The sequence below is a fragment of the Acinonyx jubatus genome, chromosome B2 (genome assembly GCF_027475565.1).
Source record: "Acinonyx jubatus isolate Ajub_Pintada_27869175 chromosome B2, VMU_Ajub_asm_v1.0, whole genome shotgun sequence".
NCBI lineage: Eukaryota > Metazoa > Chordata > Mammalia > Carnivora > Felidae > Acinonyx > Acinonyx jubatus.
The window spans coordinates 121,428,223-121,932,500 of record NC_069385.1 but is presented as its reverse complement, the minus strand read 5'-3'; the positions used below and the strand labels follow the sequence as shown (position 1 = coordinate 121,932,500).

Genomic DNA, 504,278 nt, shown 5'->3' with positions numbered 1-504,278 from the left:
CTCTTTTCAAAGCAACCTAGGCTTTTTCTAAGATGTGCTTCCAAATTCTTCCAACCTCTACCTACTATCCAATGCCAAAGCAACTTTCACACCAATATCTGTATCAGTCAGTGTACTCTAGAGAAACAATCTATCTTAATAAAAGAGATAGATAGATAGATAGATAGATAGATAGATAGATAGATAGATAGATAAGTATCTCTTTTGGATAGGTAGATAGAGAATTGAAGGAGTTAGCTCAGATACTTATAGGGGATGGAAAGCCCCAAATGTGTAGGGCTGGCAGGATGCTATCATCTTGATGCATAAATTCTCTAGGAAACTTCAGTTCTGCTCTTAAGGCCTTCAATTGATTCAATGAAGCCCACCTACATTATCCAGGGCCATCTCTCCTTTACTTTTTAAAGTCAACTGACTGTAGTTGTTAACCACATCTACAAAATATCTTCATGGAAACACCTATGATATTGTTTAATTAAACAACTGGGTACTATAGCCTAACCAAGTTGACACATAAAACTATCACACAGCCCCAATCTTATAAAACAACAAGAATTAAAATATCCTGTCTATATTTCATTGGTCACTATTTTACTTATTTTTAAGATTCAATTGAACTAAAATTAAGTTGTTTTGTGACTTTCAGGGGCAACAGTATCATATTTTCCTGTCAAAGTTCAGACATAAATACAGTGAAGACAAACAGAATGGTAATGGACAACCACTGACTTACCCTGGTTTATACAGCTTAACTAGGTAAATGGATTGAAGAAATGTAAGACAAAGGCATTCCTATCCAATATGAAAATGTAGAATGTTTGTCTTGAGTCCAAAAACAAAAAACAAAAAAAGAGCATGCACCATATAGCATAGCATACTGTGTTTTCTTTACCTTTTTAAAAGAATCTCTGTTTCTCCTGGTTACAAAAATAATACATATTCACTTTAGATAATTTGTAAAATGCAAGAAAGAAAAGAAAAATCATTTATAATTCCACTTCAAAGAGAGCCACTGTTAACATTTCAGTGTATTTCCTTCAAGTATGCCTTTCGGTGTATACCTACGTATATTTACATATACACATATATAATATAGAATATATGTGTATATATATAGATACACGCATCCATATGGACACACACATGCAGACACAGACCCATATATAAAAAAATATATGGGGGCGTCTGGGTGGTTCAGTCAGTTAAGCGTATGACTTCAGCTTAGGTCATGATCTCGCAGTTCATGAGTTCAAGCCCCGCATCAGGCTCTGTGCTGACAGCTCAGAGTCTGGAGCCTGCTTCAGATTCTGTCTCCTTCTCACTCTCTTTGTCCCTCCCCTGCTGACGCTCTGTCTCTGTCTCTCTCTCTCTCTCAAGAATAAATAAACATTAAAAATTTTTTAAAAATAATAAAAAATAAAAAGATATATCATTATCACACATCACACTTCTGGTTCATAAATCCCCTTTTCCTTCCCAATAATTGTCTCTATTAATTTGTGGTGAAATTAGATCCTTCAGAAAAAATCCAATGTGCATCAAAATCCATATTTTAGAACAGATGTCAAAAGACTGTTAAATAAAAACCTATTTTCCATCCAAAGCAGCAAGATGTCATAGTATCAGCAGATCTAGACACATGGAACTTCACTAGCTACATAACCTGAGTATGTTTGTCTTCATAAGACTCTAGTTTCTCACTGTGATGTGGGCACATTTCCTGCACTTCTGACATTATAACTTTGGTATAAGGATGAAAATATGTATAGAAATACATCTCCTGAAACTCTTCAGGAAATACTCTCCTGAAACTCTTTCTATTCCAGCCATCAAGTTTTGAGATAATCTCATGTTGCTTAGCACTCATATACAGCGTTAGTAGGAAACTCTAATGATGGATTACAAAAATCTGATAAAAACCTACCAGTGATTATGAAATCATATGTAAAACAAGATTTTCATATTTAATTTTAAGAAACTGCAGAATTAAAGATAATAAGTTGATTTAACAGAACCTGGAAACTGAGGATCCAAAATGTAAAGTCTCTCCTCTAAATTCTGAGCTTCTTGGAGTCATCAACAGTTCCAGAAAGTCAGTCTCTGTACACAACATGTAGTGCTCTTTTCCCTCACCTCCTTTACCACTCCAAGTAAAAGGATTCCATGTCTAGAAACTTATTGGGCTGTATAGCATCTTTATCTCATAGAGATTTATAATTAAATAAATTTACTTAACCAGAATTTTCCAAACTTACGTTATCACAGAACCTAGAGGACTGCAACTTGAGTATTTTTGGTAGGGAGCTGGTTTTGAAATTTTCACAGCTAGGAAAAGGAAAGCGTGGATATTTAACTTAATCTCTCTTTTATATTTTGCTATTTTAATGGCCAATTCCTCCACAATCAATTTGGTTAACCATGCAGTTTATGCTTATTTACATTAATGATAGAAACTAGAGATAGAGATAATCCAAAATGGCAGATTGTTAAAAAAAAAAATCAAAGAATTGACTTTAAAATGAGTTGTACTTACATTAATATATTATAAAGTGTGACAGAATGGATCAGACAACAATCCAAACACTCTAGTAATGGAGGGGCCTTATGAGTGAACATGGCAGATATTTGTTATGTCTTCACAACGTGGCTTTACATATCAATATTCCTTTATTCTGGGAATTCAAACAGAACATAAAGCCTCACTATAAAGACATCACTCAGGCAAAACAGAAAAGTGAGTATCTTTCGCAACTATCCCCTATAGTCTACTCTGGGTTAGGAAATACCACTTTTTCTTTTCAAAAGACAAAACCAAGAATTTCAATGTTGTACTCAAAAACTTTACTGATTCTTTTCTTGCTCTAAAGATTAAAGGCCAGATTCTTGTATGGTACTTAAGGTTCTCCCAAAACTGGCCCCAAACCACACCTGACCCTCAGCTGATTCTCTGAAAAGGTAAGGGTTTGTTCTTCTATCTCTTTCCTTTGCTGTTCCTTTGCCCACAATGTCTTTTTCTCTTCTTCCCAGAAATGATATAATAGCTTCCTATGATTTTATGACAAAATACCACAAATATAGTGGCTTATCACAACTTAATTATCTTACAGTTCATTAGGCATGAAGTTTGACATGACACCAGGCTAAAATCACGGCATTTGACAGGGCTAGGATCCTTCTGGAGATTCTAGGGGAGAATCTATTCTTTCTTCCTTCAAACTTTTAAAAACCTCACATTCGTTGGTTCATGGCCTCTTTCCTCCATCTTCAAAAACAACAGCATTGCATCTCTCTGATCACTTTTCAAGTCATGACTGCTCCCTCTGATTCTCTTCTTAAGCCTGTCTTCCACTTTTGAGGACACTTGTGATTACACCGAACCTACCTAGATAATTCAAAATAATCTCCTTACCTTAAAGTCAGATAATTAGCAATTTTAATTCCATTTATAACTTCAATTCCCCTTTGCTACATAAAGTAACATATTCCCAGGTCCTAGGTATTAGGATGTGGAAATTTTTCATGGAGCTTGGGGAGGAGGAGAAATTATTTTGCTACCACATATAGCAATAGCACTTTACCTGTGAAGCTCCTGTGTCCCTGTAATATTTAGTTTTTGTTTACCATACTCCTCAAAACAGACTGACTTATATGATTATTTTCTTACAAATGCATTCTCCACTTCATTACTTGCTCCTTAAGGGCAGGAACCACACTCTAAACACATCTGTGCCTCCTGAAATGAGGTCCACACATTGGCAAAAAGGTTTTCAATAATTGGTGTTTTCCCTAACTATTGCAAATTCTGCCTTCTCTATAATTTTCTTGGAGAGCTGCAGAGTCAATTAGTTTTATAGAGCCACAGCAAGTACAACAGATGGTCACAAAGCCATTATTAAAGAGATTAAGTGAAAAATAAATTATCAATACAGGTCAAAGAATGTTTCCAGTAAATTCTACCATTTTATAAGATCTCTGGAAAATTAAGTCAATGGATTCCAAGGCTAACAATTTCAGACTGACTTTACCAAACCAGCTTAACTTTAGCAACAGAACCATAATAATAGAATATTTTTGCAATTTTTCTACCAGTCTTTTTTAAAATTATAAATATGTGTTAAAATTCAAAAACAAATTCTGGACTTCTGAATTCTGGTCTGGTATGTAAGTTGCTTAAAAGTCATCGTTCTATTCTAACAACAATTAGAAAGCTGAACAAACTGAAAAATCAGCTCTTCTTATGCCTATCAGAGAAGGAAGGTCACAAGACAAACTGATGCCCCCAAAATGGAAGAGATAGACAAGCAAATACAGAGAATCACAACTTGTTGGAGCAGAAACCCATGAGCTGATTCTCCCCAGGAACCAGGAATGAGGTAGGAAAACCTGAACTATAATTAACAAATTGTTGGAGGCTCACTATGGATGACCGTGAAAGTTAAAAACTTCAGGGAGACCCAACAACGGGGCATTCACATTTTTGTGAGTTTCACTACCTAGAGCTTGACCAGATCATCACAGTGAATACCAAAAACAAATCCTCTTGTGCATGCAGCAGGGGAAGGGAAGAAGTAACTATTTTGAATTACTCTAGAGCTGTTTTTCCTAACAAGGTCTGTCCTCAAGAGAAAGTGGTTAATCAGAGCCTAACTATTTGGGTTTCTTCAGAACCAAACCAACCTGAGGGAAATACATCCTGCCTCACCTAAGTGGGGAGAAAGAAACTGAGAAATACTTATGAAATTCACAGCCTTTTGGAGCACCACACAAAGGACCCACTATGACTTTACCCCACCCAGAGACTGTCAATGCTGAGATGTATACATGTAGTAGGAAGAACTGAACTTCCAAATGATCTTTCCTAAGGCTGACTCCAACAAGCTTCACCACTGAAGAAACTAATGGACAGCCAGCATAGCTGTGGCACACCCGTTGGAAATTTATCTGGTTTTTGCATTTGTGTATGGCAGATGCCCGAGTCTCTCCTGGTTTCTTCCCTCATACCCTTCCCTGACAGAGCCAGAACCTATACCAGCACCCACACCTGCCAAATGAGGCTGCACAAGTATAAGAGGCTAGGCTAGACCCCTGCAGCTATCCCACAACAATATGCACATCCATGGGGCTAGCCCCTCCAACTGTGCATGTGCAAGGAACCTAAAACCTATCATAGATTTCCAATGCCATGTGCCCATGGGAAGACAGTGTAGCCACAGGGGTATATACTCAGAACCAAAGATCCTACAGTTGCTTGTGGATCTGGATCAGACCTTGTCTGTTGTCACTGGTTAGCACCATGGGGCTCACCTGCAGGTAGCCCCTGAAGGGGCTGTGTAATTGTATGTCCCTGACCTGACTTCCAATACTGACCTAAACTGCTGTGTGCCTGTGGTGAGACTCAGCAGCCACAGTAAAGCACACTAATAGCCAAGGTCTCCTAAGTTGCATTCTCTGTACCCAGGTCTTGCTGCCTGCTCTGGCTGCCACTATTACATATGTTCTGCAACAGGCCCCTACCACCACACAGAAACTCACAGCTCTCACAGCCAAGTATGAACACCACTGGCTCCAGTCACTACCACTGCCTGTCTTGGTCCCTAACCATTAGACCTGAATGCACCTCTGAGGACACCAATAGCCCTAGCAGCCACCGAAAACACTCAAAATGCTAGCCAAGGACTAAGGGTTGTCAATGCTGTAGATCCCAGTGGCTTGACCCAAAGATACAACATGCCCTCCTAAATCTGGAGCCACAACACACCCTTGCAGTTGGCATTCTGCACAACTAAACCTGGGGTCACAACATGCTCCAGTGTGCCTCCATCCACAAGTGAGATCTTTCCATTCTAAAGTTAGTCCACAAAGTCTGGAAGACGCAACTGCTTCTTCAAATATGTAGACACCTACACAAAGTTACAAGGATCATGAAGAATCAAGCAAATGTGATACCACCAAGGGAACACAATAAACTTCTGGTAAGTGAAAAGGAGAAAAGGAGATCCAGGACTTGCTTGACATAGAATTCAAAACAAGTGCCATAAAGATTCACAGAGAGCTACAAGAAAACACAGATAAACAGTGTAGTGAAATCAGGAGATCAATACAAGAACAAAATGAGAACTTCAACAAAGAGATAGAAAATGTAAAAAAAAAAAAAAAAGGAACCAAATGGAAATTTTGGAGCTTAAGAATATAATAATTGAACTGAAGAGTTCAATAGAGACTTTCAACTGCACACTTGACTAAGTAGAAAGGAATCAGTGAGCTCAAAGAAAGAGCAATTGAAATTATCCAATCAGAGGAACAAAAAGACAAAAAAGAATGAAAAATAAATAAATATTTTGGCACTCATGGAACACCTTTAACAGAAACAATGTATGCATCATTGGACTCTGAAAAGAAAGAGAGGTGGAAACAGTGGTAGAAATCTTGTTTAAAGAAATAAAGGCTGTGAGGTGCCTGGGTGGCTCAGTTGGTTGGGCGTCTGACTTCGGCTCAGGTCATGATCTCAGGGCTTGTGGGCTCAGGCCCTGCATCGGGCTCTGTGCTGACAGCTTGGGGTCTGGAGCCTGCTTTGGATTCTGTGTCTCCCTCTCTCTCTCTGTCCCTTGCCTGCTCACTCTCTGTCTCCCTCTCTGTCAAAAATAAATAAACATTAAAAAAAAAAAAGAAACAAAGAACGAAAGGCTGAGAGCTTCCCAAACCTAGGAGGTATTTGGACATTCAAGGTCATGAATCTAATAGGTCACCACAAAATTAAATCCAAAACAATTTTCTCCAAAATATATTATAATAAAACTGTCTAAAATCAAAGGCAAAAAGAGAATGTGAATATCAAGAGGAAAAAATAATTGGAAGAGAAAAAAATTCTCATCCAAGAGAGTCTACAAAGGACTTTCAGTTTTCTCAGCAAGAATCTTGCAGGCTCAGAGACAATGGGATGATATATTCAAAGTGCTAAAAGAAATAAAAAACTGCCAACAAAGAATACTGTAACCAATAAAGTTGTCCTTCAGAAAAGAAGGTGAAATAAAGACTTTCCCAAATAAACAAAAAATGAGGAAAAGCATTACCACTAGATCTGCCTTATAACAATTGCTGACATATTTCTTAAAGCTGAAACAAGAGGCCCCTGGGTGGTTCAGTCAGTGTTGATAGCATGGAGTCTGCTTGGGATTATCTCTCTCTTCTCTCTGCCCCTCCCCTGCTTGTGTTCTCTCTCTCTCAAAATAAGTAAATCAACTTTTTTTAAAAAGCTGAAAAAATAGGATGATATTAGTAACATGAAAACACATGACACCACACAACACACTGATAAAAAGGTAAAGATATAGTCAGATCCAAAACACTCTCATACTGTATTATGCAGTGTATTAACCACTTAACTCTAGTACATAGATTAAAAGACAAAAGTATTAACAATAACTATAGCCATAATAACCTGTTAATAAACAATATAAAAAATTATATAGTATATAATTATATATATTATATATAATATATATAATTAGATAATATATATAATATATATATTATATATTATAATATATATAATATATATATTTATATATATTTTATATATATTTATATATATTAATTTATATAATATATATAATTAGATAATATATATATTATCTAATTATATATATTATATATAATATAATAATATAATATATAATATAATAATATACAATATAATATATGTTATAATTTTATAATTTATATATAATTTTATAATATATATAATATATATATAATTTTATAATATATATTATAAACATATAAACAATATAAAAAATATAAAAAATTTTAAATTGCTACCTGAAAAACAAAATGTGGAAAGGAAGAAAAAGGGGAAAGTTTTGGTATGCAATCAAAGATAAGTTGTTGTCAGCCTAAAACAGACTGATTTGTCCATAAGGTATTTCAAGGAAGCCTCAAGGTAACCATAAAAACGGATAGTAGATACTAACAAGATAAAGATAAGATAACCAAAGTATACCACTACAGAAAATCATCAATTCAAAAAGGAAGACAACAACAGAGGAAGAAAGGAACAAAGGAACTACAATACAGCCAGAAAATAATTAACAAGATGGCAGTACTAAGTCCTTACCCCAATAATTACTTTAAGTGTAAATGGATTAAACTCTGAAGTCAAAGGGTATAGAATGGTGGAACTGTTTGTTTATTTATTTATTTATTTATTTATTTATTTATTTATTTGACTGAACTGATTTTTTTAAAAATCAGACCCAAACATATGCTGCCTATAAGGTCACACATAGGATCAAAGTGAGGAGGTGGAAAAAGATATTCCATGCAAACAGAAACCAAAAGAGAGGAGGGGTAGCCAACCTTATATTACACAAATATGCTTTAAGTAAAACACTGTGATAAGAGACTAAGGCCATTATAAATTGATAAAGGAGTCAATTCATCAAGAAGATATAAAATTGTAAATATACCTTCACACATCAGAGCACCTAAATATCTTAAGCAAACACAAACAGAGCTGAAGTTAGTAATAGACAATACAATAATAGTAGGGGACTTAAATATTCCACTTTCAACAACGTTTGGACAATTGAGATGGAAAATCAGTAAGGAAACATTGGACCTGAAATACATTTTAGACCAAATGAAACTAAGAGACACATACAATCCATCTGATAGCAGTAGAATATAAATTTTTCTTAAGTGTACATGGAATATTTTCCAAGATAGAGTATATGTTGTGTCACAAAACAAGTTTCAGGAAATTTTTGAAAATTGAATTATACCAAGTATATTTTCCAACCACAATGGTATGAAAGTAGAAATCAGTAACAGAAGGAAGTTTGGAAAATTCACAAACATGTGGGAACTACACAACACATTCCTGAATAACATATGAATCAACAATGAAATCAAAGGTAAATCGAAATATATCTTGAAACAAATAAAAATGGAAGCACAACATACCAAAATTTATGAGATTTAGCAAAAGCAGTGCTATGAGGGAAGTTTATAACAATAAATGCTTACATTAAATAAACAGAAAGAGTTCAAAGAACCTAGTTTTATATGTCAATTACCAAGAAAAATAATAACAAGCTACCAAATGAACAGAAGAAAGGAGAAAACAAGGATGAGAGCAGAAATAATTGAAATATAGAACAGAGAAAAATATAAAAGATAGACAAAACTAAGAGATGGGTTTTTTAAGATAAAATAAATAAACTTTAGATAAATTTACAGAAACAGAAACAGAGGACTCAAATGAATTAGAAATTAAAAAGCAGACATTACCATTGACACCACAGTCATTCAGAGGGTCATGAGACTACTATCAACAATTATACACCCAAAAATGGACAACCTAGAATAAACGGGTAAATTCCTAGAAACATACAACCTACCAAGTCTGAATCATTAAGAAATAGAATATCTGAACAGACCAATAAAAAGTAAGGACACTGAATCAGTGATCAAAACTTCCCAACAAAGAAAACCTCAGTAACAGATGGCTTCACAGGTGAATTCTACCAAACAGTTAAAGAAAAATTAACACCTGAACATGGTGACAGCTTTATTCTTGAAAATAAAAAGCTTGTGCACAGCAAAGGAAATAATCAACAAAACTAAAAGACAACCTACCGGACAGGAGAAGATATTTGCAAATGACATATTCAATAAAGGGCTAGTCTCCAAAATACATAAAGAACTTATACAATTCAACACCCAAAAACAAATAATCCAATTTAAAAGTAGGCAAAAGACATGAAAAGACATTTCTCCAAAGAAGACATATAGACAGTCAAAAGACACATGAAAAGATGCTCAACATCACTCATAATCAGGGAAATGCAAATCAAAACTACAGTGAGATATCACCTTACACATGTTGGTATAGCTAAAATAAAAAACACAAGAAACAACAAGCATTGACGAGGATGTAGAGAAATAGGAACCATGGTGCACTGTTGATGGGAGTGCAAACTGGTGAAACCCCTGTAGAAAACAGTATAGAGCATCCTCAGAAAGTTAAAAATAAACCACCCTATAATCCAGTAATTGCAGTACTAGGTATTTACCCCCGAAAATACAAAAACACTAATTCAAAGGAATACATGCACCTCTATGCTTATTATGGCATTATTTACAATAGCCAAATTATGGAAGCAGCCCAAGATGAATGAATAAAGATGTGATATAAATAGGTAATGGAATATTATTCAGCCATAAGAAATAATGAAATCTTGCCATTTGCAATGACATGGATGGAGCTAGAGAGTATAATACTAAGTGAAATAAGCCAGTTAGAGAAAGACAAATACCATATAATTGCACTCCTATGTGGAATTTAAGAAACAAAACAAACAAGCAAAGGGGAGAAAAAAGAAGAAAGACAAACCAAGAAACAGACTCTTAACTATAGAGAACAAACTGATGGTTAGCAGGGAGAAGGTAAGTAAGGGGAAGGATAAAATAGGCAATGGGGATTAGAGATTACACTTATCACGAGCACTGAGCAATGTATAGAACTGTTGAATCAGTATACTATACACCTGAAATTAATATTACACTGTATGTTAACTATACTGGAATTAAAATTAAAAACTTATTTAAAAATGACAATAGTGACAGTTTTACTCCCTTTTCAATTTGGATGCCTTTTATTTATTTTTCTTGCCTAATTGCTCTAAGACTTCCAATTCTATGTTGAATAAAAGTGGCAATGATGGGCATCGTTGTCTGTTCCTGATCTTAGAGAAAAGACTTTCAGCCTCTTACCATTGAGTATTAGTTGTGGACTTCTCATATATAGCCTCTATTATGTTGATGTACATTCCCTCTCCACCCACTTTGTTGAAAGTTTTTATAATAAATTGATGTTGAATTTTGTCAAATGATTTTTCTATATCTATTGAGATGATCATATGATTTTTATCCTTAATTTTGTTGACGTTGTGTATCACATTGACTGATTTGCTAGTGTTGAGCCATCTATTCATCCCTAAAATAAATCTTACACTATCATGGGTATGATCCTTTTTTTTAATGAAATTTATTGTCAAATGGTTTCCATATAACACCCAGTGCTCATCCCAACAGGTGCCCTCCTCAATACCCATCACCCACCCACCCACCCTTCCCTCCCACCCCCAATAAACCCTCAGTTTGTTCTCAGTTTTTAGGAGTCTCTTATGTTTTGGCTCCCTCCCTCTCTAACTTTTTTTTTCCTTCCCCTCCCCCATGGTCTTCTGTTAAGTTTCTCAGGATACACATAAGAGTGGAACAAAAAAAGTTAGAGAGGGAGAGAGCCAAACCATGAGAGAGTCTTAAAAACAGAATAAACTGAGGGTTGATGGGGGGTGGGAGGGAGAGAGGGGTGGGTGATGGGCATTGAGGAGGGCACCTGTTGGGATGAGCACTGGGTGTTGTGTGGAAACCAATTTGACAATAAATTTCATATTAAAAAACAAAAACAAAAACAAAAAAGAATCATGGACAAATATTGAACTTCTGTCAATCACATACAGCCTGAAGCATCTGGGAGGAAGTATAAATAATGTCTCTAAATTAGTCTGAAATGCATCAAAAAATTGATGGATTGATGGGTGGATAGAGGATGGATCATTGAGTAGATGTATATATAATAAAACAAGTATAGTAACACGTTAAGGGGAAGAACCTAAGTAGTGCAGACATGGGTGCCCACTGTAAAAGTTTTCAACATTCCGATTTATTTGAAAATTTCCAAAATAAAATGCAGGGGTGGGGAAGAATGTCAATGATCCAAACTTCTTTAGGAAATTTATTAAATAATGATACATCCACATAATGGAATGAAGTAAATAATTATAAAAGAATTTTGTTGCTTTAAGGGTGTCTGAGGAGGGATGGAGTGGGAATACTTCTGCTTTTCCTATTTGCACAATTCTATTTTTCTGTGCTTATATTACTTTGATAAAAACAAAAGCAAACAGAAACTTTAAATAAAATAAAAAATAAACGAAAGAGAAGTCATTACTACAGATCCTATGAACATTAAAAAAATATCATGAATAATTCTATGCCCATCAATTTGATAACCTACATAAAATTTAGGAATTCCCTGATAACAGTTTACCAAAACTCACACAAGAATAACAATTTGAATAGGCCAGCATACATTAAAGAAATTGAAACATTAATTAATAACCTCCCAAAAAAGAAAGTTCCAGGCTCAGATGAGTACCTTCCACTCAATTTTGCTGTGAACCTGAAAACATCCTATTTGAAATCCATTAGCTAATTAATTAATTGTAAAAACTTATCTGTATCAGCAGACAGGAAACATCAAGAAATCAAATACTTACTGGGTAAGGAGAGTTTAATGAAGAGGCCATTATAAATGTGTGGATGGTGTTTAGGAATGTCAACAAGGGGTGATTTAGTATCTTAGTGCTAATGACAGCGGGAAGTTCTCACTATTCTTTTACCTGAAGAGGAATTCCTAGAATTCAGAGAATGGTATATGACAGGAGGTGCAAACAGGTAGAGGGACTTCATTCTCCTCCAATTTCCTGAAGAATTTCTCCAATTTCTCCAACTTTTCTTCCCATTGGTCCAAAAGAAGTAGAAGAAAAGAAAGAATATTGGTAAATTATAAGGCAATAATATAGAAAACAAACACAAAAGAGAAATTCAGTGAAAACAAAAGCCAATTTGAGAAACTCAACAAAATTAATAAACCTCTAGTTAAGCTGATCAGAAAGAAAGGAGAAGACACAAATCACTAACAATAAAAATGAGAGAGGGGACTTTTCTATAAATCCTACAGACATTGAAAGGATGATACAGGAATATTATAAACAATTTTATGCAAATGAATTTTAAAATTTTACTTGAATGGACAAGGAAATATCTTTCCTTGAAAGACAAATTAATAAAATACACTTGAGAGAATATACAGGCCTAGATATCTCCATTATTCAACTCAACCAAACGTTTAGGGAATGAGTAATGCCAATTCTACATAAACTCTTCCAGAAAACAGAAGAAGAGGGAACACTTCCCAACTTATTTTATAAGGCCAACATTACCTAATACCAAAATCAAAGACATTAACAAGAAAATAAAAATCTAGACCTATGTCTTTTATGGACATAGATGGAAGCATTCTCAACAAAATGTTAACAAATTGAATCAAGCAACACTTTTTATTTTTTATTTTTTAATATGAAATTTATTGTCAAATTGGTTTCCATATAACACCCAGTGCTCATTCCAACAGGTGCCCTCCTCAATACCCATTACCCACCCACCTCTCCCTCCCACCCCCCCCATCAACACTCAGTTTATTCTCAGTTTTAACACTTTTTAAAAAGTAAGACAACATGACTAAGTGGTGGTAATCTCAAGAATGCAAGTTTGAACATTCAAAACTCAATCAATGTAATTTAACACATTAGCAGAGAGGAAAAACCATAATTATCTAAATGAAGAAAATTTATTTAATAAGATTCCACTTTCATTCACATTAAAAACTTAGCAGATATGCAATAGAAGGAAATAACCTAAATGTGATAAAGAACATCAATGACAAACCTACACCTAACATAATACTTAATGGACAAAAAATGAATGCTTTCCTTCTAAGAACAGGAACAAGATAAAAATGTCTTCTTTCATTGTTCCTAATCAACATTGTACTGGAAGTCCCAACCAATGCATTAGGGCAAGGAAGAGAAACAAAAGACAATCATATTGGAAAGAATGAAAGAAATTCTCCCTATTTTCAGACAACATGGTTGTCTACATAGAAAACCCCATGAATGTACTAAAATATTTCTAGACTTATTAAATGAATTAAGCAAAGTCACTGAATTCAAGGTCAATATACAAAACTCAGTTGTGTTTCTATATACTAATTACAAAAAATTGGATATTGAAAATTTTTAATATTTTATAATAGCATTAAAATGTGTGAAATACTTAAGACTAAATTTAACAAAAATGTGCAAGGTCTATACATTAAAACTATAAAACCAAACATTGCTGACATAATTTAAAGATCACCTGAATAAATAGAAAGTTACACCATGCTCATGGATCAGAAGACTCAATATGGCTATACTATCAGTTCTTCTCAAAATGATATATATATTCAATATAACCCCAATCTAAATTACAGTGGGGACTTTTGCATAGATGAGCTAATCTTAAAATTTATAGGGAACAGCAAAAGAACAACAATGATCAAAACAATTTTGAAAAATAATAACAAACTTGAAGAACTCACACCACCTGATTTAAAGACTTACTATTTATAATCATTCCAGTGTGAAATTGGTGACAGGATAGGTAACTATAGCAATGAATTCAAATAGGAAGTATGCAAATAGTACACAAAGGTGGTCAATAGGTAACTGATAACAGTGCAAAAGCCATTCAGTGGAGAATGAATCTTTTGAACCAACTGTGCAGGAACAAATGGGCATCCATATAAAAAAAAAAAAATGAAACTTGACCTATACATCACATCTTATCTGAAAATTAACTCAAAATATATTATAGATCTAAATGTAAAACTTTTAAAAGAAAATACAGGAACAGTATCTTCATGACATGGGGTTAGGCAAAAACTTTTCAACCATGACACCAAAAGCATAATCCATAAAAGAAAAAAATCCATAAATTAGGCTTCATCAAAATTTTAAACTTTCTCTGTAAAAGACTGTCAAGAGAATGAAAAGACAAGCCATAGACTAGGAGAAAATATTTGCAAATCATGTATTTAACAAAGGATGTGTATCCAGAATGTTTAACAAACTCTCAAAGTTCAACAATAAGAAAACTTTAATAGATACAAAAATTGAACAGACATTTCACCAAAGAAGATATATAGATGATAAAGATATTCAAAATCTTCAGTTATTATGGAAATACAAATAAAAACCAAAATGTGATACTACTGCACATCTTTGAGAATAACTGAAATTTAAAAAAATAATAAACTAACAGTACCATATTCTGATGGAAATGTAGAGCACCTATAAATGTTATACACTGCTAGTGAGAATTTAAAGTACTACATCCAGGGTGCCTGGGTGGCTCAGTTGGGTGTCAGACTCTTGATTTTGGCTCAGGTCATGATCTCAAGGTGGTGGGATCAAGCCTCTGATCGGGCCTCCACATGGCATATGGAGCCTGCTTGAGATTCTGTCTCTCTTCCTCTTTCTATGCCCCTCCCCTGCTCTCTTTTCCTCACTCAAAATAAATAATATTTAAAAAAAAAATAAAAGTATAAAGTGCTACAGCCATGTTGAAAATCAGCTCGTGGAGGCGCCTGGGTGGCACGGTTGGTTAAGCATCTGACTTCAGCTCAGATCATGTTCTCGTAGTTCATGAGTTTGAGCTCCACATAGGGCTCTGTGCTGACAGCTCAGAGCCTGGAACCTGCTTTGGATTCTGTGTCTCCCTCTCTCTACCCCTTGCCCTCTCTCTCTCTCAAAAATAAGCATTTAAAAAAAGAAAAAAAGAAAATCAGCTTGTGAATTTCTTTTAAAATTTTTTTAAATTTTTTTTAACATTTATTCATTTTTGAGAGACACAAAGAGACAGTGTTAGCGGGGGAGGGGCAGAAAGAGAGGGAAACAGAATCTGAAGCAGGCTCCAGGCTCTGAGTTGTCAGCACAGAGCCAGATGTGGGGCTCGAACTCAGGAACCCAGGAACCAACCGTGAGATCATGACCTGAACTGTAGTCAGACGCCCAACTGACTGAGCCACCCAGGCTCAGAAATCCAGGCTGAGAAAAATATGTCATATTTAAAGGATTTACATGCAGTGTGATCTCATTATATGGAAGTTTAGAAAAGCCAAAACCATAAATAGAAGGCAGATGAGGGATAAGTGGGTGGGGTAAGGGGATTGAGTGAAATCCCAATGGAACATTTCAGGATGATGGAGAAGTTCTATATCATGATTTTGGTTGTCTTGTGGTTGTTACACAATTGAACACATTTGTAAAAATTCATCAATTTAATTAATTTTACCTTGTACAAATTATACTTCAACCAGGCTGAAAAAACAAAAGGTTTATTTATGGACTACCCACTAACTGGGCCATAACCACGCCCTAAAATGTGATGCACAAAGTTTTCAAATCCCACTAGCACCATAATTCTTTCTTCATGGTAGGCAGTATAAGGTACATCAATTTATCTCTTATTCTTGTGGTTATATTCCAATATATGCCAGACCACAAGATCTCTAAACACATCACTAATTTATTAGGTTCCTTATCTTTTGCAGAGTTTATCTCCTACTCTCTGCCACGTATATGTGTCATCAAGGTATCTAGAATGCTTGATATTTCCTGCCCTCTAGGTCTATTAGCATAATATCATCAATATGATGAGCCACCTTGTTGGTCTATGGGATATCAGAATAATGAATTTCCCTTCAGTTTACATTATGACAGTGAGCAGAAGCATGAGAGAAAGGATATATGACCTCAAAAAGGCAAATTACTTTGAGTACTTTTGTTTTCAAGAATGGGGAATTTTTTTTAATCTAGCTTAATGCTGTATATCATATGGCAGGAAATAAGCAAATGAAATTAGCATTTCCATCTTAATAAATTTGGGTATCTTTGACAGAAGTTTTCAAAGAGTGGTCTCAGGACCCGCAAGATTACTATCACCTAGAACCTGTTAGAAATGGAAATTCTTAGGTTTTACCCCAGACCTGCTAAATCAGAAATTCTAGGGATGGAACCCAGGAATCTTTGTTTTAATGACCCTGCTGTGATTCTGATGCTTACTAAAGTTCAATTACAACTCATCTACAGGTATTATCCATGAATCATCTGGATTTTGCAATAGCAGAATTAAGATTAAGAGGCTAATTAAATTGGGATGTAGTGGAAATCACTATCATACATATTTCAAGTCTTTGAAATCTCTGAAATTCACCCAGAGCTCCATTATTGATTTTGGTTTATACTGTTTTTTTATGCAATGAACAAGAAAATAGGCACATTTCCAGGCCCTTCCACTTCATCTTTTCACCAGAGAACAAAAGTGAATATTCTGTCAGATACTAATTATATATATAATTAAGTATATTCTTCTCTATATACATTCTTGGCCTGGGGGAAAAACTGTGGTCCTACTGGCCTCACTGGGACAGACTTGGACCAAGATTCTTCAATTACCTGACTTTCTTAAACTTCCACTCTAACTGGCGGACCATGGTGGGGTTTCAGGTCACTTGGAAGCCACTATCAAATAATCTACAAGACATCTGGATATCTCCATTTCTCCCAATGTCCAGTCGCCCTGATGAATGCACAGGTATTTTTAGGAAAGCCTGGGGGGAGAATGACAAAATATGTCTAGGACCACCTTGCAGGGTCCTTCCTTTAAGAGAATGTTTTTTCCTTCATTCTAGAAGCTTGGGTCTGGGAACTGCCTTAGGTGTAGGCACTAGTATTAGGACATGGATCCCCACCACAATGATTTAGGTTGGATTTCTGCCCACCAAAATTAGAATTTTTCCTCTGATATACATTATATCCTTGATATGCTTCCCATCAATTTCATTTGTAGCAGTTAGATCAATTAGCCATTATTGTAGATCCATGGCTACCACTCATCCTGTGGCTTCTTTGTAATTCTGCCCAACTTGCCTCTGCCACTTAAGCACCATCAACTGCCATCTGCCACTTCTAGGTGCAACATTTTCCACCATCATCTCTGGCCTATAGATGTCAGTCACGTAGAGTTTTTCAAAAATGCTGGTTCTCCTTTGCTAGCTAAATGTCTCCATTAAAGGAACATCCTCTAGGCCCTGCCAGGGAAGGAGAGGGGGAGAAGGAGGGAGAAAGAGATCTGATTAGAAGCTAACTAATCAAGTTGTACTCAATAGGTACATTTCAACTTTTTTATTTTCCTGAGCCATTAGGGAAGTATTAGAATCTCTCTAACTCCAGGTCACTATTGAGTCCAGGTTTCAATTACTCAATCTAGTAGACTCAAGCCAACACATTAAATTCCAAATCACAAATGTATACATCTATTACAATAAATACAGCCTAAACAACCCTTATGTTTCATTTTTATTGGCCTCATACCCTTAAAATACATTCCCATACATTCCTCCCAAGCTCTAGCAGATAAAAACTGGCAAGATCTTATAACTCTTTTGGTGGATAGGCTATCTCCTACAAAATAGGTTTTGTGTTCCTCCATCTGGGTTCTACTGGGATCTAACTCTCATATGGGCCTGGAGGCAATCAGGGCTGGTAGGAACATATAGCTGAGGAGAATCAGTATCCTTTTATTAGCAAATTCCTTGGGCACATTCATAGAGAACACTTATGTATGGGAAGGGGTTGCCTAATGGCAAGAGTTCAGGGGGATTTGGAGGTTTAAACTTCTTAGCCTTCTCTGTGTCTGCCCAAATGGCCCCATTCCTTATCTTGGGGTCCCACTTATTCCCCACAAGTGCCATTAACTTAAAGACCCATAGGGCTATACACCCTTTGGTGCTGCAATTCTGCAACCCATACATCATCAGGGTTGTACCTCAGCCATATCTGCTGTGTGTCTGCAAAATATGAACTTCTATAAAGCTTCCAAACTTTCTAATTGTCTGAGTGTGTTCTGAGTAAATAGTGATAATAATCACAATCTTCAATTTCTCCTTTTCTCTTTTTACATTTTCTAATGCCAACAGAAACAGCCAGCTGACCTTACAATCCTTAGTATCACTATTGCCATAATGACCAGGGCCATTTGATCTCCCCATTGCTAGTCCTCCACCTGTACTTCATCTCATGCCACCACTGGGAATTTGAGTGACTGTGATGTCACAATATGCTACAGCTGACCAGAGTCTTATTTCCTCCTAGCAAAGTTGTTGTATAGCCCTCTAATATATGAGCAAACCAATGCCAGAATTTCATTTTGAGGGTTTTGTTCCCAGGGCCATTTCTGGTACCAATTACTATGTCAATCAGATGTTATAGATATCATACTCAAATGGAGTAATTGAGGGAAGTTTAATAAAAGAACTACTTCAAAAGATTTGAACAAAAACAGAGATACAGGGGTGCCTGGGTGGCTCAGTCGGTTAAGCCTCTAACTTCGGCTCAGTTCATTATCTCATAGCTCCTGGGTTCGAGCCCCACCCACATCAGGCTCTGTGCTGACTGCTCAGAGCCTGGAGCCTACTTCGCACTCTATGTCTCCCTCTCTCTCTTCCCCTCCCCTGCTCACACTCTGTCTCTCTCTCTCTCCCAAAAATAAATAAACATAATTTTTTCTCAAAAACATAAATACATAGAGGATAAATGATTAATAGATAAATAGATGAGTAGATAGATAATTGATGAATAGATAAATAGACAGATGGATGGCATGGGAGTAGTTTAGATAAGCCCATTAGGAATAATGAAGTATCTCATTTCAACATACAACAATAGGCAGCCATTACCACTCCTAGCTTTCAAGGAGCAAGTTCTATTACAGGAAAGCAGAGAGAATAGCTATATGGAGAGAGCTATATAGAAAGAACTGTGGCCTTGATAAGCTGATACAGCCAAATCATGTGGTCCTGAATGGAGCTGGAAGATAAACAGCCCAACTTCACTCTTTTGGTGTTTTCACAAGCAATTTCCTTGACACAGGACAGATGGCTTACCTTCTTAGGAGCAGGGCAGCAGGGAAAAGAGTGGAAAGAGGACCTGGAGGCCCAACAAAAGATACCCAGAACACTGTGAAATAAAAACCTTTCCTTGACGTTATCACTAGAAAATCGCCACCCAGAGCCAGACAACAAGATGAAGCAGGTCAAGGAGGGTGGGGGCCTATTGCTGTTGCTGCCACCCTCTCACTCCACTTCACTTCTCTCCCATTAAAACCCCCACAGCCCTCAAATGCTCTGACAAAGACAAGAAAAGGTTATTCAGTACTCTCATAATTTTCATTGCAAACAAACATGTCCTATTAGTGAACACATGTTGACCTCTTCTATGTTCTATTTCCCTAGAACTATCATTGTTGTCAGTGACTGGCTAATCTGATCAATTCAGGTGTGTTTATAAGCTAACTCATGCTATTGACTCCATCCATTTTTTATATTGTACAAGTGCATAAAGGAGATAGTACTTGTTGGGTGGTGCCCTAGCCCCTATAGAGGGATTTTTTTCAGTGCCATCCCCTTGGGAATAGAACTACCTCTGGCCTTGAAATGGTCATATAGTGGTTTTAAAGTTAATGAGATAAAATAGTTCAAAGTACTTTATTTAGAAAAAATAAACTGACCAAAAATTTCAATAAAATGAAAGAAATATCTTTTTTGATTTTAGTAGGAAGCTCATCTAAAAAAATTCCAGTATTACATTCCTTTTAAAACTCTTCTAAATGAAGGTAAAATTTCATTGCGAATTATGATAATTTGGCTTTAAAAAGTCATGTTCTGGAAAGTTAAGTCGTCTGCCTATAATAGAGTAGGAAGGGGGAAATATTTAGTCAAGAAGAAGAACAGAATGAAGAAGGTTTGAGGCAGGAAGTTTAGAAAAACAAAATGGCTGAAATTGAATATGCCCGGGAAAAATATTTGCCTTACCTAATCAAGAAATCCAATGCCATATAGCATAAGGTCAATTCTGGGTAAAACTGTGAAATAAACAAAGTTGCAAAGTTGGTATTTTATTTGATTTCTGTGTTCTTTCTCCACTTGTTAGCAAGCATTCCTTAACTCCATAGACACTGTGTTTCCTTATTCTCATTCTTTATCTCTCCTCCTCTTCTCTCTCTTTCTCTCTCCCAAACCCATCCTTATTTCTTTCCCATCCCTATTTCTTTCTCATCCCTATTTCTTTTAAAATGGCTGCTATAACCTATGCAGTCCATTTAAATTTCACACTCCATTTAAATTCTAATTTCAAGAATTAGGAAAGTATCTAAGCAGGTCATTTACACTGAAAGTAAAAATGACAAACAAGGCTTATTATGTTATAATTTTATGAACTGCTATCATTTCACAGAAGACAATGACTTTATTTTTAAAAGAGAGAGTGTGCATGTGCACATGTAAGCAAGAAGGAGAGGGACAGGGGGAGGGAGGGAGAGAGAGAGAGAGAGAGAGAGAGAGAGAGAGAGAGAGAGAGAGAGAATCCCAAGCGGGGATCCCATGACCCTGAGATCATGACCTAAGCCAAAATCAAGAGTCAGAGGCTCAACTGACTGAGTCAGCTAGGCACCCCTGACTTTTTAAGGAAATTAGGTCAAAGTGATATAATTTTGGAATTTTAGGCAATAATAAGTGTCAGGAAGGATATTCCTGTGCCTGAAGGTTGGTCACTAACATTCTAATCAAATATATACAATATGTATCTGGTGCCTACTAGGTACCCCATTAGGAGTTAGAAATGCATATATGGGTAAGACACAAACTCAATTGAGAACACTCTTAAAGAGCAATCTCCTTATAAGTGAACCAAGTCCAAACCATTTCACCACTAAATCATTTCTTTTTTTTTCTTCTTTTTTTTCTTACATTTTATTTATTTTTGAGAAACAGAGTGAGACAAAGAGTGAGCGGGGGAGGGGCAGAGAAAGAAGGAAACACAGAATCTGAAGCAAGCTCCAGGCTCTGAGCCAGCCGTCAGCACAGAGCCTGATGCGGGGCTCGAACCCACAAACAATGAGATCATGACCTGAGCCGAAGTTGGACGCTCAACCGACTGAGCCACTCAGGTGCCCCAATTTCTTTTTTTTTTTTTTTTATGTTTTTAACTTATTTTTGAGAGTGAGGAAGCATGGGGAGGGGTAAAGAGAGAGGGAGACGAGGATCTGAAGCAGGCTCAGCACTGATCTCAGAGCAGGATGTGGGGATGAACTGCAAGATCATGACCTGAGCCAAAGTCAGATGCTTAACAGACTGAGCTATCCAGGCACCCCATCACTAAATCATTTCAAATGTTATTCAAAATGTATATACCTTTAATTCTATTTAAACTGTCACAGAATTAGAAAGAAAAGCTTTGCATTACTTTTATCATTCTAAGGAATACTGATATTAAAATCTGAATAAAAAAACACAAAAAAAGAAAAACTTAGGATTTTCCTATAAAATAGCTGTCCACATAAATTGCTCAAAAGCAGTAAGAAGAAACATAAATGCAATTTCTATCTTTGACAAAACAAGGATACATCTCTAACAACTAATCACAATATTTTAAAATGGGCTGCCAAATTTCTATCTTAAAAGATATTCATTAATCTCACTGATTAATACAGATGAAAAAATCATAAATAAAATTGAACAATATTTACCAAAAACAACCAAGTAGAGTTTATCCCAGCAATAAAAATAAAATAAATATAATTATATTTATATTATTTATTATATATTAATACATATTAACTGTTTAAAGAAAAACTATCTTATCGTCTTAATAATGGGGAGAAAACACTTACTAAAATTCAACATTTATATATATGATATAGTAAAAAGCATTATTTGCAAGTAGTAATAGAAGAGCTATCTTTTAATTTAATAAAAGATAGTTATCAAAGTAGTGCTAATATCACATATAATAATGAAAATGTAGAAGCATTTCTATTAAAATCAGAAATAAGCAAAGATTCCCCCTATCACTACTTCTGTTTGATATTAGACTGAATGCCCTAACCATGTATCATAGCAAATAATAATAATAATAATAATAATAATAATAGGTGTAGAAATTACAAAAGAAGGACTCAAACATTTTCTTCTGCATATGATACATTGTCTCATAGAAAACCTAAGAGAATCCACAGAATATTATTAAAACTAATAGGAAACTTCAGCAAATTATGGAATAAAACAGCAACTTATAAAATATTACAATATACCATACAAAATTCAACAGTGGGAAGAAAAAAGACATCCTATTTCTTTTTTTAAGTTTATTTATTTATTTTAAGAGAGAGAGAAAGAGAGAGAGAGCATGTGAATATGAGCAGAGGAGGGGCAGAGACAGAGAGGGACAGAGAGATCCCAAGCAGGCTCCACACTGTCAGCACAGAGCCCAACATGGGGCTTGATCTCCCAAACTGCGAGATCATGACCTGAGCCAAAATCAAGAGTTGTTGCTCAACTGACTGAGCTGCCGAGGCACCCCAAGATATCCTATTTCTAACAGCAATGAAAACTATAACTGTATATATATATATATATGGCAAAAGTTGTAAAAGGTTTTTTTGTCAGTGATTACCAAACATTACTAAAGAGCAAGAAGAATTGGATAAATTAAAATTTGAACTACATTCATGGAAGGAAAGATTCTCAAAATCATAAAGTTATCAATTATTCCTTATTTAAAATATAAATTTAAAAAATTACAATAACAATTTTAACAAGATTTTATGGGATTTTGACAAGCTGATTCTGAAACAAATATGGAAAAATTAAGGACTGAGAAGAGCTAAGAAATTTTGAAAAACAAGGAAGAAGAAATTTTGTTAACAGATAGAAAAGCTTATGAAGCTGTTATAATTAACATAGTGTTTTATTGTCATCTGGATTGTGTAATATACAAACGAAGCAGAATACAGAAATATAAATGAAAGTATATGAAAAGTTGACATATAACAGCATTGATATTAAGTATAGGGTGGCTGCGATTTCCCTCAAAAATAATATGATATCAGAGGAATGAATAAAACTTAAATAGGATAGAATTGGCCAAGGGTTGATGGTTGTTGATTCGGGAGATAGGTACATGGGTATTCATTATTATTTTGTCTACTTTTACCAAAACTTCCAGTATAAAAGGTATTGAAAAGGGGGCACCTGGGTGGCTCAGTCTGTTGAGCGCCGGACTCTTGATTTTGGCTTAGGTCATGATCTCACAGTTTGGGAGTTCAAGCCCACACTATCAGCATGGAGCCTGCTTGGGATTCTCTCTCTCTCTCTCTCTCTCTCTCTCTCTCTCTCTCTCTCCCCCCTCCCCTGCTCACACACTCTCTCTCTCAAAACAAATAAATAAGCCTTAAAAAAAGTATTCAAAAGTTACCTCATAAATATAGTAATAAACTCATATATAAGATTAAATATATACATACTGAGCAAGAAAAATCAAGGGAAATGAGAGATTATTTAATGAATAATTCTGGAACAATGGGTTATCATATGGAAAAAAAACCAAAATTATATCCCTATCTTATCACACACACACACACACACACACACACACACACACACACACTCCAGATAAGTTAAAAAAAAAAAGAACTTCTATGTGAAAAGCAAATTTTTTGAAGAAAATAAAGCAGAATATTTTCTTAATCCTGGGGTAGTATGATTTCTTCAACATGACACAAAAAATACGTTATTCATAAAGGAGAGTAAGGATTTATTTTAAGTATATCTAAATTTAAAACTTTTCTATGACAAGAGATTTTCAAAAAAATTTTAAAGCCAAAAATTAGAAAGAGATGTTTGCAATAAATAAAACAAAGGATTATTTGTATTATCCATAATACAAAGAGAATTCCCATGAATTACTAATAAAGTGACAAACAATAAAAAAAACTGGAGAAAGTTTATGAACAGGCAATTCACAAAAGAGAAAACCCAAATGAACATTAACAATATGAAAAATAATTTTCACTCTTGCTAGACATCTGGGCAATGCAAATTATAACACGAGATACAATTAACTTCACACTCATCAGCTGGGAAAAACTTTGAAATTTGAAAACAATAAGCATTGGCCAAGATATGAAGTACTAGAAATGCACATATAACGCTGGTAGAAATGTAGAATGTTAAATCGTTTGAGGGAAATTTGGCAATATCCATTAAATAATGAAGATGTGTATTTACTAAACACTGGCAATTTCATTTCTAGCTAAAGCCAAGAAAAAAGTTCACATATCTTCAAGGAGACTGTAAGAATGTTCATTATAGCATTCTTTCATTACAGTGTTTTTAATGGAGAAAAAGGATAATAGAATAAATTATGGCATATACAGCACATATATTGATGTGACCAAATCTAAAACAAAGTTCTGTTGAAACAAGATACAGAATAATATGTGTCCTGTAATACTTATGTAAAGTTTGATAACATGCAAAATACTACATATGTATTATTTACATACATGGTAATTGATAAAAATGTGCAAAGAAATGAAAACTACATAATTGTGAGTAATAACTACTCCTGAAGAGGTCAGAGGGAGTGGAATTATGAGTTTTGGGGCTTCAACTGTATTGTATTTCCAAAAACATAAAATGAAATTTAAAATAAAATAATAAAATAAAACTAAGACAAATATAGTAAAACTATATGATTTGGTAAAGCTGGGTGCTAGATATGGAGATGCTTGTTTTATTCTCTATATTTTTATGTTTATTTAGATTATTTTATAATTAAGAATAAATAATTCAAGAAAGCTTACAAGAAATAAAATTAGATTTTAATTTACCTACTAAAAAGTTCCAGAAAAAGCTCACAAAGAATGACAAACATTATCATTTTTACCAAGAAATATCATTTTTACCAAGAAATAACTTGGTAAAGTAATTGGATTTTAGAGAGAATATCTTGAACAGCAAGGAAAAAAACACTAGATGAAGCCTTCTAAAAGAAACTATCAGGCAGTCCTCAGCTTTTTCCATAGGTTTCACATTAAGAGACAGTGAACGATACCTGCAACATCTTCAAAGACATAAAAAGTAGTCTAAGAATTTTACAGTCAACTGAACTCTCATTTACATGAAAAGACAACAGTTAAATTTCATGAACATGTAAGAACTTGGTTCCCATGACCTCCTACTAAAAAAATTATTAAAGGATGGAGTTTGGCCAAAAACTAGCAGTGAACACTAAATCCATCAAATTGCAGGAATAGGATTAAAACAAATATGGACTAAATACAGTAAACTTGATAAATCCTATTAATATATAAATAATACCACAAAAGATATAAGAAGAAAAAAGAGAAGATGGAAAAAAGTAAAAATATGCTGGTTTGATCCTTACCTCTTACTCTTGGTTATACGATTATGCCACCTGGAGCTGATGAGTCAAATAATAAAGGTATAAGTACACTTATAGGTATAAAAATAAAACCAATAATAAATTAATACTGAATAATGGAGGGGAACAAGGAGAAAGAAGGGAAAACATTAATTATAATATTGTCCATAGCAAGAGGTCAAAGGATATTGTCTAAAGAAATAAAAAAGTAAAGTTATAAAGTTAATCATTAGAACAAAAATGTAAACCATTTCAGTTATCAGAAAAACAGTAAAAAATAAAGAAAATATAAGCCATATTATGAAAAAAATTAAAATCAAAGGTTTAGTGTTAAATATAGTGGCACATAGGAATTGGCAAAGGGTTATGTCAACATATGTAAATGAGTAAAACATTCTTAATTACAGAAACAGACTTACAAAATATACAACAAAGCAAAATCCAACATTATGCCATATATAATCTAAATATTAAACATCAAATGATAGAGGGTATTAGGCAAATACAAACAAAAAAGAAATTGTAAATTTAACATTATTTAGGATTGACTTCAGAGCAAAAGTAGTAAATTATACCAAGGTAAATTTATTAAATTCTATCTATCAAATCTACTTTCATAAATCAAATTATACAATTACTCTAAAAAGAACTATACAGAAATGCATTAGTTATAGGAAACTTTATTTTACAAGCCTCAGTTCAGTACAGATGAAGTGATAAAAAATATGGAAAGATCTAATTGATATAAGGAGATGCATATATATGGATATATGGTGAATTCTATGTCCCAAAGGAACAATATATCTTATTTTGACACATAACATGGAATATTCATAAAATTGGCCATATACTAGGTCATAAAAATCCCTCAAAAAATTAAAAGTATAAATAATATAGGCACCATTCTCTGGTCAAAATGAAATAAAACTATACATTAATATGGGGTGCCTGGGTGGCTCAGTCAGTTAAGCCTCTGACTCTGGCTCAGGTCACGATCTCATGCTTCATGAGATCAAGCTCCCTATCCAGACTTTATGGAGATTTGCACTGACAGTGGAGCCTGCTTAGGATTCTCCTTTTCCCTCTCTTTCTGCCCCTTAAATGTAAAACTGCTCTCTCTCTCTCTCTCTGTCTCTCTCTCTGTCTCTCTCTCTCTCTCTCTCTCTCTCAGTAAATAAACTTAAAAAAAAGAGTGAGAGACCAAGAGTGGTTTCAGTATTAAAAACAAAAACAAATATATATATATATATATATACATTAATAACAATACAAGAAATAAAAATAAATCCCTGTCACCTCAAAATTTTAGAATGTTTACAGAGAAACAACTGTTCACAGAGAATAAAAATTGAAATTGAAAAAAAGCTATTAACTTGTCATGAAATTATAGACATTATTAGAAATTATCATAGAAACACTCCATATCTGAACTTATGGGATACACATAAAGCAGTGAGAAATTCATAGCCCTAATTACACATACAAAAATAAGAAAGAGGAAAATCTATAAATTAAGCATCCAATTTACGAAGTTAGAAGATGGGGTGCTTGGCTATCTCAGTCAGTAGGGCATGTGACTCTTGATCTCAGGGTCATGAGTTCAAGCCTCATTATAGGCATAGAGATTACTTTTTAAAAAATTTAGAAGAAAGGGGCACCTGAGTGGCTCAGTTGGTTGAGCATCCGACTTCAGCTCGGGTCATGATCTCACAGTCCATGGGTTCAAGCCCCACATCCGGCTCTGTGCTGACAGCCCAGAGCCTGGAGCCTGCTTCCGATTCTGTGTCTCCCTCTCTCTCTGCCCCTCCCCTGCTCGCACTCTGTCTCTCTCTTTCTCTCTCAAAAATAAATAAATATTAAAAACAAATAAATAAAATAAAAAATAAAATAAAAATTTAGAAGAAAAACATTACAATTACCTAAGAAAAGCAAATAAAATTAAAAACAAGGGCATTAGTTAACAAATTATAAAATTTTCAATTTGCTTTTCTTTTTAAATAAATAAGTAAACTGATAGTGGTAAATGCCTGGTTTGGCTCTCTCAACTTCCTTTTAAGCCCCTTTCTATTTGGACAAGATATAAAATAAAGAACAATTTTTTCAATATTCCCCTGAAGTTGGGGTTCTGGTATATGTATAAGAATCTGCCAATTAGATGCACTTGCATAATACTTAGAAAGTTTTAACAACTTGAAGGGAATTGTCGATGGAGCAGGTAGAGGAGAAATATGAGAAGTTCAACTCGAGGCATGTTGATTTTACTTGTCTATTAAATATCAACTAGATACATGGAGTAGGCGACTGGATACATAAATGTGAATTTCAAAAAGAGCTCAGAGCCGGAAGTATAACTTCAGGAGTTATCAGCATATAGATGGTATTCAGTCAGGAGACTAGATGAGATACTCAAGAATAACTGTAGACAGAAAACAGAAAAGAACCAAATTGTGTGCCCTGAGGTACTCCAAGATTCATTCAGTGAAAATAGGTGGAACCAGCAAAAAAAGACCAAATAAGAATGACTAGTGAAGTATAAAAACTGGAAAAGGGTGATTTCTTTGAAACCAAATGTAAAACAAAATAAAAAAGGTAGGGGTTATTAACAGCTAATAGAACAAGTAAGATGAGAACTGAGAATTGACCTTGGAAATAGCAGTATTGGTCTAATAGAGACAAGTTATTTAACTTTTCTCTATTTATTACTTATAAAGTAAGTATATTTTGAGATACTTATAAAATAAGAATGCTAAAAACATCTACATCAAAGGTAGTATTGTGAGGGTTGAGTGCATGAATATATGAAGAATTGTGCCTAGCATGTAATGACCAGTCAACAGATGTCATTTTTGCATAGCATTTTATTCATAAAAGAAGGAAACCCAAACAATAATCCCCAAAGAGTTGAGTGTGTGTGTGTGTAGAATATTCAGTGGAATAATATGCATAAAACTATTAATACCACTTCTGAGATGATAAGCATGATTTGGAGTGGGAACCAGAGCTGTAGAAAAAGTAAAAGAAATATTTTATCATATAGCTCTTTATTGAGGTCTTTGAACTTAGAATGTGCTCATGTATATTATCTGTATGATTTTTTCTAATTAAAAATGTATAGAGAGGAACATTCTCAACTTGATAAAGATCATCTATAAAAAATCCACACCTAACATCATACTTTATGGTGAAAAACTAGATGCTTCCTTCTAAAGATTGGTAACAATCAAGGACATCTCATCTTGGGGCACCTAGGTGCCTCAGTCGGTTAAGCATTGGACTTTGGCTCAGGTCATGATCTCACAATTCGTAAATTTGAGCCCTACCTGGGGCTGTGGCTGACAGCTCAGAGCTTGGAGGCTTCTTCAGATTCTGTATGTCACTCTCTGCCCCTCTCTCTCTGCCCTCTGTCTCTCTCACTCTCTCTTAAAAATAAATAAACATTTAAAAAAATCTTTAAAAACAGACATCTCCTGGGGCGCCTGGGTGGCTCAGACAGTTAAATGTCCCACTTCAGCTCAGGTCATCATTTCTTGGTTCGTGAGTTCAGGCTGATGTCAGGCTCTGGGCTGACAACTCAGAGACTGGAGCCTGCTTCAGATTCTGTGTCTCCCTCTCTCTCTGCTGCTCTCCCACTCGTGCTCTGTCTCAGTCTCTCAAAAAAAAATAAAAACATTTTATTACTTATTTAATATGAAATTTATCGTCAAATTGTTTCCATACAACACTCAGTGCTCATCCCAAAAGGTGCCCTCCTCAATACCCATCACCCACCCTCCCACCCCCCATCAACCCTCACTTTGTTCACCGTTTTTAATAGTCTCTTATGTTTCTGCTCCCTCCCTCTCTACCCTTTTCTTTTTCCTTCCCCTCCCCCATGGTCTTCTGTTAAGATTCTCAGGATCCACATAAGAGTGAAAACATATGGTATCTTTCTCTGTATGGCTTATTTCACTTAGCATAACACTCTCCAGTTCCATTCACGTTGCTACAAAAGGCCATATTTCATTCTTTCTCATTGCCATGTAGTATTCCATTGTATATATAAACCACAATTTCTTTATCCATTCACCAGTTGATGGACATTTAGGCTCTTTCCATAATTTGGCTATTGTGGAAAGTGCCACTATAAACATTGGGGTACATGTGCAACTATGTATCAGCACTCCTATATCCCTTGCGTAAATTAGTAGCAGTGCTACTGCTGGGTCATAGGGTAGATCTATTTTTAATTTTTTGAGGAACCTCCACACTGTTTTCCAGAGCAGCTGCACCGTTTGCATTCCCACCAACAGTGCAAGAGGGTTCCCGTTTCTCCACATCCTCTCCAGCATCTATAGTCTCCTGATTTGTTCATTTTCGCCACTATGACTGGCGTGAGGGGGTATCTGGGTGTGGTTTTGATTTATATTTCCCTGATGAGGAGTGACATTGAGCATCTTTTCATGTGCCTGTTGGCCATCTGGATGTCTTCCTTAGAGAAGTGTCTATTCATGTTTTCTGCCCATTTCTTCACTGGATTATTTGTCTTTCGGGTGGAGTTTGGTGAGTTCTTTATACATTTTGGATACTTAGCCCTTTGTCCGATATGTCATTTGCAAATATCTTTTCCCATTCTGTTAGTTGCCTTTTAGTTTTGTTGATTGTTTCCTTGGCAGTGCGGAAGCTTTTTATCTTCATGAGGTCCCAATAGTTCTTTTTTGCCTTTCCCTTGCCTTTGTGGATGTGTCAAGTAAGAAATTGCTGCGGCTGAGGTCAGAGAGGTTTTGTCCTGCTTTCTGCTCTAGGGTTTTGATGGTTTCTTGTCTCACATTGAGGTCATTTACCCATTTTGAGTTTATTTTTGTGAATGGTGTAAGAAAGTGGTCCAGGTTCATTCTTCTGCATGTCGCTGTCCAGTTTTCCCAACACCATCTACTGGAGAGACTGTCTTTTTTCCATTGGATATGCTTTCCTGCTTTGTCAAAGATTAGTTGGCTATAGTTTTGTGGGTCTAGTTCTGTGGTTTCTATTCTATTCCATTGGTCTATGTGTCTGTTTTTGTGCCAATACCATGCTGCCTTGATGATTACAGCTTTGTAGTAGAGGCTAAATTCTGGGTTGTGATGCCTCCCGCTTTGGTCTTCTTCTTCAATATTACTTTGGCTACTCGGGGCCTTTTGTGGTTCCATGCAAATTTTAGGATTGCTTGTTCTAGCTTCGAGAAGAATGCTGGTGCAATTTTGATTGGGATTGCATTGAATGTGTAGATAGCTTTGGGTAGTATCGACATTTTCACAATATTTATTCTTCCAATCCATGAACACGGAACGTTTTTCCATTTCATTGTATCTTCTTCAATTTCCTTCATAAGCTTTCTATAGTTTTCAGCACACAGATCTTTTACATCTTTGGTTAGGTTTATTCCTAGGTATTTTATGTTTCTTGGTGCAGTTGTGAATGGGATCAGTTTCTTTATTTGCCTTTCTGTTGCTTCATTAGTAGTGTATAAGAATGCAACTGATTTCTGAACATTGATTTTGTATCCTGAGACTTTGCTGAATTCATGTATTAGTTCTAGCAGACTCTTGGTGGAGACTTGGGAGTCTTGGGTTTTCCATGTATAGTATCATGTCATCTGCAAAAAGTGAAAGCTTAAATTCATCTTTGCCAATTTTGATGCCTTTGATTTCCTTTTGTTGTCTGATTGCTGATGCTAGTACTTCCAACACTATGTTAAACAACAGCGGTGAGAGTGGACATCCCTGTCGTGTTCCTGATCTCAGGGAGAAAGCTCTCAGTTTTTCCCCATTGAGGATGATATTAGCTGTGGGCTTTTCATAAATGGCTTATGATGTTAAGTATGTTCCTTCCATCCCGACTTTCTCGGGGTTTTTATTAAGAATGGATGCTGAATTTTGTCAAATGCTTTTTCTGCATTGATAGACAGGATCATATGGTTCTTTTCTTTTCTTTTATTAATGTGACATATCACATTGATTAACTTGCAAATGTTGAACCAGCCCGGCAGCCCAGGAATGAATCCCACTTGATCATGGTGAATAATTCTTTTTATATGCTGTTGAAATCGATTTGCTAGTATCTTCTTGAGAATTTTTGCATCCATATTCATCAGGCATATTTGCCTGTAGTTCTTTTTTTTCTGGGTCTCTGTCTGGTTTATGGATCAAAGTAATGGTGCCTTCATAGAATGAGTCTGGAAGTTTTCCTTCCCTTTCTATTTTTTTGGAACAGCTTGAGAACGATAGGTATTATCTCTGCTTTAAATGTCTGGTAGAATTCCCCAAGGAAGGCATCTGGTCCTGGACTCTTATTTGTTGGGAGATTTTTGATAATTAATTCAATTTCTTTGCTGGTTATGGGTCTGTTCAAGCTTTAGATTTCTTCCTGTTTGAGTTTTGGAAGTGTGTGGGTACTTAGGAATTTGTCCATTTCTTCCAGGTTGTCCAATTTGTTGGCATATAATATTTCATAGTATTCCCCGATAATTGCTTGTATTTCTGAGGGATTGGTTATAATAATTCCATTTTCAGTCATGATTTTATCTATTTGAGTCATCTCCCTTTTCTTTTTGAGAAGCCTGGCTAGAGGTTTATCAATTTTGTTTATTTTTTCAAAAAACCAACTCTTGGATTCATTGATCTGCTCTACAGGTTTTTTTAGATTCTTTATTGTTTATTTCTGCTCTGCTCTTCATTAGTTCTCTTCTTCTGCTGCGTTTGGGGTGTCTTTGCTGTCTTGCGTCTATTTCCTTTAGGTGTGCTGTTAAATTTTGTATTTGGGATTTTTCTTATTTCTTGAGATAGGCCTGGATTGCAATGTATTTTCCTCTCAGGACTGCCTTCACTGCATCTGAAAGTGTTTGGATTGTTGTATTTTCATCTTCATTTGTTTCCATATAGTTTTTAATTTCTTCTCTAATTGCCTGGTTGACCCATTCATTCTTTAGTAGGGTGTTCTTTAACCTCCATGCTTTTGGAGGTTTTCCAGACTTTTTCTTGTGGTTGATTTCAAGCTTCATTGCATTGTGGTCTGAAAGTATGCATGGTATGATCTCAATTCTTGTATACTTATGAAGGGCTGTTTTGTGACCCAGTATGTGATCTATCTTGGAGAAAGTTCCATGTGCACTCAAAAGTATATTCTGTTGCTTTGGGATGCAGAGTTCTAAATATATCTGTCAAGTCCATCTGATCCAGTGTATCATTCAGGGCCTTTGTTTCTTTATTGATCCTGTGTCTAGATGATCTATCCAATGTTGTAAGTGGAGTATTAAAGTCCCCTGCAATTTCCACATTCTTATCAATAAGGTTGCTTATGTTTGTGATTGTTTTATATATTTGGGGGCTCCCATATTCAGCGCATAGACATTTATAATTATTAGCTCTTCCTGATGGATGGACTGTAATTAGGATATAATGCCCTTTTTCATCTCTTGTGACAGCCTTTAATTTAAAGTCTAGTTTGTCTGACACAAGTATGGCTACCCCCGCTTTCTTTTGACTTTCAGTAGCATGGTAGATACATAGTTCTCCATCCCCTCACTTTCAATCTGAAGGTGTCCTCAAGTCTAAAATGAGTCTCTTGTAGACAGCAAATAAATGGGTCTTGTTTATTTATCCATTCTGATGCCCTATGTCTTTTGGTTGGAGCATTTAGTCCATTTACATTCCGTGTTATTTTTGAAAGATATGGGTTTAGAGTCATTGCGATGTCTGTAGGTTTCATGCTTGTAGTGATGTCTCTGGTACTTTGTCTCACAGGATCCCCCTTAGGATCTCTTGTAGGGCTGGTTTAGTGGTGATGAATTCCCTCAGTTTTTGTTTGTTTGGGAAGACCTTTATCTCTCCTCCTATTCTGAATGACAGACTAGCTGGATAAAGGATTCTCAGCTGCATATTTTTTCTGTTCGTCACATTGAAGTTTTCCTGCCATTCCTTTCTGGCCTGCCAAGTTTCAGTAGATAGGTCTGCCACTAGTCTTATGGGTCTCCCTTTATAAGTTAGAGCCTGTTTATCCCTAGCTACTTTCAGAATTTTCTCTTTATCCTTGTATTTTTCCAGTTTCACTGTGATATGTCGTGCAGAAGATCAATTCAAGTTACGTCTGAAGGGAGTTCTCTGTGCCTCTTGGATTTCAATGCCTTTTTCCTTCCCCAGATCAGGGAAGCTCTCAGCTATGATTTGTTCAAGTACACCTTCAGCCCCTTTCTCTCTCTCTTCCTCTTCTGGAATTCCTATTATACAGATATTGTTCCGTGTGATTGCATTGCTTAGTTCTCTAATTCTCCCCTCATACTCCTTGATTTTTTTACCTCTCTTTTTCTCAGCTTCCTCTTTTTCCATAATTTTATCTTCTAATTCACCTATTTTCTCCTCTGCCTCTTCATTCTGTGCTATGGTCGCCTCCATTTTATTTTGCCCCTCATTTATAGCATTTTTTTAGCTCCTCATGGCTTTTTCTTAGTCCCTTGATCTCTGTAGCAATAGATTTTCTGCTATCCTTTATGCTTTTTTCAAGCCCAGTGATTAATTTTATGACCATTATTCGAAATTCATGGTCTGTTATATTGCTTAAATCATTTTTGATCAATTCGTTAGCTATTGCTACTTCCTGGAGTTTCTTTTGAGGAGAATTTTTCCGTTTCATCATTTTGGATAGTCCCTGGAGTGGTGCGGAACTACGGGGCACTTCCCCTGTGCTGTATGGAGTAACTTGTGTTTGTGGGCGGGGCCACAGTCAGACCCAATGTCTGTCCACAGCCCACCACTGGGGCCACAGTCAGACTGGTGTGTCCCTTATCTTCCCCTCTCCCAGGGACAGGACTCACTGTGGAGTGGTGTGGCTCCTGTCTGGGCTATTTGCACACTGCCAGGTTGCGGTGCTGCCTTGATGGGATCTGACGTATTAGCCAGTGTGGATCCGCAAGGTGCACAGGGGCTGGAGGGGTAGTCTCAGCTCGCTTTTCCTTTGGTGGTCCCCTGTGAGAGGGGCCTTGCAGCACTGAGAGGGAGGCTAACTCATTGTCGGATGCATGGATCCACAGAAGCACAGCGTTGGGTGTTTGCACCATGCAAGCAAGTTCAGTGACAGGAACTGGTTCCCTTTGGGATTTTGACTGGGGGATAGGAGAGGGAGAAGTCACTTGCCAGTGCCTTTGTTCCCTGCTGAGCAGAGCTCTGTCTTCCAGGGCTCAACACCTCTGTCTCCCGGTGTCCTCTCACCCTCCTGCTCTCTGAGCAGAGCTGTTGACTATAACATTCCAGATGTTAAGTCTCACTGGCTCAGAACTCACAGAGTCTGGCCCCTCTGCTTTTGCAAGCGAGACTTCAGGGGCTCTGCCTTGCTGGGCGGGCTGCCCCTCCACTGCCCTGGCTCCCTCCTGCCAGTCCATGTAGCATGCACTCTCTGCCCTTACTACCCTCTTCTGTGGGCCTCCTGTCTTGCTTGGCTCCAGAGAGTCCATTCTGCCAGTCTTCTGGCATTTTTATGGGTTACTTAGGCAGATGTGATGAGCAGGATGAGGTGAGCCCAGCGTCCTTCTATGCTGCCATCTTCCATCCCTCCTCAAATAAAAACATTTAAAAAAATTGTTTTAAAAAAAGGACATCTCTCACCACTCTTTTTTATATTTATTTTATTTTTTAGAGAGAGAACAATGGGGGAGGGCCAGAGAGAAAGGGGGACAGAGGGTCTGAAGCAGGCTCTGTGCTGACAATCAGAGAGCCTGGCATAGGGCTCTGGGACTTGAACTGTGACCTGTGAGATCATGACCTGAACCGAAGTTGGACTCTCAACCAACTGAGCCACCCAGGCACCGCTCCTCTCACCACTCTTATTGAATATTGTATTGGAAGTTGTAGCTAATGCAGTAAGAAAAGTGAGTGATGGGCATTAAGGAGGGCACTTTTTGGGATAAGCAATGGGTGTCATACATAATAGATGAATCGCTGGGTTCTACACCTGAAGCCAAACTACACTATATATTAACTAACTTGAGAATAAAAAACTAAGATAGTGTGGTATTTGTGGAAGAATCAATAACTAGATCAATTAAACAGAATAGAGAAACAATATATAGACCTGCATAGTCAATTGTACTTTGACAAAGGAGCAAAGACAATTCAATAAAGGAAGGATCTTTTCAACAAATGGTGCTAGGAAATTCAGACATCCACATGCAAAAAAAAATAATTAATCTAGACACAGACTTTACATCTCTCATAACAATTAACTCAAAATGGATTTTAGACCAAAATGGACTATAGACCTAAAATTCATAGAAGACAACGTAGGAGAAAATTGAGGTAGCCTTGTGCTTGGCAATAACTTTTTAGATACAACACCAAAAGTATTATCATGAAAGAAAAAGTTGATAGGTGAGACCTCATTAAAATTAAAAACTTCTGCTTAGCAAAAGATATTCTTAAGAGTTTGAGGAGACAAATCAGAAACTGGGAGAAACTATTTGTAAAACACATATCTGATAAACAACTAGTATCCAAAATATACTAAGTTCTCTTAAAACTCAATAATAAGAAAACAAATATCAAACTCAAAGAAGCAGAGAGTAGAGTGGTGATTACCAGAGATGAGGAGGCATGGGAAATAGGGAGATATTGGTCAAAGGGTACAAAATTGCACTTCTATGGAATGAATATGTCTAGATATCTTCTCTATAGCATGATGACTATACTTAAAATACCATATTGAACACTGGAAATATGCTAAGACAGTAGATTTTAGGTGTACTCATCATAGCAAAAAGAATGGTAACTGTGAGATATGTTATATTTAACTATAATAATCATTTTACTATGTGTATGTATATCGAATCACATTGTATGCTTTAAATATATATAATTTTATCAAAAATATATAAATAAAATGAAGTAATAGGGAAAAGTGTAAAACAAATAACTCAGTTACAAAATGGGCAAAAGATCTGAACAGACAACTCACCAAAGAAGATGGCAAATAAGCAAATGAAAGGATTCTCAACATCATGTGCAAGTAAGGAATTGCTAATTAAAATAACACTGAGATATCAATATACACCTATAAGAATATAACAATTAGAATAGTAGCACAGAGTGGGTGCCTGGGTGGCTCAGCTGGTGAGGTGTCCTACTCTTCAGATCATGATCTCAGAGTTTGTGGGATTGAACCCTGGGTAGGGCTCTGCACTGACAGCATGAAGCCTGCTTGGGATTTTCTATCTGCCCTTCCCCAGCTTGAGCTCTCTCCCTCTCAAAATAAATAAATAAACATTTTTAAAACATAGTGGCACAGAGATTTCTCTCAGTTACCTATGGAATAAACATGGATTTATTTGCACTTAGATAAGATGTTTCAAAAAAGCATGATTTTGAACAGCAATCAAGGGGAGTAGATTTTGTGTCTACATAAATACAATCTGAGCTAACTAGAAAACAGACTAACCAATCAGACCACTGGCAAAATAAGGAAAAAGCAATCAGCCTTAAATGAGTATTAAGCAAGCAAATAAAATATTTAACATCCAAACCTAACTTTGTCATATTTCCTGTCACATATGGCCCATCCCTCAACCATCACCATCATAATAAAAATATTTCAGAAGTAGAACTGTTATCAGTTTCTTATATATATTTTCTCTTTCTCATCTCACTTCTTAATAAAAAAGTCCAGTAGTGAGTCTATTGAAGGCAGTTGTCCTCCAATTCCACTGCACATTAAATCACTAGGGAGCTCTAAAATGTCCCTGCCAATGAAATCAGAATTCTTAGGTGATTTTGTTTAGTTTACTTAAGATGTAAATTATTTATAATTGGATGATACATTTCTCTTATTTCATATTTTTGATAAGTTAGCCTTTGATATAATAATAACAATATTAGCTAACATTTATCCAGTGCTTACTATGTAATGGAAGTTATGATAAAACATCAGTTTCTATATAAATAAATATAACTGCAATCTCAGCTTCTTTATGCATTTTCTCTTGCTCTTTAAGAAGATAAAGTCCACTTACTTGGTTATATTTAAACTGGAGGACTGAATTAAAGACTTCATTTGTTCACACACTAAAAAAAATGCATCTGAATGAGTGTCTATTTAATTTGCTGCCTGTGTATGAAACTGAAATTATGAAGAACTTAAATACATGATGGAAATATTTTAAGTCATTTGTCATTTCACTGCCGCAATAGGACACTGTCCTTATAGCTAATCTTGCTATCTTTAGGTTGTCTGATCAGACATTTCCTCCCCCTGACTTATTTGTAACCTGTAAGCAAGCCCCCAGAGGGCAACATAGCCAAATATGTATGCCATGTTAAGACCACACTTAGCATTTCTCTTATCTTCAAAGCAGTCCAGCTGGACAATATGCAGATAAGAATCGGATTGCCCACTCAGGACCTGTGGAGTTATGGATAAAAAGCTAAATTGTATAGTTCCCAAAGGAAGTTAACCAAAATCTCCATTAAGCAGTTTTGTTCCTTTCCTCAAAATTTCTCTTCTCTGCCAACTAACTCTACTTTCCTCTTCTTTCCTTATAGGACCTATAAAAATGCTTTCTGCCAAATCCACATATTAAACTCTTGTCTTCATTTTCACAAGCCACTTAGCAGACCAAAAACCACCAGTTAGCCAGCCTTGAAGGGACAATCTATGTTTCTTCAAGCAGTCCCTTGAGGGACCTCATCTCCCCAGACAAGCAGCCTATCAGGGGGTACCTCCAATAAAAACAAGGTCTAGTTCTGTTTTCTTAGAAGACTTTTACTCATTAAATGTTTATTCAATTATACTTTTTCAAAGAATTTTATTAGAAAGATATAAATACATACTCACTGCAACTCTGAATCTACAGTTCTGAGGATACAAAAATGAACTGAATTTCACTTCCACTTGCAGATGGAGAAACAAGGGTATTGAAAGAATAGATGGTTTGTCCAATTTCTCATAGCTAATGGCAAAATTGAGACTATTACTCTGGTCCTTTGATCTATGGACCAACTTTCTTTCCACTAAAGAGCTCTGCCTCCCGCCAAGGGCCAACCTTTTGGCTTGATTTAAGTCGTTAATCTTTATTTTCTCATTTATAAACTGAAGCTACACTTATCTATGAAAATTCAAGTGGTTTCTATGAGGATTCATATTGTGAACGTATACATACTTAATGTTTCTTAAAAGAAATATATCTAATCAATACAGGGTGTTGCTCCAACAATGATCCAAGTTTTGACCTCTGATATATGTCAATGACTGATGTCATACATTTCAAAGCAAAATGTAGCATGATATTGTCTGGGTAAACCAGGCATGTAAATTAATTAATAAAACTCTTTTAAAAATTTAAAAGAGAGGGGCCTTGGCTGGTAGATTAAAATACAGAACAATGTAAGTATTTCAGGCTGTTAGTGCTACTCACTGCCATCTTGTACATTGTGATGACATTGACAAGCGTGGGAAAGAATAGCAATTCTTGTGGGTTGCTAGATATTTTTAAACCTATTCTTAAGATCATTCATGTTAACTTCTCAAACTACCAACACAGGGAAGAAGGGAAAATTGAAACTACCTTCTTCCCTCCCTTCCCCTGGTGCATTGTCTATCTAGATAACATAGCAAATTGAAGCAAAAGTAAAGCTAGTAAATCATTTTTCTTTCCAATGTGGCTTATTTTACAATGCTGAGAGGATGATGACATCTTAAAACATGGATGACAGTTGGTGAACTGAATAGCATTAACTTTATGCCCAGAAACCTGAAGTTTCTAGTGTTTTGTTTTTTGTTTTGTTTTGTTCTGTTTTGTTTTGTTTTTTAATGCAGAAAACACATTTGAAATATATATGCCTGATAGGGGTATAAGATTGGCATAAAGGTAAACAACTGGCAGATTGTTCATAGGAATGAATTTTTGCAGTGGCTTTTCACTGCAAAACGTTAGAAATTACAGACTGTTCACCAGATGTTGTAAGAAAAAAGGGGGGGGTCCTAATTTAACTACTAAATTGCTAAAAGGTACACTCTGGTAAGTCCTCTTCTGACTGAAAATGTCTGTGTCTTATTAAATGTTTATTGAATACTGTAATTATATTGCTTTTGCTGTTAAATGATATTGACATGCTTGAATACAAATTTTTATCCAGGCAAGATGAAATGTGAACATCTGGCAGTAACCTTATGTGTAACATTGAAACAAACAAACAAAAAGCTAGACCAGTGTGTTTTTTCCTAATTTCTCTGGATGTGACTCACATCATAATATACTTAGACATTAGGACTTTGTCACTTATCATTGAAATGTTCAAAGTAAATCCCTAACAAGCTGGTGGCTGCTGAAATTGGGATCAATTTAGCCATGAAACAACTGTTTCTCAAACAATGAGGCAGCTGCTTGGTTCCTTTCAAATTATTGTGGTAGTAAAAAGGGGAAAATACTTTAAATATAGACATAATATAATGGCCATTTGTTCTAACATTGCCAGAAGCATAATATTTTGTGTAAGTTTATCCAAGATACCACAAATAAAGAAACAAATTTCCATATGGTACTGTCAGTTTGCTGTAGGCTTTTTTTTCTCTACACAGAATGTTTTGGCTTAAGAATCTCTTAATTTTATCTATTATACAACTGACCCTCCACAAATTGGTCATAATTAGGCCAGAGCAAGAGTATCAGTAGAGTGGCTGGCTTACTGTGTTCCCAGCACATTTCTTTCTTCTCTTTCCCATTTCCTATTGTGTAATGGAGTATGACAGAAACTTGGCTCTCCTGAACCTTGAGAACTCCTTATTAATTTAAAGGCAAATTTTGATTAATGCAGAAGAAAGAAGTTGCATATATCCCTGAGTGTTTCACAAGGAATCTTCAAGGCAATTTTTTTTTCCTTTTAGGTATCCCTGTCAAAAATTAGATTTAGACATCAGAGTAAGTCAAATATTATCAAATGCAAATATCTAACACCAGCTGTATCTACACAGCAAAGCAACAGTTGGCAAGCCAATTCCCTTAATCCAAGCCCAAGTCTGAAGGCATTCATTCATCTTAAATATCCAGAATGGTTATCAAGAATGTCCCTAGTTGGCCAAATTGCTCAGCATCCTGTTTGCTTTAATTACTTGAAAACATATATCCGTATAGCCATGGCATAACAAAATGGAGCCAAAAGGTCAGATCCCTGTCCTTCTGCTCATCCACATAACTGCTTTTATAGTGTGCTAGAATGGCCTTAAGTGAATGGGAAGATCTAAATTCCACAGTCCCAGAACAGATTCTCAATCTGAATTATCTCATCTATCTATTAAAATAGCCTTGAAAATGGCAGGCCTGGAAACTTGCAGATAATTGATAAGGACATTCAAGTTAAGGAAAAGCATAACAACACAAGTATAGGTGTTGAAAACCATAGGACATATTTGGTGAAAAATGAGTAGATTAACCTAGTTGGAGTAGATTCCTTTTAATCTTGAAAGATGTGCAGGTGGATGATGGCAGATGGAATGAGAGAGCATTAAAAAAACATCATGTACAACAGATTACATTAGCCTGGCAGGTAAAGATCATTGCAAGAAGCTTGGCACAACTTGAGCATAAGTTCTGAGTATGGCTAGGTAGGCAGGAGTCAGGGAACCAAGGCCCCAGGTATGCTAAGAAGTTTGAATTTAATGTAACAGGCAAAAGTATTTTGAGCAAGGGTGTAATATGATCAGGTATGTGTTTTAGAAAGCTCATCCTTATGGCTTTATGGAAGATGAACTGGAGGGACAGTAATATAAGGGTGAAGAGATGAAGTGGGTAAGAGACACTCTAAAAAGGTAAAACAGACATGCCTTCTTGTTAGGTAGAATGTGGAAGGTGATGGAGATCATACCCCAGTTGATGGTTTCGGTTGCTGTCTCCATGAAGGTGCTAGTCTCAAATACAGAGAAGAAGATTTTGATTGGAGATATGATAAACTGGAGACTTGCTTATTAAACATTATAACTGAATATTTAATAGATGGCTATGGAATTCAGGGAGGATAACTGAGGTAAATAAACATATGTTGTTAGTATTATATAATATAAATAATATATAAATTATATATAACTACAGTAAATTATATAATATACTATATAATTATTCTTCTAATTAAAAAGTAATGCATGTCCCTTTAGGAAGATTAGGAAAATCAGAAAATTGTAAAACATAACATATGCAGCTGGGTTAGCATATAGATTTAATAATTAACTATCCTGAATAATAATTGTTACTTCTCATAAGTGAGGTATACATTTTCAAAGACGTATCAAATACTAAAACATATTTCAAAGTAAAACCAAACTGTATGCGTGAGATAGTTTGACTGTTATGAATAAAGAATGACTAAGAAACAAGAAAGCTCAATATTAACTATGCCAAAATCTAACTCACATTCATATCAACCAAATTAATTCTTCAACTTCCTGGGAATATCTTTGCAGCTAACTCATCTTGGCATGCCCATTAAAAAATGGTAGTACAGTGAGACGTCTGGGTGGCTCAGCTCAGGTCATGATCTCGAGGTTTGTGAATCTGAGCCCTACATCGGGATCTGTGCTGACAGCTGAGAGCCTGGATCCTGCTTCAGATTCTGTCTCCCTCTTTCTCTATTTCTCCCCTGCTTGATCTCTCTCTCTCTCTCTCTCAAAAATAAATAAACATTAAAAATATATAAATTTAAAAAATAAAAATAAATTTTTTAAAAAAGAAAATGATACTATAGAAAATCAGGCTCCACAAGAGACATAGCCTCAAGTTCATCTATAGTTCAGACAGGTAACTATCAACACCTGCTCTTATAGTTTTCTATTTTCTATATATGTAATTCTAAGATCTCAAATAATAATTGCCCAAATATATGAGCAAATCCAAAACTTTCTTTGAGAAATGACCTCTGCCTTTGGTTACCTCTACAGCTAATTTGTATTAGGAGGTGGAATAGAACCTCTTTGGGGCAAGAATAAAAGTATCTATCATTTTCATAAGAGATTATAAACTTTTAGGTTCATATATTCAGTGTCTCTCTTACCTATGTACATCATCATATACACTCTAGGCACTTACCAAAACAACTAGTTCTTTTCTTGTTTAATGACGTGTAACTTTCATAAAGTGCACAAATCTTAAATATATAGCTAGAGGGACACCTGGGTAGCTCAGTCGGTTAAGCATCTGACTTTGGCTCAGGTCATGATCTTACCATTTGTAGGTTCGTGCCCCACATTGGGCCCCATGCTGACAGCTCAGAGCCTGGAACCTGCTTCGGATTCTGTGTCTCCCTCTCTCTCTGTCCCTCCCCTGCTCACACTCTGTCTCTCTCTCTCTCTCTCTCTCAAAAATAAATAAACATTAAAAAAATTTAATATATAGCTAGATTAATTCTTGCATGTGCTATAATAGACCTATGTTATCACCACCAAGATCAAGATAAAGAACATTTTCAGCACCTAAAGACGATCCCTTGTGTATCTACCTGGTAACCACTGCCCTGAACTCCCACAGATGAACATTATTCTGAACTCTAGCATCATAGATTAGCTTTTCCTATTCTTGAAATACAAATGGAATCATTTAGTATCTTTAGCATCTGTTTTCTTTTGTTCAACATATTGTTTTTCAAGACTTATCTATGATGTTACATGTTTCAGTATTTTGGTCTCTTATTGCTGCAATGTATTCCATTGTCTAAATACACCATAGTTTATTTATTCACTTTCCTATGATGGACATTAAGGCTGATTCCAGTTTGTGGCTATCATGAATAAAACTACTACAAATATTCAGCATGCATATTTTTGTGGACATAAGCATTCATTTCTCTTGGATATTACCAAAGAGTGGGTATATGTATGTTTAGCTTTAGAATATACTGTATAACTTTAGAATATACTATAAACAATCTTCCAAAGAGTCTATCCAAATTTATACTTTCAGCAGAAAATTTAATCTTCACTTTACAGTTGCTTTGAACACTGTGGGCTGAATTCATATTATGTCAGAATAATATGAGAAACATAATAACTTCTTATTCAACTAGATTATTAAGGTCAGACCTTGTTTCAAGCTAGATCACCAGAAATACTTGTCTTTATTATTCTATTTTTTAATACCCCGAAGAAATGTCTCATTGGGTTTTATCAAGAATCTGTATTAGAGGGGCGTCTGGGTGGCTCAGTCGGTTAAGCGTCCAACTTCGGCTCAGGTCATGATCTCGCTGTGCGTGGGTTCGAGCCCCGCGTTGGGATCTGTGCTGACAGCTCAGAGCCTGGAGCCTGTTTCAGATTCTGTGTCTCCCTCTTTCTCTGACCCTCCCCTGTTCATACTCTCTCTCTGTCTCAAAAATAAATAAATGTTAAAAAAAATTAAAAAAATAATCTGTATTAGAAACAGAAACAAAAATTAAAACTTAGAATATCTTATTGCTATGACAGATGGATGAAGATTTGTCCAACTTCCTCAAAACCAACGAAATGTTGGATTTGATCTTTTAAAAAATGTTAATGTATACCTGACCTCAAAAGTAAGAAAAGGAAAAATTCCAGGTGCCCTATATATAAAAGGGAATTTAAGGTCAGAGTAAAATGTTGAGGTGAACATCATATGGTCTGCACAAATATCAGAATGTGATATGTGCCTAAGGAACAAAGGTATAAACGCTTACTCAAGAATCAAGTGTCAAATATTTTTTTGGGTTAACATCAATACCTCAAATTTGACTTTTCCCAAGGTAAATTACTTATCTTGTGGATTTCCAAACTCAGTGCATTTCATTCACCCAGTTAACTATAACAGATTCAGGGCTTGGCAAACTTCTTCTACAAAAAGTCAGATAGTAAATATTTTAGGCTCTGCAGGCCAGATGTTCTCTGTCACAGCTACTCAGCTCCACTTGCTATAGTGCAAAAACAGTCATCATGAGCAGTCATGGCTCTGTTCCAATAAAACTTTATTTACAAGAAGAGGCAGCAGACCAGATTTGGGGCAAGGGTTATGGTTTTCTTATGTTTGCTTATTAGGGCAGCAAGCTAGGCTCCTCTAACATACTTCACATCAACTTCTAATCATTTACTTTATCCTTTTTTAAATTACAATGTAATCTGTTCCCACTTCACCTTTGCTGACTACCCAAACTAATTATATTTCTACAAGTCTTCCATGTTGTTGTGTATACTTCATTCACTTTCAACTATTGTGTAATAGTTCATTGTGTCAATATTTAAAAAAAAATGTTTTATACATTCTCTTGTCACTGAATATTTGAGCTGTTTCTACTTTTCTTCCTCAATTTCCTCATCTGTAAAATATAATATCTACTCCATATGATTTTTCATGGATTAAACAAATAAATGTATATAAATTGCTTGAAAAATGCCTGATGTGATAAAGCCCATAAGAGTTTTCTACTATTGCTATGTTGTAGTTGTGTCTGGTTGCCTACCTCCCTACTAGACTGCAAGTTTGTTGAGTTCAGAGGTTATGTTCCTTCATTTTCTTATTCCCAGAACCTACCATAGTGGCTCTATAAATGTTTCTTAAATAAATTAATGAATGAAAAATTAAAGAATTGATTTGATATATAGATTCTAAGCAATTCCAATCAAAAGTCCAACAGAGCTTCCATGGAATTTGATAAGCTAATTCTTAAATGTATGTTGAAGGACAAAGGACTGAAAAAAGATAAAATACTCCTGAAGAAAAATTAGAATTGGAAGAACTTGACTTGCCAGAAAATGAATATACATATAAATAACCATTTTTTAATTACAATAGAGATTTAAAAATTGACAGAAAATAACAGAAAAGAGAACTTGAAAGATAGCTGTGCATTTGTGGAATTCTGATAATTGGCAGAGGTGAATACATCAGTGGGAAAATTAGGGACTACTCAATAAATGGTGCTAGGGCAATTAGCTATCAATATGGGTAAAAAAAATTGGTCCCTACCTCACACCATACACAAAAATCAATAACAGATCAAAAACATAAATATGTAACAGCAAATCTCCAAAAAATTTGAATATAAAAAAAGCATAATGTGTATAAAAACCAAATACTTCTTTTAATCAAATGACATCATTTTAATATGGAAAATTCAGTTCCTAAGCTAGAAGAAATTATTTGTAACACATATAACTTACAAAATATTCATATACAAAGTATATGAAGAAATTCTAAAAATCCAGCAAGATAAGAACAAACAACCCAGTGGAAATATAGCTAAAAGACTCAAACAGATGTTTCACAGAAGAGGAAACATATGGTAATGCCCTCAATATCAGTAATCACAGAAATGTAAATTAAGATCATATAAGATTTCAAAAATTGTCAAGAATTAAGAAATTTGATAATATAAAATGTTAGAGAGAAATGAACCAATGGGAATTCTTGCAGACTGCCAGTGGAAGTGTAAAATGGCACAGACACTTTGAGGAAAAATGTGGCATCATCTTATAAAATTTAACATTTACCCAATGACCCCTCATAGCTAACCATCCTAGAAAATATTTAAACATGTATATTATGAGACATGTACAAAAATGTTCATAGCAGCACTGTTCCTAGTAACAAAGAAACTTGAAACACCCCCAAATGTCCAATGATAGGTAGATAAATTGAAATTTTTCTACTTACACAATGGACTATATTATATTACAGTTGAAAATGAATGAACTGTATGCAGTGACATGGAAGACTCATGGAAATCTCATGTTGAGCATAAAAAGAAAGTCCTAGACCACTTAAAATTAAAAAACATAATAGTCAAGCTTAAAAAAGTTAAACAATATATTGTTTAGAAGTGTAGATAAGTATAAAATTTTACTTTTTAGACAAGTATAAAATTTTACTTTTTAGGATAAGAAAATGATAAAAATAAAAATTGAGATAGTACTCACTTCTGGCCCATAAGTGGGAGGCACCAGTTAGTGGGAATGGTGTCCGTTTCAGAGTGAGTTTAAACTCTGACATTATGCTTCATAGTTTCTATATGTTACATATACTCTTTTGTATCAAATATTATATTAATTTATTATAAAAATACAGAAAATGAACAAATCTTGTTAATGAAATGCCAGGTAAGACTGTTATCTGTATCAAACAGAACCTGATTTAAAAAAAAAAATTAACAGACCTTGATCACCATTTCAGGCTTAGAAGGAAAAGGCAATATGTATATTCTCCAACATAACAGAGTAGATTAATTTCTCTTTAAAGTTATCTTGGAGTGATCATATTTCTCCTGGATATTCTAAGAATTATTATTAGTAGTTTCTTATGTCCAGTACATTTAGAAGTCAGTTTTGCAGTTCTACAGAGCAACCTAGAACTACCAGGCAAAGGTCAGTATCTAATTACTTTCTTTGCCCTGCTCCTTGCTGTCCCTCTCAGGATGGAACTAAAACACTAATTCTGTTTTCTCCATAAAGATAATCCTGGAGATTGCATGTTGTTTAACCTCCATGTACTTATTTGTTTCTTCAACTGAAAGGCTTGAATGGGTGAAATGTTTGGCATTTTAAGTGAGCTAAAGGATTTTGCTGTGAGGAACCATAGGAACAACAACAACAAAAAAAACCCAGATCCTGAAGAGATTTTATACAGGACAGATGCATTTTGGGAGGGTGGACTCAAGAAGGAGGTAGATCTGGAAGCATGAGTAGGAGGCCACTGCACTCCACAGGATAGGCCACTGAAGTGGTGGGGGGGGGGGTGGGATTTGAGAGTGTAGGTAGTATCTGGATGTTGCACTCAGATAATAAAGTGGAAGGGAAATAAAAAGGGGTAAGAAGAGGTCATAAAGATTAACAGATATAATAAATAGGGGCACCTGGGTGACTCAGTCAGTTAAGCGTCCAAATTCAGCTCAGGTCATGATCTCACAGTTCATGAGTTCAAGCCCGCATCGGGTTCTGGGCTGACAGTTCAGAACCTGGCATCTGCTTCGGATTCTGTGTCTCCCTCTGTCTCTATGCCTTGCCTGCTCACACTCTGTCTCTTTCTCTCTCTCTCTCTCAAAAATAAATACACATTAAAAAAATTACAAAACAACATATAATAAATACAACCAAAAGAAATTTTGCCTATGTTTTGGCTTATGTAGTCACACCCTCAAAAGAACAAAGACACAGACAGCTGTAGGGTAATGTGGACACAAACATGTAAGAATCCACTGTGTCTGACATGAGAGGCTGAAGTAAGTATGTTTTAGAAAAATTTCAAAATAATATTGCAAGATTAGACAGTTTTTCTATGAATACATGTTCAAAGCAAGTGAAATATTTCAAAAAATATTTATAAACATTTCCATTTTAATTTATTCAATGAAAATAATTTTATATTGAAAGGGTAAGAGTACAATTATGTCTTTGAGAAAAAGGAAATGGGGTTTTTACATTTCTTACCAAAACAGTTATCTTAATTTCCTCTGCTTCAATGAAGACTGTTTTGCTCATTTTCTACTAGAAGATAATATGAATGTAGATTACATTTGTCAAAAGAATATACACATTAAAACAATTTTAATTTTTTATCATCAGGGAAATACAAATCAAAACCACATTGAGATGACACATATCAGAATGGCTAAAAGTAACAACCCAGGCAACAACAGATGTTGGTGACAATGTGGAGAAAGAGGAACTCTTTTGCACTGTTGGTGGGAATTTAAACTGGTGCAGCTACTCTGGAAAACAGCACAGAGGTTCCTCTAAAAATTAAAAATAGAACTACCCTATGACCCAGCAATTACACTACTAGGTATTTATCCAAAGGATATAAAAGTGCTGATTTGAAGGGACACATGCACCCCAATGTTTATACCAGCACTATCAACAATAGCCAAAGTGTGAAAAAAAGCCCAAATGTCCATAGACTGATGGATGGATAAAGAAGATGTGGTATATACATACATACATGGAATATTACTCGGTGATCAAAAAGAATGAAATCTTGCCACTGCAACAACATGGATGTAACTACAGTTTATTATGCTAAGGTAAATCAGTCAGAGTAAGACAAATATCATATGATTTCACTCATATGTGGAATTTAAGAAACAGAACAGATGAACATAGGGGAAGGGAAGGAAAAATATGATAAAAAAACAGAGAGGGAGACAAATGATAAGAGACTCTTAAATACAGAGAACAAGCTGAGGGTTGATGGAGGGGTGTTGGGTGGGGGGATGGACTAAATGGGTGATGGGCATTAAGGAGGGCACTTGGGGTCAGCACTAGGTATTATATGTATGTGATGAACCACTATATTCTATTCCTGAAATCATTATTATACTATATGTTAAATAACTTGATTTAAATAAAAGATGATATTAATAAAATAAAGTAAAAGAAACTATTTTAATTTAGTAAATCAGGTTAAAATTTTCCTAAATAATCATTTAATGAGTCAGATTAACAGTAAGAAAGAGAAGAAACAAAAAAGACCTAAGCATGAAGAGACTCCAAAATGATATTAATGTATTTTCCTTTACAAATCCCTTATGCTTCGGCAGTGCTTTCTGTCTCCAAATGTAAGGAATCTCAGAATATAAAAATTTTAAGAAAATAAATACGTCAATCCTATTTTGGTCTCAGTAGCTTATGACATTAAGAACAAATATTATCTTGGGGAGCCTGGGTGGCTCAGTCGGATAAGCATCCAACTTCAGCTCAGGTCATGATCTCATGGCTGGTGAGTTCAAGCCCCTCACCGTGCTCTGTGCTGACAACTCAGAGTTGGGAGTCTGCTTCAGATTGTGTCTCCTTCTCTCTCTACCCCTCTTGTGCTTGTGCTCTCTCTCTCTCTCAAAAATAAACATTAATTTTTTTTAATAAAAAGAACCAATATTATATTGGGGCACCTGGGTGGCTCGGTTGGTTAAGTATCTGACTTTGATTTGGTTCAGATCATGATCTCACAGTTCGTGAGATTGAGCCCTGCATTGGGGTCTGTGGAGACTGCTTGGGTTTCTCTCCCTCCTTTCTCTCTGCCCCTTCCCCTGCTCTCTCTCTCTCTCTCTCTCTCTCTCTCTCTCAAAATAAATAAAGAAACACTTTTTTAAAAAAAGAATAGGTGTACCTGAGTGGCTCAGTTGGTTGAGTGTCCAACTTTAGCTCAGGTCATGATCTCACTGCTCATGAGTCCGAGCCCCAAATTGGGCTCTGTGCTGACAGCTCAGAGCCTGGAGCCTGCTTCAGATTCTATGTCTCCCTCTCTCTCTGCCCACCCCCCACTCATGCTCTGTCTCTCTCAAAAAAATAAACAATTAAAAAAAAAAACAATATTAACTTACTGATGGTTTGGAATACTTCATTCATTCATTCACTTCTCAATTTTCTGAATAACCTATTACCTTCAAACTGATTTAGAAAGTGTCCTATATCTGGATAATTACTGGGATTAAGAACCTAAATGAAACGTAAAAGGCTACCTACTAATGGCATTAAATAAATGACATTCCCTTGTGACATATATTAACAAGGTAGAACTCTTTTTTTACACTTTTTTAATGTTCATTTATTTATTTGTTTTGAGAGTGGGAGGATGGGCAGTGGAAGGAGAGAAAGAATCCCAAGCAGCCTCCATGCTCAGTGTGCAGCCCAACGTGGGGCTGAATCTCACAACCTGAGCCAAAGTCAAGAGTTGGACACTCAACTGACTGAGCCACCCAGGCACCCCTACAAAATTCATTTTCCATGAATGTTTGATGATATTCTAGAAGTGTAAAAAGAGGGATGCCTGGGTGGCTCATTTAGTTAAGCATCTGACTCTTGATTTTGGCTCAGGTCATAATCTAACAGTTAGTAAGATGGAGCCCCATGTGGGGCTCCATGCTGACAGTTTGGAGCCTGCTTGGGATTCTCTTTCTCCCATTCTCTCTCTGCCCTTCCCCCACTCACTCACTTGCTCAGAAATAAATAAATAAATAAATAAACTTTAAAAGAAAAATAAAATGAATTTTGTAAATGTGTATTATAAAACATTCATCTTCCTTCATCAATTTGTCTAAAATATTGTCCTACATTCTATTCACAATTGGATCTATTAAAATCTTCCTTAATATACATGCTTAATATTTTTGGATATCAATCATCATCATAATCATGGCCAAAAGAAAAATACTCTTTATTTGGCTGAATTACCCCATAAATAATAATATTAAAACTATATAATTAACTGGAGAAATTAAACAATTGATAACCCAAGCTGAAATGCTTAAGCTATTAACCTTGTAGGCACCAAACCATGGAAGAAACACAATATTGGACTGCACTTCTAAGGAATGAATTTCTAAAACAGAGTCTAAGTAGTAGAAACCTTTTCTACTAAAGATGTACATCTATATTGTGCCCATGGATATAATACCAATGCAGAATGAGCATGGCCACAGCACTTATTTTGAGCCGAGGCTTCAAATTTCAGCTGTTCTCAATAAAAGTCAATTTTTTAATTCTTTTCATGTTATCATTATTTTCCTATATAAATATATACTTATTTTTTTTACTTATCACACAGGTTATAAGTCAGTGATCTATGAGCAAAAGATTTTGATTTGGCATAGTGATGTTTTTAAAGTTTGCATTAGTTGTCAACATACAAAAATTTGGAGATTTCATATAAAAATCCAGTTTTCCAACTTGAAAACTCAGATGATCTGCCAGTTGGGGCCCATTTGTTTGATGGGTAATTACTTCCCTTCAATTACAAAAAGTACTCCTTAGTTTGCCAGAGTCCCTAACCAACTTACTTTACCTGCACCCCAGAAATGTGACTTTGCAATTATTTTGTTTCATGGTTTTTAGCCTTTTAAAAAAAATTTTAAATTTACATCCCGATTAGTTAGTATATAGTGCAACAATGATTTCAGGTGTAGATTCCTTAATGCCCCTTACCCATTTAGCCCATCCTCCTCCTACAACCCCTCCAGTAACCCTCTGTTTGTTCTCCATATTTTAAGAGTCTCTTATACTTTGTCCCATCCCTGTTTTTGTATTATTTTTGTTTCCCTTCCCTTATGTTCATCTGTTTTGTCTCTTAAAGTCCTTAGGTGAGTGAAGTCATATGATAGTTGTCTTTCTCTGACTAATTTCACTTAGCATAATACCCTCTAGTTCCATCCATGTAGTTGCAAATGGCAAGATTTCATTCTTTTTGATTGCCGACTAATTCTCCATTGTACGTATATACCACATCTTCTTTATCCATTCATCCATCAATGGACATTTCGGCTCTTTCCATACTTTGGCTATTGTTGATAGTGCTGGCATAAACATTGGGGTGCATGTGCCCCTTCAAAACAGCATACCTATCCCTTGGCTAAATACCTGGTAGTGCAATTGCTGGGTCGTAGGGTAATTCTATTTTTAATTTTTTGAGGAACCTCCATACTGTTTTCCAGAGTAGTTGCACCAGCTTGCATTCCCACCAGCAATGCAAAAGAGATCCTCTTTCTCCGCTTCCTCGCCAACAACTGTTGTTGCCTGAGTTGCTAATGTTAGCTATTCTGACAGGTGTGAGGTGGTGTCTCAGTGTGGTTTGATTTGTATTTCCCTGATGATGAGTGATGTTGAGCATTTTTTCATGTGTCAGTTGGCCATCTGGATGTCTTCTTTGGAGAAGTCATGTCTTTTGCCCATTTCTTCACTGGATTATTTGTTTTTTGGGTGTTGAGTTGGATAAGTTCTTTATAGAATTTGGATACTAACCCTTTATCTGATATGTCATTTGCAAATATCTTCTCCCATTCCATCAGTTGCCTTTTAGTTTTGCTGATTGTTTCCTTTGCTGTGCAGAAGCTTTTTATTTTGATGAGGTCCCAATAGTTCATTTTTGCTCTTGTTTCCCTTGCCTCCAGAGATGTGTTGAGTAAGAAGTTGCTGCAGCCAAGATCAAAGATGTTTTTGCCTGCTTTCTCCTTGAGGATTTTGATGGCTTCCTGTCTTACATTGAGGTCTTTCATCCAGTTTGAGTTTATTTTTGTGTATGTTGTAAGAAAGTGGTCCAGGTTCATTCTTCTGCATGTCGTTGTCGTTTTCCCAGCACCAGTTGCTGAAGAGACTGTCTTTATTCCATTGGATATTCTTTCCTGCTTTGTCAAAGATTAGTTGGCCATACATTTGTGGGTCGATTTCTGGATTCTCTATTCTGTTCCATTGATTTGAGTGTCTGTTTTTGTGCCGGTGACTTTGCAATTCTTCAGAACATGTCTACTGACACAAAGACTAAAGATGGCAATTTTTATTGTTTAATCATATAAATATAGAGCCACCTCTATATAAGAAAATATAAATTGTGTTTTTGTCATATATGTTTTTTGTCAAAATTTCTTGCAAGAAGGTATAACTAAATGGTGATAAAAATTCTTAGAAATAAAAATTCTTATTTATTTATTTTGATCATATTTGGCTCACAAACTCTTTATAAACAGTATCTTATTAGAAAGCAAAGGCAGAGACTGATTTATTTTAATCAGATGACCTTCATTCTCCTGTTAATGAGGACTGGGCAAGTAGGAAATGTTAAAAGGTGCTAGATGGGAATTCCAAAGTTCAAAGTGTCAAGGGGAAAAGTTCTAAAAGAATATAAGGTCGTGTCTGTGGAGCAAAGTGCAGCAAAGATGAAAGCTGTGGCTTAAACGGTTGAGAAATGGGAATATGCCTAAGTGTGGGATGAGTTATGACAACAGAGAAGTCAGGGAGGAAGACTAGTTACCTAGATCATCAAGGAAGGTGTCCAGAACATCAGTTCTGACAGCATGAACTTTGAAGAAGTGGTGAATGATGTACACATGAAAGGAGAGATGTGTATAGCATTTACTGATATAAGCTCTACACCAGGTCAATCTGGTGGTGCATAAAAAATTTTAATGAAAGAAAGAAAGAAACAAAGAAAGAAACAAAGAAAGAAAGAAAGACATGCCAGGTACAGCCACCTGATATGAATGCAAACAGGAGAAATAGAGAGAAAGAATGACCTGGAGGAAGAGATGGAACAGACTCCTTTTGGAAGGATTTGTAGGGGAAAGAGTGGAGGGAAAGTCAGACTTCATTCAGATGAAGAAATAGGAAAAATTGTTGAAAAAATGTTCAGGACATAGATGAGTTTGCTCAAAATTTAAAAAGGGATTCACAAGTGTAGTCCAGTTTCTATTTAAAAGGAATTAATGAAAACAAAAGCCCAAATGACCCATGTTAGAGAAACAAGGTATTTCTCCATTTCCAAATACTGTACTCATGATTAATAAGCTCTTCTCTTTAACCTGATTTCTACATGCTAATATAAGGCAAATACTTTATTAGATCATTTTTTGCTAATTATAATTTTAAATTGTTAAGAACTTAGTTGGCTGTCCTACAGATTGTCAAATGAATTCTAGTCAAAGGCAGTATTTAATACATTTCTGCCAGAACTTCAAACACAATGATAGAATTATGTAAATTGACTCATTTTCTAGGTTAAGTGTCCTCAAATATAAAAAGAATGTTGTTCATCAGCTAAGTTTCATAAACTGGTGATACATTTAAAAACTACAAAGGTACTAGAGTTCTAACATGAGGTAGAAAATTGACTTATAAGTATAGGATTTCTTTTTTCCACCAGAAACTTTCCGAGACTCTTTCTAATTTGGTACATCAGGAAAACCAAATAATTAAATATCTTGCTTTGATGCTTTCATTAAATTGGCCCCAGAAAGAAGCCTATTACTTTTAAAATTATTTGGTCTTAGTGGCACTTAAATTCTCCTTACTCTTATTCCCCTTGTCGCATTCTAGCATTTAAAAACAAAACAAAACAAAACTTGTTTTTCCTTATTAAACTGGACATTCACCTGATATTGGTGCCCTGAAGTTTTTTTCCCCCTTTTGTCACAAAATTATTAGATTCATATAATACAAAAAAGTGTGTTATTTGACTGTAATATAAGATATAGTAAAGTAGATGTTCACAGAAACCACTCTTAGTAGAACACAAAAATGCAGGAGGTATGGGGAGATGAAAAAAAAAAAAAAACTAGTATAACACATGATTGGGCTGGCAGAAAGTAAAGGAATTCCTCAGAAGCCTGAGAAGGAAAGTTCTTATCCACAGGAGTAAGCAGCACTGGAGCCACAGATTGATTGCCTTCCAATCTATGCTCAATCCTGGTGGCCTAGGTTCTGGATTTTAATGGACCACTCCTTAGGAGAAAGAAAACAAAACCAGAACCTGAACAGCCTAGATGATTAGATTAGAAACTAGAATTATAAGTTGGGGAACAGTGGTTCCAACCAGTCAGGAGAGAAGGCATAGAGAAGAAACACAGAGGAGACTCCTGTTGTGCAACTGCCATTTTACTCTTTAGGTGGGTGATAGGTACATGGGGATTCACTTTCTTTTTATTCCCCAGATTATACATGTATTATTCAATAAAATTGTTTTAGTTTAACTTGAAACAACTTTGCTGAACTCAAACCCATGTCAAAATATCAAGGGTAATTACAATTTATAAAATGATTTTTTTTTTGCCCACAAAAAGCACACCTAATATGTTAAAATATCTGTAGACCTAAAGTCACCCATAGGAATGCTTAAACAACATTTTTACAATAACCTTTCTCCTCTGCCTCATTATCCCCATCTTGTATTTGAAAAATCAGAGAAAATCCTGAACCATGGCTTGTTCAATTAATTAAAGTTTAATTCTGCACCAAGTTCAACATCCTCTTCATTTTGCTCTCAGTTTGCAACAGACAACCCTCTGTAATCAGTAGGATCACTGCAAATGACTTGTGAGTTCAGAAATCAAATTCATACACCCAAAGCAAAGAATGATCAAATATAAGGTTTCATGGGGTACCTGAGTGGCTCAGTAGGTTAAGCACCTCACTCTCAATTTAGGATAAGGTCATAATCTCACAGTTCATGAGATCAAGCCCTACTTTGGGCTCTGCCTACTTAGGATTCTCTCTCTCCCTCCCTCTCTGCCCCTGTCTCACACTCTCTCTCAAAATAAATAAATAAACTTAAAAAAAAATAAAGCTTCATTTCAATTTTACAATCATTGAAAACAATTTCAAAATAGGAAATGCAAAATATTTTGAGGAATGGTCACTTACCAGAATATATGTCCAACTTCCTAACTGACAACCCAGAAGAGGCCAACATTCATTCAAATGCCAAAACTTTGTGCTATGTTTTTAAAGAATCAATTTCTTTTATTTATATTATACCCAAATAGTGCTTGATTAATAGGGAATTTTTTTTCTGACAGTCCACAGACTACTTACAGAAAATACTAGGTGTTGAAATAAAAAATTTAATATTTTCTCTTTGGAGTACTTGAAGAAATTAAAATAGATGTTGGAATTTGCTATTTTAATTTAGATTCACTTAAAATATGATCTGTTGGTGCACCTGGGTGGCTCAGTCTGTTGGATGTCTGACTTCAGCTCAGGTCATGATCTCGCGGTTAGTGAGTTCCAGTCCCGGGTCAGACTCTGTGCTAACAGCTCAGAGCCTGGAGCCTGCTTCGGATTCTGTGTCTCCCTCTCTCTCTCTCTCTCTCTCTCTCCCTCTCTCTCTCTCTCTCTGTGCCCCCTGCTTGCTCTCTTTCTCTCTCTCTCAAAAATAAATAAGTAAACATTTTTTAAAGTCATCTTTTTCTGTGAGGCTTCCCTGCTAAGTCATTTAACACTGAAACCCCTCCCTTAGTATTTCCTATCCTCCATTCTTCCTCCTTCTCATCCTTCTTATTCCTCTTCATTTTGAGATATAATTGACACATAAAATCGTAACACATTTAAAGTATACATTGTGGTAATGTGATACACATTGTGAAAAGATTTGCCCCACTTAGTTAATTAACACATTCATCACCTCACTTTTTTTTCTTGAGAACGTTTAAGATCTACTCTCTTAGCAAATTTCATTTATACAATACAGTGTTACAGTGTTGTCAGCTATAGTCACCATGTTTTATATTAGATCTTAAGATCTTATTTATCTTATAGTTGAAAATGTGTACCCTTTTATCAACCTCCCCCTATTTCTCCCACCCCCTAGCTACTGGCAGCCACTTTTCTACTCTTTATTTCTATGAGTTGGATCTTCACTCCCTCTCTTTCTCTCTCTCTATCTCCCTCTCTCTCTCTCAGATTCTACATCTAAGTGATACCATGCAGTATTTGTCTTTATTTGTCTAGCTTATTTCACATAACACAATGCCCTTGAGGTCCATCTATGTTAGAACAAATAACAGGTTTGTTTTCTTTCTCATGGCTGAATAACTTTCCCTTGTACATATACACCACATTTTCTGTTCCATATCTTGGCATTTGTAAATAATGTGAACATAGGAGAATATTTGTGAACATAGGAGTGTAGATATTGCTTCAATATCCTATTTTTATTTCCTTTTAATATATACCCAGAAGTGGGATTGTTGGGTCATATGGGGGTTTGGGCTTTTATTTATTTTTTTGGAGGGACATACATACTGTCTGCACAGATTTACATTCTGCCAACAGCGCACAAGGATTCTCTTTCTTCCACATTTTCAAAAACACTTATTATCTCTTGTCCTTTTAATGATAGCCATTTGAAGAGGTATGAGGTTATATCTCATTAAGGATTTAATTTGCATTTCTCTGAATATTAGTGATATTGACAACCTGTTCATATACCTTCTGGCTATCCGTATGTCTTCTTTAGAAAAATATAAATTGAGTTCCTCTGCTTATCTTGTAATCAGATTGGTTTTTTTTATGAGTTCTATAAGCTCTTTATACATTTTAGATATTAACCCCCTTATCAGATATGATTAGCAAGTATTTTCTCACATTCTGCAGGTTGTCTTTTCATTTTGTTGATGGTTTCTTTTCCTGTACAGACGACTTGATTTAAAAAAAAAAGTTTTTATTAAAAAAAAATTTAAATGTAATCTCTGCCCTCAATATGGGGCTGGAACTCAAACCCCAGATCAAGAGTCATATGCTCTGCTGACTGAGCCATTCAGGTACCGTTCCTATACAGAAGTTTTTTGTTTGATGTAGTTCCACTTGTTTATTTTTGTTTTTGTTGCCTTTGCTTTTGGTGTCAAATCCAAAAAATCATCACCAAGACCGATGTTAAGGGAACTTTCTATGTTTACTTCCAGAAGTTTAATGGTTTCAGGTCTTATGTTCACGACTTTAAACTATTTTGAGTTAATTTTTGTGTAATTTTTGTGTAAGATAGGGTCCCCAGTTCCATTGTTTTGCATATAGCTGTCCAGTTTTCCCAGCACCATTCATTGAAAAGATTATGCTTTTCCTATTTATACTCTCGGCTCCTTTGTCGTAAATTAACTGACCAGAGGTGCCTGGGTGGCTCAGTCAAGTGTCTGACTTCAGCTCAGGTCATGATCTCACAGTTAGTGAGTTCAGTCCCCATATCAGACTTTCTGCTGTCAGCACAGAGCCTGCTTCAGATCCTCCGTCTCCATCTCTCTGCCCCTCCCCTCCTCATGCTTGCACTCTCTCTCTCTCTCTCTCTCTCTCTCTCTCAAATATAAACATTAAAAAAAGTATTAAAATTTTAATACTTGCATGCGTTTCTTTCTGGGCTCTTTATTCTGTTCCATTGATCTATGTGTCCGTTTTTATGCCGATTCCATACTGCTTTGATTCCTATAGCTTTGTGATATATTTTGAAATCAGGAAGTGTGATGCCTCCAGCTTTTTTCTTCTTTCTCAAGATTGCTTTGGCTATTTGGGGTCTTTTGCAGTACCATACAAACTTTAGGGTTGCTTGTTATATTTCTGTGTAAAATGTCATTGGAATTTTAATAGGGACTGCATCATATCTGTAGATTGCTTTGAGTAGAATGAACATTTTAATAATATTCTTCTAATCTATGAACACAGAATCTTTCTATTTATTTGTGTCATCTTCAATTTATTTCATTAATGTCTTACAGTTTTTAGTGTACAGATCTTTTACCTCATTGGTTAAATTGATTCCTAGGTATTTTATTCTTTTGATGTAATTGTAAATAGGAATGTTTTCTTGATTTCTCTTTCTGGTAGTTCATTGTTAGTGTATAAAAACACAACTTATTTTATATCCTTCAACTGTACTGAGCTTATTTATTGCTCTAAATTTTTCAGTGGAGTCTTTAGAGATTTTTTGTATATAATGTCATATCATCTACAAACAGTTCTACTTTTTCTTTCACATTTTGATTCCATTTATTTTCTTTTCTTACCCAACTGATGTTGAATTTTGTCAAATGCTTTTTCTGCATCTGTTGAAGTGATCATATAATTTTTATCCTTCATTGTGTTTATGTCGTGTATTAATTGATTTTCAAATGCTGAACCATCTTTGCATCCATGGGATAAATCTCACTTGACCATAGTATATGATCCTTTTAATCCATTGTTGAATTCAGCTCGCCAATGCAACTATATTCATCTGGCATATTTGCCTGTAATTTTCTTCTCTTGTAGTGTCCTTAATTAGTTTGATATCAGGAATGCTGCCTTCATGAAATGAGTTTGAAAGTGTTTCTTCTTATACTTTATGTAAGAGTCTGAGAACATTTTGTATTAATTCTTCTTTAAATGTTTCGTAGAATTCACCAGTGAAGCCATCTTGTCCTATACTTTCACTTGTTGGAAAGAATTTTTATTATAGACTCATTCTCCTGTAGTAGTAATTGATCTGTTCAGATTTTCTATTTCTTTGCAATTCAATCTTGTTTGATTGTATGTTTGTAGGTATTTACCCATTTATTTTAGGTTGTCCAATTTTTTCTTTCTTTTTTTTTTTTTTTGGTCTATAATTACTTATAGTAGTCTCTTAGGGTCCTTCGTACTTATGTGGTATCAGTTGTAATGTCTCCTTTTTTATTTATAATTTTATTTTGTTCTCTTTATTTTCTTGGCAAGTCTAGCTAATGGTTTGTCTATTTCATTTTTTCTTTTCAAAAACAACTCAATTTTGTTGATTTCTTCTATTGCCATTTTAATCTCTATTTTGTTTATCTCTGCTCTAATCTTTGTTATTTTCTTCCTTCCACTGACTTTGGGTTTACTTTGTTCTTTTTCTAGGTCCTTGAAATATAAAGTCAGGTTGTTTATTTGAGCTCTTCTTTTTTTCTTAAAGTAGGCATTTATCATTATCATTTTCTTCTTAGAACTGTTTTTGCTACATCCCATAAGTTTTGGTATGTTATGCTTCCATTTTCATTTGTCTCAAGATATTTTTTAATTTCCCTTTTGATTTTCTTTGACTCATAGGTTGTTCAGTAACATGTTAAGTTTCCATTTATTAGTGAATTTTCTAGTTTTCTTCTTGTATTGATTCCTGGTTTCATACCATTATGGTCAGAAAAGATGTTTTATATGATTTCAATCTTCTTAAATTTACTAAGACTTGTTTTGTGGTCTAACATACAATATATCCAGGAGCATGTTCTACATGCTTTAAGCTTTGGCTTAAACCCCCTATTTCTTCTTTATTTCTCCATAGTATTTGTCATACCTAACATATCACAAATTTTTTTAATGTTTTTATTTTTTACCTTCCCCACTAGAATGTAAACTGTGTAGGTGCAAGGATTTCTGCCATTTCATTCCTACTTTGTCTCACTTAGAAGAGTACCTAGCACATAGTAGATATGCACTAAATATTCTTGAATAAATGAATGAAAGAAGGCCACCTATAGTCAACTATTTTGAATAATGATGAGAGGAAAAATACACCTAAGAACTCTTGACATTAGTAAAGATTTTTATTTACTATAATTATTAGGGTTTGCCAATGCAGTAATTTAGGAGCATTGCCAGCAACCCTCAGTCTTCTGTGCCTCACTACCAAATCAGAATTATAGAGCAGGGTACATTCATTCAAAGATTTTTCTCCCTTTGACCACTTTTTGAATCAAATAAACATTATAGAAAAATCCCTTATTTCCAATAGATCTTGCCAAAACCCTCCAAACAATGTTTCGACACACTCCCCAAAGAAGAAACCCAATGCTGGGAATGAGTCAAGCAATCAGTTAGCAGCTGCCATTCTTAGGTTACTCTCCATACCCTGTTTTTTTCTCTCCATTTAAAATCCTTAAACCTTCAAGTTCTTTTAATTTCTTCTGGTGAGAGATTTAATTATTGGTATTTTTAATAGTACATGTTCACTACAGGAATGATGAAAGGCAATTAGCATCATGATTGAGACAAGCTAAAGCATGCTGTGGTGATGATGAAAGTGAGCAGTGAAGGAACACTGAGTGATGGCAATGGACCTAAACACCCACCAAGACTGGAGACGTTCAACCTCATGCAGCTACTACTAATTTATAATAAACTCTATATTCATAAAGTAGCTCAAAATCGCCAAAAGAGTCAATTTAATTCTTAGCATTATATTTTCTTTACATGCTGAATTATAAAATCTTAGTGCAATCTCAGCATTGAAAACTGTGATTTGCATGTGTTTCCTCTATGTGCCACCTTTGTAGAAACAGAGTTATACGGACTAAAAATTATCTACTTGCACTCTGATTTTGGTCCGTAACAATTTCTTTGGCTGGCTGAATAGTAAAATAAACATAAGTAAAATAATCAATTTTCTCTTTTATCACACTGGTTTCTTACTGGTTTCATCCAACTATTAATTCAACACTTTATCTAGCTTATAGAAGTTGATAGTATACAGAAGTTGATACACAGTGAAATGAACACAAAAAGATATTATTAACTAGCCACTGCTGTTTCTAAATGGGATAGAAACTTATTTATCTGCAGATCAGTTAGTGTCATTTGTCCTAGGGATTTCAGAAGGAGTTATAATAAGATTTCTCAGTTTATTTAATAATGCTAGCTACTCAAATTCTAAATGCAATCCTAACTTTCTACAGAAATTTACTAGTCTACATAGGCAGGTATATAGCTTTAACTGATGGACTTATTTTATGTATGAATCTTATTCATCATTTAGAGTTTACAGAAAATGCAATAACCTCACTTTTAACTAATTACATGGAATATAACGTAAACAATGTTGTCCAAACTTTAGGTATTCTTATTCTACTTTCATGATTTTCATCATCTCCATTGTACTATCACTTCTTAATAGAACTCTTTAAATTCCCTTAATATATTTCTTTATAAACCTACCTTTATCTTCATTCCAAGTGATAGTAACTATGAAATCATCCATTTGATTCATGAATTAATTTAAAAAATATGTGTCTATCACACACTTTGTGACACATTTTGGGGAGCTTAAAATACAGCTATAACTAAGAAAAGACCATCTCTCATGAGGGTTACATTCTAATGAAGAAGGTAATCAATCAGCCAATCAATCAATACAGGGCATTCTACAAATACAATGTTAGCTAAGTGCTATGAAGAAAGCTAAAGGAAAGTGAGGGGGGAAAAAAGAAGATGGAGTAGAGTAAATGACCTCTGAAGTAGTGATATTTGAATGGAGACTTGACTGCAAACCCATGAAGGCCTCAGCAATGGAAAACAGAATGGTAAATGCCCACTGTGAAAATACTCAAGGAATAGCAAGAAGGCTGATGTGCTGAAACAAAGAAAGGAAGCCAGAGAGGCCTGGAGGTGAGACTTCAGGGTCAAGCAAGGATCTCATAGGTCCTGGGAAGAAGTTTGGATTTTCTTTTGAATATAATGAGAAATCATTGGAGAATTTTTAGCAGGGGAATGACATTAAGTGTTTTTCACTAGTAATCATTACTCAGGCTTTTGTGTGAACTGATCTTGGAGTAGAAATTCTGGGAACCACTTAGAAGGTTTCTAAAGTTAAGGGGGCTGTGAGGAGTGGGATGGTAGTAATGGTGGAGGTGGAGGAAATAGGTGGATTGGCTAGTTAGTTTTATTTTTTTTCTCTGATACATATAAAAAATAAATAAACCTTTCTTGATAGTTGTACATGTTTCATCCATGTTCTACCTGAAAGTATTTCACATCTGGCATTCTGGCTCCCATCCTCTGTGAGATACTGGTGCAGTGGTTTGACTTCAGGCTCTGAAATCAGACTGCTTGGGTTTGAGTACATTATCTGACTTATTGTTTGGCAGACCTTTTAAAGTTTCTATTTCTTTGTCTTAGATAATGAGGATCTGATAGCTCTATCATAGGGTTATTAGAAGTATTCAGCTGGATAATGCATGTGCAGTGCTTAGCACAGTACCTGATGGATAATAAGTAATGACCATCGTAGCTATGTAAATAACATATATCACGAAGATATCCAGTTCTTATTTTTTCTCACTACAACCATAATGAGCACATATTAACCTTACAAATATATTTGCTCATTTTTAGTCATTGTTGTTACCCTTAAGAAGAACCAATATTTCTTAATTGGGCATTTAATACATAGAATTAATATATTACAAATGTGGTAATTTCCAAATAATTTTAGTGCTTCAGATTCAAAGTTCCAGGGGTTTTTTGCTCTTGTGCTCACACAGGTGAAATAACAGCTGGAACTCACCAGAATTCTACTTGTCAAAAAATCTGCATGCAGTGGCATAAAACTAACACAGGTGCCCCAGCATGCTGACAAAGAATAAATAGAAGCACATGTTCTGAAAGGTACATAATACTTCACTTCTTAAAATACTACTTATAAAATGTGGTCAGCTTTGTTCTGCAAATTGGCTGACACCTAACACATAAAGGAGCTGCTGTTGGTGCCCCAGTGGCCATGCCACCTGGATTCTCTTTATCTTGTTTATTATTACTAACTGTTTCAAAAACACTTTGGAGATTTTAAAGAAAGGGATAGATTGTGATCTCTGCTTTGAGTGTGGTCCTGCTAGGAGGCCAAATGACTTTTTAAAGGTCCCTTTAGTGACATGGTATGTCTTAACTGATACTTTCCTTTTAAAAACAACTGTCCTTTTGGGGAGCTCCCAGAAAGGATATTAGGGATTATGTTTGAATAAAAACACTGGAATTTGCTTTCCTATCCCCCCCTTTTTTAAGGAAGAAATCTTCGTGGAATGTGGAAAAGAAATGAGTTTGAGCATACTAAATCCAAATAATGCAACACTGATCTCTCTTAGTCACAAGTCAATACAATAGCAAAAGCCCCAATAACGTTCAACTCACTTTTGGGAGACAGGACCCATGACGTGCTCTGCCTGTGCAAGATAGACGGGTGGTCTGAAGAATGTGATTCTCCTGTAAAAACAAGGGCATACACACACACACACTTACAAAAACTTCTTGCAGGAGGCCTTCCAAGGAATCCCTGTGCCGCCACCCCCAATCCTTCTAACTTAAGTTGAAGAGCCTTCTTAGTTTTCAAGCTTTCCCTAAGTAACACCAAATGTTGGACTTTGCAGTGCTTTCCTGATTTGATTCTTACGTGACCAGCCTAATCAACCATCATTTGAGAATAAGCTCCCTAGCTTAATCCTTAATTTTCTTCCAACCACTGAAACTATGATGGCCAGGGAAGGTTTGCTTATCATTCAGTTGCCTCCCCTCAGCCATCCACCAAAATGAATGTGAAGGAGTAAATTTCAAGATAGAAATGAGCCCAGGCTCTTTCAAACTCAGGACTGGGTTATCGACAAAATCTTTTGATTTAGCCCAAATCTACCTGAGAGCTTTTACAAAGTGCTCACTTAGTTTTACAATTCGTTGATCAGTAGAGCTGGGCCCAAATTAACCTAGATTTGCGGTAGAAACATATGAGAGAAATACTAGGGACAGCATGCTGTAACACTGTCTTCCTAGTATGTTTCTCTAAGTCTGAATAATACAAGGTATTAGCAATGCCCTTGGGAACTGGTAAAAAAACTAGATTACTCTACCTGGAGTAAATATTTCTTCTTCAGGACTTTTGTAGTAACTGAATCATTCTACATATTAAAAAAATGTAATAAGTGCCCCATTTATGGAGAATTTTACAGCTAAAATGTAGAAATACTATGGTTGGAATATTTTATAAAAGAGCCAAAACACATAGTAAATTAAGATTGATTTGCATGAAATTTTGCAGATACCCAGATGATAATATAAAAAAAGGAAACAAACTTTATTTGAACTCTATTGCTGTTATATTAGGTTATCCCCTTGTCTGTACTCTACTCCTGTTCCTAATTTAACACCTGTAAATTGCCATGGAAATTGCATATAAAATGTAAATTTCATATTGCAAAGGTAGGGAGGTCAAATTGTATATGAGTCAGAATTTTATTAGAATTTCTTTAGCTCATGCCTTTCCCCATCCTTAACAATGTGGGTAATTCATTTTCTATCATTTTTTGTATCTTGTAGTGCTTGGCAATGGTTAGCAAAAGTGGTCAGGAGAGCCGGGAGGCATTGCTAGGACTATAAACCATGGCAAAGAGATGAAACACATTGAGTTTGAACTTAAAAGTCTTCTAATTCACTTTTTAAAATTAATTTCTTGAACAAATAGAAAAATTGGAGAAGGTCCTGGTGGCTTCAATGATACTGAACACTTGAACTAAAGGGCTGGTTAAGTGCAAGAAAGGTCTGGCTGTGCATCTCTGAAGTAATGAGGTGAGTCCTGGAGTTGTGCTTTTATTGTTCATTACATTAGCTTTCTTCTTTCTACAAATGGGACTTGTTGATTCATTGCTAAAATGGTCTGAAAGCTAAGGCATCAGAGAAATTCTTTCCCAGGTGCACTTTTATATATACTAATCCTTCTGAAATGTTTCATCAGCTTGAGTTTTCTAGCAGGAGCAGTGGGTCATGCTTGTCTTTGCCAAAGTGCCTTTCATCTTTTTTGGTCAATGTACCTTTGATCTTTTCTAATTTCTTGCCTGGCCTTTCTCTCTCTGCCTCTCCCTCCTCTATCCCCTCTCTTTCTCAGTTTTGAGAGCCAAGAGTATGGGGTCCAATTCCCACAATGCACAGAGCCATGCTCAGGAGGACTGTTCTAGAGTCACGAGGAGCTTGCCAGGACAGCAGCAGAGTGCAAAGCCTTGAAAGGGGCTTCTATACATGTGTTCTTTGCTCCTCATGTCTCAGACTCAATGAAGTTACAGAGCAGCTTCAAAGAGGACTTTCATTCCCATGGTTAATTTTTTGCCTTTATAAAAACAATTGTCATCTGGGTATCTGCAAAATTTCATGCAAATCAATCTTAATTTACTATGTGTTTGGGCCCTTTCATAAAATACTTTGACCATAGTATTTCTACATTTTAACTGTAAAATTCTCCCATGATTTTCAATTAGTACCATCGTGAGAGAGCATATCCTAAGCGTATGTGCCAAGTATATGTCATTTTTCCACAGTGGACACAGTACTTCAGCTTCCTCAGTTCCCAAATCCTGAATCGTTCTCCAATTCTGCATCTACTGTTATGTTCTGTGTTTCTCTACTATATTAGCTTATAACAGGTTAATGGGAAGCACAGCTCATAGTTCATATGATGTGCTTTGAAAACTAAGTGCTGTGAAAAGTATTGTTTTTATTATTGTCATTTTTGTTATTATCATTATGCAAAGTCCTTGTAGCAAAAATTATAGTATCTATTTTCCAAATCTATTCTGAATCTATCTCTGAGCTAGAACTAGAATCTAGACTTTCTTAAAATCTCCATTTGCAGTGCTTGCAGTTACTTCATACACTTCCTTTGATAGGAAACCATTTAACTTTTCTTTTCTCCTGAGTGCCCCAGCAGTCCACAGATGTGCCAAGACCTCAATAGGCAGGTGGGCATCAAAGACTCAGGATAGTGTGACTCCAGATGGCTAAACCTAGATGATGCGTTCTCCCCTAATAAGTGTAAATTTCCCATTCTTTGTTCCTTAATTAAAGCAGAAGGGGGTGCCTGAGTAGCTCAATTGGTTAGGAGTCTGACTCTTGATTTAAGCTCAGATAATGATCTCACAGTTTGTGAGATCATGCCCTGTGTTGGGCTCTGCGCTAGAGGCGTGGAGCCTGCCTGGGATTGTCTCTCTGCCTCTGCCTTTCTCTCTCTCTCTCTCTCAAAAATAAATAAAACCCCCCTAAAAACCATTTTAAAAGGCAGCAAAACTTAAAGGTAATCATTATTTTAAAGATAATTTTTTAAATAATGAAAGGAGAAATTCTAATTGTTATCTTTCCCCAGTTTTTCTGCCATATGAATGTATACGTTCAGTTCAAAGCTCTCTTTTGCTGGCAATTTGTTCCAAATGTTTGAGCTTCCTGCTACTACCACTCATTGATCACCTCTATGCTGTCTTAGCAACTATAGGCTGGTCAAAGATTATTCTTGACTTAAACTGTTCACTAGGAAGTTCTTAGGTGACTGAGCATCGATTTATATCTTCACAGGGAGAGAGAGGGAAAGAAAAAACTGACAAAGAGATCCTGTTGAAGGAGTCCTCCTTCCCCAGTTAAAAGGTAGACATTTCCACTCTTTTTGAGTTTCCACCACCTGCTAGTTACTTAACTTTGGTAGGTAGCCCTAGATGCAGCCTAATTTGTGTATATTACACTCATTTATTTGTGCCTTTAGTATTGGCAACAACCTGAAGTCACAAACTGCTTAATAAAGAAAAGTCCAAACAAAATATAAGCAACTCCTTACGAGCGTTCTTTATTCTCAGTTAATTACACCATCCATTAACTGATGCTAATCTCCAACTGACAATCACCTGATCTCTCAGGGTAGGTTCCTGTAATACAGTATAGTTTTGGCATAACTACAGGACTAGAAATCCCAGTAGATCATAGCTATCCACTTATAAATTATAATTTTCCTCTATGTGGAAGAAAATATTCAAGAAATATATGATTCACATACTAAGAAATGAAAACAACTTATTTTTTGTCCTACTTTCTCAAATTGCTTGAAGGCAAAAAAAAATGTTAAACGGATAATATCTTTCAACACTGAATTTATTTCTCAGCTTAATTTAAGCATAGAAATTATGTGCCAGATGGCATAATCGACATGTTCTGTTGAAAGATTGCAATTTTATTCTTATAAGAAAAAATAAAGCATTTTTCCACGTGCTCTACTCAGTGGGAAAGAAAGTTTATATATGTTCACCCTAACAATGCCATCTTTGACAAGGAAAATGACAATGGCTTTGAATGTATTAATTGAGCTCTTTTCCTGCTCTTGCTTTGTCTCATCCTGCCATAGATTTCACATAAGATTCATGGTGAATAACTGGAAAGTGAAATAGTAAAAAGAATAACCATGAATATAGTAAAATTTGTCTTAGTGCCATTTGGACATTTAAAGATGTCTGAAATGCACTTCATTTTTAATCATGTCATAACTGTATTTCATTCAATATCCTGAACTTTGTGCTATAAATCAGAATATGCCCTAGGCTCTTTCCTCCCAAGGAGGTCATTCAAAGATTTGCCTATCTTAGGAGAGATGGGAACTGACTGTTTTCACAACTCATTCCATTTTTATGTGAGATTTCTATTCCCAACACTTCCATAAGGCACTTGGCCAAGGAACTTAGTCATGAGCTAAAGAGAAAAGCATGATGTTTATAAAGATGGAAGGTACAAACAGTTAACTGATACAAAAGTTTGAGCACTTGGAGTGTCAAGAAGAGAAAGGGAAAGGAGAAAAAGGAAGGGAAGGGGAGAAAAAGAAGGGAGATCAGAGGAGAGGAGGGGGTAATCAATGAATACAGAAAAACAAACACATGTAAAATAATTAGTGACTTTGTCTCTGAAAAATGAATGCCCTTCCTATAAAAGATAAATTATTGCTAGAGAAGATGGGACATTTCTGATTACTTTGAACAAAAATTTTAAATGATTATTAAAATAGATACTTGGAATAAAGTATGTATTCTGATGAAATTATAACTTCTCAATCTACATGTTTTGAAAACAACAACAAGAAGTCTAATAATCATGTCACCGTGACAAGTTTTTTTTCAACTGCAGGTTAAGATTGTTCCTTCTTATCTTTAAAACATCTGTATTTGATGGCTTTAAAACATCTGTATCATTTCTGCCCTGAAAATGATAGCCTGCTTGGGATTATTATGCTAAAATACATTTTTCAAACTTCTCGTTTAAATGCATTTGCTTGTAATATTGGATATACTTCAGGAGAACAATATTACAATCTTATTAAGACATGTAAATCTCATTTCTTGAGTATCAAATGTTTTCCCCATCATTATTCTCAGGATTAAATACACTAGACTATGATCTCTTACACAGATTACACCTACATACATATAACCACCTACTAAATTTACTAGGTATCAAGCAGGTCACTGCTTATACATGGTTCAAAAATGACAAATCATATCATTTGACATGTTGGTCACTTATTCTGTGCTTGGAATGCTATAAGAAGTGCTACAGCATGTCTGGAGTCAAGTCTGAATTTTCTGTGTTCCAATCCCATTTCTTTTCTGATACAAATGTAAACAATACAGAATAAGAAAATTTATTTCTTAAGTGATTTGCCTTTTAGTTTGTATTTTAAATTAAGGCAACTGAAAATAAACAGCCCAAATAAGTGCAACATGATTTATAAGACAATGTGAGCAGAAAAGCTACATGTCAGTGGATTTAAACAAGAAAAGGAAGAATCAAGCATGTAGAGAAAGACCACAAAGTTTACATCCAACATAACAAGTGGGAAGGAAATTTCAAGGAGACAGCAGGTATCACTGTCAAAAGCAATATAGAGGTCTAGGAAAATAACTCAAAACTGTCCACTGGGTCTGGCTGATCAGAAGTTACTTATTAGGAGATTCAGTGGAAAGGTGGGGTCTGAAGCCAAAGTGCAAGAGTTTGAGGTGTGAATGTGCAGTAAGAAAACAGGCAGCAAATAATCTTCTGTAGAATTTAGAGCTATCATCCTCTATTTTTTTCCCCCATGGACAGAAAAGAGAATGCCTAGTACCACACTACAGCTCCATCCTCAATTCTTTAAGTGCCATTGTGTATTTTAAAATTTTGTGTAAATTTTACAGACTACTTATTTTGCATCTGAGTGACATTGAGTATTGTGTATCATAGTTTTGAATTTTCCCCATGCAAGTGAGAGAGCAGAGGGAAGGAGATGGAGAAGGAAAGAAAGCCATGAAGAGTGTATTGTTGAGCTGATTGCAACTGTGGGCAAATGGAATTGAACTTCGTTGAGATCCTTTGAGAAATTACACCTCAGAGAATTGACCTTTTGAAGGACTGGAAGCTGGGGAATATATGCACTGATTCCTGCCCTCACTAAGAGTCAATGCCAGGGGCATTAATTCCTTTGGCATTTCCAAAGTGTCTAAGTTCTAGGTGAGGAAGAACTTCTGTTTTGGAGAAAGCCCATTGTAGAGGAGCTGAGAGATGGAGTGAGCCTGGGGTGGTGGCGAAGCATGCACAAGGAAAGTGCCCCACCCTGCAGCAGAAGTCAGGGGGATGATGGTGGGGCACAGAGCACAGATGGCATCCTGGTTCCACCAAAAATCTCCAAGAGAATTATCACTCCAGCAAGTGCCATGCTGATACTGTACTTTCCCATATTCCCTAGCACATGGCAGGGATCACACATAACCTATTTGAGAAGCATGAATTTAGAAGCTGTGTATATAGGTGTCTTTAAAGAAACAAACAAATAGGTTAAAAAACAAACAAACAAATAGGTTAAAAAAAAAAAGTCCAGGCTGTCTATGGAATTTGACTCAGGGTCAGCCTCCTGGATCCCAGGCTGAGTGAGGGAGTGGTCAGGCAGACTTCACTCAGAGGTGAAGAGCCCAGGTTGCTGCCCAGAGAGATATGTGAGGATGGGGACCAAAATTTAATTCTCCTACCAGACCCTGCTTGCTACTTGAAAGGGAGGACCAAACCTGCACCACAAAAAGGAATGAGGAAATTAACACTTTCCCTGACCATAATATTCAGGCAAACTCTTCCATTGTTAAAAATCACACGTAGTTAATGATTCATACTTTAAACACTGTCACACTATTAATAACAAAATTAACACTCTCTTCCAAACTAACAGTCTGACTGGGTCTCTGCCAGTCTCCATGCTCATGGCTCCCATTGCATTGACAGGTATTACATGTCTTACTCAGCTAGAAGTTAAATATTACCTCTAACAAAGTCTTTTTCCGCAAGTAGATCAGCCAAAAGTTGAAATACCAATTCCAGCTCTTTCAGTCTGAGTCGAACTCTAAAACAACTCTTCTTCCTGATGGAACTCATAATATTCTAAACCTGTGGGTCTTGAAACTTGGTTCCCAGACCAAGAGTATCATCACCTGGAAACATGTAAGGAATACAAATTCTTACCCCCTTACAAAGACTCTCTCCTTGACCAAACTTCAGTCAGGTTCCTCCAAACTCTTTTCTCAGGCCCTGAATTTTGGGTTCCTGTGTGTTTCTCTGCATTGTCCAGTTTTAGCAAGAATCCTGCTAAGTTGGTTTAGCCAGATTCTCCCACCCTCAATATCTAATCAGGTTCCAGCACCAAGCCCCTCCTATATCTGATCACTCTAGCCTGGCTTCATAAAGAATCCTGTTAGGTTGGTTTAGTCAGAATCTTCCTTCACTCCCGATATTTCCTTTTAGTAATATCTATCACTGAGTACCACCCCCACTCTGCTCCTTAGCTGTAAATTCCCACTTTCCCTTGTTGTATTCAGAGATAAGCCCAATCTCTCTCCTCTCCTACAAAACCCTGTTAAAGTAGCCCCCTTGAATAAAGTCTTTCCTACCACTTTTAACAAATGTCATGATCAATTTTTTCTTTAATGCCCCTCCCAGACCTACTGAATCAGCAACTCTGGGGGTAGAACCCAGCAATCTGTATTTTATCAAGCTCTTTAGCAGATTCTGGTGCTTACTAAGGTTTGAGACCCATTGCTCAAAATGTGACCTAAGTAAAGATGCATTCATGCCACAAAGGCAACATACTAAGTGATGTGGACAGGTGCCAGAACACACAGCAAAAACCAAATCCTCATTCTCATAGATCTCACATCTAGTGAGAGTATTTGTGAAGCTTCATTTAAAGATAGGTGCACACTAACGTTAAATAAAATGAAGAAAGGCTTACCTAGGCCCCCTGGAGAAACCATGGTTGTTCTAAAATAATGATGCCTAACATCATATGGTAGTAATTTAAGGATCTGGATTTAAAATACAGAGTCAGTTGTGGCTCTGAAAACCCCACAGGACAGTGGCTAAAATTCTAATTGTCAGGATCAGTTTTGTGGTTCTGTACTGACCTATGGTTTCACATGAGAAATACCCACAGCTGTAGAGGAAACCACAAAGGTCTGGAAGCTGCAGGCAGAGGTAAACAGAACCACAGTATATTCTACAAACGATAATAAGGAACCACAGAAAAATATCAAAAGGGAAAAAATGCATTCCTTGGCTGGGAACTTATTGAATGTTTAAAATCAGAAAACAGACTGGTAAGAAAGGGAAGGGGATATCCATAACTTTAATTCCACAAAGAAATAGCAGTGAAATCCTATATTTTTATTCCTCATTAAGGTTGGTTAAATACAGAATACAACAGAGAAGTTTATTTCAAAATATATCAGTATTTCGCTTCAGATTTTTTTAAGTAAGCTCTATGCTCAACGTGGGACTTGAACTCATGACCCTGAGATAATTTTTAATCTCTATACACATTAGGAACTTATATGTCTCTGCAAAAGTTTAAAAATATTGAATTTTTTTACCCACACATGCTTTTATAAGAGAAATATTCAAATAAGGGGAAAAACTAATTCTCCAACTTTAGCTTTTTGACCATTACCATTAAATCTGCACCCTAGGAAATTCTAGGTAGCAATGAGTAAGCTTTAACTGTTATGATGCAAAAGTTGCTTAAATTTTGTCCAAGTTTCAGAATCCTTGACCATTCAGAGGCCTTTCATACTCCCTCTAGTGGTGGCAGTTTTGGAGCTGGAGAGCAACAGGGCATTTCCAAAGTCTGTGCAACAGAATTTAATGTGAATTTTCAAACTCAAAAATTACTCTTTTACTGTTACCTGACCCCCCTCTACAAAAAAATCACCTTTTTCTTAATCTGCTAGAGATACATACAGGGTATTTACTTTTTATTTATTTACTAAATCTCTAATGTAATATTTGAATATCATTACATTCTTTAAACTATTCCTTAAAATTATAATTTTAATGTGAATCTTTATAGTATACATCTTGATATAGTACTATCAAAGCAGTGTTTAATATTCATAACACAGAAATACAAAAGCTAGTGCTTTAATTATGAATGGTCTGATCTACAAAATTAGTAGATTATCTACAGACTTAGAAAATTATGTATCTTTGCAAGGGTTTAAACATATTCAACTTTTTAAACAGTCAAGCTCCTTACAATAGCAATATTCATTTTAGGAGAAAACTTCAATTCTCCAACTTTAGCTTTTTCAGCATGATTATTTATGCTCCAATTCCCTTCTCATTCCTACTTCAGAACCTAGCCCCTTCACTCTGAACACACCATTCCCAACAGCATGCACACCAACTTAATTCTTGTTCATCATAAATGGCATCACTCTTTACCCTACATGTCCTCCAGCTACCCTACCCCTATTTCTCTATTCATCTTCCAGCAAAATTTCCACATTCTCATCTCACATTCTCTCTTTATTTAACACACTCTGGTTTAAAGCAGTTGCCATTCCTATAACTCAGCTAAACTGGCATTTATCAACAGCACCAACTATTTTCTTTTAGCAAAATCCAGAGATCCCTCCTGGGTTCTTTACTTACTTTCTAAGTGGCATTTGACACATTTAACCAGCCTCCCTTTCTTTAATATCTAATAAAGTACCTCATATTTAAAGCCAAACTGTAGCTTTAGCTCTGTTCCCTGAATCCTGCTTATACTTCCCAGTTTATTGCATCACCATCCACAAAATCCTAGGAGTCAGATTCACCTTCTCTGTTTTCCTCACAAGCATATCCCATCCAATGGCAAATCCTGGCCACTTTACCACCAGGATAAATTCTGAAACTGCCATCTCCTCACAGTTGTACTTCCAGCACCCTAGTGCATATCACCATCATCTCTAACCTAGCACCCTTTAAACCTGCCTCCCCTTGGGTTACCTTCCACAGTTTATTTCCACAGCAGCCAGAAAAACCTTTAAAACATTTTTTTTAAGTTTACGTATTTTTGACAGAGACAGAGTGTGAGCATGAGCTGGGGAGGGGCAGAGAGAGAGGGAGACACAAAATCTGAAGCAGGTTCCAGGCTCCAAGCTGTCAGCACAGAGCCTGATGCGGGGCTCAAACTCACAAACTGTGAGATGATGACCTGGGCCGAAGTCAGATGCTTAACCGACTGAGCCACCCAGGTGCCCCCAGAAAAACCTTTTAAAAGTATAGAGTCAGGAGTGCCTGGGTGGCTCAGTTGCTTAAGCCTCTGATTCTTGAATTTGGCTCAGGTCACGAGCCAAAGAAAGAAAGAAAGAAAGAAAGAAAGAAAGAAAGAAAGAAAGAAAGAAAGAAAGAAACTTAGAAATATAAACCACCTTATTGATTTATGTATGTGTTGTATCTCCATCCATCAGAATGTAAGCTCAACAAAGTCAGGGATCCCTTCTTGCTTATTCACCACTAGATTCTAGGTGTCAAGTTCTCATTACATAGCATACTTATTGAACAAGTCAATAAATGAATAAATTCCTTGGCCTGTGACTGGCAACATGCCCAACTCACATGCCATGAATGCTGTGAATTGCCCCTTCCCCAACATGTCTCTGGGTATATGGTTTGTTTCTTCTTCCTTGGTATACTCACAGTGCTTCAGAGCCTGTGCCCCAGTGAGTATCCTCCTCAGATTTCCTCTAGTTCCCTAAGACCAGAAGTGCCTTAAAGGGAAACTCTGATTCCAATTCTATATTCCTGGCTTTGGTCCCTGAGGCTAAAGAATTAGAGTATGAAGGATGAGTTGATTACAGCAGACACAAGACCAATATGAAGACTATTTTAATTGTTCAAGAAAGAGATAATAAGGCCCCAGCAGTGAGCTTGGTGGAGAGTGAATAAATTCAAGAGATATTACAGCACTAGAATTGATCAGCTAGGTAAATGAAAATGGGAGTGTCTTAGTCTGCTGGTGTTACCGTAACAAAATACTACAGACCGAGCTTCTTAAACAACAGACAGTTACTTTTCATAGTTCTGGAGGCTGGAAGTCCAAGACAAAGGTATTGGCAGGGTGTTTTCTCCTGAGGCCTCTCCCTTTGTCTTGCAGATAGCCATCATCTTACTGTCCTCTGACTGGTGTGTGTGTGTGTGTCTTCTTTAAGGACATTGGTCCTATTGGATTAGGGCTCTGTCCTTATGACCTCATTTAATTTACATTACCTCCTTGAAGTCTCTATCTCCAAAGACAGTCAGGTTGGGGGTTAGGGCTTCAAACATATAAATATGGCGGGGGGGGGGGGTGGCGCTGGGTGGGGTACAAAATTCAGTCCACAACAGGAAAGAAGATCTGTTAGGTTAAGAAGCATCAATGATGACCTCCAAAATTACATGATCTAATTGTTCTTCTTTGCTGTTACAGATATATTATTTATTTTACATAGTAAGCACATTATAATCATTTTAAAGGGTAAAAAAATTTTCTGTTTACTTGAAGAGCATAATCTATATTGATTTTAGGATTTAGGATCTAGATCAGTTTTAGGACACATTATCCCTTAACTTACAAATTACACCTACAAATTTCTTTGTGCCAATTTGTGCATCATTTAGGTGAGTATGTCAGTTGGCTTCACTACTTTTAAGCAACAGAACAATCCCTGTTGTTTCTCAATCCTTCTTAAAGAATTGGGAAGGAATTGAAAATACCATGGGCCTCAGAGAAGTGCCAATCTGAAGGTTAAGGGTTTGAAGAGCTCAAGCTTGCACAGACCTAGGCAATAAGAATAGGAAGGGTCTGGGGCCTGTGCTTGGCTGCTGTGTTTTACTGAGCTGTCTGCACTTCCTCACTTCCCTGTTTTCCATGGTTCACTCCACACAGGCTTCTGATCTGACACTGAAGCCCCTCCTATCTAAGTTACCAGTTACCTACATTTACCACATTCCATGTCGAGCCTGAAACCCACTTCATTTGAATTTTCAGTAAGAACTAACACAGTTGACCACACTTCTTCCTTGAGTTACTAGTTCCCTTAGAAAATGCATTCTTATTTCCCTCCAACACCACTGGTTCCTTCTTTTTACTCCTCCTCCTGGCTCTTCCTTTTTTCCCCCCGCCTCTCCATATTCATGATCTCATTCAGGACTCTTGCTTTAAAGATCAAATCCATATCCAAGTTCTGGCCTCTTCCCTGCAACTCCAGATTCTTATGTCTAGCTCAACACCTCTGCTTAAAAATCTAATGAACATCTTAGACTTAACACTTCCAAAATAGAATTCCTGATATTTTCCCCAAACCAATCCTCCTCCAGTCTTCTCCATCACAGTAAATGGTGCCAAATTCACCTAGTTGCTTAATTCACAAATAATAATGATAATAACACTTACTGACTTGGGCCAAATTCTGTTCTAAATAGAACCTTATTTTTCTGTTTAGAAAATACCTTAGAAAAAAACTTATTGTTAAGGTTTAATATTTTCTGTGTTGGGCTTCCCTTTTGCCTTAGCTTCTTAGGAAAGTTTCTTTTGTTTGTTGTAGAAGCACATTCAAGGGATATTTCACTAGCTCTCCTCCCACTCCAGACTCCCATGCATTCCGAGGTTACTATGGATACTGTAAGCCTGCCATGCCTTGTTGACTGCTAAGTAAGTTTCTCCTCTCAGGCACATGCCAAACCCTTTTGTGTGGTAAGAATTAGCCAATGATAACAATTACCATGGCCATTTTACAACTATAATAAAGATATTTCTGAAGAAGGTGTTGCCTCTCAAAATTATAACAGGATAAACTACTAAAAAGCACAAACACAAGAAAATGCTGTGGGGAAAAATTAAGAATCACAAGGTAACAACAGTACAAATATTGCTTTACGATACTCTGAACTACTGTTTAATGTCACCTTTTAGCCATGAAAAGCATAGTATGAAAGAAGTTACATTCATGAGCCGGTCAAGGCATATAATGAGTATTGGGAACATAAACCCTTTGCCTCAGATTTTGGTGTCCATCTCTCATTGAAGGGCTCAGTGTGTGCGGTTCAGTTTCATAAGCAATCATGGGTATGGGTAAACATGCTTGACTGATTAATGATAACAGCTCTTAAAACACCACAGACATTTCCAGCGCCCAGAAATGTTTATTTTTTTATACTAAATTAAATTCATTTTCTCTCTCATTCCCTCTGAGGAAAATGGTGACAAATTTAAATTCAGAGTGGACTGCTACATCGAAGATGGCCATGCGCCGCAACCTCTAAATAGACTATGGTTTGGGTTTGCATTTCATCTAGAGGATGGTGGGAGAGAGGAAGCTTAAGAGCAGGGAAAGGAAAAGAAAACCCACAATGAGCACTGAACCAGTGCTGAGCCCATTGCCTTGCACACAGAAGGACCTTGATAAATATTTCATATTTACCAAAACCAGTAATACTCAAAATAGTAATAATTTATCATATAGCATATGATAAATACTTACAACAGAAAAAGAGAAAGAAATAAATAAGGGGCATCTGCTTTGTGCACTACAATGCTGGAAACAGAAAACATTATCTCCATAAGGCACATTAATCCACTTTCCCACGGCAATACAGGGAAAAACCAAAATAAAAGCATGAGTCTTTTGGATTCCAAAGCCCACTTTCCATCTATTTATGTTTATCCACACTGCCTCCAGTGATGAGAGTGTCTAGTTTGTTAATATTAATTATTCTGGCCATTTATATACTAATAAATTTGTTACCTCTTAAAAATCTATATCGCACTAGACATCCTAGTCATGGCATCCTAACTGTTGTGGCTTCTTTCATGAGGAATGAAAGACATGACTCTGGTAATTCCTACCAGTTTACACTGGCCAGCAGAGAGATGCTCTCAAAGGGCACATCCTTCTAATAGATAGCTTTACAGGCTTCTAAGGATCATAGCTCTATGATTCAGAAATGTACTTAGACCTTAGCATGAGCTGAAGCAGGAGGAAAAATTTAGATTGTTGTGACTATCATTTAAAAACAATGAGCTGAGGGATGCCTGGGTGGCTCAGTTGATTAAGCGTCCGACTTCCACTCAGGTCATGATCTCATAGCTTGTGGGTTCAAGCCCTGCGTCAGGCTGTATGCTGATAGCTCAGAGCCTGGAGCCTGCTTCAGATTCTGTGTCTCCCTCTCTCTCTCTCTGTCCCTGCGTGCTCGTGTGCTCTCTCTCTCTCAAAAAATAAATTTAAAAAACATTTAAAAATAAATAAATAAAAAATAAAAACAAACAAAACTCTTGTCCAAACCTAGTAAATATTCTTTGAGTTAAAGAGTTTTTCTGAAAGAGGCAACACACTTTGTGAAACACTTCAGGCCTTTCTACCATCGTGTTTCTGATCATAATGAACCTGTGGGGTGAATGGCCACATCCTATCTCTAAATGTTCTTCAAAGTCTACTAGAAAAGTTGTTCCTTCAAAGAAGATTTTATTGATTCCCTAATCTGAATATGCTGTATGCTTGCTTTACTACCAACTTCTAAATAGATCACTTTTTAACCTATGTCATGGCGATTTTTTCTGATTTTTGCTTTCAAGAACACATGGCTCAGGTCAAGACCATCTGAAGTTACCAAAGAGAGAAAGTTCACCTTTCTCCCTTTTCCTGGAGAATTTCTTCCTCTCTTGGCAGATAAGCTGATGTTTCTGAAATTCAGTCAAATAAATGTACCTCAAGGTATATATGGACTCAGTTACTAACTGAACAGTGGTATCCATAGCTTTCTGGGTGTGCCCTTCTTACCCAGGTCTGGCCTCCAAAAAGAAGAGACCATCTGTGGAATCCTGGAACATTGCACTGGGTGTCTGCCCTCCATGAATCTACTTTTTGATCTTAGTAAAAAAAAAAAAAGTTACATCATGATGTATATAATTTCCCTGATTAAAGTTAAACTATACAGATGGAATGGGTAACCACTAGCCAACCAATCTCTGTTTTGGCAGCAATGCAATGTATCAGTCAGCTGAGGTTGTGTTTTGCTGCAACAACAAACACCTCTGAAATCTCAGGCTTACAACAACAGAGATTTCTCTCTCACTCCTAATATATCTTTCTTGGCTATGGCTCTGCTCCATCCATTCTCTCTTAGGACCTAGAAGAATTAGCCTTTATCCAGAACAATGCAGATGTTCCAAAAGAGGGAGAAGTAGGTGACAGACCATGTGATGGCTTTTTCAGCTTTTCTTGGACATGGCACAGGTCACTCTTGCTCCTGTTCATTGTTAAAACAAGTCCATGACCAAAATTGACATTAATGTGTTGAGAGTATATAATTCCCTCAGAGGAAGAAACCTGTAGCAGGAGAAATGAATATTTTAAACAATAATTTCATCTACCACAATATGTGAGAAAGATTCAGATATTGTAGCAATCCAGAAAGAACACTAGACCAGCAGCTTCCTATTGAGTTTTAGTGAAAATGTGATCATGTTGATTGTCTGACTCTAGGCTTTAACTGTTTCATCTATAAAATCAGAGGTTTGGTCTACATAGTATCAAGGTCCCTTCCAACTCTGCCATTGAGCCAAAAGCCTTGCATTATGGTTATTTGTTTTGTTATCTTATTCAACAGACAAGTGCCAGTACCATTTTTACATTTCTCAGAGACCTCACCAAGTATGGTGCTTGGAAACATTTGTTAAATAAATAAGCTAAACCCTACAAATAACTTACACATTTGTGCATATTCATTAGATAATTTTCTGGAAGCAGGTTCCAATGATGGAATGTGGAGAGCACTGAGAGCCTCAGGCGGTGGTGAAGGAAGACAGAAATGAAAAACACAGCACGTGAGTGGATAAAGGCAAGCTGGAAAACCAAGGCTGAGAATGCTCCAGTTCCTAGGTAGTTCCTTTTAGAGCAGTTCTGTGACTGAAAGCATATATTATGTACAGTTCTGCATTTCCTTATGGCTGAAAATTGCTTAGCTTACTAAATCTAAAGACAAATATACTTTTAAACTATTGCAAATAGAAGGAGGTTTGAGCTTTTTACTGTTCCTTATTTTATATAGGAAAACTAGGTAAAGAGCACACTCTGAAACTGTTGGAATTCAATTATAGGAAATGTTGCAGTATTGTAAATGAAATTCCTGATTTTACTGTGAAAAGGAAATGATAGCCTTTGAAAACTAACAAAATAGTTGATTTGCCAAGAAAATGCTCTCAAGTCAAGGGAATCAGCTAAGGAGAAAAATAGTCAGTACTTTTTTTGTTCCCATTTACTCTCCTAAATTTAGCACGACTACACAGCATTGTTATCTAAATAACTACAAAGCATAATTTGAATTTCACATTTAATCTTCAGCTGGACTGATGAATATTTGTCTTCTACTTACCCATATCATTCTTTCTGCCCACATAATTATAGCTTGGTGAGATCACTTGAATTTTATTCCTTCTTTTAATAATTGTAGTCCATATTAGCTCCTCAATTATTTCACTTCTTGGTTGTAAGAATACATCAAATATGTAGATTTACTTTTCATCAGTGTGGTGTAACAGTGATCAAAGAATTTAGTGTAGCTTAAAGTTAAAAACAATTAGATCCACAACACAGTTAAAATCCATCCAAAATGATAGGGGCTTTTTTGTAAGCTCAACCAACACCATGCTGCTGAAAAACTAACCCCTTTTCTTCTTTTTTCCTTAACTAACTTTAATATGATGAGCTGTAAAACTCCAAATGCTTAGTGAAGATCTGAGAAGTGAAACAGAAAGCAAGTAAAAGAGTGACAAAGCAGGAGAGTACATGATCCCCCGAAGAATCCACTGTTTTCTATCATTCTTTTTTTGGTTTTCAAGTACTAATCTCAAACTAGTGATTTGAGCATTTCAGAAAAACACAATCAAGGAAAGGGGCTTTTAAATCATAACTTTTTACCTCCCTTAGAAATCTGTGTTCCTACATCTCTTGCTGACTCAGGAGACATCACAGAACTGCTTTGCTTCTGAACCAGTTGTCCCCACTCCCCCCATGAACCCCCGCTGGCTCTGGTATGTTAGCAAGCAATGCCACCAAGTGGGAAATAATCGATCCTTATGCCTAATACTTTAAATCAAAAGCATTTTGTAATTTTCACCAACTGTCCAGAATAGTGCTATTTCCGGTGGTTAAAACTGTTTGTGGGGAATACTGAGAGTGCTTAATAAGCCTATGACATAAAATAAGTAATGCCACCAGAAATTTCAAGTGTTACTTCACTATTAAACTTCCAAATCTTGAAGCTTACCCTTGGTCAGGATGTAATACCCACTGGTCTGCTTTAGGAAGTCAGTACTAGCCTATTAGCATGCAGTTTTCCTTGGAGACAAGCCATCTTCACACTGTGCCTGCGATTCCCTTTCCAGCCTTCCTGTCACTGCTCCGTGTCCACGACCCGGCCTAGGGCGCCTTGGACGGATCTCTTGCCATTTCCTGCATTCAGCATGAGCACTAATTGAAAATTTGGGTGGCCTTGCTTATTTATTTTCCTGGAATGCAGTGGGTTATATTTTCATGGCATTTGCTCAGTAGTGCAGCATTTCCATTTCAAACTAGGACAATGGGAAGAAAAGCCAGTCCCCATCAGCACACAGACACACAACAAAAGAAGACTGTATGCCCCCCACCCGTTTGAATTTGCAGTACTGCCTTTATAAATTGTAACTAAATGTAAGCAATCAGTTTTTTTGTTTTTTCATGCAACTGAAAGGACAAGTTTACTTTCTCCTTGAAAAGGAGAAAACACAGTGATGTACTAAGTTACTGGAAAAATAAAAGATAAATAGGAGGTAATATTAAAAATTATTTGCTAAAATTTAACAACTGACTGTCCACATCTAAATCTTCATAAAATGCACTGGCTCAAATTTCCTGTCAGATTAATAAATGTATTCTTACAAAATCCAAAAATCTTGCTTCACCATCCTGTAACACTGGAGTTTCATACCGATTACAGCCTGCATGTGTTGCATGAGAATTTTTCTTTAGGAATATGAAGGCTAACAGTGAAACTTTTAATTTTATCAAGATGTTATGCCATGTTGTTCTAATAATCTACCACTGCTGTAAATTTTGTATTGCCTAACATTCAAAGAGGACTGTATTTCAGTGAATTTGTATAAAAACACAGTTTTGGCAAAACTTAAATTTATATACATGGTTTATAGAATTTACACCTCCAAATTGACTTTTGATTTCACCCTGGATGTGTGCATCTCTCATTTCTGAACTAAGAGTATATAGGGGGAGTAAATTTTTAACATGTGATACCTTTTGCATAAAATATATTAAAAGAAAGATTTAGGATGATTGAAATATATACACGTTAGAGTTATTTACTAAAAACAATTAGTTTAATTCAACTCCCTGAAAGTGTGCCAACTGAGGGGCAAATACAGTTCCAGTTTTGTACCTTTAAAACAGAACTGAGTCTAGATTATTTTCTTAATCGTGAGAGCTACTTTCCCTTGCTTTATAGCATTTCTGCCATTGGTATAACTGATGGGCACACTAATTATACATCAGTTAACTCCAAATGGGAAAATGGTAAGACATTTCTGCAGACCAAAGGTTGCCAAGGTTGTGAGCCAAAAGTAAAATCTTAAAAACCAACTTGTCCTATTTGGTTTGAGCAACTGCTTTGGGAAATAAAAAAATGTCATCTGTTCATTTTAGTCAAGCAATTGACAGTATTAAATTGCTATTCTGAGTTACTTTTATAAATTGGATCTAGCATTAAATTGTCAAAAAATCAATGACAATCACACTTAAGTCATATCTTTACATAAAGAGTAAGTACATACAGGTATCTGACTTCTCAGCTGAACAAACTTTTTAATGCCTTACCATAATTCATAAACAAGATTTCTTTTCCATACAGATTTTGTCTTAACATTAAATATGTTAAAGAGGAAAAAAATTCTGCTTGGACTATGCAAATATTACTTAGCTGAAGTACTTATTTTGAATTATACATGTGAGCTAAATAACATAATTACAGTTTTTCATGTGATACTGATTATTTATTTGAAACTCATTATATAAGATGCTGTGCAATTAACAATGATCATTTCATATTTGTATAGCTCTTCTTAAACTGTAAAAGTATTTTTCAACATATATAATTAAGGTTCATTATAATTCTCTGAGGCTCACTTGTTTAAAAAGCATATTAAACTCAAGAAAAAAATTAAAGTCAAATAAGTTTACGTTTATTAAAAAGACACATACTAATAGAATCAAGTATGAAAAAATAGGAAAAATATGGCAGTTTACATAAAGAAGATACTTAACCTTAGATGGCTGTGCTAAATATTTAATCCAGTGAGGAATAGGATTATTGCAGCTCTTTCAATCTTCTGAGCAGTTTGGAAAACAGCCTAGCAGAAGTTAACTTCGTAAATTCAAATATATTTTATTGAGTAGTTTTTCTTTCCATTTGACTTTTTAAAATAAAATACTAAAAGCAAATTACATTTTCATAACCATATCATTTTTCTCACAGTTGTAGGCCTCTTATTGTGTCTGTCTTGTTATGTTATACCTCAAGGAAATAAAAATAAAAATGCCATCTGGGATATAGTCCATTTACAGACTTGCCTTTTGTAATTAAATCTGAATATATTTGGGGAAAGACATATTATTTGTACAAAGTCTCAAAAAATAAAAATGACACATTTCTAAGATTGTCCACTCTAATTTCCTCTTGGCTAGATTTAAATAATTTTAGTATGGCTGATGATTTCTTCCCTAGATGTCAAATAGCAAAATAAAAATATTTTTTAAAACAAATGTACTTGACAGAATAAGACAGAACAAAACCCATTTCTGGTGACTTACCCTTTCCGGCATAGAGCAGAGAGCTGCCATTTCCTTTCAGTAGAGATGTGTGACTCCAGAGTATATTTTACAATTTATACATAAACATAATTCATAGCTGAATTTAGGTATTTCCCAAAAGAAATTAATTCCTAAAATTTCAAAACTATTCCTAATAGAAATGTACAGTCAGGGCTGCAAGATTTATGTAACAGAGGATGGGCCATTATGTGCTGAGCAAGCTGGAGAGGCACAAGGTTGCCAAATGGGTGTGCACCCCCTGCCCCCAAAATGAAAGTGTAAGTATGAACTATTTTCTCATTTTTCTTGCTCTTGAAACTTAGAAAATTAGGGTAGATGTACAATGTTGGATAATAGAATTATTGGATCTAGGTATCTGTTCCACATCTGACTTCCAACTGTAAACAACTGACAACTTACCTGACTTGGATTGGTTTATCCAAAGCATAAGGCAAAATAAACCAGGTTCCAGATTTCTTTTTCTTGAAAAAGTAAGCTGGTTCTTCTGCACACTTTCTTGTGACAGAGGCAAAAAAAAAAAAAAAAGGCTGTATAACTAAGACAACAAGGTGCCTAACAGACCTCCAGGCCTAAGGATCTACCAGTGTAGACTTCCTACTCACTTCAAGACTAGAGAAGATGTCTTGTGGCTAGGAAGCCCAAATTCTCCCAAACACAATTCTCCTGTTACATAGGTCACGAATGATCTTAAGAGCTGTTGAAAGCAAAGTACCAGTTTACACTCTTCCTATGATGAGTAGGTCAGCCACAAAAGAGGAATATGTTAATCAGAGAATTTTTTAAAAATTAGAATGCTGCTGTCAGCATTCTTTTTACATTGAATTCTGCTGAAAACCTCAATTTACAGAAAAGATGAAAGAGATGTAGGGAAAATAAATATTTAAACTGTGATTGATGAGATAGTCTGATACACGGTGGGTTAAAATGGGGCTAAGACAAAATGGAATCTAAACATTCAAAAGGCCTCAAGTCCCTACAACCATTCCCCACCCACAGTTCCTTACACCCACCATCAGGAACATGATTCCAGAGGGACTGCCCCCCACTCACCCCATTCTAGCTTTTCTCAGTAGTTGCTACCTCCAAATTCAGTTTAAGTTTTCAATCTTGTTTTAAGAGGGTGTGTATGAGTATGTGCACGAGTGGTGGGCAGTGACCCACGATGTTCACCATTGGCCTGACCACACTGCAAGCCTTTGGATGGCCTGCCAGGCGAGGTTTGCCCAGAGAAAATAGGAGATCCCTCGAGTTTGAATAAGGGACATTCTTCTTCAGGTTTTGGGAGGCCTGCCTTAATCTGCCACTGTCATTAGCTTAAACAGAGTAAAAGATAAAATGATGTCATGGAAGTTGTTTTAAAAAAAACTTCTAATATTCTCAGAACTATTTGTTCTGTTCAAAAATGAAAATAAAAGCAAGGAAGAAGGAAGAGAGGGTGGAAGAGAAGGAAGGAGGAAACAAGAAACTAGCCAGTCTATCTTGACTCAATTCTTTCTTCTGTCTAGGTCCACTGAATTTTTTTCTCTTAAATTTTGATTAGTTAGGTAATTATTCTCACTTGCCTATTGCTGGTCATTTGTGGCTTTGTAACATCTTTTTCTTCTCACTATGAAATGAAAAGCCATAGGATATAATCCATCCCTATGAATCTAAGATGAATTATTTATGCAAAAGGAATAAGAAGTTGACATCTATTGCTACCATTACTCTCAGACCAATCTGCTTGCTTCAATCTTCTGCAATGTTCCTGTGGCCACCATCTACTGACCACCCGGAGCATGGGCACTCCCTGGACTGGCCATTAGGATCTCTGTGTATGTTATGTTTACAAAGGCCTGATAAGAACTTGGGATGTGTCAGTGACCAAAACTGGATCGAGATTTAATACTTCAGACTCCCATAGATTTTATACACTAAAGAAGATTTGTGTCTCCAAGTGTTTCTTAGCAGTTGAAGACTATTATTAATTATAAATATTATTAACAATACTAATTATATTATAATTATTATAGATATGCTGAAAGGATAATGAGCCAGCATAAGTTCATGCATCAAAGTCGCTAAATTTATTTATTTATTTATTTATTTGTTTGTTTGTTTGTTTATTTATTTATTTTGAGAGAGAGAAAGTGAGAGAAAGAGAGGGAGAGAGAGGAGGTGTGTGGCAGAGAAGGGCAGAGAAAAAATCTTAAGCAGGCTCCAACACCAGCATGGAGCCTGATGCTGGGCTCAATTTTACAACTATGAAATCATGACCTGAGCCAAAATCAGTTGGATGTTTAACCAACTGAGCCACCCAGGCACCCCTGTATTATTTCATATTTAAATACACTGCTTATGTAGCCTTCTTGGAATTGTCATTCATTAAAATTTTTCTACAATGAGAAATATTCTAATTTCCATTTTAAAAAATATAAAGTCTCTCAAGTTTATAGAAGTTAATTAACTGTTGCTATTAGTTGGTATGCTAAGATAATATGAAATCTCATTGCATAAAGTAGAAAGCTTTGATTCCATAAAAGAACTACAGTTTATAATTATACTTTCTAAAGGTCCGTATTCTAGTTATTTAGATTCATTAAATGTCATGCAATATATAACATTTCTGGTAATTTAAAACTGTTTAATGTGTAGTTATTATATTCCTAATCAGGATGTTCATATAGTTTCAAAACACATTTGAATGATTTCTCAGTATCAGTTTTCAAAAATAGCAGTAATAATGTGTATTTAATTGCATGTTTATTCTCATATGAAGCTTACAAGTGCCTATATTTCTATATTTCCAGTAGAGATCACAATAATGTAAATGTATACCCATAATGTGAATTACAATATACATATTTCTTCCAATATGAATAAGTTCATATTAAAAACTTCAAAGATTAATGGTATATGGGTCACTTAACGTTTTTAAAGTAGTGAGTTTATTCAGGTTTGCATTGTAACAACCTTAGTTGTATCAATAACCTTGTGCCTGGGATTATTTCCACCTCCAAATATTGCTTACATATTGTATTTACTCATAAACCTAACTAACAGAACAGTCCTCTACTTGGTTCTACTCAAAATTTGATATTTAAATGTGTTAGAGTATACTTGAAAAGCTAGCAGGAAAGATGGATTCTTCAGAGTTTTAGCTGATATTTTCTTATTTTTTAAAGGTTTTTCCCCAACAGATTCTCCTAGGCGATCAATTTATATCAGCCCTAATTGTAAACATTTATCAAATAAGACCTGGGCACAAAAATTAAAAGAATACAAAATAGGATATTTCATTTATCCTCACTACTTCCCACCATTCAAAATATGATTTTATTTTGCTTTTGGAAAATAAATATTGAAAAAATAATAACTATAATATTTACCTTAATGGCAGATTAACTTAATATATAGAAACCAAGAGAGGACATGAAGAAAAAAGGATCAGATGCCTGAAGTATAAGAGGCACCATGTCAATATTTGTTGATTCACAAAAACAAGCCTGAATTGCTGTAATAACATGTACAAAGGATCTCTCTGAATTAGTAGTTAGACAATTAGTTTTATGCAGAAATAGACCTTTTCTGAATATGATTTCTACAATTGCACTCCCTCTAGGATGAAACACAGATCCCTGAGACACTTAAAAAACTTAACATCTCTATTGAGGTATAATTGATATACAAAAAATTGCATGTTTAATGTATACTATTCGATGAGTTTGGGACTTCGACATCTTTAAAGGAAAAAATTACTCTGTTATAAACCAAGAAAAGAAAGCAATGTGTAAATTCTATAAATATAGAAGATTAACTAAAAATACAAAAAGCTCCTCTCTCTGCTTGATGTGGAAAGCTGACTCGTCTTGTTCAGGAAGAACAATCTAAATTCTTTGAGAATTACTTTATCTTTTATTTCTCTTAAAGCATGCCAAAACCCATTGGGGGATTGGGAGGAAGGACAAAGCCTGGTATAGCAATGCATTTCATTCCCCTTTTCCTTTGAATGATATCCTACTTTACATAGAGTTTCTGGCTTGAAATTATGATTACTAGAAAATTTGCTGCCATATTTACAGTCAGCAGTTACCAGCATAGTTATGCAAAGCATTAGAAAATTAGATGGTGTTTAATATTTTTTCCTGGATATTAATCAACATTGTGCCTTGTCACACCAAAGCTGGTCATTTTTCCACTGGACAGTGGCAGAGGACTGACACTTCAAAGCAAGCCAGGATAACCAAGGAAAAATATGGCCTATAACTTCTGGTTCAAACTGATTTTTCTAAAGAATGAAAACTTCCCTTGTAATGTGTTTTAACAAATATATGCTTATAAACAGGATGCCACTTAACAGCAATAACAATCATATTTAAACATATCCAAAACACAAAATGATGTGAAAGGAACAGTGATTGATGAAATTTTCTTTCACAATTTGAAATCAGCAGAGTATACAAATCTCTAGGATAAAATTATAATTACATCATTAGAGAGATATTTGCCATTTGTTCTCAAATAAAACTTTCTTAGGAATCCTCATAAGTCTACAGTCCTGAAAAGCTATGCTTTCTTTCTTTATCAGAAAGAAACCATATGTATGGCTAAAATCTATCATTCATATCTTTTAATCATGCATTCATTCATTTGAGCTTTGAATCTATGTTAGTTGGATGAATATGTATCATGTTAAATATATGTAAAACATAATAATAATGCAAATCAACAAACACCCACACATTCAGGATCCGATAAAACACAGCCAAGTTTAGAAGGAAATACTTCATGGAAAAGTAGGACTTCTATAAAATCACAAAATTGAAAATTCAACCTAGGTATTTAACATTACACTATTTTCCTCTTTATTACTTTTCTTCACAGCCAGTCTACTATGGTTTGGCTTTCTACTACAATAACCTAGCAAGGAACAAAGAAGCAAAGCAATTAGTTCACAGGGCAAGGGCTGAGGAGGTGTGGAAGTCATTTGGGACAAAAAAGCAAAAAGCTACAGAAACACTAAAGGACAATGTGCTTCAAGGTCTGAGAAAGCAACCAAGAAGTTCTCAGTGTGAAAATGGATTGCTTTACAGGTAACAAATTCAAAGAACAAAGTATCCAGGAGGAAAAAAATTTCCTTTAATTGAATAACAAGAACAGTTAGTGTGATCCACTACTGCTGGCATATAGAGTTATTTGGAAAAACTCCACTAACACCACCCATATGTCCTGTCCTACGCAGATGGCCAGATAAATTTGCCAGAGAGAAGGCCCTGTAGTTCAGCCAAAACTCACTGCAGAATAGTTGTTTGTTGAAAAGCGCAGTCATGGGATTTTAGAACTTAAAGGGACTTGAAATTTCTCTCTCCTAACCACCTTATTTTAAAAAAGAGATAACTAGACCTCTCAAGAGGTCAAAGAACACATCTGATCAGGGTCAATATCAGGCTCTACCCAAAATGTGGGTTTCTGGACTGCAAGTGTAATTAACCTATATCATCTGTACCTATCAACCAACAGCACTATAGTCAGCTGTTGATTTTTCAAGAACTATGGATATTTTTGTTTCTCTTGGTATTTCACTCCACATACTCCACTATGGATGGAAAAATAAGTACACATTCAAATCAATTGGCTATACTCTATGTTACCACTTTTGTTATGAGTTCAGTCATAAAGAACCAATGTTCAGACTGTTGTCCAAAGTATGAACTGAAAATTATCTTTGGCTTTTTATTTTTTGTGCGTTTCTTGTCTCTTCATACCACAGAAAGTATAAAGAGAACTCAGAAAGCTTTGCCCTGTTGGGGGACTGGACTGGGATACTGGTCAGCAGTAGAATACCAGCAGCAGCTTGAAGATGAGCTCATGGAGGCAGTTAGGTGCAGGTGTGCAGGGTAAGTCCTCCAGGGCACTCAGTTGTGAGCAGCCAGGAGACAGCCACAGAGGGCACACTGAGCGGGCATCTTGCACACTGATGCTCGTAATTGCCTTCAGGAATTATAGCCAATAACTACAAGGCAAACTTGGCTGAGTTAACAGTACAGATACGTGAAATCTATTGAATTTGGAGAAAACTGCCTTTAAGGAATTTATTTATTTATTTATTTATTTATTCATTCATTCATTCATTCATGCATTCATTTAACTTGAGAGAGAGAGAGAGGGAGAGAAAGAGGACGAGCTGGGGAAAGGGGCAGAGGAAGAGAGAGAGAGAGAGAGAGAGAGAGAGAGAGAGAGAGAGAGAGAGAGAGAATAGCAAGCAGGCTCCACTCTCAGTGCAGAGTCTGACATGGGGCTTGATCCCATGACCCTAGGATCATGACCTAAGCTGAAATCAAGAGTTGAATGCTCAACTGACTGAGCCAGCCAGACATCCCTGCTTTTAAATTCCTTAAATTCTCCTTAGGGAATTTAAAATCTTTTATTGGGTTTATGGGAAACCAAGGTGATATCTGACTTATGATGAAGGGACTCAGATAAAAATTGTGTCATATTAGAACAAAAAGAAATAAGATATGAAGCCAGACACTCAAATGTTATGCAAGTCATTTCTAAAGTTTCTTGGAAATGGGAAGTCTTCACAAAGGAGTGTCAATAGGGTTCAAATCCTACACAAAAATCCAGAGGCCAGGAACATGGTTCTCTACTTAAGTGAAACCCAACTGGTGCTCCTGCTCTCAATGGGGTGATATTCCTTGACAGCAGATGTATAAAGTGGCAAGCAAGCTGGTGTGCTGCCCTAAGCCCCGATCTATTTATTAGGGGAAATACCATGTCAGTGGAATCAACTGGAAATATGGTACCATTTTCTAAGTCTTTTCTGTGATTGCAGACACTACTGATAAAATGCAAATTGGCCTTGTTCCTCCTGAAATATACAGAAACTTCAAGTGGAAAGTTTTAAAAAACAAAAAAAGAAAAAAACCCACAAACACACATAAAACCCAAAACAAAAATGCCAACCATCTATTGTCTAACAATTTAAAATAAATGAAATGTTATATTATGTTGTTATAAGTTCTTCATTCAGAACAGAAAGAGGTCTAAATTCCTATTTACAGAAAATCACAGAACTTAGATTGTCCTGTCCTCTCTGTAGCAACAGGGTAGGCCTATCACGGAAGGGAGATCCCCTGGCCACTAAAATGAGTCATTTCACATTCTGACCCACTTCCCTCTCTGCAGGTTCATTATCTCTCATATCTCTCTTGGTACTAAGTGACATTCCTTCATCTCTCTGTTCTCCAGACCACCTACAGATACAGTCTACTGCCAGAGGCACCCCAGTATAAACACAGGTGGTAAACACAGCTGCATCGTTGGGCTGGGTGGCAGTGATGACCATATGGTTGGAGTAACACTGTTGAAACATCATATCCCTACATAGATCCAGCTTTATTTACAGTTTTCTTAATAAAATATGCAAATAGCAACTCAGTAGAAAACCACAGAGCTCTACTTTGCTGTAAAATTGAGTGGAGACATTTGACTATTTTGAGAACTTTACACAAAAAGAGCTCTGAAGCTGATGAGAAACATAGATGCTAAAACCTAACATAAAGGTATTTGCTAGAATTACACAATAGTGAGATTAAGGTAAAAGCAAAATGATGCAAGGGGCTTCCTTAACCAATAAACCCAATCCGGGAACGGGTACAATAGAGTTGTAATTGTTACAACCTTGGAGGATTTCAAATCGTTCTTATGATTTTAAACCATAAAAGACACCAGCAAAGGATGACAAAGTTGGGTGGTATTGAATGAAAGATCTCAAACATTCATATATCGTCAAGATTTACATATCAGATTTTGCTTATCTTTTATGCTTTTAAGTGACCATTAAGCATATTTTAAAATAGACAGCTGAAAACAGCCATCTCTCCAGCTTTGCTACTATAAGGTACTGCTATTTTCAGTAGTTTTAGTTTTTCATTAAACATTCATTGAGTATCTACAATGTGTGAGGCATGAGTGCAAAATATAAAGTCCCTTCCCTCAAGGAGTTTATATCCCAGTGGAAGGAGACAAAAAAAGTAAACAAGTAGGCAATAATACATTTGTAGGCTGTGATTAGTGCTATCATTGGGTGGCTATTGTATTCAAAACCGGCTATGTAAGGTTCTGTGGTGTCTATAACAATGAATAAGACAGGAATCTGCCAGCAAAGGACTTAGAATCTATGAAACAACAGACCAAACAATTATCAGTCTCTGATAAAAAGCATCACTAAGATATGGCAAATTACAGTTGTTTTGAGGATTAGATTCTATAAAAACTATGGTGCATTACAAACTGATATGCCATGCAGTATGAAACACTTCAGGTGTTCATTTAATGTAAAAAAAAAAATCTAAAAAACAGGGACTGTCATAGTGTTTTCTAAGCCTGAAACCAAAGGAATTTCATGCTTCAAAGTTCCTTTTTCTCTTTAGGTCAAACTAAATCTGATGTAGAATTAAAAACACACAGTTATATGATGATATTGAATTGCCTCAGTATCTACCACTGCAATTTTACATTTAATGATATTATTTGCTGCCAGCTTCTGCATATACTGCACTAACATTTGTTAGCTGGCTTCAGAATACAGACCAGAAATTTAAGTAAAAGAAAATACCACCAGTAATTTTTATATTAGCAGAAGATTCTCTCCTCTTTTGTGCTTTTGTTTCAGGGATACAGTACTGCCATTCTTTTGATCCAGGAAAGATCTATGAGTCCTCAAGAGCCATTCATACCAGCATAATTGAAGAATTGCCTAATTTGAGAAATGGTGTGTTACTGAGACCCAAAGGGGAGAAGATTAGCACAGGGATTAGTTTCACTTTAAGCAGGGTATCACTGTCAGGGATACAGAAAATTTAATTTCCTTTCTTCTGCTTCCAGGTGTCTGACTCATGTTTTCTGTGTCTTTTAACATGGATGATCCTGGGACAGTCAAGTTATTGCACACTGGAGCAATACTTTGACATGTCTTCTTCTTCTTTTAAGTTTATTTATTTGTGAGAGAGAGAACACGAGCAGGAGAGGGGCAGAGAGAGAGAGGGAGAGAGAGAATCAATGTGGGCCTTGATCCCACAAACCGTGAGATCATGACCTGAGCTGAAACCAAGAGTTAGACACTTAACTAACTGAGCTACCCAGATGCTCCTCAACAAGTCTTCTGATGTAGAGACAGAAGAGAGTCATGCTAAATCCCACCACTCAAAGCATCTATACAAAAAAATCACCTTTTCTTAGGATATATTTCTCTAATAGGTTTGTAATTCAGCACATACAGATATTTGAGTTGTAATAACTATAGGTTGTTTTTGGCCTATGATAATGACTATCTCAGCTGGATTTCCCCCAGAAGCCCACTCTGAGATACGGTTTCAAGGGCTAGTATTTAACTTAGGAGATGATACTAAGGAAACACAGAAGGGGAGTGAGGAAGCCAGGAGGGAAAGGGAAGGAAGCCAATAAAAGGTATACTGTGAAGGTGTTCCTGAGGGCATTGGAGTTCAATCTCACGGGAAGGTCTGGAATATGCTGGATAACATGCTTTTGAGCTACCCTAGGATTGAGGCAACTGGATAGTTATATACAAAATCCTTGCCTACCTTTGGCTGAAGCCTGCATCTGGGCCAATGAATTCTCCAGTGCTTCCAGCTTGCCCTGTGTCTAGGAAAAAAAGCCCTAAGGCAAAAAGGGGTATGTGTTCCAGGAAAGTAGCCATTAGAGAGTAAAGGGGACAGCAAAGGGGTATGGGTGGGCTCTGACAGCCTCTGCTATTATCTATCCTTTGCATGCTGTGTTGTGTTCACTTCGTTCTGTCTCTGATTCCTCATGCTGATGTCCAGTCATACCAACATCAGATGTATTGATACGTTGAAATATGGGCTCATGTTGCAGTTGATCCTGAGGCCACAGTGATTCCATCACCTTCCTCCTTTACCACCCATTCTAGATTCCCCTCATTCTCAACTAGCACTTCTGCTGGCCTGTACTGCTTGCTTGATGAAGTGACCCTGACCTCTATACCTGTGGGGTCTGAGCCAGTTGCCATGCCCTTGTCAGGCCAGGGTTGCTATGTTGCCCATTTACTGTTATCATCAGGCATGGAAAAGATGCCCAGGGAGTGCCCTGAGTTCTAGAAAAAATACTCCCTGTCTTATTTCCTCTTGACCATAAGGGTCATTTTTTGTTGCCCAAATGAGGAGCCCAAATGAGGAGAGGCCTTTAGATTTAATGGAACCTTGTATTCCCTGGAAGAGCATTCTCTCCCACCACAAGAGCCAGGACTCTATCTGAGGTGCAGTACCATATGCTGGCATTAGGTTCAAAATACATATTGCATCGAATAACATAGCATCTCGACCCTGCAAAGTATTTTCTCCAAGCTGGAGCCTTAGTTCTCCAAGCTGGAGCCTTTAAGAGGTCATTCTAAAGTTCTCTCAGAGTGGCAGTTTTTGGGTGTGTGATGTAGGGTAGAACCAGTAGATCTTGTATTGTCCTCTTTGTCAGACTTGTTTCACTCTTAAGTGTGTCCCTGGTCCCAGATGTTATTATGGGAAATCCCATGATGATAAATAAAACACTCTGTGAGCAACTGGATAGTGATGCTTGTCAGGGCTCTGCAGACAGGGAAGACAAACCAAAACCCAGGATATGTAACTGGGTCTGAAGAAATTAATTTGCCAAGTAGTTGCACTGGCCTTTGCAGTTGGAGGGAGTAGACACACTATCTGGATCTGCCTTGTTGAAAGGGGTCCATGGAGCTCCATCCCTGCTACTATGGCTATACCATTCACAGGCCCACTGCATAAACATTGGTGTCACCCAGGACTGAAGGTGTTGGTCAAATCATCCTGGGTACTGAGTTCTCCTCTGCTGTGGATGCTCTCTGGTGGGCATTCATGTGAGACATAAAAATTGACCAAAGATGAAATTTGGGTGAAGCACATGTCTGAGTTCTTAGAGTGAGAGATGGCAAAACCTTTATCATGGTTGTGCCTCTGCTTCACAGCTATCCTCCTTTCTATTTAGCTGTAACTGGTGACTCCAACAGGTCTCATATCTTTGGGAATTTCTAGACCAAAAGCAGATTTAGCATACTCATAATTATGTTTAGTGCCAATGGCAGGCCAACTCTTCCAAGAACTTTGTTCCTATGCTCAGCTCCACTCTGATAGCAAACATAGGCTCCTGTATACCTCAGGTCAGCACGTACTAACTTTGCTTAGAGCCAGGTGAGGGAATCCCTTCTAAGCCCTGAAGAGATGTCTGATCTCAATTGTTTGCATCTCTCTTTATAAAGCAGTGTGACTTTAGTGTGACTACATATTGTCCAAACAGAGGCATTTTTGACAATGAAAGGGACACTCTTAACAGTTAAGCCAGGATAACAGACAAAAACCAGAGCTATCTCATGCAGAGTGGGACAAATGATCATCCTAGTTATCTGATACCTTAATAGTCTAAGTGGCCAATTTAAATTCCAGGACAACCAGAAAAATCCCTCTAAATACTGTTACACAAGCTTAAACTCCATTGTCCTCCATAATAACATTTCTTTGCACAGACTTTCAACTCCTTTGTTTCCTGTTCCTTTTGCCTTGTAAAACTCCATCCTCACTTAGAAATAATTTTCTACTATTTCTCTACCTACACCAGAGCAGCCAAAGCATAACCAAGCACGCTGACTGATTCCATTTTAAATTTAGGACTACACATCCCAAGAAAGCTCTCAGCCCTGCCTGGAAATCTTGCCATATTTTCTTAGTAATTTGATTCGCAGTATCCAAGACAAAGATTTCACCTTTTTTTGTTAAACCTCCCTTGCCTCCCATCCTCCATTTTCATGGATGATCTTAATGAGTCTTCTGCTAATAAAGTAGAAACAACCAGAATTCTATTTTCTCAGTTTCCTATCACCACTTTCCCTTCATCCTCACCATTGTCTTTTCAGTGCAAACCAGTCATTTCTTGCCTAGGCTGTTGTAGTCACTCCCTAAGTGCCATTCTTTTTCCTCTAACCTAAGGCTCTGATTTATCCTCAGCCCAGCCAGATCCCGAAAGGAAGTGACTGCCTTTAATTCACCTTTATATCTCCAATGCCTTGCACAGCGCCTAGCCCATGCAGTTGTTCCTTAAATTTAACTACAACAGTCACCAAGTCTCAGAGTCTCCAGGTTGTAGCCTGGCATCCTCCTCCACAATATCTAAGGTCCTGTGGCTTTTGTGCCTTGCCTAGCTTCCAAAAGCCTCGGTAGGAACTACAACATCCCGATTCGGTGCAGAACCAACCAGAAACGCACCGTCTCATCCTACATCCTCCTAGAGGAGATCCGAGGGTACCGAACCGACGCTGCAAGCTGCGGATCCCCTCGGCCTCCCCACCCCAACCCTCCAGCGTCCCCAGCCACGCCTTCTGTCCTGCGGCCCCAGCGCCAGTCCCAACCCTACCGGAAGCCGGCTCCGACCCTCCCACCAGCTCTTCCCGCAGAGGCTTGGATCATCTAGGACTCGGAGCTCGACTACCCGGCGGATCGACGCTCTCGGCGCTCCCAGCGGGCGGAAGTGAAGGCGCCGGCGGTTAGGGCAGCCACCGCCCGGGACTCTTCGCGAGAGCCGCCGGGAGCTCGGTCGTTGCGGGCCGTAGGGGGCGGCAGGCAGGCTGGAGGTACGTTGTGGAGGCTGGAGGTCCTGGCTGAAGGCCAGCCTGGGGAGGCACGGACAGGCAGGGCGGCGGGCGCCGGCGGCTGGCCTCGCTCCCAGAGAGGCGGGTGGAAGTGGTCCGCCAGCGCCGGTGTCAGTCTCCTGCACCGCTCTTCAGTCCCTGACTGTGAGGAGGAAGGCGCCGCGCGGTTCCCGTCCGCACCTCCGCGCCGTCCCTGACACCTGCTAGAGGCCCAGAGACCTTCACCCTTGCGCCGGTCATGGGCCTCCAAAATACTGACCATCGACCCGTTGGTTGTAGTCGGCTTCACTCGTCCCCCTTGCGTCCCTACGTATTGTCACTGTGTCAGGTGTAAGAATTTATTCGCGAAGAGCGAATGTGAGACATGTTTTGCTTATTTTGCTTAAGTTTGCGTCATTTAGAGCTATACTGAGCATTTTCTAGGTGCCTTTCATTCAGTGTTTTAAGCGTTTACATTTACTAATTTAATTCTCACGAGAGGTAAATGCTGTATATCATCCCCATTTTACAGAGGGAGAAACGGAAGCCCGGAGTGGTTATGTAACTAGCTTGTAGTTACTCAGTCTTTTAACTTCCTTTGAGACAAGGCACCGAAGCTCTACAGCCTGCACACCCAAACACAGTGTCATCTCTCATGTAAGCCTGGTGATGCTAGCTTGCTATCCCAAGATTTTGTATAGACACTTCCTTAATTTCCAAGAAACAGTTCTTGCAAAAGATTGTCTTTAAATGGAAATAAGCTATTCTTAATCAGTAAAGGTCAATTATAATAATAGGTATGAGAAAGTTTTTTTTTTTTCCTCTCATGAATTGGAGTAAACTTACAAGGAAACCTTTTAAAAACGCTTACCCAGCCACACTTTAATTAAATCATTTGGATGGCACTATATTGAAAAACTAGTTATTTTTTTATTTTTTATTAAAAATGTTTTTTTAGTGTTTATTTGTTTTTGAGACAGAGTGCTAGCGGAGAAAGGGCAGAGAGAGAGGGAGACACAGAATCTGAAACAGGCTCCAGGCTCTGAGGTGTCAGCACAGAACCTGATGCCAGGCTTGAACCCATGAACCATGAGATCATGACCTGAGGTGAAGTCTGAGGCTTAACCGACTGAGCCACCCAGGCACCCTGTAAAGCTAGTTGTAACTGAGGTCTTGTGGCTCAGTCTCCTAATACATTATATTTTCTGTATAAACATTAGTACATTCTGGTCAGGCTCTGTGTATCTGACTCTACTAACAGAAACTGAATGCCAGAAGCTTCCTGAGGATCATCTGTGTGTCCAAAGTTGTTGACTGAAAGGGTGGTAATAAAAAGAGGATGATGTGTGTTTACTACTCAAATGTTCTCTTCTGTTTAGGAACTTTAAAACATTTTTTTTAATGTTTATTTTTATTTTTGAGAGAGAGAAAGAGAGAGAGAATGTGAACGGGGGAGGGGCAGAGAGTGAGAGGGAGACAGAGTCCCATTCAAGCTCAAACTCACCAAAGGTGAGATCATGACCTGAGCTGAAGTTGGATACTTAACTGACTGAGCCACCCAGGGGCCACTAAGTAGGAACTTAATTTAAACAAGGAAACAGGATCCCCCAGTGTAATTTGGAATGACTCTTGAAAGGTTCAGAAATTTCTTTTTTATCGTGTCAAGCATTTAATTTCTGTACTGAATATAATTTTGAAATGTTACTTTTTGAAAAGATGATTGTTAAGCTGCTTAAATTTTCACTCATTGCACTAATATTTGAGAGCCTGTTATGTATGAATTATAGGGAAAATGAAATCAGAACTCAAATTTTGCAAAGCAGCCTTCTAGTAGAGGACTTTGCATAATTTCTAGCACCAGGGAATGGCAGGATTAAGCCAGAGTATAGGAAATGCTATGTATAGTTATGTATATAGTTAATCTTTTAATTACTTTTTCACCCATTTTCCAATTTATTCATCTTCATGTAGCCAGGATCTAGTTAGCACCTACCACATCCCAGGAGCTTCAGTGTTTATTGAATGGATAAGTTTTAGGCCAGTGTTGAGTAGAGAGGATTTTGAAATTGATTGGCATGGGAAATAACATTGATCATTGTGCTAAGCAGTATGCTAGAATGTTGATTGTTCTCAGATGGTGAGGAACGTGTTCATGCATCTCCTGGATTGCCTGGTGAAATTGCATGGTAGTAGTGTTGTTATTATCACATGGTTCAGTGTATGTTTATGTTAATTTAAAATAATTATTCTTTTAAAAAAGATGTTTATTTATTTATTTTTGAGAGAGTGAGAGTGAGCGGGGGAGGGGCAGAGAGGGAGGGAGACAGAACCCGAAGCAGGCTCCATGCTATCAGTGCAGAGCCTGACGTGGGGCTTGAACCCACAAACTGTGAGATCATGACCTGAGCTGAAGGCAGACGCTTAACTGACTGAGCCACCCAGGGGCCCATAAAATAATTATTCTTGATACAAACACACAAACTTAAAGTAATTGTAGAGAATATGACTCTTGAAGCTATGGGTACACCTATAGTCATCTTTGGCCCTCAGTTTGAAAATTATGGAGTCAAAAGGTTTTTCAGCTTAGGAGTCAAAGCAGCCATTTACTGGTCTGTGAGCTACCACCTACCTGCTTCATAGCATGGGCATAGCCTCTTTGGGCTTCAGTTTCCTTTTTCCTGTAGTCAGGGAATATATAAAACTAGATTAAGATTTTTTCCTGGTTTGAAATTTTTCAGCTCAGTGAATCCAAAACCAGTTAGCACTTGTCCTATCCCTGTGTTGTTTTAGGGGCTATAGGTATTACTGGTACTTACATCTGTCAAAAGGCTAAGTTCTGGCTGGCTGGAGATTAGTTTTGGCCATTTTTGTATCTCCCACTTTAGCATATGCTTGACATACACATTAGAAATAATATTAGCTTAGATTCAGAAGGGGCATTTTTGCTCTCAATTAAAGAATATCTAAGAACTAAACTATAATATTGAGTGTAAGAATAGCAGGAATTCAGAGAAGGGGATCTGTTGGGGTTAGAGTAATTGGGAAAACTTCATGGAGGTCAGACCTTGATGGGGAGGATGTGGCCCTTCATAGGGAAGGCACTGGAACGTCTGGGTGGCACACAGAAGAAGGCCCACAGGCTGGTAAGTAAGTATGTTTTGGATTATGGAGTGCTCTGAAGGTAAAGCTGAGGGGTTTGGAACTGACTTACTATGCATTTTTTTCCCCCAGGAAAATTGTATTAGGTTTGCTCTAAAGTTTCATCAATATTCTTTAACTTTAATATCATTGGTAACATTTAAGACTGGGGTGCATCCCAGGCTTAATTTTCGGTTTTGATTTTAGTAATTCCTTCTACTTACTACTTCCTGCTTAAAATAAGTCTTGGTGCCGGTAGTGGAAACAACAGTGGACACTGGGATTTGGGAAACCTGGAGTTTAGTTAATTAGAATATAAGCTGCATAAGGTGGATCCAAGCAGGCACCTAGAGTGGTGCATGGCACAAAGTTAGCATTCAATAATGTGCATTGATGAATGAGTTCTCCTTTTGCTGCTTGCTAGCTGTGCTGCTCTTGTAAGGTTGTCTCATAGTTTCATCTGTAAGATTTGATGAATTTTTATTTTTTAATGTTTATTTATTTTTGAGAGAGAGAGAGAGAGTGAGAGACAGTGTCAGCAGGCTTCAGGCACTGCACAGAGCCTGATGTGGGGCTGGAACGCACGAGCTGTGAGGTCAGACATTTAACTGACTGAGCCACCCAGGTGCCCCAAATTTCCTGAATTTTTAAAGGCCTTTTCCACTTAAAAAGTTATGTGATATTGAAGATTATATGATTTTAACTTTGGTTGTATTATAATTTTACTGAAAGACAAAACAAGACTGAAAGTCAGGGATATTTGGTTTTAGTTTAATGAAATCCCCATGTGATTGACATGATGTGTATCTGGATAAATGAGGGTCTCAGCAGGAATCAGAATTCATGCCAGATGGTTCAAGTAGGGAGATTTTAATAAAGGCACTACTTGCAGAGGTGTGGGCAGGGTTAGGGAACAAACAAGGGACAGTGAGGCCCAAGGAGAAACTGACAACAAGTAGAGGGAACAAAAGGACAAACTACAGCCTCCTGAGAGCAGGAGCCAAGCAAAGGGATATGGCTATTGCCAGAGATGTACCTGGGAGTGGGGAAGCAGGACTAAAGTGCCCATACCTGAAACTAGTCCACTTCTGAAATGCAAAGCTCAAATCTTCCACTCTTTGCTTAGTGTCTTATCTTTCTCACCCTCACTCAGTTACCTCCATTACAGCTGCACTTTTACCGGATCTTTGGTCACTCTCATACCAGAATGCTCAATTGTATTATTATCCGTTTGTAGCATCTGGCTGGCAAATTCTCCGCCCTGGACCATCTCAATTCTTTACCTTCTTTAATGCTTGAACTGAGTTGCTGAAACCAACAGGGGAAAATTCTAGCATCTAGATTTGTACTCCTACGGATCCATGGTCATCAATCTCAACTGACCATCAAAGAGTTTTCTAGGGTTTTCCTTGTAAGTGTTTGCTTCTGCCCTCTGTAGAATCTATTTTAAGCATTTTCCATTTTTCTCAAATCTCTCATCCTTTCACATAATCTATACTCCCAGCAGATACTCTTGCCACCTACTTCACAACGAGTAGAACTATCAGTGGAGAATCCCATGCTCTTTCTTCCAAAAAACCTTTCCTCTTTCCCCAGTTACCCCAAAAGAGATTGCATTTATCCTAAGACATATGTCCCAGGCCTCTGTATCCACTCTTGCCTTTGGGAGTACTTTATTTAGTTGTTCATTGGCCAAAGGCTCATTCTTGTCAGCCTTTAATCATGCCTAGAGACAGATGACAATTAAAGCAAAATAGAAAAACAGTAACAATAAAAAAGTAGCATGCTCCTTTGATTTCACATTCCTCTATTCAAATTTCTTTTTCCATCCTAGGCAAAATTCTTAAATAGTTGTTTAAGTCCATTTCACACTCATCCCACTGCTTTCTGGTTTCAGTACCTATCACTCTATTGAATGTAAGGGTCATCCATGACTTCCTTGTCACAAAATCTTGTTCCTATCATTTTCCCAGTATAGTGCCTGGGACATAGGAAGTCCTTAATAAATATTTGTTTTGACTGAATTATCTGAGGTTCCTTGTTCCAAATTTTAGTTTATTTATCTCTTTAATGAGGAATCCAGCACTGTCATTTTTTGAGGTGCTAGATGACCAATCTGTATATATCCCAAATCTTCTTGATGGACTAAACAAAGATAAAAATCAGTTTTATTTGATAATGCCATCTTCAGTATTGTCCACGTGATCTGTGTTTCTGAAAAAACAAACAAAAAAAAAAAAACACTGGGACGCTTTTTTTTTCCTGAAGAAATAATGTTTTCTGAAATATCAAGAAGTAATGTTTTGTTCACCCAATGTAAATCTAATGAAGATGAGGGTGGTAAGGGACATGGGTACAATTGGCAATAGATTGGTGAATGAATAATGCTGTGCTTTTACTGAACTACGATTCCTTTTTCCTTCCATTGAGTAGTGTATTTTCTTTAAAATTAGGTTTTTGTTTGTGTTTTTGGAGGGTGGTGGATTTGCACTGGCCTGTTTTATTTTCAGTATGCTATCAATGTCCAGTGACATAAGTTAGAGAACCAGCCACCTTTAGACCTAACAGCTTTTGACTTTGAAGTGTAGTGAAGCTAATTGTCTTCTAGGAAGACTTAGCCTGCTGAGGCAGGGGATTTTAAAGTTTCTGGGAAATAAAGAATGAGACTTTTAATTGACGGAATTAAGATGGTATCCATTGTTTGTTTTAGATTAGCTGTGTACTCAAGTATTTATGTAACAGATCAGTTATGTGGGAGCTCTAGAGAGCCAGATTGTCAGGCTTTTCCCCTATATACTCTCTTGCTTCCAGTATTCTTTTCTAGTTACTTCTTGTACATTCCCTTCTCTTTACTCCAAAATATTATAGCAAGAGTGAAGGGTTTTTTTTCATTATGTATGTGTGTGTGTATAATATTTTTTAAATATTTATTTTTGGGGGAGAGTGAGAGAGACAGTGCACAAGTGGGAGAGGGTCAGAGAGAGAGGAGACACAGAATCCGAAGCAGGCTGTCAGCCCACAGCCCAAGGTGGGGCTCAAACCCATAAACCGTAAGATCATATCATGACCTGAGCCAAAGTTGGACCCTTAACCGACTTGAGCCACCCAGGCACCCCTATATATATGTAATATCTATAGATGCATAAGTTTATAGATACATAATTCAGTGCCATTTATCAAAGTTAAATTTTTTTCAATGTTTATTCATCTTTGAGAGAGAGACAGAGTGTGAGTGGGTAAGGGGCAGAGAGAGAGGGAGACACAGAATCTGAGGCAGGCTCCAGGCTCTGAGCTGTCAGCACAGAGCCCGATGTGGGCTTGAACCCACGAACCGCGAGATCATAACCTGAGCCGAAGTTGGACGCTTAACTGACTGAGCCACCCAGGCGCCCCTAAGAGTTTTATTTTTAAAATCATTGTTTTTTTTTTTCCCAAACGAATTAACACATAAAAAGTTATGCTTTCATTTAAAAACATAGTTATTTTGGGGAACCTGGGTGCCTCAGTCAGTTAAGTGTCTGACTTTGGCTCAGGTCATGATCTCATGGTTTGTGGGTTCGAGCCCTGCATAGGGCTTTGTGCTGACAGCTTGTAGCCTGGAACTCACTTTGGATTCTGCGTCTCCCTCTCTTTCTCTGTCCCTCTCCTCCTCGAGTTCTCTGTCTCTCTTTTTCTCAAAAATAAATAATAAAACATTAAAAAATTTTTTTAAATTGCGTATTTAAATTATATTTTCTTTGTAGGAGTGATGAAGGAAAGAAGTCTAAAAAGAGCTGGAAAAGTAGGGATGCTTTATCTCTTATTTGTTCAGTCCTTCCTTTGTGCAGATGACTCACGTCATGATCCCAGGGTCATGGGATCCAGCCCTGCATCAAGCTCCACACTGAGAGTGGAGCCTGCTTGAGATTCTCTTTCTCTCTCCCTCTCTCCTTCTCTCTCCTTCTTTCTCCCTCTTTCTCCTTCTCCTTTTCCCCCTCCCTCTCTCCTTCTCTCCCCCTTCCATCCCTCCCCACCTTGCATACTTAAAAAAAAAAATGTTGGATAGAAGAATTCATGACCCTGTCTTTGAGACTTGTCCTACCCTGTGCCCTTAGATGGTAAAATGTGTGTTTGTGCTGAGATAACTTGATCTTGACCCTGCACAGGAAAAGTAGAATGAGTTTACAGAAAATGGAAGGAAACAAATTACCATTCTTTAAAACCCTTTTCCAGTGTCTCAAGGAGATCCCTCTGGGGTTAGCCCAGCCCAACCCCAAGAGGAAAGTCTATTCTAAAACAGGTTGAACATGACTCAAGGAGGATGTGGTGAATTCTACATTTGGTTCTGTTGCTGGGCGGCCTGAGTCTAGTGGCATGTAATTTTATCGTTGAAACTCTAGGCATCTCTGCAATGAGGTTTTTCTGGGGTCCTTTGGATCCATGACTCTGGACAGGAAAAATCTATCTAGTGCTATTATTTTGGGGGGAAAACTTTCACTTTTCTGTGGCCTGATTTAAGAAAATAGTGCTTTAACATCAGGAGGCTTTCCCTGGCCTCTTTGGTGAGGGTTCTTCAAGTCTGCAGTGAATCAGAACTCCTGTTATTTCCAACTCCTGGTCTTATCCCTTTAGCTGAACGGAGCCTCTGGGGACCTCAGAGGATAAGACACCTGATCACTTATTTCTTGTTAGCTATTAAAATCAGCAAAATTCTTCTTTAATAAGTAGTAAAAATTTGGTTAATCATTCTAAAGCTACTTTTGTGGTTACTATTTTTCTGTTTCTTTCCCTTAATATTTTTTTTACTAGTTATTTTTTTAAATGTATATTTAGACTGAAGTTATGTAAAAGATATTTTACCCTCTGTTCTTCTACCAGTAAATATTTTGGAAAATCAAAGGTTGTGTTACAGTGAAGTACGGGAAAATTACAAAATTAAAATTTTCTGACCTCTGTTGCAGAAACACTAACTTCATTCTGTGTGCTCCATTAAAGGAAAAGAAGCAGACGGGTTAAAACCAATATAATATAAAATAAAAGAAAATGCACTTGTTTAAGTATACATTATAAATTGTAAGAAAATGTGGCCTTTCCTCTTTATTTTAATGAAATACTTTTATAATGGCAGTTTTCTCTTTTGACCTGTGATGGATAGAAGGTTAATTGATGTTAAATGCATGCTTTGTTAATCCTTCATCGGCTACTAAATTGGTATGGGGGAGTACAGGTCAAGGATACACAAGGCCATGGTCAGCTTGTTTTCTCAGGGAGGTTTTTCCCTTTCTCTAAACCACGTATCACTCAGTCCAGCTGTATGTAGAGGAGATTCTCCACTTTCCCCTCCCCCCTTTCCCTCTCTTTTCACTCTCCTTCAACCTCCCCCCCCCCCCCCCCTTGCCCTCTGTGCTGCCGAGTGACAGCTTGTAGATGTTGCGTGCGAGGAGTTCAGCTGGCGCTGTGTGGTCTGAGTGTGTGGTCTCACTCAGTCGAGAGGCTGCTAACAGGGTGGATGAGAGAGAGCAAGACTGTTTACTTTAATTTATTTCGGATGCCGGAGTTGTGCCCAGAGTTTCTCCTAAACTTGATTCCATAGCTAGCAGCTTCAATCCCTCACAGCTGTGGTGCAGTCTCAACTCCCTGTCTTCTCCCAACAGGCACTTTCCATAGCATCTGCCTGTTTAATCCCTGTGGCTCAGAAATGTTAATAGCACTGCTGAGTGCTGTGATTATTTTGCTTTCACTATGTCAAGATATATGGCCTTGAAGAAGTTTCTTTTGAGGTCAAGCTAGAGAAGTAAAGCAGAGATTTTAAGTAAGTGACAAAGTTGATGTATTTTTAGAAATGGGAAAAGCTATTATACAAAATTTGGGTCAAATTAATCCAACTCTGCTCATGTAAAAGAATCTGGGAGTTGTGTGACGACAGTCTGTCATGTTTAACAATTTTAATAGAATTAACCAATTTAAGCTGACAGTTGATTCCTTGACCCTTTTTGAAAATCTGCATTGATTTTGGCATGCCTGTTTACTGTAATTATTATATTTGTCATATTGGCTTATAATACAGTGATATTGGCTTATAATACAGATCTGACAGGTTGAGACAAGTGAAACTTTTTATGCAGTAGTATAAATTTAGGACAATATCTTTTTTTCTAATTCTTTCATTGTAAATAAATTAGCAGTAGTATCTTGATTTTTGTTCCTCTCTCACTTCTGAGCATTATTACTAAGATAGTCAAGTATTTTGTCATTTAAGTAAACACTAGACTGTTGATATCACTTGGGATTTCGCATTGTTTAGCTTCTTTATTTCCCCATCTTCCCCACAGTCTTGCTGGAATGGAGTTGGTGTTACTGATGTGTTGTCTAGGACTGGAAAGTCTCGACCACTGACATTTCCCAGAGAGGTTAATATGTCTAGCTTATTGTTGTTCCACTATTTTCCCTGTCATTTTTGTTTTATTTACTTATTTTTTAAAAGTTTATATATTTTATAAACTTACCTCAGGAACCATGAGATCACAACCTGCGCTGCAGTCAGGAGTTGGATGCTTAACCGACTGAGCCATCCAGGTACCTCTTCCCCATTATTTTTACCCTGAGTTTTAGTTAATGAACTCAGTTTCCATCACTGGGAGGGTAAATAAAGTCTTTCTTACTCCCTCCTGTTCTTTCAGTCCTGGCCAAGGTTTTCTTTCTTTCATCTCATTTGATCTTAAATCAGAAGACTTTAGGAATTCAAGTAGTGTCAAATGCTTTTTTTTTTTTTTTTTTTTTAAATGCTATCATCTTGTATTTCCTCTTGTGTCCATTTTTTGAGTGTTCTGTTTTGTGGTGAAAATGGTAATCTATTGCTCCCAAGAATTCTGAAGCAAAATTAGTGTTATGCAAACCATTGCTATTATCTAATCCTGGAACATTTTCCTTACTCCCCAAGAAAACTCTGAATCCAGTCAATCCTTTTCCATTCCCCCTTCTCTAGCTACCAATAATATACTTTATCGTTATGGGTTTACTTATTCTGAACTTTTATATAAATGCAATCATATAATATGTAACCTTTTGTGTTGACTATGGCAAAATATGTGCATAGTGTCAGTCATTACCCTATTTCTTTTACCTAATGAGTGAAAATTCTATAGATAGAAAAAACATTGATAAATGATGGGTATAGTCAAGTAAACATTATAAGTAGAAATGAACTTATGTTTCAGAAACTCAGAAATATTTAACAGGAGCTGTGACATGCTCTAGGCTTATATTTTATAGAAATGCCGTGTCAGTCACCCAGCCCTTCCTTGTAGGAGTAAGTCATGCAGGGACCTATTCTCAACCTGTCTTGAACTGAACAATGCCATTGCTAACTGGCTTTTGAAATTTGATCTAGAACTCTAAAAGGATAAATCCTGATTGAACCAAATCCCTCCATTCCTGCTTTGCTTTTATTGGGCTAATGAACACTGAAAAGGAAGAGGAGCAGAGTTTTGGTCTATGTAACTGAGGTGGCAATTGGCCTCAACAGCAGTTGATTCTCTTTCAAGGGCAGAGAAACATTGTCTTTTGAGCTACACTGCTTTGGCAGCATTTTTAAAATAGCATTTCTAAGTGCATCTTTGTTGAATACAAGTTCATCTTTAGATCTAAGACAAAAATTACTGTCTTTGGAGTTTTCATTATTTAGAACCAAAAAGTAGAATTTTAAAATATATTTTTGGTTTTGCTCTTCTTTTTTATGTGTGGATTTTGACATTTGAAAAATCAAACTTAAGTCAGTTTTGGCCTAGTTTTTATAGAAATAAAGGATGGTTGAAAAATAAGTATTTTTCTAATGTAAAGAATTATGAGAGGTACAACTAATTTTGATTTAGACATTTAAGATTTTTTTTGAAAAGGACACAGTATTAAAGATCTGACCCTACTCATTAGAATTTCTGATTTTCAGGTAATTCTTTATGGAAGAGGTAATACAGTATCAAGTTTTTCACCTCTTGGGCCTTGTAATTAGAGGCCACGTTTGAACTTGACCTACTGTCACTCAGAGGTGACCCATAGAAGATGAGTTGTTCTGCACTTTGTGGTTAATTTGGATTCATTTCTGATTCCTTTCTGTGGCATGAACAAATAACTTGACTTTATAGTTAGCATTTCTGTATAGAGTATTAAGAGGAGCTGTCACAGTTTGAGTAAACTTTTAGGTTGTAGTTAGAAGACTCAATTTCTTAGTAGTTTTTGATTGCTAGTGTGGCATGGATTTATTAGTTTACATTTGATCTTAGCCTGGAGGCTAACAAGTGATAGATTTACTGGTTTAAAAAATAGTGTGTGGGACACGGTACAGAATCAAGAAATGGTGTATATCCTGCAGTGATACAAATCAAGCTGACATTCTGTTTGAAGACCACATCTCAATTCTCATAGCTAAAATTCCACATGGCTTAAAGTTTGCTGCTGTCCCTGAAGAGCCAAAAGAAGAGAGAATTGACAGCCTGTGTGTTCCCAGGTCTGTTCAGCCCAACCACTGTTTTACTGAGTATCTGCTTTGTTCTGGTACTGGACTAGGTCCTAGGAGTAAAGAAAAGAACATGATGCAGTCTTAGCCAAGCCCATTGAGGACAGTTCTTTATCAGAGACCTTGGTACAGCAATTCCTCCCCCCACCCCCGCCTTTTAATGTTTACTTATTTATTTTGAGAGAGAGAGAGAGAGCGAGTGTGTGTGTGTGCAAGCAGGGGAGGGGCAGAGAGAGAGAGAGGTAGAGAAAGAGAATCTCAGGCAGGCTTCATGCTATCAGTGCAGAGCCTGATGTGGAGCTTGATCTCAAACCATGAAATCGTGACCTGAGCTGAAATCAAGAGTTGGACGCTAAACTCACTGAGCCACCCAGGTGCCCCATCCTTTCTTTTTTTGTTAAATGTAGGGAATATTATTTGTTATCTCTTTCATAAGAAAATCAATTAATAAGAGAAATCAACAGTTCCAGATCTGTCAAGAGGAAACATTATGTGGTCAGCATTACCAAGGAAGCTATATACTGCCTTGTATCTCCATTCATAAGGTTACTCCATACCATGCTCTGGAATTGACCTTTCTGTGTCCAAGGCCTTACTACATCTCTGAAAAATTTGTATACATGCTCAATGCCACAGGGAAACCAATATAAAAATGTATAAAAAACATGACTTTTTTGACCCCTCTACCCTCCCCAGTCTCATTCCCCCTGTAATGTTAACCTCTGGTGTCTATCCATCTCAGACTTTCCCATATCCATTCAAGCATATATACTTGTACAAAGGCAGGTTTTTTCTTTTTTTTTTTATATGTTTTTTAATGTTTTATTTATTTTTAAGAGAGAGAACCTGCAAGTTGGGGAGGAGCAGAGAGAGAGAGGGACGGAGGATCTGAAGTGGGCTCTGCGCTGACAGTAGGGAGCCCAATGTGGGGCTTGAACTCACAAACCATGACATCATTACCTGAGCTGAAACCAAGAGTTGGACGCTTAGCTGACTGAGCCACCCAGGTGCCCCATAGTTACCTTTTTAATAGAAACTGTCTGTGCTAGAATGATGTCCATTGAGTCAATTTTCCCTTTCTTCCCAATAGGCTCTTGACCAGTAAAGGGCATTTGATAAGCAGGCTAAAATTTTTCCAAACATCCAGTCAGAAGACTGTCCCATGGAAGCTTTATAATATATTATACATAATATAATGTATATACATACATACACAAAATGATTTAAAAATATACAACAAAGTTCCTTGAAGTAAGTATTCTAAAATGCTAAATGATTTGCTAAATATAGATTTACATATTTACATACACACACACACACACACACACACACACACATACATGGCCCCTTTTAAAAACTAATTTGTTATAAATATTTTCTTGCTCTGGCATCTTTTTGTAATATATCACTTACTGCATAATATTTCCTTGGATGGGGCACCTGGGTGGCTCAGTCGGTTAAGTGTCTGACTCTTGATATCAGCTCAGGTTATCATCTCACAGTTTGTGGTTTGAACCCCATGTCAGGGTCTGCCCTGACAGTGTGGAATCTGCTTGGGATTCAGTTTCTCCTTTCTCCTCTTTCTCTGCCCCTCTCCCTCTCGCTTGCACATGCTCTCTCTCAAAAATAAATAAACTTAAAAAAAAAATATTTTCTTGGATAGACCTTCATATTTTATGTAAGTCATTTTCTAGTTGTTTGGGATGTTTTTATTTTTTTCCCCTTTGTGTTAATAAATAATTACAGTTATGGAAACCTTCATGCCTAATAGTCCTCATGGTTTGGATTATTTTATCCATTGGTCACCTTTTAAGAATGTTTTAAGTCTCAAAATATTAGCAAACCACATTCAACAGTATGTTAAAAGGATCATTTGCCATGATCAAGTCGGATTTATTATGGGATGCAAGGAGGGCTCAGTATTCCCATATCAATCAACATGTGAAGGATATAAATCATATATTTATCTAAATAGATGCATAAAAGGCATTTGACAAAATTCAACATCTGTTCATGATAAAAACTCTCAAAAAGGTGGGATTAGAGGGAATATACCTCAGTGTAATAAAGGCCTTATATGACAGTCCCATAGCTCACATTATATTCAATGGTGAAGAAATGAGAGCTTTTCCCCTAACATCAGGAATGAGACAAAGATGTCCATTTTACCACTTTTATTCAACACACTACTGGAAGTCTTAGCCAAGACAGACAAAAAACAAAAACAAAAAACAAAAAAAGCAAAAAACAAGAGGCATCCAGATTGTTAAAGAAGAAAAGCTGTCACTATTTTCCGATGACATGATTCTATACAAAAAAATTCCTTGAAGACTCCACCAAAAACCTATTGGAATTAAATGCATTCACTAAAGTTACAGGATACAGAATTAATATACAGAAATCTGTTGTGTTTACACTAATAACAAAGTAGCAGAAAGAAATTAAGAAAACAGTTTCGTTTACACTTGTACCAAAAAGAATAAAATACCTTTGAATACAGTTAGCAAAGGAGGTAAGAGACCTGTACTCTTAACACTACAAAACATTGATGAAAGGAATTGAAGACCACACAAACATATGGAAAGACAGAACATGCTCACAGTTAGGAAGAACTAATATTGTTAAAATGTCTCTACTACGCAAAGCAATCTACAGATTCAATCCAGTCGTATCAAAATACTAACAATATTTTTCACAGAACTAGAACAAATAATACTAAAATTTGTTATGGAACTACAAAAGACCCCAAATAGCCAAAGCAATCTTGAGAAAGAAGAAGAAAGCTGGAGGTATCACCCAGATTTCAAGATACACTATAAAGCTATAATAATCAAAACAGTATGGTACTGGCACAAAAATAGACATGTAAATCAATGGAACAGAATGGAGAACCCAGAGATAAACTCATGCTTACTTGGTCAGTTAATCTATGACAAAGGAGATAAGAATATGCAGTGGGGAAAAGAGAGTCTCTTCAATAAATGGTGCTGGGAAAACTGGACTGCTTTCTTACACCATACACAAAGGTAAACCCAAGATGGATTAAAGACCTAAATGTGAAACCTGAAACCATAAAATTCTTACAAGAAAACATAGACAGTAATCTTTTTGACATTGGCCTTAGGAACATTTTTCTAGATGTGTCTCCTCAGACAAGGGAAACAAAGGCAAAGATAAACTATTGGGACTACATCACATAAAAAGCTTGTGCACAGTGAAGGAAACCAACGACACAGAAAGGCAACTTACCGCCTTTTGCAAATAATAAGTGGCTAATATCCAAAATATATAAAGAACTTGCAGAACTCAACACCAAAAAACCAAATTAACTCAAAAAGTAGAGCACCTGAATAGACATTTTTTCCAAAGAAGACATACATATGGGTAACAGACTAATGAACAGATATTCAACATACTAATTATCAGCTAAATGCAAAGCAAAACCACAGAGATAGTACCTTTCACTTGTGAGAATGACTAAAATAAAGATAGGAAATAAGTATTGGTGAGTATGTGGAGAAAAAGAAGCTCTTGTGTACTGTTTGTAGGAACATAAATAGGTGTAGCCATTGTGGAAGACAGTGTGGAGGTTCTTCAAAAAAAAAAAAACAACACAAAAAACAAAAAAAACCCAGCAACAACAACAGAGGGCTGCCTGGGTGGTTCAGTCGGTTAAGCTCTGGACTTCAGGTCATGATCTCATGATTCGTGAGTTTGAGCCCCACATGGGGCTCGCTGCTCTCAGTACAGAGCCCGCTTCAGATCCTCTGTCTCCCTCTCTCTCTGCACCTCTCTCCCCTTGCGCATGCTCTCTCTCAAAAATAAACATTAAAAAAAAATAGAAATATCATATGATCCAGTAATTCCACTGCTGGGTATTTACCCAAGAAAATGAAAACACTAATTTGAAGCGATACATGCACTACTGTTTATTGCACTATTATTTATAATGGCCAAGATATGCAAGCAACCTAAATTGGATGAATGGGTAAAGAAGTGGTATATACATTCAGTGGACCATTAGTCAGCCATAAAAAGGATGAGATCTAGCCATATGTGCAAAATGGTTGGATCTAGTGGGCATTATACTAAGTGAATAAGTTAGAGAAAGGCAAATACAATATACTTTCACTTATATATGGAATCTAAAAAAAACAAACAAAAAGTGGAAACAGACCCATAAATACAAAGAACAAACTGATAGTTGCTAGAGGGAAGGGAGAAAGGAGGGAAGGGTAAACCAGGTTAACGGGAGTGGGAGGTACAGAATTCTAGTTGTGGAATAAGGCACAGTATGAATGTATAGCATAAGGAGTATAGTCAATGGTGTTATAATAGTGTTGTATGGTGATAAAATAAAAATTTATGCCTTTCTCTTTTTTTTTTTTTGAGTCTTAGTGTTTTTCTGTTGATTTTGTGAGATGTATTTATAATAAAGCTATTCATGTTTTATTTTGAACATTTTCTTTAATTTCCCATTTGGCTTTTAAATTTGGTTGTCTCATTTACTAAGGTGTACACGTCTTTAAAAAATTTTTTTTAACATTTATTTTTGAGAGACAGAACATGAGGCAGGGAGGGGCAGAGAGGGAGGGAAATACAGAATCCAAAGCAGGCTCCAGGCTCTGAGCTGTCAGCACAGAGCCCGACGTGTGGCTCGAACCCATGAACCGTGAGATCATGACCTGAGCTGAAGTCAGACGCTTAACTGACTGAACCACCCCAGAAGGCGTACATTTCTATATGATGTGTTCACTGTTTGGATTGTTCCATCAGGTTCAAACTTAGTCTTCCCATGCCCAAAGCTGTAATATACATTCACTCTTATGTTATTCTAGGTTTTTTTGCTTAATCAAAATTATATTTGACTCTTTAAATAACCAAGAATTCTTAAACTATATTGATGCTTGAATTAATGTAAGCAAGAAAATTATGCCTTGGACTATAACTATTTTGGGGATTCAAATTAATATATTAAAAATAAACAAGATGGGGCACTTGGGTGGCTCAGTCGGTTAAGCATCTGACTTCAGCTCAGGTCATGATCTCACAGTCTGTGAGTTCGAGCGCCGCATCAGGCTCTGTGCTGACAGCTCAGAGCCTGGAGCCTGCTTCGGATTCTGTGTCTCCTTCTCTCTACCCCTCCCCTGCTCATGCTCTCTCTCTGTCTCAAAAATAAATAAAAACATTTAAAAAAATTAAAAAAAAAAAACCCAAGAAAATAAAGTAATTGTTTAGACTATTGAGCTTAGTATTTGACTATCTTGGGTATATATCATAGTCAGCATTTGGAATTGTTTCATTGGATTGTGAACTACAGTGCTGTGGCTTTAAAGAAGTAGTTTCCCTGGTCTTGAGATATAATTGTTTACGGTTGCAGTATTATATTCACCCATCTCCCTCCTGCTTCTTGGGTCTTTCCCAAATTATGTGGCATGAATCTTATAATTTTCTTATTTCTTTGTTAATAACATCTCTTCTGTCTTAAAACAGATTAAGGTCATCCTCCTGTAAAGTTTCACATCCAGTCTCCAACATGACAGCACAGTTAACGACTCACCCAGCCCATAAATTCACTTAAAGTTGTATTTTTATATATGCAGAGGAGCAATGCTGTATTATTCTTATAATGAGCTTTAAAGTTTGGAGAGATTTTTCATTTAATCCTCTCAGGGTACCTGTGAAGTTAGCTATTATTCCCATATTATAGATGAGAAAACTAGGAGTTTAAAGGGGCCTGAATAAATCATATAGTTAGGATTTGCATCTGTGTCTTTTGACTCCTACTAGTTAATTGGCTTTTCTAGGGTTTTATTTCCTTCCCAACTGAACAGGTCGGTTTTTCTTACTAAAGTGTGTTCTAATGACATCAGTGTTCTTTACCCCATTTAAGTTAATTTGCTTTGTTCTGATAAAGACTGTTGGTGGTGCCCTTAATGGCAGTCTGCATCTCTTAGTGCATTAACATGGCCACACTGTGGAGCTGGGCTGAGAGGTCAGCTTGTCAGCACTTGTGAAAACTATTCTTTTTGGTGCTCTTTTCATATATGAAGTACATCTATGTGTGTGTGTGTATGTGTATGAGAGAGAGAGAGAGATATTACAGACACAGGCACTTGAGCAAGATTGCCTACGTGTGAATCCTGCTCTTTCAGTTATTAGTTGTGGGATGTTAATACAAAGTATTAATGGGGTATCCTCACAGGGAAGTTGTGAGGATTAAAAGTTATTACATGGGAAGGATAATATAGCGTTCAATAATTATAACTGTTATTACTATTATTAATTGATGTTTGCTTATTATCTAAGACATGTTGTGTTATTTTTTAATTAATGGCTATGTCCTTTACTGATGTTGTGTTACATTATATTGAAAAATATTTTAAATAAAGGCAAAAGCCATATTTGTTTCTAAATATACACTTCAAATGCTAACTGTCCATTACACATGAAAACTTTAATCCACTAATTAAGTAGTCAAGATCCCCCATAAAGTGTCATGTGGGAAATTGCAGAACCTTGCATCCTCAGAGTCACCAGGAGAACCTGTCCTTTCCAAAGAGTCAGTTTGGAACCATGGGTGATATGGTACACATCTCTGAGAATGAATAAAGCATCTCTTCATGTAGTCTGCAAAAGTCACAGGTCAGTAATCCTGGATTCTCCTGTCACTAATTTGCCTTGGATAAATAATATAAAAACATAACTGTGGCCAGATTCCCTTAAAACACTTGGAGTTAAGGAATTTCTAAATATTTTTTGCTTTCTTTCTTCCCTCCTGCTAGCCTGAGACTCTCTTTGGTGAAGAGCGAAGATTGGCATTTATTCAAAGTGGCCCAGAAAAGATTGAAAAGGGAGGACTGTTTTAAATGTAGGTTTTATTATTATTCAGTTATAGTGAGGCCAACAGCAGGAGAAAAGGTAGCTCTTGAAAAGACAGTTTGTTATTCACAGTCCCTAAGAGGAGGGGGCATACCTTGCCAGGCAGGGTGGGAGAAGCCAGGGTTGGGGAAAGTACTAGGGTTGGTCAGTAGGCAGAAAGTGTGAGAATGGCTAGAGCCTTTATTGTGTTTTTCTTCAGAAGGAACAGGCAAGGCAGGGTAGGCAAGCTGAGCAAGTTTAGGATTGGATAGTTTGATTTTGGCAAACTACAGTTATCCTCAGGTGTCTAGTGTCTGGCCTTGGTGTGTTTAGGGCTGAGGAATGTTGTTCTGGACTGCAGGAGCCTGAGAAAAGGTAGGTGTGGACTCTGGATTGGTTGGTTTGCGTATCAAAGGCCTGCTTCTGCCAAGTTGTTTGCTCTCTAGGAATTAGCTAACCCTCTGAGAGGCAGTTCCTTTCCTAGTCTGCAAGGCCCCAAGATGTCAAAGCATTATAAAATACAGAAAAACAAAAACCATGATTAATACATGGACCAGGACTTTGTATCACAGCTTCACGATTTAGTAGCAGAGCAGAACAAAGATCATAGTAGTGAATCATATTGACAATGAGAAGAGGCATAAATATGACCTAGAAAAGAGTATTGAGAGAAAGCATTTGATATCTAACCCCCTTCTCCCAATTATTTTTGAAGTTACTGTTGTGTTTTGGAGATACGCTTTCTTTTGTGTTTACCATAGTCCAAACTCATTTTTACTGGTAGGCTTTGGGAAGTGTTCACAGTCTACATTTTGTACAAGATAATTTTCTTATAGGGTGTGTGAACTCTTCAGAGGAAAAATGGCCCTCATGAGGTTTTTTAGAGTGGAGGGGTGGGGTTCGGAACCCACTGCCAAGAAAGAATCCTTGAAGATGTCTTTGGTGCAAGAAAGGTGATTTTATTAAAGCACTGGGACAGGACTTATGATCAGGAAGAGCTGCCCTGGGACCATGAAGAGAGACTGACTATATACTTGGCAGTTGAGAGAGGAAAATCATGAGTACTTGAGGCTTGAACTCATGAACTATGAGATCCTAACCTGAGCTGAAGCTGGATGCTTAACCGACTGAGCCACCCGGGCGACCCCCATTTTTTTTTTTAATGTTTATTTTTGAGAGGGAGAGACAGCATGAATGGAAGAAGGACAGAGAGAGACACAGAATCCAAAGCAGGCTCTAGGCTCTGAGCTGTCAGCACAGAGCCTGACTTGGAGCTCGAACTCAGAAACCGTAAGATCATGACCTGAACCAAAGTCGGATGCTTAACTGACTGAGCCACCAGGCTTCCCCAGAATGAGCTTTTTAAGTTTAGGCACAACTATTACAACTTTTCAAACTAAAAATGAAAAAGCCACTGAAGCATCCTATAGGTTTTTAGTTCTAATAAAGTAAATATTAATGATGTTAACCTAAAAAATAAAACTTATTTTACTAGCAGAAGCCTCAGTTCTTTTTGCTGCCACAGTAAAGAATTACAGGACAGATAAATGAAAGTAAAGTGAGAAAAGTTTTATTAAAGTACACTCCAAGGGAGAAGAGGGCCAGTCAAGAGAGGCAAAGGCCCTAGAACTCTATTTTTTTCTTTGTGTGGGTGCTAGGGTTGCAACATTTGAATGACAGGCTTGGATTATACAATAAATAGCTAACTAAGCATGCCCTTTCCTGTGAAACCGCAGCAGTATTTTTATTCTAGAGACATAGGTCAAATAAGGGCAAGCACAACAAACGTAGCTCTTCCTCTGCCAGGATCTTGTAACCATAAACAGCCTGCTAGAGGGGTGAAATGGGGTTGTCTCTGGGCAGTCCTCTGTTGGGTCTTTCCATCAAGATGTCTAAGGTCCATCATCCTGTCACTCATGCCTAGCTTCCACGTAACAGTGATGGTTTCCCATCGTCTGAGTTGTGGCTGAGCTGTTGCTGGGCAAGGAGAAAATCTTCCATCTGCTGGGATAGTAAATTGGATTCTTCCTGCCCAGGAATGTGAAGTAAGCTGTGATGGAAAACTCCTTCAGGGCTTCCTGACTCCATCCTAAATGAGGTTTCCCTCAACTAATATTTACAGGTATATGGGAATTCTCTGTACTTTCTACTTAAATTTCCTGTAAGCCAAAAACTATTAAAAAGTCTATTCAGAAAAACATCTAACTTGTCAAGTCTTAAAAGAAACAAAGCTAAGTACCAACTCTCTCAGTTCTGTGCAAGAACTCTGATTTAACAGACCTTAATTTCTAGAAGGGATGTTAAAACGATTTTTGAAATTCTTTTTGTAAGCGTAAGTAATATTTGGAGGATTCATTCAGTTTTGTATCATTAGGATTTACAGGATAAAAATGCCATTGTATATGCCAATGTTTTTTACTTTCTCTCTTATTTTCTTATATGTTCTAATCACTGTGAGGAAAATGCCAGTGCTGGAAACAGAAGGGAACCTTAACATATACCTGGAAATTCAGACAGTTTCAGCTGCAAGTCTTTCAGATTATAATCCTGTTGAGGCAGGGGATGCTGACCTGACCTGCCATCACCTAACAGGGGTTGATAGACTTTTTCTGAAAAGTGAGATAGTAAATATTAGGTTTTTTTTGGCCTTAAGGTTTTTATTGCAACTACTCATCTCTCCTGTTGCAGTGAGAAGGCAGTCATAAACAACATGGAAATGAATTCATGTAGCTGTGTTCCAATAAAGCTTTATTTACAAAAACGGGTGGGCAGACCAAATTTCTTGGTTGCTGTAGTTTGCTGACTCCTGATCTAAAATAGACACTGGAGAAGCTCAGTGAATAAGTAAATGAAGAGATTTAAGAAGAGAACTCTCAATAAATTCCCCAGTTAGGACATTTGTGGACTACATTCTCTGACCAAAACAAGTAAACAAACTCTGGAATAAGAATGAAGCAAGTAAAAGCTGGAATTAAAAAAAAAAAAAAAAAAAGTTCGACAATAAACTGTTAACTGGAAGTTTTTAAAGTTTTCTAAAGTTAATCTTGGATCAAAGAAGAAATAAAAACTGCAACTACGGATCATTTACAAATGAGCAATGCAACGACTGCTTGCCAAAATCTATGGTGTGACTAAAGCTATAAGTAGGAAAAATGGTGGCCTTAAAAGTTATTACTAAAGGAAGACTAAAACAAATGAACTAAGTATTCAATCTAGACAGGTGGGAAAAGCAAAGCAAAATAAAATGCATGGAAGAGGACTTAAGCAAATGTTGAAGCTGCAGGTTGAAGCTATAGGTAATGAACACCTCTCCTGAAAAAAGAAGGTAGAATTTATAACTTATATCAAGTTCTGTTATTATAAAAGATCATTAAAACAGTGAGCATTTACAAATCTAACCATGAAAAAAGAGATATTTACAGATACTGAAGACAATGAAAAAAGTGATAAAACCACAGCTATTCAAGAAAGTAGTGTGATATTAAATTTGAAAATCAGAATGAAATGTCTAACTTTCTGAAACATACTATTTTAAGATTTATAAAATATGGTTCCATAACCATGAAGAAAATTCTCAAATAATCTTAGCTAATGATGCATTAGATGTAGATTGTTTTACAAGCAAGCAACAGGAAACATATAAGGAATAGAATATTTCTATAATTAAACAACTGTAAGATAGCAGATAGGAAAACTTCACATTCTTTCTGTAAGGCCAGCATAGCACTCCAGATATAGTAAATGCTCAGTAATATTTGTAAACTACTGAATGCTTCTTGATATTACAATAAATGAGCAAATATGTACAAGAAAAGGTAATTTCTGACTAACTGAAAATAAGATTTAACATATAAAACTCTTAAAGTAGTAGCAAATCAAATCCAGGAATGTTTAAAGGATTGATAAAATGGAACCAACTAAAGTTTATTCCTAGAATATGAACTACTTCATTAAGAAATTTATTTCAATTCATTATATTAATAGGTAAAAATAAAGTTATGTCAAAAGATGCTGTGAAAATATTTGATAGATTTCACTGTCCATTTCTAATTTTAAAAACAGACTTTCAGTGAACTGGACTTTGTTCACAGGACAGTGATCCTGAACTTTTCAGGATCGAAAGCTGTTTTCTGTAACATAATTGTTACTAAGTAATACAATAGCAAACAGCCTACCTAATGGTACAGTACTAGAGCGTATATTCTCTTTTTTTCTCTTTAAGATTTTATTTTTTTATATTAAATATAATTTATTGTCAAATTGGTTTCCATACAACACCCAGTGCTCATCCCAACAGGTGCCCTCCTCAATGCCCATCACTAACTTTCCCCTCTTCCCCACCCTCAGTATTTAAGAGTCTCTTGTGTTTGCCTCCTTCCCTCTCTGTAACCTTTTTTTTCCCTCCTTCCCCTCCCCCATGGTCTTCTGTTAAGTTTCTCAGGATCCACATATGAGTGACAACATACGGTATTTGTCTTTCTCTGCCTGACTTACTTCACTTAGCATAATACTCTCCAGTTCCATCCACGTTGCTACAAAAGGCCATATTTCATTCTTTCTCATTGCCAAGTAATATTCCATTGTGTATATAAACCACATCTTCTTTATCCATTCATCAGTTGATGGACATTTAGGCTCTTTCCATAATTTGGCTATTGTTGAAAGTGCTGCTATAAACATTGGGGTACAAGTGCTCCTGTGCATCAGCACTCCTGTATCCCTTGGGTAAATTCCTAGCAGTGTTATTGCTGGGTCATAGGATAGATCTGTTTTTAATTTTTGAGGAACCTCCACACTGTTTTCCAGAACGGCTGCACCAGTTTGCATTCCCACCAACAGTGCAAGAGGGTTCCGTTTCTCTACATCCTCGCCAGCATCTATAGTCTCCTGATTTATTCATTTTGGCCACTCTGACCGGCGTGAGGCGGTATCTGGGTGTGGTTTTGATTTGTATTTCCCTGATGAGGAGTGATGCTGGGAATCTTTTCATGTGTCTGTTGGCCATCTGGATGTCTTCTTTAGAAAAGTGTCTATTCATGACTTCTGCCCATTTCTTCACTGGATTATTTGTTTTTCGGGTGTGGAGTTTGGTGAGTTCTTTATAGATTTTGGATATAGAGCATGTATTCTCAACAGGAACTATAATTGAAAATTAGCCCATGAGGGGACAAAAAAAGATCTTAATTTTTATGCATAAAGTACATAAGTGTGGTGTATTTATGATATTAAAATTTTGGGGGGCAATGAGGATAAAACCTAAAAAGTCTCTTTACTTAGAAGTAAGACAAAGATACTTGCTAATACTGGAGTTATTTAAAAAATTTTTTTAATGTTTTTTATTTTTCAGAAAGAGAGAGAGAGCATGAGTGGAGGGGTGGGGGAGGGCAGAGAGAGAGGGAGACACAGAATCTGAAGCAGGCCCCAGGCTCATCTGTCAGCACAGAGCCCAACGTTTGGCTCAAACTCACGAGCTGTGAGATTATGACCAGAGCTGAAGTCGGACGCTTAACTGACTGAGCCACCCAGCCACCCCAGTAATGGAGTTATTTAGCATTGTTTTGGAAGTTATATAACAAAAGCAGTCAGGCAATTAAAATAAGTGAGACATAAATATTGAAGAGCAAATGTCCAAGTTATGATAGGATTTGAAGGTAATAAGATTTTCTGTAGAGAAAGCATTAAGGAAAAGATCATTTGGAAAATGATTTCAATTGAGGGAGACTCAGTGCTCAGTAAGTTGCCTGGCTTCAAGATAAATTACATGGGCTTCTCTGTGAACAGAGCTGAACAGTTTATTGACAGTTATAAATGATTTGAATGTGTGGGAAGATTCAGTATTGTAGATAGTTTAAATGTCCTGAGATTATCTAGATAGTCAATGTAATTGATATATTTGCTCATTTAACAAATATGTGTTGAGTGTCAGTGATATCCAGGTGGATGTTCTAAATGCTGGGTGTGTAGCAGTGTATGGAAATATAAAAAACCCTTTTCTTCTGGGACTTACAGTCTGGTTAGTAGAGGTAAATAAAAGAAGCAGGAATATAGTATGTCAGGGTCATGATAATCCCATCAAAATTTTAGTAGGGTTATTTTTAGAATCTTACACAATATTTTAAAGTTCATCTGGATCAATACCTATGACAGGATGGTAAAGATAACTTGTTAAAGATTATTTGTCCTATTGAATATTTCATTAAAATAACTATGTTATAGTTACAAAATACATCAGTGGGACAAAATATAGAAGGTCTAGAAATAGTCTCAAATGAGGATTTTTGTCATTAATAAAAGTGGCATTTCAGACTAGTGGAGAAAACAATGGATTGTTCAGTGAAATGGTATTTGGTCAACTAGCTATTTAATACTGCAAAGTAGATTCCAAATGAGTTAGGTAATTAAGAAGATAAAACAACATTAAAATACCAGAAACATGACTTTGAAAGCATGATTCTAGAAGTAGCAAAGAAAAGGTTAATAGGTTTGACATTAAAAAAGACTCAATTTCCTACGAGCAAAGAGCACCATAAACAATGTGAAAAGACAAAGGATAAACTGAGAAAGATATTCACAGTGTATAAAGTGGACAGAGAGTTAATGTTTTTACTAGAGGTCTTAAAATCAAGGAAAATAAACCTAATAAAAAGTTGCAATGATCATTAAAATGGTATTCACCCACAATGCAGGTTGAGAGCATTTATTTTACTTTGCCTATCAAATTGCTACAGATTAAACAGATTGCTACTACCCAGTGTCCCTGCTGGAAGGGTGTGTTGATAAAGCTTTTCTGCAGGCCAGTTTGGTAATATGTACATGTTAGGATCTTAAATGCACAACTTTTGACTGGTAATTCGTCTTTGAATGTACTGTAGGGAAATAATTGGATAAATGTGCAAAAAGTTTTATAGAAAAATGTTCATTGTCATATTCATCATAGCAAAAAATTGGAAATTGTCACTTTGATTATACATCACTACAATGGAATACTAAGCAGCCTGAAAATGATGTAGATTTATATTTGCCAGTGAGGAAAGATGTCCATCTTATAGTTTATAAAAATCAGTTGCAAATGTATGCCTAAGCATGCTACAGTTTTAGAAAGCACATGTAACTGTATGTACATATATGTCCTGGTTGATGAAGACAGTATTAATGCATATACCAACAGAGTGAAATGTGGCTCTGTGAAAGATGATTTCAATTTTCTTTGTACAGTTTAGAAAGAATATTTAGAAGTTTCTGTGGTGGAATGCCTGTCCTTTTAATTAGCAGAGTGGAAACAGTAAAGCTCTTTTTAAGGGAGGAGGTAGAGGGAAGATGAAGATGGGAACAGAGGCCTTGGTTTTAGGGACCCCATGTCTGCCATGCCTTGTTGCCCTTCTCAGGGGGCCTGCAGGTGAGTGGAACCCGAGTATTGGCTCTGTTGGGACCTGCTACATGTGGGGTCGTCCCCTGCTGACCAAGCTCTGGATGCCATCCTCATGGCATCATGAAGTTTTGTGCCAGCATTTCTGGCAAAGACTTTATGGAGCTCTTTATTCACATCTGCAGCACCGTGTCAAAGCTGGAGAGAGTCTGTGTGCTCCACATGTGCCAGCACAAGTGTGCTTCAGGCCTGATGACTGCAGGGTCATCTGTGATGCTAGAGTGTGGTGTGAGGTGAGGCGGGAGACTTCTTCCACTGGTTTCACATGAAAGATGTTTCAGAGGAGTTTAATGAGATTTATTTAGAGCTGCTATCTGAGCATTTGTTCAGAGCGGTGAGAAGCACAGGGAATGCCTCTGCCCTGAAGCCCCAGTTGACCAATAAGTGGCTCCCCAACCTCGCCGTGGCTGTGGAGCTGCCATTGCCCACAGGTTGGACTCTTGTTGTGGTACACAGTCGATTGATCGCCTGTGAGGTTGCTTCCCAGAATGGTGTTGGAAGATTTCCTGGAGCCCAGTGTGCAAGCCCATGATGTTAGTGTTTATCTTCCTGCTTTGAAGACTCTGAAGAGCACTATAGAAAGGCTAGCAAACTTGGGTGATCAAGTGCTGGTTGAAGCAAATCTAAATGGCAAAATGAACTTGAGGGTACAAACTGATGTGTCTATTAAAAGTTATTTTAACAATTTTGGAAAATACTTCCAAGTCTGCTCAGGATATGCCTCAAGATAGAAACCCTGAGAATATGTTGCAAGTACTAGTGGAAAGTAGGAAGCTTCTGTAGTTTTTCGAGGGATAGCAAAATAAATCCTACAATAGCCTTATGCAATATTTTGAGCAATACTCTTCTTCATCTTGTTTGTGGTTCATGAAGATGTCTCTTTTCAGTATTTTATTTTTGCTTATAAAAATTCAAGCAGCCTGTATTTTTTTTTTTTCTTTTTAAAGCTTATGGTCTTTTCAAAACTGAAACAGACCCTGAGTTAATTGGGTTGCAAGTCTGCACTCTCACTGACCTATATAGAATGTACATTTTGTTCAGCCCTTCTTCCTTTACAAAGCTTTTATTAAAAAAGTCATTGGTGAAAGAATTGGATAGTTCATTTTTTATGTTTCTTGACTTTTATCAGTTTTTTTCATACTTTTTAAGATGCCAACAAGAAAAAGATTTTCTATTTTAACTCTTTTTAACAAAAAGGATTGTAACAAAATAAATAAAAACTTTGAATCCTGAAACATTGGATCAGTTTTTATTATAAAATGCTACCATGTGAAATGGGAACTTCATTCTTTTAAAGCAAGTATAATTTTCTGAGGGAGTTTTCTTAGCTTGATATAATACCTGAAAGGTATTTAGCATTTGTGCGTATTACATAGTTTTTATTAAGCTGTTTTTTGGTCAAAGTATGTATTAATGTATATTCATAGTTTTAGATTTATCATCTACAAAGCTTGAGTTGGTTATTAGGCTCACTAATAGTGCATCTTATTCACTGTGATTCAAGGAAATGGTCAGTTTATGTTTACTAAGATATTTCTTATGGGTAACTTTTATATAAACCTAGTTTTCATTTTTTTCCCCATAGTATTACATTATTCTAATAGAAAATGATTCTTAATGTTTCAATATTTTGAGAAGAGGAAGGAGGAGTTATAAAGGACTACTACAGTGATTAGAGGGAAGGTTTATATTCTTTCATATTAAATTTTACTTTTTTAATGGCTTATGCAATAAGACAAGTCTTTAACTTGGCAGCCTTTATTTTTGCAGACTCAGTGAACTCCCATGGCTACATTTTAATCACTAATGAATAATTTCCTACTAGATTTGGTGATAAAATGCTTAAATTTGCTAATTTATTTTGTTTTGCTGATTTGTAAATTCCATTCATGCTGTTGTGGAAAGAACACAGAAACATGAGACCTAGGCAAGTCACTTGTCACTTGAACTCTGGCTCTTTAAGATCTTTCAGTTTGAGCAGATTCCGTTTCAGTCCTCTGAGGGTTTCAATATAAGAAGATTAAATAGTTGTTTTAAAAATTATTTCAAACGTAGTATCTTAAAATTATTAACATAACTTTCAGAATTATGGCTTAAGTTTTTTTCTAATGTATGAATTAAACACAGTTGCTTGGTGAATATTTTAAAGCTTTTTAAATGAAAGATGAAAATGTAAAACAAATACTTTAACTCAGTGAGAAAATTATAAGATATGCACTTTTTTTTTTCTGCGCATAACACAGAAATGACTTCTCATACTTGTTTTTAGTATCTTTTCCAATTTTTTTTCTTTTGGTTTATTAATTAAGTGAGAATTTTCAAGCTGTAGTAAAAGTCTGCCTTTTTACCTCTCCTTCCTTTCCTCCGTCTGTCTCTCCCTCTCTCCCTCTATCTTTTCCTGTGCCTCTTTTCTCTGTATTTAATAAAACCAGGAAAATGAAAAAAACCTATTCTTTGTTTTGGAAAATACATATTTGTGCACTTTAATCTAAGGTAAATTATTATGATGGTTAACTTTTAATAATTCATTAACAGAAAGTATCTATAAAAGTTTTGTAGCCTAGTCTTTGTAATGTAACTTTTGAAAACGGAGAGGTGTAATTTATTCCTCTACTCAACCTACAGGTATGTTGCTATTAAAGAAAAATTAAAAAACCATCTCATACTGTAACATCTAAATATAAGGTCTTAAAAATTCAGATTCTTTCAATGGTCTAGTAAAAAATGTTTATAATGAATACAAACATTTTAAAATAACATGTTTTTATTATAGTTTAGTTGTGAAAAGTCAGGCACTGCCAGTTTCTAGTCTTACAATTATTAATTGAATTTAAAAGCCTGGTCCAATGAGTAAAATTCTTACAGAATCATCCTTAGGGATGATCTCATCTACCCACCTTATTTATAGATAAGAAAACAGTTTCAGGGAGCATAAAAGTAAGGGCTTTTAATTTTCTTTTCTTTTTTAATGTTTATTTTTGAGACAGAGACAGAGACAGCATGAGCAAGGGAAGGTCAGAGAGAGAGGCACAGAATCTGAAGCAGGCTCCAGGCTCAGCTATCAGCACAGAGCCCGAGGCGGGGTTCGAACCCACAAACCCTGAGATGGTGACCTGAGCCAAAGTCCTATGCAGCATTGACTGAGCCACCCAGATGCCCCAGGGCTTTTATCTGTTATTGCCATTGTTAATGCCAGGACCCATTTTAAAACCCTGATCTACAAACTATGTATGTTAAGTATTTGAGCTTGGTCTATTATGGCTTAGTTTAGAGACTTAACAGATTGGATATACTTTTGTTTATCAAAATAAATCTAGATTGCCTTGTGACTCTATTACTTATCTGAAAAGATAAAATTTAAATGAAAAAAGTCCAAAACATTTTAAAAGCTGTTGTCTACTGTCCTTGTGTGAAGATATCCTTTGTTCTTGCAGGTAGGAAGGGGTTTATCTGCCAGAAAATGGTAATTCTCTGGAAGACCAATACACATTAAAAAATCAAGGCATCAAGTTTAGAAATTATTTCAGCTTCTGTTTCTGTATTTTAGAGAAACACTACTAAGAAGCAGGAAAACACTTAGGCTTTTATGTTTCACTGTATCTTTAGAAAATAAATCATTGATGAAATGTGTAAGGTTAATACTATATTATTTTAATTAAATGAGGTTTATGACAAGGCAAAGCCAAATTTTTGTTAACCTGTTTAGTATATTTGCATAAGAAAGACCTTAGGACAGATTTTCAAAGACTACTGGCATTGCATTTGGAAATCTTTGTGAGGAAAATTTGTAGATACTTAATGACAAGTACAGATGAGAATTTTCCTTTAAAAATGTCTGTTAGCCTGGCATGGGTTTTGAAACGGAAAATGTTTGGAGATGAATCCTGTTTTTTAAGGCTTAGACTCTTCCCTCATAGTGATAATAAATTATTTATTTGTGACACTAAACAAAACATTATAATGTAGGAAATTTCTAATTTGGGGCAGGTTGAAAAGAGATCTCTTTCTATAATTCATTTTACAAATAATTACTGAGTGCATACTGTGTGGTGGGCATTGTTTTATGTGTTTTGGACCTTGTAGAGTAAAAAGTAGATATTCTTATATTACTAAATTAAATGCCTAAATGGTCTTCCTGAGATAATGGTTTGCCCATGTTTGGGGACATGTAAGTAATGTTTCATGGTAAGGAAATACCATTAATTTTTACATATGAGCCAATATAATGAATGCTGGATTTTCAGCTGCCTCTGATTTGAATGTCTGGAACACAGCTGTACTCCTCAATCATAAATAAGAAAATAGATCATACTTTTTGATTCATTATCATTAGTAGTGGCCCAGACATTACCTATTGTTACCAGACATTACTTTGTTTTACTTGGACAAACTTTGAGGTTAACATAGTTAAGATTATGATCCTCTATATATAAATGCTCTCAAAATGGATTTGAAATACTGGAAGTAAATCGGCAACTACTTCTTAGTAGTGTTTCTCTGTTTGTTTGTTTGTTGGAGTGGGGAGGGTTTCTTTTTTTTTTCTTTTTCTTTTTTTAAACTAGAGTTTCTCTAATTTCAATTCTTTTTCACACCAGAATGAGCAGTAACTCAGTCACATAGGAAGCAACTAAGGTTCTCAGAATGTGGGCTATCAGATAGAAAAATGACCTCATAGTATGCAGTGTGGTATAAAGGAAAGAGTGATATTAGACTCCTAGGAGTCAGGAAACCAAGGATATGGTCTGTTTTATAAGTACTTAGATGTGTGACCTTGAAATAATCATTTAACATCTTTGGGTTGCAATTTCTTCAGATGACAGGTCTAGGCATTAATTGGATCAAGTCTCTTGGCTTTGATTCTGTTGAGTACTGACATGTCCTACTGATAATCACCACCACCATGTGAAGGGTAGCTGACAGTCTAATATTTTATTACCTTTTCAGTAATATTCTGAATGTTTTCATCCTACTGTTTTTCTGGAAATAAAGATTGTAAGATATTTCTGCTTAAATATTCTTTAGATTCTGAAAGTAATCCGTTGAAGCCACATGCTTATCTGTTTTATAGTCTAATACTAAAGACAGGGATTAATACTATAAAGATAATTAAACCACCACTCAACAGTGGTCTAATTTTCCATGCCAATTGAACAACGCATTTTCCTTTGTCCAGAACTGTAGACATTAATCAGTGAGGCAGCTTAATTACCCACTCTTTCCTTAGTGTTTGTTTTCCCTGCAGTGTTATGGTATCTTTGGGAACAATATAATTTCTGTTAATTAAAGCAGTTGTCGGAACTTTGTGTTGAAATAGGTCTATGCTTTCTTGAAAAATTTTATTAATATGTGTTAGCTTACTAAATTTCAGGCTTAATGATTTATAATAGTTTTCAAGCACATTCTCAAAACAAGCTTTATACTCTTTTGTACATGCTTAGAAACATGTTTAAAGAGATAGTACTATATGATCCATTAAAAGAATATTTATTTTTGAAATTTTTATAATTTTAGTGTATTTACTAAATATAGTTAAATATATGGGACTTGGTAAATATTCTTTTTTTAACCAAACATTAGTTTTAGCATGTCTTTTGTTTAGTAGTTGTTTATTCATTGCTTATTTGTGCATTTTGCTAATGTGAATATGCAAGTAAATATTTATCTGTTGACTAACAGTGGACCTTGTACATTGATTAGTAGGAGAATAATAATTTGATTTAGTTTTGCTTTATTTTAAAATATTAACAAAGCATTATTGAGAACTTTTTATTTTGATACAGGTTCAAACTTACAGAAAACTTAAAAAAAATAGTAAAAGTAGCTCACTCCTGTAAACTTATAAGAAAATACAGTGGTGGGGTGCTTAGGTGGCTCAGTCAGTTAAGAGTCCAGTCTCAGCATAGGTCTTGATCTTAGGGTCTTGAGTTTATGCCCCATGTTGGGTTCCATGTTGGGCATGGAGCCCATATAAGGAAAAAAAATATGGTAAATAACAACTGTAAGCTCTTTAGCTAGAGTGACCAATTGTTTACTTTTCTTTTTTTCTCAAGTTTTTATTTAAATTCCTGCTGGTTAACATACAGTGTAGTATTAATTTCAGGTGAAGAATTTAGTGATTCAGCACTTCCATACAACACGTTGTTCTCATCACAAGTGCCATTCTCATCACAAGTGCCCTCCTTAATCCCCATTACCTATTTAACCCAACCCCCACTTTTGATATATTTACTTTTTGTCCCATTTATTTTTATTATTCTGTCAGTCTGTCAGTATGTATTTCTTTAACTCATTTGAAAATATGGTGCAAACAACATTTTTTCCCTACATACTTCAGTAGGTAACTAAGAACAAAGACATTCTCTTACATTACCACAGTACATTTATCAAAGTGAGAATTTAATAATAATACCATACTATGTAAATGGCAGTTCCAATTCAGATGGTGATAATTTGTCCAATTTTGTACTTTATAGAAGGTATTTTTTTCCTCTTCTAGAATCCATCCAGGATCGTGCAGTATATTTAGTTGTAATGTGTCTTTTCTCGCTGTCTCTTTTTTTAAATATTTTATTTATTTTTGAGAGAGAGTGCAAGCAGGGGAGGGGCAGAGAAGGGGGTGGGGCAGAGGATCCTAAGTGGGCTCTGTGCTGACAGCAGTGAGCCAGACATGGGGCTTGATCTCACCTAACATGAGATCATTAACAGATGCTCAACTGACTGAGCCACCCAGGCATCTGTAGTTGTACTGTCTCATTATTGTCCTTTAATATAGAATAGTTCTTCAGCTTTTCTTTGTTTTTATTGACCTTGACATTTTCAAAGAGTACAGACCAATGATTTTATAGAATGTCTGTGAATTTAGGTTGTCTGATGATTAGTTTTGGGTTATGCATTTTTAGCAGGACTATCACAGAAGTGATGTCAGATTCTTCCCAGTGTAATACATCAACGACATGATGTTTGTCTCAACATTGGTGATTTTAATTTGGATCACTTGGTTAACGTGATAGGTGTCAGATCTTTTGTAAAATTACTGTTTGTCCCTTTGTAGGTAATTTGTAGAGAGATGCTTTGAGACTATGTAAATATCCATTTTTTTAAGCTAAACACTAGTTTTAGCATCCATTGGTAATTAATAATTGCATCATAACTTTCTTATTTATTGGTTAACATTCTGTAGTAAGGAGAGTTTTCTTCTCTATTTTTTTTACTGGTTTATGTTAATAGGATGGTCTTGCATATTTTCTTATATAATAGATTACAATGCATTGCTATCATTAATTTTTTTGATGTCCAAATGTCTCAGATTTGGGTAATGGGAGCCCCTTCGGTGAGTACTTCCCTACTGATGTAACAAAATGATTTAGGTTTATCTTGTAGTTGTCCTGCTTTGGCCCTGGAATCAGCAGTTTCTCCCAAGGATTCTGGTTCCCTTTATTGGATGATGGTACTTAGAAGTTAGGTATGCTCATTGCCACTTATGTAATATTACGTGTAGCCTCTCTCATTGTGTACAGAGCTAGGAAACACACACTCACAATCTATCGGATACATACATCTGCCTGTGTATCTGTCCATCATATATGTCATATATATGTTTATTAAAAACTCTGAGTTCATCTTTTATGAAGAGGATTTTCAGAGTTTTTGCTCATTTTTTAAAAATCGGGTTACTTAAGTTGAAATATTATGTTTTTGATATAAAGTCCTTTGTCAGATAAATCTATTGAGAATATTTTCTGCCAGTGTATGGTTGCCTATTTATTTTCATTTGATGAGAAAGTTTCAATTTTGATGAAGTCTAAAAATATCAGGTTTTTCAATGTATGGTTATTGTTTGCCATGTTGGAGAAGAACTCTATGTGAAGAGATGCCCTCTTATTTTATCTTCTTTATTGTTTATAATTTTATGTTTAGATGTGATCCATCTTGAATTAATTTTTGTAAGTGGTGTGAGGCTACATTTATATTCTTTTTCCCCCCCATGTGGAAACTGAATTATTTCAATACCATTTGATGAAAATGTTTTTATTTCCCTTGAATTGTTTTGTTGTGTTGTCAAAAATCAACTGGTTATATAAGCATGGGTCCATTTCTGAACTCTGTTCTTCTCATTCATTAGGTTATCCTTATGCCAGCAACTCACTGTCTTGATTTCTGTAGATTCATAATAAGTCTTTAAGTCATGTTCTGTAAGAGTTAAAAAAAAGTTAAAAAACTTTTCCGCTCCTAAAACTGTTTTGGCTATTGTAGGTTCTTTGAAGATCTGTAGGAATTTTAGCATCAGCTTGCTAGTTTCTTTATATAAGCTTGTATAACTTACTCTTCCATTTGGGGAGAATTGATATTTCAATAACATTGAATTATCTGGCCCATAGACTGTATAGTTCTTCACTTATTTAGTTCTTTTTTTTGCCTTCTCTGTTATATTTTAAAGTTTTCAAGAAGTCTTGTATGTTGTTTTTATTAAATGTATGTTTTAAGTATTTTGGTTTTTATAATGATATTCTTAAACAGAACTTTTAAAAATTTGACTGTAATTGTTTCCCACTAGAATTTAAAGTAGATACTTTTTGTATATTAACCATGAATAATGGTATCTTGCTAAATTCAGTTATTAGTACTATTAGTTGCTTAGTAGATTCCTTAGGATTTTCTATATAAACAATCATGACATCTGCAAATGGAAATACTTCCTTTGCAATCATTATGCCGCTTATTTTTTTAGCCTTATTGTCTTATAGCACTGGCTAGGACCTCTAGAACATTGTTATATAGACAAAATGAGTGAGACATTTTTCCTTTATTTACTGGTCTGAGAGGAAAAGCACTGTATATTTCATCATTAAGTGTAATGTTAGGTGATCCCTCCCACCCTGTTTTCCTTTATTAAGAGGTCCTTTCTATTTCTAGTTTGTTGAGGTTTTTAAATCATGAATAGGTATTGAATTTTGTCAATGATTTCTACATCTTTTTAGATAAATACATGGTTTTTCTTTTTACTTTAATGTGATTTACAGTGATTGAGTTTTGAAAGGGAAACTGCCTTTGCACAGCAGAGTTTATAAACCCCACATGGTCATGATGTCTTCCCACAGCTTCTGTTTTCTGAAATAATTCATGTAGGCTTGGTATTATTTCTTCCTTAAATGTTTGATAGCTTTTATCAGTGAAACCACTAGGTCAGGAGTTTTTTTTTTTCCTTTCTTTCTTCTTTTTTTAATGTTTATTTTTCAGAGAAAGAGAGTGAGTAGAGGAGGGGCAGAGAGAGAAGGAGACACAGAATTTGAAACAGGCTTCAGGGTTGGTATTATTTTTCCTTAAATCTTTGATAGTTTTTATCAGTGAAACCACTAGGTCTGGAGTTTTCTTTTTTTTTTTTTTTCTTCTTCTTTTTTTAATGTTTATTTTTGAGAGGAAAGAGAATGAGTAGGGGAGGGGCAGAGAGAGAGAGGGTGACACAGAATTTGAAACAGGCTTCAGGTTCTGAGCTGTCAGCACAGAGCCCAGCTTGGGGCTCTAACTCACAAACTGCGAGATCATTACCTGAGCCAAAGTCGTACTCTTAACTGACTGAGCCACCCAGGTGCACTTCTGGGGTTTTCTTTATAGGAAAGTTTTTGATGATGAATTTGTAGCAGGATTCTTGCACAGAGAGATAGGACACTGAACCTTTTCTGTCCAGGAAGCAACTTCACTCATTGTGCTGGCATGGGCTCACTGGGTTTGTACCCAAAACACTGAGCCCCTAGCGCAGTGGGGGTTTTCCTTTTGTACAAGTTTTGCTCCTTTGTCTCCCATATATAGTAACATTCAAAGTCTGAATGGATGGTCTTTGTTGCAGAGTTGTGAGGAATGTTGCACACCTGCACGTAGCCAGGTCGCCTTCCCTTGGCTTCACGATATTCCTTAGGGAGGGACTCTACCACATTACCCCTATTGATGCTCGGACCCCTTACTTTGGGTCAAAGAGCATCATCTTGGTTAGGGGTTTATACTTCCATAACATCATCACATGCATGGCTGTTTTCTTTTTGACCATTACGTCAGTGAGGCTGGAGACAGACTGCATAACCAGGGGAGCTAGGGAAGGTAGGATTAAGCAAGGTCACCAAATTAAGAGAATAATACCTATGAGGATTTTGAATCCCCTAAGAGTTGAAAACCATCCTCCAAATAACTTCCTGGGGTCCCAACCTTTCCAGGTCTGGACTGGGACATGAGCAACCTTTCTCATTCGATTTATCGCCTCTATGACTTTTCCTTCATCATCTATCTGTAGGCAGCAGTTGCTCAGGTTAAAATTTCCACAAACTCCTCCCTCTGAAGCAAGCAAATAATCTAACGTCAAGCAATTTTAATAGATAACATTGCTCATTTTAGTTTGCTGCATGACTAGTAAGTTAAGAACTCTGGCAGTTTCATTGGTTATAATTTGTACAACTGCTTGCAGTCTGATTATGCGGTTTAGCATGCAGATGGGAGTGCATTAGCCCCAGGATCCATCTTCTGCCCAGGTGACAGGGCCATAATATTGGATTATACACTTGGGAGGCCATTCATTATCTTTCCAGTTGCCAATTGGTAGGGCATGTTGTTTCCTTTGAGTCTCCCTGTCCCCATACACTTGGATTCCCAAATGTTCCCCTCTGGCAAGTGGGATCAGGAAGAAAGATGAACAAATAGTTCCCAGCACACATGATCCTGACCAGCCTGAGGGAAGTGTTGTGTAGTATGTCCTTCCACATATCCAGTATAGTCCACCTGGGGCCCACCATTTGATGACTGTGTCGACAATGTCCCAGGCCTCTTGGAGATGAGAGAAGTTAGACAAGGGGTGGGGATCTGGCTCAAGGTGATCTGGGGTTCCCCACCATTGGGTTTCCTGAATTATAAAATCTTTGGCCTAGGTAGGCATGTTAAGCTTCCAACAGAGATGGTGAACTTCCTTTCCCCGTGGGCAAGGCAGTTTTTTTTTTTTCCAGTAATTGAGGTTTTGAGGAGCCAAACCCCAGTAGTAGGGTTGGGGCATTCTGTTCCATTATAAGGTTCTCAGGGATCTAATTCTCTAGCCTCCTATGGCCATTGATCCCTCATGTTGGTTCCCTCGCATACATAACAAGAAGAGATCTTTAGAGTTTGGGCTATAGTCTCTGCTAGGGCTAGAAATAGATTTTTCATCGTGACAGACAGGAGGAGGACCCTTCTCCATTTCTTCATAAAAGGAATGAAAGACCTGGTGAGTTGTGGCCTCATGTGTGACAATAACTCTCTTAAAATACGACACTGTTCCTGTGTCTGTGCCCCGTCCATGGATATATATCCCCATCTGCCAGCTACTGTTCCATCAGGGGTCTCACAGGTTAAGAGTAGTAAAATTAACCGGATTACAGGTCCCCAACTGACAATTTGGTGTAGTCACTCCCTTCTGAAAGAATGCTGTCGTGCCTTCTTTTTTCCCAAGTACTCCATGAAACACAGCTCCTGCTAGGGCATAAAAACACAGGTGTATAGGCACCAAAACCATTTTCCTCACACACGTGTTTGTCATTGAGTCAGTATTCCTGCTCCTAATCTAAGCCTCTGCATGGTATATCAAGAGTCCTTGGGCCCTCTATGACAAGTGCCCACTTTTTTCATATGACATGCCTCTGGGCCAATACCTATAACCACACATATGTCAAACAGCATTGACACCTGTCGTTTTGGGTTAATAATTTGTGTCTAGCTGACCAAGGCCCCCAACTCTTGGTAGGATCGGACTTCTAAACAATCTTCACTGGGGGAGTATTGTGGGTCAGAGCAAGTATATTGACTCTCCCATTGGCAGATAGAATATGTGGTCTTATTATGTCTGCAGGTCCCCAGGACTTTTCCTTGGCATAAGAAGTGAGTATGGTATAGTAAGGTCCAAGTGACTCCCTGGCCTGACTTGGTTATGTGAATACATGGGTCACATGATGAGGAATCTAGGTCTACAGAAAGGGTCCAGATTAGAAGCAACCGATACCAATGAAGCATCCTATCCACAAAAGGTGAGTGCTAGCAGAAATCTCTCACCATACTGCCATCTGGCCAGGGCGGCCTCTGCCAATCCTGTGGCAAAAAAGTAGAGCAAGAATCACAGTTGATGGCAAGACACAACGGGTGACAGCTCTTCACAGTAAGGGAACAGATATAGAAAATAGGGACAGTCTATCTGTTCCACCAGACCATTGATTTCTCAAGCTTCTGCTGTGTGTAGATTAGTCAGCGTCCGGAGTGACTGTCCCCAGTCACTGCAGGGCTGCAGTCTCCCAGAGCCTCTGGAGTTGCACATTGCTTCTTCCATATGGTCAGCTTGCACGGCATTGATGAATCAGCTCCCAGTTTCAAGATGCTGGCTTCATTTTGCTGTGGTGAATCCAGAGACCCACCTCGGTTATCTTTACTTCAGTAGGGGTGGACGGAATGACAGTGAACGGGCCCCTTCAGAGGGATTTTAGGGGTTGGACATTCTACTTCTTCACCCATACAGCATCTCCTGGTTCAAAGGGGTGAGCCTCTGTGGTCAGACTCACAGGTAATCACTCCCTAACCCAGTGGTGTAAGATGGTTAGGGTAGAGCCAAGGGTCTGTATCTCTTGCCTTAGGGTTAGATTGCCTATCTCATTTAGGTCCCCCCCTTATGCCCTTGATAATTGGGAAAGGGCACCCATAAAGATTTCATAAGGGGAGAACCCCATCTGCTTAGTGGTGCTATACCTGATTCTTACTTAACAAGGCATTTGGCAACACCTGGTCCCAGTGGGTTTCCTGGCATAGTTTACCTAATTGTAGCTTCAGGGTTTGGTTCATTCATTCTACCTTCCTGGAGCTCTGGGGTTGGTATGCCGTGTGTAACTTTGAGGTGATCTTTAACCCCTTTGCCACCAGCCGCACCACATCAGCCATGAACGCTGGCCTATTATCTGATCCCGTAGTGATAGGGATCCCAAATCAAGCAATGATTTTTTTCTTTAAATATGAAATTTATTGTCAAGTTGGTTTCCATACAACACCCAGGGCTCATTTCAACAGGTGTCCTCCTCAGTACCCATCACCCACCCTCCCCTCCCTCCCAGTCCCCATTAACGCTCACTTTGTTCACCGTTTTTAATAGTCTCTTATGTTTTGGCTCCCTCCCTCTCTAACCTCTTTTTTTTTTTTTTTCCTTCCCCTCCCCCATGGTCTTCTGTTAAGTTTCTCAGGATCCACATGAGAGTGAAAACATATGGTATCTGTCTTTCTCTGTATGACTTATTTCACTTAGCATAACACTCTCCAGTTCCATCCACGTTGCTACAAAGGGCCATATTTCATTCTTTCTCATTGCCACGTAGTACTCCATTGTGTATATAAACCACAATTTCTTTATCCATTCATCAGTTGATGGACATTTAGGCTCTTTCCATAATTTGACTATTGTTGAAAGTGCTGCTATAAACATTGGGGTACATGTGCCCCTATGTATCAGCACTGCTATATCCCTTGGGTAAATTCCTAGCAGTGCTATTGCTGGGTCACAGGGTAGATCTATTTTTAATTTTTTGAGGAAACTCCACACTGGTTTTCCAGAGCAGCTGCACCAGTTTGCATTCCCACCAACAGTGCAAGAGGGTTCCCGTTTATCCACATCCTCACCAGCATCTATAGTCTGATTTGTTCATTTTCGCCACTCTGACTGGCATGAAGTGATATCTCAGTGTGGTTTTGATTTATATTTCCCTGATGAGGAGTGATGTTGAGTATCTTTTCATGTGCCTGTTGGCCATCTGGATGTCTTCTTTAGAGAAGTGTTTATTTATGTTTTCTGCCCATTTCTTCACTGGATTATTTGTTTTTCGGGTATGGAGTTTGGTGAGCTCTTTCTTTATAGATTTTGGATACTAGCCCTTTGTCCAATATGTCATTTGCAAATATCTTTTCCCATTCTGTTAGTTGCCTTTTAGTTTTGTTGATTGTTTCCTTGGCAGTGCAGAAGCTTTTTATCTTTATGAGGTCCAATAGTTCATTTTTGCTTTTAATTCCCTTGCCTTTGTGGATGTGTCAAGTAAGAAATTGCTGCAGCTCAGGTCAGAGAAGTTTTGTCCTGCTTTCTCCTCTAGGGTTTTGATGGTTTCCTGTCTCACATTCAGGTCCTTTATCCATTTTGAGTTTATTTTTGTGAATGGTGTAAGAAAGTGGTCTAGTTTCATCCTTCTGCATGTTGCTGATCTACACATCTATCATTTCACGTATTTACCCTTTTTTGTTTTATTTATTTGGTGAAAATACTTCAGCTCTATTCTCTCAGCAAATTTGTTATATACAATATGGTGTTACCAGGTAGTCACTATTAGATCCTTAGACTTTATTTGTAACTGAAAGTTTGTATCCTTTTACCGGCTTTTCCCCATTTCCCTTACTCCACAACCCCTGAAAATCATCATTCTACTGTTTCTATGAGTTAGCCTTAAAAAAAAAAAAAAAGTTTTTATTTTTTACTTATTTTTTTAGGTTCCACATTTTTTTAGTGATACCATGTAATATTTGTCTTTCTCTGAATGGCTTATTTCACTAAGCGTAATGTTCTCTAGTTTTATCCATCTTACACAAATGACAAGATTCCCTTCTTTTTAAAGGCTAAATAATAATCCATTGTATGTGTATGTTACATTTTCTTTTATTCATTCATCCATCCATTGACATTTATGTTGTTTCCATATCTTGGCTATTGTGAATAATGAATGCTGCAGTGAACATGAGAATACATATATCTCCCTGAGATAATGATTTTATTTTATTAGACTATATATTCAGAAGTGGGGTTGCTGCATCATATGAAAGTTTCTTTAAATTTTTTTTTCTTCATTAAACATTGTTTTAATGGGTTTCAAAATTTCTGCAGATTTTTGGTCAAGTTGTTTCCATCAAAAAGTACTGAATTTCGAGGTGCCTGGGTGGCTCAGTGGGTGAAGTTGTGTGACTTAGGCTCAGGTCATGATTTCATGGCTCATGCCTTTGAGTCCCGCATCAGGCTGTCTGCTGTCAACACAGAGCCTGCTTTGGATCCTCTGTCTCCCACTGTCTACTCCTCCCCCTCCCGCCCCCCCCTTCCCTGTCTCTCTCAAAAATAAATATTAAAAATTTTTTTTCTTTTAGTACTGAATTTAAGGGGCGCCTGGAGTGGTTCAGTTGGTTAAATGTCCAACTCTTGATTTTGGCTCAGGCCATGATCTCATGGTTTATGAGATGGAGCATCGTGTTGGGCTCTGCACTGTCAGTATAAACTCTCTCTCTCTTCCTCTCAAAATAAATAATGAAAACATTAAAAAAAATAATTTAAAAACTAATAATTTAAAACTGCCATATATACACACTGCCCCCACCCACATGCCAAATGGTTCAGATTATTCTCCTTTCCTTCTTAAGGTTTTCTCTGCATTATTATTGTTAACTAGTCTTTTACTATTAAACTTAAATGAATTGAGACAAATAGTACTGAGACTGTTCTTCCACCACTGATTAAGATTGGGGTGGCAGGTATTAGGGATAATATCCATTTAGATTTCTGACCTTTCTGAGAAGATTTGGTGACCTTGCCTACTCCAGCAGTCTTCTTGTCCATGCTTTGATGACACCCACAGCAACTGTCTGTCATGTCATGAACAGCAACATGACCCCTAAGAGGATAGTCAGAGGAGCCCTCAACACATGTGAACCTGCCAGGAACCATATCAACAATGACAGGATCCCCATTTCAAGAGTAACTTCTGGCTACTTTTCAAAATGATGATCAGTCTTTTCTCTCATCTCAGCAAACTTGCAAGCACAGGCACAAACGAGCATTGATTTGGCCTGGAGGGCTTAGGTTAATCACTTGAGCCATGAAGCCAGTAGCTTCTGTTGGTGGGTTATTTTGCTGTTACCAGCCATGTTACCTCGATCAACATCTCTGGCAGACAAATTCTTTACATTGAAGCCCACATTGTCCCTAGGAAGAGCTTCACTCAAGAGTCACTTGTAATGTTGCCTGGAACAAAGGTGACCATCATGCTGGGTTTAAGAGTCTTCCCTCAGCCGAAAGACACAGAACCAATACCACCAATTTCGTAGATGTCCTGGAGGAGGGTCAGATGCAAGGGTTTGTCAGTTGGATGAGTTGGGTGTAGGATACAATTTAGAGCTTCAAGCAGCATTGCTCCACTGTCATTACCATCTTTAAGAATTATTTTCCATCCCTTGAACCAAGGCATGTTCTCATTCCAACCAGAAATTGGCACAAATGCTACTGTGTCAGGGTTGTAGCCAATTTTCTTAATGTAGGTGCTGACTTACTTAATTTCCTCATATCTCTTTTGGCTGTAGAGTGGCTTAATGGTATCCATTTTGTTAATACCAATAATTAGTTGTTTCAGACTCAGTGTGTAAGCCAGAGGGACATGCTCATGTGTCTTCCTGTTGCGGGATCATTTGAGAGAGTCTCCAAGGATCCTTGAGACATTTCATGGTGCAACTTAGTAAGTTCATTCAAGTAGCATGGGGATAGGACCTGTGGACAGAAAGAGTTGTACTTTTGCTGTATGAGGCTAGTGCTTATATGCTTAGGGATCATGGGGGAGGGGACATGGAGGGAGTATTAGATCATAAATGTTTTCTTCGAATTTCTACTTGTAAAACTACTTTCGCAAGATTTCTTGGGTGCTTAATTATAGGTGAGATTTACAAGCATTCATTATACCTTTTAAGAATATAGCAACAAGCATGTATTTGATCCTTATCAGAACTATGCAGGTTAGAGGTCAGCATTCTGGGCTAAAGATGAACACTTTTCTGTTTCTATCCCTCATCATTCCCATTCTTGAAGACACTTGCTTCAAATTCATAAACACCATCAACAACAACCAGGACAGCATAGTCTGACATGTGCCTATAATCATATATTTATATATCTACACATACATATATATTTATCAAGTCTCTGTGTGTTGGGGCACCAATGATGGTCACATAACACTTGCTGGTCTCAAATTTCCACAGAGATATCAGTGGTGATACCATACTCACATTCAGCTTTCAGTTCATCTAAGATCCAGGCATACTTGAAGGAGCTCTTTCTCATCTCAGCAGGTTTCTTCTCAAATATTGTAATGGTTCTTATATTGATCCCACCACATTTTAGATAAGATTGCCAAGGGTGGTAAACGTGCCCAAATCTACATGTCTAATGATAATAGTGTTGGATTGAGCCTTTTCCTTATCCATTTTGGCTTAGATTTAGCAGTGGTTTCATGACACCCTCTGTTCTGGTGGCAAACCTATTGTGAAAAACTATTTTTAATTTCTTGAGGACCCTCCTTGCTATTTTCCATAGTGGCTGTACCAATTTCCATTTCCACCAGCAGTATATAAGTGCTTTGTTTTGTCTACAGCTAACGTTGTTAATCTCTTTTTTATTAGAAGAATTTTTTTTAATGTTTATTTTTGAGAGAGTAAGCAGGGAATGGCATGAGAGAGGGAGAGAGAGAATCCCAAGCAGGCTCCATGCTGTCAGCACAGAGACCAGTGCAGGGCTGGAACTAATGAACTGTGAGATCATGACCTGAGCTACAATCAAGAGTTAGACGCCCAACTGAGTGAGCCACCCAGGTGCCCCAAGAATTTTTTAAGTTTAAGAGAATGACAGAAAGAGAATCCCAAACAGGTTCCACATTGTCAGCACAGAGCCTGATGCGGGGCTCGAACCCATGAACATATCAGCTCATCAACTTCAGCTCAGGTCATGATCTCACTGCTCGTGAGTTCGAGCCCTAAGTTGGGCTCTGTGCTGACAACTCAGAGCCTGGAGCCTGCTTTCAATTCTGTCTCCTCTCTCTGCCCCTCCCCCACTCACACTCTGTCTCTTTCTCTCAAAAATAAATAAACGTTAAAAATAAACCTTCATTTTTGACTTTTTTTTCCCCTTTCAGCACTTTAAGGATGTTCCATTTGTCTTTTGGCTAGTTTTTCTGATTGGAAATTATCATCATACAGTCATTCTTATTTATCAGTGTTATGTGTCACTGTTATTCACATCTGCTTTTAAGATTGTATCTTTGATTTTTAGCAGTTTGACTTCAGTGTGTCTTGGTGCAATTTTCTTTATATTTATCTTGCCTAGGGATTGCTGGACTTCATAGGTATCTAGAAAATAACAGTTTTCAATAAATTTGGGAAAATTTCACCCATTGTTTTCTTGAAGTATTGTTTTCTGCCCCATTTTCTCTCCTCTCTCCTTCTGAGACTTCACTCATACCAGTGTTCGATATTTTCCATACGTCCCTGGTCCATAGGTTCCTTTTCTTTTTCCTCTTCTTTATATTATATAGTTTCTATTGATCTATGGTCATGTTCATTGTTTCTTCAACTATCTTTTGTTCAACTCATCAGTGTATTTTTCATTTCATATATTGTACCTAGAATTTCCATTTCAGTTTTGCTATTTTGAATATCCATACATTCATTCATTATGATAATATGTTCTTTAATAGCTTATTTGTTATAAACTCTTTCAGATTCTTGTTTACTAATTTGGATTTGGCTCATTTTGTTTCTATTGTCTGCTTTGTTACTTGACTAGGGGCTATGTATTTTTCACTTTTTTTAAATGGGTCCAGTCATTTTTATTGTATCCTAGGTATGTGGATAATACATTTTAAAGACTTTGGATTCTTTTGTATTCTTCTGAAGAGCATTGGCTTTTTAAAAATTTTTCATTAAAGAATATTTTTTAATAGACATTGTTAATTTGATTAGATTCAGATTTCAAAATCTTGTCTCTCCTGTAGTGGGCAGCAATTGAAATCACTGCTTCTTTCATTCTTTAAGCTGTTGCTGTCTACTGTGCTATTTGGAGTCTCTCACATACAGTTCAGGGTTCAGCCCAGGGTTTCAGTAATGTTTTTTCTGCCTCTGTGGCTCCATCTGCTCCAGGACTTTGTTCCTCTCTTTCTAGTTACTGTTGGCTCAAAGCTCCATCCTCCTACTCCTCAAGCCATAGGACTGTGGCTTTATGATTTTGTTTAGCTCCCTGTGCTAGTAAACTGGGAAGTTCTCTCAGATGAAAACTGAGTATCTAATATCTGTGTGTATTGAGTGATTTTGAAATTCTCTGAAATATCCTAGCAAAATACTATAAACTTTGTATGCCTCTTTAAACTTATCTGAAGAATTTTTTTAATGTTTACTTATTAATTTTGAGAGAGCAAGAGCACACACACACACACACACACACACACACGTACATTTGGTGGTGGGGGACGGGGGCATGGAGGAGCAGAGAGAGATAGAGGCAGAGAAACCCAGACAGTCTCCATGCTCAGTGCAGAGCCCAACCTGAGGCTTGATCTGCCAACAGTGAGATCATGACCTGAGCTGAAATCAAGAGTCAGACACTTAATCGACTGAGCCACCCAGATACCCCCTGAAGAAATTTTTTGTTATCTTTTTTTTTTAACATTTTTTTTAATTAAAAAAATACGTTAGTTAATATATAGTGTATTAATGATTTCAAGAATAGAATTTAGTTATTCATCACTTACATGTAACACCAAATGTTCATCCCAACAAATGCCCTCCTTCATGGTAATCGCCCATTTAGCTCATCCTGCCACACAACACCCCTCAAGCAAACCTCAGTTTGTTCTCTCTACTTAAGAGTCCCTTATGGTTTGTCTCCCTCTCTGTTTTTATCTTATTTTTCCTTCCCTTCCCCTCTGTTTTATTTTTTTAAGTTCCACATATGAGTGAAATCATATGATATTTATCTTTCTCTGATAGACTTATTTCACTTAGCATAATATATTCTGGTTCCATCCATGTTGTTGCAAATGGCAGGATTTCATTCTTCTTGATTGCTGACTAATATTTCACTATATGTATACACACTACATCTTCATTATCCAGTTATTAGTCGATGTACATTTGGGCTCTTTCCATACTCTGGCTATTGTTGATAGTGCTGCCATAAACACTGGGGTGCATGTGCCCCTTCGAATCAGCAATCCTGTGTCTGTTGGGTAAATACCTGAGTCATAGGTAGTTCTATTTTTAAGTTTTTGAGGAACCTCCATACTGTTTTCTAGAGTGGTTGTACCAGTTTGCTTTCCCACCAGCAGTGTGAAAGGGTTCCTCTTTCTCTGCATCCTCGCCAACATCAATTATCACCTGAGTTGTTAATTTTAGCCATTCTGACAGGTGTGTGGTAGTATCTCATTGTGGTTTTGATTTGTATTTCCCTGATGATGCGTGATGTTGGACATCTTTTCATGTATGTTAGCCATCTGGATGTCTTCTTTGAAAAAGTGTCTATTCATGTTTTATGCCCATTTGTTCACTTGATTATTTGTTTTTTGGGGTGTTGAGTTTGAAAAGTTCTTTATAGATTTTGGATACTAACCCTTTAACTGATATGTCATTTGCAAATATCTTCTCCCATTCTGTTGGTTGCCTTTAGTTTTGCTGATTGTTTACTGTGCAGAAACTTTTTACCTTGATGAGGCCCCAATAGTTCATTTCGCTTTTGTTTCTTGCCTCTGGAGACATATCAACTAAGAACTTGCTGCGGTCGAGGTCAAAGAGGTTGTTGCCTGTTTTCTCTTCTAGCATTTTGATGGCTTCCTGTCTTACATTTAGGTCTTTCATCCATTTTGAGTTTATTTTTTTGTATGGTATAAGAAAGTGGTCCAGGTTCATTCTTCTGCATGTTGCTGTCCAGTTTTCCCAACACCATTTGCTGAAGAGACTGACTTTTTTCCATTGGATATTCTTTCTTGCTTTGTCAAAGATTAGTTGGCCATACATTGGAACATTTCTGGATTCTCTATTCTGTTCCACTGATCTATGTGTCTGTTTTTGTGCCAGTACTATCCTGTCTTAATGATTATTGCTTTGTAATACAGCTTGGAAGTCCAGAGTTGTGATGCCTCCAGCTTTGGTTTTCTTTTTCAGGATTGCTTTGGCTATTCAGGCTCTTTTCTGGTTCCATACAAATTTTAGAATCGTTTATTTAGCTCTGTGAACACTGCTGGTGTTATTTTGATAGAGATTGCATTGAATGTGCTGATTGTTTTGGGTAGTATCGACATTTTAACAATATTTGTTCTTCCAATCCATGAGTATGGAATTTTCTCCACTTTCTTGTGTCTTCTAATTCAGTTTCTTTCATAAGCTTTGTATAGATTTCAGTTTATAGATTTTCACCTCTTTTGTTAGGCTTATTCCTAGGTATTTTATGGTGGTTGGTGCAATTTTAAATGGAATCAATTCCTTGATTTCTCTTTCTGTTGCTTTATTATTGGTGTATAGAAATGCAATCAATTTCTGTATGTTGTTTTTATGTCCTTCGACTTTGCTGAATCCGTGTATCAGTTCTAGCAGTTTGTTGATGTAGTGGAGTATCATGTCATCTGCGAAGAGTGAAAGTTTGACTTCCTCCTTGCCGAATTGGATGCCTTTTATTTTTTTTAATTTATTTTTATTTATTATTATTATTATCATTATTATTGTTACTATTTTTTTTTTTGTCTGATTGCTGAGGCTAGGACTTCCAACACTATGTTGATTAACAGTGGTGAGAGTGGGCATCACTGTCTTGTTCTTGGCTTTAGAGGGAAAGCTCAGTTTTTTCCCAATGAGGATGATATTAGTTGTGAATTTTTCATACATGGCCTTCATGATTTTGAAGTATGTTCCTTCTCTCCCTACTTTCTTGAGGGTTTTTATAAAGAAAGAATGCTGTATTTTGTCATGCTTTCTCTGCATCTGTTGAGAGTATCATGAGGTTCTTATCCTTTCTTTTTTTAATGTGATGTATCACATTGATTGATTTGCAGATATTGAACCAGCCCTGCATCCCAGGAATAAATCCCATTTAATTGTGGTGAATAATTCTTTTAATGTATTGTTGGATCCCATTTGCTAGTATCTTGTTAAGAATTTTTGCATCCATGTTCATCAGGGAAATTGGTCTGTAGTTCACCTTTTTTGTAGGGTCTTTGGTTTTGGAATCAAGGTAATGCTGGACTCGTAGAATCAGTTTGGAAGTTTTCCTTCCGTTTATATTTTTTGGAACAACCTCAAAAGAGTAGGTGTTAACTCTTCTTTGAATGTTTGGTAGAATTCCCCTGAAAAGTCATCTGGCCCTGGACTGTTGTTTGTTGGGAGATTTTTGATTACTGATGCAATTTCTTTACTGGTTATGGGTCTGTTCAAATTTTCTATTTCTTTCTGTTTCAGTTTCGGTAGTTTATATGTTTCTAGGAGTTTGTTAATTTCTTCCAGATTGTCATTTCTTCCAGATTTGTTCATTTCTTCCAGAATTTTTCAGTGTATAATTGTTCATAATATTCTCTTATTGTTTGTTTTTCTGCAGTGTTTGTTGTGATCTCCTCTTTCTTTCGTGATTTTATTTATTTGGGTACTTTTTTTTTTTATCAGTCTGACTGGGGGTTTATCAATTTTATTAATTCTTTCAAAGAACCAACTCCTGGTTTCATTGTTCTGTTGTTTTAATATCTGTATCATTGATTTCTGCTCTGAGGTCTATTATTTTCCTTCTTGTTCTGGTTTTGGGCTTTATTTGCTGGGGATCCCCCCCCCCCCCAGCTGTTTTAGGTATAAGGTTAGGTTGTGAATTTGAGACCTTTCTTGCTTCTTCAGGAAGACCTGGATTGCTATATACTTCCCTCTTATGACTGCCTTTGCTGCATCCCAGAAGTTTTAGATTGTCGTGTGTTCATTTTCATTGGCTTCCATGTACTTTTTAATTTCCTCTTTAGTTTCTTGGTTAACCCATTCGTTCTTTAGTAGGATGTTCTTTAATCTCCAAGTATTCATGGTCTTTCTTTTGGTTGATTTCCAGTTTCATAACATTATGGTCTCAAAATATGCAAGGTATGATCTTGATCTTTTTGTACTTGTTGAGCATTGATTTATAACCTAGTATGTGATCTATTCTGGAGAATGTTTCATGTGCACTCAAGAAAAATGTGTGTTCTGCTGCTTTAGGATGAAATGTTCTGAATATATCTGTTAAGTTCATCTGGTCCAGTGTGTCTTTCAAAGCCATTCTTTCCTTGTTGATTTTTCGCTTACATGATCTGTCCATTGTTGTAAGTGGGGTGTTGAAGTCCCCTACTATTATGGTATTATTATCAATGAGTTTTTTTATGTTTGTGATTAATTGACTTACATATTTGGGTTCTTTCATGTTGGAGGCCTAAATAACTTACAATTGTTAGATCTTTTTGGTGGATAGACCTCTTAATTATGATAGAATGCCCTTCTTCATCTCTTGTTGCAGTCTTTATTTTAAAATTTAGATTGTCTGATGTAATCCGGCTTTCTTTTGATGACCATTGTCATGATAGATGGTTCTCCATCCCCTTACTTTCAATCTGCTGGTGTCTTTAGGTGTCCTAGTTCCTTTCCATTTCCATACAATTTCCTGATCAGCTTGTCAATTTCTGCAAAAAAGCCAGCTGAGAATTTAATAGGGATTGAATTTTATTTACAGATCAAGTTGAGTATTGTCATCTTAACAGTATTAAGCCTTCCTGTCCATGTCTTTCCATTTATTTAGCTTTTGAATCTTTTTCAATATTGTCTTGTGGTTTTCAAAGTACTAGTTTTGCATTTTTGTAAAATGTATTACTGAGTATTTTATTCTTTGTGAAGGTGTTGTATACAAGTGTCCTTTAAACTTTTAAAAGATTTTTGCATGGATATACCTAATATACATGTCTATATACCCAATAGGTATATAGACTATGTCTCTATACCCAATAGGTTATATAGACTATGTATCTATACTTTACCCCTTGTATTTCTTCTCTTCTATTTTAATTCCAGTGTTCCACTGATACCATGAAACATTCAGAAAACATTCAGAATTTATGTGATTTCTTTCAGCAGTCATATGATATGTTTATTTTGTGAGATATGTATGACAAGCATTGGTTGTATAGAGTTGGTTAAACATCTTGTGTTTTCAAAGAGGAGATGTAAACATGATATCTAAGATTTAACACAGTGAATATTAGAATTATGTATCAGAAGCATTGTAGAGGATCAGGAGACTATTTTAGATTGACCTTGAAATATTGGTAAGGGTTTAGCAAACTTGGAAAGACTTTCTATTTAGTCAAAATAAGATAAATCATGAAGGCATAAAAGTTCTTGACAGTTCATAAAGGGTGAATGGGCTTATATAGTTAGTATCAAATGAAGGAAATGATTGAGAGTGAAGTAGGAAATACAGAATAGTTGTGACAGGTTTTAATAAAATAGTAAGGATTTTGTGGGCACTGGAGATTTCTGAGTAGTGGCGTATCGTGGAAGATTTTTTTTAAATCTGGGATGATGTTGATTAGATCTGTATTTTAGCAGGTGTTTGCTGAGAGTGGATTGTAGTGGAGAGGTAATAGGGGCTGAGTAACCAGTTAGCAGTCTGTTAAATATCCAGGGAGAGAAGATGAATTTTTTAAAAAAATTTTTTAATGTTTCTTTTTTTTAAAACAGGATTTTTCTTTATTAAAAAAAAAGTTTATGTTTATTTTTGAGAGAGAGAGAGAGAGAGACAGAGAGACAGAACATGAGTGGGGTTGGGGCAGAAATAGAGGGAGACACAGAATCTGAAGCAGGCTGCAGACCACAGCTGTCAGCATAGAAGCTGACCCATGAACCATGAGATCATGACCTAAGCCGAAATCAGATGCTTAACCAACTGAGCCACCCAGGCACCCTGAGAAGGTGAATGTCTTAACTGGGAAAACCACAGGCTCTGAGATGAATAGTTGACTTTGGATTCTAACAGAAAGATTTTGACTCTTTGATTTAGGAAGTAGGATAGGGAAGGGGAGGGGTTCAAAATAACTTGAGTTTTCTCATTTGGTTTGTTGGATAATCTCTTTCCTGTCCTTCTTTTGTTGTTGTTTTGTTATTTTAATTGTATTAAATAAATTATGTAGGCATTATTGATTGCCTCATTGGCTATGAGATTAAACTCAATCTCAGGCCTCATTCCCCTTTTCTAGAAGAGGCCAAGCTGATGATGGCTCAAAACCCCAACCCTCTAATCACATGGTTGCCCTTTCTGGTTAGGCTTTGATAGTGAGATGTCATGAATATTACATACATATGATATTGAAGGCTCATGAATAACAAAGATACTTCCTGGATTTTGAGTCTCCCAGAAACTAGGGACAAAGGTCAGTAACATTTTTTATTATACAACATAACCCAGACACCTATAAGTCTTCTGCCATCTACCTCCACATTTCCAGATTCTGTGTCTAATCTGCCATTATCTTGATAATCAATTTTAGATAAAATGTATAATTCCATTTCTCTCTTTATTCACCTCTCCTCCTCCCAAACACACATCTGCCTATTTGCAGCCTTATTGCTACCTTTGGTTAAACCAGTGTCAGTTCCTGCATTAAAAGTACAATATAAATCTTGTTTTCTTTTGCCTCTTTTGAAAGTTTCAAGAGTTTTTACTCTTGGATTGATTCCTTTTCATGACATCCTATTCTTTAAGATAAAAATTTTCTCCCTCTGCAGATACTAATTTGGGGTCAAAGCTTACAATACTTTTAAAGGCTTTATTTTTCTTTTTCTTCTGTGTTTGTTAGCTAAAAATGCCATAACAAAGTCCAATAGATTGGGTAGTTAAAAAGTTGAAACAATAGAAATTTATTTTCTCATTATTCTGGAGGCTGCAGGTTAAAGGGGTCAGCAGGGTTGGTTTCATCTGAAGCCTCTCTCCTTGTCTTATAGCTAGTTGACCTCTCCCTGTGTCCTTAAATGGTCTTCTTGCATGTGTGTCTGTGTCCTAATTTCATCTTCTTATAAGGACACCAGTCATATTGGATTAGATCCCATCTATATAAACTCATTTTACCTTTATAGCATGCTATTTTTTAGGGGACACAGTTTAGTGTATTACATTTGCCTTATCTCTGTTTTCTGTGGATTTTTTTGTTTATCTGACTTCCATCTCTCTCTTACATATTTTTCTTGACCATCTTATAGTCTTTGGCTGTCCTTGTATATTTTAGAGTCTGGAAATAGCTGGTTTGTTTAGTTTGTATATGGGCAGAGTTTGTAAGTGGATTTTCTATTGGGCAATACGACTGCAAATAGCCCTTCTTTTTGGGGGAGAAGACCCTTACATGTCAAGATCTTTGGTCTTTTTCCCCTTTAATTTCCCCAGAGAATAATATTCAACTTATTGCAGGGTGAGCTTTCACACCTAGCTGATAGAGGTATAAGAGCAGAGAAGGAAGAGGCCTGAATATTCTCACAGTTAGGTGTGCAGGTTGACACTTAATCGCCCTTACTGTGCCTGGTATTCCTGATTACAGGTCCTCTTCAGCTTGGCTCTTCAGAGATTAAACTTCTAATCTCCTGAAGACTGCAAGGTTGAAGGCAGATGCCAGGGTGTCTTAACTTCTCAGTATGTGAAGATATAGAAAACCTGCAATTTCTTGCTATTTTGCTCTGAACCTCCCCTTCATGTTCTGGGGCATCTGAAGCCTTGAGCAATTGAGCAGTTCTTCGGGAGTGTATTAGTGAGGTTTTATTATGTATTGGTTGCCTACCATATGCTAGGTACTGTGCTAGGATTATCCTATGTAACCTTAATTGTAATCTTTGAAAGGTTCTACTATGAGGTTCATTTTACATATATGAAAACAGAGGGTTTAGAACAGAATTAGTAAATTGGAGCACCAGGCTGTGAAAACAAGTGTATTTGACCTCAGAAACTGCACTTTTACCGACTCTGCTACACTCAGAACAGTTGGCAAATTCATGCTTTTGCCAGTAGGTCTACATTCTAGGTTTTGTAAAAATGTCAATATATTGATTTGATCACATTGAAAAAGAGTTGTTATACTAAGTATAATACAAAAATAAAGTGAAGTTCAGTACACCTATGGGAATATAGATGTATTTTACTATTTGTGAACATGATAATCAGAACATTTTCCTTTAACAACTTTGAGAATAGAACAATTTCTAGCATATTTTGAGGGTTCTGCAGGTATAAGCATAGAACTAAATGGTGACATTAGGTTCTGTCATTTTATTGAAAGTTCTAGAACCAAGGGCTTAGTTGTCTATTATTTTTCTGACATTTCCCTCACAGTACTAGATACAGTGTCCTTGGTAAATTTAATGTTCATGAGATGTTGGCAGATAAGCTAAATGACAACTAAGAAATTCAGAACTATATGTTTAAGAATTGTTTTTATGTTTTGGTACTTAGTGTCTAGCATTCTTGTATTTTTAGTCAACCCTTATTTCAGTTGTCACGTAATCCTTTTCTTTTCTTTCTAACAGATTACTTCTGTAACTAGATCTCCAATTTGCTCAACAAAGCAGAATGTCCCGATTGCGACAACCCCCCCTTGTGACAGGCATCTCTCCAAACGAAGGAATACCATGGACAAAGGTCATAATTAGAGGAGAAAACCTTGGGACTGGCCCAACTGACCTCATTGGTAAGAGCAAGAACTGTGCTGTGTTTCCATGGTAAATGCAGTTTTATAGTGGGCAGTTGAGGCAAGATGATATAAAAACAACATTGTGATCTGTACAGAATGAGCTGAATAAAGATTAAAGAATTATTTGGTTTTATGACTTTTCTGTTAAAATCATTATTTTATCAAATCTTGTCAAAATTGCTTATCACTAAGTCCTTCAGAAAGTTTCCCACAGGTGAGATTTTGCCTCCATTTCCTCAGTTTTGATTTCTCCTGCTTTGATTGCTCAAACAGCCTCCTAGCTATTTTTGCTCTCTTTAGTTTTTCCCTCCATTATACAACTGTTTGTATTCTTTCTCTAGTGCTTGTGAATTATGCCTCTTCTGTTTCTTATTGCCCTTCAAATCAAATCTAAACTCTCTCTCCTTTGCTATCAGTTTGATCTCTATAGTTAAGAGTCTGTTTCTTAGTTTGCCTTTCCCTTTCCTTTTTTCCCTATGCCCATTTGTTTTGTTTCTTAAATTACACATGAGTGAAATCACATGGTATTTGTCTTTCTCTGACTGACTTATTTCACTTAGCATAATAGTCTCTAGCTGTATCCATGTCATTGCAAATGGCAAGATTGCATTCTTTTTTATGGCTGAGTGATATTCTGTATATGTATATCTTCTTTATCTACTCATTAGTTGATGGACATTTGAGCTGTTTCCATAAGTTAGTTATTGTAGATGCTGCTGCTGTAAACATTGGGGGCCATCCCTTGGCTTGTCTTAATCTCCTCTAGAACTTAAAAAAAATGCTCTGGGCTGCTATGTCTCAGTCTAAAGATGGAGCCTAATCATCTTTTTGAAAATGCAAATAAGTGTCATGTACAGCCAGGGTAGAGAGCTAATTGTAAATATAATTGTATGGTCAGTTAGGATTATTTTCCTGTGAACTCTGAAGTGCATTCAGAGTAGAGGTGCATTCAGAATGAGGAAGGGAGAGGCTTCAGTATATGCTACTGTGCATGTATATGCCAGTTTCCCATATAAACTTTTCTGGATTCAGACATTCTCTGGACTCTTCTTAATTTATGAGGGACCTATTGGTAAAATACTGGAGATTATGAGTTGGAACTTGTTTTTCTTGAATTATTGGTGTAGGTTGACAGATTGTTTTTTGGCCATCTGGAAAACTCTTGGAAAAGAGAAAGTAAATTGGAGCTCAGCACTATATTTAATAACTGATTTTTGTACTTCCCAGCTAATTCTTTTCACTAGTGTTATTTAAATGTCTTATTTTGTATTTTTCTCTAGCCATGGTTTTTGTTTCTCCAGTAAACAATATTTAAATTATTATTCTTATGAAGATAGTCTTATTTAATTTTTGTCTTGGTTTTTTGATGTAGCTCATTTTAGTTTTTTCTTCATCCAAAGTAGAATAGTCCCTAGAATGCAGGCAAATAAACCATACAGATGGAGGTTATGTCCTACATTTTAACTGGAAGCTCCCAACATGACAGTTACTAGTCTATGTAAATTTTAATCTTGCTTTAGCTTCAGGCAGTGCTGTTCTTATTTGACTAAGTGTGTATACTTTTATAAACCTCACTAGTTCAGCTTTCAACCTGCCTATGTATTGCCAAGAAACCATTTTATAAAAAAAGCAAACTTAACCTGCTAAATAATTTGAGTGTTTTTAGCTCAGATGAAGTCTACATTAGCCAAGTAAAACATTATAAAAGCAGTTTATTTGAAATTCTACAAGTTACTTAAAAAAAAGATATTATATTGTATGAAGCAGATTTCTTAGCTTGCAGTGACTTATTAAAAATGTTCTTAAGAAATTAAGAAATCTTTCTTACTATCTTATTTAACTTTTATGACATTTAAAATGATCTATTCAAATCTATGTTTAAAATTAAATGAGGATTATTAATTTTTGTTTTAGTTAAAATGCAGAGCAGATATTAAATCAGAGAAAACTTTATAGCAGCTACAACTAGATGAATAAACTTATTCTGGGTAGTTTTTTTCCAACTTGTGCTTTCATGGATATCATTCATGTTTGTTCATCTGAACATGTTTTTAGGCTTCCTGTCAGTATATTGGAAAGCTAATTCCATTTCTTAATTTTTAAAAAAGATTTATTTATTTATTTATTTACTTATTTATTTATTTAGAGTGTGTGAACGTGGGAGTGGGAGAGGGGCAGACAGAGAGGGAGAGAGAGAATCCCAATGTGGGGCTGGACATGGGGCTTGAGTCCAATGTTTAACCCGGGTGCCTCTCTCATTGTTTAGTTTTTTTTTTTTTTTTTTAATTTTTTAAATGTTTATTTTTGAGGGAGAGAGAGAGAGAGAGAGAGAGAGAGAGAGCATGAGTGGGGGAGGAGCAGAGAGAGAGGGAGACACACAGAGTCTGAAGCAGGCTCCAGGCTCTGAGCTGTCAGCACAGTGAGATCATCATCTGAGCCGAAGTTGGACACTTAACTGACTGAGCCACCCAGGCGCCCCTCATTGCTCAGTTTTAATCATAAGGTTGTTCTTTAGCAAGGAACCTATATTAGGAATGACTTTATGTTAAATCCTGACATTTATTGTTGAGTAATTTTCCTTTCTGAAATGAGTTAATATTTAAAATGACAAGAATCTTTTTGATAGTATAAACTTTAAAAACATTAACGTATTGACCTAGAGTAATATCAAAATACCCACCATATATAACACTAAAAGTATTCAGTTTATTTATTAAAACTTTTTCCATTCATTTAAAAAATTCATAGACTGATTTATGTATGCATAAAAATTATTTGAGCAAATATTCACTGAAGTGTTTCACAGTGCCTATCTTTTCTTTTTTTTTTTAAGTTCATTTATTTATTTTGAGAGAGTGAGCAAGCATGGGAGAAGGGGCAGAGAAAGAGGGAGAAAGAGAATCCCAAGCAGGCTTACCGCTGTCAGCACAGAGTCCAATGTGGGGCTCAAGCCCATGAACTGTGAGATCATGACCTGAGCCCAAATCAAGAGTCTGATGCTTAACCGATTGAGCCACCCAAGCTCCCTACTCAGTGCTTATCTTAAAGATGGAGAGGAATTCTAGGGGTGCTTTCAATCTCTTAGATTGTTTACATTTTTCAAAACAAAATTGATTTTCAGGAAAGATATCAAAGATGTTCCCATTTTGAAAAAAATAATTTTGAATTATGAATGCATTTAAAAATGTGTAAATGCCATTACACATTTAAAGAAACCAAAAGAAAACTTAGTCCTAAAGAAGCCTTTAAATGCTATTATTAGGATTCCATACATGTATAAATCATATAGCTATTTTAGGGAAATCTCTAAAATTCATTATTTCAATAAATGCATCTTTGAAATGTAGTTATTTTTCTCAATGGTTAGTACAACATTCCTACTAAATAGTGCTTTCATTTTAACGAAGGATGACTTGACTCCTTTCCTACATTTTTTAAACCAAATTTGGCATTAATTGAGGTGTTCCTGGTATCTGAAAAAAAATTGTATTACCAAACTTGACTGTTGAACAGTATAAAAAGTTAAATAATGAGAAAAGAAAGTGTGAAGTGTCTGGGTCTTTACCACATACAGTTCGGTTTACTTTTTCCATAAATATTTATTACATTGTTCTCTGCTTTGCAGAAATAGAAAATACAAAGAAAATAAGTTAGTAGAAGAGCTGGCAGTATGTCCATATGGTGATATATTGTTGTTCTGTCTGGGGTACATCTTCCTCACTATAATCTTTCAGTGCCTCCATATTTGGCTACTGCCTAAATTATAATAATTTACTTGGTATCGGGCCTGAGATGCCAGGCACGAGTTGAGGTTTTGGGAGTGTTGGTTTACTATGAGAACAGAATGTAATATAGTGATAGTATCATTAGGGAAACTCAAAGGCACCATGCACTACCTTTATAGGATGCAGATATTAAAAATGAAATAGTAATCCAGTAATTCCCAAGAACATTAACTACATTCACCTGATTTCAAGCTGTGCCTGGAATAAAATATCCTCCATATATGCAATATATAATTTAAACACTAGGAAAAGTAAGTGCAGATTATGTTTAGGAAGATGGATAAATATATTTGTTTGTAGGGAATGATATATACATTTCTTTCTACACTGTAGAATTTTATATCAGCAACTTTGATTTCTAATAATAGTAATAATTTCCCCTTCTAAAACCTACGAACATAATTTAAGATTCTCATAAGCTGAGTATATGGAATGCCTACACATAATTATTATGGTCATTTTTTTTTTAATCCCATTGGTGTTTGAAGAAATTTAAGTATAATCTAAAGAAGTCTTTGATATTAGAGATAAAAGAGTAGACAAAAATCAATAGACACAGTATGTTTGCAAATAACATTGGGTATATTCAGTAATAGAAATAACTATTGAACAGGAAATGTTATTTCTAGATTTATTTTCTTCATGGAAAAAACAGGGTAAGACTGACAGAAGAATTGTCTTTTTATGTAACAGACATGACTAAGATCTTTGTTCTTTTGAACTTTGTTACATGCATGCTTTTATTTTCAGGTTTGACAATTTGTGGACATAATTGCCTCCTGACGGCAGAATGGATGTCTGCAAGTAAAATAGTATGCCGAGTGGGACAAGCTAAAAATGACAAAGGAGACATTATTGTCACAACCAAGTCAGGTGGCAGAGGAACCTCAACAGTGTCTTTCAAGCTACTCAAACCTGAAAAAATAGGTATCCATCTTTTATGACTTTTTTCTAAAGAGGAAAATGAAAATACGTTTTGTCTTTTAAAATGTATAACTGGTAGATTTGTATAAAACGTTCCATTTTCACATCTCATTAACTTAGATTATATTTATTTTGACAGGAATGGGATATTGGTTAAAATTTGCATTACTTTTGGAAACGCAGGTTAGTGAGCTAACAGTAAAATCTAAGGAGGATGGTCATGAGAGAATTATTATCCTAAATTCTTTGTAAAATCTGTTTATTTAACATTTTGCTTTGCCAATTTTAGTTCCTTGATCTTAGACACAGTAATTGCATTTCTTTGTATTATGCAGTTGAGATTTGAGTTAAAATATTCTCCTGATGTGGCCAAATTAGCAATCATATTATCTAAATAATGTTCTTGTTTCCTTCTTTTTCTCTATCCTTTGAGGCCAGTACACAATGTTGCCTGGCCAGAATGTGCCTTTAGCCCTCCAAACTAGAAATAATCTCTCTTTTTTGTATCCTATAGCACTTTATATGTTACTTTTTATGCACTTAACACTTGCTTCCTCAAATTGGTCTGAGGAGTCACTCTGAATACAAATCTGCGCTCTATCACTACAAGCTGTGGAACTTGAATGCTTAGGTTTTTTTGTGGGTAAAAGTGGAACAACAGTATTACCTACCTCACAGGATTAAATGAGTTAGAGCATGTATTGTATAGTGCTTAGTATAGACCCTTACCCTAAGTAAGTGTTTAATTAATTTATCATTTTAAATTATTCTTCTCATAGTTATTTCTGTGTATGGCCATCTCACCTACTAAAATTAGGATAGTGTCAGATTCATCTTTCTGGTCTTGCAATGTCTTGTACATGGTCTGTACTTGATAAACATTTGTTTAAAGTAGGGCTTCAAGCTTAATTAAGCTTAATTAAGCTTAAGGCTTAATTAAGCCCAGGTCACATATCTCTCTTAAACTGAAAAGTAAATAATTTTGCAAATTGTTTTTGTTCTCTATCATAAAACATAGAGCTTTTCTACAGCATTATCTTCCTTATATTCCTGGATTTTTTTTCCATAAATAAAAACTTAGATAAGGAATTTAAGGGAGAATTAAAAAATATATATATATATACACACACACACATATATACATATATACACACATTTATACATGTATATACACACATCTGCACACACATGTGTCTGCATACGTTGTACATATATAATATTCCTGTTTTTATTTACTCATTTTTATTTAACATCAAAAATTAAAAATTAAAGCAGGAACTTGTTATCAGTTTTCTGGAGGAACTTAAAACATCTTGGCAGAATCCAGCAATGTCTTATATTTATACAACAGATAAAGACAACTTAATCGAAAGTTTTAACTTTATTCTAAAACATCCTGCCCAGGACCTGGCACAGTATAGGTTCAATAAAGGCTTATCAGACTGAACTCAGGAGTATCTAGACTTGAGCATAACCTCTAACAAAGCCTCTTGTTGCATTCTGTCAGAACTGTGGGTACTAATAGAATTAGTTGGTTCACAAAGGTTCATACAGCTAGAAGTTGCCTGGGATCAAATACCTTCCATGAAGCCTTCACAGCCTCAAGCTACCCATTGGCCCTTTGCTCATTTTCTGTTTCAACCCACATTCAGAAGTGGTAAGCCTGTTAGTCCTATGCCAAAGTGAATGTCAAGAATCTGGTCACATAAAAGAGAGTACCATTTTCAGAGATTATATTTTGTTCACAGTGTCTGTCCATTTTTTCCTGAATATCCTAGTCATTTCCATTACTCAAGCCATGCATTTCTTGGAAAGTGTTTGACTGATATCTTTATATAAAGAATTGTTGGATATTTTTTTGAATTAGCCAACTTAATTATACTGTTTATTTTTTATAAAATACATTTGTTTGAGCAGAACTTTTTCTCAGAGGCTTAGCTTGTCTTCTCTGTTGAATAATGTACAATGTAACCATGAAGCAAGAGATATTATTTTTGCCATTTGATAGATTTTTAGTGTTTTTAATCAAGCCACAAGCCATTAAAAAAAGAAAACACCCAAAAAACAAACAGAGCTTTTGTGCTGTCAAATGTCTTAAAAATTACCTTAGTGTGCATTTTGTTTTAGGTCTTTAAAAAGTGAAGCAATAGTGAAAGACTTAGCCTGTATCTTATTAAGGATGTGCTCCTCATTTTGGTAGGTATTTTGGATCAGTCTGCTGTGTGGGTTGATGAAATGAATTATTATGATATGCGTACTGACAGGAATAAAGGAATTCCTCCCTTGTCTCTGCGTCCTGCTAATCCACTTGGCATTGACATTGAAAAGTGAGTACCATCTTGCCTTCAGTTTTCTTTATTGCTGAAAACTTTTATATACTTAAGAGTGAAGAGAGTGACACTCCAGAAATATCCAGGCAAGCACAGTTGAAGACATCTCTGTTGTTGGGAGACAAGTTGTATTTCTGAAGCCTTGTCAGGTTTGCTGCTCGTGAGTGTTCCAGTTAGTTAAAACTTTTGGTGAAAACTACCTACCTCTTTTAGTTTTTTGAATTTACACTTTGTGAAGAAGAAAAGTATCTTGAAATATTTAATAACTAATACTTTTAATGATAGGAGAATGTGTTATCTCGGGTTTGTGAGTTTAAATATTTAGATGGTACTTGAAATCAAAATGGAATTTTCTGGGGCACCTAGGTGGCTCAGTTGGTTGAGCCTCGGACTTTGGCTCTTGGCTTGTGAATTTGAGGCCGCGTGGGGCTCTGTGCTGACAGCTCAGAGCCTGGAGCCTGCTTCGGATTCTGTGTCTCCCTCTGTCTCTGCCCCTGCCCCACTCATGCTCTGTCTCTCTCTTTCTCTATAAAAAATAAACATTAATTTTTTTTTTTCAAAACAGAATTTTCCAAGTGCTTGATGTTTTGGGGAAATATTTTAGAATAATTAGGCCCAGTGTAGTTTTTTATTTTGTTTACGATCCCTGCCTGTAAGTCGTACTTAATCCAGACTTACTTTATCAGTATTGTGACAGGTAAATGATATTTTTCAAGATGTTACCGAATCTGTAATTTTCTATTCTTAATTGCTAGGACAATGTTTAGTAACTTTTATAATTAGTACCTTTATCCTTACATCTTACTTAATCAATTCATCTAACACATCAATCGTGTCTAATTTATTTTCTAGCCTTGATGGTTCTGCTCATGAAGTTATATATCGTGTGTTGCTCTGTAAACACTGAGGGTGACAAGTTAGTTCTATTAACACTTTAACCATAGCTTTAAGTTTTTCTAAGAATGGGGAAAATTCTCTGCTTAATCTTTATATATTTAACCTTCAAGCCTACACTTGAAGACCATTAGTAATCCAAATAGTAAACTGCTTTTTCACCTAGTGAGGTTTTACCTCTGGCTAAGAGGAAGGGAGCAAGTGTTTGTCTTGGAATTTACGATGTGTTGAGAAGTCCTCGGGTTTAGCAGCTTTTAGTGAGCTTGGACTGTCCTAGGTCACATCTTTGAAGCTCTTTGGCAGTATGGGTCATTCTGGAGCTGTTTTAAGGATTTCAGTGCTCTATAAAGAGTTTGAGGATCAAGAAAGTCTAGAAAAGAATGGTAATTACTAGCTATTTAGTTGAGCAGTTTCAAGCATGAATAGACTTTGCAGTTGATACTAAGCCTTTTAATAGGCTGGTTCAATACCCTTGAAAGCCAGCTTCTTTCCAAGTCCTGCCACAAAAGAAGTGTAGAGCAGGAGGTCCTATATGATTGTTCTTTCGTGAGGAAAATACAGTTTAGGAGTATTGTATGAATTTTGTATGAGATTGAGACAAAACTTTCAAAGTTAGGATTAAATTGAATGTTTACTATCATAAAATAGATTTTCTTAATTTTCAGTTTGGCATATAACCCACCCCTTCTATGACTTTTTTACCTTCCTAGGCCCTTCCACCTTTTGACCGCCTTTATTATTCCTGTTATTGCTGCTACCCACAAAGGAGTTAGGCTTGAAATCTCTCTAATAGCACTTTTTCATAATACGGGTCAGGATTATTCTTTGCTAACATTGGTAACAGTAGCCAGGAATAATGGCACTTAAAGTTCTTGGCTCTTTAAAAGTTCTTTTTTTCTTTTCTGAGAGGTAATCTAATTTAGTCTAGAGCCAAACTCAGTTTGAATCATAGCTCTACTGCTTACTAGCAGTATGACTTAACTACTCTGACTCCGTTTCCTTAGGTAGAACATGCCGTACCTGTGTCATGGGGTGGTTGTGAAGATTCAGTGAGTGAGTGCTTTAGAAGAGTGTCTCTCATAGCAAGTGCTTAAAAAATGTTTGTCATCATTACAAGGATTCAGTGCTCTTGTATAATACACTGTTCCTGGCTTCGCTCCGTCACTTAGGAGGAGAATTTCTTTTTAATGACTATTAAGATTTCGGGGTAATAAATTGTATTAAAATCTTAAAATAGCATTATGTACATTAACTTAAGTGTTTAAATAGGGATAAAATTAACAGTAGTATTTCTTTCAAGCTCTTACTTAAGTTTCAAATAATAATTTGCTCAGCCATGGGATAATTAAAGAGTAGCCTTTTGAAAAGGTAAAATCATGACTGTCCTACAAATATAAAGTGAACACATTTTAAGAGCATTATTTCATTCATTAATTAATGGGAAATCAAGTAAAATGTTAAAACCAGTTCAGGGGGAATTCCAGAGGGTAGACATAATAGGCAATGAGGAATGCTAACAGATGCAGATGGGGCACTTATACTGCATGGTAATTAGTTACATCTTTACCTGATAGGTATTCCTGGTTGCCATCAGCCCTCTACAGTTTAACTTCTGTGTTTCTAACAGAGTTGCAAAATAGGGACAAAGGCATAGATCCCTATAAGAATCAGAAAATATTGGGAAGGTCCTCCAGACAGTGAAAGGATACCCAATAATCCTTTTGCTTATTTAAAGTCTTCTGAAAATTTTCCAGTAAAAGAAGGACAGACTAGATATAGTAGCAAGCAAGAAAATGAAAGGTGAAAGTAGGAAGAGTTATAGACAACAAGAGAAGAGAATGTTTTTGGCTAGACATGCTTTTTCAGGTTCCTTTTTTATTTTTTAAAGGTACTGCCAGGAAAACCGCATTTATTTTATTGAATTCTCTGACCTCAGATAGAAATCTTATTTTAGAAAAAGAGAAAAGGAAAGGAAAAGCAGATGTTAAAATATTGATGGATTTTATTTCCCTGACTCAATATTTTTCAGATAAAAGTTTTGCTGTCTGTAGAGAAGGATGTACTTTCAGGTTAGAATCCCTAAGAGCATTTCCTTACTGGTTTTTATTTCTGTATGTTAATGTCATTTGGGGGATTCTTTTATTTAAAAGGTTGGAAGAGGATCTACTTTTAATTTTTTTAAAAACTTCGTTAGAGAACGAACACCAGGGTTTTAATTATTACCTGCTTGTTGAAATATATTAATTGAGAAGGTTTGAAGAATTATGTTATAAAATACTGTGGTCCTGATGAATTATCAGATTAAAGTGGTCAGGTCACTTTGGAAGATGAATCAGTTGTTGGTAATTGCATTGTGAATGTTTATGAAATTCTCTTCAGCTGACAGTCAAATGTGCAACGTGGAACAGTGGGGTGTCCTGTAGTGTTGTGGCCAGTTCATCTGAATTTGAAAAAGCGAGTGAGAGTAGCAGAATATAGTTTTCTGGTTGCTCTTTGGTGTGAGTCAGAGTTTAATAAACATTTTATTGTTGTGCCCAGCATGCATCCTGTTGTCTTTCAGCTATGGGTTTAACAACTGGCATTTATTGGCTTCATTTGCCTCCTTAAGTCCTTCATATTCCTAAATTTTTTACTGATGTTTTGCACACATGGTGCCTTGATATTTATAAAAATGTTACCAATTGCTTCAAAAAAGATAACTTCACCTTGAACTGAGACTAGGATTTAGTTGTAAAAAGTGTATATTTCTGATTTGTTATATTGATTGTCACAGATGTATGTGTTCGTTGCACAGCTTAAATTGTAATGGAGACAAATCATTTAAATTGAAAGAGAAGGTAAAACAGGTTCATGTTAAGTAAAAGCCCTCACTGGGTTGTATTTCTTAAAATAAATATTTGTCTAATGGAATATTTATAAGTAATGTTTTTGGACATTGTACATACATGGGAGTGAGGACATAAAAATGAAACTTTGCCCTTGTTTTTATATGGTCTACAACTTTTTTGTGAAATAGTTACATAAGAAAGGCTATCTAGAGTAGTCATTTGATGTGCCGTTTACTTGTTTTGTTTCCATGTGGATTTTAGGGCATTGCAGATCTGATTTTCTTCTCATCAATTAGGTTTTTCAGTAGAAAGAAAAGGTGACCAGTTTTCCCAGTAGATTTAGAAACCAGGGACAGGTGGAAAAATAATTCTTAGTATGAGTGTAGAAGAGAAAAGCCTTGGATAAATTTGTCTTTTAGAAATTTTATAAAACAGGTTGTGGGCTGTGATACAGTGCCTAAGTTCAGAACCTGTCACGCCCTATCCCCCAAAATAAGAAAGAAAGAAAAAAACAACAGCACACATACAACCAAAAACAAGTTCATAATATTTAATACACCAAAGTGAAAATAGTGATGCTAAAAATTGAAAGCCAAAAGAATTGAGTATAATATACACACACTGAAAAGAACTATATAAGCTTACTTTTACTGTGTTAGCCTCCCTGCCTTTCATCTTTCCATCTGCCAAATCAAGAAAACATGTTCTCTTTAATGCAAACACAGAGTAACACAACTGTAACCAGGCCTCACTCTATGTGAGGTGGTTAGAATTTTTCTCAAAATGATTTTGTTTTGCTTGCTTAAGGGTCATTACTGCAGATTAAGGGTCATTACTGCAGATTGTTCTCATACTTGAAAGCAAATTCTGATATGTTAAAAACATTCCTGTTTTAAATCTGACCAGTGACTCTGTATACCTGGATCTTCCCATGGCACGGGCTAAATCTTTTCAGAAGATTTAAATCTGAGCTTACACTGCCATCTAATGGAAAGTGTATATTTTAGGGGTGGCAAGAGTTGTCAGCTACTGAAATTGTTTTGATTCATGAACTTGCTTAGTAGAATATGTGTTGCTTTCACTGTCCCAACTATGGTAGTAGATTTAAGGTGTAAATTGAGTTTAAATTACTCAGAATATACCTTGCTTTTACTGACTTGTTAAGCCATCACTTCACTTGGTGGGCCTTATCCTAAAATCTGGTTATTGTGAACAAACATTTAAGTTTTAACTTTCTTACTTTCTCAGCACCATTGACACAGTGCTTCTTCCTCTCCTAATACTGCTATAAAGACCATTAACAATTCTCTGTATTCTAAAACAGCGCTGCCTTCACTCTCCTTAAATTTCTATCTTTCTAGATATGTAGTTGTGCTTTTCTTTTATACCTCAGAGTCACCGGTTCTTTATTTGACAATAGAAGTACCCGGTTCAAATCTCAACTATTTACATGCAATGTCTCTGAGGCTGTTTCCTCACTGTAATATGGGAATATGTTGTTATGACAGTATGTTGTTATGACAATCAAATAAAATGATACTTATGAAAATAGTCTGTGAAATACAAAGAACTAAATAAAAAGAATAACAATAACAGCAAATAACATTTTTGAAAATTTATTCTGTGTTAAAACTGCTAAGCCTTTCAAATGCATTATCTATTTTAATTCTCAAAACATTCCTGGGAGGAAGATATTATGATCCTAGTTATCCAGTAACTGGGACCTTAGAGTAAATAGCTTCTCAAAGGTTATACAGACAAATCTAGCAAACTTCCGAGATTGAACCTAGAGCCTGAGCTCTTAACCACTACTTATTACTATTGCCTCCCACTTATATAATGCTATGAGCCATCTCTGCTTTTTGTAGATATGTTCCCTAGGCATTGTCATTCATTGTGTTTTTTCCAGATCTTCTATTGCATGTTCATTTTGAGGTATTTGTGTAAAGCATATGTTAGGCATATATTTTAGGATCAAATACTGACTCAGGATGCGTTCAGCTATAAGTAACAGAAAATGAAAATTAAGCTTAAACAAAAAAAAATATTTATTTTCTCATAATATACTGAGTCCAGAGATGGTGGACTCCATTGTTGGTTGAGTAATGTCACCCAGATGTAAGGAATGTTGGTGTGCTATTCTGTGGCCCTTACTGTAACACTTTTTTTCTTTGTAATTGTCAAGTGGCTAAAGCAATTTCTGCTATTCAAGCAATAATAACACACAGTAAGTAATAATATAAAAATCTAATATGGAAGCCATAATACACAATAATTAATAAAACACAATAATGTCTAGAGGCAGAAGGACCCTATTTCTTCTTTATTCTCCTTCTTAAAGTTTGGAGACCTTTCCCAGAAATATTCAAGTAGATCTTCCTCAGACATCACTGGTCAAAACAAGATCACTCAGTAGATAGCAAGGGAAATATAATAAAACACAATACTGTCTAGAGGCAGAAGGACCCTATTTCTTCTTTATTCTCCTTCTTAAAGTTTGGAGACCTTTCCCAGAAATATTCAAGTAGATCTTCCTCAGACATCACTGGTCAAAACAAGATCACTCAGTAGATAGCAAGGGAAATATGATAACCATGATTTGCTTAGGATAATTGATATTTATGATTGCACTGGTGTGTGGGATTGTTTGGTCTGAGGGTGGAGAATGCATGTTGGATCACTACCCCAAATTAGACTTAATTGTGTGATTTGGGGCAAATTATTTGACCTCTCTCTTAGAATTTTGTCATCTTTAATATTATAATTTCTTATTCTTATAATTCTGATTCTTAGGGTAGGTCTCAATACTCTTTTTCCTATTTAAATTTATATAGTAACATTGGTAAATGAGTTTTAATGTCTTCAGTACGAAATCACTGTAAAGTAAACTCAGTCTTAGGGGTGATTATGAGGAGATAGTATTTTGACCAAAAAATCCAATACTTTTCAAACTCTGACTCATTTAGGTGCCTGAAGAAGCTATGTGAATGAGGAAATAATGTACTATAGTACATGAGAAATGAGATACTAGTAGGTAGATTAATGCTTCATATCTCAGCATAGAATTCTCTTGTAGAAGCACATAGCCTGTTCCAAATAGCCGAAGTGCCTCCTTACCACTTATACTAATTCCAAAGCTCCATTTCAAGATCTTCCGTCTCTTCCTCTCACCCTTGCCCTGCCAGTGGCATGATGTGCCTATGATTGAGGAGATGAGGGTGCAAAGCCTGTGGAAGCCTGGCCATGTCCCATGTGCTTTTCTTTATCACCAAGAAACTCCGCTATTAATAATGTGGCCAGGCCCATTTCTGCTCCCTCTTGAGGAGGAGGGCGATATGGAGGTGTCCTGAAGTAGGAGAGTTTCTTAATGGTTTACCTCCTAGAGCCTTACCAGACATGAGTCTTTTATCTTATGATAAGACAAGTTTATTTATATTTGTCGAAATAACAGTTTAGTACATTGTAAATGACACGTTTCTAAAATGTCAGAATTGGGGGCTCCTGTGTGGCTCAGTCAGTTGAGCGCCCGACTGCGACTCAGGTCATGATCTCGCAGTTCACTATTTTGAGCCCCACATCAGGCTCTATGCTGACAGCGTGGAGCCTGGAGCCTGCTTCGGATCTGTGTCTCCCTCTCTCTGCCCCTCCCCCACTCTTGCTCTGTCTCTCCCCCCAAAAATAAAACACCAAAAAATATTGAAGTGTAAGAATTAGATGAATTTCAAATATGGGAAGTTGTAGATAGCTGCATATTTACATTGTTCAGTATCACCAGTTTAAGCATTTTAACTGTTTAGGATGTGACCTTTTTCATATGTGCTATGTGTATCCAAGGTTTTTTTTTTTTTTTTTTACACATCATCAGCTTTATTGAGGCATAACTGATAGATAAATTTGTAAGATATTTAAAGTGTACATCTTGATGAGTTTATAAATGTATACATTGTGAAAGGATTTCCACCATCAAGGTAACTAATACATCCAACCCCTCACATATGTTTTCTTTAGTTTTTCGTGTGTGTGTGTGTGTGTGTGTGTGTGTGTGTGTGTATATGTGTGTGTGCGCATGCGCCTCTCGACATTATTTTGTTTTATTAATTATAAGTGGCTGGTGCAGCCACACTGGAAAACAGTATGGAGATTCCTCAAAAATTAGAAATAGTACTACCATTATGACCCAGAAATTCTGCTTCTAAGTATATATCCAAAGAAAATGAAACAGGATATTGAGATATTTACACTCCCATGTTCATTGCAGCATTATTCACGATAGCCAAGGTATGGAAACAACTTAACTTCATTAATGGATGAATGGATGAAGAAGTTGTATATATGTACAGTAGAATATTATTCAACCACGAGAAAGAAGGATATCCTGTCATTTACAACAACATGAATGTACCTTGGTTTCATTATACCACACAGAGAAAGACAAATAACAGTTTTTTCTTTCTTTTTTTTTTTTAAACTATGTTAAGCGTGATTTAATGTCAAACCCATGGGGACTATGCAGTCTCAGCCATTTCACCAGTACATACAACTGCTGTATTTTTTGGATTTGTGTCTGCATTTTTTTTTATCCTTTTTTGATGTTAATCCCTCTTCACACTTCTGCTCTGATTATGGGTAGGGAACCCATGCAACCATAATAAAACTACAGGTCTTGCGTGAAGGGTAAAGTTCAGTTTGCCTTCTCAGAGTCCCCTTTTGCTGCTTTTTTGTTAGCTGTGTCTTTAATCTGTGAGTTTGGAACTGACCCTTGTTAGAAGAGGATTTCACATAGTTGAATACTTGATAAAGAATGTTAATAGTAGGGATTTAGTTGATATCAGATGATTCTGTAGTACTTTTTGATTCTGTTAAGATCATTCAACTTTCTGAACAAGCAAAGTGTTAGGACTACATAGAATACCAGTTTAAGTGTCAAAAAGAAGTAAGGTTGACAAAAAAATGTTAGGCATTTCTCCATGTACTTTTCCTTCACACCATAGACAGACCCCACTAATTCATTATGCTTTTCTTTCCAGTTTAGACATATGATCTTTGACACAACACTCTAGACAGACACTGCCCACCAATTAAGGTAGAACTAGGGAGTATGGACTATGCATATCATAAGGAAGTGTTTTTAGTTACTTAGGTAGGGCTCAGCCCTTTCAACTCAGTCATTATATTCCCCCAAAGTTCTAACTTGGAGTCATGATGTACATTTTATTTATAAATGAGAAAAACTTCCCAAGGTGACAGGATTTTATTACTAAGTACCAAACCAGCAAGAAGAATCCAAATCAAAATAAACTTCTAAAAATGCAGAGTTCTCCAGAGTCCTCTCAGAGATTCTGTCTGGTAAAAATGACCAACAAGCTTCTGGAACACATATGCACCCCAAGAAGATTCAGACTATAATCTAACTTTTGGAGCCAGTGAGGAATGCTGTGAGATTGACTTACTCTCTGAATTACTGATTACTGAGGTAATGCCAGCTTGATGTCCATGATTCTCTTAAAGTCTCATTTTATTTTGTCTGTTACTGTAGTGCTAAGCAAGGCTTTTTTCCCCCACTAATTAAAAAAGAAAACATTGTGGGGCATGTGGGTGGCTCACTTGGTTTAGCATCTGACTCTTGATCTCAGCTCAGGTCATGACAAGCCGCACATTGGGCTCTGCCCTGACAGCACGGAGCCTACTTAGGATTCTCTCTATCCCTCTCCTTCTGCCCCCAGCACACCTTCCCCCACCTGCACTCCCCCACCCAGTAAATAAATAAACATTAAAAAAAAAGAAAGAAAATGTCATAGTGAGAAAGGTAAGTGTAATAGAAAATAAAGTGGGTCTCTTTCTATTGACTGACTTACTGACAAATAGATGTTGGATTCTAGATTAAAGTGTAGGGTTTACAAAGGAAATCATAGAGAACTGGTTTTGCTCTTTGCATCCCTTGCCCTTTTAGGGACTATGAAGGGATGAAGGGAGCCAGGAGTGAAGGGGAAGAGTTTATGAGATTCTTTGACAGGAGCTGTGCTAGGCTGTGAAAGGGAGGTATGACAAACATCTGCTTTTCTTAACTCATAACTGGGGAGTGTGGCTTCCATGGAGTGTTCCCTGCATTTGTGAAACAGAGATCCTGGCACCTGAGAGCACAGGAACAGTGCACATAGACAGTAGAGGTGTCTGCCCTGGGAAAGATGTTTCTTGGGACAAGATGAGCACCTCACTAGAGAGTAGGCCCCAGTCCATTGTAAGTTGTATGTAAGGTCACTTGTAAGTCAAGGAGCTCCATCAGAGAGTTGTTGTTGGTAAAGATGGAGTGCTGATCTTGGACCACACTACGTGATTTCTGAATTGAGGCTGTGTTCATAATAATGTGAAATCAAGTCTCTCTCAGATAAGAGTGAGTAGAAGTCATTGCACCTGCTCACCTTTTCTTACAGGGTGGTGATAATTCTGCACCCCCCCCCCCAAATGGCTCCCCACAACCCTGAATACACTGGGCTATAAAACAGTGCTGTGTCCCGTCCATATCCCATGAGTTTGGCTTATCCAGTGTATGGGGTTGAGGACCACACTTCAGTCATAAAGGACACCAAGATCAGAGGAGTGAAGTGAAAATGAATATGATGTGTGCAAGAAAGTGTAATCCCTTTGAAGTTACTGAATCTCCCAGTTTTGAGGATTAGATGAGCAGAAATGAGTCCTGAGAGGTAAGCAGTTTTGAATCATGGAGAGACTTGACTATAGAACTTGGACTTTATCCTCTATAGGTGAAGAGTTGGGGATATGGTGAGGGCTGCTAGCTCATAAGCCCATAACAGAGTTTGCCCATACTACTTTTGCTCTTAGATACAACTGTCTGACTTCCAGCATGGAGCCTGAACTATAGTAGTATTTAGTTATTATTTGAATGGATACATAAATGAAATGATCCGGAAGTTGACCTTAAAAATGTAGGCAATAAAGTCAGCTACAGATAGGGGATTGCCTGTTATAAGCTTTTCTTAAAATTATTCTAGATATAGACATAGAAGTATAAATATAATTATTTTATTAATTAGCTCTAATTTTTATTAATAGGCTTTAGTATGTTTTAAAACAACTTTGATATAAGTCTTTAACAAAAACCATTTTAACAAACTAATGTTTAAATTTCAGTGTATACAAATTTTGATTTTTATTCATTGAATAGAGAATGATTGCATATTTGGATAGATGTCATAAAGTATCAACTCAGCCTCTTTAAATTCTATATTGATGTAATTTCTGTATTTTAACTAATTTCTTATATATACATAAAGTTTATATAATAAGAAATGAGCTGAGGTGTAGGAAATATATTTTGTATACACATGTAAATATAGACTCCATAATGTAAGATGTATAATTTTAATGGTTTGTAGTCCTGTTTATTACATTAGGTACTCTCGGATGTCTGTTACATTATTGTAGTAATAGCGTTTGAAGTATATTTTAAATCTTTTTTCTCCCTTAGAAGTAAATTTCCCCAGAAGGACTTAGAAATGCTGTTCCCTGGAATGAGTGCTGATTTTACAAGTGAGAATTTTTCAGCTGCTTGGTATCTTATAGAAAACCACTCAACTACCAGGTCAGTGGATGTTGGACTATTGTTTCATGTGGTTGTACCTAATAGGATTATATGATACAAAGGGATTTAGGCTGGCCTCTGCCACGTAGGAGCCCTTTGACTTTGGGTGAGCTCATGAATATCTCAGGGTATCTTTTCTCCTATTTATGAAATGTTGTTAATAATTAGCAGTCCCTTGTTTCCTGCTATCTTGTTTCTGTATGATTCATATTTGTGCAACCCATTAAAACTTTGTGGAGTCTCATCTGGGTACCTAAACTGATGTGATCTCTCTCTATTCAAATAACAAAACTTTCAAGTCCTGGTGTAAAATAGTAAACATACTTCTTTTCCTGACCATAGAGCAAAGGAAGATGATTTGATTTATCATTTTGCAAAGACTTGCCTTAAAATTAGCCAAAAATAGTCAAGGTCTTATATCCAAATTAAAGTGCTCCTTATTGTCTGCTAATTACATTTTGCCACACTCTTGATAAGAGTAGGTTTGTAACTTTTTTGCAGCAATTAAATTTAGTAACAGTGTTTGAATAAATGAATGGTTTATTGCTAAAAATTTACATTCCTGAAAAGTTAATTTGTTAAAATACACCTTAGGAGAAATTTTTCCTTCACCAGTTAGAGTGAAAACCATTAGAAAACATGAGGAAACATTGGTGTGTGTGTGTGTGTGTGTGTGTGTGTGTGTGTGTGTGTGTGTGTGGAGAGAGAGAGAGAGAGAGAGAGAGAATCCTAATACATTTTTAAAGGGAATGTCAAATCTTTAATTGCAGAAGATGGTTCTAATTTTACATCACAGATGTGCTTTTTCTATTACTGTATTTCAGAATTGATCTCTGTTTTTACAGCCAGATTTTCTTAGCCCAGCTGGAAATAAAAAAATATAGAGATCTACCAATTTTCTCTGCTTGAGATGTAGAGATAAAATATTTTGGTCTTTTTAGTTATTTAAATTGTTGAGTTGACTGCCCCTGCTCCCACCCCCCCAGGTTTTTCTATAATTTCACTGTTAATGACAGAGGACTGGATATTGATGTGGTGAATCATGATACGGTTAATTTTGATATAGGACACAGAAATGAACATACAGAAGAGTTCTGCCTTAGATAACTTAGATAACCACTGCATTGATCTAGGTCTGTGGAAAGGGACATGATGTTCAGGACTCCTTACCTGGCAAATCATATACATGATACATATTATTTATAGAAATATTTATATGTATGTTCATTTCTTAGGGGTCTGACATTTGGAATGACCATTTGAGGGCTACAGATCTGTTTTATAGTTGCTGTAATTTTGTTATTTATAATAAAAGGGTTTAGATGTAGGGGTGCCTCAGAGGCTCAGTCGGTTGAATGTCCTACTCTTGATTTCGGCTCAGGTCATGATCCCAGGGTGTGGGATTGAGCCCCGTGTCAGACTCCATACTGAGCATGGAGCCTGTTTAAGATTCTCTCTTTCTCTTCCTCTGCTCCTCTTCCCTGCTTGCACTCTCTCTTAAAAAAAAAAATAAAAATAAAAATAAATAAATAAATAAATAAATAAATTTAGATGTAGGTAAGAATTTGAAAGCTTTTTGTTTTAATCTGGTTACATCTTGTGTCAATCTATGTCTTTCTTAACTTAGGCTTCAGTATTTCACGTTTAATGCATTATCTGATTTCTTTTTTGCTTTTTAGGAGTCTCACACTTTTGGTTTCTTAATTTCATTTCAGTTTTGAACAGCTTAAAATGGCAGTCACCAACTTGAAGAGACAGGCTAACAAGAAAAGTGAAGGCAGCTTGGCATATGTGAAAGGAGGTCTTAGTACTTTCTTTGAAGCCCAGGATGCCCTCTCAGGTAAGGTGACCCTCAGAGCCATCTGCTGGGGCTTCCACAACAGAAACCCAACACTGTGTTTGCAGAGTGTTTACAGGGTGTGACATTCAGTCTGTATTTATAAAAGTAGAGATCTAAAATGTGCCATAAATATTTGTTGCAGACCAGGCTGGAATCTCTTTGAAGGCTTGGTACTTTAAATATTTGTCTCTGAGGCTTTTGTTGACCCGTTGTACATATGTGAAATAGGAGACTACTTTGCCTTCCCACAATGCCCAATCTCCAGGGCTGATAAGAAACTAAATCCCAATAGGTAAAATTCTAGAATTTTAAAAATCCTCTTATATCCATCAATATCTTACACATGTGACTAATTCTGTAAATGTGATCCATTGTGTGTTTGGTGTGTGGTAAGGACTGATGATAATGTGTCATTCTTTTCAGCTATCACCCCATGAACCTTATACACAATAGTTAAATGTCCACCATCCATTTTGTCATTTTTATATGGGGGAGCAAGTATATTAAATAGATATAGCATAGTTTTAGACATATCATGGAAAAGATGTTGGGTAGGGTTTTTTCTCACCTAAAATTAACTTTATTTATTTAATTTTTAAGTTATTTATTTATTTTGACAGAAAGAGCAAGAGAGCACACGTGTGTGCCTGCTGGGCAGGGGGAGGGGCAGAGAGCGAGGGAGAGAGAGAATTCCAAGCAGGCTCTGTGCTGTCAGAGGAGAGCCAGATGCATCAGGGTCCATCTCACTGACCTGAGCCAAAATCAAGAGCCTGATGCTTAACTGACTGAGTCACCCAGGCACCCCTTAAATTACCTTTAATTAATAGAAATCAAATTACTGTTTAGTAAAAACTATTAATAAAAGTTAGCCTAATTCTTTTTAAAAACAAATATACCTATAACTAAGTACCTGCACATAAGCACTTTTAAGTGTAGACTAAGAAGCCACACTTCCTTTAATTCAGTAAGACTTAATTTTTTTTATTAATTTGTATTCTCAAAGTACAGACATCCTGTTACTGTTTCTAAAACCCTTCTCCTGGGTCAAACAAGCATAGATGACTTCTGGGAAGTTAATGTGCATCTGATACAGCTCTTTCCTTGTTAGGTAGAAGTTAGGTTTTTGAAGGAGCAAAATGTGAATGCCTAGCAGGAACAGAAATTAGATAATTTTCTTTGATAAACACTCTGTGCCCTGTATTTTTTGGTGGGATGCTTTTCTTTCGTTCTTTGTGCTTATTGATATTCTGTCTTAAGTTACTAATGTTACTATATTAGCAATAGAAACCTGAGCATATATGAACAGAGTTTAGCATTATCAAGCAGAATTAGGTTAGTAATTCCCTAGTAGCTATGCAAATGATAATTTGCCATAGGTGATTAGCAGTTCTCAGAAATTATTGTATTTAAAATTATTTCACCTAAGTATATTGGTAACTTAACATTTAACAAAGATAATTCTGACCAATTGCTTAATCATATAAGCAGGTGACTCTATAGCATATAGAAAGTGATTTTAATAATAAAATTCCAAGATTTTAGCTACACACATATCTAGCTTTTCTGTGTTTAATGTAAATGAAATGCATATTACAAAAAGACAGTAAATAAGTAATGAACAGACACTACTTAATACCATTGTAAAGATAATTACATTAACATTTTGATGTATTTTCTTTTGGTCTTTTTGCTCTTGGCCTATATGAGTCCATATTACAAAATTGGAGTTGCATTGTATATTCAATTGTGTATGCTAGAAACCTCCTTTACTCTTTAGAGTGTTCCTTTGGGTAATTATTTTAATATACTATAGCATTTGATTTGTTGGTAGCTCTTTAGAAAATTTTCTGACTATAGTCTTAAGTGAAATTGATCTGTAGTTTTTTGAAATGCTTTTTTGGTCAGGTTTTGGTATTAGTGTTTTACAGAAGCATTTGAATCTGTATATGTATATATGTAGGTACTATGTGATGGGTTATGTAAAGTAGGAATTATCAGTTGGAAATTTGAAAGAGCTAATACATTGAAAGAACTAATAAATTATTTGCTCAGGTAATCTGTTTTACTTTTCTGTTTTGAAAAATGTCAAACATGTTAAAAGTAGAATAGTACAGTCACCCCTGTATAACTGTCAGATTTAAGTTAGTAATGTTTTTCAAACTTGCTTCAGTGATATTTTTTGAGGTTGGTTGTGTTTTGCTGATCTCAAGCAGTGAGTCTAAAGCTCCATGACATTTCCCTCCTATATACATTAGTATATGGTTCCCACCCAAATAGGGACATTTACCTGCATAACCACAATGCTGTTATTACAGCCAAAATAAATTTCAGTAATTTTTCAATATCCTCTAATTCCCATGTCATACTCAAATTTCCCCATTTACCCACCAACTTTCTTTATAGTTGCTTTGTCCAAATCAAGATTCAGATAAGGTCCAAGCATTTCATTTGTTTTCTTAAGTCTCTTAAGCCTCTTTTAGACTAGAATACCCTTACCTTTGCTACCTTGACTTTTTGTTTTCCCCCATGTAATTGATATGTTGAAGACATGAGGCTGTTTGTCCTATAGGATATCCCATACTCTGGATTTGACTGATTACTTCCTCATGGTGTTATTTAATTTATTTTAGTTTCCATTGTATTGCTTGGACTTATTTGGACATTAGATTTGGTTTTCAACATTTTTGGTCATATATGGTACTGTGTACTCCTGTGTTATTATTTCAGGAGGCCTTTAGTGTCTGCATGTTTTTCCTGTAGAGACACTGTGATGGATCAAGTGGGTTCCCCAGTGGGGTGGGTATTGGTAGTTGTATCGATTAGAATCAACCAAGGGAAAAGATGCATGAGGCACAGTCCAGGAAAGTTCTGTGCATGGAGTGAAAGTTGCCCTCTCACGGTTGAGTCATAAACAACGTTGATTTACCTGGTATGATGTGAGTCATTGTACATGGAATATTGCCTACCAGAGAATCTCATCCAAGCCTTGGTGTCCAGAGTTTTTATTAGAGCTCTGTCACATAGACATAGTTGACTGCTCCAATGGCTGACCTCCATCTAGAGGTCCCTCTGGAGGTCAAGCTGATATGGAGTGACCCAAAGTCTTCACTGTAAATTACGTTGTTACACTATCTGGTATAGCTCAAGGCTCCCAAGTAAACAAAGATACTTTCATCAGGTAAGAATTTGAAAAGCTTAGAGGTAACCTCTCAGAAGCTAAAGACAAAGGCCAGACCTCTTTTTGGGTAAGATTAAATTCTTTAGTATGCGATTATATTAATATGAAATATTATATATGCATTTGCCTAATATATTATACATCATATTCTTTTTAACCTGTAGAAATTTTGATTTTACCATTTCTCTTGTAAGCAACATATGGTAGAATTTTTATATTTTTATACCAGTTTGGGAGTCTTTGCCTTTTAATAGAAAAATTCAAGCCATATACATTTACCTAACTGACATTTTTGTCTTTTTGTTTTTATTGTTCTATTATATTTTTCAGTTTTCATTTTTCCTTCTGTGCTATATAGACCATGTTGTTGCACATTGGCAAGAAATGTTTTTAAATTCTATTATAGGTTGCCTTTTGCCTCCTGTTGTGTATAACATCGGTTCAGGACATCTATATTTCTCATGCTCTTTCCTTTTTTTCTGGTCTTAATTTAATCTGGAGTTATAGCTTTTTATTTTACCTTTTCTTTTCCATTTCATTATTATGTTTCTCAATTATTTTTGTTTTTGCATTTCATTTTATAACACATTTACTGCAGTTAATTAAAATTTACCATCTATTCACATAAATTTAATTGGCTTTAATGTTTCTTGCCAGTCATTTTACATTTCATCTTTTCTATCTTTGAATTTTTTGAACAGTGGGATATATGTTTTGTGCTAGAGCTTTTGAATTCTTGCATATCTGGAAATGTGTCTTGCTTCATACAGAATTATTTTCTGAAAACATTGATCCAGTATCTTTTAGTGTTATAGAGAGAAGTCCTGAGCCATTGTAATTCTTTATTACTTATAGATGAATTGATGTTTTTCTCTCTCCCTAAATGCTTAAAAGATATATTTGTTTTGACTTGAATTAAAAAAAACCAAATGCCTTTCAGGATATATTAGAATGTAGGTCTTGTCTTTATTCATTTTTCCCAATACTTGATAAGCTTTTAGAATCTGTAGACCCATATCTGCAGTTTTCAACACTTTTCTTTTGTTGTGTCAACTATCATTTATGGTTTGTTTCTGAATGGCCTTGTATAAAAATAGTATTCCTTTCCTTCTGCTCTCCTATATGGTACCCAGTACCTTTTCTGTTTTTCAGTATGCTGCCCAATAGTAGTATGCCTCAACTAGTTTTCTTCTGTTTCCTGCCATACTGGGTGTTAGGAAATGTGGTCTCTAAATATTGTAAAGAGAAGGGAGTTGTTAGAAGTAAGAAAAATGGGGGAGCAGAATTATAGTCCTGAAGATAGTTATAAAAAAATTAGAAGATGCGTTGTGTCAGAATTAGGCTAGATAGAGATGACAGAGTATAAATAAACACCTTACTCTTCTTTTTTTTTTGGTATCATCTGTGTTCTTCTCTTTGATTAAGTAGACTGTTCGATATGTATCCAAGGGTGTTTTTCGGGCCATCCCAGTCAGGTAAACAGTGGCTGTTGCCCTCTTGTCTGGCCTTTATTTATCTTGAAGTATTTATGCTATTGTCAATTTTCTTTTTTCATGTGTGTATCCATAAATATTTTAATTAGAACTTGACTAGTGTGTCTGGTATAACTTCCAGTGTTAACCTCAGTATATTTATTGTAATTTTTACTTTATTATGTTCTGCAAAGATATTCCCAGCATCTTGTGTTACTTTTCCATGGCAGTCACCCTGCCATTCTCTTTTAATCCCTTGAAGTCTTGAAGTACTTTTTTGTTTGTTTGTTTGTTTGTTTGTTTGTTTTCTTTTGTAAGTAGGCTTCACACCCAGCTCAGAGCCCAATATAGTGCTTGAACTCATGACCCTGAGATCAAGACCTGAGCTGAGATCAAGTTTAACTGACTGAGCCATCCAGGCGCCCCTTCAATCCTTTGAAGTCTTGATGAGACATATAGTTTCTTACCAGATATGAGTTCATACCAGTTCTCGCAGGCCACGGTGATGTTTGTGGAGCTTTTCATATTATTAAAGGCCTTCTTCATTTCCTCAGTGCCTTCTTCAATTTTTTTTTTTTTTAATGCTTATTTATTTTTGAGAGCAAGAGAGACCAGAGTGTGAGCGGGGGAGGAACAGAGAGAGAAGGGAGACACAGAATCTGAAGCAGGCTCTAGGCTCTGAGCTGTTAGCACAGAGCCTGACATAGGGCTCGAACTCATGAACTGTGAGATCATGACCTGAGCCGAAGTTGGACGCTTAACAAACTGAGCTACCCAGGCACCCCTTCTCAGTGCCTTCTGATTGTCATCTTTGTTTTGGTGAACATTTCCCTGACTGCCCCTTGAGCTTTTCACCTGTTTGGTTTCTTGTTTTTATGGGCAAGTCCAACATTATCACTTGCTTTTTTTGAGAACAATTATGGACCAAAACTGTATGAATTATTTTTATTCATGTTATACTAAAGAATAACTAAGAGGCCGAAGCAGAGTAAATAACACATGGTGCTCGATACACAATTGACCTTCCCTCCCATGTTACTTTTGTTACTGCTACTTGAGACAGTGTAGCCATAACTGATTTTTTGGCACATTCTGTTATTAGTGTCTGTTGATATCTGAAGGTTATTTAGGCAGGTATGGTTGTCTAGGATCCAGTTATCTAAGTGAGAATCCTTTATACCTATTAGCCTTCTATATAATAGTCGCAATTATTTCATTACTGTTTTTCTTCCCAGTGTAACTGAGGAAATGATTCACAGGTTACCTGGCCTATTTAAATGTAATTTATATAATTTAGCCACTCATAAAAATTTGGTGTAAGTAAAAACTAAATGTTTGAAAAGTTCTTTACAAATTTAAATTTTTAAGAGATCTCATTTTAACTCTTCCTAGTCTCCTATTTTAGTAAATATTATCCTCAGAGGTTGGTGTGTGGGCCAGATTGGCCATTTGCTGTCTTTGTACAGGCCAGGAACTAAAGATGGCTGTGTTTTTCAAGGTTTGTGTGAGAGGAAAAAAAAAAAAAAAAAGAGGGAAGCAGTTGTAGAATATGTGATAGAGGCCCTATGTGGCCCATGAAGCCTAAAATATTTACTATGTGGTTCTTTATAGAAATAGTTGGTGGGGCACCTGGGTGACTTAGTCGGTTAAGCATCTGACTTGGGCTCAGGTCATGATCTTGTGGTTCATGAGTTTGAATCCTGTGTTGGGCTCTGTGCTGACAGCTCAGAGCCTGGATCCTACTTCGCATTCTGTGTCTCCCTCTCTCTCTGCCCCTCCCCTGCTCGTGCTCTGTCTCTCCCAAAAATAAACAAACATTAAAAAAAAAAAAAAAAGAAAAGAAATAGTTTGCTAGTCTTTGACCTAGTTTGAATATTCCTGTCTCATATAGGCTAGTAGTAATATATAGTGGTTAGAGTGTGTAGATCACAGTGTACCTGACATTAAATCTTACAGACATTGCCTATACACACGTATCATTTCTAGTGCCTCTTTTAATAATGGCATTATATAAATGTATGGACAAATGCTATGAATTTTTTTATTGAAATCTGCAAATTTGATGTCCACATTTAATTAGAGAGTTAAATAAAACAAATTTCAGTGAATCAATAGGCAGTCTTTTTATAACTCTGAATTTTCTTTGAATAGAACTTTTATATACATACTTTTTTGTTTCCCAAATACAATTTTATGGTGTGCAACTGTTTCACATATTTAAGTTTTAATATATTAGAAACAATAACAAACCTGTGATCATGTACCAAGTTGCTTATTGAGTTATACTATTTAAAAATGTTTTTAGAGAAAATAAAAGGTCAAGTGAACCAGACATAGGGTTATTTGGTTTAATTTTCTGGAAAATAGGATTGCCTTTATCAGATCCAGTGTCTCCTGGTCCTCATGCTTGGCTGACAGCTTGACAGTGACTCTGCTGTGCTGGAGATGGGTGGCAGGAAGCTGCTTTGTCAGCATAAAAAGGTTGTAAACTGAGCTGAGGGGAGCCAGACTTACCTCATTTTGACCTGCTGATCAGTGATGGGTTTTGTCAGCAACAGAAATGTGGCTGCATGGTTTTTAACGGTTTTGACTTAGAAAGCAACATTTGAAGCAAGGCTACTGTAAAATGCAATATCTTATTGCCATGGAAGAGCCATTTGCAATGCCCCCTTAATAAAATGCAATGTATGCCATATATTCTTTTGCAGCAAGATTGTCAGAAAATTACACCAGCATTTAAATAAATAGTGTGAGTAGTCTTTTTAGTTTCTATTTTTTATATTTGGGCATTTTTATCTCTTTTCTTTAAAGATAGGGAAGTTCTTTTCCATTTAACGAGTTCAAGTTAAGTTTAGGTTTTAATATGTGGAAACATTTTATGTTGCTATTACTGCATAATCCAATTTTGGAGCATTAAATAACTTTCTTTTCACTCCTGAATCAACCAAGACGATTAAGAATATACTGGCTGACTTTGTTTTCAAAATGTATTTCTTTTTCTCTCTCTGAATGTGTTTCTCTAACAGAAGCGTTCTGTTTATAAATTTCAAACACAATTTGAAATTGCTTTAAAAAAGGTATTAAAAATGGGCAGGGGCTCCTGGGCGGCTCAGTCGGTTGAGCATCCTACTCTTAATTTCAGCTCAGGTTATGATCCTAGGGTTGTAGGATCAAGCCTTGCATTGGGCCTCTGTGTTGAGCATGGAGTCTGCTTAAGATTTTCTCTCTGTCTCTGCCCCGCTCATGCTCGTGTTTGTGCTTTCTCTTTCTCTAAAAAAAAAAAAAAAAAAGGCAGGATCAAAATTAGGAAGTAATTAAAGAAGGAGAGAAATAGATGTTATTATGCATTGAGAATATTTTTATACTGCATTTGAACACTGAATTTGCCCAGAATTTTCTAATCAATGAGTCAAGGGAAACAAATCAAATTGTGATTAAAACAAAACACTTCATTTTTTTTTTTTTTCTTAAGCAGACCCCCCACTCCCTCAAATCTACCATGCTTGACTGATGGGTTGAGGCAGAACGTGTTAATTCCTTTTAAGAAGAGTTTGACATGCTATTTGAATGTTGGAGAATAAGGACTGTAAGAGTGATGTAATTTCATTGTACTGGCTGTGAAGCCCTTGGAGTTACACATGTTACATTTGAGTTTTTGCCAAGGAAGTTATGTGAAACAATAAAATCCTGGGTGTTTTAGCAGCTATTATTTGGAAGAGACATATCTTTTATTTGCATCTGAATGCAGTTCCCAACTAACATAGTAAGTCTATCCTTTTCATTCTATAAATGTGAAAACAGGCTTACACAGGTTAAATCGCTTGCCTGTGCATATAATCAGTATGGGGTGAAGTTTTGTTCTGAGACTAGACAGCTTGAGTTCAAATTTTGGGTTTGGCTTTGTGAAGTTGGTCAACTTATTTAGTATCACTGAGCCATGTAATTTCTCATCTATGAAATAAAAATATTAGAACATGCCTCATTGACTTCCTGCCAGATGAACAATATTCATTAGAAATTTATGATTGTGTTTAACTTATGGTCATGGCTCAATTAATGTTTGCCTTTCTAATTTTATTATTTTTATTATGTCACAGTTTTGATTTGAAATTGTATTTGGTTATTTCATTTTGTAAATTTTCTTAATACTTTACCTAGATAAGCTTGATTTGCTCTGTTTAAAACCTACCCTCTAGTAGGTAAAGCAGTTTTTAAATATAAAGTTATTTTTCATAATGTGTATCAGAACCATGCAGACATATATCAATAGCAAAAAACACCAATGTCATTTGTATATCCACAAATTGATATATTGTTAGATATTACTAGATAGTTCTTGAGAACTTCCAAGGAAGTAATAACAGAATGAATAGAACATGAATAATATGTGTTTTGCCATTTTATGTCCAAGGCTGAAATGAAATATTTTGAGGTTGGTAGACTTCAAATACTAGTATTTCTGTTTTGCAGATGGTAAAACTGAGAAATAAAAATGACTTTCCTGTGGCCAAATATCAAAGATATTAGTTACTTACATCTCATTTTTCTTTTTTAATTTAACTGTGTTTACCACTTAGCCTGGATTATCAGATGATTTGAGTATATGTATTATGTACTATTTTAATAGTGTTAATCTGTGAATAACTTAGACTGGTGTCTGTTGGTTACTTTGCAGAGTTTTTTCATGTTTGTGCTTCTTTCCAGCAGTGAAAATAATATGACCTTTTTTTGTTTTTAAAGTTGTTTAAAAATGTCATTTTGATGTAATGTGTTCCCACCCACTAAAATAGCCCACACTTTAACTAGATGTTTTTTCTAGCTATCCATCAAAAGCTAGAAGCGGATGGAACGGAAAAAGTAGAAGGATCCATGACGCAAAAACTGGAGAATGTTCTGAACAGTAAGTTTTGTCCTCCTACCCAAAACTATTTATGGACTTTATAACAAGCTTTAATATAGTTCTTTGAGCTGGTTTCACAGAACAAGACAGTGAGTTGCATTTTAATATTTATTTCTAAATAGTAATGAATTAATAAATATAAACGAATAAAAACATTGAAAATGAATGTTCTGTTTCTGTTTGCATTTTGTTTATAAGAAATCATAATTTGAAAATAAGCCAGTATGCTTCTTAAGAAGTGAAACTTGCTAACATAAAAGAGACCAATATATAAATAGCATTATCAAATATTAAATAGTGCTAAAGCAGTAGCCAGGATTGTCATTGACCAGAAATCTGAAAAACATCTTCATGTATCTGACAGTGTTAATATAAATAATATTAGCTACTAGAATGACATATGTTTACATGTCATTTATTTATCTATGGCATGCCTTTTTCCAAAGTGAGTTTAAGGCAGCTTCATATTTAAGAGTGTTTCTAACTCTGACGCATTTTGTTGGAATTGTATGCCAAGAGAAACTGATAATGTACAGAGTTTGGGGTCCCATCCATTTCCTCTTATATTTCTCCCCCCCCCCCCCGACATCCTAGTTCCCAGCTATTTACCCTAATGATCTGGAAAAAAAATAATCAGATGAATTGATCCCTATTGTAATATTAGCAGCTTAAAAGTAAATTACCCTCTTTCACTCATACAATAAACATTTGACAAAGAGCAATAATGTCCAGGAGAATCTCCTTGTTTTTAAATGTAAGTATAGCAAATGATTTCCTCATGAAATAGGACTAATAATTAAAACATCTAAGAACCTTCACATCATATCTATAATGATTCTGTGAATGCAAGATCGTGATACTGAGTTAGTTTTGTACTTCTAGCTCAGTTTACTCCTATGAGTGTAACTTTCTGAACTTTTCTGTAAGTATCTATTTTAAAACCCCAGGGATCCCTGATAAAGTAGTTTCTGGAATGAAGCTTTAATTTGATATAGGCTTTCCTTGGTAGTAGAATTTGAGTACTTTGATTTTATCCTAAATTTGTGAGTTTAACAGCACTTTAAATATTTTTCCTTCTGGTGCTTTTGGGGGAGGGTTGTGGTTGTTGTTGTTATTATTTTGCCTTGAGATTTTGCCTTGTTTTTTTCTGAGAACCATCACCAGCTTGGTTGAAATTAATATATTCTGACTTCAAACCAAATAAACATTTATTAAAGCTATTTCTATATTAGCATAGTCAGATATTTTATGGTCTTGGAAAGATAGTTCTACTCATGGATGCTATTTTCACTGGGAAAATTGTCATCAAACCATGATACCTCTAAAAAAATTATTATTTCAGTAACTTTAATGTGACTTGTTGGACTTCAAGCTGTATTACAAAGCTGTAATCATCAAGACAGTATGGTACTGGCACAAGAACAGACACTCAGATCAATGGAACAGAATAGAGAACCCAGAAATGGACCCATAAGCATATGACCAACTAATCTTTGTCAAAGCAGGAAAGGATATCCGATGGAATAAAGACAGTCTCTTCAGCAAATGGTGCTGGGAAAACTGGACAGCGACATGCAGAAGAATGAACTTGGACCACTTTCTTACACCATACACAAAATAAAATCAAACTGGATGAAAGACCTAAATGTAAGACAGGAAGCCATTAAAATCCTCAAGGAGACAGCAGGCAAAAACCTCTTTGACCTTGGCCGCAGCAACTTCTTACTGAACACGTCTCCAGAGGCAAGGGAAGCAAAAGCCAAAATGAACTATTGGGACCTCATCAAAATAAAAAGCTTCTGCACAGCAAAGGAAACAATCGGCAAAACTAAAAGGCTACTGACAGAATGGGAGAAGATATTTGCAAATGACATATCAGATAAAGGGTTAGTATCCAAAGTCTATAAAGAACTTATCCAACTCAACACCCAAAAAACAAATAATCCAGTGAAGAAATGGGCAAAAGACATGACTTGAGACTTCTCCAAAGAAGACATCCAGATCGCCAACCGACACATGAAAAAATGCTCAACATCACTCATCATCAGGGTAATACAAATCAAAACCACAATGAGATACACCTCACAACTGTCAGAATGGCTAACAGTAACAACTCAGGCAACAACAGATGTTGCCGAGGCTGTGGAGAAAGAGGATCTCTTTTGCACTGCTGGTGGGAATGCAGGCTGGTACAGCCACTCTGGAAAACAGTATGGAGGTTCCTCAAAAAAATAAAAATAGAACTACCCTACGACCCAGCAATTGCACTACTAGGCATTTATCCAAGGGATACAGATGTGCTGTTTCAAAGGGACACATGCACCCCTATGTTTATAGCAGCACTATCAACAATAGCCAAAGTATGGAAAGAGCCCAAATGTCCATCGATGGATGAAGGGATACAGAAGATGTCGTGTATATATATACAGTGGAGTATTACTCGGCAATCAAAAAGAGTGAAATCTTGCCATTTGCAACTACATGGATGGAACTGGAGGGTATTATGCTATGCGAAATTAGTCAGTCAGAGAAAGACAAATATATGACTCCACTCATATGAGGACGTTAAGAGACAAAACAGATGAACATAAGAGAAGGGAAACAAAAATAATATAAAAACAGAGGGGAACAAAACATAAGAGACTCTTAAATATGGAGAACAAACAGAGGGTTACTGGAGGAGTTGTGGGAGAGGGGATGGGCTAAATGGGTAAGGGGCATTAAGGAGTCTACTCCTGAAATCATTGTTGCACTATATGCCAACTAATTTGGATGTAAATTAAAAGCAAAATAAAAATAAAAAATCAACATGAGGTAACACCTTATATTTATTTACACAATGCTATCTGTCAATTATATCTCAATAAAGTTGAAAAGAAAAGATAGCAAGAAAAGTCACTGTGGCACTGTACACTAACCAAACTATATCCCTATTGATCTTATAACCTTAATAATGAAAAAAAAATTAATGTGCCAGGAACTGTCATCTATAAAAACTTGACATATAATTCTAAGACTGTCTCATAATTTCAAGTATGTTTATCTAAACATTATACTTTCTCTTATTTTGAAGAGAATAATTTCTCTTATTTGGTCCTTTTCATGGCACTGACTCTTGAGACCACAGATCATAGAAGTGATTTTAACCTACATTCTCTGCTTGATGTAAGTTGAGGTGAAGGTGGCTGGAAGGAGTGTTCCTCCAACACACACACACACCACAACACAATTTATTCCAGGAATAAGCAAGTTGAATGAGATTAGAAAGGGAAACATTAAAGTACCTCACGATTTAAAGTTACTTTAATATGTACACTTAAATTCATAGTAAAACCAGGACCATAAAAAGACCTAACAACCTACCCCATGTGTCTCAGTTTCTCTTAACAGATTACAGAAAATGATCAGACACACTGCCATCTGTAACATGATATTACATGAACAGCACCATTACCAATAGCTTATGCTTATTTAGACAGCCATACTTGGTACTGGAATTCTATAGTACCACTGAAAGTACAGAGAACTGGAATCTGGGGGATAAGAAAAGAGCTCCATACCACTCCCAGGACCCGGTTGTACCCATGTCCTCAACTTCCATTCAGTAATCCCAAATTGACAGCTTGAAATCAATCATGATGGAATATTTACACATTGGAAAGGCTAATATTAAGGTTATTTTTCTTTTCCCTTTTTTTTTGTTTCTTTTCTGGAATGCCAATAGTTAAATGTGTACCAGCTTACCTCTGAGTAAGTCAGTTCCTTTTTTACAAACTTGGCTGGATACTCCTTAGTGTTTTAAGTTTTTGTCTTTCTTCTCTTAATTTTACACATAAGATTTGGGAGAAATCATTCACTCCCATTAAATTCAACTATTATCTCTATGTTAGTGACTCCAAAATCATATATACCTCAAGATGTTGGTTAGCTTAAGACTAATCTTTACATAAATGTGACACACACACGCACACACACACTGGAATGCTACTCAGCTATAAAAAAGAATGAAATATGGCCATTTGCAACAGTATAGATGGACCTTGAGAGTATTATGCTAAGTGAAATAAGTCATACAGAGAAAGACAAATACCGTATAATTTCACTTATATGTGGAATCTAAAAACCAAAACAGAACAAAACAAAACCCAGAATAATCAATAAAGAAAATGGATTGATGGTAGCCAAAGGGGCAAAATGGGTGAAGGGGATCAAGAAGTCCAAACGTCTAGGTTTTGTTTTTTTTTTTTAACTGTTTATTCATTTTTGAGAGACAGCACATGAGCAGAGGAGGGGCAGACAGAAGGGGACAGAGGGTCCTAAGCAGACTCTGCACGGACAGCAGCAAACCCAATGTGGAACTGGAACTCATAAGCTGCAAGAGCATGACCCGAGCCAAAGTTGGATGCTCAACCAACTGAGCCACCCAGGCACCCCACAAATTTCTACTTTAAAAATAAGTCATGGGGATATAGTAAATGGTATGGGTAATGTACTCAATAATATTATATTTTTTAAAAAGATTATATATATTTACACTAAATGTACAATTATTTCTTTTAATGAATACTCATATCAAAGAAGTTCCAAAGATAATTCAATCAGCCTTGGCTGTTTTAAGGGGATTCTATGAGAGCATTTCTTGTGACATCCCAGCATCATCTTATGGGACTTAGTCCCTAAGAGGAACCTTAAGGATTTCCCTTTGAGGGAACCCTGACAGAAGAGCTAAGGAGGGCAATAATCAGGAGCATGTCAGCTTTAGGGAACTTGGGACATGGGAACTAGACTGAGTCTGGGAAGACAGCTAGTCAGACTTTGACAAGAAGGACAGTGGAGGTGGACAATCAACTCTTAGACCCTCAGTTTACCTGCCTTTGACAAAAGCTAGGAAGTGGCATCCCACTCCATGAATGAAGATGCCATTGAGGAAGAAAAAAGATTTTAGCATCTATGGATCCCTTATAATCTAAAGAGTTTTGGGAATCTTTTGTGGGTGGTATAAAAACATACTAGACATACAATATGGAGTGCTTGCTCTATGTAAGGTGCTTGCTATTCTAAAAACTTTGGAAGACTTCTAAATTCTTCTTAATTATTCTAAAAATACGCATTAATTCTTAAACTTGCTTATGTTCCTGTAAGACAGGCGCTATTCTTTTTTTTATCACACCCAATAAATTAATTAACATTGATTCAGTAATATTTAATATATAATCTCTACCTTTTACTTGCTCCCAAAATATCTTTTATATCTTTAGATGTTTTTATTTTGCTTTTAATTTACATCCAAATTAGTTGGCATATAGTGCAACAATGATTTCAGGAGTAGACTCCTTAATGCCCCTTACCCATTTAGCCCATCCCCTCTCCCACAACTCCTCCAGTAACCCTCTGTTTGTTCTCCATATTTAAGAGTCTCTTATGTTTTGTTCCCCTCCGTTTTTATATTATTTTTGTTTCCCTTCTCTTATGTTCATCTGTTTTGTCTCTTAACGTCCTCATATGAGTGGAGTCATATATTTGTCTTTCTCTGACTGACTAATTTCGCATAGCATAATACCCTCCAGTTCCATCCATGTAGTTGCAAATGGCAAGATTTCACTCTTTTTGATTGCCGAGTAATACTCCACTGTATATATATACACGACATCTTCTGTATCCCTTCATCCATCGATGGACATTTGGGCTCTTTCCATACTTTGGCTATTGTTGATAGTGCTGCTATAAACATAGGGGTGCATGTGTCCCTTTGAAACAGCACATCTGTATCCCTTGGATAAATGCCTAGTAGTGCAATTGCTGGGTCGTAGGGTAGTTCTATTTTTATTTTTTTGAGGAACCTCCATACTGTTTTCCAGAGTGGCTGTACCAGCCTGCATTCCCACCAGCAGTGCAAAAGAGATCCTCTTTCTCCACAGCCTCGGCAACATCTGTTGTTGCCTGAGTTGTTACTGTTAGCCATTCTGACAGTTGTGAGGTGTATCTCATTGTGGTTTTGATTTGTATTACCCTGATGATGAGTGATGTTGAGCATTTTTTCATGTGTCGGTTGGCGATCTGGATGTCTTCTTTGGAGAAGTCTCAAGTCATGTCTTTTGCCCATTTCTTCACTGGATTATTTGTTTTTTGGGTGTTGAGTTGGATAAGTTCTTTATAGACTTTGGATACTAACCCTTTATCTGATATGTCATTTGCAAATATCTTCTCCCATTCTGTCAGTAGCCTTTTAGTTTTGCCGATTGTTTCCTTTGCTGTGCAGAAGCTTTTTATTTTGATGAGGTCCCAATAGTTCATTTTGGCTTTTGCTTCCCTTGCCTCTGGAGACGTGTTCAGTAAGAAGTTGCTGCGGCCAAGGTCAAAGAGGTTTTTGCCTGCTGTCTCCTTGAGGATTTTAATGGCTTCCTGTCTTACATTTAGGTCTTTCATCCAGTTTGATTTTATTTTGTGTATGGTGTAAGAAAGTGGTCCAAGTTCATTCTTCTGCATGTCGCTGTCCAGTTTTCCCAGCACCATTTGCTGAAGAGACTGTCTTTATTCCATCGGATATCCTTTCCTGCTTTGTCAAAGATTAGTTGGCCATACGTTTGTGGGTCCATTTCTGGGTTCTCTATTCTGTTCCATTGATCTGAGTGTCTGTTCCTGTGCCAGTACCATACTGTCTTGATGATTACAGCTTTGTAGTATAGCTTGAGGTCTGGGATTATGATACCCCCTGCTTTGGTTTTCTTTTTCAAGATTACTTTGGCTATTCGGGGTCTTTACTGGTTCCATACAAATTTTAGGATTGTTTGTTGTAGCTCTGTGAGGAATGCTGGTGTTATTTTGAAAGGGATTGAATTGAATATGTAGATTGCTTTGGGTAGTATTGACATTTTAACAATATTTGTCTTCCTGTCCAGGAGGATGGAATCTTTTTCTGGTTTTTTTTGTGTCTTCTCCAGTTTCCTTCATAAGTTTTCTATAGTTTTCAGTGTATAGATTTTTCACCTCTTTTTTTTTTTTTTTTCAGATTTATTCCTGAGTATTTTATGGGTTTTGGTGCAGTTGTAAATGGGATCAATTCCTTGATTTCTCTTTCTGTTGCTTCATTGTTGGTGATTAGGAGTGCAGCCGATTTCTGTGCATTGATTTTATATTCTGCAACTTTGCTGAATTCATGAATCAATGCTAGCAGATTTTTGGTGGAATCTTTTGGGTTTTGCATAGAGAGTATCATGTCATCTGCGAAGAGTGAATGTTTGACCTCCTCCTGGCCGATTTGGATGCCTTTTATTTCTGTTTTGTCTGATTGCAGAGGCTAAGACTTCCAATACTATGTTGAGTAACAGTGGTGAGAGTGGACATCCCTGTCTTGTTCCTGACGTTAGGGGGAAAGCTCTAAGGTTTTCCCCATTGAGGATGATATTAGCATTGGGTCTTTTATGTAGGGCTTATGATCTCAAGGTATGATCCTTCTATCCCTACTTTCTTGAGGGTTTTTATCAAGAAAGGATGCTGTATTTTGTCTAATGCTTTCTCTGCATCTATTGAGAGGATCATATGGTTCTTGTCCTACATTTTATTGATCTGATGAATCACGTTGTTTTGCGGATATTGAACCAGCCCTACATCTCAGGTATAAATCCCACTTGGTCGTGGGGAATACGTTTTTTAATGTATTGTTGGATTCGGTTGGCTAATATCCTGTTGAGGATTTTTGCATCCATGTTCATCAAGGAAATTGGTTTATAGTTCTCCTTTTTAGTGGGGTCTCTTTCTGGTTTTGGAATCAAGGTACTGCTGGCCTCATAGATAGAGTTTGGAAGTTTTCCTTCCATTTCTATTTTGGAACAGCTTCAAGAGAGTAGGTGTTTAAATGTTTGGTAGAATTCCCCTGGAAAGCCATCTGCTCTTGGACTCTTATTTTTTTTGGGAGATTTTTGATTTTCAGTTTGATTTGTTTACGGATTGTGGGTCTGTTCAAATTTTCTATTTTTTCCTGTTTCAGTTTGGTAGTATATGTTTCTAAGAATTTGTCCATTTCCAGATTGCCCATTTTATTGGCATATAATTGCTCATAATATTCTCTTATTATTATTTTTATTTGTGCTGTGTTGGTTTTGATGTCTACCCTTTCATTCTTTACTTACTGGGTCCTTTCCTTTTTCTTTTTGATCAAACTGGCTACTGGTTTATCAATTTTGTTAATTCCTTCAGAGAACCCGCTTCTTGTTTCATTGATCTGTTCCACTGTTTTTTTTTTTGTTTTTTTTTTTTTTTTGGTTTAAATAGCATTATTTTCTCCTCTAATCTTTTTATTTCCTGTCTTCTGCTGGTTTTGGGTTTTATTTGCTGTTCTTTTTCCAGCTCCTTAAGGCATAAGGTTAGGTTGTGTATCTGAGATCATTTTTCCTTCTTTAGGAAGGCCTGGATTGCTATATACTTTCCTCTTGTGACCACCTTTGCTGCATCCCAGAGGTTTTGGATTGTGGTGTTATCATTTCATTGGCTTCTGTATACTTTTTAATTTCCTCTTTAGCTTCTTGGTTGGCCCATTCATTCTTTAGTAGGATGTTCTTTAGTCTCCAAGTATTTGTTACCTTTCCAAATTTTTTGTGGTTGATTTCGAGTTTTTTAGTGTTGTGGTCTGAAATTATGCATGGTATGATCTCGATTTTTTGTACTTCCTGAGGTCTGATTTGTGTTCCAGTATGTGGTCTATTCTGGAGAATGTTCCACGTGCACTGTAGAAGAATGTGTATTCTGCTGCTTTAGGATGAAATGTTCTGAATATATCTGTTAAGTCCATCTGGTCCAGTGTGTCATTCAAAGCCATTGTTTCCTTGTTGATTTTTTTGATAAGATGATCTGTCCATTGCTGGGAGTGGGGTGTTGAAGTCTCCTACTATTATGGTATTACTATCAATGAGTTTCTTTATGTTTGTGGTTAATTAATGTATATGTTTGGGTGCAGCACATTGGGGGTATAAATGTTTACAATTGTTAGGTCTTCTTGTTGGATAGACCCCTTAGTTATGATGTAATGCCCTTCTTCATCTCTTGATACAGTCTTTATTTTAAAGTCTAGATTGTCTGATATAAGTATGGCTACTCTGCCTTTCTTTTGTTGACCATTAGCATGATAGATGGTTCTCCATCCCTTACTTTCAATGTGAAGGTGTCTTTAGGTCTAAAGTGGGTCTCTTGTAAACATCATATAGATGGATCTTCTTTTCTTATCATTTTTGTTACCCTATGTGTTTTGATTGGGGCATTGAGTCCATTGACGTTTAGAGTGAGTACTAAAAGATATGAATTTATTGCCATTTTGATGCTTGTAGAGTTGGAGTTTCTGGTGGTGTTCTCTGGTCCTTTCTAATCCTTGTTCCTTTTGGTGTTTATTTATTTATTTATTTTTGTATTTGTTTATTAATTTTTTATCTTTTCCCCCCTAAGAAAGTCCCCCTTAAAATTTCTTGCAGGGCTGGTTTAGTGGTCACAAACTCCTTTAATTTTTGTTTCTCTGAGGAACTTTTAATCTCTCCTTCTATTTTGAATGACAGCCTTGCTGGATAAAGAATTCTTGGCTGCATATTTTTCTGATTCAGCACACTGAATATATCCTGCCACTCCTTTCTGGCCTGCCAAGTTTCTGTGGATAGGTCTGCTGCAAACCTGATCTGTTTCCCTTATAGTTTAAGGACTTTTTGTCCCTTGCTGCTTTGATGATTCTCTCCTTGCCTCAGTATTTTGTGAATTTGACTATGATATGCCTTGTTGATGATTGGTTTTTGTTGAATGTAATGGGAGTCCTGTGTGCTTCCTGGATTTTTGATGTTTGTGTCTCTCCCTAGGTTAGGGATGTTTTTCGCTATGACTTGCTCACATAACCCTTCTACCCCTGTTTCTCTCTCTTCCTTTTCTGGGACCCCTATGATTCTGATGTCCTCTCACGATTGCTCTAGTTGTTAAATTGTGCTCTTTTGCCTTAATCTCCCTCTTGTTTTCTGCTTCATTATTCTCCACAAGTTTGTCCTCTATATTGTGATTCTCTGTTCTGCCTCATCCATCCTTGCTGCTGCAGCATCCATTTGAGATTGCAGCTCCATTATAGCATTTTTTATTTCATCCTGACTACCTTTTACTTCTTTTATCTTCACAGAAAGGGATTCTAATCTGTTTTTGACTCCAGCTAATAGTCTTATTATTGTGATTCTAAATTCTGGTTCAGACATATTACTTTTATCTGTGTTGGTTAAGTCCCTGGCTGTCATTCCTTCTGCTCTTTCTTTTGGAGTGAATTCCTTCATTTCATCATTTTGAAGGGAGAAAAGGAATTAATGAGGTAGAATAAATTAAAATTAAAATAAAATAAAAAATTAAAAACAAACACACACACACACACACACTCACACAAATCAAATAAATGATACTAGATCCTAGGTGTGTTTTGGTCTGGGTGTTGAAAGTGGCTTGATAGACTAGAGAAAAGGGGGGAAAGAAAGAAATCGTTTGAGAATTTGAAAAAATGAATACACTGATGTAGACTAAAATGAAATGATGGAAGTAAACTAGAATTTGAAAAAATTCACACAAAAGTAAAAAATATAGTAAAAAAAATAAAGAAAAATATTTTTAATAAAAATTGAAAGTAAAATGAATTTTTTTCTTTTTCTGTATTCATGAAAAAGAAAAGAAACGAAAAAGAGAAAAAGGAAGGGAAGGAAGGAAGGAAGGAATGAACGAAAGAAAGAAAGGACGAAAGAAACAAAGGAAGAAAATTGAATAGTTGGACCAGCTTACAGACTGAAATATGACTGCAATTACTTCGTTTCCCCCTAGAAGTCAAACTCTGAAGTGTTTTATAGTCCATAAGCTAAGCAGGTGGTGAGATTTGTGTTCTTGAAGAGTGAGGTTGGCCCAGTTGGTCAGGGCTTAGTGTTAATGGCTCCATTCTCCTCTAGATGGCAGTGCTAGCATATTGGGGTGGATTGTTGTGGTGCTTGTAGGTGCGTATGCGCATGCGCAGGAGCGGTGAAAATGGTGTCACCCAGCTACCCAGTCTCTAGTATTGGAACTCTGTTCTCCACAATCAGCAATTGTGCACCCGTCCTTTATCTTCAGCTTCCATCCACTCCCACTTCCACACTGTCCGTGACCAAGCCCCAGGCACCACCTCCCTCCCCAGTTTTGTCTCAGATGTGGCTGCCTTCCCCGCCCCCCCCCACCCCCCCACTTCTAAGGGAATGTGGCATCGACCTGCACTGCCCGTCTGCAGAGGGTTTCATCGAGCAATGGCCAGGTGCTGGCTGCACCCAGGAACGCTTGTGGCACCATGCTGTTGCCAATGCCTAGACACTGTGGCCATGTGCCAGTCCACCCCAGAAAAAGTTTGTGAGAGAGTGTAACAGTAGTGCCTCAGGGATTATGGAAAATCACAACACACATATGGTACCAGTCTTCACCCCCAACGACCTTGTTTCAGTACTAGCGAATGTGGCCGTTCTCTGGGGTCTCCTGGGCCCAGGTGGCCTCACAGCCTCCACCAAATGTCCTTCCAGCAGTGGAACTGCTTCTCCCTGTGTGGCCCAAGAACCTCCTGGACCCCACTCTGTTCCTGGGGATTTGCTCTTTCCACCAGAGCACCACCAGGTATCGAGCTGCAGAGTTTCAGACTGTGTGCTCCCCCTGTTTACCGTCTTAATGGGATTTAAAACCTCTCATTTCTCCTTTCCCCTTTCTCCCTTTTTAGTTCAGTCCCTGTGGCTGTCTCCAATTTTCCACTTTCTCTCCAGCTGCTTTTGGAGAGGGGTGCTTTTCCCATATTCCGCCCCCCCCATCTCCATCCTCTCTCCATGGCTTTTCTCTCCCCAAGTTCCCCTCTCCACGCCCCATACCTGCTGAATTCTATGGTTCAGGTTGTGCAGATTGTTGTGTTAATCTTCAGATCAGTTTTCTAGGTGTGCAAGATGGTTTAATGTTAGTTTGGCTGTATTTCATGGTCGTGAGACACACAAAAAATTCCCATGCTGTTCTGCCATCTTGGCTCCTCTCCATGTTGATTTGATATACATGTACATGTATCTTGCAACATGATTACCACCTTAGCATTAGCTAACACCTCTGTCACGTCACATAATTCCATTTCTTTTTTTGTGATGAGAACATTTGAAATTTAATCTAAGCAGTTTTCAAGCATATGATATATAATGTTAACTATATTCATAATACTGTGAATTAGTTCCTTAGAATGTGTTCATCTTCTTACTGGAAATTTGTACCCTTTATCAACATCTCCTCTTCCCCCCACCCTCCAGCCTCTGGTAACCACTATTTCTGTCTTAGTATCTATGACTTAAGTTTTTGTTTTGTTTTGTTTTTTAAGATTCCATATATGAGTGATACCATGTAGTATTTGTCTGTCTCTATCTGACTTATTTCACTTAAGGATGATACCCTAAAGATCCATCCATGTTCTCCTATCTTACAATGAGGAATATTTTACTGCTATTGTCAACATGACTATGATAGTGGCAGCCACAGTGCCATTACAACAGGCTTGCTCTTGGTGCTTGGGATGCATTTGTAACTGAGACGAACATAGTCACAGTCCAGTGAGTTGGAGTTAAGACACCCCTTGTGGGGAGAAATGACCAACTTACAGGTCTAGAGTTGCCCAGGGCTGGTATTTGTAAGATCAGGGTTGGTTCTGCAAACTATAAGACCTAAGTCATGTTTTTCACTACAATATAGCTCATTTAGTTTTGTTTTGTGGGTACACACTGGATGTTAAAACCCCTGCTAGCTGTCTTAAAATTGGGTGTTCTCGGTGTGAGAAGGTGGAGTGAAGATGTGGATGGATTGGTATGTGGGGGAAATTGTTCTTGGGAGACTTGACGGATGTCTAACTGATGGTTTATCTGCAGTGCCACTTCATGTGTGAACAGCACCGCTGAGTTTAGTGGTTTCGTTTTTCTTGTTAGTAGCCCTAGAGAATGAAGACATTAAAATACATTTTGTGAGCTTTTGGTGATTTTATCTGCTCACAGAAATCTTAGTTTCACTGCTTTCATTTTTTATTACTGATAGAATCATTCAGTTATCAAAGAGTTATGAACTCCCCAAATTTTATTGTGTATGCAGTAAAATTCACAATACAATAACAGTTTATGGATAAAAGTTATTTTTTAATTAAAATTATGATTTCTCTATGCACATATTAAAATTCTCCATATCTACCTTTCTGTATAAATCGTAATTTTATAGTCTAATTTCTGCCTATTAAATTTTCACTATAAAAGACTTAATGATAAGTGAATTTTTTACTTATACTTGTTTTCATACTTTTTAGAGGAGTTAAAATTATTAGTTGGTATTTTTTTGTTACCTTTAAAATACAATGAGTAAAACCTAATTTTGAGCTTTTATAGCTTTGTCCCAAATTCTTTTATTGTACACACGCACAAAAAAGTGCTTGGGAATTTAGTATCCACAGCCTACCGATTAGTAATCAGCCTTTTAAAACTATTCGGTCACATTGATGTATCTTTTCATTTATGAAGCCTCAGATCACAAAGTTTATATTTTTAAATGATAAATACTTAATAATAATTGTCTTTGAAGAAAAATGTTTTAACCTTTAATCAGATTTCAAATATTCATTTAGCCACCATTATGTGGTTTGATGGGAACAAGGGAATATATTTTTTTCTCATGTTACAGAAATTTAGCATTCTGCATTAAAAGCATGTGGGGAAAATGGCTATATTGACAAAGTTTTTATATAAGGTCTTTAAAATTTCAACAGAATTTCAACATTATTTAGATAAAACAATTATGTTACAAAGACAACTTTTAACGTGATCAGGCCACCCACAGTGTGGACTAAAGAATATGGCATGCAAGCCACCCAGTGAGACTGAGGTCATTTTTTCATCTTTGCTTAAAGTATAGTCAGTAGACCAGATAATGTAGAAGCTTTTTATGAGCAGCGATCAAATAGCCAAAAACAGTTACTCTTTTTCTCCCCTTTCTTTGTGGTTAATTAAAAATAATTCACAAGTTGAAAAAGTTAAACTATTTTTGTACATAGTAAATTTTGCTTTAGATAAGCAACTCTGTCATTATAGTGATTTGTATAGTTGGAAGACTTTTATATATATATATATATCATATATACATATATATATATATTATATACACATAATGTCCAGTTTGTGTATAATTTGAATTAGCTGATTTAAGAAGCAAGTATTCATTAATGATATGTTAAAATTTGTCATTTAAATTGCTTATGTAATTTTTGTGCCTGTTGCATGAACAGAAGATAATTTTACCAAGAAATAGGATTAGTTCTAAAATACTTCTTTTGAACAACTTTCCTGAAAGATATTTTTATTGTTTTATTACCATATAATGCAGATATTAAATCCAGAGAATTTATCTAGTATAGTACCTAGTATCTAGTATGCCCATGCATGTGCATGTGTGTGTATATGTGTGTTTTAACCTATTATCTGAACTAATGAAATAATCTAAGGACCCATAATTGCTATAAAATTTGGAAGAATAGCTAAAATAAATGTAGGTTCACATCAGCAATTTTATTTGGGCCTGGTAAATATAGTTATTTTTAATATACAAAAGGACTTTGTAGGAAAAGTGGAAATGTATTTTAACAAACCATAAAAGATCTCCAATATAGCTAACTTTAAAAAAAGTCTGTTGAGTTTTAATGTAAAGCTATAATAGTAGCCTAATATGCCTAACATTTTGTTTTATCTAAGCTTCTTTTGGTTTTTCTAAAATAGGAGCAAGTAATACTGCGGACACATTATTTCAAGAAGTATTAGGTCGAAAGGACAAGGCAGATTCCACTAGAAATGCACTCAATGTGCTTCAGCGATTTAAGTTTCTCTTCAACCTTCCTCTAAATATTGAAAGGAATATCCAAAAGGTAGAGTACATATTCATGTACCCATGGTTATGATGTCATAAATTTTAAAGAGTTATTGAGATAGTTTTTTATCGTAACCAAATGTGTTCATGCTACTTTACTGACAGTCTCCAAAATGTTTCTTTATTTTAAAGGGTGATTATGATGTGGTTATTAATGATTATGAAAAGGCCAAGTCACTCTTTGGGAAAACGGAGGTGCAGGTTTTCAAGAAATGTAAGATTTGTTTATTACTTTTAGATCTTCTACTTTACTTTTACAGGAAGAATGTAGAATGCATTCTGCAGAGAAAGTTATTTGAATTTTAATTTTTGTTATATGGTACTCTTTTTAAAATGTAAAACAGTTGCTTCAAAAATAAAATGGCTTTTCTTACCAAGATGTAGCAAAGATGAACAACCGCAGCTATAGGATAAGTTAGTCTTGTACATTCTGTGCTGCTTGTTAATCATAATGCTATTAAAAAAATCTTTTGTACTGGAAAGAATCAATTACAGATACTTTATAGAGATGGAAACTTAGTTTTAATCTTCTCTTTTCAGAAAAAACATTATGTTTATGAATTCTAACCTTAAAGTGAACTAACACAATTTTTGAAATTATCTCTAATACAAGAGTTATAAAAAGTAAGAAAAGCCTAAAATGTCCTATGGTAATGCCTTATCAACTAGGAGAAATATCATAGGGCTTTATTAAATTTCTAAATGAAATCCATAAGGACTCAGAAAACTTAATTTCATTTTTTTATTGTGGTAAATTTACATGCAATGAAATGTACAAACCTTACTTACATATTACAGGTCAGTGAGTTTGACAAAATGCTCACACCCATATAACCCACACCCAGCAAGTTTCCTTGTGCCTCTTTTTAGTCAACCCCTATCCCCCAAGGCAATCACTGTTCTACTTGCCATAATTTGATTTTAAGTCTCCATTTTCTAATCTTATATGTTCTTTCCTTTTTAAATAGATTATGCTGAAGTAGAAACACGGATTGAAACTTTAAGAGAATTACTTCTGGATAAATTGCTTGAGACACCATCAACTTTACATGACCAAAAACGTTACATAAGGTAAACCTTTTGCAAGAATTTTGACAAATCACATGTACCTTATAGTACTAGATACATCATTTGGGGGAAATTAGGAGACTGATGAAATGGTGAAAGGGAAGATAAATAGAAATTTAGTGGTATCCAGTATAGGACACCAAAATTCTTTTGTATACTAACAAATTTGGGAGTATTCAGGGCAAGAAAATTCTGCTTGTTTGGGGAAAGGGAAAGTGGCCTCATTGTTTAGTCATTTCTTCCTCCTGCTCAATAAGGATTTACCTAACCTAGCTGGACAGTGTGGGTGTTGCACTCTGTGGGCACCCAGAGATCACAGGCAGGGGCTTTTTGTCTGGTTTAGAGCACAACACTGTGACATTCTGGGTGGGAAATTCTTCATGCCACAAGAGTGGGCTGTGGCTCAGTGGTATAGAAAATTCTGAAAGGTTTTAGTATTGAGAAGAAAAAATAAATAAATTTAAAAAATTGCAGGAATATGAAAAGTGATGGATACCACAGGGTATGATGAGAAGAAGGCCTTAGAAGGAAGCATTATAGCAGGGTGGTAACTGGCTGTTCCCTTTCGGTGACTTACTTGCATTCTGTTTTCAGTTTCTTGATCTGAGATGACATGATAACACAATCTGTATCTTAGGGTAGTTATAAAGATAATCTAAGAATGCATTTAAGGATTTAATACAGCACCTGGCACATAAGCAGTAAATATATTACATACATATGTAATGTTTATACCAGGACTTGGAGATAAAGCATATGTTACAAACTTTTTATATCTATGATTTAAAAGTATTAACTTTTTTTTTTGAATGTGGCCTTTATTCTCAGAATAAGCTACTTTCCAAACTTAATGCCCTCTCTCTTTAATTAGTGAAGTTTATAGAGTATTCAGTACTTATAATATAATAGATTGACTATATATATTTATGCATTTGGCTGTTGTTACCATATGACCATTGAACATGATTTCCAGGTATGAAAAGAAGGTCTGGCCTGAAAGCTGCTGTGTTTGCAATGGTGGTGTGGACAATGATCCACACTCAAGACTTGCATTCTTGGTGATTCAGTAGAATAGTAGCAACATGAGCCTTTGTCATTATCAGCACATTTGTGTTACTAAAGAAGAAAGGGAGAGGAGGCTTTAGCAGGGGAGTAGAGAGTACTAACATTGATTACTGCCACTACCTGGAGTCTGTAGTACCCCTGGGCATCATGCTAGATGCACTATGTATATAAATTCTAATCCTGATAGTTACCTTGTGGAGGCATTTGTCTGATACCCGTTGTATATAGATCAGGAAATTGAACCTCAGACTTCATTCTTGCTCAGTGCACATGGCTAGCAGTAGGATTCCTCTGTTTGTCTGATTTCAGAGCTTATCTTTGCTTTTCTCTAAGCTGTCTTCATATAGGAAAGAATGTATTTGGGGGATTTTTCTGGCTTGTAGAATAATGGAAATCTAAAGCTAGAAATAAACTATATATATGTTAGTTCTCCATCTGCTTTTTTTTTTTTTTTTCCTTTACATGTAAAGAAAAGCTCCAGGAAGGTTAATCCTCTTGTCCAGGGATATACAGCTGGTTAGTGTCTTGTTGTCTGTGTTCCACCATGCTACTTAATTTTGCTTTGTATTTATATTTATGCTATTAAATTTGCCTATAGTAATATATTAAACCTTATTGAATGTACAGTGTCTTTATATAGTGGATTCCCATTTATATACATAATGTGTAGTTCTTGTAACTAGTTAATCTATTGAATATTATTTTAAAGATGGTAGGTGTTAAAAAAGATTTTTTCTAAATGGCCTGTTTAGGTGCTTTTTTTCCTGTCATTTAAAAGGGGAAAAGAATAAGAATGTTAACAAAAATGTCAAGTAGTTTACTTATTTTGTAATAATTATTTTTGATGCTTTGAGAAGACACTGAGCAATTAATCCTCCCCTTTTTAAATTAAGTTTTTAGTTATTAATAAATAGGAAAAATAACATCACAACCAGGTCAAGTATCTATTGGACTTTGGAATCTATGATGATAGGTACTGTGAACATCAGGAGCGGATGGAGAGGGCTTTATCAGCAAAGCATGTCTTTATTAGTTCTCTTACATATTCGGAAGTTTTGCATGGTGTGATTAAAAATCAAATTACTTTTGTATTTCATTTTTGTTCACTATTTTGTATAATTAAAAACTTTTGATTATTTTCACTCTTATTTTGTCTTGATTCTAGTAGCTTTAGTGAGAAGCAAAGTTATGTCATATATACTTCTTTCCATATGAATGTGATCCTATTCCTGGTAATTGTTAAAAATCATGTTAGAATATGGCTAAAAATTTTAATTCTTTAATTTTAAAATACTGAGGCTGTGCTCATAATTAGCATTCTTTACCCCTCTAAAAAAGCTGTTGTGTTCTTTGATACACAGTTTTAGAAGAAATAGTAGTTAACATGTGGCATGTTTTAAACAACGATCTTTGAAATGAAATACAGTTGAGTGTTAAAACAGTGTGGGGGTTGGAGCACCAACCGTCTGCCCAGTCGAAAATCCATGTATAACTTGACTCCCCTGAAACTTAACTACTTACAGCCTAATGTTGACTGGAAGCCTTATCAGTGACATGAATAGCCGATTAACACATTTTGCGTGTTACAGACTCTATTCTTACAATAAAATAAGCCAAAGGAAACGTTATTGAGAGAATCATAGGAAGATAAAATACATTTATGGTACAGTACTTAAAAGATCTTTGTATAAGTGGACCTACACAGTTCAAACTTGTGTTTTCAAAGGTTAGTTGTACTTATTGTTTACTACTAAAAGAGAAGAAGAAATGTATTCAGTTAAGTCGTGTAAGCAAGGAAAAGCCTACCACAGATTATACTTTTGAACTGCAACACTGTAGAATTTCTGAGAGAACACATTTATCTTTATATCACATTTAATGTAATACCCACTAATAAGATGCTGTAAAGGATTATTAGTAAATTTTGCAAGGACCTAGGCAACATACTAAAGGAGCTTATAATTTTAAAAGTTATTAAGCAAAGGAGCATATTGATTTCTCTTGCTGTATTGAGCTCTTGTAATGGACCCTTTGTATTCCTATTCAATAGTTTAAAAATTAAAAGGAAGCAGCTTTCCTAAAAGAGTATTCCTATATTTACCACTGACACTAAATCTGAGGATGTTATATGAGTGAAAGTGTTAGGAAAAAGTATTGTAGAAGTATTCGGAGGCAAAACAAACCTACCTAAGGAGAATGCTAAGACAAATTATCCCCAACAAGAAAGAATAAAATTATGTTTTTTGAAAAGAAATGACATAGTGTACTATTTGTCATTTTATATTCCAGATGAAAAAAGAGGAGAAAGCTTTGTGTGAGTGGAAGAACCAGATTATGTTGAAATATTTATGCCATACTAAATGTATTTTGTTAGATTGTAGTTTTATTTTTGGGTGCTGTTAATTGATTTGTGCCTTTCTCAACACAGACATAGCCTATTTGCAGTCTGTAAATAGACGGTTAAGGAGAGGGAAAAGGGCCAGCTCTTCGGCTTACTTTGAAGCAGTGCTGTACAGTGTGAGCTACATTGTTTAAAGGGCCCTTTTGCAGGATGATCCTAGGCTCTGCTCAGAGCCCAGGCTATCTGCATTAGCTTGTGAAGGTCAGGGTGGATAGTTCCTCAATGTGATTGATGTCAGATGTCTCAACATTTTATTTATTGCTTATTACAAAATGTTTCTCCTCTAATTAGCTGCTAATTGAGATATCAGTGAGTTAGGAAATACCTAGTACTAGAGGAACATGGAAGAGAAGCATCTGGTGTATCCCTCAGTGATTAGGATAGAGTCACAGCTTGTAACCATTAATTAAAATTTATCATTGAACAAAATTCTTTAACCTCAAGACAATAGTTAGCTTATGGTTTAAAAATAATTTCAAGACAATAAATTCAGCTTTTGGAGTTGCTTTAATTGGATTTAACTTATTGCAGTAGTCCCCACCTTGTCTGCAGTTTCAGTTGCATGATTTCAGTTACCTGCAGTCAACTATGATCTGGAAGCATCATCCTTCTGAAGTGTAGTCAGAAGGCCAGTAGTAGCTCAGTGCTACATCTCAGTGCCTACATCATTCCTCACACTTCATTTCCTCTTGTAGGCATTTTGTCATTTCACATCATCACAAGAAGGGTGAGTATAGTAAGATATTTTGAGAGAGAGCGACACTGCATTCACATAACTTTTATTATAGTATATTGTTATAATTGTCCTATTTTTATCAGTTATTGTTGTTAATCTTTTACTGTGCCCAGTTTATAAGTTAAACTTTGTCACATATATGACAAAACATACTATACATATAGGGTTCAGTACTGTCTGTGGTTTCAAGCATCCTACTCAGGGTCTTGGATCATATTCCCCCTTTGGATAAGTGGTGACTACTGTATGTTTATATATTTTGTGATAGCCGAGGGCCAAATCTGGAATTTGTCAGAAATTTTTCAAATGAAATGTATTTCAATTGTCATTCTGGGTTTGGATGTTTTATTGTACAAAGAAGATGTTAAATATTTGAAACTATTTAGAAACTAAGAAAAATGCCCATCTATACTACATTTTGTAGAGAAGTGTTTTCTCAAACAGTCATGAAAGTAGAGTTCAGACTTTGGAGGTTAAGTGTTTATTGTCACCGAATCTCTTCATGTAATAAAATAGCCTATTAGGATGTATAGAAAATGGTGTCACACTGCCATCTAGAGGCCATGTTTCAGAACAGAAAGGAATAAAAAAGCAATTGAAATCAAAAGAATATTCACTAGGTGTCCTCTGCTGGCTCCCACTTGTGTTTTCTATAATGGTTGAGAACTAAGTATGGAAACACTCTGTGAATTAAATATAAATATAAATTTAAGTTCTAAGGTTTTAGGATTATTGCAAGCTGTAAATTTGTCTTCTCAGTTGTTTTTGTATAAAGTCCTAATTTTTAAAAAATACAGTTTTATTGTTTATTTTTGCATGAAAAGAAATTTGAATATATTTTATTTAGAATGAACTATTAAAAGAGTTCCTGGGTGGCTCAGTTGGTTAAGCGTCCAAGGCTCAGGTCATGATTTTTGGCTCGTGGTTCGTGAGTTTGAGCCCCACTCGAGCTCTGTGCTGATGGTGCAGAGCCTGCTCGGGATTCTCTCTCTGCTCCTCTCTCTCTCTCTCACTCTCTCTCTCTCAATAAACAAACAAACAAACTTAAAAATTTTGAAGACTAATGTTAACAGGTGCTTTTACCATTTGATAAAATTTTAGGGTTTTTTTTTTCTTTTCTTTCTTTCTTTTTTTTTTTTTTTAGTGTTTATTTTTGAGAGCGAGCATGAACTGGGTAGGGTCAGAGAGAGAGAGAGAGAGGGAGACAGAGAATCCAAAGACAACTCCACTCTGTCAGTAGAGCCAGATGTGGCATGTGAACTCAAAAACTGTGAGATCATGACCTGAGCCAAAGTCAGATGCTTAACCGACTGAGCCACCTGGGCCCCCCTTATAAATTTTCAGGTTTTCTTAAAATAAGTAATGACTTAAAAGAAAAATGCTAGCTTTCCTTTATCCTTATTTATGGCTGTACAGAGGAAGCCTACTTGGTTAAACTTGGCCTTGTTTTTTCAGGTACCTGTCTGACCTTCATGCACCAGGTGACCCTGCTTGGCAATGTATTGGTGCCCAACACAGATGGATCCTTCAGCTCATGCACAGCTGCAAAGAGGGCTATATACAAGATTTGAAAGGCAAGTCTGCTCTTCTGGTGCATTATGCCATTCCTTATTGTCATGCCATTCCTTATTGTCAGTTTAATATTTGGAAATGCTTAATGATTAAGGGAATGATTAATTTTCTTGATATTTGTGCCTGGTTTTTGTCTTGTTTTGGTTTGGTTTTGGTTTTGCTCCTGGTTTAGCATTATACCTGAGTGATTAACAAAACGGGAGGGAAGGGAGAAAATTCTTGATTATGCCTATTTTATGGTTGGCACCCAGTGTTGACAAAGTTTCGGGAATAGTTAAACTTTTATGGGAAGCAACATGTTATTGTAGAAATATTAGTCTTTAATAAATGGTAGGAGTCCACTCACTATTCATCAAATATACGTTGAGCTCCGCTATGTGCCAAGTACTATGCCAAGTACAGATGGTGTTAAACTAACAAAAGATGAAATTATTGACAAGTAATATAAAGAAAAACCATCATATTGTGCGGGAGGAGAACGGAGGAGAATACGTTAGATGGCCATTTTTTTCTGAGAAAAAGAAACATTTACAAAGGCCCTGAGGTAAATTTTAAAGGAAGAAGTCACAGCTGCATTCACATTCAGGTTTATCAACTTTTATTTGTATAATTCTATCATTCCACAGATATTGGATATATTCAGTTCCTGCTGTGTGTTGGCCACTATTGGGTGCTAAGGATATAACAGTCAGTGTGGCAGACAGGGGCCTGGCTCACATGAGACTTATAAAATAGCAGGGGGCTATGGACAGGGAAAGTAGAAAGGACTAGTAGAATACAGTGTTACTTTCTAAGCCTGGGAAGTTCCTAGTGCCATGGTAGCAGCACTTAAGAACAGCATTCAAATCAGAGTTTTGAGGTCGCAGTGACATTCCAAAATCTGAAGGAAATAACACTTGTTTTGAGATCGGAATGATATATGTATGGGCCAGATGAAATAGAGGAGGAGAAGAGGAAAGACCACTCCAGGAATAAAAAACAGAATGTGCACAGGACTTCAAGCAAGAGATGGCCAGTGAATTCTCTGTGGCTGGAGCTTTGTGCACAATCAAAATGGCAAGAGTAGGGGCCAGAGTTAGGAGGTGCCAAGGCTTATATGGACCTTGTTAGCCACTTCAAGGGGTTTGGACTTGATCTAGAGGACATTGGGCTGACAGTTACAGGTCTGAAGTCTGAAGCAGGGGAAAGACCCACTGAGACTTAGTATTTGAAAGACTCCTTTGGCTTCCATGTAGTGAATGGATGAGAGGGAGCAAGACTGAACAGCAAAGCTCGTTATGAGGCTGCTACATTGATTCAGGCATCTTGCCTCACATGGACGTGGTGGATATGGAGAAAGAGATACAAGAGGTGTTCAGAAACTGGAAGTGATAAGATTTGGTGATTGAAGAATGAGGAAGAAGAAGGGGTCAAAGGTGACTCCCAGATATCTGATTTCAACAGCTAGTTAGGACGATGGCACCATTGAGTTAGGGACCATAGAAGAAAAAACTTATTTTTTTTTCTTTTGTTTGGGAAGATTGATTTGGAGTTGTCTGACATACAAGGGAAGATATCCAATAGGTAGTTCGGATTTACAGAACAAGAGATTTGGATGTGATCTGTGTGTAGATGGTCCCTGGGAGTTGATGCATTCACCCAAGAAGAGTTAAAGAGGAGAAAATTTCAGGCAGAAATCTGGGACACAATATTTACAGGGCTGATAGAAGAGACAAAGAAGGAGTGGTCTGCTGGGGTAGGAGGAAAGCAGGGCGTTTAATGTCATGACATCACAGAGGAGTGATCAGCAAGTTGTTTTAAGATGAAGAATAAGATGAAAAGATGTCTTTTAGATTTAGCACTGAGGCTATTGTTGGTGACCTTGGTAAATGTAGTTTCAGTGGCATGAGATGCCAAATAGATTATATAAATGTAAAAATAAATGAGACATAGTGATACTTACATGGCAAGGTTTCCAGGAGGAATAAGTGAAGTAACATAAAAACAGTCGTGGAACAGAAGGAAGTATAATGGAGAGGTCACAATTATTTGTTTATAGCATCATTTTGTCATGAATTACTTGGCTTGGTTTTGAGTACTTCCCAGCTGTAATTTTGTTTTATTCTAGGTATTTAGGAAAATCCAGATATCTCCTTATTGATGCCACATGAAAATTCCTATTAATGTCATTAATTACTTTAAAGTTTTAGCAGGTAAAAATGACCTCAAATTATATACACAGTCTGTATGTAGTCTTTAGGGATATTTAAAAGGCCTTACACATTTGTTTATTGGGTGTACTTTATTAGCCAGAACTTTCAACATTGACTTCCCATCAGAATTCCCTGGATCTTTTTAAAGACTGTCAATTCCTGACCTCTACTTTATTCCTACTGATTATTTTAGAATCTCTAAGTCTAGGCATCAGTATTTTTTTTTAATGCTCTCAGATGATTCAGGAATAGCCTGGATTGAATCTGTGCACTACATGCTGTGCTAGGGACTGGAAGTACAGTGGTGAGCAAGGCGACATGGTCTCTGACCTCTTAGAGCTTGTAGCCTATTGGGAGAGATATATATTTTTAAAAGCCACATATATAATTGTGAAAAACATCATAAAGTAGGGAGTATAAAATTCTGCTTCAGTCTATTGAGGGGGAGGTCCAAGGAAGTTTTCTAAAGGAGATGATATTTCCATTGAGTCTAAATGATAAATATCAGTTATCCAGATAAAGAAGTGTAGATTAGCCCAGATTCCTAGGAGGTGCTCAGTATTGTCACCCTATTCCCCAATCCACTAAATGGTTAATAAGTAACAGTGATTAACATATATCTCCAGATTCAAAGAGGATATGTGGTCTAACTAAGGATTTTCCTACTTATAAGAGACATCTGATTGTGTAATTTGGTTATGAAAATATTTGAATTTTTGGGATATGTGTAATTTATAAAGACAACATGTAGACTATTTGAAATTGGAAATGTACCATGAAATTTCACTTATCTGAACACCTAATAACACATATTGTTATGTCCATACCTGAAATATCTGATAACCAGTATTCCATTGCTAAAGGTCTGAATCTTTCTTTAAGATAAATGGAGACACACTTTTACCTGATGGATTCCTTTCCTGTCATCTTGATGTTATGTATCACCATATGTATTTATCTAGAACTGGTTAAAATCAGTATGTCTGAAAAAAAATGATGATAGCTTATGTGTAGCTGGAGCTGTACCTTTTAAATTCACTGACCAAAGTTATTGCAGAACTTGCTCATCACTTGTACTCATGAAATAATGAAAAGAATGTACGTTAAATAGATCCATTTGTTAGTGATGAGCTGTATCTAAATTTATTTTCATAAGTTGGTCTTTTTGATTAGGAAGTAAAAACATAACAATTTATAACTTACTCCACAGATTTTATAACCATACAAGATAAATTTCCTAAATATATTATTAGTCACATATTTGTAGGTTATATTTTAATTTTTCTCTTTCAAAAGAACATGCTTAACTGCACTCTTTTTTTTGAGAGACACAGCATGAGCCAGGGAAGGGCAGAGAGGGAGACAGACTCTGAAGCAGGTTCCAGGCTCTGAGCTGTCAGCACAGAGCCTGATGCAGGACTCAAACCCATGAATGACAAGATCATGACCTAAGTCGAAGTCAGTTGCTTAACTGACTGAGCCACCCGGGTGCCCCTTAACTGCCCTCTTTTATTGTCAGCAAATACGACTAATAAAAACAACATAGATAATCCTAACACAGAAGAGCCTTTTACTTGGAAAATTGATGTGTTCCTTGAGCTCATATCAGGATGAGTTTTTATGATTTTATTTGCAGAATTCCAAACATACCTAAAAGCAGAAAGTGTGATAAAATAACCTCCAATGTACCTAACCTAGTTTCAGCAGTTATCAATTCATAGCCAGTCTTACTGTATCTGTACTCCTACCTGTTTTTTACCTCCCCTCACCCTGAATTTTTTTTTTCAACGTTTATTTATTTTTGGGGGGACAGAGAGAGACAGAGCATGAACGGGGGAGGGGCAGAGAGAGAGGGAGACACAGAATCGGAAACAGGCTCCAGGCTCTGAGCCATCAGCCCAGAGCCTGACACGGGGCTCAAACTCACGGAACGCGAGATCGTGACCTGGCTGAAGTCGGACGCTCAACTGACTGCGCCACCCAGGCGCCCCCTGAATTATTTTTGAAGCAGGTCATATTCATTCATAATTATTTCAGTATGTAAGTTTCAGAGATAAAAATTCTTTTTAAAAACTGTAGCCAAAACACCATTATGATTACTTAAAAGTTATTAATAATTTCTTAATATCAAATATTTAGTCTTCAAAATTCAGAATCAGTTTGATGTATCTAAGTACAATGATACCCTACCTTTTTAACTTACACTCAATGCAAAGGCAAAGGACATGAAATGTGGCATAGATATAGACTGAACATGTGTTTCCTAAAATGGAAAAACTAGCCATTAGTAAAATATGGCCCACAGACCCATTTCTGTTCTGGTTGCTCTCATTAATGCATGTATATGTCATTGAACACATGTTAGCTCTTATATACACATAATACACATTTACTACTTTCACACAGATGATGTAATCATATATAGTATAGGTGTATGTATGTGTGGATGTGTTTATATAAAATATATGTCTTAATTAGAAGTGTGCTGGGAATAAGCTGTTTGTTCATGATGTACTCTCAGTTGATATTTGAGTGTCTAAATATATAAGTGTAAGGTAATATGGGGGAGGTCTCCTAAATATCATTTGGATTTTTTATTGGCTATCTTCTCATTGTTATGTCATTTTAGAAATGTAAAAAAAACTTGGGATAGTGTCTAGTTCAATTGATGACTTTATGTCTATTGTGCATGTGAAGGCGGTATCTCAGAGAGTGACAACCCAGCTTCCCCTTGTCCTGAATAGGGGTGGAAGTAGTGAGCAGTTCAGATTTCTCCCCATTCCACCAGACTCTACTCCTTCTGGACCAGTGAGGTAGGATAGCAGGTTCTCTGTATTCTATTGTAGGAGCAAATATTTCATCAAACAGGATTTCTGAACATGATGATCATGATGACAGTGCCTTTATTTCATCTGGCACTTCATTATGAAGTTTCATTGCTTTTATTCAGGTATTCTCAGCATACTGTTTTCAAAATGAAACCTTATTGCATTCTAAATCTAAAGAATGAATTGTAAGTTCCTCTATTATAATATCTGTACTTTGACTTTTAACACTGGATAAGATAAATGGTTGTAATTGTTTAAACCCCTAGGCAAAGAACAGTAGTCAAGAACGGAGACAGTCCTGTGAAATAAAATACAATTTTAAATAGATAGACTATATGTATTTCAGACAGGAAAAGGTTTCTTAATGTCTTTTTAAGTTGGTCTTTATGCATTAATTTAAGAAATCTAACATAATTTTTTTTCAAGTCTTAAAGCCTTTCCATAGTGGTTTAAGGAAAAAAAATGTTAATTATATTTAGTCTTGTGGTCTTCAGAGAAAATTTCATAAGCAAAGATGGTGATAGATTTTCAGAGCAGCAATCCTATATTAAAAAAGCCACCTTTTTCCAAGGATTCTTTTGTATAGCAGAGCTATTCTTTTGTTAGCAGAGCTAGGTCATAATATTGATATTCTTATGGACACTGCATTAGACCTTTCTCTGAATTCTTAATTTTATAGTAATAACATAGGCTGGACTTAGTGGATGGTGTCTTCCAGATTATAAACATACAGAACAAGAGATTACCATTGTACCTTAAACATGCTTTGACATTTATCCCCAAATATTCTTCATTGCTTTTCTATGACCTACCTCTATAGTGCAAATGTGACTTTTGGCTTTTCTAAGGGGAGACACAGGGGAAAAAATATAGGGAATAGGCATAAAGATTAATATTTTAAAAACTCATCCTAGCTTAAATACTAAAGGAAGAGTTTGATTGTTTTTTTACCCCCCAGCCTAAACTGTTTAACCATTTTGCTACTGTGCCCCTGCATTCACAGCAGCTTTATGTCCTGAATTGTTGTACAGAAAACTTTTACCACCTTATAAGAAGTGTCATTCCTCTCTTAAAATTCCTGTGAAACAGGTCCAAAATTAGACTAAGTCTTCAGGTTTCCTGTCAGGAAAAGCCTTTGGTTAGCCCCCTACTGACATTCTCAAACAGGATTTTTAAAGGTAGCCTTCAAAGGTGTTTTTTTCTTTGTTCTGAAAATGAATTTAACTCTTAAAATATATGCTGGCGATATCTAATAACTCAAGGGGAAGGGTATCAGCCTACTCCTAGAGTAATTATTCCCTTCTTTCAGGTATGTATTTAATTAGGACTTCGCCCAAAGGACGTATTTGAGTATGGGCATAATCAGGGGCATTTAGAATAGGAGCAATAGCTTAAGTAAGCAGCAGATTCTTTAAAATAGTCACACAACAGAAGAAAATACATTTATATGTGGCTCAGGTTCTCTTTGAAAACTTTGAGATGATATGTCATACTTGAAAGGTTTATTCTGAATCATCACGGTGTGTATCTATTATGGAAGAAAAAGTATTAATAGAGGCTGTGCTAAATATCTACTCTTAATTTTTTCAAACACTGAGCAGATTATTGATTACTTGCTGAAATAAAAATATTTATGTTTATCTGATGATCTTAAGATATAAAAGGCTGTATTTTCCAGTTTATGAAATAACATGCATAGGGGCAGCTGGGTAGCTCAGTTGGTTGAGCATCCCACTTTGGCTGAGGTTATGATCTTGCAGTTCACGAGTTCGGGCCCTGTGTCAGTCTCTGTGCTGACAGCTCAGAGCCTGGAGCCTGTTTCAGATTCTGTGTCTCCCTGTCTCTCTGCCCCTCCCCCACTTGCACTCTGTCTCTCAAAAATAAATGTTAAAAAATTTTTTAATAAAAGAATTTTAAAAATAACATGCATAAAATATTTTTTAAAACTTATGTTCAATTTTCTGAATTTGCAGAGTATAACTAAACTATTTTTCTTGATATTTAAAAAGTGCACCTATGAACTTTGTGTACATAATTTATACATGTGTATATGTGTGTGTATGTATACATACATGTATATATGTATGTGTATGTATATGTGTGTATGTATACATATACATACACACTTTTAATTAGTGGAGTTAATAAATATAATTCTGGTATTTTTATAATGAAGGGTTAGGTAAATTTCCTGTACTCTTGATTAAATTGCAACCTCTATAGGGAATAGGCAGCAGATTAATCATATTTTCTATAGAACTACAAAAATATTTCCATAGTTAAAAGACAGTAAAAATGTGTCTTTTTATTATTATACATGCATTAAATGTTATATATTTAACAATATATATTATATACATAACAATATATAGTAATATTGTTATACATATATTAAATATTTTAATAAAATTATAATTTTTTTAAGTTGTTACAATGAGGTTGTACCTAAGGATGGTTCTTTATGAAATTTAGTTTCTGGAGATTTAAAAAATAATTTCTTTCCTGAATTTTGATCATAACAGTATGAATCTAGAAAAATAGAAGTTTATTTAAAAAGAAAAAAAAGGAAAGGCACAACAGCAGCTACAGATAGAAGATTTTGATTTGATCTACCTGCTCTTCCTAAATCCCTTCTGATGTAGGTTATACAACCCCAGCTTTATCTGTAGCCTTGTTTTTTGTTGTTGTTGTGACTAGAGGATTTTTTTAATTGGCTCTAGAAGATTAAATGCTTCTAATGGGATTTTAGTCATTTGCTTTGAGATTTATAAGCTACAAGGGATATATAGAATAAGGCAGATTCAAGAGAGAGAAGTAGAGGTACCAGTTTAGGACTGTTATAAAAAAACTCTATTCAGCAACGTGGTGGTCTGATTTTCTTTTCCCCTTTGTCCTTTTTTACAGAAAGGGAAAAACCCAAGTGATGTTCAGGGTGCCATGAATTAGATTTACAAGGCATACTATTAGAAGTCATCCCTGTTGTTTGTAATAAGTGTAAGTTTATATAAGCAGTATTCACTACCTGAATGCAGATCAGCAGGTTTTTATATAATGACTGTAGATTTGTTTTTAAATCTAATTTGAAAAGAGAATTTTAGCTACCAAATTAAAATTAAGAGTAGTAATTAATACTAGTAATTTAAGTAGTGTTTTAAAGTCAGTAACTTAGGACTTGAGAATTTGATTTACTGTTTTGAATAACATAGCATTTGTTTGTAGATTTGCATAGTAAAATAACAGCTGTTAAACATCATAGGAAAGAGTTGGATTAAGTTCTTTTTACTTGTTTCTTCTATTTTATACTAGATTCCATTCACCTTACAATGAATGAGTGATCCATCTTTGTTAAGACAGGCCAATAAGGCTTATGTTAAAAGGACCTTTTTTAAATTTGTTATCCTAGCAGCTGGTTCTTTTCTACTGTCTTGGCTTACTGTACATCTGGAAGAAGACATCTTGCAGCTGGGAGCCATTTCATGTCTAATTCATGTCCCCCTATCCTTAAGAGAGAAAAAAAATTTTGACAGTGCGTGTCAAGCACACATTGAATGCTAGCATTAACTGGTAATTTTAAAATATTCATTACAAATATTTTGTGTTATGTCATTTTGTAATAATTCTATTGCTTATATATTCTGAGCATGTTTTTTCTATTTAGATCTATAAAAAATTACAAAAAATATAGTACTTATTTATTTTTTTATTTAAATATTTTTTTAAATGTTTATTTATTTTTGGGAGATAGAGAGACAGAGTGGGGGAGGGGCAGAGAGATAGAGGGAGACCCAGAATCTGAAGGAGGCTCCAGGCTCTGAGCCTGTCAGCACAGAGCCTGACGCAGGGTTCCAACCCACGAAGAGCAGGATCATGACCTGGGCCGAAGTCGGACACTCAACCGGTTGAGCCACCCAAGCGCCCCTAAAAAATATAAGTATTTTCATAAAAGCATAAATAATTTTATTTTGTTTATTCACCTTTCTAGCTTATTTCAAATATCTGGTTCTTGTTTACATAGCTAATGTTAGCTAATAAATACTTATTCAAAATTCACACTTCTAGTTTTGCTTTTAAAATATATTCTACTGTTTTACCTACTGTTTTGAATGATGTTAAAGTACACCAGAATTTTTGCCTGGAACCTGCTTAGGACAGTTGTGACACCCAAGAAAGTAAAGTGAGGTTAACAAAGAGTATGTTAAATATGTTTCCCTTCATTTAATTTAGATGAAATGATCCTCTTTAAATTAAGGAAATGCCCCTGTAGCAACTTTAAATATAGAGACACAGTAAGATCAAAAAGAACATTTTTATCTGTTGACACAGGTCTAATTCGTGAGGAATTTCTAATTCTGTCTTGATACAACCACCACCCCCTACTCCCCCCCCTCCACCCCCTCCAGATTTGGCATTGAAATTCTTCTGTGTGGTGTGCTTGAAAGGAATCCTATCCTGCCTGTGTCTGTGGAGGCTCCTGGCCCGTGTGTTTGGTCAACAAGCAACAGTGGGTGGTCGGGCTGCAGTGCAGGACAAGGGCCCGCTGTGCGCAGGAAAATGTGTTCAAAGGTGTTTAAGGGCGGTAAGGAAGTCAGCCGCCCTTCTGAGATTCCGGGGGCTATAGATCAGTGTTCTCCACACTATTGTAGACTGTGAGAAAACTTGCTGCAGGAGGCACGAAGGATGAGAAAATATAGTAAACTTATTCACCTGGTTCCACATCTGCAGGCTTCCCTTAAGAAAGGACTCTTCTGCCCTTTTTGTTGTATAGTCTGTTAAATAAATATTGACTACTATTTGCATTGAAAATAGGGAAAACTTGCACAGCTTGAGTTGAAAGGATTTGATTGATACATGATAAGGTTTCCTGGAACTCTTTTGGAGTACTAGGTACAATAAGCATTTTCTACAAAATCAAATTCATTATCAGGTTTTTTTCCTTAGGAATCAGTGTTTTAATGTAAACCATTAAGTTTTTGGGCCTAAGGGAAGATCTTTTCAGATCTTTTAAGAGCAAATTGTGAAAGATTGTTTATTTTCTTTTAGAAAAGTAATACATTTTAAACTTTTGATTATTTCTACGCTTGCAGCTTTATTCTTTTAGTGAAGTGACTAGGATTGTTTTATTAGTGTCCTATAGAAAATAACTTCTGCAGCTTTTGAAAACATCTTTTTCTTTTTCTTTTAATTAAAACAAATTTTCTGTTCTGTTTATAGAGTATCCTTAAAAGGGTTTTTCTGATTTTATGTTTGTTTACAATCTGTTAATTTCTCCTACGTACTCACAATTAGAAAAAGTTCCTTTTGAGGTATAGAAGCTTTAACTGGAGAAATAAAACATAGATTTTTGATTGTCAGTAATTAAGAAGTTATTATTTTTAAAAATTTTAAGTGTTTGAAAGTTTTTTTTTCCCCAATATGCTTCTTCCAGCATCTGTAGATAAGCCATGTATCTTTTTTTTTTGATATATTGGTGAAACTGTAACTCAAATACTAGTTTGTAGAATTTAGAAGACATGGCTATATACCCTTTTAGTTCTAGGATTTTGTTTTTATCATTTTTCCTGCAAATACCACATAGGATTTTGGAACTAGAAGTACTGTAGTGTTGGTTCTCATGCTATCGGGTATGTTTCTGTGTGGAATTTTGTCTCCAGAGTAGTCTTTACACTGTTCCCCAGCTAACTGTTTATAGCCAAATAATTTTGATCTTACAAGCATTTATTCCTTTGAATGTATTTATTGGTTACCCTGCTTCGTGTCTTTAAAATAGCCAAGCTGTAACAAAATTCTGATGAATTTCAGAACAAATTCTGATGAATTTCAAAATAGGTTTCACTGTTACTTTTTTGTTGTCTTTATATTTTCTTTATATAATTTCCATTTAAGGCTTAATTTTCACATTTGCTCTGTAGAGGCAGACTTTTTATACATTTACATAACAACAGTAATCAGTGACCTAAGTTGTAGGAATAGTGAGCAAAAGAAACATATTTTCCATTTTATTCTCAGTGGTGATATAAAGTTTCAGATTTAAACTTCATATCTTAGAATCATTATTTTATAGCCAAAAAAGACTTTAAAATTTTTATAGTTTCAAGTCCTGATTTTTACAGGTGATGAAGCATTGGCCTATTATGACTCCTTCAGCTAGCTGTAGAATTCCATTCCAGTTGTAAAACCATGAGAATCCTGGGTTAATCCCTGCCTCAGTTTCAAATATAGTGAACATGTTGTTAGTATTAGCACAAATGAAGCCAGAAAGTGATAACCTTTCATCAAGGCTGCAATCCTACTTTTAATTTTTTTTCATCTAGAAAAAATTGTCGAAACAGTTAATTTCTGGAGAAAATTTACTGCCAAGAAAACAAATGATTTCTCATAATCTGATGCAGTATTGAGAAAGACATAGCCAAACACAATTTTACAAAAACTTTAGTCTCTGTCACCTGTAAAATGTTCCATTGCAAGCTAAAATTCTAATGAAAGAACTGAAGTTGTGTGTATACACTTGAACACCATCTTGTATGCAGGGGCAGATAACTTAGATTGTCAGGGAAAACACACAAGTAAGTAACATAAGTTTCAGTTGCACATAAGTCAGAGCATGATTTTATGAAACTTCCTAATTATTCACATTTATTTATTTTTTTTTAATTTTTTTTTTTAACGTTTATTTATTTTTGGGACAGAGAGAGACAGAGCATGAATGGGGGAGGGGCAGAGAGAGAGGGAGACACAGAATCCGAAGCAGGCTCCAAGCTCTGAGCCATCAGCCCAGAGCCCGACGCGGGGCTCGAACTCACGAACCGTGAGATCGTGACCTGAGCTGAAGTCGGACGCTCAACCGACTGAGCCACCCAGGCGCCCCAGCTAATTATTCTCATTTAATAAACATATGTTTTGTATAATGTATGTATGTCTCATGAACACATCAAAAGATGTTGCTATCATTGTGTTGTAAAACAGCCAAGAAAATATGCTGATTTCTTGTAAGGTATTTTCAAGCCTTTTGTTGATTTGATGTTACAGAAATAGTTTTTCTCATTTTTTTGTTTTCTTTTTACTTATCGTCAAAACCACTTCATATTTGTAATAATTTTATAGTGTAGGAATGCCACATCATGTAATTTAAGTTTAAAAGGGCTGTCAATCCTCAAGGATTTTTTTCTTTTGACACTTGATAGTAAATAGTTTCTGTTAAATGAGATTTAAAATGTTTTAATTTTCTCTTCAAAGGATAATCTTCCTAATTCCCTGTAAAATAACTGATGATAAGACCTTTTCTTTGAGCAAAAAAAAAAAAAAAAAAATGTTAGAGAAATGCATTTGCGAGTTTAATGCCCACTGGTGAGTTTTCAGGGCTGATGAATGTGTGTGGTGCTGTTGCGCTATCTTCTGGTCACTCAGTAAAAATGCGTCTTACAGATTTGTTCCAGATGCTGGTTAGTCCTGAGGGTGGGTGTATATGCTGTTTTAACTCCCTGATGCTGTGCTACACTGGATGGTAATTTGACACTGCCAATTAAGAAATCAGTTCATGTTAAACTTTCTTTTCCTGATATAATAGAAAATGATGATATGGTTTCTAATAGAAGAAAAGCATATTCATAATATAATTTCTGTTATTAAAGGGGAAGATAAATCAGTGCTGTAACAGTTTCAAAATTCCAAGATTTACTTAAACTTCATAAATTACTTAAAATTAAACTATTTAAATTAAAGTTGTAAAGACATTATTTATGGGGAAAATCTTTTTCTGAGGATCTACTTGAATAATGATAATTATATTTTTCTGTAGGAATGGTACATAATGTATTTTTAGGAAACTAGGAAGTGTTTTCCTTCTTAATTAAAAATGTATAGTCTGGGGGGTGCCTGGGTGGCTCAGTCGGTTGAGTGTCCGACTTTGGCTCAGGTCATGATCTTGCGGTTTGTGAGTTCGAGCCCCGTGTTGGGCTCTGTGCTGATGGCTCAGAGCCTGGAGCCTGCTTCGGATTCTGTGTCTCCCTCTCTCTCTGCCCCTCCCCAGCTCATACTCTGTCTCTGTCTCTCTGTCTCTCTGTCTCTGTCTCTCTCTGTCAAAAATAAATAAACATTAAAATAATTAAAATAAAATTAAAACGTATATTTCTGAAACCTTGAAGAGTAACTTGTAACATTTTAAAATTAAAACGTTCTAGGGGCTCCTGGGTGGCTCAGTCGGTTGGGCATCTGACTTTGGCTCAGGTCATGATCTCAAAGTTCGTGGGTTTGAGCCCCGCGTCGGGCTCTGGGCTGACAGCTCAGAGCCTGGAGTCTGCTTCAGATTCTGTGTCTCTCACTCTGTCTGCCCCTCCCTAGCTTGCACTCTGTCTTTCTCTTTCTCAAAGGTGAATAAATATTTTTAAAAAAATTTTTTTAAGTAAAACATTCTTTGTACCTTTTTATATAAAATTTTATTTATATTATAATTTTAATGTAAATACTTATTGTGATGCTAAATAAGTTTGGTCTTCTTTATATTTCCTATTAAAGTATGTCAGAAAATTGATATTATGATACTAATTTCCTGAATTCTATAGTTAATAGCAGTGGCAACTGTGTAACTGCAAAGGAAAATGTCATATCATTAAAGCTTCTACACACAACTTCTTTAATACAGAAAACAATCAATTATAAAAATACTGTTTCTCCATTGTATTTTTTTACTCTGTATCACATATCATTTATTTTGTTTTCCAAAGTAGAAATGCAGGTAAATAAATTATTTATATTTAGCACTTTAGTAGAACATAGTATTTCTTCAATAAAATTCTGTTCCACTAAAAAATCTGTTCAAATGATTTAATTTCTATTTTTACAATCCCTACCTTAGTAGAATTTGTGAGAATACAAGGAAATAGCTCATAGTGTATCATGTTAAGTGGCTCATGTTAGGAGGAGCTTGTGAAGGCAGGTTCTCCATAGCATGTTTTTACTGTATTTTTTTATTTATTGCTTTATTTTTTTGCCTCCACTAAGAATGTAAACATTTTGAGAGCAGGGCCTTGTCTATTATTCATCACCTTATCCTCAGGGTCTACAGTTACTGGCACATAGGAGGTACTCAATAAATACTTGTCAGTGTTACTGAATAACTAATATTATCAGTGGCATAGATATGTTTTATCTTTTGTATCTGAAAACAAATCTATAAGCTTTTATTATTCTACTAAGTTATAAAAGAAGGAATAGAGTTCTTACTGAATAATTTAGTACCAGTCACTCAGTATATATTGAGGGAGTTATTTGCAGAAGGTCCAGTGATTATGGACACAGATATAATATTTAATCCTTACACCTGAGAATATAGTATTTTCATTTGGAAACAGGAGTAACTTGACTGTTAATGAACATCAGAAGGTAGAATGTCAAGTCAGTTGAATTATGTTACTTTTCACTTGTGTCAGAAGGCAGAGAAGATAGGTAACACTTTGAGTTGGAATAAGAGGTGACTTCATGGAGCAGCTGTAATTCAAGTCCTATCTTTTTTTTAATTTTTAATGTTTATTTATTTTTGAGAGAGACAGAGCACAAATGGGGGAGGTGCAGAGAGAGAGGGAGACAGAATCCAAAGCAGGCTCTAGGCTCTGAGCTGTCAGCACAGAGCCTGACACAGGGCTTAACCCCACGAACCGTGAAATCATGATCTGAACCAAAGTCTGAAGCCCAACTGACTGAGCCACCCAGGCACCCCTCAAGTCGCGTTTTTAAGAATGAGAGTTTAAGTGGGTGGACAGGAAGGATAGGTGAGGCCTTTCAGGTGGAGAGGGTAGGATATAAGGCAGAAAAATGTAAGATGATTTTTCATAGGGAGAATATGTAAATGTCCTATGCATGGCAAATTCTCTGTAAATGTGTTGAATTCAGTTTGTTTTGAACATCTTTGGATGCCCAACTAAAGAGCTCAAAGTGGTGTAGATGCCTCTACAGACTGACAAGGCAAATGTTACCACCTAAAGCCAATGTCTTACTAACTCATTAAGCAACATGGGATACTAATAGTTCTTGATATCCATTTTAGGAAAAAATGTTTCCTGGTTTTTAGAATAATTTGGGTTGGATTTATTTTTTTTAATTTTTTTTTAATGTTTATTTATTTTTGAGAGAGACAGAGACAGAGCATGAGCGGGGGAGGGGCAGAGAGAGAGGGAGACACAGAATCTGAAACAGGCTACAGGTTCTAAACTGTCAGTACAGAGCCTGACGTGGGGCTAGAATTCACAGGGTGCCAGCTCATGACCTGAGCCAAAGCTGGGCATTTAATTGACTGAGCCACCCAGGCACCCCTGGGTTGGATGTCTAAGGGTTTTGTGGAAGACTTCTGAGAAGAGAATCAAGAAAGCACTATTTTGGTGATATTAATCCAGACAGTAAAGAGAGTTTCTGGACAGTAGTAAAATGTTAGGCTTCTGGAATATTAACAGTGTGAGGTGGGAAGGATCCAAATTAGGTGGCTGGCATCAGGAATAGAAATAGGGGATCAAATCCCACATACCAAAGAAATCATAGGATTTGGAGATTTAAATTTTACAGGAAAGTTAAAGATTTATGCTGTAAGTCTGCTCCATCAAAAGAATCAGAACTCCGTGACTTCCAAGCGCCAAGTTGTTTTTCAAAAAAGGATTTCTCATCCTGATTTTTATTTGTAGACTTTGTCCCACCCTTGCCCCTGCCAGTATTGCTGAATATTCATTCTAAAATGAAACATAAGTTTCTTTCATGGTTTGTTACCTCTCTGTATTAAGCCAAAGAAATGGATTGAATCCTACAAATCTGTCATGGTGGGAATGACTTTTAAAAGCTATTAAGAGAAAACATTTTTTTATTTTGCTTAGTGAATGTTTTATTTAAAAGAATGGAACAATTGATCAAGAAATAACTCTGAGAAGCAGTTCATTACATCAACTAAATAAGAATATATGGAATGTATGGAAATGTCACCTCTCTTCTAGGTACCCCAGGCCTTCACAGTCCCATGTTGGATCTGGACAGTGATACACGTCCCTTGGTGTTGGGTCATCTTAGTCAGACAGCGTCATTAAAGAGGGGCAGCAGCTTTCAGTCTGGTCGAGATGACAGTAAGTATCTCTGTCTACTCCTACTTTGTCTTTTAAATTTGTACTTCTGTAATTTCAGACATTTTTGTCTTGGAAATTTTCCTTGTGTTGCTGCTGCTAAGTATTACCAACCTTCACAGGTGAATGTATATTCAACATACACAGTTAAAGTCTACTTTAATTTTTCCTGTGGTTGACTTTTAAAGAATATGCTACAGAAAATATTTTGTGAGAAATTCTTTAAGATGACCTTTGTAATAAAAGTAATCTCTATAGTCAGTACAGAGAAACACCTTTTGTATGCATTTTAAAACTTGGTTTAGAAAGAAGGGTTAATAATATATTAATTACTAATCATTTTTTCCTGAGAATAAAGTATCTTGAATTGTAACTATATTACATTTCCTTTGTAAAGTTGATATTTACCTATTGTTTATTTACCTGTGTGAGATACAAAATATATCGGTTATAATGCATTTGGGTACCAGTTAAATGCTGTTAGTCACTAGTTATTTATAACCTCAATAACAAATCTAAGAAATCCAAATAGGGTGGGGCGCCTGGCTGGTTCAGTTAGTAGAGCATGTGACTCTTGATCTCAGGGTTGTGAATTCAAGGCACATGTTGGGTGTAGAGATTACTTAAGAATAATTTTTTTTTTAAAAGAAAGAAATCCAAATAGGCTAATAGAAATATCTTACTTTATATTAAAAGTAAATACCTCAAAGTTTATTTTAAGGTATTTTATGTTATTCTTATAAGTATTGGAGTTTACTTGTGTGTGATTTTTTAAATTTTTTTAATGTTTACTTATTTTTTGAGACAACAAGAGGGAGAGAGACAGAACGTGAGTCGGGTAGGGCAGAGAGAGAGAGGGAGACACAGACTCTGAAGCAGGCTCCAGGCTCTGAGCTGTCTGCATAGAGCCTGACGTGGGTCTCAAACCCACGAACCGTGAGATTATGAACTGAGCCGAAGTCGGACACTTAACTGACTGAGCCACCAAGGCGCCCCTCTGTTTTTTATTTTTAAAGAAATTTTTCTTTACGTTGGTGAGAAAACAGTTGTTCCTTATTTTTCTTTGGAGTGGAGGCATTCTCCATGACAGACTGATCTTTGAGACCCAGTGGTCCATATATGTAGAATGTCTATATACTGTGTATATGTAGAATACATGGAAGTGCAGTAAGCCAGGCCGCTCAGAGAGCTTGTTCAGCATCAGAGCCAACAAGGACTTGGTTCAGCATAGGGTGTTTTCACTTTAATTTCCCAGCAAATAGTCTTGCAAAGAATATATGAGATAAGGATACTAGTTGAATTTCTCACAATAGTGTTATATAAGTAACGATCAATATAGCTGCATGGAGGAGCTCAAACCTTTGAAACACTAATTTGGGGGAAGATATCATAACAGTCTACTTGCCACCACATGAGGCACGTGTTTCAGTGCTTCAGTTTTTAGATTTTCTTCTCCTATTTATTATCATTGGCCCATCATGCACTGGGCTGTGGTCTATGCTATGTAGCATGCTGCCTGCCATTTGGAAAACAGTGCTTATCTGTATTTGTTTTGTCTCTTTCAGCTCTGTCTCAAGATGAAAAATACCTCTAATTTCATTAGACTCATATCACATTATCATTAGGACTCCTTTCATTGGTTGTCTGTTCAATTGTAGACTCCATGAAGGCAAAGACCTGTTCTGTTCATTCAGTATTAGTGGTCAGCATCATAGATAGACGTTATGGTATAGCCACAGGATTAAGACACAGGACACTTAATAAATATTGGCCAAATAGACAAGTACAGTTTGTAATGTACCCCTAAATAAAGAACTATGCCTTTCACGTATGTGACAACAATTTAAAGCTTTTCCCCCCAACTCATAGACAAAGGGCTAATATACCTAAGAGGTAAAGAGGCTCTGTAGGCCACAGATAGGAAGTCTGAATGGCTCTTAAGTATATGAAGGCAGGTATTCAGCCTCACAGTAAAAATTTAAAAGGCTATGAAGAACGATGGGATGTGAGTTTGGCAAAATCCCTAAATTTTTATTGTTTTAGGTTTTATGTATTTGGTTTGTTCATTGGTAAGATTATAAAGAAGCTTATATGTGTTTATGTGTGTTGCTGGTGGGTGTGTAAAGAATCCCTGTAGAGGACAGTTTAATAATACTTTTTAAAATCACAACTTCATGTACTCTTGGACCTAGAAGTTCTTGTTCTGAGAATTTATTCTATACTGATACTTGCATATGTGCTAAATGTTGTAGGTAAAAAGTTATTGATTAAAACACTTATTTTGTTTTTTTTTTTGAAGTACTAATTTTAATGACAAAACATTGGAAACAGTCTTATCCATTAAAAGGGAATTTTTAAAAATTATCATACATACAAAATATGAAATACATTTGACCCTTGAACAACACTGGTTTGAACTGTGTAGGTCTACTTATACACAAATTTTGTTCAGCAAATATATTGGAAAGTTTTTTGGAGACTTGTGACAATTTGAAAAAACTCTTAAGATGAACCAGGTATCATTGAAATACAGAAAAAATTAAAAAGGTATTATTGTAAGGGTACAGTATAATACATATAACACATAAAATATGTATTAATTGACTGCTTTATGTAATTGGTAACTTTCCTGGTCAACAGTAGGCTATTAGTAGTTCAGTTTTTGGGGAGTCAGAAGTTATTCATAGATTTTTGACTGTGCAGGGGATCGGTGTCTCTAGCCTCTGTATTGTTCAAGGGTCAGCTGTACACAAATGTATTTGTGGGGGGAAAAAAGAAACATTTTATGTATGAATAGGGAAGAACTTCAGGATCCACTGTTAAATGAAAAAAAGGCCAAGTGTCAAAAGATTGTGTTGAGTTTGCTTTCATTTGTGTGAAAGAACATTTGGGTGGGTGGGTGGGGAGAATGTGTATTTATATTTGCTTGTGTATATAAAAGACATTTCAGAAAGAATCACAAATGACTAATAACAGTGGTTTCTTATGGCTGCAGCTGGGAACTGGGCAAATGGAGAACTACTGGGAGATACACTTTGTTCTGTATACCTTTTAAGTTTTCTTTTCCAACCACATCTTGTCTTTTTAAAATACTACGAAACATTTAAAATAAATAAAATCCATCTCCCTCCTCCCCACCCCCCCCCCAGAATAACAACAGTAATTATAGCAACAAAACTTTTTGCCTAGGAGTAATTTGAAAGGAAGCTGACAGTTGATAAAGGAGTTAATAAAGTTCTCTTATCTGGCCGGTCTTTGAAATTGCTGAATAGAAGTTAGAAGTTGACCCCAGAAGTTCTCCTGATCATTGCTGTGAAACTGGACAGTGGGGATGCCTCTGCCTGCTCCTGCTGGAGGCTGTGAAACAGAACAGCAGGGCCAGGAAGCAAGGCATGGAGGAAGAAGGAAACAGGAAAGAATGCAATAAAGAAAAAGGAAAGAGATTGGAAGTGATTAATGCTCTTTAAATTACTAATTTGTTTTTATTCCAATGAACTTATTCCCATAAGAAATCTATAAGATGTTATTTCCCACTTGCAACAATAACTGCATTAAATGATATGTAACCCAAGAGACTTCAGTATTTTTATTTTTTCTTAAATTTCTTTGTCATGGGAAGTTATTCATTATATGATTATACTTGAATATGTTCCTTTTACATGGTGAAAATTCAGTAATGAATCAAGTTATCATAGTGGCATTTCCTTTTTTTTTTTTTTAATTTTTTAGATGTTTATATATATTTTTTGAGAGAGAGAGATAGCATGCACACATGGCGCAAGCTGGGAAGGGGCAGAGAGAGAAGGACATACAGAATCTGAAGCAGGCACCAGGCTCTAGATTGTCAGCACAGAGTTGGATGTGGGGCTCGAAGTCAAGAACTGTGAGTTCATGACCTGAGCCGAAGTCAGACACTTAACTGACTGAGCCACCCAGGCACCCCCATACAGTGGTATTTCCAACTGGTTGATATTTGCCTCAAATTTAAGGCTAATTGGCCTTGCCCTGACTTTGCCTTACTTTGCTGTTTGAGGGTAGGACTTTTGAGGGAAGTAGAACATCCTGAAGACAAGGTTGAAAAGCCAAAGCATCCTCCTTCTCCTGCTGTGCCCTCCAGACCAGTCTGCCATGCCCCTTTGAGAAAAACAGGAACCTCTGGTTAAAGTGTATTCTGTGTGCTGGCAGGCTTTGGTAGTGTGATGTGGAAAAGAACATTTACTGATATTGGTCTATCAATAAATTAAAGCTCTGTAGCCAAAGTGGGACAAAGTGCAACACATTTTTAGGTGAGGGAGCAGTAATATGTTGAAACCAATTTTTATTCTTGACTCAAAGTATATTCATAGTATTTTCCCCCCTTAGCATGGAGATACAAAACTCCTCACCGGGTGGCATTTGTTGAAAAACTGACCAAGCTTGTTTTAAGTCAGCTGCCTAACTTCTGGAAACTCTGGATTTCATATGTTAATGGAAGCCTTTTCAGTGAGGTATGTATACAAATTTGACTGTAGATGTCGCTAAGTCATTGTGAATTAATTTCTAGTCTTAAAAAATTTTAGATTTCTAAGTGACTTTTTAAAAACTTGAGTCCCAAAGCCTATTAATATTGTCAGATATTTTAAGATTAATTAAGAGTTCTATAAAGCTCTAACACTTCATAGCTGTATGATCTTAAACAAGTTACTTCATTGTTCTGAGAGTATTCTCAAATGTAAAAAGAGAGCAGGGGTATCTGTCTCAAAAGGTGGTCATGAGGATTAAATGAGAGTCAGTTAAAGAAAAAAAGAAAATGTGAAATATCTTCAAGGATTTAGAGTTGAGTAGATTGCCAGTTAGGTAAAATTATAGATGAAATTATTGTACAGTTGATTATGAACAAATGGTAAAACGAAGATAAAACAGGTAAAAGGAGCTTGCACATGGGTCTGAAATAACCCATGTAATTATGGAGGTTTCTAGCTGGAAAGAATTAAATGATCTTGTTTTCTAGCCCACTGTGATCAGCACATAGAAGCTATTGCATTTAAATTTTCAAAAGTCGCACATTCACTTAGTGTCTTAATCATAATATAATTGGTAGCATAGAAATTATGAACAGAAAGTAACTGATAAGATTTTGGGGTGATGGTGGGGTCTTGGTCATAGCCAACGACCAAGAAAGAATTCTTGAAGATGTCTTTGGTGCAAAAAGGTGATTTTATTAAAGCATGGGGGGAGAGGACCCATGGGCAGGAAGAGCTGCACTGGGGTCCTGAGGGATAACTCATTATATTCCCTCAGGTTGGGAGGGAGTCAGGGACAGAATAAGTCTAAGAAATTTTGGAAGCAAGGTTTTCAGGACCTCAGAGGGGCTAGCTGTTGCTGGGGAAACACCCTTATCACCATTTTCTAAAACCTCAGTCAGGAGACCCTTCAGATGCATATCAGGGGCCATAAGCTTGGAGCAGGATTGCCAGCATATGTCCTGGAGCAGTTGAGATAAAGGAAGTAGATTTACAGGATCCTCAGGAGGTTGAGACAATGTTAAGTCAAGGTTCTCTTTTGCCCCTAGCAAAGTGTCATCATGGAGGCAGCTGAGCTCCTAAAGCTAGGTCACTCTGCTGGTTTCAAGGGCTTGTCAATGGGCTGCAGGCAGTAAGGGAATTTAATTTTTCATTTGCCTTAGTTGCAAGCATTTAAACCCCTTTCCTTTGTTCTTGGGTAGCTGGGAGTGTCCAGGAATATCACACAGATACCACCTGGGGTAGGGGTGGGGTGCTATCTTGTGCTTTGCCCCTCAGCCTGCGGCATTCTCCCTCCACAGTAATGACTGATTTTTGTGTATAGCACACGGAATTCAGACTCATCATTCCAGACTCTCAGTTCAAGTGCCCCATGAAAAGCCCCCAGGCCCTGGAGTGTAGACACTAATGCCCTTCGCCTTCAGCTGCCAAAGAGGCCCCGCCTGTAACAAGGAGAAGACAGCTCTGGTTTTGTCTCTCTACAGAGAACTCCTTTTGTCCCTGGGAGCTGGGACAGGTAGAGATCTTCATGAGGATAATGGCTATTTCCTGCTCTTTTATACTTGCATAGAAATAGAACATAGAAATTGGATATGGAAAGGGCTAACTGGTTTTGGTATTTTGGATGTAAGCACACCTTTGTGGTTCAAGACCTCTTCTCCTTCATGGAAAGTGGTTGGGTGTCTTGGTACTCCAGGGGTCCATCTTTTCTCACTTGACCCATGGACATTTATTCACGCGACTTCTAAAAGAAATAGAATTATTCTCTGGAGCAATTTGTTTTCCTTTGTATGTTTAATTCTCATTGGTTCACTGACTCTTTTCTTTTAAACCAGGTAGATCCTTGTTTGTATGAATGGTTAGTTATCTAAACCATAAAATTTCCTTGGTGTATGAAAAATGGAAAAACTATAGTGTATGACAGAACTCCTTAGTGCATAAAAACTGAGCTCTTAAGCATGAGTTATCACCATATTTTTTTCTTCCTTTTCAGCAGTGTATTAGTTACTGTGCTTTATAACATTAAAATATTATAGCATTAAATAATGTATGTCTTCTGTCTTTTTGTATCACTTGATTATACAAAAACTCTATTGAAAAGTTAACTATACAGGGGAAGTGAGTCTTCCATAAGATAAATGTAGAGTTTGGCTGCCCTTGATAAATGCAGAGTTGCTTGTTGCTACTGAGGATGAGAATGCTTTATTTTTTTTTTTCTACAAATTTTTATTTAAATTTTAGTTAGTTAACATGCAGTATAATACTGGTTTCTGGTGTAGAATTTAGTGATTTATCACTTACATATAATACCTGGGGCTCATCACAAGTGCCCTCCTTAATACTCATCTATTTAAACCATTCCAGTGCCCTACCTCCTCCCCTTCAGCCTACTTCCCTAACCATCAATTTGTTCTCTATAGTTAAGAGTCAGTTTCTTGGTTTGCCTCTCTTTTCTCCTCCCATGTTCATTTGTTTTGTTTCTTAAATTCCACATATGAGTGAAATCATATTATATTTGTCTTTCTCTGACTGACCTATTTCACTTAGCATAATACTGTCTACCTCCATCCACATTCTTGCAAATGGCAAGATTTCATTCATCTTTATGGCTGAATAATATTCCATTGTGTGTATGTGTACACATACACATGCACACACACATACATACACATGCACACACACACCAAATCTTCTTTATTTTTTTTATCTTTGTAAATTTTTATTTAAATTCTAGTTAGTTCACATATAGTATAATATTGGTCTCAGGAGTAGACTTTGCTGATTCATCACTTACATATAATACCCAGTGCTCCTCACAATAAATGCCCTCCTTAATACCCATCACCCATCTAACCCGTCTGCCACCAACCTCTGATCAACCCTCAGTTTGTTCTCTGTCATTCACAGTCTCTTGTGGTTTGTTTCCCTCTTTTCTCTCCACTCCCCTTCCCATATGTTCCTCTGTTTTGTTTCTTAAATTCCACATATGAGAGAAATCATATAATATTTGTCTTTCTTTGACTTACTTCACTTAGCATAATACTCTTTGGCTCCTTCCACATCATTGCAAATGGAAGATTTCATTCTTTTTGATGGCTGGGTAATATTCCATTGCATGCACACACATGTGCACGCACACACACACACATATATGTATGTCACATCTTTATCCATTCAGCAGTCGGACATTTGGGCTCTTTCCGTAGTTCGGCTGTCGATAATGCTGCTATAAACATCAGGGTGCATATGTCTCTTAGAATCTGGATTCTTTATCCTTTACCATGTCTACTTTATCCATTCATCAGCTGATAGACATTTGGACTCTTTTCCATAATTTGGCTATTGTTGATAATACTGCTATAAACATTGGGGTGCATGTGCCCCTTCGAATTAGTATTTTTGTATCCTTTGGGTAAATACCTAGTAGTGCAATTGCTGGATTGTAGGGTAGTTCTATTTTTAACTTTTTGAGGAACCTCCATACTGTTCTCTCAGTGGCGGCACCAGTTTGCATTCCACCCAACAGTGTAAGAGGGTTCCCCTTTCTCTGCATCCTCACCAATACTTCTTGCTACCTGTGTTGTTAATTTTAGCCATTCTCAGTGGTGTGAGGTGATATCTTATTGTAGTTTGGTTTGTATTTCCCTTATGATAAAGATGGTGGGCATGTTTTCCTGTGTCTGTTAGGCATCTGTATGTGTTCTCTGGAAAAACATTTATTCATGTCTTCTGCCCATTTTTTAACGATTATTTGTTTTTTGAGGTGTTGTGTTTTATAAGTGCTTTATAGATTTTGGATACTAACTCTTTATCCAGTATGTCATGTGCAGATATCTTCTCCCATTCTGAAGGTTGACTTTTAGTTTTGTTGATTGCTTATTGATTGTGCAGAAGCTTTTTATTTTGATGAAATCCCAATAGTTTATTTTGCTTTTGTTTCCCTTGCCTCAGGAGATATATCTAATAAGAAGTTGCTACAGCTGATGTCAGAGAGTTTCTCCTTTAGGATTTTAATGAGTTCCTGTCTCACATTTAGGTCAATCATCCATTTTGAATTCATTTTTGTGTATGGTGTAAGATAGTGGTCCAGTTTCTTTCTTTTGGATGTTGCCGTCCAGTTTTCCCAACACCATTTGTTGAAGAGACTGTCTTTTTTCCATTGGATACTCTTTCCTGCTTTGTTGAAGATTGACTATATAGTTATAGGTTCATTTCTGGATTTTCTATTCTGTTCCATTGATCTATGTGTCTCTTTTTGTGCCATTACCATACTGTCTTGATGACTATAGTTTTGTAGTATAATTTGAAATCTGGAATTGTGATGCCTCAAGCTTTGCTTTTATTTTTCAAGATTTCTTTGGCTATTTAAGTTCTTTTGTGCTTCTGTACAAATTTTAGGATTGTTGTAACTTTATGAAAATTCCAGTGGTATTTTGATAGGGATTGCATTAAATGTGTAGATTTCTGTGGGGAGTATAGACACTTTAACAATGTTTGTTCTTCCCATCCATGAGCATGGAATGTTTTTCCATTTCTTTGTGTTATTTTTATTTTCCCTCATCAGTGTTTTTTTATAGACCTTTTACCTCTTTGGTTAAATTTATTTCTGGGTATCTTATGGGTTTTGGTGCAATTGTAAATCAGATAAATTCTTTAATTTCTATTTCTGCTGCTTCATTATTGGTGTATAGAAGTGCAACAGCTTTTTGTACATTGATTTTTTTAAAAAATTTTTATTATGTTTATTTATTTTTGAGAGAAAGAGAGAGACAAAGTGAGAGTGGGGGAGAGGCAGAGAGTGAGGGAGACACAGACCCAAAGCAGGCTCCAGGCTCTAGGCTCTGAGCTGTCAGCACAGAGCCCGGTGCAGGGCTGGAACCCACAAACCGTGAGATCATGACCTGAGCCGCAGTCGGATACCTAACTGACTGAACCACTTGGGCGCCCCTGTACATTGATTTTGTATCCTGTGATTTTACTGAATTTGGGTATCAGTTCTAGCAATTTTTTGCTGGAGTCTTGATTTTCTGTATATGTCATCAGCAGTGAAAGTTTGACTTCTTCCTTACCTATTGGGATGCCTTTTATTTCTTTTTGTTGCCTGATTGCTATGGCTAGGACTATGTTAAATAACTGGTGAGAGTCGACATCCTGTCTCATTCTTGACTATTGAGGAAAAGCTCTGAGTTTTTTCCCATTGAAGATGCTATTAGCTGTGCGTTTTTCACATTGGCCTTTATTATGTTGAAGTTCATTCTAAATCAACTTTGTTGAGGGCTTTTATCATGAAAGCAATATTGTACTTTGTCAAATGCTTTTCTGCATCTACTGAAAGGATCATATGGTTTTTATCCTTTCTTTATTAATATCTGTATCATGTTGATTGATTTGCGAATATTGAGCCACCTTATAGCCCAGGAATCAACCTCACTTGATCATGCTGAATGATTCTTTTAATGCACCGTTGGATTTAATTTGTATTTTGTTGAGAATTTTTCATCCATGTTCATCAAAGATACCAACCTGTGGTTCTCTTTTTTAGTGGAGTCTGTCTGTTTTTGGAATCAGAGTAATGCTGATCTCATAGAATGAATTTGGAAATTTTCCTTCCATTTCTGTTTTTCAGAATAGTTTGAGAAGAATAGGTATTAACTCTTCTTATTTTATTATTATTTTTTTAATGTTTATTTATTTTTGAGAGAGAGACAAAGCACTAGTAGGAGAGGGGCAAAGAGAGAGAGAGGAAGACACAGAATCTGAAGCAGGTTCCAGGCTCCGAGCTGTCAGCACAGAGCCCGATGCAGGGCTTGAATGGAAACTGTGAGATCGTGACCTGAATTGAAGTCAGACACTTAACTGACTGAGTCACCCAGGTGCTCCTTAACTCTTCTTTAAATATTTGGTAGAATTCCCCCTGTGAAGCCATCTGGCCCTGGAATTTTGTTTGTTGGGAGATTTTGATAACTGATTCAGTTTCTTTGCTGGTTATCAGTCTGTTCAAGTTTTCTGTTTCTTCCAGTTTTAGGTTTGGTAGTTATATATTTCTAGGAATTTATCCATTTCTTCTAATTTGTTGACATTTAATTTTCATAATATTCTCTTATAATTGTTTGTATTTCTGTGGTGTTGGTTATTTGTCCTCTTTCATTTGTGATTTTATTGATTTGGGTCTTTTTTCTTTTTGATAAGCCTGGTTAGGGGTTTATCAGTTTTATTAATTTTTTCAAAGAACCAGCTCCTGGTTTCATCGATCTGTTCTATTGTTTTTTAGTTTTTATATCATTTACTTCTGTTCAAATCTTTATTATTTCCCTTCTTCTGCTGGCTTTAAGTTTTGTTTGTTGTTCTTTTTCTAGCTACTTTAGGTGTAAGGTTAGGTTGTTTGAGACTTTTCTTGCTTCTTGAGGTAGGCTTGTATTGCTATATACTGCCCTCTTAGGATGACTTTTGCTGCATTCCAGTGGTTTTAGATAATCATGTTTTCATTCTCATTTGTTTCCATGTATTATTTTTATTTCTTCTTTGACTTACTGGTTGGCCAATTCATTCCTTAGTACGATGTTGTTTAATCTCTTTGTATTTGTCATCTTTCCAGATTTTTTTCTTGTGGATGACTTCAAGTTTCATTTCATTATGATCAGAAAATATGCATGGTATGATCTCACATTTTTTGTATTTGTGAGGCCTGATTTGTGACCTAGTATGTGATCTATTCTGTAGAATGTCCCATGTGCACTTGAAAATAATGTTTTCTGCTGCTTTGGGATGAAATGTTCTGAATATATTTGTTAAGTCCATCAGGTCTAGTATGTCATTCAAAGACACTGTTTTCTTGTTGATTTTGTGCTTAGATTATCTGTCCATTGATGTAAGTTGGGGGTGTTAAAGACCCCTACTATTATTATGTTATCATCAAAGAATTCCTTTATGTTTGTTACTAATTGTTTTACATATTTGGGCACTTTCATGATGCGGGCATAAATTTTTACAATTGTTGTGTCTTCTGTTTGATAGTCCCCTTTATTATCATATAGTGGCTTTTCTTTTTTTTTTTTAATCTCTTGTTATAGTCTTTGGTTTAAAATCTAGTTTGTCTATTATAAGTATTCCTACTCTGGCTTTCTTTTACAGTCCATTTACATGATAAATGTTTCTCCAGCCCCTCACTTTCAATCTGCACATGTCATTAGGTCTAGAATTAATCTCTTGTAGGCAGCATATAGATGGGTTTGGTTGTGGGTTTTGTTTTTTTTTTTTAATCCATTCTGATACCCTATGTCTTTTAATCAAAAGAGCATTTAGTCCATTTACATTTAGAGTAATTATTGATAGATATGTATTTAGTGCTATTTTATTACCTGTTTTGTCATTGTTTCTGGAGATTTTCTCTGTTCCTTCTAGTCTTTCTTTCTTTTGGTATTTCCTTCCCACTCAAAGAGTCCCCTTTAATATTTCTTGCAGGGCTGGTTTAGTGTTCACAGAATCCTTTAGTTTTTCTTTGTCTGGGAATCTCTTTATCTCTCCTTCTATTCTAAATGATAGCTTTGCTGGGTAGATTATATTTGGCTGCAAATTTTTCCCATTCAGCATGTTGAATATATTGTGCCCCTCCCTTCTGGCTTGCCAAGTTTCTGTGGTGAGATCTGCAGCTAGCCTTATGGGTGTTCCATTGTAGTATAGTGACTTCTTTTGTCTTCTTTTAGGATTTTTTGCTATCACTATATTTTGTAAATTTAACTACAGTATATCTTGGGGTTGGTCTGCTTTTGTTGATTTTGATGGGAGTTCTCTCTTACTCCTGGATCTGGATGTCTGAATAAGGATCACTTATTCATTCCTGTGTTTCTTCCATTCTTGTGGTCATTTTATCCAGTCTGTTTTGAATCTCAGTTGCTGCATTTTTCATTTCTGACTGGTTGTTTTTTATCTCTCTTATCTCTGTGGTAAGAGTCCCCTTGATGTCTTCCATACTCTTCTCAAGCCCAGCAAGTATCCTTTTCACTGTTGCTTTGAATTCTGCATCAGGCATATTATTTATGTTTTGATTAGATCTCTGGCTGTGACCTTTTCTTGTTCTTTCTTTTGGGATGAATTCCTCCATCTGTGTACTTTATCTGGGTCTCTGTCTTCTCCTGCTCCTGAGAGTGATGGCTTTATGAAAGAGTAGTCCTATAATGTCCATGGCCTGGAGCTTCAGGAAGTGTCTCTGGTGTGTACTGCATGTACTCTGCTGCTGTATTTTGTCTGCTTTATCCCTCAGGTCAGTTGTCTACAGAGTTTCCCCTGTCTGCATCAGAGAGTGTTTGGACCTTGGCCAAAGCGTGTCCAGTTTTAACTAGGTGTGCTCTGGTCTATTTGTTAAATGAGATCTGATGCTATTTCCACCACACCTAACGTTTTGAAGAACTCTATAGTTAGTAGATGTAGTGCGTGTGGGGGTTTGTGCCGGTCTTCTGAGGAAGGGGCCTACTGTGCTGGTTCTTAGGTATACTTGCCCAAGAAAAGCAGTACCAGTAGAGTGCAGGGGGATAAGACTTGGTGTAAGTAGGTGAGGCAGCCAGTTTTGGGACTGTGCTGTTTACTGAAGTTGGTTTATGCTGAGGGAGAGAGGAGGGAAAATGGTGCTAGCCAGCTTCTTTGTCTCCAGAGAGTGGTCTCCATGCTTGCTGGTCTTGGAGAAGCACTCCCAGAAGAGTGAATAATTTCCCCCTCATTCATTCCAGGGGTTTTTCAGATTGGTGTTTTCTTTTTTTCTAAATTTTTTTTTAATGTTTTTATTTATTTTTGAGACAGAGAGAGAAAGAGCATGAGCAGGGGAGGGGCATAGAGAGAGGGAGACACAGAATCCGAAGCAGGCTCCAGCCTCTGAGCTGTCAGCACAAAGCCCAACGCGGGGCTCGAACTCACAGACTGTCAGATCATGACCTGAGCCGAAGTCGGATGCTTAACCGACTGAGCCACCCAGGCACCGCTCAGATTGGTGTTTTCATGCTATCTGTGTCCACATTATTTGTCTGCCTGGAGCAGTCCAGTGCACTTTGGGTTATATACCAGCCAAGCCTGCTGACTTTTAAAACTCCACAAACTTTAAGGAGCTGCTATAGTGGGGGCCTGTGCTGTCTTCTGGGGGAGAGTCTTCCTGGGTTGGGACAGATGGAGGATTAACCCAGAAGAGCAGTCACAAAAGAGTTCAGGGGCGTGGGATTTGGAGCAAGTAGGCTAAACAGTCAGTGTCCAGGTTTGCCACCCTCAGCACATGTCTCTGCACCTGTGCTTAGGTGCAGGCAAAGGAAATGGCTCCCTCTGGTTCTTTTGTCCCCCAAGAGGTGTGTTTGTGAATGTTACCTCTCACAGGTATGCTTCAAGAAGAGCAAACAGTTAGTCTCTCCCTATGCACCTTAGGTGATCCTCAGATTTCTGTCTGCCGCCAGGGTTGCTTGCCTGCTTTCTCTCCAGGAGTGGGGCAATGCCCTCAGGTCTCTATCCCAGCCAAACCTGCCAACCTCTACAACTCCAGTCTTTGAGCCCTACTGGTTGCAAACACTCACAAAAATCAGCTCTTCTCATTTTCCCAGCCACTGGCTTTGGGGAAGTGTTCTCCTTATTCATTTCCCTGGGCACTCCACTCTCTCTCTTGCCTTTCTCCAAGACCAGGACTTCCTCTCCTCCACAGCACTTGTGATCTGTTTGTCCCTCAAACCACATCTCTGCACTTCCTATCTTCCTTGATTTGACCTCTTCTCTTCCTTTAGTTGTATAGTTTGTTCTGTCAGTCCTCAGGGAGATTTTTGGGTATTCAGAATGATTTGATAGTTATCTAGTGGTATTTGAGGACAAGCCTAGGATTTTCTACAAACCTCTATTTTCTACACACCTCCATCTTAGCTCCTCCCAAACCAAGGAAGAGAATGTTTTAATTTCAGCTTTTCTGGTGTCCTGAAAAAAGTTTTCTCAACATTCTGCTTTCATACATGTCTCCATCAATTTGCATTTTTATTCCTCTTAGCTGCATGAGAGTTGTGTGACTGTGTGCTGAGGACACGTTTGGATTTCTTGCCCTCTGCCACAGTGGGGAACAGCTGTACCACCCATATCATGGCATAACTTCCCCTTCTTATCTGATCCGCCTCTAATCCTGATTGCTCATGACAACTGGAAAGGTAGATGCTTCCATATAAGTGCCTTGGACAGATTGTGTGCACAGCTCCTCTTACAGAACATGAAGTGTTTTAATAGAAACATCCAATATATTTCACTTACTAGCTGTGACCTTAGGCAAATAACTTTACTTCTTTATGCCTAGTTGTATAGTTCTGGTTTGAGAATTAAACGAGTTAATGTCAGTGAAGTACTTATAGCAGTGTCCAGCAGGTCAATGAAAATGTGCTCTTATTATTTGGAAAAAATATTTATTCCAGTACTTGAAATCTCATTGGTGTGGCACATAATACTGATTCAGGGAACAAAGTTTAGTAGCATTAAGAAATAGTGGACTGATGAACTACTAGAGTCATGGTGAATAATGTCAAGATAGATTGACTCATCAAAAGAATTAGTACCTTAGGAAATGGATTTTAAACCTAGTTATTTGTTTCCAGTCAAATGTTTCTTCCTTCCAATTTGATTGGTTCCCGTAGGTGGCCTACCACACAAGGATCATAGTTGCCTTATTTTGAGTCTTTTTGGAGTTTGTAAAATTCCCAAGTTTTTGATCTGGGTATTCATTCATTCATTCATTCATTCATTCATTCATTCATTCATTCAGAGAGCGGGAGCAGGGGAGGGGTAGAGAGAAAGGGAGGGGGGGGTGGGGAGAGAGAGAGAGAAAGGAAGAGAGAAAGTCCCAAGCAGGCTCCATGCTGAAAGCTCAGTCTCACAATCGAGCCCACCTGAGACTCAGTCTCATGTGAGATCATAACCTGAGCCGATTGTATGGAATCCAATTTGACAGTAAATTTCATTAAAAAAATAAAATAAAATAACCTGAGCCGAAATCAAGAATCGGATGCTTAACCAACTGAGTCACCCAGGTGTCCCTTGATCTGGGATATTTTAGTGAAACATTAGTTGTACTGAATTGGATATGTCTGTGGTATTTGTAAGCTTTTAAGAGTTGTTAGTAATTATTGTTAATTGAGTGTAATTCATTATGCAGATCTGGGCATGTTTTTAAATTGTCTACCCTCTATTGAAAATCTAGAAAGACACTAAGGGTACTAGAAAGGAATGGATGAGTTAGGAACGTGTGCCTACCATGTCAGTTTACTAGTGAAATCCTGAAACTTAATTAAATTAAAACTGGGAAGAGTTCTGAGGTTTTTGATACTTGGTATTCAAACTCATACAAAAAAGCTCTGTAATATTTAAACAAAATTTACCTGAAAAATTTTTTCTAGTTATAGTAACTATTTGCTTTATTAAGAGCCCATCCGTTAAATATTTAGATGGAGTTTCCAACAGTTTAAAAAATAGTTCTTCAAACCAGTCATGCCCATGTGAAGTAACATACATGAATCAAAACAGTGAAATCTAGCCGTTGGTCTCACCACAAAGTAGTTTTGGTCTGTGTGTGCAGGAAAGAGTTAAGGTTTTTAAAGAAATGGTTAACAGTAGCTTGAGATCTCACCTTTAGACATATTTTAAATATAGTATAATTTGGAATGAAAAATTGTAAAGCATCCAAATAATTTTCAACATTAGTAATTGACATTTTTTAAGTTGCATAACTCATAAAATGTAGATTAAAATGCACTTTATGTTCCCAAATTAGATTTTCTTTTAAAAATAGGGCAAAAATTATATAGTTCAGTATGTTAAAGATATTTGACTCTTCATCAAATTAAAATAATAAGTAACTTTTTTAATTGATAATTTTAAGAGGTATGCCTTACAATTAATTCCTGTCCCCCTCCACTCTCTATATATTTGGAGACCAGTCCTTAAAGTTCACAGATTATTTTGTCTACTAGATGCCATTATGCACTCATTAATACCTCTTTGATGGGCAAAATTTAGTTTTAATTTTGATAAATAATCAAATTTTAAAAATTGCTTTTCACTCTTTGATTTAAAAATATTTCACAGAAGGACTATGAAATAACTAGCACATTAAACAGAAAGTTCAGTATTAGGTACTGTGACAGATATAATTAGAAAGGCACCAACTGATCAGTATACTTAGAATTTTATACTGGCTTGACTCATTATTGAAATAAATTGTGCCTTTATTTCAGAGCTTCATCCCTTTGTCCACAACATACTAAACCAGCGTGTGTTAGGGTTCAGAGAAACAGAACCAATAGGATGTTGATTCTGTATCTAACTGTGTATATAGAGAAAGATTTACCATAAGGAATTGGCTCACATGATTATAGAGGTTAACAAGTCCCAAAATCTGCAGTAATCAAGCAGGAAACCCAGGAATGTGTATGTTGTAGTTCCAGTCTGAAAGCCAAGAGGCTTAAGACCCAGGAAGTACCAGTGTTTCAGTTCAGTGTCCTCAGTCAAAGCAGTCGAGCTGGAGGATTTCCCCCTTACTGGAGGGAAGGTCAGTTTTCTTGTTGTATTCGGGCCTTCCACTGATTGGGTGGGTTCCACCCTCATTAAGGAGGGCAATCTGCTTTCCTCAGCCTACCAATTCAAATGTTAATCTCATCCAAAAACACCTTCACAGACTTACCCAGAATAATGTTAAAGGAATATGGGGCGCAGTCAAGTTGACATATAGACTTAACCATCACAAGGTCCTTAACTTAGATTTTGCAGTATAGAATTCCAGTGTCATTTGTGCCTCCTGACATCACAGTAGGTACAGGGCTCCTCAGCAACATCTGAATTCCACACCTACAGTAGTCCTCCTAACCCCTAGGAAATTCTTAAACTTCTGCATACCCTTTTGTTGATATCTTAAATCTCTAGGAGAACAGTAAGTCTGTTGGACTTTTCAGGAGTATATCATAGGATTATGCCTAGCAGATACCCTTCAAAGGGCCAGTCTGCCATGTGGAGACCCAGGACTTTGAGTTTTTTAAAGAAAAACTTCAGATTATTACAGTACTGTTCAGGGCCCTCAGGCTTTCTGAAATATATCCCAGGAGGTCCTGAAGAACACTGACCCTAACCCTAGGTGATCCTTCATTCACCAAATATTTCATGAATACCCTGAACACTCTATGTGCCAGGCACTGATAGATTTACATACACACACACGTATACGTGTATGTACACATAACCCACACATGCATAAATTGAAAAAATATATATATATATATATAAAGATGACCAAGATAAACATGATCTCTCCCCTCCTGGAGAGAAAGAACCAAAATAATTTTTTTAAATGTTTATTATGTTGAGAGAGAGAGAGAGAGAGAGAGAGAGAGAGAGAGAGAGAAATGAGTGGGGGAGGGGCAGAGAGAGAGGGAGACAGAGGATCCAGAGCAGGCTCTGTGCGCAGCGCACAGCCTGATGCGGGGCTCAAACTCATGAACCATGAGATCATGACCTGAGCTGAAGTCAGACACTTTACCAAATGAGCCACCCAGGTGTTCCCCAAAATAAATTTTTTTAAAAATTATCCTAAATTTTGCTAACAGCTATAAAAGAAATAGGGTTCTAAGATAAAGAATGTCAGTAGTGGGATGGAGATCCTGGAAGATCTCTCTGTGGAGATGATATTGAAACTAAAACTCAAAGCATGAGAAGGAAACAACCTCACGAAGAATCAGGGAGAAAAAATGTATTAGGCAGAGACAATGCCACATGCAAAGCCAAGGAAAAGAGTTTGGCATATTTGAAAAACAGAAAGTCATAACATCCTGAGTATACTGAGCAGGGACCAATTGACAGGGCTTTGTTGTACAGACATGGTAAGGGATTTACATTCCAAGTGTGGTAGGAAGCCATGCATGGACTCTAAGTGGTAGAGTGACCTGATCAGAGTTTTGGTTTTAAAAAGACCACTTTGGTTACCTATTCAAGAATGAATTGTCAGGGAATAAAAATCAAAGTGGGTAAGCTGTTCAAGCTGTCTGGACAGGAAATGATGGTGGTTGGATTAAGGTTTGTTAGTGGAGTTGGAAAGAAAATGATGGATTTCATTTGTATTTTGGAAGTAGTGTTGACCAAACTTACTGATAAATCCAATGAGTAAGATAAGGACAGGAATTAACATAGAGCTACCAAATGGACCGACCCCTGAGTGAGTAGGTATGCCACTTATGAAGTCAGAAATGATGAAGCTCTGAGGTGACAGTGGGGTTTGTGGGGTCCCATAGTTCATTTTTGCTTTTTTTTCCCTTACCTCCAGAGACATGTTGAGTAAGAAGTTGCTGCGACCAAGGTCAAAAAGGTTTTTGTCTGCTTTCTCTTCTAGGATTTTGATGGCTTCCTGTCTTACATTTAGGTCTTTCATCCATTTTTTAGTTATTTTTGTGTATGGTGTAAGAAAGTGGTCCAGGTTCATTCTTCTGCATGTTGCTGTCCAGTTTTCCCAGCACCATTTGCTGAAGAGACTGTCTTTATTCCTTTGGATATTCTCTCCTGCTTTGTCAAAGCTTAGTTGGCCATATGTTTGTGGGTCCATTTCTGGGTTCTCTATTCTGTTCCACCGATCTGAGTATCTGTTTTTGTGCTGGTACCATACTGTCTTGATGACTGCAGCTTTGTAGTACATCATGAAGTCTGGAATTCTGATGCCTCCATCTTTGGTTTTCTTTTTCGGTGCAAAAAAGTGATTTTATTAAAGCCTGTGGGAAGAAAGAGCTGCACTGGGGTTGTTGTATGGCTGGTTATATACCATGTACTAGGGAGAGGTAAAGTTAAAAGAGAAGTTTCGGAAGAGACTTTCATGTGCTGAAGACTGACAGATTACTGGAGGCCTACCTATTGTCAAGCTAAGGTTGTTTTTCCCTCTAGCGAAGCATTAACATTAAGATAGATAGTAAGGAGTTCCTGGAGTAATGTTATACTTTGTGTTGCCCCAAGTATTTGCCAGCGGGCTGCAGGTTATAAAGAAACTTAATTTTACCTGCCCTTTTCTTCTTGCATTTGTTCCCCACATCAGAATGGTTGGGATGGTGATACTATGGGCTCCAGGAAACTTGAGTCTATAAGTTTCTGGATATTAGGCTATTGATAAGATTGCCTTTTTCTTGTAATTTACTAAGGTATTTGTAAACTGATGGAGACTGTGTCCTGCACGACTGTGATCTTTATCAGTTAGCCATTTGTTTTCTTTTCTTTCCTTTGTACTTGGGCATCCAGGAGTACCTGAGGAATATCACATATGTCCCTCCTGGGGGTGGGGAGTGTACTAGCTTGTGTTGGCCCTCAGCATGCTTTATAGTCCCTCATCAGAAAGACTTGAAGAACATGCAGTTTTCCACTTTTAATGTATTGGATTTGAAATTCCTGTGAATTATTCAAGAAGAGACATCAAGTAGGCAATCATATTCAAATTTGGGCTTCAGAGGAAAGATTTGGGCTGGAAATATAAATTTGGAAGTGTGACATTGTGGTTATATATAAGAAATATATATTTGGTCTTCTGGTTTCTGGCATAGAGCTCCTAAAACCCTGAGAATTTCCTAAGTGAGGAATGCAGAAGTAATGTTATGTTATGTTATGTTATGTTATGTTATGTTATGTTATGTTATGTTATGTTATGTTATGTTATGTTACTTTTGTCCCCACCTATGGAGGAAGAGGGTTGGAATTTTCAGTCTCACCCTCAGACCTCTTGGGAGAGGAATGGAGCTGGAGGTTGAATCAGTTGACAATGACCAGTGATTTTATTAGTTGTGCCTATGTTAACGAAACCTCCTTAAACACCCAAAGGACAGGGTTCAGAGAGCTTCCAGGTTGGTGAATTTTTGGAAATTCAGGGAAGGTGGCTTGCCTGGAGACTGCATGGAAGTTCTGCACCCTTTTCCTATACTTTGCCTTATGCATCTCTTCTACCTGGCCATTTCTGAATTATATCCTTTTATAATAAACTGGTAATTGAGTGAGTGAACACATTTTCTGAGTTCTATGAGCTATTCTAACAAATTATTTGAACCTAGGCAACAAGTCATGGGAATGTCCAATCTATATAGCCAGTAGGTCAGAAGCACAGGTAACAACCTGGTCTTGAAATTGGCATCTAAGTGTTAGGGGGAGGGGGTGGCACAAATCTTGTAGGACTAAGCCCTTACCTGTGGGATCTCACTTTATTCCCAGGTAGAGAGTGTCAGAAGTGAGTTGAATTGTAGGACACTCAGCTGGTGTGACAAATAAGCCCACTGCCCCAATCAAAGGAGGGATGCAGAGACTCAGAGCACAGTGAAGCAAGGCTTTAAATCAACACTTTTGCAAGAGTGGGTGGCAGTTACAGTAAGCAGTTTATCTCCTAGCATGAAGTCCTTCTCCTGATTCCTTATTGGCTGAGTACTACAGAGGTTATAGCCTTACTGGGAAGTTACCTATGCCCTTGTAAGGCCAAAAAGTAGTCTGTTTGGAACAAATGTACATTCCTTGAGGTGACACAGAGACTTCAGTTCTCTGATGCATACTCATTGTGAAGCCTGCGAAAAATAAGCCTGCAAAATGGAGAGGGGGTGGGGAAGAGGAACCAGGAAGTGCAGTGTCTTAAGGGTTTGGGACTGCATTTTTGGCGGGCAGTTCGTACACATTTCCAATAGGTTGTAAACCTCTTGCTACTAGACAGCACAGCTTTTATCTGGTATTTCTGAAAATGAATCATGTCACTTCTCACAGCTGGTATCTGGAAAACTGCTTGTTTTTAAGGGGAGGCCCCTACCCCTACCCACCCATGTTGGAATTGAGTGCAGAATCCAAAATAGGAAGGCATTACATAGAAATGATATTTGAAGCCATGAGAATGAATTAGTGAGAGTGTATAGAGAAAAAAGTGCCTAGGACTAAGACCTGACAAACTGCAGTATTTAGAGAATAGTTAATTCATCACCTCAGTAAGGCTGTGGCCATTCATTTGTTTTTCTACACCTAGGCCACTATATTGCCCAAAGTGTTACTTTGAATCAGAGCATCACACTTGACAGAAACAGAAAGTAGGCTAACAGACATTCAAGGCTGGTTGGACTTACCTGAGTAGTCATGACTCAGATGGCAGTCACTCTTGACATCATCTCTCCTTTCTCACTGCAACACCCAGTAGAATTGCCATGATCAGTTTACTCTACCTTGGAAGCCTGTGGCTAAGCCATCAACAGGAGTTCATGCTCCACCTCCTTTTGTCTAAGGTGCTGTGATTGCTCACCTGGTTAGTGTAGCATCCTCCTGGCTGGCTGTGCTCCTAATATTAGCCCCTCTAGTCAGTTCTCACTGTTGCTTTAAAACACTTTAATTACTTCTCATTTGTCTTAAAAATAAAGGGACAAAAACATCAGCTTCTGAATTAAATCCTGGTGTTCAAAGAATTTTGAGTGTTGTTGCCTAGTAAATTTTAGGAATTGGCTTATTGACATTACTGAAGTGAATTTTAGGTTTAGATTTTTCAAAAATTAAACTTTTATCTTTTAAAGCAAACGTGCATTTCTACAAAGACAAAATGGTAGGAGCGCCTGGATGGCTCAGTCAGTTGAGCGTCCAACTTCGGCTCAGGTCATGATCTCACAGTTCCTGGGTTTGAGCCTTGTATCAGGCTCTGTGCTGACAGCTTGTTCAGAGCCTGGAGCCTGCTTTGGATTCTGTCTGCCTCTTCCCCGCTCACTCTCTGTCTCTGTCTCTCAAAAATAAATGTTAAAATTTAAAAAAAAATTTTTTTTTAAATGTTTATTTTTGAGAGAGTGCGAGTGGGGGAGGGGCAGAGAGAGCCAGAGACACAGTATCTGAAGCAGGGTCCAAGCTCTGAGCTGTCAGCACAGAGCCCGACACAGTGCTCAAACTCCTGATCATGAGATCATGATCTGAGCCAAAGTTGGGCGTTCAACCGATTGAGCCACCCAGGCGCCCCCCCAAAAAATGTTTTTAAATGATAAAAAGCTACAATTTAATATAAAATTGTAAAATAAATGTAAATCAGAGCCTGAAGAGGTATTTATGTATATGTATGTTGACCGCTTTTTATTAGGTACATCTGATGGTTTTTGTCGAAAACATTTAGCAATACTTACCCTTCTTTTAGTCATTCACATTAGTAATATTCATCATAATAATGAACTCTATACATTGTTTCTCTAGCTTATACAAAAGATATATATAACATTGTATTTTAAAATCAATTTGATGTCAGTATCATAATCATTTATAATCTTTTTTTTTTTTTTAAGTTTATTTTGAGAGAGGGGGAGAAGGGCAGAGAGAGAGAATCCCACGCAGGCTCCACAGTCAATGAGGAGTCGGGTGTGGGGCTCAAACTCACAAACTGTGAGATCTTGACCTCAGCCTAAATCAAGAGTTGGGCACTTAACTGACTGAGCTATCCAGGCGCCCCTATAATGCAGTTGTTCTTAACTTGAAAGTTCTTTTGACATGTCTCTAACCAATAATACATAAGCATTTCAACTTTAAAGGATAATTTTGCATTATGTTAATGAATTATCAGAATTTTCGTTTACATCATACCATCTTGTTATTTTTCCTTTATTTGGGAAGTTTTCTAGGCTTGCCTTTCCCAGGCATGTTATATGGTAATATTTAGTTGTTAGAAAATTTGGGAATAAAAAGTTAAATGAAATCCAATTGAATAGATTTCTGTTTTAATCAGTGTAGTCTTCCAAATATTACTTTAAGGAGAAAGGAATATCAAAGGAAAGTACGGCTAGCAGGAAACAAATAAAAATTTAATTCTAGGATTCTAGAATATATTCTCTCCTAAATTAGACAGTAAAATCCCTGAAAGAAGAATCGTGACTTTTAGTTTTGTAAAAATAAAATGCCAAATATAATGCTTATTTATAAATGTTTAAGGGAAGGGAATGGATATCCTAAGATTCTTAGACATTAATCCAGAGTTTACTCTTCCTTTTACTTCTGTACCAGCTAATGAAAAATGAGGTTGAAAATGTTGTCTTGGGTATGATTTAGGCTTAACAATATATAAAATTGTTGATGAGCATGGCACATGAAATTCACCTACGGAAAAGGTAATTTCAGCTTAATGCTTAGGTTTATTTATACGAATTGCACTTAAAGGTTTTAGGAGGATAAGTAACTTCTTGTTGGAATAAGAAAGGTTTTCTAATTAAGTCTGTTTTTAAGTCACAAACTTAGATTTTGTCTTATACATTCCTTTTAATCAAGTTACAACCGTATACAATGCTCTCTTTATATACAGCTGCTAAAGTATTTCTTATTTTTATACATTATTTCTAGAGATAACTAATATATTTTATTTTGCTGTTTTGATTTTTAAGACTGCAGAGAAATCAGGCCAGATTGAAAGATCGAAGAATGTAAGGCAAAGACAAAATGATTTTAAGGTAAGTTAAGGATAAGCGTGTAGACTTTTTCACAAGATAGGATTTTGTCAACCAAAGTTGCTAGAAAACTTTATGTTCGAACTATTCATCATTGTTCAGGCAGAGTCCTTTAGTTGATTTAATCAAATTAATGACTTTTAATGCAGTTTTACTTTTATCATTGTCTAGAAAATGATTCAAGAAGTAATGCAGTGTCTTGTGAAGTTGATCCGTGGAGCCCTGCTCCCACTTAGCATCCCAGAGTGTGGAGTGAGGCAGTATGGAGGCTGGGAGGTAAAGTCTGAGCTGTCAGGACAGTGGCTTGCTCATGTCATCCAGACCATAAGGTAAATATGGAATATCTTTTTTAACAAGAATGTCTTCTAAAAAGGGGTAAATTTTTTTTTGCCTTTTTGAAAAAAAAGAAAAACATGTTCAACAAAGAATTTTACTCTGTCCTTTTGCCTCTAGTATTTCCTCAGTATATTCCTCAGTGCTAGAGCACCTGAGCTCCTAAACCTTCCTGTTGCTTACATTTGATGAGAATATCCTACTGAATGTGCATCTTTTTTATTATTTCAGTGTTACTGTTGTATTAAAATTCTTGTTATGGTCTTACTTTGCCCTTGCTTTCAATATAATATTGTAGCTTATAACCTCCATAATGCATCATTATATAGAGTGGCCAAACTGATGACAGGAATTGCTTTGAGATCTCACTCTGCTCACTTTTGTTTTGTTGTGTCTCTTTTACAGGCTTACTTATGAATCGTTGACTGCCCTTGAAATTCCTAATGACATGTTACAGACTATCCAGGATCTCATTTTAGATCTCCGAGTACGTTGTTTGATGGTCACATTGCAACATACAGCGGAAGGTATGTTAAGAGAAATTGATGACATTTGCTAGACAATGATTATCTGAATATCCCACCTCTTTGTAGCTCCTAATCCTTGAAAATGAGAAAATTCCTTTTATGGAAACTTGAATATTTTAGATCACCAGTAGCTGCTCAATAGAATTTTTTCCTTCTTCTTTTTTTTTTTTTTAATGTTTATTTATTTTTGAGAAAGCAAGAGACAAAGCACGAGATGGGGAGGGGCAGAGAGAGAGAGAAAGAGACATGGAATCTGAAGCAGCCTCTCCAGGTTCTGAGCTGTCAGCACAGAACCTGATGCAGGGCTTGAACCCATGAACCCATCATGAGATCATGACCTGAGCTGAAGTCAGATGCTTAACCCACTGAGCCACCCAGGCATTTTTTTCCTTCTTTGAATATCTTTTCAAATCTATTTACTTGAGATGCCAGACCATGCATAAATTAAGGTGGATATATTTGAAAATATTTAAGGATATAAGAACATTCTTATGGCAAATGTTAAGTAGAAAAAGTATAGTATAAAATGAATATAACATATGATCCCAGTTTTGAAAATGTGTGTGCATTTTAAATATTTAGAAATATGAATGTAAAATCAGAAGAAAGGTAAATAATAGTTTTCTGCATAGTAGAAATTATAGGTGATGCTCGTTTTCTTTATACATTTTAGAATTTTCAGGAAAAATTTTGTATACACAATCATAAAAAACAAAGTTATCTTTACAAAGCCACCTTCTGGATATTAAATATCGTTGAAAACAATCAAGAACATCATTATAAATGACATACGCCATAACTATCTGTCACCAAGACTTTTGAGTAAGAAGGTCACATCTCTAAGAATTGGTGACTAAATATACTGTGTCAACAGAAAAGGAGTAGAATCCAGGTGAGAAACAGCAGTATCCTCTGAATTCATTTACTTGTTCCCCACAAGGACCTGAGACAGCATGAAATGCTAAAGGTTTGGACAGGTAGGATTCCTTTAGCCAAGTGAGAATCATAGTGCCAGTCATCAGAAGTATATAGGATTAAAACAATATAAATTTTTCATCAGATATTTTGGGAAAAAACATTTTGTAGCTTATTTTGTACATATTGAATATTATCAAGAGTCCTCTTTAAGTAATAAACCATTGTCAAAAGTTGTCATTAAGCCTAGCCTAGCAGTCTACAATTGGGGCTAAATTTATTTACATTAATGTTTTATTAAAAATTTCCAGAAAAACAATACACATTTAAAAACTTGAGTCTACCAGAAATATGTCTTATGCCTATTACCTACTTCCATTTTTTTTAACAAATCTATATAAAATAATGAAAAACCATGACCTTTATAGATTTTTATTTATATAAAGTTCAATGAGAAATTAAAATAAAAAGTACTGTGTGCTTATTTTCCCTGCAGAAATAAAGAGATTAGCTGAAAAGGAAGACTGGATTGTCGATAATGAAGGACTGACTTCTCTTGTAAGTTTAAATACTTTTCAATGATTAATGATTAATGTATATAATATTCAAAATAAATGACTAATTTTATTAATAGGGAGTATATGTTCTTTGCATTGTAATTCTAAATCATCTCTGGAAACAGAAAAATAAACTTCTTAAAGTTTTCTTTTTTAGACTCATTTTTGCTTAACACTACAAATATTTAAAAATTAATAAAAGCAGTGGATTTCTTTTAGCGTGCTCTTTCTTCATCATGTGTCACTATATTTTATTTGCATTACATTTTAAAATAGATTGTGCTTCAGCTGTTGGTGGGAATGCAAACTGGTGCAGCCACTCTGGAAACTAGTGTGGAGGTTCCTCAAAAAAAAATAGAATTACCTTGCAACCCAGCAATAGCACTGCTAGGAATTTATCCAAAGGATACAGGAGTGCTGATCCATAGGAGCACATGCACTCCAATGTTTAGAGTAGCACTGTCAACAATAGCCAAATTATGGGAAAAGCCCAAATGTCCATCAATTGATGAATGGATAAAGAAGATGTGGTTTATATATACAATGGAATACTACTTGGCAATGAGAAAGAATGAAATCTGGCCATTTACAACAATGTGGATGGAACTGGAGGGTATTATGCTAAGTGAAATAAGTGAGTCATAGAAAGATAGATACCATATGTTTTCATTAATATGTGGAATTTGAGAAACTTAACAGAAGACCATAGGGGAAAGGTAGGGGGAAAAATAGTTCAAACAGGGAGGGAGGAAAACCATAAGAGACTCTTAAATACAGAGAACAAACTGAGGGTTGGTGCCAGGGCTGGCAGGGGAGAGGGGAAAATGGGTGATGGACATTGAGGAGAGCAGTTGTTGGGATGAGCACTGGGTGTTGTATGGTAAGTGATGAATCATGGGAATCTACTCCCAAAGCCAAGAGCACACTGTATTTACACTGTATATTAGCTAACTTGACAATAAGTTAAAAAAATAAAACAGATTGTGCTTCATTCTAAGTTTCCCAGTAACTTGACTTTTTCAGAAAAGCAGAATGGGAAAAAAAAAATTCTGTTGCTGACCCCTAAACCAAAATAAAACAAACCAACAATAACTAACCTCTCCAGATATATACATGGGTCAGGCAGGCAATTATAAACATGGTCTATTCATTTTAGAGTCATCATCTGTTTAGATGGGACTTATAGATTATCAAAATACTTTTGAAAATAGTTTTCATGATGTATCATGTTTTCACATCTGTTTCATGGATTCCCACAATGATCCTGTAGGTGGGTGTGTCAGTTAAATTGACATTCAGCTGCTAAAACATCCAGGGTCTTTAAAGGAGATGGGCATTTCCTTTTCTTCTAATATTAAAGAAATTAGGACTGGTGTGGCAGCTTAATCATGCAATCAGTACACAAGGCTCCTTCTGACTTTCTTCTTTGTGATCTTTATTGTGGCTTTTGTCTCACAATGGCCTCATGATCAAAGGAATGCTATTGCCTTTCCAACCACCATGGCCTTATTTCTGTCATGAGAAAAGTCCAGCACTTTTTCAGGAGCCATAGCTGACAGTTCTTCCCACATCTAATTGGCTAGAATTGATTCACATGCCCATCCCTATCTACTGTGGAGGCTGGAAAAATGCAGGGTTTTTTTGTTTGTTTTTTTTTGTTTTTTTTGTTTCTTAGCAGAGCACATTGCTAATCCCAACAATTTCTGTTTTACCTTAGTAAGAAAAATGGAGAAAATAAATCTGGAGGAGGCAGTCAGGTTTCTGCCTGTTTAGTAGGTGAGGAAATTAGAATAAAATGGTTTTGACTTGCCCAAATTTACAAAATCACGGTGAGTGAGGTTGTTGAGACAGAATGATCTCATGTAATATTTCTTCAGTTCTTCAAATTGCTGTACTTTTTGAAATAATTTTATACTTCCTATTGACAGTCTTACTTTGGGAGTTGGGAAATTTTTGACAAGTTGAAATTCTTTCCTCCTATCCTTCCTAAGTACACTAAAATATACCTTTATATAATAATGTGGTTTAGAACATCAGTGCTTACTTACAAATTTTTGTAAATTAAATCATGTTTGAAATGAGGGAAATTTAGTTTTAATAAATACAATTATATTTTAAAGGATTTATTTTTGATAAAAACTACTTTTATTTGGTTTATTCTACTTTTCATAATTATTAGTGCTTATATGCAAACTATCCTATAGCTAATTCTGTCATACTAAATATTTAGAGAAAGGAGACGTAGAGTAGACCTGCATGGTCCAATATCCAATATAGCAGTCATTATAGACATGGTTTGTATAAGACTCAGTACAAAGAAAGAATGTGAAATATCTCAACTTTTTATTGATTACATGATGATATAATATTTTGGTATATTGCATAACCTGAATTATATTAAAATCAATTTTTCTTTTAATATTCTTAATGTGTTTACTGGAAACTCTTAAATTATATATATGACTTATGTTTGTGGCTCACATTATACTTCTTTTGAACAGTGCTGATATGGAGGAAAATGTGCTGCCCTGGATTTGGAATCATAATCTGGTTCAGTCCATAGTTCTGTCACATAACAGCCATGCAATCTTTTTTCTTCTTTTTTTTTAAGTTTATTTATTTAATCGTTGCACCCAATGTGGGACTGAAACTCATGACCCTGAGATTGAGGGTCACATGATCTTCTGACTGACCTAGCCCGGCACCCCATTAGCCATGCAGTCTTAAAGAAGCCACTTTCCCCCTCTCCCAGTTAGTGCTTATCTGGTAGCTGCCACATCTAACTTTGGTTGTTTGATTATAATAGATAAACCTCTTTAAAATACTTTGAAATGTTTACCATAGAAACTTGTTTGTAGTCCACTTAAAGTTTGACTATAATAGTAAGAAACTGGAACCATAGAATAACTAATTTCATGTTTGTCACACATACAAGCTAGAAGACTAAACTTTGTGGATGAATGACCCAGAGAAAGTTACCCTTCTGATGTCAGCCATTATATCGTCTAGCCAGATGTAGGTAAAAAAATATGTAACATAGTGACACCTGGGTGGTTCAGTCATTTAAGTACCCAACTCTTGTTTTGGCTCAGGTCATGATCTCATGGTTTGTGAGATCGAGCCCTGCATCGGGCTTCATGCTGGTAGCACTTTCTCTGAAGAAAATAAATAAACATTAAACAAAACAAAACAGAAAAAAAGAGGGGCGCCTGCGTGGCTCAGTCAGTTAAGCTACCTACTTCAGCTCAGGTCATGATCTCACGGTTCATGGGTTCGAGCCCCATGTCGGGCTCTGTGCTGACAGCTCAGAGCCTGGAGCCTGTTTTGGACTCTGCCTCCCTCTCTCTCTTCCCCTCCCCTGCTCACACTCTGTCTCTCTCTCAAAAATAAACATATATTAAAAAAAAAGAAATGAAATGAACATTACACTTTGCCTCACTATGACTTATTTCAGCTGAAGTTTGTTTATTATTTATTTGTTTAATAAGGTTTAGGTCTCTCCTATGTTTGCTTTTTAAGAGAGAGAACATGAATGAGGAGTGTTGGAGAGAGACTGAGCATCTTTTTTTTTTTAAATATGAAATTTATTGTCAAATTGGTTTCCATACAAAACCCAGTGCTCATCCCAACAGGTGCCCTCCTAAATACCCATCACCCACCCCCCACCCCCCATCAACCCTCAGTTTGTTCTCAGTTTCTAAGAGTCTCTTATGGTTTGGTTCCCTCTCTAACCTCTTTTTTTTTTTTCTTTTTCCTTCCCCTCCCCCATGGTCTTCTGTTAAGTTTCTCAGGATCCACATAGGCGTGAAAACATATGGAATCTGTCCTTCTCTGTATGACTTACTTCACTTAGCATAACACTTTCCAGTTCCATCCATGTTGCTACAAAGGGCCATATGTCATTCTTTCTCATTGCCACGTAGTATTCCGTTGTGTATATAAACCACAATTTCTTTATCCATTCATCAGTTGATGAACATTTAGGCTCTTTCCATAATTTGACTATTGTTGAGAGTGCTGCTATAAACATTGGGGTACAAATGCCCCTATGCATCAGTACTCCTATATCCCTTGGGTAAATTCCTAGCAGTGATACTGCTGGGTCATAGGGTAGGTCTATTTTTAATTTTTTGAGGAACCTCCACACTGTTTTCCAGAGTGGCTGTACCAGTTTGCATTCCCACCAACAGTGCAAGAGGCTTCCCATTTCTCCACATCCTCGCCAGCATCTGTAGTCTCCTGTTTGTTCGTTTTGGCGTGAGGTGATATCTGAGTGTGGTTTTGATTTGTATTTCCCTGATGAGGAGCAATGTTGAGCATCTTTTCATGTGTCTGTTGGCCATCTGGATGTCTTCTTTAGAGAAGTGTCTCTTCATGTTTTCTGCCCATTTCTTCACTGGATTATTTGTTTTTTGGGTGTGGAGTTGGTGAGCTCTTTATACGTTTTGGATACTAGCCCTTTGTCCAATATGTCATTTGCAAATATCTTTTCTCATTCCGTTGGTTACCTTTTAGTTTTGTTGATTGTTTCCCTTGCTGTGCAGAAGCTTTTTATCTTCATGACATCCCAGTAATTCATTTTTGCTTTTAATTCCCTTGCCTTTGGGGATGTGTCAAGTAAGAAATTGCTGCGGCTGAGGTCAGAGAGGTTTTTCCCTTCTTTCTCCTCTAGGGTTTTGATGGTTTCCTGTCTCACATTCAGGTCCTTTATCCATTTTGAGTTTATTTTTGTGAATGGTGTGAGAAAGTGGTCTAGTTTCAATCTTCTGCATGTTGCTGTCCAGTTCTCCCAGCACCATTTGTTAAAGACACTTTTTTTTCCATTGGATATTCTTTCCTGCTTTGTCAAGATTAGTTGTCCATACTTTTGTGGGTCTAGTTCTGGGGTTTCTATTCTATTCCATTGGTCTATGTGTCTGTTTTTGTGCCAATACCATGCTGTCTTGATGATTAGAGCTTTGTAGTAGAGGCTAAAGTCTGGGATTGTGATGCCTCCCGCTTTGGTCTTCTTCTTCAATATTACTTTGGCTACTCGGGGCCTTTTGTGTTTCCATACAAATTTTAGGATTGCTTGTCCTAGCTTCGAGAAGAATGCTGGTGCAATTTTGATTGGGATTGCATTGAATGTGTAGATAGCTTTGGGTAGTATCGACATTTTAACAATATTTATTCTTCCAATGCATGAACACGGAATGTTTTTCCATTTCATTGTATCTGCTTCAGTTTCCTTCATAAGCTTTCTATAGTTTTCAACATACAGATCTTTTACATCTTTGGTTAGGTTTATTCCTAGGTATTTTATGCTTCTTGGTGCAATTGTGAATGGGATCAGTTTCTTTATTTGTCTTTCTGTTGCTTCATTAGTAGTGTATAAGAATGCAACTGATTTCTGTACATTGATTTTGTATCCTGCGACTTTGCTGAATTCATGTATCAGTTCTAGAAGACTTTTGGTGGAGTCTATCGGATTTTCCATGTATAGTATCATGTCATCTGCAAAAAGTGAAAGCTTAACTTCATCTTTGCCAATTTTGATGCCTTTGATTTCCTTTTGTTGTCTGATTGCTGACGCTAGTACTTCCAACACTATGTTAAACAACAGCGGTGAGAGTGGACATCCCTGTCCACTCCTGTTCCTGATCTCAGGGAGAAAGCTCTCAGTTTTTCCCCATTGAGGATGATATTAGCTGTGGGCTTTTCACAAATGGCTTTTAGTATATTTAAGTATGTTCCTTCTATCCCGACTTTCTCGGGGGTTTTTATTAAGAAAGGATGCTGAATTTTGTCAAATGCTTTTTCTGCATTGATAGACAGGATCATGTGTCTTTTTTCTTTTCTTTTATTAATGTGATGTATCACATTGATTGATTTACGAATGTGGAACCAGCCCTACAGCCCAGGAATGAATCCCACTTGATCATGGTGAATAATTCTTTGTATATGCTGTTGAATTCGATTTGCTAGTATCTTATTGAGAATTTTTGCATCCATCTTCATCAGGGATATTGGCCTGTAGTTCTCTTTTTTTGCTGGGTCTCTGTCTGGTTTATGGATCAAAGTAATGCTGGCTTCATAGAATGAGTCTGGAAGTTTTCCTTCCCTTTCTATTTTTTGGAATAGGTTCAGAAGGATAGGTATTATCTCTGCTTTAAATATCTGGTAGAATTCCCCAGGGAGCCATCCGTCCTGGACTCTTATTTGTTGGGAGATTTTTGATAACTGATTCAATTTCTTCGCTGGTCATGGGTCTGTTCAAGCTTTCTATTTCTTCCTGTTTGAGATTTGGAAGTGTGTAGGTGTTTAGGAATTTTTCCATTTCTTCCAGGTTGTCCAGTTTGTTGGCATATAATTTTTCATAGTATTCCCTGATAATTGCTTGTATTTCTGAGTGATTGATTGTAATAATTCCATTTTCATTCATGATTTTATCTATTTGGGTCATCTCCCTTTTCTTTTTGAGAAGCCTGGCTAGAGGTTTATCAATTTTGTTTATTTTTTCAAAAAACCAACTCTTGGTTTCGTTGATCTGCTCTACAGTTTTTTTAGAATCTATATTGTTTATTTCTGCTCTGATCTCTATTATTTCTCCTCTTCTGCTGGGTTTAGGGTGTCTTTGCTGTTCTGCTTCTATTTCCTTTAGGTGTGCTGTTAGATTTTGTATTTGGGATTTTTCTTGTTTCTTGAGATAGGCCTGGATTGCAATGTATTTTCCTCTCAGGACTGCCTTCACTGCATCCTGAAGCATTTGGATTGTTGTATTTTCATCTTCATTTGTTTCCATATATGTTTTAATTTCTTCTCTAATTGCCTGGTTGACCCATTCATTCTTTAGTAGAGTGTTCTTTAACCTCCATGCTTTTGGAGGTTTTCCAGACTTTTTACTGTGGTTGATTTAAAATTTCATAGCATTGTGGTCTGAAAGTGTGCGTGGTATGATCTCAATTCTTTTATACTTATGAAAGGCTGTTTTGTGACCCAGTATGTGATCTGTCTTGGAGAATTTTCCATGTGCACTCGGGAAGAAAGTCTATTCTGTTGCTTTGGGATGCAGAGTTCTAAATATATCTGTCAAGTCCATCTGATCCGATGTATCCTTCAGGGCCCTTGTTTCTTCATTGATCCTGTGTCTAGATGATCTATCCATTGTTGTAACTGGAGTATTAAACTCCCCTGCAATTACCACATTCTTATCAATAAGGTTGCTTATGTTTGTGAGTAATTGTTTTATATATTTGAAGGCTCCCATATTCAGCGCATAGACATTTATAATTGTTAGCTCTTCCTGATGGATAGACCCTGTAATTATTATATAATGCCCTTCTTCATCTCTTGTTACAGCCTTCAGTTTAAAGTCTAGTTTGTCTGATATAAGTATGGCTACTCCAGCTTTCTTTTGACTTCCAGTAGCATGGTGGATAGATAGTTCTCCATCCCCTCAGTTTCAATCTGAAGGTGTCCTCAGGTCTAAAATGAGTCTCTTGTAGACAGCAAATAGATGTGTCTTGTTTTTTTACCCATGCTGATACCCTGTGTCTTTTGTTTGGAGCATTTAGTCCACTTACATTCAGTGTTATTATTGAAAGCAATGGGTTTAGAGTCATTGTGATGTCTGTAGGTTTCATGCTTGTAGTGTTGTCTCTGGTACTTTGAGGTCCTTGCAACATTTAACTCACAGAATCCCCCTTAGGATCTCTTGTAGGGCTATGAATTGGGGGTGATGAATTCCTTCAGTTTTTGTGTGTTTGGGAAGATCTTTATCTCTCCTCCTGCTCTGAATGACAGACTTGCTGGATAAAGGATTCTCGGCTGCATATTTTTTTCTGTTCGTCACATTGAAGATTTCCTGCCATTCCTTTCTGGCCTGCCAAGTTTCAGTAGATAGGTCTGCCGCTGGTCTTATGGGTCTCCCTTTGTAAGTTAGAGCATGTTTATGCCTAGCTGCTTTGAGAATTTTCTCTTTATTGTATTTTGTCAGTTTCACTATGATATGTCGTGCAGAAGATCAATTCAAGTTACGTCTGAAGGGAGTTCTCTGTGCCTCTTGGATTTCAGTGCTTTTTCCTTCCCCAGATCAGGGATGTTCTCAGCTATGATTTGTTCAAATACACCTTCAGCCCCTTTCTCTCTTTCTTCCTCTTCTGGAATTCGTATTATATGGATATTGTTGCATTTGATTGCATCACTTAGTTCTCTAATTCTCACCTCAAACTCCTGGATTTTTTTAATCTCTTTTTTTCTCAGCTTCCTGTTTTTCCATAATTTTATCTTCTAATTCACTTATTCTCTCCTCTGCCTCTTCAATCCGAGTGTGGTCGTGTCCATTTTATTTTGCTTCTCATTTATAGCATTTTTTAGCCTCTCATGACTATTAGTTCCTTGATCTCTGTAGCAATAGATTCTCTGCTGTCCTGTATACTTTTTTCAAACACAGCGATTAATTTTATGACTATTATTCAAAATTCTTGTTCTCTTATATTGCTTAAATCGTTTTTGATCGATTCGTTAGCTGTCGCTACTTCCAGGAGTTTCTTTTGAGGAGAGTTCTTCTGTTTTGTCATTTTGGTTAGTCCCTGGAGTGGTGCGGAACTGCAAGGCACTTCCCCTGTGTTGTCTGGAGTAACTTGTGTTAGTTGGCGGGGCCACAATCAGACCCGATGTCTGTCCTCAGCCCACCACTGGGGCCACAGTCTGAGTGGTGTGTACCTTATCTTCCCCTCTCCCAGGGGCAGAACTCACTGTGGAGTGGTGTGGCCCCTGTCTGGGCTCTTTGCACACTGCCAGACTTGTGGTGCTGCTTCATTGGGATCTGGCTTATTCGCTGGGGTGGATCTGCAAGGTGCACAGGGGCGGGAGGGGCATGCTCAGATAGCTTTTTCTTCGGTGGTCCCCTGGGGAGGGTCCTGCAGCACCTGGAGGGAGGTAGACCCTTCAGAGGAGTGTGAGAGTCTTAAGCAGGCTACATTTTCAGCGTGAAGCCTCACTCAGGGCTCAATCCCAAGGCCCTGAGTCGAAATCAAGAGTCGGACCCTCAACCAACTGAGCCACCCAGGCACCCCTGAAGTAGTGTATATTTAATTTGAACCTCACTTCAGTGCTCTGAAACAGCTTTTTTGAAAGCATCCTGCTTTCTTTTCATATTGAAAATGTGTACTGTTTTTTTCAATTTGGATAATTTTGAGAATTTTTTTCCTTCATAAGAACTGGAATGATTTGTGATAGCTCTTATAGTCAGCTAAATTGGATGATTCACTGACAATATGCAGAAATAGCACTGCTTCTCTTTAGAAAAAATAAATAGCAGATGTTTAGACTATCATTACTCCCAATTTAACTGAAACTAATTCAGTTCTCTGCTGTTATCCATTTATTGTATTAGTGTAGATATAAAAAGAAATTAAGAAAATCTAGTCCAAATATTAATGCAAAAAATCCAGGTAACAACAGGTTTAATTACCCACAGTTGAATTTTGGATTTAATTTTCACCATTATTCTTAGATTTTCCTACCTTTTGAGGCGGGTAAGTTGGAGGCATTAGGTCAGGTATTTAACAAACATTATACCTCTTGAAATAGTTCTGTGCAGTTGGTATTTTATCCCATATTCTTTTTTTTTTTCTTTTGTACTTAGAAGTTGTTTTTTGTTTTGTTTTGTTTTTTTATGGTGCCCTCTGGTGGCTTCAAAGTGCAGTATTAAAATAACATTATATTGAGGCACTATTTTAGCTTTCATTAAATCTGGGTTCCTTTTTGTAAGAAAATAAACTTGTCTCTTCTGTTCAGTTTTTTTCCCTAATCTCTTTTAACAAATTGAAGCATGTAGTGAGGAGAGGGTCTGACTCCGGATTTTTGCACAGAGTTTTTTTTTTTAATTCAACTATGTGCCTTTTTAAAAAAAAAAAATTTTTTTTTTAACGTTTATTTATTTTTGAGACAGAGTATGAACGGGGGAGGGTCAGAGAGAGAGAGAGGGAGACACAGAATCTGAAACAGGCTCCAGGCTCTGAGCTGTCAGCACAGAGCCCGACGCGGGACTTGAACTCACGAACCGTGAGATCATGACCTGAGCCGAAGTCAGACGCTTAACCGACTGAGCCACCCAGGCACCCCTCAACTATGTGTCTTATACAGCCCTCTGTCTGAGTGAAACCCAGACCCTTAGCCTCATCTTGTACTGCCAAACTCATGCCTAGTGGTTGTGATGCACTGCTGTTCTTGTGGTTTCTCAGTTCCTTTAGGCTCTGCCCTCCCTGGCCTGTGTACATATTGCCCTGTCTCCCTGAGCTCACCACTGCCTTCCCTTATCTTTTATGGCGCTGAGTCCTCTTGCCCTTGAAGTCTCCACTTAAATGTTCTCACTGTCTAAGGGAGCTCTTCTTTGACCATCTTAGTTAGAGCAGATTCCCCTCCATCATCATCATTTCTGAGTTCTGTTTTTTTTTTTTTTTCCCATGGCACTTACCCTAGTTTGTAGTTGACTTATTTCTGTATTTTTTTTTTTTTTTTTTAGTAAAAAGTAAGTTTTGTTGACTGTGGCTTTTTTGGTTGTGACTCTTATCCTAGAGCATACACTTAATGAGAACTCAATCTTATTCCTATATCCCCATCACTTAGAGTATGCCTAGCACAAAGTGAAACCTTAAGTACAGTAGGAGCTAAGATGTTACAATTCATTCAGATTTATCTGAATGCCAGTTGTTGGACATATCTTCACTTATTTTATGACTTAATGTATATAAAAAATGACTGTAATGACTTTTGAATTGAATTTCCTGGACCTTCTACAAATCATTATTAGTAACATTAAATTTTGTTGAACACTACCAGAGATGTGAAAGATCTGAAAGATTGAGCTCAGAATATATCTTCAAAGTAGTGTTTAAAATATAAACTTGCTGTATCTGTTCTTCATCAAGTCATTTCCCTCTTAGAAGAGTAGGATTTTTAAGAAGAATTTTAATTATACCTGATTTCTGTTCTATTTGAATTAGATGTACTTTAGAGTTAAGATTTACCCATATTTAAATATTAAGTGCAAACTTGCCAAATCTAAATCTTGATGGGTTGGAGATTATTTGTCAAGTTGTTTGCATCTGTTTTCCTTTCAATAAATCTATAAAATTGAGAGTTTGGGGCCATAATTTGCTTCTGTTAAATGTCTTAATAACCATTGCTTGTTTTTGAATTTTAAGGTAATGTACTTTTTTTTTTTCCTTCAGCCATGTCAATTTGAACAGTGCATTATACATTCTCTGCAGTCACTTAAAGGAGTTGTAGAGTGCAAGCCTGGAGAAGCCAGTGTAAGTTTTCTATTAAATTCAACTTCTATTTCAGACTTTCCCAGGAACCCTTGGGAATCACAGTTGTAAATGAGTCATTTCAGCACAAAAGACCTTTTCCCTCAGATACTTATTTGTTTTATTTGATTTTGTGTGTTGATTTCTTGGTTCCCAGATAGGCTGATAGAAGTTAAAATGTGAATGTAAGTGTTGTAGGTAGAGTACTTGGAATTGTTGGCACTTTGTATACAGAGAGAATAACTGACCTGGATGTTGTCAACCAGCTCCATGCCAGTGTCTTACACAGGCGCCAAAACACTGCCTGTAGGGCAGCTCTTCATACCTGTCCCTTTTGGAGTAAGGTTACCCACACTGGAAGCAGTTTCCCATAAGTGATTTTTTTATATGGAACTTCACAAACAAAAAGTTTTGTTTTCTTAGCTAAATCTAAAAACTTTCATCAAAATTCTTCCTTATAGGTCTTTCAACAACCTAAAACACAGGAGGAGGTTTGTCAACTCAGCATCAATATCATGCAGGTAATATGTAAAAGTACTGATGCCCTGAAGCCTGAAATAATGCAAATTATAGTAAACTTCCTCCTATTAATAATACATGTATAACATATATTGAATGTGTATTATTTTTTCATCTTATCTGAGTCCATAATAGTTTATAGGAAGTAAGGTAACAAAAATAAAGTTCAAGGTATGGTTAATTCCAACTTATTCTAGCAATACCCCTTTATATTATACTTGCTTTTTTTGTGTTCTCATTGTACTTTACATTTGTTTCTCTTAGAGCACAAATACAATGATGTGATAGTTGTTTATACCGTATCTAGAGTATGAAATTCTTTGATTGGAACCAGCGCTTAGTCAGGACATTAATAAAGTTGAGCATGTGACTGAGTGGATGAGAGGAAGGAAAAGGTCTTTTTCCTAAAATATATTCAAGATTTTATAGTCAGAGAAAAACACAGATGCTTTTAATTGACCATCACTTATGTTATATACATTGTCATATATATACCCAGAGCATACATAAACAGTTATATAGGATATATATTCTATCACTTCTGGGAGATATACATGCATACATACATATATAACACAGTATATATATTTCTGGTTTTTTATTTACATAAAATTACTTTTAATGTCCAAATATATCAGTATCTAAGGGTTCATGCCACTGAAACTTCTTATTTTTGACTTAGATTTTTATATACTGTCTGGAACAGTTGAGCAGTAAGCCTGATGCAGATGTAGATACTACACAGTAAGTAAACTAACACTAACCTCATTGATGTATTTAGGAAGATTAAAAATACAGAATAATGTTTTATATGTGATCTTATATCCTAAGGCAATGGAAGAGATAGATTGCGTATGTTGGGATGAGCACTGGGTGTTGTATGGAAACCAATTTGACAATAAATTTCATATATTAAAAAAAATAATAAAAGAAATCATATTTTTATATATTTGACCTATATTTTTTATATGATTTATCTTCTGAACTCATCTTAATTAGTGTTACTAGAGACATGTTGAGCAAACTGAACACCTTATTAGCTTACTAATTATTGAAAGGAACAAGTTTTATAAATAATAAGAATGAAAATTATATAACTCCTAGTTGATAACCTTTAGAATTCTGGTGTTAGAGATTTAGCAATACTTTTGTTAAAGACTAATTTTGCTAGTAGAATTAAGTCAGGGTCGGGCTTAGTTATTTGAGCTCCAGAAGAACACATTTTGATTGTTAATATTTATGAATTCTGGTAATAATTATTTTATAATGTTCTATAGGGTCTTTCAGAAATCTATTTTATCTGAATGATACCTGAATGTATTTGACACGTGTAACTTTTCTGCACCTAAGGTTAAATACTGAAATAGATGCCTCTTATATCTGTAATTGATAATTTCAGAAGTTTTCCATTTTTGTGATTTTCTTGGTATTGGTTTTTGCCTTTAGGTATATAATACTACTACTTCTCTGAGACCTAATAAATACTTAACTCTTCTAGTTTTTCTGTGATTTGATTTTATATATTTAACATAATCCACCAAGAACTTGTATTGTTAATCAGTTTGCTGATATTGTTGATTAATAAGTCTTTCTTTCCATATTATTTTGTTGCAATTTCTGTTTCAGACACCATTGAATTCTACTAAATAGTGCAATATATTTCTGAACTTTTTATTTATTTTATTTTATTTTAAATTCCAGTATAGTTAACATACAGTGTTACATTAGTTTCAGGTGTGCAGTATAATTCCATATATCCCATGGTGCTCATCACAAGTGCACTCCTTAATTCTATCACCTATTTAACCTGTCCCTTTACTCTCTCCTCTGTGGTAACCATCGGCTCTCTAAAATTAAGAGTCTGTTTCTTGGTTTGTCTCTTTCTCATGCTTTCTCTTTTTCTCTTTGTTTTGTTTCTTAAATTCCACATATGAGTGAAATCATCATGTATTTGTCTTTCTCTGACTGACTTATTTTGCTTAGCTTAATACTCTCTAGCTTTATCAACCTTGCTGCAAATGGCAAGATTTCATTCCTTTTTTTTTTGTTTTTTATGGCTGAGGAATAATCCTTTGCATGTATACTACATCTTCTTTATCCATTCATTAGTTGATAGACATTTGGACTCTTTCCATAATTTGGCTATTGTTGATAAAACTGCCATAAATATCACAGTGTATGTGTCCCTTGGAATCAGTACTTTTGTATCCTTTGGGGAAAGACCCAGTAGTGCAACTGCTGGATCATAGTGTAGTTCTATTTTTAACTTTTTGAGGAACTTCTATACTGTTTTCCAGAGTGGCTGCACCAGTGTGGCTGCACCAATTTGGATACCCACTAATACTACATAAGCGTTCCTTTTTCTCCACACCCTCGCCAACACCTTTTGTTTCTTGTATTGTTGATTTTAGCCTTTCTGACAGGTGTGAGGTGATATCTCATTGTAGTTTTGATTTGCATTTCCCTGATGATTTGTGATGAACATCTTTTCATGTGTCTGTTGGTCATCTGGATGTCTTCTTTGGAGAAATGTCTTTTCATGTCTTCTGCCTATTTTTAAAAAATGTTTATGTATTTATTTTGAGATGGGAGAGGAGCAGAGAGAGATTGAATCCCAAGCAGGCTCCATGCTGTCTGCTCAGAGCCTGACATGGGGCTAAAACTCACAAACCGTGAGATCATGACCTGAGCTGAAATCAAGAGTTGGACACTTAACTGACTGAGCCACCCTGACACCCTTCTGCCTATTTTTAAATTGGATTATTTGTTCTTTGGGTGTTGAGTTTTAGAGTTCTTTATAATTTTTGGAAACTAACCTTTTTTTGGATATGTCATTTGTAAATACCTTCTCTCATTCCATAGGTTGCCTTTTAGTTTTGTTGAGTGTTTCCTTTGGGGTGCAGAAGCTTTTTATTTTGATATAGTCCAATAGTTTATTTTTGTTTGTGTTTCCTTTGCATCAGGGAAGTTATCTAGAAAAAGTTGCTATGATCAATGTCAAAGAGGTTACTACCTGTGTTCTCTTCTAGGATTTAAAGTTTCAAGTCTCACATTTAGGGCTTTCATACATTTTGAATTTATTTTTGTGTATGGTGTAAGAAAGCAGTTGTTTCATTGTTTTGAATGTGGCTGTCCAGTTTTCCCAACACCATTTATTGAAAAGGCTGTCCTTTTCCCATTGGTTATTCTTGCCTTAACCATATAGTGTGGATTTATTTCTGGGTTTTTTATTCTGTTTCATTGATCTATGTGTCTGTTTTTGTGCCAGTACCATAACTGTTTTGATCACTGCAGCTTTGTAGTATAACTTTAAGTCTAGAATTGTGATGCCTCCAGCTTTGCTTTTCTTTTTCAAGAATGCTTTGGCTAATTGGGATCTTTTGTGCTTCTGTACAAATTTTAGGATTGTTTGTTCTAGCTCTGAAAAATGCTATTGGTATTTTAATAAGGATTGCATTATGTGTAGATTGCTTTGGGTAGCATAGGCATTTTAACAGTATTTGTTTTTCCAATCCATGAACATGGAATATCTTTCCATTTCTTTGTGTCATCTTCAGTTTCTTTCATCATTGTTTTAGTTTTCAAAGTGCAGATCTTTCACCTGTTTGGTTAGTTTATTCCTAGGTATTTTATTATTTTTGGTGCGGTTGTAAATGGGATTTTTTTCTTAATTTGTCTTTCTGCTGCTTCATTATTGATGTATAGAAATGCAACGGATTTCTGCACATTGGTTTTATATCCTATGATTTCACTAAAGTCATTTATTAATTTTAGTTGTTTTGGTGAAGTCTTTAGGGTTCTCTATATATTTCTTAACTGTATTTTCTGTTCCATTCATTCATATATGTTTTATACCAGTTTGTGTTATTTTAATATTCTTTAGTTCATTTTTTATTATTTTTAAGATTGGTACCCTTTTATTGCTTCTGTTAAGATATTATTTATTATTTTCATCTATTTAGTGTTCCATATGAATCTAAAATCCATTGGTTAGGTTTAAAGAAAAGAATTTTCACTGAAGTGTTTATTATGATTCTATTATATCAATTAATCAGTAGATTTATAGTATATCCTTCCCTGCAATTTTGTATATCTGGTCACTTGTTGGTTATTAACTAATTTCCTAACTGAACTCACCTATAAGTGATTTACTATAAAAATGAGCTTGAAAAAGCCCTCTGGAGATTCTGATAGGCAAAAACATTTCAATTAATTTAGTCTATACCTAAAACCTAAACTATTTGGTATTTTCCCCTTTGGTGATTTTTAAAAAATTTAACTGAGTATTGGGAAGATCCAAAAGCAAATGTCATATGGCGTCTGTTAATAGATAGCCTATAGTGTCTACTTTGAGCTGTTAATTGTTTAATATAAAAAACAGAGTTATGAGATTTTTGACCAAGATTTTAAAGTCAAATTTACATAGGGTTTATTGCATTTTTTAACTGAGGTGTAATAAGCATATAACATTATATTAACATTTTTAATTTTAGTACTTTAATTGTCACTGTTCTCTTACTTGTTTTTGTATTTAGTCTTTCTGTTGACGTTTCTTCTCCTGATTTGTTTGGAAGTATCCATGAAGACTTCAGTTTGACTTCTGTAAGTAAGATGATAAATAGAAAGCTAAACATATCATTTTAAAACTATATAATGACTTACAAATCAGCCTAAATTACTTTGATTGCTATTGTATAACTGCTATAATATATTGCTCTATACTTTGGGGCTGGTTTTTTGTAAAAATTTTAGTAAAAATATAATTTTATGTGTATTCCACACTTAAAAACTCTTTAGCCAAAGTTGTAACTTAAGTAATTCCATCTACTCCTGCATCATGCAGGTTTGTGACTGTGAAAATACATGCCCTAGTGGTTCCCTGGTGTGTGAAAGTTGCAGAGGAAGCAGAAGAAAAGGGCCCATTTCCCCATACTCTTCCCCTTTAATCAGAGAAGCTCTGATTCCTAATAGTTTCTAATAGTATTTCATTTGAACATAAAGTTCCATAGCAAAAACAAAATTATACTACCTTTTATATATATGTGTGTGTGTATATATATATACACATACATACACACACACACTTAGATTGGTTTTCAACATATATATGTATTTAGGGATGATTCACACACATACTTTATTATATGTATAAATTCAGGTCTTGAAATCCAAACCCATCTATCTTTTTTTTTTTTTTTTTTCAATTCTAAACCCATCCATCTTAAAAAAAATAACCCCCTCTGGTTTGTCATTTGCTTGAAGGATGTGGCTGTGTATATGTATATATGTATGTGTATCTCTCATAAAGAAAACATATGACCAAAATTTCCTGCCCTATATCATTCCCACAAACACTATATTTATTTATTTATTCATTCATTCATTCATTCCACACTATAAGTGTGAATTACTAAATAAGAAATTTGTTATATTAGGAGAGATTAAAAATTTTGTTTGGGACCAGATGTACTGAATGAGTGACATTCAAGGAGAGATATTTAGTGGGTGATTAGATATACTTGCCTGGACCCCAAGAGAGAAATCTAGATACAGATTTGTGAATTAGTAATTTACACTTGACCCTTGAACATATGGGGATTAGGGACACCAATGCCCTGTTCAATCGAAAATCCATGTATAACTTTTGACTTCCCTAAAACTTAACTACAAATAGTTACTGTTGAGTGAAAATCTTAGCAATAACAGTCAATTAACACATATTTTGTGTTATTACTATATGCTGTATTACAATAAAGTAAGCTAGAGAAAAAAAATGTTAATAAAATCATAAGGAAGAGAAAATTACTTTATAATACTGTGCTGTGTTTACCTCGAAAAAAATTTGCATGTAAGTGGACCACTGCAGTTCAAACCTGTGTTGTTCAAGGGTCAACTGTATAAGCAAGATAAGACCTGGGAGTGGATGAGTATACTGTGAAAACTACTAGTAGAATGAGAGGAGGGCCAAATGTATAAAATTAATATAATATATAAAAATAATTTGGGACATACTAGTATTTATGAGATGGCCAGAAGCAGAGAGCCTCAAAGTTTTCTGAAAAAGAATAATAGAGAAAAAGAAGAAAATCCAGATGGAGCAGTGTTCTTGAGAAAGATAGAAAAGCGTGTTTAACCAAAGAATATTTAATAGTATTGCAGACTGATGGAGGATTAGGTGGGGTCAAATGAAAACTAGAGCCTTGTGGGCTTGACAGTTAGTTGGTCATGTGTGACTGTAGAGGAAACATATCAGTGGATTGCTAATGGGCCATCTGTATGCCCTGGGTCAAGATCCAGTAGGAGCTGAGGAAGTTGATGTAGTGAGTTTAAACCATTTTTTCCACTGTGAACATAGAAAGAAGACTAGAGAAGGACACAGGCTGGAGGAAAGAGCTAAATTGAGAAGGGCCTTGTGAGTTATTGGGCCAGCTGTGCTTTTTTCTCTGTCCTTTAGAACAAGCCTAATTTCTACATGACAATCTTTCCAGTGTTTGAAAACAGTTGTTGTGTAGGCTTGGAATCTTCCTTTTTCTTGGTTAAGACCCTAAATCATTTAGGCATTTCCTAGTTAATATGGCAGTGGTTTTCCTATTAGTCTATTTCTGTCCTTTTTCAAGGGTGGAGTATAGGACTCTGATGTGACCCTGGTAACTGGAAAGCAGCCAGAACTACACCTTATGTTAACACCTCTATTGACTCCTATTGAGTTTACTGTCAGCCAAACTCCAGGTGTTTCATACTTGATTCTGCTAATCAAGGGCCTTGTCGCTCCCATTTTGCTCCCTAAAATTATTCATTTGGTACCAAATTCAGTTCCTGTTTTGCTACATTTGGATGATCTCTCATTAGATTTGATACAGATTATCAAGATCTTCTTAGGGTCTTGTTCTGTTATCCAGCAGAGAAGCAGTTATGGTAAGGAAGAGGTTTAGGTTTGCCTGGTCTTTTTACTACCTGAAGAATCTTGAACATGTCATTGAGGTTGTCTAATTTTCTACTGGACAAAATTGGGATGGTAATGCCTACATCTGAGAGATTCTTTGAAAAATAATTGAAATAATACATAAAGCCATAGCCTAATTAGCAAGTACTATCTTTGATAGGTTGAGTTGTTATTTTCAAACATACATATTCATCTAAATTGTTAATAAGCTTTTAATTTGTCATCCAAGTTTAAGAATTTGATTATTTGTGTTCAGTTCCTCCCACTTTCACTTCTTATGATTGGTTAGATTTGAGAAGAAAAAAACGCTTATCAAGAGTAAGACTTCAAATCACTCAAATCATTTTTCCATTTTGGGGGAAGAACCATGCAAATTACAAAGAGAAAAATTAAGAGAGTTAATTAACCAGGCAAAGAAGATGTGGCAGGCTTAGGGGTCTATTAGATAAGGCTAATATTTGGGGGGAAGACTCTTGAAGGGAAAGGTAATTGAGGATTGATCTTATAACTGAAAAACCAGTTGAGATTTTTGCAGAGCAGAGCATGTTTAGAGCAGCTGATGAAACTTTATGCTTACTTTATTTCATGTTCTTTATGAGGACCCCATAATGGTAACACCAGGTATGGGGCAAGAGGGAATATACCCCTCCCCAAGTGTGGCCTGAGTGCCTATGCAGGTCTGTTTACTACATTCTTTCTGGTTCTTACTTGCCATTTATTCACAAAATGTGGAGGAGTGGTATATATACCATAACCCTGTTTTCCTTGTTTTATAATTTATTTCCCATCCACAGATTCATTCAAGACCACTAACAACCTTTCATTTCTTTGAAGGCATTTAATAACTCCTTGCCCTTCAGTTACATTTGTTGAATAGGCCAAATTCAGCTAGCAATATAGTAATATTTTAAATAAAGAAATCTAGAAAGTTTTAAAATTTTTGATGGAGCTAAATGAAATTATTGGGAGATATAGCTATGCTTGACATTTGAGTTCAGAATATACCTCAAAAAACAAGGATATATTTATTTTCCGTATCTATTATATTGTTTTTTCCTCAAATTTATTATATTGACTTTAACATGAGTTATAGACAAAACAGTAAGTAAAATATGGCTGAAAATTTTTCCTGGAAAAGTACTTTTGCCTTAGTGTTTAGTTAAGGGATCTTCAATCAAGGCTCTAAATTACTCAAAATTGTTCTAGAGAATGCTCTGACACTGAGGGAGCATGGGAAAGTGTTCTTGGTGAGCCATAACAGCAGTGACAAATGCCATTCCTGGAATTTTGTTTACAAAAATAGTTCTTCTGAATTGTAAAGTGATGTTTATTCATCAGCCTTGAGGTCTGGTAATTTTGATAAGAAATTACCTTAAAGTGGCTAGAACCCTGGAGAGTATAGAATATGAGGTTTTAGCCCTCTTCATGACTGTTACTGTGGGAGAGTTCCTAGCTCCTGTCCCATCACTCCCCATAGGAGGGAAACTGTTCTACATAAAAACATCTGTGAAGGCCCAGTTTATCGAAGGAGCCCATCGTATGGATAGCATTGCAATTCTCTCTCAAGTTATGAAAAATTTGTAAATTATTTTCTATGAGTTTATGCATTTTTTGTAATTATTTTAAAATACCCCTTTTTATAGCATTTTTTGGTGCAAAAAATATTAGGTAGAATAACCAACAAAGCAGAACCCCTTTCATAAGAACAACAGCTTACTAGCTAACTGTTTTTCCATATAGCTATTAAATTTCAAAGGCAGCATTATTTGACTCTTTAGTGTATTATGTAATAACAAGCAGTTAGTAGAATCATAGAATTGTATTGTTTTTCTTTATGTTATTATTGGGAAAGAAGGAACCATGGAAAGTAAAACATTGAATATTGACATTGTAATTACATGATTGAATTATAAGAGAGTATAATTAAATTTAATAAGTGTTAACTCTCAATTTGTTACCATGAAGATAATTTTCTAAATATTTGTTTTGCTTTTAGGAACAGAGACTTTTGATAGTCCTAAGTAACTGCTGCTACCTAGAACGTCACACCTTCCTAAATATAGCAGAACATTTTGAAAAGCACAACTTCCAGGGAATAGAAAAAATAACACAGGTAAATAAATTATGTTAAATTGAACAAGTTGGTGGTTTTATCAATTTAGTTTCCAAACTATTTTCCTAGCACCCTTTCCCTTTTGGTTTTCCTAAACTTTTCTCTCCTGATCCTCCCCACATCCATATTCCTTCCCCATCTTCACTCCACCCTGACTTTGAATGATTCCTGTCCTTAAAACTCACCTTGAATCGTTAATATTCTCTTCTTTCCTCTAGATCAGAGCTTTCTCAAGGTGAAAACTGATTTACTCCCCACCTAACCTGCTCAAAGTAAGGGAAGGAAATAGGAAAGAAAGGTTTCAAACCGAAATCTTTAAGAATCATCTCATATTTGTCTCCTTTTAGGTTAAAGCTTTTACTTTAGAGCCAACAGCAAACTCCCTGAGCCTGCAGAAAAACCTTTTCCTGCTTATGCACACTTCTTCTTCCTTTCCCCCTTTCCAAATGACCACAGTGATGCTTTTGCTTTTTACTACTTAAGCATGGGTACAGGTGCACAAGCACAGAGACACACACAGACACAAATACACACAACACGAGCCTGGCTTACAACTGCTTTAGGATGCTTAATAACTTACCTGAAAAATAACATGCTTTCTACTCTCCAATCCATGGATGTAGCAAAGTCGGACAAAAATGAGTCCTGTATAAATCCATGGAATAGGGTTTTTTTTTTTTGGATATTATACTTTGTTGTTGATATTTTTCAAGTAAGCAGAAAAGGAAAAAAATGAAGGAACCTTGTTATTAAAGGTTGGTTGGTTCTTGGGCAAAGATTTATCAGATTTCTAAGTAAAACGAAGAACCATTTTTACAGTTTTCTCGGTGCAAAAAATAAGAAAGATAATGATCTTGTTAATCTTATAATCAAAAAGTACTTGTGATGGATTGCATGCTTTTTATAAGTGATAGTTGCATTTTGTGAACTAGAAATGGATTTTTTTTTTCTTCAAAGAATGAAAATGTCAAAGTGGGTGGCTCTGTCTTGTTTTCCTGCCTTTTTGTAAAGATTAATCATCCTGATGAGAAATGTTGTGACTTAAGGCTATAGGGTCAAATGTTCAGTTTATTTCCAGAAATTTTTGTGTTGAGAATTGCAAGATGCTCTCTTGCAGTAAAGAATTAGTATTTGTAGAAAGTGGGCACTTTGCTTTTGTGCAGTAACAATAGTGACACAAATATATTTATTGAACAGTTTTTTGATCATTTAAAAACACATAAAATGATTAGGACTTGCATATAACAGAAGCAGTAAGCTTGGTTTTCTTTATGTTTTTACAAAGTTATGAGTAGTAATTGTTGCTTCAGCTTGTGTAATAAAGAAATAGAATGAAATTGACATGCCTTTGATATCCTTCCTAGTCTTGATATTATTTTGAAATCAAGGTAATATGTTATTGGATCTGGGGGTACAGCTTAGGCTAAATGATGGGCTATATTTCACACTCAGAATTAGGATTTTTTTTAATCATTGACATTGAATACTTTGAAATCATTAATTGTATATTAAATGAATAGGCAGTAAACTAGATTTAGATGATAGTAGATGTGCTGATTTTGTTTATTATGAGTGAATCCATTAATTTCATGATGCCAACCAAGTAAAATATATTTCTTGCATTAATGGAAAAACACTGCCAAGTTCCATTGTTTTACATAGTTCCCTTCTCAAATGACAACTCTAGAGGCAAAGATCCCAGCGAAACTATGGGGCACATTGTTTACACAAATAGTTTGTTATCCATGTTGTCACTCTGTTTCTGCTCTTGGAAATAACAGTGCATTATGGACTTCTAATTTAGTGTCACAAGACATTAGACATTCTCTCAGATCTCCTTCCAGAAAGGATTGGTGGTTTACTGAGGGTTTTCTAGGCATATTTCCTTCTGCTTTCTTATTAGTACTTCTACCAGTAGAAGTGTGAAAATGTCCAGTTGTTAATTCCCTTCATCTTGATCCTCCTCTTCAAAAGCAGAATTAATTTTAATATAGAAACAGTACACTAATAACTATATGTTTCAGGAGTTTGTTAAAATTTAATGATCAATGATCATTTAAAACTGGAATGATTTCATATAGACATTTTTTTAGTGCAAATAACTCTGTGAAGTAATTAAGGAAAATATTATTAACTCTGGTTTTTTTTCATATGGAAATATGCTTAGAGATGTTCATGACTTGACCTGTAAGTAGCAGGGCAAAGCAGAACCTAAAATTAAGTATTCTAATTCTGAATCCAGAATGCTTTCTGGTCCAGTACCATACATCTTAAAATAAAAAACAAAATTGTTCCCATGAAAATAAACCAAATAGGACATGAAGTCAGTTGGCTAATGTATATTGTTTTGGACTTTATGAAACAACATTAAATGTTAATTCATCAGATCAGTGTATCAAACTCATCCTACAGGTTACCTCTTTTAAAATAAGCCCTATTATAAGCCTTAAATGGACTTTGTGCTGTTGGATCCCAAATGGCAAGTTCCAGCAGTGAGTGTCTTGTCATTTGCATGCACTTCCATTTGCATTGCCAATTCCATTTTGCTTTATTGTAAGCCTTGAAAATGTGTTTTCCCAGGCATACATTTTCTCCTGCTTATAAAAGTAAGAGCAATCATTATTTTTAGCAAGGAGAAATACTGGTGCACCTGGGTGGCTCAGTCAGTTGAGTGTCTGACTCTTGATTTTGGCTCAGATCATAATCTTGAGGTTGTGGGATCAAGCCCCATGTTGGGCTCTGTGCTGAGAGTGAAGCCTGCTTAAGATTCTCCCTCTCCCTCTCCCTCTCCCTCTCCCTTTCCATGTCTCTGCCTCTCTCTCTGTCTCTCTCTCTGCCCCTCCCCCGCTTGCATGTGCATGCTCTCTCTCCCAAAATAAATAAACATTTTTTAAAAATATATACTGAAAAGTCTAAAAAAATTAATTATCTATAATACCCCAAGATAAACACTGTTGTGTTTTAGTATATCTAGTAATAGTAAGCAGCACTTTATATATACCATATACCTATATGTGTATATATAATAAAATATGAAACATTTTTCTGAATTCAGTTTGTATTGAATATATCTTTTTCTGTTGACTATTCTGTTGTGAAGACCTTTATTAAATAGGTAGATGTGAGTTTTATGTCTTATGATAGTTAATGTGGATGTATCATTTTTTTTTTTTAATTGTTTCCTAGTGGGAACCTTAAGGTTATTTTTATTGTTGTGACTGAGAGGTAAAGATAATCTTTGATGACATGTTTTATTACTTTCTCAAAACTGATTCCTAGAAGTAGAATTAGAGCTCCAAAGACCCTTGGTAAATATTGCCAGGTTGCTTTTCAGCAGCTGGTTTTATCACATTTTGGTCATCATTGCTGATGCTAATATTTTCATTTGATAGATAAAAATACTCTTTCATGGTATTTTAATTTGCATGCTTTCCCTATTTGGTAGTTTAACACTTTTTGATGTGTTCATTGTTGATATTCTAGTAGAGTTCATTTTAAAGGTACTTACAGGGACTCCTGGGTGGCTCAGTCTGTTGAGTCTCTGACTTCAGCTCAGGTCATGATCTCACGGTTCGTGGGTTCAAGCCCCGCATTGGGCTCTGTGCTGACAGCTCAGAGCCTGGAGCCTGCTTCGATTATGTGTCTGCTTCTCTCTTCCCCTCGCCTGCTCACACACACTCTCTCTCTCTCTCTCTCTCTGTCAAAAATAAATAAACATTTTTAAAAAATTAAATAAACAAACAAACAAACAAACATACTTACAAGGTTAAGGAAATACAGAGTTTTTCAAACCAAATTTGCTTTAAGTCATTAACTCTTGAGACCTTTGAGAACAGACGACCAGAACTATATGGTTAATAAACTTTTAGCACATAATTGTGGTAGCTGTAATTACATAATTCCAAAGAATTTTTTTTCTTACATAAAATGCTATTTTAACCTGTTCCAGTCTTTAAAAAGTGAACTTCTAATTTAGAGTTTGTATAGTTGCAGATTTTTGACTGACTTGGGACTGTAGTCATTAAACAAGTTGGGCATTAAATTCTTTTTTTTTTTGGCATTAAATTCTTGAATGATGTTTTATTTTATGCACCTAAATCTCTTTCAGAAATTCTGACATGGTGGGTGGGGAGAGGGCAGCTTCTTTTGTTCACATGTCTAGAAAGATCCTTTACATACAGCAATCAGTTTTAAAGATTTTTGTATCACTTGAACCATACATACCATATTTTATATATTTGATTATTTTTTAGCTTAATTTTATATAATTCTCAAGTTTCATTGAAGCCATTTGAATTCAGTATATTTTGTGAATGACTATAGTTTTGTGTCCTCATTATATTATCTCTTTATATTTTATTTCTCTCATTTCTTCTCCTGCTAAGTTTTGTTTAGAGGCTATTTTTATATAATAAGTTAGTTGTAAATTAATAGATTAGAGACAGGAATTATAAGTTGATCAGATGTGTCCCTGTCTACTACATACGAAAGGTGATTTTTTACCTTATTTAACTGCCTCAAGTTCTTTTATAAATGGTAAGGGAAAAATGAAACAGACATAAAGAGATAATAGTAATGACACAAGGACCTCGTAATTTATAAAGTAAAATATTGCTTCCCCAATACAGAAAGTAAATCAGAAAAGCTTTTCCAAAGCAAGGAAGGATATTAGATTTCACATAGAAGTAGTTGCTTTGGAGATGAGAGAAAGACTAAGTCTCTTTGGAAACTTGGCAATAAGTAAGACCGTTGGTCATCAGTTGGATAGGGTGTGGGGTCCTAAATCAAAAACCTTGAACCTGAGCAGGTGCAATTCAACAACCTAAACAGTTATCTTTCATTATTCCTGTACTGTTTCTGTTCTCTTGGCTTGTGCTTGTTTCCTCTTCACACTCTGTACCTTTTCCTTAGAGCTCATTTATTCCCACCACTTCATTTATCATTGATGCCCATGAGTCCCAAATGTATATCTTTTTTTATTTTATTTTTTAAAATTTACATCCAAATTAGCATATAGTGCAACAATGATTTCAGGAGTAGATTCCTTAACCATTTAGCCCATCCCCCCTCCCACAACCCCTCCAGTAACCCTCAGTTTGTTTTCCATATTTATGAGTCTCTTCTGTTTTGTGTCCCTCCCTGTGTTCATATTATTTTTGTTTCCCTTCCCTTATGTTCATCTGTTTTGTCTCTTAAAGTCCTCATATGAGTGAAGTCATATGATTTTTGTCTTTCTCTGACTAATTTCGCTTAGCATAATACCCTCCAGTTCCATCCATATAGTTGCAAGTAAAATTTCATTCATTTTGATTGCTGAGTAATACTCCATTGTATATATATACCACATCTTCTTTATCCATTCATCCATCGCTGGACATTTGGGCTCTTTCCATACTTTGGCTATTGTTGATAGTGCTGCTATAAACATGGGGGTGCATGCGTCCCTTCAAAACAGCACACCTGTATCCCGTAGATAAATGCCTACTAGTGCAATTGCTGGGTCATAGGGTAGTTCTATTTTTAGTTTTTTGAGGAACCTCCATACTGTTTTCCAGAGTGGCTACACCAGCTTGCATTCCTACCCAATCTATATCTTTAGCTTGCATTTCATTCCTAGGCTGCAGATCTGTTTCCTGTCAGACATCATCACTAAAGTTGCCACTGCGATTTCAGATCAACTTACCCAAACCAAAAACTTACTCTTCTTTCTTCCTCCAGATCAGCTTTTCTTTATGTGTTTTCTGCCTTAGTAGTCATTGAGTCAGCAAGCCAGAGTCTTGGGAATTGTTCTTGACTCAACCATCATCCAAATCTGTCTCTACCTTCCTCATTTTGTTCTTCTGTCCACAACCAGCTCTTTTTCATCATCTGATCATTGTGCTGTTGCGGAAAGCTACCTTCTAAGTGCTTTGCTTATGCTCTAAATTTCAGTCTTTAACTCATTATCTATGGACTTTCTTGGATGGGTTTTCAGAAATACAGATCTGATTATATTGTTCTTCATCCTTGCCTTATGTTCATCTCCTCATTGACTGAGGAGTAAAACATAAACTCCTTAAGCTGCTGTTCCTATTGTTTTAATCTGGCCCCTCTTACCTCTTTCTCTCATGCCATTCATCTCCTGTATTCCAGTACCTAAAATCTAGCACAATACCCAATTTCCAAATTGGGAGGGGTGGACAGCAGTTAGTTTCTACTCTGGGAATTAATTTTCTCTTTGTTAGAGATTTCTAGCCACTCATCTTTCCTTGAGCATTTCATATTATTTTTTTCGGCTCATTCATTCCTTCAACTAACATTCATTCAACATCAGCTTTTACCAGGTTCTATTTTAAGAATATATACCTATAGCCTGTATTGTTCTGTTGGTCTGGAATGTCTTTTCCTCAACCACAACTAGACAAAATCTTGATCATCCTTCAAAACCTGTCTCAGATACAGGTGTTCCATCCTGTGGAAAGACTACTTATGCATTCTCCCAAACTGCCAAATGGATCAAATCCTCTTCTTTATTCTTATGATGCTTTGTTTGTAACCCTAGAATAACATTTTAACACATTACATTACTATTAGGTTAACGTTGGTGTACTTCCTTAATAGATTTAATTTTTTTCATATATTTTTTATATTGCATATTTTATGTGTACAAAAGACTGGATCTTTTGTAGGTGTCAGATATAAGAAAAATAAAATGGGGGCTCCTGGGTGGCTCAGTCGGTTAAACGTCCAACTGCGGCTCAGGTCATGATCTCGCGGTTCGTGAGTTCAAGCCCCACATCGGGCTCTGTGCTGACAGCTCAGAGCCTGGAGCCTGTTTCGGATTCTGTGTCTCCCTCTCTCTCTCTGACCCTCCCCCGTTCACGCTCTGTCTCTGTCTGTCTCAAAAATAAATAAAACGTTAAAAAAAATTTAAAAAAAGAAAAATAAAATGAACAAGTGCATCCATCGCCGAGATGAAAAATGGAACATATTCTCAGGACCCTTCATGCTTTGCATATATGCATCATCCTGTCTCCCTTATGGACAGTCACTTTTGCATTTTGTGGTTTCTAAACAATACCTTGTTTAATGTTACCTGTTTCTGACTTTTAAATAGCATAAATGGGATTGTATGGTATCTATTTTTCAATGAGTTGCTTTTTCTACTCTATTATTTTTGTGATTTATCCATGTTGCTATATGTAGCTTATGCTAATTTGTAAAATAAAGAGTATATCCCTTTTTTCTTCCTCTGAGTTTATGTAACATTGGAATTATTTGTTCTTTGAATATTTACAAGAACTCTGTGGTAAAGCCTTTGTGAGATGGTTTTTAATGACTGGTTCAATTTCTTCAGTGGTTAAAAAAAACATTCGAATTTTCTGTTTCTTCTTGTTAGTTGTGGTGACCTATGTTGTTTTGTTTTGTTTTGGACTTTGTCCATTTTGCCTAAATTTCTAAATTTATTGACATAAAACTATTTTATGATTATTTCATCTTATTTCAATTTTAGCTGCACCTAAGATTGTGACCCTTTTTAGACTTAGTATTTTCAGTCTTTTTACTTTATTAGAGTCTTCTCAAGAACCAAATTTTAGCTTTACTAATCTCTCTTTATGTCCTTGTTTTCTGTCACAGTAACTTGAGCCCTTAGCTTGTTTTATTTATGTAGCTCATTGATTCCAAACTGTTCTACCTTTTAATATAAACATTCCAGACTATCACTTTAGCTGTTTGCCACATATTAACATAAGATATTTTAGTTGTTCTGCCATATCTTCTAATTTTGAGTCTTTCTTTGACCCACATATATAGAAGCATGATTTTAAATTTCCAAAAAAATTTGGTGGTGGGGGTGGGGGGAGTAGGCAGCAATTAGTTTCCATAATGGGAAATAGTTTTCTCTTTGTTAGAGATTTCTAACTTAATCATGCTGAGTTCAGAGAATGTCATGTTGTTAACTTTATTGAAACTTGAGTTTTCTTAAATATTCTCCCTTGCTTGAAGAGATTATATCTTTCAGTTTTGAATACCACATTCATATATGTCTATTAGATAAAGTTTGTGAATTATGTTGTTCTGTCTTCTGTATTCATTCCTTTTGTGTGTTTTGGTCTATAATTTGTCATTTACTTAGAGAGATATATTAAAGTCTTTCTTTAGCTACTTTCTAGATTTTTTAAAATTTTATCTCTAATAGTTCATAGTTCCACTATTATGTGTCTCTTGATATGTTTTGTTTGTCTTTTTTCCTTTGTCTCTGATACTTTTAATTAGTTCTGGAAATTTGTCAGCTGTTACCTCTTTTAATATTTATTCTTTCCTATTCACTCTTTTCTCTCCTTCAAGATCTCTTATTAGATATATGTTAGACCTTCTCACTCTGTTCTCCATGTCTCTTACATTATTCTTTCATTCCCCCTGCCCCCATCTTTAATTCTCTGTAATGATTAGGAATAATTGCTTCAGCTTTCTCTTCTCATTGACTTTTTCTTTATTTGTATATAATCTTGTTGAAATTTGCTGTCTATTCACATTTTATTTCAGTTGTTTTCATTTCCAGAAATTCTTTGGAAGTTATTAAGTAAAGGAAAATGATTAACTTACTCTAGAATGGTTTGATATCAAACATCAGTGTAGGAGGTAGTAGCAGTAAAGTTATTTCCCATGCCCCTTAGATCGTTCTTTGTAGGTGACCAAATAAAATAGTCTATTGTCAAGTAAAAGACTATCCTATTAAGGAGAAGAAGATTGGAGCATTTAAGTGAAGCCTCAACAATGGGATGTAAGACGGTTAACTTGATTATAAAAAATATCACAGAAAAATTAGTTTTAGGAATGATGAAGATAAGTAGTAAGTCACCAGGTTAGAATCACAATGAAATGTGAAGGAAGCAAGGAATGATAGCTCTTCCTGAGTCCTAGAGACATCATCTGTTCTTCTATTTCAGGGTGACAGTATATCCTGTTTTATCTTGGTTCTTTTTTCAAATTTGTTTTCATAGTGCCGCCTCAACCAGAGATTAAGTGTTTATTTTTAAGAAGCAGTTATTGGCATTTATTTTGTCCATATTTGACAATTATGGTTCAATAACATAAAGTAATGCCATTTTGCTATTTGTACAGCCATCATCCATTTGTAAAAAATTTTTAAAGTATATTACTTTGACTGAACCTAGTCATCCAGATTCACTTGGATAGATGTTCTAATTATAGTTTGATAATTTTATTTCTTTAAAGATTGTTCAGGTCAATGTATCCTTTCTGTTGTCTTTGAAATGAAAATAACTTTTTAAAAATTATATTTTCTTTCTCAGAAACATACTTTTTAAGAAGCATTTTTAGCAAAAAATGTTTTTATTTTTATTTTTTATTTTATTACTATTATTGTTATTATTTTATATTTATTGCCAAGTTAGCTAATTTAGTTGCCAAGTAGTGTAGTCTTGGCTTCAGGAGTAGATTCCTATGATTCATCACTAACATACAACACCCAGTGCTTATTGCAACACACGCCCTCCTCAGTGCCCATCACCCATTTTCACCTCCTTCCCACTCCCACCAACCCTCAGTTTGCTCTCTATATTTAAGAGTCTCTTACAGTTTGCCTCCCTCTCTGTTTTTATCTTATTTTTCTTTCCCTTCCCCTATGTTCATCTGTTGTGTTTCTTAAATTCCACATGTGAGTGAAGTCATATATTTGTCTTTCTGTGCCTGACTTATTTCACTTAGCATAACCTCCAGTTCCATCCATGTTGTTGCAAATGGCAAGATTTCATTCTTTTTCACAGCCGAGTAGGATTCCATTGTATATATATACCACACCTTCTTTATTCCTTCATCAGTTGATGGACATTTAGGCTCTTTCCATAATTTGACTATTGTCAACAGCCTGCTATAAACATTGGGGTGCAGGTGCCCTTCCGAATCAGCACTCCTGTATCCTTTGGCTAAATACCCAGTAGTGCAATTGCTCAGTCATGGGGTAATTTGATTTTTAATTTTTGGAGGAACCTCCACACTGTTTTCCAGAATGGCTGTACCAGTTTGCATTCCCACCAGCAGTTCAAGAGGGTTCCCCTTTCTCTGCATCATTGCCAACACCTGTTGTTTCCTGAGTTGTTAATTTTAGCCACTCTGAAGATTGTGAGGTGGTATCTCAGTGTGGTTTTAATTTGTATTTCCCTGATGATGAGCAATGTTGAGCATCTTTTCATGTGTTTGTTTGCCAGTGGATGTCTTCTTTGGAAAAGTGTCTATTAATGTTTTGTGCCCATTTCTTCACTGGATTATTTGTTTTCCAGGTGTTAAGTTTAATAAGTTCTTTATAGATTTTGGATATTAACTGTTTATCCGATATGTCATTTGCTAAATATCTTCTCCCATTCCATCATTGCCTTTTAGTTTTGTTGATTGTTTCCTTTGCTTTGCAGAAGTTTTTATCTTGATGAGATCCCAATAGTTCATTTTTGCTTTTATTTCCCTTGCCTTTGGAGACATGTCAGTTAAGAAGTTGCTCTGGCTGAGATCAAAGAGGTTGCTGCCTGTTTTCTCCTGTAGGATTTTGATGGTTTCCTGTCTCACATCTAAGTCTTTCATCCATTTTGAGTTTATTTTTGTGTATGGTGTAAGAAAGTGGTCCAGTTTCATTTTTCTGCACGATGCTATCCAGTTCTCCCAGCACCATTTGCTCAAAAGACTGTCTTTTTTCCTTTGAATACTCTTTTCTGCTTTGTCAGAGATTAGTTGGCCATAAAGTTGTGGGTCCATTTCTGGGTTCTCTATTCTATTCCATTGGTCTGTGTGCGTACCATACTGTCTGGATGATTACAGCTTTCTAAACAGGTTAAAGTCTGGGATTGTGATGCCTCCTGCTCTGGTTTTCCTTTTCCAACATTTCTTTGACTATTCGGGGTCTTTTGTGGTTCCATACAAATTTTAGGATTGCTTATTCTAGCTCTGTGAAGAATGCTGGTGCTATTTTGATTGGATTACATTGAATATGTAGATTGCTTTGGGTAGTATTGACATTTAAAAACTTTTTTTTTAATGTTTATTTTTGACAGAGAGAGAGAGAGAGAGAGAGAGAGAGAGAGAGAGAGAGAGAGAGAATGAGCGGGGGAGGGGCAGAGAGAGAGGGAGACGCAGATTCCAAAGCAGGCTCCAGGCTCTGAGCTGTCAGCACACAGCCAGACGCGGGGCTCGAGCTCACAGACTGCAAGGTCATGACCTGAGCCAAAGTCGGACGCTCAACCGACTGAGCCACCCAGGCGCCCCACTATTGACACTTTAACAATATTTGTTCTTCCAGTCCATGAGCAGGGAATGTTTTTCCATTTCTTTGTGTCTTCAGTTTCTTTCGTAAGCATTCTATAGTTTTCAGCATACAGATACTTTACCTCCTTGGTTAGGTTTATTCCTATGTATTTTATGGTACAATTGTAAATGTAAATATTGTAAATGTAACTTGTAAATGTAAATATAAATATTTATGGGGTGCAGTTGTAAATGGGATCAATTCCTTGATATTTCTTCTCATTGCTTCCTTATTGGTGTAAAGAAATGTAACCGATTTCTGTACCTTGGTCTTGTATCCTGTGACTTTGCTGAATTCATGTATCAGCTCTAGCAGGTTTTTGGTGGAGTCTTTCAGGTTTTCCATGTAGAGTGTCGTGTCATCCATGAAGAGTGCAAGTTTGACTTCTTCTTTGACAATTTGGATGCCTTTTATTTTGTTTTATTGTCTGATTGCTGAGACTAGGACTTCCAACACTATGTTGAACATCAGTGGTGAGAGTGGACATCCCTGTCATGTTCCTGATCTCAAGTTGGGGGAAGCTGTCAGTTTTTTTTCCATTGAGGATGATATTAGCTATGGACCTTTCATATGTGGCTTTTATGTTGTTAAGGTATGTTCCTTCTATCCCTACTTTCTTGAGGGTTTTTATTTAAAAAGGATGCTATATTTTGTGAAATGCTTTTTCTGAATCTATTGACAGGATCATATGGTTCCTATCCTTTCTTATATTAATGTGATGTATCACATTGTTTGATTGCAACAAATCCAATTCATCCCTGCATCCCAGGAATGAATCCCACTTGATCATGGTGAATAATTCTTTTAATATGCTGTTGAATTCAATTTGCTCGTATCTTGTTGAGAATTTTTGCATCCAGGTTCATCAGGGTTATTGGCCTATAATTCTCCTTTTTAGTGGGGTCTTTATCTGGTTTGGGATCAAGGTGATGCTAGTCTCATAGTATGAGTCTGGAAGTTTTCCTTCCATTTCTATTTTTTGAAACAGTTTGAGGAGAATAGGTATTAACTGTGCTTTAAATGTCTGGTAGAATTCCCCTGGGAAGCCATCTGGCCCAGAACTCTTATTTGTTGTGAGATTTTTGATAACCAATTCAACTTCCTTGTTGGTTATGGGTCTGTTCAAATTTTCTATTTCTTCCCACTTGAGTTTTGTTAGTATGTGATTGTCTAGGAATTTGTTCATTTCCGGTTTGTTGACATATAATTTTTCACAGTATTATTTGTATTTCTGTGGTGTTGGTTGTGGTCTCTCCTCTTTCATTCATGATTTTATCTATTTGGATCCTCTCTTCTTTTTGAGAAGTTGGCTAGGGGGTTACCAATTTTGTTTATTCTTTCAAAAAACCAGCTCTTAGATTCATTGATCTGTTTTACTGTGTTTTTTTTGGATTCTATGTTTATTTCTGCTCTAATCTTTATTATTTCTCTTTTATGATGGCTTTGGTCTTTCTTTGATGCTGCCTTTGTAGCTCCTTTAGCTGTGATTACGTTGTGTATTTGTGACCTTTCTTGCTTCTTGAGATAGGCCTGAATTTCAATATATTATCCTCTTAGTACTGCCTTTGCTGCATCCCAAAGAGTTTGGACTATTGTGTTTTCATTTTCATTTGCTTCCATATAGTTTTTAATTTCTTCTTTAATTTCCTGGTTGATCCATTCATTCTTTACTAGCATGTTCCTTAACCTCCATGTATTTTGGAGCTGTCTAAATTTTTTGTGGTTGATTTCAAGTTTCATAGAGTTGTGATCTGAAAATATGCATGTATGATCTCAATTCTTTTATACTTGTTGAGGGCTGTTTTGTGACCTAGTATGTGATCTGTTTTGGAGAATGTTCCATGTGTACTCGAGAATGTGTAGTTTGATGCTTTGGGGTGAAAAGTTCTGAATATATTTGTTAAGTCCATCTTGTTCAATGTGCCATTCAAAGCCATTGTTTCCTTGTTGATTTTCTGCCTAGATGATCTCTCTTGGAAGTGGACTATTAAAGTCCCCTACAATCACGGTATTATTATCTATACATTTATTTATGCTTGTGATTAATTGATTTATATATTTGGGTGTTTCCACATTGGGGGCATGAATATTTACAATTGTTAGCTCTTCTTGAAGGATAGACCCCTTAATTTTGATAAAATGCCCTTCGTCTCTTCTTACAGTCTTTGTTTCAAAATCTAGTTTGTCTGATACAAGTATGGCTACTCTGGCTTTCTTTTGACATTCAGTGGCACGATAGATGGTTCTCCATCCCCTCACTTTCAGTCTTCAGGTGTCTTTATGGCTAAAATGAGTGTCTTGCAGGCAGCACATAGATGGATCTTGTTTTTTATCCATTCTGATACCCTGTGTCTTTTGATTGGGGCATTTAGTCCATTTACGTTCAGAGTGATTATTGAAAGATATGGATTTAGTGTCATTGTGTTATCTGTAGATTTCCTGTTTGTGGTGATGTTTCTTGTCCTTTGTAGTCTTTGCTGCTTTCCACTCACAAAGTCCCCCTTAGGATCTCCTGCAGGGCTTGTTAAGTGGTCATGAACTCCTTTAGCTTTGGTTTGTCTAGGAAAGCCTGTATCTCTCTTTCTATTCTGAAAGACAGCCGTGCTGGATAAAGGATTCTTGGCTGCATCTTTTTCCTATTTAGCACATTGATGATTTCCTACCGTTCCCTTTTGACCTGCCAAGTTTCAGTAGACAGGTCTGCTACTGCCCTTATGTGTCTACTCTTGTAGGTTAAGGCCTGTTTGTCCCTAGCTGCTTTCAGAATTCTCTCTTTATCTTTGTATTTTGTTAGTTTCATTATAATATGTCATGGTGTTGACCTGTTTCTGTTGATCTTGAAGAGAATTGTTTGTGCCTCTTGGACTTGGATGCCTGTGTCCTACCCCAGATAAGGGAAGCTATAATTTGTTCAAATAAACCTTCTGCTCCTTTCTCTCTCTTCTTCTTCTTCTGGAACTCCTATGATGTGGATATTGTTTTGTTTCATGGAATCACTTAGTTCTCTAAGTCTCTCCTGGTGATTTAGTAATATCATTTCCCTCTTTTTTTCAGCTTCATCATTTTCTACAATTTCATCTTCTATTTCACCTATTCTCTTCTCTGATTCTTCCATCCTCACTGTGACTGTATCTAGTTTATTTTCCATCTCATTTATAGCATTTCTTAATTGATCATTACTATTTCTTAGGTCTTTTATCTTTACAGCAATAGATTGTCTGCTGTCTTTTATGACTGTTACCCTAAATTCTCATTCAGATATATTGTTTATATCTCTTTTGAGCAATTCTCTGCCTGTCATTTCTTCTTGGATTTTCTTTTGAGAATTCTTCCATTTTGTGATTTTGGCTAGGTTTCTGTCTTTTACGTGTTTTAGTAGATTGTTAATGTGTCCTGTGCCTGCTAGTACTATTATATTAAAAAGGAGTCGTACACTGACCAGGGCCTGGAACTTCAAGAAGTGTTTTTGGAGTGTGTTCTGGGCACTCTGTTGTTGTGTATTTGGCTGCTCTTTCCCAATGGTCAGTCCTCTGCAAAGCTTCTCCTTGCTCATAGTGGTGGATTGTTTGGACCTTTCACTAGGTGTACTTTGAGTTGTTCATTGAAATAACCCTGGAAAAAAAGGAAAGCAGGGGTGGAACCTGATCCCATACAAAGAGAAAAATGCAAGGAGTGAAAAAAAAAAGACCAAGCAGAGAATCAAAGAAGCTATAAGCTTAATCCAGAGAAAGAGAGGAAAATAAAGGGAGGAGTTACAGGAAAGGTGTAAAAAGAATAAAGTAAAATTGCCTGATTAAACAAACAGATAAATAAATAAATAAATAAATAAATGTGTGTGTATGTATATGTATGTGTGTGTATATATATATATAAAAACATATATACAGAATTGACCAAAACTACAGGAAAGGTGTAAAAAAAATAAAGTAGAATTGCCTCATTAAACAGACAAATAAATAAATAAATAAATAAGTGTGTGTGTGTGTGTGTGTGTGTGTATAAACACATATACAGAATTGACCAAAACTACAGGAAAGGTGTAAAAAAAATAAAGTAGAATTGCCTGAGTAAACAAACAGAACAGATAAATAAATAAATAAATAAATAAATAAATAAATAAATAAATGTGTGTGTGTGTGTGTGTATATATATACACACATATATATCTATATAAAAACATATATACAGAATTGACCAAAACTCAAATCAGAAACTATGAGCCTGATTCCAAAGGAGAACAAGAAGAGGGTAGAAAGAAAAAGAAAAGAGAAGCAAAGAAAAGCAAAGGGTGGGGAAAAGAAACCAGGCTAACATAGAAAACCACAGGACAGTTTTCTGGTTTGCTGAGTGTCAGTCTCCCGCCAGTAGATAAGCAGTTGTCAGGCATGGAGGGGCAGTGTTGGGTGTAAGCAGGTCCCACCTCCACTGGGGGTCCCTGAAGCCCCACCATCTTTGTGATGGGGAGAGAAATGGCAACACCGCAGTCTGTCCTCCACAGACCAGGTATCTCGAAGCATGCTGTTCAAGCAGCCCTCAGAGAGTAGTAGACAGTAAGCCCATGCCTCCTAAGCATTTGGCTGGGATGCAAAACCTGATGTCTTAAGGAGCCCTGCAGGTGGATTCTGTTCTGGTGTAGCGCCACTTAACTCAGCCGATAAAGGGCCTTTGACTGGGGCCTGCAGGGTCTTTCATCCTTGGGGAGGCTGTAAAGCCTCTTCCCACAGTACTGGAGGAAAGGGACTGGTGTCTCCCAGTGCTCACCTGAGATTGCTACTGCACCCCGGGGTGGCTCTCCTCTCCCCAGATATGCACACACAGCCGATGAAAGTGGGCACTTTTGAAAACTCCAGTGTTCAGCTCCTGAATCTATTTGCAAAATAGAAACTGGCACTCTCTGTATTTCTCCGTCTCCAGTCCATGATCCAGAGAGGTTTTTCTCTTGTATGAGCAATATACTGTAATTCCACAACCTTTCTCTCCTTTTTGTCTTTCCACAGAAAGGTTTCCCTCCCCTGTATGCCTACACTGCCATTTTATCTCCCTCAATTCACATACATGCACCTCTGTCCTGCCACGCTGTTTTCCTTCACCTGTGGAGATTTTTCTGTCACTCTGCAGATTGATTTTCTGGGTGTTCCAAGTGACCTGACCTCAATACAGCTGCGTTTGAGGGGCAAGGGAAATCCCAGTCCCCCTACTTCTCCACCATCTTAATCAGCAAAAAGTTTTTAAAATAGTAAATTAGAAAATTTAAATTAGAAACATTAAAATTAATGATTTTTTAAAACTATTTTGAGTAAGTTGAAGACAACTATATAGAAATTGAGGAAATGAGAGACATGCTTCGGTGTTTGTTTTCCAGCACCTGTCTGATGTGCACACAGCACAGGTCAGGCTGTATGCTCTAAGAATATCTTTTGATGTGCATATTGCTGCTTAAGAGTATGTAATGGTAGATTGTCCCAAGTATTATTTGCCCCTGCATCAGAAATGCTACCCTTCTGGTGTATTCTATATTTCTATAAGTTATTACCAACTCTTTGAAGTACTTTAAAAGGTGCTCCCCAGTTCTAATTTGTTAAGAATTTAGTGAGTACATCTATTGCTGGTTGCATAATTACTGAATTGGTACCCTTTTTTTTTCTTAAGAAAGCTTTTCTCAGTGCCCTTAGAAGTGCCTCATAAGTACTCCCTCTGCCTTAATAGCCATATTCTTTTAATGTTTTATCAACGTTTTCTTGCCTTTCTTCCCTATTAGACTGTGATTTCTGTAATAGAATTTTTTTTCATTTAACTTTCATTCATCACTATTAGATAGTGCCTAAATTATGGGAAGACCTTATCCTTGCAAAGTAGGGTCAAGAAAACTTAGTTAACATCTTTGTTCATCAGCTGGTGTGAACAGGGCTTAAGTGAAAATTGAGCATGTTGAAATTAATTAACTAATAATAATAATAGCTGAGAACATTTATGATGTACTTTAAATGTGCTACATAAGTTTCATACATTATCTTTTTCAATTCTCACAAAATTTATTTGGTACTCTTGACCTCAGTTCTGCTTTGTTAGACGTATTAATATTGGCACTCCACTTTCTCTTTGTTTCATTATCTATCTGCCCTTTCATTTATTTTGAACCATTAAAAAAATTGAAGTATAGATTATATGTAGTAAAACACACAAAATTAAGTGTGCATTGATAGGTAACTTGTTTATCTATATCTTGTGTGTGTATACACACACACATATAGATAGATAGATAGATAGATAGATAGATAGATAGATTTTCCTCATGCCCCATTCTAGTCAGTAGGCACCTTCTCACCACTGTTTTGATTTCTGTTAGCATATATTAGTTTTGCCTGTTCTTTAACTTCATGTAAAATGGAACCAGTTACTAATCTTTTATGTCTAGCTGCTTTGCTCCAGCTTAATAATTTTTTAGATCCATCCAAATTGTTGCATGTATAAGTAATTTCTTTTCTTTTCTTGCTAAGTTTGGATAACTCAGTTTTGTTTAATCATTCTCATTGTAACAGACAGGTTATTTCCAGTTTGAGGATTTTATGAATAAACTTGCTATGAACATTGCTGTGAACGTCTTTTGTGGACATTTGTACTCTTTCATCTTAGATATAAACCTAGAAGTGGAATTGCTGGTCATGGGTTGAAATTCTGAAGTTTTCCAGACTGGGTGTGTCATTTCATTGCTCATTTTATAGCTGTGTATGAGTATTCCTTTTGCTCTATGTTGTTCTTACAAACACTTAATATTTTATCATTCTTTTTTTAATTTTAGCTAATTCTGTTGCTTTCTCTGATAAATAATATTATTAAGCACTTATTCTTATACATTTAGGTATTCTTATTCAGATACCTTCTTTTTGGAAGTGCTTCTTCAAATCATTTGCCTATAGTTTAATTGGATTGTTCACCTTTCTATGAGTGATTTTTAGAAATCTGCATGTAAATTCTTTGTCAGATATATATATTTTTTCTATGGCTTGCTGTTTTGTTTTCACAATGCTATCTTCTGAGTAGAAATTTTTAGTTTTGATGAGGTCCAATTTATCATTTAGAACCCTGTCAAAAATCTTTACCTACTCAAGTGTACTGAATATTTTTTCCCAGAAGCTTTGTAGATTTAACTGTTATATTCAGGTGTGTGATCTATTCTGTTTCTTAATTTAATTTAATTTTAGAGAGCAAGAGAGGAGACCTGCGAGCAGAGGAGACAGGCAAAGAGAGAGAGAATCTTAAGCAAGCTCCATGCTTAGTGTGGAGCCTGATGCAGGCCTCTATCCCACAACCCTGGGATCGTGACCTGAGCTGAAATCAAGAGTCAGAAGCTCAACCGACTGAGCCACCCAGACGCCCCGATCTATTTTTTATTAAGTGTTACATGGTGTTAATATTATGTTATTATTTTATAGATATATATTAGAGTATTTCTTGAAAAAAAACAGTTTTCTTTCCTGATATTTTTACTATAGTGCATGGACTAGGATCTCTAGTACAATTTTGAATTAAATGGTGAGAAGGGACACTTATCAAGTCCATTTTTGTCATCTATTGAGAGAATTCCACTTCTTTATAACTTATTTGTAGATTGTAGTTGTAGTTGTAGTTGTCATACTTACTAACATAACACTATAATAACCCTTTAAAGAACCCACTTTTCGCATTGTTTTTTTCCTCTAATCTTAAAAAAAATTTAATAGATATCTCTTCTTAATTTTTCCTTGTACTTTCTATGAATTTAATTTTCTTTTTCTTGCTGTCTGAGGGAGAAGATTAAAGCATTTATTTTAACCTTCTCTTCCTATGAAACTTTTTTTTTCTAATTAATGCATTTTTAGTTATAAAACCCACTGCTGTATCTCTGTCACATAGATTTTGATATGTTGTATTTTCGTTGTCATTCTAGATTGTTATTAGTATTTCCTTTTTGGATGCCTCCTCTCTTTCAGGTATTAGCATTTGCATTTCACATGTCTGGAATATCTCTAATCATCTTGTAGGTTTATGTTTCTAACTATTAGAAAAAGAGAGATGAGGGAGGCTAGAAGGGAACTCAAAGTTCATTGCCTGCCACTGTTATCCTCAATTGTTCATCCTTCTTAGTCTGATATATTTACTATTGTTAGATGTCAACCCTTTCTCAAGTGTATGGTGATATATATTCTTTGAATCTTTGCATGGCCAGAAACCTGTTTCTTAGACTCTGTTAAATGAATGACATCTTGGCTTAATATAGTATTCCATTCCTGTGGATATTATTCCAATGACTTTAAGTTCTAGTGTTGCATCTGAGAAATCTGATGTCAAACTGATTATTCTTTTTAAGTAATTTATTTTTTTGAGCTGGAAGCTTAAAAATTTTCTCTCTCTTTTTTAAATATTTAGAAATTAGGCACTTAAACATTTTTTGCAGTATCTCATGTCTAGCCTGGAACCCAGCAAGCCTATTCAAATTGCAAAGTCAGTCTGTAGATCTAGATATTTTATTCTATTTGGTTTTTTTTTAATTTAAATTTTAGTTATTTAAGATACAGTGCAATATTGGTTTCAGGAGTAGGATTCAGTGATTCATCACTTACATACAACACCCAGTGTTCATCACAACAAGTGCCTTCCTTAATACCCATCTAGCCCATCTCCCACAGTTATCCCTCCATCAACCCAGTTTGTTGTCTATCATTAACAGTCTCTTGTGCTTTGTTTCATTTCTTCTCTTTTTTCCCCCTCTTCCCATAGATTCACCTGTTTTATTTCCTAAATTCCACATGAGTGAAATCATATAGTATTTGTCTTTTTTCTGATTGACCTATTTTGCTTAGCCTAATACATTCTAGCTCCATCCACATCATTGCAAATGGCAAGATGTCATTCTTTTTGATGTCCGAGTAATACTTCATTTTTTGTATATACCACAGATGTGGTATATTTATCCATTCATCAGTTGATGGACATATGGGCTCTCTCTGTAGGTTAGCTATTGTTGATAATGCTGCTGTAAACATTGGCATGAATATACCCCTTTGAATCTATATTTTTGAATCATTTGGATAAATACTAATAGTGCAATTGCTTGATTGTAGGGTAGTTCTATTTTTTAGTTTTTTTTAATGACCTCCATACTGTTCTCCAGAGTGGCTGCACCATTTTGCATTCCTACCAACAATGTAAGAGGGTTCCCCTTTCTCCACGTCCTCACCAACACCCGTTGTTTCTTGTGTTGTTAATTTTAAGCCATTCCGACAGGTGTAAGGTGGTATGTCATTGTGGTTTTGAGATTTCCCTGATGATGAGTGATGTTGAGCATTTTTATGTGTCTGTTAGCCATCTGGATGTCTTCTTTGAAAAGTGTCTATTCATGTCCTCTGCCCATTTCTTAACTGGGTTATTTGTTTTTTGGGTGTTGAGTTTGATAAGTTCTTTATAGATTTTGGATACTAACCCTTTATCTGATATGTCATTTGCAAATACCTTCTCCCATTCCGTCGGTTGCCTTTTAGTTTTCTTGTTTATTTCCTTCACTGTGCAGAAGCTTTTTATTTTGATGACGTCCCAGTAGTTAATTTTTGCTTTGGTTTTCCTTCTCTCAGGAAACATATCTAGTAAGAAGTTGCTACAGCCAATGTCAAAGATGTTACTGTCTGTAACCTCTAGGATTTTGATGGTTTCTTGTCTCACATTTAGGACTTTCATCCATTTTGAATTTATTTTTGAGCATGGTGTAAGAAAGTGGTCCAGTTTCATTCTTCTGCGTCATCCTGTTTTTCCAGCACCATTTGTTGAAGAGACTTTTTTCCTTTGGTTATTCTTTCCTGCTTTGTCGAAGATGAGTTGACCATAAAGTTGCGAGTCCATTCTGGGTTTTCTATTTTGTTCCATTGATCTGTGTGTCTATTTTTATGCCAGTACCATACTGTCTTGATGATTACAGCATTGTAATATAGCTTGAAATCTGGAATTGGATGCCTCCAGTTTTGTTTTTCTTTTTCAGGATTGCTTTGGCTATTCAGGGTCTTTTGTGGTTCCATACAAATTTTAGGATTGTTTGATCTGGCTCTACAAAGAATGCTAGTGGTATTTTGATAGGGATTATATCAAATGTGTAGATTGCTTTGGCTAGTATATTCATTTCAACAGTGTTTGTTCTTCTAATTCATGAGTATGGAATGCTTTTCCATTTTTTTGTGTCCTCTTCAATTTCTTTCATAAGTCTTCTATAGTTTTCAGAGTACAGATCTTTTACCTCTTTAGGTTTATTCCTAGATATCTTATTGGTTTTGGTGCAACTGTAAATGGGATCGATTCCTTGATTTTTTTTTCTGCTGCTTTGTTATTGGTGTATAGAAATGCAACAGATTTCTGTACGTTGATTTCATGTCCTATGACTTTGCTGAATTCATGTGTTAGTTCTAACAATTGTTTGGTGGAGTCTTTCAGGTTTTCTACATATACTGTTACGTCATCTGTAAATAGTGAAAGTTTGACTTCTTCCTTGCAGATTTGAATGCCTTTTATTTCTTTTTGTTGTCTGATTGCTGAGGCTAAGACTTCTATTATTATGTGTTATATACTAATGGTGACAGTGTATATCCTTGTCTTTTTCCTCACCTAAGAGTGAAGGCTCTCAGTTTTTCCCCATTGAGGATGATATTAACTGTGGGTCTTTCATACATGGCCTTTATAATGTTAATGTATGTTCCTTCTATCCCCACTTTCTTGAGGGTTTTTACTGAGAAAGGATGCTGTATTTTGTCAAATGCTTTTTCTGCATCTATTGACAGGATCATATGGTTCTTATCCTTTCTTTTATTAATGTGATGTATCATGTTGATTGATTTGTGAATGTTGAACCAGCCCTGCAGTCCAGGAATGAATTCCACTTGATCATGGTGAATAATTCTTTTAATGTACTGTTGAATTCGATTTGCTAGTATCTTGTTGAGACTTTCTGCATCCATCATCAGGGATATTGACCTAAATTCTCCTTTTAAGTGGGGTCTTTGATTTTGGAATCAAGGTTATTCTGGCTTTGTAAGAATGAGTTTGGAAGTTTTCCTTCTATTTTGGGGGGATAGTTTGAGAAGAATTGATGTTAACTCTTCTTTAAATGTCTGATAGAATTCCCCTGGGAAGTCATCTGGCTCAGGATTCTTGTTTGTTGGGAGATTTTTGATAACCGATTCAATTTCTTTGCTGGTTACGGGTCTGTCCAAATTTTCTATTTATTCCTGTTTCAGTTGTAATTTGTATGTTTCTAGGAATTTGTCCATTTCTTCCAGATTGCCCAATTTGTTGGCATATAATGTTTCATGGTGTTCTCTTACAACTGTTTTTATTTCTGTGATGTTCATTGTGATCTCTCCTCTTTCATCCATGCTTTTATCTTTTGGGTCCTTTCTCTTTTCTTTTTGATATGTCTGACTAGGGGGTTTAACAATTTTGTTAATTCTTTAAAGAACCATCTCTTAGTTTTGTTGATCTGTTATACTGTTTTTTGTTTGTTTCTGTATCATTTATTTCTGCTCTAATCTTTGTTCCCCGTCTTCTGCTGACTTTAGGTTTTATTTGCTGTTTCTTTTCTAGCTTCTTTAGGTGTAAGTTTAGATCATGTATTTGTGACGTTTTTTGCTTCTAGAGATAGGCCTGAATTGCAATATACTTTCCTCTTAGCCTTTGCTGCATCCCAAAGGTTTTGGACTGTCATGTTTTCATTTGCATTTGCTTCCATGTATTTTTTTAAATTTCTTCTTTAATTTTCTGGTTAATCCATTCATTGTTTAGTAGGTTGTTCTTTAACCTCCATGTATGTGAGGGCTTTCCAAATTTTTTCTTGTGGTTTACACCAAATTTCATAGCATTGTGATCTGAAAATATGCATACTATGATCTCCGTCTTTTTGCACTTGTTGAGGACTGATTTATGACCTTGTGTGTGACCTATTCCAGAGAATTTCCCATGCGCACTCAAAAAGAATGTGTATTCTGCTTTAGGATGAAAGTTCCATATATATCTGTTAAGTCTGTTGGGTCCAGTGTGTTGCTCAAATCCATTGGTTCCTTGTTGATTTTCTGCTCAGATAATCTGCCCATTGCTATAATTTGGGTGTTAAAGTCCCCTATTATTGTTGTTTTATTATCAGTGAGTTTCTTTATGTTTGTTATTAGTTGATTTATGTATTTTAGTTCTTCCATGTTAGGGACATAAATTCTTGCACTTGTTAGGTTTTCCTGATGCATAGACCCCTTAATTATGATATAATGTTCTTCTTCGTCTCTTGTTACAGTGTTTGTTTTAAAATCTGGTTTGTCTGATATAAGTATGGGTACTACTGCTTTCTTTTGATGTCCATTAGCATGATAGATGTTTTTCCATCCCTTCTCTTTCAATCTGCAGGTGTCTTTAGGTCTAAAATGAGTCTCTCATAGGCAATACATAGATGGCTCCTGTTTTTTGTATCCATTCTGTTACCCTATGTAAATGTAGTCCTTTTACATTCACAGTGATTATTGAAAGATTGAATTTAGTGCCATTGTATTGCCTGTATAGTTGATGTTTCTGGTGATCCTCTCTGGTCCTTTCTAAGGACCTTTTCTCAAAGAGTCCCCCTTAAAACTTCTTGCAGGACTAGTTTAGTGGTCACAAATTCCTTTAGTGTTTGTCTGGGAAATTCTTTATCTCTCTTTCTATTCTGAATGACAGCCTTGCTAGATTAGGAATTCTTCACTGCATATTTTTCCAATTCAGCACACTGAATGTATCCTGCCACTTCTCTCTGGCCTGCCAAGTTTCTGTGGACAGTTCTGCTACAACCTGATCTTTCTTCCTTTGTAGGTTAAGGACTTTTCTTCCCTTGTTGCTTTCATGATGCTTTCTTTCTCTCTGTGTTTTGTGAATTTGACTATGATATGCCTTGATAATGACTGGCTTTTGTTGAATTTTTTTTTAATGTTTGTTTATTTACTTTTGAGAGAGAGATAGCACAAGTGGAGGAAGGGCAGAGAGAGAGAGAGGGAGACAGAGAATCCAAAGCAGGCTCTAAGCTCTCAGTGCAGAGCCTGATGTGGGGCTTGAGACCATGAATTGTGAGATCATGACCTGAGCCAAAGTCAGATGCTTAATCAACTGAACCACCCAGGTGCCCCAACTTTTGTTGAACTTAATGGGAGGTCTCTGTGTTTCTTGGATTTTGATGTCTTGGTCCTTCCCCAAATTAGGGAAGTTTTCAGCTATAATATGCTCACATAAACCTTGTGCTTCTTTTTCTCTCTCTTCATCTTCTGAGACTCCTATGATACGAATGTTATTAGGTTTTAATAAATCACTGAGTTCCTAAGTCTGTCTTTGTGATCCCTGACTTTTGTTTCCCTCCTCTTTTCAGCTTCATTATTTTCCATAATTTTGTGTTCTGTATCACTAATTTGCTCCTCTGCCTTGTCTATTCTCGTTTTTATGGCCTCCTTTTGGGTTTACATCTATCTCGGTGATAGCATTTTTAATTTTGGCCTGACTAGATTTTAGTTCTTATATCTCTGCATAAAGGGATTCTCTGGGGTCTTATATGCTTTTTTCAAGCCCAGCTAGTATCCTTACAATCGTGTTTTTATTTTTTATTTGTTTTGACAGAGAGAGAGTGAGTAAGTGCTAGCGGGGGGCAGGGGCAAAAGGAGAGAATCCCAAGGAGGCTCCGCTCCACCAGCACACAGCCTGACCCAAGGCTTAAACTCACAAACCATGAGATCATGACCTGAGCTGAAACCAAGAATCAGACACTTAACTCATTGAGCCACCCAGGTGCCCCATAAATCATGATTTTAAATTTTAGTTTAGGCATCTTACTTATATCTGCATTGATAAGATTCCTGGCTGTCATTTGTCCTGTTCTTTCATTTGAGATGAACTCCTTTGTCTTGTCATTTTGGAGGAAGAAAAAACAATGATGATGATGATGATGATGATGATGATGATAGTAACAATAATAATAATAAATAGAATGAAATAAAAATCTAAACATCTTTTAAAAAATCAAATAAAGGAAGCTAGATCCTAGGTGTGTTTTGGTCTGCTTGTTAAGAGAAGCTTGATAGAATATAGGTATAAGAAAAAAGCAGAAAATGGGGCACCTGGAAGGCTCAGTCTGTTAAGCATCCTCCTTTAGCTCAGATCATGATCTCACAGCTCGTGAGTTCAAGCCCTGTATCGGGCTCCCTGCCAACAGCTCAGAGCCTGGAGCCTGCTTCCAATGGATTTTGATGTCTCCCTCTCTCTCTGCTCCTCTCCTGCTTGCACTCTGTCTTTCTTTTTCAAAAATAAATAAACATTAAAAAAAATGTTTAAAATAACAAAGAAGAAAAGACATTAAAATTTTAAAAAAACTAAAAGTTGAAATAAATATATAAAATAAAATTTAAAAAATTTGCTCTTTCTGTATCAAAGAAACAAAAGAAAACACCACCACCAACAACAAAAAAAAACAGAAGCAAAATTCAAACAAACAAAAAGGAACCCAAGTGAATCTAGATCCAGTTTCTCCTAGTGCTGAAATTTTGCAATACTCTATGTACAGTAGACTGAGCACATGGAAGGGATTTGTGCTGGTCCTGTTGGGGAGGATACTGCCACTTAGTTTCTCAGGTCAGCTTGCTACAGTGGAGCTGTACCTGGAGTGGGCAGTGTGGCTTTGGTGTAATGGCTCCATTCTCTGTTTGGTGGTGCTGTTTAGCTCACTGGAGTCTGTCCCTGTTGGGCTAATGGTGAAACTGGCTCTGCCAACTCTCAAATCTCCAGAGGATGAAGTTGTTAGTATTCTCACTGACAGAGGATTACCTCTCCTGTGTTCCCTGCTTCTGTCAGCTCCCCACCTACCCCAGAGTTGTTCACCTACCAGTTGGTGCCTCCTTCCACAGTTTTACCTCAGGCTTGGCTGCTTCAAAACACTGCACTTAAAAAAACCCTGAGGTTTGGACTCAAAATGATCCTCTGGGGGAGGGTCTCCCCGCACTGAGACCAGGAAATGATCATGCATCTGTGCAGCAGCAGCAGCTCAGACTTTAGGGTAAATTGCAATACACAGCTGGTGCGAGGGTTTGCTGCCCTCAGCCAGCATCTTTGTTCTTATATGGGTGAACATAGAAGCTTGATGGGATGGTGCCTGCCTGGTCTTTTGCCTTGCAGAGGCCTTATCGCCACTACCAAATGCACTCTAAGCAGGGGAAGTGCTTCTCCCTATGCCACCCAGGGGATTTCAGACTGTACTGTCTGCTCCTAGGCCTCTGCCCTGCTTTCTTAGTGGAGCACTGCCAGGCACTGACCTCTGAAACTTCAGACTCTGTGCTCCACTGTGTATAAAAAACTTGTAGTATTGAAACCCTCTCCTTTTTTCTCTGCCATTGATATTGGGGAACAATTTTCTTGTGCAGTCCCCTGTGCATGTATTCACTCTTTCTCTCTAGCTGCATTCATGGGGAGTACTTTCTTGAGCAAAGATGACACACTGCACTCTCCCCATCTCTCTTTGTTCCTCTCCCTCCCCTCTGGATCACTGCAGCTCTACTCTCCCCCAGTTCACCTCTCCACACCAGGTACCAGCCCTGTTTTGTCCCTCAAATTAGGCAGATTGTTCTATTAATCCTCAGATCGATTTCCTAGGTGTTCAAAATGGTTCGTTGTTCTAGCTGTGTTTGAGGGCCAAGACAAGCCCAGGACCCTCTTACTATTCTGCCTCCGCCCCACTATTGCTTGTTTATTATCTCTTCTGTGACCGCTCATATTATCCTATTTGAATTTCTGTTTCTTTGCATATAAGAGTTCCTGGATCTAAGTCTCTTCCTTCCTAATTTCCACCCCTTTACATTTTACTCAGTGCTTTGAAGTACTTATTACACTCAATTTCAGTCTCAGTAGTGACCATTGGTTGCTCCAATTAATGTACTCAGTTGTTAGCTTTTTTGAAATCATGTGTATTATCTCCGTAAAGTCTTGTGTTGTATTGTACATTAATCTCCTTAAATGGTTTCATTATTTTTCTAAGTTCAAGTTGTTGCTTGTCTTTTCTACATCTGAATTTTACTTCTTCACAGATATTCCTGTTTATAGCTGCTAGACTATGTGGTGTAGAAGCAGACAGATCACCAATAGTCCACTGCAGAGGCCCTGGGGCCCACAGATTCTTTACTCTCAAATTTAGGACTCTACCTACCTACTCTGCAACGTCTTGGCCTCTTGAGTACCAGTGAGACCAGGCACAGACTTGTAGGACTGAGGCTACCTTCCTTACCCTGTTCTATTCCCACTACCAGCAGGAACTTGCAGTTCATGTAGGCTGAACTTTCTGTGTATAGTCCATATGTGGTAATTAGTTCTTGTTAAATACCTGTGGTCTTTGTTACTGAAAATAAATAAAAATCATGATTTTTGTAGGAAAAATTATAAGTATTTTTAAAATATACTGAAGTATTTATATTATTTTACTTTTTCCTTCATGCTCAAATAGACAACTCACCGTTTTTCTTTATTATGTGTTTACAGGTTAGCATGGCCTCATTGAAAGAATTAGACCAAAGACTCTTTGAAAATTACATTGAGTTGAAAGCAGATCCTATCGTTGGCTCCTTAGAACCTGGAATTTATGCAGGCTATTTTGATTGGAAAGACTGCCTGCCACCAACAGGTAAATGGTTTCAATTTACTGAAGTTCTCTAAAGTAGTCCAGTACATCTAGAGTAATAAATGTGGATACGATATTATAAATCAGTATATTCTTTTTTTTTTTTTAGTTTATTTATTTTGAGAGAGAGCACGATTGCCAAGGAGGGGCAGAGATAGAGGGAGAAGGAGAGAATCCCAAGCAGGCTCCATAATGACAGTGCAGAGCCTGATGCGGGGCCCAGACCCACAAACTGTGAGATCATGACCTGAGCCAAAATCAAGAGTCAGTCACTTAGCCAACTTAGTCACCCAGGTGCCCCTCAATTAGCATATTCTTAAAATGCTTTTCTTTTATTCACATTTTTTCTCATATTTACTCAGGGATTAGTTTGATTTTAACGTTTTACTAGCTTAAACCCATTTTTGATAGTTTGGATATTAGTGTACTTTATATTATTAATATTTAAGACTTAAAATTATTCTTAAATTCCAGAAGATAGTTACACCTTATAGTATTCAATCATTTTAGTAACATGTACCTTTTTCCCGCGATGTGGCTTCATTGCATAGATATACTATGAGTGACAGTTTTATATGATAACTTTGTGACTATCATCCAAAAATTTAAGAAATCTAGTCACTTCTATATATGACCTAATTATTAATGCTGAAAAGGTGAAAGATAGAGGAAAAATGTGTAAGAGTATGATCATTATAGTAATTTAGCAAAGAAAATTGGACCACAGAAGGATGATTGACACAGTTCCAGTATTATTTCTGTGACATCAAATGAAGTCATTTAAATCACTTCATGATACATATTTTAAAAATAACTATTGCTTGCTGAATCAAACTTCTTGATGCGTCAAATGTTTATGATTATGTGTGGATTATGTGTAGTATGAAATAGTTTGAAATACGTAAAACCAGGCTCCCTATTAACCTTTTTTATAAGAGCCTTACATAGAAATGGTCATGTTGATATTAGGCATAGATTCTGTTTAGATGTATATATGTAGATATAGCAGTGAATTGTTAATAGGCTTGAGTTAATTTTCATTCTTTAATTGTTTAAACCCTTTTTTTTTATTGTGTAGTGCATTTCTTAGATGGTGATTAAATTGTTTAATCTTTAAATACCTTTGGATTTTTATTGTGTGGTGTTAATATTAGGTGATAACATAATTTTGATGCTAGAAGTCAAAACTAAAAACCATAATCATTAAATTAAAGATATTTGGGGCACCTGGGTGGCTCGGTCAGTTGGGCATCCGACTTAGGCTCAGGTCATGATCTCATGGCTCAGTTTGAGCCCCATGTTGGGCTCTGTGCTGATGGCTTGGAGCCTGGAGCCTGCTTCGGATTCTGTGTCTCCTTCTCTCTCTCTCTGCCCCTCCCATGCTTGCACTCTGTATCTGTCTCTCTCTCAAAAATAAATAAACATTTAAAAAAAAAGATATTTTATGTGACTAAGTATTTGATTTTCTGACAATCATTATAGTCATATGAGTCCTTCTGCCTACAGCTGGCCATAATTAATCTTTTTTCCTTAAACTCTGTTACTTTTCTATACACATACTTTGTCCAAACTGGATTATAGTTCATGTCCAAATGTATCCTTTTGTAATTCTTTTTTTTTTTAAGTGTATTTATTTATCTTTAGAGAGAGAGAGAACACACACACTTGAGCATGAGTGAGGAAGTTTTAGAAAAAAGGAGAGAGAATCCCAAGCAGGCTCTGTACTGTTACTGTGGAGCCTGACATGGGGCTCAAACCCATGAACCATGAGATCATGACCTGAGCCAAAATCAAGATTCAGATGCCTAACCGACTGATCCACCCAGGTGCCTCCAAATATATCCTTTTAAAGTTTAACTCAAATTCTGTTCATATTTTACAATCCTTGCAGTATCTTCCCATTATATTTACAGTAAAATGTGCAAAACAGGACAGGGCAGGCCCTTGACTGGTGCCCTGGTTGCTTGGCCCATCATCCATGAGTGTACTCCATGGTCTCTCTCCAGCTGCACTTTAGCACAGTGAGCCTTTTGTTGCCCATATCTTTTTGTTTCCAAATCCTTCCACCTTACCCCTTCAAGACTGGTTTTTCCCTTTGCTTAGGCAGTAATTCTCCCTTCATAGAACTGATTCCCTTTTATCATTCAGGTCTTAAACTTAAATATCACCATACTAGCCATCCAACCTGAAGAAATGACATGGCCAATGGGCAATAAGTGTGGTGTTTTAAATTTAACCTTTGAAAACTACCATATTTTACTTGTAAAATAATTACTTACAAGGGAGAATGCTGTAGATGTGGTTTCAGCACTGGCCTTTATACTGGTTGAACTTATTGCAGCTAAATCTATGAGGTCATAGTTAGTGGGTTAATTATCACTTTAAGTGAACACACATGACTTTTAACAACAAATTATCATTCTCAAGATCATCAGTCAGTAGCCTCTGGAATTTTTCATCTATAATACCTTTTCAGAACTCTTGGGCCCAGATTTTGGAATTTCAATATTTTTGGATTTTAGAAAGACATAGTGCATGTGCCATATATTATGTTACATTCCCAGCAAGGATTTCTGCAGGGAAACATATGAATACTTAGATGAGGAGTGATAATGTAGTATCCTTATTCAAATCAGGTGAGAAATGCCACCAGAAGAATTCATCACAAATTTGCAAATTCACAAACAAAATTTTGCCTCTTGAATTCTGTACCTCCAGTATCTAAACTACTGCTTGGTACATAAGTCTGGTCAGTAAATATTTGTTCAGCGACTACTTGGATGACCTCTTTGTAGCTACCATGGGTGCCTCTGCTAGTGTCTTCACTTCCTGGTCATCTCTTCCTTACCTGGCCTGTGCATGCTTCAGGGTCCATCTATGAAAGGAGTGGTTTTTCTGGAAAGTCTTCCTCCATCAACCCCAACAGGACTCTTTTTTCCTGAATCCCTACTACACCCTTTAACCTCTTTTATAATTCTTTAGTATATGTACATAATATATATATTTTTGTATCTGTTTTTATTCCCCAATTTTGGAGGAATTTTTAATGATGTGAGGAGATTCTTTTCACATTTACAGATTTCCAATTATTTAAGTATTTTTGTAGAGCAATGACTTAAAGTTTCAGAATTCCAAGGGATGGATATTAGAAGCGTTTTCAGTAAAATCTATTTTCTACTTGGTAACAGTGCACAATACTGAGATATCGCCCTTACTGTTCCTGGACCACTGCTAGTGAGCTAAATGTCACTGCCCTGCCCTTTCCCCCAGTCTTAGAAGAATTAGACAAAAATTGCCAAGTGCTGTGGACCAGCCTGATAACTGCTTCTCCTTCGTCTGGGCTGCTTTCACCTTCTAAGACTGCTGAGAGGGATGGCATCTGGTGACCACTTTTCCTTTTTCATTTGAAACACCTCACCTTGTGTATACATAAATAAATTATCTCACAGGGAAAGAAAAGCCTGAGCCTTGCTATGCCAAACTTTTGTGGAAATAGTTTAGCAATCCCAGATATTCAAAAATAAAGCAGTTGTTATAGACAGGCCATGTACGTGCAAACACACACACATGCACACAGGCATGTACATCCTAAGTTTTAAGTCTCTTGCAGGCAGATGGCTTTAGTTAATTTGTGTCCTTATAACATCTGACTAAGTGACTTGCATATAATTACCACTTACTACCTGTGGTTCTAATTTTCTAAATTTTAGCAATCTTAAAATAACCAGATTATTTATAATCTCTTGTGAATCCAGGGGGTAGGACATTAAGCACTAAACTAGCAGCTGTAGTCGCCCTAACTGTAAATCACAATCCCCATCACTCTTCTCTTTACAACCCAGCTTTTAAAAAGTTATGTCTTCCCTCAAAGAGTCCATGCTAGGGCTATCTGTGTTCTTGTGTCACTTGATCTCGCTCATCCCCTGAAGCCTGCCACATCCCCGCCCCCCCCAGTTGAGACTGTTCTCACTGAAGCTACCTCTGATGCTATACAGCTGACCCTTGAACACACAGGTTTGAACTATACAGTTCCACTCATACGTGAGTTTTTTTTAACACAGCACAGCACTGAAAATGTATTTCCTCTTCCTTATTTCTTTAATAACATTTTCTTTTTTTGTAGCTTACATTATTGTAAGAATACAGTAGAAATGTATTATATATAATATATAAATATACAATATATATTGTATGTATTATATATACTAAATAATACACAGAATATACAAAATATGTGTTAATTGACTGTTTATGTTATTGGTAGGACTTCTGGTCAACAGTAGGCTATTAGTAATTAACTTTTTGCACAAAGTTACAGTGGATTTTCCATTGTTTAGGAGTCAGCACCCCAAACTCTGCATTGTTCAAGGGTCAGCTGTAGTTTGGAATCTGTGATGCAAACACTTCATATTCCATGTTTCTGTAGTACTCCCATTGTTGAACTCCCTTCCTGAGACTTTCTGTGGCATCTCTGATCCCACTACTAGTTGACAGCCCTCAGCTTCCTTGGTGGATTGGCTTCTCTTCCTCTGCATAGCCTTACACTGCTGGTATCCCCGGGACTCTATCTTTATCTCTTCTTGCCAGACTGTCCTCAAACTATCTCTGAGTGATTTCATCCACCATAATTTAGATAAAATCAGACTGACTGGTGCCTCCAGCATCTACATCTATAGCCTAATCTCTCTACTCTGAGATCAAGGTCTTTCTATCAGCCTTCCTAGTAGATGTCTCCACTGGAACATTCCAGAGACCTCTTCAGCTTAGCAAGTCCAAAAGCAAACTCATCACCTTTGCTTTCTCATCATCACCACATCAGCTCTTTCTGCTGCTGAACCTCCTCTCAACTGGGAATGGGTGAAGACCTCAGCTAAGACTCCCCTCTCCATCTTGTTCAAGAAAACACTTGGTTATGAGTCCCCTCGTTTCCATTTCTGAGTTCTGCCCCTCATCATTTTTCACTGTTTCTTGTCAAGATACTTGAGGGTTCTCTTCTTCGTACCAGCACCCAATCTTGCCTGTTTCAGGTTCACTTCTGCCTTTTTGAAAAACTCCTCTTTCTAAAATATAAATGAGATCTGTCACTCCTCTGCTTCAAACGCTTCAGGATGACCTATTATCCCTCAGGCTTAAACCTAAACTTGCTAGACATTGCTTACACTTAATTATGGCTATCCTTTACCTCCCTCATGCTTCTTCCCTATACCTCTTACACATCCCTTCTCTAGGCAACTGGCAGTCAGAGCCATTTCAGTCCTGAAAGCCTTCTCCACTCCTGCTCTTTTCTGATAAGTAGGCACTGCCTCCTCTGGGAAGCTTTCCTTCCCACCTCCTTGCACACCTCCAGGTTGGGTTGGTCTCCCTCATCCCTCCTGCTCCTGAAGCAGTTTTCTGTCCCTCTTGTACATAGGAATTGTCATCATCTGCTTGCTGCTGTTCTGCTGTGCTGGGACTCCTTAGCACAGTGGCTGACTTTTTCATATCCACACTCCCAGGGTTTAGCAGAGTCTACATAACAGAAGATGCTCTGTAAATGCTTGTTAAGTGAACAAAGATGGGTAGTTTATTAGTATACAGTCTTAACTAAATCTGTAGGTCAGTCTTCAGTTTGTTATCTTTCAAGTATTTGCTACATGGTTTTGCAGTGATTATTCTAATTTTTTTCAATAAAAGAGTTAGTCATGTAATCTTCTAGTTTCCATTATTCTTGTTGACTTTTTTTTAGGTGGTACGCAGTAGATATTATTTGTTGAATTGAATTAAAATAAGCCTTTTATTTTTTTTAAATTTTTTTAACATTTATTCATTTTTGAAAGGCAGGGAGACACAGAGTGCGAACGGGGGAGGGGCAGAGAGAGAGGGAGACACAGAAACAGAAGCAGGCTCCAGTCTCTGAGCTGTCAGCACAGAGCCCGATGTGGGGCTCGAACTCACGGACTGCGAGATCACGACCTGAGCCGAAGTCGGCCGCTTAACTGACTGAGCCACCCAGGCGCCCCAAAATAAGCCTTTTAGCACTCACGTTCCTATCTTCTGTGAATTCTCATATGGTAGTTTTATGCACTCCCTAAAGTTTGAACAATTGCATCTGAGTTAAAATGTGAATATAAAGTATATCTCACACATCAGTAGTTCTGTGTGGCATTGCCTAGTTTAAGTAAATTTAGTTAAATTTAATATTTTTTCCGATGATTAGCATGTGTTAAACATAATTGTTAGCACTGACATTGTTCTTAAATTATTTGGTATTTGTTTAAGGTTATGAAATTATTTGTGATGTTTCTGTGAGAATGGGAAAAATCATGACATAGCCACTCCAAGTTTCCTGCATGTTCAATGATTGCTACAACAAGGCTTGGTCACTAAGCTTCAGTCTCCACTAACACTTGTCCATATCTATCTCCATTGAAACTCTGGTTGTTACTGAGAAACATAATTTATTTGTAAATGATGCAGAGGAGGGCTGTCTTTCCACCTCCTTCCCCACCCCAGACTTGGAGCTTCCCCTAATAAGCAGTTAGGTGCCTTTAGTGCATGCTGAAGACAAGCAACAGCAATCACAGAATTCCTGATCGGGTAGGACTGAGGTCTTTCTTATTAGCTCATCCCTTTAAGGGGTGTCTTTGGAAAAGAGCAGTTCAGGAGGTCTTCTTTTCCCTAAAGGGGCATGGTCCTTTTACTACTTCAGAGGCTGTGATTGCTGGCCACTGTTATGCCATGGTGGATGCCAGGAAATGACCTCAGTGAGGAGTCACAAGAAAGCAAGGAGTGTGGGAAAGGCAATGCCAGGCTGTTAGGGATTTTTGGTTTCTATTTCATCCAATTAGATGATTTCAGTGATTCAGAGTTTCCCAGTCCTCCCTTTATAATATTTATTTAAGGTACTCAAAGTTTCTTCTCTACTACCTTCATATTTTCTCAGCCATAAAATTGAGCTAGTTTAAGCCACTGATGTGAGTAATAATGGTTTGTGGCCTCTGGATAAATTTTTTGTAGAAAATTAAGATTCTCCTGCCTGTGTGACATTAAGTGGTATGGCTTTCGCCTCCTTTTTTTTTTTTTTTTAAATAAACATCCTTTCAAGAATAGAAGGCACATGGCACTGCAGTGTCAGCAATTTATTTACTCTTTCCCAAATTCCAAAAACACTTAGAAATTGTCAGTGTTTGTTTCCCTTTTATAAACTGTTTTTAATACTGTTCTTTGTGTAGTTTTGACTTCATGATCACTAACTGAACCTGTCTTGCATAGTCATATAGTGATTCTTAGTTTGTTTAAAGTTGACTTAAGTTGAGACCTCATGTAAAGTGAACAGCCAAAATAGTTTGACTATTAATCTTGCAAAATAATTTCAATTAACATTAGTATTATCTTTAGAGTTTTCATCTTGAAAAACTGAATTTTGCAAATCAGATAGGTAACTGATTACTTATTACTGTAGTTGGCAATAAATTTAGTTTCTGATACTGTATGTAGTAATTAAAAAAAAATCCAGTTGATTAATTTCATGATTCAAGAGGAGATATCCGTTAGAGCCATTGCTATGCTTTTTTAACCCGACAGTTGGATATTTAAATTGCTGTCACCCCTTTATTTGTGTACATGTCAGGAAAGATTATTCTGGTTAGTTATGAGTCACCTAACTGATTGTTTAATTGTTCTATTATCCATAGTTATTAAGAGCTCTGAGTATTTGCATTTGATAAATTTTAACTAAATTAAGAATATTGTTTTCCATTTACAAATGCATATGGAAATTCACATCTTTATAATAGATTAAATAAAAATAATTTTTCTTTAAATTTTTACTTAAATTTGGTTTTAATGATTTTTTCTATCTAAAAGGCATATAAACTTATATATGTATTCCTTATATATATTTAATTAATGAATTTAAACTTAACCATTTTTACATAGGTAGTTAACTTTTAATTATCAATTTTTATTGAAGTATAGTTGGCATACAATATTATATTAGTTTCAGATATACAGCATAGTTACTCAGCAAATCTATACATTGTGAAATGCTCACATAGTAAATATAGTTACTGTATTTCACCATTCAAAGTTATTAAAATATTAATGACTATATTCCCTATCCTGTACTTTTCATCCCTATGACATATTTATTTTATATAACTGGAAGTATGTACCTCTTAATCCCCTTCATCTATTTCAGCCATTCCTCCACCCACCTCCCCTTTGATAACTACCAGTTCATTCTCTGTATTTATGAGTCTTTTTCTGTTTTTGTTTGTTTTGTTTCTTAGATTTCACATATAAGTGAAATCATATGATATTTATTTTTTTCTGTCTGACCTATTTCACTTAGCATTATACCCTCTAGGTTCATCCATGTTGCAAATGACAAGATTTCATTCTTTTTTAATGTCTGAGTAATATTCCATTGTATGGAACCATAAAGGTACCATATCTTTATCCATTTGTCCTTTATCCAAGGATGCTTGGGTTGCTTCCATATCTTGTTTTTGTAAATAATGCTGCAATAAACATAGGGGTGCATATGTCTTTTCATGTTTTTGTTGCATGTTCAAGTGCTTTTGTTTTCTTCAGGTGAATATCCAGAAGTGGAATTTCTGGGTCATATGGTATTTCTGTGTTTAATTTTTTGAGGAAACTTCATATGGTTTTTTTATTGTGGCTGCACCAATTTATATTCCCACTAATAGTACACAAATGTTCCCTTGCTCCATGTCCTCACCAGCACTAGTTTTCTCTTATCTCTTTGAACTAGCCATTCTGACAGGTGTGAGGTGGTATCTCATTGGAGTTGTGATTTGCATTTTCCTGATGATGTTGAGCATCTTTTCATGTGTCTTTTGGCCATCTCTGTATCTTCTTTGGAGAAATGTCTATTGAGGTCCTCTGCCCTTTTAATTGTATTATTTGTGGGGGGTGTTTGTTGTTGTAGGAGTTCTTTATATAGTTGAGATATAAACCTTTAATAGATGTTATCATTTCCAAATATCTTCTCACATTCAGTAAGTTAGTTGCCTTTTCATTTTGTTAATGGTTTCCTTTGATGTGCAAAAGCTTTTCCATTTGACGTAGTACCAATTGTTTATTTTTGCTTTTGTTACCTTTCCTTGAGAAGACAGATACAGAAAAATTCTTCTAAGGCTGATGTCCAAGAGATTACTGCCTATGTTTTCTTTTAAGAGAGGTTTTATGGTTTCAGGTCTCACATTTAGGTCTTTACTCCATTTTGAGTTTATGTATGGTATAAGAAAGTGATCTAGTTTTAGTCTTTTGCATGCAGTTGTTACAACATTATTAATTGAAGATACTTTTTTTTTTTTTTGCATTGTGTATTTTGCCTCATTTGCTATAGATTAAGATACCATATAAGCATGGGTTTATTTCTGAGCTCTCTATTCTGTTCCATTGATCTATGTAGCTCTTCCTGTGCCAGGACCATACTGCTTTGATTATTATAGCCTTATAGTATATCTTGAAACCTGGAGTTGTGATACCTAGAGCTTGTTGTTCTTTCTCAAGATTGCTTTGGCTATTTGGGGTCTTTCATGGTTCCATACAAATTTTAGGATTATGTTCTAGTTCTGTGAAAAATACTATTGATATTTTGGTAGGGATTATGTTGAATCTGTACCTTGAGTATAGACATTGTAACTCTTCCAATGTAGGAGCATGGAATATCTTTCCATTGTTTTGTTTCATGTTCAGTTTGTTTTATCAGAGTTTTATAGTTTTCAGAGTACAGGTCTCTCTCTTCCTTGGTTAAGTTTATCCTTATGTATTTTATTATTTTTGGTGTAATTGTAAATGGGATTAATTTCTTAATTTCTGCCACGTTATAATTTGTATATAGAAGTGCAACAAACTTCTGTATATTAATTTTGTATTCTGCAACTTCACTGAATTCATTTATTCCAATTTTTTTTGGTGGAGTCTTTAAAGTTTTCTGTTTAGTATCATGTCATCTACAAATAGTGACAGTTTTACTTTTTCCTTCACCAGTTAGATGACTTTTTTTTTCCTTTGCGATTGCCATGGCTTGTTTTTGTTGTTGTTGTTTTCTAGTTTCTAGAGTCTTGACATACAGAAGCAGACACAAGCAAGGCAGGCAGCACTAGGTATACAGAAAGGGGTGGCCTGGGCCAAGGCCCAAGCATCCCTCCCCTCCATGCAAGGTCCCTAGGAGATGCAGCTGGCCCAGCCTCTGTGGAGCAGAGGGTGAAGGGGGACACAGATCTCTGGGGATGTGGGCAGGTTTAGGCAGCTTCCAGAAAAATGGAGCAGAGAGTGATTCCTAGAGGTAAGGCCTTACAGTACCCTGAGAAGCAAAGAAACCAGGACCTTCCCAGGGTGTTCCAATTTTTTCCTCATTAAAAACTTTTTTTTTTTTTTTTAATTAGCACAAACAAAACCAAATTGAACAGCTTTAAAGTTCCAAGCAATCTGAATCTAGGGGGTATGCATGTGGCCAGATGTGCTTTCGTGAACAGCAGCTACTGAACTGTCCCAGGCCTTTGACCCCTGGGGAAACCCCTACAGCCAGTGCACAAGCCCCCATGTGAGGGAATGGTAGGGTCCCAGGCAAGTTGCTACACTGGTCCCCTTCCTTGTTAAGCACCGCTGGCCCCAGCCCAGGGAAGATCCATAGAGAAGGGTCACTTGAGCTCCCCAGCTCTTGATCCGCGTTGCACTTGGGTCACAAGTTGGGGTTTGAGGCGGCAGGGCTTGGCAGTGACAGGGCTCTCTGGCAAGGATCAGGGAGAAATAGAGTAGAGGAAGAGACCATGTGTGCACACACATGCTCACCACCCACCAGTTAACAGAGCTGGGTCTGCAAGTGTCACAAAGGCTGAAAAGAGAGTCCTGCCATGATGGAAAAGCAGCAAATCCCGGGGCCCTTCTGCTCTTTTTAGTGCCAGGAAAACACTGACGATAAGTGGGTATACTCTCTGGAATAAAGATGGTAAGAGTAGACATCCTTGTCTATTTCCTTATCTGTGATAAGGGGGTAGATAAAGGATTACCAATTTTCTTATTCATTTCAAAGAACCAGCCTCAGGTTTCATTGATCTGTTCTGTTTTGTTTTTACTATCTATTTCATATATATCTGCTCCAATCTTCATTATTTCCTTCTTTCTGCTGGTTTGGGGTTTAGTTTGTTATTCTTTTTTACCTTCTTTAGGTGTAAGTTTAGATTGATTATTTGAGATTTTTCTTCTTGACATAGGCCTTTATTGCTATAAACTTCACTCTTTATTACAGCTTTTACAGCATCTCAAAGGTTTTAGACTGCTTTCATTTATCTCCATATATTTTTTGACTTCCTCTCTGATTTCTTGGTTGACCCACTCATTGTTTAGTAGAATGTTATTTAACCTCCATGGATTTGTATTCTTTCCAGATTTTTTCTTGTGGTTGATTTCTGTCTAGTTTCATAGCATTGGTAGAAAAGATGCACGGTATGACGTTAGGCTTTTCATATTTGTTGTGACTTGTTTTGTGGCTTAACATATGATCTCTTCTGGAGAATGTTCCATGAGCACTTGAAAAGGATGTATATTCTGCTGTTTTAGGATGGAATGTTCTGAATATATCTGTTAGATCCATCTAGTCCAATGTGTCATTTAAAGCCACTGTTTCCTTGTTGATTTTCTGTCTGGCTGGTCCTTGTGGGAAGGGATCTATAGGCACTTGGGAAAACTGCTGAGGCCTGCTGGTTTGTCCACAGAAGAATGCCTCATGTGCTGTTACCAAGCTAGGTGGAGAGGGTTGGCACTGTGCTGCTTCTGTAGGTGTCCATGTATCTAGGTTGGGATATGGGGAGGAAGATGGTGCCTGCCAGCTCTTTTGTGATTGAGAAGGTTCCAAAGATCTCTGCTCCTCCAGCACAGGCTTTGAGATCATTAAATAAATCTCCTTCCCATATATCCCAGGCATTTTCAAATTGCTTCTTCTATGCTATATCTCACCAGTGCTGTTTGTTGTGCTGTCTCTTTAAGGGTGGGGATTCAGTTTCCTCTCACCCTCCCTGCTCTTCCAGTGCCAAGCCAGCCAGGTTTTAAAAGTCCAGGTGTTAAGCTCCATTGATTGTTAAGAACTCTGTAAGTCAGGCAACTCTGGCCTTGAAAGCCAAATTTTATGGAGATTTGTCTTCCTAGTACATGCCCTCTGTGCCTGGGAATCCCAGCCCAGTCTACTCTTCTCACCTCTCCATGCCCACAATATCCCTCCTTCCTGTGGACAGTCCCATAGGTTCATTTGCCTGACCCCATTTCATTTCCACCCTTGCTACCTATCCTATTAAATGTGGCCCTTTCTCTACATTTATCTGTGGAGAGTCTGTTATGCCAGTCTTTTGCTCATATTTTCTGTTTATCTACACTGATGTGTGTTTATCTAATTGTATCTCTGGTTCAAGGTAAGCCCAGGATCCTCCTATTCCACCATCTTCCGTGGAAGTTTTCTAGACCATTTACACTTAAAATAATGATAGTAATGTACTTATTGTCATTTTGTTCACTGTTTTCTGGTTGTTTTTGTAGTTCTTCTCTGTTCCTCCTTGCTTTCTGTAGTGTTATACTTCAATTTCTTTTTTTTTTTTTTTGTATCATGTTTTTGGTTTGTGGTTACCATAAAGTTAAAAAATGGCATTTTTTTCAGATATAACATTTTAAGTATATAGCAATATATTTTACATTGATGGTCACTTAAGTATGAATACATTCTAAAAGCACTGTACTTTTACTCTCCACTTATACATTTTATGTATATGTTATATTTTACATCTTTTTATTTTGTGAATTCCTTGACTGATTTTTTAGGTATAATTAATTTTGCTACTTTTGTCTTTTAATCTCCATATAACTTTGTAAGTAATTGAGTACTATCTTTACTATATGTTTGCTTTTACCAGTAAAATCATTTTCTTCCATAATTTAGTTCAAATTATTTCCTTTTCTGCTTGAGTCCCTTTATCATTTCTTGTAAGTCCAGTTTAATGGTGATGCACCCCATAACTTTTGTTTGTCTTGGAACTTCTTTCTCTCTCCTTTATTTCTGGATGATAATTTTGCTAGGTAGAGTATTCTTGATTGTAGGGTTTTTTTCTTTCAGCACTTTGAATGTATCATGCCACTCCCTTCTGGCCTGCAGAGGGTCTGCTGAAAAATCAGTTGATAGCCTTATGTGGTATCCCTTGTACACAACTCTTTGCTTTTCTTATGCTGCTTTTAAGATTCTCTATCTTTAATTTTCAACATTTTATTTATTTTATTTTGAGAGAGAGGGAGGGGCAAGTGAATGAGGGAGAGAGAGAGAAAGAAGCAGGGCTCATGCTCCCCCAATGCAGGGCTGGTGCTCACCTGAAGCGGGGCACAAGCTTACCCAAAGGGAGGCTTGAGTTCACCCGATGCAGGACTCAAACTCATAAGCCATGAGATCATGACCTAAACCGAAGTCAGATGCTTAACAACTGAGCCACCCAGGCACCCTAATTTTCAGCATTTTAACTATTATGTGTCTTGGTGTGGACCTCTTTGGGTTCATCTTGTTTGGGACTTTTTATACTTTCTGGGCCAGGATGTCTGTTTCCTTCCCCAGGTTAGCAAAGTTCTCAGGTATTATTTCTTCAAAGAGGTTTTCTACCTCTTCTCTCTTCTCCTTCTGAGACTCCTATAACGTAAATGTTATTACACCTGATGATGTTTCAGAGGTTCCACACCTAGTCTTATTTTTTATTATCCTGCTTCTTTTAGCTGGTCAACCTCAGTACTTTCTGTTACCCTGTCTTACAGATTGCTCATCCCTCCTTTTGCATGCTCTAATCTACTGTTGATTTGCTCCAGTGTATTTTTAATCTCACTTACTGTATTCCTTTGGTCTAATTGGTTAATTTTTATATTTTCCATCTCTGTTGAAGTTCTCACTGAGTTCATCCACTCTTCTCTCAAGTTCAGTGGGCCTCTTTATAACCATTATGTTGGACTCTTTATCAAGTAGATTGCTTATTTCTGTTTTGTTTAGTTATTTTTCTGAAGTTTTGCCTTGTTCTTTCATTTGGAGCATATTCCTCTATCTCTTCATTTTGTTTTACTTTCTATGTTTCTTTCTATGAATTAGGTAAAACTGATACCTCTCTCAGACATATTTAGGAATGCCCCCTACATACATGGTGTTGCCTGGTGGCTTAACTAGCTGGAACTATAATGGGCATGGTCTGGTAGTCCCGGGGGTGTTCTGTGCCAGGGCTCCCTTGGTGTGGGATTGCTGGAGTCAGGACAGAGCAGTTCAGCGTGCTCCATGCAAGAGACACCCCAGTGGGATGGCTGGAGCTGAAGTGGATGAGAGCTGACAAATCCCATGGTACTCTGCACTGGGGCCACCCTGTCGAGACTGCTGGAGCTGGGACAGGCCCAGGATACTCTTGGCAAGGGGCACTCCAGCAAGATAGCTGGAGATTTCGTGGCCAAGGGCTGGGGCTGCCTTGGTGGAAAACCTGGAGCTGGTTGGTCATAGGTGGAGTTGCTGCCTTGGAAGGATGTTAATGATGGTGTGGGCAAAAAGCCCAGGATTTATTGAGGTGGCAGGCCAGCTAAAGCACCTGGACCCAATTCTTGCCTGTGTTATCAAGGTAGAGGGAGAACATAAACAATATTTCTCACTTGCACCTCCAACCCTGGGGAGAGTTTAGTAGCAGTTTCTTACTGTTTTGTGGACTCTCTAGGGTTAAAAATGGGTTTTCCTCACTTATAGTCTAGTTTCTTGTGAAACCACTGTTCTTTTGTTGTGCCCAGCTTGGGCAAATCTGTCCAGGGGCCCTTTAGTGCTGCAGTTTTGCAGTTTGCAGTTTTGGGGGGTGGGTTTCCTGTAGTTACCATACCTTCATTGCTCTCACCTCATGTGGTCTGGTCCCTCTATCCTTTGTTGTGCAGGGCCTTTTCAGTCAGCCCTCAGTTATTCTTCAGGAGGAATTACTCTTTATGTAGGTATAGATTCAGTGTGCCCATGAGAGAACATGAGTTCAGGATCTTCTATACCACCAGCTTGGAGACAAAGACAAATGTACAGCTTTTCTTAAGTCTGTAGTCAGTCTGTTCAAGAAAATTTCAGTTTTATTTTAAGATCTCTACCTTTCAGAATTTTTCACACATTTACATTGTCTGAACTTTGTAATAGCCACTGGATAGCTATGTTATTTTTTGCCTTTTGTAACTTTCAGTGATTCAGAGCTGAGGCCAGTTCAGCATTTCTAGAGAATAAGTTGTTAGAAGAATGGAGATAAAGAAAATAGTATCTTTTATTTGATTTACAAAAAATGGAAAACTACATATCTTGAAGCTTGGTTTGTGCTTTTTGAGAAAAGGGATCATCAAAATATTTGAAGGCCTGTGTAAAATAATAAGTTGGGTATGTTGTATGTGTATGAATTTATATACACACATACATATGTTATTATATATATACATAGCATTTATTATGTACTATGTACCAGGCAGAGGGCTTTACATGGATTATCTGATTTAATCCTTATAACAGCACCTCAAGGAGCAGGTGATATTTTTATTCTTATTTTATAGATGATGTCATTGGGCACAGAAGAGGGTAAGTAATTGCCTTAGGTAACATAGACAGGAAATGGTGGAGCTGGATTCAGAGTTCACATCCAGACATCCCCTACCTGAAAGCACTATCTTGTGATGTTAGGCAAAGAGCTAATAACCTCCATTAAGAATCTATTAAAAAAGACAGAAGAGTAAACACAAATCATGAAATTCACAAAAGAACTAAAATGATCAAAAACATGAAAAAATACTAAAAATCTTCAATATTCAATACAAATTTAAAAAAGCATTAAGTTTTCGTTTTTATAAAGTGTGCTAGAATGGCAAATGTTAAAAAGCTTGATAATGCTTTTTGGCAAAAGTACTAAAAAGAAAACTATCCTATTTTTAGGAGTATAAATTGGCATATCTATACCAAACACATACACATTAAATATTGTTCATTCTTTATAATGGAAGAGGCTGCTTTTAAGGAGACGTAGCTGTTCTATAGTAGATGAGATGGAGACACACACACAGATACTGTTCATATATTTGGTAGAAAAATATGTTCATTATTTTCTCACTTTTATTTTAAAAAGACAACATACAATTTACAGTTTGTAAAATTTGTCATGTGCAAATGTATCTTGACAAGGGGTGGGAGGTAGAATTTCAGAAAAGTATAATTTTCTACTTTAGAACTATGTGTTATTTGAGTATTTTCAAGGAACATTCATTTTTACTTTGAAAAGAATTTTACATTTTTAAAAAAGAAGAAAAACTATCCATGGAGTCAACATACTCAAAAAGAAGCATGTAACACTAATTTTTCTCATGGACACGAACTTGATTTAATAGTCAAAGAAATGACATACAGGGCAAATCTAGAATTTCAGCAAATCATTTGAAACTTGTTCCTGATTTGCTTTTGGAATCATCATTGCTGGAGTAATTATAGCCAGGGTGTCTTAAGGTCAGCCTAAAGGGAAGCCTCTAGTTAGTGCAAGAGGATTTTTAAGAAACAGAGTTCAATAAGATGATTCCAAAATTTGTTTAGAAAAGGTGAGGACTTTGTACAGCCAAAACAATCTTGAAGAAGAACAAGAAAGTTGGTATACTCACACTACTTGATTTAAAGACTTTTTAAAGCTACTGGAATGAAGGTAGTGTGGTATGATAATAGGATAGATAAATAGATCCAGGAAATAGAAAATATAAAAAGACCTACACATCACAGTCTGTTGATTTTTAACAAAGGCACCTAAACATTTCCATGAAGAAAGGAAATCTTTTCAAGATATGCTGGAACAAGTACATAAATATATGAACAAGCATTTCACAAAGAAGATACATAAATGGCCAATAACAAATTAAAGGTATGCACCATTATTTGTCATCAGGAGTAAATAAGTAAAAACCACAATGTGCCACTACTTCAGACCTACTAGAATAGCTAAAATTAAAGAGACTGATGATACTACATGTTGACAAGGATGTAGAACAACTGGAACTCTCAGACATTGCTGATGAGCCTATAAGATGGTAAAGCCACTTCGGAAACAGCTTCTTATAAAGTTAAACGTAAATCTACCCCTTGAGCTACCAATTCCACTTCTAGGCATTTTCCCAAGAAAAATGAAAAATAAGAGCACAAGTGGACTTGTACAATGTGGTCATCACAGCTTTATTCATAATAGCCCAAAACTGGGGACAACCAAACTATCCATCAAGAGGAGAATGTATGAAATTATAATATATTCGTACAGTGCAACAATATCCATCCATACAATGGGGGTGCAACTTATCCTTGTTATTGTTGTTACCCATCAATGTGGATAGGTCTCGAAAATTTGTTTAAGTGAAATAAGCCAAATACAGAATACATAAAATGGGATTCCATTTAAGTGAAATTCAAGGACAGGCTAATAATGTATGGTGACAGAACCAGAATGGTGATTACCTGTGGGAGGATGGTGGGAACTGATGGAGAGGCACCTTCGAAGTGTTATATGTCATGATTATGGTAGAGGATACACAGTTATGTACTTTAATCAAATCCCATCATATTGTACACTATATGTGCATTCACTATATGTAAATTTTACCTAATTTTTTTTTTACCTAAAAAAATGACTGGAAAAAAATTTAAAGTCCTGCAATAAAAACTGAATTACTGGAAAAGAATACACAAAATAAAGAGGCATAGTTAGAAATGTAAAAGAGAACTTGACGTTTAAGTTAAACAGAGGGGATAAGTTTGCTAATAGATTTATTTTTTTATTGATAGAAAAGTGTACTCCACGAAAAGAAAAAATTATTGTAATACTTATTCAGGTGTAAAAAAGTTAACGTGTGAATTGAAGAAGAATAGTTATGGGGATGGCTTAATTTTACAATAAGAAGAAAGAGATAATAGCTTACTAAGAGCTAATGCATAAATTCTAAATGTTTTAGATAATTTGCAATTCTGTTTATAGGTGCTCTATGATGTGGCTGCCTCTAAGTAGCCATTGAAATGGTAGTTACAATTATAAAAGTGTAGTTTCCAGGATCGGAGGGGCAGATACCTGTGCCTTGGAGTCATCATCACATCTGGTCTTAAAGCCAAGCTTTTTGAGAAATGATTGTCAGAACAGACTATATTAGGCCTGGAGAAAGTGTTAGGGACAGATCTAATAGTTCTCTTTAAATGGTTTTAAAACAAAACAAAACAAAATCAGTTCTGTATAGCTGGAGAGTTAGAATTACAATCAATAGGTAGCAGTTGTAATTAGAATTTTCTAAAAGTGGTTAGCCTTTTAAGAAACATATTTTCTGTAGCTGCCAGTGTTTACATCAATGATGAGCATTCAAAAACAAGTGTGTATACTGTTTATCAGGGACTTTTGTTGAATCTGAATGAACTTGAAGACTTGGCAGACTGAGACCCTCCTACTTTTATCTGGGATGATCAGACTTGGCGTTATATTGTAGGTGTCTTGAGGAACAAATAGGTTTTGGGAAATTAAAATTCCAAATCCCTGAAAGTTTCCCAAACAGTAAGTAATGTGTTTGAAGTGACTTTTTTTTTTTTTTTTTTTTTTTTTTTTTTTTTTTTTTTTAGAGAGAGAGCACAAGGGAAGCGGGGGGAAGAGGCAGAGGGAGAGAGAGAGAGGGAGAGAAAATCCACACTCAGCATGGAGCTCAATGTGAGGCTCAAATCCCACAATCCTGGAATCATGACCTGAGCTGAAATTAAGAGTCAGATGCTCAACTGGCTGAGCCACCCAGGCGCCCCTTGAAGTGATGTTTTAAGATGATGGCATGGTTGTGGGTTGGGAGACAAAAAAGGGAGGCTATTTTGGAAGTCTTGGAATGAAAAGAATGGACTGTGAGCTTGGGTGTGGTCAGAGGACAGATAAGATTTCATTTATAATGAACTATGGGTAGATAAGTTGGCAATATTAAATACAGTAGGTACATTAACAACTTGGGGAGAACTGTCAGATAAGCCTTTTCACATTTCAGTCAGCACAGTATCTGTTTTTTGCTAGAAGAAAAAAATAATTAATTTTGAGATTAAGTAAGTAAAACTGCTTTCCAGAGTAGGAATTGAGTCTCTTATACATGTTTAGAAATTAAAGGGAAAAGTCAATTTTTTTAGTTCACTTACTTTGGTGTATATCACTGCTCAAGTATGTGTATTGCTTGGATATTAAACTAAGAAAGCAAATTATCACTTTAGAAATAGATTTTCCTGGCATTCTGTGGTCTGTAAGTTCCCAATAGGGCCTGAGTTGACCCTCAGTCGTTGCATGACTCTGCTGACTGTCTTTGAGGCAGGAGCAATACTGTTTCACTACGGACCCTAGTAAGTCTAACAGTTCTCTCCCCATATGTCAGTGTCCTAACGAACACCTGAATAAATATTACAAAGATTTTCTCTTTTCACTGAGTATACTTTTCTATCAAAAAAATAAATACATAAGCAAAGTTATCCCTTCCGTTTAACTTAAACTTCTCTTCCCTTAGCTTCATTTTCAGGTTTTTGTTAAAGCATTCAAATATACTTTTACTGCAGTATCATTTCTGACCAGCTCTGCATGCCCACCCTTGCATACATACTGCCACCAAACGTTGCCTTCGTATAATAGTACTTTATTAAAGATACCAATTCAGTGGAAAATACAGGTATTTTTCCATTCTAAATAGTACATTCTTCTAAAGAATTTGGAATGCTGCATTTCAGTCATACAAGTTATCATTTGTGACCAACAAGATTTTAAAGGACCTCATTGTACTAACCAAAGAAAACTATACGTTTGTTGCCCTGTTTAAAGTTAGTGTAAGTTGGGGCACCTGGGTGGCTCAGTTGGTTAAGTGTTCAATTTCAGCTCAGGTCATGATCTTGCTGCTCATGGGTTCGAGCCCCTCACTGGGCTCTGTGCTGACAGCTCGGACCCTGGAGCCTGGTTCAAATTCTGTCTCCCTCTCTCTCTCTCTTCCCCTCCCCCGCTCACATTCTGTCTCTCTCTCTCAAAAATAAACATTAAAAAAAATAAAGTTAGTGTAAGTTGGATTTACAGATACAGAAATATATGTATTTGGAACACTGAGACTAGAATAAAAAATTAAAATCAGTCTGTTAATCTCTGTACTCAATACCTGTAAAATATTTCCCTCATGTACAGATAGAAAATACATTTGCTTTTCATTCACAAATTCAGCAAATATTATCCAGCTTTCCAGGTTGTTAAAGATAGCAGTTCCTGATTTCCAAGTTTAAAATTTAAATAGAGAAGCTGACAGTATAAAAGAGATGAAATCATTGTGATTTTTACTTAAGTAAGTTAGAAGGCTCTCATATTCTTCTATATCCTGTGTTCTTCTCTGAGAATTGAAAAATGTATGGGGAACCAGGGCAATAAACTTGAGTGTGTCCACCTAATGTTCTTTATACTCTGGAATATTTTTAAAATCAAGGCATTTGCTGGAGGATACTCCTGAAACTTTCTTAGTATCTGTATCTGTGGTGCATGCTTCTCTTTTGTTTGTTATTGGTTGGTTGGTAGTGTGTTGTGAGGGTAGGTATTTGGTGAAAAATATCTTAACATTAGGTAGCAAAAAAAAAAGTTACATGCCAAAATAGGTCTGTTATTTTCATAAGATTTTATATCCATTTATTTTGAAAACAATACCTTCTTGGAACACTTGAGATTTTTCTCCCCTTTAAAATTAAAATCCAGTGAGTTATATGGGAGGAAAATATGAAAACCAGCTGTAATTCTGTTCATTTGACTACTCATCTATTATTTTATTTTAAATTATCATCATTTCTTTACAGTTACCTAAGGAAAATATATTTCCACTGACATGTGAAGGCTACCCTAATTTGTTATTGTATATTTTTTTCCAACATTTTTCTGGTAATACTGTTTTGTGATTTTTAACTAGATCTTTGTATTTCATTGAGTTAGTTGCACTTATCTCTGCATGAAGAACTCTGACCTCGTGGCTAAGCTACTTGACACTTATATCATTAAATCAGCACCGCCCATTTAATTGAACACTCATCAAGTGTTTAACTTTCCATAGGGAAAATCTTTCTCTGAAAATTTTTGGAGAGTTTACTAAAATGCATATTCATGCCTGGGACAGGGTATACACACATTGTTGCAAAATTGCTTAATAGTCATATTCAATATTAGAGAAGAGAGAAAAGAAGTGACTGTCTCACCCCATCAGTATCTAAACCTAAACAAAGTAAAGAAAGAATAATACTATTTGAATCTCTGAGGATAGGGAATCAATGAATAACAACACCCTTCTCTGCCCAAGCTTCAGGTTTTCAAAGAATAACGCAAAAGAGTCAGCAGATGAGAAGCTGATACTGGAGAATATGATTTAGATATAAGAGCCAGATGGGCTCCCTGGCCTCCAACTTCCATCTTGAAACAGGCCACTAAAGGGAAAGGCTGATTGCCGAGCAAATACCCAGGTCACTGCCTCACTGTCCAGAGCAGAGAAGGAAGAAGAAAGACAGCAAGCCCCTTGCTCAGGACTTCAGTAGATTCACTTGACCCAACCAAGAGGTGGACTAATGGTTGTGCTTCACCAACTGGGAAGTCCCATTTCTGTAGGAGAGGAGTAGGGGCGGGGCAGGGGGGTTGGCAAGAGGTCACGAGTGTCAGGGGAAAATCCCACTCATAAAAACCAGAAGAGTGGAAGACCTCATCCCCCTTATTAAAAAACATAACCAGCAAGAGATGCCTAGCTCTAGGTTTGCAGGCAAAAAGATATAAGCTGATTTCAGCAAATAAAAAACTTGTGTCCATTTATATACCAAGAAGCAGAATTATTTCAGAATCTAAATATCCATTCTTATTACAAATAAAATACCTCAGCCAGCTGTTTAAGGATCAGTTATAACGATGGTAACATTCTAAATTGACTCTGAAGCATTTTCACTCTGCATCCAACTTCTGGTTTTCTGAATGATGGAATCCAGCAATCAAAACCTTCTTCACTTCTGTTCCCTCTAATTTCTGCCTATGACTGCATGTGTACCCATTCTTCCCTTCTCAGCCTGTTGAGGGCTAATTGCATCTGCTCTCTGATCCAATCCCTGCTACCCTCTTAGGGGCCACATGCCATCAACCTTCTTTTTCTCCAGGTCTTTGACATTGTTTTTCATATTTGTGTTCATAGCTCCTAAATGGTGCCTGATTCATAGTAAGCCATTGGTAACAGATTTATTCACTTAGTTGATTAATGAGAACTACCTTATCATAAGTTACTCAAGCCAGAGATGATAGGGAAAATTAAACATCAAGTAAAGTACCAGTTTACAGTTTAGTTTTTAAGAGTAATACATACTTTGAACAGAATGATTGATTTAATTATCTTTTTACAATTCAGTAAATGTCAAAGAGAACTTCGGTTGATTAGATACAAGTTACGAAAAATAACAATTAACAACCTATTTAGAAATGATCAGAATATTGTAAAGTACATTAACACCAAAGATCTTTTAAGTGTAATTTTACCTTTCTAAAATTATTCTGAAGATTATTTGAGTCTTGCAGAATTTTAAGGGCATCATTCTGAACATTATATTCATTTTGCTATTTGTTGAACACTTTTAAAAATCTGCCCTCTTCTCTGAATTTGGAACATTACTGGTTCTTTTATGTTTCTCTTCTGACCTACCTTCCACAAGTCTCCTGCTTTCTAATCTTGGAGTGGTTTGACACTTTATTACTTCTGCTTTTGATCAAAACAAATGCTAATTGAGTGAACTTTCTCTTTGAAGAGAGAAGTCTAAGTCAATAATCTTTTCCTTTACTGAACTCTGAAAGACTAGTTTTACTAATTTCTTGGACTAGTTTTCTTAATTTCATTTAAAAAGTATTACAAAGTAGATTTCAATAAACTTGTATTTGATCTACTTATGAGAAAAGCAGTTTTACATTTTCTAGGGAGAATAATCCTAGTCAGTCTTTTTTTTTTTATCATGGTTTCACTATTTACCTTACCTTTTTTCCAGACATTTTCTCCTTCTTTATAAGCAGTTTATATATTAGAGTCAGTGCTATAAAGCCATTTGTACAGTGCTTTGAACATTTGGTTATAATTTCTTTGTCTGCCAAACATTTTTCGATGTGAAATTTATTAACCTTGAGATGACCTGTGGCCCGCATATTTTCTTCATTACATGCCTTATCTGTTAAAGCATTTATTGTATTATGTATTAAATTGATTGATTGATTGTAAGCTATGCTGTTTGTCATCAGGGTAAACTAAAGTACTTTTGTACACATAAACAGTCTAAGTCACTTTTTTTTTTTTTAACTTTTCATTTTGGGCATTTCGGGCATATATCAAAATAGAATAGTAAAACAAATCTTGACTGACATGTTGGCCAGCTTCAACAATTATGAGCTCATGGCCAAACTTGTTTTTATCTGTACCTCTTAATTCCCCACTACCTTTGGATATATTATTTTGAAGTGAATTCCAGACATTAGATCATTTCATCCATACACAGATCAGATAAGGACTGATTTTTTTAAAAAATAACCGTGATACCATCATCAGATCTGGAAGAAATTAACAATAATTTCTCACTTTTATCAAATATCTAGTCAATGTTCAGAATTCTCATAAAAGCTTTTTAGATAGTTTGTTCAAATCAGGATTCAGCCAAGGTCTATATGTTGCATTTAGTTGATATGTCTCTTAATTTTTTCTGTTTTTCCTCTAGGGTCCCCTCTTTTATTTATTTATTGAATAAATCAGGTTGATTGTTCTCTATGTATTCTCACTTTCTGCATTTTTCAAATTGCTTCCTCATAGTGTCATTTACTATTCTCTTCCGTTCCTGTGCTTCCTATAAATTTGTGATTAATAAAGTAACTTTATCAGTTTCAGGCTTGGTTTTATTTTAATTTTGCTTGCTGCCATCAGGAGGTACATAGGGTTTGGTTGTCTTTTTTTGTGATGTTAAGATTGAAAATTGAATTCAAGTGTTACTGGCTCAATCCAGTCTTTAAAAGTTTATCATAAACTTTTCATCTGGTGGTTTTAACATCATTGGGAATTGTTGCCATGACCAGTTTTTTCCTTAAGGATTACAAATTCATGATTGTTTGCTGAAACACTAAATAGAAAATTTTCATCAACTGTTTTGTTACTCTGAAGTGAAGTTCCTAAAGGAAAGGCAGGATATGCTTAATTCTTTCTCTTTTTTTAAATCAGTTTTCAGATTGAGTTGGTTCCCTCACATTTTAAAAAGTGATCAATAAGATTTTAAAAAAATTATTGTTTTTGTTGGTTTGAACGTATTTAATGAGTTTCAACTTATTATAGTAGTTATTTTTTTAATAATCAATTTGTGCCCTCTTTGTCTGGGGAATCTCTTCAGATGGGCTCCTGACTCTGAAAGTACAGCTTCATGGTGCTCCCTTACTCCCTGGTATATTGAGGTGTTGCATGCTTACTGTGTGCTTTCTTGTCCCAGATGTGGAATCAGCCATTGGAAGGAAATGAAATAATATAAATATTGAAATAATGTAAAATTTGAAGCAACTTCTTTTCTTTTACTTTGCTTTTACTTTTTTCATACTTTGTTCCTGTTCTTCCTATGTCCCCCTGGGCTTTTTTGTGGTCTGTCTGTCTCATTAACTCTCATCCAAAAAGCTCATTCTGTAATTGGATAAGCAGTGTTAGCAGCAGTCACATTACCTGGTGGCTTCTTATGTTCCAACAATACCATTGCTTTTGTTCAAGTCAGCACCAGGTAAGCCCATTCCTTAACATCATAGTTCTTACCAGTCAGGTAGTGAAAGGTTATGTCCCCTGTAAAGAGGTGTCTCCTAGTCAGGAAGACATTAGAAGGACTATATATGTATATTCTGTAATTATGAATCTGTAAAAAGGGCCTATGGGAGGTGTTAGGGTTTTATTTTCCTTACTTTACCTGATTTTGTATACCTAAGAGTCATTCTATTTTTTTTTCCCTTCCCCTCCCCTTAAAAACTGAGAATAAACTGAGGGTTGATGGGGGTAGGAGGGAGGGGAAAGTGGGTGACGGGCACTGAGGAGGGCACCTGTTGGGATGAGCACTGACTGGGTGTTGTATGGAAACCAATTTGACAATAAATTTCATATTAAAAATAATAATCAAGGATAATTATTATAATGCCAATTCAGAGACATATATGAATGTTTAAAGGGACAGTAAAATTAATAGTTCTCATGGTGAGGCTATATGTAAATTCATTTTTTAATGAAAATTCTGTAAAGTTTTGTCATATAAAAGTTAGAATCCAATTGTCCACTGTATGTCTCAATAATATGTTTACTTATTAAATTATCTGACTCATTAAAAAAAAAGAGTCATTCTAAAAGTCATATACACACTTCACAGTTGTGTGCACCATGGTAAAACCCAAGATAACAGATATTTGTCTGTATTCTACCATTTTGGCATTCTTTTCTCCACCCCAGCTATTTTATTATTTCCTTGTGACCTTGGCTACACTAATTTAAAAATATTTGTCTTTAAATAGTTCTGTGTGAAAAATTTTAAAGGGCATTGGAGGGCTTGCCTTTATTTTGATCTCTGACTTAGGGCATGCCCTGAAAACCTGTGGAAGTCTGTGGTGCCTGTCAGACACGATGAGCAAGTGGCTATGTCCACTCTTTTGTTTGGCTAGTTGCAGGTCCAAAATGTAACTGCATAGTTCCAGGTTTGGTAACATTGACAGCTTACAGGTACTGTTGACATTTGGATCATCATTTTCATAATTTAGCGTAGGTGTTGTAACTACTATCAAGGAGTTACCTTATTTCCACTTTGTTCATATTCAGAAATTTTTATTGACCTGACACAACAAACTGATTAATTTTAGTATAGTATCTCTTCACTCTGCATTATATGTAAATTTTAATGAAACACTTTATATTGTCTTAGTATTTAGATGGGTGGAGTGCATTGGACTAGTAGAATGAGTAGACAATTCCAAATTATTACTTTAACCTGGAAAGCTCTGACAAATGTTATGCTTCCCCCGTTATTTATAACATGCATCACAACAGAAAGCTGAAGTTCAGATGACTTCCAAATGTTATATTTGAACTTCTTAACAAATTTTAAGTCACCATCAAAAGTTTTTTATTTCTGGGGCACCAGGATGGTTCAGTTGGTTAAGCATCCAACTTTGGCTCAGATCATGATCTCATGGTTCTCAAGTTCCAGCCCTGTGTCAGGCTCTGTGCTGACAGCTCAGATCCTGGAGCCTGCATCAGGTTCTGTGTCTCCCTCTCTTTCTGCCCCTCCCCTGCTTGCGCTCTGTCTCTCTTCTTTCTCTCTCTCAAAAATAAATAAACATTTAAAAAAATGAATTCTTCCTTGCAATAATCTAAAAAAAACAAAAGTGTTTTTATTCCTTAGTCACTGGTTAACAGACTCTAAGGCATTAAAATAACAGAAGTGAAACTAAGGACAGACAAGTTGTCTAAAAAAAAAAAAAAAAAAAACCCTGAAAGCTACTTTATACTCACTGCAGATACCTAAACACTGTGTGTGTGTGTGTGTGTGTGTGTGTGTGTGTGTGTGTGTGTACATGGTCTCTCTTTTGATTGAAAATTATTATTAAAATTATTGTTGTTATCCCTCCTTCAAGACTATAATGTGCCCTGTTATACCAACACACCTAGAATCCAATTGGCCATACTTTGGCTCCAAAACTACTTGTGCTAAGATGGGTCTGCATAGCTCTCTGGAATTGCCTTATATCCAACGGATATTTGATGATTTTAAAAGAGAACAAGAGAGATTACAAAAAAGCCAGGGATAGGTAGGAGATCAGAAAACTCAGTGTGGAAAGGACAGAAGGATGTTAAGAGAAGAATTTTTTTTCTATTTTCCTATTCACTTCCAATGCCCACATTCCCTTAACTGGCCTTCCTGGTTTTTGTTCTTTAATTTCTTTGTTTCTCTTTGTGTTTCTTTACTTGGGGAAGTGTGGGAGTAAGTTAGGATTCCTAGTTGCTAACTTCTAGGAAGAACTGAAAAATGTGTATTTCAAGTGTTCTCTTCTTTATACCATAACAATATTATTAATTTGTTTCTGGCATATTCTGTAAAAACCAATATGTTTATAGTTTCATCAAACGCAAAACCATTCATATGCCTTTACTGTGGCTAGGATTGAAAGGGAAAATTTTGAAAACTGTTACTTTATAACTAAGCCATTGTTGCTTATCATTCTCCTTAAAGTTTTTTATATGCACACATCTGGTCATTGGCTCCTATAACTTTCCCTTCACAATAACCTTCAAAGATATCTCTTGCCCTCATTTAGCTTTGCCAGCCCTTACTCAGCTGCTCCTGCATCCCCCTGTACCCTCCTCTGGGCTTCTGCTCTGCTGGAGCACTCCAACTCCTCTCAGAGCTTCCCACTTGAGCATGCCTAAGGTCCTTGTGTGCACCTAGGTGTGAGCTTCCAGAGAACCCCTGGAGGGGCTGCATCTTCATCACCACCAAGTCTGAAGCCACTGAGAAAGTGCCACAGGCAGATTGTGTACTCAAAAACTGTTCTCAGGAATGGAAAAGGCACATGAATTTACTCATTCTAGTAGAAGATGCACACCTATAGAATTTTGTGAGAAAGCTAAACTGTAGAACAATTCTTTGGGTTTCATCTTCTCTAATATGTCATCAATCAGGGTCAGAAAAGCCATCTCTGTCTGCATCTCTCCCCCAGTACAGGAGAGAACCTCATAGGTAAACAGCAGGTTGATAAATATTTATTGGGTTAATTACATCCAACTTCCTTAACCATCTTCTCTTAATAAGCAACAAAAGCCCACCCCTAATTACTTTAGTATAGCTTAAGAATAAGCCATTTTGATAACTGTTGAACATTACAGTGGAAAACTTTTGAGTATGTGTTTTTTAAAACAACAACATCTTGAATATTTCCTGGGAGTCCCCATTAGAAGGGAAACTGACAGGTCTGAAAGGGTCTCAGGCACCTGGCACATTCTTCTCTTCAGAACAGAGGAAACCAAGTCTCAGGTGAAGGGTTACTGAAGGCCTTGGAGCACCATGTTGTTGACAAAACTGGGACTTTTTCTGCCTCGATTTATTATTTATCAGCAAGCTAATTTGGTAAACTCTGTGTTGTATCAACAGTCCAACAGTGATATTGTTTGAATCCAAAACTCAGTTTGGGGCTAAGTTTTAAGTGATTAGAGCAATAGACATCAACAAAGCAGCTTGTGTCTATAGGAGCAAGTTAAACATGATAATAAAATCTTTATAATGTATAAGATATTTACTTGGGATATGGATTTTCTTTTGTATCAATTTACTGATAATGTTTCATACAGATAATAAAAATGTTTGAGTGACAACCAAAGTAAATTCATAAATATGATATATTTGAAAACCCATTTTTCATTTTTTGAAATTGCTGTCCTTTCTGATTGCAAATGGAGTGACAGCCTATGATTACAGTAACAAGAACTTTAAGAATTATATGTAGAATGCATATCACTTTTAGTAAGTTTGTGTATTGAAGGAGCTTAGTTATAGGTTTTATGAAAACACAAAAAGCCACCTTCAGGGAGTTTAAATATGAGGGATATGAAAAAGATTAATATTCTACAGTTGGGTTGTATAATGAAAAGAAAAATTGGTATATTTTCTTAGACCTTTTTCTCTTCTTTTTTGATTTTGTGCTATGGCTTATTTTTTTTGTTTTGTTTTCTACTAAGGAAAAGTGATTAACAAATCCCTTCCCCCTTTTTTTTAACTAGAACAAGTGCTATTTTTGGACACATGTGCCAGTATCCAGCAAGACCATGCATAAATTATTGTTGACAGTGAAGTGCTTTTGGTGGGCACATAGTCTTTCACCATGGGAAAACTGGCAGTGTCCACTAAAGATAAATTTGCATTTTTGCCATGACCCAATTTGATTCCAGTATATTGCCTAAGAGAAATGAGTGTTATGCCTACCAAAAGACAGCAACATTCATAGCAGTTTTATTTAAAATAGCTAAAAATTGGAAACAATTCAGATGTTATTCAGCAGTTAGAATGGGTACATAAATTGTGGTGTAGCCATACAGTAAGATTTGTATAGCAATGACAATGACCAAGCTCTTCCATATGCAATATTAATGGTTCTCACAGATATAATAGAGGAAGAGTCCATATCCAAAAGAATACATACTGTCTGCTTCTGTAGGAGTTCCTTATTTCATTTGTATGAAAGCCAACATACTGATCAATGGAGATGGAGGTCTGAATAATGATTACCTTATAGGTGGGGGTATATTGTCTGGGAAGGACTACAAAAGAGCCTGATGGGATGCTGGATATAAATATTTTATGTCTTGATGTGGATGGTGGTTATATATGTGTATACAAATTTAAAAAAAACCCATCAGGTTATACACTTAAGATTTATATGGCTTATTATAAGTTGTACTTAATTTTTCCCCTTCATTTTGTTTTTATTATAGCATGATTGATTAATTTACAGCAAGCAGAAAATAAGCTGGGTCTTGTTTTGATCTAAACATTGATGTTTTCAAGGTTGACACAATATTTGTTAAAAAGAACATATAAAAAATACCTTTTGAGAAGCTCTTAAAAGAAAGAAAATATGAAGTTTAGCCCCACAACCTTCCTCTTTGGTAGAACTGCAAACGACTGCTACAATTTTAAATAGACTTTTTGTTGTAGAGTTTACATCTAGGAAAATCTAAAAAAATTAGATGTGCATATAAAGTATTGCATAGCAGAACATAAACATTAACTGCAAACAGTAAAGAAATGAAAGTTCAAAATACTGTCAAATATACAAAAGTTCTAGAATCAGTCCATTAAAAACATTCCACAAGTAGTATTTTAAAACTATGTTTTGTTCTTTACAGGCAAGGCCTATATTACTAAAACAAAAATTGATAAAAATGATCCTCCAAAAGGAATTGTCTCCCCACAATATTTCTTACTTATACCTGCAAACAAGTTATCTGTAATTTTTAAAGATACCAGCCTTTATTCTGAAATGAGTTTGGGCATGTCCCTTTTATTGCCCCAAATGATTTCTCACAGAAATGCTAGAAATTATAAATGGTTGAGATATAATTTTCTTTTTTAGTCAGGTATTGCCAGATACTACATTGATAACCAGCCACACTCAGAGATGTGACTCTTACTTAAAGTTAATTCTTTTTCCAAAATATTTTAAATTTCATGGCACCACAGAATCAACTAGAATGGGACTACTCTTTTTCAACTTGCCTCACATGCAATAAACAGGTGTGAAAAACAAGCTTCCTTCATAAAGTGGTAGGCAAATTTTGATACAAATGCACAGACCGAGTGCTATAAACATCAAAATTCAGTTCTTTTGTACTATGCATATGCATAAACATAAGCCTAGTTTGAAGCAATTTACTTGCTGCTTTTTAATAGCAGTAAGAAAATGAAGCAATATGACTAGCAATGCTCTTTAAAGTTTAAGGTAACTACTTGAGAGCATTTTTTCCCCTTAAAATTATTTCTGCCATCATTGACCTGCTCAGATTTTAAGGTGAGTTCTTCCAATGTTTATATGTTCTAAATCATCATAGAAACCAGAAAAAAGCAGTGAAGATTACATCTTTCAGTCAAAAACTCAATCTTCCCCCAAGTCCTACTTAACCCAGTTGACATCATTCCCCAAGATAGTTAGCAAAAGAACTATTCCACAGTGTCATAAGTTAACTATTATCATGTATCTAGTAGACATCTTAAGACAAAAAAGTCTACCCTAAATGTGTCTGATCAGTCTCACTTGTACTATGGCTACAACTTCACTTTTACATCATTCTATCTTATTAGCAAGCTACATTTCTGTGTTAACAGTTATACCAAATATGGATATGAAAGTAAATTTTTAATAAGATAGTGTTGCAAATTATGGTCAACCAATATCTCTTCACCAATACTTCAAGCATAAAAAATGAGAATCTTTACAAAAATATACAGAGGGGGCACCTGGGTGGCTCAATCAGTTAAGTGTCTGACTTTATCTCAGTTCATGATTTCATGGTTCATGGGTTCAAGCCCCGCGTTGGGCTCTGTGCTGACAGCTTGGAGCCTGGAGCTTGCTTCGGATTCTGTGTCTCCCTCTCCCTCTGCACCTCTCCCACTTGTGCTCTGTCTCTCTCTTTCTCAAAAATAAATAAACATTAAAAAAAATTTTAATACATGGAGATACCACAAACTGGTAGCTGCCCATAACATTAAACAAACTGGCTCTTAAGAGTGGCTGCTCAACTGCCTATCATTTTAATTATAACCATTTGCCCAGTACAGGGAAAACTGCCACGTGTTTTTGAAGCATTGTTGCAACACTGTATTCCTGATAATTTAAGTAAACAAAACCATGAGTAAATGAATGATACATGCCCCAAAATATCAAGATTTATCCATTTGACTTAACACTAGTATCTAAGACTTTGATTTAGATTTTGACCTAGACCTAGATTGTGATCTTGACTAGATTTGAATCAAAGTGGTTCTTTTTTCCTTGATTCATTTTTATATCTTGAGCCAGCCTTATAATGTGTTTTGGAATCTGTTTTAGAGGTAAATGCCTCTGGTTTTTGTAAGAGATGCACACCTAAAATGTGATTGAGCCTTCATTTCTTTCTTTAAGTTTTATTTAGATTCAAGTTGGCTAACATACAGTGTAGTACATTGGTTTAAGGGGTAGAATTTAGTAATTCATCACTTACATATAACACCCAGTGCTCATCCCAACAAATGCCTTCTTTAATGCCCATCACCAAGTTAGCCCATACCCCCCACCTAGTTCCCCTCTATATTTGTTATCTATATTTAACAGTCTCTTGTGGTTTGCCTTCCTCTCTGTTTTTATCTGATTTTTCCTTCCATTCCTCTCTGGTTGTTTCTTAAGTTCCACATATAAGTGAAATCATATGATATTTGTCTTTCTTTGATACTTATTTTGCTTAGCATAATGCACTCTGGTTCCATCCATGTTGTTGCAAATGGTAAGATTTCATTCTTCTTGCTTGCTGACTAATATTCCATTGTGTATATGTACCAAATCTTCATTATCCAGTCAACAGTCAGTGGACATTTAGGCTCTTTCCATAGTTTGTCTGTTGTTGATAATGCTGCTATTGCATGTGCCCCTTCAAATCAGCATTTTTTGTATCTTTGGCTAATACCTAGTAGTGCAATTACTGGGTTATAGGGTAGTTCTTTTTTAACTTTATGAGGAACGTACATACTGTTTTCCAGAGTGGCTGTACCAGTTTGCATTCCCACCAACAGTGTAAAAGTGTTCCCTTTTCTCTGCATCCTCGCCGATATCTTTTATTTCCTGAGTTGTTAATTCTAGCCATTCTGGCAGGTGTGAGGTGATAGCTTATCATAGTTTTGATTTGTATTTCCTAGATGATGAGTGATGTTGAGCATCTTTTCATGTGTCTGTTAGCCATCTGGATGTCTTCTTTGGAACAGTGTTTATTCATGTCTTCTGCCCATTTCTTCACAGGATTATTGTTTATTAGGGGGTGTTGAGTTTGATAAGTTCATTATAGATTTAGAGGCATTTACCTCTAAAACAGATTCCAAAACACATTATAAGGCTGGCTCAAGATATAAAAATGAATCAAGGAAAAAAGAACCACTTTGATTCAAATCTAGTCAAGATCACAATCTAGGTCTAGGTCAAAATCTAAATCAAAGTCTTAGATACTAGTGTTAAGTCAAATGGATAAATCTTGATATTTTGGGGCATGTATCATTCATTTACTCATGGTTTTGTTTACTTAAATTATCAGGAATACAGTGTTGCAACAATGCTTCAAAAACACGTGGCAGTTTTCCCTGTACTGGGCAAATGGTTATAATTAAAATGATACTAACCCTTTATCCGATATGTCATTTGCAAAGATCTTCTACCATTCCATCGGTTGGTTGCCTTTTAGTTTTGCTGAGGGTTTCCTTTGCTGTGCAGAAGTTTTTTATCTTGATGAGATCCCAATAGTTCATTTTTAGTTTTGTTTTCCTTGCGTTTTGGAGACATGTCAAGTAAGAAGTTGCTGTTACATCAAAGAGGTTGCTGCCTTTATTCTCCTCTAGGATTTTGATAGTTTCCTGTCTTACATGTAGGTCTTTCATCCTTTTTGAATTTGTGTATGGTGTGGGAAAGTGGTCTAGTTTCATTCTTATGCATGTCTCCAGTTTTCCCATCACCATTTGCTAAAGAAGCTGTCTTTTTTTTTTTTTTTTTTTTTACATTGGATATTCTTTCCTGCTTTGTCAAAGATTAGTTGGCCATACATTTGTGGGTCCATTTCTGGGTTTTCTGTTCTGCTCCTCTGGTCTATGTGTCTGGTTTTTTGTGCCAGTACCATACTGTCTTAATGATTACAGCTTTGTAATATAGTTTGAAGTCCAGAATTATGATGCCTCCAATTTTGGTTTTCTTTTTCAACATTACTTCAGCAATTCAGGGTCTTTACTGGTTCCATACAAATTTTAGAATTGTTTGTTCTAGCTCTGTGAAGAATGCTGATGGTATCTTGAGAGGGATTGCATTGACTATATAGATTGTGTTGGGTAGTATCAACATTTTAACAATATTTGTTCTTCTAATCCATGAACATAGAATTTTCTCCCATTTCCTTGTGTCTTCTTCAATTTCTTTCATACCTGTTCTATAGTTTTCAGTGTACAGATCTTTTACCTCTTTGGTTAGGTTTATTCCTGTGGTTTTTGGTGCAGTTATAAATGGGACTGTTTTCTTGATTTCTCTTTCTGCTGCTTCATTATTGATGTATAGAAATGCAACAGATTTCTGCATGTTGATTTTATATTCTGCAGCTTTGCTGAATTCACGTATCAGTTCTAGCAATTTTTTGGTGGAGTCTTTCAGTTTTCCATATAGAGAATCATGTCTGCAAATAGTGGAAGTTTGACTTCTTCCTTGCCAATTTGTATGCCTTTTATTTATTTTATTTTATTTATTTTATTTTTATTTTTATTTTTGTTGTTGTTGTTGTTGTTGTTGTTGTTGTTGTTGTTGTCTGATTACTAAGGCTAGGACTTCTAGTACTATTTTGAACAAGAGTGGTGAGAGTGGACATCCCTGCTGTGTTCCTGATCTTAGGGGGAAAGTTCTCAGCTTTTCCCCATTGAGGATGATATTAGCTGTGGGTCTTTCATATATGGTCTTTATGATGTTGTTGAGGTATGTTTCTTCTATCCCTACATTCTTGAGGATTTTTATCAAGAAAGGATGCTGTATTTCGACAAATGTTTTTTCTGCATCTACTGAGAGGATCATGTGGTCCTTATCCTTTCTTTTGTCAGTGTCCTGTATCACGTTAATTGATGTGCAGATATTGAACCATCCTGTAGCCCAGGAAAAAAATCCCACTTGATTGTGGTGAATAATTCTTTTATGTATTGTTGGATTCGATTTGCTACTGTTTTGTTGAGAATTTTTGCATTCATGGTCATCAGGGAAATTGGTCTGTAATTCTCCTTCTTAGTGGGGTCTTTGTCTGGTTTTGGAATCAAGGTGATGCTGACCTCATAGAATGAGTTTGGAAGTTTTCCTTCCATTTCTGTATTTTGGAACAGTTTGAGAAGAATAGGTATTAACTCTTCTTGACTGGTAGAATTCCCCCTGGGAAGCCATCCAGCCCTGGGCTCTTGTTTGTTGGAAGACTTTTTTTTATTACTGATTGAATTTCTTTACTGGTTATAGGTCTGTTCAGTTTTCCCTTTCTTCTTAGGTTATGTGTTTCTAGGAATTTATCCATTTCTTCCAGATTGCCCAATTTGTTGGGGTATAATTGTTCATAATATAATAGTTTGTATTTCTGTGTTGTTGGTTGTGATCACTACTCTTTCATTCATGGTTTTACTTATTTGGGTCTTTTCCTTTTTATTTTTGATAAGTCTGGCCAGGTATTTATCAATTTTGTTTATTCTTTCAAAGAACCAGCTTTTAGTTTCATTGATCTGTTCTCCTGTTGTTTTGATTTTGATATCATTGATTTCTGCTCTAATCTTTGTTATTTACTGTCTTCTGCTGACTTTGGGCTTTATTTGCAGGTTTTTTTGTTTTGGTTTGTTTTTCCCCAGATCCTTTAGGTTTAAAGTTAGATTGTGTATTTGAGACATTTCTTCCTTCTTAGGAAGGTCTGGATTGTTATATACTTTACTCTTTTAACTGCCTTTTCTGCATCCCAGAAGTTGGGATTGTCGTGTTTTCATTTTCATCAGTTTTCATGTACTTTTTAATTTCCTCTTTAATTTCTTGGTTAACCAGTTCATTCTTTAATAGGATGTTCTTTAACCTCCAAGTATTTTTGATCTTTCCACATTTTTGTTTTTTGTGGTTGATTCCAAGTTTCATAGCATTATGGTCTGACAGTATGCATGATATGATCTTTGCACATATTGAGGGCTGATTTGTGACCCAGTATGTGATCTATTCTAGAGAATGTTCCTTGTGCACTCAAGAAGAATGTGTATTCTGCTCCTTTAGGATGAAATGTTCTGAATATATCTGTTAAGTCCATCAGGTCCAGTGTGTCATTCAAAGCCATTGTTTCCTTGTTGATTTCCTGCTTAGATGATCTGTTCTCTGATGTAAGTGGAGTGTTAAAGTCCCCTACTATTATTGTATTATTATCAATGAGTTTCATTATGTTTATTATTAATTGATTTAATTGATTTATATATTTGCATGCTCTCAAGTTGGGAGCATAAATATTTATAATTGCTAGATCTTCTTGATGGAGAGACCCCTTAATTATGATATAATACACTTCTTCATCTCTTTTTACAGCCTTTGTTTTAAAATCTAGTTAGTCTGATATTAAGTATGGGTACTCTTGCTTACTTTTGATATCCCTTAGCATGATAGACGGTTCTCCATCCCCTCATTTTCAATCTGCAAGTGTCTTTAGATCTAAAATGAGTCTTTTATTGGCAGCATATAGATGGATCCTGGTTTTTTATACATTTTGATACCCTATGTCTTTTGATTGGAGCATTTAGTCCATTTACATTCAGAGTGATTATTGAAAGATTTGAATTTAGTGCCATTGCATTGCCTGTAGAGTTGAAGTTTCTGGTGATCCTCTCTGGTCCTTTCTAGTATTTGTTTCTTCTGATCTTGTTTTGTTTTGTCTTTCTCTGTTTAAAGAGTCCCTTAAAATGTCTTGCAAGGCTAGTTTAGTGGTCATAAACTCCTTTAGTTTTTGTTAGTCTCGGGAAACTGTTTATCTCTCCTTCCATTCTGAATGACAGCCTTGCTGGATTAAGAATTCTTGGCTGCATATTTTTTGATTCAGCATGTTGAATATATCTAGCCACTCCTTTCTGACCTACCAGATTTCTTTGGACAGATCTACTGCATACCTGATCTGTCATCCCTTGTAGGGTAAGGACTTTTTTCCCGAACCTTACTGCTTTCATGACTCCTTCCTTGTCTGTCTATTTTGTGAGTTTGACCATGATATGCCTTGGCAATGATCAGCTTTTGTTGAATTTAATGGGAGTTCTCTGCTTCTTGGATTTTGATATCTGGATCCATCCCCACATTAGAGAAGTTTTCAGTTGTAATTTGCTCACATAAAATTTCTGTCCCTTTTTCTCTCTCTTCATCTTCTGGGACTCCTATGATACGAATGTTAATCCTTTTTAATAAATCACTGAGTTCTTTAAGTCTTGTATAATGATCCTTCTGCCTTTGTCTCACACTTCTGTTCAGCTTCATTTTTTCCCCATAATTTTTCCTTCTGTATCACTGATTTGCTGCTCTGCTTCATCCATCCTCGCCATCATGGCATCCATTCAAGATTGTGCCTTGGTTATAGCATCTTCCGATTTCAGCCTGACAAGATTTTAGCTCTTTTTATCTCTGCAGAAAGGGATTTTTCCTGTGTCTTCTAAGCCTTTTTCAACCCAGCTTGTTCCTATAATTTTGGGGGGGTGGGGTTAATGTTTATTTTTGGAGAGAAAGAGAGACAGTGTGAGCAGGGAAGGTGCAGAGAGAGAGGGAGACATAGAATCTGAAGCAAGCTCCAGGCTCTGAGCTGTCAGCACAGAGCCCAATGTGGGGCTGGAACTCACAAACTGTGATATCATGACCTGAGCTGAAATCAGACACTTAACTGACCAAGCCACCTAGGCACTCTTAGTTTTTTTTTTTAATATTTTATTTATTTTAGGGAGAGTCCAAGTGGGGAAAGGGCAGAGAGAGGGGGACAGAGGATCTGAAGCAGGCTCTACACTGACAGGCTGACAGCAGTGAGCCCAATATGGGGCTTGAACTCATGAACTGCGAGATCATGACCTGAGCTGAAGTCAGACGCTTAACAGACTGAGCCACCCAGGTACCCCATAATTGTGCTTTTAAATTCTAGTTCATACATCTTACTTATATCTGTGTCAATTAAATCCCTGGCTGTCATTTCTTTCTGCTCTTCTTTTCTGGATGAAGTCTTCTATGTTGTCATTTTGGAGAAAGAAAAAAAATTAATAAAGTAAAATAATAAGTAAAAATCAGGGGCGCCTGGGTGGCCCAGTTGGTTAGGCATCTGACATTGGCTCAGGTCAAGATCTCAGGGTTGTGAAGTTCAAGCCCCGTGTCGGGGTCTGTGCTGACAGCTCAGAGCCTGGAGCCTCCTTTGGATTCTGTGTCTCCCTCTCTCTCTCTCTCTGTCTCTCCCCCACTTGTGTGCTTGCTCTCTCTCTCAAAAGTAAAATATACATTAAAAAAATATTAAAAATATTAAAAATTAAAACAAAATGAAAAAACTTCAATAAATGAAGTTAGATCTTAGGTGTGTTTCAGTCTGCTTGTTAAGAGAGGCTTGATAGAAAAAAGAGAGAAAAGAAAAAAATAAATAAATTTTTAATAAAATAAAATAGAATAGAATAAAAATGTTCTTTATCTAAGAAATAGAAAGAAAAAAAAACTATAAACAAAAACAAAAGCAAAGAAAATGAACAAATAAAAGGAAACCCAAATAAAGCTAGATCCAGTTTCCCCTAGAGCTGAAACACCCCTAGAGCTGCAGCACCCTATGATCTGTAGACTAAACAGGTGGAAGGGATTTGTCCTGGTCTTCTCTGGGAGGGGCCTGCTGTGCTGATTCTCAGGGGGCCTTGTTTCAGTGGAAATGTGGCTCCAAAGTGCAGATGAGTGGGACTTGGTGTAACCAACTCTGGCCTCCACTAGGTGGCTCTGTGTTTCCCTCTGAAGTCTGACCATGCTGGTGGGCTTGGGGAGGGTGGGTAAGGGAAGATGCCCTTTCCTTACCCTGGGAGGGCAACGCTTGGCTGCCTCTGTTCAGGATAGCCTTCATTTCTTTCTTGAGCTGGAACTTGGACTGTGATCTTGAACTGGATTTGATCTTGAAAAGATCGATGGCAGCGTTTGAATTTTATGATTGTCAGAATGGCTTCTGCTACACTTTGGTCTTCCAGCTGGTCTGTTTCCAAGGCTATAAATATTTCTATAGTTGTAATCAAACTACCAGTTTCTTGATCTTTCATAACTTCTCCTAGAGCATCTATATTGTATCTGTCATAATCGTTGTAGTGTGAAGAAGTATACACATTCCTCCCTTCCTTGGTTTTCATTTAATTTGGAGTCTTCTGATCCCTCTGTGCAAACTGTATTTCATTTTGGCATCCATAAATACATTTTCTATCCAAATTACGTAATAAAGCATCTTCAGTGTCACACATCCTTGGTTGAACATAAACAAATCCTCTTGGATAGCAGGTATAAAAATCAAGTGGAGCATACACATGAACTATAGGACCATAATGACCAAATTCCCATTGTAAACCTTCAGTCTGATATTGTGGGCCACATTCCTTACAAACAGAGATGGGGTTGGGAGGGAGGGGTGTGCACAGGTAGCGTGATATGACAGCAACATGAGTCTGGGCAGGGGCATTAATGGGCTCAGTAAACTGTCCACAGATCCTCAGATACTCTCAGCCAAAGGGATCCACTGTGACAGCCCTCTATAAGTTATACTTAATTTTAAAAGAGGGAAAAACTGAAAATTTAAAAATCTTGAAAACAGAGTATCATCATTTAGTAAGTACAGCCAATTGCTTACCTTTTTCAAATACATATCTTTGTGTAATATTTTGTGTAGGACATTTTCAGCTATGAAAGTCACTAAATCCAAGTATCTAAACAAAATGAACATTCAGACCTTCAAATCACTGTTATTTCAATTTAAAAACATTTTTTGTTCTGCTAAATGTCAAACTTAGAAAACTTATATTAAGGTGAAGCCTCATAAGCCAAGACCCCTGGCCCCCATTGGACATGTCTCATGAGGACATGCATTTGCTATTGCGTTAAGATGATTTTTTTTTAACTTTAGCATAACCTAGCATATTTAAACTAATAAAATAATTTTTATTTCCTTTGTACATTCTCCTTTTCTGTTTTTCTTATTTTTAATGCATGGAATATATAATATGCATCTATATGTATAAATTATGTTTTATACATTTATGTATTTGTTTTAAACAATATAATTATTTATTAACATAGTGGCACATAGTTTTATATATCAGAGGTTATGTATCACACATTATAATCTTATATCAAGAGGGTTCAAATTTATTTTACTTATAACTTGGATAATCAATAAGTTTGAAGACTGTGCCTCTTGATGGCAGGTACCATGCCTTAGTCCCACTGGGGTCCCCACCATAGGGAGTCCCTTTACATAGTGGATTCTCAACATATGTTTGAACAAATGAGTATTTTAGTAAATGAATGGTTTCCCAGTATGAGAATTATACTAGGTCTTAACATTTTTTCCTGATAAGAAAACATTTCAAACAGGTAGCATTTGTGTTTTCAGATGCCTGTACAAATGTAAGTGACACCTTTTGTGTACACTGCTTTAGAAAGAGCATGAGAGAGGACCTGATAACACAGTAAGTCATAATTGTACAAATGGAAACATGTAGGTTGCCCCATTTTTGTCATTTTTAAGCTTGTAGCATTGAAAATGAAATACCAAACATCATTTTGCTTTGGGTCATATTGAAAACTTGATGAATTTGTTAAGATACTACATTTTGGTCCATTTTTAAATAAAAATAACTTACAGTTTAACTGTTATTTTTACATACATTATCACATTTTATCCTTCCAACAACCTCATTGGAGTAAGATTTTATTTTCCCCATTTGGCTGATTTTTAAAATTTGAAGAATCAGAAAAGGAATCAGACTTGTTCAAGATACTAGACTTAGGACCTCAGCCCTGTTCTTCTGTCTCTAAATTCTAACTTTATCATTCTTATTGGAGAAGTATATAGGGTATAGGAGACCAGAGAGATAACAATACTATATAATTTTGCACATCCTAATATTTTGTAAATAATTGGATTAAAAAAGCACTTTGTGCCTTTCTCTGTCCGAGGTACCCCTAACAAGGTACGAAGAGGGAGAGCTGCCACTTTCCCTGAATGAGGGCTCATAGGCTTTGGTCTCATAGTCCTACTCCAGCTGAAGAAACAAGTGGCGACTTGCTAAAAGGACAGTATGTGTATTCAGTTTTCCTTTTTCTGTGAAAAACAGTGACTTATACTGGATCATTTCAATGTATGATAGAATTATAAATGTTACTATAATGAAAGATAAAAATATCAGGAAGAATAAAGAGGTTGCTTTTGTTTTTGGATAAAACTGTACCAGAATCTTCCCTATGCAATAAATTTGGTAGAGTAATAAAAGGAAGCATTGATTTTGAAGATGGAAGAGCAACTGCATAATTGTTAATAATAACTTCAAGAGAAAAAATAACTTAGAATTCAGATATTGGAAAGAAATTTTGTTGCAGAGTCAGAGAAACAAAATCCTAGCAATAAAATGAGTTGTTGTTACTACCTTTCCTGCTCCTTCTTGCTACTATTGAGTTCCCGTGCCTTTGTAGTTGATAGTCCTTACAATAAACTTTATATCCAGCGTTATAGATAATGCAGATGTAGGCTAATGTAGGTAAACAGCTTGTCAAAGTCAGATGCTACCATCAAAGCCCTTTCTATCTTGCTATACTGCTTCTTCAATTTCATCATTTCAAACATTTAACAACCAATTGCTTAGTAGTTTTAATTGTCACAGTTAGGCTTAAAAGATACTTATTGAAAGATTTAAAAGATTTTTATCACAAATGGCAAGATTTCATTCTTTTTAAGGCTAATGTTTCACTTAAGGCTAATATTGCATCACATCTTCTTTATCCATTTATTTATCTATGGATATTTAGGTTGCCTCCATATGTTGGCACTGTATATAATGTTACAGTAAACATAGGGATGCATATATCTTTTTATATTAGTGTTTTTGTTTTCTTTGAGTAAATACCCAGTAGTGGAATTACTAGATCATATGGTATTTCTATTTTTAGTTTTTTTGAGGACCCTCCATAACTGTTCTGCACAGTGGCTGCACGAATTTACATTCCCACTAACAGTGCACAAGGGTTCCCTTTTCTCTACATCCTTACAAACACTTGTTATTTCTTGTCTTTTTGATACTAGTTGTTGTGGCTGGTGTGAGGTGACAATACGGATGGACCTAGAAGATATTATGCTAAGTAAAATTAGACACAGAAAGACAAATACCATACAATTTTGCTTTTATGTGGAATCTAAAAACCAACAAAAAAAACAGAAACAGACCCATAAAGAGGAAAAACTATTATTTACCAAAAGGTTAAGGAATAGGAGGATGGACAAAGTGAGCAAAGGGGAGTGGGAGGTGTAGGCTTCCAGTTATGGCATGAATAAGTCACCGTTGAAAGATACAACATAGGGAATACAGTCAATGGTAGTGTAATAGTGTTGTGTGGTGATCGGTGGTTAGGTACACTTATGAGCATAGCATAATATTTAGAGTTGTTAAATCACTATGTTGTACACCTGAAACTAATGTAACATTTTTATCAACCATGTCTCATTAAAAAAATTTTTTTAATGTTCATTTATTTTTGAGAGAGAGAGAGACAGAATGCGAGCAGGGGAGGGGCAGAGAGAGAGGGAGACACAGAATCCAAAGCAAGCTCCAGGCTCTGAGCGGTCAGCACAGAGCCTGACACAGGTCTTGAACTCGTGAACAGTAAGATCATGACCTGGACCTGAGCCAATGCCGGATGCTCAACCCACTGAGCCACCCAGGGCGAGACCAAATGTTGAGAATACGGACTTTATGTTATTACTTCTTTGCTGTGCTCCACAGTGGTGATTCCATTGATAGGGATACAATAGCTGCTCCATAACATGGATAGTACCACTCTGCATTTTCATACCATCTACAGTGGACCAGATAGTGGTAGAGCACTTTCTGTGTGTTCATTCACTGAATCACAGAGGCCCACACAGCTAACTAGGGAAGGCAGGATTCTAACCCAACCAGTCAGGCTCTAGTGCCATGTTCTTCAGCCTGGCTTCTCTCATAACCATTTTATTAGTTGTGATTTAATTGATGTCATCTTTATTTAAAAAAAAACAACAACTTGAGACTTTGAAATTAAAGTCACTACAGACTTGTTTATGAAATGTTATATACAAATGTAATAAAACGTTGTAAGTGTAAAACAAAATGCATTCCTTTGCATAGATAGAATGAATCTTGTCTCTTTGACTTTGCTAATTGAAGTACTTTCTAATGAAAAAAATATTTTCTGCCAGAAGGCTAAATTGAAACAAATGAGTTTGTTTTATCAACTGATGTTAAATTGATTAAACGTCTACCTTTAGGTCTGAAATTCAGTATATCATGTTTCAAATGATGAAACTGATATTCTCTGTTAAATGTATGAGGTGATCTGTAATATTTATGGTAGTGTAACTCATAATTTGTTTTACCCATCAGACTTTAACTTTGGAATGGGAGATGTTGTGATACCCTTGCTCATTTTTGAGTCTTGAAAGACATTTGTCTATGATGTATATGAATGCTAAACTATTAATAAATAGAAATCTTTTCTTAAAAATGGAAAACATAAGCCTTGAAATAATTTTATTGTTATTTTCACTGCTGGCAATGTTTTCTCTTTTCATGAGACAAAGTTTTCCTCTTCTTATTTAAAAGATAGGAGATCATGGGGCTCCTGGGTGGCTCACTTGGTTAAGTGCCCCACTCTTGGTTTCAGCTCAGGTCATGATCTCACACTTTCGTGAGTTTGAGCCCTGCATTGGGCTCTGCACTGGCAGCACAGAGCCTTCTTGGGAACCTCTCTCTCTCCCCTTCTTTCTGCCCCTCCCTCTCTCTTTTTCTCTCTCAAAAGAAATAGACTTTAAAAATAAAATAAAATATAGAAGATCATATTAATTAAAGCCAAAAAAAGATTCTGATAAAATTGAGAACTGTAGAGGTTGAGGTTATTCACTCAGAGACTACATATGAAGCATATCCTCTCTTCAAGTGTTCACTTTTAAAATCCCCTATATGGCAAAGACATTCTGTCAATTTTGGCAAAGAAATCAACTTAGGAATGAATAAACTAAAACATGAAGACCTGGAACTTAAAACCGTTTCTCTATTCCAGCAAAACTAATTTTATTGCAGAATATTTAGGCCTTTCTGTCTGCCAATACTGATACAGTTCCTGGTTACCTTTTTTTTATAGGCAGTAATTTCAATAATGTGCCTTAAGAGTGTAATTGAATAATTTATTTCAGAAAAAAAAAGTTTTTCATGTAGTGTTTCAGTTTTACCAAAAAAAGTACATTGTGGGATATATATAGTATTTTTCAATCTATTTTTATCTGTAGACTAGGACTGATAACTGCCTTAGGGCATAGAGGTTAAAAACAGGAAATGTGGTTTATAAAGTAGGTAGTATCTCCAGAGTTTCCAAAGTTTGATTTCTTATAGTACTGACTGAAGAGTATCATGTTTCAAAACAACATTAGGCAGCGTACCTTGAAATCAGTCTGTGTTTAAAGGAGTCGTCTGTCCAATTAAGACAGGAAATGCTTCATGGAAAAGTTTGCGCTCTTGGTATAGGTTCAAGTAGTGTAGCAGTTGTTTTCTGTAATTATGCACTGTTCTTTCTCTCCAGCTCTGTTTTAGACAGTCTTTATAGTTAGATTGAGCATAAGTCTCATGTAAATTTTAGTAAATTTCCTTTGACCTTTGTGTTTTGATTAAAATTTTATTTTAGTGTTTTAATGGAAAGTTTTGTCTTTATCATAGTTGAGAAGGAGCATATATTATAGTTATTAATTATAGTAATTAGAAAATCCAAGTTAAGAAAACAAAAAGGCATGAAAAAGCAAGGTTATAATTTTTATGGCCTTGAATGACAGTTTTTCAGAACTGATCAAAACTGAAAACCCTTGACTCAGCAATTCCATTTCTAGGAATATATCATACATAAATTATTCTATGAGAATATAAGGATTGATGTTCACTGCAGAATTATTTATAGTAGTATATAATTGTCTAATATAATAGGAGAATAAATTATGAATAAATAAAAAAATGAATAAATTGTAAATAACAGAATAAAACAATTATGGTACATCCATAATATAGGATACAAGGCAGCGCTTGAAAATGATAAGGTAAATATATATACACTGGCATGGAAGAATGTTTGTGATATGTTACAAAATGAAGTAAACAAGTTTTACTTGGAATGTGTAGTGTAATCTCATTTTTTAGAGGAAAAAATTATATTCATGGGAAGAGATTTGGAAGACTACATGCCATACTAAGGAGACTGATGGAGAAGTTTATTGGACTTTTATTTGTTATTATGAAAACTTATTCTTCTGTGTTGTTTTAATTCTTTTCAGTGAGCATTTAATGTTTTTCAAAATAAGAAATCAAGAAGAAAGACCTGATTAATCCAAAATGTTCACTATTCTGTTCTTATAAAGACATTCTTTAGAGAAGTCTGCTTAGTGATTTGTCCAAATTACTATTATAAGAGGAGTCAAACCCATTTATGTAACACTTTTTAATTTATAAAACATTTTCCCATACTTGAAAGAATACCTGAAGCTCCAGTTAATTAACTGATTGTCCAGCTAAAATGTAAATCCAAGCCATTCCATACACACCTGTACATTATCTATTATAGGTTATTGCTAGGCATTATTTCATGAGATTGGCCCAAAAGCAACACTAAGATCCTTCCAACATGTCAGGGAATTGTTTTTTTCACAATGGTGCTGAGGATTTCATCAAACAGAGCCCTCTGTTTACCAGTGTGGGTTTTAGTGTTTGCTGAACAGTCTTCTTTTGTGCAGTTACTTTCTTGTGCTGTTTTATAGATAATGTAAGCCTCTCTCCCGTGTGCAAGATGATTGTGTTCTCTTAATTCTGGTAGTGTCCCCATTAGAATGTGAGGAGAGGGGGCTTTATTTTTTATGAAATTGCTCTTATTTTGGTCACTACTATATCTCTAGTGCCTGGAAGAGAGTCTGCCATGTAATAGTAATAGGCACTCAATAAATATTTTTAGTAGTATGCCCATTCCAAAATCAAGTGCCCTCCCTATTTGATTAAAAGAAGAAGATGGCAAATAGAGAAAAAAAAAAAAAAAAAAAGACTTCTTTTCCACTTTCATGTATGAAAATCAAGACCTTCATTGTTGAAGAAGGTGGTATGTGGTCCAGGCCCAATTACAGGAAGCTCACCCTGCGAGAAGAAGCCTACAGGTTCTTGCCCAGAGCAGAGATGAGCTTTGTTTTCTCCATGGGGAATTTCCACACTGGGCTACTAGATTAATTGCTAACTGATAGTCTAGATTGATACTGTGTGGGTGGGGACACTTTTTTGGTCAAATAGCATGACACATTTCTAATTTTATATTCACAGAGTAGAGGAGATACATATTATAAATACTTAGAAGTTGTTCTCAGTCCCTTGGAAAGTTGTGGGGGCTTATCTAAATGGGAACCTTTTTAAAAACAATACTTATTACTAAATCATAATAGTGTAGCATTTGTAACTCCAAGAAACAGTCAGTTTGCCTTATTTTTCTGTGTGCACTATTCACATGGACAGCTCATTTCCTTGTAGTACAGTAAAATGTGGCATTTATGGCCCACTAATGTTGAAGCTAAAGCTAAAACCCTGGTTTCCTAACACATTTACTAAATGTTCATTATGTCCTAATATATCTGAGCTCTTTCTGAGTATCAAGCCTATAGTGAGCATTCAAAAATGTTGTTTATTATTTGATTGAAATAGCTGTTTGCTAAGTATATAGCCAGAAAAACAAAGCATATTTGTAAAACTAATGTATTTAGACTTAACAGTATTCTATGCTGCTATACTTAATTGATTCAAACTATATTTTTCAAATGGATCCTGAAAAATTATTTCAAAAGGACTGTTTTTTGTTTTCTTTAACCCTATGAGAAGTAAGAGATGCATGCTTTAGCAGAGTATCTCCTTTACACATAAACTGAGGCATGTACATTTTTAGTGAATGGCTCTAGTACAAAATTATATATTATTTAAAACTTTTCTCAGATGTATTTGTTCACTCATTCATTCACTTATCAATTTATTTAAGAGGGTTAAGGGAGCTTACTAGTGAGCAAGACCCACATGGCGTTTGCCTTCTTTTATTTCTGAACTTGTGCTACAGGCCAGCCACTGTGGTAGGTAGTAAGGATACAAAGACGAGGTAAGTGAAGGGTGATGCCCATGCATGTGGAGTTAACAATCTAGCAAGGTAGATAGATATTAATCAGGTCATCTTATAAATCAGTGGAAAGCTGTTACAGTGGGAGGAGAGAGAGCTGGTACCAAGAGGACATGAGAGGTCTTCCCTAACAATTGCTAGTATGTTCTATTCAGCCCTTCTTTCCAAACCAGTGCACAGTATGACAAAACAGTTCCACCAAAATTCCAACTTCTAGAGAACTTTGTGTAAACTAGCAAAACAAGAGTATAGTCAAAGACAAATCTCTCCAGTTCCAGCACATCCCAGTAACATTTGGTATTGTATCTGGGCAGTCTGCCTCTGTCTTGTTCTTAAGCTGTTTAGAGATCGCTGGTGCCACTCAAAAGAACTTTACCTACAATTAGGATATGCTGCAGCCTGGTGACAGTCATGATGTGTTAGAATGTCCAATCTTCAGGGGCACTTGGGTGGCTCAGTCGGTTAAGCATCCGACTTTGGCTCAAGTTATGATCCCATGGTTCATGGGTTTGAGCCCCGCATCGGGCTCTGTGCTAACAGTTCAGAGCCTGGAGCCTGCCTCAGATTCTGTGTCTCCTTCTCTCTCTACCCCTCCCCCACTTGTGCTCTGTCTCTCAAAAATAAACATTTAAAAAAAAAAAGAATGTCCAATCTTCTCACTGTGTGTTTCAGAAAAAGAAATTGGTGTACTTTTTCTAGTTATCATACCTATTACCCAACTATTTATGTCTTTGTTAAAAAAAAAAAATGTACCTCAAATGTGTGTACTGTTCTGTAATCTACAAAGTGCTCCCTACCATGGAGATAAGTTCTCTTAGGGTGGGGCCATTTCTGTTTTGCTCTCTTTTGTACACCATCACCTGTCAGTGCCTAGCACATAATAGATACACAAAAAATATTTAAAGAATAAGGGAATAAATATATATCACATTTTTGTAACAGCTCTGATAGCAAAACAGACATTGTAATGTCTACATTTTGTAAAGTAGGCAGTTGTCTAAAAGGTGAACTGATCTTTGTCTAGGGTCATATCATTATGTATAGATAAGCCAGGACTTTGATCCCAAGTCTTCTGGCTTTACATTGAGTATTCTTTCTGTTACCTCAATGAACTTTAAAGTCATCATCAACCATTAATGTTAATAATCTTAAAATTAGAATAAAGTCTAGTCGGAAGGAAACATATACCACCAAAATCAACTACAAAATGGTCCCTTTGTGATAGACATGGAACTTTTGAAAATAGTACCATAACCTAAAATAAAATCCTGGTCCTGTCTCCAGGTACCATGACCATGGTCCCTTTAAACCCTGCCATCCACTTCAAGGCCTCAGCCAATTTAATAACAAAATTTATGTACAACTCTTCTCTGATGGCTCTAGGATCTTTCTTGGCATCCTTACTACCTCTTTCTTGCTTTATAAATCTAACCTGTTCCATTCAAGGAAGTTAGCTCAGCTGTTAGTGGGAAGACCCAATTTTACGTTCTCCAAAACCCAAATCTGTTCTTTTTCAACTCTGAGTAATTGTATTTCTCTCCTTTTGTCATGATCTCCATGTACTTTCCTCTTTGAGGTCAGAAAAGAGCAAATTGATCAGTCTAGCCATCCAAAAGAGATTGCTACCTTCTGTCACCTGTGTTTTGATGGGGTCCTTTGACATAGTGCCACATGAGCAAGTGAGGCAACCTCTGGCATCCTGCCACTGTTATAGGCATCCTCCTACAGCTAGAATTGGAGCAACACTTTTTAAAAATTTATTTATTTTGAGAAAGAGAGAGAAAGAGGTAGAGGGAGAGGGAGAATCCCACGCAGACTCTACACTGTCAGCGTAAAGTCTGACATGGGTCTTGATCTCATGAACTGTGAGATCATGACCTGAGCCAAAATCAAGAGTTGGACACTAAACGGGCTGAGATCATGACCTAAGCTGAAGTTAGACACTCAACCAACTGAGCCAGAAAACTCAAAAAGCAGTTAAAACCAAGGGGTTAATCTATGTTTAGTTTTTTAGAAACACATCTGAAAGGCTCAGTGTAGACCCCTGAGTGAGTAGGGTAGGTACTAGGTTGGCTAGTGTGTAGGGTGTGATACTGGTTTTGTTTCTCCTTAGGCTGATAACTGGCTATTGAGTGGAATAAAGAGAAAGGAATTGAAATTCTTAACTAGGAAGATCACAGAGATCTTATCTGTTTCATGTTTGTGAACCTTCAGACCTCAGTCTCTAGACACGGACGCTGTCTAGTCTCTAGGTCCAGTGCCCTTCCTCCACCCCTCCCAAATACTATTCTTTAACCTTTCAAGAACTTGACAAAAAGGAAATCAAAAGTAAATGTTTCACAAATTAGTATAAAACAAAGATTTTGTTTTACAGTATAAAACCCTTTCATACTACAGATTTGCTACATACAACTTAAAACACCTATATGAATACTAGTACATTAGGGTAAAACATAACAACTAAGCACTTTGGGGTCTTACACATACTGGGGATATACACATATTCTACTTGAAAAACCTAATGTCTCACTAAATCTGATGTGTGCCTATCAGAGTCCACCATGAAGTAGAATCTCAACAAATTGATGTTGAATGAATGAGAACTTTTAGCCATTCCCTTAGAACTAACAACAATTTCAGCCCAATATGCAGTAAAAAATACTTATCTCTGTATTTAACACAATGGGTAGCTTTTTAGAGAGAGACAATCATTTATTTTCATATTTTTAAAATTTTTAAGTTCTTAACACCAGCATATACATTGCTTTGGAAGGTTATAATAATATTTCACAAATCTCCTCCTCTAAGTTAGCATGTATTTTTCATATGCGTTCAATTTAATGTTATCTTTTTGAACCCTTACTGACCTGACATGTGGTTTGATCAGGAATTCTCTTTCTGTTCATCCCTAGGGACAGAAACTTTTTTCCTCCCTTTTCCCTTCAACATTACCACTTATTCCTTGAAGCAGTTGTTGTTTTATTTTTTGGTGGGGGGGGTATTATTTCATTTTCTCTATTCAAAAAAAAGTAAGTCTCCAAGAAATACAGGTTCTTGTTTTTGTTTTTGTTGTTTTTTTTTTTTTTTCTCAATTTGTTACGGTTGAGGCTGTGTGTTCCTTTTAGCATACTATCCTTGTGAAACCTGTGGTCAACCTAAAACAGGAAGCTTGATTTTGTTTTCATATTTTTTTTATTAACAGCAATATAGTTCTGATGGTGGAAAGTGTCCTGTGATTTTATTCTTATTATTCACAGCTTTGCCTTTAGAATTATATTGAGTAATTTAGATTTATGTCTTTTACAGGGTATTTTATTGGTAATGCTCCAGTCTGATGGGTTCTTGCCAGGAAATGTTTTTCCTATCAGGGTCAGAGTGGGAGTTGAGTTGATAGCATGTGACACTGGCTTACTTTATTCTAAGTTTAATTTTCTGCTTTTTAGTCAGCATTCTGACCCCACGTTTACATTGAAGAATTTTAGAAGTTAAAAATTGCCCTCACATTTCTAGTCATCACTGCTAGAACATTTCTAGCACCCAACCTCTTGACATTTGTTCATATGCATTGACAGGATCCTGGTTTTCACCAAGAGCAGAGACTGTTGAATTTCTTTTTTATTTTTAATTTTTTTTAATGTTTTTAGTATTTATTTTTGAGAGAGAGAGAGAGACAGACAGACAGACAAAGTGCAAGCGAGGGAGGGGCAAAGAGACGGAGAGACACAGAATCCAAAGCAGGCACCGGGCTCCGAGCTGTCAGCACAGAGCCCAACAGGGGGCTCAAATCCACGAACTGCAAGATCATGACCTAAGCTGAAGTCGGACACTCAACCAACTGAGCCACCCAGGCGTCCTGAAACTGTTGAATTTCTTAAGTTCCTTATATCATCATTGGCCTAAGATTATGCTTCTATTTTTAGTAACTATATACATGGCGTGTATGTGTGTGTCTGTCTCTCTCTCTCTATCTATAGAGATAGAGAGAGAGAGACAGACAGACAGAGAGATATACGAGCTAGTCTTTTACAGGGTTGCAGTTTAAAAATTCTTGACCTGAGCACAGTGATTATGAACTCAGGAACCAGAGAGCCCTTCCCTGCTTTCCTCCACTCACTTTGAAAGAACTATCCAGAGAGCAAGGAACAAGATGAGGCATACTGACTGAGGTGATCATAGTCATCAGAGACAGATGTCACACCCAGGTCTCCCTGTTGCTCTGACTGTAGCAGGTAAACAATCCAAGGGAACAACTCTGTGGTATGCCTTTCCTCTTAGAGGAAGAAAGCTTTTCTGGTCTTGAGCACAAGGTAGTTTATTTCACTTTCACTTATAATAGGTTCCTTATATTTTCCTTGCTTACCTCCCAGATAAGACTTGTTACCTTGCAATTAGTTAATTTCAACTAATTTCTGGATTATATTTGTTTACTCTTCAACAGATTTCTTAATTTTTCCACCAGAAAAATAGAATACCTGAGCCTCTCCATATTCCAAAGTATATATAAATTGGCTTCTTAAAAGAAAAATAGTGTGCCTATTTAAAACTATAGCATATGACAGAATCAAAAACTAGTTATACATTTAGAATCTAAAACTGTCAATTCAGAAAGTTGGTTATAGTTCTTGGCTTTTAAATTCTCAACCTTTCTAAATCATCAGTAGCTTAGATGACATAATGGGAAAAGACTCTCCTTAACACTGTAACATTGTTACTGTTAACATCCATGATTTTACAATAGAGAATTTTCTCTGTTTTGGTATAAAAGGAATTCTCAATATTTGCAATTAATTCTAGAAGGCATTCTGAAATAATATTCCACTCCAAGTAAAAATAATTTCTTTGGAATTAAAGTAAACCAGCTTCTTGTTTTCACATTTTTTTTCTTGCAAAATAATGATAATTGAAAGTTCTTAATGAGCCCTGTGGTTACCTGGACCAATCACATGCATTATTTCCTATAATCCTCACTACAAGCCTGCAAGGTAGGTACTGTTCTTACACTTTTTAATGGGAGAGAAACCTGGGCTCCCAGTTTTCTTGCCGAAAGTCATAGCTTGTAGGCGACAAAACTGACTTCAGACTCCTGCACTACTAAATCTTGCACACACCTGCTATTGAGTGCCTACTTTTGAGTGAAGTAGTATTTGTTAATTCTTTACTGTCCTTAAATCTTGTATTTTGACTAACCTTTAACTTGCTTTACAAAATGAGAGTGTGATTTTTGTCAGACATTTCTCCCAGAAGTAATTTTTTAAGATCAAAATAGCCTGCATAAGTTAACTTTTACCTTTGGAAGTAAAATGTTATAATAGATATGTAGCTTCTATAAGCTTTAGTAAATATCTTCCTTTTGTCTTTTCTTTTTTGATCTGCTAATGTATGTGTGTACCAGGTAGGTGAGCGCGCACACACACACACACACAAATGAAGAAACATGTATATAAAGAAACTGAAGGACAGTTTTAAATTTCAGTTTTGAAGCAGACTGACCATCAGTTACAGAGAAACAATGAAAGAAAATGTTTAACTTTTTTTTTAACCTGAACAAAAATAGTCCTTAATACCATTTGGTTCTCAAAGGAAATAGACAGTGATAGTGTTACTTTCTGTTTCTCCTTAGAAAACTCTAAGGCAGTAGTACAGTGCACAGTAATGCCGTCAAGGGAGGTGGGTAGCTTTTTTCCATTAAATGCCTTTTTTCCCTCCCTCTTCTTGATTTCAGGTGTCAGAAACTATTTAAAAGAAGCATTGGTGAATATAATTGCTGTGCATGCAGAGGTAAGCTGTCATTAGATGTTCTTAAGAAATATGGGTAACTGGAAAACAACACAAAGAGGCAAATTTGATGGTTTTTCTGGTAGTCTTTTTTCCCTTCAGAATATATCTTGGGTATAAATAAAACACAACTCTAACACATGCACACACACGCATGTGCTTTTACTATGAGAGTTTTTTTTTTTTCTGAAATTGTGTTTAAAACTAAATCCATTAATGTTCAAAAGGTAAGGAGAAGAGAGATTGTTTTTTTCACCTTGGTTTGGAAGGAATATTAAATCCCTTATCTTGCAAAATTCATTAACCTCTTTTTACCCAGAATACAAATAAGCTTTGGTGTCTTATTCACGTGGCAATGTGTTCTTACATAGTGGCTGGGAATCCAGAAAACTAGACTTGTTAGAAAGATAGGCTCAAAGGGCAGGCCGAGGTTAGGAAGCAGGTGCATGGTTTCCTATCAGTGACTGACTTAAGTACATGTGGATGTTGATGCTTCTGGTTCATGCTAAAACTTGCCCTCACTTGAAGCATTATCATCTTAAGCTTTACGTTAACATCCTTTGTTAACGTCCTTCTTAGAAGGACTCTTCTAAGGAACATCAAAAGAGGCACAGCTACCACCATTATCACCACTATGACTACAAATTCTATAATTTCACAATCCATTACTCACTGCTTTGCCAGTACTTTCAGAGTGGTTACGGCTCATACACAGATTGGTGACCAGATAAAATAAGGCCCACAAAGATGTTATCATTAGATAATTTCCACTGTTGCTTGAGTGCCTTTTAAGCTGCATGCATCTGATGTAGGTGTATTTAGTTTATACCACTGTCTTCATCAAAAAGTATCAGAGGTTGTCAAGATAAACTGGAAAACATGGATAATCAAGGCTAAAGCAAAAGAGTAACCAAAGGAAACAGAGAATGCTATCTTGTTCCTGAATTTGTCTCTAAGTTTGAAGCAGCTAGAGCACAAAGAGAAACATAGTATGTTATGTTTTCATTTCTTAGTAAAGGAAAACATACACATTCTTCTATGGAAGTATTATATATATGATTTAACTCCAGCAAGAATTTATCACATACATTTTTAATGATTTTATCATCAAAGATATACAAATGCTTTTTTGTTATGTTAGCCTCCAATAAAATTAGAGTATAAATTAAATCATCACTCAGTGAAAGCATTTCTGTGGTAGACAGAGGAATTGCAAAATATGTATGCCTTTTAGTGATGACAGTAATTCCTAAAGAGGCAGCTTTTATTAATGTCCACTATAAGTAACCATGATTTGTATGAGGTTTTTCAAACCCCCTTCTAATTTATCCCAGTGACTGGAAGTAGAATTTCATTCATAATGTTTATTTACTATTTCCCACATGATCTTAACTTGACAAATTTATAAATCAACATAGTAAAATGTTTCACCACATTTTCAAATATAATAGTTCTTATTCTGAAAATACCAAGATTCAAAGTTTAAAAATAATCTTTTTTGTCGAATGAAAGGAAACACATATGAAATTCAGCAAACAATAAAATTGGGGACTTTGTTGTCCAATATGCAATAATGTGCCCAGTTGATACGGTGTTTGTTTTGATCTAAGAAGAGTCTGACCCCATATGTTTTTCTTTTAATTGTGGTAAAAAAAACTGACACAGTGTGTTTTTATTTCTATAATTTCATATTTCTAAATTTCTATAATTTTATTTCTATAATTTCTATAATATTTCCTTTTGTGAAAAGGGCAAGAGGAAGATGAAATCTTTGAAACTATTTTTAGTTTGTCAACATCAACAACACCTTTCAAAATTATATTTGCCTATATATTTTTAGAGGATTAGTTTTTACCATTAATCACTTAGTACAACTGTATCTTCTGTCTGTATCTTCCTTTCATTCATAATTGTGATCCTTTAAAAATATGGCTTAGAAGGTCTGTGAGTTATTTTGTTTTGTGCATCTCTTTGTTTTTAACAAATTCAAGTCAGGAAATGTTCCTATAACACATCATTTGCTCTTACTTTAAACCCTTCCATCAGGTGTTCACTATTTCCAAAGAATTGGTACCTCGAGTTCTATCCAAGGTGGTGGAAGCAGTTTCTGAAGAGCTAAGTCGACTGATGCAGTGTGTTTCATCCTTCAGCAAAAATGGAGCATTACAGGTACCCAAATCATTCAGTTCCATGTTGAACTTTTATTTCATTTAAAACATATAAAATGTATTTGTAGTCATCAATCTTATATACAGACAGGTGTTTGTGAATCTACCAATTGGAGATCTACATCTTCTCTATTGCATAAGCCATACCATACCCATGCATTGTCTACAAATTTTAGAGTTTCTGTTTCTGTAGAGTAGAGCAAGATCTTAACAACTCTTGTGAAATTTTCTGAATGCAGATTCCTTCTAAAGTTATGTGACTTTTTTTTTTTTAGTTTGCAGCTGTCTTCACTACATCCAGTTTCACAGGAATTTTTAGCAACTTAACTTTTAATAAATCTTTTCAAACCATTCAGTGCAGTTTTCATAGAAATGACAAGTCTCTTCACACTCATAATCCATTGTTTTATGTTGTAGTTATTTAAATTACATAGTTATAATAACAATTATAACTTCTATAAACCAAATACGTCTTGGTATGCATATAACCAAATTGACAATAGCAAAGGTGTTCATGCATAGGGAGAGTTACCTGCTACCTATGAACTGCAGTGATTTAGAGCATTGCAATTGCACTTTTAAAGGGCACCTGTTGGGATGAGCACTGGGTGTTGTATGGAAACCAATTTGACAATAAATTTCATATTAAAAAATAAAAAAATAAAAATAAATAAGAAAATAAAAAGTACTGGCAGTTTTGCTTCCAGTAGTGGCTGAGGAAGTTTCTGTCAACCAATTCCCTACAGATAATATAATCTTGAATAATATTTAAGAATAAAAGGTATAAAAACAAAAACCTGAAGATATTAGAGAATGACCATTAGTGAGTGATTCTAGAAGAAATGGTACTTGGGGAATTTTTCACTTTTTACAAATTTTAGCCTACAGGCCAACAGATGCCTAAAACTTCACAAAACCTGCTATCTTTCTGGCTTGAAGAATAGGCTTCAGAGCAACCACAGTTACAGGAAAGTGAGGGTGGTATTCCAGAGAGCAGAAAACAAAAACCACAAATTTTGTATGTACACTGCCTAAATCACAGGTTGACCCCTGAACTACACATGCGTGATTAAACTCTACTCCAACCAGCCCAGTTAGACTAGAAGAATTGAAGTAAGAATTGAAGTGCTTGCCCAAGAGCTGAGAGTTTTCAGTTTGAATCCAGATAAGTTAATTGCTTGCTAAAATGAATGAAACAAAGATCAGTCCTCTTCAGGGTCATGTAATAGAATCCAGGGTCTCAAAAAAAAAAAAAAAAAAAAAGAGAGAGAGAGCGCCAAACCATAAGAGACTCTTAAAAACTGAGAATAAACTGAGGGTTGGTGGAGGGTGGGAGGGAGGGGAAAGTGGGTGATGGGCATTGAGGAGGGCACATGTTGGGATGAACATTGGGTGTTGTATGGTAACGAATTTGACAATAAATTTCATATTAAAAAAAAAGAATCCAGAATCTCCAGTCACATTATTGACGGTGTCCAGGAAACAATCCAAATATACTTAAGGCACAAACAAGATAAAACAGGAAAATGTGACCCACTCTTAATAGAAAAGACAATCAACTGAGACCAATCTTGAGATAATGCAGTTGTTGGAATTTGAAGACAAGGACTTTAAAGCTGCCCTATTCAGTGATGTAAAGGTGACTATCCATACTCATAATGAATAGATAGATAGGAAATCTCAGCAGAAAAATAGAAACCCTAAAAAAGGAACTAAATGGAATTCTGGAATGGAGAAATACAGAATATGATTTTTTTGAAGTCTTCTAGATGTGAATAACAGCAGAATAGACAAAAGAGAAAGTCAGTGAATTTGTAGATCAACAGAAATTACCAAATTTGAAGAACAGAGAAAAGAATCATTGGAAAAAAATGAATGCAACTTCAGAGACCACTGGGACAATGTCGAAAGGTCTAGCATACATGTAATTCAATTTCCAGAAGAGTCAGAAATGGTTAATCAGTACATGAAAGGATGGTCAACATCATTGGTTATCAGAGAAATGAAAATTAACACTACAATAATGTACCATTACATATCCACCATGATGAAGAAAATTAAAGACTTAAAAATACCAAGTGTTGGCAAGACTGAAGAGAAATTAGAGATCGTATGAATTGTTGGGACGGTAAAATAGTACAGTGACAAGAAAAGCTCTTTCTTATAGCACTACTAGGAATTTATCCAGAGGATACAGGAGTGCTGATTTGTAGGGGCACATGTACCCCAATGTTTTATAGCAGCGCTATCAACAATAGCCAAATTATGGAAAGAGCCCAAATGTCCATCAACTGATGAATGGATAAAGAAGATGTGGTTTATATATACAATGGAATACTACTTGGCAATGAGAAGGAATGAAATCTTGCCATTTGCAGCGATGTGGATGGAACTGGAGGGCATTATGCTAAGTGAAATAAATTAGAGAAAGACAGATACCATATGTTTTCACTCGTATGTGGAATTTTAGAAACTTAACAGAAGACCATGGGGGAAGGGAAGGGGATAAAATAGTTACAAACAGAGAGGCAGGGAGGCAAACCATAAGAGACTCTCAAATACAGAGAACAAACTGAGGGTTGGTGGTGGGGGGCACATGAGAAGGAGAAAATGGGTAATGGGCTTTGAGGAGGGCACTTGTTGGGATAAGCACTGACTGGGTGTTGTATGTAAGCAATGAATCATGGGAATATAGTCCCGAAACCAAGAGCACACTGTATACACTGTATGTTAACTAACTTGGCAATAAATTATATTTAGAAAATAAACAAATATACATATGTATATCTATACATATGTATACATTTATATATATATGTACATATAAAAGAAAACCTCTTACTTTAAAAAAAAAAAAAAACTAACCAAGAGAGCTGAAAACAAAATAGCCAAAAGCTGGAAACAGCCCGGGTATTCATCAGTAGAATAAGCAAACTGTGATATGTTCATAAAACCAAATGCTATTCAGCATTAAAGAGGACAGAATTACTGGTACCACCTGGATAAATCTCGGGAGCATTCAGCTGAGTGAAGGAAGCCTTACACAAAAACTCATATACTGTATGGGGTTCATTCACATGAAATTCTCAAATAGATAAAACTATCTATGGTGGAAAAAGTCTCAGGATAGTGCTTTCCTCTGGGTGGTTGAGATTAACTAGGGAGGGGCCTGTTGGCTAAATTCTCTCAAAACTAGCAGGGAAGGGTTAGGAAGAGGTACCATATTTAGCTAGAGAACTTTTTTGATAAATACATGTCCAGGAGACTGCTGACCACCATGACTGTTCCAACTTCTAATAATCTAATACTTCCTAGGAATTAGGCAGTCATTTCTATATTGGAAAAGTTCAAGTGAGTCTAAACCCCCCCATTTCCCCCTCTCCCATTGGGAATCCCTGTGTTAGACTGTTTTTCTATTGAGCAGATAATTCAGAAGGACTACAAGTTAACCTGTAATAATCACTTACATAAAGGGCCCATACCTCAATCTTCAGAACCTTCCTGAGAGCCAGTTTAAAGAGGAATGGGATGACAGTTTGGTGATTTTAGCTGATCTTTTAAGATGACATTTTCTGGTGTACAGTTCTATGTATATTTTATAAATAACCACAGCTTTTATAGTTCACATAATTCATAGATTAATTTAAAACACCTATCACTTTGAATGCAATTTGGGCATGAAGATTAGTTTTAAAGTGATTTAACCCTTCTGCAATATTCAACTAAAAGTTCTACCTTATTTTTACTTTTTGATATTCTCTTTGTAGATCTGTTTCAATATATAGAGTATCAACAATAGAGACAAACTGTCATGTGCATGCTTTCTAGTTACAAACTATTTTCTAGGCTTCTAAAGCACTGAAAAATGAAACCAAACAACTGCTTTCCAAGCAGAAAAAGTTTTACTGAATATACTGTGTCTTATATAAATCAGCATTTATCTTGATTGTTTACAAAATTTCTCTTACCATTGTTTTATGTTTTATGTACTCCTGGAGAATAAGGGCTGTCTCTTTTACTTTTTTTTTAATTTTTTGTTTTTTCAGTTTATTTACAAGTTGGGGAGGGACAGAGAGAGGAAGAGGCAGAATCCCAAGCAGGCTTCACACTGTCAGTACAGAGACTGACACAGGCAGGGCCCGAACTCACGAATCTTGAGATCTTGACCAAATCAAAAGTCCAATGCTTAACCAGCTGAGCCACCCAGGTGCCCCACAGCTATCTCTTTTTAATAGTCTCCTGAACATTATACACACTGTGGATGCCTGAGTCAAAGGTAGAAGGTGTGTAATGTGGTTGTCATTCAGAGCCTCTTCAGGAGCTCTGAAAACAAGTGATCTGCATGTAAAGTCATTTCAAGATCGCAAAGAAGTTTAAGCTTTAGATTACCATGTTTTGTTTTGTTTTGTTTTGTTTTCTTAAAAGTTTTATGCAAGATATGGGGCACCTGGGTGGCTCAGTCGGTTGAGCGTCTGACTTTAGCTCAGGCCATGATCTCACCGTTCGTGAGTTTGAGCCCTGCGTTGGGCTCTGTGCTGACTGCTCAGAGCCTGGAGCCTGCTTCAGATTCTGTGTCTCCTTCCCTCTCTCTGCCTCTCCCCCCACTCATGCTCTGTCTCTCCTTCAGAAATAAATAAACATTTTAAAAAAATGTTTTTAAGTTTTACGCAGATATAACTCATCTGCCACAAGGTAGATGAGTGTTGTGTTGTCTACAAGGTAAAAGTGCACACAGTTCAGTGATTTTTTTTTTATTGTGCTCACAGAGTTGTACAGTCATCAACACACTCAACTTCAGAACAATGCACCCTAGAAGAAACCTTGAACCCATTAGCAGCCGCTTTCCACTGTCTTTACAACCACCCTTCCCATCCACAGACAAGCAGCATTCTGGTTTCTTTCTCCGTGATTTTCTATCCCAATGAATTGCCTATTCAAAAAATTTCATACAAATGGAGTCCCACAAATATGACTTTTGGTAACTGGCTGCCTTCATTTAGCATAATGTTTTCAAGGTGCACACATATTGCAGCATATACCAGTACTTAATTTCTTTTGATGACTGGATAATATTCCATTGTATAAATATACCACATTTTCTTTATCTGCTCATCATTTGATGGACATTTGGGTTATTTTCTACTTTTTCACATAAACGTATTTATGTGTTTTAATTTCTCTTGGGTATATACATAGGAGGGAAATTGCTAGGTCATATGGATACCCTATGTTTGATCTTTTGATGAATTGCTTGAGTGTCTTAAAATTATTTTTTTAAGTTTATTAATTTATTTTGTGAGAGAGGGGAAGAGCATGAGCAGGGGAGGACCATAGAAAGATCCTAAGCAGTCTCCTTGCTGTCAGTGCGGAGCCCAACATGTTTTCCCGAACCATGAAATCATGACCTGAGCCAAAATCAAGATTCAGAAGCTTAACTGACTGAAACACCCAGGTGCCCCTGACAGACTGTTTTTAAACTGGCTGTTCCATTTTACTTTCCTAACAGCAATGCATAAAGATTCCAATTTCTCCACATCCTAACCAATACTTGTTACTATCTTATGTTACTGATTATAGACATCTTAGTGTATGTCAAGAGTATCTCATTGTGTGGGTTGTTTTTTTACTTTCTTGATGCTATAGTTCACCTCACATAAGTTTTTAATTTTAAGTTTAATTTATCAATTTTTCTTTTGTTGCTTTTACCTTTTAAAAAAGTTTTTATTTTAATTCCAGTTAAATACAGTGTTATATTAGTTTCAGGTGTACAGTATAGTGATTCACCAATTCCATACATCACCCAGTGCTTATCATGACATGTGTACTTCTTAATCCCCATCACCTATTTAACCCATCACCCACCTTCTCCCCACTGGCAATCATCAGTTCTCTATACTTGAGTCTGTTTTTTTTATTTCTCTCTCTCTCTTTCCTTTGCTTCTTTGTTTTGTTTCTTAAATTCCACATATGAGTAAAATTATATGGTATTTGTCTTTCTCCAACTGAATTTATTTTGCTTTGCATAATACTCTAGCTATATCCATGTCATTGCAAATGGCAAGCTTTCATTCTTTTTTATGACTAATATTCCATTGTATATATATACCACATCTTTTTAATCCATTCATCAGTCAGTGGCTGCTTCCATAATTTGGCTATTGTAAATAATCCCACAGTGAACACAGGGTGCACATATCTCTTTATTTCTGTTTTTGTATTTTTCAGTTAATACCCAGTAGTGTAATTGCTGGATCATAGGGTAGTTCTATTTTTAACTTTTTGAAGAACCTCCATACTGTTTTCTACATTGGCTGCACCAGTTAGCATTCCCACCAACAGTGCACAAGGGTTCCTTTTTCTCCACATCCTTGTCAACACCTGTTGTTTCTTGTGTTGTTCATTTTAGCGATTCTGACAGATGTGAAGTGTTACCCCATTGTAGTTTTCGTTTCCACTTCCCCAGTGATCAGTGATATTGACCATCTTTTCATGTGCCTATTGGTCATATCTGTGTTTTCTTCGGAAAAATGTCTGTTCATGTCTTCTGCCCATCTTTTAATTAGAGTGTTTTTTAGATGTTGTATAATTTTTTAATATATTTTAGATACTAACCCTTTATCAGATATGTCTTTGCAAATATCTTCTCCTACTCCGTAAGGTTGCCTTTTAGTTTTGTTGATTGTTTCCTTCTCTCCAGAAGCTTTTTATTTTGTAGTCCCAATAGTTTATTTTGTTTCTGTTTCCCTTACCTCAGGAGACGTATGTACAAAATATGTACTATGGCCAATGTCAAAGAAGTTACAACTTGTGTTCTCTTCTAGGATGCTTTGATTTCAGGTGTCATATTTAGGTCTTTAATCCATTTTGAATTTATTTTTGTGTATGGTATAAGAAAGTGGTCCAGTTTCACTCTTTTGCATGTTGCTATCCAGTTTTCTGAACACTATTTGTGGAATAGTGATAGCAGAGACTGCTATCCAGTTTCTGAACACTATTTGTGGAAGAGACTGTTCTTTTCACATTGGATATTCTTTCCTTTCCTGCTTTGTCGAAGATTAAGTGACCATATGGTCGTGGGTTTATTTCAGAGTTTTCTATTCTGTTCTATTGATCAATGAGTCTGTCTTTATACCAGTATCATACTGTTTGACCACGATGGCTTTAACAATTTCTTCCAGGCTGTACAATTTGTTGGCATAGAGTTTTTCATAATATTCCCTTATAATTGTACTTCTGTGCTGTTGGTTGTTATTTCTTCTCACTCATTTGTGATTTTTTTTTGAGTCTTTTTTTTTTTTGATAAGTCTGGCTAGAGGTTTATCAATTTTATTGATTTTGTTTTCCCAAAAGACCAGTTCCTGGTTCATTGATCTGTTCTTTTTTTTTTTTTAAAGTTTCTATATCATTCATTTCTACTCTAATCTTTATTAATTCCCATTTTCTGCTGGTTTTCAGTTTTGTTTGTTGTTCTTTTTCTAGCTCCTTTAGGTATATTTAGGCTATTTGAGATTTTTCTTGCTTCCTGAGGTAAGCCTGTATTGTTGTATACTTCACTGTTAATGACTGCTTTTTCTGCATTCCACAGGTTTTGGCTTGTTGTGTTTTCATTTTAATTTTGTTATATGTACTTTATTATTTCTTCTTTGACCCTGGTTGACTCATTCATTGTTTAATAGAATGTTATTTAACACCATATATTTGTGTTATTTCCAGATTTTTTCTTGTAGTTGACTTATAGTTTCATACCATTGTGATCAGAAAAGATGCATCATATGACTTTGATCTTTATGAATTTGTTGAGGCTTGTTTTGTGGGCTAATATGTGATCTATTCTGGAGAATCTTCCATGTGCACTTGAGAAGAATGTGTACTCTGCTGTTTTAGGAGAGAATGTTCTGAATATATCTGTAAATCCATGTGGTCCAGTGTATCATTCAAAGCCATTGTTTCCTTGTTGATTTTCTATTTAGATAACCTATCCATTTGATGTAAATGAGATGTTAAAGTCTTCTACTGTTACTGTATCATTATCAATTAGTTCTTTTATTTTGTTATTAACTGTTATATGTATTTGGTTTCTCCCATATTGCGTGCATAAATATATAGAATTGTTGTATCTTCTTGTTGGATTGTCTCCTCTATTATTATATACTATCCTTCTTTGTCCTTGTTACAGTCTTTGTCTTAAAGTCTATTTTTGTCTGGTATAAGTATTGCTATGCTGACACTTTTTTTTGACATCCATATGAATGATAGATGTTTCTCCATCCTCTCACTTTCAATCTGCATGTATCCTTAGATCTAAAATGAGTCTCTCTAGTCTCCGTAGACAGCAGGATCTTGTTTGTTTTGTTTTGTTTTGTTTCCATTCAGTCACCCAGTGTTTCTGATTGGAGCATTTAGTCCATTTACATTCAGAGTAATCACTGATAGATATGTATTTATTGACATGTTATTTCATGTTTTGTGGTTGTCTTCTGAAGATTTTCTCTGATCTTTCTTTCTTTCATGATTTTCTGGTTTTCTTTAGTGATATCATTGGATTTTTTTCTCTTTATTCTTTGCAAATTTATTAGTGGTTTTTGATCTGTGGTTACCGTTGGGTTTGTGTGTAACATCTTGTGCATATAAAAGTCTATGTTCAGTTGATGGTTGTTTAAGTTTGAACCCACTCTTTTCTCCTCCCCACACTTTAGGTATATGGTGTCATATGTCAAATCCTTTTATTTTATGGTTCATTGACTGATTTTTTTTACAGAAATATTCCTTTTTGCCACTCTTCTGTTTCCTATCTTCATACTGTAATTTTTGGTCTTTCCTTTCCACTCAGAGTCTCCTATTTCTTGCATGGCTGGTTTAGTGGTCACAAACTCTGGGAACCTCTATTTTTCTTCTGTTCTAAATGATAGCCTTTCTGGATGGAATATTGTTGGCTGCAGATTTTTCCCATTCAGCACTTGGAATATATCATGCCACTGCTTTCTGGCTTGCAATGCTTCTGCTGAAAAATTCCCTGCTAGCTTTATGGAGTTTCCCTTGTATGTTACTGTCTTCTTTTGTCTTGATGCTTTAAATTTTTTTTTTCTTTATCACTGTATTTTGCCAATTTAATTACAATATATCTTGGTATGGGTCTGCTTTTGTTGAATTTGTTGGGGAATCTCTGGGCCTCCTGGATCTGGATATCTGTTTCCTTCCCTAGATTAGGGGAGTTTTCAACTACTATTTCTTTAAATAAATTTTCTGTCCCCTTTTTTCTCTCTCTTCTTCTTCTTGATTTCCTATAATACAAATGTTATTATGTTTGATGGAGTGACTCAGTTTCCTAAGTCTGTTCTTATTTTGCATACTTCTTTTTCTCTTTTTGTTTACCTTGATTACTTTTCATTACTCTGTCTTCTAGGTCATTAATTCATTCCTCTGCTTCTTCCAGCCTGCTATTCATTCCATCTAGCATGTTTCTAATCTCATTTATTGCACTCTTCATCTCTTATTGGTTCTTTTTTTATCTTCATTTTAAGGGTCTCACTGATGCCTTCCATTTTTCTCAAGTCCAGGGAGTATCTTTATGATCATTGCTTTAAATACTCCATCAGGAATGTTACTTATGTTTTGCTGTGGCCTTGTCCTATTCTTTCATGAGACAAATTTCTGTCTTTTAATTTTTCCTAAGTCGCTGTGCCTTTTTCTGTGTTAGGAAAATCAGCTGTGGTCCTGTTCTTGAGAGTAATGGCCTTACCTCGAAGAGGTCAGTGCCCTGCTGGGTAGTGTCTCCTGTTTTCTAGGGCCTGGTGCTTCCAGGAGTGTCTCCAGTGTGTGCTGCGTGTGCTCTGCTATTTTGTTCTGGCCACTTTATCTTTTAGGCCAGTTGTTGCAAGTGGCTCTTTGCCTATTGTGGGCAATGTGTGGCCCCTGGCCTGCATGTGGCACATTTTAACTAGGTGTGCTCTGGTCTGCTTATAATATGACACCTGTCACCATCACTGCCAGAACTGAGGCTGTGCAAAACTCCTGATTGGAGAGACATTGTGTTGGCAGGTTTGGGGGCCAGTGTTCTGGGGGAGGGGACCTACCATGCCATCACTGAGCTAAGTGTGACTGGGAAGGGCAGTTCCACAGGAGCTTGGGGGACAGGGCTTGATGAAGCAAGTTAGGTAGTGAGTGTAGTGCTGTGCTGGTTCCCGCAGGTGGTCCTGTGCTTATGCTGATGGGCAAGGGAGGGAAATGGTGCCTGCCAGTTCCTTTGTTCCCTTGAGCGGGTCTCTTTGTGAACACTGTCTCCTGGGACACGCTTCATGATGAGCAAATAGCCTCCCCACTGTGTGCCCCAGGTGCTTTTCAGATCACTGTTTCCATACTGTGTCAAGGTTGTTTCCTTCCTTCTCTCTAAGAGCAGCACAGTGCCCTGTGGACTCTGTCCCAGCCAAGTCCATTGTTTAAAACTCTAGACTTTCCACCCTGTTGGTTGCAAGAACTTAACAATATTCGGCCCCTCTCACTTTCTTTTCCAATTGCAATGGGGATTTATTTTCCTTATGTCTATCTCTTGCCCTTCTCTGTGACTGTGGCTCCCTCCCCACTGCAGCTGCCGTGATATGTCTTCAACACCACATCTTTGCACTTCCTGCCCTTTTGCATGTGGCCTCTTCTCTACCTTTAATTGTGGAGTTTTTTCCGTCAGTCTTTAGGTCAGTTTCTGGGGTATTTAAGATGATTTGGTAGTTATCTAGCTGTATTCATGTGATAAGGTGAGCCTAGAGTCTTCATACACTGCTACCATCTCCCAACTCCTGCTGACCTTTTACAAAACTTAGGCTGTAAGCTTTGCCTATTCCAAGAGCTCACGAAATTTGGGCCCTCTCACTTTCCAAGCCAATTGCTATGGGAATTTATTTTCCTTGTGCACTCTCCTATATGCTAGTCTGTTTCTTGTCCTTCTCTGTGACCATGGTGGCCACAATCTGTTTCTCTCCCAAACCACATCTGCATACTTCCTATCTTCTTCAATGTGGCCTCTTCTCTACCTTTATTTTTAGAGTTTGTCTTGCCAGTCTTCAGGTCAATTTCTGGGGTACGTAGGATAATTTGATAGTTACCTAGTTGTATTCGTAGGATGAGGTGAGCCCAGGGTACTCTTACTCCACTGCCATCTTCCCCTCCTTCTTCATTGCTTACACTTTTGATATCGTTTCTAAGAAGGCTTGCCTAGCCTAACATTACAAAGACTTACTCCTGCTCTCTTCTATGTGTTTCAGAATTTTATCCCTTCCATTATGTCTGTGATCCATTTTGAGTTCATCTTTGTGTTAAGAAAGGGATCCAGGTTCAATCGTTTGCATGTGGCTATCCAGTTTTCCCAGCACTATTTGTTGAAGAACGTGTTCCTTCCCCCATTGAATGGTCTCAGCACCCTTGTCAGAATCCATTGATCATAAATGTTAAGGGTTTTTTTCTGGACACTCACTCCTAGTCTACTGATCTGTATTTCTGCCCATATAACAGTGCCACACTATCTTAAATATTGTAGGTTTATAGTAAGTTTTGATATCAGAAAGTGTTTCTCTATTTGTGTATTCTTTTTTCAAAATGGTTTTGTCTGTTTTGGATCAGCCTGTCAGTTTTTGTAAAAGAAACAACCACCAAACAAACAAAAGCCGGCTGTGGTTTTAATAGACATTGCATTGAATCTGCAGAGCTGTATCTTAGTTTTTGAGATTAAAGTCAGTGTGCCCAAAAGAGCATAGGTGTAAGGAAGTAAACTGATCCACTTCCTTAAATCTGTGGTGTGGGGTTATAATCCAGGGATAGTGTTTCAAATTTTGCTTCCTTTCAACAAGCAGACTAAAGGAAAAATTACTAGTTAGGTAGAAAATACAGATTGTGGGAAAACACCTGGACAGGTTGAACTTTTTATAATAAGGTATCTGGCTCTCTGCCTTCACACAGGCATACTTGACTCTAACTTAATTTTCAGTAAAATAATATTTTATCATACCTGATTTCTGTGGAGTGTTTTAGAAAATCTGTTCATAACTAACAGTCACCATGGCAGGTGGGGGGTAAAACTACATGGCAGTTTTACCTTCTGTCAACCCTGTCCCTGCAGTAATAAGCAGTCTAGAGACTGTCCCCACATCACTTGTTTCAATTTAATAATTGATACAGTTCCATATTGTCACTTGTCCTTTTCTCATCTTCAGGCACGGCTTGAAATCTGTGCTTTGAGGGATACTGTGGCTGTTCACCTGACACCTGAAAGCAAGTGAGATGCTTAACATTCTTGTTATGAGTGCTTCACTAAAAATAAAGCTTATCTTTGTAAAGATAACTAATCAGAGTGAGTGCTCATGATTGCGATGTGATAAAGTTTATATTTGATTAATTTTTACCTAAAAAGCATAATAAGCCAATGACTCCTAATACTGGTTCTTTGTAGCATAATATAAAAGAAGAAATATGTAGTATGATTTTATGTTTTTCATTCACTAAGATAAATCTCAGTCTCATAAATGATATAGCAGAGCATTATATACTTCTTTTTAAAATGAGAAAATGAGAATTGAGTCTTACTCTATTCATAGCAGACTCTGAGGGACAATTTAAAGATTGTAAATATCAGCATAAGAGGAAGCCTTGTGGTTTCTCTGAAAATTTTTGTAGTGGAAATTTGATGATAATTTTTAGCTGTTTTGAATGAAAGTCAGGATTTCCTATCATCGAAATATCAGTAGGTGAACTGAAACATCAGTAACTACTTGCCTATACAAAATTGTTTATTCCATTGGCAATATTACTTAGGAAAAACTGGGTTATATTGTTAATATGCCTGAGAATACAAGTAGTATACAAATAAAATGTTTAAGGACATTTAAAAAGTTTTTCCTAATGAATTGAACTTAGCTTCTTATTCTTATTCATGATGGCTGACCAGAAGACATTTCTGGATGGTTCCCATGTTAGTTATTTAATGATTCCTTTTCCCAGCCATCATTTTTCTACACAAAGTGTTAAGTAATAGATGATAGAGGGCACTCAGTCCAAATTTGATGTGGGTGCATGCTTTGTGTAAGTACCTAGATATTTATTCCTACTAATTTAACCTTTTAGCGCCTAACTGCCTCATCTATAAAAGAAAGATAATAAATACTTTCTAGGCAAAGTTTTAGGGGAATTAAATGAAAAAATATGCCAAGTTACCTTCTAAACTATTGGTGCATTACAAATAATTAATGGTATCCTCTTCATCATCATCATTATTGTCATAATGTAAAAATAAAGAAATAATAGCATTACATTTTTTTGATTGAGTGAGAAAATGTTTACAGGAAACAAGGTGATAACAGCAGACCCTCCTCTCTACATCAGGGAAGAGGAAAGTCAATTTGGAAAGGGAGCTAGGTGTCCCCACAAGCTGTAACCCATCCCTTGCCTTAACCAAGAACAACTGGAGCTTCCCAATACCAGTTTTTATAATCTGTTGGGACTTTGTAGTCTATTTGTTACTGTGATATTTGCCCCAAATAGGAGAAACATTGCTCAAAAGTATATTTACTGGTACAGTGATGAGGATCTGTTTTTATAATAACAAAATTAAAAACCACCTTAAAGTCAAGAAAAATTAATTTCTTTACCATGGTCAACAAGTTATAAAAGAAGAAGAGATAAGAAGTTAAAAAGTATTACTTAGTGACAAGTACAAGTTACTACCAAATAATTTCCCCTAAAATGCTTTTTATTTGATGCAGAAACTTTTTTGGTACTTTCTGTTTTAAATAGTTAAGCTTACCAAGTTGGTGTTTTTTTAATTTGTACTTTTTGTTTTTTATGAAAAGAAGTGATGTTGAATTAAAATCAATCAGTCAATCTCTACTTATTCTACAAATTTTAAATATAATAATAACTAAATGCCAGAGACCATGTTTAGTTATTGTAAGAGATTGGCTGTTAATCAGGCCCTGTACATGTCAATACTGTAAATGTCCCCATTTGTATAATCTGTCACAAGACCATCCCTATTTCTACTTAGTTTCCTTCCTTTCTTACCAGTTGCTTAACACTTCAGTTTTGTTTTGAAAAGACTTTTTAAAAATTAAACATGTCCACATTAAGCCCTCATTAAAGTAGCATCTTTTGTAAAAATCAGTCTCTTTTAGCTTTTCTGTTTCATTTCATAGTTGAGTTTTTGACCCTACTCCTACAAGGCCTCTGTGTGGGAACTATACCCTGTACCCTCAACTTTTACTTTTACTTTTTCTATTGTTTTTCACTTTTACTTTTTCTCATATTTTTACATGCTTCACTAGCTTATACTGGTTTCTTTATATTTAAGATATGCTTAAGAATTTTTAATGATGCTCTTAATTCCCCATAGAAATATGAAATTTTTCAACTTAAATTTTGCTTCTCTGTGTTCCAGGTCTAGTTTTAAACAGGCTTTGGAAGCTCTGCCTCAGCTCTCAAGTGGAGCAGATAAAAAGTAAGTACTATATACTGTTTTCAAGGGCCAGCTAAGATGTGTTGAATGAGATTTTGTTACCTAAAAGTACTCTTTGTATAATGATTTGTACTTAATAGCCTTTGATAGTATGCTGTACCTGGCTTGTCTCTGAAGTGACAGAATAAGATAAAACCTTTCCCCTGGGTTTATGACAGTTCAGAAATTAGTTCCTTTCTTGCTTTAAGTGACTAATACAGAAAACATTTTAAGAAAGTTTATTTTGACTCACTCAGTAAACTGTATTATTGCCTTACATTTTTAAGAAGATAATTCTTAGAGAAATGTAAAAAGGACAGCATGATAAAATGCAGCACTTGATGATTTTTTTCTTTTGAGTAGCTCAGCAATAGAAAGTAAATTTGTACACATGACATAAAAAAGTTGTATATGTTTCAGTAATACTATGTTAATGGTCTTGGTCAGAGTTTAAACTTTGCTACTCATAAAACAGGAAATTATTACCTGAGACAAAATGTAGGTCTTTGTTCCTTCACTAACCATAACTGAAGTCCACCTACCTTTGCATTTGGCTGATCAGTCTATAGACATGAAAACCTTGGTGTAAGCTCTGTAATTTTGCATAGGTCAATGTTATAGAAACTCAGAAGGCAGAGAGAACACATGAGTCTGGGAAAATGGGAGGAAAATGTCACATGGAGACAATTTTGAGCATTGTTAAACCCATGAAATAATCTGTTGACCCCAATCTCATTAAACGCACTTCTTGTTTGCTTCTTCTGAACCAAATGCACTCTAAGATTTCTGGCCCTAAAATTATACATCAAACCAGTTAAAGAAATTGATTATCAAGTAGTAGAATGATTTACCCAGTGGAATTAGAACTAGCCCTTACTCTTCTGGTGCTTAATTCACCACCTGAGTTTACCACTCTCTAATATTTATTAAAGACAAAACTGCAAAATAGGAGGAACAGACAATAGACTGTTAGTTGGTGAGGGGTCAGGATGAAGAGAAAGGTGGCCACAAAGGGGCAACACGAGAGAATTTGGAAGGTGATGGAACTATTCTGTGCCCAATTATGGGAGTTATTAGGTTGCTAATATGTGTTCATTAACATTCATAGAACTGTATGCCAAAAAGAGTACATTTTAGTGTATATAGTTTTTAAGTGAATTTAAAAAAAAATGCAGGTGCAAACATTAATGTGTTTTAGGGGAGAAATCTAATCTAGGGAAAGGAGACAGGAGGGAGATTTTTATATATAAATATACAGGTGTGTGTGTGTGTGTATTCCCTTTGATTAGCTTCTTTGATTAATTTACTTCTGTTATTGAGTTAAGAATCCATATGTAAATAACTTTTCAACAAGTAGAAGCTAAAACTAGGCAGTTGGCTCCCCCGAATGTTTTCTTATGTTGCTAGGCAACCTTCACTCTGCCAGGTTGTAAAATAGCCTCTCCTCCTTGCAGGTTACTGGAAGAGCTGCTGAACAAGTTCAAGAGTAGCATGCATTTGCAGCTCACCTGTTTCCAAGCTGCTTCTTCAACTATGATGAAAACATAAATACCTCCACAGTAAGGGCAGTCTAAAAATAACAAGTAATAAATTATTATTACTTTGTTAAGTGCGCTACAGGTATTAGCATATAAAGCATTAGGTTTGCAATCTCTGTCTCTTTTCCCCAAATTGGTAGCTTAGAAAGACGTTGGTATATGTTTTATTTCAACCAAAATGACCTTGTTTAAAATGCCCGAGCAGTAACTTGTTTTGTCATTTTTATTACATTAGGCCCTGTATGGCTTTAAAATACCTTTAAATATATATATTCTTAGCTAGATGTTGCATGATTAATGCTACAGGAAGAGATACCTTTCCAGAGGTATGATGGCATATGATGTAACAAAGGCATTCTTCAGTGTCTCATATACCAGACTTTAGTGTCTCTAGCTTCCAAGGCATATGGAGACATTGGTAAGAAGAGATTTAGAAAGTTATATTTAGACATCTTTGGAACTTTAACTGTCCTAAACTGTACATCTGTACTTAAAAATACAAATACCTCACTCTCCTAACTCAAGTGGGTTTTTAGAAAATTTGCCGTCTGCTTAAGAAAATGTTATATTTGGGGTAGATTATTTGTGCCCAGATGTCCATGAGTTAACTTTGTATTTTTCTGCCTAATTTTTATTTCTCACTGCGCTAATAAACATTAAGCACCTTTCAGTGTGTAGCCTTTCTTTGTTGCATTCACTCATAATTTAATGTGTCCTTTCATGTCAATGTGTTGCCTGTCATTGAGGACCCCGTTGTTACTGTGGTGGAGCTTGGATACCCCAGTAGGTGCTGGTGGGAATAGCCACAGCCTTCACTGCCTCCTAAAGAACAAGCCAGGTCCCCTGGTGACAGCTGGCATTCCTGCCCACTGCTATTGACTCCTTCCCCCTCTGGTAATGTCTTTTCTCTCCACTGCTCCTTACCCTTTGAAGCATCTTGCTCAGTAACTAAAAGAACACTGCTCTGGCAGAGTCTATGTTTTCTGAAGATTTAAAGATGTTCCTCTGTTACCAGGCAGTAGGAACTGCTGATGCACCTCGTGCCATTTGTCCTACATTCGATGTTGACTTCGTTTACCAGAATAGGTGCAGGGCACCATGACCTCTTTCAAAGTCAGCTTCCCCTACCTAGCTGCATCATACCAGTTGCTTCAGAAAACTGAGTAATTCTCTTACCTGCAGGCTGTATGTCAGGGTTCTCAAATTTTTCTGTGGATGTCGCAGAGTCCCCTTTTTTAATGTGGAAATTAATATATTTACTAATAAAAGTAATTTTTTTTTATTTTTTTTATTATGAAATTTATTGTCAAATTGGTTTCCATACAATACCCAGTGATCATCCCAACAGGTGCCCTCCTCAATACCCATCACCCACCCACCCCACCCTTCCACCCCCCATAAACCCTCAGTTTGTTCTCAGTTTTTAGGAGTCTCTTATGTTTTGGCTCCTCCCTCTCTAACCATTTTTTTCCTTCCCCTCCCCCATGGTCTTAAGTTTCTCAGGATCCACACTAATACAAGTAATTTTAGAGTACAGTATAGCCAAGTACAGTATCATTTAAAATAAGTCAGTGCTGGGGCTTCTGTGTGGCTCAGTCTGAGTTCGGCTCAGGTCATGATCTGGCAGTTCATAAGTTCAAGCCCCTCATCAAGCTCTGTGCTGACAGCTCGGAGCCTGGAGCGTGCTTCAGGTTCCATGTCTCCCTCTCTCTCTGCACCTTTCCTGTTCACACTCCATCTTTCTCTTTCTCTTTCTCTCGCTCTCTCTCTCCAAAATAAATGAACATTAAAAAAATTAAAATAATTCAGTGTTGTTATGTTGGTTCATTTGGTGTAGGGGGGAAATCATACTAACTGGAAGTAAAAGTTTAATTTCTACAAATTTGCTCCATAAAATTTACTAAGAAATATACAGAGTATTCTCTCTCCTAAGCCTGGTAACTATTATATTTAACATGATTATGAACTAAATTACAAATCTGCAAGCCTGAATATTTGTGTTATTTTAAATATCTAGTAGAGAACATTAATCCAATAAAGAACATACTGGACAAAGGGCTAGTATCCAAAATCTATAAAGAACTTACCAAACTCCATACCCGAAAAACAAATAATCCAGTGAAGAAATGGGCAGAAAACATGAATAGACACTTCTCTAAAAAAGACCTCCAGATGGCCAACAGGCACATGAAAAGATGCTCAATGTCACTCCTCATTAGGAAAATACAAATCAAAACCACACTGAGATATCACCTCATGCCAGTCAGAGTGGCTAAAATGAACAAATGAGACTATAGATGCTGGTGAGCATGTGGAGAAACGGGAACCCTCTTGCACTGTTGGTGGGAATGCAAACTGGTGCAGCCATTCTGGAAAACAGTGTGGAGTTTCCTCAAAAAATTAAAAATAGGTCTACCCTATGACACAGCAATAGCACTACTAGGAATTTACCCAAGGGATACAGGAGTGCTGATGCATGGGGGCACTTTTACCCCAATGTTTATAGCAGCACTTTCAACAATAGCCAAATTATGGAAAGAGCCCAAATGTCCATTAACTGATGAATGGATAAAGAAATTGTGGTTTATATACACAATGGAGTACTACGTGGCAATGAGAAAGAATGAAATATGGCCCTTTGTAACAACGTGGATGGAACTGGAGAGTGTGATGCTAAGTGAAATAAGTCATACAGAGGAAGACAGACACCATATGTTTTCACTCTTCTGTGGATCCTGAGAAACTTAAGACCATGGAGGAGGGGAAGGAAAAAAAAAAGAGAGAGAGAGGGAAGCAGCCAAACCATAAGAGACATTTAAAAACTGAGAACAAACTGAGGATTGATGGGGGGATGGGGGGAGGGGAAAGTGGGTGATGGGCATTGAGGAGGGCTCCTGTTGGGATGAACACTGGGTGTTGTATGGAAACCAATTTGACAATAAATTTTATATTAAAAAAATAAGGGGCGCCTGGGTGGCGCAGTCGGTTAAGCGTCCGACTTCAGCCAGGTCACGATCTCGCGGTCCGTGAGTTCGAGCCCCGCGTCAGGCTCTGGGCTGATGGCTCAGAGCCTGGAGCCTGTTTCTGATTCTGTGTCTCCCTCTCTCTCTGCCCCTCCCCCATTCATGCTCTGTCTCTCTCTGTCCCAAAAATAAATAAACGTTGAAAAAATAAATAAATAAATAAATAAATAAATAAGACATTGGGTTGGATTCTCAAAAAAAAATGTCTTTAATACAAGATATAACTTAGATGTCATTTTTCCTCTAAGCATCTTTATGTCAGCATTTTCATTAGTTGTATCACTTTTATATATATAGTTTTAACACACAAAATACATACTTAAATTTTAGTTTACCTTATATTTGCCTAATCATTGTCAGAAAGCATTTATCAGCTGTCCACCTAATTCTCTACTTGTTGGGGGCTTACCAGATGCTAGACATTGTACCAAATTATCTCATTTAGCCTTCCCAATAGTGTTATGACAACCTAATGAGCTAGAAGGTATTATGTCCATTTCACAGATGAGGAAATCAGGACCTAAGAGAGAAATTCAAGACTACAAGGCTGGTAAGAGCAGGATGTGTCACACTCGGAGTTGTCTGGCCTCATTGCCCTTTAATTTAACCATGGCCAGTTCTTCCTCCCAGCCAAATATACTTTCTGCTGTCCTTCAAGTGACATGGCTCAGGGAAGCATATAAGTGCTAGAGGATAATAAAACTTAAGCAAAATAGGGACAAGTAAGTGCTTTTTTATGGCTCAGAGAATTGAGGGTAGGCACATAAAAACCCCATACCCAAATGAGGTGGTTCAAGGACTGCTATTCCAACAAGTCAAGGGAAACTTCTTGGAAGAAAGGGGTATTTCAAGACTTTCTTGAGGTACAGAAGAATTTAGTGGTTAAGAGGAGAAAGCTGAATGTAATGTAAGTTAGCAGAAAGCTGAGAGATAAACCAGGACTTGGAGCAAATTGACAAAAACATAAAAAGAATTAAGATACTCAAAAGTGCTTTCACACATAGGTAGCATTTGGGCTTAGCACACCCACATTCATGTGATCATCCTGGCTTCATATCAGTTAGCAAAGTCAGCCCCACCTTCAATACTAAAAAATGTATTAGGAATAATTTGGTTTTACTAAGACTTTATCAGTATGCCATGAAAGTGGCATGCTCTAGAAATGATTCTGGCATTGCAAGACAAGCATCATTGCCATAGGCAGGCTTTCTGAGGCACTCTCCTGGCTCTTCAATCCTTATATGCAGCTTTCCTAGAGGGGATAAATAGAAAACATTACACTTTAATTCTGGTTTGGTGCAAGATGGTGATGTGTTTCAGTTTTGATTATGTGCTGTAGGATATTTTAGACGTGTAAGAGCATTATGATGTGTTTTCTGAAAAGTTATAAATTTCAACATTTTAAATCAAGATTATGTTTCTAAAGTAAAGTTAGCTCTATTTTATTTAATATATGCTTAAAATAATTACGCTTAACTATAGACTGAAACTAGCATACATTTTTGTCATTAAACATTTTTGTAGCAGTGCTATTATAAAGGTTTTCATATGAATATATAAAATGCTGTAACAATATAAAAGATATATTGAATATTTGATATGCATACCTCAACTGGAACAGCAAGGGTTTTTTTTTTAATAAATATGTCAGAACAGCAAATGATTCAAGCTTTGCATTGAATGCATATTTTTATATATTAGAGTCATGTTTTTGGTGTGTTGATGTCTTCTTTCTATTCACCCACATTTGTAATTCAGTTTTATCATATCACAGGATCACTGGAAAGCCTTTTTGTACCTGGCCAGGTTATAAATACATAACAAATATTTTACTAACAGGATCTGGGTCTTTGGGTTATCTGTTTGTAACTTGGCTAATAAAAGTCAGTAGGATGCCAAACTACTTTTTTCCTGTCCAGCCTATAAACTCTATCCTTAGGTAAAGGAAGTACTGAAGCTGGTCACCCTGTTTTCATCAGCATCATAACCATGACTGGTTGTCCCACTGGCCGTGTTGCTATAATCATTGTTGATAGTGTTGTGGTTGTTCTCATTATTTCTATCACATATTTCTTGAATATTCCTGTACCATCTGCCTACAAACTTTTCAGCTAGGCCCAGATTCCTGAGAACCAAGACAACTACCTGATCACTACCTGCCAAAGAAGGCCCACAGAAGGACTCATCACAAAGGGATGAGGGGAGCCAGGGAACGATGGAGTCATGGGGGTCACAAAAATAAAGGGAAGAAGAAGAATCATGTTGGAATATAGAGATTGTTGGCAAGGTCAAATGTTGCAGATGTGTACAAAGGATAAATGCTGAGAAATGGTTGCTAAACTTGGCATTTGGAAAATCATAAGTGACCAGAGTATGATAAGGAAGGAATCAGAGAAACTTTCTCTTAACTTGCCCACAAGAGCTGTCAAGAAAACTGTCTCTTTCTTGAAGATCACAAAACATCCAGGCCTCAGCACAAAAGTGGAATTTCTAAGGGTCAGTCTTTTTTTTAAATGATATTTTAGGTAACATACAGTGCAATGTTCGTTTCAGGAGTAGAATTCAGTGATTCATCACATATACAACACTCAGTGTTCATCACAAGTGCTCTCCTTAATACCTATCACCTACCTAGCCCATATGCCACCCTCCTTCCATCAACCGTGTTTGTTCTCTATCATTAAGAGTCTCTTATAGTTTGTTTCCCTCTCTCCTCTTTCCTCTCCACCTTCCCATATGTTTACCTGTTGTGTTTCTTAAATTCCACATATGAGTTAAATCATATGGTATTTGTCTTTCTCTGATTGACTTATTTCGCTTAGCATGATACATTCTAGCTCCATCCATGTCATTGCAAGTGGCAAGATTTCATTATTTTTGATGGCTGAGTAATATTACAATGTATACCCATACCACATCTTCTTTATCCATTCGTCAATTTGAACATTTGGGCTCTCTCCAGTTTGGCTATTTTTGATAATGCTGCTATAGACATTGGGGTCCATATACCCCTCCTATCTTTATTTTTATATCCTTTGGGTAAATACCTACTAGTGAAATTGCTGGATCATGAGATAGTTCTATTTTTATTTTCTGGAGGAACCTCATACTTTTCTCCACAGTGGCTTCACTAGTTTGCATTCCCACTAGCAGTGTAAAAGTGTTCCCCTTTCTCCACATCCTCACCAACACCTGTCATTTCTTGTGTTATTAATTTTAGCCATTCTGACAGGTGTGAGGAGGCATCTCATTGTGGTTGATTTGTACTTCCCAGTTGATCAGTGACGTTGAGCATCTTTTCATGTGTCTGTTAGCCATCTAGATGTCTCTGGAAAATTGTCTATTCATATCTTTTGCCCATTTCTTAACAGGATTATTTGTTTTTTGGGTGTTTAGTTTGATAAGTTCCTTATGGATTTTGGATAGTATCCGTTTATCTATTATGTCATTTACGTATATCTTCTCCCATTCCATAGGCTGCTTTTTAGTTTTGTTGTTTGTTTCCTTCACTGTGCAGAAGTTTTATCTTGACGAAGTCCCAAGAGTTCATGTTTGCTTTTGTTTCCCTTGCCTTTGGCAACATATCTAGTAAGAAGTTGCTATGGCTGAGGTCAAAGAGGTTGCTGCCTAGGTTCTCCACTAGGATTTTGATGGTTTCCTGTCTCACATTTAGGTCTTTCATCCATTTTGAATTTATTTTGTGTGTGGTGTAAGAAAGTGGTCCAGTTTCGTTCTTCTGCATGTCGCCATCCAGGTTTCCCAGCACCATTTGTTGAAGAGACTGTCTTTATTCCATTGGATATTCTTTCCTACTTTGTCGAAGATGAGTTGACCATAAAGTTGTGGGTTTATTTCTGGTTTTTCTATTCTGCTCCATTGATCTCTATGACTGTTCTGTGCAAATACTATACTGTCTTGATGATTACAGCTTTGTAACATAGCTTGAAATCCGGAATCATGATGCCTCCAGTTTTATTTTTCTTTTTCAGGATTGCTTTGGCTATTCAGGGTCTTTTGTGGTTTTATACAAATTTTAGGATTGTCTGCTCTAGCTCTGCAAAGAATGCTGGTGGTATTTTGTTAGGGATGGCATTAAATGTGTAGATTGCTTTGAGTAGTATAGACATTTTAACAATGTTTGTTCTCCCAATCTGTGAGCATGAGATGCTTTTCCCTTTCTTTGTGTCCTCTTCAATTTCTTTCAGAAGTCTTCTATAGTTTTCAGAGTACAGATCTTTTTACCTTACATTAGTTTATTCCTAGGTATCGTATTTGTTTGGGTGCAATTATAAATGGGATCGATTGCTTAATTTCTTTTTCTGCTGCTTTGTTATTGGTGTATAGAAATGCAATACATTTCTGCACGTTTATTTTATAGCCTGTGGCTTTGCTGAATTCATATATTAGAGCAATTTTTTGGTGGGGTCTTTTGGGCTTTCTACATAGAGAATCATGTCATCTGCAAATAGTGAAAGTTTGACTTCTTCATTGCTGATTTGTATGCCCTTTATTTCTTTTTGTTGTCTGATTGCTGAACCTAAGACTTCCAGTAGTATGTTAAATAGTAATGGTGAGAGTGGGCATCCTTTTCTTGTTCCTGACTATAGGGAAAAGGCTCTCAGTTTTTCCCCATTGAGGATGATATTAACTGTGGGTCTTTCATACATGGCCTTTATGGTGGAAGTATGTTCCATCTATCCCTACTTTGTTGAGGCTTTTATCAAGAATTGATGCTGTATTTTGTCAAATGCTTTTTCTGCATCTATTGAGAGGATTATAGGTTCTTATCCTTTCTTGTATTAATGTAGTGTATCACGTTGATTAATTTGCAGATATTGAATCAGCCCTGCAGCCCAAGAATAAATCCCACTTGATCCTGGTGAATAATTATTTTAATGTACTGTTGAATTTGATTTGCTAGTATCTTGTTGAGAATTTTTGCATGCAGGTTCATCGGGAATATTTGCCTGTAATTGTCCTTTTTAGTGAGGTCTTTGTCTCGTTTTGGAGACAAGTAATCCAAGTAATGTTTGCCTCATAGAATGAGTTTGTAATTTTTCTTCCCATTTCTATTTTTTGAGATAGTTTGAGAATAGGTATTAACTCTTCTTTATTTATTTTTTTCAATTTATTTATTTTTAAATTTACATCCACATTAGCATGCAGTGCAACAATGATTTCAGGAGTAGATTCCTTAATGCCCCTTACCCATTTAGCCCTTCCCCCCTCCCACAACCCCTCCAGCAACCCTCTGTTCTCTATATTTAAGAGTCTCTTATATTTTGTCCCCCTCCCTATTTTTATATTATTTTTCCTTCCCTTCCCTTATGTTCATCTGTTGTGTATCTTAAGTTCCTCATATGAGCAAAGTCACATGATATTTGTCTTTCTCTGACTAATTTTGCTTAGCATAATACCCTCTAGTTCCAAACACGTGGTTGCAAATGTCAAGATTTCATTCTTTTTTATTGCTGAGTAATACTCCATTATATATATATACCACTTCTTCTTTATCCATTCATCCATCAGTGGACATTTGGGCTCTATCTATACTTTGGCTATTGTGAATAGCACTGCTATAAACATTGGGGTGCATGTGCCCCTTTGAAATGGCACACCTGTATCCCTTGGATAAATACCTAGTAGTGCAATTGCTAGGTCGTAGGGTAGTTCTATTTGTAATTTTTTGAGGAACCTCCATACCATTTTCCAGATTGGCTGCACAAGTTTGCATTCCCACCAGCAATGCAAAAGAGATCCTCTTTCTCCACATCCTCGCCAACATCCGTTGTTGTCTAAGTTGTTAATGTTAGCCATTCTGATAGGTGTGGGATGGTATCTCATTGTGGTTTTGATTTCTATTTCCCTGATGGTGAGTGATGGTGAGAATTTTTTCATGTGTTGGTTGGCCATCTGGATGTCTTCTTTGGAGAAGTGTCTATTCATGTCTTTTGCCCATTTCTTCACTGGATTATTCATTTTTTGTGTGTTGAGTTTGATAAGTTCTTTATAGATTTGGATAGTAACCCTTTATCTCTTATGCCATTTGCAAATATCTTCTCCCATTCCATTGGTTGCCTTTTAGTTTTGCTGACTGTTTCCTTTGCTGTGCAGAAGTTTTTCTTTTGGTGAGGTCCCAATAGTTCATTTTTGCTTTTGTTTCTCTTGCCTCTGGAGACATGTTGAGTAAGAAGCTGCTGCGGCTGAGGTCAAAGAGGTTTTTGTCTGCTTTCTTCTCTAGGATTTTGATGGCTTCCTATGTTACATTTAGGTCTTCCATGCATTTTGAGTTTACTTTTGTGTATGGTGTAAGAAAGTGGTCCAGGTTCATGTTTCTGCATGTCACTGTCCAGTTTTTCCAGCACCATTTGCTGAAATGACTGTCTTTATTCCATTGGATATTCATTCCTGCTTTGTCAAAAATTAGTTGGCCATACGTTTGTGGGTCCATTTCTGGGTTCTCTATTTTGTTCCATGGATCTGAGTGTCTGTTTTTGTGCCAGTACCATACTGTCTTGATGATTACAGCTTTGTAATACAGCTTGAAGTCTGGGATTGTGATGCCTCCAGCTTTGGTTTTCTTTTTCAAGATTGCTTTGGCTATTTGGGGGCTTTTCTGGTTCCAGACAAATTTTAGGATTGTTTGTTCTAGCTCTGTGAAGAATGCTGGTGTTATTTTGATAGGGATTGCATTGAATATGTAGATTGCTTTGGGTAGTATTGGCATTTTAACAATATTTGTGCTTCCTATCCAGAAGCATGCAATATTTTTTTTTTCATTTTTTGTGTGTGTCTTCTTCAATTTCTTTCACAAGCTTTCTATAGTTTTCAGTGTGTAGATTTTTCACCTCTTTGGTTAAATTTATTCCTAGGTATTTTATGGGTTTTGGTGCAATTGTGAATGGGATCGATTCCTTGATTTCTCTTTCTGTTGTTTCAACCAATTTCTGTGCATTGATTTTACATCCTGCGACTTTGCTGAATTCATGGATCAGCTGTAGCAGTTTTTTGGTGGAATCTTTAGGTTTTCCATATAGAGTATCATGTCATCTGCGAAGAGTGAAAGTTTTACCTCCTCCTGGCCCATTTGGATGCCTTTTATTCCTTTGTGTTGTCTGATTGCTGAGGCTAAAAAATGTCTGGTAGAATTCCCCTGCGCAGTCATCTGGCCTTCAAACAAACCAGGACTCTTGTTTGTTGGGATATTTTTGAAACTGATTTAATTTCTTTGCTGATTATGGGTCTGTCCAAATTTTCTATTTCTTCCTGTTTCAGTTTTGGTAGTTTGTGAGTTTCTAGGAATTTGTCTATTTCTTCCAGACAGTTTGTTGGTATATATTTTTTCGTAGTAGTCTCTTATAATTGTTTGTATTTCTGTGGTATTGGTTTTTATCTCTCCTCTTTCATTCATGATTTTATCTATTTGGGTCATTTCTCTTCCTAAGGGTCAGTCTTTAAAGCTCTTCTTTAGCTTCATTTTCTCTTTAAATTCTCTTCCTGAGTGTCTGATCAGTTCCTCTGCCTCTACTCCTTTGCCTGTTGAAATAACTTACAAATGTTTATACACATCCCTTTCTTTTCTCCAAAGTGTTTTCCTTCAAAATGCTTATTAAATTTCTCTAGCTACATGGTAGGGGCTCCTAGTACCAGGCCTCACCTGAATATGTACCCAATGTCAGATGGCTATGGAGTTGACTTTCATTCTGCTGTGTGTCCTGTGCCCTGCTCTCAGTTGATCCCCAAAGCCCTGCCATGGATGGCATAAAGAGCTCCGTGTGCTGTAGGCAGTAGCCATTGGGCTGCATCAGTGTGGTGACTGTAGGTTTTAGTCCAGCATTTGGTAACAAGTAAGCCCTCAGGAAATTTTTCTTCAATGTTATTGATGAAGTTAGAGTACCAAAAGTGTCAAATTACATATGTAGTTTATATGCAATTTTTAAAAAATTTATTCTCAAGGTATCTAACATACGGTGTAGTTTTGGCTTCAGGAGTAGATTCCAGTAATTCATTACTGACTTAACAACACCCAGTGCTCATCCCAACAAGTGCCCTCCTCAGTACCCATCACTCATTTTCCCTATCCCCCCTCATACCCATCAACCCTCAGTTCTCTGTATTTCAAAGAGTCTCTTATGGTTTGTTTCCCTCTCTGTTTTTATCTTATTTTCCCTTCCCTTCTCCTGTGGTCATCTGTTAAGCAGTTCAGAGCTCCTCCCTCCCCCTTTGCCTGCTCCCTAAAGCCATTCACTTTCAACTCTTTTGGCATTTAGTTCAATATCTCTAAATAGGTTTATGTTGCTACTTTTTAATTCTTCTGCTTAGTCATTGTTGTCTTCCTTAAAGCAGAAGATGAGAACTTAGCTTGCTTTCATTGCCTCTACCATACAAGCACACTTCCCTAGCCTTTCCTCTAAGTATATTTGCTTTGGTTAGGACATTATTCATTGTTCAAGTTATTATACATATGTAAATGCAATTTGGTCGTAAGCCAATAATATACTAACATCCTCATCCTGTTGTATTTTTCATCTGCAAAGAACATATTTCATATTTTGACAAAATATTCATATTTTTATTTATTATATGTAGTTTTCTGTCATCCCAAAACTTCCTCCACCCGAGTTATGCAAAATATCCTTGAACCATATTCAAACACATAGATATTTCATCAAGTTTATTTACTTGAACAAACTTACCCACAGCTTCTCAACCTTCTGTAGTCTAGACTGGGTACCCCCTAAGTCGGCCCGACACCTGCCATCTTAGGGTCTCCCATAATATTCATCATCCTAGAATTTTTCTCTGCCCTTCTTTTGTGTGAATCAACTGCTTTTGTATCCCATAGCATCCACTTTCTTGATTTGCTCCCTAGCTTGATAGAGTTCAACCTCCAATAACTTTCTAGGAAAAGAGTATATGGGAGGTAAGTTTTTTGAGCCTTGACTATATGATGAAAATCTTTATGATAGCTTGGCTGGATATAGAACTCTAGGTTGGAAATCCTATTTCCTCAAGATTCTCAAGCATTTTCACTTTTGTCCTCGAGTATCTGTCAATCTATGCTTGGAGAATCTTCTCCTTCCAGTTTTTTGAAAGTTCATTATGTTGTTCTGGGTATGATGCCCTTAGTCAATCTAATGTCTTTATATTGGAGGAATTTTTCTTAAATTGTTTATTGGAGTACCTTTGATCCCAGTTTTTATCCTTATCTTTAGTATTTGGATCTCCTATCCTGGCCCTTTTTTTAAAAAAATTACATCTTTTTCCTCTTGTTTTCTTTTTTGGGTTTTATTCTACTTTCTGAGAAACCATCCAACATTATTATTATTATTATTATTATTATTATTATTTCCAGTGTAGCTAACCTACAGTGTTATATTAGTTTCAGGTCATCCAACCTTTTTATTGATTTTTCATTTCTGTTGTTTTTAATTTATTAGAAGTTTTTTTTTCCCTGAATATCCTTTTTTATAATTCTGTTGATTTTTTGTTTATCTGGAAATAATTACACTATTTTAGAATTTTTTTCTATTTTTTTAATGTTTACTTAGTTTTGAGAGAGAAAGAGAGAGAGACAGAGTACAAGCAGGGGAAGGGCAGAGATAGAGACACAGAATCCGAAGCAGGCTTCAGGCTCTGAGCTGTCAGCACAGAGCCCAATGTGGGGCTCAAACCCATGAACCACGAGATCATGACCTGAGCTGAAGTCAGATGCTTAACCAACTGAGGCACGCAGGCACCCCAAAGTTGGTTTTTCCTTTTTGCATAGTCTCCAAATTTATTTATTCTTCTCATATTATTAGAATAAATATCATAAGCTTTTCTAAAATTTCTAGCAAGCTTTGATATTTATTCATATTTAGCAGTAGAGCACTCAAAAGCTGAATTGTATTGTAAGTTCCATGGAATGGATAGGGCTTATCAATTATGAGCTTCAATTAAGGTAGTATAGATGGATGGGCCTTTTCATTGGGAGAATCTCTAATATTATTATATTTAGGTCATTTTTCTGGGGTTGGTCAGATTCCTCAGACAAGGTGCTTCCAGTCTCATGCCGTGAGCAAATAAACTGCTCTCAGTATCCTAAAAGTCAAGAGAAAGAAGAAGCCTCAGAGGTCATTTTTGTTAGGACAGTACACCTGCTCTCAACTAGATGTGGTATGCCACAGCTTTCTGCATTTACCCTCCAGAGAATAAAATGCTAGTCCTCTGATCAAGTGGGAAGGTAGAGGGCATATTCCCAACTATGTAGGGAGGAAGAGGAGACCTGGGAACATCTAACTGTTAAACACCCTGTAAACTGATCGCTTGATTTTTAACCCCCACTTTATCCCCACTTCCAGAAGTTCCCATACCACAAACTCTTGAGCCTTTTGAGAAATTTGCAATGTAAACTAGGTTGCATCTTTTTGTCTTTCCTATTGCCAATTTAGCATCTGACTTGTTTAGATCTTCTTAAAAAAAATTTTTTTAATGTTTATTTATTTTTGAGAGACTAAGAGAGACAGAGCACGAGCAGGGAAGAGGCAGAGACAGAGGGAGACACAGAATCCAAAACAGGCTCCAGACTCTGAGCTGTCAGCACAGAGCCCAACGCGGGGCTCAAACCCACGAACCATGAGATCATGACCTGAGCCAAAGTCGGACACCCAATCGACTGAGCCACCCAGGCGCCCCATGACTTGTTTAGATCTTCTAAATCAGTTTCCACATACCCATATGTTTGGCAGCTTTCAAACTCTTATAGCTATTATTTCCTCTCCTTTTTTTCTTTGTGGATGTATGCCTTTTATGTATATTTAACTGTATTAGTAACTGTCTGTAGTAACATATATGGTTATATGCAGTATGCATACGGTGTTTATGTATAGACTGCATGTATGCATGGGTGCATATTCACCCATGCACACACACACACGAATATATAAAATGACAGTACAGTTCTATATATAGGTATATAGATAGAGAAAGTTTTAGTTAGAGCTAAAGTAAATGTGTGGTTTCAGTCTGCCATCTATATTTGAAAGGTCAGATTTTTTTGTTTGTTTTATTTGATCATAACACCAAACTGTTCACATCTGCATGGGCTTCAGATTTGTAGCTCATAAGATATTATTGTTTACTACAATTTTTAACCATTGAAAGGAATTTTCTATTCTGTTGACCCCATTCCCCATCCCTGGACACTAAAGGTACCAAATCAAGCTTAGCACGCAGAAACTACCTTTTATCCATACTTAGAAACAAGTCTTACAATACACCACTGATGTATTCTTGCTAAAATGTTGAACCTGAATGTCTAAATCTACTTAACAATTTGTAGGAAATACAGGGGATTATCTGTGGATAATCAGCAAAATCAATATTGCTGGAAATTAAAGCAAATGACCCTTTGTTCAATAAACAAATTTCAGAAAAAATTAGGGAGAGGCCAGAGGGCATCCTACATAATAAAATATACTTGAGATGTATCTGCATTGTATGGATTTTTAAAAAAAAAATTTAGCATTTATTTATTGATAGGAGACAGAGAGAGACAGAATGTGAGTGGCGGGAGGGGCAGAGAGGGAGGAAGACACAGAATCCGAAGCAGGCTTCAGGCTCTGAGCTGCCAGCACAAAACCCGACATGGGCTTGAACCCAGGAACCACAAGATCATGACCTGGGCCGAAGTAGGACACTTAACGTACTGAGCCACTCAGGTGCCCCTCTGTGGATTTTATTTGGATCCCGAGTTGACCCAACAAATTGTTTTTAGAAAACTAGACATTTGGTGGGGTGCCTGGGTGGTTCAGTCGGTTGAGCGTCTGACTACGGCTCAGGTCATGATCTCACGGTTTGTGAGTTTGAGCTCTGAGTCAGGCTCTGTGCTGACAGGTCGGAGCCTGGAGCCTGCTTCAGATTCTGTGTCTCCCTCTCTCTCTGTCCCTCCTGCTTGCCCTCTGTTTCTCTCTCTCTCAAAAATAAATAAAGATTAAAAGAATTAAAAAAGAAGACTAGACACTTGGGAAATTTTTAAACACTATTGTTCTAACAATATTGAAATAACATTGATTACATTAAAGATTTATTGTTGCTATCATGTGTTGTGGATATGTGGTTATAATTTTCAAAAGTCATTATCTTTTAACTCTTTATAAATGACATGATAACATGCCATATAAGATGTCACTGTAAAGCTACAGTAACCAAAACTGGTATCACCAAAAGAGCACACAGGTATATTAATGGAACAGAATATATAGCCCAGAAATAGAGCCACACAAATATAGTCAACTAACCTTTGACAGGGAGCAAAGAAATACAATGGAGAGAAGATAATCCTTTCACCAAATGGTGCTGGAACAACTGGACAGCACATGGAGACTAAAGAATTTAGACAAAGACGTTACCATTTTACAAAAATTACCTCCAAATGGATCATGGACCTAAATATAAAATGCAAAACTATAAAATTCCTGGTAATATGGGAGAAAATCTACATGATCTTGGGTTTGATTTTTTAGATATAACAATTATTTTTAATTGCCAATACTTGGAAGGAACCAAGATGTCTTTCAATAAGTAAATGGGTAAATTAACTATGGTATATTCATTCAGGAAAACATTCAGTGTTAAAAACATACATATCAAGCTATGAAAAGACATGAAAGAAGCTTAAATGCGTATGACATATACAATACATATGATATGCATTACTGTTTGGACCAAAATTTATAGCATTGTCATGGTTTATAGCATATATAGATGTAACATAAAAAGGGGAAAATGGACATACATATTTGCAAGATTTCTGCATTTAACAAGGAGTAATATATAACTTCAAATGGACTGTGACAAGTTAAGGATATGTATTTTAAATCCCAGGACAATCATTAAAAAAATAATGTAGAGAAGTATAACAAAACCCAATAAGAAAATTGTAACTGAATTTTTAAATAACTTAAATATTATTAAGATAATATTTAAAAAACATGAAAGGAAGAACAGAAAATAAAACAAATAGAAAACAAACAATAGAATGATAAACCAAAAAACAACTGCAGCAATAATTTTATTAAATATGAATAGATTAAACATTTCAATTAAAAGGCAGAGTTTTCAGAATTGATTTTAAAAAGCTTTACCCAACTGTATGCTGTATACGAGAGATGCACTTTATATTTAAAGGCATCAGATAGGTTGAAAGTAACTATGGGAAAGAATATACCATGCAAACAGCAAACAAAGAAAACTGGAATAGCTGTGTTAAAATGAGATAAAGTAGATTTTAAGACAAAAAAAAAATGTAAGTGACAAGGAAGAATTTTTCATAACCATAAAATGGTCAGTCAGAAAGACCATCATACATGGCCTAATAAAACAACATGTAGAGCATTAAAATATAATGAAGCAGTAGATACAATGGGTGAAATAGGTGAAAAGAATTAAGAGGCACAACTTCTAGAAAAAAAAAATGAAGCCAGATTGATAAGATTAAAGGGAAAGATAGGCCATTCCATCATTCTCATATTTGGAGAGTTTTAAACTCTACAGAGATTGCTACAACTAGAGAAATCAACAACACGGATTCTTTGCAATACTACCTTGACCTAGTTGATATTTATAAAACACTACAGCCCACACTGCAAGTGTTTTTTAAGTTGCATAGCACATTCACCAGCATAGACCATACTCTGGGCCATATCTCAAAAAAATAAAAATATTCAAATCACACAGACTTAGCCCTCTGATCACAGTGGAATCAAATTAGGAATCAATAACAACAAAATGTCTAGGAAAAACAAATATTCGGAAGTTAACAGATTTGTAAATAACCCATGAGTCAAGGAATAAATCACCAGAGAATTTAGAAAATAGTTTGAAAATGAATGTTTAAACGAAAAGTAAACTAGCTGAATGAAACATACATCATCCAAATTTGAGGGGTGCTTAGAGGGGAATTATAAAGTTTAGATGTTTATGTTAGATAAGAAAATAATATAAATCAATGATCTAATTTTCCACGTTAAGAAATTTAAGAAGAACAAATTAGGGGTGCCTGGGTGGCTCAGTTGGTTAAGTGTCTGACTTCAGCTCAGGTAATGATCTCATGGGTTTGTGAGTTCAAGCCCCACATAGAGCTCTGTGCTAACAGCCCCAGCACCTGGAGCCTGCTTCAGATTCTGTGTCGTCCTCTCTCTGGGCCTTTTCCCTGCTCATGCTCTGTCTGTCTCTCTCTCTCAAAAATAAATAAACATTAAAAAATGTGTTTAAAAAGAAAAGCAAATTAAACCCCAAGCAAGTAGAATGAAGGAAATAATGAAGAGCACAAATCAGTGAAATAGAAAATGCGTAAGCAATAGAGAAAATGAAATCAAAAGGTTCTGAGCTGGCTTCTCCCTTAGCTCTGTCATTAAATCTGCACAACACTGAGAAAGTCACTTTACCTTTCAATGCATCTGTTTATTCATTTACATATTAAGGGAGGTTGGACTTAGAGACCGACAAAGTGCTCTAAATTTTTAGGTGCTTGCAGAAGTGGAAGAGCTACAATAATGGAATTTTAAAAATAAGCATGTGCTAGTAGTTGCTCATAAATATGCTGAATAAAGGAAACCTCATAATATCATTTTTCCAAATATTTATTTATACAATTGATAACTGATCAGTTTGTATTTTAATACTCAAAGGAATATATGTCATGGACATAGACATGATACACAAATACAATGTTTTGTATTAAGCATTAGACAGCTTAGCTAAAAGTGAACATATGCAAGTGTTGGACTGCAAAGCAGAGATTAGAGATTCCAAGCTTGATTTCTGTTTGATTTGTTCAAACTTGAGGCCCTTAGGAGAATCATTGTCTTTGTTCTGTGGGCCTATTTCCCCACATGAGTTGTCTGCATTATTTTTAAGATTTAATCAGACACCCAGCAAAGCCAAATGTTTTCTGCCTCAAAATAAATTCTGGTGAGACTGCTACAAAGGAGGATCCTTGATTTTTCCCTTAGCTCTCACTAAATGAGATTTTTTTCTTAAAATTACTGGATTCTTAAAATAACGATTTAGAATATGACTTTACTTAATGTCCAGAAGGAACCACACCACGGAAATCTGGAGACATTATTTTTTTAAATTTTTTTTAATCTTTATTTTTCAGAAAGAGAGAGACAGAGTGTGAACAGGGGAGGGGCAGAGAGATATGGAGACACAGAATCTGAAGCAGGCTCCAGGCTCTGAGCTGTCAGCACAGAGCCCCACGCGGGGCTGGAATTCATGAAACGTGAGTTCATGACCTGAGCCGAAGTCAGACGCTCAACCAACTGAGCCACCCAGGTGCCCCGAAATCTGGAGACTTTAAAGGGAATAAATAAATTACTGTTCCTCCTAAGTAGTATTGGATGTAGTCTCAAATTACATGTTCTCCAGACCAGTTCCCAAGAGTTCTCACATTCAGCTATAACCAGCAACTGTTAAAGGGGTCTTTCCTTTGGCCTGTTGGCCATTATGGCCCAGGACTACTTGAAGTTTAGTAGGTTGCCTGGATCTGAGCATTTTCTTGTCTGTGAATTAGGGGGTATGAGATAGAAAAACAGGATGTGAAAAGCATAACAACGGGACGCAAACCACACTGGCACTGAACACTTCCAATCTGCCAACAGGTAGCACTAATACACTTTTGGCAAAAAAAAAAAAAAAAAAAAAAAGGCAGAGAAGTGATGCTCATAACTTAAATTTAACCACAAAGACACATTAAACAAGCTCAACTAAGGACATTCTACAAAATACCTAATACTGTTCAGAAGTGTCAAGTCATGGAAGACAAAGACTGAGGCCTTGTCTCAAATTGGAGATGTAGTTAACATGCAACGTGTGATCCGGGATTGGATCCTGAAACAGAGAAAAGAACATCAGTGAGACAATCAGTGAAGTTTGAATAAGATCTGTAGATGAATTAATAATATATTGTATCAATGTTAACTTGCTGGTTGTGGCCATTGTACTATGTCTATGTGAGATATTAATATTTGGAGAAGCTAGATGAAGAGGAAGAATACAGAATGTTTTATACTATTTTTGAAGCTCATTTTTTGTAAGTCTTAAATTATTTTGCAATAAAAGTGTTGTGTTTTGATTTTTTTTTAAGTAAAGATGGGGCGTCTGGGTGGCTCAGTCGGTTAAGTATCTGACTTTGTCTCAGGTTATGATCTCATGGTTTGAGGGTTCAAGCCCTAAGTCAGGCTCTGTGCTGACAGCTCAGAGCCTGGAGCCTTCTCTAGATTCTGTGCCTCCCTCTATCTCTGCTCCTCCCCTGCTCAAAAATAAAATAAACATTAAAAAATGTTTTAAGTAAAAATATAGAATAGAAACTCAAATCAGTGTATGTTGGTGAGGAAGTTTTTTAAAAACTAAACCAATAGAAGTAACTAATATGGGGAGATTGAAGCACGAAAAGAGTAAACAGAAAATGCAGATGAAGCAGGTAAAAATATTTTTAAATTAATTAACAAATGTCAAAAATGATTTTTTCAATAAAATAAATCTTTAGAACAAAAATATCCATCTATATGTTACTTTAAAATGTGTTATATCTGGGTCCTAAAATAAAAGACTCATAAATATTAAAAGCAAAAGAATACTAGGCTAAAAAAATTATGTCAGGAACATATTCATGGAAAGAAAACTAGTAGTGCTAATTTGATATCAACTAAAACACACTTTAAAGCAAAATCTATTTAAGAATAAAAATTGCTACTATATAGTGATAAAAGTAACAATTTTCCAGAAAGATAAAATGATTCTAAACTTAGGTACATTTAACAATATAACCTCAATATGTAATTTAAAAATCGCTGGAATTTACAACCCACAATTATATTAGTAGATTTAAACACATTTTTCTTAGTATTAATGGGTTAAGCAAGGAAAATAATTATCAAATTTGAAGAAAATATAAAAAAGCATAATTAGGCTCTTTCCATAGTTTGGCTATTGTTGAAAGTGCTGCTATAAACATTGGGGTACAAGTGCCCCTATGCATCAGAACTCCTGTATCCCTTGGGTAAATTCCTGGCAGTGCTATTGCTGGGTCATAGGGTAGGTCTATTTTTAATTTTTTGAGGAACCTCCACACTGTTGTCCAGAGTGGCTGCACCAGTTGGCATTCCCACCAACAGTGCAAGAGGGTTCCCGTTTCTCCACATCTTCACCAGCATCTATAGTCTCCTCATTTGTTCATTTTAGCCACTCTGACTGATGTGAGGTGGTATCTGAGTGTGGTTTTTGATTTGTATTTCCCTGATGAGGAGTGATGTTGAACATCTTTTCATGTGCCTGTTGGCCATCTGGGTGTCTTCTTTAGAGAAATGTCTATTCATGTTTTCTGCCCATTTCTTCACTGGATTATTTGTTTTTTGGGTGTGGAGTTTGGTGAGTTCTTTATAGAGCCTAAATTTCCATCAACTGATGAATGGATAAAGAAATTGTGGTTTATATACACAATGGAATACTACGTGGCAATGAGAAAGAATGAAATATGGCTTTTGTAGCAATGTGGATGGAACTGGAGAGTGTTAAGCTAAGTGAAATAAGTAATACAGAGAAAGACAAATACCATATGTTTTCACACTTATGTGGATCCTGAGAAACTTAACAGAAGACCATGGGGGAGGGGAAGGGAAAAAAAAGGTTAGAGAGGGAGGGAGCCAAAACGTAACAGACTGTTAAAAACTGACAACAAAGTGAGGGTTGATGGGGGGTGAGAGGGAGGGGAGGGTGGGTGATGGGTATTGAGGAGGGCACCTGTTGGGATGAGCACTGGGTGTTGTATGGAAACCAATTTGACAATAAATTTCATATTAAAAAAAAATAAATAAAAAGCATAATTAGAAAAAAATCTGGCTGAAATTTATAGAACTTTACAGTCATTAGAGGACTCACCACATACTGGCCCCAAAGCAAGGCTCAAGAAATAATAAAGAATTACTAACAAGTTCTCTGACCACAATAAAATTCTGTTAGAAATCAGTAACAGGAAAACTTTTAAAACCCCATATATGTTTGGAAATTTTAGATCAGATTACTGAAGAACATCTTGGTCAAAAGAGAAAACATCACAAAAGTTAGAAAAATTGAGAGCTAAACAATAATGAAATTTTTCATATCAAAATGTGAGCTGCAGTTGAAGAATTACTTCAAGGGCAGAGGAGATTGAATATGAGGTAAGTCTCAAACTCAAAAGTTTAAAAAAAAGGAAGGAAATAATAAAAAACAGAAATGAAAGAAGTGCAAAACAAAGATACACCAGAGATGATCAAACCAACAAGGCTGAAAGTTGGTTCTCTGAGAAAATGTAGAAGAGAATGGGGACAAAACCTGACAAGACTGAGAAGAAGGAGAAGGAGAAGGAGAAGGAGGAGAAGGAGAAGGGGGTAGGAGAGGGAAAAGGGGAGAGAGGGGGAGGAGGAGGGGGAGGAGGAGGGGGAGAAGAGATTGCATAAATATTAGGGGGAAAACATAACAAAATATATGATCACTTTTTAAAAGGAAGATAGTTCTGTGATCAGACTGACTTCCTGAACATAGCAAGCTGAGGGCTTCACTACCTCCTAAGAATGCTTGGGATCCTAACCAGACAGGAAAAGCTACTCAAAGCTGAGTGGGCCCTTCCCCAATCCCATCTCAGTCCTGTCAGTCACTTGATAAAGAACTTAAAACATATCTTCATAAGAATAAGGAGATTCTTTTGAGGAGAAAATTAATATATATTATTTTTTGAAGGTTTGTTATCCTGCTTGACAGTACCAAGTCACAACACAAAAACCATTATATATAAGTTGATGGGTGATATATTATCCATGGTGATGTTTCCAATGACAAATGGGTTTTGAAACTGTAGGTTCCTAATCAGAACCTTTGAAAAATGCTACTGTTTTTAAGAATACCTTGCCATCTGTTAATGACACACAAATGATAATCCTCACAGCAGCCCTGCAGTCCCTGTTGGAAGTCAGCCCTCATTATTGAATACTCCTCCACTAGCTTAGACTGATTAAAAGAATTTAGGAGGAAAGAAGTGCCTTGGTTACCTACTTTTCAAGGTTTTTATTTCGTGAAGGGGAAAAAAATCCAGTTTTGTCTATGAAGCAGTTCTCAAACTTGGTTGCAATGGGATCAATCAGGGGGGTTGGGGCAGCAAACCCAGGCATCTGTATTTTTACCTAACTCCCTGGTGATTCTGAGGTACATTAAGGTCTGCGCAACACAGTTTAGGGTTTAAGATCTGCATGTTCTAGATTCTGTACATGTACCCCATTCTCAAGGGCATGTCCATCCCTAGGCACTTTGATAACATTGAGTACTTACTATTTGTTAGACATCGTTCTAACGCATAGAACATGTATTAGCATTTATTTACATGTATTAGCATTTATTCTTAGAACAGCTTTTTCAGATCTATACTATTATCCCCATTGTACACAAGAGGAAACTGAAATACAAAGAGGTCCACTAATGCCCAAAGCCACATAACTGATTAGGAACAGTCTAGGATTTGAACTCGAAGAGCCTGGCTCCAGATCTTGTGCACTGAACTATGGCCTGTACTGCCTGATATAAAACTGACCATGTGACAGCAAATATTGCTGAATGAGGGTCCTCTTTAAAGTAACAAAGTCACAGAGGAGAAACACAAATTCATCTGTCAAATGTCACAACTGAGAGGTGTTACCCCAGATAAGTTGGTAATTCTCAGGCTCCATGAGGTTTTAGAGATGAATAACATTTAGCTCTGGTCTCAAGGAGTGCAGAACTAGACATAGGACCCCAGTCTGTGCTCCATATAAGGGGAGGTATAAGCATCAAGTAACAAAATGTCTGTTTTTGGCCTTCTGGTTGCTTGCCTTTGGCAAATCTATGATCACAAAAAAAGGAGGGAAGCATTTAACCCATGAAAAGGTAGGTTGACAGAAGTTCTAGCTGAGTTTCATTATTTTCTCCAATTCCTTGATATTTCTGTTTGGTTTTGAAGAAATTGGATGAACCATTCCTGACTCCCATGACCATGAGCACAATAAGTCATAGTCAGGAGTGTCTGGGTGGCTCAGTCGCTTGAGTGTCTAGCTCTTGATTTCAGTTCAGGTCATGATCTCATGGTTCACGACTTCGAGCCCCGCTCGCACTAACAGTGCAGAGCCTGCTTGGGATTCTCTCTCCCATATCTCTCTGTCCCTATCCCACTTGCACGCACTCTCTCTCTCAAAACAAATAAATTAATTAAAAAAAAAGAAGTAGATGGTAATTGATGCCATGGAATAAATTTGAACATAGACAGGTACAGGAAAAACTCCAAGGTACACCCTGAGAGGCAGATCTCTGAAGACAGGTGTGCAGAGAACATTCAGAGTGGCCCAAGAGGAAGGAAGTCAGAAGTGCACAGAGGCTCAGGGCCAAAAGCAAAAGAAACAGTTACATAAAAGTTTACTTCTTAGAAAATGTGTTCAAACTTTGCAGTCATTTAAGTGATTAGTGTCCTATAATTTTTAGGGGGAAATTCTACAAGTAAATTTTGTCTCCTGATGGCACTTTGTATATCTCCTAAGATTTATGGAAGAAATACTGTTGCACTTCATGAACACCAGTCATGTGAGGTCTATTTGCTATTATATAACAAACTATTCCTCTGTGGAAATAACAAAATATAGATATCATCATGCACACTAATATGCTAAAAGGCCAGCTCATGAGCACATGTCTGTACAAGCATGCCTGTATTTAACCATCATTTCTTTTCACAGCATTGCCTCTCATAGATTTAGCACACTGTTTTTCTAAGAACCTTCATGCACAAGATTTTTTACCCTCTGTCAAGTGAGCAGAAACGATATTTACATGTGGATTTTACCAAGTAGAAAGCTGAGGCTAAAATAAATTAGTGCCTTCCTATGATCCCAAAACTAGCTTGAGAAAGGGATGAGCTATAACCAAGACCCACTGAGTCTCACTTCATGCAAACTCCTTCACATTAGAGCTCTCTCTGGTCAGGATGAAGTTATTGGTGTGTAACCTCAAGAAATGAAAGAGTTTCTTCTACCTTTCTCTAGAAATACCTCTTCTTATCAAGTTCTTGTTCCAGAGCACTAGTGATTGCCCTGGAAATTTGAGGTCCTAAGAAAAGGGACTGTTTTTTGGAGAGGTTAGTGTTTGCATTGAATAGTTTCAAACCCACATCAGAACTCCTACATTCAAACAAATTCTGCCTTCAATGTAATTTGTAACATGTTATTTCAATATAATAGTTGGTAAGTCAAGTGTTCAAAGACAGTTTAGGGATAATCAGAGGAAGCTTAAGTATGGACAATATTTAGAAGTTAGTTTTGGTAGGTGTGATGATGAATTGCACCTGTGTAAGAAAATGGCCTTACTTTTAAGACTCCTGCTGATATTCAGGGATGCAAAATGGCCTGAGATTTAGGCTCTGCTTCAACAATATGGCAGTATTAAGTTTATGCAGATAAAATATACAACCTGGATAGACAACAGTTCTTTTGCCTGAATGTTTTGTTTTTGTTTTTGTTATTTAATTTTCAGAAATGCCCTCAGAATTGATTTATGAACCACAAAGAAACTGAGCCACACTCCTTTAGAGTTTTACCTCATTTGAATCCAAAACAAAATTACCCCATTCTCCAGTGTTGGCTCTGAACAAGGATACTATATCCACATATTTGTTACCTTAAAAGAGTTTCCTTCTACTTTATATCTCTCTGTGAAAGAATCTTAAATTGTTTTATTAAATTCCATGGCCAAGCCTTAAGCTCAAATGTTGACGAAAACAGATGACTCCACCATGCTTCTGGAATAAACTTTAGGGAGACTGGGGTGATTCTAAATCTTTCCTCCAACAACCACACTGCCTAGAGCTTGCTTTGTGGGGACAAAAATGGCCTCCCTGGGTACTGAGTGGGACATCCATGGGTGGGGACAAGAACAGCAGAACATCTCATGGAAGAGAAAATCAACCACAGGGGCAGCCAGCCCTTGCATCTGAGATGAAGGCTTATCTTATTAAGCACACGTGGCAATGAGCAAATATATTAGTGGATGCCTGGAAAAGGGTAGGAAAATGAGATGTCCTGAAGAATATCACCATAGCATCTAGCAATTCTGAAATTAAAGAGTTTGATCAGCTATGCTGACAAGAAGCATGAATGGGGACAATTGTTCTTTTCCCTTTCTTCACCTCATCCCCAGCATTTTTTTTAAAGGAAAAAAGGGAATTTGCTAAGATACTAGTTTTTCTGTTTTCACTGTTCAAGGATATACTATATACTAAAAGTTTATTTTCTGTAAGCAGTGTCAGCTCAATTAGCAGTTCAAATCTGCCCCATTGACAGAACATGGAAGTAGATTTTGGCAAGTGTGAGAGCCCAGCCTGGGACCCTCAAGCCAACCCAAAGGGACTCTCTCCTATTTGTGTGAAGAGTCTGCTTAAAAACATTATGGTTTGGGATGCCTGGGTTAAGCATCTGACTTCAGCTCAGGTCATGATCTCTTGGTTCATGAGTTCGAGCCCCATCGGGCTCTCTGCTGTCAGCACAGAGCATGCTTCAGATCCTCTTTCTCTCTTTCCTAAAAATAAACATTAAAAAAACCCATTATGGTTCAGTGAAAGCCTCCTAATCTGTCTTTATATGCAGTACTTTCTCTAATTAAACACTTTAGAGTAAAAGGTCATCTACTGACTAAGCATCAGTCACTGAGATTCTTGACATCTAATCACCCCGGTGGCTTCAGGCATAAAGGTCCCTGCATCTACTTCCCTTCTTCCCTCCAAGCACAGATACACATCTTCTTCCCAATCTGGGATCCCGGATGGGGGGCAGAGGGGTTTGGGAGATATGTTGTTAGGGACCCAATAGAAACTAGTCGAAACTCCTCTAAAGGCCCCAACCTTCTCCCTGTATCACAGGCAAATGCTGTGAGAGATGTCTCTACAAAGGCCACGTTGTCACTTTTGAGACAGAGAAAGAGGTTCCTATGCATGCTTCACGAAGGCCAGACCAGAGCAAGACCTTGTTTCACTTCATTTCAGGAAACCTCAGTGTTGTTTCATTTGTAAGAAAATCCCATAAATACTTTCATTCAGTAAAACAAGTGTTTCTTTACAAAAATAGACAATACATTTGATAACCCACTTTACAAATGAAACTCAAGTACCCTGGGATATTTTTAAAGCATAAAGATACTCATTTAAAGCACATGCAAAGAAAAACAATGAGTGACCTGAAAGTCATTAGGCATGAAAATTTCCCATGAAGGTTCAGAGGTTTAGAAAATGCTCCACACCAGCTTCTCTGAGCACATGGCCATAGAATACTGTAAAAGAGTTAAAATTCCACATTCCAAGCCAGCAATTTCCTAACTCTTCCTTATTAACTCAAAACAGGATTTCCTCTTCTCTTTGGCCTATTCTGTTTTGGATGACCTTGATGTAAAGTCTCAGATTCTCTGCACCAACCTTATGATCCTAACTAAAAAGACTGCCAAGAACAAGTCATGTCATTTCTGTTTTCTCAGATGTGAGTTTTACTACCCAAGTTGGGTATTCTGGAGATTTAAGTGAAAATATCGAGTAGAACAAAAATGGGATGGAAAGTCAGAAGCTGGGCTGGCCCTCCCTCAGCTGTCACCCAGCAGAAGCAACTCTGGGCCCAAGTGCCTTTTCTATGACTATTGGGTTGGGCAAGATCCTCTCTGAGGCTCCTCATGGCTCTAAGACTAACCTGTGGTTAGTCAAACTCGGGTTCTGGACACCCATTAGTAATTTTGTGAAAAAGTTTGTAAACTGTAAAGAGCTCCACAACCAGTATCTCTCTATCTATCAGGTAGTTTGTCTCTTCCCACAATAACCCACCACAGAATTGACCTACTGGTACTTTCACCCTTTCAGATGGGGATGTGAGTGAGACAAGGAAGTCAAGATGTCTTGCCATACAGGACCATCTTTACCACCAGTCCCCGTGTCTGCCTCCTTCAGGGTCCCAGCGCTGCCCCTTTCCAGATGCCTCTTGTTGTCACCTGTTCTCAGAACTCCATTAAAACTTCATTCCCTGTGGTAAAGACAAGGCCTTAAATCTCCTTTTTATATACCACTTATCTTCAAACAGAGCTTTAAGAGTTGAAAACTGAATTGTCACTTGAAAATAGTTGTGTGTTAGATGGTCTCTTGCTGTTGACTATGATAAAAACTGGCTGCCTGCAAATGATGCAATAATTGCTTTCATTGAAACAAGTTAAATCTGAATTAAAAATCTGTATTTTTACCGTAATAATTTTTACAGTAATAATAGTTTCATAATTGTACTATGTTTAGATAAGATATTAACATTAGGGGAAACTAGGTGAGTATGTATATGAATACTCTGTACTATCTTTGCAACTCTTCCATAATTCTAAAATTATTTCAAAATAATTTTCTTCAGTTGGGAAAAAAATTGAGGACCACTTTCTAAATCTACTAGAAGTTTAAGTGAATAATGGCCAAGCAGCCCTTCCCCTTGCCACCTGAAGAGACTTAGAGGGAGTGGGTCTGTTGTCTAAAACAGGCCTTACAAGCAAGGGAAGTGGTTTGGAAAGGTAGTCAGAATGGAACATTTTCTCATACTACTTCCAATCAGTTCTAGCAACTTCACTAAAAAGAATGCACCCCTATTCAAGTTCACTACTATCCACTCTCTGACTAAACAAATCCTCACTTTCCTTTTGTTGTCCCTACTTTGATGATTTCCAAATGGAATTGGGGTTGGGACATTCCTGACTCCATGAAGGCTACAAATAGACTCTTCCCATGTACACACACTGTGTCCTGAGTCATAATTTTACCAGAAGGAATATTTCCAAAACTTTTAAAGGATTCATTTTTATTCCTTCTTTTATTCATTTTCTGCAATGACTATTTTCAATACCCACTCCATGTAAAGTGTCATGCTAGTCAGAAGTAAAAGGTTCATCCAGAACTAATCAAAGTGGACTAACCCATTTCTCATAGATTTCTAACTGCTTGGGCAGATTTCAGTGTTCATTCTGATATCTTTCCCACCGCGAAGTGACCACAGGCATTTTCCTGTGACTCAGAGTACTCTTTGTCCCTCAGTGAACTCATTGTCCTCAACAAACAACTGAATGAATGCTAGATTAAATTTCCCTCTTACCTTCTTGTCTCCAGGTACTTTCTGGCATCTTCAGTGCCAACCAGAATTTAACATTTTGAATTTCAAAGCCAGGCTCATCAACCACAGATCTGTTTTGTTCCCCTCCTCTTCTTTCTCCTCTTGCTGTCAATGTCATCATTTCTCAAAGATTCCTCAGTCTCATCTTGAAATGTTCTTTAATTTCCTCTTACCTTTATTCTCCACCTCCTCCCCTGGTCAGCACTTGTCTGCCCATTTTTGCTACACAGGGCTTCTAGGATTCTACTCACTCATCACCATATCCTTAGCCTGACCCAGGAGGAATGACATCTTAAAGGAAAGTATAACTATTCTATCAACATGAAAATTTCATAATTTCAGTGACTTGACACAATAAAGTTTGTGCTCACAAAGAAGTGCAATGTTATTTCATGGTCAGGTGACCCCTTTGGCAACATATGGAAGTGGGAAACATGGAGACTCACGCAGGAGGGCTTCTAAGGGCCAGACCAAGAAGCAGTGTGTATGACTCTTACTCACATGCCATTGGCCAGGACTTAGCTCCATGGCCCCTCCTAACTGAACCAAAGGCTGGCAAATGGAGTCTGGCCATATGCCATGAACAGAAAAGAAAGTAGGTTTTGTGAACTGTACTCATTTCTACCACACACATTTCTACCACAAACAAAAAACTGTTTTTTTTTCTTCTTAAACTGCCATGCTTACTTTACTTCCTTTCTTGAAGGACAGGTAAACTCCATGGATTGCTGTCACATTTTCTATCCAACTTCTGCCATTGATGTCCTTAAGGCTCCACTAAATAACAATTTCTAAATTCCTGGATCTCATCAACACCAAGTTATCTTTTTCTGTTATTCAATCTTAAACCATACTCTGAGAACTAGACATTTTCTATTTGTCCCTCAGACTATCCATCCTTCCCTACCCTACTCTGACTTGGATAATAGGCTATATAACAGGCTACCATGAACTCTGACTTCTGGTTAAGTATGAACACTGGGAAGGCCTGGCAGGAAATAAGAGAAAGGCAGGAGAATGTGCTGAGATTAACCACACCGTTGACCCAAAACCACCCCTCCTTTCACAGTAACCCTCTCCACAGGTGTCTTTCAGGCTTAAGGGTGATAGGGATCTGCTGTCACTAACCCCAGGATACTGCATATCCTGTTTCTAAACAACCATCTCACACCTCTGTAAGTAGTCCTTTTATTAAACTATCACTAAATTATCCTAGTTTGATTCCTGGTAGGATGTTTTCTGATACTCTTTGGATCTTTTCAGTACCCAGCAGGGTGCTCAGATCTCCCACAAATCCTGCCCTGCCTACTTCCTATTCTACCCTCATGATGACTGGGTCACCCATCACCTCTGTCTTCAGGCCACCCACTCAATGATCCTCTTCTTTATTTTCAGACAAACTTGCTTTCTCTTTATTAGTTCTCAGGTATGATTCCTCCTCAACCTCTAACATTATCTAAAATAAACTTCATTCCTCTGTTACTAGTTCTTTATTCCTGTTTACTAGTCTCTAAAAATGTGCTATTTCCCTTTTTGTTTTAGGTCTACCTTTGGACCTGTGCCCTTGATTCCAACCTTTCCTGCCACCTTCCAGGTTTTGTTCTTTAAGCTTCCCAAGGGGGTGCTGTTCACACTTCCTTTGTCATATAGCACTATCCTCTGCATTATAGGACACTACAGCAAATTTAGCATTCCCAGCTCCACCCCACTAAATGCCAGCTATAATCTCTAGTCACTATGAGCCAAAAATGTGCCTATACATTTCCAAGTATTCCAAATGTTACTTCCATGAATGAATGCATTCACCCACTGTTCTACATATAAAACACTGTTTAGACACATATGTATAAAAGATGTTTCTGAGAGTGCTTATTTTCATGCTGAACAGCATGATGAACACACTCCCTGAAATACTACTGTTCTCCACTTTATGCACAAGTAGAACTCTTACAAACATCTTTTGCACATGTCTGTTTGTACTATACTATACTATACTATACTATACACTATGCTTGTCTTCTACAAGGACTTTGTAGACTATGATTCTTGCTGCCTATGGGATAAAGCATATAGTACGCACTGTGATGTGCTCGCAGGTGCCTTCCTTACCCTTCATATCTGTACCTGAATTTCTTTTTATTTCAAGTATATACACCTCCAAGCCATTGCTAATAGTACTCATTGCCTGAAATGTCCTTCTTCCTGCCATATACCTAATTCTTACTTTCCTACAAGTCTCAGCTCTTCTAGGCAGCCATCCCTAGCACTTTTTGTCCCTCCAAGTAGATATTCTTTCTCTGTGTTCCTAAAACATTCTGCTCAAATTTATGTCAGTTAATTCTCTTACCATATTGCATTACAGTTTCTATCGTTACCACTAGAATTTCAGATCTTGTAAGAATTATAACTTTTTTCAAAGGTATAGTAACAAATAGAGTATTTGGCACATTAGCATTCAATACATTTTTTAAATTAAAATATGGATGAATAATTCTTGCCTTCAAGTATTTGAAGAGCTATTATATAGAAGATGTATTGAACTTATATTGAACCTAAACAGGTATAGTTAATTAGTGGAAATTATGAGAAGACCAATCATAACTAGACATAAGAGAGATCTAGCAATCAGAGCTGTCCAGAGATAGAATAGTCTGCATTGAATGTTAGTGTCCTATTAATTCTAGGTTATATAAATAACCTAATTGCCTGGGCAGTTAGATGGCTAGATGAACTTGGATGAGTATTTGGACTTAAATATCCCCATTAGGTCTTAGAATTTATAATTTTAAGGGCTAAACAAATCTTTAATAAAGGTGGTTTCTGAAATGTTAATAGAGACAGAGCAGTGAAAGAGAAAAACACACTGGGAAGGTCTGCTCCTCATGGCCCAGGTTCATTAGTCTTGCTTGAGACTGCAGCTGGACCTGGAGAACTAAGAATCTTTCAAACATCACATCAGTCAACCTCTGGGAGGGGAACGTGAACATAGAAATAGATAACCTTTACAGACATGCAAAAATGACTGAAAACTGAGGGTGGAGCTCTCTGCATTCAGGTACCCAATAAACACAGAGTAACAGAAGCCCACTACTAGAGAATTTGGAAACTTGCAGGCACTAAAGATAATGAAAGCAAAAACAATCCAGCTTAACTACTGACCAGATTGACTCCATCCTCTACATTAATGGTGTGCCTGAAGAAGTGATTGTGTGTATGCTATTTATCTCAGTACCTACTTTTCTATATATGATGCTTGTCATTTAGTCAAAAATTGAGACTCAAAAAAGATTTAAAAAAAAAAAATTGTCAAGAAATCAAGCAATCAGCAGAGTATACACAGAGATGACCCATATATTTGAAATATCATACAGGACTTTAAAATAACTATGATTAGGGGTGCTTGGGTGGCTCAGTCAGTTAAACCTCCAACTCTTGATTTTGGCTCAGGTCATGACCTCACGGTTTGGGAGATTGAGTCTGGCATCAGGCTTCATGCTGACATAATGGACTCTGCTTGGACTTATCTCCCCCTCTCTTACCCTCATCCACTCGTGCATGTTCTCTCTCTCAAAATAAATAAATAAGGGGCTCCTGGGTGGCTCAGTCTGTTCAGTGTCCGACTTCGTCTCAGGTCATGATCTCACGGTTCGTGAGTTCAAGCCCCGTGTCGGGCTCTGTGCTGACAGCTCAGAGCCTGGAGCCTGTTTCAGATTCTGTGTCTCCCTCTCTCTCTCTGACCCTCCCCTGTTCATGCTCTGTCTCTCCCTGTCTCAAAAATAAATAAAAACGTTAAAAAAATAAAATCACTATGATTAATCTCCAAGAACCTAGTAGGAAAGATGAATAACATGCATGAACCGATTTGAAATTTCATCAGGGAATTGGAAGTAATAAAAAAGAGTCAAGTATAAATGTTAGAAATAAAAACATAGTATCAGAGAAATCCTTCAGTGGGCTTTTAGCAGATGGACATAACCAAGGAAAGAAGTCAATAGAAATGATCTAAAAGTAAATAAAAGAATTGGGATAAAAAACTGAACGGTGCATCCAAAAGATATGGGTCAATATCAAATGGTCTAATGCATCCCTTTCAGGTCTCTAAAAGAGAGACAGAATGAAAAAAAGATAATAGCTGAAAAATTTCCAAAATTAATGAAAACAACAAACCAAAGATCCAATAAGTGCATAGGAATCAAATATGACAAATACATACACACACACACACACACACACACACACACACACACACACACACCTAGTTACATAAAGTAGTATGCTCCAAAGTATAGAGAAAGTCTTCAAGGCAGCCAGAGAAAAAGAAATGCTATATATGCTTTAAGGACCTTGGGAAGACAGCAGAGCAGGACAACCCTGAGTTTTCCTCATTCATGTTTACAACTAGATCATCTACATCCAAGTCAATAAACCAGAGAGCAATCCAAACACTGGCAGAACAAACTCCACAACTAAATATAGAGAAAAAGCTGCTTCTGAAAGCTTAGGAAGGTCCAAATTGTGGAGGGAAGCTATTGACATGAGGGGGGGAGTTGGGTGTGTGGAGAGGGCAGAGAAACAGGCCCTCTCACCAGGGAGCTCACATGGGGAAGACTAAATCCTTTAATATTTGGCTTTGAAAACCAGAGGAGCTAAATTTCATGAGATTGTAAAACCAGTGGGACTTGGAGCCTGGAGTTTAAAAGTCAGCTGACTCAGCACTGGGCAAGCTGGGAGGTAAAGTGATAGGTGGGTTGCTTCCCTTAAAGAAACAGCAGCCTATGCAGAAAGGCAACTTAAAAATAGCACTTAACACAGCTCTGGGAAAAAACAGGAGACAGATCTGTTCATACTGATTTTGGAGCATCTTCAGGGACTTCTCCAAAAATGAGGGATAAGGGATACAGGAGTACTGATGCATAGGGGCACTTGTACCCCAATGTTTATAGCAGCACTCTCAACAATAGCCAAATTGTGGAAAAAGCCTAAATGTCCATCAACTGATGAATGGATAAAGAGATTGTGGTTTATATACACAATGGAGTACTACGTGGCAATGAGAAAGAATGAAATCTGGCCCTTTGTAGCAACGTGGATGGAACTGGAGAGTGTTATACTAAGTGAAATAAGCCATACAGAGAAAGACAGATAGCATATGTTTTCACTCTTATGTGGATCCTGAGAAACTTAACAGAAACCCATGCGGGAGAGGAAGGAAAAAAAAAAGAGGTTAGAGTGGGAGAGAGCCAAAGCATAAGAGACTCTTAAAAACTGAGAACAAACTGAGGGTTGATGGGTGGTGGAAGGGAGGGGAGGGTAGGTGATGGGCATTGAAGAGGGCATCTTTTGGGATGAGCACTGGGTGTTGTGTGGAAACCAATTTGACAATAAATTCCATATATTAAAAAAAAAAGAGGGAGATGGCAAATGTCATTTTTCTCCCCTGCTCCCCAGTATAAATACAGAGCAACCTGTGGGAGGTGGTGCTGTGCAGACACTTGCTACTGAACTGGCTAGTGGTGTGCCACACCAATGAGTTCTCCTGAGGACTTGTCCACTCCAAGCCTGCTTTGGCCCTGGCTCAGGAAAAATTTTGTTAGTGTGTATGCTTTGCCCAGCTGCGGGATGCACAGCTGATCCTGCATGCCATACCCAGCTGCCACACTATGGCCAGCCACTGCAGTGCACCTCACTCAGCTGCTGAGTACACAGTTGCCACCCCAAGCCACACCTAGTTACTGTCCCACACCCAGCCACTTGCCACAAGCCACCTTCACACCCAGCCCCAGCTCTGCCTAATGAACACCACATTTCATGTCCAGTCATGTGTCCTAGCCACCCCAGCTCACAGCCCCCAGCCACCACAGCACTTGTGGTGGAGGGGATCTAGCATAGAACTAGAAGCTCAGTGAAAATTTTATAATCATCCCTGCCTGGCTCCCAAATTCCCTGGTAGGCACACCCCCTCAGAGCTAGCCTGCCTGGGTCCCACTAACAAAACCAGAGCAAGCACAGTCAACAACAGGCAGAGAGTCAATGAAGACAACTGCATTGAAAGGAGACTCTACTGAGACACAATAGCAGGGCATTAGCAACACACATATGATACTCTCCTGAAGTGCCAATTTCTGATGAACAGGGAACACTGCACTGCAGGGCACTCAAGGACATCTTCTTCATACAGTCACTACTTTAAACAGTAGAAGACATAACTGACTTTCTTAACACAGAGAAACAGACACAAAAAGGAAGACAAAATGAGGGTACAGAGAAATTTATCCCAAAGGAAAGAAGAGGAATAGGTCATTGTCAGAGATCTAAGTGAAACAGATGTAAAGTCACATGTCTGATAAAGAATTTGAAGTAAGATCATAAAGATACTCACTGGACTTAAGAGGGGAAGGCATAATTGAGAGCCTTAACACAGAGATGAGGAATAACATAATAGAGATAAAGAGCTCAATAAATGAAATGAGAAACACACTTGATGGAATGAATAGCAGGATGGAAGAAGCAGAGGAACAAATTAGTGAGCTATAAGACAGAGTAATGGGTAGTAATCAAGCTGAACAAAAGAGAGAAAAGAATTTTATAAAATGAGAATAGACTTAAGGAACTCAGTGACTCCATCAAACACAGTAACATTTGTATCATAAAAGTCCTAGAAGAAGAGAGAGAAAAGCGGGCAGAATTTTATTTGAAGAAATAATAGCTGAAAACTTGTTAACCTGGAGAAAGAAACAGATACCCAGATCCAGGAGGCACAGAGAACTCCTATCAAAATCAACAAAAGCAGACCCACATCAAGACATATTGTAATTAAATTGGCAAAATACAGTGAGAAATAAGCAAAAAAGTTTAAAGCAGCAAGACAAAAGAAGTAAGTAACATACAAGGGAAATCCTGTAAAGCTAGATTTTTCAACAGAAACTTTGATAACCAGAAGAGAGTGGCATGATATATTCAAAGTGCTGAATAGGAAAAAATCTGCAGCCACAAATGCTCTATCCCACAAGACTATCATTCAGAATAGAAGGAGAGATAAAAGAGTTTCCCAGATAGCCTTGCAAGTATTGTTAAAGGGGACTATTTGCATGGAAAAGAGAGACCAAATTGACAATATGAAAGTAGAAAACACAAAAGCAGTAAAAAGAAATATTTCTGTAAAAAAAATCAGTCAAGGCACTCATACACAAAAAGATATAAAATATAATAACATATACCTAAAATATGGACAGTAGAGGAAAAAAGAAACTTAAACGACCATCAACTTAATATAGAATGCTATATGCACAAGATATTATATACAAACCCAGTGGTAACCATATTATCAGAAACCACTAATAAATATGCAAAAGGTAGAAATAAATCTAAATATATCACTAAAGAAAATCAGCAAAACATGAAGGGAATATATCAGAGGTTCAGAGAGGGAATCAGAGAAAATCTTTAGAAACAATCACAAAATAAGTAATAAAATGTCAACAAATGCATATCTATAAATAATTACTTTGAATATAAGTGGACTGAATGCTCCAATCAAAAGACATAGGGTGACAGTATGGATTAAAAAACAAGACACATCTATATGCTGTCTACAAGAGACACACTTTATTTTATTTACTTTTTAAAAAATCTTTTCTATTTCTTTTCCTTTTTTTAAAATTTAAATTCAATTTAGTTAACATATAGTGTAGTATTAGATTCAGGAGTAGAATCAGGAAACCACCAGGAAACCATCAAATTCCTAGTGAAGAACACAGGCAATAACCTCTTACATATCAGCCATAGCAACTTCTTACTAGATATGTCTCCTGAGGCAGGGGGGAAAAAAAGCAAAAATAAAGTGTTGGGATTTCATCACAATAAAAATCTTCTGCATATCAAAGGAAACAATCAACAAAACTAAGTCAACCTATGGAATGGGAGAAGATATTTGCAAATGACATATCTAATAAAGGGTTAATATCTAAAATATATAAAGAGCATATAAAACTCCCAAAAAAAAAAAAAACCTTCCACAAATAATCCAATTAAAATAAGCAGAAGACATGAACAGATATCTCTTCAAAGAAGATATACAAATGGCCAACAGACACATTAAAAGATGTTAATCATTACTCATCATCATAGAAATGCAAATCAAAACTACAATGAGATATTACCTCACACCTGTCAGAATGGTTAAAATCAACAACACAAGAAATAACAGGTATTGGGTGAGGATGTGGAGAAAAAGGAACACTTGTGCACTGATGGTGGGAATACAAACTGGTGCAGCCAATGTAGAAAGAAGTATAGAGTTTCCTCAAAAAGTAAAAAAGAGAACTCTCCTATGATCCAGCAATTGCACTACTGGGTATTTACCCAAAGAATACAAAAACACTAATTCAAAGGGATACATGCACACTATGTTTATAGCAGCATTATTGACAGTAGCTAAGATACAGAAGCAAACCAAATGTCTATAAATTTGTGAATGGATAAAGAAGTGTTATTTGTATATGTATACAATGTAATGTCATTCAGTCATAAAAAATGAAATGTTTCCATTTGCAGTGACATAGATGGAGCTAGATAACATAAAGTGAAATAAGCCATAGAAAGACAAATTTCATATGATTTCACTCCTACATGGAATTTACAAAACAAAACAAAAGAGCAAAGGGGGGGAAAAGAGAGAGACAAACCAAGCAATATAGACTCTTAATTATAGAGAACAAACTGTTGGATACCAAAGGAGTGGGAAATGGGGGGATAGCTGAAATAGGTGATGGAGATTAAGAAGTGCGCTTGTCATGATGAACATTGGGTGATGTATGGAATGGTTGAATCATTCTATTGTACACCTGAAACTAATATAACACTGTATATTAAATAACTGAATCAAAATACTTTTTTAAAAATTCAAAAAAATGAAAAAATGAAAAAAAAACACTGCATACACAATTACAGAAGACTTCTTATCCAAAACTATGCATGACAAAGACAATGGGTAAACACATGTAGCACTGAAAGAAAAAAATTGCCTATCCAGAATTCTATACCAAATGAAAGTATCTCTCAAAAATAAAGGTAAATATAGATGTTTTCAGATAAACTGAAGATGAGGCAATTCATTGCCAGCAACACAGAAGCTCATAGAATTTATTTAGAACAGACTAACATTATAAAAGATGTTAGAGGAAGTTTTTCAATCAAAAGGAATGTGATACTACTTAGAAATTTGTATACACACACGCACACACACACACAGAACACTGAAAATTTTTAAAAAATGAGAATATATATCAGACACTTTTATTATTTTTTAATATTTTACATCTATTTTTTAAAAATTTAAAAAATTTTAACTCCAGCATAGTTAATTTACAGTGCTATATTAGTTTCAAGTGTACACTATAGTCACTGAACAATTCTATACAATTACTCACTTTCTGCTCATCATGATAAGTTTACTCTTAATCTCCACCTATTTCACCCATCCCTCCACCAGCATCCCCTCTGATAACCAGCAGTTTCTTCTATATAATTAAGAGTCAATTTTTTGTTTTTTTTCTTTGTTCATTTCTTTTGTTTCTTAAATTCCATGTATGAATTGAAAATCATATGGTTTTGTCTCCCTGACTAATCTATTTCACTTACTATTATACACTCTAGATCTATCCATGTTGTTGGAAATTGCAAGATTTCATTCCTTTTTATGGTTGAGTAATATATATATGTATATATACATATATATAATTTAATAATTTTATTATACTAATAATTATATTATATATAATATATTGTCAATAATGCTGCAATTATGCATACACATACACACACACATATATGTATATATACAGTCAATAATGCTGCAATAAATAGGGCTGCATATATCTTTTTGAATTAGTGTGTCCATATTCTTTCAGTGAATACCCAAAAGTGGAATTACTGGATCATATGGTAATTCTACTTTTAATTTTTTTAAGAACCTCCATACTGTTTTCCATAGTGGCTGCTCCATTTTAAATTCTGACCAATAGTACAAGGGGGTTCCTTTTTCTCCACATCCTCACATCCTTCTTGTGTTATTGATTTTAGCTATTCTGACAGGTGTGAGGTGATATCTCATTGTGGTTTTAATTTTCATTTCCCTGATGATGAGCGATGTTGAGCATGTTTTCATGTGTCTGTTTACCATCTATATGTCTACTTTGGAAAAATGTTTGTTTATGTCTTCTCCTGATTTTTAATCGGATTACTTTAATTGTATTATTGGATTTAATTGGATTATTTTTTGTTTGTATTGAATTTTGTAAGTTTGTAAATTTTGGGTACTAACCCTTTATTGGATATATCAGTAGCAAACATCTTCTACCATTTAGTAAATTCTTTTTCAGTTTTGTTGAATATTTTTGCTGTGAAGGTTTTAATTTTGAGGTATTCTCATTTATTTTTGCTTTTGTTTCCTTTGCCTCAGGAGACATATCTAGAAAATGTTGCTACAGCTGATGTCAGAAATTACTGCCTGCACTCTTTTCCAGGATTTTTATGGCTTCAGGTCTCACATTTCAGTCTTTAATCAATAATGAATTTATTTTTGTGTATGGTGTAAGAGGGTGATCCAATTTTATTCTTTTGCATGCAGCTGTCAGTTTTCCTAACATCATTTGTTGAAGAAATTGCCTTTTTCCCATTGCATATTCTATTGTGCTTTGTGGATGATTAATTTACCATATAATCATGGGTTTATTTCTGGATTTCTATTCTGTTTCATTGATTTATCTGTCAAAATTTGTGCCAGTACAATACTGTTTTGATTATTACAGTTTTGTAATACATCTTGGTTTCTGGGATTGTGATACCTCCAGCTTTATTCTTCAAGATTTTCTTGGCTATCTGAGGTCTTGTGTGGTTCCTCATAAATTTTAAGGTTATTTGTTCTAGTTCTGAGAAAATGCTGTTCATGTTTTGATATGGGTTGCATTAAATCTGTAGATTACTTTGGGTAGTATAGACATTTTAACAATACTTATTCTAATCCATGAGCATGAAATGTCTTTCCATTTCACTGTGTCATATGCAATTTCTTTAATCAATATTTTATAGTTTTCAGAGTACATGTTTTTTACCTATTTGGTTAAATTTATTCCTAGGTATGTTATTGTTTTTGGTTCAATTGTAAATAGGATTGATTCCTTAATTTCTCTTTCTGCTACTTCATTATCCTTAGAAATACTAAGAATTTCCATCTGTTGATTTTGTATACTTTCATAGACTCTGGATCTAAAGTTCTCTCTTGTCTAGGAAGAGAGTGGGATGCAGGATGAAAAGCAAGAGATGGCTAATGTCCGAGAAAAGACAAGAGCCCTGAATAAGGCTCCTTGCCCCATTTTTATTAGGATCAGAGGCTTACAAACATGGTGATGGATGTACACAAAGTGACAATGAATCTGTGAACATTAACTTGTGAACATGAGGGTAAGGGGGTCTTGAAGATATCTGGGGTTAGGGGTTTGGGTTTATACAAAGCAAAATCCTGATGCTGGGCAGTTAGGAGGAAGGTTGTTTACAACAGATATGAGGCACCACCTCTGTTTATCTTAGGTAGCCTAGGGGATGAGACAGGTAGGACATGTGACCTCAGAGTTAACAAGACATCTTTTCTTTTATTAATCATTTCTCCTTTGGGCTGTCTCACCTGCACTGCAGTGGTCTATAGCCCAATTTACCTGTTTACCTAGCTAGGTCCTTCCTTCATGTAAAAGCAGCTTTCTGCTATAGTACTAAATTGGGGGTGCTTCCACCCTGAATATCTAATCTTATTTATTTCATATACCTATTTATCGGGTGCCTTTGCACTTCCTATTCGTGGTTGCCTTGTCTTGTTTACCCAAGCTCAAGTGTAAGCATCCTATGCCTTCATAATTCTTTATGCCTTGTTAACCCATTGGTGTAAGCCCAGGGAATTTCTAAGCTTATTCTCCACAGTATACCAGAACTTTACTGAAATCATTTATCAGTTCTAGTAGATGTTTTGTGGAGTCTTTACTGTTTTCTCTAGATAGTATCTTTTCATATGCAAATGGTGAAAATTTTACTTCTTCCTTACCAATTTGAATGCATTTTATGTCTTTTTCTTGTCTGATTATTGTGCCTAGCAATGTTAAATGAAAATGGTGAGAGTGGACATCTTTGTCTTGTTTCCTGACCATAGGGGAAAAGATATCAGTTTTACCCTAATGACTATGATGTTACCTGTGGGTTTGTCATATAATGTATTTATTATGTTGAGATATGTTCCCCCTAAACCTACTTTGTTGAGGGTCTTTAACATGAATGGATGTTGTGCTTTGTCAAATACTTTATCTGCATCTATTGAAATGATCACATGATTTTTATCCTTTCTCTTGTTGATGTGATGTATCATGTTGATTGACTTGCAAATCTTGAACCATATTTGCATCCCAGGAATAAATCCCACTTGATCATGATGAATGATTTTTTAAATATATTGTTGGATTTGGTTTGCTAATATTTTGTGAAGGATTTTTGCACTGGTGTTCTTCAGGGATATTAGCCTGCAGCTCTCTTTTTTTTGTAGTGTCTTTATCTGGTTTTGATATCAGGGTAATGTTGACCTCATAAAATAAATTTGCAAGCTTTCCTTCCTCTTCTATTTTCAGTGTAGTTTGAAAAGAATAGGTATTAACTCTTCTTTAAGTGTTTGGTAGAATTCACCTGTGAAACTGCACTTGGACTTCTTGTTTGGAGTTTGTTGATTACTGATTCAATTTCATTGCTGATAATCAGTTTGTTCAAATTTTTTATTTCTTCCTCATTCACTTTTGGAGGTTATATGTTTCTATGAATTTATCCATTTCTTCTAAGTTGTCAATTTGTTGACATATAATCTTTCATAATATTCTCTTATAATCCTTTGTATTCCTGTGATGTTTGTTGTTTCATCTCCTCTTTCATTTCTGATTTTTATTTGAGTCCTTTCTCTCTCTGTTTTTTTTTAATTTTTTATGAATGGGTCTGGCTAAAGGATTATTAATTTTGTTGATCTTTTCAAAGAACCAGCTCCTGGTTTCATTGATCTGTGGTTTTTATTTATTTTTGTTCTTTTTAGTTTCTATTTTATTTCTGCTCTAATCTTCATTATTTCCTTCCCTCCACTGGTTTAGGGTTTTGTTTGTTGTTCTTCTTCTAGCTGTCTTTGGTTAGGTTGGTGATTTGAGATTTTTCTTGCTTCTTATGTTAACTCTCTATTGCCAAAAACTTCCCTGTTATAACAACTTATACTACATCCCAAATATTTTAGACCCTTTTGTTTTCACTTTTATTTGTTTGCATGTATTTTTAAGTTAAATATCTTTAATTTCTTGGTTTACCCATATTTCTTTAGTAGCATGTTATTTAACCTCCATGTATTTGCATTCTTTCCAGACTTTTCTTGTGGTTGATTGCTAGTTTATAGCATCGTGCTCAGAAAAGATGCATAACTATGACTTTAATCTTTTTGAAATTCTTTGAGACTTGTGTTGTGGCCTAACATATGACCTATTCTAGAGAATGTTCCATGCACTTGAAAAGAATGTGTATTCTTCTATTTTAGGATGGAATATTCTGAATATATCTATTAGATCAAACTTACCCAGTGTGTCATTCAAAGCCACTATTTCATTACTGATTTTTTGTTTAAGCCATCTATCCACTGATGTAAGTAGGATGTTAAGGCCTGCTACTATTATTGTATTACTATTGATTAGTTCCTTTATATTTATTATTAGCTGCTTTCTGTATTTGGGGGCTCCTGTGTTGGATACATCAATATTTACAATTGTTATGTCTTTCTGTTGGATTGTTCCTTTTATAATTATGTAGTGTTCTACTTTGTCTTTTGTTATAGTCTTTGCTGTAAGGTCAATTTTGTTCAATATAAGCATTGCTATCCCAGCTTTCTTTTCACTTCCATTTACATAATAAATTCTTTTCCATCCTTTCATTTTCAATATGCAAGTGTCTTAAGGTCTGAAATGAGTCTCTTGTAGGTAGCCTATAGATGTGTGTTGCTTTTTTTTATCCATTCCTTCACTTTATGTTTTTTAATTAAAGTATTTAGTTTATCTGCAAAGTAATTATTGATAGGTGTGTTCTTATTGCTATTTTGTTACTTGCTTTATAGCTATTTTTGTAGATCTCTCTTCCATACTTCTTTTGCTATCATCTCATGGTTTGTTGGCTTTCTTTAGTGATATAATTGTTTTCCTTTCTCTTTATTTTTGTATATGTATTGCGGATTTTTGATTTGTGGTTAACATTGGTTTGTATATAACATCTTCTGGATATAGCAGTCTATATTAAGTTGTTGGTTCCTTAAGTTTGAACCCAATCTTTACTCCCCCAACCCCAAATTTTAGGTTTATGGTGTCATACTTTACCTTTTTTTATTTTGTGAATCCCATAAGTGGTTTTTATATACTTAATTTTACTGGTTTCATGCTTCCTACTTTTCTTATTCCTACTTATGGTCTTATCTTTCCACTCAAAGAGTCTCCTTTAACAATTCTTATAGGACCGATTTAGCTTAACGGTCATGATTTCTTTTAACTTTTGTTTGGGAAACTCCTTATCTCTCCTTCCATTCTGAATGATACCCTTGCTGAATAGAGTCTTTCAGCATTTTGAGTATATTATGCCACTCCCTTCTGGCCTGAAGCTTTCACTAAAGAATCAGCTGATGGCCAGCTGTCTTCTCTTGCTGCTCTTAAACATTTTTATTGCTACTTTTTCAAATTTATATTACTATGTGTCTTAGTTTGGATCTCCTGTGGTTGTGCCTCTTTATATGGATTTCTGTTTCCCTTCCAGATTTGGGAAGCTTTCATCAAATAAATGTTATGCCCCCTTTCTCTGTTCTCTCTGGGACCCTTATAAAGTGAATGTTTTTATGCTTAATGGGAGTGTTGAGTTCCCTTAATATATTTTCATTTGTTATTATAATTTTTCTCTCTCCTGTACAGCATGATTGTTTTCTGTTACTCTGCTCCTTTATTCTTCTTTCTCTAGTCTACAATTTATTCCCTTTAGTGAATTTTTAATTTCAGTTATTGAATTCTTTATCTTTGATTGGTTCTTTTTGTTTTCTGTTTGTTGAGGTTGTACGGAGGTCCTCTGCTCTCCTCTCAAGTCCACTGAATATCTTTATGACTATTACTTTGTTTATATATTTATATATTTATTTATTGTTTGTTTATTTTTATTTTCAGATTTTTATTTAAATTCTAGTTAGTTATCATACAGTGTAATATTGGTTTCAGGAGTAGAATTCAGGGATTCATCACTTCCATACAACACCCTGTTCTCAGCATAACAAGGGCTATCCTTAATACCCATCACCCATTAACCCATCCTCCACATACCTCCCTCCACCAAACCTCAATGTCTTCTCTATCATTAAAAATTTCTTCTGGTTAGTTTCCCTCCCTCTCCCACCACCCCACATGTTATCATACCACATATGAGTGAAATCATATGGTATTTGTCTTTCTTTGACTGACTTATTTTGCTTAGCATAATACACTCCGGGGCCATCCATGTTGTTGAAAATGGCAAAATTTCATTTTTGATGGCTGACTAATATTCCAGTGTATATACACCACATCTTCTTTATCCATTTATAGTCAGTTGACATTTGAGCTGTCTCCATAGTTTGGCTATTGTTGATAACGCTGCTATAAACATCTGGGTGCACATACCCCTTCGAATCTTTATTTTTGTATCCTTTGGGTATATACCTAGGAGTGCAATTACTGGACTATTTTTAACTTTTTGAAGAAACTCCATACTGTTTTCCATAGTGGTGCACCAGTTTACATTCCCACCAATGGTGCAAGAACGTTCCCCTTTCTCCACATCCTCACCAACACCTGTTGTTTCTTGTATTGTTAATTTTAGCCATTCTGACAGGTGTGAGGTGGTATCTCATTGTAGTTTTGATTTGTAGTTCTTAGATGATGAGTGATGTTCATCTTTTCATGTGTCTCTTAGTCATCTGGGTGTCTTCTTTAAAAAAAGTGCCTATTCATGTCTTCTGCACATTTCTTTTTTTTAACTATTTTTTGATGTTTATTTAATTTTGAGACAGGCAGACAGAGTGTGAGGGAGGGAGGGCCAGAGAGAGGGAGACACAGAATCTGAAGCAGATTCCAGGCTCTGAGCTGTCAGCACAGAGCCCGACGCGGGCTCAAACTCACAAACTGAGATCATGACCTGAGCTGACATCAGCCACTTAACTGACTGAGCCACCCAGGCACCCCTCATCGTCACATTTCTTAAATGAACTATTTGTTTTTTGAGTGTTGAGTTTGAGAAGTTCTTTATAGATTTTGGATACTAACCCTTTATCTGTTATGTCGTTTTCAAAATATTCTCCCATTCCGTAGGCTGCCTTTTAGTTTTGTTGATTATTTCCTTTACCATGCAGAAGGTTCTTACCTTGATGAAGTGCCAATATTTCATTTTTGCTTTTATTTCCCTTGCCTCAGCAAGATCTAGTAATAAGTTGTTATGGCTGAGGTCAAAGAGGTTGCTGCCTATGTTCTCCACTAGGATTTTTATGATTTCCTGTCTCACATTTAGGTCTTTCATCCATTTTGAATTTATTTTTGTGTATGGTGTAAGAAAGCAGTCCAGTTATTCTTTGTATGTCATCATCCAGGTCTCCCAATACCACTTGTTGAAAAGACTGTCTTTACTCTATTGGATATTCTTTCCTGCTTTGTCAAAAATGAGTTGACCATATAGTTGTGGGTTCATTTCTGGGTTTTCTATTCTGTTCCACTGGTTTGTGTGTTTCTTTTTGTGCCAGTACAATATTGTCTTGATGACTACAGCTTTGTAGTATAGCTTGAAATCTGGAATCATCATGCCTCCAGTTTTGATTTTCTCTTTCAGGATTACAGTGGCTATTTGCAGTGTTTTGTGGTTCCATACAAATTTTAAGATTGTTCTAGTTCTGTAAAAAATGCTGGTAGTATTTTGGTGGGGATTGCATTAAGTGTGTATACTGCTTTGGGTAGTATACACATTTTAGCAATGTTTGTTCTTCCAATCCATAAACATGGAATGTTTTCCATTTCTTTGTGTCCTCTTCAATTTCTTTAATGAATGTTCTATAGTTTTCAGAGTATAGGTCCTTTACCTCTTTGGTTAGGTTTACCCTTATGTATCTAATTGTTTTTGGTGGAGTGGCAAATAGGATTGATTCTTGATTTTTTTTTTTTACTGCTGCATCATTATTGGTGTATGGAAATGCAACAGATTTCTGTACATTGTTTTTATATCCTGCGACTTTGCTGAATGTATTAGTTCTAGCAATTTTTTTGTGAAGTCTTTCAGGTTTTCTATATAGATTATCATGTAATCTGCAAACAATTAATGTTTGACTTCTTTGTTGATTTTGATGCCTTTTATTTCTTTTTGTTTTCTGACTTCTGAGGCCAAGACTTCTAGTACTATGTTAAATAGCAATGGTGAGAGTGAACATCAGTGTCTTTTTCCTGACCACAGAGGAAAAGCTCTCAGTTTTTCCCCATTGAGGATGATATTATCTGTAGATCTTTCATATATGGCCTTTATGATGTTGAGGTATGTTCTATCTATCCGTACTTTGGTGAGTTTTTTTTTTTTTAAATGAGAATGGATCCTGTATTTTATCAAATGCTTTTTCTGCATCTATCCAGAGGATCATATCCTTTCTTTTATTAATGTGGTGTATCACATTGGTTGATTTGCAAATATTGAACTATGCTTGCAGTCCAGGAATAAATCCCACTTGATTGTGGTTCCTAATTCTTTTAATGTACTGTTGGTGCTAGTCTCTTGTTGAGAATTTTTGCATTCAGGTTCATCAGGGATATTTTCCTTAATTCTCCTTTTTAGGGGGTCTTTGGTTTTGGAGTCTAGGTAATGCTGACCTCATAGAATGAGTTTGGAAGTTTTCTTTCCATTTCTTTTTTTTAAGAACTTTTGAGAAGAATAGATATTAGCTCTTCTTTTAATTCCTGGTAAAATTCCCCTTGGAAGCCATCTGGCCCAAGATTTATTTTTTGGGAGATTTCTGGTTACTGATTCAATTTCTTTGCTGGTTATAGGTCTGTTCAAATTTTCTATTTCTTCCCATTTCTGTCAGTTTTGATAGTGTGTGAGTTTCTAGGAATTTGTTCATTTTTCACAGATTTCCCAGTTTGTTGGCATATACTTTTTCATAGTACTCTCTTATAATTGTTTGTATTTCTATGGGGTTGGTTGTAATCTCTCCTTTTTCATTCATGATTTTATTTATTTGGGTCCTTTAGCTTTCCTTTTTCATAAGTCTGGCTAGGGGTTTATCTACTTTTTTAATTCTTTCAGAGAAACAGCTCTCAGTTTTGTTGATATGTTCTATTGATTTTTTTGTTTCTGTATTATTTATTTCTGCTCTAATCTTTATTTTTTCCCTTCTTCTGGCTTTCAGCTTTATTTTCTGTTCCTTTTCTAGCTCCTTTAGGTATAAGGTTAGGTTGTGTATTTGAGACTCTTCTTGCTTCTTGAGGTAGGCCTGTTTTGCAATATACTTTCTTCCTAAACCACCTTTGCTGTATCCCAAGGTTTTGGACTACCCTGTTTTCATTTTCATTTGCTTCCATGTATCTTTTTAATTTCTTTTTAAATTTTCTGGTTATTACATTCAATTTTAGTAAGATGTTCTTTAACTACCATTTATATGTGGTGTTTTCAAATTATTTATTCTGGTTGAGTTCAAGTTTCATAGTACTGTGGTCTGAATATATGCATGGTATGATTTCAATCTTTCTGTACTTGTTGAGTGCCGATTTGTGACACAGTATGGGATATATTCTGGAGAATGGTCCATCTGCACTCAAAAAGACTGTGTATTCCACTGTTTTAGGATGAAATGTTCTGAATATACCTGGTAAATCCAACCAGTCCAGTGTGTCATTCCAAGCCATTTAATGGGAATTCTTTGTGTTTCTTAGATTTTGATGTCATTGTTCTTTCCCAGGAAAGTTTTCAGCTATGATTTGCTGAAATAAACCCTCTGGCCCCTTTTTTCCTCTCTTAATCCCTAGGACTCCTATGATATGAAAGTTACTCAATTTTAATGGGTTGCTAAGTTCTCTGAATCTACATTTGCGATCCCATACCTTCCTGCCTTCTTTTCAGCTGCATTATTTTCCATAATTTAATCTTCTATATCATTGATTTGTTCCTCTGCTTCATCCATCCTCATTGTTATGACATCTATTTGGGTTTGCATCTCAGTTATAGCATTTTGATTTTGACCTGACTAGAGTTTAATTCTTTTATCTATCCAGTAGGGGATTCTCTAGTGTCTTCTATGCTTTTTTTCAAGTCAAGCTAGTATCCTTATAATTGTTGTTTTAAATTCTAGCTCAGATATCTTACTTATATCTATATTGATTAAATCTCTGACAATTACTTCTACTTCCTGTTCTTTCTTTTGGGATGAATTCCCCCATCTTGTCATTTTGTCCAGAAAAAATAAACAAGATTAGCTTGATCCTATGTGTGTTTTGACCTGCTTGTTTTTATTTAAGTTTATTTATTTATTTTGAGAGAGACAGTGTGTGGCTTGGGAGGGGCAGAAAGAGAGGGAGAGAGAATAACAAGCAGGCTCTGTGCTGTCAGCTCAGAGCCCTTCATAGGGCTTGTTTCCGTGAAACATGAGATCATGACCCAAGCCAAAATCAAGAATAGGACGCTCAAACAAGTGATCCATCCAGGTGCCCAAGTCTGCTTGTTAAAAAGAAAAAAAAAAGCTAGACACCGGTGGGAGGAGTCAACATGGTGGAGAATAAAGGCACCCAAGCTTCCCTCATCCCTCAAATACAGCAGTACTGAGGCCAGAAGTCTTGGAATTCCAGGAATCCAAGCTACAGAGTGACAGAAACATCTCCAGGGGCCCATGGGGACAACTTAGTGGGCTATGGGTATGTGATTGTGAATTGGGAGAGACAAAACAGACAGCATCATCATGGAGGGTTGCAGGGCTTTCTCTGGACTGGGGCCTGTCTCACTGTACATGCACCTGTGGGGGGTATAGCGTGGGGGGGCAGCCCCAGGTTCAGTAGCTAGTTCAGAGGTGCAGAGAGAGCAGTCCCCTCCCTTTAGTGCTGTGGGAAGAAGGTATATAGCCACTCCAAGGACAAAAGACCATGCAGGCGCCCTCCAACCAGAGGCCTTTGTCAGCTGGTTGGGTGGAGTGGCACTACCCCATGACTAAGGCATGTGGAGTGGGATCCTTTAAGACATCAGGGTTTGAATCCCAGCCAACCACCTGGAAGGTATGAGAGACTGTAGAGTGGGACAAACCATCCCACTCAAGTCCATGTGGCACCGTGAGGATGGCCTGAACAGAGTGGTCTGGGACACCTGGTCTGGGGAGGAGATACTGGGGTGTGGCCATTTTTCTCCCCATCACCAACAAGGTAGGGCTTCAGGGAAGGGAGAGCAGGCCCACAGTGGAGATGGGACCAGCCTACACCAAACCGTTCCCCTCTATGCACAGTAGCTGTGTATCTACTAGAGTAAGATTGACACTGACTGAACCAAACGGCCCCTTTTCCAGACCAGTGCAGCCACCAGTTCTAGGGCACCATCAGTCCAACGGTTTTGCATTTTCTAATTTGGTTCTTGGTCAATTATTATATATTTTTTTTCTTCCATTTCTTCCTATTATTTCTTCCCTTCTCTATTCTGGTTGTTGGTTTGTTTAAATAGACATTTTTAATATATTACTTTTACTCCTCTTCTGTATCTCCTTTATTTACCCCTCCTTCTCTCTTTCTGGATTAAGCTGTATAGTTTCTCTGATTCTTTGCCTGGTCAATTTTTTTTCTTTTCTTTTTTCCCACCCCTGTCATTTCTCTCTTCACAAGAGATAAGTCTTCTCCTACAACCACCCCCACTTTTAAGTTTTTTTTTTCAGGATTACTTCAATGAACAAATCAAAACACACCTGGTGCAAGCTCCAAAGCCCCACTACCAGTAGGGAGATGAGCAGAGTCACAACAACAGAGAGCATGCAACACATTCCAAAAACACCTCCTGAAGGGCCAGGCAGTGGACAGTATATGACCCCTTTTTAATATAGTAGTGTACATGCATGCAGGACACATAACAAGATATTAAAATACATAAAGGACAGAAAAATGGCCAAAATGATGAAATGGAAGAATTTTCAAAAATAATTCCAGGAAGAAATGACAGAGAATTACTCAAAACAAATATAAACAATTTATCTGATCAAGAATTTAGAATAATAGTCATAAGATTAATAGATGGGCTTGAAAAAAAGCATAGAAGACAGCAGAGAATCTACTGCTCCAGAGATCAAGAAACTAAGAAATTGTCACAATGAATTAAGAAATGTTGTAAATGAGGTACAAAATAAACTAGATGCAGTGAAAGCGAGGATGGAGGAAGCAGAAGGGAAGATAAATGAAATAGAAGCTAAATCATGGGAAAATGATGAAGCTGATAAAAAGAGAGATAAGAAAATCTTAGACCACAAGGGGAGAATTACAGAACTAAGTGATTCAATGAAATATAATAATATCTACACAATAGAAGTTCCAGAATAAGAAGTGAGAAAGGGGCAGAAGGTTTATTTGAAAAAATTATTGTTGAGAACTTGATTAATCTGACGAAGGAAGTTGACATCCAAATCCAGGAGGCACAGAGAATTCCTTTCAGATTCAAGGATAGGTTTTCTCCATGGCACATCATAGTGAAACTAACAAAATACAAAGAGAATTCGGAAAGCAGCTAGGACTTTAATCTACAAGGGTAGGCACATAAGGGCAGTAGCAGACCTGTCCACTGAAACCTGGCAGACCAGAAAGAACTGGCAGGAAATAGTCAATATGCTGAATAGGAAAAATATGCAGCCAGGAATCCTTTATCCAGCAAGGCTTTCATTCAGAACAAAAGGAGAGAGGCCACCTGGGTGACTTGGTTAAGTGTCTGACTTCCACTTGTGTTATGGTCTCAGGGTTTGTGAGTTCAAGCTCTGCATCGGGCTCTGTTCTGACAGCCCAGAGCTTGAGGCATGCTTCAGATTCCGTGTCTCTCTCTGACCCTCCCCCGCTAGCACTCTGTATGTCTCTCTCTCAAAAATAAACATTAAAAACATTTTTAAAAAGTATAAAAGGAGAGAAAAATATTTTCCTAGGAAACAAAAACTGAAGGAGTTCATGACCACTAAACAAGCCCTGCAAGAGATCCTAAGGGGAACTCTATGAGTGGAATGCTACAAAGACCACAAAGGACCAGAGACATCACCACAAGCATTAAACCTATACATAATACAATGACACTAAATCCATCTCTTTCAATAACTATGAATTTAAATGGACTAAACGCCCCAGTCAAAAGACACAGGGGATTTAAAAAAAAAAACCCATCTATATGCTGTCTACAAGAGACCCATTTTAGACCTAAGGACACCTTCAGATTGAAAGTGAGGGGATGAAGAGTCATCTATCATGCTACTAGAAGTCAAAAGAAAGCTGGAGTAGCCATTATTATATCAGACAAACTAGATTTTTTAAAAATTTTTTAACATTTATTTATTTTTGAGACAGAGAGAGACAGAGCATGAACAGGGGAGGAGCAGAGAGAGAGGGAGACACAGAATCCGAAACAGGCTCCAGGCTCTGAGCTGTCAGCACAGAGCCCGACGTGGGGCTCGAACTCACGGTCCAGGAGATCATGACCTGAGCTGAAGTCGGACGCTTAACCAACCAAACCATCCAGGCGCCCCTCAGACAAACTAGATTTTAAACTAAAGGCCATAACAAGAGATGAACAAGGGCATTATATCATAATTACAGGGTCTATCCATCAAGAAGAGCTAACAATGGTAAATGTTTATTCTTCCAACTTGGGAGAACCCAAATATATAAATCAATTATCACAAACATAAGCAACCTTATTGTTAAGAATATGGTAATTGCAGGGGACTTTAATACTCCACTTACAACAGTGCACAGATTATCTAGTGGGAATCAGTAAAGAAACAATGGCCCTGAATGGCACATTGGACCAGATGGACGTGACAGATATATTTAGAACTCTACATCCCAAAGCAGCACAACATACTTTCTTCTCGAGTACACATGGAACGTGTACTCACATACTGGGTCACAAAACAGCCCTCAATAAATATGAAAGAATTGAGATAATACCATGCATATTTTAGATTACAGCACTATGAAACTTGAAATCAACCACAAGAAAAAGTTTGGAAATCCTCCAAATGCATGGAGGTTAAAGAACATCCTACTAAAGAATGAATGAGTCAACCAAGCAATTAAAGAAAAATTTAAAAATATATGGAAGAAACTTAAAATGAAAGCTCAACAGTCCAAAACTTTTGGGATGAGGCAAAGGCAGTCATAAGAGGAAAATACATTGCAATCCAGACTTATCTAAAGAAACATGAAAAATCCAAAATACAAAACCTAACTCACACCTAAAAGAACTAGAAGCAAAACAGCAAAGAAACCCCAAAACTAGCAGAAGATAAATAATAAATATTAAAGCAGAAATAAACAAAATAGATCAGGAGAACAGATCAATGAATCTAAGAGATGTTTTTTTGAAAAAATAAACAAAATTGATAAACCACTAGCCAGACTTCTCAAAAAGAAAAGAGAGAGGACCCAAATAGACAAAAGCACAAATGAAAGAGGAAAGATCACAACCAACACCACAGAAATACAAACAATTATTACAGAATACTATGAAAAATTATATGCCAACAAAGTGGTCAACCTGGAAGAAATGGGCAAATTTCTAGATACACATACACAGTACCAAAAAAAATAGGAAGAAATAGAAAATTTGAACAGATCCATAACTAGTGAAGAAATTGAATCAATTGTCAAAAATCTCCCAAAAAATAAGAGTCCTGGGCCAGATGGCTTCCCAGGGGAATTCTACTAGACATTTAAAGCAGAGGTAGTACCTAACCTTCTCAAGCTGTTCCAAAAAATAGAAATGGAAGGACAGCTTCTGGACTCATTCTCCGAAGCAAGCATTACCCTGATTCCCAAACCAGAAAGAGACCCCACAAAAAAGGAGAATTACAGGCCAATATCCCTGATGAACATGGATGTAAAAATTCCCAAGATACTAGCAAATCAAATTCAACAGCATATAAAAAGAATTATTCACCATGATCAAGTGGGATTTATTCCTGGGATGCAGGGCTGGTTCAATATTTGCAAATCAATCAATGTGATACATCACATTAATAAAAGAAAGAATATGATCCTGTCAATAGATGCAGAAAAAGCATTTGACAACATTCAGCATCCTTTCTTAATAAAAACCCTCGAAAGTCGGGATAGAAGGAACATAAACATTATAAAAACCATTTATGAAAATCCCACAGTTAATATTATCGTCAATGGGGAAAAACTGAGAGCTTTCCCCCTGAGAACAGGAACACGACAGGGATGTCCACTCTCACCGCTGTTGTTTAACATAGTGTTGGAAGTGCTAGCATCAGCATCCAGACAACAAAAGGAAATCAAAGGCATCAAAATTGGCAAAGATGAAGTCAAGCTTTCACTTTTTGCAGATGACATGATACTATACATGGAAAATCCAATAGACTCCACCAAAAGTCTGCTAGAACTGATACATGAATTTAGCAGAGTTGCAGGATACAAAATTAACGTACAGAAATCAGTTGCATCCTTATACACTAATAATGAAGCAACAGAAAGGCAAATAAAGAAACTGATCCCATTCACAATTGCACCAAGAAGCATAAAATACCTAGGAATAAACCTAACCAAAGATGTAACAGATGTCTATGCTGAAAACTATAGAAAGCTTATGAAAGAAATTGAAGAAGATATAAAGAAATGGGAAAACATTCCATGTTCATGGATTGGAAGAATAAATATTGTTAAAATGTCAATACTACCCAAAGCAATCTACACATTCAATGCAATCCCAATCAAAATTGCACCAGCATTCTTCTTGAAGCTAGACCAAGCAATCCTATAATTTGTATGGAACCACAAAATACCCCGAATAGCCAAAGTAATATTGAAGAAGACCAAAGTGGGAGGCATCATAATCCCAGACTTTATCCTCTACTACAAAGCTGTAGTCTTCAAGACAGCATGATATTGGCACAAAAACAGACACATAGACCAATGGAATAGAATAGAGACTCCAGAATTGGACCCACAAAAGTATGGCCAACTAATCTTTGACAAAGCAGGAAAGAATATCCAATGGAAAAAAGACAGTCTCTTTAACAAATGGTGCTGGGAGAACTGGACAGCAACATGCAGAAGGATGAAACTACACCACTTTCTTACACCATTCACAAAAATAAACTCAAAATGGATAAAGGACCTGAATGTGAGACAAGAAACCATCAAAACCCTAGAGGAGAAGGCAGGAAAAAACCTCTCTGACCTTAGCCACAGCAATTTCTTATTCAACACATCTCCAAAGGCAAGGGAATTAAAAGCAAAAAAAAAAAAAAAATTGGACCTCATGAAGATAAAAAGCTTCTGCACTGCAAAGGAGACAATCAACAAAACTAAAAGGCAACCAACAGAATGGGAAAATATATTTGCAAATGACATATCAGACAAAGGGCTAGTATCAAAAATCTATAAAGAACTTACCAAACTCCACATCTGAAAAACAAATAATCCAGTGAAGAAATGGGTAGAAGACATGAATAGACACTTCTCTAAAGAAGACATCCACATGGCCAACAGGCACATGAAAAGATGCTCAACGTCGCTCCTCATCAGGGAAATACAAACCAAAAGCACATTGAGATATCACCTCATGCCAGTCAGAGTGACTAAAATGAACAAATGAGGAGACTATAGATGCTGGTGAGGATGTGGAGAAACAGGAACCCTCTTGCACTGTTGGTGGGAATGCAAACTGGTGTAGCCGCTCTGGACAACAGTGTGGAGTTTCCTCAAAAAATTAAAACTAGATCTACCCTATGACCCAGCAATAGCACTGCTAGGAATTTACCCAAGGGATAAAGGAGTGCTGATGTGTAGGGGTACTCTTACCCCAATGTTTATAGCAGCACTTTCAACAATAGCCAAAGTATGGAAAGTCTAACTGTCCATCAACTGATGAATGGATAAAGAAGTCGTGGTTTATATATACAATGGAATACTACGTGGCAATGGGAAAGAATGAAATATGGCCTTTTGCAGCAACATGGATGGAACCAGAGAGTGTTATGCTAAGTGAAATAAGTCATAGAGAGAAAGACAGATACCATATGTTCTCACTCTTATGTGGATCCTAAGAAACTTAACAGAAGACCATGGGGGAAGGGAAGAGGGAAAAATTACAGAGAGGGAAGGAGGCAAACCATTAGAGACTCTTAAAACTGAGAATAAACTGAAGATTGATGGGGAGTGGGAGGGAAGGGAAAGTGGGTAATGGGCATTGAGGAGGGCACCTGTTGGGATGAGCACTGGGTGTTGTATGGAAACCAACTGACAATAAATTTCATATTAAAAAAAAAAGAACTTACCAAACTCAACACCTGAAAAACAAATAATCCAATGAAGAAATGGTCAGAAGACATGAATAGACACTTTCCCAAAGAAGACATCCAGATGACCAACAGACACATGAAAAGATGCTCAATGTCACTCAGCATCAGGAAATATATATCAAAACCACACTGAGATACCACCTCACACCGGTCAGAGTGGCTAAAATGAACAACTCAGGAAACTACAGATGCTGGTGAGAATGTGGAGAAATGGGAACCCTCTTGTACTCCTGGTGGGAATGCAGCCATTCTGGAAAATAGTGTGGAGCTTCCTCAAAAAATTAAAAATGGAGCTACCCTATGACCCAACAATAGCACTACTAGGAATCTATCCAAAGGATACAGGAGTGCTGATGCATAGGGGCACATGTACCCCAATGTTTATAGCAGTGCTTTCAACAATAGCCAAAATATGGAAAAAGCCTAAAAGTCCATCAACTGATGAATGGATGAAAGATGTGGTTTATATATACAATGGAAAACTACTTGGCAATGAGAAAAAATGAAATCTGGTCATTTGCAACAACGTGGATAGAACTGGAGGGTGCTATGCTGAGTGAAATAAGTCAGTCAGAGAAGGACAGACCTCATATGTTTTCACTCATATGTGCATCTTGAGAAACTTAACAGATGACCATGGGGGATGGGAAGGGGACAAAATAGTTATAGAGAGAGAGGGAGGCAAACCATAAGGGACTCTTAAATACAGAAAACTGAGGGTGGATGTGGGCGTGGGGAAGAGGGGACAATGGGTGATGGGCATTGAAGAGGTCTCTTGTTGGGATAAGCTCTGGGTGTTGTATGTAAGCAATGAACCATGGGAATCTACTCCAAAAACCAAGAGCACACTTTACACACCATATGGTAGCCAATGTGACAATAAATTATATTAAAAAAATTTTTTTAAAGAAAAAAAAGAAAGGAGAAAACCATAATTTAAGTTTATACACTATATGGAAGTGGTAAATTATTTGAAGGTATAGCATGAGAAGTTGAATATGTTAATATAAACCCTATAATACCCACTAGCAAAGAACTTTTTCTTTATTTTTTTTTATTTTTTGAATGTTTATTTTATTTTTAAGAGAGAGAGAGAGAGAGAGACCGTGCACAAGTGGAGGGAGGTAGGAGCAGAGAGAGAGGGAGATACAGACTCTGAAGCAGGCTCCAGGCCCTGAGCTGTCAGCATAAGACCCAATGTGGGGCTTGAACTCACGAACTGTGAGATCATGACCTGAGCTGAAGTTGGACACTTAACTGACTGAGCCACCCAGGCGCCCCAACAAAGAACTTTTTATTTAAAAAAAAATTTTTTAACGTTTATTTATTTTTGAGACAGAGAGAGAGCATGAACAGGGGAGGGTCAGAGAGAGAGGGAGACACAGAACCCGAAACAGGCTCCAGGCTCTGAGCTGTCAGCACACAGCCCGACGCAGGGCTTGAACTCATGGACCATGAGATCATGACCTGAGCTGAAGTCGGATGCTTAACCGACTGAGCCATCCAGGCGCCCCAACAAGGAACTTTTTAAACATACTAACAACAGGGGAGATTATTTTACTAGAATAATAAATACTCAATCCAGTATTTGATTGAAAGAAGAGAGGGAATAAAGAAAAAAAAAATGAACAAGGAACAAGTGAAACAAATAATAACACTTTTCAAGATGATAAATTTAAATCCAACTACGTCAATAATTACAATAAATGCAAAATTCCTAGTTAAAAACAGATTACAGTTGGAAGAGAGAAGGAAGGAAGGAAGGAAGGAAGGAAGGAAGGAAGGAAGGAAGAAAAGCCCAATTATATTCTCTGTACAAAAATCTCACTGTAAAATATAAAAACACTGATAGCCAAAAGTAAAAGAATGGAAAAAGGTATACCTACAAACTCAAAATTAAGTTACAATGACAATATTAATATCAGAAAAAGTAAACCTTAGAACAGCAACTATTACCAATGATAACAGGAAGCCTTATTTTTTTAATTTTTTTTTACATTTATTTATTTTTGAGAAAAAGAATGAGACAAAGCATGAGCAGGGGAGGGGCAGAGAGAGAAGGAGACACAAAATCTGAAGCAGGCTCCAGGCTCCAGGCTCTGAGCAAGCCGTCAGCACAGAGCCTGATGCCGGGCTCAAACCCACAAACTGTGAGCCGAAGTTGGATGCTCAACCGACTGAGCCACCCTGGTGCCCCAACAGGGAGCATTATTTAATGACCAAAAGATCAATTCATTAAGAAGAAAAAGTAATTTTATATGTGTATGTACCTAATAAAAACTTTGATTCATATAAAACGGAAATGTTAAAACTAAGAGGAGAAATATACGGGTCTATAGCTGTAATAAATACAGTTGTAATGACTGACAGAATAGAGATAAAATCGATAAAGATATAGAGGACCTGAATAATACTGTCAACAAACTTACATAATTGACATTTTAAAACACTTCACCAAACAATAGCATAATACACATTTTTTGCAAGTGCAAATGGATTGTTCACCAATATAAAATATAAAACATTAAAAACACACTTCTAAACATCCCATAGTTTCAAAGAGAAATAGCAACGTAACTTAGAAAATATTTTTAAGTGAATGAAAATACAATACATCAAAATTTGTGGGACACATTGAAAGCAGCGCTTAAAAGGAAATGAATAGTATTAAATGCTTATCTGAGAAAACAGCAGATGAGCCTGGGTGGCTCAGTCAGTTAAGAGTCTGACTCTTGAATTTGGCTCAAGTCATGTTCCCAGAGTCATGGGATCACGCCTCACATCAGGCTCTGTGTTGAGTGTGGAGCCTGCTTAAGATTCTCTCTCTCTCTGCCTCTCTCCCCCACTCATGCTCTTTCTCTCTCTAAAAATGAATGAATGAATGAATGAATAAATAAAATACCAAGAAAGGTCTGAAATCCATACTTTAAGCTTTCACCTTAAGAAAATAGGAAAAGAAGTGCAAATGAAGTCTAAAGGAAACACGGGGAAGGAAATCAGCAATATAAGAGCAGAAATGAGTAAAATTGAAAAAAAAAAGATAGAAAAAATCAACAAAACCAAAATGTAGTTCTTTGAAAAAAGTCAATAAAATTAATAAATTTATGACCAGAATGGTGTAGGAAACGAAGACACAAATGACCAATGTCAGAGATCTAAGTAGGGCTATTACTCCAGATTCTATACACATTAAATGGCTAATAAAGGAATTTATGAACAGTTTTATGCCAATACATTTGATATCATGAATGAAATGGGCAAATTTATTGAAAGACAAACTACCAAAGTTCATTCAAGAATTAGATAACCTAAATCATTCTGTATCTGTCAGATAATTTGAGTTCAGAGTTTAAAATCCTCCCACCTAAAGACACCTCCAAGCTGAGAGGTGAATTCACTGGTGAATTCTATAAAACGCTTAAGAATAATTAAGTTCTTTTAGAATATAGAACTTGTTCAAAATATAGAAGGGAACGTTTCCAAATTCATTTTATTTTTTTTATTTTTTTTAAATATATGAAATTTATTGTCAAATTGGTTTCCATACAACACCCAGTGCTCATCCCAAAATATGCCCTTTTCAATACCCATCACCCACCCCTCCCTCCCACACCCCATCAGCCCTCAGTTTGTTCTCATTTTTTAAGAGTCTCTTATGCTTTGGCTCTCTCCTACTCTAACCTCTCTTTTTTTTTCTTCCCCTCCCCCATGGGTTCCTGTTAAGTTTCTCAGGATCCATGTAACACTCAATTCATTTTATGATACCCATATTACCCTAATACCAAAACCATACAAAGACATTACAAGAGAAGAAAACTGCTAACCAATATCCTTCATGAACAATGACTCTAAAATTCTTAATACAATATTGGCAAATTGAATCCAGTAATACAGCTTGAATAATGCAGGGGTTAGGGACATAGAGCCTTGTGTAGTTGAAAATCCACATATAACTTTGACTCCCCCCAAAAGTAGTTACTAATAGTCTACTATTGACCAGAGACCTACTAATAACAGTCAATCAGCACGTGTTTTGTATATGTATTATATACCGTATTCTTACAATAAAGTAAGCTAGAGAAAGGAAAATGTTTTAAAGAAAATCATAAGGGAAAGAAAATACATTTACAGCATATTGTATTTATTAAAAAAAATCACATGTAAGGGGACATGCACAGCACAAACCCATGTTGTTCAAGGGTCAACCGTATATAAAAAGAATAAAATATGACCAAGAGGAGTTAGACCAGAAATGAAAGCCTGGTTCAACATTTGAAAAGTAATAAATGTCATTCATCTTAAGAAAAGACAAAAAAGGAAAACTGTATAGTCATTTCAATAGATGCAGAAAAATATACTAGCTTTGGGGTCAAACCTCAGCTCAAATTCCATTTCCACTGCCCACCAGTTGTATAACCTTTACCAAATATTATTGAGCAGCCCTAGTCTATACACTGTGTAGAGTAATTCCACCCTCGTATTGTTAGAGTGATGATTAGTTAAGACATCTATGAAGTGCTCAGAGTGTACTCTGTCCCCAGTGACTCCTTCCAGAATAGCCTTGGTTTGAGGACTGGTGATGGGATTATTACATGAGGGCCTAAGAAGCAAGAAGGGTCAGCACTCATCACTGTTCCCCACTCACTGAGCCAGTAAGACTGAGCTCCTCATGTAAGCAGCAGCAGCTGTCTTAGCTGGCCCTGAGGGGAGCTGCCTTGCTCTGAAGCCATACATAGTAGGCATCACAGAGTGAGGTCTCAACCTGTGGGCTCTGTGTACAGGACGCAGCCTTCAGTGTGTCTGAGCCTTTGCCAGAAATGCTGCTTCAGTCATTTCAAAATCCTGTGAGGGGTTGGACTTAATTCACTGAACTGTGAGAAGCACTTGGAGGTTTCTGAGCAGAGACATGACCACAGAAGTGTTTGGAGTTTTTATTGGAAATCTGAACTGTACATACATCGGATGTAACTTTGTTGAGAACCTGAAGTGACAAGGTCTTAGAGAATTTGCCAAGGAATGCTATACCAGACAATTCACCCTAGCAGTAAGGAACACTTCCAGGTCTCCTTGCATTTGTCCAGGACTTTGTATGGCCTTTACCTTCTCAGGCTAAGGCATCCTGCTGTGTTTCTTTGCACAACTTGTTTGTCCAAAGGAAGGGGCTCCTCCTTTGTCACACAAGGGAAAGCCCCTCTGGGTCATTCTCTCTGGCCACATGGAGGAGCAAGGAGAAATGTGGGTGGACTCAAAGGTTCATCCACAGGGGGTACTCCCCACCCAATCTGATGGATGATATTGTTGCCCCACTTCTGTCCCCCTTTTGCCTTTAGAGTCCTTTGTCCTACTCCCTTCACTTCAGGGAGGGGTGTAAGGGCAGAGAAGAAACTTGGATGATCCCCATGAGGGGTCCAAATGGCTTGTAGCAAGAGTCTCTGGGATGCTGTCTGGAGCATTTGCACATTTGTCAAAGCTAAGCTAGGCGACACTGTCTTTTTTCTTTCTGAAATATGTTGGGAGTCTCTGGGGAGACTGATCCAAAGAAAAAGTCTCTTGGGTAGCTCAAGGTTAACAGCAGTCCTCAGAGAATAAATAATCAGTTTGGGTTAATGAGATAACAACTAATAGAGCACGTTGTGTGGTGCCTGGCACATAATACATGTTCAATAATTTTTAGCTGTTTTTATCTTTAATTATTTCTTACAATAGGAAAGAAATGGCCATAGGCAAAGGGCCAATTAATAGCTAAAACCATAGCACTTAGTATAGACCAGGCACTGTTTAAACAGCTTAGCACATGTAAGTTTATTTTATCCTCACAAGAATTCTATAAGGTAGGTACTATTATAACATCCACTTTACATTTGAGGAAACTGCAGCACAGATCATTTAAGTTATTTTCCCAAAGTCCTACTGAAAGTACCCAAAAAGTGTCATGCAAACCTCTGTACCAAGGACACATTCTGGTCCTGTAGTTCCGGGATGCCCTGTGCCTACAGTTCATGTCACGAGTGTGTGTCTGAATTTTTGGTCTCATTCACACTCTTGTGGGGCTGATTACTCCAGAACTACCAATAACTATGGAACTAGCACAGATCTTCTTTGCTTGTTTGCCAAAAGTAAATAAAAACCCAGATACTGTAGATACCGTATGATGTGTTGGAAAGAGCAATGGCATTTATTATTTAACTTAGTGAGAAGCCTGGAGGTGGCAGCTCTAGGGTTGACCCAGCGTTAGTTTCAAGGACCCAGGCTACTGCCATTAGCAACGCATAGCTTTTCTAATTAAACTGGTCCCTCGAGATCCCAAACGTAGGGCAGGCAAAAGAAGGGAATATTTTTGTCTCATATGCCTTCATTCAAGTGAGGCCTTCTTAGAACTGTATTTGACTGCATTAAGGATATGTCTTGGCAAGAAGACAGATCTCTGCAACTGGCTTACACCAAACAATGTTCACTTGAGGGGCCTAGGGGAGACTCAACCTCTCCTGAATGATATAGCCTCTCACAGGTGGTGGACAAAATCTGGGTTCTATGAGTAATGAAGAAGTGGAGAGTGGCTTGTGGAAACAGTCATGTATCCCTCATTACAGTGGAGGAGTGCCTGTGCCTGTCGCCACCACCTCCAGCCTCTTCCACCCCTCCCCCCCACCCCGCCCACTGCCTCTTCAGGGACATCAGTGGAGCATTTGTTCCCTGTCTTCCATGCATGAACAAACTGCATAATTCTCAGCAGCATACAAACAGGCACTATATCTCCGACCTTGAAAATCCTTACCTTGATCCCATACATCCCTCCAGCCACTGCCCCATTTCTTTGCTTCTCTGATAGCCAAAACCCCTTGAATTGCTTATCCTTACCATCCCTTCTACTCATACTCTGTTTGACTCAGACTTTTGTCTCACTGTCCCCACCAAAACAGCTGTTAATGCCACCGAACTTTCACTTGCCAAAGCCAGCATTCATTTCCCAGTCCCTGTGTCAATGTCTCAGCAGCAAATACACAGTCAACACTCACTCCCTCTTGAAATGCTGCCTCTGCTGTATTCCTGGAAGCCTTGTCCTAGTTCTCAGCTTTGTGGCTTCCCACTCTGTGTGGCTTCTCCTCTTCTCTCTGACCCTCTCAGTTATCTTCTGCACACAGTGAGTTTGTCGAAGCTGAGTACCTGAAATACCACCTCCGTGTGCCCCATTCCTAAGTTTTTACATCTACAGCCTTGACTTCTTTCAGCTTCAGGCTGGTGAGGCCAGCAGCTAACCACTTGCCAGGTCCAGTTGAGGGTCTGACAAGTGCTTCCAGCTTTGTGTGCTTAAAACCTGATTTTTCACACATCCCCATTCTATCAAGAGCTCAGCCCAAACTCTTGAAATCATTCTTTAGTCTTCTTTTTCTCTCTTGCACCCCAATATAATCTATGAGCAAATATTGTCCACTCTTCTTAAAAATAGATCCAGAGTTTACCCACCACTAGCACTGTACTTCTCACCTGGGCACTGCAGTGGCCTCATAGTTGCTCTGTTTCCACTCTGCTTCCTGGGTCAGCCAGTCCTCCATGTGCAGCCCAGGTGATGGCTTCACAATGAAGACAGGAACTGTCAGGCCTACTCAAAACTCTCCCAGACTCCTCATTCCACCTACAGCAAAGCCCCAGTGCTTACTGTGTATTACCAGGACTAGCTCCCCCTTCCACTCTGACTTCACCTCCTGGCAGTCTCTCTTCACTCTCCATTCCAGCCACACCCTCCTCCCTGCTCTTCTAGAACTCACCAAGTGCGGCTTCACTTATCCTGTTTATTTCTCCTCCATATCACTTTTCACTACCCGACAATACATATTAATGTGTTTATTTATTCTTTAATTCTTGTGGTATAATGTAAGCTGTGTGAAGGCAGGGACTCTGTCAGTCTTGCTTAGCGCTAAAACAGTGCCTGGCACCTACTGGATGCTCAGTAAATATTGATTGACTGCTATTTAAATGTGTGACCTCATATAAGTCACTTTAGATTGGAAGGCCTCAGTTGCCTCATTTATAAAGTGAGGGGTCTCACTGACTTCCAATATTCTTCTTTCATTTTTTAAAATTAGTCTCTAGAAACACAATGTATTAATTTGCTAGGGTTGCCATAATAAAGTACAGACTGAGTGCCTTATACAACAGAAATTTATTTTCTCACAGTTCTTTGATTGGAAATCCAGGATCAAGGTGTTGGCAGGGTTGGTTTCTACTGAGAGCCACTCTCCTTGGCTTGTAGGTGGCCATCTTCTCCATGTGTCTTCACATGGTCTTCCCTCATGTATGTCTGTGTCCAAATTTCCTCTTTTAAAAGGACATCAGTTCTATTGGGTTAAGGCCCACTCGTGTGACCTCATCTTAACCTAATCACCTCTAAAAAACCACACTTTCAAATGAAAACTGGTGCAGCTGCTCTGGAAAACAGTGTGGAGGTTCCTCAAAAAATTAAAATAGAACTACCTTGTGACCAAGCAATAGCACTGCTAGGAATCTACCTAAAGGATACAGGAGTGCTGATGCATAAGGGCACATGTACCCCAGTGTTTATAGCAGCACTTTCAACAATAGCCAAATTATGGAAAAAGCCTAAATGTCCATCAACTGACGAATGGATAAAGATGTGCTTTATATATACAATGGAATACTACTTGGCAATGAGAAAGAATGAAATCTGGCCATTTGCAGCAATGTGGATGGAATTGGAGGGTATTACGCTAAGTAAAATAAGCCAGGCAGAGAAAGACAGACACCATGTGTTTTCATTCATATGTATGTGGATCTTGAGAAACTTAACAGAAGACCATGGGGGAGGGGAAGGGAGAGAAAAAGTTACAGTGAGGGAGTGAGGCAAACCATAAGAGACCATTAAGGACTGAGAACAAACTAAGGATAGATGGGGGGTGGGGGAGAGGAGAAAGTGAGTGATGGGCAGGGAGGAGGGCACTTGTTGGAATGAGCACTGGGTGTTATATGGAAACCAATTTGACAATAAATTATATTTTTAAAAAAAACCACCTTCAAAAACAGTCTCATTCTGAGGTATGGGGGATTAGGGTATCAATGTATGAATTTGGTGGAGGGGGTATACAATTTAGCCCATAGCACTTGAGACACATTGTGTGGCCTCTAGATGGGACTTCATGCCCAAGAATCAATTATAAGGCTGCCAAGGCAATGGCTAAGGAGAGAGACAATTTTGAAAACAACATTTGAATAATGAGAAGGTGGTTTCAAGATTGCTGTGCTTACACTTCTGACTCTATTTGTTAGAAGATTTTCCAGTAAGCCTCCTTGTGAAAGTGTGGGGATTTTTTTTCTCCCATTGTTTTGCTGTCTGATCACAACCCAAACAGGTAAGTGGAACATCAGGGCTTGGCCACAGATGCATGACTAGCAGGCACCTCTGCTTACTCTGTATTTGCTGTTTATAGGCACCCTTTCATCTGGCTCATTGTCTTTCACTCTGGTTTAAATATAGAAATGAACCCCTGATATGGTACTTCAAAGGTGTCTTAGTTTCTGGGGCTGCATGGGCTAGGAGACTGTGGTAAATGTTGCCATCCAGAAAGAGAAGGATCACTCCTGAGCACCTTGGCATTTTTCTGTTTAAGCTCTTTGTCAGCACTTCATTTTGGGAATGCCACCCTGCTTTCCCACTGGTAAGGAAACCATCCAAACCATCAATGGGTCATTCTCTCTCTTTGCTGGATGCTTGGAAGTTCTCTTCAATGTTATTCTCTCCCCCATGCAGTAGAAATTGTGAACTGACCTGTGAAATATGGAGCTGGTTTCTGGCAAAACTGACAACTTTAGTAAAAGTCCTCCCATGACACCAGTGCAGAGGAAATGGTATGCTCCAGGTGGTCAGTATGTTTCAAGAACACTGGCATCTTCCACATTTGCTGTATGCAAATCCATCTTCTAAGATGCCTCCCAGGGACCCCAGTGCCTCTCCCTGGCCTGAACATTCAGTTCCATCTACACAGTGCCTACTGTTTGCACCCACACTGACCATCTAGAGAAGGAAACAACTGGACAAAGAGCCTCCTCAGGTTTTCATCCCTAAAATAGGGCCTCAGATTGCTGGGCATTGCAGTGCCCCCCTCCTTCCCTAGCCAGGTGCTCCTGGGTTTCCCCAGCACCTCCTGGGGCTGTCACAGCCCCCTGCTGGTGTTCCACGGGGGCTTCGTGGTTTCTTGTAAAAGACAAGATTAGAGAAACCCTGAAGCTTTATTCCCACCTTATTTCATAAACACAACAGGGAAATGCCAGTGACACGCAAGCCTTTCCTCAAACCACCTTGTTTTTGAGCTCTGCAATGGAAACACACCACTTCCTTCCACTGAGTCAAGCTCTGCCGCAGTCCCCCTCTCTGGGCACCTGGCTTGCAGCTGCTTAATGCCAGTGAAACATGAGTGCTATATCATTATTTCCACTAAAAATTTTTACTCTCATGGTGGAACTCAACCATTGAAACACACATTGTTTTGTGTGTTGTGTGTATGTGTGAGTTTTTTTTTTAAAGATTGCATAAGTCACTAGATAGGTGGCAAGCGATGATAGGTGTGCTCACCCACTGTCCACATGCCTAATGCAGTGAAGTCTCCCCTACTGGCACTCACTGCTCAGGAGATGCTTGAATGTGGATGTCTCAGCCCAAATTAGGAAGTCTGGCAAGAGCCAAGAATGCTCAGGGACACAGAGACAGTGGAGTTTGGGGGCAGAATAAGCTGCCCTGAAGCAATGACGCAAGTGGAATCCATGGTCAGGTTGAACCTTCTCATTATTGTCATTCAAATCTGCATCCCTCCTTATTGATAAGTTCTATCTGTTTTATAACATTCTAGGTGGAGCCACAATAATTTCTCCCATGTTGGTCCCCCACTCAGCACTTCAGAGTCCTCCCACTGCCTGTACATAGATGATAACAGCCAAGAACATGCTCCATATTTATGTCCCTTCTCCCAACCCCAGCAGAAGATATCCCCACTCCTCATCCTTCCAAATGGAATCTGCACTGCAGGGACTTGGGTGGCAGTGAGCCAGGGCAGGCTGGGCTCAGGGAAGGACCAGAAGCTCATCGAGACTGGTAGAGGTTCCACCTAGAAGGCTACAGAACTGGCCAGGCAGGCAGATGGCCAGGTCCTGGAAATGTGATAGGGAAAGTTTCAGAAGCCCAGGAGTCTGGGAAAACAAGAATTGGAATCCAGGGTAGGAGTCTGCAGGTCCCCTAGCAGATAGAGACCCTGTTTATTTTCTGTAAAGAAGCCAGCTGGAGCCCATGGACAGAAACGTTGGCCCTGTTGGGCTGGTTGAGAAGCTCCTTTGCAGGGGCAGCAACTCTTGAGTGGCAACTGCCTTCACTCCCTCTACCAGCTGCACAGCTTCCACCCTCCCTCCATTCCTTGCATCCAGACCACGCCCTGCTCTTCTTTAAACCATAGTGGCTGTCCCCACTCTAGCCTTTTCTGAAAGCCCACAGTGAGTCCAGTACTTTCACACCACCAACATCTATAGTGAATGTGCCCCACCTCCCAGTGCCCCAAATCCCTTTGCTCTCATTGATCCATCTAGAAATTCCCATTGTCCCTTCCTGTAAGGGTAGATGTGCCAAAAACCATATCCAGCTGTTAACCTGAGTCTCAAAGTCCTACTACTGCCTCAGGCTTCCCTAAAGGCTTGGTGACCCCAAGCCAGGGGGCTACAGATTTGGAGGGGACCACTTATCCTGACTGCCAGAGATGAAGCAGGATCCAGATCATATTCCCTGCTCTCTGAGGGATTGATTGCCCCTGCAGTTTTTCTATCTGAATCTCCAATTTTAATACAATGCTAGACTGTCTTACATGGCAGATATGCTTGTCATTGCCAATCCATTTTTTCCATTTTTCTTTTAAACTGTTTTTTGGAACAGTTCCTATGGTGGCTTCTGAAAAGGCCCAAACCTGGGCTCCTGAGCACAGCTCTTTAACCCTGTTTTGTTTCAGAGACTCTATTTCATACCAAAGTTAAAAACCACAGAAACCAAAGTTACCAGCCAGCAGGCATGAAGATGTGTTCCATTTTGTTTATTTACAGTGATTCTTATGAGTCCCCTAACTTACTACTTGAAACTCTGAAAAATCAGAGAAAGAAAAAAAAAAACAGCCACTACTGTCATCTGAAAGGGAAAAACAAAAACAACTCTAAGCACACTTCACACAGTCTGGGGTTTCTGAGCCCCGCCCAGAGTGCTGGCTGCTTTTCCATTGTTTCTCTGCGATGTAACCCTCGCTCTGTCTAGAACCATCCTCTCATTTCCTCTTCATGGGTGTTGTGGTTTGGTCTTTGATTTCAAATTCATTCAACATTCATTCACCAAAATTCTGATGAGCATGTTATCACATCAATTCACCAAACACCTACTGAAAGTCCATTGTGCCACGTCCATCCAAGCTCCTGGGGCCCTCTGTGCCTCATGAGGGGCTCCAGTCTTCCCTGCAAGCTCCAGTCTTCCCCCAAGACATGAGGCTGAGAGGGCAAAAATTGGTTATACATGGTCACATTTTGGGCTCTGTTTATTCAGTGGATAAAAGTATGTAGCTGCTGTGGCACATGGAACTAGACCTTTGTAAGCACTTGTCACAGTTTGGGATCATTCACAGCTGCTTTATGAACCGTGTACTATCATCACGCCAATTTAATGGATGATGGAAGCTGAGGCATAGCAAGACTAACTAGGTCATTCCAAGCACTCAACTAGTCAGTGGCAGAATGCAGACGACATGAAGACAGATGTTACCTTGAAGTGAGGCAGACAAGGGCCAACCCAAGAAAAGTCAAATGCTGCAGAGGCTAAATAAAAGCTATGCAGCAGGGGCTCCAAGAGCCAAGAAGAGTATTTAGTTTTGGTTTCTAAGGTATTTTTATGGGCTGAGTAATCAGGGAGTATTTCATGGCAGAGGAAGGAAATGACTCTAGTCCAGGGGATTGAAAGTGTAGGGAAAAGATGGTTTCAGTTCAAGAAAAGGAAACACTCTGACTGAGTCCTTGAATGAAAACAGGGTGTGTTATCTGTTCCTGAAGAGGATGAAACTGACAGGTCCCTGGGTGGGGATGCTGCAGGGAGGACCTAGGTCAGACAAGTTACTGCCCACCCTGTTATCTATATGCTACCCCTCTGCCTTCTATGCTGTCACTGGTATTTCAAGGGTGATTGAACTTCACAGCTCCTACCTGGTTACCAATCCCCTCCAGTCCAACACCATTACTGCTCCCAAAGTGTTCCCCTGGGGTTGCATCCCCTGGCTCTCAGAACTGGTGCTGCTGGGCAAGGCTTAGGCAGTGCAGGCCACCTCCTGACTCACTTTGCCCTCTGGGATTAATGATGGCTGTGTGATTGCCAGTTTTCCTGCACTGGCTGGCTGAGGTTCTCATTTGATCTCTCAGGCTCACCTTTGCCTCACTGCTCCCAAAATGGCAATTCTTTCCAGGTAGGGATTCAGCTTTGTTAGCAGGGTACAGCTACAAGGGCTTTGGCAGTGCTGGGGCCCTGAGCACCTTCATCTCCTCACTGCTCTTTCCTGCTACCCTCCCTCTTACCCTTTATTTTCTGCTCTTTTGTTTTCTTCCATTGCATTTCTCTTCAATTCAGTCATTTAAAAAACAGGCACAATTTCTTTCCCTCCTTATATCTTCCATCTTCCTCCCAGTCTCTCTAGCACTGATTTTCATGTATTTACATTTGTCATTGGTTCCCACTTTCCATCATTCTGGCCAAAACATTTACATCAAGACCCATTTTACTTTCTGGCTTTTCCTCTGGGGTGGGGTTGGTACCTCTCTTAACTACCATAAGTGAAGGATGATGGGTTCTGTGCTGAGAGTTTGTGTTAGACAACCCTCTTCACCCTGGAACTGTAAGCACTTTACTGAAAGCTCACAGGCCTACTCCTTTCCTGGACTTGTGTCTGAAGTAGTGGTTGACGTCCCCATTTTACAAATGGCTACCAAGATATCCAGTGACCTCAGCCTCATTGTTTCCCAAAACATCACTGGAAAAGCATTCTTTCATTTTCTTCACAGTACACACTTCTCTTGACAAATTCAAACACACCCAAATCTTAAAAATTCTAAATTTTTGTTATGGAAAACTTCAACCATACTTGAAAGCAGCTAGAAATAATACAATGAACCTCCATGTACCCATCATCTTGCCTCAATAATGATCAAAGTGTTGCCATTCCTGTGTCATCCTTATCTCCCTTTAAAATGTATTTTCAAATATGCATCAATTTATGAAATATAAAATAAGGAGCTAAAATGAATTTTGCATTTGCTTTATCACAACAGAATCTTATGTATTTTTAAAATAGCAGTAAAATTACTATATTCTTGATATTCATATATATTCATAGACCTCTACTGATAGCTATGTAGCTATGGGTCCAATTCTTTTTGTGTTGTTGCTCTTTAATATTTTATTTTGAAATCATGTAGATTTGCAAAAAAAGTTGTTAAAATAGTGTAAAGAATCCCCATATACCTTCTACCCAGTTTCCTAAATGTTAATACTTTATTTATTACTTGTTGCTTGTTTCTTTGCTGGCCTCTCAGTTCTTGAGACCCCAGTGGGTGTCAGGGGAAGGGACAACTCTTCTCACACAACTGGACCCTCACCTGCTCTGTTCTCAATAACATACTCCGTTATTGCTCATCTCTAATGACCCCCCAGGGAGATGAAATATAAGACGGGTATCTTAAAGATTTTTTTCTGTTCCTTTCTCTCATTTCTCCCACTTTGTCTGCTTCAGTCTGGGTTTCCAGTTAGACAATTAGAAACTCTAAGGAAAGTGAAACCTGGACAAGAAAGCACCTTATTTGACTGTACAAAAGCAGTCTTCATATGTAAGCACATCATTGCTTTGTCAACTGAGGGACCAGGAGTGGAAGACTTCATTATGGTGACTAAACAGAGAGTTGGTATTATCAGCTGTAATTTGGTCACATAGGGAATGTAAAGTATTTGATTTAACCACATAAAATAACAATGCAGCTTACAGAGGAGCTGGCTGGGGTAGGCTTCTGCATGCTGCAAAGGAGGGCCTCCTTTCTAAGCTCAGTGAGAGAGAAATACAAGTATTTTTTAATTTACAGAGATTGCCAGTAAGAGACCTAGAAACAGAGAGGCAACAGTAAGAGAGAGTGAGTGAACAAAGGACAGGTTTAAGAAAAGAAATCCTCAGGTCTGGTCTTCTGGGGAAGTCAGAACACTCTTAAAATTAATAACACAGAAAACAGTTGTGCTCAAATGTTATGGAGGGACATGGATGTATCTGCTATGAGGACAGGTGAAAGAATGCCAAATATGGCTTCTGGGAACCAGGCCTGGGGGAAGGAGCTGTGCCAGGACTGTTTCTTTTTATTCTAAGCCTTGCTGTATTCTCTGACAATTTACCATGTAAAAATTGCATTGATTTTTTTTTTAAAGATCAATGAACTAAGAATCAGAAAAGCTGGGTTCTTGTCTTGGTTTTACCAGTTACTAATAATCAGCTATTACCTTGACAACAGTTTTCTGCCTCATAGATAATGAATACCTGCCTCACCTACCCTCTCAGAATCTATTGCATGGGTCAAAGAAGATAATGTGCCTTATAGGTATTTTGTCAGCTGTGTGTTGCAGGTAGTAGCAATAGTAGTAGTAGTATTGCAATAGTGTCATTATTAGAAGGGGAGGAACAAACATGTGAAAACCAGTCCATAAATAAAAATAAATTAAGACTCTAATGAAAGCCATACAGTACCATTTAAACAGAGGATAAAGTTTTATAGGGGAAAATTTGAAGGCCCCCAAGATAAGGTAAAGGTGCTGCTCTCAGGACTGTCCCACCCTTGGTGAAAGCAAAGCCCCAATATGTGTATACAATCATTTCAAAAGGCATAGCTTTGACCTATTCATTCCACTTGTGAAAATGTGTTCTTTTGGAAATATTGATAGACATGAATATATCTAATGGAGCCAACATAAATGTTAATAGAAAAATAAGTAATGAAATATGGTACTTAAACTTGCCATAACATATGAATACTGCTGCAACATGGAAAATGTGTATTATACTACAAGCAGACAATAAAATTGCATTACTATACTTTATACTATGATTATAGCCATGTAAAACTACACGAATATGGACAATTGGAAAGAAATAAAGAAAGTGAAAATATTTGTTGTGTTAGGAAGTGTGTAATGGGAGACTATGTTCTATATTTTCATTCATGTCTCCATTCAAAGCCCCCATGTTGTCCCAGGCATTATGTGAGCCAAACAAAAATATCCCTGCACTCCTGGAGCTTAAGGTTTAATAACACAGTTTTTATGCCATTTTAATTGTGCTAAGAACTGCAAGAGAAAGGATGAGGGTGAGATGGCATTTTCTTCACAATAATGTTTTAAAAAGAGGAAGTCTTTGCTATGAAGTGAATTTATGCCCCCCAAATTTATATGGTGAAGCCTAACCCCCCAGTTGATGGTATTAGGAGGTGGGGACTTTTGGAGGTGATCAGGTCATTGGAACCGTCATGAGTGGGATTAGTGCCCTTATAAGAAGTTATTATGAGTCTACATTTGAGGACACAGTGAGAAGAGAGCTGTCTACAAACCAGGAAGAGGGAACCAGATACCAGAGCAGCCAGTACCTTGGTTTTAAACTACCAGCCTCTGGAACTGTAAGAAATAGATGTTTGTTGTTTAAACCCTCCAGTTTATAGTAATTTATTATAGTAGCCCAATGGACTAAGACAGTTTCTGATGAGGAAACATGAAGACTAAGAATGGCTATCCCTGAAATTAGGAGGTGGCTGTGGGGATGAAGGCTGGAAGAGAAAAATTAAGGAAGGAATATTTCACAAACTATGAAGTGAAGTCATGAACCTTATTTTCCTGGAGAATTCTAAAATATGGTTATACAAATAAGTTCTCAAAAGCTTTAGATATATTGACCCAATAATAGATTTATCCATGATGACACAGGGAGGGCCTGTTGTCTCCAGACTCCAACCCTGAGACAAGAATTGTAAGCAAGATGCAGGATGGGGAGTGGAGAGCAAGGTGAGGTGGGGGGAGGAGGTCAGTTGTGGGGATGCCTGGGACACTGGAAATAGAATCCACCCCACCATTGAAGGCAAGGAAGCAGGGCATTTGTCCTCCACTCCCACATGCTGCTGCCTGGGGGTTCTCTCACTGCCATCCTACATACAGATGGACCTGGGATTGGAATCCCATGAGGAGTGCAAGGAGGATAGAGGCAGGACCCCACAGCATTGGCTACAAGGAGAATTGACACACATGGATGTGTGTCTGAGCTTGAATGATGACAGCACAGAGGTATCTTGCATCTTTGGGAACTGCTCCAGCCAGACCTTTGCCCAGTGGAGCCCTGAGCTGGGGGGCTGTCTGCTTGGGGAAGATGCACGTTGGGTCCCACAGGCAGGATTTTCCAACTGGTGGTATTGGTAGGGGGTAAAGTTCCCCTGAAGTAAGTTCCATACCTTTCTGTGCATTGACCTCATCATGCACTGTTTGGATACATCTGGAAAGAGCTGCAATAACCTGCCCAAATGAGTCACTAAGGGGAAAATCAGAAACACCTGCTCCTGCCAGCTAACCTCACTGCCTGTCCTCAGGACTGGGCCTCTCCCAGAAGGCAGCCAGGCACACATTGCCCATACTTCCTTAGTCTATTCTGAACCTGCCTTCCACCTGCACCCCAAACATCCACAAACAGAATGTGATTAATGGGCCAGGCCATTTGGAGAGACTTGTTCTGCCACCAGAACAGTGGATGTTGGGCAATGAAAAGGTCACTCCTTGAGAGTGGAGGATTGGAGGAAATTGGAGGAAAGAACTTGTGATAGGCCAGAGTAAGTCCCAGGAAGTCCCTCAGTCTTGGGCAAAATGGGATGGTTGGTCACTCTGCACATCTGAAAAATCCTAGTGGTGGCTTGTTCTAGTGTAGACACGATCCTGTCAGACAATGAGAGTCTGCCCAGGGTCCTTTGGTGTAATTCAGGGGCTTTGAGAAATCTTCTCTCCCCAAAGTAGCACTCCCACCAACCTTTCTAGAACTTATTAGAAAGTTCTAGAACATGGTTAATCCTGCCCCCAGTTTTTAAGCTACTTGAGGAGGTCATTTATTGTTTATTCTTCCCATTTTTCCAACTATATAACCACAATACATGGATGGAAAGTGGGAGGGAGACATTTAATCTGCTTTGCCCACTTTGTTTATTTTCACTGTCTTTGTGACCTAGTGAACAAGGGACATTTGCTATCCCCTGCTTTTGGGAGGCAAGGATAGCTGTTTCTCATGGTACCATGAGCATCCACAGGCCCCACGAAGCATGGTTTTAGAGTCTGGTTCTTCATGGGCATTTGTGGTCACAGTGTGCCCAACACTTTCCTGAAGTACAGAGACAGTGATTCTTACCATGTATATTGCTTTTTATTCTGAGGGAAAAAAGCAAAGGAAACAGTATATTGTAGAGAGAAGAAAAGAAAATATAATGGTTGGAATAGTAAACTATGCCTGAGACAAATGCAGTGATGGGGCTATAGATACATGAGGAGAGTGAACAATTTGTCTTGATTGGCCTGGGATCTTCTCATTTTTAAAACAGAAATTCCAGAGTCCCAGAACCTCCTTAGTCAGTTCTGGGCAAGCTGGGACATTAGTCACCATGCATCTATGACAGATCCTAGTGGTGGCATGTCTTGGTGTGGAGGAGGTGCCAACGAAGGATGCAAACTAAACCAACAGAGTCATGGCAAGCATCACAGGGAAGGACAGCAACGACATCTCCAACCTGGTACACAGAGGGCAGGTCTGGAGCTAAATATCACTGAGCCCTGTCTGCTCTCCTCAAGCCACCCTGTCGAAGGACTAATCTAATTTCTCCCCTAAGCGTATAAGAGGTAGAAAAGCATGTTTGGAGTTAAACCAGGGAGCTCTCTGCATCTGGAGGACAAGAGCTGGACATGGGTTCCTTGGCTGGAGGAGCAGTAGGATCAGAGGCAGGAATCCCAAGACAATTGGCAGCAGAACTTGGCTATCATGGCCACTGGTGCACCAGGTGGATGAAACCTGTCCACATGCAAGCTTTCAGGATCCCTTTGGCTAAAGAAAAGAGAATGTGGCAAACTGCATACTAGCTCTTAAAATCTCCACCTGGATGTGACTTGTGTCACTTGCTCTTGCACCTCATCCATCAAAGTAAGGAGTGTTGTAGTATTAATCTACAAAGAAGGCAAAGGAGTATAATCTTACCTGGTGCTTGCAAGGTGAAGAACCAGAGCATTTGTCAACAGCCCAAATGATTTCCATAAGAGGAAATTTTTGTCTTCAGTGATGGGAAAGGCTTGACATTGAAAAAAGGCTATGTCTCTGGACCATAAATGGCATGGTGTCTGTAGTCTGACCAGCAACCCAACTTCTCAAGTTGGACAGATGGGGTCCATCTGTTCCTCTTCAAGTCCTTGGTGACTGCCCGCCCAGCCTTGTCTCCGTGAGGACAAAGGTCTCTTTCTGGATGGCCATGGTATTTAGGATAAACATAGTTCAGTATGAATATGTGACAAGAAAGGATATTTTCAGGAGATGGAATAAGATGTACCCAGACTGGGTAGTTTGAAAGAACCTGCTATGATCTGAACTTAATCTATGTTTTTATACAAAATTCATTTTGTGAACTGCAAGGGATAGAGGCTTTAAGTGAGTTAATGTAAGTAAAAGTGCTTTGTTGAAACGTGCAGGACAAATGTCAGATATGTCATTATTACCCAAGTCACAGTTTACAGGTTACAAAGTGCTAATTATTACAGAAAATTTTGATCCCAGCTACAATGCACGACAGCTATGTTGAGTCCATCTTGTTGGAAACTTCTTTTCAGAAGAGCTGCTGTAAACACTCTTTTCTGGAGTTTCCGCAACCAAATTTGGCAGGGAGTGGTTTTGTTACACCCCTATCAGCAGATCAATAGAGCTCTCCTGGGAAATTTAAATTTCTTATGTTTTCTAATATTGCGTGATGCTCTTTTGGGCCATGTTTTTGGAAAATAAATATACACTAGAATCTGATTTTCAATGCTCCTAGATTAGCAAAATGTATTCGGTGCATTTATATGTGGAAATATTAAGGTTTTGTTTTTTTCTAGTAAACCCAGATGAATCTAAAAAATACAAATTGGTAGATATTTAATACAATCTTCACTGATCTTCATGATATATTTTTGTTAAATAAAAGGTTTTTTGAGGTATGTATGCTTTTAAAATTAATTTATTTCTTGGTGTGATGCCTGGGATTTATTTAAAACAATCCTGAGGTTAGGGGGTGGTGGGACACTCACAAATGGAACAAGACTGGCCATGAGTGGAGAATTATTGGAGCTGGCAAGGAGTGCCTAAGGTCATTGTGTTATCCTGTCTATATTAGTATATGCTTGACATATAATGAATGATTTAAAAGTCACTGTATTTACACTTTGAGCAGATAAATTTATTTAAGGCAATTTCTGGCAATTCCTGGTGCCACTGTCAGTAATGAAAAGTGTTTAATGAGATCAAATACCATGGGATTAAGAATAGTTTTCATGTTTTTTTAATGGTTGAAAAAATTATCGTATCCAGTGACCTGGATTTGACCCATAGGCTATAGTTTGCAGACTCTTGATATAATGTCATGTAGAGAGGAGTCTAAGACAAAATGAAGGCATGAGTCACCCCCAGTTAGCATAGCAGCCCCATTCTGGTGGCCCAGTATCATCAAACATGGAAAATTTCAGTGTCCACTAATAAAGTTCAGTTGCAGCCATGCTCACTCAATTACATATTTTCTGTGGTTGCTTTCATGCTCCAATAGTACCCTTGAGTAACTTCAACAGAGACCTACATCATATCTTCAGGTTCTCTTCTTGGCCTGAAAAACCTAAATATAGGATTATACATATATCCCCAACTACCTCAAGTGCCTTGGTGGCAGGTGTCTGGTTGTTTCATACTTTTTCTTCTGTAGAGAGGACAAAAAAGTACAAGACCATGGACTTTGGAGCCAGTCTGCCTGGAGCTGAGTCTGAGTTCCTCTTTATTAACTGTTTTACCTTGGGTAATTTACTTGACCTCTCTGTGCTACATCTGTAAAATAGGATGATGATAGTACCTCCTATGCGGAGTTGTTTTCATGAATCAAAAAGTTAATACCTGTTAATAAATTGCTTTTTATATGTTACTATGATTATTATCCACAAAGCAGTCTGAATTCATGTCAGCAGCTGAAATGAATTCAGACTGCTTTTGTTTTATATCTGTATAAGACAATGTCCTTCTTGTTGATTTTCTTAGATCTACCTTCCTTGGCCACTGCTGCTTCCCTCCACCCCCCACCAAATCCAATCGGTTCAAAAAGAATATTGAACTCTCTAACTCTTGCCAGGTTCAAGCCACTGCAGCTTTCATATAAAGGGACTTCCTTCCCGTCACCCAAGACTTGGAAACCTTTGGCTGCCAGGGCTCCCCGAGACACAAGTGCAGAGACCCCTCTCTGGGCACACCCCTGGGGACCTCCGTGCAGAGTGTACTTGTTTTCACCACTGTCTCCTGCCAATGTGCTCTCCTTCAAAATTTGACTAAGGACACATCCCTTTGATGAAGGCTGCCCTGAAAATGGTGGAGGGTTGGTGCACTTACCCTGGGCTCCTGCTGCCACTGCACATACCCCTTCTTGCCATGAACTATGGTTAAAATTGCAACTTACACCTGTCTCTAACTTAAAGAAAATAAAGCTCTGGTGCCTGTGCCTCATCCCCAAATTCATATGCTGAAACCCTAACCCCCAAGGTGATGGTGTGAGGAGGTGCCTTTGATTAGGTCATGAGGTCTCCACCCTCATGGGGTTAGTATCCTTATAAAAGAGACCCCAGAGAGCACCCTTGACCTTTTAACCATGTGAGAACACAGTGAGAAGACAGCTGTCTATGAACCAGGAAACTCTCATTAGACACTGTCACCAAGCAAAGGGGCAGAGCTAAAATTAAAAAAAAAAAAAAAAAAGGAATGATTTGGCATTTCAGAATCGTAATTTGAAGAACACATCAACCCAAATAGTGACTCCTTGAGGAATAAAAGTTAAAGGTTTTTAAAGACAAAAGGAAGCACTAGTATATATTATTTATTTACAAAGAATTTGGATTGGTGTTAGCAGCAGAAAACTAATCTTGATTGAATATTATTGGCTGCTAAGGCTATCACTAAGCAAAGTTTCCTACAGTGGAAAGTTACAGGTGTTTGGACTGAATCCTTGAATGTTTCCAGTTTGGCCCAGATCAAAAGTTCATGGTCTTTCCAGGGAAGATCTCTTTCAAGACCTCCCAGCTCCATTTTAAACCCCTTGACATAAGTGATTCCATTTTATTTCATCTTACACAACACCAAATCTGTCAGCATCATGATCTTGGACCTCCAAGCCTCCAGAACTGTGAGAAAATAAATATCTGTTGTTTGTAAGCCACCCAGTCTGTGGTACTTTGTTATACCAGCCCAAATGGACTATAACAGTGAGGGAATGTAGAGTGGTACAACCCTGTAGAAAACAGTATGGTGACCCCTCAAAAAATTAAATAGAGTTAACACATGATAGAGCTATTCCACTTCTGGGTATATACCCAAAAGACATGAAAGTACAGGCTTGGAGAGATACTTGTGTCCCCATGTTCATAGGAGCACTATTCATAATAAGTAAGAGGTGGAAGCAACCCATGTATCCATCCAAAGTGGGATAAATGGATAAGCATAATGTGGCACATGCATATAAAGGATACACATTCCATCGTAAAAAGGAAGGAAATTCTGACACATGCATGAACTTTGAAGACATTATTTTTGGTGAAATAAGCCAAACACAAAAGGACGAAAACTGTATTATTTCACTTATGTGAGGTACCTAGAGTAGTCAAATCGGAAGAGACAGAAAGTAGAATGGTGGTTGCCAGGGGTTGGGGAAGGAGTGATGGGAGTTAGTGGATACAGAGTTTCAGTTTTGTAGGGTCAAAAAACTTCTGTGGTGTTGGTTGTACAACAATGTGAATGTACTTAATACCACTGAACTGTACACTTGAAAATGGTAAATGGTAAATTTTATGTTATGTGTATTTAAAAAAGAGATTAAAGTCAAACTTTCCCTTATCTCCTTATCCTCTGCCCTGGCTCAGAGCCTGGTATCCTCCTTTGGAACTCTTTCCAGAGCAGAGTGTAACATGTTCTTTTGAATATTCACAGTTGATTTGAAGAAACAGCCAACTATTACTCAGAGTCAAGTCAACAGAAAGTGTTCAGTTCAGAAGTTATGCGTGGCAACAAACTGATGCAACTGTGAAGCCCAGAAGCAGACAATCAGATGTATGATCACCACAAAGTGTTTGCAGCATCATTCATGAAACAAGTGTGTCCTTGGCCAGGAGCCCAGGACCAGGCTCTGACTGGGTCCCAGAGGTCAAAGAGCATGGACTCTTTTCTGGACGGCTTCCCAATCTTACAAGCAAAGTTTAGGTTCCTGACTCTCATGGTGGCATCTGACACCTGCTGGCTTTACTCGATCGGAGCCTCTGGAGTCAAAATTCCTGCCTCTGCAGTTTTGCAAACCTGAACTCTGGGCCATAGTACCTGTTAGAATTAGAATTAGAGTTAGAATTAGAAAATTAGAGTTAGAATTAGAGTTAGAATTAGAGTTAGAGTTAGAATTAGAGTTAGAATTAGAGTTAGAATTAATTAGAATTAGAATTAGAGTTAGAAAACAAATTTACAAAAATTTGTTTCTGTCCCTTCTTAGCCCAAAGTTAATCTTAATAAAAAACAAATGAAGCCAGTTTGTGGGCAAATTGCCTCTTGCATTTCAGCTTATGCCAATGAATAAGGCCAAGGATTTTGGGAAAACTACACAGCATTTCTAATAACTGAAGAACTGTGTTTGACCTGGGCGTTTTCTCTGTGAAAGCAGACAGTTGATCAAGTCTGCAGAGAATGTAAAATGAACATCGGCGGAGAAATGAGTCACTGTTCTCTGACCACTCATCTTGGCTGTGGGGCAGCTGCCTCTTCTCTGGTCTGTCTTCATTGCCTTGCACAAGGGGGAGAGTCTCAAAGGCAACCCCACCAGCATAAGAAACAGACAAAGCACAGCACAGAAAGAGTCCCTGTGTTTTCTTGCTGGACCAAAATAAATTGAACTTACTTCCTTTAGAAATCATTTTCTGCAATTAAGGGAATTCTTGTTTTAACTATAAAATATTCGTTCTGAGTGGTGTGACCTGAAGTGCTGTGTAAATAATCCATCTAAGATCCATCCTCTCCCTAAAAAGACGTCATATTTTAATGTCTCTGGAGTTTTTTCCCCTTCCTCCGTGGGGCAGAATCAAGGACAGCAGTGCAAGCCCAGTTACTTTGCCTGGATTATTTTAAGTACCTTTTCATCAATTATCAGTGATATCTCACATGGTTTATTGGTCGTTGGGGATGTAGAATGAGTAAGACACAGCTCATACAACTAGTATAAAAGTGGAAAGAATATAAACATGGAAAGAAAATGCTGAATGCTCAGGATGCCCACTGCATCTTCAAACCAAAGCTCTGTGTTTCTATATCTCTTAGGGTAGCCAGCAGGCAGGCAGACCAAGGAAAGTGAACTTTCCTTTTTGAATTTTGACTTTTCTTGAGAATACCTGGCTGGGGATGCTGCAGATTTCCTGTGGTTTGGCATTTTGAAACTTTGTCCAGCAAGAGAAAAATGCCAAGGAAGGGGAAAGGGCCATAAGGTTTTGACGACAGATAGAGAAACAGTACCAGGTGCACACCTTAAGGGTACATGCCCCCTGCCATCCACCCTGATCCCTCCTTTCTCTCCCCCACCCCAACCCACCCCACAGCACACTACTTGCCAGTCATGGCCCCAAAGAGCTGATGTCCAGGCCCAACTTTATGCTGTCCAAATGTGACCTCAGCTTCCACATCTCTGAAGAGCAAAAAAACAAAACAAAACAAAAAACTAGCATTTGCTCTTGGAGGTGTCTTCCAACTTAAACTTTTGCATTTCTAAGGTACTCTGCCATGGCCTGCCTAGAAGCTTGTTTCTGTTTTCTGATTATTTCTTGACCCTGAAATATATAAGCTCTGCAAAAGTTGTTAGTGGTATCAGCTTCTGTCTTTTCTTTTTTTTTTAATTTATGTTTGGCTCTTCTAAGGAATATTATCTATTAGAAAAATAGAATTCTATCACATTTTTCAGAAGGGAAAATAATTTTTCTGAGATCTGAAGCCACTAGAATTAACAACTTATGTTGATTAATAAAACATTTTACATGCAGTAAAATTCACTGTTTTTGGTGCACAAATGCATAGAGTTGGGTAACTATCACCAATCAGGACTCTGGACAGTCCCATCATTTCCCAAAACCTACCCCCTATCTTCACCATTGATCTCTTCTCTGTCCTGATAGTTTTTTCCCTTTTCTAAAATGTCATGTAAGTGGAATTATCTAGTAGGTTCCTTTTGAGTCTGGATTCTATCACTTAAAAAATTTCATTTAAGATTAATTCATGTTTATGTGAAAATAGGTTTTACATTTTCTTGGTTAAATGCCTAGTAGTAGAGTTTCTGGGTAATATATTAAATACATGTTTAACTTTATAAGAAACCACCAAACTGTTTCCCAAAACGGTTGTAGCATTTTGTCTTCTTACCAACAACCTATGGGAGTTTGGGCTGCTCCACATCCTTGTCAACATTTGTTTTTGTCAGGTTTTTTCTTTCTTATTTTAACCATGCTAACAGGTGTTATAGAATTCTTTGTAGTTTGAATTTCTCTGATGACTAATTATAGAGAACATCTTTGCATGTACTTATTTGCCATCCATATATTTTTTGCAGAGAGGTTTAGTTGTTAGTCAAATACTTTAAACATACAGATATTAATAGAACAGATGTTCATCTGCTATTGACCACTAACATCTATGAGATTTAGCTACCACCCTGAAGTTGACATATATAATTCCCATGAATATTCTTGTTCACTTACTACTTTTGTAGACACCCACACTATAGCTGGAGAGGTAGAATTAAACTGGAGTATTTCTGGAAAAATACAATGGAAATGGAGTTTGTCACTAATTTTAAAGACCTACCTCTCCAAGCCATTATCTTCCTGACAGCCTCTGTGAGCTGGGCAAAGCTGTGTCTGTTCTATTGTTTAGCAGTTCTGATTTTTCTCCTATAGCCTGTTTGCATAGTGGTTAAGATGTGAGTATAGCCTCTGGTGGATGTGGTCTCACCAAACAGTCTCTCCTCAGCTCTTTGAAAGGCCATGACTCTTCCCATGAAGAAGTGGTTTGAGGTAGCTATTGGATTCAACCCTGACTTCATGAATGCTTGAGGCAGAACAGTTCTCTGGAACTTCCCTTCTCCTACTGCACTGTAGCAGGATGTAGATGTCAGAGCTCCACATTCCACTTTTATCTTTACCTTAGGCATGAGTCTTGTGCCTTGAGCTTGAGTTTTCATAATTCATTAAGAAAAGCTCATATGAAAATGGACTGTGGGGGCAATTATCCATAGAGCTGAGGCTGGTTTAGTGGATTTGTCTAGTGAATAAGGGTAACGCCATGACATTGAACTAGTGGGAGCCAACCAGGAGTTAGCTATCTCCAAAATATATGTTTCCATGGACATCTGGGAAAAAGGGCATGGATGAAGGAGCCCAAAGTTGCCCATCACTGGGAAAACAACATTGTCTTAGTGCTGATAGGTCAAGGTTTCAGCCTTTGTGGGAGTCCAGTATGTTTCAAGACCTGTTTTAGGTGGTGGTGACACCCACAGGAGAGAGAAGAATCATTTCCTGGTATAAATGTGGTCCCAGGAGAGTTATAAGTCTTAACTGGGTATATTATGTTCACATGGCTTTATGGTACAAGTGGGGCATCCTCAGTCCTCAGAGACAAGCCTAGAAACCCATCAACAGACACTCAACTTGCACACAACAGTGATAACAGAATTATGGACAAGTCACAGTGGGTCAGGGAAAGCTGGAGCTGGAACCTAGCACAGGTAACTGCCTTTCAATTTCATTCATCTACCTCCCCCATTTCCTTCCTGGCCTCTTCCACTTGTCTTCCCAGGCTTATTCCCGCCTTTATCCTTTGCTTCCCCTTCTTTTTATCTTCTCCCTGTTATTGGACATGTTTTACTCTTTCTTTTAATCTAGTAACTAATTGGTATGCTACCTCCCCCAGTGGATCAGTGGTAAAGTAGGGCCACTGAGGACTGTTGCAAAGGTTTTACACTGCATGAGTCTAGGGGCACCATTTATCTCATAATCAATGTAGTTGTATTTATAAATATATACATATTTCTGTTTGTTAGCAATAAATACTTTCAGAAAGAGGTGCTTTTGTTTAACTTGCACAAATGTCCAGTCATGCTAACTATGATGCTGATTGTAAGCAACTAGATGTCAATGACCCTGTCTTCTTCTTCTTTTCTTAATATAATTTATTGTCAAATTGGTTTCCATACAACACCCAGTGTGCATCTCAATAAGTGCCCTACTCAATGCCCATCACCCACTTTCCCCTCTCCCCCACCCCCATCAACCCTCAGTTTGTTCTCAGTATTTAAGAGTCTCTTATAGTTTGCCTCCCTCCCTCTCTGTAGCTTCCCCCCCTCCCATTCCCCGACCCATGGTCTCCTGTTAAGTTTCTCAAGATCCACATATGAGTGAAAACATATGGTATCTGTCTTTCTATGACTGATTTATTTCACTCAGCATAATTCCCTCCAGCTCCATCCATGTTGCTGCAAATGGCATGATTTCATTCTTTCTCGTTGCCAAGTAGTATTCCATTGTTTATGTAAACCACATATTCTTTATCCATTTGTCAGTTGATGGACACTTAGGCTCTTTCCATAATTTGACTATTGTTGAAAGTGTTGCTATAAACATTGGGGTACATGTGCCCCTACACATCAGCACTCTTATATACCTTGGATAAATTCGTAGCAATGTCACTGCTGGGTCATAATGTAGTTCCATTCTTAATTTTTTGAGGAACCTCCACACTATTTTCCAGAGGAGCCACACCAGTTTGCATTCCCACCAACAGTGCAAGAGGGTTCCCATTTCTCCACATCCTCAGCAGAATCTATGGTCTCCTGATTTGTTCATTTTAACCACTCTGACTGGTGTGAGGTGGTATCTCAGTGTGGTTTTGATTTCTATTTCTCTGATGCTGAGTGACATTGAGAATCTTTTCATGTGTCTGTTGGTCATCTGGATGTCTTCTTCGGAAAAGTGTCTACTCATATCTTCTGCCCATTTCTTCACTGGATTATTTGTTTTTCAAGTGTGGAGTTTGGTGAGTTATTTATAGATTTTAGATACTAGCCCTTTATCCGATATATCATTTGCAAATATCTTTTCCCATTCTGTCAGTTGCCTTGTCATTTTGTTGATTATTTCCTTTGCAGTGAAGAAGATTTCATCTGTATGAGGTACCAATAGTTCATTTTTGCTTTTAGTTCCCTTACTTTTGGAGATGTGTTGAGTAAGAAATTGCTGTGGCTGAGGTTAGAGAGATTTTTTTCCTGCTTTTTCCTCTAGGGTTTTGATGGTTTCCTGTCTCACATTCCTGTCTCACATCCCATTTTGGGTTTATTTTTGTGTATGGTATACGAAAGTGGTTTAGTTTCATTCTTCTGCATGTTGCTGTCCAGTTCTCCCAGCACCATTTGCTAAAGAGACTGCATTTTTTCCATTGGATACACTTTCCTACTTTGTCAAAGATTAGTTGGCCATACTTTTATGGGTCCAATTCTGGGTTCTCTATTCTATTCCATTGGTCTATGTGTCTGTTTTTGTGCCAATACCATACTGTCTTGAGGATTACAGCTTTGTAGTAGAGGCTAAAGACTGGAATTGTGATGTCTCCCACTTTTGTTTCCTTCTTAAATATTATTTTGACTATTCGGGGTCTTTGTGGTTTCATAAAAATTTTAGGGTTGTTTGTTCTAGCTTTGAGAAGAATGCCAGTGCAATTTTGATTCAGATTGCATTGAATGTGTAAATTGCTTTGGGTAGTATTGACATTTTAACAATATTTATTCTTCCAATCCATGAGCATGGAATGTTTTTCCATTTCTTTGTATCTTCTTCAATTTCCTTCATAAGCTTTCTATAGTTTTCAGCATACAGATCTTTTACATCTTTGGTCAGATTTACTCCTAGGTATTTTATGGTTCTTGGTGCAATTGTGAATGGGATCAGTTTCTTTGTCTTTCTGTTGCTTCATTATTGGTGTATAAAAATGCAACCAATTTCTGTACATTCATTTTATACCCTGCAACATTGCTGAATTCATGCATAAGTTCTAGCAGTCTTTTGGTGAAGGCTGTCGGGTTTTCCATGTAGAGTATCATGTCGTCTGTGAAAAGTGAAAGTTTGATTTCATCATTGCCAATTTTGATGTCTTTGATTTCATTTCTTCGTCTGATTGCTGATGCTAGGACTTCCAACACTATGTTAAACAACAGTGGTGAGAGTGGACATCCTGTCATGTTCTTGATCAGGGGAAAAGCTCTCAATTTTTCCCCATTGAGGATGATATTAGCTGTGGGCTTTTCATAAGTGGCTTTTATAATGTTTAAGTATGTCCTTATATCCCGATCTACTTGAGGGTTTTCATCAAGAAAGGGTGCTGTACTTTGTCAAATGCTTTTTCTGCATCAATTGACAGGATCATATGGCTCTTATCTTTTCTTGTATTAATATGATATATCACATTGATTGATTTGTGAATATTGAACCAGCCCTATAGCCTAGGAATGAATCCCACTTGATCATGGTGAATAATACTTTTTATATGCTGTTGAATTTGATTTTCTAGTATCTTGCTGAGAATTTTTACATCCATATTCATCAGGGATATTGGCCTCTTTTTTTGCTGGTTTTCTGGCTGGTTTGGGAATCAAGGTAATGTAGGCTTCATAGAATTATTCCAGAAGTTTTCCTTCCATTTCTTTTTTTTGTAACAATTTGAAAAGGATAGGTATTAACTCTGCTTTAAATGTCTGGTAGAATTCCCCAGGGAAGCCATCTGGTCCTGGACTCTTATTTGTTGGGAGATTTTTGATAACTGATTCAATTTCTTTGCTGGTTACAGGTCTGTTCAAGTTTTCCATTTCTTCCTGCTTGAGTTTTAGAAGTGTGTGGGTGCCTAGGAATTTGTCCATTTCTTCCAGGTTGTCCAGTTTGTTAGCATATAATCTTTCATAGTATTCCCTGATAATTGCTTGTATTTCTGAGGGAATGGTTGTAATAAATCTATTTTCATTTGTGATTTTATCTATTTGGGTCCTCTCTCTTTTCTTTTTGTGAAGCCTGGCTAAAGGTTTATCAATTTTGTTTATTAATTCAAAAAACCAAATCTTGGTTTCATTGATATGTTCTACTGTTCTTTAAAAATTCTATATTGTTTATTTCTGCTCTGATCTTTATTATTTCTCTTCTTCTGCTGGGTTGGGGTGCTTTTGCTGTTCTGCTTATAGTTACTTTAGGTGTGCTGTTAGACTTAGTATTTGGGATTTTTCTTGCTTCTTGAGATAAGCCTGAATTGCAATGTATTTTCCTCCTAGGACTGTCTTTACTGCATCCCAAAGGGTTTGGATTGTTTAATTTCTTCTCTAATTGGCCCAGACATTCTTTAGTAAGATATTCTTTAACCTCCATGCTTTTGGAGGTTTTCCAGACTTTTTCCTGTGTTGATTTCAAGTTTCATAGCATTGTGATCTCAAAGTGTTAATGGTATGATCTCAATTCTTTTATATTTATTGAGGGCTGTTTTGTGACCCAGTATGTGATCTACCTTGGAGAATGTTCCATGTGCACTTGAGAAGAAAGTATATTCTGCTGCTTTGGGATGCAGAGTTCTAAATATATCTGACAAGTCCATCTGATCCAATGTATCATTCAGGGCCCTTGTTTCTTTATTGACCCTGTTTCTAGATGTTCCAGCCATTGTTATAAGTGGAGTATTAAATTCCCCTGCAATTACCACATTCTTATCAATAAGGTTGCTTATGTTTGTGATTGTTTTCTGTATTTGGGTACTCTCCAATTCGGTTCATAGACATTTATAATTGTTAGCTCTTCCAGATGTATAGACCCTGTAATTATTATGTAATGCCCTTCTTCATCTCTTTTTACAGCCTTTAATTTAAAGTCTAGTTTGTCTGATATAAGTATGGCTACTCCAGCTTTCTTTTGACTTCCAGTAACATGATAGATAGTCCTCCATCCCCTCACTTTCAATCTGAATGTGTCCTCAGGTCTAAAATGAATCTCTTGTAGACAGCAAATAGATGGGTCTTATTTTTTTTATCCATTCTGATACCCTATGTCTTTTGATTGGAGCATTTAATTCAGACTTTCAGTGTTATTATTGAAAGATATGGGTTTAGAGTCATTGTGTTATCTGTAGGTTTCATTCTTGTAGTGATGTCTCTGGTACTTTGTGGTCCTTGCAATATTCCACTCACAGAGTCCCCCTTAGGATCTCTTGTAGGGCTGGTTTAGTGGTGATGAATTCCTTCAGTTTTGTTTGTTTGAGGAAACCTTTATCTCTCCTTGTAATCTGAATGACAGGCTTGCTGGATAAAGGATTCTCGCTGCATATTGTTTTCTGTTCATCACATTGAAGAATACTGCCATTCCTTTCTGGCCTGCCAAGTTTCAGTAGATAGGTCTGCTACTACCCTTATGTATCTACCTTTGTATGTTAGGGCCTGTTTATCCCTAGCTGCTTTCAGAATTCTCTCTTTATCCTTGTATTTTTCTAGCTTCACTATGATATGTTATGCAGGAGATTGATTCAAGTTACGTCAAAGGGAGTTCTCTGTGCCTCTTGGATTTCAATGTTTCCTTCCTCAGATTGGGGAAGTTCTCAGCTATGATTTGTTCAAGTACACCTTCAGCCCCTTTCTCTCTCTGTTCTTTTCTGGAATTCCTATGATACATGTATTGTTCTGTTTGGTTGCATCATGTAGTTCTTTAATTCTCCCCTCTTGGTCCTGGATTTTTTTTTAATCTCTCCTTTTCTCAGATTCCTCTTTTTCCATAATTTATCTTTTAATTTACCTATTCTCCCCTCTTCCTCTTCAGTTCATGCTGTGCCCACCTCCATTTTATTTTGCACCTCATTTATAGATTTTTAAATTCATCATGACTATTTTTTATTTCCTTGATCTCTGCAGCAATAGATTTTCTGCTGTTCTGTGCCTTTGTCAAGCCCAGAAATCAATCTTGTGACTATTATTCTAAATTCTTGTTCTGTTATATTGCTTATATCTGTTTTGATCAATTCTCTAGCTGTCACTTCTCCTTGGAATTTCTTTTGAGGAGAATTCTTCTGTTTTGTCTTTTTGGCTGGTTTTCTGTCCCTTATGAGTTTAAGAATCTTGTTATGTGTTCTACACCTGTGAGCACTGCTATATTAAAGGGGGGTCATACACTGTCCAGGGCCTGGCCCTTCAAGAGGTGTATTTTGGAGAATGTTGCTCTCTGTTGTGACTTTGGTTATTTTATTTCTCTACTTTTAATGATGTTTTGGACCCTCCACAAGATGTGCTTTAATTTGTTTTCTGATGTAGCCATGGAAAGGGAAACAAACACAAAAACAAACAGGAAACAAAAATGCAAACACAGAGACAAATAAACAAACAGACAAAAAACACACAAACAAAAGAAACAATCCAAAAGAAATAACCAGAAACACCAGCTACAAGTAAAGAACAGGGTGGAGGTGGTGCTGATGGAAGAGCACATACAGACAGAAATGACAGGGGTGGGGACAAAGAGAAAATAAACATTTACCAGGCAGAGACTAAATTCAGATAGAGAGAAAGGAAAATAAATAAGGAGGTGGGGGGGGGGTGGGGAAACAAAGATAAAGTTACCCAAACAGAGAAACTATACTGCTTGATTATTCCAGAGAGAGAGAAAAGAAAGTAAAGAAGGAAGTGTAGAACACGTATCAAGAGAATGGAGAAATGGGAACACTCTTGCACTGTTGGTAGGAATGCAAACTGGTGCGGCCACTCTGTAAAACAGTGTGGAGGTTTCTCAAAAAATTAAAAATAGGGGCGCCTGGGTGGCGCAGTCGGTTAAGCGTCCGACTTCAGCCAGGTCACGATCTCGCGGTCCGTGAGTTCGAGCCCCGCGTCAGGCTCTGGGCTGATGGCTCAGAGCCTGGAGCCTGTTTCCGATTCTGTGTCTCCCTCTCTCTCTGCCCCTCCCCCGTTCATGCTCTGTCTCTCTCTGTCCCAAAAATAAATAAATGTTGAAAAAAAATTAAAAAAAAAAATTAAAAATAGATCTACCCTATGATCCAGCAATAGCACTGCTAGGAATTTGTCCAAGGGATACAGGAGTGCTGATGCACAGGGACACTTGTACCCCAATGTTTATAGCAGCACTCTCAACAATAGCCAAATTATGGAAAGAGCCTAAATGTCCATCAACTGATGAATGGATAAAGAAATTGTGGTTTATATACACAATGGAATACTACGTGGCAATGGGAAAGAATGAAATATGGCCTTTTGTAGCAACGTGGATGGAACTGGAGAGTGTTATGCTAAGTGAAATAATTCATACAGAGAAAGACAGATACCATATGTTTTCACTCTTATGTGGATCCTAAGAAACTTAACAGAAGACCATGGGGGAGGGGAAGGAAAGAAAAAGTTAGAGAGGGAGGGAGCCAAACCATAAGAGACTCTTAAAAACTGAGAACAAACTGAGGGTTGATGGGGGGGTGGGAGGGAGGAGAAGGTGGATGATGGATACTGAGGAGGCACCTGTTGGGATGAGTACTGGGTGTTGTATGGAAACCAATTTGACAATAAATTTCATATTAAAATAAATACATACATAAATAAGAGACTGGATTAAATATGTCTGCTTAAACAAACCAACCAGAGTAACCAGCCTAGAGGAGGGAAGAGATAAGAAGGAGAAGCGATTCCACAGTCTCTTCTCCACAGGCCCAGTGGACTCTGTTTCAGAGTCATCCTCACTGTGCCGCTGGTGCAGATGGGGTGGGCAGTCCTTCTCGCTCTGCCAACTCTCCTGACCCAGCGCTTGGCTAGGATTCACACTCCTGCTCCATGAACTCTGGCACTGGGGAAGTGCTTCTCTGTATGGCCTGATATGTGGTCCCAGCTGGCTTTGTCTGTGCCACAGCACTTGAGGGAGGACACCCTTCTCCTGCTGCAGACTGTGTCCCTGACCTAGCCACCAAGCCCAGGGGTGGCAGATGCAGTCATGCTTTGTCCTGTTCCACAGCACTCCAGGGAGGGGACCGCCTTCTCCTACTGTGGACTGAACCCTCAACCTAGCCACTGAGCCCGGGGTGTCGGTCTCAGGCAGATTTTGTCTTATCCTGCAGCACTCCAGGGAGGGTGTTGCTTTCTTCTGCGGATTGCACCCTTGACCTAACACCAAACCCAGGGGTGGCTTCCCTCCTCCCCAGGTGTGAGACCAGGGCAGCCGGACCCAGTCCAAGCAAAGCCCCCCAGTTAGAGATAAGATCCCTCTCAGTCCCAGTCCAAGGTTTTCTCTTGTCCAGATACAGTCCTACGCTTCCACAGCTGCTCTTTCTCTTCCCTTTGTCTCTCCACAGAAGGGGATCCTTTCCCTCTGTGCCTATGTGGCCCATTTTATCTCCCCCAGTTTGCAATCACCCACCTATAGCCCAAGTTTGTCCTGGTGTCTCCCTTTTAGACTCAATCTCTTTTCCTCCCAGACTCTTGGGCTTCAAAGTCCTTTGGCTTCAGCCCTTCTTTGAGAGATGCAGGAAGTATGGATCCCTCTTCTTCTCCACCATGTTGGCCCCTCCTCCTCTTCAGAAATCGACCATGTCTTCCTTTTAATATATAGGCTTTATTTTTTAGAGCACGCTTAGGTTTATGTAAATTACACAAAGAGTACAGAAAGTTCCTAAATACTGCCTCCCCCTCTCACCCCATCTCCTAGAAAGGAACTGTGTCTTTTTCTTTTTTTCTTTCTTTCTTTTCTTAAAAGATTTTATTAAATAATCTTTACACACAACCTGGGGTTTAAACTTACAACCCCCAGATCAAGAGTCACATGCTCGACTGACTAAGCCAATCAGTCACCAGAACTGTATCTTTTTTTTTAAGTTTCTTGACTTATTTTGAGACACACACACACACACAAAGAGAGAGAGAGAGAGAGAGCATGCGTGCATGAGTGGGGGAGGGTCAGAGACAGAGGGAGACAGAGAATCCTAAGTGGGCTCTGCACTGCCAGCACAGAGTTCTACTTGGGGCTTGAACCCAGGAACCATGAGATCATGACCTGAGCCATATCAAGAATCAGATGTTTAACCAACTGAGCCACCCAGACACTCCTGGAACTACGTCTTTTAAAACATCAAGCTCCCATATCCAAACCCAAGGTCTGGAACATAGGTTTTCAATAGAAGTTTTTATTTAAAAATTGAATCAAGTTACTCACCCCTGGTGATCTCTACCAAAAAGTGGTCTTGAATTACTTAAATGATACTCTGAGGAATGAATGTATTTCCCAAAATAGCTGGAAGGAAATTTACCTAATGAGGACACTAGCCTTAGTGATAGTAATAAATATAAACATGTCACTAGGTGCCAGGAACCAAGAAGGCTGCTTCCTGGACATCTTGAATTTGTTTGGATCATATAGTCTTCACAACCTGATAGAACGGGTATTCAAATCCTGATTTTACATGTGAGGATACCTGAGTTCAAGGAGACTAAGAGATTTTTAAAAGTCATACCTGGGGGCGCCTGGGTGGCGCAGTCAGTTAAGCGTCCGACTTCAGCCAGGTCACGATCTCGCGGTCCGGAAGTTCGAGCCCCGCGTCAGGCTCTGGGCTGATGGCTCGGAGCCTGAAGCCTGTTTCCGATTCTGTGTCTCCCTCTCTCTCTGCCCCTCCCCCGTTCATGCTCTGTCTCTCTCTGTCCCAAAAATAAATAAAAACGTTGAAAAAAAAATAAAAAAATAAAAGTCATACCTGTAACAAGGGGCAGCACCAGAATGGGAAACCAGGGCTCACGCCCCCTGAGTTAAGTGTCTGTATGTTCACAGTCTAATACAATAGCCCCTGGCCATGCATGACCATGGAGCACTTAAAATGTGGCTAATCTGCATTGAAATATGCAGTGTAACATACCCACTGAAATTAATACAAAAAAAGAATGCAAAACATCTCATTAACAATTGTTTCATATTGAGTACATTAGAAAGATAATGTTGGATAGACTGAATTTATACAGAATATATTATAAAAACTAATTCCATCTGTTTCTTTTCATTCTTTTTTTAAATGTGGCTACTAGGAAACCTAAAAATACAGAAATGATTCACTTTTGTGGATAGCACAGTGGACCTTGCACTGTGCTTCTACTGGATACCTCTGATTGGTAGGAGAAGCTGAGAGAATTCATTTTCCTCTATGGGAAGAATGGTACGGGGAGTCTGAAGACTTGGTTTAGTCCCAGCTCAGTCAGAAATCTGGTCCTAATCAGGCCCGTATCCCTCTCTGTGCCTCAGTTTGCTTAAGAAAAGCAGAAATACTGGGCAGGATAGGTGGCAGTAAACTCTCTCCCGACTCTTAAGTTTTATGGAAGCCAAAGGGATATTTGTGCCATGCTTCTTATCCTTCCTTGAAACACATCCAATTACCCTGTGGTTTTGTGGTTTAGATACATAACCATCTAATAGAGAAGATCATTTTCTTAGGATATAGAAGTAATAGTTATAACAGTATTGCTGTTCTTTTAATCTCCCTCCCACCCTCCACCAAGGGCACAAAGACCATGCTGCTCATTCTCTTGGAGGATACTTGTGGGCAAAGGAATCTTCAGATGCAAGAAAGTCAAGCAGCTTTTGTTCTTAGTGACTTTTAGGATGTTGTTCCTCTAACACACTTTATTTCTTTCTTGTGGTTTATTTCATCAATAGAGGACCTTGATGTAATCATTTCCCTGTAATTTATAGATAACATCTCTTTCACTAAATATAGAACACTGTCTCTGTCAATGTATTTTACAGGCAAGCCCTTTCTTGAATGGGAATTAAACAAGAAATTGGAATTATTAATAATGACACAACAGTGGTGCAGATATGAAGTTGAACTTAAAGTATCTAAATTAAGAGAATAACATCATTGGGATAAAGATGTAGAAAAACAAATTATATCCATTGCAACACTTTCCATTCAATTCCAGACGCATACCTTCTGACATAGGCACTATCCATTACACAGTACTTTGTATATTATTTTAGCTGCCTTGATATAAATAAGGTACCTAGAAATAGCAAACTGATAGTCCCCTCTTGTTCCATAGCAATTGGTTAAGAATCATGTTTGACATTGAATATTTCAGGAACAGGATATAAGAGAGAGGACAAAACCTAGTTCATTCATGTAGTCCACACAATCTACTCTGAGGTGATGATGCTTCTCTTGGGGTGAAGGACTGGGCTCCCCAATCTTTACTCCAGATAATCAGATCACTCAACTAGGCATCTCATTGCCAAGTGTCTTTTATGATACCAAAGGGATTTTTCTCAAGCCTGAGTGACATGCATGAGAAAGAGAATTAATAACTGATGTACTCAAGCCAGATAAAAGAGAATTAGTGGAACCATGGTATAATGACAGTAAGCAAAGGGAGGTAAGATGGAGCTTACCATTTGGACCAGCTTTCCCCTGATATATTTATTTAAAGTTTGTTTATGTACTTAAGCAATATCTACACCCAATGTGGGGCTCAAATTCAAGACCCTGAGGCCAAGAATCGCATGCTCTACCAATTGAGCCAGTAAAGCACCCCTAATTTTTTTTTAACTCACACCCTCTGCCTTACTTTGTTAGATTTGGAGAAGAGAAGTTTAAGCCAGGACAGGAGAGCAGGAGCCAAGTATTTGAAGGATGTTGTGATGAGAAGGGCTCTGCTAGGCACAGATGACTCACCTTTAGATGAGCAGGTAACTCAGCACATAGAGCATGTGAGTCCAGGTCATTGTAGCAAGTCTATCTTGCTGACCTCACCTGGGGCCCTGGGCCCATTAAAGATATTCCATAGGTGGAGACCAGCTTGCCTCACCCCCTCTCAGGGGCTGCTGGGACTGTGGACATGTGGTCACAGCCTGCATTTCTCCAAGGGAGGTATGGGGAGGAGTGTCTTGTGTCTTGTGGACCTTCTCAGAGTTATCTGCTATCTTTCCTCTCATCCTCAATAGCCTCCAAAGCAGCTGAAACCAGAGGTGAGAGAAGCTGGCAGTGAAAGAGCAAGCCAAATTCCACCAAGTGGTGTGCTGGTAAAACACATGGTTTACAACAGGCTGGAAGTGGAAGAGGAGAGGAAACCCTGATTTGTAGTGCTTACTGATTCCTGTGGTGTAAACACTCCTGCCACGGTTAGTTTCAAGCTGCAACATGATGCCACAGAAGTGGAGTTGGGATAATGTGTTCAATAACACATGGTTATGTGGCATTGTATTTCCACCATACACATACAAAATATGAAATAATGCCCAAAGCAGAGATAATAGTATATTGTAGTCAAATAATTTAGAAGTAATGAGTATTTTGGGGCTTTGTTACCTTTGTGTTTAGTATAATTTATCATATATTTATACAGTTTAATTTTTAATAATGGCTTTATTTGATGACCACTGAAAAGTAGACACTCGGCTGTTGATAGCTAGCTTGAGCCAGCTCCAGTACCTCACAACCCTGGCTGTGGTACAGGGAAGGAGGCAAAAGGTGTGTCAGTGATGCTCAGCATGTCAATGTAAGCATCCCATTCAGTCACCTTCCTCCTTCTGTGCCCCTCACCGTCACAAAGTTCTGTACTCAGGGACTATTTCTCAGGGCAGAGAGAACACAAGGGCTCTGACTCACAGGAAACCCCACTTTGCAGTCACCTCTTTCTTCTCCCTGTAAGGAAGCAGCAGTGACACTAGGGGACATGCAAACATGCACCTGAGGAAGCAGATCTGGGAGTTTTTTGGTTTCTGTTCAGCCTCACATGTTGCGAGAGATCCCACATGTTGGCTTCCAGATTGTGAGGCCTCCCAGCTCTTGGGTCTGAATGTTCAGCTCTGCCCAAGCCTTTGCCCAATAACCCTAGGACAGGCCTCCCAGCAGCCACTCAACTACTGCCACTCAGCTCTGCACTCTTTTATCTCACCTCAAGCTCTTGTCCCTCTCTGTACCTGACTTTGCCTTCTCTACAGGCCCTATAGTCATCCCCTCAGGCTCACTCTATGCAGGCTGCAGCTCCCCTCTCCCCTTCTGCCCCACAGAAGCTCCCAGTCTTTCAGTTGTGAAGGACTTCCTGACCAGGGAGTAGATACCAGAGTCACCATCATGGGAAGCCATACAGCTGAGAAATCCTGCAGACTTCCATAGGTTCCCAATGCCTCTCTCTTTCCTAGGAGGAGAGCTGACATCCAGACATCTGGCAGAGACTCAGAGCAGAAGAGTGGCGGCAGCAGAAGGAAAAACGAAGAATCCCTTGAATTGGGGGACATGTTTACCAGCTGGCAAGACCAGGGGAGTGGCTCCTGGTTCAGGATTCAACCATCCCCACAAGGCCAACTATAGCCTGAGAGACAGTGGCCCCAGGGATGTAGAGCTCTGTGGGAGCCCATGCTGCTGGCACCAGGAGAGCCACAAGAACTCAGTTGTCAGATGAGTAAAGGTTTGTTTTTCCCCTGACCAGAGGTTTTGCTTCTGTTGCTGGTGTCGTGTTCTAATTGCAAAGCAGTTATTCATCATTGTGGACGGGTGGGGACTTTTGCTGGGCTTACCAGGAATAGACTGGCCAGGGTTCTTGCACTTGTCCAGGCCTATAGCAAAATACGGCCCTGGGAGAGCCTTATTTGTCCTGTGCCTAGGAAAAGTAAGCAAAGTGCATATAATTTCATACCAACTGTGTGCTATCCCCTTCACAAACACCATTAAACCCTCTCATGAATCCTCCCTGAACTTCGATGTCCACAGATGGGCTGACATGTAGAGCAGAGCCTGCCAGAATCTTAACCATCACAGGTAGTTGCTAGATCTCTCCAACCTTGTGCCAATGGAAAATGCTTGGAAGTTCCTTAGAACTCGCTACATGAAATTGACGTGAGGCTTAAGTTTGCCTTTGAAGGTCCTTGCTTCTGCCCCAAAACTTGCTCCCAATGTGCCTCTCCATTCCATACTCCACTCTCTTTTCCTCTTTGGCCATGTCCATCCTTCAGGGGGCAATATTTCTCTCTAGCATCTCTTGGGCAGAAACTTCTGTCCAGAATGCTCAGGATCCACCAAATTCTCACTCAAATTCTCTGGTCCCACAATTCTCTTTCCATTTTCAAAGTAGTTGCACTAAGCAGCTGAGTTTTTCTTCTGCATTTCCAATGGGGCCTTTGAGGGCTGATTGTCTTTACCCTAAAGATTAGGTGGCAAACTGACCTGCCTGAAGAAAGAATATGGAATTAGGGAGTAGGAAGGGTGTTCCTCTGCTCCTCATGCCCTACCCACCCACTGTGGCCAATGCCCATGTTTGAGGAGAGAAGCCAGTATGCAGAGAGGCCTGATCAGGCCAACAGTGAAACCACTTTCCCTGATACATGAGTCCTTCCTCCTCACCCAAAGTTTCTCAAATAGGAAAGAACTCTCCTAAGAAATCTTCTTCCCTGTTAACCCATTTTGGTCATTGTGGAGATGAAAGTTGTGAGCTAGAGCCCATGTTCCAGTTGCAAGGAAGCACAGAGATCCACAAGGTAGATGGCCTTTTATAGAAGAAAAGGAGACAAATGACTGGAAAGGCCCATTAATGCCCATCATAGCTGAGGGAAAAGTTAACACAGAGAACACCACTCTGCTTCCTCTCCCACTTTTTCTTCAAAAGTAGAAGATAGAGTAATATTTGTATCTAACCCTAAACGTTTTTTTAAGTTTAATGTTGTCTATGATGACTGGGATCCTAAATGTCAGAAAACTTTGTGCCTTGCTGTTTGTTAATATAATGGGAAGCAGCCCACTTAGCTGCATTACAGGAATCACTGAAGCACTGGGCAGGAGTGATGTGATAACCAAATCACACAGTGATGAGTAAGACCTGGGGCGAGATGGCCCAAGCAACACAGGGACAGGAATGACTGAAATGTTTGCATGCTTCTTAATTTAATGTCCCAGCTTTAAAGTTTGCATTTCTTGGTCTTTCTGCCAGGAAAAGGCTCTAACATGTCATACTTTATAGAGAAATGTTTTAGCAACATGAAAAAAAACCGTAAGTCAGTACATGAGACTAACCAAGGGCATTTAGTTTATGTTTCTTATCCAGAAGAAAGGCAGCACTGGAGAAGCCCTGGGCTGAACCACACTTTTCAACAAGACTGAAATTACACAAAGAGATCCAGCCAAGTTTAAAAGAGGGATTTGCTTATTTGCTTGAGGGTTATGGTAGGTCAGAGAAAATGTTTTCTAAAGAGTAAATATTCCCTTCTAGTCTATACAATCTGATCATCAGATGGTGGAAGGTGGAAGGAATTAGCACTCACTCTAGATTCCAGTGGGCAGAGGGTGCTTGGTCATTTGGGGGAGGGGGATAGTAGATTTTCTTTAGAACCTGCTATGTTCCATTTCTTCACATTTAACACATGAACTGTCTTAAAAAAAATCCTTAAATGCACTACAATATTTCCATTAATATATCATTGTTAATTGAAGTTACACAGTAAAATATGGAAAATTTCCTATGAAGTCAATAATCGATCAAGAAGTTAATTCTTCTTAATTAATTAAATCTGCCATTCATTTGATAAACACTGCCACAAAGCACCATGTCAGGTGCTGTGGAAAGATGGGAAGACAGAAGTATTTGGTGTCTCCCCAAGGAGTGGTGTGCCCCATAGGTAGAGTGAAGAGTGTTTTAGATGGTGCAGTGATGGGTATTTTTATTTCAATCATTATTGTTTATTTTAAATGGATATTAGAAAATAGATATACAAGTGTGTCAACTTTGTGTCTTTTACCAATTTTTATTGCTTACAATGATGCTAGACATTTAAATTTTAAAAGTGAGTCCACCTAAAGATTTTAAGAAAATAACAATATTTTAAAATGTATTTTGAGAAGTCACATTTTTAAATAGATATTGATGAATAAATATTTTCCATAAGTTTTAATTAGCTAATATATAAATAATCGTAAAATTTTGAGTGCAGTATGTGACTACTGAAATAAGCTACCTTCTCTAACTCTCAAAGGAGCTTATAATAAATACTGAGCTTAAAATAATAATAACCAATAGTTCCATAGCACTAACTATATCCCAGACATTATTCTTGACACTTTACCCACTAATCCTGACAATGGTCCCATGAAGTAAATGCTCATGTTACAAAGTAAAGACAGATTTTTATAGCAGACAAGTAGAGTACCTGGTATAGGATGAGCTGGGGTTATGTTCTTTCCCTGACACTTGTTAATCATGCAACCCTAATATGTTACTTACCTCCTGGCCCTCAGTTTCTCTTTTGGTAAGGTGAGAAATACAACACTTGTCTTCTAGGATTACTTCAAGGATCAAATGAGCAGATACATATTAAAGCATTTAGTACCCAATAAATGGTAATTTAATGAGATTTTAAATGGGGGTTAGCCAGATCTTAAAGCAAAATCTCAAATCCTTGGATTTTCTCTCTTTCTGGATGTCTTGGTATTCTCTTTGCTTCTAGTCCCTTTCTCCATCTAAAGGGATAGGCTCCCATCTGTGGGACTCATCTTGGTGAAAAAAGGCCAAAGGTCTTAGTCTGGGTTTGATGCTGGTAGGAAGCTCACCAATCATGTGAATGGGGTAAACTGTCACCTCTCTGACTACTCAGTCCCTCAACTACAGCTTGGCACCAGAATCAACATGAGGCTTTGAAATCAGAAAGATCTGGATTAGAATCCTGGCTTTGCTTCTTAGTAGCTGTTCAACATTAGGCTAGTGCCTTAAGGTTTCTGAGCCTCAGTTTCTTCACTTTAAAAATGGGGATGAAAATAATTCCTTCTCAAGGGTCATCACTGACCACCCCCACCCCTGACTGGTGAAGGTGCCTTGCCCACAGCACCTACATAGCCCATACCATACCTATGCCATCCTTTGACACCCTCAAGGCTAGGATGTTGTCCTGTTGAAGCTGTGTATCCCTGGAAACCAGCAGAGGGCCAGGAACATGGTGGATCTTCAGGAGATGTTTGTTGAGTTAATTTTTTTTAAGCTCTTCAGAATGTAACAAGTGTTTGAGACAATGTGGAGAAATTGGAACTCTTTTGCATTGTTGGTAGGAATGTGAAACGGTGCAGCTGCTATTGAAAACACATAAAGTCTTCAAAAAATTAAACATAGAATTACCATATGATCTAGCAATTGCAATATCCTAAAAAACTAAAAGTAGGGTCTTGGACAGATATTTGTACCCCCGTGTTCATAGCAGCATCATTTAGAATAGCCAAAAGTTGGAAGCCACCCAAATGTTCATTCATAGAAAGATGAATGGATAAAGAAAATGTGGTAGATACACACAATGCATGTAAAGGAAGGAAGGTCTGACACATGCTACAACATGGATAAACCTTGAGAACATTACGCTAAATGAAATAAGCCAGTCACAAAAGGACAAATATTGTATGATTTCTCTTATATGAGGTACCTAGGGTAGTCAAATTCATAGAGACAGAAAGTAGAATGGGGGTTACCAGAGGCTAGAGGGAGGTAGGAAAGGAGTGAATGTTTAATGAATGCAGAGTTTCAGTTTCATAAGATGAAAGAGTTTTGTGGTGGTGGTTGTACAACAGTGCAACTGTATACTTGAAAATGGTACGTTTTGTTTTTTGTGTATTTGGCCACTATATATATATATATATATGCCATCCCATAACACCCTCAAGGCTAAGATGTCCTGTTGAAGAGACATATATGTGTGTGTGTGTGTGTGTATATATATATATATATACCTTTAACAGGAGAAACAAAAGCAAAATTAAACTATTGAGACTACACCAAAATAAAAAGTTTTGTATAGCAAAGGAAACCAACAAAACAAAAAGGCAACCTACTGAATGACAAGGTATTTGCAGGGTGCCTGGGTGTCTCAATTTTGTTAAGTCTGATTCTTGATTTCAGCTCAGGTTGTAATCCTGGGATCATTGTATTGAGCCCTGTGTCAGGCTCTGGGCTAGGCATGGAGCCTTCTTGAGACCCTCTCCTATCTCTCTTTCCCTCTGCCCTGCTCTTTATCTCAAATAAATTTTAAAAATAATAAGAGAGAAGATACTTGCAAATGATATATCTGGTAAAAGGTTAATGCCCAAAATATATTTAAAAACGTATACAACTCAACACCAACAAAACAAATATTCCAAATAAAAATGAGCAAAGGAGAGGCACCTGGGTGGCTCAGCCAGTTAAGCAATGGACTCTTGAGTCATGATCTCATGGGGCATGAAATTGAGCCCCAAATTGGGCTCCACGCATGGAGACTGCTTGGGATTCTCTCGCTCCCTCTCTCTCTTCTCCTCCCCTGCTATCTCCTTCTCCCCCCCCCCCATCAAAATAAATGAATAAACTTAAAAAAATGGGCAGATTTTTCTAAGAATATAGAGATTTTTCTAAGACATACAGGTGACCAGCAAATGCATGAAAAGATATTCAATATCTTCATTCATCAGGGAAATGCAAATTAAAAACCACAATGAGATATAATTTTGCACCTCTCAGAATGGCTAAAACCAAAAACACAAGAAATAAGGATTGGTGAGGATGGGGAGAAAAAAGAATACTGGTACACTGTTGGTGGAAATGCAAATTGTGAAGCCACTGTGGAAAACAGTATGGACATTCTTCAAAATATTAAAAATGGAATTACCATATCATCCAATAATTCTACTATTGGATATCTACCCAAAGAAAACAAAAAGACCAATTTGAAGAGATATATGCACACTATGTATATTCCAGTATCATTTACATTACATCAGCCAAAATATGGAAGCAATTCAAATGTCCATAGATAAGATAGATGAATGGATAAAGAAGTTGTGATATACATATTAGAATATACATATCACATATACATGATACATATATATAGGAATATAATGGAATACTATTAAACCATAAAAAAGAATGAAATCTTGCCACTTACAACAACATGGATGGACCTAAAGGGTACAGTGCTAAGTGAAATAAGTCCCAGAAAGACAAACACCATAAGATTTCACTCATATGTGGAAGAAACAAAGTGACCAAACGAAGAAAAAACAAAACCAGACAAAAAAACTAGACTCTTAAATACAGAGAACTGGTGGTTGCCAGAAGTTGGTAGAGGGGGAATGGGTGAAATAGATATGGAGGATTAAAAATACACTTACCTTGATGAGTGTTGAGAAATGTATAGAATTGTTGACGCTTTATATTGTACACCTCCTGAAACACAACACTGTACATTTACTATACTGGAATGAATGAATGAATGAATGACTGCATGAGTGAATGAATAAAGTGTTCTTTTCCCTCCTGTTTTCGAGCAACCCCAAGTGTTGCCATTCACATGAAAGAAAACAGTGGAGGCAAAGGCAAAGTGTGGAGCCTAGAGGAGTAAAAGAGGATGGGGGAATGATAGAGGGAAGTCTACCTAGGGAGGGTGGGGGATGGGGGTGAAAGAGGGCCATAGCTACAGCCAGTAAGCCAAGACAATGTTCTTCAATAGGATAGCTGGGAGGAGCATACCATTCATCTTGGAGAGATGAAGAGTGGGAGAGAAAGGGCATCCAAGAGGAAGTAAAGACAAGAACCCCAGAGAAAGGCAGGGAAGAAAGAGTTCTTTTTCCCTCCCCCACAGTCAGGGAGGAGCTTCCTGTGGCAGAAAAGATCCACTCATGTGCTGTGCCTTTCCCCTGGAAAGGCAATGAGTAAGAAAGGAAATACACACACATGTTTAAAGAAACATACAAACTTAGAAGGAAATATACAAACTTTTCTGCTTTTTTTCCTGATAACAAAATAAGTGATTGAAGAAATTTTGGAAAATATAAAAGAACACACAAGAAAATTAAAAATTGCTACCACTTAAAAAAAATCTCACATTGTTTTGAAACTTGCTTCCTTTTCACTTAACAAAGTAACAAACATTTTTCCATGTCATAAAATACTTGCATGCCATACAAATTTTTAAGTGGTTACATAACATTTCATTCTATAGATGGCCAGTCATTTAGCTAATACCCCTTTGGACACTGTTGGACCTATTAGGCAAATCCATGTGAGTTCATACTAAGGGTCAGATGCTGCTCCAAGTACTGGCTATATAATAGCAAACCCAGCTTCTATCTTCAAGGAGTTATGTTAGGAAAGAAATATTAATAAATAGGCAATTACAATAAAGAATGGTCAGTGTTGTACTATAGACACAGCAAGTACAAATCTAAGTCTATAGTGAAAGTTTTTAAGAAATATAATTCAAATTTTCTTTAACAATATATTTTTCATTTTAGCTCTTATTCCACAAGGATAATGAAAACTCAATCTCAATTCACTTTGTATCTCTTGAGTGGGCACTAAATTTAGCACTGCTTCTTTAGGGCCCAGGCAGGTGGTAGGGGGAGAAAGTGGAGAGGGCATTCTGGTCCTCAGTGTGGTCTCCACTCAAACACATCCTGGGATGCCCACCATCCAAATGGTCACTGGTCCACACAGGTTACTATGGGGTTCTCCTTCAGTCCTTCCCCTCTGCCATTCCATAACCTATGCTTCATCACTATTCCTTTCAACAGACTTTTCTCAAGTTTATTTGTCCCTTAAAGGCTCTTTTTAAGAGGCAGTAGATATTTTTTAAACTTAAATTCAAGTTGAAATCCTAACATACAGTGTAGTCTTGGTTTCAGGAGAAGAACCCAGTGATACATCTCTTACATATGACACCCAGTGCTTATCCCAAAAAAGTGCCCTCCTTAATGCCCATCACCTATTTAACCCATCCCCCCCCCACCTCCCCTCTAGCAATGCTCAGTTTGTTCTCTGTATTTAAGTCTCTTATGGTTTGCTTCCCTCTCTGTTTTTATATTATTTTTCCTTTCCTTCCCTTATATTCATCTGTTGTGTTTCTCAAATTCCACATATGAGTGAAATCACATTATCTATCTTTTTCTAAATGATTTTTTTACTTAGCATAATGTCTTCTAGATTCATCCACATTGTTACAAATGGCAAGATTTCATTCTTTTTAATTGCAGAGTAGTATTCCATATATATATATATGGAACACACACACACACACACACCACATCTTCTCTATCCATTCATCAATTGATGGATATTTGGGCTTTTTCCATAATTTGGCTATTGTTGATAGTGCTGCTTTAAACATTGGAGTGCGTGTACCCCTTTGAATCCGCATTTTTGTATCCTCTGGATAAATACCTAGGAGTGCAACTGGTGGGTCATAATGTAGTTCTATTTTTATTTTTTTGAGGAACTTCCATGCTGTTTTCCAGAGTAGCTGCACCCCACCAACAGTGCAAAATGGTTCCCCTTTCTCCATATCCTCGCCAACATCTGTTGTTTCTTGAGTTGTTATTTTTAGTCATTCTGACAGGTGTGAGGTGGTATCTCATTGTGGTTTTGTTATTTTTTATCAGGGAGATGCTGAAGTCTATACATTCATTTCTTCTCATTCTTCTTCTTTGATGCTCAATCATCTTTCTCTAGTCTGGAGTGGGAGACCAGAAATGGTGAAAGAGTTTATCTTTCTTAAATTCCCAGATTTCTCAGTCCTATTTTCCCCCCAGAAAGAGTATCATTAGAAGAAAAATGCCAGAAGTAGACAGGCAAGTTACTTTATTTCTCCTAATTGCTCAGCAGTAGGCAAAGGGGAGAGTGTACATAGTGGGGGTGCTTTTTTCAATACTCCAACAACATGACTCTTTACAGATCCAAACAGAAGGTACAAATAAGAAAGCCTCCTGTCCTAGTTGTAGGAGGTGAAGGCATGCTTCCAGCAAGAGAAAATGTCATGGCTAAGACTTAGCGGAGAAAAGGGGGTTAGCCAGGTGACCAGGTAGCAACAGAAGTCTTCAGGAGAGAGAAGAGGTGCTCTTGGGCATTGCAATAGTCTGGCAGAACTGGAATGTGAAAACAGAAAGGGGGATGACAAGAAATAAAGGTGGAGGTTTCAGATGCATTTGTTAATTTTCTTCCAGGTAAAGATTGCTATGGAAACCTGACTCAGGAGGAGAGGGGGAAGAAAAGGCATAGGAAGTTATATTTGCTGGTACAATTCTCTTTAAAGCTACCATCAAGCCCAGGCTTATGAAAAAAAGGGGAAAAAATGAGAATTGTAATTTACCTAAAGTAGAGACACAACAGCTTTTCAAGAATAATAAAATGTTCATAATTGAACTCTATGGATTCCAAACTTTTGAACAGTCACTCAAGGACAGGGATAAAATGAACATTATAATAGATTATGACAGACAGGTGGTCTAAACAAAAATGGCATATGCCAACATATTGCCAACCTGGCAGGAACAGGGGCCACTGAAAGTGTTTTCTGATATCTATAACACCCTAGAATTCATAACTCTCTACTAATTCAGAAGAGATTTATCTACCTGAGTTAATTTAGGTATAGACTGTCCTAGAAAAAAAAAAAAAGATATTATGACCCCTGGGGTGTCTTTCCAAAGAGGTGATGTAGAACTTGATGATGTTTTTCTGGCATTGATAAACACTGCCAGTGCACTCTATATAAAAGTATGTGTTTGTCAAGACAAAACTTGCTTTAAGAAAATTGAACTCAATATAGTCAAATTTGCAATATGTATAAAGAAAGGCTTATAAACCTTGGTACCTAAGGAAGGTGTGAAATTACTTAAGAACAAGTTCAAGGGCTCAAAATCCCTTTGAAATTCTTTTTTAGACATAAAGAGTTGATATATTATTTGAAAAAAAATCCCTGCTTATATATAGTGACTCAAGTTCATTCATATTTGTTGAGCAGATAGAGCCCCCAAAAGCAGTATGATTGTTTATACTCCCATTAGCTCTATTTGATTAGCACCTAGAAAATTCAAAATTATTCTGAACTGGTATTCTGGGGCTCCTAGATGCAGATTATAAACATTTCTGACAGTTCCACAAAATTTTTGGCTGCAAGGCTTTTAACACCACAAGCTGCAGCCCTGTCCTTCTAGTGTTCCCAGTAGACTTGTAAGCAGTTGATAGGTTCTTTTTCTACAGTTTTATGTTATATTTCACATTCCGGATGCTGGTTAACCTACATCCCCTCCCCTTTAACTACAACGACAAAATCAAAGAAGCAATGAATATAAAAGGAAACATTAACAATTTCCTTGGGTCTACTAGACCTTTTAAATACACAAGGGAGAAGAGGGAAAGGATTGTTCAATACTCTCCTTAGATGTGTTTCCATGGGCTGGAGAAACTGCCGTATGCTGGGACAAGTTTTGCTGGTTTTTTTTAAACAAGCAGAGCACTTTGCGATCTGATTTTATGGACCCATACAACAACCAGGAAGGAAGCAGGCTGCTGCGGCAGCCTCTCTGAAAGAACACAACAGAAGGAGGAAGTATTTTAAAAGCTATCAAGATGAGTGTTTAATAACACACACACACAGCTCACAACAGATTACTTTTTTAAAAAGTCTTTATAATAAAATTCATGCATGATTATATACAACAATTGTCCATGAGATGATCTACCTAGTTCTCCAGACACCCTTGCCTGGGAGGCCTAGCAGCAAGATGGAACCAACATAGCTTTGGATTGAAGTCAAGGGGCTGCTTGGTCCTATCCATTTATACAGATGGGGTGCAGCAAAATGAACCCCACTACCCATTAGGTTTCTTCCATCTCAAAGAGTCTAAAACAAAATATGAGTTTATATTGGAGGAGGATTGGCCTGCTGACCTTTCTTTTATCTTTCACATCTCCTCTTCTCCTTCACTTCAACTACATTTCACATACAGGCTTTCCTGAAAGCAGTGAAAATAAATACCAAGAAAATTGACCTTCACTGCAATCATGTGACAAGCTATTTGCCACCAGTTAACAAGAGGTGGATGAGAACACTGACATGGAACAATCTCAAAAATGGGGCTATGAAAAAAGTAAATTGCAGAACAATACATATGGCACAATGGCCCTATTGTAATATTTAAATAGATGCCAGTCAATTATAAACTAAGGAGATACATAGAAAAATATGGACCTTAAGGAAGCTCACCACTTCCAGAAAAACATTCACCTGGAGAAAGGGGAGAAATGTGATCAAAGAGAAATAACAGGGGGGTTGAACTAAAAGAATTTTTGCTAAAAATAACTGATGGGAAGAAATATTGATGTTCACAGGTACAGCCAACACAGGAGCAAGGATTCTCTTGGGATGCATGTCCACCTGTTGCTCAGTCTCTTAAGCAAAAACCCATGCCAGACCCTGCACCAGAGTTGTCCAACTCTGGGGTTTACATACAGTGACATGCAAAGAAAACCTTGTTTAGACCCTAGCCCAGTGTGTGCCTTTTTCTAAACATGAACCTGGGCATATTGGTGCTTTGGTGACAACCATGTTGTTCTGCTGCTCATTCCATGCAGAATAAATTTTATCTCCCAGTAGAACAGTGTCTTCTTTGCTCAAAGGCAATAGTCTTGCTGGGTTTCTCTATAGGGTGACTAACTGTCCTGTTTTGCCCAGGACTGAGGGGGTTCCAAGGTTTGGGTTTTAAATGGGATGGTCACCCTGGTTCTCTATAGTGTTCCAGAAGACATCAACTACTGCCCAGTTCTACTAAATCCAAAGAACAGGAAATAAGCCCTTAGAACATGCACCTATGAGACTTACACGTTTTTAAACCTTGCCATCCGAAGCTTTTTAGCATAATAAATGCCTAAACTCTTCTATAATATCTTCTACTGAAAACAAACTAAATTCCACTTTGCTAATCCCACTTCATCAAGTCAAGGAATGAGTCAAGGAATGAATAGTTATTCATCTTCAAAGTTCTGAGACAGCTGTCGGGATTCTTCACCCTGATTATTTCATAATTCATTCACTAATGCCCACACTGGATTCTTCCAAATTAAAAAAAAAAAGCCAATGTAGATGAGAGTAAAAATAAGAAAAGGTAAAGTGGCCCAAGCCAAGAGCATTTTCCAGAAAATTTAACTCCAGTGTTAAAGCAGCTTAATATTAAAAAAAAGAAAGAATGAAAAAAAAAAAAGACAGTAAAGAATACACAACAGCATTTGAAATCAAGCATCTGCTTGGAGAATTCAGAAGACAAAACAGCCCTGGGACTGACACCATAGAGCTTCTCTGATGTGCTGGGATGGGGTTAAATATTCTCCAGGGAAGAGGGCCATACACGTGGGGCCTGTGTCACAGCCATTCCTAATTTTGTTTCCAATTCGTCCTTAGGATAATATACCCTAAAACATTTTGCATCTATAAGATGTATAAATTACTGCAATTCATGAAGTATAATCTGCTGTCCACGTGTATTCATTCTTAGTGGCTGATGAAATTCCATAAACTATGCTACTGACTGCACGGTGGTGGAGTTCTATGACGACAATGCCTCTAAAAAGAGTGAGGTAAATCTGTATTGTTAGGTTAAAAGAGCACTGCATAAAAGTGGTTGCAAGATGATCCTATGAGGTTTTTTTGAGCTGATGCATATGTATAGAGAAATGAAGTGTACTGGAAGAATAAGTCAAACTCTTCTTGAGGATATTTCTAGGGAGAAGGATTTGGGCTGCAGTAAAGAAGGATGATGTGCTTCATTTTTGCCTGTCTATACTGTTTACATTTTCCATAGTTAATATGTATTATGTTATTATTAAAAACTCCTTTTAAAAAGTTAAAAATATAACATTCCAATGCTTCATTGCTTACTAAACTGGATAAAGGCTACATATAATCTATCTAATGAAAGGGATACAGTTTGTTGAGTGATTTAAAAAATATAGATTAGAATAAGAGTCGTATATGTTTGAGAACTATCAAGTCTTTTGCTGGGCCTGAAAGTAATAGCAATTTTTTTGTAGTATGATAAAAATATCAGTTGCCAGCATCACAGTCTAAACATCTGTACTTTTCCAAAACAATCAACAAGGAAGTGATCAGGTTTACTTAAGCAAGTAAAGGTCCTGTTAAACCATATTGGCATGAGGAAGCATATAATATACAAAATAAGCAAAAACAGCCCACTGAGTCTGCAGTTATGCAATCAGTGAAATCCTGTCATCATCTTTCCTAACAGAGTTCACCAAATTGAAAAGCATCGGCTCCTCCTCTTTAGTGTTGTCATGGATAACTAACTGATAGCCAAACAAAACAAACAGGATAAGAGGGGAAATGTCACCGAGTTTCAAAAATATATCTTTAGTATTTGGATTGTTGATATTTTTTTCTTCTTTAAAGAAAAAAAGTTTTACCAATAATTTCTATAGAATGACAGACAAAAAGACAAAAAATATCTTAACCAGTCACTATGAGATTGTAGAACAGACAAAAATATACTAATCAAGTGTAGCACTAATGCTTTTTGGTTCCACAAAATACCAACTGGTTTCCAGGGGCATTCAGGAAGATAGAGAAAATGGAGGGACAGTGTGAGGCAGGGCAGGGAAGCCTGTCATAGGGTGAGACCCAGGCCAGGGCGGGGGTGATGAGCCACCCCAAAGCTGGAGGCCCCGTGGTCCAACCTCGGTCAAAGATTCTGTTCCTTTCTATTAGCAAGCATTTTCTACAAGAGCAACATCACCTATGTGCATTAATACATTTCTTTTGTAGGCAGAGTCACCTCAAATTTAGATATTACTTCCCTGAGAAATAGTACAGCACTTAAGTACTTTTATCCTTCTAATTAGTGGTAAATATTGAAGACAAGTTTTCTCAGTTTTAAAGCAAGAAATAATCCACATCAAATTAAAGATATCATTTAAGTAAATGTAAACACCTTCTTTGGTCAATTTTCACAGTAATTATCAAAGATGGCAGTCTACAGAAGACCCTGAAGACCATCCTTCCTTTTGGAATAAGCTCATCTGTCATTTACATGGAGCTGGTTTTTTACACTCATTCTCGCTGAGATTCTCCTGAAGTGTTGAACTGAAGCCCCAGTTTCCAAGTTTCTCAAAAGACAAAGAGGGAGTTCAATCAGCTGTTCCTGTCAAAGTCAGATGTTTAAATGAAACAAAATCACTTGTCTTGGTTTTCATTCTTGAATGGAGGAGTGGCGAATAGATCTATGATAATCCTCTGGACTGCTAACATGTTCAGGTAAATCATAGCCCCTCAGGAAATGTCCACTGTTCTGCTGAGCAAAATAATACAGTTGTCTGGCTAGTAGAGGTTCGACCTTTAAAAAGAAATTTTAAAAGATATTTTTGAAATATTCTTTTTAACATCCTATAATTGGCTTATAATTAAATAACTCAATATCTGAAGGTATGGTAAAGTTAAATCCAAAGGTAAGTGCTACACACATCAAAACATTCTGAAGAAGTAACTTTTTGTTAGTCTTTACACATACTAACCTTTAAAAAGATTCTAACTCATTCTGGGTTTTAACTGAAGCTAAAGTCAGAGATGATACTTTTAAATCAATAGCCACTTAAAATTTATGTTTAAGCCTAAGCAAATCAAGTAAAATGGCCAAATTAAAAGGAAGTTTGAGATGATTAATGAAGTTTGAGATAATTCAGGATAATTTAGGCCAATGAGTTTTTCACAACCACAGTTTGACAGGGATGAAGGTGTAAATCCTGAACAATTTACAATTCCTGGATGACTTACATAATCTGTATATTTCTAAACCTAAAATAAAGGAAAACAAAAGGAGCAAAATCAAACAACAGCATTGCTATTATGAGGAAAGAGAGGTTAATTAACCCCAAATTCATCTTGTTTGGCTATTTGTGTGGTTCACATTCACTAAAAAAAAATTCAGCTTTCAGCATTTCCTTAATTTACAGCATCTAAGAAAACTGAATAGTTTGTCAATCAACTAAGCCATTAAATTGAGCCTTTCTGTCATTTGAGATATAGAAACTTAAGCATAATTCATATGAAATACCTAAAATAAACTAAATCCATAGTAAAAAGGAGTATGAACTCCTAGGTATACACATACCCATTTTTCTTTTCCATACCAGACAACTCCCAGAGACCCACTATTGCCTCAGAGGAGAGCTAGTGCATCCAAAAACCCCTTAAAATCAGACAGATGCAGGAGTTTTCCGCCAACTTTTGAAATGTTATTTATCAATCCCAAGTATATTTAGTCAGGTGTTAATAAGATATCAATTATTGTATCAATTACCGGAGAGAATTCATGACAAAGCTCTAAAATATATAAAGACCATATTTTTGTTGGTTGGTTGGTTGGTTTTTGATTTTACAATCAAGAGGTGGGACTGTGTGTTTAAAATTAGTGTGCTATTTCAGTTTTCAACAAGAAACACTATCAGAACTAAAATATGACCTGAATGTTTTTATTATTTGTTATAACTTTTTTTTATTGCCTGGACCCATTAATAACTCTCAAAGCTAGGTAGCAATATAAAGTTTTCAGATTCAAAAATGTTAGGTATTCAAAACTCTGTTTCCTGTGGCAAATTTATTCTAAATATGACCTATATAAACCTTTTTTCTTTTCTTTTTTATGAAAAAGATGTTTACTTGGTGCAGTTCAACCTGTTTTCAACTCTGCTAGAGAACATTGCAGTGGTCTGGTCTACTTAAACTCCTTGAAAGAGCCTCCTCCAAATAATACATGGCTCTTGGTTTCCACTAGTTAAATAACTTCTAAAAATCCAGATATAAAATAGGATTTGGAAAACTTTTGGAGAAACTGCAAAATACATAAGTCAGTAAATAGTTTACCATTTGGGAAAACTTCATCAAGTGAAGATCAGCTAGACAGCATTTTAAAAGCAATATTAAACATGGAGAATTTTAAAGGGCAACTATAACCACCAGTCCTTTTAGATCCTTATAAAATGAAAATAGGACAATGTCTTGATCAATACACAAGATGGAACAAATAAAGCCCATGTTTGCAGGTTTGTGATTAGTAGACCTCTAGGGCTGGGAAAAACAAATGGGTCTCTGGGCTGTGCTCCCTGCATCATTCACTGGGCCCTGCTTCCTCCCTCATAATTTTCCCAAGTCACTTAACATTTACTTTTCCTTTGAGAATTTCCTAACTGGGACCCTGCCCTTAATGAAAAACAGGGAAATTCAATCATTTGAATGTGGCTAAATACTCACGTGAGCAGTGATGAGCTTCCTTTGCCTCTGAGGATCTGGAAACTCTTCCCCAAAGCACAGAGTTACCTGGAATCTTGGCAGGGGACGGCCATGGTGAGCAAATGCTTGTAGCTCTGGAGAAGCCCCACAATAAAAAAAAAATTAACCTGATCAGAAACCATCACTGAACAGGACAGGTTAAAGGAGGAAGCAAAAGTTTACCATTGATCTGGAAAACTAAAATAAGAGTGAGTATTCTTTATTTCTCTAAGTGGGGTTCTTAACTTTTAGACCCCAGATACAGAATTTCATCTATATGTTCATATGTGTGCTTTTCCTGAGAGGGCTCCAGCTTTCACTTGATTCTTTAGGGGAAATATGCCCTGCAGATTAAGAACCTTGCTTTGCAGCATTGACCCAAGAGAGGGACCTTTCTGTGACTGAGGCATCACTGAAAATCTTCACATTATCTTGGAGACCAAGCACCAGTTATGGGCGTCTGTGTCCTACTTGGCACTAAGCCTAAACTGTGGGACTTTGAGCTGACTTCTTGCCTATCTTCCGGGACAGACATTGATTTGAAATGAGAAAGGTAGTGATGAAGCACTAGGGGTCCCCACTTTGTGGATATGTATATCCTGAAGGCACCATCCCTACCCTAAGGATTCAAAACAGAGACTGAGCACTGTGGAAACAACACGTGTACAATCCCTGACATTGACCCATGTCCCTTTGCCCACATTCAAGATGATTCTTATGCCTCTTGTGGCTCCTATTCTTTCCTTTCCGCTAGAGTTAAATGTCACCTCCACAAAAGAAAACACACTTACACGGTTGCTGCAACAACTTCTGCAGAACAGTGTGCGCATGCATCTTGATCAGATATGCACCCTCGGGCTTTGCCTTTTGGGGCTGTCCCTAGTAGTTTGCAAATCCTGAATGGGTAGATATCAAAGATCTCCACTGTTCTCTTCAACTGAAGAAAAGTTTCTAACTAACTCACTGGACTGTTTGACTTCCTGCTTTTTTTTTCTTCCAGAATTCAAATCAAACCTAACTGACTTAGTCAGAATGTGTAAAAGGCATTCACACTACTGAGGTCTGAGACTACACCTACACAAGCTAATCAGAGTGGCAAGTTGGCACAATTCTCCGAAAAAGTTGTGCCTCAAGTGCTTGATAACATGAGAACATTCTGTGGGAATCCTTGATTATGCAGAAGCTGGTCTACATAGCTGCAGTTTTTAAGTTCACAGGTTCTTCCTTGAACTTCAGTGAATACTTCAAGATAGGAGGTTGCAGTGAGCAAAAAGCACAGCCCTTAGTTGCAGATGAAGAAAAAACAATTCTTGCTCGCAGATAAGTATTAAATTCTAAGCAAGTGAATTCACAGCTTGAGGATGTTCATAGCTGGTCGAATATGCCTTCCTTCTTCTTGCCTATAGAATGGGAGGATTCTACCTTCCTAAAACATACAAGATGAGAGAAACTCACAGAAGCAAGTGTCATTCCCCTGGGACAACTTAACTAAAGCCCTAGCCCTGTGGCATCTTCTGAATTCAAAGAGACCAAGATTCACGGTCTTGGTGAGGAGATCTATGAGGAGATCCAACCCCATAAGGGCTCTTTCAGACTTCACTGCAGATATAAGAAGTACAGACAAGATGACCCTTTGTGGTTCTTGACTCTTCCTTGGGTGCCCACCATGATTACCACAGGGGACCCCAGGATGGACAAAACAGTCACAGTGCAGGCTTGGAGCCAGTTCTGCAGCTCATAGAGAGGAAGAGGTGTTCAGGCCCACATGCTTTTCTCACCTTGGTGCTGCCTCGGGGAACCAGAAACTCAGTTCTCCCTCTTCCTCTTGTCACACATCTTAGTCAAGGGTTAGTCATATAGAGACATATTTTTCTTGGGGCACTAAAGAGAATTTGATGAGCCTACACAAATTTGGGCAACTTAGACCCAAAAGGCTAAGCAAATGTCAACGGTGTCAAAGCACATAGATGCTTTATATTTTTATTTTAAATGAATTGAATCAAGAAGCACATTCAGGGAAAGTAAAGTCACGTGAAAATCCAAAGACATAGGGTATTTCTGAAGGGGTACTTATAAAAGAATAACTTAAGGATAAGATACAGAAAAAGGTGGAAGGGAGCTAATGGAACACCTTTCTCCCTCCAAAGGAGGCATCATCCATATAGATAGCTGAATGAACACTCTGGATGAAACTTCAACAATAATTTCACAAAAGTGGTTTCACAAAAGCCAGCCTATGGCTAATTTAACTGTTATGAAATCAAACCTAGAAAAACAAAACTTACTGGTTTTAGAAAATATGTTTTGAAACATGCATATCATAGAGATAACTCAAATCCTTCTCATAATTTCCCTTTTGCAAAATCAGTTCCACATACTCTATCCTTGGTCCCACCTGCTGGAGGGCATCTGCATAGGGGTAACACATCTCAGAACCAAGAACATTAACAATACAGTTCTAACCTTTATGACTTTCCTAGGAATCTTAAAAAAGCTGACACATCAGCAGACATGCTTGCTGAGATCATACTACCAATAAAGTGTGAACTTTATTAGTCAGTGACAATTGGTTGAAGACCAGAATTTTAAGATATCAGCCTGAACCACAATGCCCTTGAGCAATCTCCCTCCTCCTCACACCCCTCTGCTGATGGAGAGGAGCAGGTGGTAGAGGCAGAGGTGAGAGATGAACAAACAGGAAATCTATTTTCAGATCATGCTGGCTGGGCTCAGGGGTTAATAGAAGGAAGACCTCTGTCTGGTGTGGGAGTGACCTTCTGTTTGAACCACTGTGGCAGGCACACTGTCACCCCCTCTATTCTGTCTCTTAGGCTCACAGGTGTGGGATGCTCTATTCTAACAGATAATTTGGTGTATTACCTGCTAAAAATTGCTGTGTGTCAAAGAGCTTGCAGGTCTGGTCCCTCTCCAACTTGTTGGGCCGGTCACTGCACAGTGCCAGGGGCCCATCCCAGTAGATTCTGCTCTGGCATAGTCTTTTGGCATAAAGCCCATCAGGGGCCATCCACAGGACCACACCCCTTTCCAGGTGACTCAGAAGTTTCTCAATGTTTTTCCTCTGGCCATTGTCCTCTGGGTAGGGGAAAAGGACCTGGTCCAGGTTAGTGGCGTCATAGGTATGCCCATGGGAGATCCGACACCCTTCAGGGCTAGATGTGGTTAGCTCTTTCACCAGGATCTCTCGGTAGTACAAACAGATGTGGAGTCGACAGTCTGTAAAAACAGAGATTTCAAAGTCAGTGCTAAGGGACCAAGGAACATTGGATACCCACCAGGATGCCAAACTACTCAACCAGAACATGTTTATTTGATACTCCATAAAAAGTAGAAAGTTCCATAGTGAAGGAAGTGTAGGAAATGTTACATGCCCTCATCTCCCTCCTGGAGTCACGGAGAGTGACCAATATTAAAGAAATCCTGAAAAAATCCATTTAATGTTATTGAACTCAGAATTTTCCAAATTTATGTGACCATAGATATTTTTGTGGAGAGGGAGCACCCCTTACATTAGTTTTCTGCACCATATGTTTGACTTGTATTAGAGAGCATCACTCTTATGAACTTTCTATGTCATTGTTTTCATGATGATGATAGTGGTCATGACAATTATGTCTAAAATACGAAGTCATGTGCCACTGAACAAAAATTCCTCTTTAAGCATGGTGGTAAGTTTTGATTTTGGAGGAAGTGAACCCTAAGTTAAATTTCTACTAGCAAAAAGAATATAATGATGTTTCAAAAAATAAACAAATATTTTACATCTGAAACTGTTCTAAAATATCAATATGATGTCACTTACATAAAAATACATATATACACACATATACATATATGTATGTTGAAGTTTCAGGAAGTATAATGGGAATGACTTTTTTTTCCATTTTGCTTCCCTGATTGTCAAGTTAGTTTTTATGCTATATGTGTACGACTTGTATAATAAAATTAATTCATGTGGAAAGAAAAGAATCAATAAGAAAAATGTTCAAAGGCTAAAGTCCCACTAGGCTTTCAAAATCTCCCTTGAAAATAACTGCTTTCTAAAACATTAAACAAGATGAGTTCACTTACGAAATTTTTCTGATTTCAGAACCTTCTTCTGAAGGTTTCACAAACTGGAAGGACCAAGCTAGGTTTGCAAAGGGCCCCTTAACTGAAATGCAAAAGGGCTTTATGGAAAGGCAACAGTTACCCACCCATAACTGTATGGGATTTCAAATGAATGGGAATTGCAGTTGTCCAACAAATGTGCTCAAGGTTGATAATTAATCTGTATAACGCATACCAAAAAAAGAAAAAAAATCCACAAAACCCTCTTATTCCTCAATGGCAGGTTTTGAGACTTAAACAACCCACATCACTGTCTCAATTCTCCACTTCAATTTCTGCTGCTGTAAACACACTAGCTGAGAGTGAGCTCAGACAGCGTACCTTGATGACAGCGAGTGTTGGCCATTTGAGTGGACTTTCAGGGCAGGTTTCATTTCATTTAACGTCATCAGAAATCACAAGGTCCCAGTGATATAAATAGCTGTTTATTTCCTACTTTTCAGGCACCCACACAAGTCTTAGGTGCCGAAGAGAAGGGTTAGAAAGTTTCTAAAAACAGACACAACCCTTTCTTTACACTAACATCTCCCCTCCATCATTTAGGAGCATCTAAGAAGAAAGGCAGTAAGCCTCATTCGGAACTTCAGAACTGAAAAGAAATAAATGGTTAACCTGGAAGTGAGAAAGGTGTCCACAACTCCCTGAAACCTTGAGAATTTATATTTTCTATATCTGATTTTTAAACAGCCTCAGGGGCAGGTGAGAATTCTGAAGCTTAAGTTATTTATTTTTAATATAATTACAAGTCCCATTTTAAAACAATCCAAATGTTATCTAAAAAATAAATATACACATACCACATATGTTTAGTAAGCTTTGAGGTGACTTCCTTAAAATAGGCAACATCTCTGAACTGCAGGGAAATGAAACTTTAAAAATCAGATCTAATCCAAATTTTTTGTAGGATATGTCAAATTTCAGAGGAAGATCTCAATGCCAAAGAGGATGACCTATTTGCAGCTAAACCTGGAAGGATGATCAGCTTTTCAAAATGAGAAGTCCTTGTGTATTTTTCTAAGAAATTATACTACATTGTGAGAATGTTGGCTGAAGAAGGGCCCTTAGTATGTAAAGCTGAGGTGTTTGCATATTTCTGGAAATTCAAATAGATGTCAAATGGAGACCTTAAAATGACTCAATTCAAGCCAGCATTTAGAATTGGCATCAGAATAGCAAGCTGGCTTCTTAGTGAGAAGTTTTCTAATGATGTTCCTTATTCACACAAGTTGGGAGTCAGATGTGTATACACCCACTTGAGGCCCCAGATGGAAGAAAGCCAGTGTCCATGGGCTGTACTCATGGACACCCCCCCCCCAATCAAATCTGCCCCAAAGTGAAGGTGGAGTCACAGCAGAAGCCAGCCTCCTGGGGGTGCCTCTAGAACAGAACGCTGCACTCACCTGAGAGCGCCAAGGCTTCAGCAGACCTTATGCTTGGCTCTATGGGGATTCCGGGGGCCTGGGACTCAGGTGGGGCACAAGCATAAAAGGTTCCTGTCACCTGGCAACCTGCATTTGTAAATAAGAATCAGATGATGTCTAAACAGAATCTGTCCGACGCATTGGAAGGTCTCCTCTCCCTGGGATATGGCCACTCAGCCCCTGAGGGGTGCACCAACCCTGGGAGGGATGGGCCAAGGGCCCTCTAGAACTGACCACTGGCATTCTGAAGGAACTAAGACAAGATGAGGTCCAATCAGAAAAAACAAGACTGAAAGGGGAAGGAGCCTTTCACAGCTTTGGAAGGAAACTTGGAACAATCCCTCTGTTATTTTTTCTTTCTTTTTTTTTAAAGTTAGTTAACACCTTCATCACCTCACATAATTGCCATTGTGTGTGTGTGTGCGTGTGTGTGTGTGTGTGTTGTATACTGGGAACATTCCAGATCTACTCTTTTAGGTGCTTTCAGTAGAATAGAGTATTGTTAACTATAGCCATGTTGTACTTTAGATCTCCAAGACTTATTTATCTTATAATTGGAAGTCTGTACCCTTTGACCAACATCCTTCCATAATTACCCTGATAAACAGGGTAACCTAGGCTCAGAAAGATTTATTCCTGTTCACGTAGCAAGTTCACAGTAGAGTTGTGAGCTCAGGTGTACCTGAGCTTTGATGCCAAAGAGCCCAATTAAAAACTTACAAGTTTGTTTAGTTCACACTTATTTAGCTTTCTATTTCTGGGTTCAGGAGAAAATTGAACCATGTCTCTTGGCAGCCTGGTAGCTTTGGGTCACACTAAACATTAATAGAGAAATAATATGTAACAGAACCTAATTTTGTTGGCACTTCACTTAATGTCACCTATGCTTCAAAATATATCTACCTATTCCACATTTTTGTATAGTTTGAGGCATTGCCTTGTTAATAAAGTTCTTAGTTCAATAGAGCCTGATGCACTAGCCATAGGTCTGAATTTCAGAAACGAGTTAGCTAACTCCTCCACTGTGATATGGAAAACAACCTTTGCTGCAAATCACTCTTGAAAAGCTAATAAAATAAAATTCTGAGCTTTTTTGTAAACATGCCACTCAATGCAAATTTTAAATGATGGTAAACCTAAACATGATTAGAAAAACAGATTAAATTTTGAAGGACCAAATATTCCTAGAACATACAGAAGGACTTGAGTGTTTACCTGTCTCAGGATTTCTATTTAAATAACTAACTCAAAAGTCCTAAAAGCTTGTGTTTTGCTGTATTCAATATACTGTGTGAAGTTTTCTCTGCTCTTAGTGATTAGTACTTCCACTGAGAGATCTCATTTTGATGTCTGGGGTGCTCCTACGGGCATGGGACCACATCTAATCCAGAGTGAGCAAAGCTCTTTGGGCCCTAATACCAGCACTAATCACCTCCTGGAGACTATTTTATGTTTGTAGTATTTATTCATTACATTCTTACTATCACCTTTAACCCCAAGAACAACTATAATGGGTGCACTATTGGTTTTTTTTTTTTTTAAGTAAACTCTACCCCCAGTGTGGGGCTTGAACTCATGACCCCAAGATCAAGAGTCTCCTGCTCTACCAATTGAGCCAGCCGAGTGCTCCATGGGCACACTATTGGTTAAGAGAAATATACCAGCTCAATAACCTCCTGGTGTCCCTATAGAGGGAGTGCTTGGGCACAGCTATAGTATGGAAGAAACAGACCAGTGAGATTATGTGGCCCTGTCAACATTAAGGGACAATCCAGGAGGGAAGACTAACAAAATCTATTACTTTTTACCAAGGACTATTTCAGGGAGGATGAAAAATGTTACCCTAACCAACAGATAATTTAAAAACTACAGCCAACCAGTTTGATATCTGACATCTTCTGTCTTAAATGAAAGACTGGCCTTTGGGGTTAGGAGATCTGAAATTAAACCCCAGCCCCTCACTTTCACTGGATAACTTTGGGCATTACTTATATTCTGTGTGTCTGTCTCAAAAATGTGGGGCAGTTTTTAACTGCCTTGGATGGATCTCTGTGATGTTTAAATAAGATCTCACGTAAGGCAGTTCCCAGCACAGATCCTGGTGCAAGCAGGCCTTGGATTCCTTCCCCTGAGGGCCTTACCATCCTGCAGGAAAGAGAAAACCCTCTCTCCACTGCACGTGAGGTCTTTCCTAGCAGCTCTGAGAAGGGGAAAGAACTGGGGTACTGCTCAGAAGGACAGATCAGGAGAGAACAGGGCTCTTTGGCCCAGATTGTTCTGCTGGGTCAGCCACAGGCATAGGAACCAGTCCAGCACACTCCTTACCATTTTCACAAGCTGGGCCTTGCCAGTGGTGGCTACGGGGTCCAAACGTTACAGGACATTGATATGGGATTTCTGGGTGAGGCTGATCAGGGACGTACTCCCTCCAGCTTCGGTCATGGGGTGGCATCATGTAGTTATGAACCTGCTAAAGGAACATGAGGGAGAAGCTGAGATGAAAAGCAACCAGCTCGGCAAAGATCAGTTGGTTGGTTCTGGGAAAGAGCGGCAGATTCTTTTATATTCAAACTCCTCACAGAATCTCTTATTTGGCTGACAGCCAAATAATTTTATCATCTCAAAAGACTTTGGAGTGAATAGCTCATCACACTAGGTGGAAAGTAGCCATAAAGAATTAAAAAGCACAATGAAGAAAGTGTTATAAAGTAATAACTTATGTAAAGCTTCATCATATGGTTAAACCTGGCACCAAAAGTACTGCAGGGAAATTTCCCTTCTTTTACCCACCAGAGTGAATAAAACAGAGCTGCAATTCACATCAGAAAAGTCTGAAGAGATCAGCTGCCCTGTGGTTTCACATGATAAAGCATTGCTTCCAAAAGTTTCATCTTCCACAACAGATCTGTTTCCCAGATTTCAGAATCAGTAGAAGTCTCTACCAACAGGCAGATACACCCACCTCTCCTCTCCTTCAGACCAACACTAATAGTAACACCAGGTGGAAAGTGAGATATTCATCCAGTGATTGGGAATTTGGTTTGGCTAATTGACTAATAGCAAAAACAAAGTGCTGCTGTTTTTGTTTGTGTATTTTTCCTGCTATGTGGGATTAGCTTGCTCACATGGCCTCACCCAGACCCAGCCTCCCCTTCTATAATCCCTGCATTCTCCACCATACCTGAGCTGGGAGTGAGGTATAAGGAGCTGTCATGGTGTAGGGGTGGCTCACGGTCATCTGTGGGTCCTCCAGGGTGAGCTGCTTTGCTCCTATGTATTTGAGCAAAAGACAAATGGCAAAGTGTGAAAAAAGGAACTATCATAACTAAAAGTGAAATCTTAGAAAAATACCCAAGAGTTTAATTCCTAGAATGCATAACAGTGTTGACAAATAAGGCATTTTTTTCCAGCAATTACCATGGGCAATTACTTGTTCTGTCCATTAAACTGGTTTCTACAAGGTCTGACTTATGTAGGAAAGGTAGAGAAGGAGATGAAATGCTGTGTGTGAATGCACCTTGTCACATAAAGAGCTCCACCAGCAAGATGTTCCATAAGTGAAGTAATTTGTATGGCTAGTTTAAAATGCATATTTTTGGGTTCTACTCTGACACACTGGTCAGAAACTTGGGAAGAGAAGTTATGAATTTCAATAAGCATCCCAGCTGACCACAGTACACTCTAAAAGTTGACATTTTTTTACTTAAAATAGTAACAATATACAGATATATGTATGCTTCCTTTCTACAAAATGGTTAACCATGAAACACTGATAAGTAAAGATAAAGCTTCAAACAAGTTTTCTGTTTTTTGTTTGAAAAATTTGGCCTATATCTTACATCGATAGAACTAACTGAAAAATACGCACACACAGATGAACACACATGCATAGATATACACCCACAGGTATAGAGTTGGAATCTGAGAAATATCCTAACCAATACCACAAGAATTTCAATTTATGGCCCTGAGGACTTGGCAAAGAGCCTGCCGGGGTTGAACATGAGGCAGGAGGCAGGCAGGCTATTTGAAATATAATAGACAAATCAATCCTCAGAATGAAATTAAGGCATTACAAGTGTGCGGTTGTCTATATTCTGTGACCCCAATCCAGGAAGTCCCACCTTTTTTTGCACCCTCAGGAACAATCCTGTATACTTTGTAGGGGTCTGAGATGTCCAGCTGGCTTCTCTCAACCAGTTCCTCAAAGTCATTGCTCTTGTTCAAAGCACATCGTAAGCGTGTCTTCCAGGTAGGAGGGTCTGGCTTATCTATGCCTTCTCGGAACTTTCCTTTAAATAGTGCCCAAGCCTTGTGGGAAAGAAGAGATTAAAAAGTTAAAATACAAGTCTTAAAAAAAAAAAAGAACCTGAGAATTGTATTTCTAAAGGAAAGAATGATGCTTAGGTGCCTTAGATTTACACTTTTGCTCAAAACATGGGACAAAAAGACAGCAGGTGTACTCTAGGCATAATACTTTTCACCTTGGACTCTATCATTGCTGACTTGAAGACAAGTGGTTTGAACATTCTCTAGGTATTTATAAAAGGTAGGTGAGATGTGGAGGATCCCTGGAAAGGGGCCCTTATCAGCCCATCCCCTCAGTATCTGAAGTGAGTTACACTGGAACTAGGGGCAGAGTTGTGGGGTGAGCTGCTACCCATAGACTATGTCTGAACGGTCAATCTGAGGTATTCTGAGATCAAATTCCTGAGGAAGTCCCCTTTGCCTGCTCTGCCTGCAGGTGGTGGGGCTGGGCCCTAATGCACACTTCACTGGGTAAACTGATCTAGGGGAAAACAATCATCACCACACACACACACACACAGAGAGAGAGAGAGAGAGAGAGAGAGAGAGAGAGAGAGAACTAGAGAAATATGTCTATGTCCATGTCTATGGAGAGAGGCTTGAAAAGAGGGAGTCAGAAACAGAGAGCAAGAAACACAAAGAAGGACCAAAGAGAGTTAAAAGATAGAGACAGTACCAGAGACATTGAACTAAAGAAAAAAAAAAATCCAGAAAGGTCTCCATAGAAAAACAGTGAAACAGAGAAAGACAGACAGACAGACATACTGAGAGGGACACGAAAAGAGAGGTGGACTCAAGCACATCTAAGAGTGTTCACAGAAAAGAAACAAGACAAAGAGAGACACATGCTGACCAAAGAAGGCAAGGAGGTATCCAGAGGTACAGAAAGAGAAAATCACAGAAATGCAACCAAGAACACTCAAGTCAGAGTCCTTGGACTGCTGCTCTCCCCGGACTGAGCCTCCAGACATTTATTTCCCTGCTGCTGGAGCCATCTGACTCTCTGTCTACTGCTCATGCCACACGCTCAGGATTGGGACCTAGTCCCCCATTTCTAAAAACACTACAAAGGTTGAAATCTCTCTCCTCTCAAGCCTTCTGCCAATTGACTGCCACCTGATGCTCCCGGACCGCCCGCCCCGCGGGTCTCATTCCATCCCGTCCTTCCCACGAGGTTCCCTTTCCTCTGAGAACCGTCAGGAGCCTACAGGGTTCGCCATGGAGTCTGGGTTAGGGACCCACCAGGCTCCTGGGGCCTTCCCTCCACCCCCACCTGGGGTTTCCCTCGTGCTAGTAACCTTGAAGAGGGCGGCGTCCTCCTCGCGGTTGTAGTCTTGCTTGCCCGCGTGCTTCCAGGGGATGCGGAAGATGCTTTTCTCCTCGTTCTCCCACACCAGCCCTGGGTACTTGCCGCTGTCGATCTGGTCAATCAGCCACTGGCGGAGTTTCCCGTTGCCGCAGCTCACCGAGCTCATGCCGAACTCTCCGCCTCGGCCGCTGCCCTCCAGGTTCATGCCCAGCGCGCCTAATGTCGCCCTCACGCGCCTAGGATCCGCCTCCTGCTCTAGCTCTGCGCTACAGAGAAAAGGGCCGGCCTTTAGCCACCGTGGAACAGCGCTCTGAGCACCCTTCTCAAACCCCTCTGGCATTGACCACGAGGCACTGGAGTCTCTGAGGCAGCTAAGCGCGCTCTATAAAAGTCGGTGTTGCCGAAGGCACCCTGTCTCATCCCTTGGCGCGTCCGGTATTGCCGCCCCTCCAGCGTGCCCCCGGCGTAGTCCATCCTCCTTCCCCACCTTCTGGACTCTCCATTCTTGTTACACATCCCACAAGCCAAAAGCTGCCCAGGCAACACAACTCTAGCCTTTGTGCACATTGCAAAATCCAGCCGCCACCAATCTTTGGCACCGTTTGCTTGCTCACTCTTAGTTCCTGCTCTTCTTTACCCATTCCCAAACCGTTGCCAGTCCATTCCTCCCTTCGTTTTCAGTTACCACTCTCTACCACTCTCCCATTCACATTCCCTTGGTGGCCCCCGAGCGCCACGGATCTCGCACGTGGGAACGTCTGCAGTTTGGACGTTCTAGGTGCTCAGTACCAGTTAACTCTTGCCTGGGCCTTCTCCTCCAGTACCTGCGCTCTGCCTCAAGAGTATCCCTGAGCCCTCTGCAGCTAGCAAGGATTAGTGGGCCCTGGGAGCAATACGCGGCTGAGACCCGGGTCACGACCAGGCGAGCGGCGCACCCAAGTAGATGAAGATTCTGGCGCGCAGAGCATCAGCAAGACCCCGGAGGCCAGCAAGCGAGAGCGGAGGCGGGGAGGGTGCCGGGAGGGTTCTCAGAGGGCATGGGGTTGTGGCAGCAGAGCGTAGGGCCCTAAGTGGCCCAAATTTGGAGCTCCTCCTCCACCACCACCAGCCGGGGAAAAATGCGCGGGAGGCCACAGTGAGTTTGGGCCCTTCAGGGCCACAGGATAAAGAGTCTGAGACTGAAGTCTTGGGAGTAAGGGGATGTCCCCTCTCAGGGAAAGCCTGTAGTCCTACGTGGGTCCTTTCGATGGTCCCGCCTCGGGCACTCCTGGGGCCCTGCCAGTCTCTTTATCCCATCCCATCCAGCGCGTGGCCTCTCCCGGGCTTGGGCGGAGCCGGCCCACAGAGTGGTGAGGGCAATGCTTGGGCATTGCACCGTCTGGCCCTCCACGGAGCTCCTACAGAGGCCCCGGGGCCCAGAGCAGAAGAGGTGAGAATCGGAGCTCCCACAGGGGTATGCTCCCTCCCTCCTCCTAAGCTGGGTTTCCCTGCATTGCCCTCGATATGAACCCCGGGACCTCTAGTCTCACGTTCCCTGTTCTCTGTAGTGCCAGCCTCACATCCGTGCTCCTGCCCGACCCCAAACCTTACCTCGCCCCAAACTCGTAGCTGAGGGCAGCAGTGGGTCCCAAGTTCAACTGTTGAAACTAAGTATCGGAGATGGGAAAGAGGAACTTTATAAAGCTTAAAAGCCCCGCTGGGGAGGAGCCTGGGGCGGAGCTGGGCGGGTACCAATGCGCCTGCCGGGTTGGGGCGAGGGGGGCGCTGTGAGTGAAGACTGGGGCCCCGCGGGAGAGTCCCAGGGCCAAGGATAGAAGGAGTGTGTGTTGGAGGGTCTGGTGCCGCCGCCGCCGCCAGGCTGGAGGCTTTCGCGCTGGCTGCGACCCTCGTCGCGCTGTGAGCGGAGAGCGCAACTCGAGTGGGGCGTTCGCAGCCTGGGGGACTCTCACTTGGGGCGGTTTCCCGCAAAGGGCAAGGCACTAAAATGGGGACCCCGCCTCAGCGCCAGGTCCTGCGGGAGGCCGATTAATGATAACTAATAACAGCTAAACGAGGGCGATGTGGTTAGGGAGGGAAGTTGCTGGGAACGTGTAGGAGCGGGAATCTGGTGTGACAGGGACTTCACCTGCAGAGTATGTAACCAAAAACGTAGGAATTGTCCACATTGTAGAACGGAGGGAGGGTGGGAGGCACCCTTGGCATCGCAGCTTTTGCTGACAGCCCTGCCCTCCTAGGTGTTTAGAGAACATCCTACTCATTAAAAAGAAAAAGAAGAAAAACATGGTTCAGATACTTTGAACAATAAACTGTGGCTCAAATACTATCTACATGTTTGAAATGCTTACAGACTTTTGTATCTATTAAATTGCCTTGAGGTGACTCAGACAGACAATGCATAGACCCCCAAAGTCAATTACGGCAACATGAATGAGTTGGGGGAGGAGTCTTGAAGTATCCAAACACTTAATTGCCTCTGGACTTCAGTTCACCTTAAAATGGCATAGTTTTAACCTCAATCTTGTAGGAAGCAAATTTCTAGTAGGTTATAAATGTCCAGAAAAGGAATAATATTTAAATCGAACTGTGATAATACTTAATTTTCCAAGATATCCTTAATGTTAAAATTAAACTCCCTGCACCTGCCCACTAAGCTTTCACCAGAGCATCTTGGATGCTTCCAGCATGTTTATGTACTTAGCAATTTCAGGTAAACCGTCAGATCACTGGTTTCTATATGATTTTAGACCACCACCACCCTAGGTCAACTTGCAACTTTTGAAAAGCTTTTGATTTCACTTACTTCTCAGTTTTTCTCTTTTCAACTTATATATATGGTCAATGTCTCCTACTCAAAGATAAAACTAAGTTTAGTCTAGAGCAAAACAGGCAGTGAGACACAGATTCAGTATGCTTTTCCTACAACTAAAAGACTTTCTCAGAAATTAACAGGATGCCATATTTTTATTCACCCAAGCAATTTTCCATTATCAGAGTCTATGTAATAAACAACAAAGTTGTGTTCAAAGAAAATTCTAGTCACAACCTGTTTTTCTTCCTTTCTTCTCCTTTCACTGATTCATTCAACAAAATACTTTCTTGAGCACATGCTACCTATCAGAGACTGTGGTAGGCACTTAGGATACTTACGTGAACAAAGCAAAAAAAAGGTCACTGCCTTCATGTTGCATTACATTTTAATCAATGGGTTACTTTTTCTTTAAGTGTTCTCAAACAACAGACAGAAAGAGATTGCTAAGAATAATGGCAAATGAGCTTTTTGCATTTTTCTACACGTGTCCTCTGTGCCAGGTTTAGAAGTGCAAAACAACAGTCACCGCATGAAACTTTCTGAGACTTCACATCTACCTTGCTGTAAAATGTGATTGCTAATCTTCAACGCCATCTTCTGGTTTACTCATTTGTCATATTGATCTGCTATTTTTTTTATGATGAGAATACAAAGAATAATATATGTTAAACACTAAAACTCTTGATGTCCTCATTACCCCTGGGAAAGGGAAGAGAGTGAACAGGTAGAAGTTGCCAGTTACTCACCAAAGGCTTACATCTTAGTCATAGTTGAAACAAAAATGACAAAAGTTTTTAAAGTTGAGCAACCCCACCCCCCCATACTACTTGAGAAAATCAAAGGGTTCTTTAATAAAAGACTAGACATTTATTTTCAAAAGTCACAACTTGTTAAAAAGTGAAAATAAATAGGACATCAGTTATTTGAGTGTCTATCCAAAACAAAGGCTGATCATTATATTCTGTGAGGAGGTTATTTCAGTGAGTTGTCCAGAAGTTGTAAATGGAGCCCAATCTGAGTTAAGCATTGCAATTTGCAATTTATAATATCATAAAGAGAGTGTAAGAAAAGTTGAATTTACTTAAATTCAATGTGGTAACAAATCATCTTTTAAAACTACACATTCACATACAAGAAAAATATTTTGTAAAACCCATACTAGGCACAAAAAATAAATTATTGAAGTCTTGTTTTTGATAAACCTATTTTCTTACTAATTCATTTTTTAAAAGAGGCGACATTATAATCTGTTAAAAACAAAGCAACTATATCCTTGAAAAAGGTTAAAGGGCATTTATAATTATTTGTAAAAATCAGGAAAATAATAAAATCTTTTGTTGTTATGATGTAGGATCATTAGGATAAATATCTCTTCTTTGGCAATATGTGTATGCAATGTCAAGTATTACCATTAGCTATGCATCTTGTAGTGCAGTATTATTATACTATTATTGTATTATTATATAAATAGTAATACTATATATTAGTATTATATGTATCTTAGGTAATACTAATGATATTATATAATAGTATAACATGTACTAGTATAGTAATATACAATATACTGTAGTGATATAGTAATATGCACTACAGCACTACTACAATACTATAGTAATATAATGTAGTATTATAGTATTACATTATATAATATTATAGCACAATTATTGTATGGTACTATTAATAATTAAATGCTTGAGTATGGGGGTCTACTAGATCTGATTCAAATCCATGAGGTCTTAGGTGAACTGTTTAGCCAAAGTCTTACCTTCATATATACAATGAAGATAGTGGCTTTCTTGCCTGTGATAATGTGTGCTGTGATAATGAAATGATGCTTAGCACAATGCTTGGCATGTCCCAAGTGTTCAACAAATTGGGATTATTATCATTTATTATTCAACATTTAAGGAAGTTTCCTACACTTTATCTCATTTGATCTCCCAACCAGTACTTCCTGGTGAGCAAAGCAGGCAATATTTAGCCCCATTGTATGGATAAGGAAAGAGGTCCACTGAGTCCAAATGGTTTGCCCAGGACACATTCTGACCAACGGTTCTTTCCCCTTGTCTACAGGTATTTAGCTGCCTGTTGCATTAGTATTTCAGAATCAGCCTCTGAGTGCAGACCTATTAGTCTGGAGGTAGCATAGTAATTCCAGTTGGGCACTTACTAGTTAAAACAACTTGGGTAAGATGTAGTCTTCCTGACCTTGGTCTCCTTGTTTGTGAAGTGAAGGTTGGCAGTAGGCAACCTTCTTCCAACCCTAAACAAATTGTTTTCTTATTTCTGCTCTAACTTAAAACCATTAATGACAGTCCAGTGGCCTTTTTGGTTATGGTATATTCCTAGTAAGAAAAGCTGTATTTTTTTTTTTAAGTCACTGGCCTAACCACTGGTCTTCACTTCATTCTTCTTCATGAAGTTATATTCACTTTGAGGAAATTGGAGGAAACAGGCGCTGCTTCTCAGCCACTACTCTCAAGTATTTAATCCTTTGAAAAAAATCTAACCTTATAAACTACTATACAGAAGAGGACTTGGGATGGAATACTCTGGAAATGAAATTGTTAAATGCTTTCACTGCATACCCTGTTTAAAGGAATTATATTGATCTTTCTTTGTAAAGTGGTAAATTCTTTTTTCTTAATTTTTTAACATTTATTTATCATTGAGAGACACAGAGACACAGAGTGTGAGCAGGGGAGGGGGCAGAGAGAGGGGGAGACACAGAATCTGAAGCAGGTTCCAGGCTCTGAGCTGTCAGCACAGAGCCCGACGCGGGGCTTGAACTCACAAACTGCGAGATCATGACCTGAGATGAAGTCGGTTGCCCAGCTGACTGAGCCACCCAGGCGCCCCGTAAAGTGATAAATTCTAATACCAATATGGTATGTAAACATGATTCTTTTTCATTCAGAGTTATGTAACCTTTCCTAATTTGCAAAGTGCTCTGAGTTTCTTCAATGAAAGAACTTTACAGAATTTCATCATAAGCATTTCCAGAACACAGACTGTTCGAGACTAGCTTGTGAACTCTTTTTGGCCACAGACCTAAAATGTGTGGCTTTTGTTTAAGCAGGGTATAATCTGCTTTCAGACTTCTAGGAAATTGGACTGGTCATTTTAATCAATTTTGTAACAAAAAAACTTACCAAAATCAGCACCCTAAAACCAAGTAATCCAATGAAGAAATGGGCAGAAGACATTAATAGACACTTTTCCAAAGAAGACATCCAGATGGCCAATAGACACATGAGAAGATGCTCAACATCACTCATCATCAGGGAAATACAAACCAAAACCACACTGAGATACCACTTCACATTGTTCAGAGTGGCTAAAATGAACAATTCAGGAAACTACAGATGCTGGTGAGGATGTGGAGAAACAAGAACCCTCTTGCACTGTTGGTGGGAATGGAAATTGGTGCAGCTACTCTGGAAAACAGTGTGGAGGTTCCTCAAAAAAATAAAAATAGAACATCTCTACAATCCAGAAATAACACTACTAGGAATTTATCCAAAGGATACAGGAGTGCTGATTCATAGGGGCACAGGTAACCCAATGTTTATAGCAGTGCTTTCAACAGTAGCCAAATTATGGAAAGAGCCTAAATGTCCATCAACTGATAAATGGATAAAGAAGATATGGTTTATATATGCAATGGAATACTACTTGGCAATGAGAAAGAATGAAATCATGCCATTTGCAGCAACATGGATAGAACTGGAAGGTATTAAGCTGAGTGAAATAAGTCAGTCAGAGAAGGACAGATATCATAGGTCTTCACTCATATGTGGATATTGAGAAACTTAACAGAAGACCATGGGGTAAGGGAAGGGGAAAAATAGTTACAAACAGAGAGGGAGGGAGGCAAACCATAACAGACAAATACAGAGAACAAACTGAGGGTGGATGTGTGGTGGGGGAGAAAGGAAAATGGGTGATGGGCATTGAGGAGGGCACTTGTTGGAATGAACACTGGGTGTTACATGTAAGTGATAAATCATGGGAATATACCCAAAAAACCAAGAGAACACTTTACACACTATATGTTAGCCAATGTGACAATAAATTATATTTTTTAAAAAGTCACAAAGTCAAAGACTAAGGCAACATTGTCTCCTGTGCCTTTGTTTAGAAACAACTGTTCTCTTTTTATCTCCTCTTTTTTGCCAGTATTCTAAGAAGTCTCCTTGTAACATTTCTTTTCTCTCTGACTTGTTATGCTCTCTACATAAGTAATGACGTGGTTTTAAACAAGGGGCCACTTGATGCTGCCAACTCTCTTCACCAAGCCAATAAAAATGCAAGTGCAATACCTCTGGGCATTTTCTGAAAATTGAAACAATAGGTGAAAACCAAATAGCTTTGTCTAATTCCACCCATTTGTAGCAGTTCATAATATCGGGTTATTCTAAAGTTCATCAACTGCCCTTGCAGCTGAACATTGTGAAATAACACGCCATTACTTGTCAAATGAAGTACTACTTCTGAGACTCGAGGGCACTTTGGGTGGTAGAGTATATTTTCAGGAAAGGTTAGATTATGTTTTGGTAATAAGTCCCCCAAATCTCAGGGGCTTACAATAATGCAGGACTACTTCTTGTTTACATGAGTTATATGTTGATTGGTTATCACTACTCTGAGAATCCAGGTTAACACAGCAGCAGCTATCTAGTATATTCCTGGTCACATGGCATAGATAAATCATACAGGGAGAACCACATACTCATTCTTTAAGTTTTACATCACTGTGACTCATGTTCTCCTGTTATGAGGTAAGAACTACACTGAAGGAAGAATTGCCTGGCAGTAGCATGGGTAAGGTAGAAGAGTGAAAAAAGGCCAGGAATCCTAAGAAGACCCAGATGAGACACAAGGAGTTCTCAGACAGGGGCAGTTGGAAAGTTAATTAGAAGGAAAGAAGAGTACATAAGGGGTTATGTGGATATAGTGCAACAAGATAGGGGTCAGAGATAACTGGAGAGTTTCCAGGTTAATAGATTGGGGAAATGGTGTGACTAAGAACCTAAACAAAGACACCTGGAGGAGGAAGGGGTTTGTGGAAGAATATACAGGGGAAATTTGAGATGACATCTCAACATCCAGGCTGATCTAGTTAAGTGCTGTGGTTCATTTATGGGCATTATCCCTTTCCTCCCTTGGAAACACAGAATTATCTCTTGCTCATCTTTGAACCATAACACCTGAATATGCTGAGTGCCTTGTACCAATGAGCTCTAAAAATGAATGTGTCTTGCTTTTAAGGGGATGCTTTTGGAGACAAGATTACAATGGGGTCCTTAAAGACTGAGGAGTCTCTAACCAGTGGAACAGCAGCAGACCCTAAGATGGAGGTTAGCTTGTGGGACTTATGAGTATTAGGGAGTAAATACCTACAGGCTAAATACCTATGGAGTCAGCAGAAGGAAGCAGGATTGGGCAGGGAGAGAAGCTACAGTTAAATGCTTACTGTAAAGGTCTCAGTCAATGCCTCAGAGTTTTAGAGCTGGAAAGAGCCTGTTTCAAATTGGGGTGAAGGGATAGTGTCAAACTCATGGGCTGATCAGTCACAGGTGCCGGCTGTCCTTGGAGAGAGGCATAAATTTGGCAAGGTGATTTTCTTTACTTGGAACAACCTTCAGAGAGGGCTTCTTGCCGCGTACCATCTTCCACAAAGATCCCAGTAGCCAGGGGATTGAATCCATCACTCTGGAGTGGGTATATGAGTAGTGCATGACAACAGCCACCAAAGTATACTCCTTGCTTTACTTCGATTCACTTTCTCTTATAGGTTCTGGGAGTAGCTCCTTCAGGCTTCCAGTGGTTTCCCTTCCTAGAGTAGGGTTGTCAGATTTAACAAATAAAAATATAGGACTCCTGGTTAAATTTGAATTTCGGATGAACAATGAGTAATTTTCTTAGTATAAGTATGTTCCATACAATATTTGAGGCATGTTTATATTAAAGAAACCATTAATTGTTTATCTGAAATTCAAATTTAACTGGGAAACTTATATTTTATCTCACAACCTTATCCTGGAGGAAAATTTGAAGAGACAGTTTAGTGAGGCAAATTATAAGCCCATCACTGTAGCTGGTTTGGGGGCCCCAGTGGAAATTTATCAATTGTGCCTCCTCTTCTGTCCTTTCCAGATTCTTTCACCTTTAGCCAGCAACTCTGCTGGGCCAGTGTCTGACTTGGTGACAAGACCTAAATCTTTAGCCCTGAGGGTCCTGACCCCTTCATGCCCTTACTGACCTACCACTGCTGCATCCCCACTTACCATCCACCACCAAAACCACACAAGAGAGCACAAGAGGAGCCCAAATGGGTCACTCATTCTCACCTTATTGTATAAGAAACTTACATCTTCTGTTGAGCAGGGTCAGCATGGTGACTTCTTACCTCTCAAGTGGGTATCTGAGCAGTGAATGACAGCATCCACCAAAGTATACTCTTTGTTTTACTTTGATTCATTTTCTCTTATGGGTTCTGGAAGCAGCTTCTCCGGGGTTCCAGTGGTTTCTTGGGCTTCAGGAGCCTCTCAGATGGCTACCATAGCTTAGAGCTCAGTAGCACTCTTGCTGTGCCTCTTGGAGTATATTGTCCCCTTTAGAACAGGGAACCTTGCTTGAGCCCAGCTTTGCAGCACATATTCCCCAAGTGGTCTCTGAGAGTGATGATAGTGGGTCGCTCCTAATTCCACCCCTTAGTTCCCTGACCTGTGTGTCCTGCTGGAGACAAGTACAATAGGAAGCATTCTGAAGGCTTCCTCCATCACCCACCCATGGCTGTGGCATTTCTGCTTTACTTAATGTGCACCATTGCTTTCTCATATTTCTAGGCACCATCTTACCTGCATATTTCCAACATCTCCTGGGGTCTTGCTGACTGTTCAATCCTGTCACTCTTAGCTGAAGGTAATTCCCACCTTCTTATCCCAGCACTCTCAGAACTCAGTCCCATGAGTACCCTCCAAGATCCTGTCATACATGTAGATAAGCACTGTGGTTCCTTCAGAGCACTATCCTTTTGCTCCCTTTGCACATTCTGCACATTCCTAGTTAGGCTATCTAGTAACTTGACCCTGGTTATTGGCTTAAGGGCCAGGAGGAGCAATGGGGAAGAGCCTGATGGGAGTATATATTCTCTTACAGAAGAGAAGCCTCTATCTTTTCCAAATAAGGAGGAACACAAACTCTTTGTAGGAAGGAAGGTGACGTCTGCTGGCTCAGAGCATTTGTTCAGGAGAAACTGAGGACTCAAGCTTTTCTGTAGTGCTTCTTCTACCAGCTGAGGGTATAAATCCTTTCCTCAAAGCAATGTGGGTGGTAACTCCCAGCACGAGCCACAGGGACCAAGGGCAGTGCATGTCTCCTCTGGGCCTCAGTGTTCCTATCTGTGCTGTCTACCAACTTGTTCCTTTACCTCTGTACCTCTGAGGTAAGGGCAGAAAAAGACTACAGACATCACTTGCATAACCAAGCAATATGTAATGAGGCTGTTGGGAATTTGTAAGAAGGTTTAATGAAAGAAGTGATATTAGAACAGAACATTGATGGGAGAGTTGGGGGTTTCTAAGCAGGTCAGGGTGGAGGTGCATTTCAGATAGGGGAAAAATGGACAATGACAAATAGACTAGAGGATCCCAAGGCCTGGTGTAGGGGCTGAAGGGAGGTTTGACACCTACAGCAGATGGGTAAGGAGTGGGCAGGAGAGGAGAATCATCCCTCTGGCTGTTTGGAGAGGGTTCACAGAGTATATTTTAGAGTGAGAAATTGTTGGTTTCTTCTTTGCTCCCTACTTTATATGCTAGAATGGCCCCTGTCAAATAGTAGTTTAAGAGCTTTGCATGCATTAATGGATTTGAGCAAAAGAGTGACTAAGTTTATTTTAACTTGAATATTAGGCAACTCAAATTCTCTTTCCACATCCCTCCACATATATTTAGCTTAAAAAATCTGAACATATTTTCTTTTTAATGTTGTGAGGCAGCTGATTTGTTCTGTTTCAGAAGTTTGATTTGTTCTGTTTCAGAAGCTACCTAGGCTAAGTCAGGTGGCAATTTGATTTGGATGGTGGTTTTGATATATGTTCTCCACCTAACCTACAAAGCCACCAGCAGCTCTGGAAATGGACACCTTTGGATGTTTGATAGGAACCTTTGCTTTGGATCTTGAACTGGAATAAAGGGCTGGCCCTCCAAGGGCCTTCTAAATCTGTCTGGGGTGAGTGGGGGTTTCTCTAAGGCAATGTGGCATTGCAAATGCCAAGAAGGCCACACACTCTTTCAAGCTTGGATACTTTGGGGGAGCACAGAGGGCAACACCAGGCCTGCTCCACCTGGGCTGGAAACACATCCCCTTCCCCAGATGTGATCTGATTGGATTAGAACTTCTTTCCTTTCAATCTCACTGGTGCAGCTTGGCATTTTCCCACTAGACCCGTGTCCTGCTGGCAATGCCAGACCTTGTTTCTGATAATTCAGAGAGGCTTGTGACACATTTGAAGATAGTTTCCTCAATCATTTCTCACTATAACCCAATGGGGAAGTAGAATAGGCATTGTGTCTACATTTTAGAGAGGAACACTTGAGATTAAGGAGTTTTTAGAGGTGCCTATGTCAACAGAAGGAACTGGGCAGCGAAGACAGCCCTTGGCCATATGACTTGCTGATGCCCACAGGCCCCTGACCTCTGACTTTGCACTCAGCCATTCTGCCAGTCCCTACCCAAGATTGTCACCTATGCCACCTCCACTTGCTTCCTTTCTCTCACTCAGGCTAGTCCTGAGAAAATAAAGCCACACAGATTTAGCCTTTCTTGTGTTTTGGTAGTCTTGCAGGCTTGGCTTTTGTCCTCTCCATTTTTCTCCCTGACTCCTCACAGTGCATAATGTTGCATGCTTTTGCCCCACTTGTCCCTCACCCCCACCTCCCTCCCCTGCAGAGAAGATGAGGCAGGAGATGTGACTGCCCAGGCAACTTCCCTTCCACCTTCTCCTCCTGTCCCAGAGGGAGTTTCTGCTTCCGCTTGCAACTTGTTCATACAGCTGAATGAGTGAATAAAGGCATCACCATGATGCTTGTTCTATTTCCCTCTAAGCACCCAGTGCAGTCAGGCCCAGGTGCTTGGTAAGATTCATGTTTACATTTGCTTAGCCATTTCACCTTAAACCTTCAAAGTTCTGAAAAGGAACGTATGAGCAGGGTAGTAAGATGTGTGAAGGGACTCACGACCCCACAGGAATGGACATAAATCATGTTGGTGTCATTCAACTGACAGGAAGAGTTGCACAAAACGTTTGAACATTCTTGAAAGGCATATGTTGTTATAAGTTGTTTTCCATAATGCTTATCTGACAGCATCAGATAATGGCACTTTTTGTGAACAGCAGAGGTCTTTAAGAGGATGATTCTGCTCAGAAATGCCTGAGGTCTCCAGTGAGATGTGAGCTCTCCTCCCTGCTGACTTTGTGAGAGTCTTATCTGCTCTTCTCTCCTCCATGCCTTTTGGGCCCTTGTGTGAGGGGCCACCCTGGGGCCATTCAGGCTACCTGTGTTCTCCTGCAACACCTCGAAGACACCCAACTCACAAAACTAACTAACCTATGTTCCTGAACTAACCTGTGTCCTTCATCTAGTTTAAACTGAAAGTTTGCTTTTGAAACTCCGTTCAAAAATTCCCTATTTCCTCTCAGTGTTGTGGCTTTTTCTTCAACTCTTTGCAAAATATTACTAAAAGCCAGTAGGCAGTACAGTTTTAATAAATCCAGGGACTTGTCTGTCCTTTTCTGCTCACTGAATTTGATTCTGTTTTTATTTGGTATCATCTGTCAAGTGTAAAAAGGAACCAACTTCTATAAAAGACAAGGCCTCAGAGGGGCTATGCTATAAACATTTTAATTAAGCTTCTTTGGCAGATGTACTTTAATTTTATCTTGAACAATCAACGTGTCACTATAGTCCCTGACAATGTAGTCACAGTTCATAAATGAATTCTTACAGGTTGTACTTGGGCGTGTTCATCCTGGGTGACCTATACAGAACTTTTAGGAGGCTTAACATGTTGCATTTTGCGAGTTTGTGATTTATATGAACTTTTAAAATAAATTAATATACTGTCCTTGTTTGGGTAAATTTTGACTGTTTGTTGGCTTTAACTTTTGGTTAAGCAAGTTATTTTCTGCCTCCATCTTTATAAATCTGAAATGAATGTTATTATTATTATTTTTTCCATAGAAACTTCCAAATTCCTTCAATGTTTCTTCCTTTTGAAAATCAAGTTCAGGGTCTATCAGCAACATTAAGTTCTAGTACATGTTAATCTTGATTCCCATGTTAAAACATCCATTAGATGAGTATATATTTTGTGGGTACTATTTTTGCATTAACCTATCAAATAATTTTCAGAAAAAGGTCTATTCTTGAAATGTTGATTTATCATGCATAGATCTCAGTAATTTTAGCACTCTCCTCACCATGGGTTTTGTAGACACATGTCTCCGTAGTATTTTGTGATGAGACTCCATGACCTCTACTGATGTGCATTCACTACCCTGCCCCCCACCCCGCCCCAAGGCTCTTCGCTTTTTCTGACCATCTGAGAGAGATTTCTGTTCACTATTTCATTTTGTCCAGTTGAAGAAGATGTCTCAATGTGCAAAAGTATAACCAGAGGAGGCATTTACTTTTCCAGGGGCTTGCAAACCCCATTTTGTGACCAGGTCTCTTAGAGAACTACAAGAGGGGCCTACATTATGTGATTTTGGAGCACTCTAAGTCCAACTCACCCACTACACAATTCATTCAAACATTCCACTGCATTCTTTGAGTCCCTTCTCCAGAGTGGTTGTGTGAACTGCCTAGGGCACCCATCCTCTCTCAGTTCTGCTGCAGGTTCCCCCTCTCTTCTGGAGAGGCAGAGCTTGCTGAAGCAGAGTCCTAAAATTGGCAGCAAGTACATAGCATTTCTCTTGTACCCATTCAAGCTTGAATTATATCCTGAATCTCAACAAAGCATGATTGTCTTTCAAGATTCTGTGGTTTATTTCAGATGGGTGCTTTTGTGAGGCACAGCACCAGGCACCAAGGAAGACCTAAGTATAACCATTACATGGAACCTACCACATTATGGGCCTAGACTGTGCACACACCATTCACCCACAGGAGGAAACACAAAGCAGAATGAAATAGAATTATGACAAAATAGAAAAGGAGAAGGGAAATTAAGGGAACTAGAGAGCATCATGGAGATGACATTTGGACTGGACCTTGAAGTCACAAAGTTTCAATATCATAGCAGAAGAGAAAAGGACATTCTAGGCTGAGATTAAGCATGGCCAACGTCCTGAAGTATGACAGTGGGTTGCTGTTAGAAGAACACACTACAGAGTAGAGGTGAGGACTCAGGGTACAGGGGCCAGAAAGGAGGCTTAAATCCCATCAAGGGAGACCATGAAGGGCCTCGAAACTAACTAAGGGACATGTACTTTATCAGCAGAATGTTGGTCCTTCAACATTGCTATTATCCTAGAGATTCAGACTCGGTCAGTAGGCCTAAGAATATGCATTTCTATTAGACAGTGGAGATTTTGATTCAGAGGTTCCAGGACCACACACTTCAGACAACATGGGGCAGGTACATTAACAGTTTTGGAGCAAGAAATGCCATAACCCAACTCAAGTTTCAGAAAGGGAAATTTGCAGTGGGTACAACATGGATTGGAGGTGCAAAAGCATGTAGGTGGAAAGTCTAGGTATTTCTGGGTTTGACGCAGGCCCTGGAGACTAAGGAAGTCACAGAGAAGGAGGTACTGTGACAGAGATTTATGGCTCACTGAGGTGTAGGCAAGAGAGATTACCAGACATACTGAGAACCAGGAACAGGAAATGATGATAACAGAGTGTGAGGGTGTCAAGTCTGTCTTGGGAATTTGGGCTTGAAGCACCAAGAAGGATGTTTGGACAGATTGTCCCATAAAAAACAATTGGAATTTAACTTTGGAAGCAGGTGAGGTAGGGGACCAGGTATATATGGCCCACTGGCAGACAGGGAGATAGCAGAGGACTCATTAACTATCTTAAACACAGTGGCTATTTTGGTTAACAGCAGGCTTCTCTATTTGCCTGACCCAAACTTGTATGGTTGGGGCAGGGGGAGGTCAGGAGGAACTAAGCTTCCTCTCACCATGGAGGTTGATCACTTCCCTCCAACAGAGGTTTCATTCAGTGTGGTTGTGGAGTGGCTCTGGGTGGGAACGACCCAAGGTAACTTCCTTTATGGGCTGCTGCAGGTTCCTTTTCCCTGGAAGGAAACACTGTTCTATGCTATGCCTGGTCAGAGCAGACTTGGGAGCTGTGAGGGAAGAAAGGAAAATAGGTGCCATGTGCAAGCAGGCAAAGGAGGGAAGATGGGGAGCTCCTATGAGTACAGTGACTTTTTGGACAATTCTTCGCCTAAACTGTTTTGAAACATGAAGCTGTTCTGTCCTGCACTGGAAGGAGGGAGCTTGGGGGCCACATATTCAGTCAGAGACCTCTTCACATGGTCAAGATAGCAAAGTCTCCACAAAAATGCTACTTTGGATTAGTGTTCTGTGGAAAACTGCAAAGGAGCCAAACTAACATCTGGTCTACAGCTAACTAAATGGGACTTTCTTCACTGATTCCTCAATCATTTTTCACTATAACACAGTGGAAAAGTGAGGCAGACATAATGATCCCATTTTTAGAGATGAACACATTGAGATAGATGGGGTTATTAGAGGTGCCCCATGTCAACAGAAAGAGCTGAGCAGTAAGGATAGCTCTTGGCCACATACCTCATTATGAAATGAACCCAGTATGATTAATATTGAAAAAAATGTTCAGCCTCATTAATAACCTCTCTCTCTGGGAAAACTCTTCACAGTTATCTGTGCCTGCTCCCTGTCTTTCATCAGGCCTTTACTCAGACCACCATGCAGGGAACCCCCCCATACTAATGCTTAGACACTTGCCTTAATCTTTCCACATGGCACTTAGCTTTTCACAGTCTGTTTCTGTTACTTGTTGATATTATTGATGGCTCATCTCAGCTTACTAAAGTGTGAGCCCCATGAAGGTAGGGATTTTGATGCTCTTGATCACTGGCATAGCCAATGCATACAAAAGTTTCCACACATATTAGATGTTCAATACATGTTTTCTATATAAATAAATGAGTAAATGATCATTAAAAACAGAAAATACATACCCATTTAAATGATACCATATGAGACATCTATGTGGCTAAAATAAACACACTCCTTCTAGAAAGCAGTTGGATACTCTTAAAAATGTTCATCTCAGCATTTGTTACTGTAAAAATTGAAATTAATCTAAATACCTACTCATTTAAATTAAATTAAACTAAATTAAACTAAATTAAATTAAATACTTGTTATACATTCACATAGTTGGAAAGTTTATTTATGAAAATTTTTGTTAATTTAGGGGAAATACTTATGATATAAAGTTAAAGGAAAAGAGCAGAATGCAAAATTGTATGCATGATACCATCTTAACTGAGAAAAATGAACAAGAGTTAGGGAAAACCCCAACATGTGTGGTGAGGTCACACATTATTTATATATATTGTTTTTATCTTCATTTTTTCTGAAGTTTAAACTTTTAGGGGCATAAAAATATAACCAAAACCATAAAAATAGTTTCTTAACAGAAAATTAACACATATTAAGATTGATCATGTTGATTTATGTCAATACTATGACAATATCTCTTGACCTTCACTTTTACTCAATCCCTCAATCTTTGTCAGCCCTCCATATTTTCCTTCTTAGTATATAATTCATTTCTTAAACACATCTTTGGTGCAAATTACTCCTATTTTTACATATGTGCTTTTTTCTGGATTGCTTGCAATCTGGTTTGGGTTGAAGCTCTCGGCAGCGAAACATTCACAACCTTCGTTGTGAAAATTGGAAGATGATATTCTGGGTTAGGTATTTGGGGAAAATACAAAGATATATTAAAGCATGTTTCCTTCCCTCAATAAATTTTTACTTTAGTAGCTCTAGTTCTCTGGAACTAGATGTTGGAGGAACTACTTTTATTAACACACCAATGATTTTTCTGGCAAAAATCCAATGTCCTCATCCCTTTTCTGAGCCTCTGGGCCTCTCAGCTCCTCTACCTAGGCTGAGCAGCCCCTTCTCTAGGACATCCCTCCTAATCTGATCTTTGGCATCATAGCTTTCACAATCCTTTGGTGTCTAACTGAACTCTTTTCCTGCTTCTCAGAATCTCTAAGCCTCACAATGTTCTTGAATCAACCCCAATTATCTGACCAAACACTTCAAAGATGTTTATCTTCATGACACCAATTACTCTCATAACCTTGGGCCTAGTGGCCTATGCTGCCATCTTCAATCAAAGAAATACACCTCAAAGCTTTCCTTTAACCTCTACTATACCCCTAGTGCCTAAGGATCCAAGTGCTCTGTCGTCAGCAGGAAAAGGCAGGTCTCTCTGCATCTGGGAATACTCTCTTCACAGCCCTAATTCAACCATTCAATCACAGCTTTCAACTTCCTCTTCCTTGACTGATCCTTTATGTCCCACCTACCTTTAATGGGCTGACCCTTGTGTAATATCTATGGGCATGGTTTTTAAAGTCAATTATCTATTTATTTCTAAAACCACTTTTCTGAGGTATGATTGACATGTAAAAAGCTATATATACATATGTGTGTATACATACATATATACATATGTGTATATACATATATATAGATATAGATACAGATATTTAATGGATATAACTTATGTTTGGAGAGAGGTATACATCTGTGAAATCATCATTACAATCAAGGCTATAAATACATCCATCACCTCCTAAAGTTTCCTCCCATCCCTTATTATTATAATTTTGTGGTAAAAACACTTAACATAAGATCTATCCATGCTCTTAGCAAAATTTAAGTGTGCAGTACAGTCTTGTTAGCTATAGGCACTATTCTATATAGTGGGTCTCTGGAGCATACACATCCTGCATAACTGAAATTTTGTACCCTTTGACCATCATCTCCCTCTTTCCGCCTCTTGCCAACTCCTGGCAATTACCATTCTACTTGCTGCTTTTATCAGTTTGATTGTTTTAGATTTTACATATAATCAAGATTGTACAGTATTTGTCTTTCTGCATCTGGCTTATCTCACTTACCCCAATGCCCTCCAGGCCCATCCATGTTACAAATGGCAGAATTTCCTTCTTTTTTAAAGGCTGAATAATATTCCATTGTATGTATATGCCACATTTTCTTTATCCATTCAGTACAGGCATGTTTTTAATCTTTGATTTGTGTATTTCTCTTGTAATATCCTACTTCCTCCTAATAAATTTTATTTTTTTAACATTTATTTATTATTGAGAGACAGAGAGACACAGAGCATGAGCAGAGGAGGGGCAGAGAGAGGGGGAGACACAGAATCTGAAGCACGATCCAGGATCTGAGCTGTCAGCACAGAGCTTGATGTGGGGCTTGAAGTCACAAACCATGAGATAATGACCTGAGCCAAAATCAGACACTTAACCGACTGAGCCACCCAGGTGCCTCCCTCCTAATAAGTTTTAAAGGCAAGAGTTACATTTTCTATGTCTTTATTATTTTCCACAGGACTTAAAATAGTGCTGTGCACAAAGTAAGCTACCTGACAGGAAAAATGAGAATTTAGGCAATTTTTCAAATAAAGGTTATTTTTCCAACCTGCTATTGAGACAAATAAGATATTTGGGTTTGCATTATCCTAATTGTTCATCTACAATGGCCAAATTCAGATGCTTTTTCTCTGATACTTCATTTTATCCTTATAGAAACTTCAGAGATACATTTTACTCAACTCTCAAGGTTTCCAGATAATATCCAACTCCTGCCAGAGTTTAAGAGCCTCTTTTTATCCAACTCTTCCCTTTTTGTTTTTAGAAGGGCAGATCACCAATTTTTTTTTGACATTTCCTCTGTCATTCCTTGTTTTTCATGCCCTTGACACTGTTGATAGTACTAGTTTGTAGAATCTCTCAAAATTTGGATTTGTTTGATGTTTTCTCATTAGTGATTATATATTGAGGTAATATTGAGGTAGCACATTTTTGGCAGGAATCCCAAGGAAATGATGCTGCATCCTCCTTGGTGCATGATAGCAGGGGTATGTGACCTGGTAGGTCTTCCTGGTGATATTTCCTTAAGCACTTTGTTAAGGTGGCTACAGAGTTTCTCCACTGCAAAGTTACTATCTTTCTCTTTCTAATTGGTCAATCACTTGGGGAAAATAAGTTGAGACTGAAAATATCCTGTTTCT

General features: G+C 37.1%; 3 protein-coding genes, 3 long non-coding RNA genes and 1 pseudogene across 11 annotated transcripts in view; 2 read left to right on the top strand and 5 right to left on the bottom strand.

Annotated features, from left to right (window-relative positions):
• LOC128315664 (uncharacterized) overlaps window positions 1-19,203 on the bottom strand; it is a 54,668-nt gene extending 35,465 nt beyond the window's left edge. Inside the window, exons 1-3 of the long non-coding RNA XR_008298673.1 lie at window positions 18,722-19,203; window positions 14,289-17,818; window positions 12,465-12,579 (exon numbers count right to left, since the gene is read on the bottom strand). This is a non-coding gene — a long non-coding RNA (uncharacterized LOC128315664). The remainder of the gene's footprint in view (window positions 1-12,464; window positions 12,580-14,288; window positions 17,819-18,721) is intronic.
• A 77,256-nt stretch (window positions 19,204-96,459) lies between these two features.
• Window positions 96,460-364,257, top strand: EXOC2 (exocyst complex component 2). 3 transcript variants are annotated; one of them, XM_027040158.2, is made up of 28 exons: window positions 96,460-96,617; window positions 149,915-150,075; window positions 154,614-154,790; window positions 156,988-157,114; window positions 168,326-168,439; window positions 170,155-170,279; window positions 179,749-179,829; window positions 194,619-194,764; window positions 194,899-194,980; window positions 195,735-195,837; window positions 201,492-201,610; window positions 217,599-217,724; window positions 222,084-222,208; window positions 241,603-241,668; window positions 241,837-241,994; window positions 242,404-242,525; window positions 243,937-243,998; window positions 255,214-255,294; window positions 255,753-255,812; window positions 256,493-256,554; window positions 260,346-260,412; window positions 264,750-264,866; window positions 292,705-292,846; window positions 345,356-345,411; window positions 347,455-347,577; window positions 359,777-359,838; window positions 361,993-362,052; window positions 363,504-364,257. In XM_027040158.2, exons 2-28 carry the CDS (start codon window positions 149,958-149,960, stop codon window positions 363,595-363,597), a joined length of 2,775 nt encoding a protein of 924 aa, XP_026895959.2. In that variant the 5' UTR covers window positions 96,460-96,617; window positions 149,915-149,957; the 3' UTR covers window positions 363,598-364,257. The 3 variants fall into 3 exon arrangements, with proteins under 3 accessions (XP_026895959.2, XP_026895961.2, XP_026895960.2); XM_027040159.2 differs by lacking the exon at window positions 96,460-96,617 and adding an exon at window positions 130,459-130,473; XM_027040160.2 differs by lacking the exon at window positions 179,749-179,829.
• Window positions 119,453-130,473, top strand: HUS1B (HUS1 checkpoint clamp component B). Its single transcript, XM_053223067.1, is given in 7 exon segments — window positions 119,453-122,693; window positions 122,696-122,778; window positions 122,781-122,993; window positions 122,995-123,222; window positions 123,224-123,325; window positions 123,327-123,389; window positions 123,391-130,473. Coding segments are annotated over 7 exon segments (915 nt in total). The 5' UTR covers window positions 119,453-122,593; the 3' UTR covers window positions 123,517-130,473.
• Window positions 220,639-234,996, bottom strand: LOC106976152 (uncharacterized). The gene is made up of 4 exons (XR_001430429.3): window positions 234,903-234,996; window positions 223,860-223,967; window positions 221,742-221,855; window positions 220,639-221,078 (listed from the first exon to the last, which is right to left on the bottom strand). It is a non-coding gene; the product is annotated as an uncharacterized LOC106976152 (long non-coding RNA).
• On the bottom strand, window positions 307,031-333,460 carry LOC113593973 (uncharacterized; annotated as a pseudogene).
• A 2,248-nt stretch (window positions 364,258-366,505) lies between the features above and the next one.
• Window positions 366,506-385,003, bottom strand: LOC106978416 (uncharacterized). The gene is made up of 3 exons (XR_001430791.3): window positions 382,385-385,003; window positions 378,892-378,976; window positions 366,506-367,862 (listed from the first exon to the last, which is right to left on the bottom strand). It is a non-coding gene; the product is annotated as an uncharacterized LOC106978416 (long non-coding RNA).
• An 86,585-nt stretch (window positions 385,004-471,588) lies between these two features.
• Window positions 471,589-486,812, bottom strand: IRF4 (interferon regulatory factor 4). 4 transcript variants are annotated; one of them, XM_015076108.3, is made up of 9 exons: window positions 486,714-486,812; window positions 485,113-485,389; window positions 483,631-483,817; window positions 482,688-482,776; window positions 481,832-481,976; window positions 479,486-479,593; window positions 476,838-477,191; window positions 473,940-474,052; window positions 471,589-472,026 (listed from the first exon to the last, which is right to left on the bottom strand). In XM_015076108.3, exons 2-9 carry the CDS (start codon window positions 485,326-485,328, stop codon window positions 471,883-471,885), a joined length of 1,356 nt encoding a protein of 451 aa, XP_014931594.1. In that variant the 5' UTR covers window positions 485,329-485,389; window positions 486,714-486,812; the 3' UTR covers window positions 471,589-471,882. The 4 variants fall into 4 exon arrangements, with proteins under 4 accessions (XP_014931594.1, XP_014931595.1, XP_053079041.1 ...); XM_015076109.3 differs by having other exon boundaries at window positions 481,832-481,973; XM_053223066.1 differs by having other exon boundaries at window positions 485,113-485,384; window positions 486,714-486,780.
• Between the last annotated feature and the right edge of the window lie 17,466 nt (window positions 486,813-504,278).

Excerpts from the sequence above, each read along its gene's own strand:
- EXOC2 (XM_027040158.2), top strand. The coding sequence starts at position 149,958 with ATGTCCCGATTGCGACAACCCCCCCTTGTGACAGGCATCTCTCCAAAC. Across the intron at positions 195,838-201,491 it reads GACCAAAAACGTTACATAAG|GTACCTGTCTGACCTTCATG; the intron begins GTAAACCTTTTG and ends TTGTTTTTTCAG. Across the intron at positions 242,526-243,936 it reads ATTGCAACATACAGCGGAAG|AAATAAAGAGATTAGCTGAA; the intron begins GTATGTTAAGAG and ends TTTTCCCTGCAG.
- IRF4 (XM_015076108.3), bottom strand. The coding sequence starts at position 485,328 with ATGAACCTGGAGGGCAGCGGCCGAGGCGGAGAGTTCGGCATGAGCTCG. Across the intron at positions 477,192-479,485 it reads TGAAGCCTTGGCGCTCTCAG|ACTGTCGACTCCACATCTGT; the intron begins GTGAGTGCAGCG and ends CTGTTTTTACAG. Across the intron at positions 474,053-476,837 it reads CACACAGCAATTTTTAGCAG|AGCTACAAGCATTTGCTCAC; the intron begins GTAATACACCAA and ends GGGCTTCTCCAG.